Source organism: Engystomops pustulosus, chromosome 2, assembly GCF_040894005.1.
Source record: "Engystomops pustulosus chromosome 2, aEngPut4.maternal, whole genome shotgun sequence".
NCBI lineage: Eukaryota > Metazoa > Chordata > Amphibia > Anura > Leptodactylidae > Engystomops > Engystomops pustulosus.
Window position 1 is genome coordinate 232,833,090 of NC_092412.1, and position 576,716 is coordinate 233,409,805.

General features: G+C 40.5%; 1 protein-coding gene across 2 annotated transcripts; it reads right to left on the minus strand.

Annotated features, from left to right (window-relative positions):
- Nucleotides 1-103,586: 103,586 nt before the first annotated feature.
- EPHA3 (EPH receptor A3) lies at nucleotides 103,587-389,443 on the minus strand. Of its 2 annotated transcripts, none has more exons than XM_072138525.1 (17): nucleotides 389,239-389,443; nucleotides 343,159-343,223; nucleotides 290,716-291,376; nucleotides 210,096-210,251; nucleotides 209,515-209,850; nucleotides 172,904-173,028; nucleotides 171,062-171,221; nucleotides 159,954-160,056; nucleotides 156,025-156,092; nucleotides 141,014-141,139; nucleotides 137,718-137,903; nucleotides 137,114-137,175; nucleotides 130,164-130,373; nucleotides 125,756-125,905; nucleotides 122,450-122,643; nucleotides 112,357-112,512; nucleotides 103,587-105,957 (listed from the first exon to the last, which is right to left on the minus strand). In XM_072138525.1, exons 1-17 carry the CDS (start codon nucleotides 389,327-389,329, stop codon nucleotides 105,852-105,854), a joined length of 2,955 nt encoding a protein of 984 aa, XP_071994626.1. In that variant the 5' UTR covers nucleotides 389,330-389,443; the 3' UTR covers nucleotides 103,587-105,851. The 2 variants fall into 2 exon arrangements, with proteins under 2 accessions (XP_071994626.1, XP_071994625.1); XM_072138524.1 differs by having other exon boundaries at nucleotides 171,062-171,224.
- Nucleotides 389,444-576,716: the final 187,273 nt, after the last annotated feature.

A 576,716-nucleotide genomic window follows, 5' to 3' on the forward strand; every position in this document is an offset into this window, starting at 1 on the left:
CCGGAGGTGAACGGGCTTGGTGCCACTGAGTGGGGTGTTTAGCATTCATATGCCTGCGCATACTGGTGGTAGTTAAGCTATTAGTGGTGGAACCCCTGCTGATCCTGGTTTGGCAAAGGTTGCACACCACAGTCCGTCGGTCATCCGGTGTTTCTTTAAAGAACCTCCAGACTTCTGAAAATCTAGCCCTCGCCACGGGAGCTTGACTACGGGCAACATTTGGCGCTGATGCACCTGCTCTGGCCCTGCCTCTCCGTCTGGCCCCACCACTGCCTCTTCCAACCTGTTCTGGTCGAGGACTCTCCTCCGTCTCAGAAGCACTGTGTTCACCCGGCCTCTCAACCCAGCTTGGGTCTGTCACCTCATCATCCTCCGATCCCTCAGTCTGCTCCCCCCTCGGACTTCCTGCCCTGACAACAACTTCACCACTGTCTGACAACCGTGTCTCCTCATCGTCGGACACCTCTTTACACACTTCTTCCACTACGTCAAGAAGGTCATCATCACCCACAGACTGCGACTGGTGGAAAACCTGGGCATCGGAAAATTGCTCAGCAGCAACCGGACAAGTGGTTTGTGACTGTGGGAAGGGTCCAGAAAACAGTTCCTCAGAGTATGCCGGTTCAAATGCCAAATTTTCCTGGGAGGGGGCAGACTGGGGGGGGGGGGAGGCTGAGGTGCAGGAGCTGGAGGAGTGCTGATTTCGGTGACATGGGTGGACTGCGTGGAAGACTGACTGGTGGACAAATTGCTCGAAGCATTGTCGGCAATCCACGACATCACCTGTTCGCACTGTTCTGGCCTCAACAGTGCTCTACCACGAGTCCCAGTAACTTCAGACATGAACCTAGGGAGTGTAGCTCTGCGGCGTTCCCCTGCTCCCTCATCAGCAGGTGGTGTCTCACCCCGCCCAGGACCACGGCCTCTGACCCCTGCAGTAGTTGGACGCCCACGTCCCCGCCCTCGTCCTCTACCCCTAGCCCTCGGGTTAAACATTTTGAAAATGAAAGTTATAACTTTCATTTTTTTTTTACTTTTTTTTGTGTTTTTTGTGTTTTTTTTTTTTTTGTGTGTTTTTTAGTTTTTAAAACCAAACGATGCTATCCTATTGCTATGGCTATTTTCTAGCCAAGTATGAAAGCACACTGCTATGCCAGATGAGATGACGCTGAGTTATGAAAAAATAAACGTAAAATAAAAAGGAAATGGCAGACTGTGCCTAATTGAAATCAAACCCCTAATAAATTTTCCCACTTCGGTCTTTGCGATGGATATGTGCGTCACTAAGCGCTAAACACAGTGGTTGCAAGTCTCACTACAAATTCCTCACAATTTGCTAGTAGATGCACTGCAGCAAGTACAGCCACCAGCAGATCAACCAGAAATAAAATATATATAACGCTACTGTAGGCGTAAGTAAGCCGTTTGGATTCTCCTTTGGCTATTTTCTAGCCAAGTATGAAAGCACACTACTATGCCAGATGAGATGACGCTGAGTTATGAAAAAATAAGCGTAAAATAAAAAGGAAATGGCAGACTGTGCCTAATTGAAATCAAACCCCTAATAAATTTTCCCACTTTGGTGTTTGAGGTGGATATGTGTGTCACTAAGAGCTAAACACAACGGTAGCAAGTCCCCCTGCAAATTCCTCACAATATGGTACTAGCTGCAAATAAAAAAAAAAAAAAGTATAACGTTATTGTAGCCCTAAGAAGGGCTGTTGGGTTCTTGTAGAATCACTCCTGCCTAACACTATTCTAATAGAACACCCTAACGCTTTCCCTGACCAGCAGCAGCTCTCTCCCTAGCGGCATCCAGACACAGAATGATCCGAGCAGCGCAGGCAGGGGCTAGTCTATTCCAGGGTTACCTGATCTGGCCAGCCAACCACTGCTATCTACGTGTAAGGGTACCACGTCATGCTGGGTGGAGTGCAGAGTCTCCTGGCTTGTGATTGGCTCTGTTTCTGGCCGCCAAAAAGCAAAACGGCGGGAGCTGCCATTTTCTCGAGCGGGCAAAGTATTCGTCCGAGCAACGAGCAGTTTCGAGTACGCTAATGCTCGAACGAGCATCAAGCTCGGACGAGTATGTTCGCTCATCTCTAATCAGCACATTGTAATGAATGAGGAGTAAAATCCACATACTGTAGTATGGCAGTATATGATAGAATGGATCAAACAACCTAAGGTTAATGTACCCTAGGGAGTCTGAAAAATAGTAAAAGTAAAAATTAAAAAAAAAGTTATAATAAAAAAACCTAAAACTTCAAATCACCCCCCCTTTCCCTAAAACTGATATAAATATAAATAAACAGTACAAATCATAAACACATTAGGTATCGCCGCGTCCGAAAATGCCTGATCTATCATAATATAATAACTGTTTTTCACTACGTTTTTCAACGTAGCAGAAAATAGCGCCCAAATTCAAAAATGGCACTTTTTTGCTATTTTGAAAAATATAAAAAAAATCAATAAAAAGTGATAAAAAGATCCTACAATCCTTAAATTTATAGCAATGAAAAAGCCATCAAAAGTCGCAAAAAATGACACCAACCACAACTCCGTACACCAAAGTATGAAAAAGTTATTGGCGCCAGAAGACGGCAAAATGAAAAAAAAAAATTTGTAGAGGAGGTTTTAATTTTTGTAACTGTATAAAAACATTATAAAACCTATACAAATTTGTTATCCCTGCAATCACAACAACCCAAAGAATAAAGTGGACATGTCATTTGGGGCGCAAAGTGAAAGCTGTAAAATCCAAGCCCACAAGAAAATGTTTTTTCACCATTTTCACTGCATTTGGAATTTTTTTCCCGCTTCCCAGTACATCGCATGGAATATTAAATACCATCACTTTGGAGTGCAATTTGTTACACAAAAAATAAGCCATCACACAGCTCTTTATGTAAAAGTAAAAAAGTTATAGATTTTTGAAGGTGGGGAGTGAAAAATGGAAGTGAAAAAACAAAAAAGTGCAAGGTCGTTAAGGGGTTAAATCCCTTCCTCATCCTATCCCTTCGCTTCCTTGGTTGAACCTGATGGAAATGTGTCTTTTTTCAACCATATAAACTATGTATCAACTATGATAGGGCAACACGGTGGCTTAGTGGTTAGCATTACAGCCTTTAAGCATTGGGGACCTGGGTTAAAATCCCAGGGTCAACATCTGCAAAGAGTTTGTATGTTTCCCTCCAGTTTCCTCCCATACTCCAAAAACATACTGTTAGGTTGATTAGATTGTGAGCCCCGTTGGGGACAAGGACCGGTTTGGCAAGCTCTAAGCATTGCTGCGTAATCTGTGTGCGCTTTATAAATAAAATAATTATTATTATGATATGGTGGCAGCCTGTTCTTTTGACAAGTGCAGGTTTGTATGTTCTCCCCATGTTTGTGTGGGTTTCCTCCGGGTCCTCTGGTTTCCTCTCACACTCCAAAAACATACTGTTAGGTTGTTTAGATTGTGAGCCCCATGGGGACAGGGACTGATTTGGCAAGCCATCAAAAATCCTGACGGATTCAGAAAAATGGCTTTATTTTTTTTAAAAAATGTGTCGCTTGAGACGCGCTTACCTGCACCCAGCAACGGATGGTGAACTCCATTGAACTCCAACAGACCTCAGCACAGCAGCGACACCTAGTGGACATCGGGCGCACTACCTTAGTGAATTGCTGGAAGACCCGAATCCTCGACGGAGAACGCGCAGCTGGATCGTGAATGGACCGAGTAAGTAAATCTGCCCCATTGATGTAACAGGGCACACTATAGTATGAGAGTGTTAAAAATTGTAGCATTAATGATAACCACAAACATAAATAGTTGAATAAATAAATAAACAGATATGTAAATAAATAAGTAAATAAATAAACAGATGTATAAAAACACAAGTAAATAGGTGAATTAACAAATTAATATTCGTACATTTATCTGCTTATACTTATATAAAAAGTGTTTACTAAATTTTTTTCCTTAAGAAAATGGAATCTATTTTTTTAAGCTCCTGGATTGTAGAATTTCTACTTCTTATTTACAAAAATGATTGTGATTTTTTCTGGTAGTAGTCCCAAGGTTTCCACTTCTATTGTAACATAAGGATCGGTCCCAGGACACCACCATGGGTCAGCATGTCAGCTGCGGTGGGTAATTGTTCTAGCAGTGTTACATTTTTTGTTTCAGGAAATATTTGAGATATTTTTCACCATTTTTGATAACTGCTGAGCCGCATGTACTTACTTTTTTATTTGTCTGTTGTCCATTATTGTGTGGGTGGTATATCAGGTCGCTGCCAGATCTTAAGTGTAGGTCCATTATGCAGCCATAATTCAGCACATAACCATATTTTATGCTATGTTTTTAAGTTCTCTTTGAGCAAATAATTGCCATGTGGGTATTTCACAGGTATCATATACACTGGGTGTATTCTACAAGTGTTTCCTGTCCACTTCTTCATGTAAGTTATAACCAACTGGGGATTCACGCGTCTTTTCGTTCTCCATAACTGCTCTGGATCTTGGCCTGAGCCCTGTGTCTGTTCCCTCATTCTCCGCACGGCTCAGGGATCAGGTGTAGGGGCAGACTCGGGGCACAGTCTTATGTGGCCGCTAGTTATACTTTGATGATTGTTTGTAGTTTACTTGTTCACGACGGGACATCAGATATACCACATGAAAGCTGCTGGAACATCTTGTGGAATTTTACGTCTACACGATATATCCTGTTTATTCACTGTGTCTGTTGTTATTTGTTTTCATGTGTCTTTCTCTACAATCATGAACAGATTGTTGTAGATAGAATTTTTTTTTTTTATACACAAAAATACAAGGCATCAAAAAACTTAGTTCAATACTGTTTTATTTGTCATTTTATTATTAATTTAATAATTTCAAAGAATAATATAGGACATTAAAGGAAAACTGCCATGAGGATTCTGCTATCAGAAGTAGATGATAGCATCCTGATGGTAGATTCCTCCTTCTGTCTCTTCCCATAATCTGTAATTTAATAATCCTGGAACATAAACTAACTTATTAAAAACATTATTTTAGTAATATGTAAATTAACTGCAGGGGCTACTGGGGCGTGTACTAGCCTGGCCGGGCACTGGGAGCTGAGTTAATTTACATATTAATAAAATAATTTTTTTTAACAAGTTAGGTTCCAGGATTATTAAATTACAGATAATAACAAAATAATAATTCTTTATTTATATAGCACACACAGATTACGCTGCACTGCACAGAGTTTTCCAAATTGAACAGATTAGGGCAGATGCAGACAGGAAGACTCTACCATCAGATCTACATCTGATTCCTCATGGTAGGTTTCATTTAAATTTAGATTCTAGGTTCCCGTATTTCTGAATTGATGTGCCACAGTGGCTGTGCTTTAGTCCTTGTCTATAGGATGCAATGGTCCTTTAAGAAACTCTAACTCTATGTTTTGTTTTCAGCCATTGCCCTGGCCCTGTAGGATATTTAGGGTTATTCTCATCTGGGCATAAACATTTAATTTAATTCATCTGCCATATACATTAATATCCCGTAAATGTCATATGGATCCTTAGAAACAAAGGGCTGAATTGCCCCGGGATTTTGGCGTACGCGATCGGATTGTGGCGCATCGGCTCTGGCATGCATGCGACGAAAACCCGACAGATTCAGAAAAAACGCAGCATTTTAAAAAAAAAGTGTCGCTGGACTCGCGCTTACCTTCACTGGGTCCGGCTTGGTGAAGATCAGTGCATTCCGGGGAACTTAAGCGCAGCAGCGCCACCTGGTGGACGTCGGAGGAACTGCCTTAGTGAATCCCGGCCGGACCCGAATCCACAGCAGAGAACGCGCCGCTGGATCGCGAATGGACCAGGTAAGTAAATCTGGCCCAATGTTTTTTAATATGAAAAAGCCGGGATTACTGCATATCCCACAGCCATCCTGTGGTAATGAATGTTGAATGAAGGTGGTCGGGTGCCTTCATAGTATCATAGTATATAAGGCTGGAAGGAGACGCAAGTCCATCAAGTCCAACCTTCAAGAATTAAATAAATGTTTTATCCCCATAACCCGTGATATTTTTTCTCTCCAGAAAGTCATCCAGGCCTCTCTTGAACATGTACATAGAGTCCACCATAACAACCTCCTGCAGCAGAGATTGCCACAGTCTCACTGCTCTTACAGTAAAGAACCTTTGTCTATGGTGATGGTAGAATCGCCTCTCCTCTAGGCGTAGAGGATGCCCCCTTGTCCTGGTCACAGGCCTAGGTATAAAAAGATCTTTGGAGAGATCCTTGATCCTTGATAGCTCATGTGTGGCCACTGCTGCCAAAGTGCAAGGGTTGGTCATATCCAAAGCCAGCTATCTTGTTTCCAAGGGACAACATGGTGACATATATGTGACATTATCTTCACACAGGTACATTTTTTAATAATATCGAAGAAATCTATGTAAATAGAAGACAATTATTATTATTATTCTGACTGTTGATCATTATCTATGTGGGAGGGTAGATGGAGACACACGGTGAGGGAGCTTAGCAGTTTCAAGTAACGATTAGTGATGAGACACTTTCCCTAGGATTGTCGATCTCTGTGACGTCATTAGAGAACAATGGACCTAGGGAAAATGGTGGAGCCTGTGGCTTTAAAGGTTTAACACACACAAAAAGTGTTGTCACCAATAATGGGATGGGGGAGCCTGAACGCAGAACCCCAATTCCAACTTGAAGTCTTGGTTGGGCAAATACCTGACAAATACTTGCTGCTCATCCAGATTGAAGGCTTGGAGGATGTAGGATGAATGGGAGTTCCAGAGTATGAGGGAAGCACAGGAGAAGTCCTGGAGACGATTGTAAGAAGAGCGGTGAACAGATTTTAGCTTCCAAATACCACTCACATGGGTCTTTTATTACCCAGCCAGATGTAGAACCTCTTTGACTGTTCTCTGTAGTCAATAAAGGTCATATGCCAGATCACAGGCCAATGGAGGAGAAGCATCAGTCACCATAGTCCTGATTGGTGGGGGTTCAAGGTGTCAGACCGCACCATTATGATCTTGAGGACCTATCCTTAAAAAACAAACGCCCAGGTATATTCCTTCCTACCATATATACTCGAAAAAAAATGTGGTGAAAAACCAAACTCGGCTTATACTCGAGTAAAAAAATATATATCAAAACTCTTATATATATAAAACTCTTATATATATCAGAACCCTTCCGGCTTCCCCTGCTGCTGGCTACATACTGGGGCAGGGGGCTGGCTATATAGTGGGGGATATGGGCTGGCAGGCTATATACCGGGGGGCAGGTGCTGACTATATACTATGGAGCAGGGTTCGGCAGGCTATATACTGGGGAGGCTGTGACCAATGCATTTCCCACCCTAGGCTTATACTCGAGTCCCAGGTTTTTGTGGTAAAAGTAGGGGCCTTGGCTTATACTTGGGTTGGTGTATACTCGAGTATAAACGGTATGTATTAGCTAAAATGATCTAAATGTTACATTTTTAGCAAACTATCCCAGGACACCATGTCTATAGATCTGCAATGGCGGGTAAAACAAAAAACGCCGCTCCTACTTTGACCTGAATATTCTATTATTGACCAGTACAAGCGGATTTCATGTTCATGTTTTTCTTGGATGTTGTCCTAATGTCATATTAAACCTATTGATAAGTCTGGAATTCACTGGTCGGGTAATTATATCCACATCTCTCCGCTGATTCCAGTCCCTGAAGTTCAATCTGACATAGAAAAGTGAAGGCTTCATCACGGCCTGTAATTGTTCCACCGGAGGAAGTCCCTGGACTATCTGCAACTCCTAATTGCAGCCTCCCTCCCCGATCCCTCCACCTGCTGACAGCGGAACATGTTCCAATATGTGCTTTATCTATAGCTCTAATTATAATGAATCGAAACTATAATTGCTTGTGACGTTACTAATTCTCTGAGAGACTTCTCTCTCCTTGGACAGATCTTACCAATCCCCTCAATGAGCAATTTGCAAAAACAATGGAAACTTGGTGATTACAGAACAAAGGCGTTACAATGTAATAATACAACTGTAGGGGGGGTTATATTTTATTTTAAAATGGATGACATTTATCATTTGTGGAGGGATTGTATAAAGCAAACTTATCGAGAGATGATACATAGAGAGTACAATGAAATCAGAATTGCGATGAAAATGCAGAGTAAAAAGTTTTCACTATCTTATAGGAGCTGAGCAGATTGTACATAGTGTCCTATCTGCAGGCAGCATGTTATAGAGCAGAAGGAGCTGAGCAGATAGTACATAGTGTCCTGTCTGCAGGCAGCATGTTATAGAGCAGAAGGAGCTGAGCAGATAGTACATAGTGTCCTATCTGCAGGCAGCATGTTATAGAGCAGGGGGAGCTGAGCAGATTGTACATAGTGTCCTATCTGCAGGCAGCATGTTATAGAGCAGGAGGAGCTGAGCAGATAGTACATAGTGTCCTATCTGCAGGCAGCATGTTATAGAGCAGAAGGAGCTGAGCAGATAGTACATAGTGTCCTATCTGCAGGCAGCATGTTATAGAGCAGGAGGAGCTGAACAGATTGTACATAGTGTCCTAGCTGCAGGCAGCATGTTAGAGAGCAGGAGGAGCTGAGCAAATTGTATATAGTGTCCTATCTGGCATACAAAGCAAAAAGAAAAAGGTAGTATCCAGCTCGCCATATGTTGGCAGTATTCGAGTATAGGAGAGTGGTTGGTGGCACAGAGAGGTAGATGGAGCCGTTCCAAGTGAAGCAAATGAAAACAATTAGGGTAGGTCCAGCGCAAAACTTGAAAAAAGAGGTTAAAATCCCAAAACTTGAATTCATGTAGTTAAAAAGCATGTGCACATGAAAAAAGAAAGAGATAAAGAACGTCTGTTGGCGCATTTCGAACTGTTACGTCTTATTCATAACACAACAGTCCTGCACTGGAACTACCCAAATTGTTTTCATAGTGACCTATCTGCAGGTAGTGTGTTATAGAGCAGTGTGTTATAGAGGAGTAGAGCAGATTAATATTTAGTCTTGTGGGACAATATCCAGTATAACTTGTCTCCACAATTACATCAAACAACAAAAAGCATTAAAATGAATGTAGAAACTAAAGATTAATTTGACTACACTTGTATCTGATCATTCAGGGTAAGTCTATTGTGTGGTTTTAATAATTGATTGCTAACTATATCATGTATGATTGCGCTGGATACAGGGAGTCCTTCCACTGAATAAGGATATTTAGACTAATTCAACACTATAAAGATTATTTCCTACAGCACAATGGGGCCCGCATCCCGTGGCCGCATTTCCGTCAGGTTTTTCGTCGTTTTCAGGGATCGAGTAGGCGATTGTGTCGTACACAATCGGATTTAGTCGCAGCTGCGCTGGCTTACACGCGACAAAAATCGGGGGCGGGCCGTCGAAAGATCCGACGGATTCGGACAAACTGCGGGATTCAACTTAAAAATTGTGTCCCAAGCCATGCACTTACATACACCGGGAAGAAGATGGTGAACTCCGGCAGACCTAAGCGGGGAAGCGACACATGTAGGTTATTGGGCGCACGATCTTAGTGAATCGCGGTACAGGGCATTGTAGTCGGACAATGCACTTTCGGGATCTCCTCCGGACCGGGTGAGTAAATGTGCCCCAATATGTCTGCTCTGTTCCTCTTGCTCTATACCATTTCACAGATTGGAGTCAAATTTCAATGTAACAGGTTATTTTGTACTGATTATATATCAATAGCACTTATAATCCCATCATCCTTACCCCAAATCTTTAGATTAAATAACCCAAGTTGTATTCTTTTTAAGGGAATCAATAAAAGTTTTAAGAAATTGAAAACTTAAATTGAACTGGTAAATTCTTATGATGCAGATTGAACATATTTGTAGGAATACATGTCCACTTCATTACTTGGATCACCAAGGGTCATTACATTTTTTCCATGGTCATTAAATCAATGGAGGCAAGAAGTCAGATCTACAGGACATCAATGAAGAGGAAACATATTGGTGACAAGAGTGAAAGAATGTTAAAGTTTTCTATTAAGACAGCAGTGTTTTCTCTCTCTATAGGGGGTGCTGTAGTAACCGGTGTGTGCAATTTATAGAACCAGCTGGGCAAATCCACAAACCCATAAACTCTGCTTCATCTCCCGCTATTCTGGGCCTCCGTGACTCACACATGTATCCACAAATCACTATGAATTTATGGCAATGTGTTTTACTGTACATAGATGTATTATATTGGCCTCCATGATGGGAAAGTTCCTCAGTTCCCGTTGTGCGAGCCATGTTTTTGTAAATTTTTACAATGGTTCCCTGGAGTAAGTTAAGAAAAGAGCACTGGAAAACAAATTGTTGGAATCCCATTATTAAAAAAAATGTGAAAAAGGGATGAAGCTGACAATACTATACTGTGCGCAAAAATGTTACATTGATCTCATTGGACCGAAGTGGTGGCACTCTTAGATGGGTGCAGCTGCATCTGTGTCCCATCAACGATGGAACTGATCTCAAGAAATAAGGAAGTTATCTCTTCTCATCGTGGAAGCTGATGATATACTGAATGCTCAAAATAACTAGTAATGGCTAGTAGTGTAGACTTGTAGCCATGTAGAGCAGAAGAAGCGTGAAGAAATCTGGCCAAACCTTTTGGAGGCTAACTGAGCATACTTGATGGTGAGCTTTCATGAATACTAGTTCTCATAATATTAATAACTCCTTTATTTAAATAGCGCCAACAAATTCTGCAGCACTGCACAGAGCTTGCCAGATTAGTCCCTGTCCCCATGGGGCTCACAATCCAATCAACCTATCAGTATGTTTTGGAGTGTGGTGGGAAACCAAAGGACCTGGAGGAAACCCACGCAAACATGGAGATAACATACAAACTCTTTGCAGATGTTGACCTGGATGGGATTTAAACCCAGGACCCAAGTGCTGCAAGGTTGTAGCGCAAACCAATGACATGATGTTAGACACAATGTTAACATTAGGTCTGATGAACAGAAATAGAATTCTCGAAAGTTCGACGTCCAAACTACTTAGCTTCAAAATGATATGACTGGATTTCTTCACTCTTCTTCTAGTAATGGCCAGAAAGTAATCACTCAACTGAAAAATGGATGTTGTGAAGGAGGGGTGGGACCCAAAAGACACCAATTTTATTTCATGTAAAGGATCCTTCATGAAGCTCTATCCAAGTTTGGTTAACTCTTCTACATTCCGATCTAAAGGCCTACTGTATCTAACCCTCCAAGGATAATAGGTCATACTGTGGAATATCTTAGATATAGTAAAGAAAGTTTCTCAACTTGTGAATAGTCCCAACATCTTCACCCAAAGGTAGTTTATTGGGGTCTGACGGGTAGCACGTCATAGGTGAGAATATCGCCCTTTAACAGATCTACAAGGGTAACTTTAGTCTAACCCTCTTTGATACTCCAATTCTTTCAAAACATGTTGGGACACTGTGGGACCCCAATAATTTGCTCTTATACCTCAGGCCTGCTTTTATCTAAAGAACATCTTACTCTCTATCTGTGTTAAAGGCTTCGTTCATGCTGACATCAGATGCTCAAATCTGTCAAAAAGAATTAATCTGTAGGCAGCGTTTTTCATCCCAAAGTGACAGAAACCATGACATGACCTTGATCGTTGGGCTCTGACAGCTGCCCATGGTGTCCATTATCGGGTACCCAATGTGGCTTCCTTTATAAATGGAATCCATAAAACATTGTAGCCTCATCTGAAAGAACATCCATTGAGTCTTCTCAATGAGCCGCTCCATTATTCCTATGTGGAGATAATGTGAGGAGAAGAGTGAGCAGGTACGAGACAGATTATAAACCAATGTTATTGTAGGGGAAAATGGCAATTACCACTCTCATAATTAGACTGTCACTTTATGTTTATCACAATAAAGTTCGTTTTACGCTGCTTTATTAAACCTGGCTGTTTGACAGAGTGACTGCTGGCCGCATCTCCTGCTGTGTAACATATGGCGCTACCCATAATGAATATTAATTCTGTTGAGTAGGCACGGTCTTATGGGACAGTCACTGCATTGTATCTATGAATCTCCTGCAGACGGCTTACTTACCGTAACACCATTCAACACAATTTAACATTAATACATTTTTTTTCTTACTAGTTTAATTCTTACTAGTTATTGGTTCAAAACCTCAAAGTTATCAAACCGCAGTTTGCAGTTTCACAATAAAGACATTGGGGCAGATTTACTTACCCGGCCCATTCGCGATCCAGCGGCGCGTTCTCTGCGGTGGATTCGGGTCTTCCAGCGATTCACTAAGGTAATTCCTCCGACGTCCACCAGATGTTGTTGCTGCGCTGAAGTTCCCCCGAGGTCCGCCGGAATGCACCATCCTATACCTGGTGAAGGTAAGTGCGTGTCCCGCAACACTTTTTTTTTAAAAATGCGGCGGTTTCTCCGAATCCGCCGGGTTATCGTTCGGCCACGCCCCCAATTTCTGTCACGTGCATGCTGGCACCGATGCGCCACAATCCGATCGCGTGCGCCAAAAACCCGGGGCAATACAGGGAAAATCGGCACAAATCGGAAATATTTTGGTAACACATCGGGAATAAGCAAATCGTGCCCTTAGTAAATGACCCCCATAGTCTTGGTGACACCATATTAACCAGCGAGATATTCAGCCTATGCGTTTAAAGAGTTCAAGACACTCTCAATCATGGCATGCGTCAGGACACTGGCGTGGAAGCCCTGAAATAATTGCAAATGCCAGCGTATGGCTAGCATTTGTGATTATTTTCGCCTTCACGCCAGCTACACACCGGGGGGGAAATGAACAGGGGAGTGGCCAGCGGTGGAGTAGTCATACTCCAGTGTTCGTGCGCTGCCATATAATAGCCCCACCGCTCCACGCCGGCAAACCACCTGCCCCTAACGACTTTTCACAGTCAAGAGGCCTAAGCCTATTAATGTATCCTTCTGCATTTTTTTTAATGGGGGTACAGTATAAAAGTTTAATTAAGTTTAATTAATTAAGAATTTTGCTAGATTTTTTTTTCCTGGAGTCAGATCTCCTTCCCAGCATGACTGTTTCCATTACATGACATCAGTGAAGGGATTAGCTGGAACAATTCTAAACCAATATTGTTACATTCATTTGCTTTTCTTGTTAACCTTTCAGACACAATACAATGTGGTAATGCTGTGAAAGTGGATTGATATACTCCAGTAGTATCCTCAGAGCGTCCAAGTCACTGCTCTATAGGCTTGGGGAAATACTTGGAAATGTCTCCTTCAATCTTTAGTTGACGGGACCTCCTGGCCTTCTTTAGGAGAAATTAGAAAATACATATGGTAAAATCTAAATTTTTGTTTTACAGTAAGATGTTGAATTGACTCCAAAATTGGATTTAATCTCTTAAAGTGATGTGAAGGGTACAACATAATATAACATTTTAGTCATCCGTAGTCCCAGTTATATATAACTCACATGCTGTTAAAGCAGATGTTTATATAGCACAACATTTATAAAACCAAGCAGTGTTAGGCGTGTGGTTCCTTGGGGCAGCCCTTCCGCCACCTCTAGTAACTAGATCTTAGAAGCCTTCTAACTGGGTTGTCCTCTTCTGAAACTCTAGGGCTCCTGGTTAAAAACTCTATTTTAGTAATATGTAAATTAACTGCAAAGGCTACTGGGGCGTGTACTAGCCTTAGCTCCCAGTGCCTGGCCAGGCTAGTACACGCCCTAGTAGCCTCTGCAGTTAATTTGAATATTACTAACATATAGTTTTTAACATGTTAGGTCAGGTTCCAGGATTATTAAATTACAGATTAGCGCAGAGGCAGCAGGAGGAATCTACAATCAGATCTACTTTGATGGTAGATTCCTCATGGTAGGTTTCCTTTAAAGGTAATCTACCATCAAAATCAAGAATGATAAACAGGGAAATTTACTAATAAATCCAGACACAGTGACTGAAGTAATCTCCTTATATTTGTTACCCATGACCCTTTTTCCTTCTAAAATCAACTTATTATGCTAATGAGCCAGAAGGACCCCAGGGGTTTTACAAAAGACCCTCTGTGCTGCAGCTTTACAGGGTGTTATACTGTCTTACCCTCCCCCCTGCTCCCTCTGCACTTCTCCCCTCCCTCTGCCTGATGTAATCTCATACAGTGAGAGGGGGAAGTGCATAATTTAACCACCCTCTGGATACTGTTGGTAGGCACTTGTGGGTTACATTATGCCCTTTTTGGGCAGTGATATTATTCTTACCCATTATTTTATTTGTGTCTTTCTTTACCCATTATTTTATTTGTGTCTTACTTTGATGCAACACTGTGGGATATACAGCTATTACCATTTGACCACCACCCATTTTCTTGTTGTTTCTGTGGTTTTTAATTCATGAGTGTCATTTTGTGTAGAAATAAAGCTTGAACAAATAAATTGACTTATATGGTATTCATGTATTGGTAGTGGTATGATTTTGATCCTGTATACTGTTTTTTGGTATTTATCTTTTGGTTGGTATATGGATTACATTTGATTGTAGTGGGTGTCTTTATTGGTATTCACCCTTGAATTGACCTTGGACCTCCAGCATATGATATGCACATGATAAAAGAAATTTCTAAAATTCTATAGAATGTGTTAAGTCAGTGTTGGACCGGTTCATCTAGAACCCATCAGTAAGACTCTATTTGGAACCTATCTCATTTCAGTAATACCTAGTTCTTTCAGAAATTTGGAACCGAAATGTATTAGTCCATGAAACTGGTACAACAATATTTAAAATATCCATCGGATGACTTCCAAATTACAATTTAATGGCTTCCATTATTTTTGATGAGTATTGGATGAGCAACTAGTTTTCCATTGATTGCATAATACATTGACTAATATACAGTAATGATACATTAACTGTTCAGTTAACATTAATTCTGCTTGGATATGAAATGGACTGGAAAAAGAAGAATTATAGCTTCCATACTTACCGTAAAATGAAAACCAAAACTCCAGTGGGTGGTTGATTCCTACGAGATGAAGTAGATGTTGTTTTAGGAGGTCCATGCTGGGTTCATAGTCATTAAGATTCTGTTGGTCTCAGTGAGCAATGTTTGTGATTCCTAAACGCTAATGACAAACTTGTGTGGTTTATAGTGACTCTTAATAGGGGTTCACTTACTTTGTAATTATTTTGATGTTACAATGTTGCAGCATTGAGTAGCATTCTAACTGAGAGAGTTCTAAGAAAATGTGTTAAGGAACCAGATGTTTTCTTGTCTGTAATTAATGTGAATATCATTTTATTCAGTTTTTTAACTTCTGGTCTATATCATCCAAATATACAAGGTTCAGTATATAAATCTGTTATAGAGTATCAGAAACTAAGCAAAACCATATATAGCTTGTTGGAAAAAGAGCTTGTCAAATCATAACCTTTTTGTGTAAAGTTGCTGTATAAGAGTTTGTTTTTTGCTGGAAAGGCTCTATTTTTCACTGATGTTTCACTGATGGTGAACCTTTTAGAGACAGAGTGCAACCAAAAACCAACTTAAATGTTGCAAAGTGCCAACATGACAATTTGAGCAATAACTTATTGAGCCCTGCTGTATCACAGGTTTCAATCGTATTGACACCAATGCAATAGAAAGAAGATGGAAAAATTTGGATTGTAGCTTCCCTTCAGGGCCCCCTGAAGAGGAAAAATCAGGGGATCCAGAGCAGGAGCTCCAACAATAATCCATCTTTGCCCATACCTTCTTGCTCCTCCTGTAGTCTTGGCAGCCACGGATGACGCTTTAAGATAGCGCTGAGTATGCCACGTCCTGGGCTGTCCTGGGCTGTCTTGGACTATAGGAGGAAAGCTTGAGTGCTGTCTGGCAAACTTTGTGTTGGGGTGAAGGCCTGGGTGCCCAAAGAAAGGGCTCTGAGTGCCACTTCTGGCACCTGTTCCATAGATTCGCCACCACTGACATGGGGCCATCACAGCCTTTGACTAAAAAAACCCCAATCTGTCTCCCCTATTAAATAATACAATCAGGGGGCCCTGATGACCTTGATCCAAACTTTAACTCTGACTATATTATACAATGGCAAACTTCTGCCACTTGTCACCAAGTAGAAGATTAATAATAACACTTTGGAGAATCTTTAATTGTATGATGGAACAGTTCACAAGAAACTGAATGCAACATGTCCTCATGCCCAGACCATCAGTGATCTGCTGTAATCAGTAAGTGTTTAGTTTACCCAGAGTGGACAGGAAAGGTTCCCCACAGTGAGAGACACTTTTTTGTAACCACTCTCAACTGTCAATAAAATTGATATTCTGATTGTGAAAAATAGCTCTATATGTTTATATTCCATAATATTATTATTTGAGGGCATATTTTATAATCTCAACCACTAGTGATGAGCGGAGCTGAACCACGGTATTCAAGTCCGGGTCCCCAAGCCCGAACTTTAGCCAGAGGTTTGTGTTTGGCATTTGGGCTCACCCAGAAAACCTGGTTGGTAGGCTGCTGGCATCAACCACATGTGTTAACCAGAAAAGCTGCCATTTTCACTAGGATCGTGACTCCCCATGATATTGCTGGCAGTATTTAAACGGTTTACACCCATGATCGCTACCACAACCTATCGCTGGTGTTAGCAATTTGTTTTGGTTCCCGTACCCAAACTGAACTTTTGTTCCAGGTTCGGTGAAACTTCCCAAAGTTCAATGTTCCCTATTAACCACTTATTCCTATAATTGACCTCTGTACCGAATCCTCACCTATTATATTTAGCATTTTGCTTATACAGAAGTCCCAGATTTAAGAACACCCCCCTTACTGATGACTACTAGTTACATACAGACCTCTATGCCCAGTATGGGCTCTGATGAAGATCTTTGGATGATGGTAATTGTCAGAACTTTATCCCCATATTACAATAATCAACTGTATCAATCAACTGTACTTATCAAAGGTGCCTGCAATAAAGCTTGTGTTAATCCGTGCTCCAATACCAACCCAAAATGTTGAATATCCAATAGTCACAGGGACAAAAAAAGTATTTCCTGGAGTTACACTTACCTACAGAACCTTGTACGTAACCCCAGACTGTCTGTATTAATAAATCTTCCTGTACAAAGTTAACGGTTTTTAAAGAGAAAGAAGTTGATAACGTGTGAAAAATAAGTGCAACGCCTCATTTCCAAACCTCGATAACATTGTGTCATGTGTCCGGTGGTGTCTATAAGTAATGGTGATACAACACAGGCTTTATGAAAAGTCAAGATCAGATCTTCTGTATAAATTTTGATACATCCTATTCCTTCTGTCCGTTTTGACATTGTACAGGAATCGCCAGGAATGCCGCGGTAGGTGGGTTCCTTTCAAGTACATTAACATGTATGCAATACATCAAAATGTTACAAATCCCAGATCAAGTGAAAGTCTTGTCACAGGCTTGACCAGTATGGGTGAAAAGGTTTAATAACTTCTTCTGTGCTCTCACGTGCGCTGAAAATATCAAGGAACAGGTTGTAATAATTAGACAAGCTGTACGGCATACTGGAGCAATTTGGTGCAATTATAAAAGAATTAAGCTTAAGTAACGTCCTCGTGGTGTAAGAGAACGCTAAATCACAGAGGACAAGGAGAAATTATACACAAAGTTCTTCCAAAATTAACAGATCATGAGCTGACGGAGGAAAGCTACAGTGTGGCTCAAGAGCTGTAAGATGTACACCGTAGATATCATATGTGCTTACAATTCCCATCCATGATGGATTCATAATTACATATCAATCTTCACATTTGTAACATTGGTGTCATCCTCGGTCTGAGGTATGTGACTGAGGATTTTATCTCTCGTACTACCATGTGTGAACATGGGTTTAGATGCTTTGCTGTTTGGATTGAATAAAACGACACCTATCTCTTTCCTGCAGCTTAGCTTTGGTCCAGCTTTGGTCCGGCGATAGTTAACCTGTGATGATTGACAGCTTCACACTCCTCCCCTGGTCTCTGTACTGTCTGGATCCCTGAACTCTGGCCCAATCATTATTAAGGCGGAGGCTTTGAGATCACAGATATGTCCTGCCAATCCTTCATTCACTGCTGGTTAAAGAAGTTTTCTTATCAGCTCCAACCTTGTGATCTTTATCCTTGACTCCTGATCTCCTGACTGGGGCTTGTTATGACCTGGCCCTGTTGACTCCTCTTATCTGTTTATGTTTTTTCATCCTTTCTCGGTGATGTGACATCTGGTGAAGTTTTCTGGATCCATTACTTTAGTCCCAGGCTGCAATGATCAGCTGTACAGTGGCTGTAATGAAGTTTTATTGATAATTCTTGTTCCTGTAGCTCTTCTGACTTACATACCAATTGAACTTAAAGGACACCTGTTAAAAAAAAGGACTAGCTGCACATACTAATGAAAACCTTTCCCTAGCCATCTACCATTTATCACACTGTCAAAATCATATGTGTAGCAGAACATACCGATAAGCTGTGCCACACTGTGGCACTTAGTGGTCCAATCGCCGGCCATATCTTCCAGCCTTCCAGCGTATTCATGAGGGGGCCATTAATGGGGCGGTGACTGTAGCATCAGTCACTGCCAGCATTAAGCATGGGAGGGGCCTAGAAACAGAACCGATCTTGTACATAACTCAGGAATTTTTTGTGTATGAGTGTTGCTAAGGAAAACTGTTTAATAAAAAATGTTAAAATATCAATCAAAAATTATTTTGCTTAAAAATTGTGGAGTTACTTCTCTCCTTCTGGTTTGTATCTTTAACCGCTTAATGCTCTATGTCCGATATATCGGGTGCTGAGCGCAGTGACTTTGCGCTGAGCATCCGATAAATTGGACACTGAGCTGATGCCAGCTCAGTTTGAGATCGGAATAGAGCTGGCATCAGGATACACTGGATGTCAGCTGTAGCCAATAGCTGACATACCAGTGTAACAAACCGCATTCGGAGTGGCTCCGATCGATGGTGTTTAACTTGTTAAATGCCGTGGTCAGCGCAACTGCAGCATTTAACTTGCCTGCTAGGGGTCTTTCCCACAGGATCGTAACCCACCCTCCTCCTGCGCGTACTGTCTTTGGGGGAACCGATCGTTCCTATGGCAGCCCCGTGGTCCAATCACCACGTCTGTAATGACCCGTAAATTTGAAAAAGATCTTTAGTGTACCTCCTTGAGGATTACCGTAGAAAAAAAACTTGACCCCCCCCTCGAATTATGATGTTTACCTATTTCATCCCACAAAATGATAGATTTTTCTCACATTAGGGGTTTATTTGGCAAATTAGGCAAGTAAAACGTAAGAAAAAATATTAACATATGGCACCGCCATCTTACCGTCATCGCCATGTAGTATGGCAGTATATTATAGGATCTATCACACAACCTAGGGTTAAACCTGTCTAAAGTCTGAAAAATAGTAAAAGTAAAAATTTAAAAAAGTTTACAAAAATTATAATAAAAAAACTAAAAATTCCCTAGAACTGATATAAATATTAATAAACACTAAAAATCATAAACACACTGGGTATTGCCGCGTCCAAAAATGCCCATTTTATCAAAATATAATAACAGTTTTTTACTGAGTTTTACCCCGTAACGGAAAATAGCACCCAAAGTTGAAAATAGCACTTTTTTGACATTTTGAAAAATATAAAAAAACGCCATCAAAAGTTGCAAAAAATTACACCACCCACAGCTCTGTACACCAAAGTATGAAAAAGTTATTGGCGCCAGAAGATGGCAAAAGTAAAAAAAAAACAATTTGTACAGGAGGATTTCATTTTTGTAAATGTATGAAAACATTATAAAACCTATACAAATTTGGTATCCTCAAATTGCACCCACCCAAAGAATAAAGTAGACATGTCATTTGGGGTGCACAGTGAAAGCTGTAAAATCCAAGCCCACAAGAAAACGTCGCAAATGTGTTTTTTCACCATTTTTACTGCATTTGGAATTTTTTTCCTGCTTCCCAGTACACGGCATGGAATATTAAATACCATCACTATGAAGTGCAATTTGTTACACAGAAAATAAGCCCTCAAAGATCTCTTTATGTAGAAAAATAAAAAAGTTATAGATTTTTGAAGGTGGGGAGTGAAAAATGGAAGTGAAAAAACTAAAAAGGGCCAGGTCGTTAAGGGGTTTAGAGATGCAAGTCAGAATACAGAAAATGGGACTGAGCCTTAAGCTACACATTGGCTGCATCCTGAAGGGGTTAAAGTGTCATCTAAGCTGATCATTTTTATAACAATACCAATGTTATGGATGAGAACAAATCATTTTACATTCACACAAAAATTCAGTGTTTTGTTTTGAACATCTGTAACGCGGTTCATAAAATACAGTGAACCTTTATTTGCTGACTTTCCGGAGGATTCTTGGCTCGCCCTCTTCGGTAATGCTATAATCAGATATGTTATCTGTAGTATTATCTATACGAGCACATTTTTCTCTCTCATGTATTGTGTCTAACACAGCTCTATGTCATAACAGAAAGTTTGATCCAGATTCGGGTCTGAAGAGATAATCTGTGAAGATAAAATGAATATCCGTAAATGTGACTGTATTAGACCCTTCTCACTTTTTCACATGAATCCAGGTCAAACTTGACAAAACATTTCCGAGGAAGCTGCCTATAGCACAGAGAATATTGTGTTATTACAATGTTCTTCATCATTTGGACACTTTTTTAGATAGAGTCAACTATATTTCACACACTGAACTCTACCTCTATCTATCCGTCGGCTTTGCTTAAAATGTAGTTTTGAGACTGAAGGCCCAGATGGTATAAAAATAAGAAAGAGTTAATACTTACCTCCATCCTTGCCCCCACTCTAACAAGGTTCCTCTTGGAATCAACCGTTTTTGTTACACACAGGAGATTCTGTGGACTGTTGTTTACATTCTTTGCGTCATCGGTGGGTGAGAATCATAAAACCTACATGGGCCACAATATGGGTCGGAATAGGACCTGCTCTATCTTTTGTGGCTCAGGCAGTGGCTCAGGCACGGTCAATGGAATCCATGACCTTGTGGATGAACCCAGTGAAGTGAATGAGGATGTGTGCTAGCCGTACAAAATATGTCTAGCACGTGTCCTAAATTCCTATTTATCTGCAGACCACTGCCAGAGGCTTCAGCACAGTGTGCCAGCACGGGTGCCAGAGGTGGCACTTAGAGCCCTCTCAGTGGGCACTTAGACTGTTGCCTCATAGTAGAGTTCAACCAGACAGGGAATTCCTGCAGTCCCAGGACTTGCTATGATTAGCATTAATTTAATTTGAAGCATCCCGGTCTACCTAAGACTGCAGGAAGAGAGAGGATGTGCGGGCAGGGTCACATTATATTTGGAGCTCTTTCTGTGCGACCCCTGAATCATTCTCTGCAGGGGGGCTGTCCAGGGAAGCTCTGGTGGCAATCCATATTTCCTCTCCTTGGAGATATTGGTGCCCTCAGGCCCATTGAAAGCTGTGGTACAGCACAGAGCAAGAAGATCGCAATAAGTTACTTCTTAAATTGCTGTTTTGGCAACAAATTGGGAGGAGTGGGAGGGGGGTGGGGTCTGGGGACTGCAGGAACACGGGAAAAAAGGAAAATAATGGATATGTGTGACATGTACAGCTCTGATTGTAACTGGAAATGCAATATTAATTATGAAATTAATCACTGTACATGTACAACAAATTGTATTGTATATTTTTTATTATGAATCTCAATAAAAGAAAAAAAAAATTGCTGTTTTGGCGCTTTGAAAAAAATGTGCAGGTTTTGGGTTGCATTTTGGGCACTCAACCTCCGAAAGGTTCACCATCACTGCTTTAGCAGGTCACAACGTGACAGCTCAGCTTCTTTATACCAACAGATTACCTAAACACAGGTATGGAGGATTCTTGTAACTTTTCTGGTCTGATATCCACACAGAAAGTGCCTTCAAATTCTTAGCAGTTTTGAGTTAGATTTTCCTATAGATTTATAGAGAATGTGACATGTGACATGGGTTGTAAATCCTACATATCGATGTCACATGTATATAATGACTCTACCCTTTGAATTTCTGTTGTGTACCTGTGACATAACATAAGACCATTTTTGGAAGGATTGCTTGTTGTTTATAGAACCCTCATTGTATTCTAGAGGGAAAATCCTTACCATGGTAAAGAATGCCATAAAATAAAAGTTAAGAAAAGATTTTATTTATAACCAGAAAGTAAAGAAATTGACCATTTACAACAATTATAACAATTATATCTATGAAATTGTTGTAATCTAGAGATGAGCGAACATACTCGTCCGAGCTTGATGCTCGTTCGAGCATTAGCGTACTCGAAACTGCTCGTTGCTCGGACGAATACTTCGCCCGCTCGAGAAAATGGCATCTCCCGCCGTTTTGCTTTTTGGCGGCCAGAAACAGAGCCAATCACAAGCCAGGAGACTCTGCACTCCACCCAGCATGACGTGGTACCCTTACACGTCGATAGCAGTGGTTGGCTGGCCAGATCAGGTGACCCTGGGATAGACTAGCCGCTGCCCGCGCTGCTCGGATCATTCTGTGTCTGGATGCCGCTAGGGAGAGAGCTGCTGCTGCTCAGGGAAAGCGTTAGGGTGTTCTATTAGAATAGTGTTAGGCAGGAGTGATTCTACAACAGCCCAACAGCCCTTCTTAGGGCTACAATAACGTTATACATTTTTTTTTTTTTATTTGCAGCTAGTACCATATTGTGAGGAATTTGCAGGGGGACTTGCTACCGTTGTGTTTAGCTCTTAGTGACACACATATCCACCTCAAACACCAAAGTGGGACAATTTATTAGGGGTTTGATTTCAATTCGGCACAGTCTGCCAGTTTCTTTTTATTTTACGTTTATTTTTTCATAACTCAGCGTCATCTCATCTGGCATAGCAGTGTGCTTTCATACTTGGCTAGAAAATAGCCATAGGAGAATCCAAACGGCTTACTTAGGCCTACAATAGCGTTATATATATTTTATTTCTGGTTGATCTGCTGGTGGCTGTCCTTGCTGTAGTGCATCTACTACCATATTGTGAGGAATTTGTAGTGAGACTTGCGACCGTTGTGTTTAGCGCTTAGTGACGCACATATCCATCGCAAAGACCGAAGTGGGACAATTTATTAGGGGTTGGATTTCAATTAGGCACAGTCTGCCATTTACTTTTTATTTTACGTTTATTTTTTCATAACTCAGCGTCATCTCATCTGGCATAGCAGTGTGCTTTCATACTTGGCTAGAAAATAGCCATAGCAATAGGATAGCATCGTTTGGTTTTAAAAACTAAAAAACACAAAAAAAAACCACACAAAAAAACACGAAAAAAAAGTAAAAAAAAAATTAAAGTTATAACTTTCATTTTCAAAATGTTTAACCCGAGGGCTAGGGGTAGAGGACGAGGGCGGGGACGTGGGCGTCCAACTACTGCAGGGGTCAGAGGCCGTGGTCCTGGGCGGGGTGAGACACCACCTGCTGATGAGGGAGCAGGGGAACGCCGCAGAGCTACACTCCCTAGGTTCATGTCTGAAGTTACTGGGACTCGTGGTAGAGCACTGTTGAGGCCAGAACAGTGCAAACAGGTGATGTCGTGGATTGCCGACAATGCTTCGAGCAATTTGTCCACCAGTCAGTCTTCCACGCAGTCCACCCATGTCACCGAAATCGGCACTCCTCCAGCTCCTGCACCTCAGCCTCCTCCCCCCAGTCTGCCCCCTCCCAGGAAAATTTGGCATTTGAACCGGCATACTCTGAGGAACTGTTTTCTGGACCCTTCCCACAGTCACAAACCACTTGTCCGGTTGCTGCTGAGCAATTTTCCGATGCCCAGGTTTTCCACCAGTCGCAGTCTGTGGGTGATGATGACCTTCTTGACGTAGTGGAAGAAGTGTGTAAAGAGGTGTCCGACGATGAGGAGACACGGTTGTCAGACAGTGGTGAAGTTGTTGTCAGGGCAGGAAGTCCGAGGGGGGAGCAGACTGAGGGATCGGAGGGTGATGAGGTGACAGACCCAAGCTGGGTTGAGAGGCCGGGTGAACACAGTGCTTCTGAGACGGAGGAGAGTCCTCGACCAGAACAGGTTGGAAGAGGCAGTGGTGGGGCCAGACGGAGAGGCAGGGCCAGAGCAGGTGCATCAGCGCCAAATGTGTCACGTAGTGAAGCTCCCGTGGCGAGGGCTCCCGCGGCGAGGGCTAGATTTTCAGAAGTCTGGAGGTTCTTTAAGGAAACACCGGATGACCGACGGACTGTGGTGTGCAACCTTTGCCAAACCAGGATCAGCAGGGGTTCCACCACTACTAGCTTAACTACCACCAGTATGCGCAGGCATATGAATGCTAAACACCCCACTCAGTGGCACCAAGCCCGTTCACCTCCGGCCGTGCACAACACTGCTCCTTCCCCTGTGTCAGCTGATAGTCAGCCCCCTGCCCAGGACCCTGGCACAAAAACCCCATCGTCGCCTCCACGATCCTCCACAGCATACACCAGCGTTCAGCTCTCCATACCCCAGACGCTGGAGCGGAAAAGGAAATATAGTGCAACCCACCCGCACGCCCAAGCCCTTAATGTCCACATCTCCAGATTGCTTAGCCTGGAGATGCTGCCCTATAGGCTAGTAGAGACCGAGGCCTTTCGCAACCTCATGGCGGCCGCCGCCCCTCGGTATTCGGTCCCCAGCCGCCACTACTTTTCCCGATGTGCCGTCCCAGCCCTGCACCAGCACGTGTCAGACAACATCATCCGTGCCCTGACCAACGCCGTTTCTGACAAGGTCCACCTGACCACGGACACGTGGACGAGTGCTGCCGGGCAGGGCCACTATATATCGCTGACGGCACATTGGGTTAACTTGGTGGAGGCTGGGACAGAGTCTGACCCTGCGGCTGGTCATATACTGCCAACGCCGAGGATTGCGGGGCCTACCTCGGTCCAGGTCTCAAAGGCCTACTATACCTCCTCCTCCTCCCAACCCTCCTCCACCTCCTCCTCCTCCGAATTACCATCCGTGGGCATGGCGCCATCAGTCGGTAGCTCTAGGCACAGCAGCAGTGCCGTCGCTAAGCGACAGCAGGCGGTGCTCAAACTGCTGAGCCTAGGCGATAAAAGGCACACCGCCCAAGAGCTATTACAGGGCATTCCACATCAAACTTGTTAACTTTGTCGCCACCCTGCTGTGTAATCCACAAAATATACTGGCAAACTTTTATCATTTACCGATATTATTTCAGCGCTTCTTGCGCATCTGTTTACATTCCCCTCACCCGCCATATCCCAAACTTATAAGAACGCTACTACACTTGATCTTATACAAAAGGTTCTTAGAAGTGCTGTTTGGGGAGTAGCCTAGAGACAGGGGCTTGGATTGGCGAAAGCTCGCCTGGCAGCGGAGCGCCAGCTCCATCCCAAGATCCAACTAACATAGTTTTAACTGCAGCACCTTTAATCTACTACTAGTTCACTGCCTCCATAATAATAATAATAATAATCTTTATTTATATAGCGCCATCATATTCCACAGCGCTTTACAAATCATAGGAAACAAATACAAATGTAATGTAACAGAGCACAACATTTGTATGGAACAACAGGAGTGAGGTCCCTGCTCGCCAGAGCTTACGGTTTATGAAGATGATGGGGGTAACACGAGGTAAAAGAATATTTAATGGTCAAGCCATTCTTCTTAGGGAATAGAACAAAATATAATAAATGGAATTGCTGTCGCTTGAGCCACTCAGCCGTCATCTTATATACCAGGTCCAGGGTGAATGGGACTGCAGAGAAGTCTGGTGCCTGTTGGTTGCTGGATAACAGATGGGAGGACGACACAAGATGGGTTAGTAGAAGAGTTAAAACTTCATGCAGTTAATGAGTGTTATAGGCTTGCCTAAAGAAATGGGTTTTAAGAGCACGTTTGAAACTTTGGAGGTTAGGTATTAGTCTGATAGTCCGGGGCAGAGCATTCCATAGAATTGGTGCAGCTCTAGAGAAGTCTTGGAGACGCGAGTGGGAGGTCCGCACTAGGGTAGAGGTTAATCTAAGATCACTGGCGGATCTAAGAGCACGGGTTGGGCGATAGACTGAGATAAGAGAGGAGAGGTAGGGGGGTGCAGCATTATACAGAGCTTTATGGATGAGGGTTATTATTTTAAACTGTATTCGAAAGGAGACTGGCAGCCAGTGCAGCGACTGGCATGAACTGTAGGCATACATGGTCCCCTTATCAAACGAGCTGTTTCAGGCAGAATTTTGGGTTGTTTTCATGGCTTCCACAACAAACTTGTTAACTTTGTCGCCACCCTGCTGTGTAATCCACAAAATATACTGGCAAACTTTTATCATTTACCGATATTATTTCAGCGCTTCTTGCGCATCTGTTTACATTCCCCTCACCCGCCATATCCCAAACTTATAAGAACGCTACTACACTTGATCTTATACAAAAGGTTCTTAGAAGTGCTGTTTGGGGAGTAGCCTAGAGACAGGGGCTTGGATTGGCGAAAGCTCGCCTGGCAGCGGAGCGCCAGCTCCATCCCAAGATCCAACTAACATAGTTTTAACTGCAGCACCTTTAATCTACTACTAGTTCACTGCCTCCATAATAATAATAATAATAATCTTTATTTATATAGCGCCATCATATTCCGCAGCGCTTTACAAATCATAGGAAACAAATACAAATGTAATGTAACAGAGCACAACATTTGTATGGAACAACAGGAGTGAGGTCCCTGCTCGCCAGAGCTTACGGTTTATGAAGATGATGGGGGTAACACGAGGTAAAAGAATATTTAATGGTCAAGCCATTCTTCTTAGGGAATAGAACAAAATATAATAAATGGAATTGCTGTCGCTTGAGCCACTCAGCCGTCATCTTATATACCAGGTCCAGGGTGAATGGGACTGCAGAGAAGTCTGGTGCCTGTTGGTTGCTGGATAACAGATGGGAGGACGACACAAGATGGGTTAGTAGAAGAGTTAAAACTTCATGCAGTTAATGAGTGTTATAGGCTTGCCTAAAGAAATGGGTTTTAAGAGCACGTTTGAAACTTTGGAGGTTAGGTATTAGTCTGATAGTCCGGGGCAGAGCATTCCATAGAATTGGTGCAGCTCTAGAGAAGTCTTGGAGACGCGAGTGGGAGGTCCGCACTAGGGTAGAGGTTAATCTAAGATCACTGGCGGATCTAAGAGCACGGGTTGGGCGATAGACTGAGATAAGAGAGGAGAGGTAGGGGGGTGCAGCATTATACAGAGCTTTATGGATGAGGGTTATTATTTTAAACTGTATTCGAAAGGAGACTGGCAGCCAGTGCAGCGACTGGCATGAACTGTAGGCATACATGGTCCCCTTATCAAACGAGCTGTTTCAGGCAGAATTTTGGGTTGTTTTCATGGCTTCCACAACAAACTTGTTAACTTTGTCGCCACCCTGCTGTGTAATCCACAAAATATACTGGCAAACTTTTATCATTTACCAATATTATTTCAGCGCTTCTTGCGCATCTGTTTACATTCCCCTCAACCGCCATATCCTAAACTTATAAGAACGCTACTACACTTGATCTTATACAAAAGGTTCTTAGAAGTGCTGTTTGGGGAGTAGCCTAGAGACAGGGGCTTGGATTGGCGAAAGCTCGCCTGGCAGCGGAGCGCCAGCTCCATCCCAAGATCCAACTAACATAGTTTTAACTGCAGCACCTTTAATCTACTACTAGTTCACTGCCTCCATAATAATAATAATAATAATCTTTATTTATATAGCGCCATCATATTCCGCAGCGCTTTACAAATCATAGGAAACAAATACAAATGTAATGTAACAGAGCACAACATTTGTATGGAACAACAGGAGTGAGGTCCCTGCTCGCCAGAGCTTACGGTTTATGAAGATGATGGGGGTAACACGAGGTAAAAGAATATTTAATGGTCAAGCCATTCTTCTTAGGGAATAGAACAAAATATAATAAATGGAATTGCTGTCGCTTGAGCCACTCAGCCGTCATCTTATATACCAGGTCCAGGGTGAATGGGACTGCAGAGAAGTCTGGTGCCTGTTGGTTGCTGGATAACAGATGGGAGGACGACACAAGACGGGTTAGTAGAAGAGTTAAAACTTCATGCAGTTAATGAGTGTTATAGGCTTGCCTAAAGAAATGGGTTTTAAGAGCACGTTTGAAACTTTGGAGGTTAGGTATTAGTCTGATAGTCCGGGGCAGAGCATTCCATAGAATTGGTGCAGCTCTAGAGAAGTCTTGGAGACGCGAGTGGGAGGTCCGCACTAGGGTAGAGGTTAATCTAAGATCACTGGCGGATCTAAGAGCACGGGTTGGGCGATAGACTGAGATAAGAGAGGAGAGGTAGGGGGGTGCAGCATTATACAGAGCTTTATGGATGAGGGTTATTATTTTAAACTGTATTCGAAAGGAGACTGGCAGCCAGTGCAGCGACTGGCATGAACTGTAGGCATACATGGTCCCCTTATCAAACGAGCTGTTTCAGGCAGAATTTTGGGTTGTTTTCATGGCTTCCACAACAAACTTGTTAACTTTGTCGCCACCCTGCTGTGTAATCCACAAAATATACTGGCAAACTTTTATCATTTACCAATATTATTTCAGCGCTTCTTGCGCATCTGTTTACATTCCCCTCACCCGCCATATCCTAAACTTATAAGAACGCTACTACACTTGATCTTATACAAAAGGTTCTTAGAAGTGCTGTTTGGGGAGTAGCCTAGAGACAGGGGCTTGGATTGGCGAAAGCTCGCCTGGCAGCGGAGCGCCAGCTCCATCCCAAGATCCAACTAACATAGTTTTAACTGCAGCACCTTTAATCTACTACTAGTTCACTGCCTCCATACATGGTCCCCTTATCAAACGAGCTGTGTCAGGCAGAATTTTGGGTTGTTTTCATGGCTTCCACATCAAACTTGTTAACTTTGTCGCCACCCTGCTGTGTAATCCACAAAATATACTGGCAAACTTTTATCATTTACCGATATTATTTGAGCGCTTCTTGCTCACCTCATTTGGTTCCTCTCTGCCACCCATTGGTTTTAAGCCTGAGTCCATTTGGGGTATGTTGCCAAGACACTCTCTAGCCTGCCGCTGCTGCCGCTGCCTCTGCATGCCGTCCCCTATAGTGTCAGGGTCAATTATTGGATGTTTTAGATGCTATCTAGCTTCATTCTGTCACTCTGTCATGGCCATGCTGTTGCCCATAATTTTGGCATAATGGTACGATTAAGCAGCCTCAGAGGCATCCATGCATGCTGCCCCTGCTGTTTCCTGTCCATTTCCGTGGTGTTTCCATCCTTTTCTGAGGTTTCCAGGTGTTTGGCCAAGCTTCCCTGTGCAGAGCCTTGGTCCCCTTGAAAAATGCTCGAGTCTCCCATTGACTTCAATGGGGCTCGTTATTCGAGACGAGCACTCGAGCATCGGGAAAAGTTCGTCTCAAAAAACGAGTATCCGAGCATTTTAGTGCTCGCTCATCTCTATTGTAATCCTATTACTATCCTGTTGGCTGGTGGTCATTATAAGACCACTAACTACGTCAGTCACGCATTGCCTACATATAAACCGTTGATAACATTACGAATTTGAACAAATCAATAGACAAACAAAAATATTAAACTTTGTAAAATATATTGTAAAATATATGGAAGACATCACGGCAGCAAAGCTTTATCCACCAGCTTTGAAGCAACGAAGGTAGAGCGGACAGAGGGGAAAATGAATAAATATGTAGAATACAAATAATATTATGGCTAAAAATAGGGTTACTCCATGTGACCCATTTATTGACTGGAATTTTTTAGTGATAAAGATATAACAAATCTTAATAATCACTCACTTTGCTGTATGTACTCAATTACTATATATGATTTTTTATTTTTGTACATTATGCTGACAAGTAGCAATGAGTGAGCAATGAGCCCGAACTGGTACCCGAACCCTCATCAGTAACACTCACACCCAGCTGGTGACATCACCAGGCCGTCTGCAAACCTTGCGCATGCGCGGTAGCACGACACATCACGCAGCCGGATGGAGACCGTGAGATTTGCAGAGAGCCTAGAGACATCAGTGGCTGTCTGCTGCGCTTGTGGTTGGTATGAGGAATGAATTTTTATGAAGGGGTGTGCATAATTTAATAGCGGACAGAGTCAGAAGGCGCATGGCTGGCGTAGGCCTGAGCTCCTCTGGCTCATTAGCATATTTTTTATAAAGTTGTTTCTTCAGTGTAAAATGGTGCCTGTTAAACCCTAAGGTAACAAGCAATACATTGGTGACAGTAAACCATCAGTAAATCTGGTGGTAGATGTCATTTTATTGTTATTAATGTCACATAAAAGATTTCTCTGTATCTCTATCCTTCGTATCATATGTCAAATCAGATCTCCTGGTATAAGATAACTTTCTGGTTGTTTCTATGTCACTTGACATAAGATCACTAGATGATGGCTTCTTCTGTATCTCTAGGCATGTACTTGGAGACCAAATCCAACACCTTAACAGAGACACAGCCAATCTATTGGTTTTTAGCCACAAACCAGTGTTCTCCACAAGCCTATTCTCTTACAATAGGCTTCCAAAAAATTATTTGATTTATGCCTTCAGAACTTTTTTGGGAAAGGACCATAGTCACCTAAATTTATGGATCATATATGTTTTATTTACAGTGTCTTATAAAATGTATCATATCAGTAATCTATGCATAGGAAAGGTCATCAATATGAGATCAGTAGGGGTCTGATATTTGGGATCTCCATCGATAAGCTTCATGTTGCCTCTAGGGTCACAATAACCATAGAGAACATAGCTGAAGGTCAAGCTCTGTTCTTTGTTTAGGGCACAACGCCGAGAACTGTAGTTTCCTTGCCAGGATCTGTAGATAGGTGGTGTACCCAAGTGTGAGACCCCTACCAATTTATGGAAGGAAAGAGGTCAGGGTAGAGAAAAGTGGAAACAGATGAAGAAAAGAATAGATAAAAATTGGAATTGAATTAATTTATTAGTCTGTTGTGACCATCCCCTCACAATAACATTTAGGCATGCTGCCCCTTGGCACCCAGGCATAGCCACCAACATTTAAGATTTAAAAGTGGTTTATCTGCTGTCAGTTTTAGAAATGCCAAGTGGTTTTTATAGTTACCAGAAAAGTATAATCAAATTTTAGGCATTGTGGAAGACCTCCATGAAAATGTTGAATGTTCTAGCTCAAAGCAACCTCAGCTTCTAAGAATTTATTGTCTGCTGGAGTTATTTCCACTATCATAACTTATTCACTTACATTTACCATAGAATTGCAGTTCTGTGCCTGAAAGATCTGAAAATGAAAAAGTAGGTGTTATAGTTAAAGGTAAATTATAAATCTGAAGCAAAATGCTGAAAAAGTCAAAGAAGAGATCCCAGTTTGTGTGCATCATATTCAAAGAGTCTTTTTTTTTCTCCTGGATAACTTCTTTATGAATTGACCACAGACACAGGTACCTGGTAAACAAGTCTATTGCCATCCGGTATTGAAAAGTAGAAATAGATGTTATAGTTTGAGGTAAAATATAACTAAATGTGAAGGAAAATGGAAAGTTGACAATTTAAGCTTGAAGTGATAACATTGTCACCCTTTATGAAAAAAAAACATTCTACTAAGTTCTTCAAAAATGAAATAAACTTAATACATAAAACAACAAATTGTTTGCAAAAAAAATTGTAGAAATTGGGAGAATTCTTCCTCTATTTTAGATATAAGGTCAGAAGGTTTTATTGATATTATCTTCGGATCAAAACTAATTAAGTTTAAACTAAACTAAATTGTTTGGCACGCGGCCACAACATTTTTGCACTTTTCCCTCGGAACATTTCTCTCGTATGAATTATGACTTGTATCCAAGTCTCCAAACTACTATGTCAAACAATTAGCGCTCAAATCATGAGACTCAATCAAGCTGACAATTAAAATGACAACATGCACTTTCTTTGTGAGTCACTAATAAGACAAAGTCAAATTTAAAGAGTTCAGCCAGAAGGGTGCCCTGCCAATAACAATCCTCCAAAAAATCCTTAGTCTCAATTATTAGGAATAAAAATATAGTCTTTGGCAAGAGTAATTTTTACGTTAAGCTGAAAATGATTTATTTGTGTAATGGCAATGAATGTATCGGTCTGACAGACAAAGAAATATATAAAGCAGGATTTTCGATATTTGATACAGTGACAATTTCCCGTATATATGAGAAATGTTCATACGCACATTAACACAGACTTGACATTGAGGGCTGTTACTTTCTTCCCATCATAGCACTTGCTCTCCGTAGAAAATACTATTTCTGATTCTTTTTAAGGTCTTCGTTGAATAAATTCATTAATAGATTTGTGATGTTTGGTAAATGAACAATAACCCTATTGTCACAGTCGATTGGTATTGATAAGTGGTTTGTACTGTGCTGAATGTTCTACTCTAAAGCTTTATGTAATGGGCAGTATCAAAAATCTCCTAAAAAGTATATGGAGGGACGCTAACAAGGTACGGAAAGAATTCAGACCCCTTTAAATTTTTCACTTTTCGCTTCATTGCTGTCATTTGGTAAGATCCAAAAAGTTCTTTTTGTGCTCATTAATGTATACTCTTGACAATGTGCACATCTTGACAGAAAAACTACTGAGATGGTTGTAAGTATTCAGACACTCATATTTAAAGCGGTTGTGTCCGGGGAACGCTGCCTAAAAAATAAACTTCTAATTCTGTGCTCCTTCTGGGTGTCCCATGCCACCTACTCCCTAGGCCATGCCCCTATAAACAAAGAAGCTACGCTTAGACCAGATTCTGGCTGACGCCATTTCTAGCGCTGTATCAGTAATGGGTGGGCATGGCTGGCCATCTCGGATGGCTGGAAGCTGGTGTCACCTGTTTTTCAAAGGTCTTGGACAACCACTTAAACTCACATTCTTTCCATTTCCTTTTGATCCTCCTTGTGATGGCACTACTCCTTCTTTGGAATCCAGCTATTTAATTAAACTGATAGGACTTGAATAGCAAAGGCAAACACCTGCCTATATAAGACCACACAGCTCAAAGTGCATGTTAGAGCACATGAGAATCATGAGGTCTGAGAAAATACCCAAGGAGCTCAGAAACAGAATTGTGGCAATGCACAGATATGGCCAAGGTTATAAAAGAATGTCTGCAGCACTCAAGGTTCCTTAGAGCACATTGGCCTCCAAAATCCTCAAATCAAAGAAGTTTGGGATGACCCAACTCTTCCTTGACCTGGCCTTCCAGCTAAATAAAGCAATCGTGGGAGAAGAGCCTTGGTATGAGAGGTAAAGAAGAACCCCAAGATCACTGTGGCTGAGCTTCAGGGATGCAGTAGGGAGATGTGAGAAAGTTCCACATAGTCACCACCACAGTCTCCACCAGTCAGGGCATTATGGTAGAGTCTGTCGAAAGAAGCCTCTCCTCAAATTACAACTGCATCCAGTTTGCAAAATAACACACAAAGGACTCCCAGACTATGAGAAATAAGATTCTCTGGTCTGATGAGTCAAAGATTTTACTTTTTGGTGTTAATTGTAAACGATATGTGTGGAGAAACCAGGCACTGCTCATCACCTGCCAAATACAATCCCAACAATGAATCATGGTGGTTTATTAACGTCGGTGAATTCAGTATATATAATACAGACCACATGACCACCATATTTCCCTACTAAACACTACCCTGGGATCTAGACAATATTATGGTCAGTGCCTCCCCTTGATATGAAATCCTGGTACTATACAGAGCAATTATTACCATAATCATAAATCACTATGATGGTAGGGGTCAAGGCCCCTTGGCAGTAGTTTGATTGGGAAATATGTCTGTCGTAACATATTTTTTTTTGAGGACGGAACACTCTCTAGCCTAGGTAGAATACACCACAGTCTTATGACGGAGGTAAAGAAATGTATCTAAACAAATGAAAACGAAATAAAAATTTGCATAATATAATAAATATGATTTGCATGTTACTGTTTTTGTAAATTTTTAAGTAAAAGTAAGATTCCTGTGTTTGTGGGGGGAGCCCAGATATAGCTTGAAATTGTAAAGATTATAATGTTTAAGAGGCAAAGCAACTCTCTATGGCAACAATGTATACCCTGGGAAGTAAAACAGTGGCAGGCGGGCTGAAGAATGGCTGTTTTAACAGTAGTTGTTCTATCTACAGATTTACTAGGCATTGATTTACAAGCTGTGAATGAATAGTAGCCTTCAACAACAGGAAGCTTTACTATTAAACCTCTTACTTTCAGCTGGAGCCTGGAGTCAAGCTGCACAGCTTACAGGAAAGTGCACGACGGGATCTCCCATAATCATCACAGCGAACCATAAGGAAATGTCTTCATCTCTCTTACACAGCTCTTAATCAGACACTGACAGCGCACCTTTGATCAGAAGATTAGGAAACGAAGATTAACTATTCTGTACCCTCCCCATTGCTTCTGTTAGGAAAACAGGATACTTTGTTTTTTATGTGTTGTTTTTTTATATATTTATTGTAGTCGAAAATGCATTTGAAAAAGTTTTGCTAAAAAAAAAAAAATCTTAATACTTGACCAGAACTTACTACAGAACTTTTGAAAAAAAGTTCAGCTTAAAAAGCCATATTGTTACTCTATTGTAAATAGAGACCTGATAAGAGGCACATATTAGGGCTCATTTACTTACCCGGTCCATTCGCAATCCCGCGGCGCGTTGTCCGACGTTGATTCGGAGCTTGCTGGCATTCACTAAGGTCGTGCGCCCAATATCCACTATCCACTCCGCCGGAGTTCACCTTCTTCGTCCTAGTGCATGTGAGGGCTATTCTTGCAACACAATTTTTTTAAAAAATTCCATGGTTTTTTCCGAATCCGTTGGGTTTTCCGATGACCTTGCCCCATGGTTTCTGTCGCCACAATCTGATCGCGTGCGCCAAAATCCCGGGGCAAATCGGAAATATTCTGGAAACCCGACGAATTCAGACCCTTAGTAAATGAGCCCTTAATATTCCACCAGAGAATGCAACTTTTTGACATTTGTTGTAAGAAATTTTTTTGGACATGCGCTACAAGGCGCTCCATATCTACCAAGGGAAAATATCTACACATATAAGGAGTAAATAGTAGACTATATAGCTGCAGATGCTGATTGTATGCCAGCATCCATGAAAAAAATATTATGAATTGTAAAAAAATTCACAAAAATACATATAGAAATATTTATAATGTCACCATGAAGGGCACAAAATTTGTTACAGTATATAAAAAAATTGGGGACACAAAATGAAAGGATCAAATAACACAAATTGTATTAAAAAAAAACAAGCCTTTCTACAACTGCATTGATAGAAACTAAAAAAGTTGCAAAATTTAGAGCACTACAATGATAACACAAAAAAAAGTCTTAAAGGGAACCTGTCACCACAATAATAATAACAATAATTCTTTATTTATATAGTGCACACAGATTACGCAGCACCTCTTCTATAATAAGACCGTCACCTGGAGGTCTTGGCATATCTTAAAGGTTTCAGCATGAAAGAAAAGTCATCAATAATTGTTTTGTAGGATGCAGTCAGGGAACCCCACCCCCTGAAGTCAGGCAACTCCACCCCCTGCAGTCAGTCTGCTTTGCCCATTCCATACATCTCAGATTCTAGTCCTGCCATCTAATGTTAGTAATGTTATTGTCTAGCTATTTGGAGATCTAAGAGTCAGGGCTGGGACCCAAAATGCATAGAGTGGGCAGAGCAGACTGACTGCAGGGGGCGGGGTTGCATGACTTCAGGGATTGGGGTTGCCTGACTGAATCCTACAAAACAATTATTGATGACTTTTCTTTCATGCTGCAACCTAGAAATATGCTAAGACCTCTAGGGGATGTACACATTACAGAGGAAGTTACTGTTTGTTGTCTGGGGGGGGGGGCATAGTGTGTTTTCCCTTTAAGGGACTTGGATTATGGGCCCACATTTATTAAAGTTTTTGGGCCAGTTTTCTGACTTTGCACAGAAAAGAACGTGCAAACTGCTTGTACATATGTTTATAAAGTGCTCCAGTATTGTGCCAAATGCACAGCAAAATTCTGCGCCTAAAGGGGTGTTCTGGCGCAGAATCGGACCGTGCACCACATTTATTACTGCAACTCCACAGAATTCTGTTGTACACTCTATGTTAAAGGTGCACCAAAAAGAAGTTGATGCACACCACTAACTGAGCACTGAATGGGGCGTCAGATTAGTGAAGAACATGCGCCACTTTTGATGAATCTGTCGCACTCCGCATACAGTTTGCACTACTTTTGATAAATGTGACCCTATATCTAGAAGTATAGATGTAAAAGCATGTGATTGATTTCTTTCAAGAACCACATCTATGTTTCATCTGTCTATCTTCTATCCAGGGCTGGATTACAGCTGGTGGAGGCCCCTGGGCAAAATATCTGGTTGAGGTCCCCATTATTTTTTTCACAATTACCTACAGCTGCATTAGATGTGGTGCATCCCTGAGCTGCATGTTGCATGCCATTTAAGACCTCATGCACATGAACTTGTGCTTTAGCCATGAGCTATCTGCACTATCCATGACTGCCTGCACCATAAAAGATAGGGCAGGTCCTAGTACTGCCAATATTCTAGTAATTTGCTATGGACAGTGGCTTGTGAGCCACAAGAAAAGGCACACGGTCAGTTACTTGCATGAGGCTGCACTGTAATGCAAAACTGTGCCAAAAAAGTAGAGTTTATAATGTAGGAAAGATTAATTAAAGGGGTTGACCAGAAAAAAAAATTGATGGCCCAGACTACAGCTTCCTGCTGCACATTGATAAACTATTGATACATATTTCTTGCTGATTAACTGCTTTAATAAACTGTCAAGGAGAAATATCCGATTTCATTATGTTTGCTGTAAGCACTATAACCAAACACTATACAGTATATTATTAATGCTGCTGGTCAATCTGCAGAATAAGTGTCGGATTCGTAAGACCAAAGCTCTGGGGCTGTATTAAGATACTGCCCCCCACACCGACCAATATTAATTTAGAAATAATATGATGCTTACTATATAGTTATAGTACGAGAAACAAACCTGCTACATAGGACCAAACTTACTACAGGCATTCCCAGAGTTAAGTACAAAATAGGTTCTGAAGGTTTGTTCTTAAGTTGAATTTGTATGTAAGTCGAAACTGTATATTTTATAATTGTAGATCCAGACAAAAAATGTTTTTGCCTCAGTGACAATTGGAGTTTAACATTTTTTGCTGCAATGGGACCAAGGATTATCAATAAAGCTTCATTACAGACACTTTACAGCTGATCATTGCAGCCTGGGACTACAGTAAAGCATTCAGAGATCTTCACCAGAGGTCGCAGTGCGCAGAGGGGTCCGTCTGTAATTAGGGGTCAACTATAAGTCGGGTGTCCTCAAGTAGGGGACCGCCTGTACAGACATTTAATATCAGAACCAATTGTGTGACATAAATACAGTACTAGAATCTTACTACATAGATATGGTACCAGAAGCACGGAGGTAACAAAGATACAGTAACAGAACCAAGAGTTTCCTTCTTCTGCAGTCTGAAGGCACATATGTGGAACTACTGCACTTACTACTATCAGCCTATAGGTGCTAAGCACAGTAAGGTTAATGACTGGTGGAGGCCTCAGTAATGATAAGAGTGGTGGGGGCCCTGAGACACGCACCCCCGATGCCCACCCTATAATCTAGCCCTGCTCATATCTATAAATTATCTATTTATCTATCCCATTTTACAGTGGCTGTTGTTAAAAATAATATATATTTCATATAAATGACCTTTGTTGTTTTTGAAGAATTTTTTTTCAAAAATTCAAGTTACACTAAAGAGGATTTTGTTGCAATCTGAAGCAGTCCCCTTCACAAAAGACATTGCAAACTGATCTACTACTTAGTACTAGAGGATAAAATGGTTTCTGCAAGTTCCATTGAGCAAACAATTGTAATCGGCATCCAGAAAACTTTTCTCGTTCGCTTATTATTATCATGTGGGATCAAGCCGTGAAGGAAATCAGATATGGCTGACTGCAGATAATGTCTCTGTCAGGCACAACAGATACATTCACTTATGGAACTCATCTGTGACTCGGGAAAGACATATTACATTTTGGTTTCGGGATGACACTTCTGCTCCAATTATTAACCTCTGCTACTGTGTTCAAGACACTGGTTTTAGGTCTTCTTCATAAATATTTTTTCTGTTTTTTTGCAACTTTTTTTCCTAGGGTAGGTTATCTAGGAAATCAGCACAAAAGACTGAACCCCTTTGTGTGACTGAGCTCCTAATAAACACAAAGTCGATTTTTGAAATATATTTTTCTCAAAAATCTCACAAAAACCTCATCTTACCCCACAAAAAATTACATAGGTCTGTTCACAGAAGTATGAAAAAGTTATTAGTGCCAGAATATGGCAAAAATGAAGAAAATGTTTTTGTACAAAAGATTTTAATTTTAAAAGCCTATTAAAACCCATATATATTTGGTATCTCTGAGACCATAGTGAGTCAAAGAATAAAGGGGAGGTGTTATTTGGAGAAATTGGTGCAAATGTGTTTTCTCATCAATTTTACAGCATTTGGATTTTTTTAAGCTTCCTAGTACACAGCAGGGAACATTAACCCCTTAAGGACGCAGCCATTTTGTATCTTAAGGCTCAGACCCATTTTTTGTATTCTGACTTGCGTCGCTTTATATGGTTATAATTTTTGAACACTGTATTTTTATGAGATTATTTTTGCACCAGATTTTAGTTTTTTCATTATTGGGGCCATGTGATGGCATTTTTTTTTGCTGTCAAATGTGCATTTTCCAGTGTTACTATTTTGGGGTTGGTATCCCCTATTGTTGAAAATGTATTAACTTTTTTTTTGAGGGCAAGAGCAGAAAAGCATCAATTTTGTACTGGATTTTTTACTTTTTACTTTTTTGGTGTGCACTGTATAGCCTAATAATCATGTTATCTTTATTCTATGGGTCAGTATGATTACTGGGATACCATACTTTGGATATTTTTTCTAATGTTTTACTAAATTTGTAAAATAAAGCCTAATGTGGGGAAAAATCTATGCCATTTTTCCAAGTGGCATAACATTTTTTTTTTTTTTTTTGGCTACAAGCTAGTTGATGGCTTATTTTTTTGCGGGACATGTACTTTGCGACAGTATCATACTGAAGAAACTTTTTTTTCTATCACTTTTTGTTGCATTTTTGTCGGACGAAATAGGTAAGAATCCTAATTTTTGGTGGATTTTTTACATATTTTTTTATGTGTTTCTTGAGCGAGTTCAATAATGGTCTTTTTTAATTTTACGGGTCGTTACGAATGTGGTGATGATATATATGTGGGGTTCACCATTCCCTCAGAGATTGGGAGGGGGCAATGATGCATTATCAACGGTAGCAAGAACATTATCAGAGCACAAGGTTTTTTCCGAGGAATTGGTCTGAGCATTATCTCGCGTGGCCTCATGCACTGGATGAGATAAGCTGAAATCCACTTTCTTGGGGCACTTAGTCCCTGGGGAAATATCAGTCTCACAGTTGAGAGGCCTGTGCGTGGTTAATGACACTGCAGACTCTTTGACCAGAACTCAACACAATCCAAAGAATACTTAGGAAACACATGTAAGTACAAAGCAGGCATGAAAGGCTTGGCAGGGTACATGGTGGTCCAAGGCAGGCTTGGCAGGATACACGTGGGTCCAAGGCAGGCTTGGCAGGATACACGTGGGTCCAAGGCAGGCTTGGCAGGATACACGTGGGTCCAAGGCAGGCTTGGCAGGATACACGTGGGTCCAAGGCAGGCTTGGCAGGATACATGGTGGTCCAAGGCAGGCTTGGCAGGATACACGGGGGTCCAAGGAAGGCTTGGCAGGATACATGGTGGTCCAAGGCAGGCTTGGCAGGATACACGGGGGTCCAAGGCAGGCTTGGCAGGATACACAATGGTCCAAGGCAGGCTTGGCAGGATACACGGGGGTCCAAGGCATACTTGGCAGGATACACAGTGGTCCAAGGCAGGCTTGGCAGGATACACGGTGGTCCAAGGCAGGTTTGGCAGGATACACGGTGGTCCAAGGCAGGCTTGGCAGGATACACGGGGGTCCAAGGCAGGCTTGGCAGGATACACAGTGGTCCAAGGCAGGCTTGGCAGGATACACAGTGGTCCAAGGCAGGTTTGGCAGGATACACGGTGGTCCAAGGCAGGCTTGGCAGGATACACGGGGGTCCAAGGCAGGCTAGGCAGGATACACGGGGGTCCAAGGCAGGCTTGGCAGGATACACAGTGGTCCAAGGCAGGCTTGGCAGGATACACAGTGGTCCAAGGCAGGTTTGGCAGGATACACGGTGGTCCAAGGCAGGCTTGGCAGGATACACGGTGGTGGAAGGAGCAAGCAATTACAGGTCCATAGTATTAACTCTTGCAAGACAGAATCTGAGGGGTGTGGCAGACATAAACACAAACATCAAGGCACTGTTCACACACATATTAACACGGACGTGACAAAAGGTTAGGGATTTTCGAAGGTGGGTTGCGAAAAATGGAAACTCAAAAACCAAAAAAGGCTGCATTCTTAAGGGGTTAATCAATTTTCTCCCTGAATAATATCCTGATCATGTGCATGTACACAAGGGACAAAGGACATGTGTGTTCCATGAAACATGGGCTGTATGGAGGCTGCATTTCATGGACAAAATATGCATCACAGTTATACATGAGTCCCAGCATCCCCGAGAACAACTACACGATGTATCGCTAAATAATGTTTTTAGAAATTCTATTTTTTGTGAACTAATCTAGTGTTAAGATGAATAGCCTGCAGAGTGTGTCCATAAACATTCTACAGAGGCCATGCCATCGTATACATATTGAACTGGTCCCAAGGTGTTAGCACCATGGATGAAGATGTATTATCTGATTTTCTTGGTCTTGTGCCATGGTGACCCATAGGAGATTCTCCTGCCTAAGAAAACACAGCACATGCATAATAGAAATTTTATCCTATTTATATATAACAGCTAAACAAACTAAAACTAGGGCTTGGTAGAGCTCTTCTATAGATTACTCTGAAGTCTAATGTCTATGGACTCTTTGGGATCACGGTGAATGAAAAGAAAAACAGTCAACAGTTCTACAAATGTTGTCTCCTGGGTTTTTTGTACACACCCCACTCTTACTCATGACCCATAACCTTAACACTACTATAATCTTTCTTTATGTTCTATTCTTGCCTCAGAATTGTAAGTATCAGTATATCTTTAGATATACTTTACTGGTGTTAGTAAATAAAGTTATTCATTTCTGATTATTGTTTTAATCAAGGATACTACTCTATTACATACAGTACGCTCATTTACTAAGGGTCTGCGGATCACATTTTCATAGTACTTCCCGACGTTATTGGGGATGGCATGGCTGGGACATGTATTTAGAAGGGGATTGTGTTACATGCAATTGGATTTTGTCGCAGCTGCGCTGGCTTTCATGCAACAGAAATCGGGGGCGGGCCGTCGGACGATCCGTTGATTCGGACTGAGCGCGGGATTTAACTGAGTGGGGAAGCGACACATGCAGGACAACGGGCACATGATGGCGGCACAGTGCATTGTCGTGGAACAATGCACTTTCGGGAACTCCGAGGGAGCGGGTAAGTTAACGTGCCCCATTATTCTTTGCACCACATTTATCAGACACTTTTTGCCCCAAAGGGGCCAGTTTGAAAAATGTGTGACTTTAAATAATGAACAGGTCCTTACGGACTGGTGGTTTAGTGGCCCATATTGACCTACTTGTTGTATTGCCTCTTTACCATAAGAGCAGTGAGACTATGGAACTCTCTACCACAGGAGGTTGTTATGGCGGATACTTTGTAGATGATCAAGAGAGACCTGGATGCTTTTCTGGAGAGCAAAAATATCACTGGTTATGGGAAACAAAACATCTGATTAATCGTATAGGTTGGACTTGATGAACCTGCTTCTCTTTGCAACCATATTTACAACATAATACAATAAAATAAAACTTTATTAATCCCTGAGAAAAGTACATTGTACACAAGATCTGCCATAGATAAAATCAATAATTTACATAAATTTGTGGCAGCATCTCTTCTGCCAAATGGTATCCAGGGTACTTAGGGGATCTCCAACAATTCTTTGTGTCCTCTTGATGAGTTTGGCCAGCCTGTTGATCCTCCTGAGCAGTCGATGGCAAAGGATTTTATGCTTACAATGGTGGATTTATAGAACTTCTTTGGGATCTTGTTACAGATGTTAAATGATTTGAGCTTCCTGAAGAAATATATTTTAGTTGATGCTTTTTAAAATGCCACATCACTATTAACCGTCCACTCCAATTTAATGCTGATGAGGACACCAATACACCCATAGGTGTTGACCGGGTCAATGGCCTTACCTTTGATAATGATTAGTTTGGTAACCGTTTTTTTTTTTTTACCTGCATTGACCATTTCTTTTGTTTTGTCCATGTTAAGGAAAAGGTTATTAATTTCGCTCAATTCCACCAAAACTATGATACTATTTTAGAGCCACGGAAGAAGCCGTCACAGATGAAACCTGGGTTGGCCAACGTGTGTTTGGCGTGGAGTGACTTGAGTTTTGGATTTATATACGTGCATAACTTTTATGGAAATGTGAGTAGTTAAAATAAACAAACTTTTTAAATATTGTGGAGTGATGTATCGCTTCTATCCGCAGTATCCATCTGCCGCATTCTAGCCCCCTCCCCCCCCACCCTCATAGCTATTGGGGAAGCACTACATGCTCTGCATGGCTGTAGTATGATATTAGCACTATCTTCTAACAGAACCTTTTTTCAGTCCTTGCTTAATGTGTGTGGTTATCCTTATCTAGCGGAATGGGAAAGTTGGAGACCTGAGAGCAGAGACCGGTAACTGCTCTGTTAGGCATAGAGCGGGAAAGGTTAAATTCACTGATCAGATCTATATAAGTAAACACAAAGAGCAGCTGTAACCCATATACAGTCTGTCGTAGGCCTACACGGGCTAGATTATTTGACTTCCTTAGCAATAGACAGTAAATGTCTTACAAAGGGGAAACGTTACAGAATGAGGGCTCTTTCACATTGGCTCAGCGTCAGTTGTGCATCTGTTGTGTTTCGTCCCGCTTTTTCTCAGTTTTGTCGCGATGTCCGCAAAAAAATTGAAGATTCAACATTGTTTTGAAAAAACACACCTGGTTTTTCAGCCTCATCAGCGAAAAAAACTGGATGTTTCATCTTTTTTTTTTTTTTGCGGACCCATAGACTCCTATTGCCTTCATTGATCTGCATCAGTGAAAAAAATAGGACATATTTCATATTTTTTTCCCCAGACAATGATTCAGTGAAAATACAAGCTGAGGAGAAAACAACGCCAATGTGAAGAGCCCTCAGATGGATTTCCCAATAAAGTATTTTAGAAAAATGTTCACAATACTTCCCTGAGGACAGGTCTTATTCAGACTTGAAACGCGTCTCCACTTTAATACTTACAGAGCTCAATTTCCATATGTTTATGGTCGATCAATCTGTTATTATCTACATTATTATGTTATTTTTTATCTAAAATAGATGCAAAATATGGGGGAGCGTATTTTAGCTATAAGAATGGCCCTAGGACCACATTGACTACACAATACTCCCCCGACTCAGTATTAACCGGTTAAGGACCAGGCCTTTTCCTGTTTTTTCATTACCATTTTTCACTCCCCACCTTCAAAAATCTACAAGCTGTGTGACGGCTTGTTTTCTGCGTAACAGATTGCACTTTATAGTGATGGTAATGAATATTCCATGCCGTGTACTGGGAAGCGGGAAAAAAATTCCAAATGCAGTGAAAATGGTCAAAAAACGCATTTGCGCCATATTCTTGTGGGCTTGGATATTACGGCTTTCACTGAGCGCCCAAAATGACATGTCTACTTTATTCTTTAGGTTGGTACGATTAAGATTACCAAATTTGTATAGGTTTTATAATGTTTTCATACATTTACAAAAATTAAAACCTCCTGTACAAAATTTTTTTTTTTTTATTTTGCCATCTTCTGGCGCTAATCATTTTTTTATACTTTGGTGTACGGAGCTGTGGGTGGTGTCATTTTTTGCGACATTTGATAATATTTTAAATGATATCATTTTTAGGACTGTACGACCTTTTGATCACTTTTTATAGATTTTTTTTATATTTTTCAAAATGGCAAAAAAGTGCCATTTTTGACTTTGGGCGCTATTTTCCGTTACGGGGTTAAACGCATTGAAAAACCGTTAATATATTTTGATAGATCGGGCATTTTCGGACGCGTCGATACCTGATGTGTTTGTGATTTTTACTGTTTATTTATATTTATGTCAGTTCTAGTGGGGTATTTAAATTTTTAGGTTTTTTTATTATCATTTTTTTTTTTACCTTTTTTGATTTTTCTTTTTACTATTTTTCAGACTCCCTAGGGTATTTTAACCCTAGGTTGTCTGATTGATCCTATCTTATACTGCCATACTACAGTATATGAGGCAGTATATGAGGATTTTCCTCCTCATTCATTACAATGTGCTATCAGCACATTGTAATGAAGGGGTTAAAACGAAATAGCCTCGGGTTTTCGGAAGACCCAAGGCTACCATGGAGATGGATCGCCGCTCCCCGATGACGTGACGGGGAGCGACCCCCATGCGCCGCCCGCCATCTTTTTGTGTCTGCCGGCAGCTTTGCTGGCATCGATTGAGGGTGTTACCGGAAAATCTTTGCTGCAATATGCAGCAAAGACTTACCGGCTATGGAGAGGGCTCAGTCCGTGAGCCCTCTCCATGCAGCTAAAACCAGTTAAAAATGATCTCAAGCAAAGAGTTTCATTTTTAGTTTAAGTTGCAGTCTATCTATCTAAAATCTATCTATCTATCTCCTATGGGAGAACATGGGCAAATTGGATTAGACTATTTTGTGTTAAATTAAGAGAAATCATATCATTCCCGAAACTTTTTTTTTCCTTTAATTTCCTCTTTCTCTATGAATTTTAAACTTCAGGTGCGAGACATATGTTAAATTCAGAATTTACATTGTTGCTGTCACTGAATGTTCTCATGATTAAACATAAAAACGTGCACAAACAAAGTTGTAATACAAATGAACACACTACAAATTGTGCCGCTTTGTCCGAGGGATTGAAAGCAGATGAACAATATAAGTCCAAGGAAAATTTGAAGGAAAAAACCGGAGCACTTTGTAGATAAAAAATCACGAGTTACTTTATTCAATATCCATTAAAAAACGCACATGGCTTGTGCATAGAGGTGTAGGTTACAGTGGCAGAGACCTACGCGTTTCAGCTCACTGCGGAGCCTTAATCATGGTATAACACACCAAACATAAAAACAACACTTATAAACCCTGTTGCACACCTGAACGATACCTGTGGATTACGTCATTTCCTGGTAACACACCTACAGTTAAATTCTACTTCTGTATGTTGGCGAACAAGACGTAAAATAGAATATAAAGGAGGCCTTTTCGTATGTTTGTTATAAACCATTTTGTGTATGTATATTGTATGTTAGTATATAAAGGCTAAATCATTTTTCGAATTCATCCCACGGGGATATCTGGCATTTAAAGACAGAATCCAGAACGCCTCCCTTCTTAGGAGGAGTTTTCTCCAATTACCGCCTCTGGAAGGTTTGTTAACCTGTTCAATGCCAAAAAAGCGGAAACTGGAGAGATTTTTATTATGAGTGTCAATAAAGTGTTTGGCGGCTCCTGAAGCATTGGAGTCACCATTCCTAATACTGTTCAAATGTTGTGCGATTCTGGTCTTTAATTTCTGTATTGTGCAGCCAACATAGATCATTGAGCAGCATGTACATTGGATAATATAGACAACATATTGTGTGTCACAATTGATGAACGTTTTTATTTTTCCATTTGCTTTATTGTCAATTTCAAATTCTAATGTCCTGTTGGCTGCAAATGTACAAACACCACATCTTTTTCCACCACATTTATAAAAGCCCTTCACGGACAACCAGTTGGCATTATTCGTCTTAAGATTAAATGTACTTGGTGAAAGGATGTTGCCCAAAGTTTTGCCTCGCTTCGCTACGCTTCTGTGACCATTTCTCATTATTTCACATAATATTGTATCCTGGTTTAAAACCGGAATGTATTTCTGAATGATGTTCTTAACCTTGTTGAACTGTGCACTGTACGGGGTGCTAAACGTGGGGACATAATTTATAGTTTCATCAGTTCTGGAGGTCTTCTTTCTTTTTAAAAGTTCCTCCCTATTAACTCTTGTGGCTCTCCTTTTGGCGTCCTTCAGTATTGGGGTGGGATAGCCCCTATTTTTCAACCTATCCTCAATGGCCACAGATTGTGTTTGAAACTCAGTGTCATTAGAACAAATACGCTTTGCACGCAAAAATTCTCCATATGGGATTGCATTAACAGTGTGTATGGGATGACAGCTGGATGCAGATAAAATGGAGTTCCCTGCCAGGGGTTTTGAAAACATGGTTGTTATGACTGATTTGCATTCAGATGCAACTTTTAGATTGATATCCAAAAAATGTATACTGGTGGACGGTTGTTCTGACGTGAAACTCAAATTAATATCATTATCATTGATGTATAAAACGAACATTTGGAAATCTTTTGCGTCACCCTGCCAAACCATCAGGATATCGTCCACATATCTTCCATAAAAAATAATATTATGCAAAAAAGGATTGCAGGACGAAAAGATATTGGTTTCCTCCCACCACGCCATAAATAATATGGCCAATGATGGGGAAAATTTTGAACCCATCGGGGCGCCGCAAATTTGTAAAAAATATTCTTTATTAAACATAAAAAAGTTATTGTTTAGAAGATATTCAATACAAGCTATTAAATACATTTTTAGGTCAATATCAAATTTGCTGTATTTATCCAGATGGTATTGGACAGCAGTGATGGCTAAGGTGTGGGGGATGCAAGAATAGAGACCAACTACATCACATGTACCAAAAAGAAAGGAACTGTCCCATTCAAAATTTTCAAAGAAGCGCAGTACATCTGAACTATCCCTAAGGAAGCCCGGAGTTCTGGCGACTAATGGTTGGAGGTGCGAATCAACCCAGGCACTGAGCCGCTCATTGAGAGACCCAATGCCTGAGATGATCGGACGAAGTGGAGGAGGAAATGTATTTTTATGAGTTTTTGGGAGTCCGTGGAATATAGGCATATTAGGATTCTCCACATTCAAAAAATTGGCTGTTTTTTTGTCTAAGACCCCCAGGGATGTACCATCATTAATTAATTGATTTAAAATTTGTTTGGCAGAGGATGTAGGGTCTGCTGGAAGTCTGATATAGGTATTAGGGTCATCTAGGATATTCCTAGCTAGATGCACGTATAGACCTGTGTCCATAACTACCACTGAACCCCCTTTATCTGATTTGCGAATTATCAGATGGGGATTTCTTTTAATAGTTTGTATGGCTTGGAATTGTTTATTACTCAAATTGTGTCGTGGAGAATGGTATGCAGACCGGATTGAATTATTGAGTTGATGTAACTCTTTCTCAACAAGAGTTTGAAAGAGATCTAATGCAGGTACTCTAGATTTTATTGGATAGAAATCCTTGTTAATTGTGGCATGTTTAACATCTGAGGCATCTACAAGTGGGAGGTCCCTGAATTCACTGAGCTCATGTAAATTCATTAGAGCATTTTGTTCATGGAACATCAGATCAGTGAATTCATTGACTACATCGGTAGCTACAGGAGAATGGCTGGATTCATTAACTGTATCGGTGGCTACAGGAGAATGGCTGAATGGAGAAAGACTGTCACTGTCATGAGATACATTATCGAAAAAATGTCTTTTTACAGTAATAGTTCTAACAAAACGGTTTACATCCAGTAACGTTTGAAAAATGTCAAAATTTTGGGATGGAACGAAATTAAGTCCTTTGGCTAATACTGCCAACTGATCTCTTGACAAAATTGTAGGTGAAAGAACTATAACGTTCTCCTGTGAAAATGGTTTGTCCATGTCATTCATTTCTTCTTCTTGCGAGTTGAGTATCTTTTCTCCATGCTTTCTTCTTCTGTTTCGGACGCCCCGTTTTTTGATGGATTCTCACTAGACGCTTTGCTTTTAGAATATCTTTTTTTATAGGTGCTGTTTCCAGACGTATTTGTCCCTCTGTAGTCATTCATGTTGGATTGGGTGTCCGAGGTATCTCCTTCTGATGACGTGAAGTTGACCTTTCTCTGATAGTCAGATGTATCTGATGCCTGTGAGTCATATCTTTTTTTTAAAATGGATCTAATATTTCCATAATTCCTGGGACGATATATTTTCCAATCATAGATTTGGTTTTTAGTAAAGTCATCCACATCTCTATCATATTTCCTCTTTTTTATTTTCGTTATATCCTCCTCCGTGGTGTCCAGGTCCTTTTGTATCTTAGATCGTAGTTTCACATATTCCGCATCCTCTGAAAAGGAGGTAAGGTTTTCCTCGATAACTGAAATTTGCTGTTTTAGATCTATCAATTTTTTCTCCTCATAGGAGACAATAAGCTGCATTAAGTCATTTGAACATTTAGAGAGCACGTTGTTCCATTTTTGTTGGAATTCTTCGCAGAATACTGTGGTAGGAGATTTGTAAATTCTTAAACCTCTAGGGATTAATTCCTTCTCAAGGTATGTTTTCAGGGTGTTGTGGTCCCACCACACCCGAAGCTCCTGCTTGGACAATTTCTCCCACTGGTGAAGCTGATCTTTATAATTCGTTGTGGAAACCGACACAGTGTCTGAATTTTGACCAAAGATTGATGCTAGTCTTTGAAGTCTTTGTTCGTGAGTCATAGTTGCGATTATTGCGTTGTAGTGACCAGTACGACGTATAAATAGTCCAAAAATGTAAAATGGATATGATTTAACCAAAAATATTAGATAGAGGACCCATATTATGTGCTTTTTAGATTCACAAAGATTCATAAAATTTCTTCAATATCAATTAGCACTGTCCATTTATCCATACGTGAAGACGTTAGACATATGATAATATTTATATCATCTTGCGGACCGCCACATTGTTGTATAGGGTAGTGAGAAAAACACCACAATAAGAAGCTGCCAGATGCTTCAACAATACATATTCAAAAAGAAAAAAGGAAGGGGTGTACTCACATACCCTGGCTGGTCCGTAGTTTGGGTTCCTCTGTAGTTTTAGTGCTGCAACGGTGTCCGGCATAAAGGTAAATCCAAGGAAAATTTGAAGGAAAAAACCGGAGCACTTTGTAGATAAAAAATCACGAGTTACTTTATTCAATATCCATTAAAAAACGCACATGGCTTGTGCATAGAGGTGTAGGTTACAGTGGCAGAGACCTACGCGTTTCAGCTCACTGCGGAGCCTTAATCATGGTATAACACACCAAACATAAAAACAACACTTATAAACCCTGTTGCACACCTGAACGATACCTGTGGATTACGTCATTTCCTGGTAACACACCTACAGTTAAATTCTACTTCTGTATGTTGGCGAACAAGACGTAAAATAGAATATAAAGGAGGCCTTTTCGTATGTTTGTTATAAACCATTTTGTGTATGTATATTGTATGTTAGTATATAAAGGCTAAATCATTTTTCGAATTCATCCCACGGGGATATCTGGCATTTAAAGACAGAATCCAGAACGCCTCCCTTCTTAGGAGGAGTTTTCTCCAATTACCGCCTCTGGAAGGTTTGTTAACCTGTTCAATGCCAAAAAAGCGGAAACTGGAGAGATTTTTATTATGAGTGTCAATAAAGTGTTTGGCGGCTCCTGAAGCATTGGAGTCACCATTCCTAATACTGTTCAAATGTTGTGCGATTCTGGTCTTTAATTTCTGTATTGTGCAGCCAACATAGATCATTGAGCAGCATGTACATTGGATAATATAGACAACATATTGTGTGTCACAATTGATGAACGTTTTTATTTTTCCATTTGCTTTATTGTCAATTTCAAATTCTAATGTCCTGTTGGCTGCAAATGTACAAACACCACATCTTTTTCCACCACATTTATAAAAGCCCTTCACGGACAACCAGTTGGCATTATTCGTCTTAAGATTAAATGTACTTGGTGAAAGGATGTTGCCCAAAGTTTTGCCTCGCTTCGCTACGCTTCTGTGACCATTTCTCATTATTTCACATAATATTGTATCCTGGTTTAAAACCGGAATGTATTTCTGAATGATGTTCTTAACCTTGTTGAACTGTGCACTGTACGGGGTGCTAAACGTGGGGACATAATTTATAGTTTCATCAGTTCTGGAGGTCTTCTTTCTTTTTAAAAGTTCCTCCCTATTAACTCTTGTGGCTCTCCTTTTGGCGTCCTTCAGTATTGGGGTGGGATAGCCCCTATTTTTCAACCTATCCTCAATGGCCACAGATTGTGTTTGAAACTCAGTGTCATTAGAACAAATACGCTTTGCACGCAAAAATTCTCCATATGGGATTGCATTAACAGTGTGTATGGGATGATCGTCCGATCATCTCAGGCATTGGGTCTCTCAATGAGCGGCTCAGTGCCTGGGTTGATTCGCACCTCCAACCATTAGTCGCCAGAACTCCGGGCTTCCTTAGGGATAGTTCAGATGTACTGCGCTTCTTTGAAAATTTTGAATGGGACAGTTCCTTTCTTTTTGGTACATGTGATGTAGTTGGTCTCTATTCTTGCATCCCCCACACCTTAGCCATCACTGCTGTCCAATACCATCTGGATAAATACAGCAAATTTGATATTGACCTAAAAATGTATTTAATAGCTTGTATTGAATATCTTCTAAACAATAACTTTTTTATGTTTAATAAAGAATATTTTTTACAAATTTGCGGCGCCCCGATGGGTTCAAAATTTTCCCCATCATTGGCCATATTATTTATGGCGTGGTGGGAGGAAACCAATATCTTTTCGTCCTGCAATCCTTTTTTGCATAATATTATTTTTTATGGAAGATATGTGGACGATATCCTGATGGTTTGGCAGGGTGACGCAAAAGATTTCCAAATGTTCGTTTTATACACCAATGATAATGATATTAATTTGAGTTTCACGTCAGAACAACCGTCCACCAGTATACATTTTTTGGATATCAATCTAAAAGTTGCATCTGAATGCAAATCAGTCATAACAACCATGTTTTCAAAACCCCTGGCAGGGAACTCCATTTTATCTGCATCCAGCTGTCATCCCATACACACTGTTAATGCAATCCCATATGGAGAATTTTTGCGTGCAAAGCGTATTTGTTCTAATGACACTGAGTTTCAAACACAATCTGTGGCCATTGAGGATAGGTTGAAAAATAGGGGCTATCCCACCCCAATACTGAAGGACGCCAAAAGGAGAGCCACAAGAGTTAATAGGGAGGAACTTTTAAAAAGAAAGAAGACCTCCAGAACTGATGAAACTATAAATTATGTCCCCACGTTTAGCACCCCGTACAGTGCACAGTTCAACAAGGTTAAGAACATCATTCAGAAATACATTCCGGTTTTAAACCAGGATACAATATTATGTGAAATAATGAGAAATGGTCACAGAAGCGTAGCGAAGCGAGGCAAAACTTTGGGCAACATCCTTTCACCAAGTACATTTAATCTTAAGACGAATAATGCCAACTGGTTGTCCGTGAAGGGCTTTTATAAATGTGGTGGAAAAAGATGTGGTGTTTGTACATTTGCAGCCAACAGGACATTAGAATTTGAAATTGACAATAAAGCAAATGGAAAAATAAAAACGTTCATCAATTGTGACACACAATATGTTGTCTATATTATCCAATGTACATGCTGCTCAATGATCTATGTTGGCTGCACAATACAGAAATTAAAGACCAGAATCGCACAACATTTGAACAGTATTAGGAATGGTGACTCCAATGCTTCAGGAGCCGCCAAACACTTTATTGACACTCATAATAAAAATCTCTCCAGTTTCCGCTTTTTTGGCATTGAACAGGTTAACAAACCTTCCAGAGGCGGTAATTGGAGAAAACTCCTCCTAAGAAGGGAGGCGTTCTGGATTCTGTCTTTAAATGCCAGATATCCCCGTGGGATGAATTCGAAAAATGATTTAGCCTTTATATACTAACATACAATATACATACACAAAATGGTTTATAACAAACATACGAAAAGGCCTCCTTTATATTCTATTTTACGTCTTGTTCGCCAACATACAGAAGTAGAATTTAACTGTAGGTGTGTTACCAGGAAATGACGTAATCCACAGGTATCGTTCAGGTGTGCAACAGGGTTTATAAGTGTTGTTTTTATGTTTGGTGTGTTATACCATGATTAAGGCTCCGCAGTGAGCTGAAACGCGTAGGTCTCTGCCACTGTAACCTACACCTCTATGCACAAGCCATGTGCGTTTTTTAATGGATATTGAATAAAGTAACTCGTGATTTTTTATCTACAAAGTGCTCCGGTTTTTTCCTTCAAATTTTCCTTGGATTTACCTTTATGCCGGACACCGTTGCAGCACTAAAACTACAGAGGAACCCAAACTACGGACCAGCCAGGGTATGTGAGTACACCCCTTCCTTTTTTCTTTTTGAATATGAACAATATAAGTGTTTAATTAACAAAGCTTAAGCCTCTTTCTGCTCATAAAGGCTGTTGTTTTAGAACAAGCTGAAGAGATCAAACTAAAATAAACAGAATTTTGTCCTTTTTTTTTCCCGACGTATGGCTCCAGATGAAAGCAGGTCCTGGGGAATTAATCATGAAAAGGATCTTCAAGGAGAAGCAAAAATTATATTTGAAATACTGGAATCTTTCAGATTTTTTTTCTGTAGTTGCTGTAGTTCCCTTTTTTTAAAATATTTTGCTGGTTGAGAGTTTTTTCATTCCAGGAAGCATAAGGGGATAATATCTATTATTATAGAAATCTATTGCTCACATCATATTGATAATATAATATGCGGACCAATTCATATAAACATTGCTGTCTATCATCTATCATCTATCTATTTCCTATCTATCTATCTATCTATCTATCTATCTCATATCTATCTATCTATCTATCTATCTATCATCTATCTATCTATCTATCTATCTATCATCTATCTATCTATTATCTATCTATCTATCTATCTATCTATCTATCTATCTATCTATCTATCTATCCATCCATCCATCCATTTATCTATCTATCTATCTATCTATCTATCTATCTATCTATCTATCTATCTATCTATCTATCTATCTATCTATCTATCTATCTATTATCTATCTATCATCTATCTAATGTCTATCTATCTATCTATCTATCTATCTATCTATCTATTTATTATCTATCTATCTATCTATCTATCCATCCATCCATCTATCTATCTATCTATCTATCTATCTATCTATCTATCTATCTATCATCTATCTAATGTCTATCTATCTATCTATCTATCCATCCATCCATCCATCCATCCATTTATCTATCTATCTATCTATCTATCTATCTATCTATCTATCTATCTATCTAATGTCTATCTATCTATCTATCTATCTATCTATCTATCTATTATCTATCTATCTATCTATCTATCTATCTATCTATCTATCTATCTATCTATCTATCTGTCTATCTATCTTTCCACCCATCTATCTATCTATCTATCTATCTATCTATCTATCTATCTATCTATTATCTATCTATTATCTATCTATCTATCTAATACACGAGAATTAAGCAGCACTCCAGGGCGTCAATAGTTAGGTGAAGAAGGTGAAAATGCCTTATTCCATGTTCAGAAGTACAACAAGGTACAGCAGCAACGTTTTTCAAGGCAAATGCATGGACATTCCCTATCAAGTGTTTATAATTATTACTTTGCATTTTACTACTGATTTTAATTGACGTATTGATATATTCAAAATATTTTACCCCAAAATGTTATTTTATGGAATTTGATAAAATGGAAACAAAGTATTTTCCTAAATCCTGCACTGCTTTTGCCCCACTGCTCTAATGGTCCCTGTAGATCCCTGCCAGTCGTTGGGAACCTCTTTATATTTTACCTGCTCACAAGAGCTTACAGTCTATGAGGATGAGGGGGTGACACAAGAGCTTACAGTCTATGAGGATGAGGGGTGACACAAGAGCTTACAGTCTATGAGGATGAGGGGGTGGCACAAGAGCTTACAGTCTATGAGGATGAGGGGGTGACACAAGAGCTTACAGTCTATGAGGATGAGGGGTGACACAAGAGCTTACAGTCTATGAGGATGAGGGGGTGACACAAGAGCTTACAGTCTATGAGGATGAGGGGTGACACAAGAGCTTACAGTCTATGAGGATGAGGGGGTGACACAAGAGCTTACAGTCTATGAGGATGAGGGGGTGACACAAGAGCTTACAGTCTATGAGGATGAGGGGTGACACAAGAGCTTACAGTCTATGAGGATGAGGGGGTGACACAAGAGCTTACAGTCTATGAGGGTGAAGGGGGTGACACAAGAGCTTACAGTCTATGAGGATGAGGGGGTGGCACAAGAGCTTACAATCTATGAGGATGAGGGGGTGACACAAGAGCTTACAGTCTATGAGGATGAGGGGGTGACACAAGAGCTTACAGTCTATGAGGATGAGGGGTGACACAAGAGCTTACAGTCTATGAGGATGAGGGGGTGACACAAGAGCTTACAGTCTATGAGGGTGAAGGGGGTGACACAAGAGCTTACAGTCTATGAGGATGAGGGGGTGGCACAAGAGCTTACAATCTATGAGGATGAGGACGTGACACAAGAGCTTACAGTCTATGAGGATGAGGGGGTGACACAAGAGCTTACAGTCTATGAGGATGAGGGGGTGACACAAGAGCTTACAGTCTATGAAGATGAGGAGGGGACACAAGAGCTTACAGTCTATGAGGATGCGGGGATGACACAAGAGCTTACAGTCTATGAAGATGAGGAGGTGACACAAGAGTTTACAGTCTATGAGGATGAAGGGGGTGACACAAGAGCTTACAGTCTATGAGGATGAGGGGGTGATACAAGAGCTTACAGTCTATGAGGATGAGGAGGTGTCACAAGAGCTTACAGTCTATGAGGATGAGGGGGTGATACAAGAGCTTACAGTCTATGAGGATGAGGAGGTGACACAAGAGCTTACAGTCTATGAGGATGAGGGGGTGACACAAGAGCTTACAGTCTATGAGGGTGAAGGGGGTGACACAAGAGCTTACAGTCTATGAGGATGAGGGGGTGGCACAAGAGCTTACAATCTATGAGGATGAGGGGGTGACACAAGAGCTTACAGTCTATGAGGATGAGGGGGTGACACAAGAGCTTACAGTCTATGAGGATGAGGGGTGACACAAGAGCTTACAGTCTATGAGGATGAGGGGGTGACACAAGAGCTTACAGTCTATGAGGGTGAAGGGGGTGACACAAGAGCTTACAGTCTATGAGGATGAGGGGGTGGCACAAGAGCTTACAATCTATGAGGATGAGGGGGTGACACAAGAGCTTACAGTCTATGAGGATGAGGGGGTGACACAAGAGCTTACAGTCTATGAGGATGAGGGGGTGACACAAGAGCTTACAGTCTATGAAGATGAGGAGGTGACACAAGAGTTTACAGTCTATGAGGATGAAGGGGGCGACACAAGAGCTTACAGTCTATGAGGATGAGGGGGTGACACAAGAGCTTACAGTCTATGAGGATGAGGAGGTGACACAAGAGCTCACAGTCTATGAGGATGAGGGGGTGACACAAGAGCTTACAGTCTATGAGGATGAGGACGTGACACAAGAGCTTACAGTCTATGAGGATGAGGGGGTGACACAAGAGCTTACAGTCTATGAGGATGAGGGGGTGACACAAGAGCTTACAGTCTATGAAGATGAGGAGGGGACACAAGAGCTTACAGTCTATGAGGATGCGGGGATGACACAAGAGCTTACAGTCTATGAAGATGAGGAGGTGACACAAGAGTTTACAGTCTATGAGGATGAAGGGGGTGACACAAGAGCTTACAGTCTATGAGGATGAGGGGGTGATACAAGAGCTTACAGTCTATGAGGATGAGGAGGTGTCACAAGAGCTTACAGTCTATGAGGATGAGGGGGTGATACAAGAGCTTACAGTCTATGAGGATGAGGAGGTGACACAAGAGCTTACAGTCTATGAGGATGAGGGGGTGACACAAGAGCTTACAGTCTATGAGGGTGAAGGGGGTGACACAAGAGCTTACAGTCTATGAGGATGAGGGGGTGGCACAAGAGCTTACAATCTATGAGGATGAGGGGGTGACACAAGAGCTTACAGTCTATGAGGATGAGGGGGTGACACAAGAGCTTACAGTCTATGAGGATGAGGGGTGACACAAGAGCTTACAGTCTATGAGGATGAGGGGGTGACACAAGAGCTTACAGTCTATGAGGGTGAAGGGGGTGACACAAGAGCTTACAGTCTATGAGGATGAGGGGGTGGCACAAGAGCTTACAATCTATGAGGATGAGGGGGTGACACAAGAGCTTACAGTCTATGAGGATGAGGGGGTGACACAAGAGCTTACAGTCTATGAGGATGAGGGGGTGACACAAGAGCTTACAGTCTATGAAGATGAGGAGGTGACACAAGAGTTTACAGTCTATGAGGATGAAGGGGGCGACACAAGAGCTTACAGTCTATGAGGATGAGGGGGTGACACAAGAGCTTACAGTCTATGAGGATGAGGAGGTGACACAAGAGCTCACAGTCTATGAGGATGAGGGGGTGACACAAGAGCTTACAGTCTATGAGGATGAGGACGTGACACAAGAGCTTACAGTCTATGAGGATGAGGGGGTGACACAAGAGCTTACAGTCTATGAGGATGAGGGGGTGACACAAGAGCTTACAGTCTATGAAGATGAGGAGGGGACACAAGAGCTTACAGTCTATGAGGATGCGGGGATGACACAAGAGCTTACAGTCTATGAAGATGAGGAGGTGACACAAGAGTTTACAGTCTATGAGGATGAAGGGGGTGACACAAGAGCTTACAGTCTATGAGGATGAGGGGGTGATACAAGAGCTTACAGTCTATGAGGATGAGGAGGTGTCACAAGAGCTTACAGTCTATGAGGATGAGGGGGTGATACAAGAGCTTACAGTCTATGAGGATGAGGAGGTGACACAAGAGCTTACAGTCTATGAGGATGAGGGGGTGACACAAGAGCTTACAGTCTATGAGGGTGAAGGGGGTGACACAAGAGCTTACAGTCTATGAGGATGAGGGGGTGGCACAAGAGCTTACAATCTATGAGGATGAGGGGGTGACACAAGAGCTTACAGTCTATGAGGATGAGGGGGTGACACAAGAGCTTACAGTCTATGAGGATGAGGGGTGACACAAGAGCTTACAGTCTATGAGGATGAGGGGGTGACACAAGAGCTTACAGTCTATGAGGGTGAAGGGGGTGACACAAGAGCTTACAGTCTATGAGGATGAGGGGGTGGCACAAGAGCTTACAATCTATGAGGATGAGGGGGTGACACAAGAGCTTACAGTCTATGAGGATGAGGGGGTGACACAAGAGCTTACAGTCTATGAGGATGAGGGGGTGACACAAGAGCTTACAGTCTATGAAGATGAGGAGGTGACACAAGAGTTTACAGTCTATGAGGATGAAGGGGGCGACACAAGAGCTTACAGTCTATGAGGATGAGGGGGTGACACAAGAGCTTACAGTCTATGAGGATGAGGAGGTGACACAAGAGCTCACAGTCTATGAGGATGAGGGGGTGACACAAGAGCTTACAGTCTATGAGGATGAGGACGTGACACAAGAGCTTACAGTCTATGAGGATGAGGGGGTGACACAAGAGCTTACAGTCTATGAGGATGAGGGGGTGACACAAGAGCTTACAGTCTATGAAGATGAGGAGGGGACACAAGAGCTTACAGTCTATGAGGATGCGGGGATGACACAAGAGCTTACAGTCTATGAAGATGAGGAGGTGACACAAGAGTTTACAGTCTATGAGGATGAAGGGGGTGACACAAGAGCTTACAGTCTATGAGGATGAGGGGGTGATACAAGAGCTTACAGTCTATGAGGATGAGGAGGTGTCACAAGAGCTTACAGTCTATGAGGATGAGGGGGTGATACAAGAGCTTACAGTCTATGAGGATGAGGAGGTGACACAAGAGCTTACAGTCTATGAGGATGAGGGGGTGACACAAGAGCTTACAGTCTATGATGGTGAAGGGGGTGACACAAGAGCTTACAGTCTATGAGGATGAGAGGGGACACAAGAGCTTACAGTCTATGAGGATGCGGGGATGACACAAGAGCTTACAGTCTTTGAAGATGAGGAGGTGACACAAGAGTTTACAGTCTATGAGGATGAAGGGGGTGACACAAGAGCTTACAGTCTATGAGGATGAGGAGGTGTCACAAGAGCTTACAGTCTATGAGGATGAGGGGGTGACACAAGAGCTTACAGTCTATGAGGATGAGGAGGTGTCACAAGAGTTTACAGTCTATGAGGATGAAGGGGGTGACACAAGAGCTTACAGTCTATGAGGATGAAGGGGGTGACACAAGAGCTTACAGTCTATGAGGATGAGGGGGTGACACAAGAGCTTACAGTCTATGAGGATGAGGAGGTGTCACAAGAGCTTACTGTCTATGAGGATGAAGGGGGTGACACAAGAGCTTACAGTCTATGAGGGTGAAGGGGGTGACACAAGAGCTTACAGTCTATGAGGGTGAAGGGGGTGACACAAGAGCTTACAGTCTATGAGGATGAAGAGGGTGACACAAGAGCTTACAGTCTATGAGGATGAGGGGGTGACACAAGAGCTTACAGTGTATGAGGATGAGGGGGTGACACAAGAGCTTACAGTGTATGAGGATGAGGGGTGACACAAGAGCTTACAGTCTATGAGGATGAGGGGGTGACACAAGAGCTTACAGTCTATGAGGATGAGGAGGAGACACAAGAGCTTACAGTCTATGAGGATGAGGGGGTGACACAGGAGCTTACAGTCTATGAGGATGAGGGGGTGACACAAGAGCTTACAGTCTATGAAGATGAGGGGGTGACACAAGAGCGTACAGTCTACGAGGATAATGATCACCTATCCCACTTTTATGTGTTACTGCCTGTACAATACATTTATTTTAATAAAAATTAAAACCTTTCATTTTCTTAATTTTTTTTTAAACATCAGCCAAAGCAACTGTAGAACTTTAACTTCAATTATGTGACATTTTTGTTTGGAATCAACAGATCCCAATCGCTTTATTTGGAGCTGATTAAATGTAGTGTAAAAAAACATAAAAAAATAAATTATGCAAAAATGTACAAATAAAAATATGTGACAGATTGTAAAATGATAAAATCGGATTTTTAAGTGATTTTATGGATTAAAGAAATGGTTCTACTTCATTAAAGACAGTAAAAACATTTTTAAAATTGTATACAGAAAAATAAGTCTACGTAAAAAAAAAAGGTTAAAAAAAATAAAAGCCCGTAAACCAGAAAAACACTTTAAAAATAGTTCATGTATTTTTGGCTGTATCATTTAAATCACTATGATGATCTCCTTGGCTTGAGCGTTATAACCTACATTACACAGGCAAATGAATTTTATATAAAGTCATAACAAATCAGAAAGTTATATTTTTACAGTTTTTTTTAACAATGTGTTTTTTTTTCCATCACCTAATAAATGTCTTAAAAGGAATTTCAGACACATTTACGTGAGTTTTCAAAATCAGAAAGTTTTGACTTTGTTCGGGTTCACAGAAGTTACAAGCCTGTCTATGTTAATTCCTGTAAATGCAATAGGTGGGGGGGCTAAATAGCTTAATCCAAGGCCTGGGCTTTTTTCCAAAACAACGAGCAAATACAAATCTGTCCATTGTGTGTTTGGACAGTGGCAATAGTAAAAATAGAAAATGCTAATTTTTTTTTTCGATTCAAAATAAGGGATAGAGCTCGTGGTAAGGTTATCTCGCCATACAGTAGATTTCTCCGTAATATGATCTCTCTATATTCTGTACCACTAGAAAATCTGCTGAGGAATCAACATTCTGATGAGCTTGTCATAATGTCTGACTCCATTTGTACATAAGGAAATCGGAGTCACCCAGTTGGACCGGTAGATGGGGAATAAACATTTCCAATATCAGGAAAATCTGTGATTTCAACTGTAAACGAGATCAAAAGCAAATACGGTACTTCAGTGTTTTATATGTTTCAAATGTTCTTTCCAAAAATAGTTTAAACAGAAAGTCATTGAAGATTCTGATTTTAGTCAGTTATTTTAACTATAAAATGAAAATCCAATTTAGGCAAGGTGAGTATGGACCTCAGCTCCCCTCCTCTCAAATTTTTACGTGCTTTGAATCTCCAAGAAGAAGGTCTTAAGATTTCTTATAACTTTCTTGATCTCAATCACAGGCTACCAGCATCGGCAAAGATAGGTTTAACTATATCCTCCATAAAAATCATATCTGTATCCACTGTATATCCTAATTCTTTACAGAGGTATCGCACATTTTAAACCATCTACTCACCTCTTGTGCATTTCACATTGCAGTTGGAACCAAAATTCTCAAACTTTGACTCATCAAATCAGGTACATATCCATTTCTTGCATGTCTTGGCCCACCCAATTCGAACTCTTTAGCTGTTATTCCTGAATAAAGGAGTAAGAGTACTCTATACGGAGAGTTAGCCAATTAAAGGGAACCTGTCACCACACTTTTCACAAATATGGGTAATGAGTAGAGATGATCGAACACTAAAATGCTCGGGTACTCGTTATTCGAGACAAACTTTTCCCGATGCTCGAGTGCTCGTCTCGAATAACGAGCCCCATTGAAGTCAATGGGAGACTCGAGCATTTTTCAAGGGGACCAAGGCTCTGCACAGGGAAGCTTGGCCAAACACCTGGGAACCTGAGAAAAGGATGGAAACACCACGGAAATGGACAGGAAACAGCAGGGGCAGCATGCATGGATGCCTCTGAGGCTGCTTAATCGCACCATTATGCCAAAATTATGGGCAACAGCATGACCATGACAGAGTGACAGAATGAAGCTAGATAGCATCTAAAACATCCAATAATTGACCCTGACACTATAGGGGAGGCATGCAGAGGCAGCGGCAGCAGCGGCAGGCTAGAGAGTGGCATGGCGACATACCCTAAATGGACTCAGGCTTCAAACCAATGGGTGGCAGAGAGGAACCAAAGGAGGTGAGCAAGAAGCGCTCAAATAATATCGGTACATGATAAAAGTTTGCCAGTATATTTTGTGGATTACACAGCAGGGTGGTGACAAAGTTAACATGGAAGCCATGAAAACAACCCAAAATTCTGCCTGACACAGCTCGTTTGATAAGGGGACCATGTATGGAGGCAGTGAACTAGTAGTAGATTAAAGGTGCTGCAGTTAAAACTATGTTAGTTGGATCTTGGCATGGAGCTGGCGCTCCGCTGCCAGGCGAGCTTTCGCCAATCCAAGCCCCTGTCTCTAGGCTACTCCCCAAACAGCACTTCTAAGAACCTTTTGTATAAGATCAAGTGTAGTAGCGTTCTTATAAGTTTAGGATATGGCGGGTGAGGGGAATGTAAACAGATGCGCAAGAAGCGCTGAAATAATATTGGTAAATGATAAAAGTTTGCCAGTGTATTTTGTGGATTACACAGCAGGGTGGCGACAAAGTTAACAAGTTTGTTGTGGAAGCCATGAAAACAACCCAAAATTCTGCCTGACACAGCTCGTTTGATAAGAGGACCATGTATGGAGGCAGTGAACTAGTAGTAGATTAAAGGTGCTGCAGTTAAAACTATGTTAGTTGGATCTTGGCATGGAGCTGGCGCTCCGCTTCCAGGCGAGCTTTCGCCAATCCAAGCCCCTGTCTCTAGGCTACTCCCCAAACAGCACTTCTAAGAACCTTTTGTATAAGATCAAGTGTAGTAGCGTTCTTATAAGTTTGGGATATGGCGGGTGAGGGGAATGTAAACAGATGCGCAAGAAGCGCTGAAATAATATCGGTAAATGATAAAAGTTTGCCAGTATATTTTGTGGATTACACAGCAGGGTGGCGACAAAGTTAACAAGTTTGATGTGGAATGGCCTGTAATAGCTCTTGGGCGGTGTGCCTTTTATCGCCTAGGCTCAGCAGTTTGAGCACCGCCTGCTGTCGCTTAGTGACGGCACTGCTGCTGTGTCTAGAGCTACCGACTGATGGCGCCATGGCCACGGATGGTAATTCGGAGGAGGAGGAGGTGGAGGAGGGGTGGGAGGAGGAGGAGGTATAGTAGGCCTTTGAGACCTGGACCGAGGTAGGCCCCGCAATCCTATGCGTCGGCAGTATATGACCAGCCCCAGGGTCAGACTCGGTCCCAGCCTGCACCAAGTTAAGTGTAGTAGCGTTCTTATAAGTTTGGGATATGGCGGTTGAGGGGAATGTAAACAGATGCGCAAGAAGCGCTGAAATAATATCCGTAAATGGTAAAAGTTTGCCAGTATATTTTGTGGATAACACAGCAGGGTGGCGACAAAGTTAACAACTTTGATGTGGAATCCATGAAAACAACCCAAATTTCTGCCTGACACACCTCGTTTGATAAGGGGACGATGTATGGAGGCAGCTATATGGACGACTTTTGGAGGTAGCAATGGAGACGTGTGGAGGCTGCTATGGAGACAATTTAATTTGGATAGTGCCTGTATGTGGCAGTCCAAAAAAGTTTTCAAACCAGAGGAGCAGGTAGGTGGCCCTCCAGAAAAATGAAATAGATTGAGTGCCTGTATGTGGCAGTCCAAAAAAGTTTTCAAACCAGAGGAGCAGGTAGGTGGCCCTCCAGAAAAATGAAATAGATTGAGTGCCTGTATGTGGCAGTCCAAAAAAGTTTTCAAACCAGAGGAGCAGGTAGGTGGCACTCCAGAAAAATTGAATAGATTGAGTGCCTGTATGTGGCACTCCCAAAAATTGTTTAAAACAGAGGACCGGGTAGGTGGCCCTCCAGAAAAATTAAATGCATAAAGTACTATAGCTAGAGCCAGTGGGCCCTGTCAAAAAATAGCCAGTTTCCTCTGCTTTAGTGTATAAAGAGGAGGAGAAGGAGGAAAATGAGGAGGAGTGGATAAATTATTCAGGTTGAGCTTCCTTCACCTGGTGGAGATTGGAAATTATGAGAAATCCAGGCTTTATTCATCTTAATAAGCGTCAGCCTGTCAGCGCTGTCAGTCGACAGGCGTGTACGCTTATCGGTGATGATGCCACCAGCTGCACTGAAAACCCGCTCGGACAACACGCTAGCGGCAGGGCAGGCAAGAACCTCCAAGGCGTACAGCGCCAGTTCGTGCCACATGTCCAGCTTTGAAACCCAGTAGTTGTAGGGAGCTGTGTGATCATTTAGGACGATGGTATGGTCAGCTACGTACTCCCTTACCAACTTTCTGTAAAGATCAGTCCTACTCTGCCGAGACTGGGGACAGGTGACAGTGTCTTGCTGGGGTGACATAAAGCTGGCAAAAGCCTTGTAAAGCGTACCCTTGCCAGTGCTGGACAAGCTGCCTGCTCGCCTACTCTCCCTCGCTACTTGTCCTGCAGAACTACGCACTCTGCCGCTAGCACTGTCAGAAGGGAAATAGTGTTTCAGCTTGTGCACCAGGGCCTGCTGGTATTCATGCATTCTCACACTCCTTTCCTCTCCAGGGATGAGAGTGGAAAGATTTTGCTTGTACCGTGGGTCCAGGAGAGTGAATACCCAATTATCGGTGCTGGAATAAATTCTTTGAACGCGAGGGTCACTGGATAGGCAGCCTAGCATGAAATCTGCCATATGCGCCAGAGTACCAACGCGTAAGAATTCACTCCCCTCACTGGCCTGACTGTCCATTTCCTCCTCCTCCAACTCCTCCAACTCCTCTTCTTCTGCCCATACACGCTGAACAGTGAAGGACTCAACAATGGTCCCCTCTTCTGTCTCGCCAACATTCTCCTCCTCTTCCTCCTCATCCTCCTCCACCTCCTCCGATATGCGCTGAGAAACAGACCTAAGGGTGCTTTGGCTATCAACAAGGGAATCTTCTTCCCCCGTCTCTTGTGACGAGCGCAAAGCTTCCGACTTCATGCTGATCAGAGAGTTTTTCAACAGGCCAAGCAGCGGGATGGTGAGGCTGATGATGGCGGCATCGCCACTGACCATCTGTGTTGACTCCTCAAAGTTACTCAGCACCTGACAGATATCAGACATCCACGTCCACTCCTCATTGTAGACTTGAGGAAGCTGACTGACCTGACTACCAGTTCTGGTGGAAGTTGACATCTGGCAGTCTACAATCGCTCTGCGCTGCTGGTAAACTCTGGATAACATGGTTAATGTTGAATTCCACCTCGTGGGCACGTCGCACAACAGTCGGTGAGCGGGCAGTTGGAGGCGGCGCTGCGCTGCCCTGAGACTGACAGCATCTGTGCTGGACTTCCTGAAATGCGCACAGATGCGGCACACCTTCGTGAGCAAATCAGACAGATTGGGGTATGTCTTGAGGAAACGCTGAACTATAAGATTTAACACATGGGCCAGGCATGGCACATGTGTCAGTCTGCCGAGTTGCAGAGCCGCCACCAGGTTGTCACACACAACCATGCCTGGCTTCAGGTTCAGCGGTGCCAGCCACAGATCAGTCTGCGCCGTGATGCCCTGTAATAGTTCTTGGGCGGTGTGCCTTTTATCGCCTAGGCTCAGCAGTTTGAGCACCGCCTGCTGTCGCTTAGCGACGGCACTGCTGCTGTGCCTAGAGCTACCGACTGATGGCGCCATGCCCACGGATGGTAGTTTGGAGGAGGAGGAGGAGGAGGGGTGGGAGGAGGAGGAGGCATAGTAGGCCTGAAAGACCTGGACCGAGGTAGGCCCCGCAATCCTCGGCGTCGGCAGTATATGACCAGCCGCAGGGTCAGACTTGGTCCCAGCCTCCACCAAGTTAACCCAATGTGCCGTCAGCGATATATAGTGGCCCTGCCCGGCAGCACTCGTCCACGTGTCCGTGGTCAGGTGGGCCTTGTCAGAAACGGCGTTGGTCAGGGCACGGATGATGTTGTCTGACACGTGCTGGTGCAGGGCTGGAGTGGCACATCGGGAAAAGTAGTGGCGGCTGGGGACCGAATACCGAGGGGGCGGCCGCCGCCATGAGGTTGCGAAAGGCCTCGGTCTCTACTAGCCTATAGGGCAGCATCTCCAGGCTAAGCAATCTGGAGATGTGGACATTAAGGGCTTGGGCGTGCGGGTGGGTTGCACTATATTTCCGTTTCCGCTCCAGCGTCTGGGGTATGGAGAGCTGAACGCTGGTGGATGCTGTGGAGGATCGTGGAGGCGACGATGGGGTTTTTGTGCCAGGGTCCTGGGCAGGGGGCTGACTATCAGCTGACACAGGGGAAGGAGCAGTGGTGTGCACTGCCGGAGGTGAACCGGCTTGGTGTCACTGAGTGGGGTGTTTAGCATTCATATGCCTGCGCATACTGGTGGTAGTTAAGCTAGTAGTGGTGGAACCCCTGCTGATCCTGGTTTGGCAAAGGTTGCACACCACAGTCCGTCGGTCAACCGGTGTTTCCTTAAAGAACCTCCAGACTTCTGAAAATCTAGCCCTCGCCGCGGGAGCCCTCGCCACGGGAGCTTCACTACGTGACACATTTGGCGCTGATGCACCTGCTCTGGCCCTGCCTCTCCGTCTGGCCCCACCACTGCCTCTTCCAACCTGTTCTGGTCGAGGACTCTCCTCCGTCTCAGAAGCACTGTGTTCACCCGGCCTCTCAACCCAGCTTGGGTCTGTCACCTCATCATCCTCCGATCCCTCAGTCTGCTCCCCCCTCGGACTTCCTGCCCTGACAACAACTTCACCACTGTCTGACAACCGTGTCTCCTCATCGTCGGACACCTCTTTACACACTTCTTCCACTACGTCAAGAAGGTCATCATCACCCACAGACTGCGACTGGTGGAAAACCTGGGCATCGGAAAATTGCTCAGCAGCAACCGGACAAGTGGTTTGTGACTGTGGGAAGGGTTCAGAAAAAAGTTCCTCAGAGTATGCCGGTTCAAATGCCAAATTTTCATGGGAGGGGGCAGACTGGGGGGGAGGAGGCTGAGGTGCAGGAGCTGGAGGAGTGCCGATTTCGGTGACATGGGTGGACTGCGTGGAAGACTGACTGGTGGACAAATTGCTCGAAGCATTGTCGGCAATCCACGACATCACCTGTTCGCACTGTTCTGGCCTCAACAGTGCTCTACCACGAGTCCCAGTAACTTCAGACATGAACCTAGGGAGTGTAGCTCTGCGGCGTTCCCCTGCTCCCTCATCAGCAGGTGGTGTCTCACCCCACCCATGACCACGGCCTCTGACCCCTGCAGTAGTTGGACGCCCACGTCCCCGCCCTCGTCCTCGTGCTCTACCCCTAGCCCTCGGGTTAAACATTTTGAAAATGAAAGTTATATAACTTTAATTTTTTTTTTTACTTTTTTTTTGTGTTTTTTTGTGTTTTTTAGTTTTTAAAACCAAACAATGCTATCCTATTGCTATGGCTATTTTCTAGCCAAGTATGAAAGCACACTGCTATGCCAGATGAGATGACGCTGAGTTATGAAAAAATAAACGTAAAATAAAAAGAAACTGCCAGACTGTGCCTAATTGAAATCCAACCCCTAATAAATTTTCCCACTTCGGTCTTTGCGATGGATATGTGCGTCACTAAGCGCTAAACACAGCGGTCGCAAGTCTCACTCCAAATTCCTCACAATTGGCTAGTATATGCACTGCAGCAAGGACAGCCACCAGCAGATCAACCAGAAATAAAATATATATAACGCTATTGTAGGCGTAAGTAAGCCGTTTGGATTCTCCTTTGGCTATTTTCTAGCCAAGTATGAAAGCACACTACTATGCCAGATGAGATGACGCTGAGTTATGAAAAAATAAACGTAAAATAAAAAGAAACTGCCAGACTGTGCCTAATTGAAATCAAACCCCTAATAAATTTTCCCACTTTGGTGTTTGAGGTGGATATGTGTGTCACTAAGAGCTAAACACAACGGTAGCAAGTCCCCCTGCAAATTCCTCACAATATGGTACTAGCTGCACTACTAGTGCCAGCAAGCCCAGCCACAAGCAAACAAAAAAAAAAAAAGTATAACGTTATTGTAGCCCTAAGAAGGGCTGTTGGGTTGTTGTAGAATCACTCCTGCCTAACAGTAAGCTAATAGAACACCCTAACGCTTTCCCTGACCAGCAGCAGCTCTCTCCCTAGCGGCATCCAGACACAGAATGATCCGAGCAGCGCGGGCAGCGGCTAGTCTATCCCAGGGTCACCTGATCTGGCCAGCCAACCACTGCTATCGACGTGTAAGGGTACCACGTCATGCTGGGTAGAGTGCAGAGTCTCCTGGCTTGTGATTGGCTCTGTTTCTGGCCGCCAAAAAGCAAAACGGCGGGAGCTGCCATTTTCTCGAGCGGGCGAAGTATTTGTCCGAGCAATGAGCAGTTTCGAGTACGCTAATGCTCGAACGAGCATCAAGCTCGGACGAGTATGTTCGCTCATCTCTAGTAATGAGAGGTTCCGTTAGAGCCCTAGTAACTAACTGACACCTTACTTTTAGCTAAAAATTGTTCCCTTGAGATTCCGGCGTATAAGACGACTTTTGAAGACATAAAAATCTTCTGTCTTCTCTGGGGTCGTCTTATACACCGGTAATCCCAACCGCCCGCCGTGTATTCACGGTGGCGGTCGGGTCCTGGTGCATGGAGAGGGCTCACGGGCTGAGCCCTCTCCATACCCGGTAAGTCTTTGCTGCATATTGCAGCAAAGGCTTACCGGTAACACCCGCGATCGGTGCTAGCAAAGCTGCCGGCAGCCTCAAAGAGATAGCGGCGCATGGGCGCCGCCATCTTACCTGGGATCGCCGCTCCCCGTGACGTCATCGGGGGCGGCGATCCGTCTCCATGGTAGCCTCGGGTCTTCCGAAGACCCGAGGCTATTTCGTTTTGACCACTTCATTACAATGTGCTGATAGCACATTGTAATGAATGAGGAAAATCCCCGTATACTGCCATACTGTAGTATGGCAGTATATGGTAGGATCGATCAGACGACCTAGGGTTAAAGTACCCTAGGGAGTCTGAAAAATAGTATAAATAAAAATAAAAAAAAGTTAAAAAAAATAATAATAAAAAAAACCTAAAATTTCAAATCACCCCCCTTTCCCTAGAACTGACATAAATATAAATAAACAGTAAAAATCATAAACACATCAGGTATCGACGCGTCCGAAAATGCCCAATCTATCAAAATATGATAACGTTTTTTCAATCCGTTTAACCCCGTAACGGAAAATAGCGCCCAAAGTCGAGAATGGCACTTTTTTGCCATTTTGAAAAATATAAAAAAATCTATAAAAAGTGATCAAAAGGTCGTACAGTCCTAAAATTGATATCATTGAAAATATTATCAAATTTCGCAAAAAATGACACCACCCACAGCTCCTTACACCAAAGTATAAAAAAGTTATTAGCGCCAGAATTTGGCAAAATCACAAAAAAAAATTTTTGTACAGGAGGTTTTCATTTTTGTAAATGTATGAAAACATTATAAAACATTTATAAATTTGGTATCCACGTAATCGTACCAACCCAAAGAATAAAGTAGACATGTCATTTGGGACGCTCAGTGAAAGACGTAATATCCAAGCCCACAAGAAAATGGCGCAAATGCGTTTTTTCACCATTTTCATTGCATTTGGAATTTTTTTCCCGCTTCTGAGTACATGGCATGGAATATTTAATAAAATAAAAATTTAAGGTACAGTATGGTAACATTTACAGTAAAATGGACGATGGTAATGTTGTTGTTGTATGCCTTATGTTTATGAGCGACAGTTTTCCTTCTATATACCTGCATGTCATAAGAATTTAAATTAAAAAAGGACCATGTGAAATTCAAATCTGTTTTTTTTTTAAATTTTTACCGGTGTTTTGTATGCGTTGGAAAAGGGGTAGTCTTATACGGCGAATATATCTTAAACTCTATATTTTAAACAGGAAAGTAGGGGGGTCGTCTTATACACCAGGTCGTCTTATACGCCGGAATATAGGGTATATAGTTTTACCTGGTATCTAAACATGGCTACAGTGAGTCAAGTTGGGCGTGGCCTCCTCAGGCTGAATCCAGCAGCTCCTCTCCATCCTATCTCTGTATGCAGCTGTAATGTCATGTGACCAGAGTGACTTAAGCACAGCTCCTTTAGCTTTTTAGCTTTAGAAAACTGTACACCAAACATATATCTCATTGAAATCACAGCAGCCTGCCTGAGAGGAGTAGAAGTCCATGCAGGCTGCTGTGATTGTTTTATTTGGTCACATATGTACATGGTGTACAATTTGGTAATGTTATTTAGCTAAAGGGCTTGTGATGATGTCACCCTGGTCACATGATATTAGGCCATGCCCCCTCGACTCGCTCCAAAGACGCTTAGATACCAGGCCAGATTATAACTCTGATTTTATGGGGATCTAAGGGAAACTATTTTTAGCTAAAAGAAGGGTGTTAGATAGTTACTAGGACTCTATGGGAACCTGCCACTAGCTCTATTTGTGAAAAATGTGGTGACAGGTTCTCTTTAAGGATACTTATTGCCATTGATGTTTCACTAGAAAATTATTAGAAACAGTAGCGTAACTAGAAGCTGATGGGCCCCAGTGCAAAGACTGTGCCAGGCCCCCGACTATAATGTAGGGTTTATAGTAATAGTCTTCTCATATGGGAAAGTGACGCCATAAGGGCCCCCTAAACCTCTTGGGCCCGGGTGCGACCGCAACTGCTGCACCCCCTCAAGTTATGCCCCTGCTTACAAATATCCTAGATGGGAAAAGGAAAACCACACCTCTTTTGCTACCTTGTAATGCAGCCCCTTTACCACCGAGCATGACTTTCAGAAACCCTAATGACATGATGTGGGATTAAAGCCAAATTGGTATATCTGTTTCAAAAGATTTCCAACTGTAGACAGCACTATTTTGACCTAGTTGCATGTCATCAGTACAGCATAGGGAACTGGTTTGACTTGTGACTAGGATCAGGGAGTAAGAGTTCTTCTTACGAAGAGTTTTCCAATAAAGGCCGCCTTGCAGGCGTGTGGAGACTTATAGCACTGATGCTCCAGTAGGGGATTCTGGGTAATAAGCAAATAAGTTTTCCTAGATGGGAAGAGGAAAGCCAAGCCTCTTTTGCTACCTTGTAAGGCAGCCCCATTACCACCAAGCATGACTTTAAGGAAGCCCAATGACATGATGTTTTGTTCCTGTGTAGTTCCTGTGAGTTTCATCAGAGTATTTGATGGTTTTCATGGCTGCAGTTGAAAATTCCTTAAAATATCTGTGTCATTTTTTGTGGATTTATGATCTTTATTTCTTAATTTGAAAGTCCTCTTTCATTTCTCTATACTGAGTTGGGGACTCAGTGGTTCTTGTTAATCGAAAGCAAACCAAAGTTGAATATGGGTTAGTACTGTATGGAGCGGTGTACTTATAATACTTCTACTCAACTCAAATGATGGTTTCTTACACATTACTGTATAAAGACCTCTTCCTGCAAACCTCGCTGGATCTTTGTGCTCTATGCCTCTGAGAAAGTGTTCCCATTCTGCCTGTGTGATTCCCGTTGTGACCTCATGCTACTTGATCCTGTGCTGCCTGTCCTGACCCCCTGCCTGTCCACAACTCCGTCTGTGCCTTCACCACGCCTTGGCCACCACTGCGAACAAAGTCGCGCCTGGGGAGCAACCTGGTGGTATCCTGCCGGAGCAAGTCCAACCCGCTTGTCACTTAGACTCCGCTCCCAAGTGTCGGCTTACTTCATCCCTCGCAGTGGTTCAGTGGGTCCACTACTCCTGAATCCTGACACCTATTCACAGAGCTATGCCCCGTAGAAATCAATAGTGTGCTGGATAAACTCATACATATTGAATTATATGGGACTTCCATGAGAACTTACAGGATGCTTCCATTGATTTATATGGGACTTCCAGAAGAGCTTGCAGGATGAGTTATCACTAGTGTTGGCTAGTATTGATTGCTACAATATGTTTAGCAAGTTTAAAATTGGTTTGTTTTCAGATTTGTTTACAAAGGCTTTCATTCTGGATATTGTGAGGGACATAGTATCTTGGCTTCATGGATATGTCTTGTAATCTGCCTTGTTTAACATCAGAATAATTCTTTTTGTGTGCTTGTAAAATAGTGTACGCTTACATACAATTGTCATCTTACACGTCATGCTAGAGAGGTTTGTGTTGGAGCAACCACACTTTTATGTGTTCAAGGTAATATGTTTAAGATTTTAAAAGTGGACACATATTGTATTGTAACTAGAGATGAGCGAACATACTCGTCCGAGCTTGATGCTTGTTCGAGCATTAGCGTACTCGAAACTGCTCGTTGCTCGGACGAATACTTTGCCAGCTCGAGAAAATGGCAGCTCCCGCCGTTTTGCTTTTTGGCGGCCAGAAACAGAGCCAATCACAAGCCAGGAGACTCTGCACTCCACCCAGCATGACGTGGTACCCTTACACGTCGATAGCAGTGGTTGGCTGGCCAGATCAGGTGACCCTGGGATAGACTCGCCGCTGCCCGCGCTGCTCGGATCATTCTGTGTCTGGATGCCGCTAGGGAGAGAGCTGCTGCTGGTCAGGGAAAGCGTTAGGCTGTTCTATTAGAATAGTGTTAGGCAGGAGTGATTCTACAAGAACCCAAAAGCCCTTCTTAGGGCTACAATATATACATTATACATTTTTTTTTTGTTTGCTTGTGGCTGGGCTTGCTGGCACTAGTAGTGCAGCTCGTACCATATTGTGAGGAATTTGCAGGGGGACTTGCTACCATTGTGTTTAGCTCTTAGTGACACACATATCCACCTCAAACACCAAAGTGGGACAATTTATTAGGGGTTTGATTAGAATTAGGCAGAGTCTGCTGATTTTTTTTTTTTTACCTTTATTTCATTTTATAGCTCAAACTCATCTTGCAAAGCAGTGTGCTCTCATTGTAGGCTACAAAATAGCCATAGGAGAACCCCAACGGCTTACTTAGGCCTACAATAGCGTTATATTTTCCTTTTTTTTGTTTGCTTGTGGCTGGGCTTGCTGGCATTAGTAGTGCAGCTAGTACCATATTGTGAGGAATTTGCTGGGAGACCTCCGACCGTTGTGTTTAGCTCTTAGTGACACGCATATTCACCTCAAACACCGTAGTGGGACAATTTATTAAGGGTTTGATTAGAATTAGGCAGTCTGCTGATTTATTTATTTTTTTTACCTTTATTTCATTTTATAGCTCAAACTCATCTTGCAAAGCAGTGTGCTTTCAGTGTCGGCTACAAAATAGCCATAGGAGAACCCCAACGGCTTACTTAGGCCTACAATAGCGTTATATTTTCCTTTTTTTTGTTTGCTTGTGGCTGGGCTTGCTGGCATTAGTAGTGCAGCTAGTACCATATTGTGAGGAATTTGCTGGGAGACCTGCGACCGTTGTGTTTAGCTCTTAGTGACACACATATCCACCTCAAACACCGTAGTGGGACAATTTATTAGGGGTTTGATTAGAATTAGGCAGAGTCTGCTGATTTTTTTTTTTTACCTTTATTTCATTTTATAGCTCAAACTCATCAGGCACAGCACAAAATCCAGTTGTGTGCTGTCAGTGTAGGTTAGAAACTAGCCATAGCAATAGGATAGCATCGTTTTGTAAAAAAAAAAATAAAAAAATAAATAAATAAACACAAAAAAAAAAAAAAATTAAAGTTTACACTTTAATTTGGAAAATGTTTAACCCGAGGGCTAGGGGTAGAGGACGAGGGCGTGGACGTGGGCGTCCAACTACTGCAGGGGTCAGAGGCCGTGGTCCTGGGTGGGGTGAGACACCACCTGCTGATGAGGGAGCAGGGGAACGCCGCAGAGCTACACTCCCTAGGTTCATCATGTCTCAAGTTACTGGGACTCGTGGTAGAGCACTGTTGAGGCCAGAACAGTGTGAAGAGGTGATGTTGTGGATTGCGGACAATGATTCTAGCCATTTGTCCACCAGTCAGTCTTCCACGCAGTCCACCCATGTCACCGAAATCAGCACTCCTCCGGCTCCTCCACCTCAGCCTCCTTCCCCCCAGTCTGCCCCCTCCCAGCAAAATTTGGCATTTGAACCGGCATACTCTGAGGAACTGTTTTCTGGACCCTTCCCACAGTCACAAACCACTTGTCCGATTGCTGCTGAGCAATTTTCCGATGCCCAGGTTTTCCACCAGTCGCAGTCTGTGGGTGATGATGACATTATTGACGTAGTGGAAGAAGTGTGTAAAGAGGTGTCGGACGATGAGGAGACACGGTTGTCAGACAGTGGTGAAGTTGTTGTCAGGGCAGGAAATCCGAGGGGGGAGCAGACTGAGGGATCGGAGGATGATGAGGTGACAGACCCAAGCTGGGTTGATAGGCCGGGTGAACACAGTGCTTCTGAGACGGAGGCGAGTCCTATAGCAGAACAGGTTGGAAGAGGCAGTGGTGAGGCCAGACGGAGAGGCAGGGCCAGAGCTGGTGCATCAGCGCCAAATGTTGCCCGTAGTCAAGCTCCCGTGGCGAGGGCTAGATTTTCAGAAGTCTGGAGGTTCTTTAAATAAACACCGGATGACCGACGGACTGTGGTGTGCAACCTTTGCCAAACCAGGATCAGCAGGGGTTCCACCACTACTAGCTTAACTACCACCAGTATGCGCAGGCATATGAATGCTAAACACCCCACTCAATGGCACCAAGCCCGTTCACCTCTGGCTGGGCACACCACTGCTCCTTCCCCTGTGTCATCTGCTAGTCAGCCCCCTGCCCAGGACCACGGCCCAAACACCTCCCGTGCAAAAACCCCATCTTCGCCTCCACGATCCTCCACAGCATCCACCAGCGTTAAGCTCTCCATACCCCAGACGCTGGAGCGCAAAAGGAAGTATAGCGCAACCCACCCACACGCCCAAGCCCTCAACGTCCACATCTCCAAGTTGCTTAGCCTGGAGATGCTGCCCTATAGGCTGGTAGAGACCGAGGCCTTTCGAAACCTCATGGCGGCGGCCGCCCCTCGGTATTCGGTCCCCAGCCGCCACTACTTTTCCCGATGTGCCGTCTCAGCCCTGCACAAGCACGTGTCAGAGAACATCATCCGTGCCCTGACCAACGCCGTTTCTGAAAAGGTCCACCTGACCACGGACACATGAACGAGTGCTGCCGGGCAGGGCCACTATATATCGCTGACGGCACATTGGGTTAACTTGGTGGAGGCTGAGACCGAGTCTGACCCTGGGGCTGCTCATATACTGCCAACGCCGAGGATTGCGGGGCCTACCTCGGTCCAGGTCTCAAAGGCCTACTATGCCTCCTCCTCCTCCCACCCCTCCTCCACCTCCTCCTCCTCCGAACGACCATCCGTGGGCATGGCGCCATCAGTCGGTAGCTCTAGGCACAGCAGCAGTGCCATTGCTAAGCGACAGCAGGCGGTGCTCAAACTGCTGAGCCTAGGCGATAAAAGGCACACCGCCCAAGAGCTATTACAGGGCATCACGGCGCAGACTGATCTGTGGCTGGCACCGCTGAACCTGAAGCCAAGCATGGTTGTGTGTGACAACGGCCGTAACTTGGTGGCGGCTCTGCAACTCGGCAGACTGACACATGTGCCATGCCTGGCCCATGTGTTAAATCTCATAGTTCAGCGTTTCCTCAAGACATACCCCAATCTGTCTGATTTGCTCACAAAGGTGCGCCGCATCTGTGCGCATTTCAGGAAGTCCAGCACAGATGCTGCCACTCTCAGGGCAGCGCAGCGCCGCCTCCAACTGCCCGCTCACCGACTGTTGTGCGACGTGCCCACGAGGTGGAATTCAACATTAATCATGTTATCCAGAGTTTACCAGCAGCGCAGAGCGATTGTAGACTGCCAGATGTCAACTTCCACCAGAACTGGTAGTCAGGTCAGTCAGCTTCCTCAAGTCTACAATGAGGAGTGGATGTGGATGTCTGATATCTGTCAGGTGCTGAGTAACTTTGAGGAGTCAACACAGATGGTCAGTGGCGATGCCGCCATCATCAGCCTCACCATCCCGCTGCTTGGCCTGTTGAAAAATTCTCTGGTCAGCATGAAGTCGGAAGCTTTGCGCTCGTCACAAGAGACGGGGGAAGAAGATTCCCTTGTTGATAGCCAAAGCATCCTTAGGTCTGTTTCTCAGCGCATATCAGAGGAGGTGGAGGAGGATGAGGAGGAAGAGGAGGAGAATGTTGGCGAGACAGAAGAGGGGACCATTGTTCAGTCCTTCACTGTTTAGCGTGTATGGGCATAAGAAGAGGAGTTGGAGGAGTTGGAGGAGGAGGAAATGGGCAGTCAGGCCAGTGAGGGGAGTGAATTTTTGCGCGTTGGGACTCTGGCGCATATGGCAGATTTCATGCTAGGCTGCCTATCGCGTGACCCTCGCGTTCAAAGAATTTATTCCAACACCGATTACTGGGTATTCACTCTCCTGGACCCCACGGTACAAGCAAAATCTTTCCACTCTCATCCCTGGAGAGGAAAGGAGTGTGAGAATGCATGAATACCAGCAGGCCTCGGTGCACAAGCTGAAACAGTATTTCCCTTCTGACAGCGCTAGCGGCAGAGGGCGTACTTCTGCGGGACAAGTAGCGAGGGAGAGTAGGCGAGCAGGCAGCTTGTCCAGCACTGGCAAGGGTACGCTTTACAAGGCCTTTGCCAGTTTTATGTCACCCCAGCAAGACACTGTCACCTGTCCCCAGTCTCGGCAGAGTAGGGCTGATCTTTACAGAAAGTTGGTAAGGGAGTACGTAGCTGACCATACCATCGTCCTAAATGATCACACAGCTCCCTACAACTACTGGGTTTCAAAGCTGGACATGTGGCGCGAACTGGCGCTGTACGCCTTGGAGGTTCTTGCCTGCCCTGCCGCTAGCGTGTTGTCCGAGCGGGTTTTCAGTGCAGCTGGTGGCATCATCACCGATAAGCGTACACGCCTGTCGACTGACAGCGCTGACAGGCTGACGCTTATCAAGATGAATAAAGCCTGGATTTCTCATAATTTCCAATCTCCACCAGGTGAAAGAAGCTCAACCTGAATAATGTATGCACTCCTCCTCCTCATTGTCCTCCTTCTCCTCCTCTTTGTACACTAAAGCATAGGAAACTGGCTTTTTTTTGCCAGGGCCAACTGGCTCTAGCTATAGTACTCTATGTATTTAATTTTTCTGGAGGGCCACCTACCCGGCCCTCTGTTTTAAGCAATTTTTGGGAGTGCCACATACAGGCACTAAATCTATTTAATTTTTCTGGAGGACCACCTACCTGCTCCTCTGGTTTGAAAACTTTTTTGGACTGCCACATACAGGCACTCAATTTATTTAATTTTTCTGGAGGACCACCTACCTGCTCCTCTGGTTATTATTTCAGCGCTTCTTGCGCATCTGTTTACATTCCCCTCACCCGCCATATCCTAAACTTATAAGAACGCTACTACACTTGATCTTATACAAAAGGTTCTTAGAAGTGCTGTTTGGGGAGTAGCCTAGAGACAGGGGATTGGATTGGCGAAAGCTCGCCTGGCTGCGGAGCGCCAGCTCCATCTCAAGATCCAACTAACAAAGTTTTAACTGCAGCACCTTTAATCTACTACTAGTTCACTGCCTCCATACATCGTCCCCTTATCAAACGAGCTGTGTCGGGCAGAATTTTGGGTTGTTTTCATGGCTTCCACATCAAACTTGTTAACTTTGTCGCCACCCTGCTGTGTAATCCACAAAATATACTGGCAAACTTTTATCATTTACCAATATTATTTCAGCGCTTCTTGCGCATCTGTTTACATTCCCCTCACCCGCCATATCCTAAACTTATAAGAACGCTACTACACTTGATCTTATACAAAAGGTTCTTAGAAGTGCTGTTTGGGGAGTAGCCTAGAGACAGGGGCTTGGATTGGCGAAAGCTCGCCTGGCTGCGGAGCGCCAGCTCCATCTCAAGATCCAACTAACATAGTTTTAACTGCAGCACCTTTAATCTACTACTAGTTCACTGCCTCCATACATCGTCCCCTTATCAAACTAGCTGTGTCGGGCAGAATTTTGGGTTGTTTTCATGGCTTCCACATCAAACTTGTTAACTTTGTCGCCACCCTGCTGTGTAATCCACAAAATATACTGGCAAACTTTTATCATTTACCAATATTATTTCAGCGCTTCTTGCGCATCTGTTTACATTCCCCTCACCCGCCATATCCTAAACTTATAAGAACGCTACTACACTTGATCTTATACAAAAGGTTCTTAGAAGTGCTGTTTGGGGAGTAGCCTAGAGACAGGGGCTTGGATTGGCGAAAGCTCGCCTGGCTGCGGAGCGCCAGTTCCATCTCAAGATCCGACTAACATAGTTTTAACTGCTGCACCTTTAATCTACTACTAGTTCACTGCCTCCATACATCGTCCCCTTATCAAACGAGCTGTGTCAGGCAGAATTTTCAGGTGTTTCACCAGATACATAGTGGAACGCGGCCCATCTGTCGCCGCCATGCTGGAGACCTGAAGTTGCAATCATAGCAGAGCAATATGGATGCCCCATACTGTCGCTCTGAATCATGGAACCATTTCCGTAAAAACAATTAAAAATAGAACCACTATGCTATTCCATTATTCCTAGGTGAAATATTCAAATGACCTGGCCTGCTTTGAAAATTATAATTTTTTCAAAGTAAACGCTTCTGGCCCCCAGGCCCATTTTGGGTGGGGAGGAGCCGAGAGACAGGGGCTTGGACAGGCGAAATCTCGCCTGGCAGTGGACCGCCAGCTCCATCCCAAGATTAGGCAGCCTCAGAGGCATCCATGCATGCTGCCCCTGCTGTTTCCTGTCCATTTTGCCTCCACGATCCTCCACAGCGTCCACCAATGTCTCATTTCAACTCTCTATACCCCAGACGCTGGAGCACGAGAGAATATGCAGCACATCATCCCCTTATCAAACGAGCTGTGTCAGGCAGAATTTTCAGGTGTTTCACCAGATACATAGTGGAACTCGGCCCATCTGTCGCCGCCATGCTGGAGACCTGAAGTTGCAATCATAGCAGCGCAATATGAATGCCCCATACTGTCGCTCTTAATCACGGAAGTCGTCTCCATGGCTGCCTCCACATGTTGTCCCCTTATCAAAAGAGCTGTGTCAGGCTCATTTTTAGGGTGTTTCACCAGATACGTTATGGAACTTGGTCACTATGTCGCCACCATGCTGTGTTATCAACTAAATATACCGTCAACCTTTTGTTCACATAGGAAATCATTTCACCTCCTTTGGTGAAACCTGAGTCCATTTAGGGTATGTCGCCATGAGACTCTCTAGCCTGCCACTGCTGCCGCTGCCTCTGCATGCCGTCCCCTATAGTGTCAGGGTCAATTATTGCATGTTTTAGATGCTATCTAGACTCATTCGGTCACTCTGTCATGGCCATGCTGTTGCCCATAATTTTGGCATAATGGTGCGATTAAGCAGCCTCAGAGGCATCCATGCATGCTGCCCCTGCTGTTTCCTGTCCATTTCCGTGGTGTTTCCATCCTTTTCTGAGGTTCCCAGGTGTTTGGCCAAGCTTCCCTGTGCAGAGCCTTGGTCCCCTTGAAAAATGCTCGAGTCTCCCATTGACTTCAATGGGGCTCGTTATTCGAGACGAGCACTCAAGCATCGGGAAAAGTTCATCTCGAATAACGAGTACCCGAGCATTTTAGTGCTCGCTCATCTCTAATTGTAACATCTGCACTAATTAATGTTCTGGAATCATCCTCTGCCTGTAAAGCGCTTCAGAAGATGCACTGCTGACTTTGATTCAATGCTTGATTAGATTTCTGGAGACAGTTCTGCTATCTGATATATGCCCTCTTCAATCACTTTCTGCCCACTTCCCAGTGCTTGATATAAGTTGTCCTTGGAGCTTGCAAGCATTTTTTTTAACTTACATGATTACTTTTTTCCTTTTGATCTATTGCTCTCTGACCATCCATTTGCCTTTTAATTTTGTACTGCATTGTCCTCTTGGTTTTAACCAATATTTGTCTTCTGTGTTAGTTTTGTCCTGCTTGTGTCTCCATGTTCTCGCTTTGGCATGGGAGAGGAACTTTGACTAGTTTTCACCTCACTCTTTAGGGCTTGCTTCGGGTGTTTATCCTGCCTTTCTATCTTTGTCTATCTTTACATCTTGGCTAGATGAAACGCATGTAGTGCAAAATGGCCCATTGCCATGAGATGTGTTCGATTGTATCCTCTCTGCACCACAATATCCAGACTTTTGGATGGTGAGTGCCAACTTTTCTTGATGTTTCCATTTCTAGAAATCACTAATGCCTACTACCCCAGAAAGACAAAAATGATGGAAAAAAATGTGTTGCATTATTTTTAATGCAGTTTTATAGGCAAGTGTATTTGAGCATATGTCAAAACTTTCGCCAATGACATTCATTCAACACATAGAAATCTTTCCTTATTTGTATTTTTTAATGATAAACATATTTTTGAAAAAACATTTTGCGGTATTTGTGATGAAAGATTTGAATCTTTGATTTGATTTTATATACAAGAAGACACAATTAATCTTTGGTATTTATATCACCACAAAGCTTTTTTTGGCAATCACTGACTTTATACTTTTCTGTCTGAATTAGACAACACAATTCGAAAATAAAAATACAAAATCAAAAATACATATGACAAAGGACATTAAATAAGATATACAGCATAGAAATTGAAAGAATTGAAAAAGTCATGAGAATTTTCCAGTATAAACATTACCAGGATCGGTGGAAAAGCCCTATTTATTTTCTATTCCTCAGAGCCGTGATATGCTTGGCTTCTGTTCCCATAGAGCCAATTTTCTTGTATTTTTGAAATGATGTCAGGTCCAATATTTATAATTTTTGAGAAGGTTCCAAACCAATTGAGATTTATCAATGATTTGGAATGCTTTGTTTGGATAATCTTGACATGTAAATTGCATACGTGAATGTCCAATATAAGTACAATCATGATATAAAACTATAAATGAGCAGCAAATTGACACTGTAATTTTTGGACAGTGATATTATAAGAAGCCATATACATTAGGAAGCCGGGTTTTATACTGGCACAGATTTGTTTTTTGGTATATAAACAAGGAATTAAAATTTCAAGACATGTGATTAACCCACCCAGAATGCTTTGTAAACATACATGGATTCCACATATGGGATCACTCAGTTATTAAAAGTAAGTCTAGTGTGCAGGACCTCAATCACTACAAACATCTTCTCTAACCCTGCACAATGCAAAAGGCATCTAAAGACAAACAGACTGTACACCCATTGATGTCTAAACCTACAGCAGATGTAAAAAAGGAAACTGTAGGACTGGAGATAACGACAAGTCCATTGTTCCTTTCCACCTTTGCAACTAATATTCGATACAACAAAAATAATAGTTTTAATAGAGGTGTTAAAAATGTATTCAGCAGCAGGACCATGATCCCAAACATACTGTCAATGTTATTAAAGGGCTCTCCAGAGGTTAAAAAACCTTGGCTGATCATGGGTTGTACTGCCTGTACTGCAGCTCAGCTGTATAGAGTTGATTGGAGCTTAGTTGCTTTACCATGCACTATCCATGATCATACATAGACCCGGGGCTGTCTCATTTTAACCCATTTATTACAATGTGATTTGAACATTTTAATAATTGATGTAGAAAATCCCCATATACTGCCATACCGTAGTATGGAAGTATATTGTAGGATCAATCAGACAACCTACGGTTAAAGTACCCTAGGGCAGTGATGGGGAACCTTTTAGAGAGCGAATGCCCAAATTACAAAAACTCACTTGTTTATTTTAAAGTGCCAACATGGCAATTTTAGCAATAATTTATTGCTCACTGCTTTGTCAAAGCTTTCAATCGCATTGGCATCCTGAGGACATCAATACAGTAGAAAGAAGAAAAATTCTGATTATTATTGTAGTCACTCTCCAGGTTCCCCTGAACAGGAAGAATTGCAGGTTCCATGGCAGGAGCTCAAAATATAAACCAGCCCTGCCCACATCTCCTGCAGTCCCAGGCAGCCAAGGATGTGTTAAGTTAAAACAGTACACAATGGGGCAGATTTACTTACCCAGTCCTGTCGCGATCCTGCGGTGCGTTGTCCGACGAGGATTCGGGTCGGCCGCGCTTCACTAAGCTTGTGCGCCCGAGTTCCTGCATCTGTCGCTTCTGCACCGAGGGCCACCGGGGTTCACCTTCTTCTTCCTGGTGCTTTTAAGTGCGTGTCTTGCGACACAATTCTAAATTGCCCCTTGATTTCTGTCACGTGCAAGCCGGCGCCGATGCGCCAAAATCCGATCGTGTGCGTCAAAATCCCAGAGCAATTCGCCGCAAAACAGAAATCGATGGGAAACACGACGAAAATGCGTCCAATGGACCCTTAGTAAATTAACCCCTAATGTCTTGTGTGGCCTGGGACTGCAGGAGGAGGCCATGGGTCCTGTCTTATGAACTGCTGACTGTGGGACCTTAGTGCCCACAGAGAAGGCTCTGAGTGCCACCTCTGGCACCCGTGCCATAGGTTCGCCACCACTGCCCTAGGGAGTGTGAAAAATAGAAAACAAAAATTAAAAAAAACTTTAAAAAAACAACAATAATAATTAAACCTAAAAATTCGAATTACTTCCTTTTCCCTAGAACTGATACAAAAATAAATAAACAAGGTGAATCCTAATCATATAAGGCATCACTGTGTCCCAAAATGTCTGGTCTATCATAATGTAATAACGGTTATTCCTGTCATTGAACCCTTTAACGGAAAATTTTACAACATATAAAAAAACATAACAAAAGTGATCGGTGGTAGCAATGAAATTTTCAGCTCATCTTGCCTTAAGCAGCTTTGTACACCGCAGTCTGCAAAAGTTCTTATTGTCAGAAGGGGGCTAAACTAATTTTGTTTTTTTGTACACAAGGTTTCATTTTTTAAAATGTATTAAAACAATATAAAACCTTTATTAAATTAGTATCCCTTTGATTGTACCGAACCAAAGAATAAAGTAGAAGTGTTATTTGGAGCTCACAGTGCAAGTTGTAAAAACAAGAAAATGGTGCAAATGTGTCTTTTCACCTATTTCACTGCATCTGGAATTTTTCTCCCATTTTCCAGTACAAGATATGGATTAATAAATACCATCACTGTGAAGTGCAATTTGTTACACAGAAACAAGCATTGAGTATTGTAAAGTATATACAGGCGGTCCCTTGACCATGGACAGATCGAGATCACATGACCCGCCATCTGCAGCCATTTTATGGACAGGAATTTCTGGCTGATGAGGTAAAAGACAGGAGGTTTCACTTTACATATCAAGAAAGCGGAGCAGAACTAGTAATAGATATATATTGGTAAATTACCTCATATCCTGCCCCCCTACTTACACACACATTACAAAAACATAAACATACATATATATAAACATATTGGGGGTAATTTACTAAGGGGGCGATTCGCGTTTTCCCGACGTGTTACCCGAATATTTCCGATTTGCGCCGATTTCCCCTGAATTGCCCTGGGATTTTGGCGCACGCGATCGGATTGTGGCGCATCAGCGCTGGCATGCACGCGACAGAAATCGGGGGACGTGGCCGAACGAAAACCCGACGGATTCGGAAAAACCGCCGCATTTAAAACAAAAAATCTGTCGCGGAGCTTGCACTTACCTTCACTCAGCCCGAGCCAGTGAACTCCAGCGCGTTCCGATGTTTTTCAGCGCAGCAGCGCCACCTGGTGGACGGCGGAGGGACTGCCTTAATAAATCCCGGCCGGACCTGAATCCAGCGCAGAGAACGCGCCGCTGGATCGCGAATGGACCGGGTAAGTAAATCTGCCCCATTGTGCAGTAAAACCGGCACATAATGGGGCACTTACCCTTCCGGAGTAGTTCACCAAAAGTGCATTGTCCGACGATAATGCACTCTGCCGCGATTCACTAAGATTGTGCGCCCAATATCCTGCATGAGTCGCTTCCCCGTTCAGGTCCGCCAGTGTTCACCTTCTTATTCCTGATGCATGTAAGTGCTTGATCTTGTGACAAAATTTGAAAGTTAAATCCCTCGCTCAGTCCGAATCAGTTGGATGGTCCAATGTCCAGTCTGATTGCGGGCAACACAATCCCCTGTTAAATACCTGTCACAGCCGTGCAAAACCCGAAAACGGCAGGAACTCCAACGAAAGTGCAGCTGTAGACTTTTACTAAATGAGCCCCAATGTTTAAAGAAGGAACCAAGGAGAACTAATTGCGGATATATATAATACCAAGCCGATCTGTCATTGCAGCAATACTACATAAACATGAGGCAGTTATGTAAGGATAGAAACAATGTGGAAATGACATTCTCAGAAGATAGGGTGATAGGCTACTGGAGGACTCACTGGATTGCTGGAGGGTTCATAGGTCTGAAAGCAGTATTGAGAAAAATAGGCCAGCTCATGTATAGTGTTTGTGTGGAGAACCGTGGTATAATGACCACATGGAAAAACATCGCTGATAGTGATGTAGCGGGCCGGCCTTTTGCCAACAATGCACAGTAAGTAATGTCACACAAACCAATACCCGCTTCCATTTGGCATCCAAGATGGCTGCATAAACCACAATAGAAAGTGATGTCATCCCAACCAAGAGATATTTCCAGTCAGCATCCAAGATGGCCACACCAACCAAGAAAAGCAAGTGATGCTCGAAAAAAGACACAGTTCCGACATCTCCGTTTCCATGAAGAAAGCTGGAGAAAGAGAAGAGTAAGTATATATGCCAAAGTTTGAAAAGGTTATGGGAGGATTTATCAATGTGGAAAACACTAGTCTTTTGCTGTGCTATTCCATTGATGTATTCAGGTGTAGCATAAGACTGGCAGTTCATACTTTAGGCCTACTTTTAGTTGGTGTAAACTATGGGCCAGTTTTGGAACTAAATGACCTTTTTATCCCAATTATTGTGAGTATAGAAAAGGCAGTTTTTTTCTTCTGTTACTGCAATGTATTTTTTGGTAGTAGGGCTACCTAACATGTAATTTTGTCTGCTTGGTTCTTTATATAAAATGTTCTTTTATTAAATGCAAATATATACAGGCAGTCCCCAGGTTACATACAAGATAGGGTCTGTAGGTTTGTTCTTAAGTTGAGTTTGTATGTAAGTCGGAACTGTATATATTATCATTGTAATCCCAGACAGAACTTTTTTGGTCTCTGTGATAATTGGATTTTAAAAATGTTGGGTTGTCATAAGAATCAATATTAACACTAAAGCTTCATTACAGACACATTTGATAACTGTTTCAGCTGTTTATTGTAGCCTAGGACTAAAGTACAATAAATTACCAACATCCAGAGGTCCGTTTGTAACTATGGGTCGTATGTAAGTCGAGTGTTCTTAAGTAGGGGACCGCCTGTATATAGTTTTCTTTGTCATTGACTATTTTTTTTCAGGCCCCATAAGGACTTTCAATATACTGCAATATTACTGTATTATAGTTTACTCTGTATTATAGTTTATAGTTTACTCTCTAATTACTCTACTAGTCTGGAGTGAAATGGTTTGTGGCATACTTACTGCATTCTCCATGTCTAGTATTAAGCCTTTTTACGCGTTCATTTCCCGAGCAATACTAAGCTGTGTAACGGTATCACACGTATCCCAAACGTATTACAAATGGGGTAAGACAACATACTTCACATACTATTTGTATAGTGTTCATGTAGAGAATTCATATAAACATAAACTGTATATTTTATCCACATGACAGGGTTATGTAACGTGTGATTTATGCTGCATTGAGCCTCGTAATAGTTTAGACTGCGAGCCTCCAGTGATGGATGGTGGGTCATCCATTTCCAGAATGACCTCTCTACAGAAAGGTAATGTTCATTTTTTTCTTGTTTGGTGACACATGTGACCTTTTATTTCAAGGACAAGACACTCACATATTCCCTGGAGAAAAACGGTAATAAGTACAGTGATCCTGAAGAGTAAACATGAGGAAGGGCAGATCGGTGACTATAGAACAAAGGACTGAAGACTTCACTTGCCGTATACTAATAATTCCAACAGTACGGCACGTTTTCTTAGCTTTGTTGATTAATTTTGCCTTCAAGCTTGGTCTGAACAGTCTTCGGAACAGTAACTTCTGACTCCGAGTGGTGTCACGGTATCTCTTGAACTGTGGGAAAAGCCATAACTTACTGGCATCTGGTGTGTAGAATTCTAATATTAATGGTTAGTTGGATCATTGTGAATATGAAATAGGGGCGATTCCAATAAACCTTCTTAGACTTCATGCTAGGGCTTCTCGTTTTCCAAGCTTTTAGCCACTGCAATTGGCTCTGCTACAACATAAAGATAAATAAAGACTATATAAACACATTACAAAATTAAAGCATAGAACTGAAAAAAATGGATCTATTTTCAAATAATTCTAAATCCCTAGACTGGGTTTTTTGGAAAGTAAATTAATACCAGAAGAATCCAGCACATTCAGCCACGGAAAGCATTTGGTTGTAATACAAGGATTTCAGTAAGTTTATACAAAGTGGATTATATCAGAATAATGATGGTGAAATCACAAAAAATTATAGATATAGTATTGTAAGTGAACAGTTAATTAATGTACAGCACTTAAATGGGTTGCCCAGGAATTTTTATTGATAGCCAATCTATAGCCCAGGAATTACTAAGGTAGTTTGTCCCATATAAACACAAGGCACACTGGGCGCCAGGGTATGAGTAACATTCATTAACTCCTGTATACTCCTTAACTATGACCTGCATCTTATATTATCCCTATTCTGATTATAATTTCATGAACATGAACCTTCCTAGTTTTTCAGGTCTACAGGTCTAGTGTTTGTATTCTTACGAGAACATCTAACATTCTTTACTTGTTGCAGCGTCTTTACAGTGGAGACAATGGGGCACATTTACTTACCTGGTCCGGAGGATTTCCTGAACGACAATGTCCTGTGCCACGATTCAATAAGATTGTGCGCCCAATTTCCTGCATGTGTCGCTTCCCTGCTCAGGTCCGCCAGAAGTTACTTTCTTCCTCCTGGTGTATGTAAGTGCTTGTCTTGCTCCCCAATTTTTAAGTTAAATCCCGCAGTTTGTCCGAATCCGTCGGATCATACGATGGCCTGCCCCACGATTTGTGACGGATTGAAACCAGAGTGATTGCACCAAAACCTGGTCGCTTGCGACGTAATCGTGGCGCGATCCCCGAAAACATCGGAAAACCCAACGAAAATGTGGCCGCGGGACCCTTAGTAAATAAACCCCAATATGTGTCTTGCTATTACATTTGTCTCTTCCAATGATGTATACTAATAACCAGCAGTGAAACGACATGCTGATGCTCTATACTCCGGAGCATCAGGCACCTTATGTTTAATCAATTTTATTAAATTTTTAATACAGGACAATGACAACAAGAAAACATCAGACTTAAGACATAGCAACAAGGTATAACCCATTACAGTCCAAAAGATAGTGGGTATAGCCACAGGTAGAGCGTCTTGAAATTTAAACCTACAAGCTCAGAGTAGAATCAGTACTGCACCCCAATAAAAATTTATATGTTGATTTTTTTTACATATTCTTAGATCAAACTGTTCAAACTGTACAATTTGCCACCCGGGTGACTGTGGCCTCTGGAGACAATTTCCACACTCCTTCCCTAAAAAAATCACAGTCAATATAATGTCCTCTAGCTAAGTGCCCCCTGCATATACAGATAATGTACCGTGACCCATCAATATACTCTAATAAATACTACCATATAATTTTCCCCTCATTTCCCCTCATTTCCCCAGTTTAGAGGTAGCCAGGCCTCCCCCTGTAGTATATAGCCAGCCCCCTTTAGTAAATAGCCAGCCTTCCACGCTGTAGTATATAGCCAGACCCCCCCCTGTAATATATAACCAGCCTTCCCAACTGTAGTATACAGCCTGCCACCCTGTAGAATATAACTAACCCCTTGTAGTATATAGCCATCCTGCTGCCCCTGTATTATATAACAAGGCCCACTGTAGTATATAGCCAGGCCCCCTTTAGTATAAAGCCAGCCCCCCTGTATTATATAGCCAGCCCCCAGTAGTATATAGCTATCTCCCAGTAGTATATAGCCATCCCACTCTGTAGTATATAGTCAACCCCCCTATAGTATATAGTCAGCCCCCTCGGTAATATTTAGCCAGCACCCCCTGTAGTATATAGCCTGCCCCCGTAGTATATAACCTGCCCCCCTGTAGCATAAAGCTTGACCCCTGTAGTATATAGCCAGCCCGTCTGTAGTATATAGCCATGCAAAAAAAAAAATACTTACATTTCTGCGGTCCCTGCAACCCCATGTTCCATTTGATTCCTGGGTCCAGCAACCAGCAATATTCTATATAAAAATATCTTAAAGATACACAAAACGCTGATTGCTACTGGGGACCAGGACGGTGCCCCAGGATAGGAGGCGAGGGTAGTGCCCTAGGCAATGACCTATTCGCTCCAACCCCTCGTTACTGTTACTTCTTAACCGTTTCTGTTACCTCTCTAGTAAATTTAGGTAAAGATTTTTACAGTAGGTTTTGGGGGGGCTTTACCCTTTTTTTCCCTTTAGGCTATGGGTATGTCTATACTATACATTAAGGGCCATGTTAATTTTAAAAAGACAATGAAATTATTGGCCATATAAGCCAATAATCAGATTACTTCTTTCTGCTTCACTATTCCCTCGCACTAGTTTGAGCTTATTCCCCCACTGATAAACTCCATTGTTTGTTGTGTTTTTGCTACATAAATAAATACAATAAATTACGATGCAGCTCTTGATTCATGTCTATAATCAAACCTTCATCCATTTCACATTCCCATGTCAGGAGTTCTTGAGACATAGAACAAAATCGCCCTGGAGTTGGTTAATTTTGTATTATTTTCCATTGTTAGGATTAAACAAACAAACTTGGTAATTTGTAAAAGAATAAGGTTTTAATGAGAAACTGAGACGCAATCACTTGCAGAATTTGTATATTACTACATCTGCAATATGGGCACATTTAGACAATGGAATTTAGATGTCCGATATTTATACAGCAGCAAGTCCTTGCTTTCTATGTTCTTCATAAAATTTAAAATCCTCCCCTCCCCCCGGGATCACAGAACCCAACATTGTTCCTGTTGGTCCATATTACAGATCTGATGGCTCTCCATGTAGTACAGACACCCATTCGTCTTAGATTTTATCTAATCTTAGATTTTATTTATATTAAAAACAATTAAAATATCCACGTTGTCTATGAGCACATAAACTATTCTGATGTTTTTTTAAAAAGAGACGCGTTTCGAGACCCGGATCGGACTCATCATTAGTCAGATCTGGCTGATGACGAGCCCAGTCTGGGTCTTAGAACGCATCTCTATTTCTTTTCAATCAAAATAGTCTGTGGGGCAGATTTATCTTAGTCTGATGCACATTTTTTGGTTGTATTTTTGTGATTTTTTAGGAGCATTAATGCATTTGCACTTTTTCCAGCAGGAGCTCACTGTGTAGCAGTAATTCTGGTTTGCACTTAATTTATCATTGTATTTCTCCTTCTTCCAGATGTTTGCTTCTGATTTACCATTGATTTGCGCCTAAAAGTTCGCTATTAATTGCACAAAAAACACACCTAAAAAGTCTAAAAAAATTTGCTTTTGTCAAAGACCTAAAACTTCAAAGACAAATGAATTACAAAAAATAAACCCCCAATGTGCTCATATACAACATAGATGTTTTAATGGTTTTTAACATAGATGACATTAAATATTTTTTTCTGACGGATGAGCGGCTGTACAAATGTTTTTTTTGGGGCTTGAGACAACGTCAAGAGTATTTCCACATTTGAAGGCTGCCCCATGGGCAAAATATTCTCGTTTTGTTGTAGTGACAGTCTCACGATCTGGGAAGGTGAGCATGCACCGATTTGTTTTAATAACTATCCTAAAAAAAGCAACTACATCTGCACTTTTCTTTTTTCTGGTCTTCTATGTATATAAGAGTAAGTAAGTGATAGATCACTTGAAGGGGTGTTCCCATTTCAGTAAATTAATGTAAAAGGGGTTTCCCACGAACTAAAGTTAGGCCCTATCCACATTGTAATGAATGGGTTAAAACGAGACAGCATTGGGTCTTTGTAAGACCCGAGGCTGTCATGGCGACAGATCGTTTCTCCCCGGTGATGTCAGCATTGCCGGCGGCGATTGTGTAGCATTGCCGGCGGCGATTGGCAGTAAAACACCCGGTGCTAGCACCGATCGCGGATGTTACCGGTAAGCCTTTGCTGCAATATGCAGCAAAGACTTAATGGCTATGAAGAGGGCTCAGCCTGTGAGCCCTCTCCATGCACCGGGAACCGACGCGTGCCGTACTAGTACGCTGCGCTTCGTGAAGTGGTTAATCTCTCTCTTATATCTCTGGAGCTGACAAAAATTTCCAAGCACTGCGCTCACCGCCTGCTCCATTAATCTGGCAGAGCGGCGATCTGTGTGGGTCTCAGCACTGAGACCCTCGCTGATCAACAAGATAGACCCTATCCCAGTGATGGCAAACCTTTTAGAGGCCGAGTGCCCAAACTACAACAAAGACCCACTTATTTATCGCAAAGTGCCAACACAGAAATTTAATTTGTGATTTATACTCCCTGCTCAGTCACAGTTTTCATTGATACCAGCCCCTGAGGACACCAATAAAGCAGAAAATAGTCCCAGGTACAACTGTCACTTTAAAATAGATCTGTGCACAGCAAGTCCTGGTCTGACTGGGACTGCAGGAAGATACCTGGAGTCATCTATGGTGATGGCCTGAGTGCCCACAGAAAGGGCTCTGAGTGCCACCTCTGGCACCAGTGCCATAGGTTAGCCATCACTGCCCTATCCTGTGGATAGGGCCTATCTTTAGTTTGTGGGAAAACCCCTTCTTCTATGTTAAAGGAAACCTACCATTTCAAATGGTAGGTTTAAGCTGTAAACACCGAGCACCATCTCAGGGTGAGCTGGTGCCGGTGCTTAGTTTCGTTAGTGTTAAAACCGCGGTATCGCGGTTTTAACACTTTTTAAACTTTATAGCAGAAGCCGCTTCGGCGCTGTGCGCGACCGTGCGCGTGCAACGCCTGCGGCATTTGCTATGTAGGCGCGCGCATGATCGTGCGCACGCAGCGCCGAAGCAGTTTATGCTATAAAGTTTAAAAAGTGTTAAAACCGCGATACCGCGGTTTTAACACTAACGAAACTAAGCACCGGCACCAGCTCACCCTGAGCTGGTGCTCGGTGTTTACAGCTTAAACCTACCATTTGAAATGGTAGGTTTCCTTTAACTTCCAGTTGACAGAAACCTGACCATGGTCACACAGGCTCGTTAACAGCACACAGATTTATCAGAGCTGTGTAATATAATGAGTCATGCACCTGTGTGACTGTGGTCAGATTTCTGTCAACTGGAAATGAACAAAGAATTTTTATAGAAGGACAGCAAGCAGAGATCTAGAAAACCATTAGAAATTGATATAGAAAGTGTATTGGAAAGTTGTAAGACTTTTTATAATACAAACAAAAACTTTAATTTGCTGAAATGAGAACACCCCTTTAACTTAGCCATTCTTTTACTAATTTACACTAGTGACTATTAACAGGGGAGCGCCACAGAGGTGACAGATTGGCTTTAAGCTACGGAAGGGAAATACAAGACAAGATGGTTCCCCTCCCTCTCCACCCTCTAGGATAGTTTTGTTGGATACTTGAGGGCTCTTTTATGAGCAGCCTAAAAGTGGAGGCTTTCCTGAGGAGCTCTTTGTACAAAGCCTTGACCTGCCTAAAATGGACCTGCCCAACAGGTCCATTTTATTTGGTGGGTCCAAGGAAACACAATTGAGCATAACATTTTCAGGAACAATAAAAGAAATGATAATAAACTTTTATGAAATCTGATCCAGAAGAAAATGTCATGTGGAAGTAAGCACGATCTGCATCTTATTGTTCTAAACAGGCATCACAGATGATTTTTTTGTTTGCAAGTAATGTCAAACCCTCTGCCAGAAGGCCTGCCTTTCATTTGGTTTATTTTCCCTTTTTTTTTTGCATTGTATTATTTTGGCTTGGCCCTAGAGGTTAATTCAGGTAACCCGCCACACACAATACTTCCCTATAGGTAGCTCTGGAAGAAGACAGATATATTTAGGGAGAAACAAATATTACAACGTGCGCGGCTTTCTGTTTCATGTTTGTGCTGCTCGTATACGAGGAACAGAACTGAATAGGAAACACACTGCAGGCTAAACAACAATAAGACATTATTGTACTGCGGGAAACTCAAATTGCATAAAAATGAAGGCTATTTGCATGAATCATTTATGTATCATGGCAGCGCACAGGGCACATGATCCCGGAAGTCTATGGTTACATTGCTAATTGCTTGCAGCTCCTAAGGTCGGCCCAGATGGGCTTCATTTCTTTGAGCTGTTATTATTACTTCTACCAATTTCATCTCTTCAAAGCCTTTGTTCATTCCTCATGATTTCAACCAGTTCTTAACCAAGAAACGGCAATTAAGGTCAAAGCCCAACCCAGCTCTGATTACACCGGACCCTGGTAATCCTCTCTTGTCCATTCACAGAGCTATTTCCAATTAGTAACAAGTGCATTCCAGTTTTATTGCAATTAGCGTTATGAATGTGAATTTGGGATGAGTCAAATTTTCCCAATCAATCTAGTGATTTCGCAAACAAGACCAGACAGAACGAGACAATGTAGTGCACATCATGATGGATATTGTCTGTAGAGATACATTAAATGGCAAATATAGGAGTAACTATGTAATAGTATATCAACACAACTGTACCCTGTCCTAAATTTTGGATGTGCTGGCTGACAACCAGTGATATTCTATCCCTCACATGAGTGGGAATAATAGATAATGAATATTCATATTATAGAAATTTAAAATCTACGCCACCTGATATTCTAGAATATCATAAAGATAATTGGGCGCTTACTGCTGCCCTAGACTTTTTTCAGACTAGGGCTCATGAGAAAGTGATTCTGCACGTATTACGACCATCCGTCTTGAAACATACACCCTTGAACCCTTGCAAGACAAAGTTTTTTTTTTTACAAATATATAAAAGGATTTTTTATCTGCAAAACAAATCGTATATATAATGTGCCATGTACTGGGAAGCTGGAAAAATATTCTAAATGTGGTTGAGCTAACAAAAACAACAGTTATGCCAAATTCTGATGGGTATTTGTTTTAGAGACTTCAATGTAAAGTTGAGATGACACCTCTCCTTTAGTGTTTGGATCAGTACAATTGCAGCAATACCAAATTTATTTAGCTTAGTAGAGATGAGCTGACCCAAAGCTCAGATTCTGCTTCCGTGTTCAGCCACCCACAGTATTGCTGGATTGGCATGGCTTGTTACTAGGCGCAGCAATTTGATGGATCGGCTGTTTGGCCGCCAAATCTGGCAATATGTTTGGGTTAGGCGGCCAAACACGACCATCGGGTCTAAGTAACCTCTAGTCTTAATACCGTTGAAAAAAAATCAAAAACCTTACATAAACAATGCCTTGTATCGACAAATTCTGACCTATAACTTTATTTTTCAGTGTACATAGCTCTGTAAAATGTCATAGTTTGTCGAAAAGGATTGTGTTTTCATTATTACCATTTTGTACAATTTTGGTCACATTTTATTAAAATTTTTATTGGAGGCAAAATGGCAAAAAAGTGATGATTTGGATATTTACTTGGATAAAAAACATTTGTAAATCGTGTTTCGGCTACAGGACCTTAACCTTATTCAGGTATAATAAAAAACAGTACAGCAAAATGGAAAGTAGAGTTTGTTGGAAAAAAAATGTTGCACATTTGGTGCAAATCAGCGGATATTTTGTAGACAGAAAAGTGACATAACTGCAAAGCTACATCCCCACCCCCGCTGTAATTGTTAGAAACTGACAAAAAAATTACACAAAGTAAAACTAAAAGCTGCTCTGTGTATATAAGGGAATATACCATAATGTAATGATGATTGCAATTTCTAAATCTTAGATTGATGGGAGCATGTAAGGGATTTCCTCATTCAGACATGTTGATCAGTTAGTGAAGCTTAGAAGGATCATGTAGCAGGGAGCCCTAGACTTGGGGAAAGATAAAGTTTCCAGTTTTTGTTTGCTGAATCTTTTCAACTTTAAATCCTGCCCCAGATTTAAAGATGTATGTATCTGCCCAATAGCATGTACAGCGCTTGTAGGTTCCTATAAATACTAAAGGTGCACGAAAAGTACAATTTCAAAAAATAGCTTTTTGGGTGAAATTTTTGTTTGTATTATTGTTTAAAGGGGTTTTGAGACCAGGACATGTTATGGTTAGGGATGAGTGGACCCAATTGTGTCAGAATTTTGTTTTGGGTACCCAAACCGAATCCAAAGCAACCGATAACACCCATGATTAATGCAAGTGTTGACCCTTCAAATGCTGTGTGCCAAATTAATTTTAAATGCTTTTATGCACCAGCATGGGTGAGTCCGAAATCTGACCTTCCGGGTCCCAAAATCCAATGCAATGCTGCAGTGTTCGGACCCGCTAATCCCTAATTATGACCTACCCACTGCAGATAGACAAAGATGGTACCCGAAACGGAACCACTAATACCCACAATCAGCGCAAGTCTACGTTTAAATGTCGGCGGTGCTTGCTCCTGTACGCCATCTAAATTTAATTAAATGCCTGCGCACAGCCAGCATTTACATGTAACTAAATGGTGGCATCTAAAATCTGGTGCTCATGCGCCTCTGCCATTAAAAGGGTTGTCTGGGTTTAAAAGAAAATATACATATATCTGAGTAGAGGAGCCATAAAAACACAACAGAGATGCTTTACCGGTGCTCCCATTGTCCTACACAGCCTGTCGGTGCTCTGCCTCTGAATGTATACATGGACAGGCATGCTGATCCGTCCCTTGCTGCATGCCGGGCACAGCGTTAGTTAAGTTCAATGCTGTATCCAGCAACTGGGAGAAGTCAGATGAAAGCGTCTGTCTCTGTAAATAAACAGAGGCACGGCATCAACGGCACAGGAGCGCCATAGAAGGAAAGAATGCGTTTTTTGGGTTTTATAGCCCCCCCCTCCCTCCAATATATATATATTATTTCAACTCAGACAACTCCTTTAAGAGACATAATATCCCACTCAGTGCTGGTGGGTGTTATCTGCAGGGGTTAGCCCGAACTTCTGGCTGAAGTCCTGTTTAATTGTGGTTTGGGTCTGCTCAGCCCTAGTAACGAGCTATCCATAGGAGATAGATAGGGATAACTGAAGGATGCTATAGTCTGCTTTCTCCGCCTATTCCTAGAGAATGAAAATGGGCTGTAATATACGTGTTATAACTTGCTGCTCCATTTACAGCAGGAGTTTATTCTCAGGATCAACAGGGATCTCAACCAATACCAATCTCATACCATAAAACGTACCAACATAGTAGATCATAACTTGCTATGGTAATACAACCCCTTGAAGCCAGTGGATCGATAGAACACACATTTTTTGGGAAAATAGTTCCTAGTCTAGGTTTGATTCTTTTTTATCCATTCCCTGAAAGAGTCATATATATAAATATATGTGACCACTTTGAATAATTATACCAACCGATTTAGCAAAAATATTTTTTTTCTAAATTATATGACCATAGCCAGAAAGCAAAACATACACAGATGTGCATTTATATTCATAAGAAATAATCCATAATCAAAATAAATGAATAACAGTATTAACATTGGTCTCTTACCTCTATGCATCGTTCAGTTCTTTAATGTAAAATAACCATCATTCACTAATTAACTCTTCCTGTTATTTAGAAAATGTGTCAAAATTTCTCTCCCACTCCTTCTTGTGTAATAACCAGCTGTCCTCTTTTCCCAAAAATATAGGTCAGATGCTTTAATTAAATTAATCCCGTGCAGGTGGTATTACTTGCGATTGTTTCTACTGTATTTCGACACCATCATAACACTAAATGATACCGATACTGTATTTGTTTTAGAATGGGACAAATTACTACGGTTCATTAAATTGCTTCCTTTTGCAAGAAGTTTACATCTACTTGTGGATGGTCCTGTATAATGTTCCAGAGGAGTAATTTATGTTTCAGGGGTGTTCATCATATTTTAGCTAAGAACAGTTAAGTCAACTATAGTCAGCCATTTTGAAGTTACAAAGTCTTCTGTTGGTGATGTCATTCACATCAGTTTCCTGCCTGCACAGTTCACCCAATAGCTTCATCAATCCAGCACCTTCAATGCACGACCAGAAGAAGCTACTGTGCCAACTGATTTTAGACCGATTAGCATAATTAACAAGAAACAAAAAACATTTTATCAGCCAACATCGCGGCTGACGATGAAGACATGTCTGGCCTAGTGAGGAGACATCTAACAAGAAAATAAAATAGGAGGAAGCAGAATTCCTCAAGCAATGTGGTTTTTATTCCACTGGCAACGTTTTACCTTCTCAATGAAAGCATTTTTTGTTTGGGTGGACTGATTTCCCATGATAGATTCTTTTAAATGTGTGTATTTGGTGGTGTCCATTTTCAAAATTGATATTGTAGACTACCATGTTCTGATACAAAAATGGCCACTTGTATAATAGGATCATAAAGGGCTAGGAAAAGACTTTGGAGCCACTGAGCTACTTGTGTCTATTTGTATTAGTTGACTCACTACCTCTAGCTGTGCATCCCTATCCCCATTTATTCTTTGTAATCAGGGGCAGAATAGGACAGCCGTGGGTCCTGAGCGTTACCAAAATTGTAGGCTTTAAAAAATCAAATTTTTTTATGACATTTACTTCCTTCATATGGTACTAAAATCAAGCTAGGAAAGGACAGAGTCTCTTCTTTCAACTTTTAGTTCTATAGGTTGAGGACCTTTGTAGGACATTCAAAGATCCTGGAAGGATCCTTGTATACATATCTGTTGAGAGATTTAGGATTTCATAGCCGGAGGTCCTTTTCTTTATTATCTCTACAGGACCATATCAAACTTGTCGATTCTTGGCGATCAGTTGGTCATGGCCCCCATAGAAGCCTTGGGCACACACCGGCACGTATTATAATCAGCTAATGTGTGTAATCTAGAACTATAAGTATAATAAGAATATTTTATTATTTTTAGTTTACTGGATTTATACCTTCGATAATTATATGAAATATGACAATTTATCTCAGGGTATGACTAAAATTTAATTTACTAAAATGTAATTTTGCTTATTTATATTGAACATAATAATCGACATCCAATAAACAGCCCCTTAAATTGTACCCATTGTATCCTCTGTGGTGGCAGAAAAAAAAATAATTAGCACAATAAACCGAACTTCAATGTAATTTGTTAAATAGATGTAAATATAATTAGATTTATTGCCAGCCATTTCAGGAGTTCAGCCCTACTTGTCCCGAAATCCCCACTTGGGTAACAAAGCATGGCTGTCAGGTTACAACAACTCAATTATTATCCGGAGACCTCTGCATGCTTTTCTTTTTCCTGCCAAAATTCTTCTTTTCGAATACAAAGAAAGATAATATGCACTGGAGAAAGGGATAAGTTATAGCCCAGAGGCATCATTAAGAGTACACCAGAGCTCTGGAACATGAAGGACGATGACAGTGTGTGGTAGAGCTTGTAATGTAACCAAATTGCTGCTTGTTTCTAGTACCATGCTTCCTCTTAAGTTATGATTTGTTACTAAAGATAACATGACTAGAAGGCATATATTTCACTAATAGCCGACACTGCGTTATATTTCTCATAATTTGCAGAATATTCAGTAAGATGAGACATATATGTAAACTAAAGGGAACTCCTACAGACAAGTGGTGTATCCAATCTATTAGTCTTGTCTAGAGGTGTCAATTTAACTCCCAGATGTCAACAGATGTCACTCTGACCACCCAACAAGCCGTGATAAATAGACATTTATATTCTAACTCCCTGGTAAATAACGCTTTAAACCAAACGTTATCATATTTTTCATGTAGATTTTTATTTATGTATTTTGAGCTGTACAGTATATTTTGAGCATGGCACCATAAGCCCGGAGACATCTGTATACCTTTGGTAGACACTTGCTGGATTCTCCTGCTATTACTTAATAAATGATGTCAATTTCTCCTGGTTTGACATATCATAAAACAAATGATTTGTAATGAACAATATTTGAAAATACCGGTGGCATTTAAAAGGTTAAAGGGGTTTTCCCACCAAACAAATTAGACCCTGTCCACAGGATGAGACCCCCACAATGATGATACCCCCACAGATCTTGAGAACAGGGGGGCCGACGGGGTCTGAGGCACCTCCATTGGATCCCTCATTGCTTCCGGAGATTAGTGGAGCAAATGGCTGTGCATGTCCATTCTGCACAATCTCCCTCAGCTCCGTAGAGATGAATGGAGCAGAAAAGACATGTGCGGCCAACTGCTCCACTCATCGCTGAGGGCAATTAGGGGTCTGATGGAGGTACCGCAGACCCCATCAGAACCCCCTTTCTCGTGACCTCATCACTGAGACCCCCACAATCAGCAAGTTAGGCCCTATCCTGTGGATAAGGTCTAACTTGTTTGGTGGGAAAACCCCTTTAAAGGGTCTGCTCATTGCTACTTGTAGCACCTGTGGCGGGAAATCTATTAAAAAATACAGGCTACCATCACCCACAGTAGTGCATTATAACATAGGTGATTTAGATGATAGCCCAGGGCCCAATCCTTCAACAGGGCTCATGGACAGCCAAACCATCCACCAAATTTAATAATGAGAATGACCTTCACCCATGAAATCCTCATTTTCTGTTCCTGTTCTCAATACACATGTACACAAGAGTATTTGAAGGTCCTTAAAGGGCTTTCCCATGCTCCATTAGTCTAACAGAGTGGCAAGGGGTCCAACGGACCCCTCTTTATCGTGATATCTGGCGGTCTCTGCATGGGGAGACCCCCACTGATCAGCAAGTTAGGCATTATGTCTACATAGAGATTAATGGAGCAGAACGCTCATGCGCAGCCGTCTGCTCCATTAGTCTGACAGAGTGGCAAGGGGTCCAACGGACCCCTCTTTATCGTGATCTCTGGGGGTCTCTGCATGGGGAGACTCCCACTGATCAGTAAGTTAGGCCCTATCCTGCGGATAGGGCCTAACTTTAGTTCGTGGGATAACCCCTTTAAAAGGTCCTGAAGCTGCAGATTGAAAGAAGGCAAAAGGGACACATCCTCCATTCCCCAAGAAACTTGATTCTAGTACTAGATGTAGGAAGTGATTCCAGACTTGTAGGGACTATAATATTCATAAAGTCCAGGGACCATGGCAGTCTTACTCTTCCCCTGTTCACCCGCTTTGTCATACAGTATGAACTATGAAAACCCAGGAGGGGAAAGGTAAAAGTTCTAGCAGACTAGTAGAATATTTTAGCAGATGTACCAAGATGTTTGCTTTTTTTTTTAATAATATTCTATTAGTATCATTCCGCATAACAATATGGACACCAAGTACATTACATCAAAGCCATTAACACACGGGTCAGTTCTGTCAAAAATACTTTCAGCAAGTTTATTATAAAAATATAAATGTTTCCACTACAAATCATTTTACATTAGTCTGAGGCCATCTAAAATTGCACATTATGAAAACCAAATAAGTCCTACGAAGTAATAAAAACCGTAAAAAGACAAAAAAAAAACAAAATCATATAAATGCAGTTAATGTCGACCATTGTGTTACATGATGTGCGCTAAATACAGAGTGTAAACTAAATACAGAAATAAATAAAGAAGTCGAATGCTTTTAAAACACAGACAAACTTATGCAGAACTCACAATAACATGAACATTCGCATTCTGTTTTTGTATTTTTTTTGTATATATAGATTTTTTTTCATTCAAGCTTTATATGGCGATGGCCGTGAAAAAAAAACTAGTATTCCAAAGGAGGAAACTGAATGCTATGTTTTACATACATTATATACAGAAAAGCCAAGCCTTCTATATGAAGAGTGACAGACCTTGAGAAAGCAAGCCACACCGTGTACCTAATAATTATACGGTATACATCTATATGTTAAGCTCTGCCCATTGTTACAAATCACATGCACTGTGGTTGAAAGACCTCATTATTATTTCCAGCATACAGAAATAAAAACCTAAAATACTTGATTTCACTTTCAATGGGGGATAAGCGGCAGGTGACATTAAAACTTTAACAAAAGTAATAAAGTCCATTAGGATTATGCTGGAACTGTGTCATTAGTAAATAATGATTAATCACACTTGTTCTATTACTGTGTCTGTTTTTGGTGTTATTGTTTTTTATCCCCATCAAAACTAGAATGGGCTTTGTAATGAATAGAAATGAATGGAAGGATTTTCATACATCAAAACTTAATCCAAACCTGAACTCAAAACTGCATTAAAAAAATTGCTCTTATGTTTATAAATTTTGAATGGTGTTCCCGTTTCACCAAATCCATTTTTTGTCTCATGAAAAGTTATGCAATTTTCCAATATACTTTCTGTATACTTCCTCGCGGTTTTTCTGCTTGCTGTAGTTCTATAGAAAGATTCATAGTTTACTTCAAGTGGATGGAAATCTGTCCATGGTCATGTGATGTCACACAGGTGCAGGGCTCGTTATATCCCTGGTCATGCAATGTCACACAGGTGCAAGTCTCGTAATATATCCCTGGTCATGCGATGTCACACAGGTGCACAGCTCGTTATAACCCTGGTCATGCGATGTCACACAGGTGCACGGCTCATTATATCCCTGGTCATGCGATGTCACACAGGGGCACGACTCGTTATATCCCTGGTCATGTGATGTCACGCAGGTGCACGGCTCTTATATCTCTGGTCATGCAATGTCACACAGGTGCACGGCTCATTATATCCCTGGTCATGCGATGTCACACAGGGGCACGACTCGTTATATCCCTGGTCATGTGATGTCACGCAGGTGCACGGCTCTTATATCTCTGGTCATGCAATGTCACACAGGTGCATGGCTCGTTATATCCCTGGTCATGCGATGTCACATAGGGGCACGACTCGTTATATCCCTGGTCACATAATGTCACACAGGTACGCATCTCATTTTATCCCTAAATCATGTAATGTCACACAGGTGTACGGCTCCTTAGAACCCCGGTCATGTGAGGTCACACAGGTGCGCAGCTCATTATATCCCTGGTCATGTGATGTTACACAGGTGCACATCTCATTTTATCCCTTTTCATGTGATGTCACACAGCTCATTATATCCCTGGTGGTGTGATGTCACACAGATAAGCGACTCGTTATATTGCTTGTCATGTGATGTCCCACAGGTGCACTGCACGTTAGAGTAAGCACAGCTGTGTGTTATAACAAATCCTGCAGCTGTATGACCATAGACTGATTTCTGTCCACTGGAAGTAAATATAGAGCCTTTCTATAGAATGACAGCAAGCAGAGATCTAGAAAACTGTGAGGAATGAATACAGAAGGTACATTGGAAACAACAATGGTGATGTATGAATGTGCTGGTCTTTAGACCAGTACAGAGTAGAACTGTAGAACTAAACAAATCTCTGCTGAGCCAGGTTAATCTTTGTGTCTGATGCAGGAGGATTAATCTGGTGCGGTAAAACATTCACACTATCGTATGTACTCAGGGTATGCGTACATCTGTTCACCCCTCCACTCTCCATTGAGAAACATAGGGTTACCATAAATGAAACCCTTGAAGTGGCTCCTTTAGGTAGTCATCCAGTACCACAATGTAACATTGGAGCTAGAAGTAGGTGATCCCAACACAATAGTACATGTTTTCTCTACATAGCGCAATATAACTATACAAACTAAAAGGCCATTTATATATTGTACATAGAAATAATGATGTCTCACAATATTTCATCTATTCCATTAACCTTGAAATAAGGTTGTATTTTTCTATTGAAATGTGAATGCTATCATGCAATCATTAATGGAAATCCACCACCAGAATGAAGGGTTGTAAACCAAGTACATTTACATACTGGTGTGTGACCCTCTGGCAGGATCTGCTTTTCTTTTGCTTCTTATGCCCTTGTTTTTACCAAGAGAAGCTTTGAAAATTATGCAAATGATCCTTATGGGCTTCGGGCTCCTTTGAAGCTAGTTTGCATAATTTTTAAAGCCGATTTTGGTAAAAACACAGGTATAAGAAGCTAACAGAACAAAGGATCCCGCCAGAGGAGGCACACACCAGCATGTAAATGTGCTTAGTTTACAATCCTTACTACAGGTGGTAGATTTCCTTTAAAGGAAATCTACCTCTCTGCAAAAGTAAAAGGAAACCTACCTATTCTCATCTGTCCTCCTCTTCATCCAGGCCCTTGTTTTCTCTAATATTGACACGTCGAAATCACCAATAAAAAAGGGTTATAAAAAGCAGGCCGGAGCGCGAGGACAAGATGTCCAATACTCTGGGCTTCGAATTATTAATGCCTCTTGTGTGATAGACACCTCCCTCTCCCATGTTAGAGGTGTGAATAATTAGCAGCCTGGAACGCCGGACATCCCGACCCCTGCTGAATCCTGCTATTTATAATTTTTTTTCTAGCTGATCCCGGCGTGTCAAGATTAGAGAAGACAAGCACCGTTATTGGGGTGAATAGGAGGACAGATGAGTATGTGTAGGGTTTTTTTATGTGCACATTTTCTTTAAACATCATAACAAAGTTCCCAGAAATTATTAGAATTTGGATTTAATCAAATTGAATGGAAATGTAAAAAATGGAGATGTATTTTTTGTCAGCACCCCACACGATAAAACTAAATAATACTTTAAGGTCTTGTTTTGTGGTAGGTCCTTATATTACATGAAAAACTAAATATGCGTTAGTCATTTTATACAGTAATATTGTATTTTCTCCTATTACTTTTAAATAGTTTTACATTTTAATAAAATAGTTACTTAAAAACCACCAAGCATGTATTTGAAAGAATAATACACTTGTTTTTTAATACATCACAGATATTGCTTAAAATATTTGTAAACTTTTTTTTTTATCTGGGCCATGAATGAAAATCCTGTTCATAAAATGAAAAATATCAACATATTTAAGAGAACCAAAAAACCACAATATACAGTAGTTTTTAACATAGTTCTGACTTATTTTAAAATGTTTACTGGATAATAAAATTATAATTAAAGGTATTGCCTAGTTTAAGGGGTTGGCCACTTTACCTCATGTATTTTGTAATGTGTGTGTATGTGTGGGGATAAAGAATACGTATACAGCTGGTGCTTTTCGCATTATTCTTGATAGCCCCCTTGGCGCAGTGTGTTCCTAATTTATGATGAGATAAGGGGCTCATCATAAAATAGGTGGATGGCCATGACAGGCCTTGCAACAATCAACTCTAGCAAGTTGAAGTCAATAATCAATAGTAGCAAGTAGTGATGAATGGATCTATTCAAGTTTGGGATTGCTGAGTTCCGCCGAACCTTGAACAAAGGTTTGGTTCTGGTACCCGAACCAGAACCAAGAGTATCCGTTAACTGGTAACGCCTGCGATGAGAGCCAGGGTGCTAATCCCATAAATGCCACAGGCAACATATAAATTTCAGTGGCATGTTTCGCTGGGATCTTCACTTGATCCCAGTGAAAATGCGATCTTAGTGCTGTTGGCTGCTTTTCCAGTGCCGTTGGAGCTTTGGACGGTGGCATTTAAACGGTTGACACCCGGAATAGGCGCAATCATCAATTGTGGGTGTGACCGGTTTGGTAGAGTGGAATGACGAATCCCAAACTTGTGGCTAAAATTCGGTAATCTTCTGGTCCACTCAATCCTAGTACCAAGCTTTTGGACCAGATATCTTTTCCCTAGTCACCTTTTATTGGAGAGTGTCATGGGTGGCACCAAACCTCAATTTGTGCAAACCATTGACACCCACCAAAAGGAACGTAATTTTCACTCCTTCATTACCTACATATTTTGCAACATGTCCCGTTTCCTCTTCTTGCTTGCAGAGTGGATATAACCTTTCTGGTATTTGGGTAGTCTGAGCCAATCATGCTATGCCCTACCATGAGGAGGAGGGGATAGCACCCCTCTGTAACTAAAAATAACAATTTTAATATAAGAAGTTTCTGAATACTTACAGGGAGACCGTAACAGGGAATTGAGAACTACAAAATGCTAAATGTTGAATACGGTAATATGCCCACCCCCTGCTCAGAAGATCTATTACAAAATTAAATGTATCCAGTTCTACTACCAATTTATTTAAAAAAAACAGTAAGCCAACTGCTACGCTTTAACAAAATTCTTTACATATCAGATAGAGGCTACATTGGAAGCATTGTATTGAAATTTTAATATGTATTAAAATAGAAATATCGCAACAAAGACATATTTTTAGAAACAAAATACCAAATAAATATTCATTTTACAAATGAACAGAGTGATTGAAAAATATCACATTTCCTGCAAAAGTGGTTCGTAATTTTATCATAAATATGGACTTTAACACTTAAATCTGAAAATGAAAAGTCAAAAGTTAAAGTGAACCGATCATGTTGAAAAAAGCACAGCGTATATGTTTAATACATTGAAATTTTTTTTTTCGTTCCCCTTTTTCCCACTCTGTGGGGTCACTAGGTTGGGACCGCCTGTTAGTGTTTTTAAGTGTAAGGTTAGTTTTTTGCAAAGTAAAATAAATTATAAAAACTACATTAAAAAAGGCAGAAGTTTTCAAAAGCAAAGAAGGGTCTGTTTTAAATTTTTTAACCCATGTGGCCCAAGGTTGTCAGTATACCAATCCTTAAATTTCTTGATCTATATAAGATCAGTAGGGGTCTGACTAGCACCCCCACCAATATGCAGTATGCTGTGACACTGTAGTGAGCTTTACTTGCTTTCGGAGACCTATGATGTAACATCCATTGATCTAGCTGGTCCTCTATAAAGACTTGTTTTCTTTTTACTGCCAGTGGGCCTTAGGAGGTCCAAAAATATTTTTAAGGAACAGCCTAATATGCCTGATCAAGGTCAACAGCTGAGAAGACCTGTGCATAGATGAAGTAGTTGCCTACCATCAGAAAAGCAATTGTTCAAAAAAAAAAAAAAATTGATTGAGGTCTAAATTGAATCAGTCTTTAACAGGTTACTCCTGTAACTGTTTACAGCATGTAATAATGACTTGCCCCATTTGCAGTCAAGATTGGGAGGTTCCCACAAAGCAGATGGCTTTCTGGCTCCTTGACTTGGATGGCCAGGACTGGGTCCTCCGGTGGTGGAGAATCCAAGTTGTAGGCCAGGAGAAAGTAGGACCTGGTCCCCCAAGACTTTAGGTTTGGCTTTTTGAGAGCCTCCCTATCTTTGCTTGTCTACGAAGCGCCAGGCCAAGCTCCAAAGAGACCCCGGAGGTCGGTCATGGCTTCACTCACATCTCGGAGATCTGTGCAGAATGAAATTTCTCATGAGCTTTGGATCTAATTTAACTTATGTGAACATTTCTAATAGTAATACATTGAGATTGGAAAACACTGCAGGTATCTTTAGGTTTCTTTTCATTGGGCTTGATATAGTTACTTTATTTTTGCTATGTTTTCTACAAAGCTATAATAAGTCATCTACAGAGAAGCTTTTGGCCCTTACTCCTAATTTCTTATGATGGGGACATGTAAAACTTTACTAGTGAAGAATTGCACTAATAATACAACACCTGAAAAGGCACCGCATGGCGTCATACGTCATGTGACTCTGTATATGCTCCTCCACTGAACATGACATCTAAGCCTTAGTATAAAACTAACAGCCCTCATGATGCTGATATAAGTTCTTTATGGACTCTTAGATACAAAGTAGAAGATAAAGAACTATGTAATTTTTATCTGCTTTATACATATAATTTTGTACCGTTTAATGGAAATTTAACATATTGAGGCAGTTCTCCATGTAAAAAAATCGGATTAATATTCCAGCGAAAGGAAATAGTACTGAGTAATAGAACACTATTGAATTCCCATTATTGGAAAAAAAACCTCCCTAAAACTGTCCCATATGACACCAGGCTCCATCTCCCTGTGTATCCCTAATCCAACTTTTCTAGAAGAATAGAATTAGATGAAGAGTGTCTGTAAATTGAACATATACTGGTTTCATGACAGGTTCACTTTAGAATTTAGGAAACATTAAAATCCAGAATTTCCTAGAAAATAAGATAAACATCGCATATTGCAAATCTTGCTTATGATCATGGTTGACCCTGTGATCAGATCTTGATATTCTGTCCGTGGTAGACATTGCTTTCTTCCAGCACATATACATTATCTTTATTTGACCAGAAATGAAGCAATCCTGGCAAATATATAGAAGAGTTTTTACTCAGATTTTAAGGCATTGTTACTCCTACGTAAGAGAGTGAGCGAGGGTTCCGTACAGTTCGAGTTCCTCACGTCTTCTCAGGTTTTAGGTATAATTGCACCATTGTTTTAAAGACATCCTGTTGTATCTCGTTACACGTTAACAGGTCCGTTCTTTATGTGAAGGTCTTGAGGTTTCCCTGCGCTCATCATCTGCATGCGGGGGCCAATGATTGTGACACCGACTGTCTTCATATCACTGCAACACATACATATATAATAAGTGAAGATTCTCAATACATATAGGATCCTACATGACTGCTTCCAGTGTATACAATAGGATAACAAGGTCTGAAAAATAGCTGCTTTACGCACAAAATATGTTAATGAAAGAGAACCTGTCATCAGTTTTTCACCATTAAAGCTAATGACTGGTTCACACACAGAAGTCATTCACCCCTCCCTCAGTAATTCTCTTCAGCGAGTCACACACAAGTGATTTTAGCTAGGTGTGAGCAATGGATTTCTACACAAAAACACATTGGGGTACAATTTGGAGACTATTGTGGTATCCTGTCTTTAGGTTTGATAGTGAAAACCCCACGGCAGGTTCCCTTTAAGGATCCCATTTAAAAATATTGTTAAGGAGCCCTATAAGGTAATTCTTAGAATATAGAGGTGGTCTTTATTTATTTGAATAGGTGCTCTGTAATACAAAATTTTCCCTGTGGAGGCAATGCAGGAAAAATAAAGACAATGGAGGAGATTCGTTATGCCTCCTCCATCATAAACATCCGGACCACAGACTTTACTATAGTCTCTGCTGGAAAACTGGTGGGGGATATAGCAAAAATCTCTGCCAATTTAGACCAGGTCTTAGGTCGGAAATGTCAGTGTTTGCATTTGAGAGGCAGGTGTCAATCCGAGGGGATCTTTAAGACTGATGGCAGGAACACTATTATCCATTGAAATTTCTTTAAATCAAAACTATTAATTTAGGTGCTAAAATTCATGGACAAACTTATCACATATCTCTTCATGGTGGGTTGGTCGAAAAAACTTTTTTCTTATTTAATTTGTTTTCACATCATGGGGTAGATTCAATAAGAACAGTCTGTACTATGTGCAGTTTGCCTGTGTAGTGTGCAGGGGGCGCCAGATTCAGGATTTGTGACGCATGTTCTTGATGAATCTGGCATCCCCTGCACTGCTCCAACTGAGTGCACCAACCTTTTTTGGTGCACCTTTAACATGGGTCGTGTGACACATTTCTGTCGGACTTTGCCTGATAAATGGGGCCCTCAGTCCGACTGAGCACCGGAACGTCCCATTCAGTGACAAAATTTGTGTTGCTTGAAGAATAGTGCAACCGTACAAACAAAAGGGTTGCTTGAGACACATATGTGGCGCGGAAATTCTTAAATACATGTGCAAGCAGTTTGCACATGAAAGAATGTGCAAAGTCCGACAAAAAACTGGTGCAAATCCCTTAGTAGATGTGTCCCAGTATGTGTGTATATATATATATATATATATATATAGGTATTGATACAGTCTTTTTAAATTAATGTTTCATTACATTTTTCCACTACTACTACATATATGACCACTGATTTATAGGATAGCTAGATTTCAACCGCTGGCGCAACAAGCTAAGGCCCGTTCCACACTTGCGAGTGTGATGCGATGAACTCGCATCAAGCTCGCAACGCATGCTGCCCGGATCGCATGGCCCGAACGCTGCAAACCGGGACTGAACTGACATGCTGAGTTCACTTCCGGTTTGCAGTGTTCGGGCCGTGCGATCCGGGTGTGTTCATCGCATCACACTCGCAAGTGTGGAACGGGCCTAAGGCTGGAAAGAGATCATTTGAATACTTCAACTTACCAATCTATTTTTAGCATAATGAACTCAGTATTTAAGAAATTATCCTAAATTTGTTTACATACAACAATCAAAAATGTATTGAGATAAACTCAATTCTGTAATTACAGATGCCTGTACCAAACATTGACTTGAAAGGATGATACATACTGAAATTTAATTTTTTTTACATACTAAAAATCAATGGTGATGACTAAGTATTGCATGTTACTTAGATAGTGGTCATTGTCCCCTGTAATATATAACAGGGGTACAAAGATAATATTGAAACTGAAACTGGTTCTGTATTGTGGATCCTGTACAGAACCCTAACATTAGGTCTCATACTGCGCAGTTTTAGTAGACTGAGTTTAGAAAACAATCCAGTCTTTCTACTTGTAGGTAATAACATATAAAAAAGCCATCACAGGAAAGCCTCCGTAAGCTCTCATCAATGGCATGCATGTTTAGTGAGATTATACTTTAATGAGATACTGATTTAGACAGGAAGAGTTTTACATAGTAATTTACTTAAAAACTCATCAGATAATTACTCTTGTTAGCAGTCCACAAAAACGTCATGTTTTCATTAAGTCTGGGAACTCCAATTTAGTTTACCCTGTTTCGACTTAGCGACAGTGTGGATTTTGCTGGTTTCTGTAGCCCTGTGTCATACTGGAAAAATGTACAAGTGCTGCATTATTTCCTTGTGTCTTCACACACACGGTTCATATAAGGGGACATGACCTATTAACAGCTGCTTAAGGCAACATAGTGTAATACAAATTCTAAAATCAGCAAAAGGAACCCAAATTACTGTCAGTCCAACCTCAGAATTAATATAAATGTTTCATAATTATATTGGAGAAGCGCTGACAGGACAATTTCCTAACCCAGTAAATTATTATGGGAAAGGTTTCATCTACAGGGACAATTACAATCTAAAGAAGGACTTCCTGGAGAAAAGATAATTTGCCATGACTTACCACAGTTTGCTGTCTAGGTTTTTGACTAAATTTGTAAAGTCTGGCTCTACCTCTTTGGTCAATATGGAAGAGATCACCAGATGGCCTCATGAGCTTGTAGTAACCAATGGTTTGGAGATCCATGACTTGGGCCCCCCCCTTTCCAATAAATTCTAGGTTGGTGGACCTACTGTGTCATCTAACCGGTTTGGCTTTCAGCTAATCTTAAGGGAATTTACAAAGTGTACCCATCACATTCACACTCTCTAATCTTTAGAACATAAGGTCTCTATCTCTCAGAATAAGAAACAGCTGATTCAGGATGGCAGGGGATGCAAGTACAAAGCACCAGGGGTCAAGCAAAGCACAGTTAGAGGAAGTAAGGTTTATGGGCACAAAACAATCTATCTAACTCTGAATAACATGATACAGGTCAGGGGAACGTAGCAAACAATCGAAACCCAAGGCAAATATAGAGAAGTTTCCATTCTTATTGACATGCAGGCTAATAATCAAGATGCAACGTATGGATGGTACGGATGTAATATTACCACTGTACAAGGCATTGGTTAGGCTTAACCTTTTGCCGTTCAGTTACAGGCACTAAGAAGGATGTAGCTGGAGCGGGTACAACGAAGAGACACAAAATTGATAAGGAGTATGGAGAACTCAGTTATGAGGAAATATTAATGCTATTAGATTTATTTAGTCTTGAAAAGAGAGGACTTAGGGGGGGACAAGATATAGTGGAAAGTTGTTCCAGGTTAAATCAAAGGGCACTGTCTCTGTCTGGAGAAGGCGTAATCACCAGAGGAGACAAGGCTTCTGTACTGTTAGCACTGTGAATCTGTGGTATAGCCACGCTCTGGAGCAGAGCAGTAGGGACAGCAGAGAGCTTCAAGAAGGGTCTAGATTCCTTTTCACATTAAAATAACATTAAGGCTATGTTATAATATAGAAATTCCCCACTTAGCCTCTGTATAGAGCCTTTTGGTAATGCAAGGCAGCACCGTGGACTAGAAGAGACGGACCAAGGTAAGTATTGCTTTTTCTCACACCACCTGGAGCCTATAGTGTAAAAATTAACCTAACTGGAAAACCCCTTTATGACTGTAGATTAGACAGAAGAAACGTACTCTGTGATATCTACATCTCCTCCCTATTCCCTTATAACAATCTAGTTTTGTGGGTCATTCAAGGCAATCAGTAAAAGCCCTTAAAAAAGTATTATACCTAAATTGCTCCCAAAGAGAGATTGAAATAACTGCTTCAACCTTTTCCATTTTCCGCACCACAAATGAGCTGTTGTTGGTCCTTCCACCTTACAATGACAGAGCTAGTATTCCAGAAGATGATGAATCAACTGTTGAAAAGATGGTATTATGTGCCAAGCCGAATGTCTCCGAGCTATGGATGTGACTGAAATAGCTGAACCTATTAATTAGATTGTGCGTCCAAAAATGTCTGACCCTGTAGTGTAGATAGGAATTACCTGAGGCCCGGCTCAGCGGCACAGCAGTATTTTCATTTTGTATGGTTTATTCTCTCTAGTTGATCTTTCTGTGTTTATTAATCATAGCATCTGACACTACAGTAAGCCTTTCCCTTCATTCCTTATCCATGCCTCACTCCGTCAGCTATCAAACTGCTGAAAATCCTTTCTTCCCTAAGGCATTCTTCAGATCTTCTGCCTAATCCTGGACATAGAGTCTGCTCATTACATATTGATAACACCTTCATATAACCCTGATTAGTCATCACACTAATCACACCAGCCTCATCCATATAAGTGAAAGCGAATGGAAAACTGATTAAGTGAACATGATGGATAATATGTCCGAGGTGCTGAGAATTTTTATTCGAAAAGAGAGACTTGTGTAAGGGATCTTTACTTGTGTTCACTGTACTAGAAAAATAGAAGAAACTAAAGAAATCTACTAGAATAATACTAGGCATCATACCATCAAAAATTGTCCAGCCCTAATGTCTCATGAAGCGGGAGGATAGCCAATCTTTGGAGGTAGGTCAAATTTTTTTCTAATTGTAAGAACCCCATGCATAGAGACTGGATCTCCTCCCACTACATAATCTCTATATGTCTAAATAGGACATTGGGGACCAGACATGGCTGCCACCCATATGTTTATTCCCAAGGTTAGTTGCACATCACGACCCAATAACATGAGTGCGATATCTATCACTTTTAACTATTTCGCTGAAGGGTCGTAACATAGTATACTAGTTCTGCATTCTTGGCTCCTTTTCTGTCTTTTTAAGTTATGGCGGCCTTATCAGTATCTGTTGGCTACCCTTTGCCTCTAAAAGTTTCTGCTATGGTGGTCCTGTCAGTAACTTCTTAGTTTAATAATATTTATTTATATAGCAACATCAAATTCCGTCGCGCTTTCCAGATTCTGGGGAACATACAAATACAAAAAGACATTATAGAGTAACAACAGTCATATGAAACAACAGGAGTGAGGGCCCTGCTCACAAGAGCTTACAGTCTATGAGGATGAGGGGGGACACAAGAGCTTACAGTCTACGAGGATGAGGTGGAAGACACAAAAGCTTACAGTCTATGAGGATGAGGTGGTAGACACAAAAGCTTACAGTCTATGAGGTATACGAGCTTGTATAATGGCCCAGCCATTTTTATAATGGGATGGAATAAAAACTGAATAAATGAAAAATGCTGCTGCTTGAACCAGCCAGCATCTTATACAAAGTCCATAGTCACTTGGACTGCAGAGAAGCATTTTCCAGATAGCAGACAGTGGGAATATGTAGAAATGGTTGATAAAGAATTATAGTTGCATGCAGTTAACAAGTATGGTAGGGTATTCCAGAGAATTGGTGCAGCTCAGGAGAAGTCCTGGAGACGTGTGTGGGAAGCTCGAATTAAGGAAAAGAATAATCTAAGATCACTAGCAGATCGAAGGGCACTGATTAGACAATAGACTGAGATGAGAGAGGAGAGGTATGGGGTGCAGCATTATGAAGAGATTGTTGGTTACTCTTTGCCTAGTTCTTGTTTCTGTTTAGTCTATTGACAAGTTCTTGCCTATGCCTGTTTCTGTTTTGGAGGTGCTGTCAGTTGCCTGACTGGCTCTTATCTTGGACTAGAGACCTTTTAGATCACTGAGTCAGGAAGGGATACGTGGTTACAGAGCAGCAATGGTGTCCCATTAAAAATACAGGTCCTGGTGAGTGCCAATAGTGGTTGGCCTCCTTCTTCACCTAGATATCATCTGATGTGTCTGCGTAATCATACGCTGGTGAGTTTGATATATAAACACTGTTTTTATGTGCATGCTACGGCTTTACTCAGGGTAAAGGGATAGGAGTCATTTTGGTGGTCTTTTCTCACCTGCCCCCATGTGGATCAGGATAAGTCAAGGGACCAAAATCTAACTGTCATAAACTTTATGCACATAATTCCTATAATGAAGGATATTTCAATAATTTGTAAATAATTTTAGCAAATGTTGTCACACTCGGTTATCGCTCTTATTTCTATTTTTCTATAAATCACTTGTACAATCTGTGATGGAGCCATTTGCAGATGACCCCAACAAGTCAGCAACGTAACCCATTATTTTTTATTGCCTCCAATGGATTTTTGGTATATTTGGCAAAATGAACAGCAACTCAGACTAATTCTCTTTGTTCCACAGACATTTCAGGAAAACATGACCAAAAGCAGATGTGAACAGCACCAGTATGGTAAACCCCAGTCATTTTACTATTGTCTACAGAATGTAATAAAAAAACATCATGTGGAAAAGGAAATAATACTGAACTATAGAAATTTTTAATCAAAACTTACTCTAATGATATTTTTGCAATAGTTTCGCAGGAGCTGTAGCAAACACCTGACAGTATGTCCTTGCATTGTCCGCTCTGCATAGTGTCTAGCCAGTCTCCTGGGGCTCGGTACGTGGGATAGTCAACACTGTTTTGATCTAGAAGTAGATTTGAAGGCCTGTAAAAAAACAGAAGAGTATTATTGGATAAAAAAATATGTAATATCAGTTTATTCTTTATCTAACGATTCTTTATTTTATGTATTTTATATCCATTTTGTTTTTGTTTTTTAATATATGGATGGACCACATAACTTTATCCTCATCTTCTTTTAGAGGAAACTACCAGTAAGAATTACACAAAACAAACTACACATACTTACCTCTTCATCCCGACTCTGGGAGTGTTAACACGCCATGATCGCCTGGAATTCAAGCCGCGATTGACGCAGGAGGTATCAAAAATTAGCTGCCCGGTTGCACCGGACATCTTGTCCCCATACTCCGGTCTGCTTTTTATAGCTCTATTTTAGGTTATCCCAGCGTGTCAACATTTAAGAAGAACAGGATTGGGAAGAAGAGGACCTTAGGTGAGTATGTGTAGGCTTTTTGTATAATTCTTGCCGGTGGTTTTCCTTTAACGAGTACTGACACTGACCATTGCATGCAGAAATCCAGCTTTCTGACACACAATGTCCTTCAGTCAGAATCAGAGTTACCTACTGTAAGCCATCACACACTCTTCCATCTATGAAGTCCATAAAAAGGATATCCGGAAACTGGCTTTCCTACTACTTAGTGATAACCTGGTCAACAACAATAGGTGCCTTAATTGAGAAATATGCTAGGAAACTATGTACAATATTCTTAGCCTCTCCTGTTCTATAACATGCTGCCTGCAGATAGGACACTATGTACAATCTGCTCAGCTCCTCCGGTTTTATAACATGCTACCTGCAGATAGGACACTATGTACAATCTACTCAGCTCCTCCTGTTCTATAACATGCAACCTGCATATAGGACACTATGTACATTCTACTCAGCTCCTCCTGTTCTATAACATGCTGCCTGCAGATAGGACACTACATACAATCTGCTCAGCTCCTCCTGCTCTATAACATGCTACCTGCAGATAGGAAACTGTGTACAATATACTTAGCTTCTGTTTTTAACATGCTACCTTCAGATAGGACACTATGTACAATCTATTCAGCTCCTTCTGTTTTATACCATGCTACCTGCAGATAGGACACTATGTACAATCTACTCAGCTCCTCCTGCTCTATAATATGCTGCCTGCAGATAGGACACTATGTACAATCTACTCAGCTCCTCTTGCTCTATAACATGCTGCCTGCAGATAGGACACTATGTACAATCTACTCAGCTCCTCCTGCTCTATAACATACTGCCTACAGATGTATAACCATGTACAACCTGCTGTGCTCCTTTTGTTTTATAATAGTGCCTGCAGACCAGACTATATATGTTTAGGTTGAAAAGTTCCCTTTAAAAGGGATCCATGGAGGTTTTAGAAATCTACACAGAATAAACCATATTTTGTTCGTTGTATAACATTATTGAATGTGAAAAGAAATGAAAAAAATTATAAATGTCCACATGGGATATCGACACAATCAATAATGTGAAAGCCCAACTAGGATTTCCCATTCTCTTTAGCTTTGAGGACACCTGGCTGTTTAATAAGTATTGTCTACCCGGGACTCTTTTATGTGTCGAACGACATTTAGGTAAATTATTTTAGAATTTATCACATTGTTGCAATTTTTTAGTCATTGAAATTTCCGAGTGCATGTTACAATGTACTTTTATAATACAATTTTGACTGGATCTGGATTAATAGATCCTCCGCTTGGTGAAGGCGGCAGACATAATACTCACTGTTTTCCAACATTCTACAAAAGAAGGAATGGGCTAACCCTTGTACATAAAAAAATAAAATAGATATTTTCCCCCTGGCAAAGTTTGAGCTAGTTTTATGTGCTGGTAATATAACACCAAATAGCTACTGCTGTTAGCTAAAATAAGTGTATCACCTTTGGACTCATATATTTTGCTGGCAATACGTCTGTGATTCCCAAGACATTTTTGAAGTATTTATGAAGTGTTGCAGTAGGAAGGAATGTAAGGTTCTCCCTCCGTTTTACTTCTTTTTTTTTTCTTTCGTTGTGCAGTGTTACTGATCTTTGATTAACTTTATCTGAAGAATAATTCTTTAAAATAAAAGAATTTGTCCTTCTGAATTGAAGAGAAACAGATTCCTCAGATTAGGGATTTAAGTAGTCAAAGTTAGTCTTAACGTTCATGACTTGGATCAAAGAAGCAATGAAACAGAAAGAGGAACTTCATTTAAATGTACATAACCTCCGAATCACCAGTGATGTGAAGTATTATTTTACTCTTTCCAATGTTCCTTGGAGAATTTCGAGTAGAAATTTGTTACTTTCCTCCTTGGAGAGGACATCTGGACAGTTTATCAATAAGAAGGAATGTGCTTGTAGCAATGAAGAGTCTGTGATGTTTCCACATATGCATCGAGGGAATGTTGGTCTTCAAGATCATCTGCAGTCATCGGCATTTTTTTGGACCAAGTTCCCAGTTAGGGGTCTAAACTTGAAATTTATGGGCCGGGTGATGTTCACCATGAGCTCACACTTAACTAAACAAATTAGATGGGTTTCCATCCAGGCAGCTGTAAAGATGTCCCGTCGTGTTCCACCTGATTTTTTTACAGCTTTTCATAAATCAGTACCCACTAGGCCACAGACGGCAGTCATTAAAAAGACATCATGGAAATTACATATCTACTCAAAGGAAAAGAAAAAAAAAATGTCTCCACCCTTTTCCTCTATCATAATATGATATATAGGTGATGTGCGGCAAATATAAACGAAGTGTGGTAGAAATGAACAAACGTATTAGTCAGGACGGTGTATGTTGAGCCAGATCAAGGTCATGTGAGTCATTGGAAGAGTAATAGGATATAGATCAATAGTAAGAAGATTTACAGTCGTAGTGGTGGATTCTCAGACTCCAAGGAAATCTTTGTGTCTAAGGGCTATATCTGGGTGCAATAAACTACAGAATCTATCCTTAATGGGAATCAACCGTAGTGGTCATTGTGATGTCTTCCTGACATGGTCACATTATTACATTATTTGCTTCCTGGGACTATATTATAGATAATCTGATCATCTTCACAATATGATATAGTCTCACGAGAACATCAAATAGTTGCCTTCTACTAGGGTGAATAGTAGGGTCTTACTACTAGAAGATCAGGAGCAGCCATCATTTACAGAGATGGTCCATGGATACCAAGGAAATTATCTGTTCTATGTAGGGAAAATGATCAGTCAATAATATTTGTAATAATAATAATAATAATAATAGTTCTTTATCTATATAGCGCACACAGATCATGCAGCGCTGCACAAAGATTGTCAAATCAGTCCCTGTCCCCATGGGGCTACAATCTAATCAACCTACCAGTATGTTTTAGAGTGTGGGAGGAAACCAGAGGACCCAGAGGAAACCCATATTTGTGTTACAAATAGTGGGTTGTGGACCAACTGTGCCAACTAAATAGTTTGCCTCTGAGCTAACAGACAAGAGCATTGTCTCAGTGACTTCTTCATGGGGTTGTCCACTTCAAGAACATTCCAATAACTAACATTGTTTGTGTAATGAAAAGTTGTACAATTTTCCAATATACTTTCTTTATCAGTTTTTCACGGTTTTCTAGATGTCATGCAATAGAAAGCTTTATTGTTTACTTCCAGTAGGTAAACACCAGTCCATGGTCATGTGACGTCACACTGCTGGACAGCTCATTAGCATTGTTTAGCATTAGCATAAACACTTCTTTGTTTATACTGTGTGTTATAACAAGGCATGTGTGACCTGTGTGACATCACCTGACCATGTTTATCTACAGGAAGTCAACAATGGAACTTCCTGTTGCATAACAGCAAGAAGTCAGCAAGCAGAGATTTAGAAAATCGTGCACAAGTAATACAGAAAGTATATAGGAAAATTTTTATAACTTTCCATAATACAAACAATATCAAACTCAAACTTTAACTTCTGTACGAAGATCTGGACTTTTCTGCAACAATGTCACTAGATTGCTACCTTTCATAGAAGTCCCATTGTAGAAGACAGGTTACCCAGTCAGGAACAATCATAGTCAATGCAATAGTCCAGATATCAAGGTGTACAGACCATGTTATGGCCCACAGACAATAAATCATGATGTGATAGTTACTATTCATGTCACTTTAGTGGTTGCATGGGAACTGGGAATGTGACATCATGTCTGGTTTGGACAGGTCTGGGGCTAAATCCGGAGTGATAAAACCAAAGAACCTTTAGACGGCTAATTATCTTTCCTTTGTTTGACAAGGTTCCCTGCTGTATCGTGAATTTTGAAAAAGAAAGTTATGCAACTCTACTTTGAGGTCCCTACTAAACAGAAAGGGTATTTCGAGGGCGCTGTTTACTGAGACTGGCATCAAAGAAGATGTGTATTATGAGTGACCAGGTCCCCTGGATGTTAAATTATGGGCCTCATATTGACTAAGCCATGAAACACTAAACTTGGCTAAAAAATGGTAATGTATTTGTGGAAGACTTATTACTTTTGTGTTGTGCAGGTCCATCTCTTTGAGTAGTGTAGACAGCTGTGGGCTTCCTGTGATGTATGACAGATAGGCTTAAAAAACTGATTTTCTTTGGATGAAAAAAAGGAATAAACATTTTTAAAAACAATAATAATAAAATGTAATTGGGTTCAATAAGAAGATATTTAAACATTTCCTTAAGGCTATAAGTTCTAAATAAAGCCTAATTTAAGACCATTTTATAACACATGACATGTGAGTGAAATAAAAAATATGCCCAATATATCAAAGACGACTTGGAAATCCATTGCAGATGTTGGCAGCTGTGGGGGGTGGGGAGGTCCCATTTATCATTCAGTCACTTGAGCACTTTAGCGCTGACAATGATAATAAATAACTTGCTTTATGAACTAAGCACAGTGTATAGGAATAGGCTAAACATGTATATAGATTAAAAACAGTTGTCCACCTCTAAATCTGCATCCATGACTCTCCCGCTGTTGTGAAACTACAAACTACAACTCTCAGTATGTCCGCATAGGTAGTTAATGATATAAGTATTGACATAAGTATTAATAGTAATGCAGCCAAACAATCCTTTAAACAATCCAATCATCACCATGCCAGACCATGCCGGACGATCAAGGAAGTACAATACTTAAAGAGGTTTTCCTACAAATACAAGTATCCACAGGATAGAACCTAACTTGCTGATCGGTGGGGGTCTAGGTGATGAGGGGTTCAATGGGTTCCCATGTACCTCCGTCGGACCTCTCATCACTCCATGAGTAATGGAGCAGACAGCCGTGCACGACAATTCTGCTCCATTAATCTCTATGGAGCTGACGGAGATCCCCGGCCACAGTGATACAGATGAGAGTCTGTATCAATCAGACTTAAGCCAATTGCCCTTAAGCAAGCTTGATGCAACCAAAATTTGGTTTGCCAAATCGAACTATGAATCACTGATCTAAACTCAGCATGTCCACTTAGTTCAGTGAATCTAGGTTTGGACTGCTAAATCCTTGGGACATGTGAATCCTCTGATCACCTCTGATTTCTTAGTGGCAAAAAGGTCCATAATTTAGGAGGATGTTCTATAAAGCTTAACAATCCCACCACTGTTAGATCCAACAGTGAAGTAACCCAACAGAAAGCTTTTTAAGTTATCTGCAATGCCTCTGCAGTGGAAATGGAACTTTATACATTCCACATTACTGACTAATAGTTGAGGTTCCTCAAGAGGGACCCATTTTGTTTTAGGAAATTGGTTATTGGGATATAGGACAAAACCTTTAGGGTACAGCCTTTTTTTAAAATTAAAAAAAGTAAACTATTATACCGAGGGCATCTCCAGCACCAAAAGTAGCTGTCCATTCTCTGGTGCTCCTGGACCAGAAGTAACAACATCCAAATAATTGCTCATGTGACAGCTGAGCCAATCCCTGGCCTCAGACATGACCACAGAAGCTAGGGATTGACTTGGCCAATACATACATGTCTGCGACATCATCAACCTGAAGCAGCAGAGAATAAGTAGCTAAATGAACTTAGGTGCCCTCCAGAAAGATGAGAATGTTTTCCTATTTAAACAAACACCTCATTGGGCTTTCCCGATTGTGGCAAACTTAGAGAAAAATTAACCCGATTACCCCATGAAAGCTAAAGTTTCTATGAGTCACTTTCTTTATCCTTATTTTCAACTCAGATGTACAGGCAGTCCCCGGGTTACTTACAAGACAGGTTCTTTAGGTTTGTTCTTAAGTAGAATTTGTATGTAAGTCAAAACTGTGTATTTTATAATTGTAGATCCAGACAAAATTATTTTTGTCTCTGTGACAATTGAATTTTAAAACTTTTGGGTTGTCATAAGAACCAGAATTAACAATGCAGCTTAATTGCAGACACCATTAATAACTGTTATACTTGTTTGTTGTAGCCTAAGGCTAAAGTACAGTAATTTACCAACATCCAGAGATCTGTTTGTAACTAGGGGTCGTCTGTAAGTCAGGGGTTCTTAAGTCGGTGACCGCCTGTACTGTAGATGGAATTGAGTGTTTAGAAAACTAAAAGAGACTCCGGAGCATAGACATTCACTTCTTCTTCGTTGTGCCAGCACTGGGAATTTACTCCTATAATTGGTCTGCTAATGGAAATAGTCTTGTCGGTATTTAATGACTTGACACATGAAAATCATTTCATCATATAATGTGTAGACAGTTAAATCAGGTCTGGCATTCCTACAACCCACTACATTCTCAACCATGGGAAACCTCCAAAGTGAATAAATGGTCGAATTTAGATTTTCTCAATATCATTTGGTTAAAAGGGACATTTTTATCATTAATTGCCCATTATGTTTATTTTTCTCAAATTCTGGAAAGCATGAAGCAATTTAGAGTGAAATTATCTGAGACATAGAAATGCTTTCTGCCAAAGATGGTTGAGGGCGTTGAGTGAGCTTGGCTTCTTATGGTATTGTGTCATATGTATTACTATTGACAGAAGAAAACAGAGAAATGACTGGATCCAATATTGGAGCTTACAAATGTAAATATCCCGTCTGCCCGACAAACCTCATTAATTGTCTCTAAGAAAGTTTGAGAAAAGTAGCCTTGGGACATGTGAATCATAAACTACACTTGCCTAGCAGGATGATGCTGTGACTCGGTACTCTATAATAGCCCTATTAGGAATAACCAATGGATGATTTACAGAATGGCTTCTCATATGCCAAACGTCATCTATCAAGAGCTGCTCCATGGTCCCCTCATAGCAGGTGATAATCTGGAGTAATTCATTCTAGACATAGCTCAAGCACACTAAGCTGGAGCTGCAGAGGGAAGTATGCAACAGTGAGTGGGGTAGTACGTAATTCATAATGGCTACTAGAAGAAATGTTGGAATTAGTTTAAAAAATTAGCGGCAAGTTAAAAATGTTATTCTACATTCTACATAAAAATATTAAAAGTTTACCTGCCATAAAGTAAATAATTTTGTTCTCATAAGATTCAAATTAGCAATTTTTTGTGTTCTGTTCTTCCAAGGTTTTCTTTCAAGAAATATATGGTAAAAATCAACAGCTGGGTAAAACCAGGTCCAGATCACACCTGGTTTGGGTTCTCCTTTGCACTCTCCATTTTAGGTGAGCTCAGTGAACCAAAAACAGAAGTTGAACCGAGATCTTCTGTTTACCTTCCGCTCCCCGTAGACCTCAATGTGTGTTCTATTATACATAAAGTGCTATTTTTTATTACACCATCAATAACAGAGAGTGGAAACTAAAGGGAAAGTGTCACCATGTATGCCCATCCAAATCCACAAACAATACCTTGTCTAGCAGGTTGGAAGTACTGCTTCATTTCTCCATTAACAAATTTTATTTTAGCCCAAGATGCAGTCAAGGAGGTAGGGTAGCTCGACCAAGCAGTCAAGCAACTCTGCCTCCTGACGGCCATTTCCACTGCCCAACCCACCACCTCCATCTGACATCCCTCTCCAATGCATGTGCAGTGAGCCTGAGATCTCAGCTCCGACCCTGCATGTACATGGCTAGATCACAAGAACTTAGCGCATGCTCCATGCAACAGCAATCGGAGCTGAGATCTCAGAAATTCAGAGAGTCACAACAGATGGAGGAGGATGGATGGGCAGTGGAAATGGTCGGCAGGAGGCCCGGTTGCTTGACTACATGGTCGAGCTCCCACTCTTCCTTGACTGCAACTTGGGTAAGAATAAAGGTCATTTGTGAAGATATGAAGCAATGTTGCCCATCTATAAAAACATGTTCTGAGGACTTCCAACCTGCTGGAAAAAGGTACTGTTTGTGGATTTGGAGGGGTACACATAGGCATAAGTTCCGTTTAACCTAATGCCTGAAACACAAAACTGTGATGAGTCCTTGAATCACAGACCATGCTGTTTCCTCTTTCCTTCTTCCATGCTAAACAGCAATGACTAAATTGCAGAAGGGAAGACGAGAATCTGTACATGTTAAATCACTATGATGCACAAAGTCCTTGGCGGTCCATGAAACAGGACACGGCACAGTCTGTGATTCATAGAACAATGATGGGTATGTGGTTTAGTCTACATCCATAAATTGAGGGCCGGCACAGCAGTACAAAACTAAGTATTAAAGACAAAATGCATCAATTGGCAACCAATATATAACAAGAAAAAAGCGATGGACAATAAGGCAAAAAATAAGCTTTATTAAACAAACTCCATAAATACACACACTAAAAGATACAAAAGATCTAAAAACACTTAAAAGGTGTTGACGGAAGCACAACTGTCCCCCAAAGGGTCAGGGAACAAAGTCCCAGGCCCAGGGGCGAGCCACAACCGGACAACCACCCTCCCTAGATAGACCCCTCAGTCCTGCATGGATGAAACAACAAAATCTATTAGAAAATGCTGGTGTTAAAACTGTGTTCCCTCAGACAGATGGGTTTATATGAGGGGTAAAGAGACCTAAGAAGGTGCGAGGCAAAGCAGACGGGAGGGTGAGCCGGCTGTGGGAGAAGAATCCCACGCTTTACGTCACGTCCTCGTGACTTCCTCAGGACCCCTGAGGAACGCGTTGTTTCATCCATGCTGGACTGGGGGTCTATCTAGGGAGGGTGGTTGTCCGGTTGTGGCTCACCCCTGGGCCTGGGACTTTGTTCCTTGACCCTTTGCAGGACAGTTGTGCTTCTGTCAGCACCTTTTAAGTGTTTTTAGATCTTTTGTATCTCTTATTGTGTGTATTTATGGAGTTGGTTTAATAAAGCTTATTTTTTGCCTTATTCTTGCATCGCTTTTTTCTTGTTGTATATTGGGTATGTGGTTTAGTCCTCACATGGAGTATAACATCCAGGAGGGTGTAGTCACAGCCAGGCGCAGGGGCTATGGAGGGCCCATAAGGTGTCTCTTTATATGAGGAGACAAGTCATATCAATTATAATTGGGGGCCTTGTACAGATTTTGGATTGGGGTTTAGAGATTCAAGTTATGCCCCTGTAAATTTATAATAATAGGCTGTTACCTTAAAGAGAAATTAGTTTTAGTAATTGTATCCAGTTGTATCTGTATTAAGCATTAAATGGATTTTAAAATGCAAAGTAAGGCTTAGGGGACTTTACAAACAAAAAAAGAATGCTCAACTCCTCCGGTGCTCCCGTTCTCCTGCACCGCTGCTCATCATTGTCGGCTTTGTTTGATTACAGTGGCTGGCACTCCTGTCTTGACCACTGCCAATGGTACACATTGATACTTACACTGTAGCAGGCGTGGGGCAGTGTTGTTGGTAAAGACCTGCAGTGATGAGTGGTGCAGGTGCAAGGGAGGCAGCGATTATAAGTTTTTTTTGGTTTTTTTTAAAAGCCATCCCAAACCATTTTTTATACAGCCAAGATAACCCATTTAACCTACGACTTAAAATTTGGGGAAATAAAATTTGTTAGATACACTGCAAATCTGATTCTCACCTGGCGGCTGTATTGGCGATTACTTTCAGACTACTGGGATTACGGATCAGCTTGTCCAGGATGCTTACAATCTGCTCAAACTTTGGTCTGTTGTTCCGATCCTTCTGCCAGCAGTCCAGCATGAGCTGATACAAGGCAGCAGGGCATTCCATGGGAGGCGGCAGCCGATAGCCTTCATCTACCGCCTTAATTACCTGTTAATGGTAACGTAATTGTTAGAAGAGTTCATTTTAGAGGTCTCCATTAACACACTACGACATTGCTTTTTGTTCTATCACACTCAGTGTTATAATGTATTATGCCTTGAAAGTCATTTCTCTGAAAAAGTTACAACTTTTAAGGTGTGCCATTGAAATTTGTGTTTTTTTGACCATTTTGTCACCACTTTTTTTTAAAAAAATGAAAGGATCAAGGAGGGCCAGGGCAGGGACTAACCCAACAAAAATCTGATATATTTGAGTGGGACACCAGACTTATTAATAGGTCAGAACTACCGATGAGCGGTCCCAAACCACAATGTTCAGGTTTGTACCAAACATTGCTGTTTGGAGCCTGCAGAACACAGCCGCCATTTTTGTTGTTCCCTGTGATGCCAGGATCGCTGAAAACAATTACTGTCATCACTAGTCTGAACGTCTTGATAATTTGACTTGTCGGGAATCGACTGTGTCGATTATTAAGCCTAGTGCACAAATAAGCCATTTTTTCTACTGGTCTTATATAAGTCCAACTACACAACTTAGATAAAAAAAAACTCCATCATTTTGTGTCTGCTTCTCCTATGCAAGCTACTAAGTTTTCATGGTAACATGTTTAAAGCCCTGATGGCTCCTGGCATATTGGTGCCGTTAAAGGGATACCATAAGACACTTAGCTGTGCTGTAGCTATGAAATAAGTGATACTGTTCTTGGCCGATATGGATAGTAGGATACTTAGTAACTGAGTTTACCAATGCACATTGCACCATAAGAGCAAAGCACCAGGTGGGGTTGGGATCCTAACCCCCAGCAGAATAGGAACATCCAACTTTTTTAAAGATTCCAAACCTGGTCAAAGTTTTATTTAAAGGAAGATTCCAGTATTTGCAAAGGTTGCGCATAATTGGTTCGTAAAGGTTGACTTTCCCTTTAAATATATTTAAAAGAAAATAGAAATAAATAGTAGGGAGCTCTTTAAGAGGACATTATAGCTCCTTTAAATAGGTACGGTACATGCTGGCCAAATAACAATTTAATTAAAAGCTGGGTAAACAGTTTTCCGTCATGGCTGTAAACCCACAGACCACTTACGGTGGCCTTCAAGCGTAAAGGGTTCTCTTAGGGAAAAAAAAGGAAAGCATGAAATCATTGAATTACATAAGCAGATTTGGGATATATTCTTTGATGTCATGTATGATCACTTAATTAGTCACTGGCTGTTTATGTAGGACTATGATAATCTGGACATTTTTGGCAGAGGACCGAAAAGCTGAATTCCTTCTACGAACAAATAATCAAAAAGTGGGGAATGGTCTTTGTGATTATAAATCCCTAATTTTTCTAATTGTAAGGGGTGATGTAAGGGAAGAGGAATGTAACAGGGTCTCGCAGATGTTATTGTATTCGCAGTAGTTAATAGATCATAGGACGAGGAGCAGAATGAAGAACTAAGACTCAGATTCAAGGAACCTTCTTTAAGTAACATATTAGTTTACTGTACATGGAGATTCATGCACTGGGTATACAGTAACATTTAATCTGGCACCTGTTGATGTGCAAATCTTAATAAACTAGCACCAACAAAAAAACAACGGTTCCCATATTTGCAAAATTAGAATACCTTGAACTTTTTTTCCACTATATATATATTTTTTTAAAAAAAATCTAAAGAAGAGTGTATTTATACAATAATTCATGGATTTGTTACAAATCTGGAATTTTCCAGGTACAGAATCGAATCAGAAAATTTTCTGATTTCATTCAGTAGGATCCAATACTGTCATTCATCCTTAGGGAGCAGGAGAAACAGACGAGGGAAAATGAAAAGTTTTTAAAAAATGTACAAAACAAGAATGAAGCTTTTGAAGGGGTTGGCTCTTTAACTTATCTTTTTTGTAATGTGTGTGTAAGTGTTGGGGGGGGGGGGCAGGATATGAGGTAATTTCCCAATATACATCTAGTAATAGTTCTGTTTCGCTTTCTTGATATGTAAAGTCAAGCCTCCGTTCTTTTACCTCATCAGCCAGACATTCCTGACCACAAAATGGCCACAGATAGAGGGTCATGTTATCTCTATCTGACCATGAACAATTGCCCTGCCAGGACCTTAGTATAGTATTCGACAGTCATAAAGTTCTGGCAGGGTGATTGTACATGGACAGATAGAGATCCCATGACCCTCCATCAGTGGCCAACTTATGGTTTCATTTTCAGCAAAGCAAATTTACTCAACTATTTTTAAAAGTGTTACCATTGTGTTTTCTGTGCAGTGTGAATATACTCCAACTCTTCAATATATATATATATATATATATATATATACATATATATATATATATATATATATATATATATATATATCTTAAAATAAAGTAAGATTTTTCATATATTCGAGTGTCTCCTGCTTCTTTCTCTTTTTTCCCTAACAATATACATAATATTTAAAAACCCTAAACAACTATATTTCACCAACTTCTATCTCTTCTGTCATTACTGCATTTCTCTTGAGATTTCATTAATGTTCCGAATGTAAAAGAGGAAAAACTAAACCATCTGCCGCTCTCTACGCCATTCACACATTATATATCACCTGTCTGAACACAGCCTGGCACCATTCACTGATGGAAATGTAGATGAAAGACAAGATGCCATCACACTATGTGGTGTTCACTTAATATGACTTGAATAATATGGGATCCCGACTTTTTTTTAACAAAAATCATTTTAGAAAACTTCCATAGTATATATATGATGGTTGCTTGGTATTGTTCATCACCAAGGATCAGCTCTATGGGGCATATTTATCAGGGCCTCTGCGCCACATGTGAAGGGCCATCTGGGGGTGGGCCAGCGCGGGGCGTTACTGTCCCCGCGCCTGGGCACTTTTCTCATTTCATACCGTTTCACGTCACATTTCACGTTACTGTCCCCGCGCCTGGGCACTTTTCACATGTGGTAAGTTGCCGGCTGCAATTATTTCTACGCCCCGCCAGATACACCAAGAGGCTTCAGCCGAAAAGCAGTGGCAGGTCGCATGAGATCTGGCGTTTGATAAATATTCCCCTAAATCTCCATTCAATAAGGTAAATCTTGGGTTATCGCTCTTACATCTTGATTAGACATTTCCCAGTAGGGTCTCTCTCCATACGACATCACTTCCCATACTACTATGCCATAACTCCACGCGTCACTCGCTGATGTGAATTTCCGGTATGAAATGGCTTCAGGTGCTGTCCATCTGATCGGTATCTTCCCACCCTGTGGACAAAAAGGTAAATTTTGAGTAATTATAAAGCAAAGATTGTACGAATTATGTAATATATCGAATATATGACTGGATATAGCAACACAACATGGCAACATGAGAGTGACTTATGAAATATAGTTAATAGTCAATGTTAATATTACAATTCCGATAGGGCACCTACAACAGGTATGTGGGCACAAAATCAAAGTAAGACACATGGAAAGTTATTTTGAATACCTTTCAAATTCAGCGATTACTAAGACGAATGGTCAGAGATACCCAACTGTACCCCTTTGTGCTTGGTTGTCTCTGGTTTGTTTTTCTGAAGATATATGCTTACAAAAAGTCCGAAAAATTGCATCCTCAATTTACTGGGGCTCATTTACTAAGGGCTCCATGGCCGCACTTTCATTGGGTTTCCCAAGGATTTGCCCTGAATTGACCCTGGATATTGGCGCACGCGATCGGATTTTGGCGCAATTGTGCCGGCTTTCATGCGACAGAAATCGGGGGCGTGGCCGTCGGACAACCCGATGGATTCGGGAAAAAACACGGAATTTAAAAAACGAAATGTGTCGCAAGATCAAGCACTTACATGCAACAGGAAGAAGCATATATACATATACCACATAACTATTATTTTGGACTATGGGGAAGTTTTGTGGTCAAAAATAACATTGAAAATAATTAAAAAACTTAATTGAAGAGAAAAACTCAAGGACTGGAGTATACTTTCTCAAAAAGTTGTAATTTGTATATACTGTATATGCATAGGTTGTCCCTCAGCCTGTATTGTACGCTATATAGATAACCTCATGGCAGCTAAAATAACATTTTACTAATAACGACCTTTGTGATTCCAATGACTAAGAGCTTGGAATAACATGACAGCCTTCTGATGACAGATGGAAATATTACATAATGATAAATCACCCTGCACCCAAGTGATACCACCAATATGACGCACATCAGCAGGCGCCTGGTGTTCAAGGGATACGTAACATCTTGTTACAATGCTCAGCCATGTTCTTCTATCAGTAAAGGGATTACCGTGGATGACAGCTATGTAACCCTCTATACTAATTACACAGGATATGCGCTTTGTAACCTCGATCTGTGTGTTCTCTTGTAGGGTGACCTTTTATATCGACATCATCTGTTCTAGGCCAATTTGGGAAATGCACTTTAGTAGGGAAATCGATCCAAGTAAGTTATTATTAGATGTTTCTTAATCATGGATCCAAAATCGGACTTGGTGATGTAACTGTTCATGGCTAATAGGAATGTTTCTTCTTATGCTTATATCTGCTTGTGGGGACACTTGGTGAATTCAATATGGCTGCCCCTGTAACTTCCCTAGGGTTTTCCTAGACATCTGATTGAAACAAAATCATAGTTATGCAGGAATGCATGCTCTATTCACTCTCTACACATTGCATGGTTTACGACTGGTTAGGTCTGGTAAAGCAGTTAGAGAATACTCCAGTTGGTACACTTTTAAGATGCTTTTTAGAGCTCAGAGAGTCAATTTGTTGATTTGCAGATTCGTTACGAATCCAACAATTTTCAAGGAACTAAATCTGGATTTTTCTGATTCACTTCGAACCGCTCTGTAACTTGCAATTATAAATATATAAAAACAATGGGGGGGATTTTTCATACCCTTGGGCGTGGTGTGCCAACACATGATGGGAACCCCCCTCCCCCCTGGATGCGACAGATATAGCTAGAAGCTCTGGCCACTTGATATCTCATAGATTGTAAACTCATGTGAGCAGAGCAATTAATCCTATATGACAATGTTTTCCCTCTGTAAAGTCTTATTTTGTCTCTATTAGTGCCTCATGATCTGTACAGCACTGTGGAATATGCTGGCGCTGTATAAATAAAGATTTTTCTATTATTATATCCTATGGCCCGCATGTGGCGGGTCATTTCTACGGCATGTTCTGGTTAGCGTAAAATTGTGCAGGCCTGAAGTGTGTGTGTTGGGGGGGGGGGGGGGGCATTGGTCCACATCCTTACACACTGCTCCACACCCACTTGGAATAAAGGTGGCATAATGAGGGAAATGTTTAACATTTCTGGCTTTGGGAAATTTCAAGACCAGAAAACTGGTGCACAATTTAAGGTACATACCCTTAGTAATTATATGTGAATGTGCCATAAAGCAGAGAAGACTACAATGGAACAGTATAGGCCCATGTCTATGGATATAGTATTGTGGACAGTAATGAGTAGACCCACTCAAAATTCGAGTCCACCAGTGATACCTGTGATTATGGGTGTTAACTGTTTAAATGCCGCCGCCTACTTTGCTATAATATACTATAAATTACTCCATGCATGCCACTATTTTGGGGAGGATTGTTGCTCCTGATGACGTCATCGGGGAACAACGACTATCTCCAAATTGCCGGTGCCCCAGTGCTGCTGGTATGCTAGTGCTGGTGGGTGGGGTTTAGCTATTTAAATTAGGCATCTAATGAACTTCAGGGTCAAGTCCGGGGCGACCTGAACCCCTAAAGTTCGGGTACCCTCATCACTAATCGTGGATCCTCAATGTATGAGAGTGTGTAATACCGGTCTCTTATATAATATAGTATGTATATTGGAATAACGCTTAGCACTATGCAGCTGGCTGATGTAGAATATTACTCCTATATTAGAACAGAAATGAAATAGCAAATACAGAAAATATAATGCAAAGTTTTTTCCCCTAATTTTATGTGATTTTTCCAGCAGGCCTCTTAAGCCCAGTTAGTGTTATTGAGGCCTGTGTATAATACGAGTGAGAACAAAACGTGGACACCTGGTTCTCATGTTTATTTTCCAGACCCCGGATCTGGAACATAACACCTGGACCTGTCTTGTGTGTGTATTATTCCCTTGCCATATTTTACGTATTGATTTTAACTTGGATCACATCAATGGAATTTGTTTGTGTGTTTTTCTAGCACAAGAATGAAAGTGTTTGGTTGGCGCAGAGACTTTCCAGCAATAAATTCAGCGCAGGACAGATTTGCTAGCAAATGTAGACCACAATGGGCAGGTTATGAAAGCTTTTATAGAATATCTTGGTACAGCAAGTACCGCACGCCAGATCAACGCCACTAATCCGCTTCTGCACATGTGCTTTTAAAATTCATACGAGGGTCCTCGTGTTTCTCGATGGTCCTTGGCCAAATACCCCCTAATAAGGTGAAAGTACCCCCAAGGTATGATCATGCACTAAGTTGACAATTTATAGCACAGCATAAGCATGGTGGAGAATGAATGGTGTTACCCCCAGGCTACACATATAGCAGGGTGAGATGTAAAGACGTCCTTGTGCACAACATAAAATGGCACCGCCTCTCTCATTACAACACATAAGAAAGCAAAGGGTCAATCTTTAAAAAAATATATTACTGAATTATTATTTTTAAAATACTTTTAACTTCTTTGATCTAGCTCTAGATAATTTATAAACCATTGATTATTTAGGCAAATTTTTTGGAGAATTTTTCAGTTAAAGGGGTTGTTTTAGAGATATGCACAGATTGGAGGTAACTGCAAAGTAAGGAATTTAGTTGTGCCCCCCATTATGGTGTACAGGGGTGGATCAAGACTTCTATGGGCCTGAAACTGCATGAAAATTGTGGGGCGCCTGAAAGTCTGTGGTACCAAAACCAAACTCTTTGGGAAAGGAGAGGGGTCACTTCAGTCCACATTCAGGTCTTCAGTGTAAGGACCTTTGGAAGACCTCCAAATGTCCTGGAAGGGCTCCTGCCAATTTTCTGTTAATTGTCCGGGGTTAAAGTGGGCATCCTTCTCTCAATACTATTGTCCCAATGCTCCCCTTTTTCCCATTTCCCCCAATTTACAGGCACAATGGTCTCAAATAATGGGTTGAGAAATTTTCTCAGCTAACAAAGTTTTCAGCCTTGATTGTTTGTGTAAAATTGAACATTTCCAATCCTTCTGTCCATTAAACTTATCTAATAGGGTAAAGTTCGGACAACCTTTATACATATCAAATGATTGCTAATATTGGTGAGCTCAGTCTACATAAAAGGGCTTTTGGAGCAAGTGTGCCATGAGTAACCGATGCTACTTCCATCTCTACAATGCATGGAGCATTCCAAGGATGCTTTCATAAGATATATTGGCATGATATACATAGAAATAGTGATAGAATGTGGCTAGTGTTAAACACCTATTTGGCTGGATGCATAAAAGATTTATCACAGAATACAGAGGAAATTGAACATGTAATATTCTTCTCACCCTTGTTGTGTAGGCCGCCTCCGGATCATCCTCCAGGACGCGAGACAACCCAAAGTCAGAGACTTTACACATCAGGTTGACGTTTATGAGAATATTCCTTGCCGCCAAGTCACGGTGGACATAACCCATGTCCGAGAGATATTTCATGCCAGATGCAATACCGCGCAGCATACCCACCAGCTGGATGACTGTAAATTGAGCATCATGTTTCTGGAAGGAATTTCAAGCACACAATTGAGATGCTAATTGGCCATTAAATTATGGTGAAGAGCTGGATATATATTATCAATTACATTCCTGTTTGTAATTATCACATATCTGGCAAATTTACTTGGATAATTGTATTCATTTCACTGATATCAAGACATTTATTGTTCTAATACAGTGCATTAGCGGGAGGCTGCACGCTCTATGGGTCTTGGCAATTCTTAAAAATCCACATCCATAGAGCAACAATGCTACCTGCAAGTACATTAATTAGGGATAAATGCGACCTATTGAATACTTTACATACAGGGCCGGCGCTATGGGTAGGCAAAGGTGGCAATTGCCCAGGGCCCCCTGAAAGGAGAGAATCTCTTCTTTCAAATGAATCTTGAATTTTGTCTCCAGGTGCCCTGGATCCAGAGATATTCAGGTTTAAAGTGAGAATATCAGGTGCCATTTTTATATATAAAAATCACTCCCGACGGCAGTTTAACAGTTAATATCTCCGTTTTCCTAACACTTAGAAACACTAATTTAGATTCATATAAAAGAGGAGACTCTCTTCTATCATAGGAAAAAAGAAGTGAGGTTCTATGTGTCACAGAACCAGAGATACAGCCCCCTGAAGTGTCCCCCCCTCCAGATCCTTAGCCATCAGGCTGCAGGGAGAATGTACTGCACACAGGAGCTGCTGCACCTCACAGATAATGGAAATATTCACTTTATATGTTACTACATTGTGAGAAGGAATAATATCAACTAATATTCATGTTATTAACCCTTCTCCATCCAGAACTATCTGAGAACACACTTTCTCTCCTATTGCCTTTTATTTCGTGATATATGTAACACCAAAAACACACACATGTTCTGGGATAAAGTTTTTATTTCCCCCCATCCCCCATTACTTACCCCCATGTTATAAGGTTCTCCTCTCATTCCTATGAAGCGCGGAGGGCTCTGTTATTGTGCAGATAATACAATGGTCACATCTATAAGTGACTTGTATTGTGTCATTAGCTTGGGTTATGGATATATAGTTATTATTCCCCCATCCCCCATTACTTACCCCCATGTTATAAGGTTCTCCCTCTCATTCCTATGAAGCGGGGAGGGTCCTGTTATTGTGCAGATAATACAATGGTCACATCTATAAGTGACTTGTATTATGTTATTAGCTTGGGTTATGGATATATAGTTATTATTCCCCCCCATCCTCCATTACTTACCCCCATGTTATAAGGTTCTCCTCTCATTCCTATGAAGCGCGGAGGGCTATGTTATTGTGCAGATAATACAATGGTCACATCTATAAGTGACTTGTATTATGTCATTAGCTTGGGTTATGGATATATAGTTATTATTCCCCCCATCCCCCATTACTTACCCCCATGTTATAAGGTTCTCCCTCTCATTCCTATGAAGCGCGGAGGGATCTGTTATTGTGCAGATAATACAATGGTCACATCTATAAGTGACTTGTATTATGTCATTAGCTTGGGTTATGGATATATAGTTATTATTCCCCCCATCCCCCATTACTTACCCCCATGTTATAAGGTTCTCCTCTCATTCCTATGAAGCGCGGAGGGTCCTGTTATTGTGCAGATAATACAATGGTCACATCTATAAGTGACTTGTATTATGTCATTAGCTTGGGCTATGGATATATAGTTATTATTCCCCCCAATCCCCATTACTTACCCCCATGTTATAAGGTTCTCCTCTCATTCCTATGAAGCGCGGAGTGCTCTGTTATTGTGCGGATAATACAATGGTCACATCTATAAGTGACTTGTATTATGTCATTAGCTCGGGTTATGGATATATAGTTATTATTCCCCCCATCCCCCATTACTTACCCCCATGTTATAAGGTTCTCCCTCTCATTCCTATGAAGCGCGGAGGGCTCTGTTATTGTGCAGATATTACAATGGTCACATCTATAAGTGACTTGTATTGTGTCATTAGCTTGGGTTATGGATATATAGTTATTATTCCCCCATCCCCCATTACTTACCCCCATGTTATAAGGTTCTCCTCTCATTCCTATGAAGCGCGGAGGGCTCTGTTATTGTGCAGATAATACAATGGTCACATCTATAAGTGACTTGTATTATGTCATTAGCTTGGGTTATGGATATATAGTTATTATTCCCCCCATCCTCCATTACTTACCCCCATGTTATAAGGTTCTCCCTCTCAGTCCTATGAAGCGCGGAGGGCTCTGTTATTGTGCGGCTGATACAATGGTCACATCTATAAGTGACTTGTATTATGTCAGTAGCTTGGGTTATGGATATATAGTTATTATTCCCCCCCATCCTCCATTACTTACCCCCATGTTATAAGGTTCTCCTCTCATTCCTATGAAGCGCGGAGGGCTCTGTTATTGTGCGGATAATACAATGGTCACATCTATAAGTGACTTGTATTATGTCATTAGCTCGGGTTATGGATATATAGTTATTATTCCCCCCATCCCCCATTACTTACCCCCATGTTATAAGGTTCTCCCTCTCATTCCTATGAAGCGCGGAGGGCTCTGTTATTGTGCAGATATTACAATGGTCACATCTATAAGTGACTTGTATTGTGTCATTAGCTTGGGTTATGGATATATAGTTATTATTCCCCCCCATCCTCCATTACTTACCCCCATGTTATAAGGTTCTCCTCTCATTCCTATGAAGTGCGGAGGGCTCTGTTATTATGCGGATAATACAATGGTCACATCTATAAGTGACTTGTATTGTGTCATTAGCTTGGGTTATGGATATATAGTTATTATTCCCCCATCCCCCATTACTTACCCCCATGTTATAAGGTTCTCCTCTCATTCCTATGAAGCGCGGAGGGCTCTGTTATTGTGCAGATAATACAATGGTCACATCTATAAGTGACTTGTATTATGTCATTAGCTTGGGTTATGGATATATAGTTATTATTCCCCCATCCCCCATTACTTACCCCCATGTTATAAGGTTCTCCTCTCATTCCTATGAAGCGCGGAGGGCTCTGTTATTGTGCGGATAATACAATGGTCACATCTATAAGTGACTTGTATTATGTCATTAGCTTGGGTTATGGATATATAGTTATTATTCCCCCCCCCCCATCCCCCATTACTTACCCCCATGTTATAAGGTTCCCCCTCTCATTCCTATGAAGTGCGGAGGGTTCTGTTATTGTGCAGATAATACAATGGTCACATCTATAAGTGACTTGTATTATGTCATTAGCTTGGGTTATGGATATATAGTTATTATTCCCCCCATCCTCCATTACTTACCCCCATGTTATAAGGTTCTCCTCTCATTCCTATGAAGCGCGGAGGGTCCTGTTATTGTGCGGATAATACAATGGTCACATCTATAAGTGACTTGTATTATGTCATTAGCTTGGGTTATGGATATATAGTTATTATTCCCCCCATCCCCCATTACTTACCCCCATGTTATAAGGTTCTCCCTCTCAGTCCTATGAAGCGCGGAGGGCTATGTTATTGTGCAGATAATACAATGGTCACATCTATAAGTGACTTGTATTATGTCATTAGCTTGGGTTATGGATATATAGTTATTATTCCCCCATCCTCCATTACTTACCCCCATGTTATAAGGGTCTCCTCTCATTCCTATGAAGCGCGGAGGGCTCTGTTATTGTGCGGATAATACAATGGTCACATCTATAAGTGACTTGTATTATGTCAGTAGCTTGGGTTATGGATATATAGTTATTATCCCCCCCATCCTCCATTACTTACCCCCATGTTATAAGGTTCTCCCTCTCATTCCTATGAAGCGCGGAGGGCTCTGTTATTGTGCAGATATTACAATGGTCACATCTATAAGTGACTTGTATTATGTCATTAGCTTGGGTTATGGATATATAGTTATTATCCCCCCCATCCTCCATTACTTACCCCCATGTTATAAGGTTCTCCCTCTCATTCCTATGAAGCGCGGAGGGCTCTGTTATTGTGCAGATAATACAATGGTCACATCTATAAGTGACTTGTATTATGTCATTAGCTTGGGTTATGGATATATAGTTATTATTCCCCCCATCCCCCATTACTTACCCCCATGTTATAAGGTTCTCCTCTCAGTCCTATGAAGCGCGGAGGGCTCTGTTATTGTGCGGCTGATACAATGGTCACATCTATAAGTGACTTGTATTATGTCATTAGCTTGGGTTATGGATATATAGTTATTATTCCCCCATCCCCCATTACTTACCCCCATGTTATAAGGTTCTCCCTCTCATTCCTATGAAGCGCGGAGGGCTCTGTTATTGTGCAGATAATACAATGGTCACATCTATAAGTGACTTGTATTATGTCATTAGCTTGGGTTATGGATATATAGTTATTATTCCCCCCAATCCCCATTACTTACCCCCATGTTATAAGGTTCTCCTCTCAGTCCTATGAAGCGCGGAGGGCTCTGTTATTGTGGGGATAATACAATGGTCACATCTATAAGTGACTTGTATTATGTCAGTAGCTTGGGTTATGGATATATAGTTATTATGGGTCACCATTGTGTAAGGAGCAGACAATGATGGATCTGGGTGACGCTCACGTAGTTTGGTGTCCCCTGTGGGTGTGACGTTCCCTTTCCTGCATATTTTGGTGACTATACACATCTGGGGTCTGTATCATCTCCTCACATCTCACTGGTTTAGGAAAGTATTTTCTTTATATAAGGATCTGGATTTGTACAGATTTTAGAGGAAATTTTGAATGTTAATTGCCAGATGCATCGCCTGGATGTCTGCTTCCTATTCTATAGGTTTTATGGCGCATTTAGTTTTTATTCTGTTTTATTTCTATATTTTGCAGGTTGTGACTGTCTTACAATTTGTAGCTGACACGCAGATATCTAGTTATTACAGTGTTACTGATATTATGTGGATTTATTTATGTGAACATATCAATGTGGGACATTTGTGACCTCTACACGTGTCCGTCTATTACATTTAGGATGTGAAGGGAAATATTTTCTGCTTGGAGCACATTTTTTGCCATCAAAGTCAAATTATAAGTATTTTTTATAAAATGTTTCAGTTTGAATCAAAATTGCATGAAGGCGCCGCTGTCTATAAACTCTTTAATGCAATTTTGAAAATGGGGCAAATGTCTGCTTTCAGAAAATATCGGTCCCTGTCCCCAATGGGCCTCACAGTCTAATCCACCTACCAGTAATTTTTTTGGAGTGTGGGAGGAAACCGGAGGAACCGGAGAAAGCCCATGCAGACACAGAGAGAACATACAAACTCTTTGCAGATGTTGACCAGCGCTGCAAGGCTGTAGTACTAACCACTGAACCACCGTGCTGTCCATCATTCTCCCCATCTTCTATCTCCTATAAAATTCTCCAAAATTACAGTTTATTTTACCATAATAAAGGAGCCTCTTGCTGACTGTGACTGGTCATAAAATAGTTTTATTTTGGGCCCCACTTTTAGTTTTGCCCAGGGCCCCACTTTGTCTAGAACCGGCCCTGTTTACATATAGAAATAATTTATACATCCAAATGAGTTGGGAGGTGCATGTATAAAACACAATTATTCACAATATTCCCTTCATTTTCAGTGTTTTTTTCCGAATTTGCTATTTATTATCTATACAAGCAAAAGTCATGAGTCTTCACCTATACCCCTGGCTACTGATATATTTTAAAAAATTGCCAAATGATTAGTTCCATTGCCCATTGTATATCAAGCAGGGAGCTTAATTTTATTGGCTCTGACAGCTGAGCCTCAGGGGTGCCAAATTTCACACCCCCAACTATTAACTACCGGTTACTTATCCTAGTAATATAAGGAGCCAGAAAGCAAAAAGTTAATAGTCTGGAACATAACAAAAAAGTAATTCAATATATCCATGTATAGTGATGAGTGGGGGTTCGGGTATGTCTGGTGCGACCCGGACATATTGCCAGATTTGCGGTGGAACAGTCAACTAGGCAAATTGACGCCCTTGGCCAACTAGCCTTGGCTATGGTTGGTCTGAGATGTCACCCTGGCAAATCATAGCCATGGCCAGTTGGGTAGAACACCAATCTGCCTGGTTGGCTGTTTGGCCGCCAATTCGGCAATATGTATGAGTCTCACAGGACACACCCAGACCTTGCGTCCGATCTTAGAGTTTGGGTCCACACAGCTCCATCCATTATGTTTGGCTATGTTCACAAAACATTTCCCAATCTATCTATAGTCTACATTCATGTTCCAGTATGTAAGCTTCTCTGTAAGAACAGGAAAGCTCAGAAAAAGTCCTGACACTGCTGTGCTTCTAGCTCTCTGCATTGAACAGTTCCTCATGTCCTCTCCGACTGCTGTAGGCTCAGATTGGGGAAGGACTGTGCAGCAGTGTAATGTGGTATAGGACAGCTAAGGGAGAATTGTGTCCCCCCAGTCTCAATCCCAAAATGATTTAGAATGAAAAAACAAATTCAATAAATAGAATTTAGCTAATTTTAAGATCAACCCGACTGTTGGACTTATAATCATATCATATTACACAGAACACAGCCTACACATCTACAGTATAGTAACACATAGAGTAATGACAATCCTGGCATTGGGCACTGGAGTAGGGGGATACATAATGGTGCCAATGGGCATCCTGTCGTGTCATGAGTATACCATTGCTAGAATAAAGCAATAGGTAGAAAAGACCATACAAATATGCAAAATACAGACAATGTATAATGAATATGAATATATCTACTTACCCGGAGGAAGCTGTCCAGAGAGCCATTCTCCATGTATTCAGTCACAATCATAACCGGCTTACCTAGAAAGATTTACATATATATTATTCTACACACATTTACCACCACATTATAATAAATAACAATACTATAAATACATAGATACTAAGAAATGCAATTGTTTTTAAAGGGAATGTCTCAGCATGCATGCCTATGCATTCCCTTGGCTCTCTGCACTGAGCTACTGCACAAGCCCCCCCGCTATAATATAAACCTGTACAGTTTTAAAGCTTTAACTCAGAATAGAGGGGAGGGCGGTGAAGTTCAGTTTTTGATCTAACAGCTTTACACAGTCCTGCTGCTACTAAGAACATAACTGTCCTAGATCATGATTATGTAGATAAAATCTGTGTCTGTATGGGCTCGGTACACCACCTTTTGCTCAATTTATAGAAGCCTTTGGAGCATTCTCAAATAACCCTGAGCAAGAGGTGTTGGAAAGTGACTGTAGACAACAGAGGGGACACTTACCTCCAAGTTCTGAGTGAATACCCTACATGCAAATCATCTCCAAGTACATTAGGCCATTATTGTGTAATAGTTGTCACCCCCTATCAGGACTTACTTTTTGTGACTACTCCTTCCAGCCGTATGATATTAGGATGCTCGAACTGTCCCATGATACTGGCTTCACTCAAGAAATCCCTCCTCTGCTTTTCTGTGTATCCAACTTTTAAGGTTTTTATGGCCACACTGATTTCTTTCTTAGATGGAAGCTTCAGCCGGCCGCTGCACACTTCTCCGAATTCTCCTGCCGCAAAATAGACAAAAAGTCGTCAACTTCGCTGTCATCTTTATTGAATTAAAAAATTCTATTTTTACTCAATATTTTTGAAAGCATGAAAAGATTGGACTGCATATCAGATAGGAGAAGTACACAGTCCATTCTGTAAATATTGGGGCACATTTACTTACCGGGTCCGAGGAGTTCACAGACACAGTTTGAAAGTTAAATCCCTCGCTCAGTCCAAATCAGTCGGATCGTCCAACGGCCCGCCCCCTGATTTAATCCCCTGTTAAATACCTGACACAGCCGCGCAAAACCCTAAAATGCCGGAAAGTCGATGTGCGCCCGCGGAGCATTAGTAGATAAGCCCCATAGTGTAATGATAATTACTGCATGATATTATTCTTTATTCCTCATACCACCACTTACAATAAATGATGGCATAGGGAGATGTGATTCCTACCAATACCTGTGAGATCTGTTATTGTACAATACAGGCAGTCCCCGGGTCACATACAAGTTTGATTCCATAGGTTTGTACTGTATATTTTAGAATTGTGGCTCCAGCCAAAATTTTTTTTTGCCCCAGTGACAATTGGAGTTTCAACAATTTTTGCTGTGATTGGACCAATGATTAGCAATAAAGCTTCATTACAGACACTTTACAGCTGAGGGACTACAGTAAAGCATTCACAGTGCTTCACCAGAGGTCACATAGGTCAGAGGGGTCCGTCTTAAACTAGTGTTGTCTGTAAGTCGGGTGTCCTTAAGTAGGGGACCGCCTGTACTCCCATCCAAATCAAGCATGGATAAATCAGGGACACTTACTCACAGATCCAGACACAGAGACTGTGGTAATCTTCTTATATTTGTTATCCATTACCTTCCTTCTAAAATCAACTTTTAAAATTATGCTAATCACTAGAGCCCCTCCATGCTGCAGATTTACAGGCTGTCTTACCCTTCCCCTGCACTCGCAGCTCTTTTCCCTCCCTCTGCTCTTGTACAGTGTAACAGCCTGCAGCATGGAAGGGCTCTGATAACCACCCCAGCCTGTGAATCTACGGAATGAAGGGGCTCTAGAAATGCATTCCAGAGCCATTCAGCCTCATTAGCATAATTTTAAAAGTTGATTTTAGAAGGAAAGAGGCCATGGATAACACATTACTATTGCCTGGTTTAAGATATAAGATTGCCTGGATCTATGAGTAAATGTCCCTGGTTTATCATGGTGGATTTTAATGATAGATTTCCTCTAAAGTGAATCTGATTCACAAAAAACTATGGAAACCTTCTGAAAATGGTTAATCTTTAAATGTAAGTGATCCGCCCTGCAGCAGACAGAATAGCATGCGGTTATTTCATTTGGCCATTTACAGACTAATAACTGAATGACTCTTGTCTTCCTGTCATTTCTAATTAGATATAACTGGAAAACAGCCCTGGGTGATCGGAAAACATTACAGGAATAAATATCTGTTGTATTGTAGCCTCGGCGCTGCACAGTGTGTGGGAATGGATCTGTAGATGTAGTAGAGCGGAGTTGGTCAGATGTAGCCGACATTGAGAGAACGTTTGTGATGTGACCCATTACTAAAGGTAAATGTATTGGGGCACATTTACTATAAATAAAGTGCAGTTTACCTGTGTAGTGTGCACAGGGCACCGGAATTGTGGAGCCCGTTTATCATAGATCTGGTGCCCCCTGCACTGCTCCAACATAGTGCACCAACTTTTTTCATGCACCTTTAACATGGGGCGTGCAAAATAGTTCTGTCGGACTTTGCATGTTAAATCTGGTGCACGGTCCAACTGAGCTCCGGAACGCCCTTTTCAGTGCAGAAATGTTATAGAGCAGCCGTGACATAAAAGGGTCGTGTGCGACCCATAGGAGGCGCAGACACTTCTTAAATATAAGTGCAAGAAGTTTGAACAAGAAAGAATTTGCAAAGAATTTGAAAACTGGTGCCTGGTCCATGGTAAATGTGCCCCATTATCTTATCTTACTATGCCTAAATAGTCCAACTGCAAAGAACCTTATCTTTCAGAATTCATCAGGCTTGATAAAGAATTGCAGAATTTCAGATAAAGACAGTTGCCAAAATAGGAGGGAATTGGATCTTTATCTGCCCAAATGCCCAGCTATGTCTTTAACTTTGGTTTTAGCTGCTATAGAGATCAAGAGAAGGGTATCTGAAGTGACACTCCCCCTGCAGCCTCTAAAAATGACTCATCTCAGGCAAAATATGACTCTTTTCATCTCATTTGACTTTAAAGGAGATTTTTTTTATAGGTTAACAGACAGGTTTTATCATAAATGAGGAAATTCAGGAATGGACATTTTATACCTGAGGAGGTTGGTCGTTTAATGGGGTAAAAGCTGGTAACATTAAGTAACAAAGCCGGCACCACTATATAGGTGTATCTGCTGATTTTCGTCTTCCTGTCACAGAATTCATCAACAGCGCGGCACAAACTGCTGGGCATTAATATTTTATGGTATATTTTCTACACACACTATACTATTATTGGCTAATAAAAAAATAACTAGGAGGTATTAAAATCAATGCAGAACTTGTGCTTTTATTGAAAGCATTTCCAGATCCAATTCCCCAAGTAAGAAATACATAGTAATAAATATGTTCTCCGTGCCTGTGCGACCAGGTATGGACTTTTTTAAAGGACCAGACCTACAAATAATCAAAGCGACATAGATTGGATTATAATAAAAGCTGGTACCGGCGCGTTTTGTAGCCGGGCCTGCTGGATGTATTGATAGAATACAATTCCCTGTGTGATTTGCCAGCCACATTTTAAAGGGCCACAAAGACCAAAATGTAATAAGCCTGATATAAAAAAATGGCGTGCTTACCCAGGTGTATATATGCAGTGTTTATAATGAGGGTTATTATTGGCTTCTCATAAAGCCTAATGGCCAATATCAAAGCAATACTTTACACCTGACAGCAGATGTATCCGCCATACATGCCAGGGTCAGAAGGCGCCTTCCTACTCGCTTATTATATGTAGTGGTCCCCACTGCTCACTACACGTCTATTACATGTAACATTAGCGTAAATAATACATTTATTTTTTTTTTACTTATTTACTTCATATGGAATTTAGTTTCTTACCCGCTCCTATGACTGTGTCTATGGAGATACACGTAGAGTCCAGCTCCTTAGCAAATTCATGCACCGCTTGGCTGGGGTCTTCATAGGTGTGAGGGTCTACGTACGTCCTGAGTCCAGGAAACTTTACTGATAAGGGGAAAAGAAAAAACAATATTTGAGAAATCATAATATTCCATGCATTTTCCTGGAATTATTTTCTGCTATGTGCCCCCCGATGTGGTAGAGCGTTTCCGAAATGGAGAGAATTACAACAATTGGGCACCATATAGCACCTCCAATGGTACTCAATGGGGCAAATTTACTTACCTGGTCCTGTCGCGATCCCCGATTCGGACGGTTTGACGAGGATGAAGTCCGGCGCGATTCAGGAAGCTTGTGCGTCTAATTTCGTGCATCCGTTGCTTCTCCGCTGAGGTCCGCCGAAGTTCACCTTCTTCTTCCCAGTGCTTGTAAGTGCTGATCTTACGACACAATCCTAAATGTTACACGCGTAGTCCGAATCCGTTGGGTTGTCTGACGACCCGCCACACCAGTCCGACACAATCCCCGGCGTGATGCGGCGCAAAACGGAAATCGTCGGGAAACCCGACAAAAATGCGCTCCGTGGACCCTTAGTAAATGACCCACAATGTATCAAGATTGGACCCTCTCTGTCCTGAGCTGGACAAAGCCCCATCCTCGTGGAGTGACAATGTTCATGTGACTCAGCCGGACTCTCTTCATGACTATTAATAGCTATTGCCCGGGTAATCCAGTGTCCAAATCATTCATATGTAGTATACCTTGTGGTCTACAGTGGCTTATTGATTTATCCTGGTTGTCTATGAAATATTGGTTGAGTACTTATATCCCTGGTGGTCTAGAGTGTCCAAGAGATTAATATCTAGAATCCCCAATGGTTTACAGTGGCTTAGTTTAATATATCTCTGTTGGTCTGTGTTAACTTATTGATTGATATCTAATATGCCTAGTGGTCTATAGTGACAAAGGATTTAATACCTTATATCCCTGGTGGTCTAAAGTGACTTAGTCACTTACAACTAAAATCCATGGTGGGCTAGAGTGTGCTAGCTATGAATATCTAAAATCTTCTTGGAAAGCAGCTTAGTCATTAACACCAAGTATCACATGTGGTCTACACTGACTTATTGTTTGATATCTAATATGTCTGGTGGTGGAAAGTGATTTAGGGTTCAGTACCTAATAACCCTGGTGATCTGGAATTATCAAACAAATGACCACAATAGATACTAGCCCCTATCTAGCCTAGTACCTTTTGTGGTCTACAAAGACTTGTTTGTTTGATATCTAATATACCTGGTGGTCCAGAGTAACTTAGAATTTAATGGGTTATGACTCTCTTGTCATTTATACCTAAAATCCCTGGTGGGCTACAGTCTCTTAGCATATTAATATCTAATATTCCATGTGGTGGAAAGTGATTAAGGGTTTAATACCTAATATTGCTAAAGGTCTGGAGTTAGTTTGTTACTTTGATCTAAAATCCCTGGTGGTCTAGAGCATCTTAGAAATGAAGGTCTAATATCTCAAGTGGCTCAATTATCACCAAATTATCACCAGATTTTCACCAAATCTCTACAAGAAGATTTAGACTTAACTGCAAAGGACCCACATTGACACTACAATGAGAAGTGGATTATAATTTAGGTAATTTCGGGTTGTAGACCAGGGACCAAGCCTTCTAGGGGGCTCATGGCCACCCAAACCACCCACCAAATTGTATACACAGAAGGGCCTGTACACATGACATCCTTTTACATCTGTCCCTCTCAATACACATGTACACAAGAGCCTTTTCAGGACCATTGAAGGTCCTCCAAAGGTCCTAAAACCACAAATTGAAAGCAGCAAAAGGGACGTATCCTCCATTCCCCAAGAAGCTGATGCTAGTACCATATTATGTGACTTGTAGGGGCTATAATATTGATACAACCCAGAGCCCAAGGTGGTCTTACTCCACCCCTGACTACAATCTAATGCTTATATTAGATTTATATAAGAAATGCTGTAAACTCATTCATTTACTAGATACAATGACAATTCCATTTAGAATCAATGTATCTTCTTCCAATCTCCCGCTTCCGATCCTGTAGTATTCTGTTCTTTCCTCCTTCCGTCCTCCTTTTATCTACCATCATTCTTTCTCCAGTCTATTTATTTGAAAGAGGAAATCGAAGGTTATGCCGGAGCCGTTCCTTCTGTTTAGCACATAAATAATGGCACATTGGTTTCTCCTAATACTCAGCAAGTTTAATGAATTTTCTTATAATAAATGGCGGCGGCTGTTTTTTACGGAAATACGCTTTAATTCAGCAGAAGGGTTTAGAGATTGCTTGAGCTGGATTTGTAACGTGTTAAATGACAAATTAATTTTCGGGCCACTATGACTTATCCCCAGACTGGTTATAGAGAAGGAAATAGTTGCTTTTCCTATGAAGACTGGGTCATGTTGTTTGTGGGGGACTGGGCATAAACAGAGCTCTTTGTTAGGGGTCGGGGTGTTACGCTGGAACGCCTCGGAACGCTGATGAATTGTTCCATTGTATGAAGGTGCGAGAACTCGCTGCCTGTAAAAACAATACAATTAACAAACACAATTAAGGCCAATGTAAACATCGCCTCTGGCGAAACCATAAACTGCCTGGTAATGATCATTCAGAGCTTTGAGCCCCCAGTCCTAACTCCCCAGATGGCGAACAACATCCATTGCAAGATTTGTCCTTCACTTGCAAAAGGAGCTTTCTTTATGCTTATGTAAAGTAGCGAACGCAGGACGATAAAGAGGAAAAAGTAATGATCCTGCATGATGGCGGAGCGCCGAATCCATGTACTATACAAATCCATCAAGATCCTTATGTACTTCTATGGGACGTTCTTCCTTTGGCATTATATACACAATATAATATCTGTTTTATCCAGGGACATGATAAGTAACTTTGTATTGTACTGAAAGTCTTAAAAATAGTCTGAAAAACTGTAATAATAAAACAATCCAGGATTAGCCTCTATCTATCATCTATCTGTCTATCTATCATCTATCTATCTATCTATCTATCTATCTATCTATCTATCTATCATCTATCTATCATATCTATCTATCTATCTATCTACATATCATCTATCTATCTATCTATCTATCTATCTATCTATCTATCTATCATCTATCTATCATCTATCTCATATCTATCTATCTATCTATCTATCTATCTATCTATCTATCTATCTATCTATCTATCTATCTATCATCTATCTGTCTATCTATCATCTATCTGTCTATCTATCTATCTCCTATCTATCTATCTATCTATCTATCTATCTATCTATCTATCTATCATTATCTATCTATCTCATATCTATTTATCTATCTATCTATCTATCTATCTCATATCTATCTATCTATCTATCTATCTATCTATCTATCTATCTATCTATCTATCATTATCTATCTATCTATTATCTATCTGTCTATCTATCTATCTATCTCATATCTATCTATGTATCTCATATCTATCTATCTATCTATCTATCTATCTATCATCTATAGATACACATATATAAATAGATAGATAGATAAATAGATAGATAGATAATAGATAGATATATAGATGATAGATAGATAATAGATAGATAGATAGATAGATAGATAGATAGATAGATATATAGATGATAGATAGATAGATAGATAGATAGATAGATAGATAGATAGATAGATAGATAGATAGATATATGATAGATAGGTAGATGATCTATAATATGTACAAGGGTCTACACTGAATTTATATCTAAAATCCCTGGTGCTCTATAGTGTCCTGGTGATTTATATCTAAATCCAAAAGCAGCAAATGAGCAGTGAGCGTGCTTGAGAAAGGTGGGAGGCACCACCGAAACGTCACATTGGAATAAACTTCACCTTTGAACTTTGAATTACCTTGGAGTGCTGCCTATTTTTGGATTTTTAGATAGATAGATAGATAGATGATAGATAGATAGATAGATAGATAGATAGATAGATATGGGATAGATAGATAGATAGATAGATATATGATAGATAGGTAGATGATCTATAATATGTACAAGGGTCTACACTGAATTTATATCTAAAATCCCTGGTGCTCTATAGTGTCCTGGTGAGTTATATCTAATATCGCCATTAACTTATTAATTGATATTTAATATCCCTGGTGGTCTAGATTACCTTAATGGTCTGGAGGGTCAATTCTTAACTTGGTCATATGCTCTCAATAACTGTTGGCCATAAGTTTGTTTGACAGATAATTTCCTGTTTATCCTGTGAAGGATAGGGCCTAACTTGCTGATCGGTGGGGGTCTCAGTGAGGGGATTTACACAGTTCATTACAACGGGGGTCTGATGTACCCCAGTGGGTCGCGCATGGTCGGGATGCCCCGTTCATCTCTATGGAGCTGACAGAGATTGCTGAGTACGGGTTAGGTTAGTTTTTAATATGATTATGTTTTACTAATGCTTAAAGAGATTTCCCACGTTATAGGGCCTAACTTGCTGATCAGTGGGGGTCTCAGTGCTGAGACCTCTACAGATCTTGAGAACGAGGGGTCTGTCAGACTACTGGAGCAGACGGCCATGCATGATCATTCTGCTCCATTAATCTCTATGGAGCTGATGGATCACCGCACTCACCGATCTCCATCAGCTCCATAGAGATTATTGGAGCAGAACGGTCATGTGTGTCTGTCTGCTCCATTAGTCTGACGGAGCAGTGATGGGTCCGACTGACCCCTCGTTTTCGTGATCTGTTGGGGTCTTAGCACTGAGACCCCTACTGATCAGCAAGTTAGGCCCTATCACGTGGGCCTAACTTTAGTTTGTGGGAAAACCCCTTTAATATAACATGCCATTGTTCACTTTGTAATGATACCATATGACAGTTGGATCATGTTTTATGTATCTTATTTTTTCACTTTATGGGCAGATGTATCTTTTTCTTTGTCTTTTTTTTTCTTTTTGTTTTTCTTTTTTTTTTTGCACATTTTTGTCAATTTCTCTGCAGCCCGTGGCGAACTGTTTTCCTACTTTGTGACCAATTCATCTTTAAACTGCGGCAGATGTTGGCACATGATATGTTACTGATTACACCAACTACCTAAAAAGCTGTAAAGAGATGTGCAAATAGACTCTGGTCCCCATCAGGCATAGGATACTGTTCTGTATAGGTTGCCCCAAAAAATTGCACAAATAGCCTGATTTGCACGATTTAGCTAAAGGAAATCAGCCCTGGGGTAAATCAGAGAGCAGAACTGCTCAAAAGTAAAAAAAAAAAACACAAGTGCAAACTGACAACCTAAGATACAACCACTCTTATATGTTTGATTATGTGAGTTCACTTCTGACCAATTGGATTGTGACTTAAACCTTTAATATGAGCTGGTTCATACACACTGGGGCTCATTTACTAAGGGTCGTGCTGGTCACTCTCATCGGACTGTGCAAGGTTTTCCAGGTGATACAAGTCTTGCACAGGTATTAAACAAGTGTCTGCACCGGGATTTTGATGCACGCAATCGTTTTTTTTGGCGTTGCGCTGGCTTCCATGCGATACAATTTAGAAGGCGTGCCATCGGATGATCGGACTGATTCGGACAGAGCGCAGGATTTGACTTTCAAATTGTGTCGCAAGCCCAAGTACTTACATGCACCAGGAAGAAGAAGGTGAACTCTGTCAGATCTGAGCGGGGAAGCGACACATGCAGGATATCGGGCGCACAATCTTAGTGAATCGCGGCAGAGTGCATTATTGTCGGTGAACTCCGGTGACGGGGGAAGTAAATGTGCCCCACTATGCTTGAATAAGGTGAATTTACTGCTCATTTCACATTACATCTTGGAATGCTGTTTTATTCTTTCTATCTATTTGTACTCTCCAATAAACAAGCTTTTAATCGCCATATTTTGTTGTTCCTCTGTTATTACTCCCAGAAATGTATGACTATATTGGCAATTGGGTGTTATCAGTTTGGGACATGTCCCTACAAAACCTGACATCCTCCAATCCGAGCTGCTAGTACTAGATTGAGCATGGGCTATCGGATATGGGCAAACGTTTCTCCCATTTGTCGATTTCTAGGAGGCATAACAGAGCAACTGCACAACAGAGAGTTATGGGAAAAAAATTATCCGATACTTTTTTTTTTCATTTTGAGCTTTAAATATAATATCTAAGTTTCCCTACACACATACTGTACATATATCTTAAATTACTCTGGGAAAAACTTAACGCAGAGGGAGTCAACTCTCGTAATTCTTGTAATGAAAACAATCTGCAGATTGTTGATCATTACCAAAGCAATTTGCTTAAAACCCGGTTCACTGAAAAACCTCCAAAATAACAAAAAAATAAATAAAAGACTCTTCTAAATGCTCCATTTACTGTACGAGGCTTACAAGTTAATGTTGCAGAAATATTTCCCATCATACGGTATTACAATAGGTAAGGCTGTGGTTTTTCTTTCTGCCTGCTCGCCACCGGAGCGCCTGATGGGGGAAACGTTAAGTGTGTGTCAAATTAAAAGCAGTGAATGATTCCATTAAATGTCCCATAGAAAAGATCACAAGAAGCGGCCGGCCAGATACTGTGCCCCCCTGACACCCACGTTCTTTAGGAGTTTACGCTGCAGAAAATAAGCTTACACTTTGCGGCTGAGATTTCTTTGAGAGTCGCCTCCAGGGAGTGGGTGAAGCCGGGATACAATGGCCGTAATCTCTTCGCACCGATAATTAGGGGCAGCACATGTCGTAAATGGGTTCTGTCACGAATAACAGATAATAAACACATGCACATGTGTTAAGCCCCTCTGTTCTACAGCTCATTCTGTGCAAACACAATCATTTCCCTCCTCTCCTTCTACCAGCGTGATCCGCCCCGGGGCTACCCAAGTGTAAGAGGTGCTAGTCAGACGGGGGCAGCTCAGGAGGTGAAACACTTCTCCGGGTCTTTGATGGGAAGTCATGGGATTTTCTATATTGCCGCAGCCTGCAGCACAAGTCGTGATTTTTTCATTGGCAGTAACACATGGGAAAAGGCCAAGGCTTGTTTTAAAAGATGGCATTTATTGACTCTGCGTCAGACAGACTGACATAATGCACAGAATGTAAATAAACGGAGAGTCGCCCCAATAACATATCTGACAGCGCTAATGGCAGCCGATGAGATCCAAGAAGGAAAGCTCCTGACAGCATTGGTGTATATGGGAGACTAATACAGATGTGTATATAGAGGTCCAAAAGTCAACTAGTCATTGGGTCAAGTCAACTGAATGGACAGATTGGGTTTGTTATTCTCCATGAGAAACAGCATTGGGGTACAAGGAACTGACGTTTGTGAGCCCACGGAACGTGAACAAACATTCAGATGTCAATGCAATTTGGTTCTCGAGATCTGGGTCTTATATTTTCTCCATGTGTAAGCAAAGTTGTGATCTGCAATTTCATCTCCCAGAAGCATTATATAGAGCAGGAGGGACAAGCCATTTCTACGTATTAAGCAGGAGGCATTATACTGAGCAGGAGGAGCCGAGCAGATTGTACATAGTTTCCTATGTGCAGGCAGCATGTTATAGAGCAGGAGCATCTTAGCAGAGAATATGTAGTGTCCTATAGGCATGTTATAGAGCAAGAGGAGCACATTATATATAGTGTCCTATATGCAGGCGGCATTTTATAGAGCAGAAGGAACTGAGAAGATTATAAAATGTCCTATCTGCAGGTGGCATGTTATAGAGCAGGAGATGAGCAGATTATACATAGTGTCCTATCTACAGGCAGCATGTTATAGAGCAGGAGGAGCTGAGAACATTCTGCATAGTGCCCTATCTGCAGGCAGTATTTAAAAAAAAAAAAATGTATTCCTGATGTGACTACTATATCTGCAGTGCTATAGCTATGACATTATTGTGCTGTGTTATTCAAAAAATTATAATGTCAACCTGTTTAGAAGTTAATATTTTTTATAACTTTAGGAAGAAGATTTGTGACTTTCTATTAGACAGGTTATAATTGGGTATATTAAAGCGTGATGCACCTGTCACCCTCATAACATCTCATGATGTATGTTCCCAAGTCTGGTCCTCAAGGACCTTACCACTGCTTATTTCAAGATCATCTTCCTCCCATACAGGTGGCTCTATCGTTAGCAGCCGGGATGTGTCCGGGTAATTAATGCAGCGACTCTCGTGTGAGACAATCCATAATAACTACTTTCTTTATCAGGGGAATGAGTATTTGAGAGGCTCAGATATTAAAGACGGCATTAATTAGCTGCAAATCTGAAATATTCAACAGCACAAGTCTGACGGCCATCCTTGAAGGGTGAACTCTACATCCTTGACTTAGAAGGGATAATATATCCTCAAGAAAAAAAAGTATCCATATTGAAAGAAAACTTCTGGGAATTAAACACTGATTGAGAATTTACCATTTAAATTATATAGGAAAAGTGCACAAGCAAATTGCTTAAAGGAGGAGGACACAGGGATGGATGGAGGTCTACGCTCTTCTAAACGTTTCTTCACCATTAAGAAATTGCTATTTCCTGACTCCTTTGGGAACTTGATGGTCCCATCATCTGGAAACAAGATATTGAAGAAGAAGTAAAAGACTCCAACTCCATAAAATGTTTTGCCAGTTGGAAATGTGGGAAGACTTGTTTAAAGAGGACCTGTCACCCATAATTTCAGCACTAGGAGCTGCTTACTGTAGTAAGCCGCACCTAGTGCTGAAACAAACGCCGCAGTGTTATAGTGATAGCGTTACCGGAAACCTCCGTTAACGCTATCTAACACTGCGGCAGGGTACAGTGTAATCATCGGACCGATCGCAAAGAAGTCCGATGTATTCGTGAGGCGGCGGGTTGGAGCGTTGTTACGTGCGGCAGTCACCGCTATCACTCTAACACTGCGGCATTTGTTTCAGCACTAAGAGCTGCTTACTTTAGTACTTTAGTAAGCAGCTCCTAATGCCGAAATTATGGGTGACAGGTCCTCTTTAAGGGTTTGTCCTCTTTGGGTCATCCATTTTAATTAAAGAGCCCCACAAGTTTGTTATTGGGTGTCTTTCTCTTGACATTCTAAGTGATTTGCTATAATCTTTGGGAAATATTTAATTCCCTTGCACCATTCATTTTGGAGCTGCCCGTTTACCCGAGTCAAAACCTGTTATCAGTGTTGGACTGAGGTTCCTTGGGTCCACCTGATAACACATTTCTGGGGGCCCACCCAGGTTATCGAACCTTAAGAACTAGATCCTAGTAGCCTCTAAATTGGGTTGTCTTCTGATAGTTCTCTGGTGTCTATTTTTAGGATAAAGCATCAGTGAAGTCTGGTTCTTGCTGCAGCCAATTGTCTTACAACTTGAGCCAAATCTGTTGCACGGTTTATGAAGAGGAGGAGGGAATTGATTATCTCTATGGACAGGAGAAATATTTATATAGTTTTTATAGTCTTTATTGTGGTATAATAGAAGATACAACTTAAAGGAAAGCTACCAGCAAAATCCATCATGATAAACCAGGGACACTTATAGATCCAGGCACTGTGACTGTGGCAATCTTCTTATATTTGTTAGCCATGGTCACCTTTCTTCTAAGATCAGCTTTTAAAATTATGCAAATGAGACGGATTGACTCCCTTTCACAATGGGAGGGGGAAGCGCTCCTGCACAGTAACATCCCCAGGGGCTCTTCTGGCTCAAAGTTGGTTTTAGAAGGAAGGAGACTATGGATAACAAACATAAGAAGATTACCACATTACCTGGATCTATGAGTAGGTGTCCCTCGTTTATCATGATGGATTTTGATGGTAGATTTACTTTAAATAAAAGTGGAACAGACATAGCATTGGGGGAGGGACTATTGTTGATTTACTGCCTGAAGAAGGTCTGAACTGTAGAAAAATGGATGTAAGTGATGACAGCTCTCCCTGTGTTAATATGTATATACAGAAGGCTGTACGTCATAGTTTATGGGTGGAGTAATCAGGACTCTCCTGTCTCTCCCTGGAGTCCTGCCAGGATTTACTCAGCTTTTTACCCAGAATTCTTGCTTTACATTAAATAAACATACATTATATATAAGAAAGTTCATTCCTATTATATCTTGCTTAGAAAAGTCATTCATGTGAAATCACTTGCGGTAATTGGTTAACTTTAAGTCCTCAACAACAATATATACAATAATAGACATTAGCCACACGCTTATGAGTAATATGTCAAGTGGTACAGTACAACCTGGGAAGCTGAGCCGCATTCAGGTACTTGACATTAAACTTGTGCATGGATGATTAATTACTGGCTCCATAGGATCAAGAGTATTAAATCTTAGAAACGCTGATCTTAAGTTAGCAGTTACTGTATTAGCTAAATTAGGAATGTGCTATTTGGTTGATTTCGGATAATTCTGCATTTGTAAATACAGACAGTCCCCGGGTTACATACAAGATAGGTTCCATAGGTTTGTTCTTAAGTTGAATTTGTATGTAAGTTGAAACTGTATATTTTTTAATTGTAGTTGTAATTGATCCGGACAAAAAAATTTTTGGGGCCCAGTAACAATTGGAGTTTCAAAATTTTTTGCTGTAATTGGACCAAGAATTATCAATAAAGCTTCATTACAGACACATTACAGCTTATCATTGCAGTCTGGGACTATAGAAACATCCAAAGAGCTTCACCAGAGGTCACAGTGAACAGAGAGGTCCGTCTGTAACTAGGGGTCATCTGTAAGTTGGGTGTCCTTAAGTAGGGGACCGGCGTATATATTTTTTTACAAAGTCCAGATGGAGGTGTAAAAGTCAGCTTCTGTATGTTCTATCAGTTTGCACTCGGGTGTTGCTATGGGAAACGCCAATTATCTTCCGTGCTTCTGTTTTTAGCATGGAACGTCTGCAGAAATCCTCACTCCGCGTATAAGACTGAATTGTACTTAGTTCCCAATTACAGGTGTTAAAACACTTGCTTTTGTAAATGACTTTGAAGCAGAAACACCTTATCAAACACGACTAGTTATACAAGTGTGGAAACACTTCTTTTATAAGATTTTCAAATTTGATAAAGCGATGCTTAGAAAGCAGTTCTTGTGCCAAAGTCTTTTTATGGCCAGAAGACGTTTTTGGAATTAAGCTTTCACAGAAGAAGAAAAAAAAAATCTGACTTTTCAGACTTATTGTGTGAGAGGCAGTCATTGAGCCCTACAAAGGCAGCCAGGAAACTATTAAATTATACAAACACCTCTAATTCTTACAGTCTAAATAATACTTGTTTATCTTAGCATAAAAAGTACAATTCGGGGGGTGACATAATCATGTAAGCTGTCAGTAGTACTTTATAAAACCAACTGAACGACTGTGTGATCCCGACTGTTATTGTGCAGCAAAAACAATAAAAGAATCAGTACATGGCCTAAAATAATTTATAGGTTCAAAGCCACAACAAGTTTGGGTTTTAGAGATGTGTCAATTTACAAGTATTTGGGTGGAATGTCCAAATTTTGGAGTTAAATGTTGAGAAATATGCTTTATCAAGACCGTAATATTTCTGGGCAACAATATTCAAAAAATTATCCATAACCGAAAACCCCTTTAAAGGGAAGTGGACACCAGGACCCCCTTTTTCAGAGACTCCATGTCCACAGCGACAATAGTAAGCCAAATCAAAAACATTTTTATATTAATCCTTTCTTTTTTAGTTATTAGAGAAACTTATATTGAAGTTTACCTTGTGTCCTCTTCTGGTGTGTCGAGCATCGGCTGTCTATTGATGAACGGTCCCCCCCCCCCTTACCCTTGGGAAACCGATCAACATCTGTCGGATACAAAAAACAAAAACCTGCCCATTGCACTCCTCCCTTTTTACCCTTGATTCTCCCTTCCTGACGTCCCAAGACCTCCTGAAGTCCCACCCCGAGCTCATCTTCTGGCTGAACGCGTCAGGCAATTCTCCCTCCTGCACAGTCAGCATTTTCCGCTGGACATGCCCAGTCCCTGCATCAATCTACACATGCGCCACACTACGCACAGTATTCCTAGGCAGTGAGGCGCGTATGCAACTCACTATAGGGTTTGCGTTCCTCCTGGCGCCTCACTGCCGAGCAACAATTTGTGCAGTGTGGCACATGTGCATGCTTAGCCTGGGCAAATTGCCTGACTGAGTCAGGAGCCTGTAGTGGGACCAGTTTTGGGATGTCAGGAGGAGAGAATCAAAGGGAGAGGAGTGAGATGGGTGGGCTTTTGCTTTTTGAATCAGACAGATAACGACTTGTTTCCCAAGGTGGGGGGCTCTTCAATGGTCATACCCAGCCAACACTAGACACACCACAGTGGGTCCCACTGCTTGCATCCTTTGTGATTCAACACCTACTCAGTGCCTCTGACAGTTGCAACTGCGGTAAGAATCCATTAAATATTCTTTGCCCCAAAGATGTTACTGAAAATTGGCGTATGACATAGTCTTAGGAATAATAAGGGTAACTAAGCTTCCCATTTTTAAAGTATTTAAAGACCATTCTACAAACTAGCATCACAGCTCGGGTGTATAAAGGGTGTATAAAGAATGACAGAATGTGATGACATAATCTGGTAATCTGGACTTTTCTGCCTTCTCCGCAATATAATTAGGAAGACATTTTACACATCCAGCTGTATCAGCCTCCTGGTGTCATTTACCCGTTCACTGGAGACACAATTTATCCACATTTTATGGCTGTTTATGGCCTTCACAAAATCTTCAGCTAGTTCAGCATAATTTGAAAGTAATTTTCATCACGGAATTGGTACCAAATGGCTACGGAACAGGCGGAGATCTGCCACCGCTCTCCAATAAAACGGCAGCAACATAAAATCTGTAAAGTTCCACTCCACAAAAAAAGCCATTTGTTTGTCAATTACAGATATAGGATGCCATACATGGAATGCAGAAGCTGGGTACAATGGATGCACAATGCAAAAATACTGGGAATTATAGGTAGCGTGGGTTTAAAATTGATTTTTCAAGGCCATTTTTTCAAGGCCATTTTCAGTGGTAACTAGTGAGGACTGGGCCACATTTCAAAGTTGTGGTCGGACCTTTCTCCATATCATAGAGAATGCATATTGTTGCATGCAAGAGGCCAAAAGGTGCCCATACACTATATTATGGTCAGTATTTCCAAATTGCCCTCAATATGCGCCAGGTACCATTGGACACCAGATGGTGGTAGCTCCAGTAAAGGTCAGGATCCTGAGGAAGTTTCAAATTCTTTTACACGTGTTTCCAATGTCTATATATAAGGATCTTCTTTACTTATCTGATTTATTTAAATTAATGTTTCAAATTTTCTTTACAGGTTCTGTAATGAATAATCAGTTTGTCCGTAGAGTAATGGAGTAACTAGAATGTTTGTAAATGATATTGTTCGTCCAGGAACAAATTAATATTGTACAGTAACTAAAAGGAGGGATGTATATTCGAGAAAAGCCGGTCTGGGAAAAATAGTGACCCAATGAATAAGTCACGGTTTAATGAAGTGAAATGTATGAACTGCTACATACATTCAGTAGACGCCACTATTAGCAGGGGGCCTCAGTGGGAATCTATGTAAAACTCATCAGACATTAGGAACAGGAACATTCCCTGAGTACCATAGTATGCTGTACATCTTGTACAATACACATCTATTTACCAGATTTTCAATCAGAGGTCTCAACAAGTCTCAGAAGACAACACATGCTTATATTGAGTTATAATCTGCTTGTCCTAATATGTTTTACCACCAACTATTGGTCATTGGAGGCAGCATAGGCAGTTGCCTAAGGTACCAAAAAAGAAGTACATTTTATGGATTATTTTCAATTATTTCAACTTGGGATGTCTAATACTGAAGGTCCATCCACTAGTAACTCCATATCACAACGAGAGGTCCCAAGCCTATACACTATAAGGCAGCTCCAGAGGACTTGCAACGCCCTATTTTGTTGAATGTTTGTGGTCGGACCCACAGCAATCCGACATTTATCCTCTTTTAGATGAATAGATACATTTATTTAGTGAGGACCTTCCTTTCACAATGTCAGTAAATAAGATTTTGTGGACTTTTGTAACATCGCTGTGCTGTATCTGACGAATGTCTGCTGTTGCTTATATATAGAATTCCTTAGAAAGATCAAGACCAGGTTCACACACAACAACCTGTGGAAAACCTGCTGCAGTAGGATGAGATTTAAATGGGTTTCCAACTACTGCTCTTTGGTGGTCTCATTTTTTCATAGTGCTCTATATGAATGGGTGCCTGCACTCCAACTGAAGGACTTCAAGACCTATATATGGGACTGTAGCGAATAGTCCGAGTGACGTGAATGGTACGCTGGTTACGCATTTGCACAAAAACTTGATTTATATGAAGAACTTTCAGGTTCTTCCTCTCTAATTCTCTTAATCTTTGGAGGCCGACGCCACCCTTGGGTCACATGACTCCCAGGCAGCATGAGAGAGGGTATGTAGACAGTAACGACTGCATGACTCTCTCCATCCTCTGGGTCCTGCTGCCCACAACTCCCTGCTATGAATGGGTGACCCTGTTAGGGTCTTATACTTACCCTGTTTATGTTGCCAAGCCAGCTAGGCTAAAAAAGTTGTTCCAAGTTTTTGAAGTGTATTAGCAGACTCATGCAAAGCGTGTAAAACCCTATTTTCAAAGAGAATAGTGACGTCCTGATACATATTATAAATTATATTCCTTTTCAATATTGACACAATATCAAATGAATGAAATTTACTAGTTAATAATCCAGTTTTTGCTAAGTCACTAATAGAAAGTGTAAGGAGCGGCACTGCAGTAAGAGGAGTAACCAATAGGTGTCGTATGCTGTATGCTGTAATGCTGCAGTACTACCTAGGTTCACATGTCGTAGGCTGCTAAGGGAATACAAATGCGAATACATTGTTCCCACATAATCGCTGTTAAATGGAACTTATAAATCACGTTACTTACAGTGACCATTTCCAAAGTGAAGTCTTTTTTCATCGGGACTGTGCACTGATTTATTGTATCCACAGAACCTGCAAGAGCAAACACAAACATTCATTTCCTCAATGATGCAGGAAAACATATTTACCTTGTGATAAGATAGCAAATGTATTGTTTAGGGACCGGCTTTGCCGAGTAAGTGGCGGCAGGTCACGAAGTGGCAAGGGAGGCCAATTAAATCTGGATAAGCAAAAACTGCAAACTTTATGACTTACATCCTACATCCACACAACAGTCTAAGAAAGGCAAAGGATTCAGAGTAAGGGGGAACAAAGAAGAACATGAAACAATTTAGTGATAGACTGGAATTTATTACTTTTATTTATATTAATATTGCTATACTATAACAGTGAAAGATCTATGACATTTTTTACTCCCTATGAAGAAATAGTTAATATTTTTATGGCCCGGTTTTCCAAAACTAAGAAGTTCTTGAAACTTATTACAATCTGAATTAAAGGGACACAGATTTATGCAAAGTAGTTCAATATCAATTGCCAATTTATTTCCCGTGACCCATTTGCCCTAATGATGATTGGTCATGACTGGTCCAATTTCCATGGGACTAACTGACCCTCTGATTTGTCTAAGAAGCACTTGACCCCAATTGAACATTATGGTGATAAAGGTAGGGAGACATCAAACTTATGAGTGAAAGTAGTTTTACTCTAGTTGTCCCTACACCAGGCCAGGATTCTTCGATCATAAACCAGCATCCACAGGAACCAGACCCTATCATAATACCTAATGGTGGGGGTATTGTACCCAAACAGATTAAAGGGGTCAGAAACTAGTCATGAAACTAGAGGAGGTCACATCTAGAAACCCCCATCTTGTTTCACACATCAAATAATTACATTATACTACAAATGCATGTTTTACAGTACCTTGCAATCCTGTTCTGAGACCCAGATTTTTTTGGTTTGCCTACATTAAAAAACAAACAAACAATGTGACTTGTCTGTGCTACTCACTCCTCAGCAAACAGCCCCCACCTATGTACTCCTGTACAACTCCTCCCGCCTGTTCTTTCACTCACACAGGGACAGAGCTAACAATGTGGTGAGCTGACATCAGTGGGGGAGGGAGGAGCTGTACAGGACCAGCTCAGACAAGTCACATGTTTTTTTTTTTATTTGAAGGCAAAACAAAACAAATCTGGGACTCAGAACAGGATTCTGTCCGGCTGCTAGGTAAGGAAAAAACAAACAATTATATTGTAATGCAAATGCCCAGAAAAGGCACAAAGACATCTTTGCAATTGAGCTGTAATATGCTACTGCAATATATATTTAGTAAAAATGAGGTCCATGGTGACAGGTTCCTTTTAGCTGTGAACAGACAGTGAAGCCGGTTCCTGGTTGTATCGCACAGCTGGCTGCTCCTCAGTGCGGCTGTGCAATAGGAATGATGGGCGTGCATGCTCTAGAGTTTCCGAGAACCCGGTGAGTGACATATCGAAAGATTTGTCAAAGTCAAAAACAAAAGATTCAGATTCGATTTGATTCCTGAAAAATGCCAGATTTGTACTGAATCTGCAAAGAATAAGTCTGTTCTTCGCTATATGGCAGTGTTATGAGCATTTGAGATTTTTGTGCCACCCAGGCTCTGTGATGTGAGGCTTTCTACTGACCACCAGAGTAATGTAGTAATTAATCGCCGTCTACAAAGGTCCCAGAAGAAATAAACAGTAACGTTTCAGGCAGCAAGTGTCAGATTGCCAAAGTTGTGGCTTGTAATGAGGAGATACTTAGTTTCCTTCATGGGTCAGGTATCAGGGGGTCTAACACTTGTGTCTTTTAACACGTCCAGCTGTAAACTCCTAGGATGCAAGTCTGTATGAAAATGCTCATTACTACAAAAGTCACTTTGGGGATACTGGCTACTACCATTGAGGTCAATATGCCTTCATGGCTCACCATCATCTATCCAGGAGGCTGGAACGTAATGAGATATGATCTCACATGTTCTATCCATCAATGTCTATTCCAGCCTCTTGAGAAAAGACAAAAAAAGTCTAAAATTTATATCAGGCAATCCAAAACCCAAAATAGCAATTGAGGTTACTACTCCTCGAAAGTGTAGATCAAAGAGCGGGAGACCTTAAAAATCGAGAACGTTGCATTAATCTACAGGAAAACACGTGTGCATTGAGCTTGACAAATTTGAAGTATGAGATCTTGAACAATTTAATAGAAACACAAGGGAAACGTCAGGTCCATGTGGTTATGAAATCTAATCCTGCAGGGCTTGAAAAGTCACTTGCATAGCGTAGTTTACACATAATCAGCCGCTGCAGCCCAGGGTTCTCATAAGAGCCTAAGATGTCACACCTGGCTTTAATAGAAATAACATTGCGCATGAGATAGTAAACTTAATCAGGCATACACAGGTCAAATCTCAGGCAATCTTATTTAATAAGGTGTGAAATACAGCTACAGAAAACAGCAAACAGCTCGCAAAGCAGCTGAAATACACAACATGATTATGTTAACAGGAGGAAAATTCTGCAATAACGTGAGAAATAAAACAAATCAACAATGTCGTTTTATTGTTTCCATTGTATTCTTGTTTATGGCTTACTACTAGGTACTATGTGCAGTTTATGTTACTCTTGAAGATATGGCTTCATTTCAATACTATCTATGTCAGGGTCCTTCAACCTATGGTTCTCCAGCTGTAAAACCTCAAGGGTTTTGTTGTTGGGGAGCTGAGCTAGTAGACGTAATAGCTCCCCAAAAGTTTCTCTACTACATAAGAAGACATCAATACTATGAAGGCAACCTAGAAATTGGGGGTTTATTTTCGGATTTCGCACTTAGAATCATTAGCTACTTCTATGGCATATCATAATATTTCCATCTTGAAGAGTCATATGTTGGAGACCAAAAGTCAGTGAGACGCATCTATTATACACTGGAGCTAAATGTGCCAGTGTAAGATGTTGTCCCCAACCCCCGGCAGACGTTCGATTTATCAGAGGCTTCGGTCTCCCGATAGATCCTGGTGGGCGAAAGCACTGCTCCAGCGGGGCATCTCTACCCCAGTTCTGGACCTTGTGTAGAATTATGCCATTGCCTGGGCCTGAATGGGCACAGGCTACAACTTCTGCACAGACGTGCCAGCCTACTTTTCATCTGGCCCTGTCCCCCTTTATGCCTCTTCACGCCCACTTGCCATGAAGGTGGCATAACGTGGTAATTGCATATCCTAATGCTGCTGGATTTTTGGGTCCACTTTGCTTTCAGTCATACTGACTGTTCCAGGTTTCCTTCTTACGAAAAAGAGTCATGGCACTTCTCCAATATTTGATCTTTGAAGATAATGATGATATATGTATTCATTGGGCCCCTACATCTTGCACATTTGGTAATATTATTGCTTAATATTAATAAAAGGTCTTCTTCACAGCCATGTTACAGCCATGTTATATATATGGACGCATACTAATAAAATTAAATTTAGAGTCTTAGCCATAGTTTGATAATTATTCATATTGGCTTCAAAAATATTTAACTGTGTAATGTTCAGTGGAAGGACATGTATTAATAGGCGGAAAGAGTTGGAGTTGGTGGTCAAGATAAGAGGTCCTCTTCACATTCTAACAACTTACCGCATACTAATAAATCGAAAGCTGTCACTGTAGCTAGAGTTTGATAACTATGTTTTATGACTTTACAGTGATATTAGCATTTTCTATGTTATCTACTAGGACAATTGTGTAAATTCGGAGCAATCAATATCAGCTGACACATATCGATCTGGTCTATCTTGCAATGAAACCTCTAGATCTTCAGCCTCTACCATTGATATAAGTTCATACTCAGTAACACATATACAGTATTTATTGTATATAATGCTGATAATAATACGTATATGTCCTGACAACTCACCTTCCGATAAGTATGTACACAACCACGGTGAGCAGGATAATTACTATGGCCGCTGAGATGCCAATCATCACCACTTGGCTGTTCTCACTGGAGATGGAAAAAGCTGGAAAGAAACAGTGAAAGAAAAGTGTTAGCTCATCAGAAATGACACATGACTGATCCTTCTATACATGGACTGAAAGCACGCAAATCCTGTTAGTGGCGTTACAAGCTGCGACTTTCATTAACACCAACATTCCTGCCAATGTCATTATCATACAGTGCCCTCCTACTGTATGCCTCCTATGTAACTACATCTCTACCTCTGTGGTCTGTTCGAAAGGAATCACCAAGTACAATGGGCCTGTTTATATAAAAATGTTCTCATTTTCAGGTTAACTCCCTTGGAGATCTGGACACTGCGGGACCTTATTCTTTTTTTTCTATAGCTCTAGTCTTTATGATTTTGGAGAACAATTGTATCAATTGGACAGTTCCTTGCACGGAACTGTAACTGGAACAGCATGTCTTATTAGAGAGAGAAGATAAGAGGATAAGATATTCAAAATGATAGCGTCAGAGTTATGTTGGGCTTTTTCTACCATACAATTGGCTAAGAACTGGACATTGAATATCATGGGTCCATTTACAACCAACCAATATCATGATTTAATTGGGTTGGGTCAACAAACTGCATTAAAATGGATAATACCTCGTGATATAATACATAATGGAAAGTGTACACTATGGGGGTCATTTACGAAGGGCCCGATTCGCGTTTTCCCGACGTGTTACCTGAATATTTCCGATTTGCGCCGATTTCCCCTGTATTGCCCCGGGATTTTGGCGCACGCGATCGGATTGTGGTACATCGGCGCCGACATGCACTGAAATTGGGGGGCGTGGCCGAGCGAAAACCCGACGGATTCGGAAAAACCGCCGCATTTAAAAAAAGAAATGTGTCGCTTAGGACGCGCTTACCTTCACTCAGCCCGAGCCGGTGAACTCCAGTGCGTTCCGATGCTTTTCAGCGCAGCACCACCTGGTGGACGGCGGAGGAACTACCTTAATGAATCCCGGCCGAACCCGAATCCACCGCAGAGAACGCGCCGCTGGATCGCGAACGGACCGGGTAAGTAAATCTGCTCCTATATGTGACTTTCCCCTATTAGTGACGAGTGTATCCAAAGTGGAGCAATGATCCTTCCCAAAATGCAACTTGAGCCATTTAATTACCACTGGTCACTTTGAGACTCAGCTTGAGGACTGAATCCTGCCTGGCCTTGTAATGCAGTTCTGTGTTGTGTCCAGGGGACCCAAATCCACAAAGTTTTATATGAACCCGAACTTTCCGGTTCAGGTCTGCTCAACACTATCCCCTACACATTACGTGGGTATACATCATACTTTCCTCTTTAAAAAAAACATGTTTTCTTGTGAATAACTTCTACAAATGGATATCCAGCTCGATGGAAAGAAGGGATTATGCCGCCAACAGAATCTTATGGAGACAATGAATTAAAAATGTTGAAATCAAACTTTGCTATTATCGCTTATTATCTACTATTGTGGAGAGTTGAGCGGGACAATTCTATAAATATCTGGCTGGTCCGATTGAAGCTATTAGTTATGGAGGGCATTAATCTATTGCACATGGGTATATAAAATCTCATTTGCATTAGGCCTTTGCAGGGCTCATAAGTGCACAAAAAGGTGTAAGGCCCCTCCCTATAGATATGGGCCGAGCAGAAACTTTTAGCAATGTGCTGCAAGTGCCTTTCGTAAAAGCTGTGGCTGAAGTTAAAGCTTGTCCACCATTGGGCATAAGCTCAATACCCGAATTGTTATTGTATCTCTCTTGTCTTACATAGAAGTATGTCTCCTATATTTCACTATGACATCTAATAATCCAGAACATCAGATGATCCTATATATATTATAAGGTACCGTCAATGAATTAAAGGAATTTTACTTAAGTTTTTGAGTCTTCAATAAAATAGTTTTTTTATGGATTTTGTACTTCTCTAATATACAGGGACCCTTTACGACTGATCTCAGGTTATACCTATGGAGGTGCTAGCTTCTCCACCTGGTACTTGGAAGTGATGACATAGCTGGATGAAGTATTAACCTTAGACCTTGCAAAACACTTTTGATTCCCTCTGAATTGTGACTAATGTTGTGGGCAATCCAAAATGAATGGTGAAAATGTAAAAGAGGAAACACCACGTTACATCAGGTGTAATTCACAAACCCTATAAATAGAGAGAATATTTCGCAAACATAATCGCCTCTGAATGTGTTGCTGCTGAATTACATTATCACTTGAGATGAGCAAAAATAAATAGGTTTGATCTTTCATGTGACTGAAGACTCTGTAGATGTATATGTATATGAAGGTTAGGTTGTATATGAAGCCAATAACAGATTTGTGAGGGCACTACATTTAGGACCACCAGTAATCAGTGGATTATCTCTATCTTTGGAATTAAATTCAACAATTAAATTCAGCACAGAGATTAGAACTGGAAAAAATCTCCATTCTCTCTGTAGTAGCTGGTCTAGGAACTGCAGCTCCACCTCTATAAAGAGAATGGAGCTGTTCTTTCGTGGTCCTGAGCGATGCACCTCCCACTGATCTGATATTAATAACCTATCCTATGGATAAGTTCTCAATATTATTAACTCAAAAAGTCTTTTAAATGTAAAAAACCAAAACCAACAGAAGCATGACTGGCCATGTCTATGGAGGGCTCCCTAATGGCGTCCTCCTTAGACGTGGCAGATGCTTGGTCGGGAGGAATAGGGTTGTGAATTTCTCTTCCATGAGCAAAAACTGTATTATCTGGCAGGGGAAGGGGGGGGGGTTATGTAGGGATTTCGAAGGGTAGTTTTTGTCCAGATCACGAAAGTTGTTGAAATTACTAATATCAGATTAGATCAAATTTGGTGAATGTTTCAGAAATGACCAACTTCGAAATTCTCTTTGATGCAACAAGACAACAATTAAGTTTGGGCAGTTAAAACAAAGCAGGGGGCATTCATTCTTGACTTTCATATGGAAAACTGACATATTTTATTTTTTGTTGCTCCAGTTGTACCTTATCTATGAAGTGTCAACACCACCATATTGCTGCTTTTCTGAACTTGGTTTTCCAACTTGGTTTTTGGCACAGTTTTTGGCACACACTTAGAGCTACAAAAATCTGGTCTACAGACTTCACCTTCATGAATGGGGATTTAAGTTAGACCACTTTCGGTGGTGCGCCAATTCATTAACCCCACATGTGCCACAATCTTAAATCCCAGTGGAAATAATAGCACAATTCTTGCACCAAAAACAAGGACCCTACACCACACTTGATCTTTTTATTAAAGGGGAACAGCAAATTAGGGTTGTTGAGTTACTCTGCTCTTCTCATTAGAGAAGAGTGTTCAGCTGATATCTGAAGCTGATGGTCAATGCACTAGAACAGAGTTCTGGAACTGAATCCTTGTTCCGGATGAGGAATATCATAGCTACGTCCTTGAGCTCTCAAATGAGAATGTGGTAAGAGTTGGCTCAATCACTGTGCCATACAATAAGCAATAAAAGAGTCCTGATAACTCTCCATAACCCGAGGATACAAGACCAAGGTCTCTAATATAAATCCAATCCAGGCTGCTGGCAACTAAAAGCCAAGAAAAAATACTGTAAAATGCAACCAAAACAATTAAACCTGCTTTACTGGCACCATCATAAATTTTTAAACATTATTTCTGCTCGCGTCTATTTGCCAAATCGCTGGTCTTTTCTTGTTCAAGTTTGCAGCGTATAGTTATCATAGTTTGCATTAAACTTTTATTTACAGTCACTACCAATCCAGCAAATCGAGGAACAAGCCTATAACTGACTTTATTTCACATGTAAAAACACACGTGAAAATTGGAGCTGGAGCGGCTACCCAATTGTCGTAACAATGTGACTGTGGGTGGCATATTGGATTTCACTTATAATGTATGTTTACATGAGTTGGTGTAAGGGCATCACTTCTACACTCACTTACAGCTGCGGCTTTTCAACAGTTGTGTTAGGAAGGAAGCAGTGGATAGTTATCTAATGATGAATGGCGAGGCCCTTTTTGGCACATAACATTGCTACAACAGGTTTTTCTGTATATGTTCATGGATACAGTGTCACATTTACATGTTTTTATCTTTCATTCTGGTAATTAGAGTCATTTAAGGAAAGATTCGGACTTAGTGGTATAATTGGAGGGGACTAATTATAGGACATCCTGTTATGCAGTATTCTGTATACAGACTATGGAAGGAATATTTCACTCTTGGAAAGGATTCTACATCTTCTACTATTACACTGGACTTCATTTATTATGAAAAGCAAGCCCTTCTTTATATATTCTATTAAGTCCTTTTCTTAAAGGGAACCTGTCATAAGGAGCCCTTTTTCTAGCTCCCCTATGTTCCCATAGAGAATAGTGCACACATTGCCAAAGAGTTGTTATAAGAAAATTGTCTATTTCCTAAAAACGATTAGCTAGATCAAAGTTTACCTTTTTGTATGCAGAGCTGTGTCCTGTGTCCTATGGGAGTGGCCAGTGAGGAGCGGGTCAGACGTGTGTGATGTCCTGAGGAGCAATTGGGGGGGAGATGTGGAGGTCATGGGAGGTTTTTTTAAACTTGAAATCCATGTATGACAAAGCGGTTTCCCTGGGGGGGGGGGGGGGGGGGCATGGGGCAGACCACTAGTCACTTGCCACTCACTTGGGACTAGGGATACAGCTCTCCACACACAAAGGTAAACATTGATGTAACTCATCTTTTCGGAAAAAGGCAATTTTAATATAAAACCTCTTAGGCAATGTGTACACTATTTTTTATGGGGGAGCCAGAAAAAGAGCTCCTAATGACAGGTTCCCTCTAAGAGACTGTTGACTAAGGACTCTTTAAACATCCCATGTATGCCCATTCTAAATCCGCCTAGTATCCATCAGGTAGACTGACCAGTACCATAAGAATCCAATCAAGGTGTCCAACATCGGAGAGGAGGGGGAGCTCCAAACAGTGATGTGACGCAGCCAGTTATCGCATAATTTCATCACTCTTCTGATGGAAACATTTTACCACGCTTCACTTCTCGACTACAAGGGGTAATAAACTGGGGATAGTTCACACAACCTAATATACCTTGGATTTTCCAATTGTAGGCAGCGTAATGAAACCACATGCCCCTTAAAAAGAAGAAATGCCCCATATTCCAGGCAGTCATTGCTCATAATACAGGGCATGTCAGTGAAGACCCAAGCCAATGGCAGATTATGACCAAAGGCAAATTTGGTTCAAATATCGTCATGTGAACTGTATTCCTTTAAAAGCTACACCTCTTCCCAATGGTATACAGGCTACCCACCCATATACCTATGTAATATATATAAAGCAGTAGAAGCTCGGTCATTTTCAGGTTTTATCAGACTTATTGGACATACAGGCAGCACCCGGGTTATGTACAGGATAGGTACTAAAGTTGACTTTGTATGTAAGTTGGAACAAGTATATTTTATAGTTTTTTTTTAATTCTTTTGTCCCTGTGAGAACTGGATTTTCAAAATGATTTGCAGTCATCGGACCAAGGATTATTGGATAGACCAAGGATCATTGGACCAAGGATAGAACTTCATTATAGACACCTTACGGCCTGGGACTAAAGTAAAGCATCCAGAGAGCTTCACCAGAGATCACAGTGGTCCTTCTGTAACTAGGGGTCGTCTGTAAGTCGGATGTCCTTAAGTCGGGGACTGCCTGTATTTAATTTTTGACAGTAAGTTCCAACCCATTCTTTCGAATAAAATTTTTAAGCCAATTTGATTTTACTTTTCCCTTTGATGCATGAAATTGTGTAGGGAGATTTTGGATTAAAAATGGAGAAAATTTCAATACATTTATTAAACTTGAGAAAATACGTTAAAATACATTTTTTTGGAATAAAACTGTATTTTTCAGCATACTGAAAAAAAAAGGTACCACGCTCACCGGCTTTTATCATGTCACACTGCCAATTCTGTTACTTTACCTTTGTCTTATTAGATGTTTGGAGTCAACCTATCTCCTTTATGATGTTGACACATGCTTGTTGAAAAACACTTAGAATTTACGGCGTATGCTCTTGCTTTTTACTGTACTCAGATGTAATGGACTGTTAAATGTGCATGACAATAAAATTATAGAAAACCACTGCTGCACCTCCTAGGTAAACAGCAGGGTATGAAGACGCAGCTGTGCTAAATATTTCTATGTGTGCAGTGAATCTTTACCACCAGGAAAATTCATTATTAATAGATTAGTATGTGAGTATTTACATAGTATTCACAACAGCACCATAAAAAAACAACCAAAAAATTCATCACATTCATCGGTCAAAAGTTTTGATCAAAAGTAGAGATGAGCCGAGTCGACTTTGAGTTCGAGGTATGGGTGCATCCTTCTGACCAATCACAGCTATGGTTAGTAGTTACGCAACCGAACCCCGGACCCGAATTAAAAATTTGGGTCCACTCATCTCTAATCAAAATCTGCAGACAGTGTTAAGTACTGGGTCTGGAGATCTGTGGAACCATCCCTATGTGATTGCTGTACTGTGAAACACAAGGATTTATACTGCTTGTCCCAACACTGATGCGCTCTTAGCCCTCTGCAGTGATCGACTCCTTGCTTCGTTCCCCTCTGCTTTTAATAATAACATTAGTATTCAGTCAACATAATGCTACAGCTTTCACTTAGAGCAGATGGGAGTCCCTGCTGAACAATTCAAGTCAGGGAGCAAAGAGCACAGCAGTGTGAGGACATGTCCCAAGTGCACTTGGAGAAACTACAATACTGGAATAAAAAGTGCTGCTGCTACTAACAACACACAAAGGTATGGTTACACAGATCTCCAGGACTACACTACAAAAGCTGCAACATATTTAATATGAAAAAATAAATAAAAAAATATTTTAAAAAGTTAATCATTTCGGATGGACAAGAATCTTGCTGACATCAATGAGCCAAGAGTGACCAGGTGTCCGTAAAATGGAGCAGTAGAGATTTTATACCTCTTATAGGCATAGGGGGGGGGGGGGCTTTTTCATAAAATAGACACATTTTGGTATTCAGATGTTTTTGCTCCAAATTTAGCTAATTTAGCTAACACCACTTTTGCAAGAAGAAAGCCAGCAAAGGGCTTTGTGGGAGATGGCTGACAGGTAAGTTTCTGCTGACAGGCTCCCTTAAAAGGAACCTGTCATCTGAAACTGACTTAATAAACCACTACCAGTGTGTTGAAAAGAAGCAGCTTCTAGATCATGTTTCTTTCATGACCCAGGGTGGTGGCATCATCCAAAAAATTTACTTTGAAGTTAGATGTATGAAGTCAGGGAGGCGGAGAGTTTAACATTGAAGTCAAGCTCTCCCTGCCTCTGAACACCTCCTCCTATGTGACTTCAGGAGATCAGATCAATGATTTCCCTGGATGCAGGATCATCAATTACAGTGAAGGAGGCATTCTAAGACAGGGAAATCTTGACTTCAGTGTTAAACTCCCCACCTCCATGATTTCTTAAAACCAATTTTCATCTCAATGGAAAGTTGATTTTGTGATCTAGAAGCTGCTCAGCTGCTCGTCAACATACAGCTAGTGGTTTATTAGGCCAAGTTCGCTTTAAACACTGGTGCAGGAAGCGTAAGACTTGATAAATCTCCACCATTCTTCACACATCTCTACCCTGCATATGAGGCATGGTATGAGCAGGTTCACATCTACCTATTGAACTTATTTCTTTTTATACTTTTCCTGCATTATAATGTTAATGTGCTGTGTGATTTGACTGAACTTGCTCAAAAGTTTTGTGGACCCAGGGAGATTGGGGCCCAGTGAGTCCTGCCAAACCTGGACCAAAAGTCAAAGTTAGTGCACCCGGATCCGAATCCGAACACCTGCGATCAGTGCTTGCAAATGGGTGGCCTTTATTATGGGTCCGCCTATTAACACACGCAATCAGTTCTGGCACTGATCAAAGGTGTTTATGCCTTACATGATGCAGACAAAGCCAGCAAGAAGTCTGTGTTCGAGGTCGGCATTCGACCAAGCACTCATTGGAAACATTCGCAATCGCTTCTGGTACCGATTACAGGTATTATCCCTTACATGCGGGCAAACCCGCCAGCAGCATGTAACTGCCGTCAAGAGGATCGACAAGATCCTCAAAAAAGTGGCAGCAATTACATGCCATGGACAAAGAAGCCACCAGATTGTGGGTGTTACCAATGATGTGATAGACAGTGAATGGAATGGGAGACCACATTTCCAACCTGCTTCTTCATTCATTTGGTGTACAACTCCTCCCCATTCTCCTGGTCCATGGGGGTCCCATCACAATCTTTTTGTGGCTTTACAACCCCTTTAAGTGGAGACGTAAAGGTCTATTCCAAGATTCATTGCATAGGCTATCAATATCTGATTGGTGGGTGTCCTACATCCAGCAACCTCCCCACAATCAGCTGTAGTATTCAATGCGTACTAAATACAGAAGAATAGATTAAATACACTACATGAAATAAGGGTAAGCTGCAAGTATTGTAATATCATAATAAATAAGGTTGAAACAAGACATATAATCCTATGGAGCAGATCCAGAGGAAAAAAACCTACAGCTGAGTGGGACAAAATTCCTTCCCAACCCCTAATATGGCAGTCCAAATAACTCCCTGGATCAACATCATATTTGCAAATGCTTTTGTTCCCATGACCTATTATATATATATAATATTTTTTTGAGACTTTCCATGTTATTGAATTCTACAAAGCATAAAGCTAACCTAATACTGTGGCAAGACCACCATTACCGGCACATTTGTACTTGTGAACCCCAAACTTTCTGTATCTATGGGTGGGGGCTAAATAAAGGGAGTTACTTCTTCTTGCTAATAAAAATTTATAATGCTGTACACACAACATATACTGGTAGTTAACCCCTTAGCGCTCTGCGCCGTAGCTGTACTGCACTGAGTCCCGCGAATAGCGCTCAGCGCAGTACAGCTACTGCGCAGAGACGATGCCGGTTCAGCGCTGTATAGCAGCCGAACCGGCATCGTTAGCCGCGGGATTTCAACGGTAATCTACCGTTGACATCCCCGGCTAACACCCGCGGTCGGAGTGGGCTCCGATCGCGGGTGTTTAACCCGTTAAATGCCGCGGTCAACGCGACCGCGGCATTTAACATGCCTTCTGGGGGTCTTTACATCACAATCGGCCCCCCCGCACCGTTTTCGGGGGGGCCGATTGCTGTTTTGGCACCTCTGGGGTCCGATCGGGACCCCAGAGAAGCCTGGAGGCTTTACCTTTAAGATGGCGTCTGTGACGTCATCTTAAAGGCAAAGTGTCAGCCTATGCATCTGCATAGGCTGGCACTGATAATACCCTGCAATACATTAGTATTGCAGAGTATTATCAAGAACAAGCAATCAGATGATTGCTTGTTCATATCCCATGGTGGATCATGTAAAAAAATGTAAAAAAAATGTTTTTCAATAAAAAATTACTTTATAAATCACTAAAAATGCCCATAAGCCCCAAAACATATAAAGAGACATATAACACTCAAAAAGGTCTAAATCATAACACAAACCCCACATATATAGTATCACCGCGTCCGTAACAATCCATAGAATAAAACTAAATAACTATTGAACCCATATGATGAACGCCGTAAAAAAAAAACGTTAAAAACCCGCCAAAAATTATGATTTTTACCTATTATATCCCACTAAAAATGCAATAAAAAGTGATCAACAAAACATATGTACTCCAGAATGATATTGTTGCAAAGAACAACATGTCCCGCAAAAAACAAGCCATCAACCAGCTCTGTAGCCAAAAACGTAACAATGTTATGCCACTTGGAAGACGGCGATGCAAAAATGATAGATTTTTCCCCACATTAGGGTTTTATTTGGCAAATTTAGTAAAACATAAGAAAAAATATTCATGTCTGGTATCCCCGTAATCGTATCGACCCATAGAATAAAGATAACAGGATTATTAGGCTATACGGTGAACACAAAAAAAAAAAAAAGTAAAAAATCCAGTACAGAATTGATGCTTTTCTACTCATGACCTCAAAAAAAGTTCCAAAATTTTCAACAATAGGTGATACCAACCCCAAAATGGTAACACTGGAAAAAGCATCTCGTCCCGCAAAAAAAATGCCGTCACATGGCCCAAATAACGGAAAAGCGAAAATGTTATAGCCTTCAAAAGGGGGCAACGAGGAAACTAAAATCCTGGCAGCTGCAGGGTGCTCCTTCCCTTCTGCGCCTTGCTGTGCCCCCATAACACAAGTAATGTCCACATGTGGGGGGTCGCTGCACTCAGGAGAAATTGTAGAACAAATTTTATGGTGAGTTTTCTCTTTTTATCTTTTGGTAATGTGTAAATTTTAGGGCTAGATGAACGTATAACCGACAAAATTTGACCATTCTAAATTTCACCGCCATTTTGATTCAATTACTATGAAGATCTCAAGGGGTTAACAATCTTTGTAAATGCTGTTTCTGATAGTTTGAGGGGTGCAGATTTGAAAATGGGTTGGTTATATAGGTGGTTTTGTTGCTAAATATGTAAAATTTGATTTCAAACAGTATTTATCCCCAAAATAGTCAATTCCGAAAATACGGAAAAGCGCTATTCGATTTGTAGGCCGCGTGACGTCAAAATAAATGATCCAGACATTTCAAAAATTATGCAAATGTAAAGTAGACAAATGGGAAATGTTATTCTGCAAGTTATTTAGGTGGTAAATCTATCTGCCTGAAAACGCGGTGATTTTGAATTTCGAAAATGGCAAATTTTTCTAAAAATTCATCACTTTTTTCTTTTTTTTGTAAATAAACGCAAAACGTATCAGCCAAAATTTACCACTAAAATGAAGTACAACATGTGGGGAAAAAACAATATCAGAATCGCTTTGATAAGTAACAGTGTTCAAAAGTTATAACCATATAAAGAGACGCAGGTCAAATTTAAAAAAAAAGTTGCGAGCCTTAACCTGCAAACAGGCTGCGTCCTTAAGGGGTTAAAATAAGCAAATACGTACAATCTGGACTTGTTTCAAACTCAAACTTTCGGCTGTTTGACCCATAACCGGCAGCTGTCCTGGCCCGAATCTGGAAGATGTATGTCGTATCAGGCTTCAGACCGGTGATTGTCACGTTGGTACCGCGAGCTCTCAGGATGGTGTAGCTAGTTTCCTGTTCCTGCTTTTAGAAAGAAAACATTTTTTGTTACAATCTATAGTTAAAAGGGCTATAATGAGTATACACCGCAAAGGCAGCCATCTTTCAGCTTTTACGAGAACATAGCATGAGAACGTTGCGTTGTACTCCATAGGAAGCCTATGATTTTCTGCTTCACATGTTGCACAATTTTTTTATATGAATTCCTATATGTACAGTTATGGTTTTCAGCTGCTTGTTGGGCAGGATATCTCACATCTGAAACACATTATGTTCACCCAGATAGCATTGTTTGATGTCTGAAATATCTGGTAATTAGTCTGAGCCATCAGATAATTCACTTTTAAAGCTGTATAAAGCTTTGTGATGTTTTAATTTAAAAGTCGGATGAAAATTCCACTGACGTTTGATCAGTCCATAAATTCTGCATTTTCTGGAAGTCATAAGTTATAAGGACCTACATGTATATGGTAATGTAGTACCATAACTATATGTTGTTCATCTAGGAGACTACAGGCCACTGACGCTAAGGGATCATTTCTATGGGTTTGATATGACTCTCTGTTTGATTATTCAGTTTTATGGCAAGCCTTGGAGATATCAATCTATACACTCAATGCAACATTTATGGACCTGCAGTTTCAGAAAATCATGTATACATTCAAGAGAGGGAGCAAAGTCACACAAACTGAGCAACAACTTAAAGGGAATATCCTTTTTTGTGTCATTTTAATCCAAATAGCTCCAAATGTGCCATATGTATACATAAGGAACAGTGATGAGCAGACCGGTTGAAATTCGGGTTCAAATTTAAAAAAAGCTGTGCAGGTACCAAACCCGGACAACAACGAGTAACACCCAGCACTATTTAATTACCGCTGGCAAAGTCACTAGCAGCATTAACATTACCCACGGCCACATGCGTTGGCACTAACCTACCATCATCAAGGAACGAAGAATCTCACCAAAATGCTGCCATGTGTAGCCGTAGGTAATTTAAATGCGGCTGACAAATTTGGTGCCAGCACCAATCGTGGAGGGAGTTGAGCTGAAACCTGCCTGTTGCGTTTCAGAACCACTCAACACTTATAATTAATTAACCTAATAATAAAACATTATTCAGGCGGTCCCCTACTTATATATATAAGTACAGAGGCTCAGAGGTGACATCATGTCAACAGCACAAATCCTCGACAGAATAATACAGGACTCTGTACACCAGCAGTGACCAGCAGTGGCCAGCAGTGGCCGGTGGCGCTGTGCTGGACCAGATTTAAGAACCAAGGTAGGTATAATTTAATACAATTTTATGACACTCAAGATTCTCAACAGACTATAATCACAAATACACATAGCCAAATGTGACAAAATCTGATGTTTTCTCCAAGATGGTCATCACCGGACAACCCTAAAACTTCAGATTATATATCAAGAATTATTATGGGAAAGTATCCAATAGCTCCATTTCAGTCTAATATCAACATCACCAATAGGCGTGCAATATTCTCTAAACATTGCATAACATAAATCTGCTTAATAAAAAAAACAAAAATAAACTAGGTCACCCAAAAAAAATTCTCCAGCCTATAATGAATCCCTTCCAATCGTACATATCAATAACACTTGGAAGGCTTCACAGACTTTTTCTTGGCTGATACAATAGAGTTTGTTAACATTTCGCCGTAATTGCTTTTTCTTCCCACCTTTTCATAGTACTTGACCTCATAGTCCAAGATGATCCCATTTGGGTGTTCCGGCTCTTGCCAAGAAAGGGCAATACTGTTTCGAGATGTCCGGTCTTTTCTAATTACGGTGACAGGAGATGGAGCTGTGGAAGAAAAAGAGAAAGAAGACGAAAATATTTATGGTTGGCAAGGAGTCATGGTTTGCATATAAATGGCTGTTGACTATATCTGGCGAGGTATCAAGCGCTAGCAGCTGGGTTATAGCTTTGGTACACTTATCGAGGAGCATGTTGGGCCTGGAGACAAATGAACTGACATTTTCTATTAGCGGTGCACTGGTGGCAAGTCAGCAGATGTTTCTAATATGCTACTAGAACGTAACTAATGAAAACACTTGCGCTATTAAAAAGGGAGAAAATTAATAGAGATCTGTGTGTGCTGGATCTCCATGTACATTCCCAATGTTGTCAGCAAATAGTGTTTTGAAGTCAATGGCAATTCATTTTGTATCTTTTAACGTCAGCGTAGAGGAATTCAGATGCATGTTAATAATTGTACATTTCTCCCTGATAATGGCCGCCAGTAAATGCCTGAATCGGGAACCTTCCGAGATCTTTTTTTATAAACAATCTACTAATGTGTTTTTAAGTGACTTTCATTATTTGAGTGCAGAGAATTGAGCATTTTCTGTGAAATAAAATGTTTTTTTTTTCCTTTTTTCTAAAAAGGGGAAATAATTTATTTTTTTTCCCTCGGGCTGATTTGGCCTCGCGGTAGTCGTGTGCTTTTGTGAAATGAGAAAAATATCTGAAATTGCTGGGGATAATAGATGTCAGTCAAGGCATCAGGTTTTGCTATAGAATCAGGTGACATGGAAGTACGATATAGGTGACCTGTATAATCACACAACCACAGTGTGTCCTGTTTAATTGACCCTACAATATGGGAGGGCAAGAGGAAGTACAGGCAAGCGATGGCTACACTTTAAACAGGTTGGCTGCCCACAAGCAATGGTAAGGGTTCATTTTATTACATTTACAATCACTGGTCTTTCCTTTGAATGGGGCATCAATATTAGATTTGGCCCCTTGTCAGACCTTGGTGAGCACTGTAAATAATATGACTTACTATGATGATATGTTATGCTATGCTCTTTTTACTAGACCCAATAGAGGTTAGTATTGTTATGAGGGTGCAAATACTCAATTACCAAATACAAAGCTGTCCCATTGTGTCAATAGGGATTTCCTGGGCCCAACAGATAGTATTGTTCCGAGAATCCATCCTCCATCAAACCATAGGATATGCACCATAGTATCCTCATAATTGGGTAGTCTTCTGCTGTACCATTTGGGTAAAATATAAGGCTACAGCCCGGACCTACCAAAGGAGCCCTGACCCTAGTCTACCGACCCTGAGAATGAATTTTGAACCTTGACTGATAACAAAATCGGTTCGGGTACGAAATATGGTTCTGCACTTCAACTTTTTTCAGGATCGATCTATGTACCCATAGAAAACTTATATATGTGTGTTTTTATTGCTAAATACAAACTGTTTAACAAATAATGGACCATTTTCTCAGAGTGCTACTAATACTCGACTTGTGCCTTCAGTCACTTACCGTCACTGACAGCCTCCAAAGGATTATATATATAACTCTCGAGGCATCTCACAACCCACAAAAGGTGAGCTACACCTATATATTTATCATCACCCTATACACATAACCTGCAACAACGTATGATGCAATCCCCACACCCTTCAGCATCCACGGAATTTATCAAGAGGCTTTGGACTACTGATAAATTTGACTGGGGTCATTGCTATGTCTTGCATACTTACAGTATCTATCTTTCTATCTACAGTATGTTTCTACAGTATCTATCTATCTATCTATCTATCTATCTATCTATCTATCTACCTACCTACAGAGATCTAACATTATTTAACACAAAATCAGCCAGACCAGGAAACATGTGGTTCTTTGGTTCATCATTATAACCCCAGTGCCACGATCTACGGAACTAAATAGAACACAGAAATACGGAAACTTAACCTTAAAGTGTTGAATGTTACACAAGGACCAACTGTGCGAGTACATGTGCAACCAAAGAAGCATTACTGATTTCCTGTCACTGTTACCGAGAAGAAAAGACGGATTTACTGTGAATAAAGTCCCAGTCATTCTGAAGAGCATTCCAATCCCTTTTATTGGATTAGATCTGATTTTGTCTCCTGTCATCACAACACAATTTGTAAGGACGGTATTAGAACTTTCTTACAAAACGAGGAATTGAAGCAAGTTAAAATCTGCGCTAAGCTGTAGATTAGCCATCATCGCTGTAGCTCCAGTACCTGCTGTTTTCAAAGGCACCCACCCCAATGATTCTGCTGTTGTTGGCACAATAGTGGGATTTTAACGGGTATAACTTTTTTAACGCTTCATGTTTATACTTTTTCCACCATGAATCACTGCATTCCGGCTCCAGTTATCGTATCATATATCTGAGAAGGCTGCGGTACAGTTTTTAAGCATTTTCTTAAAGGGGAATTCCATTTTATTTTAATAATAATAACTTGTAATATAAAAGAAACCTTACCAGCTAATACTAATATCCTGAAGGTTAACAGACGGTTCTTGTCCAGTCATAACTGGTTATCTACTAATTATAATATATAAAATATGGTATAATTTACTTATCATTCTGGGTCCCAGCGATTTTGAGAATGGGAGACTGATGTATCCCCAAATAAACAGAGCAGCAGGTCACAAAAGTGCCGGCTGCTCTGTTCATCTCTATGGCGCTGTTGGAAATAGTGGAGTGCAGTACTACTTCCGTCAGTGCCATAGATAGTGATTGGAGCATAAGAATGTTTGTCCGACCTGCTGCTTCACTTAGTTGGGGTACAACAGACCCCTATTCTCCCACCATAAGGAAGTTATCCCATTAAATGTTGTATTCATTTAATTGGCTTTTCCGTGCTTTGGAAATTTATAGCCTATCCTTCAGGTCATCAGTACTAGAAAATGGTTGGGTAGAACACTTGACATTCCTAGTATTCAACTATTAACTATCTGACACCCAAACTACATAGTGAAGGGATCCACAAGCAAATGGCATCCACCTACTGTGAAGGGGCCACATTGAGGTACTGCAACAGTTCAGCTCCCATAGTAGTGATTGACACTTCACAATTCTGTAAAGTTTGAACAGCCAAAGAAATTGAATCCTGAGGAGTCCAGAACTCAAAATAACGCTACACACATGAAAAGACTCATGAAACTATATCCAAACGACACGTGTTAAGTAGCCAACAAAATCCAATTTTTATTAATAGAAAAATACATATATATACACAAATTGGAAACATCAAACGGACAAGAATAAAAACAGTTAAAAAGGGAGCCAATGTGTGCTCCCATATACAAGAATCACACTAGGTACCTGGCACCTGATAGAAGCAAGTGTACCCACTGAAGGAGCCCCTCAGTGCAACCCTACACAAATAAATATATACCAAATCAACAGCCAATAATGTATATATAAGCATGCAGGACAGAGGATGTGTTCGGAGAAAATATGACAATAGCCCTGAAATAGGAATACACCGGACACAACCAAAATGCCTGCTAAACAATGAATAACACTAAGAAGTGCCTGCCGAATACAGGAAAAGAATATTACCATCCAACCCGTAGTGTGCAGACTGAGGGGTACCGGAACAAGCCCCATGCGTATCGCCGCAAATAGCGGCTTCCTCATTCGGCAGGCACTTCTTAGTGTTATTCATTGTTTAGCAGGCATTTTGGCTCTGTCCGGTGTATTCCTATTTCAGGGCCATTGTCATATTTTCTCCGAACACATCCTCTGTCCTGCATGCTTATACACTCACCAGCCACTTTATTAGATACACCATGCTAGTAACGGGTTGGACCCCCTTTTGCCTTCAGAACTGCCTCAATTCTTTTTGGCATAGATTCAACAAGGTGCTGGAAGCATTCCTCAGAGATTTTGGTCCATATTGACATGATGGCATCACACAGTTGCCGTAGATTTGTCGGCTGCACATCCATGATGCGAATCTCCCGTTCCACCACATCCCAAAGATGCTCTATTGGATTGAGATCTGGTGACTGTGGAGGCCATTTGAGTACAGTGAACTCATTGTCATGTTCAAGAAACCAGTCTGAGATGATTCCAGCTTTATGACATGGCGCATTATCCTGCTGAAAGTAGCCATCAGATGTTACAGGGTACATTGTGGCCATAAAGGGATGGACATGGTCAGCAACAATACTCAGGTAGGTAGGCTCAATTGGTACCAAGGGGCCCAAAGAGTGCCAAGAAAATATTCCCCACACCATGACACCACCACCACCAGCCTGAACCGTTGATACAAGGCAGGATGGATCCATGCTTTCATGTTGTTGACGCCAAATTCTGACCCTACCATCCGAATGTCGAAGCAGAAATCGAGACTCATCAGACCAGGCAACGTTTTTCCAATCTTCTACTGTCCAATTTTGATGAGCTTGTGCAAATTGTAGCCTCAGTTTCCTGTTCTAAGCTGAAAGGAGTGGCACCCGGTGTGCTCTTCTGCTGCTGTAGCCCATCTGCCTCAAAGTTCGACATACTGTGCGTTCAGAGATGCTCTTCTGCCTACCTTGGTCTTAACGGGTGGCGATTTGAGTCACTGTTGCCTTTCTATTAGCTCGAACCAGTCTGCCCATTCTCCTCTGACCTCTGGCATCAACAAGGCATTTCCACCCACAGAACTGCCGCTCACTGGATGTTTTTTCTTTTTCGGACCATTCTCTGTAAACCCTAGAGATGGTTGTGCGTGAAAATCCCAGTAGATCAGCAGTTTCTGAAATACTCAGACCAGGCCTTCTGGCACCAACAACCATACCACGTTCAAAGGCCTCAAATCACCTTTCTTCCCCATACTGATGCTCGGTTTGAACTGCAGGAGATTGTCTTGACCATGTCTACATGCCTAAATGCACTGAGTTGCAAATTAAGTGTTAACGAGCAGTTGGACAGGTGTACCTAATAAAGTGGCCGGTGAGTGTATATACATTATTGGCTGTTGATTTGGTATATATTTATTTGTGTAGGGTTGCACTGAGGGGCTCCTTCAGTGGGTATACTTGCTTCTATCAGGTGCCAGGTACCTACTGTGATTCTTGTATATGGGAGCACACATTGGCTCCCTTTTTAACTGTTTTTATTCTTGTCCGTTTGATGTTTCCAATTTGTGTATATATATGTATTTTTCTATTAATAAAAATTGGATTTTGTTGGCTACTTAACACGTGTCGTTTGGATATAAATTCTGTAAAGTTTGTCTTTGCAGAAGTAAGCTGTTGTGGGGCTGGCCTACGGTGACTCATCGACACACACGTGTGGCACAGTGCCGCACTACACACATGGGGAAAAGATAGAGACCGATATGTAGGGCCAGGCAGTGCTACTGCCTATGGAGAGGGGAAGCTTGAGCAGCGTGATGGCTAGCCAGGCGAGCATACAGCAGTGTGAGTGCAGCCTTATACTGTAAACCAGAGATGTAAATTGTAGATTCTGGATTCTAGTGCTAAGTCTAAAATATGAAAACCTCTTTACCCCACCACAGCATATGCCATTTATAATACTAAGGGGGTCATTTAACTTTTTTTTTCTCTTATGTTTACAACTTTTAAATATCTCCCCCAAAATATATGCATTTGCATATCTGACCCAAAATGTGTGACTTTTCCTCTCACCTAGCAGAGTTAGACGCTGAGTTCTGAGAAAAAGGCAAACGTTTAGATGGAGGTTGCGGAAGAATTTGTGACTTTTGTTTAAAAAAAATGGTGCAATAGAGAAACAGACACACATGTCTGATATATTACCCTCTGAGATAAATAAAACAAATCCAAAACCCATAAAAAGCAAATAATGAAACACACAAATGTCTTGACTAATGATAAATGATCCCCCATGTGTGGCAGGAAGTATCAAAAACATCTAGGATTCAACTGGCCCATCAGGGAATAATCCAGTGTGCCCATGCTCTAATACTTTATGTTGGGCCCCAAAGATCCAGTAGAAGACGAAGCCATTTTGGTTAATTCCCACATATTTTTTAAATTATATTAGATGGTACTGATGATATACTACATGAGGATTTTATGGATTAATGGTCGGTCCTCAATATCACCACCTCTAAGAGGTCCTTCATGACCCAGTCCGACACTATCTGTGTCCCCTATGCCCAAAGGGGCAAATTTCACCCAAACTCCTTTCTTTATGTTGTTTATGTAATTTTTGGATATATAAGCTATAGTGTTCTATGAGTGTAGAAATAATAAGATTCTACTGACTACACACCGGGGTCAGAGGAACGCCTACTGAAGTCTGAAGGAATGAATGTATATCAGAGCCTTGATTAGTAATATCACAGTCTAATGAAGCATTCCCGAGACATCATCTTCATTCCACATCCCTATTGTTTGGTGAATTTATCTGTGCCACAGTAATTATCTCACCGTTTTATTTCATTGAAATCTTTCTTGAAGACATGCTCCCCTGCCAGTTCCTCATTAGCTTCTGCCTAACAGACATTTTAGGAGACTATTTTTAGCATATTATTCGCTAATGCATACAACAGGGGAGACGGAAAAACAAGCCCCAGTAGAAAGTGAGGGTATGAACTACTTCAAAAACCTCTCTGGGTTTTATGCTAAGTAAACCAGGGCAGAGCTTCCAATTATATATGCTGAGAGAATTCTTATCAGATTGATGACTTTCTTAAGAGCGCATCACAGTACCTGATACGTGGAAGGCGTCAGAGCGCCAGTTCCACTACATTAACTGTAAAGTTAATCATTATGAGGAATACGGAAACTCATTATGAGATTTTGACGTTTCTTCAAGACTCGACCATCAATGACTGTTTCATTGTGTGATGAACAAGTTACCATCAGGAATAGACTTGCCATAGGCTAAGCTACCAAGTCAGGGGCACTTTATGAACTGATTTAAGTAGTGGCGTAACTAGGAGAGACAGGGCCCCCTAGCAGGTTACTGTATGGGGCCCCCCTTCCCACTTAAAAAATATACATATTAGTATACTCACACAGTTACAGTTACATATAAATACACTCATGTGCACACACAGCATATACACACACATACAGTGCCATATGCAACATACTCACATACAGTGTATACAGACACCATATACACATCACAGATACTGCATATATACATCACAGTATATGTTATATACACTCACCGGCCACTTTATTAGGTACACCATGCTAGTAACGGGTTGGACCCCCTTTTGCCTTCAGAACTGCCTCAATTCTTCGTGGCATAGATTCAACAAGGTGCTGGAAGCATTCCTCAGAGATTTTGGTCCATATTGACATGATGGCATCACACAGTTACCGCAGATTTATCGGCTGCACATCCATGATGCCAATCTCCCATTCCACCACATCCCATTGGATTGAGATCTGGTGACTGTGGAGGCCATTTGAGTACAGTGACCTCATTGTCATGTTCAAGAAACCAGTCTGAGATGATTCCAGCTTTATGACATGGCGCATTATCCTGCTGAAAGTAGCCATCAGATGTTGGGTACATTGTGGTCATAAAGGGATGGACATGGTCAGCAACAATACTCAGGTAGGCTGTGGCGTTGCAACGATGCTCAATTGGTACCAAGGGGCCCAAAGAGTGCCAAGAAAATATTCCCCACACCATGACACCACCACCACCAGCCTGAACCATTGATACAAGGCAGGATGGATCCATGCTTTCATGTTGTTGACGCCAAATTCTGACCCTACCATCCAAATTTCACAGCAGAAATCGAGACTCATCAGACCAGGCAACGTTTTTCCAATCTTCTACTGTCCAATTTCGATGAGCTTGTGCAAATTGTAGCCTCAGTTTCCTGTTCTTAGCTGAAAGGAGTGGCACCTGCTGTGGTCTTCTGCTGCTGTAGCCCATCTGCCTCAAAGTTCGACATACTGTGCATTCAGAGATGCTCTTCTGCCTACCTTGGTTGTAACGAGTGGCGATTTGAGTCACTGTTGCCCTTCTATCAGCTCAAACCAGTCTGCCCATTCTCCTCTGACCTCTGGCATCAACAAGGCATTTCCGCCCACAGAACTGCCGCTCACTGGATGTTTTTTCTTTTTCGGACCATTCTCTGTAAACCCTAGAGATGGTTGTGCGTGAAAATCCCAGTAGATCAGCAGTTTCCGAAATACTCAGACCAGCCCTTCTGGCACCAACAACCATGCCACGTTCAAAGGCACTCAAATCACCTTTCTTCCCCATACTGATGCCCAGTTTGAACTGCAGGAGATTGTCTTGACCATGTCTACATGCCTAAATGCACTGAGTTGCCGCCATGTGATTGGCTGATTAGAAATTAAGTGTTAACAAGCAGTTGGACAGGTGTACCTAATAAAGTGGCCGGTGAGTGTACATATTATGCTGGACAATGTGCAGTACAATATAGATATAATGGTACACATCCTCCATTATTTATTGTATCAGGTTGGATGACAGGGCCCCTTGACACTGCGGGCCCCATAGTGGCTGCTATGGCTGCTACCGCTGTAGTTACACCCCTGGATTTAAGGATTTTATGACTTGAAAAGCAGTTCAGTCTGATCTGTAAAACCCATGTCATGGCCAATGGAGAAATGTGGTACTGTTTTCGGTAAAGCAGGCCATCGAAAGGACGTCTTGGAGTCTAGGTGTATGACACTAAATTAAAATATAGTAACTACTAGTGACATAAATATGTTTTTTTGCAAATGATCTACTTACCTACTGTAAGCCGAACTACCTTGGAGCTCAGATTTGCAGTCATAGGTTTTTTTTTCTTGTAGAATTTCCATTCTACAAAATTTGTGTGAATGACATCAAATATGTTTTCAACGGGATAAATCTATGGGGGGCATGTATCGCGACTTGTACTCCGAATTAAGGCGTCAACGCCGTGATACATCCCCCCCATAGACTTATCCTATTGAAAGCATATTTGATGTAATACGCAATTCCCGAAACAGAGCCAGTAATTGTGACTATTCTGCCCTCATCGCCAGTTGGGCAGGGAGAGGGTGATGTCGGGCTGTCGGGCTGCACTAGGTTCAGATGCAGGATATAATGCAGTTGTATACCAAGTCGGATCTGGCATAGTAATGAGCCAGGTGCACAATGTGATCAGCAATAGCACCCACAGTGCTGGATATCTATAAGGAGACCAGAGCCTCCATTGCATAATCCACCATGATTCGCCAATGAATGATACACCTCCCCCTTATTTATAAAACTTAGCCCATAGTAATCATTCACCTTGAATACTAAGAGACAATCCAACGATGTGGAGACAGCATTTGCCAGGACATTGCAGGTAAAACCCTCTTTCCCAAGCAACAAGCTTCCATCTTGTTGCTAATTACTCACCCAACAATGTTGGTCAGTATTCTATGTGAAATTTTGGAAGCTCAGCTTTGCTACATTAAAAGTACACTTGAGAATATTAACCAACCGATAAAACCCACATTTTACATAAGATTCACCTAAATCTTAACTCCAGGCATAAACACCCCTTATTTTTCCTTAGTGAATTTATTGTAACATTTTCCACACAACACAACCACAGTGTAACACAATCATACGGTATAGCATTTGGTGTCAATGCGAGGCAGAGGTGTTGAAAACCTGATTATAAGTATAGATTACAGTAAACTAGACTTCTTTAGAGGCCAAAGTGTGAAAATCTCTGGCTTCATGACAGATAAAGGTGTGAGGATATAACAAGTAATAACCTGCGAGATCGGCCAGTGTACAGTAGACTTGACTTCTCGTGGTTTTCTCAACTATCTTCGATCTCTCATTATACCCCGATCTCTGGTAACAGCTGCATGTAATATTTTTCATACACTTTGTTAGGATGACTGGGATTATCATTTTCATATGCTTACACTAGACCTTTGGGGATAGTGGGATTAGTTAGATGTGGAGATAAAATATGTGCATCTTTCAGCTATTTTCTTACATCTTCAGCTAATCTAGAAAACATTCTTTTGTGGATGGGACATGGTAATCTTTTTAAGTAAGCTTGGCATGGAGGCAAGGTGGAGCGGCCGTGTGCGGAGCCAGTGTGTCATTTCTATAAACACATGTTGCCTTCCAAATAAAATGATATAGTAACAATATAAATCATAACAAAAGGGAACATAAGTGGTTCTAATTCTGGGGTTTAAATTGTATAAAAGTAACCGGCAGCACTAAAAATATATGCTTGTTGTGATCTATAATGTAAAGGAAATTAATATTCAATTTATGGAGTTTGGCTGATCATAAATGAGTTATTGATATATATTATATAGAAGGATAAATATATATATATACAGGCAATTCTTAAGTTGAATGTGTATGAAAGTCGAAACTGTATATTTTATAATTGTAGATGAAGATAAAAATCTCTTTTGCCCCAGTGACAATTGGAGTTTCAAAATTTTTTGCTGTACTTGGACCAAGGATTATCCATACAGCTTCATTTCAGACACCTTACAGCTGATCATTGCAGTCTGGGACTATAGTAACTTCCAGAGAGCTTCACCAGAGGTCACAGTGGGGGTCGTCTCTAAGCCGGGTGTCATCAGATCTTCTGATGATGGTAGGTTTCCTTTAAGTCACATTTGCAGTGTGCACTATTGCCATATAATGCTACTTCTGATTTATTAATAGAGAATAATGGAAATCTACCATCAAAATCATGTATGATAAACCAGGGACACATACTCATAGATCCAGGCACTGTGACTTTGGTAAATTTCTTATATTTGCTAATCATGAACTTGTTCATTCTGAAATCAACTGTTAAAATTATGATAATGAGCCTGAAGGGCTCCTTGGGGGTGTTACAAGAGCCTCTTTGTGCTACAGATCCACAGGCTGCCACAGTGTGTGAGAAGCACTTCCCACCATGAAGGGTAAATAGATATATTACAAATTTATCATCTACTGTACTAGCCCATGTGCTTCAAATGATATCTATCGAAAGCCAACATTAGATGATTTGTATTCATTACTGTGGAAAAAGATTACATCGGAATACATCAGATAGCTACAACAAAATCGGTTTCAAACTTCATCCTGATTTTAAAATATTTATCTTTTAGGATGGATTTGCCACATGGATGCTATATTTTATACCATAAGATATAAATGACTGCAAAAATAATTAGCACACAATAAACTATGATGCCCACCGATCAGTTTGTGGTCCAAAATGCATGTGAATATAGCCTAATATTCTAAATATTCTAGGTATTTTCGCACACTTAAAGCCCTTAATGTTGAGTAATAAACAGATATTATGGCTGCCACCAGTTTCACTAAGTTGGTAAGAAAATGACAAGTAGCATTTAGGGATTGGAGAACGGAAAAATGGTTAAAGCAAATAGTTTTCTAATTATAGAAGTTTATTATAGTCTCTGTTTACAATATTCTGCAGCGGGAGTCGATGCTTGGTGGATGTCATATGGATCTTGTTATAGATGGTACTGGTAAAAACCTGATTGTTTACACATGGCACAGAAAACAATACAATACATTTGCAAATCGAGCCTTGTTCCCAGCGATGAAATCGTGTTCTTCACATATCTGACATATTTATTTATTCCCGCAGTCATCTGCTTCGCATAAAACAGAAGTGATGACAAAATCATAAGGATAAAATGAGAATTATCTCCGATAAGTTTTTGTTTGACAAGTGTGAAGTATGTCATCGGTTGTCAAGTCCTATCATTAGCACAAGTTCTCTGCTTCTTCCAGGAGGAACGGAAAACAGATGTTTAGCTCTTAAAGTTTATACACAATGGAGCTCCTCATGCCCCGGTGACGCTACATACTGACCACATTCTCATGATTGTTGGGTTAGAAAACAATATGGCCGCTTGAGTGACGACCCCGGCCTTTCATTAAAGCTGATCTGTCGTCAGGATGTGCTGTCTTATGTCAGAGATATCCTAGTAGCCAAAATAACACAAAGACTACAACGTTCAGCCATTTGGCAAACATGTGACTAAAGAGCAAACCTGACACATTGGGGGGGGGGGGGAGTTAATTCAGTCTTTCAGTCTTAAAGTCCCCCCCACTGGGGCTCCGGCACCCATATCCACTTAGAGGCTCCAAGCTTTTGGTAAATATGAGTGCAAGCTCTGGCACGTCTTAACTGGTGGAGGTTTTTGCTATAGTCTCGGCTATAGTAAAGAGTACAGTAAATGTGGCAAACCAGATACTCACACGTCCTCCACCTGCTCTGCTCCTTGCCCATTCAGTACCCCAACATACCCAAAGTGGAGGGCGGATCGGAGAAGACAGGAAACTGACAGAGAGGGGGAGATTCATGTACCTTCTTTGCCAAAAACTGTCAGAGAAGGCATAATGGATCTCCCAATTAATGGTGTATTCGTGAGTAAAGGGTACCCCTCAAAATCCATCCGACTGCCTTCCTCTCAGTGATTGGCAGGTTGATAGATTACAGATCAACATGTATATCTGTGATAGCTTGTCTTCACAGCTGTGGATTCACAGCGGTACACAATAGTTGAAGTACCTGTTTATAGCAAAACATTGGACTTGGAATTGGTAATGCTACCTCTCCATGGAGCCCCAACCCAAAGTTATCATGGGGGACATAACTACTGCTATACCAGTGCCATACATATGGGAATCTTAGTTGCCCACACTGGGGGTTATTTACAAAGGGCCCGAATCGCTATGTCGGAGAACGCGCCGCTGGATCGCGAATGGACCGGGTAAGTAAATCTGCCCCATAGTGTGAGATTTCCTTCTGTCTATATTCTGTATAAAGGACGGAGCTAATGAATTTCAGAGCTGATCACCCCTTAGGATACAGTCATCTCTATAAAATTTTTATTTTGAAAATCTGACATGTATTTTACTACAGGATTCATAGCATAAATAATGCCTTAAAGGGTTTCTGAACTACATACGGTCACTTTAAAGTCAGATTTGCCGGGTTAATAATTAGGGAATAAATCAGTAGACAGCGTTTTTCTTTGTCTAGTGGTTGAACCGAGTCACTGCACCTTAACTTACATTTAAATGACTGGGAGCTGGTGCACAGTAACCTGATCTAAACACTACACAGAGAAGAGAGCTGTAAGTCTCCTATATTGTTCTGAGTGAATCTGATGCTGAGTAAGGTTGACCTGTGGGGGTGCTGGTTATTGGATCACCACTAATTCAATATCAAGGACATATTCTTTGGATGTATTATGAATATTTATAGCCTTGGAACTCCTGTTACTTCTGCTTCTGTTGTGCTGAAGATCAATATAATTCTAAAGGGAGTCTACGAGCCATTTTGACCATACAAAAGCACAGACAGAGCCAGTTAAGATCCCTTGGGATCTTACTGGTCCTAGTACATTGCAGGAGTGTTCTCACACTACTCTGTGGTTTGATCTCTCCAGCCCCTCCACTCTGCTGTAATATCAAACCAGAAGCCTACTACAGCTTTTACTCAGGGCAGAGAGAAGGGGCTGTGCTGAGTTTAGTGAAGAGATCTCACACACCAGTTCACCAGAGTGCTCCAAGTTGAGCCACAATCCTTGAATATATATGCATGTTTCACAGCCCTGCTTCTACTTACAACACACAGAAAGGTATGGTTACACAGATCTCCAGGGACTATACCTAACACTTGCTGGTAGACAACTGCTGGTAGACTCCTTTTAAAAGGACTCTGTCACCACATTTTTCACAAATACAGCTAGCGGCAGGTCCCCATAGAGCCCTAGTAACTAATTGACACCCTCTTTTAGCTAAAAATAGCTTCTCTCAGATTCTCATATATTCAACTTTATAATTTTACCTGGTTACATGGATATCTATAGTGAGTCGAGGTGTACGTGGCCAGCAGCTAATTCCCATGCTTTCACAGCATGCAGCAATAATGCCATGTGACCAGGGTGACATCAACGAAGGTCCTTTAGCCTCTTTACATTGACAAAGTCTACACCAAGCATATATCTCAGGAAATGAAATCACAGACGCCTGTATGGAGAGCATTAGAAGTGCATGCAGGCATGCTGTGATTTTATGTTGTCCAATATGTGAACGGTGAGCAGTTTACTAATGTTAGAAGGCTAAAGGACCTGCAATTATGTCCCTCCTGTCACACGACATTAGGCCGTGGATACCCGGCAAGTTTATAACTCTGATTTTATGGAGATGAGATGGAAACAATTTTTAGCTTACAGAAGGGTGTCAGTTAGTTAATAGGGCTCTATAGGAACCTGCCACTAGCTGTATTAGTGAAAAATGTAGTGACATGTTCCTTTTAAGTATATATTTGTTCAGCTCTCAGCTTTTTCAAGTAAAATATATATAATAGTATGCTAATTAGTATATGTGAATGGGGGGGTTATAGAAATTTGTCGGGGAGGCTAACTGTTGTCATGGGTAGAATTTCATGGACTCATAAGCTATTCTTGTTCCTTGCTTTCTCTGTCTGTCTTATATACTTGCTAACCTCAGTTAACCTACAAAAGATCTTCACCACTAAACCACATTGCTATTTACTTGAACCATGATAAATTCTCCTGATGAAAGTGAACTTCACCAGAATGGTAAGAGATTCATGGCTGTAGTGAGTGACTCCCGCAGGCTCTGTAGAAAACAAATGATTTAACAGTAATCCTTAATCAGGGCGTAGATGGATGGGTTTAGACTATGTAGCGTCAAGGGCAGGGCTGCAGTTACAATATTCATTTTTCTCTTTCTTATTTCAATGATAAGAGTAATGAGATATGCTCATTCAACTGCAAAAGCAATTTACCAGACTCCGGGAAAATCTTATGTTGGAACCATAAACTTAATTGTTAGTATTTCTACTGCCATTACAGAGGACAAACAGAGGAGCTCTCAAAGGCTTTCCATATGAATGAAGCGAAACACCAACCTCGCACTTACTTGAAATGGCCATGTGTACTGTAAAGCCGCACAGATGACCTCCGGTGATGAGGAGTTTGGGATGCTACAGCTAGTAAAACCATACACAGGTGTGGACACCATGTTTTTAGCTTGGTCATTGTCAAGTGACTGCGGGTTATATAGTGTAACTACATGACTCCAATCATTCCAATTAAATGTTGACATACAAGGAACAGATGCCTAGGTTGAATTTTGGATGGGAAGAGCTTTCCTTGAATGTAGGGTGTGTAGAATATCTCAAAAGATTTATTGTAAACGTATATAGTACAATATAACGGGAAGATGCAAATCTCTACTACCAATTACCGACCACATTTACTATTACAACAACAAAGTTACCCTTGATAAAGCAATAGATCCTGCAATATGGGTCTGAATCTATTACTGTATGTATGAATCCTGCTACTGAATTGACTGCAAATTGTACTGATTGATATCGATATGATTGGTAAATGATTAGATGTGACTGCTTTCTAGTGTTCTGCTAATGATCTGTATAACGTATTGTAGGTAGGGGTGAGTACACCTGTTCAGGTTCGAATTAGGCAAACCGTAAAGCTCTGTTCAAGGTTTTGGTTCGGGTACCAATCCGGAATGCCCACTCCAACTGGTACCACTCGTGATCGGTGCCAGTAGCAACTATAAGCTTGGCGTTATTTTTTTCCTGAGGATTGTCCTACGAGTTACGATCCTTGAGCCGGCTGCATTTATAGAATTAACACCCTGGTGGCACTGCTCACAAATGTTACTAATGTGCAGGGGAGGGTATGAGCCAAAAGCTAAACGGAAACATTGCAGGTTCATGGTGTGTTCACATGTGGCGTTAATGCATCAGTTAAGAAGAAAAGATTTGCCTGATTGCATTGCTTTTACATTTTATTTACAAAACGCATTTGTTAACACAAGGTTAACACCCAATGTGTTTTGTAAATGCAATGTTAACGGCAATGCACTCAGGCAAATCTCCTCTTCTCAGCTGTTGTGATGTGTTATGGTTTGTTACCATATAATTATGATGAAGGCCTCTCCTATTGTAACTGTAAAGAGGATGCAATACTGTACATTGCCTATAGGTATCGATGCTAGTGAAGGATACAATAGTATAAAAGGGTATATCAATGTATACCAGCCAAACTGTACTTAACTGAACATGATAATACATATAGTCCAGGAGCTCTACTATTCCATATTATGAGCTGCAAGTGCTTTCCAAATTTAGTGTGAACATCTAAAAAAAGAAGACCTCATAGATCATATCGCTTTGGAAGATATAAGTTTTCTATAATTTTTATATTACCTGTGCCAATAATGGAAAAACCTCTTTAGCTGTGGTTTGAGTTTGGACTGGCTAAGCTTAGCTAAGCTCTATGGCTCTGGTCTGCACACTCTCAAGATAAGACCCTATGAGACATAGTGGTGGGAAATTTATTAAGAGCTGGCGCATCGTACGTCGGCTCTTGATGTTCCCACAGCCCTGTATATTGCTCTGGATATAATAAGAAACTCCAGCCCGGCCTGGCATAAAATTTTTTATAGAATATCCAACACAGGCTATAGCCAATGCACCAAAGGAAACAGAACAAATTGGGTACTCAAGCATACAGACTTGTAGAAAAAATATATATTCCGTTAAAAGTCCATTCTTTTATTTTGTACAAAATTTGAAAACGAGCAATAACGTTACATGAGGCTGACGCGTTTTGGACCACAAAGGTCCTCAGTCGTAGCCTCAAAACATTGACAAGATGCAAAGTATATAAAGAGGAACTAGTCATAACACGTCCTTCCCCCAAACACAACAGTTTTTTACAGGTATGCATGAGACATAGATCATGCAAAACAGAGGTGTATAGGAGGAATCTTATACCTGACTGTCAATCTGTGGAATAGCCTGCCTCAGGCGCTGGTCACAGCCGGCACAGCAGAGAGCTTCAAGAAGGGTCTAGATGCCTTTTTACATGTTATATAAAATTGTTTCCCTTAAATCCCTTCCTCATCCAATCCCTTCCCTTCCTTAGTTGAACTTGAGGGACATGTGTCTTTTTTTTTTAACCAAATAAACTATGTAACTATGTAAGCGGAGAAAAAGTTGCTATACCACAGCAGGCATACAAGCTTCTTATAGCAAGCTTCCTTATTGATCTATTGATCCCTATGTTCATGCTACTATCCCAATGATGGTCCATACTTGCTGACATATGCTTTAACAGGTCACTCAAAGAGTCGGCCCCTGCATAGGGCAACCCCTCTCCCACGTAACACTACCAGTTATCCTCTTGGTTTATAGACTGTGGACTGCTGTTCATCGAGATAGTCGTAATCTGTCACAACATTAATGGAAGACCTGAGTCTGAAGAGAAAACAGCAATTGAGGGTAACAGCTGTTCACTATCATTCTTACAAACAAAGTTCATTCCATCCGTACATTCGGGTAACAGCTGGGATTTCTATAACATCAGCAGTTGCGAGCTACAAATGGCCATAGACAAGTATGAAATTATGAAAACACTATCATTTTTTACTGCGCTAAGTGTTCTGCTGAATTTCCTTTATAATAGGAGTCGATGACTGCGGTATAATGATGCGTACGGCTAATCCATATTAAAAGGCAGAAGGAGGAAATCTGAGGAGGATCATTTGCCGTCAGTCAGGAATGTTTGACGCAGGGGGTCACTGCAAGATCGCGGCGCCCTGACTCGTCCTAGCAGGACCCTCCATGCACATTTATTGACTACGAAGCTTCTTGACGAAACGGCGAAAAAAAAAAAGTTCTCGAAATCAGAACAGTATGGGGTTTTTTAATAAGTCCTCGCACATTTTTACTGTCGGGTTTATGAAATAGAAGATGTTTTCCATAAAGAAATAAGAGAAGGATCCGTGCGGAGCTGTCGAGTTTAAAGGTGGGGAAAATGAAGCCGTAATTGAAGTGGTTTCAGGTTAAAGAGTCATAAAGTGCGAAGATGAATATAATTGTACTGTGCTAACAGATGGCGCTTTGACGCGCTTCGTATGTAGTCACATATATGAATTTATTACATTCTACGTGCAAAACTAGACTCGAAGTCAATTGCTGGAAACGGTGCAGACATAACATCTCTATAGGAGCCACAGTCTGACACATACGGAGGTGCCATAGTATACAGCTGATGTAAAATATAGGAAATGACAGAAATTACACAAAAGCAGGAGTGTGATTTATCTTTAAGGAGTATTCCCATGTAGACAAGATTTTTTAATATAATCTGGATAATTAAATAACAACCTGTTGGAGTCTGACGAATTTTCGTTATCACCCCAACACACTACAGTGTAGTACAATGAACTTGCTACCACAAACTGATAGAAAGAAACTGGCATCTCACACTTCACCATACAGATCTAAGGCAAAACAGCTTGGCAGACGCCTTCTTACGCAGTCTATCAGCAGTAATATGCCAAGCTAACCTGTCATCTAGGAAAACTCCCAAGCACTTATAACAGTCTCTGCAGAGATTATCCTCTGGTCCTCTGCCCACCCGGCTCCACGCCCCCGACGCGCCCAAAGGGAAGTGGGGGTCGGAGGATCCAGAAAACTGGAGGGGAGGAGGAGATTCGTGTGCCTTCTCTTTCTGCCAGAAAACTGGCAGATAAGATATAATAAATATCCCTCAATGAATTCAGGACTGAAGGACCATTTATTTTTGAGTATTTATCCTATTTTATTAATCTGCCCAAATCATCCTGCTCTATAACTTGCTGTGTGCAGATAGGACACGAGGTGCAATCTGCTTAACTCCCCCTGCTCTATAATATATTGCTTGCACATATGACATTACAAACAATCTGCTGAGCTCCTCCTACTCAGCTCATCTTGCTCTATACCATGCTGCCTGCAGTTAGGACACTGTATACAATCTGCTCAGCTCTTCCTGCTCTATTACATGTTACCTGCAGATAGGACACTGTATACAATCTGCTCAGCTCCTCCTGCTCTATTACATGTTGCCTGCAGATAGGACACTACTGTATGTACAATCTGATCAGCTCTTCCTGCTCTATAACAGGCAGCCTACACTGTGTCTTCCATGCGGCAGGTTACCTTTGAACCTGAATGTGATGTGGTCTACTACCAAAAGATATGAGAAGGTAACCAACACATGTGTGTCGAAAAAAGGGACAACCCTACTAAATTAAAACAGTTTGATCTTGCCTATGGGAAAAGAATGGAGGTAAAAAATCCCTTTAAAATGTTGCCAGATCTGTATCCCAGAACATTCTACTTAGTAAGATACAATCACATGTTCTTATTACGATCTGGGAAAACTCGAGCTGAAGTATTATCACCTAGAGGTATCAGGAGAGAAGTGACTTCATCAGGAGAATGACTTATCAAGGCTTCCTACACATGGGACCTAAGCCATTCGTTCACGTTTTCTTGGCAATTCAAAGAAAAATCATGAAATCTTTGTTTATTGCAACTGTTTGAGAGTCCGAAACTCCACATATCCCAGGTACGAGGTTCTATCTCACATCTAATGGGCTGCAGCTGTGAAAACAGTCCCTAAGCCATCGGTCCGCTATATCATGTCATCGGTAGACGTTTAATAAGCCTACTATCTGCTGAACCTTTTTATTAGGACCAGTGGGAGGAAAATAAATACATCAAGTGCAGAACATCTGAGCCTGAGATATTAGACACTTTTGTACAGACACATATTGTAGCTTGTATGTGTTCTCCGGCCAGGCCATAAAGCCATAAAACACATTTAACATTATCTTTAAAAGTAGATGCTTCTAAGTACTAAATTATTTGGCAGAAGTTATTTAATTTTGACATATTTAATGACTAAGGAGAGAACTCGGCATCTGTGGTGACTACATAGTTGTACGATTGCTCCCCTGAGTGTGGAGACACGACTGCGATGAGTAACTTAAGCATTTTGTAAATGGCTCCCCATAATATCAGACAGGTTAATTGTTCTGCCGCTCTCCCTAATGTGGAGAAGGATCGGAGTCCATATAGAATATATATACCTTACAGGCAGAGTAATATTTCAGTACTGAAAACTGGAGGACAAGGGGTTATGGAGTCAAACTATGAGGTGGAGTGAGGAGCAAGAGCTGGACAAAGGGTCCTGACTATACAACTTCCCCTCTACAAGAGGACAGAGTTCAGTTTCGGGCTGAGATGTCTAGGGCCCACCTGTAAAATTCTTTATTGGGGCCAATAATTGAACAGTTCCATTCTGAACATTTAGGGTTTGGATACCCGAACCTGTACCTGGATCAGATGTTCAGGTTTGCTGTTTTGGCTCAACCCAACCAGTAACACTTGCAAACAATGCTGGCATCAATCATGGCTGTTGACCCTTTAAAAGCCACCAGAAAGTCAAATCGGTGCCAGGAGTGCTCATGGGTGTTACCGGTGGGTGTTCCCCTTTGGGGTTCAGGTACCCAAATCAATGTTTTGTGCCCAGAACTAGGTAAACCAGAACCTAAATGGGTTCACTCATCACTAGTTACATACAAATATTACCTACCACCCATTCAAAATTTCCTAAAATGTATGAGTCACAGGATCCCACTGCCACCCAACCACCCAACTGCTCTGTAGAGGGTCCCCTAACCCTGAAATTCTCATACATTTATGTGGGATCTCAACACAAATGTATACAACAACCCTTCCAGGATCTTTGAAGGTCCTTAAAGTGCAGAACCAATAGCAGACATCTTCTCCTAAGAATCTTGTTTCTGGTACCATATGAAGGTAGCAAATGTCAACCTATTAAAAAATTGACTTGTGGAGGTTCCTCAAGATTCATACAAACCAGGGACCCTTGGTAGCCTCAATCCATCTTTGGGGAGTTTCAGATGGAATTTGACCATATTATTACAGTTATAAATAATGCAAATTCAAACTATTTGTATAAAGTACAGTGAGGGTACTCCGGCATGTACTGCTCATGTAGGGGCTGGGGCCCCCCTAGTTCAATGGCCTACAAGTGTGTTTACCTGTCCACCTGTGACCCAGTGCAAGCCTGTCAGAATTGCATTGAGCACAGAATTGCATTGAGCACAGATGTGAATGGTCTTCATTAGCGATGACCGGACCCAAACCACAAGTTTCTGGTCCGATCCAAACATTGTGGGTTCCATTCGCGAAACCAAACTTCAGCCAAAAGTCCAGTTTTAGTGTTCCCCCCTGCTGGTAACACCCATGATCGGTGATACTGATTGTTGATGTTAACCATTTAAACACTGCTGCCATTTTTCCTGAGGTTGTTGCTCCCCGTTGAAGACAAGTACTGGTGGCAGGTAACTTTATTATTTATAGAGGAGCAGGGACAGTTTTACATCTGTAGCCACACATTGTCTGGTGCCATAGATTCTGTCCATCAAATAGGCCCCATCATACATCAAAACTAATTGTTATTCAGAGCATTGTGATGGGCTTGTCACAACATCTAGCTCCGGCCTTCCTCATGTGCCTTCCTTGATGTTCTCCTCACACTTTCATTGCATTGTATTCTATTAACATATGAATAGACATCATTTACATATCAATACATCATTTCAGGGTATTCATAAGTAAATTTTCTATTCTTCTTAGGGTCACCTATAGGCACACGCCTAGACTATAGGCGTGTTATAGGTGAATATGAATCTGCCAATAACAACCGGAGAGTAAGATGTCCCTTCTTTTCCATGAACAGTTTTTAGTTCATTTTTGTGAGTAATCATGTCTAAAGACAGACAAATATATTATATTCTAATGTGAAGTCATCTTCTAATATAAATCAAAATATAAATCACTCATTTCATGAGCAAAATCACTTCAAGTAGTAGTTAAAGGCAAAGGTCAAATTCCACCCGATGGTTTAAGATTAGAGATGAGCGAACATGCTCGTCCGAGCTTGATGCTCGGTCGAGCATTAGGGTACTCGAAACTGCTCGTTACTCGGACGAATACTTCGCCCGCTCGAGAAAATGGCAGCTCCCGCCGTTTTGCTTTTTGGCGGCCAGAAACAGAGCCAATCACAAGCCAGGAGACTCTGCACTCCACCCAGCATGACGTGGTACCCTTACACGTCGATAGCAGTGGTTGGCTGGCCAGATCAGGTGACCCTGGGATAGAATAGCCGCTGGCCGCGCTGCTCGGATCATTCTGTCTCTGGATGCCGCTAGGGAGAGAGCTGCTGCTGCTCAGGGAAAGCGTTAGGGTGTTCTATTAGCTTACTGTTAGGCAGGAGTGATTCTCAAAGAACCCAACAGCCCTTCTTAGGGCTACAATAACGTTCTACTTTTTTTATTTTAATTTGCATCTTTTACCATTTTGTGAGGAATTAGCAGGGGGACTTGCTACCGTTGTGTTTAGCTCTTAGTGGCACACATATCCATAGCAAAGACCGAAGTGGGAAAATTCAGTAGGGGTTGGATTTCTATTAGGCAATAACTCAGTGTCATCTCATCTGGCATAGTAGTGTGCTTCCTTTGATACTTGGCTAGAAAATAGCCATAGGAGAATACAAACAGCTTCTTGAAGCCTACAGTAGCGTTCTATATATTTGATTTCTGGTTGATCTGCTGGTGGCTGTAGTTTCTGCAGTGCATGTACTTGCCAATTCTGAGCAATTTGTAGTGAGACTTGCGACCGCTGTGTTCTGCGCTTAGTGGCGCACATATCCATAGCAAAGGCTGAAGTGGCAAAATTCAGTAGGGGTTGGATTTCTATTAGGCAATAACTCAGTGTCATCTCATCTGGCATAGTACTGTGCTTCCTTTGATACTTGGCTAGAAAATAGCCATAGGAGAATACAAACAGCTTCTTGAAGCCTACAGTAGCGTTCTATATATTTGATTTCTGGTTGATCTGCTGGTGGCTGTAGTTTCTGCAGTGCATGTACTTGCCAATTCTGAGCAATTTGTAGTGAGACTTGCGACCGCTGTGTTCTGCGCTTAGTGGCGCACATATCCATAGCAAAGGCTGAAGTGGCAAAATTAAGTAGGGGTTGGATTTCTATTAGGCAATAACTCAGTGTCATCTCATCTGGCATAGTACTGTGCTTCCTTTGATACTTGGCTAGAAAATAGCCATAGGAGAATACAAACAGCTTCTTGAAGCCTACAGTAGCGTTCTATATATTTGATTTCTGGTTGATCTGCTGGTGGCTGTAGTTTCTGCAGTGCATGTACTTGCCAATTCTGAGCAATTTGTAGTGAGACTTGCGACCGCTGTGTTCTGCGCTTAGTGGCGCACATATCCATAGCAAAGGCTGAAGTGGCAAAATTCAGTAGGGGTTGGATTTCTATTAGGCAATAACTCAGTGTCATCTCATCTGGCATAGTACTGTGCTTCCTTTGATACTTGGCTAGAAAATAGCCATAGGAGAATACAAACAGCTTCTTGAAGCCTACAGTAGCGTTCTATATATTTGATTTCTGGTTGATCTGCTGGTGGCTGTAGTTTCTGCAGTGCATGTACTTGCCAATTCTGAGCAATTTGTAGTGAGACTTGCGACCGCTGTGTTCTGCGCTTAGTGGCGCACATATCCATAGCAAAGGCCGAAGTGGCAAAATTCAGTAGGGGTTGGATTTCTATTAGGCAATAACTCAGTGTCATCTCATCCGGCATAGTACTGTGCTTCCTTTGATACTTGGCTAGAAAATAGCCATAGGAGAATACAAACAGCTTCTTGATCTTGAAGCCTACAGTAGCGTTCTATATATTTGATTTCTGGTTGATCTGCTGGTGGCTGTAGTTTCTGCAGTGCATGTACTTGCCAATTCTGAGCAATTTGTAGTGGGACTTGCGACCGCTGTGTTCTGCGCTTAGTGGCGCACATATCCATAGCAAAGGCCGAAGTGGCAAAATTCAGTAGGGGTTGGATTTCTATTAGGCAATAACTCAGTGTCATCTCATCCGGCATAGTACTGTGCTTCCTTTGATACTTGGCTAGAAAATAGCCATAGGAGAATACAAACAGCTTCTTGATCTTGAAGCCTACAGTAGCGTTCTATATATTTGATTTCTGGTTGATCTGCTGGTGGCTGTAGTTTCTGCAGTGCATGTACTTGCCAATTCTGAGCAATTTGTAGTGAGACTTGCGACCGCTGTGTTCTGCGCTTAGTGGCGCACATATCCATAGCAAAGGCCGAAGTGGCAAAATTCAGTAGGGGTTGGATTTCTATTAGGCAATAACTCAGTGTCATCTCATCCGGCATAGTACTGTGCTTCCTTTGATACTTGGCTAGAAAATAGCCATAGGAGAATACAAACAGCTTCTTGATCTTGAAGCCTACAGTAGCGTTCTATATATTTGATTTCTGGTTGATCTGCTGGTGGCTGTAGTTTCTGCAGTGCATGTACTTGCCAATTCTGAGCAATTTGTAGTGGGACTTGCGACCGCTGTGTTCTGCGCTTAGTGGCGCACATATCCATAGCAAAGGCCGAAGTGGCAAAATTCAGTAGGGGTTGGATTTCTATTAGGCAATAACTCAGTGTCATCTCATCTGGCATAGTACTGTGCTTCCTTTGATACTTGGCTAGAAAATAGCCATAGCAATAGGATAGCATTGTTTGGTTTTAAAAACTCAAAAAAAAACAAAAAACACAAAAAAAAAAAAAACACAAAAAAAACAAAAAAAAGTAAAAAAAAAAATAAAGTTATAACTCTCATTTTAAAAATGTTTAACCCGAGGGCTAGGGGTAGAGGACGAGGGCGGGGACGTGGGCGTCCAACTACTGCAGGGGTCAGAGGCCGTGGTCCTGGGCGGGGTGAGACACCACCTGCTGATGAGGGAGCAGGGGAACGCCGCAGAGCTACACTCCCTAGGTTCATGTCTGAAGTTACTGGGACTCGTGGTAGAGCACTGTTGAGGCCAGAACAGTGCGAACAGGTGATGTCGTGGATTGCTGACAATGCTTCGAGCAATTTGTCCACCACCAGTCAGTCTTCCACGCAGTCCACCCATGTCACCGAAATCGCCACTCCTCCAGCTCCTGCACCTCAGCCTCCTCCCCCCCAGTCTGCCCCCTCCCAGGAAAATTTGGCATTTGAACCGGCATACTCTGAGGAACTGTTTTCTGGACCCTTCCCACAGTCACAAACCACTTGTCCGGTTGCTGCTGAGCAATTTTCCGATGCCCAGGTTTTCCACCAGTCACAGTCTGTGGGTGATGATGACCTTCTTGACGTAGTGGAAGTGTGTAAAGAGGTGTCCGACGATGAGGAGACACGGTTGTCAGACAGTGGGGAAGTTGTTGTCAGGGCAGGAAGTCCGAGGGGGGAGCAGACTGAGGGATCGGAGGATGATGAGGTGACAGACCCAAGCTGGGTTGAGAGGCCGGGTGAACACAGTGCTTCTGAGACGGAGGAGAGTCCTCGACCTGAACAGGTTGGAAGAGGCAGTGGTGGGGCCAGACGGAGAGGCAGGGCCAGAGCTGGTGCATCAGCGCCACTGTCAACTAGTGAAGCTCCCGTGGTGAGGGCTCTTGCGGCGAGGGCTAGATCTTCAGAAGTGTGGAGGTTCTTTAAGGAAACACCGGATGACCGACGGACTGTGGTGTGCAACATTTGCCAAACCAGGCTCAGCAGGGGTTCCACCACTACTAGCTTAACTACCACCAGTATGCGCAGGCATATGAATGCTAAGCACCCCACTCAGTGGCAACAAGCCCGTTCACCTCCGGCCGTGCACACCACTGCTCCTTCCCCTGTGTCAGCTGCTAGTCAGCCCCCTGCCCAGGACCCTGCCACAAAAACCCCATCGTCGCCTCCACGATCCTCCACAGCATCCACCAGCGTTCAGCTCTCCATACCCCAGACGCTGGAGCGGAAACGCAAATATAGTGCAACCCACCCGCACGCCCAAGCCCTTAATGTGCACATCTCCAGATTGCTTAGCCTGGAGATGCTGCCCTATAGGCTAGTAGAGACCGAGGCCTTTCGCAACCTCATGGCGGCGGCCGCCCCTCGGTATTCGGTCCCCAGCCGCCACTACTTTTCCCGATGTGCCGTCCCAGCCCTGCACCAGCACGTGTCAGACAACATCATCCGTGCCCTGACCAACGCCGTTTCTGACAAGGTCCACCTGACCACGGACACGTGGACGAGTGCTGCCGGGCAGGGCCACTATATATCGCTGACGGCACATTGGGTTAACTTGGTGGAGGCTGGGACCGAGTCTGACCCTGGGGCTGCTCATATACTGCCGACGCCGAGGATTGCGGGGCCTACCTCGGTCCAGGTGTTTCAGGCCTACTATGCCTCCTCCTCCTCCCACCCCTCCTCCACCTCCTCCTCCGAACTACCATCCGTGGGCACGGCGCCATCAGTCGGTAGCTCTAGGCACAGCAGCAGTGCCGTCGCTAAGCGACAGCAGGCGGTGCTCAAACTGCTGAGCCTAGGCGACAAAAGGCACACCGCCCAAGAGCTATTACAGGGCATCACGGCGCAGACTGATCTGTGGCTGGCACCGCTGAACCTCAAGCCGGGAATGGTTGTGTGTGACAACGGCCGTAACCTGGTGGCGGCTCTGCAACTCGGCAGACTGACACATGTGCCATGCCTGGCCCATGTGTTAAATCTGATAGTGCAGCGTTTCCTCAAGACATACCCCAATCTGTCTGATTTGCTCACGAAGGTGCGCCGCATCTGTGCGCATTTCAGGAAGTCCAGCCCAGATGCTGCCACTCTCAGGGCAGCGCAGCGCCGCCTCCAACTGCCCGCTCACCGACTGTTGTGCGACGTGCCCACGAGGTGGAATTCAACACTGACCATGTTATCCAGAGTTTACCAGCAGCGCAGAGCGATTGTAGACTGCCAGATGTCAACTTCCACCAGAACTGGTAGTCAGGTCAGTCAGCTTCCTCAAGTCTACAATGAGGAGTGGACGTGGATGTCTGATATCTGTCAGGTGCTGAGTAACTTTGAGGAGTCAACACAGATGGTCAGTGGCGATGCCGCCATCATCAGCCTCACCATCCCGCTGCTTGGCCTGTTGAAAAACTCTCTGGTCAGCATGAAGTCGGAAGCTTTGCGCTCGTCACAAGAGACGGGGGAAGAATATTCCCTTGTTGATAGCCAAAGCACCCTGAGGTCTGTTTCTCAGCGCATATCGGAGGAGGTGGAGGTGGAGGAGGATGAGGAGGAAGAGGAGGAGAATGTTGGCGAGACACAAGAGGGGACCATTGTTGAGTCCTTCACTGTTCAGCGTGTATGGGCAGAAGAAGAGGAGTTGGAGGAGTTGGAGGAGGAGGAAATGGACAGTCAGGCCAGTGAGGGGAGTGAATTCTTACGCGTTGGTACTCTGGCGCATATGGCAGATTTCATGCTAGGCTGCCTATCCCGTGACCCTCGCGTTCAAAGAATTTATTCCAGCACCGATTACTGGGTGTTCACTCTCCTGGACCCACGGTACAAGCAAAATCTTCCCACTCTCATCCCTGGAGAGGAAAGGAGTGTGAGAATGCATGAATACCAGCAGGCCCTGGTGCACAAGCTGAAACAGTATTTCCCTTCTGACAGCGCTAGCGGCAGAGTGCGTAGTTCTGCGGGACAAGTAGCGAGGGAGAGTAGGCGAGCAGGCAGCTTGTCCAGCACTGGCAAGGGTACGCTTTACAAGGCTTTTGCCAGCTTTATGTCACCCCAGCAAGACACTGTCACCTGTCCCCAGTCTCGGCAGAGTAGGGCTGATCTTTACAGAAAGATGGTGAGGGAGTACGTAGCTGACCATACCATCGTCCTAAATGATCACACAGCTCCCTACAACTACTGGGTTTCAAAGCTGGACATGTGGCACGAACTGGCGCTGTACGCCTTGGAGGTTCTTGCCTGCCCTGCCGCTAGCGTCTTGTCCGAGCGGGTTTTCAGTGCAGCTGGTGGCATCATCACCGATAAGCGTACACGCCTGTCGACTGACAGCGCTGACAGGCTGACGCTTATTAAAATGAATAAAGGCTGGATTTCTCAGAATTTCCAATCTCCACCAGGTGAAGGAAGCTCAACCTGAATAATTGATCCACTCCTCCTCCTCCTCCTCATTTTCCTCCTTCTCCTCCTCTTTGTACAGTAAAGCAGAGGAAACTGGCTATTTTTTGACAGGGCCCACTGGCTCTTGCTATAGTACTTCATGCATTTAATTTTTCTGGAGGGCCACCTACCCGGTCCTCTGTTTGAAACAATTTTTGTGAGTGCCACATACAGGCACTCAATCTATTCCATTTTACTGCAGGGCCACCTACCTGCTCCTCTGGTTTGAACAATTTTTGGGACTGCCACATACAGGCACTCAATCTATTCCATTTTACTGGAGGGCCACCTACCTGCTCCTCTGGTTTGAAACATTTTTGGGACTGCCACATACAGGCACTCAATCTATTCCATTTTACTGCAGGGCCACCTACCTGCTCCTCTGGTTTGAACAATTTTTGGGACTGCCACATACAGGCACTCAATCTATTCCATTTTACTGCAGGGCCACCTACCTGCTCCTCTGGTTTGAAACATTTTTGGGACTGCCACATACAGGCACTCAATCTATTCCATTTTACTGCAGGGCCACCTACCTGCTCCTCTGGTTTGAACAATTTTTGGGACTGCCACATACAGGCACTCAATCTATTCCATTTTACTGCAGGGCCACCTACCTGCTCCTCTGGTTTGAACAATTTTTGGGACTGCCACATACAGGCACTCAATCTATTCCATTTTACTGGAGGGCCACCTACCTGCTCCTCTGGTTTGAACAATTTTTGGGACTGCCACATACAGGCACTCAATCTATTCCATTTTACTGGAGGGCCACCTACCTGCTCCTCTGGTTTGAAACATTTTTGGGACTGCCACATACAGGCACTCAATCTATTCCATTTTACTGCAGGGCCACCTACCTGCTCCTCTGGTTTGAACAATTTTTGGGACTGCCACATACAGGCACTCAATCTATTCCATTTTACTGCAGGGCCACCTACCTGCTCCTCTGGTTTGAACAATTTTTGGGACTGCCACATACAGGCACTCAATCTATTCCATTTTACTGGAGGGCCACCTACCTGCTCCTCTGGTTTGAAACATTTTTGGGACTGCCACATACAGGCACTCAATCTATTCCATTTTACTGCAGGGCCACCTACCTGCTCCTCTGGTTTGAACAATTTTTGGGACTGCCACATACAGGCACTCAATCTATTCCATTTTACTGCAGGGCCACCTACCTGCTCCTCTGGTTTGAACAATTTTTGGGACTGCCACATACAGGCACTCAATCTATTCCATTTTACTGGAGGGCCACCTACCTGCTCCTCTGGTTTGAAACATTTTTGGGACTGCCACATACAGGCACTCAATCTATCCCATTTTACTGGAGGGCCACCTACCTGCTCCTCTGGTTTGAAAAATGTTTGGGACTGCCACATACAGGCACTATCCAAATTAAATTGTCTCCATAGCAGCCTCCACACGTTGTCTCCATTGCTACCTCCAAAAGTCGTCCATATAGCTGCCTCCATACATCGTCCCTTTATCAAACGAGGTGTGTCAGGCAGAAATTTGGGTTGTTTTCATGGATTCCACATCAAAGTTGTTAACTTTGTCGCCACCCTGCTGTGTTATCCACAAAATATACTGGCAAACTTTTACCATTTAGGGATATTATTTCAGCGCTTCTTGCGCATCTGTTTACATTCCCCTCACCCGGCATATCCTAAACTTATAAGAACGCTACTACACTTGATCTTATACAAAAGGTTCTTAGAAGTGCTGTTTGGGGAGTAGCCTAGAGACAGGGGCTTGGATTGGCGAAAGCTCGCCTGGCAGCGGAACGCCAGCTCCATGCGCATCATGCGCTTCTTGCGCATCTGTTTACATTCCCCTCACCCGCCATATCCCAAACTTATGAGAACGCTACTACACTTAACTTGGTGCAGGCTGGGACCGAGTCTGACCCTGGGGCTGGTCATATACTGCCGACGCAGAGAATTGCGGGGCCTACCTCGGTCCAGGTCTCAAAGGCCTACTATACCTCCTCCCACCCCTCCTCCACCTCCTCCTCCTCCGAATTACCATCCGTGGGCATGGCGCCATCAGTCGGTAGCTCTAGGCACAGCAGCAGTGCCGTCGCTAAGCGACAGCAGGCGGTGCTGAAACTGCTGAGCCTAGGCGATAAAAGGCACACCGCCCAAGAGCTATTACAGGGCATTCCACATCAAAGTTGTTAACTTTGTCGCCACCCTGCTGTGTAATCCACAAAATATACTTGCAAACTTTTACCATTTAGGGATATTATTTCAGCGCTTCTTGCGCATCTGTTTACATTCCCCTCACCCGCCATATCCTAAACTTATAAGAACGCTACTACACTTGATCTTATACAAAAGGTTCTTAGAAGTGCTGTTTGGGGAGTAGCCTAGAGACAGGGGCTTGGATTGGCGAAAGCTCGCCTGGCAGCGGAGCGCCAGCTCCATGCCAAGATCCAACTAACATAGTTTTAACTGCAGCACCTTTAATCTACTACTAGTTCACTGCCTCCATACATGGTCCCCTTATCAAACGAGCTGTGTCAGGCAGAATTTTGGGTTGTTTTCATGGCTTCCATGTTAACTTTGTCGCCACCCTGCTGTGTAATCCACAAAATATACTGGCAAACTTTTATCATGTACCGATATTATTTGAGCGCTTCTTGCTCACCTCCTTTGGTTCCTCTCTGCCACCCATTGGTTTGAAGCCTGAGTCCATTTAGGGTATGTCGCCATGACACTCTCTAGCCTGCTGCCGCTGCCTCTGCATGCCGTCCCCTATAGTGTCAGGGTCAATTATTGGATGTTTTAGATGCTATCTAGCTTCATTCTGTCACTCTGTCATGGCCATGCTGTTGCCCATAATTTTGGCATAATGGTGCGATTATGCAGCCTCAGAGGCATCCATGCATGCTGCCCCTGCTGTTTCCTGTCCATTTCCGTGGTGTTTCCATCCTTTTCTGAGGTTCCCAGGTGTTTGGCCAAGCTTCCCTGTGCAGAGCCTTGGTCCCCTTGAAAAATGCTCGAGTCTCCCATTGACTTCAATGGGGTTCGTTATTCGAGACGAGCACTCGAGCATCGGGAAAAGTTCGTCTCGAATAACGAGTACCCGAGCATTTTAGTGTTCGCTCATCTCTATTTAAGATGTTATCAAAAGGGAACACTTCTGACTATATACTGCCATGTACATAGAAATATAACCTATATAACCTGGTGTATCCTACTTCATGCAGAGCATAACACACGTTGAACGTTGCTGCACTGTGCTGAAAAGCCCCCAAAACTTTATTTATATAGCACCATCAAATTATACAGTGCTTCACAGGTCATGGGGGACATATACAAACAAAATAAGTCAAATATATACAGATCGAACTTTACTATGTAAAGTTTCCATTCACCAACCCAACCGTAGGGCAGGGCTAGATATTTTGGACATTCAATGCAAAAGTGTCCATCAGACAAAAGTCTGTAGTTTGCACTGGCTCATGGTGCGCCAACGTATTATGCATCCCCTCCCCCTAGCACTCCCTGGATCCGGCCTCCTGATAAATCCTGTGGGGGTGGCACCATGGGCAGTTCCGTCGGCACACTCTACCATAAAGCCCCGACTGGTGGAGGCTGCAGTGATAGGTGACTTTATGGAACGTTCTCCCATCTCCCTACTGCATATCTGGAGCTCAGCCACAGTGATCTTGAGGTTCTTCTTTACCTCTCACTCTTCACCAACGCTCTTCTCCCACGATTGCTTATTTTGGTTTAACGGCCAGGTGGAGGAAGAGTTGGGCTTGTCCCAAACCTCTTCCATTTAAGGATTATAGAGGCCACTGTGTTCTTAGGAGCATTGAACGCTTCAGGACCTTCAGGAGGGGGTGATGCCCCATGCCTGCGCTCTGCCTATATGTCATATGCCTCTGGTGCTATTTTACTGAGCTCAGCTGAAGCCTGAACCCTCATAGATCATGTGATCGCCCAGGGGATGGGGAAAGAATCATACATTTGCATAATTAGCACCAGCAAATGTGCCCCAATGTACTTGATCAATTCATTAATAAATACAATGATGGTGCAGGGCAGCACAGTGTTGGGTTGCGCCACTGGGGCCACTTCTACGTCAGGTCTGAAGGGGTGCAGGCTATAGGCAGTATGAAGGCACGGGGCAGCAACGCGGTACAAGACATGATAAATTTGGGCCCTTGTGCTGAGGTTTTTTGATTCTAGATTGATAGACGGAAAGATGAATAGATAATAGATCTTGTATCACAGTTTACACTGAAAGCTTTCCTGTAGTATTTCTCCTTCGGCCAATCTAGATCCCACAAGCAGTTACTGCTCAGAAATAGCTGAATATCTTTTTCTTGATAAGGTGGTAAAACTCTTTCTTTATAGTCAGACCTTGCGCTGCCAAAAATCCCACACTAATATCCAGGAATCTAAGGTCTTCCAGTTATTCCTTCACTTACTCTGTTTAATAAAGTAAACTGCTAAATTCAATGATATGTCATTACATTCACCATTTATAAAAATATATATTTTGATAATTTCTCTTAACGGCCAGATTAAGTAAAGTGCTATTTTGGCAGAGATAGAGAGCCAAAGGCTTAAATGCAAAGTGCATAAAATAGGGAGCGTGTATAGTAGGGGGCGGCAGAGTATTATGTGCATATCTGTAATTATGTTTTACCATAAACAATTACATGACATGAGACTATTATCATATATGTTATTTATCATTGGGTTCCTTCAACAAGCTTTATTAAACTCGACAACCCCTCTAGCCCCGTGAAAATCAGACCTAACATCACAATAATGATAAGCTCATTTCTGCTTCATCTGTAAGTGGTGGAAGAATTCTTTCTACCTTTTTAATACATTGGAGTCATATAGTGAAATATTAATATAGATTTCTTTTGCTATCTACAGACTCCCTGGAAGAGACTATATGGCGAGGGGTGGCAAAAAGGTCTTTACCCCACTGGTTATTACCATTTCTCCTTCTAGGACCACAGGTTGTCATTTCCTTTGTTTTCTGCAGGTTCAAGGAGGCCATTTATTGGCCAGAAGAGGGTCCCTAGAACCCCCAAGCACAGGGCCAAAAACTGTAAGTTTGAGAATCGGAAAGCGGAGCAAAGTTATTCCCCCCACTCCTTTTTTTGCCCACACATTTTGTGCCTCACCGCCAAACCAATTTAACCCATTAACAACACACACTATACTATTATGCCACAGCATTGTTAAGGATATATGGGGAGGTCTTATGGTCTCAATGCACTCCAGAGTTCATCCAAGCTGCCCCTTGATCCTCAACAGTCATATGGGAATTGCATGTTATTCCAATGTCATTATCCATTTAATATAGATTTCCCTCAAAAGTAACATAACAGGTTCTCTTAGAACTTTAAATTCCGGATTTAAAAAAGGCCATATCTATACAGTACATTGGAAAGTGGTGGTTCAATATAAAAAATAAAATTATTATAATAAGTCCCAAGGAAACGAAAAAACTTGCCAGAAGATAAAGATTATGTACAAATGTGTATTATGTAATATTAAAAGATAATCAAGATATATTCTATACTTATGCATTCTATATATTTTGTTGTCAATACCGCTCTGGTTCAGTATTTTATGTATTTTATTATTATTTTTATTTTATGTATTATATTTTATATTATACAATCTTGGTGCTAGAGAAGGTTTGCCTTTTCCCTTGTTGTGCACATACAATTGGATCCATGGAACAGATTTGCCATGAGCTTGTTGGTTCCTTCTCTCCTTAAATATGATAAAGCAAGAGATGAGCAAACTGGAACTTAAGGTTCAGTATCCTAAATTTGTCCACTCCATGTAACATGGACATGATGGGCTGCAGAGAAGCCAATCAGGCAGCTTTATGGCCCTAGCAACTAGATAGGGCTGTGATTTAACCTAATGTAACCCATTGAATAATATTTAGTTGCATAAGTATAAATAAAAATAAAAAACAACAACAAAACAATCCAAAAATAAGCTAAATTAATGGATTAAAAGGAGCCCCCGGTCAGTATCCCTTTAAGAAACCACTATTCCATTATATAAATTGCTTTGATTGATTCTTGACGATTAAACTTCACTTAATAGAGAATATAAAACCAGTTAATGTTACCAGTGATGTTCAGGTTCCCTTGTATCCTGGAAATGTATCAGTCAATTTCCTGTGGAGTATGCAGCGTATAAATAGCCTTATTCAGGATGTGCCGAGTCGAGTCAGGTTTCCTAAATTGTAACCAATATCTTGCTCTAATTTCCTTGCGCTGCTTCCTAAATGTGTGTTGTAAATGGTGGGAGCACTCTTAGCATTGACCTGGGCAGCCTTAAATATTTCCCTCTACTGCATTACCCTGTGATTGATTTCTCAAGTACCGGCCAGGAGCCCATGCAACGAATGGTAGTAATTGTGGATTCATTAAATGTTTTGTGGTAGCCGGGAAAACAAGACATTAGGAAGCTCTCATTGTTCATAATAAATCAGCGTCCTGTATGTTTAGTGGTGAGTCTATTACAGTAACACAACGCTACCTTTACTTGGCAGACCAGGTCTACGGGAAAAAGTTTCATATCAAGCTTTAACTGTTATAAAATGGGAATGAGTCATTTAAGAATATTTAATAATTTGGACAAAAAGGGTCACGTTTACACATCTACTACATATGACTTTTATGGAAGTTGTCCCAACTCTACCCCATCGGCTATTTAGAATGGATAAGGCAAGTTGGATTTTACACTTTACAGAAGATTTGGTTTTAAGGATAGATAAGCCACCACCAGAGGAGTCAAGGAGTCCCCCTCTATATTTATATTTTATGGAGAGTGGAGGTAGAATGAAAAAACTCATAAAATCGTTTGGTTAACTTACTTCTTATCCATAGTGGTTGACCAATGCTCCTAGCACTAAAATAGGTCTGCCAGGACTACAATCTCCAGGAGGCCATACAAGTCAACAAGGCATCACAAATGTCTAAATTCATTATTCCAAATTCCCCTAACTGCAGCAATGGGACCCCCAATGATCAGACATCCTGGGGCACATTTACTAAGGGTCCGCACACCGCATTTCAGTCGGGTTTCCCAACTATTTCCGATTTGCACCACATTTAACAGGGGTTTTTGGCGAGCACAATCAGATTTTGGCACAATGGCGCCGACTTTCATGCGACACAAATCGGGATGTGGCCATTGGACAACCCGACTGATTCGGACTAGGCGCAGGATTTAAAATTCAAATTGTGTCGCAAGACATGCACACATATGCACCAGGAAGAAGAAAGTGAACTACGGCGGAGCTCAGCGGGGAAGCGACACATGCAGGATATCGGGCTCACGATCTTAGTGAATCGCGCCGGACTTCATCCTCGCTGGACAACGCACCTCGGGGATCACGACAGGACTGGGTAAGTAAATGTGACCCCCTGTGTCTAGATACCTCAATTCTGAATACCCTTCCATTTGTGACCAAGTTCTTAAGATACAAGCTCTTTAATGAGATGTCAGGGGGTATCAGATTTTCAATGTTGATCTTGTTGCCAATTCCTGCTGCAAGAGAGTGGTAAGTGCCCCCCTTCCCCTGCTATATACCTAAAATACCCATCATCTTAACTTTTGTTTGGGTATAGCTATTCCTCGCGATCCCTGATCCATGGTCCTGGTGCATGTGTTCCGAGGTGGATACTTCTGATGATTGCTTATCTCCTGTGAGATCTGTCATATTTCCCCCAACATCATTTGATTATGCCCCCAAAATCAGTGTGTTCAACTGACTTTAATCTAATTTTACTTTACTTCCTATTAAAACACATGCTTGTGGATCATGCAAGGAGAAATACCAGTTATTAATGATGACCAACTCTATGGGGCATATTTACTTACAGAGTCACCGGAGTTCACAGGAAGTGCATTGTCCGACTATAATGCACCATGCAGAGATTCGCTAAGATTGTGCTCCTCCGATATCATGAATGTGTCGTTTCCTTGCTCAGGTCTGATCGAGTTCACCATCTTTTTTGTGGTGCATCTAAGTGCTTGGGCTTGCGACACAATTTGAAAGTGAAATCCTGTGCTCAGTCCGAATCAGTTGGACTGTCCGACAGCATGCCGCCTAATTTGTGTCGCATGAAAGCCAGCGCAGCTGCGCCACAAAAAGGGTCACGTGTGCGCCACAAGCCCAGCACACACACTTCTTAAATACCTGTGCAAGCCGTTTTAGCCCCGAAAAAGGTGCACAGTCCAACAAAAGGGTGCACGCGACCCTTAGTAAATGAGCCCCTATATCTCAAGATTCACCTTATGAACTATGCCATTATTTGGGCTGTTCAAACTTTTAGAAAACTGACCTGGGCTTTGTGTGTGTATTATAATAAGAGCAAACGAAAAAAAAAAACTCATTATGAATTATCCTCTCTTAGATCTTAAGAGAATCTACAATTTGATGATCAGTGATGGTACCATGGGGGAAGTCACTCCAGTTCTGACACACTGTCCATGAGAAATGGGGGTTGGAGGAAGGTTAGAGACTTACATGACCTACCTTTAGCATAAAGAAAGGAGTATACACTAACCTGCTTGGTTGGTGGTGATGCTGACCGCAGCGATGTGTCTCATGGTTACACTCTGGTCGGAGACCCCATTCACAGATTCAATCTCAAATGTATAATTGGTGTGTGCCAGTAAATCCATGATGGTCACAGTGGTGTTGGTTAAACCAATCTGTCGGGGGATAAATCTTAGATTTCCTTTGCAGGCTTCACAAAACTTTGAGTTTCCACCACATTTCTTACAGACCACATTGAAGGTGAGATCTTTTCTTCCACCAGTGTCCAGCGGCCAGCTCCAGTCCAATATTACTGATGTTTCATTGATATTAGAAATAAGGTTTCTCGGTGCAGAGGGTGGTCCTATCAAAACAAGACAATGTGAGGTATGGACCAGGTATAAAGCATTCACGTTCAGTATATGTGTGTGGATGGATTCATTGGAGTACTAGTACTTGACCATTGCCCATACAGGTGAGGGCAATTAGTCCATACAAAAATGTCTTCAGCATATACAGTATAATTCTGAAATGTACATTTATAAACTATTGTGTATACTGAGAAAACAAATATGTCAAGACATATTTATAGTTAATGAGTACACATACTTGTACAAGCCATAGATGGAGGGTCCTTATCTGCCCGGTAGTAATTCTTCTCGCACACACATTGGGTGGCGCCTTCTTCCTGAGTTGAGCTGTGTGGAGGGCATTTGCCACACTTAAGGTTCCCTGTGACTGCTTTGTAAAATCCTGGACGGCATGCTGAAAAGGAACCATTAAAGTGTTAAAAGTTAACAATCATATCATATAAAAAAAGTTAACAAACATATCATATAAAAACTTTTTAGAAATAATAACACATAAACATTGTGCTCACGAGGGATGTTACATAAATGATGGGATATATTGTAAAATCCCATACACTCCCATCTGCTTGTAAATTCCAGACAGTCCTTCTAGAAATTTCAGCCCTCTATACCATTACATGATGCCACAATGTTACTGCCATACACAGCCCAAATAATGCTACCATAGTGTGTCAATACAGAATACAGAGGAAGGGTGTATGTGCCATAGAGAAAGGTTGCATGTACCATAAAGCAAGAGCTTGTACCATGGAGAAACGTTGTATGCGCTACAGTGGAAAGGTGCATGTATTGTAGAGGAAGGGTGTACTGTATGTGCCATAGAAGAAGGGTGAATGTGCCATTGAAGAAAGGTTTATGTGCCACAGAGGAAAGGAATATGTGTCGTAGAGGAAGGGTGCACGTACCTTAGACAAGGAGTTGCATGTATTAAAGAGGAAGGATGTCATAAATAAAAAGGTTATCTGCCATAAAGGAAGGGAGCATGTACTTCACAGGAAGGGTGTATGTGCCATAGAGGAAAGGCTCCATGTAACTTACAGGAAGGGTGTATGTACCATAGAGGAAAGGCCCCATGTAATTTACAGAAAGGGTGTATGTGCCATAGAGGAAAGGCCCCATGTAATTTACAGAAAGGGTGTATGTGCCATAGAGGAAAGGACCCATGTAATTTACAGAAAGGGTGTATGTGCCATAGAGGAAAGGCCCCATGTAACTTACAGGAAGGGTGTATGTTCCATAGAGGAAAGACCCCATGTAACTTAGAGGAAGGGTGTATGTGCCATAGAGGAAAGATCCCATGTAACTTACAGAAAGGGTGTATGTGCCATAGAGGAAAGACCCCATGTAACTTAGAGGAAGGGTGTATGTGCCATAGAGGAAAGGCTCCATGGAACTTAGAGGAAGGGTGTATGTTCCATAGAGGAAAGACCCCATGTAACTTAGAGGAAGGGTGTATGTGCCATAGAGGAAAGATCCCATGTAACTTACAGAAAGGGTGTATGTGCCATAGAGGAAAGACCCCATGTAGCTTAGAGGAAGGGTGTATGTGCCATAGAGGAAAGGCTCCATGGAACTTAGAGGAAGGGTGTATGTTCCATAGAGGAAAGACCCCATGTAACTTAGAGGAAGGGTGTATGTGCCATGGAGAAAGGCTCCATGGAACTTAGAGGAAGGGTGTATGTGCCATGGAGAAAGGCTGTATTGCACTGTGCGTTTGTGTCCTTGATGGGTGCTCCAGCTCCAAAGGACATTATGATTTTCTCTATAGGAACCCTACTTCAGTAAGCACGTATTTAATCCCATTAGCTGAAAGGACTGATCATGAATTGGGTTTAACTTAATTACAGCTAATCAATAATATGTGCATTCTGAAGACATAGAGAGGAAATATTACACAGTGCTGTATACATCTTATCCCAATAGTTCTCATTGAAAGGTGAGGCCACATTAATGACATGAAGCTCAGCTCAACCTCATCTCAATCTAAATGCAAACAATATAGGAAAGAATACAGTACATCTTAGTGTTATGTCCTTATTGCTTGTACTGTATATAAATTGTATGGAATTATGGGAAGAACATGGATATCAGACATTGATATCAGCTTCATGATCATCTAATGATTTATCTGTATTATTTCATAAACTGCAGGTAGTTACCAGAACATGTGTACCAGACATTGCTGGAAGCTCTTCTGCTATAAAGATCTTGTAAATAATAGATTTTAAGACTACCTTAGGCTAGATTCACATTTTCAATCCCATTTCCCATTTTCTTTTCCATCCTCAGCTTAGAAAATGTAAAATAATGTCAATTCATGATGGACATAAACAGCAGCCCATAGATCCCACTGACTATTGTAGGGTTTATTAAAGGATCACCACAGGACCGGTCACTGTTGTCCGGTGAATCCTTTAACTCATAGACCTCTGTACAGTTGACATCCTTCTTTACATCATGGACATTTATTGGTCCCTATTGTATTACTTTTACATGTATCTGTCCATACAATATCTCTTTTACCTCAAAGACATCTATGGGGCTTTAGTGTACTTCTTTTACCTCACAGATGTCTACGGGTCACGACTGGACTTCTTATATCTTATAGACGTCTATAGGTCCCTGTTGTACCTCTGTTACCTCTTGTTAGACTTCTTTGGGCCCCTGCTGTACTTTTCACCACCTATTGTACCTTTTTTCCTCAAAGATGTCTTTGGGACCCTGGCATTCCTTTTTTTACCTCATAAAAACCTTTGGGAACCCTCTGTATTTCTTTTACCTCTTGGAGTTCTATGGGGCCTTACTTCACCTCTTTTACCTCACAGAAGTCTATGGGGTCCTATTGTATAATTTATGCCTCACAGGCATCTATGGGGCCCTATTGTAAATTTTACCTCTACAGGTCACTACTGGACTTTTTATACCTCATAGACATCTATGGGTCTCTGTTGTACCTCTGTTACCTTATAGCCTTCTTTGGGCCCCTACTGTACTTTTTACCACATAGACTTGTATGGGGCCCTATTTTATCTTTTTTCCCTCACAGATGTCTATGGGACCCTGGCATTCCTTTTTTACCTCATAGACACCTAAGGGCCCCCTCTGTGTTTCTTTTATCACATAGGGCGCAGCTACACGTTCAGTTTTTCAGATGCAGTTTTTGAATCCAAAAGCAGGTGTGGATCATAATGTGTGAGGACTTATCATTAAGAAGTGCTACTCCTTCTCTATTTCACTACTAATTTGGGCATCAAAAAATGCATCTGAAAAACTGAACGTACGGACGCACCGTTAGAAATCTATGGGGCCCTACTTCACCTCTTTTACCTCACAGAAGTCTATAGGGGCCCTATTTTATATTTTATGCCTCACAGGCACCTATTGGGCCTTATTGTAAATTTTATGCCTCATTGACATCTATGGGGCTCGTGTCTACCTCTTTTACTTCACAGACATCTTTGGGGCCATATTGTGCAACTTTTACATCAAAGAGGTCTATGGGGCTTTTATCTTATAAACTTCTATGGGATGCTACTGTGCTTCCTTAAACTCACAGAGGTCTATGGCACCCTAATGTACATTTATCACCTCAGACCCTACTGTAACTCTTTTATCTCACTGTCATCTATGGGGCCCTGGTGTGCATTTTTCACTGTACATACAGTATGTCTCTGACATCTTTTACCTCATGGACACATCTATGGGTCCATATACTTAACCTACATTATGTTATAGATGTTAGTCCCTACTGTACATGGGGCGCTTCAGAGATTTTATGGGCCCCTACTTTATCTATTCTAAGGCACAAATGATTAAGGGGCTCTGCTGTACCTCAAATTTAAAAAAAATACAATACCAAAGGCTCAGTATTATGGGGACATTTGCAATATAATGTACTTTCTGATGATTTACATGGAAAGTGATTATATATATATATATATATATATATATATATATATATATATATATATACAGGCAGTCCCCGGGTTATATACAAGATAGGGTCTGTAGATTTGTTCTTAAGTTGAATTTGTTTGTAAGTTGGAACTGTATATTTTATCATTGTAATCCCAGCCAGAACTTTTTTGGTCTCTGTGACAATTGGATTTTAAAAATGTTGGGTTGTCATAAGAATCAGGATTAACACTAAATCTTCATTACAGACACCTGTGATACCTGTTACAGCTGATCATTGTAGCCTAGGACTAAAGTACAATAAATTACCAATATCCAGAGGCCCGTTTGTAACTAGGGTATGTATGTAAGTCGTCCTTAAGCGTTCTTAATTTGGGAAACCGCCTGTATATATACAGTATATGCTGCATACATTCTCATTTTTTGAATATTGGGATATAGAGATTCTTAGAATTTATATGTATGATTTTTTTTTACACTGAAGACAAAAAACAAGACAAAATATGTACAATTAGGTGACAAGAGCTTATCACACACTATCAGGGTCTACACCATTAAAAAATCAAACACCTTCACACTTTTTATAACATGTCTGACGTGTTCTGTTAGTGCTAAAATACAGTAAACACTTCTATGGTGGGAAATGGCTTCAGATGACTATACCCGGGGAGGGTCCCTGCAGTATTGACACGTAGACTGTAGGATACATAGCGGAGCACAGATTTGCGAGATACATTGTAATAAGTGCACCATTGTCTGCATCTCCTCCTGGGAAAGAGGTGGCTCTGTCGTCACCACTTTGGCTCTCTCCATGATATATAAGGAAAGCTGTGGAAATGAACTGTTTGGAGCCATGCTGTCATGTATAGCCCAAATCCTAAAGCAGGTCCTATGGGAACGACTTCCTGAGCACATGACAAATTCACAAGTGTATGAGTGCCTTGGGAGAATTTTTTTAGCTTACTTCACACACTTTAAGTGAAAATAAGGAAATGCATTTGCTACTAAAAACACTTAACCCTTCATATACAGGAGCATTTCAATGTGCAATCAAAAATAATGCCAACAAAAATTAGATCCCCCTTTATCCTTAAAACAAATAAGCCCCCCAACAGATAGCCATCAATCATCATTGTATTACACTCTGTCACTTTGTAAATAGGTGGGCATACAAAACTACTTTCCAAATGTATCAGATATTGGCCCCTTAATGATAAAACAATATTTAAGGATAATAAATACCATATGTTATTCCCCCTCAAAAAATAAATTAATTTGAATCACTTCAGAAGCCAAATTGGATCTTTTAGTCTCCCCAATTCTCATGATTGGTGTAGCTGCCATAGCTGTTACATGAGCGTGCAACCCCTGAGGCTCATTTGCATAATCTGTTAAACCTATTCATGTAAAAACAAGGGCACAAGGATCTTAAATAAGAGCATATCCTGCCAGAGGGGGCACACACCATTATGTAAGAGTGCTTGGTTTACAGTTCTTCATCCTGGTGGTAGATTTCCTTTAAATCAGGAGCTATCTTTAAGTTACCATCTATTGACCACTGCTTGTGGCTAGTAAAAAAGACAAGTCATGGCTTTGCACAGAAAACACGGAAAATGATCCAATTTCAGTCATTTTATCCTGTAATTATCAGCACAAACCTAGAAGTCGTCTACAATCCACACCTGGCTGAATGTGAACGCTAGAAACCTCAATCTACAAAATAAATAATTAACAATATCAATGAATATCCAATTATTCGCCATCAAATATGCATAAACATCTCCCTGAGAGAACCCGTGCATGAAATCATGTACGCTATTGTTATTTCCAGGCAGAGGTTCCCATCTCCACCCAGACTTATTAAAATCCAACCTAACCTGCAAATCCATTTTCCAGTTGTAATGTGTTCCCGTGTTCCAGCCATTTCATGTCAGACAATAGATGCCAGACGAGGGAGAATTGCAGGAAGCAACATGTTTTTTATTATAAATAGTTACCATTATCTTACTGCTTGGAAACAAGCGCTGCCCCTACAAGGATCCTGCTGCCGTGCATGTGCACCTATTGACATTGAGAAGAATGAAGTTCCTGGTGTCACCAGCTGATACAATGCAGAAACTATGCACAAACTGATCTAAACCTGGATATTGCATCTACAAAGGTCACCGCATGTCACTTTCTATGGGACCCAGAAGAAATTTGGGTCTGAGAGTTGAAAGACATCCAAAAACTTTTTTTTACCAATTGAGGGTTTTTCATACTGATGTGACCTAGGAATGAGGCTTATGATGTGACAATTTGTACCAAAATTGTACTACTTGCAGACAAAGCTTACTGCGGTAGTATGAACGTAACTAAACAGTCTACAGATATACAGGATTTACTATCCAGCATCAGCCAAGCTGTCTTCAGATAGAACACTATATGCTCAGCTCCTCCTGCTCTATAACATGCTGCAGAGAACACTTTGTACAATCTGCTTCACTCCTTCTGTGCTACAACATGCTGCCTTCAGATAACACAATAAATACAATATGCTCCTGCTCAGCTCCTCCTGCTTTAAAACATGCTGCAGAGAACAGTTTGCAAAATCCATTTTGCTCCTTCTGCTCCATATCATGCTGCCGGCAACATCTACACAGCTCCTACTGGTCTTCAACACACTATATACAATACTATGGGGGTCATTTACTAAGGGCCCGATTCGCGTTTTCCCGACGTGTTTCCCCATATATTTCCGATTTGCGCCGATTGTACCTGAATTGCCCCGGGATTTTGGCGCACGCGATCGGATTGTGGCGCATCGGCGCCGGCATGCGCGCGATGGAAATAGTGGGGCATGGCCGAACGAAAACCCAACGGATTCGGAAAAACCGCCGCATTTTTTTAAAAAAATGTGTTGCGAAAATTGCGCTTACCTTTATCCAGGATAGGCCGGTGAATTTCAGGGCATTTCGGCGCGCCTCCGGGAACTTCAGCGCAGCAGCGCCACCTGGTGGACGGCGGAGAAACTACCTTCATAAATCCCGGCCAGACCCGAATCCAGCGCACAGAACGCGCCGCTGGATCGCGAATGGGCCGGGTAAGTAAATATGCCCCAATGTTCTCAGCTACTCCTGCTCTATTACATACCACCTGCCCAAAGTACACTATGTAAAATGTGCTCTGTTTCTCCTACTCTAAATATGTTGCCGGCATCATCTACACAGCTTCTCCTGCTCTATAACATACTTCCTTCATATAAGAGACTGTGTACACTCTGCTCAGCTGCAACTGCTCTATAACATGTTACCAGTAGGTAGGACAATATGTAAAACCTGCTCAACTCCAACTGCTCTATAACATGATACCTGTAGGTAGGACACTATGTACAATCTGCTCATCTCCTCATGCTCTATAACATCAGCCCACACTTATTAAAGTATTTACACCACTTTTCTGTCTGACTTTTTCTGCACTAAAAATAACACACAGGGGGTCATTTACTAAGGGCCCGATTCGCATTTTCCCGACGTGTTACCCGAATATTTCCGATTTGCGCAGTTTGTACCTGAATTGCCCCGGGATTTTGGCGCACGCGATCGGATTGTGCCGCATTGGCGCTGGCATGCACGCGACGGTAATCGGGGGGCGTGGCCGAACGAAAACCCGTCGGATTCGGAAAAAACGCCGCATTTAATAACCAAAATTGTGTTGCTTGGGAAGCGCTTACCTTCACCTGGTCCAGCTCGGTGTATTTTGGCGCGTTCCGATGCTTTTCAGCGCAGCAGCGCCACCTGATGGACGGCGGAGGAACTACCTTCATAAATCCCGTCCGGACCCGAATCCTGTTCAGAGAACGCGCCGCTGGATCGCGAATGGGACGGGTGAGTAAATCTGCCCCACAGACTGCATGCACATGTATTTATATAGTGTTGGCGCCAGTATTGCAGCTGGCGCCACAAAATTCTGCACCTAAAGGGGCGCTCCGGTGCCGATCAGACCGTGCTCCACATTTATTCCTGCGACTCCTGCAGAATTGTGTAGCAAGCTCTATGTTAAAGGTTTTCCAAAAAAAGATGTTGCACACTTCCCGAGCAGTGTAGGGGCTGCCAGATTAATGAAGTCTGTACGCCGGTATTCTATAATCTGCCGCAATCTGCCCATTAGTGAGGCAAACGGCACATGGTGTAGTTTGCACGACTTTTGACAAATGTGGGTCTGAGTGTAATTTGCTCAGCTCCCCCTGCTTTATAACATTCCTCCTGCATATACAAGGCATTATACAATCCGTTCTTCCAGCCGTATACTATGCTACCTGTAGATCAGACTGCATTTTCATCATCACATTCCCCTTAATACTGTGCACATTACTTGGCAATGTTTCCCTCGGCCATCCTGTGACCTTCCATCGCATTGTTTCTTTACTTGTCAGTACTAACAGTTCAGTCCTGAGGTCAGATCAGTTCATTCTTATCATTGATGCTGAAATAAATTCTTAGTGGTGGGAGCTGACATCCTCTCCACAAGTCTAGATTGTCACAGGAAGCCCCCCTCCAAATCATTAACTGTAGATGTCCCTGCAGTGGTTGTGATCATTTATCTGAGGATCCATGGTTCTCTTTTTGGAATGGCACAGATAGATACAGTTATGTATTGTCTCGTGTCACCCGCCCCCTCCTTTCTTCTCGGGTTTTCTAGTTCATTTGTTGCAATTTTATTCCTGCTCGACAGCTCGGGCTTGAAAATGAAACACCTTCCTGTTCTACGCGACGCTATTTTGACCACAGCTGGAATTAAAAATCAAACTTAACACATTAGAGTTTTCAGCTCGAATAGGTGACTCCTGTATTAGTAAGATCGGTGGCCCATCTGTTATAATGACGTAAGTCACCGCTGACAGTGGGAGAAACCGGCTGTGTGGAGTCTGCCGAGGATTATAAGACTCTCATACCGCATTTTATGGCAAATTATGCTGTACATGTATGTCACTAGGCCATTTATATTAAAGGGACAAACTCTTTACTTTACAAGCTGTTGGTGGATTCTGGTTCCCAAGACCTCCAGCTAAGTTGATCTTGGCTACTAATTTCCTGGGCAAGAATTATTGCATTACATGTAGCACTAAATGTGATGTATGCATAGAATTGATCTCTGCTTTGAGGAGATTCTATAGGGCAGTGGTGGCGAACCTATGGCACGGGTGCCACAGGTGGCACTCGAAGCCCTTTCTGTGGGCATCCAGGCCATCACCCCAGCACAGAGTTTGCCAGACAGGACTCCTGCGGTTTTTTCTCCTGCGGTCCAATACAGCCCAGGATGTGCCATGCTCAGCGCCATTTTAAACCAACATCCTTGCCTGCCAGGACTACAGGAGGAACAAGAAAAGTGTGGACAGAGATTATTGTTGGAGCGTCTGCTCTGGGAACCCTGATTGTTCCTCTTTAGGGGGCCCTGAAGTTCTCCATCATCTTTTATTGTATTGGTGAACTCAGGACACCAATACGATTGAAACCTGTGATACAGCAGGGATCAATAAGTTACTGCTTACATTGTCATGTTGGCACTTTGCAACATATAAGTGGCTTTTGGTTGTACTTTGGGCACTCTGTCTCCAAAAGGTTCGCCATCACTGCTATAGGGAGACCATGGGTGTAACTATCACTAGAGCAGCCATGGCATCTGCTATGCAGCCCAAGAAGTCATGAGAGGTTGCAGCCCACACTTGTTGGCACACAATAGCGATGAGTGAATGATCTACAACTTTACTTTACTTCCCCCACAATCCTCTTTTTCCTGTGTAAGAAATCCGCTAGGCTGGTCAAGAAAAAACATTGTAGGTACCCTTTAAGATATTACGATGCACATACATGAGGTGTCCTTGTTACAAAGTTTGTATGGTTGAAAAAAGACACATTTTCATCCAGTTCCACCAAGGAAGGGAAGGGATTGGATGAGGAAGAGATTTAGGTGAAACAATTCTAAGTTACATAACCGTTAATGTTTTTTAGATGTCAAAAGACATCTAGGCCCTCCAGAAGCTCTCTGCTGTTACTGCTGTGACCAGAGCCTGAGGCAGGCTATTCCACAGATTGACAGTTCTCATAGCAAAAAAAAACCCTGTTTCCTCTAATGAAGCTAACAACATGAATTACCAATAATTTTCAAGCTGTCCCTATAAAGGCTATTGAACCCCCTGCAAGTAGCCACCTACCGGTGGTATGCTTGTTTTGGCTTCAGTGCTGTCAAGGGCACTACTGGAGCAGCTTACAGCACTCCCCCTGCTGAGGGTAGTATCACCTTAACCCTGGAAGCTACACCGGCACCCCCAATCCTGTCGCGTAGGAATTTGTTTGTAACTGTGTGTGCAGCTAGTGTCTCATTATACATAATCATAAACATTTACCCCCAACCCGTATGTAGCCTGTGAAGTATGTAATGTAATATGCATGTAATGTATCTAACATGATGTACTTGTAAATGTATGCATGTATGTATACAAATCATGTAACCAGTAAGATTAAGCAAGTAAGCCACAAGCAACCAAGTTTCGTACTTGTAATAACCATTGCCCATAATTCTACTTGGAATGTGTGTATATAACGTGACTTTTATAATGTATTTATGTAACTGTATCCATAATGTGAAAGCCTATCCCTAACTGGATGTAACAATCAGCCGGACACCATGTACTAATTAATTTCGCCCAGAGATAAAGCCGGTCATATTGTATTGTATAAATAGATAAACAATGCAGATGTGGGTACCTTCCAGGACCAACAACTATCTGAGGGTCTGCATACCCTCCTTCCTTCGGCTCCGGCTAAGTAAAGTGTTGGTCATTCATTTGTGGACACTCTCTGATCAAATAGGTTCTAGTATGTTAGTTGTTCCCACAAATGGAGAGTGACTGCACATGCGGATAAACTTGCAGTTCAGGTCAGTGGAGTTACCCGATGCTGGGTGTGTCTGCCCTAGCTATAGCCGCCACCAGGGACTGTTGTAGGTAAAAACACAATTCTAAGCAGGATATAAAAGAGAAACAAAACAAGGTAATGGATGCGCTTCCAGGTGAAGGCAGGAGTTCAGGTTAATATAAAACCGTATTTCATTAGTGAATGCTTATTAATTAATATAAAATACAATTTTATATTAACCTGAACTCCTGCCTGTACTGTGAAGCGCACTGGTTTTCCTTTTTTTATCTCTTTTACCTTTGCACCATATTTTTTGGGCCAGTGGCCAAACACAGGGGGTTTCTTTGCTGCATCCATTATTACAAGTTATAATAGCAAATCTCCCAATCCAAAAACACCTAATATTTACTTTTGAACCAACTTGTACCCCCTGGGCGCCGGCAACTTTTGTTTTTTTGTTCTTTATTTAATTCTAAACAGGACATGGTATAGGATTGTCCAGGTGCACAGCTGTAGTCTGGAGCCTCTTGATATATGAAGTGGAACCCAAGGGTGAAAGGGAACATCAGTTGCTGCTACCATGCACATCATTTTGAGAAACAAAACTGTATGTTTTCCCCAAATAGCAATAAAGAATAAAAAAATACATAAAAAACATTTTTATACAAAATCTAGTGAATCTATGCAACCTAAAATTAGATGGCTATAGGATGTTTGGTTATGCTCGGATATCACAAGGAGGGGATTGATTCAGAAGCTGCTCCTCTTAGGTTTCCAAAGTGAAGGATATTCAGGTAAAAATCTCCAGTCACGTCAGTGTCGATGGTCAACAGCGGCTGCGGAAACATCAATGTTCTCATTTAGCCTGATCTTACACAGCGGAGCTTTTATACAAAGCAGAATAGAGAGGAAAGGAACATCCCTCTCAACTTGGATGTCTTAACCAGCACCACAGATGGAGAAGAAGAAAGAGCTCATTGTGTATGCAGATGTCGTTAATGAAACAGCTCTCCAGAACAATTCTGTCTGAAGACCCATGCGTTTAACCCTACAAAAGACCATCGTGCCAGCAGAAATGTGAAAATGCTGCTAAATTATTCTACAAATATTGCCAGCTGTTTGTGTTTTCAGGACAAAGCCCTCTTGATCGGGACTAATGATGTAGCCAATGGCTTGGCAGCTATGCCAGCATCGGCGCTGATGAGATAAATTGGCCGCTAGCAAGTCTATACTGTAACATCTTGTCTTTGCTTAAAGATGACATGATTACTTGATTGCCAAGCATGTCTGTGGGTATAAGAAAGACTGGGAAAATTCAATTAAACCCCTTAACTGGCTAATAAGCCTACCTATATAAAAAGTGACTTATAAAGTCATGGCTCCAGTAATTATTACAAAATCTGCTTGTTAGTATGTAGTCATTATATCATCGGCATTGAACATAGTTTTCAGGGTTTCCCAACACGTATATATGAAACTTGTTAGAATCATACTGTAAAGTTGTCTACACTACACAATAAGACCGGCATTACTGTACATGGAAAACCCTATTAATTATTCAGTTGAAGGGTTACAGCTAGACCCATCATGCATGGGATAAAATCATGCACACAGCCATGACATCTCCTATACTAGTAAAAGTGTGGCTCATATTGAGAAAGTCCCAAGGACCCATGTCCATACCCACTGCCATATAGAATAAATGGAGCTGCAGGGTGTATTTGAAACCTGCCCCACCATTGATTAGTGTCAATGGGATGCTTGTCCGATGAGCCTTACAGTCAGACCACCATTTGGAATGCCACTAATCAGGATATAATCCCCTATATTGTGGATCCGGAATATATACCACATTTGACCTATACCTTTAAATATCGTACCGACATAGGATATTCTTGTTGCCAAAATTTCCTGATATTTGTGATTCTCTGGATCTGTGTCGCTGATGATTGGGATCACTTAAACAAATTTCATCTCTCGCTACAGATTTCCAAATCCCCTCTGAAAGTGACAACATCACAAGATCTGTATATCAAGAGCTTTGTTCCCGTTGGGTTCCCATTGATGTCCAATGAGACCAAGCCTATGATCACCATGCACATTTGCGAGTGTTGGGCAACCGTTTCATCAGCTATTTTAGTGGATGGACATAGGATAAGCAGCAATTTCTACCTACCATAATGCACAGTGTCTACTGTAATATAAGATAGAGGAGGATTGGGCTGCTCATAATTTCCATTGCAGAATGATATTATTGACTATTGATAAATTAAACTGATACATAATATAGATTAGACACAAGATTCCAGAACACTGCCACAAATAGTTACATCCTCCATAATATATTTGGTAGATTTACAACTTGGAGAAATTTCTTCCCTTGCCCCGATACCAATGGTCCCTCTTCAAAACCAGGACTCCAGCAATAGAACAATAGTTACAATAGTAATGGTTCTAGTGCCATAGTTCATATTTTACGCATTTTCCTGTACATTATTGACTCAATTTTGAGATACATTTCTGAGGTCAAGAGCCCCGTAACTGAGTGCATAAACCATGACATACCTTGCATAATATCAGTCATTACTTATACATAGCCAGCAGACCTGGCCTTCACCAGCATAAGGTTCCAGAATTATTTACTACCTTGGCACACCCTATAGCCCTGCCATATGTTATTAGCTTAGAAAGAGTCCATACGGTGCAGCCGTAGGACAGTCCACGTGCAACCGGAATACCGGTCAGAGAAGATTATACTAATGCAGTACAGACTCTAGGCTTCTTCTCATCTTCTACAAAGCAGTGATACAGAATATACATTTCGCAGAACAAATACTGAGAAATACACGTGACCTGAGGTTTGTCCCGGCCATAGTCATAAACTGACACAGTCATAGGAACCTATCCCATTTTATGTGGAAAAACAAACACAGTAAAAGACATTTACCAAAACCTTGTAGGCGTGCATAGCTTTCTATTGTGCACAGATGTTACTAATTTCCTCACTTGTATATACACCCATATTTTAATTCAGCTCATACCCCCCCCCCCACCAAAGCCAACTAAAGAAGAAAGAAAATCCCAAATCAGCAGTCAGTGCTTACTGTTGGAGAACTGAAGGTCAGACTGGAAATATGCATGGATGCGCTTCACTTCCAAACTCATCTTATTATTACTATGGATGGTTTATCTTCATTTATCTGTTATATATCACTGTTATGTCTATATGAATATGAGTACACATAGTAAGCAGCCCGGTAGTCAGTTCATGCGCCAAATTTTATCACAGTGTACACTCTATAGTAAATTTGGCACATCTTTCTTGGCACATGTTGGGCACTTTGCCTTTTACTACCCATTGGTTTCCTTACATTACACCCTGTTTTATACAAACATTTGTGAGCTTTAGTGGACGACTATTTTGCATTTAGGCCGTAAGCACTAATGGGAGTAAGGCCTCTTTCACACTTGCGTTGCAGATCACATCAGAGTCTGATCAGGGTGCGATCAGGGTTTGGTCGGTTAAAAACTGACATTTTTAATCAGAGTGCAATCAGTTTTTCGGTCAGAGTTTGTTCAGTGTCTCAGTTTTTCACGCACGTTTTCAATGTAATTTCAATGCGTTTTTTTAAGCGCAGATAACGCATGTGAAAAGGACTCGGGACTGTGGTCTATCTTTTCTATTTCAATTGATGCGTGAAAAATGCATTGCACTTGCATTGGACTTGCATGTGTCTCAGAGTGCAATGCGTTTTTGATGCGTCTCCGTAGACTTGCATGGTGCGTTTTTCACACGCGTGACTTGCAAAAGTAGAGATTTAAAGGCGTGTTAACAAAAAGGCGCTTGTGTGCGTGACAAACGCAGGCGTAGAAGGGGCCTAAAGCTACAATAAAGTCCTGGGCAAAGTGGAACTTTGGACTTGGTTTTGAGGTGGAATTTGAGACAGACATGGGCGTTGTGTACTGAAAAATTAGAGATAAACCTTATAAAGTTGGAATAAAAGTATGATGGATTTAGATGGAGTGATTTTTGGGGGTTTATGGTCATATCATGGTTGTATAAGACATCGGTATCAGGGTGAACAGTGTAATTAATATAGTAACATTTCATTTTTTAACTTTAATTTAGAAAATCTCAATCTAGCAGACATCTCATTGTAATATGACAATCTATTGAAGGTTATTAAACCCTATTAAAATTGTGTCCCGTCATTAGATTGCTAGGAAATCTGCTGTCAGATCTAATTACAGCACTAATGTATTAATGCACAGATAATAGGAGTGGATATAGTGTTGATATACATGTCAGTGCTCTCTGCTCTGTTGTGACACGGCACAGCCAGCCATGAACACATCTATGGTAACTTGGCACCGCTCATGAAGTTACGTGCCAACGTACCAGATTGAGCGCCGCTTTCCACCTGATGTCAGGAAGGATCTGCCCAGATTATTACACACATGAAAAGTTATCGATGCTGAGAAGAAAACATTGCCCTAATTATCAGATATTTGAGTTGCAATTTTTGTCATCCTTAACATTGATTATGATTTAGCTAAAGCTTCTGTTTCTAAACTAAAAAAAAAATGTCTTCCATAAATCATAACAACAAAGACACCTTATACTCTCTGTAAAGAAGTACGGAACTCTTCTCTCTGGTTACCTGTTTATAGATATCATTTTCTGTACAACCCCTTTAACTCAGTCTGCCGTGTTACCGGGGACAGTACTTATGTTAAATGGGTTGTCCATGGGTTGCAGGACCCACTTTTCACAACTATGGGAGTCCATTGACCGCCAAATGTAAAGACAACCCCTTTAACTAAGGATAACTCTGTTTGCTACATCTGTGAATGGAATATAGGAAATGTTGCAGGAAAATTGGAATTTGCCAACACAATAAAAGACATATGGTACGTACCCATTCACACTTCACACCTGGTTATCATGTTAAAATTCAACACAACGAAAAACTAGTGATCCCACCAAATTCCTATTAATTTTTTCTCTGGAACTGTAACTATATAATCTTTTAAACGCAGTTATCCAAAGTTAATAGACAGGTTACCTATCTGTAAAACTACTTTGCCCCATGCTGTAATGTAATACCTTGCTGATCTTTTAATATCCCATACAGCAACATGTGATTGTAATCTCGGGCAGCAGATTTATAGCAAATGCTCCTATTTTTATTTTGAACATTTCTCGTCTTGTCTGTGCCGTAAGGACAAACAAGTCCAACTAAATCACAATAAGACATGGCTCGTAGGTAAGATATATGATGACACCGTATTCCATTTCTCCAGCTGTCTTACATCCAACTGAGTTTGGCACTCGGCAGTTGCTTCTGATTTGGAAGAGCTTTTATAACGGGCGAAAATTCCAGCCATACTCATCAGGACACTAGACTAAGCAGCTGGGAGGACGCGGATAGTGCAATGCCTTCGGAAGGTTTGTTTAGTCTAGCGGATACAGTATTCCCTTAAGAAGGAGATGTTTGTTTACACATGATATAAATTGGGACTTTTATAGGCATCACAGTAAAAAAAAAATTGTCCATCAAAATACTGTATTTCATGTCGCAATCACTGATTATTTAGTTTAAATCTAAGATTTTCTCGGTTTTCTAAACATTTGTTTGTGGAAAATCTGAAAATGTAATCACCCTGTTGAATGTGTAAAATATACAGCTATGTTAACCCCAAAACTATCCCGCACAACCCCTTACAAGGGTCCCCACACAGCTATCAATGGAGACTCTATTACTAAAAAAAAATGTAGCTAGACGCTTACAGATGCATATTTACTAAAAGTTCCAAAAAATTACACTAAGCAATCTTCAAGCTGACCCAGTTTATCGCACAGTGTTGAATAATAAATCTAGTGCCATGCCTATTCCAGTTTTGCATCTAGTATTTGTTGGCTTGGTAATTTTGGTTTGACTCATGTAGGTCCCTGTCCCAAACAAAAATCCCAACCTGATTCCCACGAATTCCCATGGGCCCTGCGCTGTATGAAAATTATGGGACATTACAATGAGGGTTTCCCTTCTGTCCACCTTTAGTTCTGCAATTTGAGGACCTTTGCGGTACCTTCAAAATCCGCGAAGGACCCTTCTTTACATATTTGTTGAAGATTCATGGCCTTCTTGAAGATTTCATGGGCGGAGGTACTTTTTTATTATCTCTACAGGGCAGTGTCAAACTTGGCGATTGGTTCAGATGGTTATGGACGCCTTAGAAGCCTTGGGCCCTGGGCGGCCACCCAAACTGCCTTTATTATAATCAACTACTGTGCATAATTTACAACAGATTTCTTTCCTGATCCTTATTGAATTAATTTTGAGGGTTTTTTTTAAATATCTCCCTGCGTTGAATGTTTTTCTTGTTGATTCTGCTAGAAATCTATAAATAATTTGAAGACTTGGTGTTACCATTTACATTGACAAGGAAATGAACAGTGCTGGAGTGCAGAGGGACACACTACCAGTGGGTTACACCCTATTGTCAATTTATTCATTCATTTTGAGCAAAATATATGAGAAAAAATGGAGCAAAGAGTCATTTGAAGTCATGAAGAATACAGTTATGTTGGTCCTTTGTGCTTTACAGAGGTAGCAAAATGGTAGCAATATCTTGCAAAGTATTTGCATCTTTCATTTCAATCTCAGGACATGCACTTATGTCTGGGGAGTCTGTTGTTCATGGAAGAACATGATCTATTAGTTGATGATTGCTTCCTGGTGATAGACAAGGTATCATTGGTGTCTACTTCTAAGGCTCTTTAACCAATTGTTTTTCCATACTTGGACTTGGAGAATGTTTTAAAAGTCATAGAGGTCACTTTAGTTTTGTCAATTATGAGAGCATGGAGCAACAGTTGAATTTTTAAGGTTGGCTGCACATGCACATTTCACCTACCTACCAAAGTGCACAGAGAACTGGACTGGCGAATCATAGTGATATATTATTCAAGGAGTTCCTTTTCCCTGCTGTAATGAGGGTTCAGTATAGCACTGCTGTCTCCTTACATCATATATCACTGTGATTCTCATAGTTCAGTCCTGCGGTTTGGTTGTTCCGTGAAATCCATTGAGAATACAGTCCGTTTTTTCACGGACGCCACTTAACCCTAAGACCTAAGATTTTTTTTTTATAGTCTTCAAAGACTATAGTAAATCTGGCAGGCAACCTACTCCCCGATATGCTCAAAGTGGTGTATGGGTCAGAGAAGCCAGGAAACTGGTGGGGAGGCATAATGACTCTCTCCCTATATGTCTTTTATTAGGTACCATTCCAATGATTTCATTGAAATTGAAATATTTTAATTAACTATAAGACTCTTAGAGAGATGGGCACCACTAAAGTGCCTAATTAATTTACTGGATGCCAAAACTTGGAAATGGTGGATATTAGAGAATGAAATTCCAACAATGCCAATGTACATTAAAAAATATATTAAAGCATAAAAAGATTTAGAGGGGGAAAGAGCCTATAAAAATATGAAGAGTACTGATAAGCCACACTATATCGGACAAATGGGTCATCTTCTCATAGCGGCTTTTATCTGTAGAGGCAATGACATGAACAGCAAACTACATCTGTATTTGTGGAAAACACTTTTATTGAATGTATAAACATGTAACAGGTGATTACATATTAGTAGAAACAGTCATAGATTTGTAATAAAAACAACACCTGAATATTACTGCATTTACCGATTCCCCCCATAAGAAGTGTAATTGATACGTGTATAACATAAATCAGTAGTAGTTTATGGAAATAGTGTTGACCAAGAGATCTACTGAACAGTAGAGCATAAATCCATCATCCAAATACAATGTGTTTCATCCCATCCCCCATGAGCTTGACCCACATTATTACTTCTACCCATCTCATTACCTTAGACAACTCCACAGCTTCTCTAGAGCTGCACCTTCCCTCTGGATTCCTCCCACAATCAAAGCCACACTGCATGAGACTGACTTGTGGCTTTCCATAATGTATTATTTATCTCTACATTTCCATTCAAGCAATTGGAGTCATTCATTTTTAATTTCTATCACCTCCTTGTCGTAGACTTTCCATTATTGTATAGGACATACATTCCTTACTATATAAATAAGAACTGAGGATTTCCTCTCTCTTTGCTCTATCAATATGAAATGGTGCAAGATATTTTGCTGACTTCGGTAAAACCTACATTTTCGAGAAGTATATAGATCGATGGGATTATCACAAAAGTGTTTTTAAAATACTATTGGCAGTGTTTACAGAGTATTTTTGTGTTAAGGAACCATCTAATCCCCTATGTGTATTCTGTATGTAGCACGTTACAAAAATATTTTTTAAAAATTCTCTATGTAATGTTAAATATAAATACTATATTTAATTTATTTCGTTTAATCCTCATATTTGTCTTATAATAACGTATTTTTTGACTAAAGTGTTTTTGTACCTTTCTTTAAATATTACAAAAAAAAAGTAACAGGTATATATACAGTATAAAAGGTTTAATATACATCATCCACAGTTGGTAACCAATAGGTGAAACAGAAAACTGGTCATCCCAAATTTGTTTAAAAGAGGTGTTTAAGATGAGAAAAACACTACCTGTGTCTACAATTTGGGGGCGTTGTTGGAGCCTAATCTTAAGATGGTTGAACATATGAACATATTTAGTCCATGAAACATGGTCTAAGAATTGGCCACATTTTCTGGACCAACCATGGCAGTGAGAGTGGAGCTGAAATCCCAAACACAGTCTGTTGACAGGTGTGGTGCTCATTTTGGAAGAAAGCAGCCAACTTTTTTCTAATCCTGTTCACCCACTTAATGGATTCCTGGCAGGTCTTTTCGCTGAGGTCATTCGAGGAGTACAAGCTATGACATTTGGTACTTGTTGCTCCATTCCATTCTAACTCAATAGGTGTCTTTGACATTTAACAGTTTATCGGATCATAATACAATCAACTTGTACAATATAAAATGTATACAAATTTACTCAGACGACGACCGTAGTCAAAGCAGATCGACAGCAATGCGCTCTGAGTCCTTACACAGCCCTTGGTTTATTCTTTAAATTTTGCACAGTCAATGACAGATGAACATAGAAGGTAGCATCCCATGTCACAACTAAAAATGTGTTACAGGTATAGGCCACAGATATCCTAGTTAAGATAGTCCTTGTACATCATGTTCAAGAGATCCCCTTGGTTATATTGTTGTTGTTAGTTCTTTCCTTTGGTCAAAAAATACTACGGAATACCTGGAACATGATCTAAAAGAAGTCAAAGGTGGACACTAGATAAAAGTTTACAGATTTTGTTGATTCTGTCCTTGTTTACCAAAAATATAATATGTATGGGGGAATGAAAATGTTCCCCAATCGCAACTGTCTTCAAAAAGTATCCTTGTATTTTTGGGGGATTTTGAAATGATTATACACCTTCAAAATCTGTTGACTAATCTGTTGATTAATCATTCGGCCAAAAGCTTTACCCAATTGATGACCCATAGCCAAGCATGATTGGATTGGCGTATAATGTACTTGAGATTTTAATTTACAAGGAGACTAAGCCACTGTCAGACACCTCTGGCAGTAGTTTGTTTCTCTTTGACAAAGGATTGGACACACTGAAGCTCAAATACATCAAAAGAGGTTTGTGAAATTAGATGCTTGGCCGAAGATTTGCTCCAAAATATTTGTCACTCGTTTGGTATATTTGTATGCAGCGATACAAAAAAAAAAAATCAATTGAGTAACACAGAAACAAAATTTTCCAAAGATAACAGTTTTAATAGAAGTTCTAAAACCATAAGTTACTTGAAAAAAAATCAAAATAACATTTTTTTAATTCAAAAATTTAAAGCAAACCCAATGTATTTGTAGTGGAACTCTCCCCATAGTTGTATAAACCCCTTCTGTTTTATGTTTAGGTAGAAATTCGCCTTCCTCCTCGGGTTCGGAATTTCCGTGGCATGACAGAGCTATTGGAGTTGCTTGGCTCTGTTGGGGTGGAAGACTGAGCCGTGTTTTTGGAAAGTTCAAGCTCTTTGAGTTGGATGAGGCGCTGAAAGGTGGAAGCAATCTGATTATTGGTTTTTAACAGTTCAGCGTTCATGGTGGCAGTCTGACGGGCCAAAGCTAACATGCCCTGGGAAAGAGAAAGAATGCTTTTGTGGACTTTGGACAGTGCACTAGTCATTGAATCCATCTTTTTCTCTATCCTGTGAAATCCATGTCTTAGGATGTGACACTGCTGTTTTTGGTTTTCCTTGATTTCTCTTCCGTGATCCCGGAGGAACTCATGCACCTTCTGGATCGGTTTTATCATTCCATCTTGGAGAATGGTGGATTCATCTTGTTGCTTCCTATTCTCTTGCTCAGATGTTAAAGGTATCTTTGCAGTGCCTGGAGCTAAGGAACTAGACTCATCTCCATTTCCGGTTTTCTTCTTTTCTGTGTATAAATCAGAACAAGAACATTAAAAATAAACCAAAAACACATGTAACAAAAAATGTATAGATAAAACAATGGCGATAGTAACTCAAAATAACAAGTGCCAAATTGAAAGGGATTGCAGGAACACATAACACTCTCTAGAATGAATAGAATATATTTTATAATATGGGAAATGAAAAAAATATATACCGGTACGTATAACTCAGGCAGTGACTATGATTTGTGTAATAATCAAACTTTGTGTTGACAAGTATGATTTGACATAAGGAAAAAAATTCATGAATGGTGATTATGATGTTAAATTGATAAATATTATGTCTTACCCTCAAGTGTGGCCAGGTCATGTTCTGCTGAATCCACACTTTCCAATCTGCTCCTCAGCATCTTGTCCACCTGCCTCCCAAAGAGCGTCAGCTGCATGAATGTTAATGGTCTCCCTCCTGTGGCCCTGGAATGCCCTTCCCTTTTTATATGTGTCATTCTATTTGCTACTGTTCTTTACCAAGAGAAGGTGAGTCAATCACCATGTCCTGGCCAATTCAAGTACTTCAGATTGTAGATATTTCTTACAAATGAGTTGAAAGCTAAAAATGAATAAAAGACTCCAATAGAATGAGAATAAACTAAAATTTGATTAAAAATGACCTATGGTGCACTGGACACCCAAGGCCTTAAAGCTCCATGCCATTGTATCTTCCCAATGCTTCAACGATTTGTGCAAAAGCTTCAGATTATGTCAGCACCAATGTTGCTCTAATTATCCTGGAAATCGGATATTGATTCCTACACCCCCATCTAGACCCCTAAAATCATGAATAGGTCCTATTTCATTTTGGCATTTTTAAAAAATAGCCACCATTTTAAAAGATTTGGCTAAAGTAATACAAGAAAGATGAGTACTCTCTAAGATAGTTGAAAACTGGCAGATTCCTACTGAATCTGTAAACCAAAGAACAAGCCTGGAAAAAGTCACAATTCCTGGTTTTATGGTCAACATTTGTGACTATTTCTGCCCAAATGGGCATGGAGGGAGGTGTAGTGGACTGGTATGGGATGAGAATACCCCGAATCAGTGCACAGTTAATATCTGCGGCTCCTGGAATAAGGTATAGCTAAATTTTCTGGGCAAATGGTTGAGCACCAGATATACAAAGAGGTCAGAACCTCTTAGTATATCTGTCACTGCGTGAGGTACAGGGGAAACATCCAGCACTGGTGCATAATGCTCCATTGCTTAATCTATCCCCCCACTATGTAAAAAGGACCCTTTTTTACACCTTCAGAACTCTTCCACACCCATGGACCCACCATCTCTTTAAATGCCAAGCGTGACGGAGAGGTAATGGGGAGTGGTGAGCGGATCCAAACCACAAGGTCTTTATCGACCACAAATGTCATCAGAAGTTTGGGTCTGGGTCAGACGTTAACATTTCAAATGCTGCTAGCAAAGCTGCCGCAGCTTCTGGGCACACTTACATGCACGCATATCAGCAGGGGGAGCACCGATCCTCCCAAAAATGGTGGTGTGCATGATCGCATTGATTTAAATGCCACTGGTGACTTTGCTGGTGGCATTTAAATAGTTGACACCCTGGAGTGTCAGTGTTTGTGTCCCTGGAGTGTGGTCTGGGTCCAGGTGTGGATTTAGTACCTGAACCTGGACCCAAACAGATTTTCAAGTTTGTCTGAACTCAAACTTTTATGTGTCTACTAATCATTAGTAATTAGTTATAACATTCCTAATTCAGTCCCTTACTTACTACTAATAAATGTACTGATATGTATGTTGTCATAGCAAGGCGATTTTCACCATTAGGGTTTGTATGATAAAGTTTGATTTGAATAGAGAAATAAAGCAAAATACATTGAAATTATTGAACAAGTATCTCATAAAGCAGGTAGGGCATGCTCAGAAACCAGAGACAACAATATACCGTAGGCAAAGTTACACTTATTATTACCAATCCTCAGGAAAATAGGACTTGACATTTATAAACTTTCAGATTATTTGGTTTTCTGGATGTCGATTTGGACACATCTGGATAACACTTCTATGAAGATATTCCAGGCCCCTCTATGGAAAGGCATTACTAATTGCGGATGTTGTATATAAGGAACTTTGCGCTGATTTGCAGGAATGCATGTAACCGTGACAAACTCGTCAGAACACTGCTCGTTAGATGGATGGATGCAAACTGTAAACAATATGTTTTGCAAAAGTTCTAAGAGTCCGGGGCATAACGCCTCTTTGTTATGTGTAGACGAAATGCAGAAGGGACACCATATGCCCTGGAAACATCAAAAATCATAGACATTGTGGAGAAAAAATTTTAAGTTCTGTGTGTAAGAATTGGTGGAAAAAAAATCTGGATCCCAACAACTGTATTATAACTGGCACTGGATTATTGGTATGACATCAGCAAGGCCTAGGGGGTAATCATAGATGGATGCATCATGGGAAACAACAGCAAAAGATTTTTGGATCTGCCAAAATACCTCAAAACAATCTAAAACCATACTGGTTCGCACCAAGCATTGAAATCACACTTAAGGAAATAGTTTCACCTGTTAAATAAATATTTTATAGTCATTGGTAGAGATTATTTTAAATTATATGTTCCCATATTACAATAAAGTCCTGAAATAATAATCTTATACTTCCTTCTCTGTAGAGATCACTAAGCCGGATTACAATGACAGGTAACAACTAAACACAGGTAACACTGGGTCCAACATTAACAACATATCCACAGCTTACCTACTCCGAATACATGCACAAAGACACTTGCCTGCAGATTGGACACTATGTAAAATCTTCTTAGCTCCTCCTCCTCTATAATATGCTGCCTCCTCTATAATGTACAATCACCTCAGCTCCCCCTGCTCTATATTATGATTGCTGCACTGGTCCAACAGAATTCACCATCTTTTTTGTGGTGCACCTTTAACATAGGGCGTGCAACACAAATTGAAAGTGCAAGCCGTTTTAGCCATGAAGAATGCGAACAGTCCAACAAAAGTGCACCGCGCGACCCTTAATAAATGTGCCCCACTATGTTTAACCTGTTAACCTGTTCAGCTCTTTTTTTGTGTTACTGTAGATTGGCTTTTTCTTCTTTTTTTGTGGCTTTTTGTTGTGCATGCGCACTGCAGCACCATTTTTTGCTCCTAATACAATACCCCTTCAAAGTTCATCATTGTCTGCTTTTCTGCATTGTTCCTAGAGTTATCCCCTGATTCCAGATCTTAAAATTGCAAATTTTTGGTAGAAAAAAAATCACAAAAATGTTGCAAAAAAATTCATACCTGCTGTCCAAAAATTCACAAAATCGCTAAAGATACTCAGATGTATTAAAAAGGCACAACTGCTAAGACAAATCTGAGCGGCAAAAAAGCAGAAAAAGAAGAAGAAAAAGTCACATAAAGCTAAAACAAAGCTTCATCATTATCAATTGGGTGGCATATGCAAAAGAACAGGTCCCTTATGTAAATATATATGGTTGATAAGATGGGTGTGTGTTTTAAACTTTCACATTTATTTTGATATGTTATATGTGTTTTAGAAGTCATATACTCGGTCTAGTGACTCCGCTTGTCTTCCATACTTATGGCAGCGACATCTGAAACTGCTGTTCCCACTTGCCATAGACAACTCTTTAAGCCGTGCAGCATGTGTCCATTGACAGTGCATTATTGAACGCGGCAGTAAACATACACATAATTAACTACCGCTCAGAACAGATGCAAATTATTGATGCAGGGGATTAAAATATTTCTTTTTTTTTTTTCCATTAAAACGCACATATTTCACATTCTTGGCTTGGAACAAGCTCACGGTTTAATCATGATATCAATTGCTTAAGATGCTGCCGGGTCATCTAGGGTATCGGCACATTTATAAAGATTTTCTAGTAAGACATTTTCCATCAATCTTCCGGGGCTAGCCTTAGACGTCATCCACTAGACCCATGGAAATGTATAGGAGAAAAATGTTATCATTTTATCGTATGAATTGCTATTTCCATGCATCATTCCGCTCCCATAAATCTACATTGTGGGAAGATGGAAAGCTATCCTTTTTTGTTAATGGAGCAATGGAGAGCGCAGTAAATGAAACCCAAACATAAAACTGGGAGTGCACTTTATCATAGATTCATTTATCAAATGATGCAAGGAAGTTTAACTATCCCACACTTACAGTCCAAATATTTATTGGAGATGCTTGTAGGGCTCATAAAACTGTCAGTAACAATATTGTCATCCGGTCATTGATTTTGCTAAATAGTACATTTTTCATATTAAACAGTAAAAAATGACATGCAATGCCATGCCTGGCCACATGGGGAACTATTTAGGGGAAGTCAATCCCTGGGCAAACAGTCAACACAAAGATGTGGAACAATAATAAAACACCATAATTACTTAGGTAATACAATTATTTGATGTCCCTCCCTTTCTTGCAAATAATAAAGATATTGTTGGTATTTAGGTATTTTGGAAACAATAGATACCCAAAGGAGACCAAAATTCTCATTTTCATTATGTAAATATAACAAAATTGCAGAATATTGGGTTCATTAATTGCAATTTATTTAAGCCAGATATCTCATGCAGTTATTAAAACCAATAGACAACAAAAAAGATTATAATAGATCTGGGTCAGATCCAGGTTTCAGTAGGCCCGAGGGTGACAGAGCCTCAGTGGGCCCCTTTGCAGTGAACTCACGTGGTGGCATTAAAAATTCAGAAACTAAAACAGTCTCCTATTCCCGAAAATATTCCCTAGTTAATCATACCAAATAGCCCCCTCATGGTTATTTTATATAAATCCCCCACACACCTTATGGATTTATTAGATACAGCCCCCCTCAACCCCCTGGATTCCTTATGTACAGCATTATGTTGCCCCCCCAGCAGCTCTGGGACTCAGCACTTGCCAAGAAATGCCCAGTGCTGGCGCCAACCCTGTAATGGATCCTACATTATCTATTTAATCACTCAGGACAGAAGAATCTGGATATAATAATAATAATAGTAATAATCTTTATTTTACAATGACCATGATCCCAAGTCCACAATTTATATCACACAGAGGAGTCTTGTAGTATTTTTCTGATAACATGAGCAAAATTTTTAATAACAACTAATTACATATTAGCTTAATTTAATGATCCATTTCAATATGAATTATGATGAACTGAGATTTCAGTTCCGATCTTCTAACTCAGAGCTCTATTTCTCTGTTGAGTCCCATATGACACAAGTTGGTAGTGGTTTGGTTTACAGCCACTCACATGAGATATCAATGTAATACAGTATAGGTAACACATACTCCTGTTATAGATACGGTGTGATATCACATGGCATTGATGTTCAAAAATAACCAAGCTGTTTGTAAATTTTTTATTGGAGCCGAGTCGAGTTAATTTGGGAACGTGTGTAGGAACGTGTAATGTAGAGAGATTCATGTCCTCCCACAATTCACACGCACAGACTTACACACATTATTTGTCAGATAAGCCTCATGAGTGTTACTAGACAGTGATACTCTCTAACGTCAGAAAGTGAGAAGGTGACATAGGACTAGACCCCCACCGTTTGCTTGATTCCGCTTTATCCATCTGTATCAGTGTTTATGCCATTATGTGTCTGTTTATATGGTTACATGGCCATGTGTACAGTCCACACAAATCTGCTATTTAGACCGAAAAAGATCCTCCATAAACAAAATTACTCAAATTGGCAGGAAACCACCCCAGGGCTGGAGAAAGCAGGCTATGTTCATGGCATATTAGAACATTGTTCTTATGTAGTAAACCCAAGAAAAAAATATAAAAACCTGGATGTTATCTATACCCTAGAACAGTGATGGTGAACCTTTTAGAGATCGAGTGCCCAAAATGAGACCCAAAAACCACTAGCTTTTCCCAAAGTGCCAACACGGCAATTTAGGCAGTAACAAACTTATTGCTACCAGAATCTTTGAGCTCCAATCTGCCACCTTTTCACTCTTCGGATAGGACCAAGCAGCACAGGATGGGTCACTTTAAAATAGCAGGGCACTACTTGGACCACCTGAGACTGCAGGAAGATGCCATTACTGGCAAACTCTGTGCCTCTGAGACAGCCCGTGTGCCCACAGAGAGGTCTCTGAGTGCCATCTCTGGCACCAGTGCCATAGGTTCGCCACCACTGCCCTAGAAGAAGCTGTGAGGGGGTATGTGTGCAACTTAGAGTTCCAACTAGTGTAGGTAGTCTTACAGGTAATGATCCCCAGGAAAAATATCTTGTTCATGATGTACGTTTGCCACCGTAGATGGCAACATTTTGCTGTGATAGACTATAAAGTCATTGGTCTTGTGTTTTATGGATTTGCATTTTGTACTTTACAGTCGAATTACATATCAGAAATAGTTACAGGCAGTGGGTAAACATTTTTGTACAACACAGTTTACCTTACAGCCATAGCCTTATATGAGTTTTGTAGGAATCCTGGAAAATCCCTTGGTGGTATGGATAAGCCAATACTCTACTCTATCCATTATTGGGTAGGGGAACCTTGTTCTCATGAGTGATGGTGGCCGGACCAACGATTACATTTGGTACAACCCCTTCAATGGGCATGTATTTTCCTTAGTTCCTTCTCTAACGAACGGACAAGGCTCTGGTCTACCCCTTTTGTACTGTTTTTGGTCTAGCTCTACCTCGGTGAAGTTCACTTTAAGAACGGCAGAGCATAAGGGAAAATCTTGTAAACTATTATGTCGCTCATTTATTTTATTTATTTGTTTCCCTTACTTCAAAGCAATGAATGAAAGAAGCTGATCAAAAAATTATTCATGAATACATAAAGCCGACGTTTAATCTATTCTACTTCGCTGTTCTCTTTGAACAAGGCGTATGGAAAATTCCCATTTGAAAGCGAGTACACTGTCTGTGTAAATACTTCATCATTCTGCGGGACGTACTTAAATAACTTTATCATAATTTGTTAAAAAAACATTTTTTTTCATAGATTTAACTATCTGGGTTTGTGCATATAAAATGTATTTCTAATCCACAAAATGTGATGCAAACTTGAATAGCTCTCACAAAGTTCTCAATGGCTAGGCTGTCTAATGCAGGGGTTCTTAACCTTGTTTAAGGTACCCAACCCACCAGTTTCATCTGCACATTCACTGATCCCCCTTAGTGAGAGATCAAATATGTGTGTGTCTTGACCTCTGTGGCAGAGGCTATGCCGAACCCCTGAGAGTGACTCTCCGAACTCCTAGGGTTCGATAGAATCCCGGTTAAGAACCACTGGTCTAGTGCATCTCCCCATGGGCACCATGATTTCAAGTAAGTAGCAATTAGCAGGTATCTCTATGGTCTACTGTCTTCACTTTTGAAAGTGAGAACAAAAAATTTAAATGGATGTGATTGGAGCCACGGTAGCCCACCCTTTTGAATGTGTATGGTGATCCCCTGACTATTTAGGGACCGCAGATGGCAGCCAAATAATGGCATGTTTCCCATTTGTAAATTTTCATGGTGGCACCGTGCATTGTTGAGATATTTACCTTCAGGGCAACAAAAAGAACTTGGTGCAAGAAAGCCTAGCTCTAACTCTATGTTTAATGGCTGTGGAGAAAGAAGAAGACACCAATACAACAGTTTAAGGATTAATATCCTTCCGGCATCAAAACATACTGCAACATTTGGAATAATATACACTTTTATATCATTTTGTTGTTTAGCCCGTCCTATTTTCAAACCACAAGACATTTTGATGTGACCACATTGCACAAAACAAGTCAATGGGGGTTATTTTTCAGGGTTTCTATGCAAAAAAACTGGGTAGAAGCCCTGAAATAATTGTTAATGGCAGTGAACCACCAGCTTTTGTGATTTTCTTTCCCCCTTTATGCCATCTCCTTGCCAAGAGAGTGTGAAGGGCACTGAAGGAGAGGGCAAGACCAGCGGGTAGGACCTGGCGTTGAAATGAATATTGCCAAGCTCACCCACCGGCTGCGCCGGAGGGGTGCATAGGTGCCAGTGTATGATAAATAACCCCCAATGACTCCAGCTCTAGTAGAGGTGGTTTATACCCATTAATAACACATACACATTCATCTCAGCTGAGCGTGCATGTGTTAAGTTCCAAAGGTCAATCTGCTCCAGACTCATTAGTTTGCTGGGGGTACAGGGTCAGTTTTAATTTAATATGTATAGGAAACTTTAGCCAGATACTGTACTTGTATTATGTACCATAAAGGCTTGGCACTGCCTTCAGCTGGCAGCTCATACTATGCTATTACAGCAGGCACGAGTGCAATCTGAGCCCTTCGGTCCATCAATATCCAGAAGAACAAGTCTACTAGTGCTCTTCTTAGTCTCGAATCTTGAAAATGTTCCTATCACATCCATATACATAACTTTTCAATTATGTGCCAACTCTATTAATATGTCTCCTGAAATTTGATCTCGACTACTTACACTAAAATCTCTTCCATCGGGAGATGTCTCTACACTGATCGATGGGTAGAGAAGCCGCACTTGTCACTGCTGAGGTGCCGTGATTTGTGTGAGCTGTACTACAGACCATGGACAAGATGACAATGCCCTCCTGGGTCTTCTCTTGCAATCCCCTACAGCCTTCATATTGATTGTAAGATAAACCTGAGAGGCTATTCCACCAGCACTGTCACGAAGAAGTAGACAGACTGTCTTTTCTAACATTCAGTCTGGGTCTAGGAAAGAAGATCCCAGCTCCTTATTTGACCTACAATCCCGTAATGTCCATGTAAAACGCAGTTCAGAAATCCTACTGGAATGTGACTAGTTCATCACTAAATCCCTACGTATATAACATCAGAGAAGACGACAGCAACGAAAAATAGGAATTGTAATTGTTTTCTGACATATCTTATCCGCTCTTCTTCCATATATGAAACTTTTGCAAATCCCATTTCATTTAACCTTTTTTAGTCTATCTAATACCTCCGCATATTAAACAATTTTACAAAGATCTAGAAACTTTATTGATTTGGTTTGCTAAGACACAACCACTGGGTCCAATATTAAGCACTTATTTCGGGTCAAGATATTAAATGACTGCATATTGATTTCTATCAGAGAACATTTGCTTTGAATTTTGTCGGGGGAAATCAAATATCTTTTCTTTCCATGACATATAAAAGAAAATCTATGAAAAGATGTAACAGATTTTACCTTCAATCCCTTAATTAATCATTGACATTTTGGTTCTCAAGATAAGATCTGCTGGACCTCATCAAATAACAAATCTATAATATGACTCATTGGGTTCACAGTGCCCATGGCTGCCGCAAAGGTCGCTATTTATTTATATATACACTCTGGATGACTTCCTCAAGAGATATCGTGCCTTAGACTTGACTCTGTTTAGGGCAACTGTACTCAAGTTGGTTTGGGTTGTTCTGCGCATAAGAAAGTACCATCATGTAGCTAGCTGTCATAGCGTTTCCACTTGACACTTTGGCTCACATTTAGGTGCAGTTTACAACATTAGTTGGTATCAGGTATTATCCAGAATGAACAAAAGTGAACAGAGCCAATGGGTACCATGATATGTAAATTGCCCCTTAGAGGCATCATATTCTACTCTAAAGTGTGCTCCCGTACAGATGCTATGTACCCTTCTGAGTGTCTATCGCTATCTTGTATCTTGGCTTGAGTACATATGCTACCGATATATAGGTGTATATGTGTCCTCTCATTGGTTATGTTGTGACTTGCAGGGTGGATACATCTCTACTTTTAACAAAATATTAAAGGGTCTTTACAACAAAGAGGATAAGTGTCTGAACACAGGAATTATGGCCACTTGGACGACTAGCAATCATGAGAATCAAGGCATGCACATGCTTCATATGAATGGAAAGCCGGTGGGCATAGAAGTGCCATCCAATTATATGGGACTGAACGATGTTACTGTCCTGAGAGTACTTTCAGGCCCCCTTCACATCATCCAACAGTGAAACCCAGCAAGTGGTGTGGATAGAGGGTAAGCGTTAGTATAACAACTTTGATTTATTGATTTTTTTTTTACTCTGGCCTTGTCTATTGATTTGAGAGTCTGGACAACTTGGCTACATTCATGGTGATATGTTGTAACTGAAGATAGTTGGCATGATGCCTAAAGAAATGTCATTGGGTTTTAATCATAGTAACTAGTAACTGCACAGTAGTTCATCTGTCAGTAACGCACATGTTTTTCCACTTACATGTAACTTCTTGTATTGATTTTGCACCTATATATAGCCAACAGGGGTTGCGTTCCTTAGTAGCCCCTCAGATAGATGGTGCTTAGAGCCAAATAGGGATGCTTCTCTCATCACCCGCCATCAGTCACCGATCAATGGACTCCTCTTGTAAAACTACTCAGTCTAGTCAGATTCCCTGCAGGGTGGGATTCCCTGCTGAGCTGAAGCCCCATTAGCCACACGTAGAGTAGGGTATAGTTACAGAAGTCCTAAGATACCACAAAGTAGACCACCCTAGTCTACGCTAAGTGAGTCATTTTCCTTTGCAAGCATTTACACAGGTATGTAGTAGATAATGATTATTTTTTGGACTAATAATAAAAAAGTTAAAGGCATAAAACATCAAAAATAGAAATGGTAAACACAGTACATAGAGGAACCAACTGACTGACCATTCTTGTTGGCCAGCTACCTTCTACCTTGATTAGATTCCATTATATTATGAGCATGATGTACCCAACCCAAGACGTACATTAGTTTAAGAAAGGGGGTTGCAATTTCCCAAAGGAAGAATGTATCAAAATATTATATATTTTATATATTATTGTGCCACTGGCCTATTGTGCCACGTAGCCTGGGGTCTTACAAAAACCTGAAGCTGTCATGGAGACAGACTGTTGCTCTCTGAAGGCGCCATGGGGAGCAACAATTTCCACGTGCCATGAGATTTTCTCCAGCCAACAGCGATTAAAGGGTTACCAATTGCGGGTGTAACCATTTGGTGTTTGCTGCAATATTCAGCAAACATCCACCATGTATGGAAAGGTCTAAGCCCGTGACCTCTTTCCATACACCAGTATCCAACATGTGATGCACTAATAGGTCACATTTTGGTAAGGGATTAACAAAATGAGATCTTTTTTGTAAAAAAAATGTGTTTTAGAGGACTATAAGCGGTTATATACTAATTCCCACAGAATTAAAGCAACATCATTTTGGACTGAATAGATTCAGGATCAAAATGAATCTTGTGAAAAATTTGGCAAAGCTTCAGTATAGCGAATCTTGAATGATTCCCTCATCTCTATTCTTCATTTGCAGATCCTCTGGTGGCATTACCATATAATAAATAGAGTTACAACATTTTGTTTAACTCTGATAAATTCAGTTCATTGCAAATTCCTTATTTCATGCCCCCTTCGCTTTGCATTCTCCGAATTATGGTCCAAGAAATTAAAATATGTAATATTTTAACGGACCATATTCTTTCCACATGAGACACCCAGAACATAAAAGCTGAGCGAGGGCTCGGCATGCAATCTCAGCAAAAAAATGTTTATATTACACTGTGTGTAAGATGTATGGTCTCATTTAGGAACAGTGGGATGTCACCAGCAATCAATTAGGCAAAATCCTACATGGACACTGCCCAAAAGACTGCTTTCCATCACTGAGCACTGGGTAAAATGAGCCATTGCTTCACATTTTCAGCATCATTTAGCTGGAGCCTTTATTAAACAGATCTTTAACTCTTCACCAATTACCCATAGACAACTGCAGGAGAGAGACCACGATAATTAATCATAAGAGGCTGAAGGTTTTACCTCTGGCTTTAATGGTCTAAAAGTAAATACAGTATCCGAACAAATGCACAAAATTGATCTTATCGCTCCATGAAATGACGACAGATTTGGTCTTGACGCGAATATTCATACAATCCATACACTACACTCACGGGCGCATTAGTGAAGGATATGTATACTGAGGACATCCATATTTCTTCTTCATCTTCCAACATTTTTAGACGAACACATTTCCAAGGAACGGGACTAAGTTATGAGAAGCACCCGTATCATCTTTCATGGAAATTCGTCTGGTGGGTTCTCAGTAAGGTAAACTTATGGTAAATTTATCATTTTAAACATGGAATGAAATAAACATTGAGGTTAGACCAACTTCAGTCGTCCCACCCTGGAAAAGTGAAAACTGTAGCTGGCGAGTGCTATAAACAAGGTATATATGATACAGAGGAATATTTTTAAGCTAAACACAACAGAATTGATTTTGTGATGGTACAGCAGATGAGAACGATGTGCCATAATGGTATTTTGTGAAGGAGCAAAATTTAAGCAGATTTGGAATATATCACATCATTTATATTAGGCACTACCACTGCGTAGCATGAGGTCTACCACAGTATCTTTTGTCTATGGTACATGCTATAGCAGCACAGACAGTTTTATAACATACACCTCCTTATAATATGTTGGGCACAGGCCAGGACAGATCAGCACTTTTTCTGTCAGTTACTCCTTCATGCACCGGTTTGGGGGTGTGGGGACTATCACCTCGTCTACCCCCACATGATGGGAATATTTCTCCAGTGTAATTGCTATAAGATTTCATGAGATTTTCTAACAAAGTGGTAAGGTGGCCATTCATGAGGAAAGAAAGAAAACATTTTTTTCAGACAGGGAAGTTCTATTTCTTATCCATAATTCCTGTATCCCCAAAGCAGTCCAGTGGCACACAAGCCAAAGAGACTAGGATAGACTACGAACAGACTGTGGGCAGCAGTCTACATCAAGTTACACTTTATGTGGGTTTACTATGACCCTTGTTTTGGGTACCCTTAGCATGAGACAACAACCCAATACCATGGATGAGTCCTAATATTTAGACCTTATCTCTGCCTAATTGGTATGAATGTCAGAGTGGTCTGGCAGTATCTCACGCCCTTCTTCCACCTAAGGACACATGCATGTCCAGCTGATCACGTTGTACATGTTTATTAAGAACCAGGAATAGTTGTCAACCAACATTGGTTGAAAGAGAATGTTTAGGGTCAAGCATTATGTGAGAAAAGTGTGTCTTGCCCACACCAACATGCATCAGTAGACCCAAACTGAGTGCCAACTGAAGAGACTATGTTATTGTGGCTATGTTCTTCTGCTGTTCGTTAAAACATAAAGTACCAGTGGTCTGTAGGGGATTATAACATGGGTGCAGTCCGGAGTCTAAGGCCTCTAGGGGTCCATGGCCACCCAAACCATCCACCAGCTTTGATAATGCTCTGTAGAGATAATAAAGAGTTGAAACGCCAGCCCTGAAATACTTGTATATATGTCTTGGCTCCAAAGGTCCTCACATTGAAAAACTGAAAGACGACAGAAGTGTGGTTCTGCTAAGTAGGCAGTAATTGTCAAACCATCAATATTTTTTACACCCCCAAAGCCCTCAACAGTCTTAATCCAACCCTGGGAGGGGTATGACTTGCCTCCAGAGCAGATATGAACCAGAATAATTTAATTCCAAACCAAAAACAATAAACCACACTACGGGGGTTTATCATTCCAAGTGAGATAAACTTTTTACTTTATTATTTTCAATTGCATTACCGTATATTATTAAAAAGTTGATGACTTCAACACAGTGAAGTGTCGGAAACAAGGAAAGCAGCATCTAAATAAGGCTAAGGACATGATGACTTTCTACAGTGAAGAATGTTCAGCGAAATATGCGGAATGTCCTCCTGCTGAGCCAACACCTGGCTAGTCACTTACTTCATGAAGACCTGAATTGTTAAATTGGGGCAAACAGTGAGCAGGGGGAAACACTGTAAACTTTTCATTTAATGTACTTAGTAAACTAATCATGTTTCCATTTTTAATGCTGACAGCTCGGTCTCCAACTTGAAAGAATGGTGTTACCAAGTCCCTGGACCCCCATGGTGACGCCACATGTGAACTGTTTCCATTAATGGTCTCTGCGGCTAAGTGTTGAATAGAGGATTGCCCAGCATGGGCTCTAACGCTTGAGGAAGTGAACTGGTTAATGTGCGTGTTCTATGCTGGGAATGTAGAGCTAACACAATGACACGACTTGTTATCACTAAACATAAGTCCAAATCGCAGATACTTGTTTAGGAAAACAAACACGTCTTAGACATGAGATATTTCCTTGTGATAATATAGTCTCTCCAGAACATTTATTTTCTTTTCATAGGAAACTGAAAATAAAAATGTGTCTATTGCCAAATGTCAATGAATTCTATAAAATACAACAACTTTGTAAAGAGAGAAGAGAGGATACACTAGCTACAGAAATGAGGCTTGAGATCTACTGTGCCTTATGTTTACAATGTTGTTTCATTGTTATAATATCAAGATGGACAATATACAGTAAGACCACCTCTTTAAGAAGACCACTACCTAATCTAAACCACATTTGCTCTTAAAAAAAAGAGTACAATTGGTGAATATGTGCTAAAAACGTAACCTTTAATTGGTACAGATAAAAATTCTAATAAGTATACAAAAATCTATATTGTAGCACTTAACTGCCAACCAAAGCAAAGTAAGTAATAATCTCATCAAAAGACACCAAGTTAAATCTATCCCATTCTTCACATTTATCCTAATAGAATGTATTAAATGTGTCTCCTGGATGTGAAGACCCCGGGAACCTGTGCCACAAACTCTTGATGTGTAGTCTTCAGACAGAAAGTCAAAAAGCATCAATTTGGCAGGACCCTTTAAGAAGTAAGTGAGGTTTTTTTGGGGTGGTGGTAAGAAAATTGGACAAGGTATTGGGACACACTCATCTAGATTATCTTGGTCGTAGAGAATCAGATTCTTAGTGGATCAATCTTGCATCACCTCTCATCCAGGTCAACATCTGCAAAGAGTGTGAATGTTCACTCCGTGTTTATGTGGGTTAAATAATTTCTTTATTTATATAGCGCACACAGATTACGCAACGCTGTACAGATCCTTCCAAATCAGTCCCTGTTCCTAATGGGGCTCAAAATCTAATCAACCTACCAGTAAGGCTTAGAGTGTGGGAGGAAACCGGAGGACTCAGAGGAAACCCACGCAAACACGGAGAGAACATACAAATGCTTTGCACACTCCAAAAACATACTGGTAGGTTGATTAGATTGTGAGCCCCTTTGGGGACAGGGACTGATTTGGAAAGCTCTGTGCAGCGCTGTGTAATCTGTGTGCGCTATGTAAATAAAGGAATTATTATTATTATTATTATTATTATAATTATTTGTGTTCAATGTTTTATAAAAGGACAAAAATTCCCTCTATTCCCTGTTGTTGCTAGGCTTCAGATTGTAAATGATGGGCAAAACCAGTGCAGGAATGCAGGAAAAGACTACAAATATAGTTTGTAGTCTGTTACCATAGAAACATACAGGTCTGCTACAGAGCTGAATTCACAGTACGTTTCCTTAAATCTAAATTATCCGTAAAGTTACTCTGTTTATCACTCTAAGCCCCATTAGAACAATAAAAAAAAGCAGAAAACCTTTGAGTTGCTCTTCATCATATACATTAAAGCACATTATTCCAGATTTTCACTCTACTTGTATACCCAATTGCCTATAAAGCAAATAAAGTGATATTGCATAAGCCGACAGAAGGGGAATATGACAGGCAGACGATGAAGAGAACTTATTGTACTGTTGTTCCTGCGCTCATTTACACATCAAAGACTTGGCAGGAATACATTTTCACTGTTTACTTGTTAGTAAACTCCGGTGGGTTGAACACAAAATAAATGGAGGCAGCAATGCACAGATTGCTCATATTACTATGGAGCGACTCGTGAGTTTTGATTTGTTTTTAGGCAGAATTAACACAGGAAGCCGCCATCAGTATTCCTGGCAGCTGCACACGTTCTATATGTCGCACCTTTCCTGCCATGACATATGTTCTATGGAAATTCACCAAAATGCATCATTTTTTAGCAAAGCCTAGAACTATACAGCAACGTTATACAATGAGAATTTCCTCGCTAACTAAAATGAATTTAATGACTTTTCTATGGCGGAGAGTATATTAATCTCCCTTTAATTTAGTTCCTCCACAATTTAATTTACATGCACTTAAAAAATTCCCTGCACCCAAGAACATACATTTCCCGGAACAGAAAATCTTTACATTTTAAAATAAGGTGTGTCACATATCAAGTTCCATTACATCGGCAAAAATAGGCTTTTAAAAATGGAGCAATAAATCTTCCCCTGCAGGAATATGTCTGGTATCAGATGTCAGCTGTGTTAATAGGCTGCTCTTATCAGTATTATAATTCATTCCCAACACTGGGAAATAATTGCAAATGGAAATGTGAGAATTCAAGTCCTATGCAAATGATAGCTGCTTTAATAAATTTTGGAATGAACCTAAAAACTTGACATTTTTACAGATGCGGCTTATGAAGAAGACTTGGTTGGGTGTTGTCCCTCAAGTGACTTCACTGTATGCACTGTATATCCTGCTATTATTACAGATGTAGCCACATTGCGGGTACGATTTGTGGAGCCTGCCTTCAAGCCAAAGGCTGCCCTAGCAAGCAAAATAAGTGGGAGGGTTAAGCCTAATAATTCAAATTATGGGTCTTAATTTTTGGTCATTCCCCCGCTTTCTATGTGTCACATTACTGGGACTCCTCCAGATACAAAGGAGTCCCTGCACTCTTAGGGTTATTATTATGTTATTGGACCCATGTGCAGCATTTTTTTTCATACTAAATTTTATTCAAGGTTTTTAGACAAGGTTATTGGAACCAGTTCCTGTCCCCAATGGAGCTCACAATCTAATCCACCTTCCAGTATGTTTTGGAGTGTGGGAGGAAATGGAGGACTTGGAGGAAACCCACATAAACACGAAGAGAACCTACAAACTCTTTGCAGATGTTGACCTGGAACTAGAACCCAGGTCTTCATCACTGCAAGGTTGTAATGCTAACCACTAAGCCACTGTACCAACCCAGCATTTTACTTCATCTATTTTTGTGGAACCAGAACAATTATGGCAAATATTTTCCCTGGACCACCCTGAGAAGCACAATGCCATGTTCAATGTTACATAGACACAATGGGGGTTATTCATCATAAGCTGGCCCCAGTGAATATATAAAGAGGCCCTGCCTCATCCTGTGCCTCTTCAGTATTCAGAAATGTCCCATGCCGGCCCACTTCTCTGGCCTCGCCCCATTCACACATCTTCATGTCCCCTTGGCAAATGGGAAAAAACTCACAATTTCTGAAGTTGCATCAGAGATTGTAATTATTCTAGGGCTTGTATACCAGAAAACCCTGATAAATATCTGCCAGAAACGTAATTATATGTGGTCTATGCCTCGTACTGCAGCTCAGCCACATTTACTTAATGCGGATAATGAAGGATAACATAGTAACTTTGTTAACTATGTTCAAGAGCTCAATGACAAATAACTTTTGCAAACTTTAGTCTAAGTCTTGTAACTTAAGATTCTTATATGTATAAGCAAAGGTAGGTGAACTTGATGACTTAAGCTGGACTGGACAAGCATCTTGGAGGTGTTTGAGGACTAAAGTCTCTCTCTGACAGAAGATGTTGGTGGAATGTTGGTGGAATGCCCAATCATTGTGTTCTGTAAGGAGATAAGCTACATCCATCAGTACATGACGGCTTGCAACCCTCTCCCGGTTCAAAATGCCAGGGCTACGAGTCAAATGGAATAGTTTTGGCTTTACTTTACAGATGATGGAGGTTGGACCTTCTAAAGAAGATAAGTGAAGGAACATGAAGTTCTACATTTTCATCCTTTGGATCTTCTCCTAAGAACCATGATCCACAGAACACATTACTAACAAGATTCATATCCAGGGTCATGGCCACTGCTGAAGTCAGTAAATCATCATTATCAGTTTATTTACTTGCAGGAAAACCAAGGAAACATCAAAAGCCTTTTAGTTGACCAGATCCCCATGCGGACCGGTTAGATAAACTATTTTAAAAGCTTTACTTAATATACCATGCTCTGAATACGAGAACATTCCCAGTTTTGTTATGATGAATTGGTTCATGTTATTCAGACTCACTTCAGCATATCTCTGACACTATCGAGTAAAAGCTACATACATCATTTGCAAAGTGAAATGGTGCTGAACGCAGAAAGCTGCTAATAATAATGCTTGTTGATTCATGTGATTTGTCACGAGTTCTTGTCTCTTCTTTCTGCAACCTCTAATTTGCCATATTTATAAAGCAGAAGCCATCCAGCCCCCACCCCGCTAGGGCAGCACAGTAAATTAAAGCAGACGTTCCACTAAGACTTTCCATTGATTTGAAATACAATCTGTTAATTGAGTACCAGAATTTTCTAGATGTATTGATCAAATTTCTATAGAGTATAATGTATAATCAAATCTCACTTTCTATAATGTCACAGATATGAGAGTAAACTATTTAAATCACCATGAGAAAAATTCTGGATTTCATTTACAATCAGAGATCAGCAGACCGATGTTTCTTAGTAGGGTTCAGTCTCCTTGGCCAATCATAGCAATGGCTTTTTGATGGGGGTGTCACTTTCCTAGATTGGTTTTTCGACCACCAATCCGGCAATATGTCTAGGTCCTGCAGGCCAAACCCTGAACCCAAACGGGTCAGCTCATCTCTACTTACAATATTTTCAACATGTTTAAATCATGGTATTGAAAACATAAGACTTTTTTTACATAAATTTTTGTAAATCTTGAAAAATAATTCAGCATAAATTCCAATCGTAAGCCATATAGCTGATAACCATGGCTATTCCCATAAGAAGAAATCTTCTTGGCTGAGGCTCCTAGTCAACTGTACAAGTTAATTATTCAAAATTCAAGGTACGGGGGATCACAGGACTATATAGCCATACTTGATGAGCTAAGCATTGTTCCTGTTATTTCTAGGATGGTACATGATGGATACAAAGCAGTCCATTATGGCTACATTACCTGTATTCATGTATCATGTGTTTTAAGCAGTGGTCACTACATTACGAAGAGGATAACTTACTCAACCTGTGATTGTCCAAGAGTCTTTCCCAGTGTTTCCTTTGATGTTATGATGTTTGGAGACATAAGTGCAATGGGGAATTGGAGAGTCAGTAACAAAACACTAGAGAATCGGGGATCAATGAGTTACTATTTCCTGGCCCTTTTGTAGAATCCCAGTTAGATTTTTTTTTTCATACAACATCTGAAAAAAGTGTACACACATACGAAGGTATGAAATATATCTGTAATAAATTCCTTATCACAGGCTATCGCATGGATATTTAGAGATAGATATTGACCACTGAACAACTTGTAAATACTATTTTGAAAATTTATATCCATAGTTAGAGAAGTGCTCGATCCTTTGATTCATAGATTTGTCTCTATGTTTGGTTCAATCTTTCAAAATGGCAGCTAGCACTACTGCTGTCGAAGAATTAGAGTTAGGGATAGGGTAAAGCCCAATGCTTACACTAATGAAAAATTTTGGATCCCTTATAAAGGACTAGAGGGGGATATATAATAATTTTCAGGACTATTGCTGCAACATCGGTTGGAATTCAGTAGATTTGGACACAAATTGAATCCATTACAAAATCTGGCAAAGATTCATCAAATCAAACCTTGAATGATTTGTTCATCTCTACACATTGTAAACAGAAAATACATACTGTATACCAGTGTTTTTTGTGCACTGTATACCAGTGTTTATGTGCACAGTAATCTACTCTTTCCTAAAAAGGGTATACTGAGACAAGCGAAATAGAAAGGAGAATTAGGGCTGAGCCTAAGGAAATATTTACCAAAATTTGGCAACCTGTGTGCCAATTAATAAAAATAAAATGTCTTGCGCCAGATTTTAGTGGTTGCCTAAGTTAGGACATAACTTGTGCCAAAATAGTGCAATTTATGGGACAAGATTGTGACAAAGCTAATAAAAAGGTATAAAGTTCATCTATAGAGTCTTAGACCTCATGCACACAAGCATTTTTGGGGACTGGGAACTACCTGCAAGAATGGCAACTAATTTATGGCCCCCATCGCACCATGAGCAAGCCAAGCGACTGTGCCAAAAATGAGCAGGTCCTATCACTGCCCTGATATTTGGCAGGGCCACTCATTGCCTTTAGACATGGGTGAGGTAAGCAGCACTTACCGGCCAATATCCACCCAGCCTAATCGTATTATGGTCAACCTGACTCAGTTTACTTTATCTTAGTCACAATCTCTATAACCCAACTACTAGGCATCTGTCTAGTTTTACACGGTAAAGTTTTACATCGTGAATTCTGACTCACTCCTAAAACTTTTTTTAGTGCCACAAAGAACAACCAAGACGACATTATCTCTGACACATCTTACAGGAATGTTTAAGTTTTAACAAATCCATATCAATCAGAGATCTCATTATCAGTATGAGCAGAAACTTGGAAGTACACCATTGGGATTAAGAGACAAATGAATGTGATGACCTTTGCCCTTGACATGAATCCATTACTCCCTATGCCTGATGCCAGTGTAGAAAATTCTGGGCATCAGCTGGCAAACAAATGAGCAATGAAGAGACCTATTAGATTCTTCACATCTCTAGTCTCATTGATTACACATTCATTCAAATTAATTCACTTTTAATTTTGTGCTTCTTCAAATAATATAAATCACGTCCCCGTGGCGGCCGCGGCGCTGGCTGAAATATAACTGTTGTGACATAGGGAAGGCTGATCAGAGGACTCATGTCTAATTATGCAATCAGTCAGCTTACGGACAAGAAGAAGCAAATTGCTTCTCTAGAAAAAAAAAGCCATCAAATAAAATATTATGCTGAATAATTAAGCTGCTCTTAAAGGGTTATCAAGTGTCAGATCCGCAGTCTCTCCATAGTGGTAATGAAAACACTAAAATGTAGAGGAATGACCAGTTATATCCAGGGGGTAGATAAGAGGAATGTGGTTTTATTGTGAAATTAACCCAAGAATTCTTGATCGTTTGAGTAATAGTTTTATTATTGGTATAAAGACACATAATACATAAACTGAGACTGTTTTAAGCAGGATGAATGGCTCTCGTGAGAGTCTGGAGAGCCACAGTTAACTATTTAATCCTAATAAATTCTAAATGATCTATTTTAGATAATGGTTCATAGTGAATCACAGGAGGAGATTTATCATAAGTGTCTAGTCGCCCATGGCAACCAATCAGAGCTCAGCTTCACTTTCGCACGGCAGTTTATAAACTGAGAGGTGAGGTCTAATTGGTTTCCATGGGCAGAATTAAACAAGAATGGTGGCAGTAGTGCACCTGAAAAATCTATGTGTGTTGTTACATTAGTGATCGTTGTATGTTGGGTACGATTAAGACTGATAGACAGGCGCTATGAGGCGAGTTGAGCCTCTTGCCTCAGGCATCAGCACCTGCAGAAAAATAGGGGGCAGCATCAGAAAAACAGTTACCAGTGGGCAGAGAGGTCAGTCTGCACCTAAGGGTCGTCTGTAGGTCTAATGCCCTTATTTTGGGGACTGTCGGTATTCCAAAAAATGGTTTTATATGACCATACTCATTACATAAAAGTTATCTGATCCCTTTAATATTAGAGAGAAAGGCAGACATATTAAGTATATAGAGGACTCCCTCCACTTACCGACAGCAAGTGTTTGGTGTAACCAGGATCTGGTAGATGGTTTTCGCCATGTCCAATCCCTTTGTTCTGAAGGGGGTTATGAGTCACTCCAAAATTGTGATACATGGACAGTGTATACATTGACAAAACCAAGGGTATTACTAAGACAGCCAGCGCCCCATAGCAGACTTATGAAGAGGGTCCCATTCCCTTTATAAAAATATACATATTTGTACAGTCCCACATGGGAACTACAATCACACACTGTATATGCATACATAAAGCATATACACACATACATAAAGTACCATGTACAAACATGTATCATATACACTGACTTACAGCATATACACATCACATATGCACACACATGCTGTGCCCCACAGCTGCATTTTCGCAACGTGATACATCAAGAGGGTTCTGCCTCTGCGCAGCATTCAGGCCCTGCCTGCCATAGAAATAAATTAGTAGTAAAGGACTGCACGTCACTCCACTGGGTGTGTAAGAGGGTGCTCAAGTAGGATACCAGTCCGTTAAGTATAATAATAATAAAACACTTGGCACTCCATGATGATGCAAAAACACAATTTTACTGGTGTACAAAGTATGACAATCCAAAATCATGTAATGTTTCGGTCTTTACCTTCTTCGGATACTGAAAGTGAATATAAACAATATAGATATAAATATATTAAAAAATATATATGGCGCAGAAATAAATGCAGCTGGCGACTTTTCCCACTGACGTGAAGGTGGCAGATTGGGGCAAATAAGTGCAAGTCTTAGTAAACATTTGCGATTATTTCAGGGCCTCTATACCACTGACGTGGCGCAGAGGCTCTGATAAATACGCCCCATAGAGCATATATACACACATACATACAATACCATGAACAGATATAAAGCATATACACACATACACACATACAGTATATACCCCGCACACAGTTACTGCATATACACACCCAAGATATATACATACCCAATACCCAAGATGCCGGAGCCCCCTGACACTGCGTGTCCCGATGCAGCTGCTATGGCGGCTACCTACCTACACAAGGGCGCTCAAAAACACTGAAAATTTCGATATCATAGAGTTAAATCATTTAGCTACATTTGTTTTAAAAAAAAGACCGTGTAAATGAAATACACAGATGAATTTGCTTCCCTACTAAATGTTGCAAAAAAAGTTACAAAACAAAATCGCTAAACGTGACCGACGGAAATAATGAAACTTCCATCCGCTAATGAAGTGCATAAACCCAATAAAATGCTTTTGGCTTCTGTTCAGGTCAGTTCTCTCAAAGGGCGATCTCTCTAGAAAGAAAGCTGGAACAAACAAAGACTGCAGTGTGAGAGACAGTCTGAATCCGAACATGTACTTAATATACCGGCAGACAATGTGACTCTTAGATGTACTCGCAAACATCACTACTCTGCAGACCAATAATGAAGCACAAGGTCAAAGCACTGACTTTTACAATAAGCAGGGATTTTTTTCTTTCCTCTTTTTGTGCTGGGAATTTATACATTTACTCCGTCTTCTAATTTTTCAAAAAAAAATTCTCCCATTAGACTTGACATTGCAGAAAATAATGACAGTGCTACAGAAGCCAGTAGTGTCACTTCAATATTATACTGTCCTGAATTAACATATGAATCTTGTCCGTGATTTACTGTCACGCAGACGAGCGAGGCTCTCACATCCCAGAAAGGAAATAAAATCTTTTAATAGCAGTAGTAAGAAAAAAAGAAATGAATATCTAATGGAGAGATCACACGTTGTAAATCAAGTTTTGTTTTTCGGTTCCTACATTCCTGCTACTGTTTCAGTCGTGATGGTGAAGGCTTAAAACACTATAAATAAAGTTGTTGCTTAGGTTTTTGTATTTTTTTAGCTCTGCTTCTATTATGAAGTGCTTTTTATTACTATGTTCTTGTCTCATCAGGATAAGCAGAAGGATAAGCAGTAGCAGAATTACCCTTGTAGCTGCAGGGGGTGGCCTGGCTGGACCATTCAGAAGATGCTAACTCTCGAGGAGCTGCAAAAAGGGGGCATAAGTCGGAGGCAAAAAACAGAAGTCATTTTAATTGGGGGCAAATAGAAAGGGGCATTATAAGTGGGTCTAATTGAAGGGGCATTATAACTTGTGGGGGCCACTAATATAATATAATTTGTTTGGGGCAGTTAGGGCACTAAATTAATCTTAATCAAAAAGATACTATATGTAGTGGTGTCTGTATATTCACACATTACAATGAAAAGTTATCGATGATCCAGTAGCCAAAGTGTCCCAATTCATTACTAGTTACACACCCCTAAAAAGCATGTTCACATCATATTATCATCTGTTTAACGGACAGGGCTGGCGCAAGCACTGGGCATAACTGGGCAAGTGTAAGGGCCCGAAGCTGCTAGGAGGGCCCACATAAGGCTGTATATAATGAATCCGTATGGTGTAAGAGGTGGCTTATATAAAATAACCATGAGGGGGTTGTTTGGGATGATACATTAGGGAACAGGAGACTGTTTTATTTTCTGAAATTTTTAATGCCGCCACGTTAGTTCACTGCAAAGGGGCCCACTGAGGCTCTGTCGCCCAGGGGCCTGCTGAAACCTGAGGCCGACCCTGTTAATGGATTTATTAAACCACTAAAAAGGATTCAAGTAAATGCCAGGAGGTCATACATTTCACATAGGGGGTCATTTATCTGTAATTGGGAGATTAGTATGTGTTGCAAATTTAGGCGTAAATATATCATATGTGTCAAAGAGTACAAAAATAAGAAGAAAAAAGATCAATGACCCCCATCAAGTCGAAACTTTTTTTTAAAAATAATTTTGGGCAGGAAGAAAGTTTTAGGCTGTGCAAAAAGGTCCATTAACTAGTGATACCTTTTAAAAACAGATGCTCTTCCGTTGACATCTGTTTGTGTCTGTCTTTAGCATGTCCATGAAACGGATCTACTAAACAGATTATCTAAATGGGATTTGAGCTCACATTAAGCCCTTTGCTTAGGCCCCATTGAGGCTTAGGGACATTGTAGAAGGGGGGTCTTGCCCAGGACTATCCGCAAGCCGTGCAATGGCTTCACTGGACTTGGGCCATGAACGTATTACATGGGTCATTAATCTCTATGGCTATAGAGCTATAGCAATCATCCCTCGGCCAGTCCAATTGTTTGCTGAGGTTCTTAGGACCCAGATCGGCATCTATCCACTGGTTAATATTTTTTTTAATATAGTTTAATTGTGACCTTTCTATATAATCCTTTATCATCATAAACCATGTAATTGTTGCTTACCATAGTCAATGGGGCACATGTATCCTTTTTCTTTCATTTTTGAGACTTTTAATGGTGCTTGCGCTAGTTTTTGACTTTCTTTGCACCTACAACAGTCTCCTTTCAAATTCCAACATTGTCTAGTTTCCTGCAGTGTTCCCAGAGTTCTCACCTGAATCCAGATGTGAAAGTTGCGAAAAATTCACAAATTTTGCCGCAAATTTAAGGCTGCCTCTGACCTTTTGTGACTTTTGTTTTATAAAGTTGCAAATTCACTAAAGACCAAACACCACATGTACCCATATGGAAAAAAGGCTGAGATACATTTGACCAGCAGGAAAGCCAAGAAAAGTCTCAAAAAACAGATAAACTAAGTTTTAGGTATTTCGCTTCCTGTGTGACCAACCTCATCATGTGATTGGCGGAGAAGTTATTTACTGTGTGTTAAAAGGAACCAGAAAGTAGACAACACTGGGCATCAGAAGATCATAGAGATATTGTGAGCTATCACATTTTTTAGGTAATTTTAACTCTTCCAAAAGTGAATGACTGTACAATCTCTTTTTATAGCCAATTTTTTTACCGTTCTATATGACAATTTATTACAAAACATTATTTATCATATTTATATATTATACTCAAATATTAGTTTCGTAATAAACAAGAAATAATGTGTGATTAGCCTTACATCTCATGCCACAATGTATGATCCTTGCTGGTTTTCGTCTGTAAATTACTATACATGAAGGGGAACTTGTAATTTCCTGGGTCACAAAGTCAAACAATTCTCCTATAAATAGCAGAGCAAACAAAATTCAGTTTACTTAACTGTGATACCAATCTACCAACCTTACAGTAGATTTATCTCACAAAGCAGACTGGGCTGAAACAAAGACTAGGATCCTATAAGACTGCATTCTGTTACCATACATGTTCATTCCCAATGTCTATAAAGTCTTGGCCTGGGGGTATTTTGGTAGATTGCCCATTCGGTGCTTCCATTAAACAACATTACAATTTATTTCTATATTAAACAAGTTGGATCATATAAAGCACACTACAATGAGCTTGTAACAGAAATATAAAATATATTGTACTGGAGTCAGAGAGAGTATAGTTTAGTATAAATTCCATCAATATACTCCAAGGTCATATAACAATGCGAATAAGAAGAAATTGAGAAAACTAGCAAAAATAATTCCACTTTTCACTTTTTTGGAAAGTTCAGGTAACATATTGATAGAATGTTTGGGTTTTATTTCCAGACTAATAAAAATAAGTGGACCTATTGGGTTGGCCTGAACCCAATAGTGATGGTCCAATATGAAAGAATAGTTACTACTTTCTGGCCATACACTTAAAGTAGCGGTCTACTTCCAGCTATCTATTTTCAATCCTCTTCCACCTGTTGACCTCCATGCTGGGTGATAATTGGGTATTAGTTATGAATTGAGGGAAGCAAAAAAATTGCTTTCAGACTCCAATCTTCAGAATTACATGAGCTAATATGTTAAGCCTAATTTTAATCAGCAGTTGTTGGGGGAGAAATGAAAGACCCCATTTACTTTAGATGATTACAGGAGAAAAATTGAAAGAGTTCCAGCACTGGACTTAAAAACATTGTCAATGTTTTATAAGGTTACATACATGCAGACGAGCTGATGCATTTCGGGTGAAAAAATGCCCTTAGTCATAGGGACAAAAGTTGTGTTTTCAATGCGTCAGTTTGTCTGCATGTACGTAGCCACTCTTTGAATGTAACTGAAAATAACATTGAAGATTCTGTTTGTTCCGTTGGAGTCCGGACATCTTGTTCCTTGGCACGGATCTAAAATGTGATCGGACCAACAGCTACAAGGATCTCCAGGGTTGGGCTGTATTGTAATTTTTTCAATATATTTGCTTACCTAAGATGATTGTCTGGTTCTACAAGCATTGGTGGGTTCCACTGAAATTGGTGGTTTCAGCCATCACAAATAGTTTGGCCATCTTTAGAACCTAAACATGTTTCCTAAAAATAGATCACTAATATATTAATCCGATTTAGCAAGATAGGTTCAGTGTCGAATATTAAGATAATGATATATAAGAATATAAGATTTATAAAGATTTCGGATTTTATGCTGTTATTCTAATCCTTTTCATATATATATATATATATATATATATATATATATATATATATATATTATAAATTCCTTTTCAGATTTTTACTACTACTGCTAATATAAAGAATAAAGCAGAAAGACAAAGTTGAGCATGAACAAATTCTTTGTTATCTGGAATGGTGCCTGGGTAGGGGGTGGCAAGCGGGACGGGGCACACTGCTACTTCCCAAACAAAGTTGACTTATTCCGCATTTTACATTTTCAGCTACAACACTCATCTTATTCTTTAACTTTTAATCAAAGGCAGATTTAAGGACACATGAAAAAGGGACTTCCTACAGTGATATACTAAGTTCTACAGCCTTCAAAAGAACGCTGTTATTGTAAGTGTCATCCTTGTATTTCTGCTTTGGATCAAAATACCTCTGTAGTGATCCATCGAGTTTGATCAACTCCTGACTGCACAACTATTATCAAAAGCAAGTCTGAGCCTTCCATCTTCCAACAAGGCGTTCCATACTCCCTGCCCTCTTTAATTGAAATCTGAAGAAGAAAGAGGAGATTCACTGACAAGGGCACTTCATATAACAAGGAAATTAATGAGTAGAAAGATTCTGCAAAATGATTTTCCATGCCAAGTGATGGAGACTTTACTGCGTGGTGCCGGCGGATTCTTCAATAACTCAATTGTTACACAAGAACCAAACACGTTCACGGAGAAGTGATTTGTAAATGGGCGCAAAATGTAATTGAGTTATATTAAAGAAATGAACAATGTCTTTTTATAGGATTTTTGATCTAGAACAGGGAAGAGCTAAGAATAGGGAAAATGATGTCTTCATAAAATTATCTACGATAACTTATCCACACTTGTTCAGGTCTATGGGATGAATATAAACTGGAATAAGTTTCATGAACATAAATTTTATTTCTCAGCATGAAAGCCTCAATTTGGGATAAAACAGGGCGATTCAACCTTTAAAGTTTAAGAATCAAGAACTTACAGCACTTATTTAGCATGGCGTCACTTTAGATGAACAGTGGTGCCCCCATCCACCCACTATGATACGTAAGTGAATGTAGCCAGCTGTAATATTCTGTCCATGCCGAGAAAACTTATAAATCAGCACCAGGGTCCCATTCACTTAAAGGAAATCTACCATTTGATTTCATGTGTTATGAACTAAACATACCTTAAGAATGCTGTAGCTACCCTGATGCAGAAACATATCTTGTTTAATCCCTGTGCTGAGTGGTTTTGCTGAAAAACACAATTATAAAATTTAGGACCTTGGGAAAGCTGGGTTGCATGCTGCTTGCCATTCACAACCACATTACACTGAGCTTCCTGAACTGTTCAGACAGCTGGATGACTCATACAGAGCAGCTGGCGGATCGTGCAGCGATTGATTACTTCTGCCTGTCAGTCACAACACAGTGATTACATTATCCTCTGAAGCAGAGCAAGAGGAGAAGTGCCGAGCCATGGAAAGGAGTGACAGAGCCTCATTATCCTGAATTTTATAATTGTTTTTTCAGCAACCACTCAGCCATTGGATTAAACAAGATGTGTTTCTGCATCAGTGTAGCTACGGCATTCTTAAGGTATGTTTGGTTCATGATGCATGAAATCAAATGGTAGGTTTCCTTTAAAGATTGGACTACACCATTGATGACACAATGGCATTCCCTAACAACATGGAAATTATAAAGGGAAAAACTCTTTAACATTTTTGGAAAATTGTAAAAAGACGCACCCGATATAGCACCACATTTCACTTTTATACTTATTTCACTTTGTCATAATGTGACTGGGTAGAGATTGTTATTTAACATAGACCAGATTCATCGATATACTTCGTAGTTATGTCCAGTAAAAATGCCAGTGTATCAAAATGCAAAAAAGTTTACGGAGCGAAACATTAACATGAATCCACCACCTGTTCATTTTGTTGTAAATTGATTCTACTGTAGATTTTATGTAGATTTCCCAAAAATGAATGTTTAACTTCTCTCTAAAATTTCTAAAACCACAAGCAAATCTGGCTTGATGAATTTGCTTAAATGTGGATTTTGATGCAGACGATCCTGATCACATTCAGTTATTATTCGAAAGGAAATGGATCCCATCCTAAGTATAATCTTCTATGGGCACTTAAGCAATGGAATGGACTGTAAACCTTTACATTAAATTCAATACAGTAGCCGTCTATACGTTCTAGAGATATGGGAGACCAACAATGTTGGTCTAGGGCTAGAGTGTGGGTTCGGTCCAGTTCTGTTCTGATACCAGAAGCTCACCCTTAACTGTAACAGCCACAATTGTTGCTGGCACTGATTTTTTGTATTACCCTTTAAATGCTTATGGCAAAGTCTCCGGTGGCATTTAAATATCGGTGCCACATGAGCGATGACATCACGGATAGCGATGAAAATGGACGATTTGCCAGTAGCATAAGAGTAAACACCTGCAATCAATGGGGATAATGATCCATGAATTGTGAACCGAACGCCGAATTCTAACTTCTAGCTGGAGTCCACAGGACATGCCCCCTAGTGGACAAGATGCTAGGGCTCACCCTTCACCTGTACAGAACATTTACCATATTTTTCGGACTATAAGGCACACAAAAAATCCTTTCACAGAAATCAAAGGTGCACCTTGTAGTCCAGTGCACCTTATTTATGAACCGTACTTACAGAAAACACCTGCCTTGAACTGTGCACAGGTCTGCCACCTGCTGGTCATTCATCCTTATAATCAGGTGCGCCTTATAATCCGGTGCACCTTATATATAACCCTAGATGTTTCAGCAGGCATTTATTGATGGTGCGCCTTATAATCCGGTGCGCTTATAGTCTGAAAAATACTGTACTGTATTTGTACTGTAGACCCTATTATCATTTTACTCACAAGCCTTATACTATAATAGAATAAGTGGTCAACTTTAGATCACATTTGGACTAGTCCACCAAAATGCTCTGGTGGGTCTCAAAGGTCTCAAAGATCTGAAGATCCCTTCACTTTGGTCTATTTCTTACAGGTTTATTCACAAATATTATGGATTATTAGATGTTATTGATGATACATCCTATATGGGAATTTTATGGATGGACGGTTGGAGTTCCAAATCATCACCTCTGGTCGGCCCATCATACCCCAATCCGATACTGACTACTATATTGTATCGGCACTTAGGCCAGTAGAGGATCATCTAGTTCTCCGGTTGGCGAGATCATATAATGTATGAAATAAAATATAATATTGTGCTGTGGTTCATGTCAGTCATCACATTCTCCGATTCCAATCCCGGCCATAATTCCATCTTCCACATGACATGATTTTTATGCTTTATTATTTTTGGAGAAATTAAAATAAACATCTCTTTCAGGTGTTTTACTAATTTTCAACCCAATGCAGAGGCTAAAGAGTAAATCAACTTACATTTCCTCAACATATTTCCTTGGCCAGTCACTTTAATATGTGTTTCCTGCTACCGAGCGTTTAATAAAGAAGTTGTATGTCAATTGGAAATGCTATTAAAATGACTGTTACTGAGCCGCTTGCAGAAATCATTACACAGATGTAGATTTTCACATCACATCAATCTCCGCACAATGCACCCCACTATGTAGAGCTGCAGGACTGTCACCGGAATGAATGGCAGGGAATATATGTGGTAAGATAAGCTATATGTGTAATGTATAGAGAAAACTCAGCGCTACCATTAGGTTCTCCGGTCAGGAGATGTTTTTTTGCAGGAGCAAAATTCTAAGGTTTTGCCTCCGTTAAATAATTCTATTAATGTATTAAATAAAAACAGATATCATGGTCTACAACACTATGGTAAAAACCTGATTGCATACAAATAATAATAATTATAATAAATATTATTGCAGTTGTATTGACAATAATCAGGGGTGGAATAAGACTGGCATGGGCCTTGGGCTGTGTGAATATTATTGCCCCTACAACTTACATATGGTACTAGAATCAAGCTTCTTGGGGAATGGAGGACCTTCAAAGTTCCTGAAATGGTTCTTTTGTACACACGGGAAAATATGTACTAGGATTTCATGCTTGAAGGTCCTTCTCAAGATAACATTTAGGAGGTGGTTTGGGTGCTCATGGGCCCCCTAGAAGGATTGGGCCCTGTGCTTTTGCTCAAACCACCTATATTATAATTCACTACTGACAATAATGCTAATAAAGTTCAGAAAATCTTCCCTTATTCATTTGAATGGGGGGCACTTTTTTTGTGAGCTAAACTGCAGTGGGTGGTCGCACGTATAAAAGTCCAATCGTATCGGTCTCCTCCTCATGTGAAGGCATGGAATAAACTGGTCCACAAAAAAGAAATTTCCGGATCCAGCTAGGTGCAGATTAAAATCGCCTTTATTCGATTTTCAGGGCATCCATCAGATAAAATACAGGTGGCATGGTATAATCGTCAACGCGTTTCTAGCACATACAAGTGCTCTTAATCATGACCAGTCATGAAATTTCTTTTTTGTGGACTACATTGCCCAGCAGCTGGGTGGATCCGTGCTAGCGGACTAAGTTGCTGCATGATCCAGGTGAGCTGGAGGACTTTTTGTATATATGGAATAAACTGGAGCTCATGCTCTGCTTTCTGCTATGGATAGTCACATTTTAGGATGGATTTTGAAGCACACCGACACCTCAAATGAGATCCAAGAATACTGTGACCAAACATCCTTATAATTTTAATAATAATAATTGTAATTATTACCATTGTAGAATTATTCTTACTATTAGTAGGATTAATATTACTATATGGCAGTATGGCAGATTGATCACAAAGTAGTGCTGACCAGAAACTTAATTTATAAGATATTGTTATACTTGAAGGCATTGTGGACCAAATATTAATTGTTTTGGAACAAAAGGCAAACTTTATTTATGAATTCATTTTATATCCAAATATCATTCAAAGGGTTTTTCCCACGAAAGTGATGAGACCCCACAGATCAAGGGAGATGTACCCCTTTAAACCCCTCGGTGCTTCCCGAGATATGCAGGAGAGCCGGTTGTGCATGGCCGGACTTCCCCGTTCATCTCTCCGGAACTAACGGAGAGTACCGTACTTGGTAATCTCCATTACCAAGTTGAGGATTCATTTCAAAATGGTGAAGTTTTGGTGCACCAAACCTTCACAAGGTTGTTCAAATAAATCCTCACCTTGGAGTTTCACAGAATTTTTGGAGTGCTGCCTCCTTTTCTGTAATTATCTAACAAGGTTTAGGACTTTGCACCCAGCCTAACCCTTCCTGACACAGTGCTGCCTTGGACTTCCTTTTCCATATCAATCTATCTATTTATCCATCTATCTATCTATCATCTATCCATCCATATATCTATCTATCTATCATCCATGTATCTATCCATATTTCTCCTGTCTATCTCCTATCTATCTATCCATCTATCCATCTATCCATCTATCTATCTATCTATCTATCTATCTATCTCATATCTATCTATCTATCTATCTATCTATCTATCTATCTATCTATCTATCTCATATCTATCTAATATCTATCTATCTATCTCATATCTATCTATCTATCTATCTATCTATCTAAAAAAGCAAAAAAACAGCTGCACAGTCCTTAGTAATGAAATATAGTGGGTGCTATCCTTCCACTCACACCAGTCTGAGTGGGTAAGATATCCAAAGCAAAGAAAAACGGCAGCACTCCAATGTTGTGAACAAACAAGCGTGTTTATCCCATCTATCTATCTATCTATCTATCTATCTATCTATCTATTTATTTATCCATCTATCTATCTATCCATCCATCCATCCATCCATCCATCCATCCATCTATCTATCTATCTATCTATCTATCTATCTATCTATCTCATATCTATCTATCTATCTATCTATCTATCTATCTACCTATCCATCCTATCCATACCATATCCATACATTAAACTGTCTGAGTATAAACATTTACAATAAAAATATGCTCCACCCACAGAGATGTCGGATATACTCATCTTTAAACCATATTACAATTCATTTTAACCCATGAAAACTAATTGTGCCAGAATTAATACTAATATAGAACTCACTTTTTTGTAATCTCTTCTTCTTGTCCACTCTAAAAACTTTCATTTATTTAGACAAGTCCACAATATCCTCTCAACATTTCAAATAAAAACATTATTGTAAGAAACATATTTGTTTGCTCCCATCTTGTGACTTGCCAGTATTTTTTTAAGTGCAGTCCCCATTGGGGAATCCTAGTGAAAGCTCAGCGGATGTGTAAGCCATTCCTTTCTAGTCTGCCATTCTCAGCTGACAATTTCCAACGTGAAGTCATCCATCATAGTCATGAGTTTGGCTGTCTCATACTGGGAGCTGGCAGTCGGCATCAATCCTCACTGAAGCAGATTACCAAAGCTGCAATTCCAAAAAAAAAAATCTGCTCCCAGAGTCTCCTTTTTCTCTTGCGGAGCCGATGTGTTAAAAAGAGACCTGTCTCAATAAGAGTCTTAAACTTGTCACAGCAGGAAGCAGTAAAGTGAAACATCATGTCATCGACTCAAGCCGGTAAACAAAGCACTTCCATGTCATAAATACACTGATGAGATCTAACATAGGACTTCACAGACAATCACCGGCTTTCTCTAGCGGACAAATGTGCAGAAGCCGTAAAAGAAATCACTATAGAACCTATAGATTCTATAGAACCATACGAGGCTGATAATATTGTATATATTGACATGCAATAGAGCTCGTAACAACAGAAAGTGAGACTAATTAATAGGAATGAGCGGGCAGCCTACATGCCAGATGTCTCCATTGTGCCATCCGGTTGGAGACTCTTAAAGGGGTGTTCTGGTTATGTTAATAAAGCTGAATCCCTGCTTAATGAAAAGTTATTAAGTTTTATGTCATGAGTGATTCAGTTCCTTGATATTTTTAGGATCTCTGCTTGTTGAATACTATCACAGACTAAGCCCTCAGCCCGACAAACGTTGTCTTTATACATGTATTAGCCAATCATTCGACGGATAACAAGCAGACTAATTCATTTCTAAGAGCTCGAGTTGGTTTTGACGGCCCTGTGTGTGAACCTACCGCCTAAGCTGTGGCTTGGGCAATATTTATTGCATGAATCGGCATGTGACAGACCAATGACGCATGGGCCGCAAGCAACGGACCGCGACTCTGTTGTTCGACAATGATTATATGCACAAGTGTGCCAAAACTGTATCCAGCGTGGATAAACTCCTATCAGCTAAACTGTCTGCTATGCACCATTTCAGAGTAACTAAACTCTACACATACCCCCATGTGTTTTTGATGGGGGGTACTGAACAATATGTTAGTCATACAAAAAAATAGAGGCCAAAAGTAATAGTTAAAGGACGTAAATCACCAAATTGACGGATTATAGACTAGTCCTACCCACATGCTCCTTTGGATCCCTGTGGTTTTAAAATTCTCTTATATAATTCAGAATGTCTGAAAAAAGGTTTACAATTTATGCAAATTAGTCAGAGGCTTTCAGGCTTACAGCACCTGAACGCTTTTGAGCTCCTCGGCTTATCGCTCGCCATCACTTACCCAGTCTTGCCTGGTCTCTGACGTCATTGGCTCTCTCCTGGGGTACCAGGAGCACTAGATGAGACTGGATGTGTGAATGGAGGTTCCGAGAGTCGCTCCAGTGACGTAAGTAGGAGCTCTTCAGATTAAACAGGTTGTCTGAAATCTACAAAAAAACTGCAATGTAGCCGGGAGAGGGCTGCTTGCAAAAATAAACACGTACTTACCTCTGTGGTCACTCCCAGTGTCCGGGCCATGCCCCTGTTTGTTTACAGGGGCACAGAACACCGGTCTGATATAGTGCTCGGATATGGTGACCCGAGGGGAAGGTTTTTTTAGGACAACCTCATAAATTTTTAACATTTCTTTTCTCTTTTTGGAAAAAAAATTCTAATGGTAGAAGTCCTTTAAACCAAGGCTGGATTTTGCATTTTGGAGTCCCAATGCTTACTCCATCCAAATGGCAGCATAGAGTCGCGTATGCTCTATGCTTTGTCATAACAATAAACTGTATTTACACCCTAAAGACACTGATACAGTTTAAAACAAACAGGAAAATGAAGGTCTTCATCATGTTCTTCCATGGTTCCCTAAACAGCCTGTCCAAATGAACCTGCATCCCATCACTGTGTAGGATGGTGTTCTGATCCAATACACTACTAAGGTAAATAGAAATAGTAAAATACAGTGTGAAACCATTACTAGGCTGATATATTTCAGCACACTACCATGACGAGAGAGAGGCTTATACAGTTTCATAATTAACCTTTATATTCTGCAGTTCTTTATAGATCGTGTATATCGCATAGATTGTGTACGTACCCCATGCATACACAAATAAAATAAGACATAACAGAGTAATAGCATGGTCAGATGAGACAATAAAAGTGAGGGCCCTGCTCCCAAGAGCTTACAATCTATGCTGTTATTATTAGACCACAAGGGATAGCTGGGCTGGATACAATTGTAACAGACTTGTAGGTTCTTTTCATATTCCCTAGCTGTACCATACTGCACTCCCTGCAAGCTTCAGGCTGTAGTAAATTTGCTACCACAGTAGTTTTACAAGAAAGGAAGCACAAATAGTAATTATAGATAAATTTATCAAAGTACCTGTGGTTAAAAATAGACATAAGGGGATATTTATCTTTTCTCTTTTTAGTTTTCTAGTTGTCTAGTTCCTTTTTTGTTTAGTGTCTTAGTCTTATTTGTCTTTGGTGGATTTTCCTTGGGTTAAATAGCACCTGTTCCTGTTAGTCTAACATCGCTCCCTAGTGTGGTGGATGTGACTTTTGCCCGCATCTTGAAGCCAAAAGACAGGTCACCGGCAGGTTTTTTTTTAGATAAAAATGTCTTTCCGAAAAAAAAAGAATTGCAGTCTGCAGAACTGTCCATTTGTCAAAATTTGCACAAATTTTGATGTTTCTAAATAAAGCATTTTAGATCCGAACTGTTTTTTTGTGCTGCATTTTTACATTGCTGTCTAGAATAAACTTTTTTTTACCTGAAATTTTTTTCAAGGTGATCAAGTTAGACAGGCCACTCAAACTTTTTTGGCAACTTTTGAAAAAGTCCCAGTTGGCGCATACATCTAACTTGAGTCTAAACAGCTGGATTTGTTAGATAAATAAAAAGAATCCATTGAAAAATAGAGATGCAGATGTGGAAAAGTCACAAAGAAATCTGCAACTTTTTTTGTTCTAACATTTAGAACAAATTTAGTGATAAAACTCCCCCATAGTTCCATCAAATCCAACATAACCAATAAGCCCATACAAAGGCAAAAATATCCAATATGCTATTATTTTTATATTATTATTGTTATTATTATTATTAGTATATTGTTATTATATTAATATTTTATTATTTTCTTGTTTTTATTAATATTGCAATTAGTACTATTATTGATCTTCTTCTTATTATTATTAACATATTATTGTGATTATTATATTACTTCTGTTATGTACTAAAAATCTTGTGTACTTTGTTGATCCGATAGTAGCAGCTAACAGATTACTGAACTGTATTCTCATATATATATTGAGAAAGGCTCCAGATGCAAGGAGCCAAAACGTAGCCTTGACACATGTGTGAATAAATGAGTATGTTTTTCTGATTTCCACAAATCTCGGAGTGTTGCCTTTTTTTGCTGTTCTATGGTTTGATGGACCTTGGTTCAGGTCCTGGGAATTGCACCCAAGTTCATAACTTTTCCTGAGTGCTGCCTCACCTCTTTGTATCTTTATATATATATATATATATATATACAGGCGGTCCCCTACTTAAGGACACCCAACTTACAGACAACCCATAGTTACAGACAGACCCCTCTGACCTCTGGTGAAGCTCTCTGGATGTTACTATAGTCCCAGGCTGCAATGATCAGCTGTAAGGTGTCTGTAATGAAGCTTTATTGATAATCCTTGGTCCCATTACAGCAAAAAATGTTTAAACTCCAATTGTCACTGGGGCCAAAAATTTTTTTGTCTGGATCTACAATTATAAAATATACAGTTTCAACTTACATACAAATTCAACTTGAGAACAAACCTCCGGACCCTATCTTGTACGTAACCCGGGGACTGCCTGTATTTATATTTATTGCATTGCTGTTTATTTGGTTTTTATATACTCTTAGTTTCTCTCCGTCTCTTTCAACCATACTTGGCCTCTCAAAGGGACTTCACTCTCTCTGACTCATTCTCCAACCTCCTTATGGATATTCCAGAGTATATAAGGATACTTTACACTTCAGAGGTCATAGTGAAGTCTGCCCTATCTCCATGCTATGGAAGTATATGGAGTAAATTAAGTCTTTGTCACCGAGGGGGAAAGAAAAAAAATATCTGTAACAAGAAACTTGAAAGGAAGGAAGTGCAAGAGGAAATTAAGTCAAAATTTCCAGCTTTAAAATTTTAATAAAAAAGACCATTAGCGATATGTTAGGAAGTAGCAGCTGATTGTTTATGATCTCCATTTCCTGTTACGGAGATTAAATGCAATAAATCAACAAATTACTATTTGTGTCGTGTGTATTAACAACTCGTGTAATGAAATGCATGTTTGGTAACTTTTATTTAATTGCACCTCAAGATGGTCCAAGTCTCGTAAATAGTCATCACATTGATTAAAAAAAAAGTTCTACTAATAAAACCCAGATGTAGCAGTTTGTCATTTGCACCGTATCATGTGTATATGTGCTTGATCTTTAATCAAAATGCAAAAGCAATAGAGTTCGAAAGAGTTAAATGTCAAATTTAGCTCGGCTACATCTGCACATGTAGACGTTCCCCTTCAGGCAGAGGAGCTGTTGTTATTTTAACTATGAACGCCACCCCGGCCCATCACACCTCAGTCACTGAAACCTGCCATAGTTGGTGGCTATGAAGAATCTCAGGGGACACAAAGCTGTCAATCAGGTCTATTTCTTTTAGGCAAGACCCCAAAAAGTCACGGCATGACAAACACCATCTTGATTGGCAGACCTGGGTCACCTTCTGAACTGCTTACATATACAAGGAGAGAGCGTGACAAAAATTGCACGTCAGCACTTGTAAAAACATTCACTGCACAACATACTGCATACCTACAAAGGAAGATACTTTATGATGTACTAGTGGAATCCTACCCGTAGTTGTGGTTCTGATAGGAATTATGCTTTAGTAGGAGTGGCATATCTCTAGTTGTGGATCTGCTACCGGTTATGGTCTGGCAGGACTAACCTTCCTCTTGTTGGAGCTCTGCTATAAGTTATAGTCAAGCAGGAGTAACTTACTTTGTGTTATTAATGTCTATAAATTATGGTCTAGCAGGAGTAACCTACTTGTAAGAGTGCTTCTTCTCTAAGTTATGGTCTTGTAGGAGTAACCTACCTCTTATTGGGGATCTACAATAAGTTATGGTCTAGTAGGAGTAACCTACCTCTTGTTGGGGATCTGCTATAAGTTATAGTCAAGCAGGAGTAACTTACTTTGTGTTATGAATGTCTATAAATTATGGTCTAGCAGGAGTAACCTACTTGTAAGAGTGGTTCTTCTGTAAGTTATGGTCTTGTAGGACTAACCTACCTCTTATTGGGGATCTACAATAAGTTATGGTCTAGTAGGAGTAACCTACCTCTTGTTGGGGATCTGCTATAAAATATGGTCTAGTAGGAGTCACCAAGCTCTTGTTGTAGCTCCTCTATAAGTTGTGGTCTACCATAGGCAACCTGCCTCTTGCTGTGACTTGGTTTTTAGTTATGGTCTAGCAGAAGTAAACGACTTGTATATGCATCTAGACAATAATGTTCTAGTAGGGGAAACCGACCCCATGTTGTCCTTGCATTCCCCAGCAAGTCTCTGACAAGGCACACCATTCCCAACTCCTATCCCTTTAAACCAGGTCTGTGCAGGATCTACCAAGGAATTTAGTTCTACATTTAGACAACTGCTTGTGCAATGGGAGACTATTTAAATACCTTTAATAGGAATACATGTATTGTACATTGAGAAATCTAAGCCTCTGGGCTGATTGTCAATACCTAAAAGGACCAAATACCTATAAGAAAAACTCTTAAACATATAATAACCTTTGGTTTAAGGGTGTGGGTGTCACACTAATCTCCCTTGACAAAAAATGATGGAGAACAAAGGGATTTTGAGGTATCGATGATGAACCTTTACCCTTCAGAAGAAATATAGTCTGTTCCAAGCTAAATACTCATGTAGGGGGTTCTAGTTATACAGATGTCAGTCAAATAGCTAATCAATAGAAATAATTCCTATAATCAAAACCCGAATAACTATCATACTTGAATGGCCAGTGGTGCCCGAATAACTATCATACTTGAATGGTCAGTGGTGCCCGAATAACTATCATACTTGAATGGTCAGTGGTGCCCGTGTGAGCACTGCATCTTCTTCAAAAAACTGCAGATGCAAATATTGGAGTCTTTTCAAAAAATGGATCAAGAGGTGGTGCTAGTGTTGGGCCTCCACCATTTTGCTAACCAATCCTAAGGACAGATTATTAATATTTAATATGGATAACCTCATCTGTAATTAAATGAGGTTCATAAAATGGGACATTTAGAGGCTTTAATACACTCACATTTTGGAGAGAGTCCTGGTTGTTGGACCTTCACTTGGTAAAGAAATTAAATTATGCTTTATGACATTGTTATATTAAATTATTAGAAAACAGTATAAAACAGGGACGGCTTAGGGCTGTGGAGATAACAACCACAGGTGGAGATAACAACCACAGGTACTTTGGAGGGCCAATTGACCACAAATGAAGACACCGCCTAGACGTTGTAGAAGATTTTGTATTATAGAGCAGAACTACAGTAACTACATTTTTTCCAGGTTTCCAACCACACACAATCATTGTATTAGTTGTAATTTCATTGACACATTAACAAATTTACACAATTGTATATCACTTCCAGATTGGACAATATTCATTCTCTAATGATAGAACACAGAGAGCTGCACAACGGTAGCCAAACGGTTACATGACCATTGTCAGAACCAGTTACATCAGTTTATATTTGTAGCGGTTCCAAGAAATATTGGCATGACCGGCTGGTATTTTTTACGCTCAAGTTACATTTTTCTGATGTTCTTTCAGTGTTTGCCTGGCGTTGCACTCCGTTATTTCTGGAACAATTGTTCTGTTCTTCTATGAGACCGGTTTACCAATAGGCACTGAGCCGGATGAACAGAACCATATTATATGATCTGTGAATGTACTAATTTGCTAACAATTCCTGTTACATTTTTCTAACAGAGACTACTGTAAAAGATGAGGACCTCATCTATTTTTCCATCCTGTTATGTGCTGCAATTCCTTTACACATACTAATATTAATGCATATATTATTTATTACATAATCATCATCAGAGCATGAACTTAATTACTATATGCTGCATTTATTTTTATTCCATTCTAGTTTCTCCTTTTTTCAAGTTTTTTTTTTAAACTTAAAGGGGGCATTCAAAAATCTCTTATTGATCACTTAACCTTGATTAATACTGGCAAAGATCAGATAGACTGGTGTTTGACAACTGCCTTCTTCCCATCAGCTGTTGATGGAGGGTAGTGAGTTTGATGAGCTTCGTGGCTTAATTTTCACTCTAAACAGCTGATTTTTGGGGGTCAGGTGTCAGATCCTAGCATTGTAATATTCATTAACTAGGATAGGTGGTTTAAAAAAAATACTTGCACCACCTTTTGCTAAAGTCTCTGTTTATAATTTGCTGATGCCTGTGTGCTGGTGGGTAAAGGCCTAGTAACCATTAATTCTTGCCCTATCCATAGATCCTACATGTAATCTGAATCCTATGTCAGTCTTGCTGGAAAGATTGTGAAGAATTGATAGGGCGAAAAGGTCAGACAAGACAGGTGTGTTGTTCAATGATGTCTTTTCGTTAAAGCAATAGGTGTTGGACAACGCCTTTTGGGAACCCACCATTCCCTTTGTTGGGTCCAAGTCACAACGCTTCAAAGTGGAACACCGCGAGTCGTAAAGGTTAAATGCATGTAACAATAGTAGTCGTGGAGACACACATCACTCCATTTCCGGGCCGGAATAACTCTTAAACCTTTAGCCCCTTCTCTGCTGGGGTCAGACAACATGGGAACTCACACCCAGTCTCTCTCCGAGACAACTTTTGTTACATGCGTTTAACCTTTACTCAAATACCCGGCCGATGATACAATTTGAAATGTCTCCAGAAGACACTGCAAGTTCCCCAATTTTAATTTTAATTATATATTAATATAACAAATTTCTCCTTATATGTACTAATAGTCTTTAGATTCATGTGTTAGATCTATTGCACTGTGTAAATCTCTATACTTATACTTGCTGGTAAGATGATATACAGCATAGTTTTCAGAGGGAGAGGAGGATGATAAAAAGCCAAAGTAAGAAGAGAAAGAAGACCTTTCCTCTGATGAGATATATCACAATATTTCTTGTGTTCACTTGTATTCTAAAAAAATGGTTTAACAATTACGTATATTTCTCTATTTTATTTGTAGTTCTACAAAAATAAATTTTTAAAATAAGATTTTTAGTTATTATTGGTTAAAACAGTGAAACAGGGATTTTACATGCAGGAACACTCTAAAGGGAGATAAGGTAACAGACCCTGGAGCAAATACCTTAAATCATCCACAGCCTTTATTATATCCCCCATTTGGCTTGACGACTCCCATGGATTTTTGTGACAGTTTTTTCAACAGAAAGTGAGCCACAAGTGTCTAGTTAAAAGATAAATAAGCGCCACTTCAGAAAAAAACAAATCTAAGTGGCGATCAATACTAAGACATTACATAGAAAAATAAATGGTTTTTGACATATGAGAAAAGCGCTCCACAAATGTTGTTTATTGTAGACAAGATGGGGAATGCCCTTGTGGTTCCCACCTGTTTTATTACAGGTCTCGCTAATTGTGTAACAAAACAGTAATAAGTGTTGGTATCATTCACACTTCACAGTTTGACGGGTCTGCTTCACATCACTGTCTGTCTGACCAATTTACTTGCAGTCACCGTTTTCACAAGTATGAGTTGTAGAACGATTCCTAGGTATTAGAGTTGTAGTTATTAGGAGGAACAATAAGAATTGTTTTTAAAAATTGGTAGCGTACAGCTTAGCAACTACACCAATGGATGGTTTGGTGATTTAGACTTTTGGGCTGTGGTCCAAAATTCTTTCATCATAGAACAGTCTACTATAGTCAAAACACTGGCAAATCATCAGTCCACATTTCCAAATCCAAATTGAAAATGTATCCAAAAATGAAACCCCTTTTGTATGAAGCATTTTAATATTCATGAAAAATTTCCAAAACTGTCACTTGAAAGGTAACCATTAATAGAAACCATCAACTATAGGCACAAAAGCTCAAAGGGGCGATTTAAGATAGACCATTGATCAGGGGCGTAATTTGATGGGGTGCAGAGGGGGTTTCAGTCGCAACTAGCTCGAAGAGACTTAGTAGCCCATAAGGTGTCAATTTCCCATATGAGAAGACTATCACTATAAACCATACATTATAGTCGGGGCCTGACACAAACTTTGCCCCTTGGCCCATCATCTTCAAGTTATGCCACTGCCATTGATGCATCTAATAAATCTTCAAAGTTATCTGGAGCTACATGTCCTTAGTCTCTCTCCTATGTTTTTGGTTATTTTACTTGTTATGGTCCCTCTAAAGTAGAAAGTTGTCAATGCTGATGCTTCACATGGCCACTCATTCCCCATGTAGTGACCAATGCATTTCTAACAGAATATTTCCCTTTATGATGTCCATATGGGGTGTATTTATAGACATATTTATCTTTTATGAGTGCTCCCACAAAGCTATTTCTGTGGGAACCCTTCTAATTCACAAAACTTCTCCATATGACAGAGCATGGGATCTATCGTTTTTTGATTTGCTGTCGCTTTAAACTGTATTGGCAGTCTGTGGATGCTGATACAATTTACAGCATTTTGGCAGGGTTAGCATGCCGCAACTCCTTTAAACTGACTGCATTTCTTATGACTGCTCCAGGAACATTGGCTACTTACCACCACATTGTAGGGCCTGCCTGATCTCCAGGGCCCCAAGTAATTGCTTACCTTGCTTTATGGAGAAGCCACCCATAGGTATAAAGAAAGGGTATATACATGTGAATTATTTAAACTGGGGCTTCCTCTTTTTTATTACTGCAATAGTCAATGGTACAAACATCCAGAGACCTTTAAAATGAGTCATATCCTACAAGAAGAACATGACTTGAGCATGAGGCAAATCCTTTGTCCAACTGTATGGCCGAGCTCAAGAGGAAAAAAATCTCCCATTTCAAGCAAGAAAATGAATTTGCAAGGTCAGATGGAACTGATAATATTTTAGATATATACAAATTTTTCACCATAATCTTTGGAGATGATGTAAGAGTATTGTGAGGATGTTACACTTGGTCAAATCCAAGTGGAGATTTACTTTAAGTCGTGTTGGAAGAGTAACAATGAAATTGAAAATGGGATTCTAAAGTGTAATCCAACACTGGAGATTACGCTGACGATCTTGCTTGACAGCACTTGAAAACCTTTAACTCCCTGACCCACACTCAACCCAATAAAATGTAAATTATGTTGTAGAGCTGTCAAGGTAATCTCTCACATTGTGTTATCTTGTACTGCAAAGTTAGTGGTTGGAAAAAGAGCATGAGTTCATATTAGAAATGGCTCCTTTTTATCTCTTCACCACATCTCCCAGACTCACTTCCACTTCTTCTTTCTGGATAGAACGCAACTTACTTGCCAAAATGTACAAATTTCAGCAGATGTTTCTATGAGAACTGCTGTCCACTTGCCAAGAACTGAACTGGCCCAAATATCTTTCCAATAAATCTGCCCTATGCTATAAAATTCCTGGACATGTTATTGGATGTGGTCCTTCCAAGATATAATGGCTCATTCTAGAAGAAGACAAAGCCTTCATGCGGATTAGACGTAAGGGCCATTAAACAAAGTATGCAATCTTAGGCTAGGATTGTATTCATATGTCAGTGCGTATAAAGCAGACGCTGAGTGTAACTCCCATAGTCAGCTTTAACATTCAGCGCAAACAGTGTCAGCTGTTAGAGGGTAAGAATAGGACGCATGCTTTGCATTAAAATTCAGAAATGTCTTAAGAGATTAAGGTCCTGACTGTAAAACCCAGAGCAGTCTGTAGACCGTTCACATCTGTTTGTGGTCTTGCTCATTTGTGGTCAGCGGTCGTCATTTTTCAGGAGATAACCGGAAAACTGATAGTATCATTGTACAAGAACAACTGAAGATGTCAAAAGTCATACGCGGGATAGATGTAAACGGGAGAATTACTCTAACATCCTTGGAAAATTTATTATTTATTTCCATTACAACACCATTGTGATGTATTGCAGGACGATATGAGCCTTGACTCGGAAGATGGATGAAACTTTCTATGGATACTGTTAACCCTATCAGTTTCTAATTAAGGTGGTTGTCTATCCAAGACCACCCCTTGTCCATATATTCATAAATCATGTAGGAAGGTCCCTTTATTTAATCCTTCCTATCCCTCTTTATATAAGAGAAGATCCGATTCTGGTTGAGTCATAGTTTCATAGTTTCTACGGTTGAAAAAAGACACTTGTCCATCAAGTTCAACCAAGGAAGGGAAGGGATTGGATGAGGAAGGGATTTAGGGGAAACAATTCTATATAACATAACCATCAATGTTATTTAGGTGTAAAAAGGCATCTAGACCCTTCTTGAAGCTATCCGCTGTCCCTGCTGTGACCAGCGCCTGAGGCAGGCTATTCCACAGATTGACCGTTCTCATAGTAAAAAAGCCCTGTCGCCTCCGGTGATTAAACCTTGATTTCTCCAAACGGAGACAGTGCCCCCTCGTCTTTTGATTTGATCTAATCTGAAACAACTTACCACCATATTTTTTGTATGGACCATTCATATATTTAAATAAATTAATCATGTCCCCTCGTAGTCGTCTCTTTTCCAGACTAAATAAATCTAGTTGTTTTATTCTTTCCTCATAACTGAGACCCTCCATACCCCTTATCATTTTTGTGGCTCTACGTTGAACCCTCTCCAGCTCCAGGGCATCCTTTTTATGGACCGGTGCCCAGAACTGGACAGCATATTCCAGGTGTGGCCGAACCAGTGCCTTGTATAGTGGTAATATTACATCCCTATCACGAGAGTCCATACCACTTTTGATACATGACAAGATCCTACTGGCTTTAGAGGCAGCTGATTGACATTGCATGCTGTTATTCAATTTATGATCTACTAGTACCCCCAGGTCCTTCTCAACAAGGGACTCTCCCAGATTTACTCCCCCAAGGACATATTTTGCCTTTGGATTATTGGCCCCCAGGTGCATAACCTTACATGTATCCACATTAAACCTCATTTGCCAAGTGGATGACCAAACATTCAGTTTGTCCAAGTCACCCTGCAGCCTATGAACATCCTCCATAGTCAAGCCATGTAAACATTGCATTTTCAGAGTTTACTGGGTTCTTCCTGGTGACTTCTATCTAAAAGTGGTTGTAACTGATTAAACAACACCTTGGGGGGAGATTTATGACCATGCTGTCAAGTTTCTTGTACTACTTCTGGAGACTTTTTTGTCCCATTTGAGACTTTTGTTTTTAGACTTTTTTTGGCTTCAAAAGGAAATAAACCATTTTAAAAACCAGCAAACCATTTGAGGATACTCACCTGCACTCATCTTCATCCCAATGACACGCCTAGAAAAGAAAGTTATAATTGGCAGCAGAGAGCACGGGGACAAGATGTCCGGCGCTCCGGGCTGCTAATTATGCAAGCCCCATAACTCCCTCTGAATGGGAAAGGGAGATAACATCACTCTAGAGGGAGGTGTGGTGGTGTGGATAATTAGCAGCCCCGTGCTGCTTTTTATAACTTTCTTTTCTAGATGATCCCTGAGGAGGACAGCACCAGGATCGGAATGAGGAGGAGCAACCGTTTTTTTAAATGGTTGATTTCCTTTAAGCTCTATTTTTCATATTCAGTTCTGTTATTATGTTAGACAAGCAGGAAGCACAGGATGAACAAATTGATGCTCACAGGTGATGAACAGTAACAGTAATATAATGTATTTTTTAAAATAAAATATAGGATGGTTACACTGTAATTACTATCCATATGTAGCACCGATCTATGGAAAACAATTACTATACCTATACCAACACTATTGAGATATAGGTTAACAATAAATAGGGTAATCAATAAAAAAAGGAAATTCTATAATTCTATAATTCAGTGAAAGTCGTATGTCTCTTTAAAATCAGAAGAGCCAACATAGATATGTATTTATGGGGTAATTCTAAAGATTTCTATATCAGCTAAAGTAATTGAGAATACACCTCTCAAATCGTCTTTCCATAACCATATCTGATATATTGATTCTAGAGGCAGAAAAAAAGCTTTTTCTTTTCTAATAAACTCTTCTGGGAATAGAACTCGAGAATTCTTGAGACATGCTTGAAAAACAGCTCCCCAGAATAATTGCTGGTACCTGTCATCTCATTATTAGGATCAGATTACAGCTAAATCTCCAACTGCTGGGTTTTATTTCCTGGCAAAACTTAAGAGAATTCAAGATATTTCAGAAACTCAAAAATACAATAAAGAAGGAATAGATACCCTTGTCTAATTGTCCCCTCCCCCGCCATCATGTTCCAGAAATACTGTACAGTAATACTTATTACAGACGGGTGCGTATGTGCGCCGGGAAAGGAGGGTGATCGGAATTTACCTCTTATCATGTCACATACATTTTGGTGATTTTCTAGGTACTAATGGGCAGGTGTAACCACAATCATTTCCAACTAGGTTAACTCACAAACCCCCATTCATTCTACGACAGGTCATATTTTAAGAAACTTTGTCAGGTCTCCTCTGCTGCATTTAGCAATTAGCTGCAGACCTTATGGGTAAAGCCTTCGGGTCCTGCTTTCCCACCCACACACGCTGACTTATTTTTGTATTAATTTGTATTCAATGTGAGTTGTCAATCAATGTGTGTGGGAGGGGAAAACTTACAAAAAAAACAATCTCCAAAGTTTTATATAAATGAGATAAGAAGAGTCATATTTTGCCTGGGATAGTCAAGTTTAAGGAACCCCCAATCCATGCTTATCACACATAATCGCAGCCATGGGAGTTTTAAAACATGAATTTATGTATGTTATGTAACCTGCACCCCACATGTGTTTATTCTAATATCCCGATTCCCTAAATATTTTTCTCTTCTGTGACCTTTGCTAGTAGTATACTTGGAAGAAAAAAATATTACCCCAGTTATAGTCACAGGATCTTCGGTAGGCAGGTGCGGGTCCATGTTCCAAACTTCAACTGGAAACTTGTGCTTGCCGTTCTGGCTCACACCTGCCGGTAACATCTGCAATGAGTTTAGGTAGAAATCAACCTTGAATCGGTTGATGTTGGTGGCACACAGGCATGTGCAGGCTTTGCGTTGGCATTTCAAGGGCAAACACGTAATTGACGCTAGCACCAATCACAGGTTTTAGAGTTAGGTTCAGGATTGTTACCTGAAACGAATCTTTAATCAATGTTTGGCCAAACACCCTCCAAACCTGATTGGGTAAGCTCATCAATAATCTTTGGACCTCTATTGAATATGACAACATGGGTCCACTGATCTACAAACCGATATGAATGGTTTTACATTAGTTTTGTATTTACTCTTTGTTTTAGTTAAAAAAAAAAGTGCATCAAGATGACTGATTGTGCTAAAAAATCCTCAGTTCGTGATACATTGTTCTGTACCCATAAAAAAAGCAAGAATATTCCCTCCAGGTGATGAGAATATGTGATCATCAAGATGTTACTTTATCACATTATTTTAGCATCTCAGAAATTTGTCACTTAAAAAGGGAGATTTCACAGGAACTTGTCAAATGTAAAAAAGTGCTACTTTTAACTTGTTTACCTTCTAAATGCCACAAAGTGATAAATAATGAGTTTAAAATAATTTATTTTAATTCCATTCACCTTTTTTTATTGACTCCTTTCTAAAAATGTAAATGTAATTTACCTAATGATTACATGAGAATATATAAATTTTATTCCTGCATCCAGAATTCCACTGCTGGGAGATATGACCACAAGAGAAGACTAGAAGCCTACAACATTGGACATCAATCAAGCAGCCATGTCCTCCTCAAACTGGTCACTATATCCACTTTTTTCCAATTAGGAGATAACACTGACTAATACAAGAGAAGACAGTGCTTAACTATTCACCCAACAGCCTGGGTGCCCCTTTCAAGCCTATTATATCATGAAAATTCCTTCTACATGTGTCATGCAAGCGGAATTCTAGCTAATGCCCACCCATCTATCAACATACAACATCCAAACAAAGAAAAGGTCTCGTAAAATGTTATCACAGTGAAGAGAGTCATGGACATAAATTATGATGATCCTTATGCATCTACGTAAACCTCAAATTAGAAACCTCAAATTTCCTTAAAAAATTATACATTGAATGTTTCAATTTATTTACACAGTTAGACCTTATTTTAGTAATTGTATTAGAGATTTTTATTTATCCCCTTTTTAAAAATCAGGGGAACATGATATTAGGGATTTAACAGGCAGACTCAAACTGACCATAGGTTTCTGCTCAGATCATTTCGTATGATAGAAATTTATAGATGGATAAAAATCTACAAAAAAATATATCCACATTACAGCCCACTGAAACCTTTCTTTCCAAATTTGGGATATGGTTTATTGTTCTGTTTAGGATAAATGGGACTTATTAAAGAATCAGTTTGTTTACATATTAAAGAATCATAAAAGCAGAATGTGATATGAAAGTGTCTACACTAATAAGTGTATATAAATAAATAATTTAATAATAAATAAATAATAAAACTTCCACTCAGTGGGGGGGGGGGCATTTATCTTTTCTTTTCTTCCTTTTTTTCTTTTTTGTGCCTTTTTTGGGCACATAGCAATTTTTGCTTTTTTTTTTGGGGGGGGGGGGGGGAGCTTTTTGAAATATGCACTAAAGACCGCCAGGCATTAGTTTATCCTGAGTAGGACACAATTATCTTCTATTCCAGATCTTTTCTCATCTTTTCATATTATCTAAAATTTGCAACATTTTTTGGCACAAAAAACTCCAGCAGAACCCATACTTAAGGAAAACTTAGAAAATGGGAAGAAATGAGCAACATTTTTGAGACATTTCATAAGAAAGTTGCAAAAACTTTTTTCAAAGTAGACAAATTTAACATAAGCTAATAGACAAAATAATAAATGAGAAGGTGCTCAGAGGTAACAAAAAAAAGCTAAAACTAAAAACTAGCAACAAAACACAGAGAATAAATAAATTATTCCCCGTGTGTACTTTGTAGCTAAATTGTTTCTAAAGGAGAAAAAATGTCCTAATCCCCACCCATTTTATAGTCTACCACTTAATATTTGAATGCAACATACCAGGGCTGATACATGAGATTTAAATTTAAAAAAAAAAAAAAATTATATATATATATTTTTTTTTTTCTATATATATATAGAACAGTTTGAAAAACTGTAAAAACTTAATTTTTTTGCATGAAAAATAATTAATATTATCAAAATCATATATTTTATTATCAAGTTTGTATATCTCATTTTTGTTACATGTTTATGCCTGTTCCAGATTTTTTTTTATTTAATCTGGTTGTACATGACAAATAAGAAACCATCACAAATGTCTCTTCCCAGAAATCTTCCAAATAATAAATTGTACTAAAAGCAAAAATTTCGATGGAAAAGGAGCATAAGGAAAGGAGAGCCCGGGAAGATTGATTACCGAGCCACAATGTAAAACGAGAGGAAAAGTTCCAGCAAACTCGGTGTGGCTCGATATACTTGATATCTATTTCCTAATTATTTAGCTGTCTGCCATCATCTTGTTTTGATAACATCCTTCAGGACAAGAAATAGGAGCACATATGTGAATTGTTTGTACTCAAACCATCTTTCAAGATGGCTCTTGATTTGAGAGTATTTTCCTCAAATGTTATCAAAACTTACACTTCCCTGTACAATCGCTCCCCATGAAAGTCTCGTACCAGCTGTCACCATTGAAATACAAGCCCTTATTAGCCTGAAAAACTTTGCCAGCGAAACTAACTAGAGACTTTCCAATAACTATAAACACTCAGGCGAGTGTAAAGGAGAAGGGGAAAATGACAGAACTGTACGTGGGACAGAAAACCGCTGTTAACAATACCGTTGCTGTGTCGAAATGAGAACCACGCTTTCTCAGTAGAAACCCTTTAGCCTGGGAGGGGTGGGGGGGGACTTCGAAAGATGTAAAAACATTAAAATGTAAGAGGTTAAGGAAATGTCAGCGGGATCCCTCCAGAGTTTTTAATATGCATACCATTAGATGTTTGTGTAGGACACTTACCAATAGACGTGTCTGAAATTAATGTCACGGTGCTGATGTTTATTTTGTTAATTTAAGTCAGCCATTGGGGAAAAGGGTTATATTTATATTAATTTATCATAATTTATCATATCACCCAGAGGTGAAGTATTATGCTCCGGGGACCGTGTGCCAAATCTGAAACCGCCCTCCCCCTTCAACAAGCACATACTATTACTTAACACATATGTACACTTAAGGAGTATTTTCACAAAAATGTTTATGTCAGATCATAGAGAAAAAGTTTGGCAATCATGTTTCTGTAGATGGGTTTTTCAGGATCTGATAAAATTTGCTCAGAGGGATAAGAAATTGACTAGAAAAAGAAAAGGCCAGGCATTGACCAGTTATATCACTCAGCCATCCCCGTATTGGTTTTCTTTTGCTCTCTGTTGATACTTAGAGTTCTCTTTTCGGAAATATAAGAAAGTTACCCAAATGAAGCAGAAACGACTGTACATGTAATATCTTTTTGGGAAAATTTTGGGCTTTGTTGATAAAACTATGATCCTTTGATCAACAACATGATAAGGCTATATTCACACTGCCGTTGCCCGCCTGAACCGTACCGTAGCGGGCAACGGCAGTGCACGGGGAGAGGAGGAGGAGGTGAGCGCAGCTCACCCCCGCCCCTCTCCATAGAGATACATGGCGCACGGCGCCGTATTACGGGAAAAGATAGGACAGGTCCTATCTTTTTCCCGGGTACGGAGCGGTATGGTGCCACACGTGTGCTGCACCGTACCGCTCCTGTACGATGCCGTGCGCCCATTGCTGTCTATGGAGGACGTATATCGGCCGTATATACGTCGGCCGTATATACGTCCTCCATACGGTAGTGTGAATGTAGCCTAAGTTTGATTCAGTAATACAGTGCGGGGGTGTTGCAGAACTATTCTGGATAGGGTGGATTTACCCATATATTAACCAAAGAAAAAAAGGGATGCGTATACAATACCTTATAAATTGCAAATTTTATTTATACGAATTTATTTACCAAGAATGAGTTAAAATAGACAAACAACAGATATTGGAGCAACATGCACATGGCCCGAGTGTAAACAATAAAGTATCATGATAAGTATATCCAGCAAAAATATGGTGGAGGAGTAGTACTAGACTCTCTCACACTAGTAAGGCTGTATCAAATATGAGGTAAAAAAAGGGGGGAGATGGCTATAGACCAAAATACCCAAAAGTGTACAATGACCAACAACCTAAACCAGCAAGGGATACACAATGCAAATACACATACAAACAAAGGACCAAGACAAAGGGAACCCCGACACGTGTTTCGCCAAAACACTGGCTTCTTCAGGGGGAGTGCACTCCTCTTTTGGGTATTTTGGTCTATAGCCATCTCCCTCCTTTTTTACCTCATATTTGATACCACCTTACTAGCTTGAGAGAGTCTAGTACTACTCCTCCACCGTATTTTTGCTGGATAAACTAATCATGATACTTTATTGTTTACACTCGGGCCATGTGCAATGATGTTATTTCTGTATGTTGCTCCAATTTCTGTTGTTTGTCTATTTTAACTCATTCTTGGTAAATAAAATTGTATTTATAAAATTTGCAATTTATAAGGTATTGTATACGCATCCCTTTTTTTCTTTGGGTAATATTTAGGAAGAGTGGGGGGGTCGGTGTATTGCCCCACACCTCCCCTCCCTATTGTTCTTTGTGTGTGGATTTACCCATGTAAATACTTGGGGCCTTAAGAAAAAAAGGGGAAAGCAATGAATACTTCCAGGACACCAATAACATTTACGGCACCCTCAACATAATATGGCTTCAGCCCCCACAATTACTAAATCAACCCCATGTAAGGTGGGCTTAGAAATTATGGTCAATAATATCCAATCTAGTCCCATAGACTAATTTTGTCCTAAATAAATTTGCAGCCTGTATGAAGCCATAATGGTTTAGTTTTTAAATATAATTTATATATATTAGAAAAAGACAATGGTTGTGGTTTATGTCCCACCTATTGTAAGTAGGTCATAAAAAAGCTACATACTAAAAGTCATTATTATTAAGAAAACCATTAATCTAATATAAGTGAGTGACCTGTGTTATTGTACATGTTTATCTCATATTTGTGGTAAGTTATGTATATTGGACTGTAATTGGATAAATCATTATTATTTTTTTATTATTAATCTTTTTACACGTTCTATGCCCCGAGTCCACAGTCTATTCAGAAGGACAATCAAATCAATACTTGCTTATTAACAAAGTTCAGATTTTCTTCTCTTAAAGACAAGTTTGGGCAGTGAGCAAGCTGTTAAGTACGCTGACCGGTATCAAAGGAAAAAAAGAATGTAATCAAATGAACTAATTTGTCCCTGTGCAATGTGCAAAGCAAATGGCATGGAGAGAAAATTGAGAGCACCTCGAATTAAATGTAGGACAAGTTCCAGCTTGCATTAGACCCCAATGTTTTTCTATGCATAAGCAGGCGTACAATGTCAACTCAACTTCCTTGATCAGACATAATATCCTGCTGAGCTCTTGTAGTGGACCAGATGAATGCAAAACACGCAACTATATTGTTATTTTTTACACGGTGCCTTAACATCACTGGAATGAGCAAATATACCGAGAAGAAAGAGCACAATTGTTCCGGAAAAATGAAGTCACTTCATGTATAGTTCAGTGTTACAAGTAACTGAGGACTGGCTACATTTCTTGTGAATCATCCCATAAAGTGATAACAGAACAAAGCCGGGATGAAAGCTATAGCCCTTTTACCCGTCTATTAACAGGGGACAGAGGAGATTTATGTATTCGTCAGGGTCACTTTCACATTCTTGCTTTTATTTAGTAAGGGCACATCAATGACTTTAGTTATCCAGGTGAAATTTATGCTGTTTCGATAAAAGGAGTATTCCGGTGTTCATCAGGATCGCCAATTTCCGACACTCAATGGGCATAAGTCTATTTGATGGCAGTCCTACGCTATTATCTTTATGAAGGGATAGGTAATAGGAAGGACAGATGGGGCAGATGTTTTGGGACCTAACCAACTGAGGCGTCTGATTGAGCCAGTGGCGTAACTACCGCCGTAGCAACCGTAGCAGCTGCTACGGGGCCCTTGAGGTTCAGGGGCCCGGGGATGCACGGACCCTGTGTGCAGTGCTTTGCCAAGTGGTCCGTGAATACACTGCTGGGTGCCTGGCAGATGTGTCCCCGGGCCCCTCCTCTCGGTCCCGGCTTCCGCCCACCTGTCTCCTGGCCCACCCACCTCTCATGGATCACTGACCTGAAACTCCCATTTGCCACCTCCCTGACCCGCCCGCCTGCGTCCCACCAGCCGCCTCCCACCTCCCTTACCTGTCCGCCGGCACACGTGACCGCGGCCCGCCTACCCCCTGCATAGCGGCACAGCTGGCCGATTACACACGGCACAGTTGACAACCACCTGACCACGCCCCCCATCCTCCCGCCCGATGAACAGCCCCTCTTCCCCTCCCGCCCGGGAAACGAACCCCCCCCTCCCGCCCGCCCCCCGGTCCTCCCGCCCCCCCCCGGCCCGAGCGCCCCCCCCCCGGCCCGAGCGCACCCCCCCCTCCTGCCCGAACACCCGCCCGCACAACCACCGGAACACCCACCTGAAGACACAGCCGGGTGATCACCCAAACATCCTAAAAGGTAAGTATACACTTATGTATTTATCTGTGTATATGTATATATTGTATATATATGTATATACTGTGTATATTGTGTATATATGTATATACTGTGTATACTGTGTATATACTGTGTATACTGTGTATATATGTATATACTGTGTATACTGTGTATAAATGTGTATTCTGTGTATATATGTATATACTGTGTATACTGTGTATATACTGTGTATACTGTGTATATATGTATATACTGTGTATACTGTGTATATATGTGTATTCTGTGTATATATGTATATACTATGTATATTGTGTGTATATATGTGTATACTGTGTATATATGTATATGCTGTGTATACTGTGTATATATGTATATGCTGTGTATACTGTGTATATATGTATATGCTGTGTATACTGTGTATATATGTATATGCTGTGTATACTGTGTATATATGTATATGCTGTGTATACTGTGTATATATATGTATATGCTGTGTATACTGTGTATATATATGTATATGCTGTGTATACTGTGTATATATGTATATGCTGTGTATACTGTGTATATATGTATATGCTGTGTATATATGTATATGCTGTGTATATTGTGTATATATGTATATGCTGTGTATATTGTGTATATATGTGTATACTGTGTATATATGTATATACTATGTATATTGTGTATATATGTATATACTATGTATATTGTGTATATATGTGTATATTGTGTATATTGTGTATATATGTATATATGTGTATACTGTGTATATACTGTGTATATTGTGTGTATATATGTATATACAGTGTATATATGTATATATGTGTATTCTGTGTGTATATATGTATATGCTGTGTATATACTATGTATATTGTGTATATATGTATATTCTATGTATATTGTGTATATATGTGTATACTGTGTATATATGTATATATGTGTATATTGTGTATATATGTATATGCTGTGTATATTGTGTATATATGTATATGCTGTGTATATTGTGTATATATGTGTATATTGTGTATATATGTGTATACTGTGTATATATGTATATACTATGTATATTGTGTATATATGTGTATACTGTGTATATATGTATATGCTGTGTATATTGTGTATATATGTATATGCTGTGTATATTGTGTATATATGTGTATACTGTGTATATATGTATATACTATGTATATTGTGTATATATGTGTATACTGTGTATATATGTATATTGTGTATATATGTATATACTGTGTATATATGTATATATGTGTATTCTGTGTGTATATATGTATATATGTATATATGTGTATATTGTGTATATATGTATATATGTATATACTGTGTATATATGTATATATGTGTATTCTGTGTGTATATATGTATATATGTGTATATTGTGTATATATGTATATATGTATATACTGTGTATATATGTATATATGTGTATACTGTGTATATTGTGTATATATGTATATATGTGTATACTGTGTATATATGTATATACTGTGTTTTTGTATACACTGTGCTTATAGTATGTATGTATATGCTCTATATACTGAATATAGTATACGAGTGTAGAACTTTATGTGTATATAAGTATATTAAGGTGTGTATATATGAGTGTATAAATTTGTGTAATTGTATAAACATGTCTGTATAGGGTTACATTCACAAGAACATATGAGGAATGTATATCTGACTGCAAATTTGCTGCCGGATATACTTCCACCATAGGCTTCTATACGCCTGGGCTCGGTACGGTGAGCACAACGAGTACTCACTGTTTCGAGCTGTGGCCGCAACAGAGAGAGTGCGTGCTCTATCTATGGCCATAAGAATGACCATGTGGCTCTATTCTCTATGGAGAGGGGAGGGGTGAGCCACTATCGCCTCTCCTCCTCTCCAGCGTGCCAGACTTGTGCCTGCCAGGCTATAGCCGGGCGGGCACACGTTTATGTGAATGCAGCCTACATATGTATATTTTTTTAAGGGGAAGGGGGGCCCCATGCAGAAATCTGCTATGGGGCCCAGCCTCTCCTAGTTACGCCACTGGATTGAGCCTTCACTTTCCGCCCCCAATGTTTTTTTCTTCTATGTTATTTTTTTAATCTATCACCATTAAATCCAATCTCTACTTGTCTACTAGAGATATAACTATAAAGTTCATAATTTTTAGCATGCAACTAAAAAGAATAAAAAGAGGAAGAGTTTTTAAGAATCATCTGCTGTCTCAGCAAATCAGCATTACTAAAGCAGTTACTGTGATGCTGGTTGGCAAAGAGCAATTGATTGACTGTCCTTTTCAGGTGAATGCCGGTCAGAAAATAGTGACTCCAATATTTCATGTTTTGTGCACCGGTTTTCTGATATACAAGGTATAAAAAAGTTAAAGGATCTGGACATATGCCATGGATTTAAAAAACTTGAGTGGGGTGGAAGGTAGGCTAAGAGTGAAAGGTCCTTGTTAGCCAAATTTACAATAACCCGTGGCAAAAAAATGGCACAGATTATGGCTGTAATCAACTGCATGTAGGACCTGGCACAGATTTCAGTTTTGGATTACTGAGAGGTGGAAACTTCTTAGTAGTTACAGCGTGCCAGACGCCAGGTGCACACCAGGAAATCAGCAAGTTAAGAAAACAAAAAACAGCTACGGATACTCACCCCAGCTCCTCTTCATCCTGATCTCACCGCTGTCCTTTGCTAAGCTTGACACACAGGGATCACCTAGAAAAGAAACTTAGCAGCAGGCAGCACGGGGATAAGATGACTAGCGCTTCGGGCTGCTGATTATGCACGCCCCTTCCTCTCCCAGCATGGTGATGTCACTTAAGAGGGAGGTGATGGGAGAGGGAGGTGGTGAGGGTGTGCGTAATTAGCAGCCCGGAGCGCAGGACATCTTGTCCCCCTACTTCAAGCTGCTAATAAGTTTCTTTTCCAATTTTTTTTTTCTAGGCGTGTCAAGCTTAATGAAAGACAGTGCCAGGATCAAGAGGAAGAGGAGCGGAGGTAAGTATCTTTAGCTGTATTTAGTTTTTTAACTGGTTGATTTGCTTTAATATCTGCCTCAATATTTAGCAACACTTAGCATACACCAGTTTAATCCATTTGGGTGGTGGATGTCCTAACAATGTCTTTTTCATGCCATAACAGTGGCCAGTGAAATATTTATATGTATGTGTGTGTGAATGAAAATATGTTATGTGCATAAAATATGATGACACATAAATGACTATTTTATATTATACTGTAGGTTACTGCAGTTTCCATCAGTCAAAATGATATGTTATTAAGATTCTGCATCTGGAATGGCATTCATCATCATTTACAGCTTTACATAAAATACATTTCACATCTGTGGGGAAACAAATTCTGATCTGATTTCTACAAAAACAAGCACTAAAAACCTAAGGTAGATTCAGGTTGCTGAACTTGCTGACCTTACGATAGACAGGAAGCTGCATCTGGGTTAATTGAGACCTTCCCATTGATGAGGTAACCTACAACGTTTTCAGTGTCAGTAAAGCATGGCTGTTATTAATGTCTTCCTATTTACTCAACAAAAGTTACCGTAATTACATTACTATCTAAACATGTAATCAGATGAAAAACTAGGATGTCTCCAAATGTGCCGGAACCGGCAATGTGAGAACTCATAGTATGAAGAGGATAAAGAACATATAGATTATAAATATATACAGTAACAATCCAAATGAAATGAAAATTTTCAAAAAACATTACATTTGTTGCATTAAAAATAAATATATATATTTTCAGAAATAGAATAGGTTGTTTTATTGCTTATATTCGAAATGTACATAAAATGTCCCATGTTGTAATCTGAATAAATACCACTCGGTTTTGGCTGTTGTACATGTTGGATATAAAATGTGACCACAAACAATTTTACCTACTTTAAGTGGTTTTGATACATTTTGCGGTAGAATGTACCATTAAAAATGTTGTAGATGTTGCTAAGGTATATAATTTTTTTATATCATTTTATGTTTGGACGTGGGATTGGTCCGTGACTGTGGGGCAGCTCCTAATAGGGTTTAGTGTGCAACCCAGTATATATTTTTTACATTTTTATATCATATCTAGCTATCTAGAAAAAAAAAAGTTTACAACAGCACAGCATGTGGGAACCCTCAATAAAGGGAGGTGCAAAGCCTCTAGGTTCTGGCCCGAACCAATGTATTCATCCATAGACACAAGGCAGATTTAAATTCAAGTGAAACTGGAGAACTTTATTCTATCTTTGACGTTTAGGTGGATAACTGCTTGAGAAAACTTTGTACAAGGAATGAAGTTTCCCTGTTTCACTTGAATTTGGATCTGGGGTGTTGCCTTCTTTCTCTATCAATCTATCTAGAAGGATAAAGTCCAAGTCGGCACAGTGTTGAAACTCCTAAAAGGATGGGTGCAACGCCAACAGGTCCAGGCCTCCAAATATACAAGAATAAATAAGTAGGCACTACTCCGGGTTTCAAGTAGAAAAAAATGGGTAAAATGTTTTGAAAGTGCGGCAACGTTTCGGGGTTAACCACCTTTGTCAAGCTTGACAAAAGTCTTTGGCAACGAAAAACTGTCGTACAGTAAATTTACCTAAATTACACTAGGAACCTGGAGTGCTTCCTACAATCTATCTATCTATCTTTCTATCTATCTATCTATCTATCTATCTATCTTCTATTTATATCTATGGTGTCTATCTAGTCCAAAGCCTTTTTTATACAATATATTAATAAATAACTTTTAAATACAAGAATGTCTCTGTGATCAAATGGGTTGGCCTTGAGAGATTTTATTGCTCATATTGCATGTCCTTAGGTGTGTTTTATAGAAGATGTTAACACTTTAGTCAAAAGACTAAATAAAAAGGACCCAAAAACCCATACAGATACTAGACACCCACTTGAAAGCAAAATGAGCTGGGTATAAGTTACACAGTAGTTATACAGTAGCTCCCAACCCTCTGAATCCCAGTGAACCATTGAATCATTCATTGCAATGCTTGTTTTGTAGAAAACCGCGGCCTCGAGTAGCCACCCAAACTGCCCATACAAGATTCCAGTACTGGTGACTATGAGTTCTGGTCACCGTCTTTTCACTTCAATCAAAGCAATATGATACCATCAAGGGGCATGCCTCTACATTCACATATACAATTACCAGCATGACCATGGAGAATGAAAGGCACAACTCTACTAAATTTAAAAAAATGATAGTCTAGGGAAAGATCTCCATTTTCTATTTGAGATCCATCAGTCAATATTTACAGCACATTTACGAATTGTATAAAGTAACTCATTATTACCTTGACAAGCAAAACCTCTCTCTTCATAGCCAGGGTTGCAAAGACACTTGCCGATGGGTACAAGCCATTCTCCTTCAGTGCTGCAGTACATTTTGGGTGGATCTTCTTCTTTGGAATGGTTGACACAAGAACCTCTCACCTCCACCAGAGAATGGGAGTCCATAGGTACAGTGTCAGGAAACATGGCTAAATTCTTCACAGTGAAAGGACACTTTTTAAAATATACCCGAACGGATACTAAGGCAACACAGGCACCAACATCCTGAAATGCCAGATAAAATCCTTTCTTACTGATAGGGCCCACTTCCCGAACCTCAGTGTTCAGTTTCAGAATACGATCTCCAAGGTCCATCTGGGTGAAGCTTTCGTCAGCTGCAATTGTGTCAATCTTTGTAAACTGATGCTCCCTAAATTTAACCCCATGATCCTCATCTGACTCCAGGTAATAAAGGTTAAAAGTTTCTTTACATGTTCCCAGAACAAGTGGGATGCTGTTGCAGTCTCGTAATGTGAACTTTAGCTCAACATAAATCTTTTGAGCTGCGTTGCGGGGAATCCAGTTTGTCCTAAGCCAGTTGTTTTGATTGTGGTCCATAACATTGCAAACCTGATAGGTTCTTATTGGAGTGTAATGTTCATCAACTCCACTAATTTCTTCCCACTGAAAGAAAAAAAGATAGGAAAAATAAACTTTTGGATTTTGTAAAACTTTACAAATAAAAACAACTATTTGTGGGATGTCAAGGTTTTTTTATGTTTATGGCATATCCTCAATGTTGGTCATCAACTGCAGATTACTGGATGTCTATCAGATTTTTTGGTACTTTATGCTAAAATTTAATTTAATGAACGATAAGCTGTTGTAGACCTGCAAAACAGTTCAACATGGACATAACTTTCTGCTTCTCTAATATATTTTGGTTCTGAAGGATACCAGCTCTGTGGAGCATGTTTTCGATTACCTAGTTGGATGCATCTTACCATAATATTATCTGACTATATGCATTGCGTAGGTACATATTGAAAACCCGTGCTTTGGAACCCCATCTATTTATCAGAATGGATGGAAATTTTGACTATAGTTTTAGCTCCCTCTATGGTGAATAAGGAGTTTCCATGTATTACATATTAGATATGAGTCATATTACATTGACTCATTTCAAAATCCATGTATGTCCAGTAGAAATGAGCAAACCTATTAGTTAATCGTAGATTTGGTAAGAATCTGGCATTTATCAGGCACCGATTCAAATGCAAACTTTACCCATTCGCTTCAACCTAATGTTTAGAATTAGTGGCTATCTAATACTGTCATTCATTCTAGAGCTAAAAGATTGAGAATGGGTTAGGAAATTTAAAAAAAAATATAGAAAAATATAGAAAAATAAGATAGGAGCTTTTAAGAAAAATCAGTGTATTAGAGAACATGTAGGAGTTATATAATAATTTCCAGGACAATGTGAAAAATATTGGATTAGATCAATTTGATTTTGGACCCAAACTGAATTTTTAGAAAAATTTGTTGCAGTTTGTATTTATCAAATCTTGGATAATTCATTAAACTCTAATGCCCAGCATGCAGTGCTACATTTCACTTGAAGCAGCCACTTTAAAGGGAACCTGTCAAAGGACACATGGAGGAGATGTTTCCCAAGGGTGGGGGGGGGGACTGCTCCTTTCCAGCCACTCCCAGGGGACGAGTGCCTAGTCAGACAGCACATGGTAGTGAAAGGTGCTATATAACATATCTTTTTTTTCTGTAAAATCTATTTTTTATACAAGAACACATTGCCAGTGTATGTACTATGCTCTGTGGGGACTGGGGGAGTGCTAAGAAATGGTCTCCTGGTGACAGGTTCCCTTTAAAGTAAGATACAGTAGTTTATTAATCATTTCTTCTGGAGCATTCACCACTAGGGTTAAACAGAGAATTATGATCATCAGTTAAAATGGTTACAAAAACAATTTGATAGAGAAGGAATTTTTTTTAATACAAAAGAAAGTTTTTAAGTTCAATGATGATTATCTCGTAGGATGACAGCATGATATGGACATTGTTCTATCTGGATATCACTCGTCTGGGGCGAGGATGCGTGATCTCCAACACTCATCGTTCCACACGTGGTATGAGCTGGACTCCATCTCTTCATGATTTGGACATTGACTTTGAATATATGATGTATATTATTTTACAAAAATTGTTATCAATGGCCACCCCTACCTATATTAAAATAAGTTGAGTTAATTTAATCTATGGGCAGTATATAGAATTCATAAAGTATTTATATTACTAAATATAGGAAAGTATTGTATTTTGTATTTCCATAAATTCATGGACAATTAAGCTTTCTAAAAAAATGAAAAATGCTAAACCAAAGGGGAAATCCTTCTCAGCTGTATCTTCCTGTGTAGCAGAGCCTTCTCTATTACATTAGGATACAAAGTCCCATTGAGACGCACCATTCTTTACGGTTTCCATGATTAATCATTGGGTTTGACCTTGTCAAATAGGAAAGAAAAATACAATATGGTTTCTTAGACGAAGGCACTGGGTCCCCATGAGCTCGGGGACTAATGTTGATGTGACATGTATGCTGCTTTTAGGCTAAAACACAATGTGATGTAAGATGTGATGTTATTTAACTTAAGTCGAGGCAAGTATTGCAGCCTTGATGTGTTTTTCAATGTTACTGCGGAACTTCTATTGGATCGAAACTGAAAGAAGGTCTATTAAATAAATTTTAAAAATAATTGATCTGTCCAATATATAAGCTATATAATAGAATAGGACATCAATGTCTGATAAATGGGGGCCCATCACTAAGCCAGCACACTATTAACTCTTTGGCCCCACATAGAAACACAGTTCAGAGGCAGAAATATTTGGCTCTCTGCACTGTGTAGTGGCCAGAAGCTGTAACTGCAGCCTTGGTTACTGTTCACTTCTATGGCAGCCACCTTTGCAGTTACGACTTCCAGCCACTATACAGAGTACAGAGGCAACTGCTTATGTGTCCTGTGTTTATTCTGTGTGGTGTAACCAACCTTTATCAGATAGGACATCAATGTAAACCCCTTTAAAACATTGCATTTCCCCAACCTATATTCTCTTATTCCATTTTACAAAATTTTTTTTACATTTCTCAGAATTTCTCAAAAATACAGCCAAGGTGAAGGTTTGCCGTTCACAACTAGGTTGCAGAATTCATTGATTGCAACTTATAGAAACATGCATGGTGCCAGGGCAAAATAGCACCTTTCTTTTTTCTTCTGGGCTTGTTCACACCTCAATGAATAGAAGATACTTTGCATGTATGTTAACAAACATAGCACCAATCACACCACAGAGCTGTAGAATCTTTACACTGAATTTCTAATTTTTGAATGTTATAACCTTTTTTAAACTACAATGAAGTGTTAAGAATTATTGCTATTCAAAAAGGAAAGTACAAGTAGTATTTTTTACTTTTACCTTGCTTGGGCACATGTAATAATGGAGAACACCTCCTGCACTGGAGGACTACTCTCTTCTATGATCATTTTATTGTGAATGTGAAGTGATTAATTTTACTTGTAGCAGCGATGAATGGCTGGTAACATATCTCGCTGGCAACAACAGTTGACTGTAAAAGGTAAGTGAAGCTAGAAATGCAGTGATTGGTCAGATATCGTAATAATTTATTGAGAAGTTTTCTAAGGAAGACAACTGTTCAAAGACTAGGACGGAATGTTTGCATTTCCATTTGTTAGTTTTATGTCCAAAAAACATCTTTGAGATACATTTTTAAAACATTTCTAATTTGATCTTAAAACTTTTCAAAACTAGTAGGGAAATTCATTGTGGTTAAGTGATAATTTGGTGTTGATAGAGTTGTTCTCCAAATTTATCCATTCTAAAGGAAACATTTGAAGCAAATTTAAATGAGAAGCTACACTTACTCATAACAGGTTTGTATTTTATTTGTCTTTAGTACAACCTAAAGAAGAACCAAATTTACAATTTACAAATTTTTGACTAAGGCATAAACCAAGCTGATTCTCATGCATGTCAAGAATTAGCATTTATGTGCTCTTTTTTTTTTTTTACAAATCCATTTACTGAGTGAATCAGTCCACGGAAACAATAGCATCCTCCACAAAAAAATAGTGCAAACACATTATATTGCAGACCACAAACAGCCGAAACTGGGGTTAAGACTAAGATTAAGGGTAACTTTTTGCCTGAAACGCTTCAACAGCTCATTCTCAAGTTGGTCATGAACATGTTTTAATGCATATAAATAAAGATATGAATTTTTAACCACAAGTGCCAGTAACCTTTGACATTCCTACGATCCAAGGGTATTTCCCTTCCTGTTGAATGGTAGGACATGCATGGATAATTTATTTCTTGTAAAAAGCGGGTGAGCCGTACCACCATTTTTCCTAGGATCATCACTCTCCGATCACAGATGTAACCAGTGGGGGTGATCTTTGTGTTCAGGTTTCAACCCAAACCTGGAAGGGAGAACTCATCCCGACTCACCAGTTCTGAAAATCTGGCATCACTAAGTATTGAGAATTCAAGTTCGAAGATATCTATGTTGTCAGTCATAAGTCTTACATACCACAATAGAAAAGATGAGATTTGTATTGTTCAGGGGTCTATATTTCAGGTGCCTCATTAAACCCACTACTGGGTGGTATAGTACCCTTGCTCTGCCTACCTACCCCTCTTCTTTGCACTCTTAGTTGATGATTCCCTAGTCATAAAATTGTTTCCTTAGAACAATTACTTAAAAGTGAAGGAAGAAAGTGGAGGTCAGATGCCGGGACTGTTCCCTGCCCACCCACACATTTATTTTGAGGAGTAATTGTCAGTACATATGTCTTTATACTTGTATTTTAGTCACCTATTTAGTGTTTTCAGTGCTTTTTGAGGACTAGCGATGGACTTCTTTTAGCAAGTCCTAATATTTAACCTCCAATAGATTGGTAACATATTCCAAGCACAACGACCATTCTTATTCCCGCATATAAAAAAACGTGCTGCAAGGAAGAAATGTTTTCACAAACTACAAGTTTCCACTAGACTCTGACTATTGTCTTCTATTCACAGTAGTGGAAAGTACAAATACTGGGGAGCTGAATAGAGATGGAAACACCAGCAGCTGGCTTTGTTCAAGATGGCAGCTTTCCAAATCCCAAACGTCTTATTTGTATACAGTGATATCTTGCCAGCTGTTTAATATTCCTAGCTAATAAATGTAATCGAGAGGAATATACAAGGATAAGTTGGAGGATTTCTTTAAAGTACGTCCTCAGAAGGGATTCATTTTTGCTAATGCATGCATTAAAAAATAAAAGCTACAGCGAGTGGTAAATACGTGCTGTAAATTATGTGCTCCTTTGCAGAGCATTTGTGGGTAGAGGATAAGGAAAGAGCTGGGATTTAAGAAGGCTGGCACAAAACGCAATGGAAATAATCTATTTGCCTTTTTTTACACAAAATACAAAAATACAGTGTTTAAAATAAAATCATTTTAGAATATTTTCCCTTTTTATCATGTAAACTGGTGTCAGTGAACCTCAATTTTATAGTTAGGTAAAAATCTCATTAGACATTTACAGCACATTTTATGAATAGTGTGGAGTGACTATTTTATGTAATCGTCTCAATATACCAGCTTTTTTTAAGATAAAACTAGATGCCCATGTTCAACTGAGCCAACTTTATGCTAAATATGTTATTTCTCAAAGGGCCTGAAGGGTCAATCATGTATGGATAAAAAGTTCTGGCCCCAACAAAAACAACTTTTTGATAGAGCTTCAAACCTTGTTGGGAATAATAAAGGGGGCACAGAATCATTACAGTACTTAAAGAGGTATTCCCACAAGGCAAGATTCTTAATATACTCAGGATAACAAAATAACACATTCTCTAATTCACTGTTATTAACAAATATAAAGCATTTCACAGATATAATTCCAAGCTGTCTCTATCAGTCTTGTTGTTTACCATTATGGTTGTCCCTGGATCTGACCATAAATCTTCTGACTAAGGTCGAACAATTCCCTCAAGCTTATCTTGCATTGCAGGAGAAGAGGAAAGGGGGGAGGGAGAGAGCAAACTAAAGAAACAGGCACTTCCTGGTTTAGCCGTGCTTCTAGCAGTGTGGTAAGGACACAGTTGCAGCTACTCTACAAACAAGATAAGCTCTGGATCCCAGGGGAGGGGGTGACATAGCACTGCTAAATATGGTTCATTAATTAGATGAGGCAGAAGAGCTCAGTGTATTATTGTGTCCTACAGCCATCTCTGCTAAATGAAAGTGTAGATAAAGCTGTACCCTGATAATCTCGTCACATTGTCAGCTCAAAGCATTGCATAGCACTAGAGGGATCATGAAGTGTCTGCTTAAAGAGTCCCTGCCGACACACTGGAAATTTACAATGACCATTACCGAGTTATAGGAGCTAAAACAGCAATAAAACTGAGTAAACTTATAAAGTTTGGGGAAAAAATGATCTTTATTGTGTAAACATCACTAGGGGATAAAAATATTAAACTTTCTTTCATGGGAAAAACCCTTAAACAGTATATAGGCAACAAATATACAAATAAAGTAATGTGTCCAATCTTTATCAATATGGAACATATCTTCATTGACAGGTGATTACTTCTAACCTTTGAAATTTTTGTATAAAAAAGGTTTATCATTAATAAGCTCCTGAGGAGCCCTTAATCATTAAAAACGGTACCACCCAACTATTTTATGTGTATAAAGATGTGCTGACTTTTCCCCAAAACATAATGGGGGTCATTTACTAAGGACCCGATTCGCGTTTTCCCGAAGTGTTACCCGAATATTTCTTATTTGCACCGATTTACCCTGAATTTCCCTGGGATTTTGGCGCACGCGATCGGATTGTGGCGCATCGGCGCCGGCATGCACGCGGCGGAAATTGGGGGGCGTGGCCGAACGAAAACCTGACGGATTTGGAAAAACCACCGCATTTTAAAAAAAAAATGTGTCGCGAAAATTGCACTTACCTTTACTCAGCCCGGCTCGGTGTATTCCAGTGCGTTCCGATGCTCTTCAGGGCAGCAGCGCCACCTGGTGGACGTCGGAGGAACTACCTTAATAAATCCGGGCCGGACCCGAAACCACCGCGCCACTGGATCGCGAATGGGCCGGGTAAGTAAATCTGCCCCAATGTTTAAATCTTGACCGAGTAAATTTTTTTTTTTTGCAAGTACAGGCGGTCCCCAGGTTACATACAAGATGGGTTCCATAGGTTTGTTCTTAAGTTGAATTTGTATGTAAGTCGAAACTGTATACTTTCTAATTGTAGATCCAGACAAAAAATGTTTTGCCCCAGTGACATTTGGAGTTTCAAGGTTTTTTGCTGTAATGGGACCAAGGATTATCAACAAAGCTTCATTACAGACACCTTACAGCTGATCATTGCAGTCTGGGACTATGGTAAAGATTCCAGAGAGCTTTACCAGAAGTCACAGGGGGCAGAGGGGTCCGTCTGTAACTAGGGGTTGTCTGTAAGTCGGCTTTCCTTAAGTAGGGGACCACCTGTAGTGTTTACCAGACCCGGACCTGACCCCAAACTTCATTAAAAGGTCAGGGCTTAGTTCCCCTCAACCCCTCCGTCGTAAACGCCTATGATGAGTTCTGACACCAATCATGGGAGTTAACTCACTAAAGATAAGGCTTTTACTAAAGATAAGGCATTGCCAGTCTAATGGTGTCTCAATATCCTCACCCTATTAAACTTACATACATATTTAGAAGAACATGAGAGAAGTTAGAGAAATATCACAGCACTCTCAACATATACAGCTACAAATCTCCTGAAAAAGAGTATCTTTCTTGTTACAGTGTGAGAAATCAGGACCGCTCATATTCAGCAGAAACAAAACCATGCTCAATACAAAGGTCAAATTTTAGGGACCACTTTCTTTATACACAACCTGTAAGGGTGCAGCAGGTGAGGTTGCATTCGGGCTCCGTAGACTAAAGGAGATTAAGGGTGTTTCTTACCAATGAAGAGACCAGCTCTTTTAATTATAAAAACATAGGAGACCAGCTTAAAGTTGCACCTTCTGTGTAAGTAAAAACTACTGTAATTACGATGAATATGGTTGCCACCAGCCAATAATTTCTTCTTAATAAAATAATAATTAAAATAAATCAATCCTATGGTATCTAAATAAAGAAAAGAGAAACTGCAACAGTTCTATAGGAAGAACACAATTAATTACAACCTTGCCAAATCCTGCACGCTTGATAATTAAAACCTCAGAAACGTGTCATAAAATGACATAACTTCTGAATTTTCATAGCTAAAGGCACCTGCCAAAATCCACAAGATATATGCAAAAGTGTGAAAAACTTTTCTCTACATTGGTCTCACATTTCTTGTGTCTTATGCAAATGTTTCTGCTTAATTCACCACAACAACTCTATAGGACCCACACGTCCTAGCACTGGTGCAAAAGGAGGCTATGAATATGTGTGATTTCTGAGAATATGAAAGTGTTTATCCATCAAATGGGAATATCTGTAGAATTATTAGGTTCTAAGGGGAAGCTGATGTAGGTTCACCCAATCCCCAAGACGTGAGACCTAGATGCAATGATAGGTGCAATTTATAGACTATGGACCACAGCTCAGTCCTATGGCACTGGGATAATGTCCACACTGGAATCATATTCATTTTCATTCTATAATCCTTGGAACAGAAAATATTATTTGTGGATTTTTTAAATGTTCCCTTTGGCACCACTATGTATATTATGGATTTTTCTCCATTAACTGACTACTACTTGGCCAACTGGAGATGCCATAGACCTCCACAAACAATGCTTAGAGAAAGGTAATGGGAAAGAGTCATAAAAACTGATGTAAAATAAATGTTTTCTGCTTTACATTAGTTAAGACGTAATTGTTACAAATGTATCAATATAATGAAGTGCCAACCGGTGGACGGATATTTATAAGAACACCTCATGATCTAGAATTGACACATTGCCTCCGATCATCCATAAGATGAGGAGAAGTTAAGATCCATCTGACAGGAGAAGGTAATAACAGTGATTATCTCATGACAGAGGCATGTGTCAAGAATTGGGTTATGAGTAGAGATGAGCGAGCACTAAAATGCTCGGGTGCTCGTTACTCGAGCCGAACATTTCCCGATGCTCGAGTGCTCGTTTCGAGTAACGAGCCCCATTGAAATCAATGGGAGACCCGAGCATTTTTCAGTAAAATTACAAACTGAACGAGCACAGTGAAAGAACACAGTGCAGAACAGATTGCAGATGTTCGGGAACATCTGCGATCTGTTCCGGAGACACGCGTGCAGAACGGTGTTCTCCACAATAGTATTTGAAGAACAATATGTGTAGAGAACAACTTGCTGATGTTGCCAAACATCTGCAATGTGTTCTTCACACATATTGTTCTTCAAATACTATTGAGGAGAACACCGTTCTGCATGCGTGTCTCCGGAACAGATCGCAGATGTTCCCGAACATCTGCAATCTATTCTGCACTGTGTTCTTTCACTGTTTTCTTCAATTAAACAATTAAATTAAATGTTTTAATTGTATCTTTTTACTGTTATTCCCTTTTTTTTTTTTTAATTAAATGCTCGTTATCGAGCAGGGCAAATACTCGTCCGAGCAACGAGCCGGTCCGAGTATGCTAATACTCGACCGAGCATCAAGCTCGGACGAGTATACTCGCTCATCACTAGTTATGAGGCATTGTGTGGAAAATGAGATCTTGAAGTTGAAGAGGACACATGTAAGGATCTGATTTGACAAGGATCTGAAATCAGATTGTCAAGTCTAGATGACTTGGTCATAGTATCTCCAAAATGGTCTTGTGTGGGATCTTTCCAGAATCTATCAATCTTTAACAAAGTGAGGGAAAACAGGTAACCAGGAAGAAGTTCATGGAAGCCAATCTTTTTTATACATTTTGGGAATTCGTTTAGATACCTTCCGGGGAACATTGATTGATCAGAGCTATCTTGGCAATTATTTCAACAATATTTAGCTGGTCAGTGTATAACTAATAGTAGACTATAATTTATGCAGAAAGAAATATAAATCTAGAAGTCACCCAAAAATTAGAGTGCACATGGCATGAAAAATTTAGAGCACTTCCTTGCACAATATGGCAATGTATTAAGGTTTTATTCTCGCAATAAATTATCCATATGAAATGGACCCTTCAAAATTTTTAATAGGAAAAGACCTGCATGGTATAGTTGGTGCTCGGGAACAACAGGAACATCATATGCTACTGCAACCCATACGTTAGGTCACACCATGTGCATGCAGGATTAGTAGAAGTATGATTACATTTAGCATGTTGTATTTCTAAAAATACTTCTCGTTATATAGAACCCATTTGCAATATCTCATCGGTAATGTTGATTTTAATAGCACTAGAAGTAGCTGGCATTATTACATGCCAGGTGCTGTTAAGTGGAGTCTTCCCAAGTTTAATTGAAAAGCTCTTAAAAATTAATAGGTGCAATATAAACATTATGTTTATGGTAATATTAATAAAACATGCACACTTCCAACAAGTATGCTACATAAATAAGTCAATCTGTTCAATGATGTGATTCAGAGTCTCACATTTGGTGATATTTAATCTCTACCATATGTGCCAAACGTACTCCGCGCTTAACGGTTTCATCTCTAACCAATAACTTTATGACTCAGTAGTAGTAAAATCTATCGAGCTATAACTAGGAGGTCATGATTCTTCTTCCCTTGTACTCCTGGTGTTCTGCTATGACATTGATTTGATCCTTTGCATTAAGTGTTAGAAATTGTAATTACAAATACTCCAAGAGCCGACAGCTTTGCTAGTGATGAGATTAAGCTGCCACATGCGTCTGATAACCATAAATTAACACCTTACTGAAAGCACAGCTTGGGAGATTGTGAAAAAATAATATGAAGCGTTATTTAGTATGCAAGAAAATGCAAAGCCAGGGAGGAAGTTTGATGGTGTTTCTCACAACATTCCTCAGGATCTAATTATTTGGTGGGACACTGGTCTCCAATTAAATGAAGGACTCTATGGTGTCTTTATGACATGAGGCTACGGTGGCTTCATGACGTAGACTTTATAAATATCTTTGGAGAAGAAGAAGAAGCATAGTGATAGATGCCTAAATTAAGGAAACTTAATTACGTTGTCAGTCATCTTCAGAGTCTGGGCAAGGGCACCTCGTGAAAATACATGACTCAGTGCATTTCGAGGGAGCATGAAATCAATCTTGTACAAATGTGTGAATCACTATGGTGAGTCCTCTTTGATGATTCAGCCTGACATTGAATGTTGTTTCTATGGATTCTCCATTGACACGAAAGCAAAGGACAAACAGATCCATCATACTTGTATAATCTGCCATAAGATTTTTTTGTGGAAAACGATGCAATGACATATATTCTTATGATTGGCATAAAAATATGTGAACGTTTATTGTTGGGTTCAGTAATATCCATTCTATGGAGACAGGGTATTTAAAGACTTTTTGTCTTTTAGCCCTGAATGTCTAAGAAGAGACAATACTTTTACTTAAACAGTAAAAAGGTAAGTTATATAATCTATAACTCCACTTGAATCCAACATCACTTTCATAAGAAAGTATTTTTTAATATGAACTTGGGTAATGTAATGCATTTATTCAATCTAGATAAAAAGACGATAAAACGGGAACGGCACCATCCATTCATATGTTACACAATAACAAAATACCAATAAAATATAGCAATACATCTCATCTTCAAGATATCCCCTTATGAGTATGAATGATATCTCTCAACATTTTTATTAAAATCTGAAGTTTTTATTTTTATCATCTACAAGATTAATATTTTCACAGGAAAAAGTGGACATTTCCTAAGACATTCATACAAACCATCGTGGTCTAGAGCAATCTGAACACCACAGAATCAATAGTGTCTATAATTTGTAATACTGGTGTAAATGTTGTTTTCACAGATTCATATTATGCCTTTTCTTAATAGACCCATCACAGGGTCACAGTTTTGTAATAAAGGCTCACAGATCAGTCTATTCAGTATATACAATGTACTTCATATTTCCATCAATTTTGATGTAAGTTTGAAGAAAATAGCTCTTTGCTAAAAGCGATTAAACAATATAAACCAGAACTTAGGAGATTGCTGCTCTAAAGGAGAACATTAATCAGTCCAGTGCTGCTAATACAACTGGTTTAGGCAATCATCTATAATGGAACGTAAAAATATACAATTCTTTTGATAGTATATGTTGGCCATATACTCAACACTAGAGGCAGATGCCTATCTTCCATGAGAAAGGACATGTGCACCTATTCATGTACTGTATCTCTAAGATTTGCCATTGGGGAGTCAGGAAATCTATACTTTGAGTGGCCACACAGCCCCACCAAAGTCATTGGGTTCAGTCAACATTATTCAAATCGAAATGACGATCTTACTGTAAATCACACTAGGGCTAATTTACTAAGGGTCCGCGGACCGCGATTCTGTTGAGTTTCCTGAATATTTCCTTTTTGCGCCGAACTGCCCCAAGTTTTTGGCGCACGCGATTGGATTGCATGCGACAGAAATCTGGTGTGCCGTCGGACAACCTGACTGATTCGGAACAAGCGCTGAATTTAAAAAAGAAATTCTGTCGCAAAATCAACACTCAAATGCACCAGGAAGAAGAAGGTGAACTCCGGCAGACCTCAGCGGGGAAGCAACACATGCAGGAAATTGGACGCACGACCTTAGTGAATCGTGGCAGACCGGAATCCACGTCCGACAACACACAGCAGGGATCGCAATGGGATGGGTAAGTAAATGTGCCCCAGTATCTCTACACTATCTTCTATCTTGGACCCTTAGCTGTTACTTACCAAATACTCTAACTCTACTAATTACTAAGTCTTCATTAATATGAAACAAGTGTGTATTTTAAGTCATGTAAGAGAAATTTGAATATTACTGAATTTGGGCCTATCGGTGGATACTTTGGTAGGCCAGTCCAACACTGTTGGTTTTGCCATTGTGCTGGAATATGGTGCACCTACAGTACATTTACAATAGTGTTGTCCTTAAGGAGTAATACACCCTCTCTGAAGCAGAGAGAGGTACAGTAAGTCTATGGTCACCACATAACTTATGGTCTTATAAAAATCAGTCAGCTTAAGACTTTCCCCCATATAATCCTTTTCTGTAAGTTACAAGTCTTCTTTTACCTAATTCATGTGCCCAGATTTTGTGCTATTATAGCACAGCGCGTGACTGGTGCAGCGTGCTGGAAAATGTAGTTCAAGAACGGTCGACAGCAGGAACAGGTTCTGTATTCATTATGTGCAAGGAGGTGCTTCACCTCGGCTTCCCAGTGAATGCACACAAGCCGCTTCCAATAGTAGATGAATTCCACTATTTATAAACCCTCTTACAAACAACATCAACTTCATTTAACACAGCAGCGCGCCACCCACACAGCGCCAAGCAACTGTTTAGTGACAGCTAAAATATTCGAAGACGGTTCAGTGATTGTCTAAGCGATTGAGAGAATAGTGCTGAACACAATGTATCTTTCGGGCTCCAGCTACACAGAGGTTGTTAGAAAACTTTGCATTGTGTGACATTACTTCATGTCTTGTGTTTTAGTGTGAAATGTTTAGCATTGAAAATCCGGAGGCTGAAATACTTCAAAACAACACAATAAAACAGAGAGGAGAGACAAGCAGTAATTGAATGCTCCATTCTGCGGAAATCCATTGTGATTAGAATGTGGGGGATGTAGCCATCAATCTTAGAGCAAAGTATTACAGGAACACTCCAGTCAAAGCTAATTCAATGAATAATGCATGATGCAGGGCTTGAGGGGAGGAGCATGACTCATTTTCAATGTATTCCTAGAACCTAGAGTCATGCTCCTCCCTTCAGACCCTGCACAGAATATAATTAAATCAATCAGCTGTGACTGGAGAGTTCCTTTAAGAGAGAAAGGAGACATAGAGAATGTGGATCTAATATATTGATTAGGAAGCATCTAGATATCAGGATCCTTTCTTAAAGTGGTTTTCCAGCAAAATGTAACTTTTAACTTTGCTTCAGTTCCCCATTTGCCCAGCCAGTCCCCTTTCTTAAGGCCAGCCGGGATGTATCGGTGAAGTATCATAGAAGCAAAAACGATGCTGATAAGTAGTAATGTCATTGTTACTACTTCCGTGACCACCATGGCCATAAGTCATCATAGGGCTATCCTGTGGGAAAGGGGAATCAGAGTAGGATAAGATTATTATTATATTTTTTTCACCCTGGCTCAACGACCAAAAGCTGGAAAACCCCTTCAACAAATGTGACTAAGTAGCAGAGCATGTGATTTAGAATGACATGCCGTGTCTATAGCTCTACAAAAGACTACAAATAAAGCCTACTACGTCATCAACACTTCTAGAGTCATGCATTCACTATGTCATCTGGCTGTCTAGATTCTGGATAGCATAGGAAAGTTGTGGACTCCAGTCACACTGTTTAAGTTACAAAGAATTTTTTTAAAACGTGACGTTTCGGTCAGACAATTGACCTTCATCAGACTCGGTTTGCATATGAAATATCGGTGTGTAGTTTGCTTGTAGCAATGATAGCGCTGCCGTGTGGGAGTAGCGGTCTATGCCGCTTAATGGAGATCCTGGAGACTGCATAGTTTATGGATAAGCTTTCCTATAGAATCACAGTATCGGCCATCAACTGTAAAAGGATAACTAGACACTATGAAAGTTCTGCCACATATTCAATTCTGAAATGAAATCTGCTTAATTTTGTTACAGAAACAAAAATTGTGAATGTTTTTCCTGAGTTTTCCCACATGGATTTGAAAGTGAATTAGTAACCGTGCACATATTAATGAGGATTCTGTGTGGAAACTATGGGAGGTTACCACATGTGGGATAACCCCAATAACGTAGATAATTTGTATGCTGTTCTACAACATATCAAAGACCCTCAGATCTGGGTCTTTTCATGTGAATAATATTAGGAGTATCGGTAAGAACCAAATGAGTGCAATTGACTTTGACACTTGCTTGTTCCCCTTTTCTCTTGGATTCTCTTGTTGGTGTTGGATGAACATCTCTATTATTTACATGATGACAAGACTGATGGGTCTAACACTTTTGCACGGTTTATTATAGTATTTTCTTGTAGCAGAAGAGACCTTAAAGGGGTTCTTCCATCTGAAAGTGGTGTAGCCTATCACTAGCAACAGCAGTCACATGTCCAGGAATGGTAACGTATCAGCATTGACATCACCGTTCTTGCACATGTGACTACGCATGCCAGTGATAGGCTAGAGTCACCATGGCAGTCTCTTACAGTTTATAGCGCTTTTATCCATCAGTTAAGTTTTCTGGCACAGGTATAGTCCTTAAAGGTGTTGTACCAAGTTTTACTGTTGACTAATATCCACAGTAGTTGAAGCGCCATTGATCAGCATCAGGTTGACCATGTATTCTACTACTGCATTCAATACTATGGGACCATTGGAAATTGCCAAGCATGGTGATCAACTATGCGCTCTCCATTGGAAAACAAGCTCTCTATTGATTCCGGCGCTCTCTATTGGAAAATAAGCTCTGTGCTTGTCAATTTCCGACTCTCATAGAATTAATTAAAGGGGTGGGCGGCATTGTTCAACCTACCGCTTCAATTAAGCACAGAGAATGGGACCTCCAATCTTGTGAACTGTGGTGGTCTGATACCCAGATCGGTGGGGACCCCAGCAGGTAGACCTCCACCGGTCACATTGTTATCCCTTATCCTGTGAAAAGGGGATAGCAATGAAATTTGTACAACTTCTTCTAAATGACTACTTGGACCTAAATTTTAATAAAAGTAACACTTATCATCTGATCTTATAAAAGAGATTTTACATTTGGTTTCCCCAATCTAAGATTCAAGCCAAGATCTCAAACTGGGACCCCACTAAGTGCATATTAGAAGGAACTGTCTTTTTAATTTCGTCCAATTTAATAAAGTATATGTAACCTGATGATCTAATATCATGATCACGTACTGGGAAACCACTAACAAACCTTCCAGATACGAAACATGAGATATAGAGTGAGTCAATTTGTCAATGGAGGGGCTAGATTATCTGTCCATGTGTCCATAGCTCTATTATAGAAGCTGTTCCATATCCCTATTGAGAGCTGTGGAATCTCGGCATTATGCTCATTATCCCCGCAGCTGTTTTCACTCTTAGTTTCAGGTGTCAGAGAACGGGTGTGGACAACCCCTTCCCCCATGAAGTGTAGGGAGGGGAATATGTAATTAATGAAAACTCTGCTAAATATGGAGATGTCATTTAAGCTCGGCTTACCCTATAACTCTACCAGTAATGCCTCAGTACAGGAGACAATGAAAAGGATGGGATTTATCAGAATCTTTATAATATAATTCTTGTCTTTATTGTCTTACAGGTTGTTTATCACAAATATGCGGCTTTACTCCTGACCTGACAAATCGACTGCTTGTTATGAGTTGGAAAGAAGCCATCATTTTTAATATTTTTGGCAAATGAATAGATTTGTGCATCTCTGTGAAGCTTCCTGATACACCATTACCTCTGTTATGAACTGGGCAGGTGAAAAATGTTATTTTCAATATCGGAATAAACCAACCAACAACATTGGTTTTAACCTAAAAATATATTCTAAAAACTCTCCTGGACACTGCTTTAGTATATGTAGTATTCATGTGTAGCTATTGTACTCTTATAGAGGAGTCCACATGGAGAACACTGCTGAATATTAATTAATTAATTAGTTAACATTTCATTGGTATTTTAGTCTATATTTCTGCTTTCGTTTTTCTTAGGGGATATACAGTGTCATATAAATTACACATTACTGATCTATGGGCACATTTACCAGGATACTAGATACAGCAATTGCATAGGAGCCCCATTATTTCTTAGCCACTTTAAACTTAGATGAAATGGTCACTATCTTGTGTGTTATCCATTCTCCGAAACATTGCTTTATGCATTTTTTGGTCTATTACATCATTATATGTTTTTGTTCCCCCTGTGATCATAGTACATGGTATGTTTTCTCATGTACATTACTTTTATATGATATCATGATGTTTATTATTCCTGTACTGTGACATCGCTGTGTGAATTACCTCTTAACTGTGACAATGGTATGTGTATTATACTCTACTTTGACATAACTGTGTGTATAATCCCTGTACTTTGACATAACTGTGTGTATAATCCCTGTACTGTGACATCTCTGTGTGTGTTATCCTTGTACTGTGACATCACTGTGTGTATTATCCTTGTACTGTAACATCACTGTGTGTATTATCCCTGTACTGTGACATCTCTGTGTGTGTTATCCTTATACTGTGACATCACTGTGCGTATTATCCCTGTACTGTGACATCACTGTGTGTATTATTCCTGCACTGTGACATCACTGTGTGTATTATCCTTGTACTGTAACATCACTGTGTGTATTATCTCTGTACTGTGACATCACTGTGTGTATTATCCCTGTACTGTGACATCACTGTGTGTATTATCCCTGTACTGTGACATCTCTGTGTGTGTTATCCCTGTACTGTGACATCACTGTGTGTATTATCCCTCTACTTTGACATAACTGTGTGTATAATCCCTGTACTGTGACATCACTGTGTGTATTATCCCTGTACTGTGACATCCACTGTGTGTATTACCTCTGTACTGTGACATCTCTGTGTGTGTTATCCTTGTACTGTGACATCACTGTGTGTATTATCTCTGTACTGTGACATCACTGTGTGTATTATCCCTGTACTGTGACATCACTGTGTGTATTATCCCTGTACTGTGACATCTCTGTGTGTGTTATCCCTGTACTGTGACATCACTGTGTGTATTATCCCTCTACTTTGACATAACTGTGTGTATAATCCCTGTACTGTGACATCACTGTGTGTATTATCCCTGTACTGTGACATCTCTGTGTGTGTTATCCCTGTACTGTGACATCACTGTATGTATTACCTCTGTACTGTGACATTACTATGTGTATTATCCCTGTACTGTGACATCACTGTGTGTATTGTCCCTGTACTGTGACATCACTGTGTGTATTATCTCTGTACTGTGACATCACTGTGTGTATTATCCCTGCACTGACCTCAGTGTGAGTATTATTTCTGTACTGTGACATCACTGTGTGTATTATTCTGATCCCACTATTAGGATTTATGTTAGATTTGATCCGCATTGCACAGTTTGGTATTAAGCCCCATGATAAAAAGTATTTATAATGTCAGTGTTTGTCTTTATATACATCCCCTCTTTGGTTCATGAGTTATACCAGATATTTCAGCTCAGTGAGCAGAGCTGCATTATATGACACAGTCCAGGAACATGAGGAAACAAATACAAACAGCAAATCAAACATTTGTATTTATCGAACCAGATACCCAATAAAACACTTCCCTGTATGGCACATTCCATATATCACGTTTCTAATGAAGAAGCTTCAACATAGATATGTATATATATATTGTGGAATAAACTTTTCTATTGACTCTCTCGAACATTGATCTCTGGATGTGGCTATGTTTATGTATTATGATGATGTTAGGTTAAACTTTATGTTAGGTCACGCACCAGGACTCTGCGGTGTAAATATAGACTCCTTTGTGTGTGGTCACAGAATATCACTACTACCCAAATGTCCAAGACGTAAACAGTAGTATGCTACATTAACAATACGTCCTTGTATGGGATAAACACAATACTAAAGTGGTTGCACCTTGTAGTAAAGTTCTGCCATGTAAGAATGCTAAAATTAATATTAGAGAGACTCTATATTAGAGAGTATTATCTAGATTAGAGAGTCTTCCGCATTGATGTTACTCGGGAATAGAAGTAGACGACAAAATTAAGACCATCTTGAAGACAAGGCTCTGGGGCACTTCCTTAAGTGTCATTTAAACTCAGTGCTGACATGTCCAAATGTGCGTGATGACAATGACCGCGAATGATGGAGTAACCGTGGCCCGAACACTTAAAAAGGCTGGAAGGAATGTTTATATAGCGATGGCAGCTCTGTAAATCCCCCTCCTGGTATGTTTATACAGTCAGAAAGATTACAACAAATCAGATTACATGAGGTTTTAGAGCCAACGCGGCTAAACTCTTTCTATTGTCATATAAACAATTGTGTTACATCACATCTTACTTCCCACCGGTTATGGAATCATCCAGACTCATTTGTTAGTAGTAAAAAATTTTATCAGAAAAAGAACACAAATTTGCAAATCTTTAATTTAATCAGTAGTAATAGCAAAGGTTTAACTAGGAGAGGCAGGGCCTCGTAGTAGACTTCTGAATGGGGTCCCCTTCCCCTATAAAAAAATTTACATATTTGTATACTCACACATTTATACACTCATAAATACACACATTTATTTACTTATATACATACAGCAAGCACACACCACATACACATACAGCATAAACATACATACAGTATATACACACCACATATACATGCATCATATACACAACACATATATACACACATACATACAGCATATACACATCACATATACATACAGCATATAAGCACATATACATACAGTATATACACAACATATATACATACAGTGTATACACACCACATACACATACAGAATAAACATACATACAGTATATACACACTGCATATACATACATCATATGCACAACACATATACATACAGCATATACACACATACATACAGTATATAAACACCACATATACATACAGCATATACGCACATACAGTGTATACACACCATATATACATACAGTGTATACACACCACATACACATACAGCATAAACATACATACATCATAGACACAACACATATACATATATCATATACACACCACATATATATACATCATATACAAACATACATACAGAATATAAACACCACATATACATACAGCATATAAACACCACATATACATACAGCATATAAGCACATACATACAGTATATACACACCATATATACATACAGTGTATACACACCACATACACATACAGCATATAAACACCACATACACATACAGCATAAACATACATACAGTATATACACACCGCATATACATACATCATAGACACACCACATATACATACAGCATATACACACATACATACAGTATATAAACACCACATATACATACAGCATAAAAGCACATACATACAGTATATACACACCATATATACATACAGTGTATACACACTTCATATTCATACATCATAAACATACATACAGTATATACACACCCCATACACATACAGCATATATACACCACATATACATACATCATACACACACCACATATATATTGCACTGAAACACCTACTGATCAGCAAGTTAGGCTGTATCCTGTGGATATGGCCTAACTTTTCTTTGTGGGAAAACCCCTTTAAATACATGTGCAAGCAGTTTGCACCTAAAAGAACATACAAAGTGCAACAGAAAACTGGAGCATGGCCCTAAGTTAATGTGCCCCATAGTATTTGTTGTTTGTTTTTTTTTGATTACTTTCACTTTAGTTGGAATCTTATGAGTAAAAGACAAAGAGAAAGCATTTTAAGATTTTAAACCTCTGGGGAAGTAACTATATTTCATGATGACATATATAGAGAATATAGGATCCTGCAATCTTGTAAGGATACTGTAATACTCTACAGAATTAATGTAATGTTGTCTCAACTTTCCCCTGTGTCATTAATAATATTCAGATCCATCTCTTTATTAATGTTGGTGGTGGGGGATTCATCCAAAGCATTGCTTATTCAATACTATACCCCTCTGCGGAATACAAAAAGGGAAGAAAAATAGAATTTTGACTTCAGGCAAAGACTTTCCAGGAATCCAATTTATACTTTAGATTTGAAAAGCTATACTGTACATGGTAGTGAAATAACAGAGCCGGGGAGATGCTGCATCTCAGATTCTCTTTTATAAATACAGTTCTAAAAATCAGGCCTGTCACTCACAAAGTCAATTTTAAGGCTTCATGCCGAAAACAAAACAAAACTAATATCATCAAACAATTTAGGAGGAAAGTTTCCCTGTAGGTGCAATAAAAAGTTTACTGAAAATTTATTTACACCGGCACAAAGATATCTTCACAATCAAAATGTAAAACACAAAAGACGTGCCAACACATCAAACTTTTTCCAAATAAAAACAATGTTTAACTTTTCTATATGTTATTCAAATATTGAAATCTTTGACTTTCTATATAATAAATTGATTTAGTGTTATAGATCAATATTGAGCTTTGGATGTTTTTTTACAAAACACCCAAAAATTCTGCTCTGGCCAAAACATATGGGTTCCCCAATGCTAAAGTAGGTTGTTGTCTATACTTGAAGTAGCATGTAATGCAAAATTTAAAAAAATTGTGTGAATGTACATTTTTCAAAATTTTGGGCCACATGTATCACTCGTTTTTTCTGTTGTTTTTGCGCCTTTTCATTCAGGTGCACCTTTTTTGCGCCATTTTTGCGATTAAACGCCAAACTAGCCGCACAGCAAAAATAAGCAGCTTTCCCTCATCTATCTTACCAATCCAGATGTTTTGCTACGCCTAATGATATTCATCACTTGCAACGTTTTCATTTAGGCGCAAAAACGGGCGCAAAAACACTCCAGCCCGAAGGTGGCGTTATCTGAGAAGAAAGCACTGAGCCCCTTTGCAGAACACCTCATTTCTAGCAGCAAAGCTCAGCCAGACAGTAGTACATATAATACAGACATTAGATACTCTGCAGACAGGAGCTGCAGACTCTATTTACAGTTCATCACCTTCTATTTACAAAACATTCTGCAAAATCCTGAGCTCAAAGCAGGACAGGAGAGAAGTTTGCAGAAGGTTGCAGAATCTTGCAGATACGACATACAAGTGTCCCCCATGTAATTCTGCACAGTATCACCAGTGTTTCTGAGGGGGATACTGTGCAGAAGTACAGGGGTGCAGCAGGAGACCAGCACTGGGGGATCCCCTCCAGGAGAAGCCCCTGCTGAGGAGGTCACTGGGTGCAGGGTGTCACACACCTGGGTGCTGCTGTGAGTGTTATCTTCATTCTGGGCTGTGGGAGAAGCAGAGAGGAGCTTGTAGCAGGATCACATGTAAGTGCCTGAATCTAACATTGCGCCGAAACTGCGCCTAAACTGCGCCTAAACTGTGTTAAAGTAAAGTGATTAATAAGAGGCAGAAAATTAACTTATCACAGATGGTTGTAGCTTGTGATAATTCTGGCAAAACAGTGCGCCAGAATTTAGGCGCAACTACTACACTTAGGCGCACAAAAGTGATAAATGTGGCCCTTTGTTTTTTAATTAAACCAGTTAGGGATCAGCAAATCATTCAAAAATCACATTGCTTTTTCTAAGGATTTAGTTTGCATCCAAATCTATTCGGTCTGAACCATAGTTGCTCCAATTGTCCTGGATGCTGATACAATAATTCCTCTAAAAAACATAGGGGGTCATTTATCTTATTGCTGTTTGTTATTTGCTTCTTTTTTCCACTAGCTTCTTTGGTAATTTTTCTCCCTTTTCTCTTGTGTTAAATGTTTTTTTTTCACATCTTTATTTGCGACATTTGTTAAAAATGTCTCATAAATGTCACACAAATGTCTCAAGTCACTCCTTTCCATTTTCTCGGTTTTCCTTAAGTATGGCTTCGTCCGTACTTTTTTTGTGCCAAAAAATGTCACAAATTTTAGACAATTTGAAAAGATAAATGTCATTTGCGACAGTCAGAACTTTTGGGATGGAAGATAAATGTGAAAATAAACAAATGTCTGGCAGACTTCAGTGCCCATCAAAAACGTCCCCAAAAATTGCAATGTGCCAAAGAAAAAGAAGTCTCAAAAAAGACAGAAAAAAGGAAGTAAAATGGCCCCCTTAAAGGAAGATTCATCTTTTCGCTTTCTAGTTTTCCTGTTAGTCTAAGTTTCTTTTGGGCTTGTTTCTTGGTGTTTTTCCCTCTTTATAAAAAGCTCACATGTTTGACCAGTGGGAAGGATGTGACTTTTGGTTGTTTATCTCTCAGACAAGATAGGACAATTTTTTTTCCAACTTTTTAAAAAAATTGCAGATAGTCAATGCAATTAACATGCACCAATACATCTGGATAAGAAAAAAAAAATTAAGCAAGTCGTGCATGGCCTAGTGCACTACAAGTTATAGTCCAAATACAAAAATGTGCAAATTTCTCATTGCTCAAAAATATGCAACCTTTTAAATCTAAAACAATAGATAGATCTAGATATTAGATAGATCTACTCCATATTTTTTATGGAAAGATCCTATCTCATTTCATAAATATTTCAAAGGTTTTTTTTTTTTTTTTCTCTTTACATCTGTCTCTAAGCTCTGGGATGAATGACATTAGTATTAAGCCGCCATTTTAAAAGATTGATTCAAAGGGAAGCAGAAAACATTCGGCTTCAATTCAGTGCCTGAAAAATGGCCAATATGTGCCAAATCTACAAACCAATGACTGAGGGACTAAAACAAAACTTGATGACAACTAAGACAACTAAGCATTTCTAAAAAAAATTATAGAGGTCATGTGACTCCATTTTGACTTCTATGAAAATAAATTAGTAAAGATAGGAAAATTTTGTTTTTTGTGTTTGTTTTTAAAAAATATTTACGGCCTGAATAACTAGTGCAGGCTATAATAATTGTAAATTACATATTTTTTTCTGCAATTTGTAGAATATTTTTCGAATTACTACATTAGTATTTCGTAAAAAGGCCTGTAGATTTCATAGTATTTTTGTATCAGTTATTGAGATCCTACAAACAACATGTGGACTTTCACATGTTCTATGTATTTAACCACTTCTGGTCTTGACTCACAATAAGGACTCTATCACATTAGTGTTGATTCTCAGCTTCAGTTACGCATCCGTTGCGTTTTATCTCAGTTTTTTCTCTGTTTTGTCTCCAAGATGCATCCGTTTTGTCCCTGTGTCCGCAAAAAAACCTGAAGGTTTAACATTGATTTAAAAACATCACACCTGATCTTTCAGCCTGATCAGTGAAAAAAACTGATGCTTCATCCATTTTTTTTGCGGACCCATAGACTTCCTTTGCCTTCCGTGATCCGCATCCGGATCAATGAAAATACAAGCCATTGTGAAAACTCTCATAGAAATCAATTGCTTTGTGAGGGATCCGTGGAAATAACTGAACCATGGACATGGAAAGAGTCCTAACTGATGCAAAAAATTAAGATCTCAGAAATTCAAAGCCTCCTAGGGCTCAACTATATAAAATGCAGATCACCCAAAAACTATTTAGTTACCTTAATTCGATTAAACTATGGGAGGTCTGGGCATCACAGCTGCAGACAATAAAACATGGCTGTCTAAACGATGGCTAAATTACTTTAAAAAAAAAAAAACATTTTCAAAATAGTTTAGAAAATTTTTGGAAATTGTATCAAGTTGAACTTTACGCCTCGGCTTCGCGTTACTTCTTTCATGTTCTAGATGCAGTTAACTTAGCAAATATTCTAATTTGTTATGAAGCTTCTCGTTGAGAAAGACGAAGTTCACTTTAAATAAATAGACCTCAAGGAGCAGCGCAATTATTAGTAATTTAAGTTGAGTTACTAATGCAAAGGTTAGCTTTGAGTGATAAAGTGAGAGAGCTAATTATTATGTCAGGGAATTATTCCTGAATCTTGAGGAGTTAATTAAGCATGGCGAGGCAACGTGCACATTTGAAAGGGATCACTTTACTCTCAACATATTGCCTGGAGTGAATCTACCATCATTTAAGAAAAGCTGTGCTCTGAGAAATTCCTGGTTTATGTAAACCTTAGAATGGAGGACTGTGAGGAGCGCTGCCGACATGTTATCATTAGCTATGAAAGCCATTTGTGCCGGTCATAATGGACAGAGTTTTGTGAGATATTTCTATCTGATAAAAACACCACTAATTGCTCAATATTTTTTATTCTTTGCTGCATTTAAACAAGACTCGATCTTCTTAAGTTATCTTGTTATCTTAAGTTATCTTGAAGGTCACTCAGCTATTAACAACCAACATTCCAAAAAGTGTCCATTTTTGGGAACTGGAAAACATGTTAAATTTGAGATGGGTCGATTTATTCGAATCATAGGGGGTAATTTATCATTACAATTTGTCTTTGACTTGGTTGTCTATGTTTAATTCCATTCTTGCTTTATCTGAATTCATCAAGTGAGTTTATGTATGTTGTTGTATTTGTTTGTTGTTTTTTGGGGTTTGTCATATAATATTGTTTTTTTTTTTTGCATGTGTCGCAAAATGTTTTCTTTTTTGGTGCACATTAGAAATTAGCAAGTATACTCGCCCGAGCTTGATGCTCGTTCAGGTACTCAAAACGGCTCGTTGCTCGGACGAGTATCTCGCCTACTCCAGATCGAGCATTTACTTAAGGGAACACAGTGAAGAACAGTGAAGAATACAATGAAAACAGTGAACACAGTGAACACAGGATCATTTAAGTGAAGAACACAGAGAAGAACTCAATATGTGTGAAGAACACATTGCAGATGTATGGAAACATCTGCAATGTGTTCTTCACACATATTGTTCTTCACATACTATTGTGAAGAACACCGTTCGGCACTAATGTCTTCGGATAAGTTAGCAGATGTACGGAAACATCTGCAATGTGTTCTTCACTGTGTTCTTTCAGTGAAAACATCTGCAATGTGTTCTTTAGTGTTCTTTCAATGTGTTCTTTCAGTGAAAAATGCTCGAGTCTCCCATTGACTTCAATGGGGTTCGTTATTCGATAGGAGCACTCGAGCATCGGGAAAAGTTTGACTCGAGTAACAAGCACTCGAGCATTTTAGTGCTCGCTCATCTCTAGTGCACATGTCCCTCTGAAGAGCAATTGGTCTTGATAAATTTGGTAGTGAATTTTTTCCAATGCTTACGCCAGGGGGTTACTAGAGATATTTTGGACCAAAAAATGTGCCTTAACAAAAAAATCACAAAACATGAATGCAGTCTAAAAGTATGGAATAAGCAAAGACAGAATAATAAATTTGGCGCAAGCCAGGTCTATGTCAAAATCACTTTGAAATGGTCTATTTCATTTGTCACAATGAAATGGCACAAAAACAGAGTAAAAACCCACTTGCGCCAAAACAATGCCAAATATAGACAAAAATACTAATGATAAATTACCCCCACAAATATGGTTAAAATTTTGACAACTTTCAGGGACTAAATCTGATTTGTTTTGGATATCCTGTATGGAAAAAACAGAAATCTTAGACTTCATACACACAACCGTAAGGGGGCCAGGGACACAACCGTACTATTTGTGGCCGTTTACGGCCACCATAGAGGTTTATGGCACCTGGTCATGGTGCGGTGAGCACACTATGACCGAGCAATGGCAGCTTGGTTTTCTATGGAAAGGGGCGTAGCACTCACCCCCCTCCCTTCCTCCTCCACCCATCTGTGTGGATGAGGCCTAACAGATCCATTAGAATGTCCATTTGCCCCAAGTCATTCAGGCTTCAAGCATGACTGGTTGGCTTTCTATGAAAAGGGGCAGGGTGAGGAGCACTCAGCCCCCTTCCTCCTCCACCTATTTGTGTGGATGGGGCCTAACAGATCCATTAGAATGTCCATTTTCCCCACGTCCTTCAGGCTTCCATTATTATCATTTTGAAAATCTAAACATTCATAAATAATTACCGGTAACAAAACAAACTAATTGACAAAAAAATCTATGTTTTAAAGAACTAGAAGGGATTTACAGAACAATTAAAGTAACATTGGTTCAGACTAAAACAGAATCTTACAAATAATTTAGGCTTCAGCCTAAGCTAAGTAAAATCTTGAATCAGCCATTCTCTTTAATACATATGCAAACTTACATGTTTGGCACCCCCTTTCTATTAAGTACTCTTCACTTCCCCGTGACTTCTGTAAATATGTTGGGTTTGATGGAGAAGCCCAATGTTGCAGAGAACTCAATGAGCTCTGAAAACATTTACCATATATACTCTAGTATAAGCCTAGTTTTTCAGCACAAAAAAATGTGCTGAAAACACAAACTTGGCTTATACTCGAGTAAAATAAATATATCAAAACTCACCTTTCTGGTTTTCCCCGCTGCTGGCTATATACTGGGGCAGGAGGCTGGCTATATACTGGGGCAGGGGGCTGGCTATATACTGGGGGCAGGTGCTGGCTATATACTATGGGGCAGGGTCCGGCAGGCTATATACTGGGGAAGCTGTGACCAATGCATTTCCCACCTTCAGCTTATACTCGAGTCAATAGGTTTTCCCAGGTTTTTGTGGTAAAATTAGGGGCCTCGGCTTATACTTGGGTGGGCTTATACTCGAGTATATACGATAATGGAAAATTGTAATATTCCTAATCTGAAGTTTTGTGCTTGTAATAGATTTCCTTAAAAAATTCAGTAACCCCTTAAAAGAATTCAGGAACCTTCAAAGGAATCTAATATCAAAAATGTGCAAGATGGGAAGATTTTATTTACACTAAAATTAATTATAGACTGAAACCAAACATAAGTGAAATATTACACAATAGAATAACAAATATTTCATTTAGAACATGTGTCGGGAATCCTGGGGGCCGGGAGGCAGATAACAAGCGTTCTCACCATTAGCTATAGTTACTGACAAGAGTTTGGTTCCTCCCCCTCACTACATACATACAGAGCTCTCCCACAGAAGGCAGCTCAATTTATAGGAGTAAAGCTGGCCATACATTTTAGACATGTTAGACATGCCCATTTAACACAAAGATATTTGTCCGAATCCTATTCTAATCATTTACTACTGCCTTAGCTGAGTTGAACCTATTGAGGAAGGTTTACTTTAAAAACTCCATGCATCATGTTCCTATCATTTGACAAGGTGCAGGCCTCATCTTATAGAACATAGTGACTGCAAACATGACACTTTTTACAATCTGCTCAGCTCCACTTGCTCTATAACATTGTTTTTATATGTGCACACTCCGTCCTGGTGAGTAGGCTATGACTGAGGGCAATTCTTCTAAGTGGCCTGAAACGTGTCAGGCAGTATAGATGGCAAAACCAGCTTGTTCATTTTTAACTGCTTAGCTCCTTCTGCTCTATAACATGCTGCCTGCAGATAGGACACTATGTATAATCTGTTCAGCCCCTCCTGCTCTATAACATGCTGCATGCAGATAAGACACTAGGTAGAGTCTGCTCAGCCACTCCTACTCTATAAAATGCTACCTGCAGATAGGACACTATTCACAATCTGTTCAGTTCCTCCTGCTCTATAACATGCTGCCTGCAGATAGGACATTATGTACAATCTGCTCACCTCCTCCTGCTCTGTAACATGCTGCCTGCAGATAGCACACTATGTACAATCTGTTTAGCCCCTCCTGCTTTGTAACATGCTGCCTGCAAGTAGGATACTACATACAATCTGATTAGACCCTCTTGCTCTGTAACATGCTGCCTGCCTATAGAACTTCATGAACAATCAGTTTAGCTTTTCCTGCTCTATAAGACAATGCCTACAAATTACAAGACACATTTTATGGTGACAGGTTCCCTTTAACAGTGTTGAAACATCCAAGCTCCCAAAATGCATTGCTCTCTTCAAAACAGAAGTCCAGCGAGAAAGTAATTTAATTATGCATGTAAAGAAAATACTGTGTAACTCAAAACCCATACAGGATAAGTTAAGCAAACTATTTCCGATGATGCCCAACATTTTCTACATTATTTATACAGAGAATTGATATTAAATTGTTCAAAAAGCATATTCTCCCTTAAAATATCACAAGGTCTTTGCAGATAAAGTAGTATCTAGTAGTAGTCACAGAACAGCACATGACTCTTCCCGGACATTACATTACTCTGAGACAATGCACATAAAAAGATACATTTCCACAAAATTAGGCATTTTCATACTGAGCCACTATTAAGATGGAGATAAAATATTCATAAGCCGCTCATACGTTGCCTGCTGATTCGGCATCTAAACAAAGATAATTTATGTTGACAACCCAAAAATGTAAATAATCCATTTGTATAATGTATGATAGTTTCTGACAGATGCCTGCGTCTCTGTGGAATTCAGGAATAATACCATGAAATTGAGCCGATTTTGCTGGTAACTGGTGTAAGACTCTTGCTTAGTACCAAGTCATCCGATATTGTTAAAAGCCTTTCTTCCGTGATTTATTGGTCAGCTCCACTGTACAGTATCTCATTATTTAACTCGCAGTGGACCGAAATGTGACCTTTTTCTATCTAAAAGCAATTAAAGCCGCTACAGTAATTCTACTGGGAAGTCAAGAGTTAATGGACTGCAACAAATCAGCAAATTATAGAAGGAAGCTACCCGTGCGGTACTGCACATGTGCAGAGTAACTTTTATTCCGTGTTGGCCGTCTTGTGTTAATCTTACAATGTGGAACACTTGTGTACTCGGGATTTACTAAATATTTTTTACTAGAGGGAAGAAGATGCACTTAAAGGACATCTATCACCAGAACGATTGTAAACCAAGCACACTGACATACTGGTGTGCGCCCCCTCTGGCAGGATCTGCTCTTCTTATAGCTTCTCATGACCTGATTTTTGCAAAAAAAAAGGCTTTTAAAATTATGCAAATGAGCCTGGGGGCTCCAGGCCCCATAAGAGTTAATGGCTGATAATTGCATAATTTTTAAAGTTCTTTTTTTCTTACAAACAAGGGTATAAAAAGCTAAAAGTACAGTAGGTCCTTCCAGAGTGGGCAGATACCTGAATGTCTGTATGTTTGGTTTACAATCCTTGATCTGGTTTTAGATATCATTTAAAGGGTTGTTCCACTTTGCACTGAAAACAGAATTAGAATATATTTCAAGGCTAAGAATCAACAGTCCTATACAGAGGCATATTATGGATAAAAATTAGCGAATCTATCACTAGCGAATCAATTCACAGAAGCTTGGTTGATTTTTTTCAAAAAATTTGGGTTCGGTTTGAATCTATTCATTGCACAAATTTTGTAAGGAATTTGTATATAACCCTCTCTAGTCTTCTAAAACACAAATTTTCATGAAAAGAACTCCTTTCATGAATTTTTTAAATAATTATTTTCATTTTCTCTCTCCAATCCTACCTCTCTAAGCTCTGGGATCTATAACCATAAAGACGGTCCCTCTTTGTACGAAAAGGTGGACACAAAACAAGACAGACAAAGAAATAACACAAAGGGAATGTCAGCAATCCAGGTTTCAACAGAGATAATTAATCAGGCACAATATCATAGAAACAAAGAATAGTCAAGAACATGAACTAAGTATCAGAAACCAGAAATACAGAAGTAGACAACAGTAGTAAAGACAACAGAGCTTTCAAATAAGTTTTAAGCAGCAATGACAATAGCGTGCATACAGAATATTTATCTCAGTAGGAAGTCTGCACCAGGTCAGCGGGGCAGAGTTCTGATGGTCTGAGCATGTCAACCAAAGCTTGCACGGAGCCAGGCTTGGTAATATGAACTGTGGAAGACTTTGACACAGATCTATCATCTGCTCATCCCTATTTGTAATGTAACGATTTTAGTATACTTTTTATATATTTCTAAATAGATTGAAAACTGGGTGTACCCTTTGACACTGTCCAATCAGTGCTGATGTTGCAGTGCAGCACAGTCTGTAAAGTTAAAAAGTTCACCTTCTTAACTTTGTACTGCCATGGAAATGCACTGCACACCCTGTGCAGTACTTACTGTATTGAAAAAAAGCAGCTGTGCAATGGCCACGGAAGATGTTAGACATGTGATAACTTTTTTTTCCAGATTTGGTTTGGAGTCCCTTAGGCTGGAACAGAGGTGGTGCACAAGGCAGGCATTTATATCTGCCTAAACTTTTTCCCGCTCCTGTTAGATATGTCCTGACTCTTGGATGTCCCCTCTGTGCTGTGGCTTCGGAGGCTGTTACAATGTACTGGAGCTCTTCCACACTGCTACTGTGTAAGATAATAGCAGGCAGAGGGTGGGAGGAAGAGGGAGCCAGCGGAGGGGGTGACAGTGTAACATCCACCAGAGCCATTCTGACTCATTGATTTTAGAAGGAAGGAGGCCATGTATAACAATTCCGGCAAGTAATTCCAGGCAAGGTCAATGAACTAGGTTGCCGCCATTTTGCTCATCTCCTACAACCTTATGAATGTTTTCATACCGGTAATGAGAGAGACACATTATTAGATATAGAGTTTGTGTGTGGCTTAGATGAACACTTCCTACAGTGTTTGCCTTTATCACGGAATATGCAGTAATTCAGTTTTAAAAATTTGAATATGAAATATTTAACAATTTTTTTTAAAAATGATGTAAATAATCCCTCCACCAGGTCTACTGCTCATTGAAGCATCCTACAAAGCGCCTCATTTATTCCAGGGATTCTTCTGTGTTTCCATTGAGGCAGTGACACAATGCGATATGTCAAATTTCATGTTCAAAGGGAAACATATCAAAAAGAATCTAACTTGGTCAGATGAGATGTGAGATGATGGAAATGTAGGTAAGTGTAGAACTGTTTCTTATCAGGACCCGTGTTTGCTACATGGGACCTTCTATCCATTCATCATTGTCAATCCATGAACATTCTAATTATTTTTAAATTGTTTCCCCAGCCAGAGGTCTAGGACACATTCTCGCACGCCAAAAATAGCACTTATGAATAATTGTGGATAATTTGCCTTAAACACTGAAGCGGTCTGTCAATTCCGCTCTTATCTGTCACATCACGATCGCTGTGCGTGATAGGAACTGCTCTATTGTATTGGCTTCAGGTAAAATAAACAGATATTCTCTACTTCAATCTCTTGCTATGAATTTGTTAAGAATCGCAGCCCATGACAACTTGTATTACCTGTTAATTCATTGTTGGTTTCAACTTGCTCAACTTTTTATTAATTTAACTATAAATTTAAATGTTAAAAATAAAATAAAATAAATATTAAAATAAAATTTATATTCATTTTAACAATGTTACTAAGTTCAATATAAATGTTCCACGCAGAGAGCCCATCAAGTATAAAGTATAATTGCTCCCAATGTCTATTTTTGTCTGGTTAGGGGAATTGTTCTAACATTGAGGTTGTGGATATGTTTGATCTTTGGGAGTTGAATACTTTTTTTTTATTTTATTTTTTAAAATTATTTATTATTCTAATTTTAATAATTTTCTTTTCTTCCTAAATGTAATGACGATCCGGGGAGAAAGGTAGGGGGAGTAGTTGGCACATTACATATCATCTATGACTCAGCTGGCTCCACCCTTTCTGTAGCCGCTTCAATGGGGGCTGCGGCTATAGGCCTCCACAATCACCTATTAATGGCCTAATCTGGACATAAACCCATAACAATCTTTTCATACCTAAGTTCCCTTAGTACATTACCCCTTTGGTTATGATCAGAGGGCCAAGTGAATAGTGTATGAACTTGTCAACTTTCTCTACGCCGCTTTAAGTAAAGGCCAAGCAAAGTCAATGTAAACTAACACTTAGCCGAGTGCTTATGCTTCCTCATTTTATAGAAATTTTGTAAATAAATGGAAATGTTAGCATTTGGACCCTACTAATTAAAACTTGTAACTATTTTGATTACACCTATAAGTAAGATAAAATTACAGATTGGTTTAGTTTCTTGGCAGATGTCCTAAGGATTATTATTGATCTCCAGAGCCTATAGAGTAGACTCTACGTGCCTGTGCATCATGTTAACCCTGTCCACTGAACGCATCGGATATTTCCATAGGCTTTGGCCTCCTGATATATATGTTGGGTGCCTACGCTGCCAGAGAAGTTTTATGTCTATAACCTGTGTCAAAATTTAAATAAGAAGTGGACCAATTGTCGCGGCAGGGAGTTTAACTCAGAAAGAACTAGACTGCCATTGGCAGAAAAAAATACCCATATCCGGACAAAACTGTAAATGGTGTTCATGTGAATAAAACTTAACATTTATTAATCACAGAATTAAAAAAGTTGGGTAGTAGCAATGCTACAAGAAATGCTCAAGGGAAAGATGTGTATTAAAAACACAGTAAGGTAGGCTCAAGGAGTCAGGAGTGTATTGCCCCTATAGGGTGGGCTAGATAGTCATGTACAGTGTTTATGTACTAAATGACCTCAGGGACATAGATACTATATCGCTATAGAGTACGTATTGCCATTGTAGTAGGCGGAGAATCAGTCGTTCTCGAGGGGCTCAGTAGGAAATGCTATAATAGCAAGTATATATCTATTGATAGTGGGGTAGTAACCCGATCCCCACTGTCTGTGGCGTATCAAATGCCGGGTAGTTAGCTGTCCTCTCTGAGCTATCCTCTCTGAGCTGTCCCTGGGAGATCAATGTACTCTGTCCATAAATATAACACTGATGCCGAGCCTAGCCTAACTGCTGGTTAAAATAGAGATCGCACTTTTAGCCCCCCGACATGTTTCACCAGCTGCGCTGGCTTCATCAGGGGTAGGGCTATTAGTGTGTGCGGTGCGGTAACGCCGAACTTATAAAGGGGGTAACCCCTCCCACTTATCATTCTTTAAACCAATGGGGGCGACACTGTGGGTGAGCCTCCCATTGGTAAGTGCTGATTGGCTCTGATAACAGAAGAGAAAGCCCAATGTAGGATGGTATTACAGGGCTCGACATCAACGTCACGGGCGGCCCGTGTGGTCATGTGACCATGCGCGTCAGCTGACCATGTCAGCTGATTATGCTAAACGGCCGATTGTTTATAACACTCTGCGCATGCGCCTGGACTTGTTGCGGTGGCAGCATATTGTGATCGCTGTGCGCACGCTCCTGGACTTAGTGCGCACATATTGCGATCGCTGTGCGCATGCTCCTGGACTTAGTGCGCACAGTCGCGCTTTAAGGTCATGGGTGCCTATGGTACACCTCATTCTTATAATAAGGAATGAATATCGTTATGCGCGTGTGCCAAGATATGATGTGAAAGACGGGAGCTGCGTAATGTTTCATGTGTAGTTAGTGGGGGGGGGGGCTGCACTGAGGTAAGTACATTGATATTTTGGTCATTTGAGAGGTTAACCATGCAAAATGTTAAGAATATTTCTTTAATAATATAAATAGCCTCTGCAAATGTATCTCAGGAATCAATTATAGGAATACACTTTATAATTTTTTTTTTAAACGGACAATAAACAAAAACAAAATGGAAATTAAGAAGTCAGATATGTGAATAAATGTATCACCGAAGTTGACAAGGGTTGGAGATGCCAGGATGTCAAAAATTAAAACAGTGAACCTCTCCCTGATGTCTTTACTGAGACAGAGCTGTTCCCCTTGTGACTTCACATGTCCATGTTGGTTCTCTCATCCAGTCCCGGGGGAAGCTCTGTAAAGTTTGATGTCTGGCATTTCAGCTGCTGGTAAAATGTGTTATCACTCTCCCTCCAGTTTATTGATAATTCAGGTTCTTATTCTTAACAGTGTTTTTTCATTATTTTTGAGAAGGAACAAAACATTTTTGGAAGAAACTTCATATTTCATTTTTTTAAGACTGTGATGAAGTTTGATAAGAAACCTGAAAGTTTCAAATAAAAATGTATAAATAATAAAATGTACAAATGTGGTCAAATATTAAAATTTCTAAGAATTGTCCACCCATCACTTTTTACTATATATTTATAGGGGTCAATGTTTAGATTTGCAGCCACGCCTCGTCCACTCAGCCCTGACCACATTTTTATAAAATGAGATAGGAACAAGAATAACATACAGGAAGGTGTAAAGAAATTGTAAAGACAAGCTCAGAAAAAAACGACAAAAAGTTTAACTTTTTTAACAAATAGGTTTTATATTTTTTAAATGTGGGGGGGGGGGTCATCTTTATTGTGGAACTTCATGCCTCTTTTTTCAGAGTTTTGGGCTTGTTTAAATGTTTAAAAAGTTGCAAAATTTGAGGAAAAGGAAACCAAAAAAATGTGCTAAATCTTCCTCTGTATATTTAGGTCCATTCTTCTGTATTTATTACTATTATGTATGAGAGGACCCATTACGATTCGGGTTCAGTTGAACTTAAAAGTACAACCTCGGCAAACACCTGCAATTGTTGACCCCAAACAATAGCATGTGGGGTCCACTCATCAATTTTTACTATATATCTATAGATGTTAAAGTTTAGTTTTGTAGCCACTCAGCCCTGACTACATTTTTAAAAAATGAGATAGGAACAGGAAGAAAACCTACAAAAAGGAGATTTTTTAACATATAGGAAGGTGTAAAGAAATTGTAAGGACAAGCACAGAAAAGAACTACAAAAAGTTAAACTTTTTTAACAAATAGGCGTGTGCTAAATTTTAATTTTTTTTTTATATTTTGTAAATGTTGGAAAACCTTCATATAGCTTATTATAAATTTACCCCAATCTCTTCTTTGCATAATTCACAAATTTGACTTATCATAATCAATATATACTGTATATATATATATATATATATATATATATATATATATATTCAAGCAAAAATTAATACATTAGCAAAACAGTAAAAAAAATAGAAGAGAAAAAAAAGTTAAACAATTATTTATAATGTGAGTTATATAACATTATGTAACCTGTGATCATCACCTACAGGACTTTGTGTAAACCTATATAGCTTTACTAACAAGTTATTTTCACATAAATAAGAATTATAGGACACATCCATCTCTGTCACAACCTCGGGAGGGGGAGAAGGAGAAAATGAAACTGAACTAGGTAAAAAAAAAAAATAATAATAAAAAAAATCTGTAAACTTCTGCCCACCCCTGCCAGCATTTTTTCTCCATCATACTACAAGATCAATTCACCACACTGTCTGGAGTTATGTCTAATCGAGCAGTGGAATTCATGCTGAACTTCAAGCCAGAAAGATTTGCCAAAAATGCTATTAATGTGACGTTAAACTCTACTGAAAAGCTATAAAGAAAAACATTAGCAGAGGGAAGTAAATGGTAGAGTGATACTGATAATATGTAATTTGTTTTTAAGGTTAATTCATGTATTAATGTTTCATTTGTCGAGAGGACGGTGCGATTAGTAACACATGACCCACATATGAATGTGCCATTAATAAAAGCCCAAAACACAGAACCATGAAGAGGATTTACAGCATGTGAGTGCTGACTCTGCGAAATGATACGTCTGATATACTTACAGTATATATTCCATTATCCATTAAAAATATCAACCAAAAGGCAATAGGAGAAAGGCTGACATCCAATATGGCCGCCATTACATCTGCCACACTGTTTTGTACACATCCTGACAAACATTGGAGAACATTTGTATCACAGGACCTAGACATGATCCTCCAACCAATTTAGAAACTTGTAGGATTTTTAAAATAGAAATAACCAATGATATTAGTAATAAACCAGTAATGGGTAAAGAGTATGGGTAACTGATGTAAGAGCAATATGATAGGAAAATAATAGATTGTTATCTGTAAATATATAAATAAATATCTGTAAATCCACATGTGTGTTGCTTCCAGTTTCTGGGGCTCTGGTCATGAATTATTTTTGTCCAGATAACCTGTCTAAAAACCATTGGCAGCACCAATGGTCACCCACATTGTAGTAACCCTGGGAATCTTTCCCCTTATACCCATAGGAGCCACAGTTCACGTATCTGCCAGCAGACGCTTTTGGGATTTCCTATAATGTCAATTGTTCCGTGGACTTTTGTTGAGTGAGGTGGGTGTGATCATTACTACATATATGTCACTTATGTGAATGCCACTCCCATGTCAGTAGTTGTTGTGGCATGCAGATGTTCTTTCATTCCCCTCCTACTATTGACATAGAAGTGGGATCAAAGTTTTGGATGTGCATATAGCAATGAGTGCCTGGTATCCTGGCCCACCAGAAGGGGAAAATTTCACTGCAACTAACCAGGGGTGCACCAGCCACAAGGTGATTTGAGCCTCTTGCCTCAGGCAACAGCAGGACTGTGTGTTGAACACTGTGATTAGTAGTAAAGATGCACCTCAAGGTACAGTTCTGGCTCCCTTCCTCTACACATTGTACACAGCAGACTTAAGGCTCAATTCAAGTAGCTAAAGTTCAAGTAACTTCAGAAGTTCTCTGATGACTCTTCTATAGTAGTCCTCATTACAACAGAGAGTACAGAGAATTGATCCGGAGATTTGTGGACAGATGCCAGCAAAACCAACTTAGGATTAATGCTGGGAAGACCAAGGAGATGATGGTGGACTTCCATAAGCTCAGTCCTCCTTCTCAACCAGTGGTCATTCAGGGGGCGGACATTGAGGCAGTGAAGTCCTATAAGTACTTGGGTGTCCTCCTCAACAATAAACTGAAGTGTGCAGAAAACATAAACACACTTCACAGGAAGCATCAGAGCAGGCTATACCTGCTGAAAAGGAGGGGGTTTGAAGTGCAGGGGGCACTTCTTAAGACCTTCTTCAACTCAGTAGTGGCATCGGCAATCTTCTTTGGTGTAGTCTGTTGGGGAAGCAGCATCTCAGCTAAGGAGAGGAGCATACTGGACAAAGTGATAAGGAAAGCCAGTTCTGTCCTTGGGGGTCCTCTTGACACAGTGCAGGTGGTAGCTGAGAGGAGGAGACTGTATAAGTTAAAATCTATTCTGGAGAATAGCTCCCATCCCATACATGAGACTGTGGTGGAATTGGGGAGTACCTTCAGTGACCGACTGCTTCACCCCAAGTGTAAAAGGGAGTGATATCGGAAGTCATTCCTTTCCCCTGCAATCAGGCTATTCAACCAACAAGCCCCAAACGGAAGTAACCTGTGCCCCCTACCTAACCTGCAGGTCCTGTCCACAGAATGAATATCAAACTGCTGATAATTGCTTGTCTTCTTTTCTGTCTTTTTTTAATCATTTTTTATCTCTAATATTATTGTTCTGTCATTGTTTGCCCTGTACTTTCTTTACTGCTGGAACCCTGTGAATTTTCCCACTACTGAACCAATAAAGGATGATCTTTTCTGCAGCAGCATGGGGGGGGGCAGCTGCAAGGGATTAGTCCCCAGCTACAAAGCAGAGCACTGAAAAATAGTGTTTCTTCACACTAGATGTCAGCATGAGTGTGAGACACTGCATGGAGAACTTATATCCCAAAAAACTTGACACCTGATATATTACTACTGGATGGAGTGGAGGAGGCGCCATTCTATTGCTCGCCTGAAGCAGTAGAAAGTTCAGGTTCACCCCTGCAACTAATGCTTGTCTCCAGCTTCAAATCCAAAAAAATATTTAATTGCAGCTCTGAGGTCTCTGCAAATTTGCTTTACCCATTAGGAAGTAAAACTGTCCTGGACTATTTCTGTGTCAGAATTCGGATCAGGATCCTCGGGAATGTCCATGGCTCGGCCCAATTTTGCAAAGTTGCTAAAAAAAAGTCATGAAAACCAGTCTGCACGTAACCTCAGACTAACTGTATTATACTTCTCCATACGGAATCCCCTACAAATCACTTTTTATGCGTCCCTTTCAGTTTCTGAGTAAATTTATCTATACATTTCCGTACGTCTACAGCCATTATAGACCGGCCCAATTACAAACATCACTATATTCTTGCCAATCCCCCCGAGGGCACAGACCTAACATAAAAAAGGACATTCTCAAATCTAATAGACTACACAGCATAAAAAACTGACTGCAAACACCACGATAACTTCCCACAAGTGGTCTTCATTTATGCTGACAGACTGAGAAAAACACAAGTAGAAGCCACAAGGGAAATGATGGTTCTTCAAAGCAAACAGCGAAGACTGGGAAGTATGCCGCACTTGTCCTAAATAAAATCCCTGCTCGCTCACTACATTTCTGAAATAGCAGCTCAAGAGCATTTTTCTTAACCGCTGGAAAGTGAAACGCAACCAACACCAATCTATTCTACAAATGGAAAAATGATCGATCAGAGATATAATAAAATATGGCAGCGCAGCAGCGTTACCCGAGCGGGGCCCAGGCAGGATCCAAGCTACTTGTCTGGAATCTCTTTCACCAGGAAGATACCACAACTAATGAGGAACAGCCCAACCACACAAGTGAGGGGAATACAGCTCCGATAAACCTATAATTTAGCAGCTAAAGCCCTCGGCCAATGGAGCCATTTGTCAGATGGGGTTTTCTTGCACGTAATTTATTATGCTGTAATACTCGTGATGAAATGGAACAATTCAGATATTGTCTCATTTCATGAGACTCTGGCAAATCATGCTTGAAAATAGTAGAAAATGCTTGAGGAAATCAGAGAAAACCACCGGATTTAGACGTCTATTACCTTGTTATGTAAATGTTAGTTTTGACTTGTCTCTAGAATGACTGTATATTCTATGGGATATTGTTTTAATGGAGAACTATAGTAATAATGGTCTACATGCGAATCAATGGTTAATGATTTATTAAAAAATGCACTAAATAAGGGTTGTGCAGACACAAACTGCAATATTCGGTCTGTGCCAAGCATTGAGGTGTTGGGTCTATGAAACTGGATTGCATACAGACCCTGGTTTGGGTTCGGGATCACCTGGAAAAGCTCGTTGATGGGCTGCTGAGGACACGTGACGGACCAGTGATATGACAACACATGACGGGTCTATACTCCACAGAGCTGTCCAAAATCTTTGAAGAGGGCTCAGAGGCTGAGACCTCATCAAACTTGTGAACTTTTGAATTTCCCCACTATGGGACTAATAAAGGATTATCTTATCTTAAACATCATGGGTGTTTGCTGCATGATGCAGCAAACACCTACCAGTAACAGTAACTGTTAACACCCACTAAAAGGTAACACCCAGTTGCCAATTTATTTATAGACAGAATAATAGTGGAACAGTAAATTGTGAAGTTATAAAAAAAAAAAATATGAGAAACATATATTTTATGTGAAATGCAAGGATTAGTAGAACAGAAATATCAGAAGTCCTGACAGATACCTTATGAAGGAACATTCTTTCCTTACAGTCTGACCCAGCTAGTAGAACAGATTGTGTAACTTTTATCTTAATATTTTCAATTTGCCAGACTTTTCTTTTTGAGGAGATAAATTTTAATTACTCATTACTGATTCTAATCTTGACATTTTTATGGCAAAATTTCATAGGAACAGCAATGAAGAAAACGAGATCCAGCTACATTGTTTCTCTGTCTGAAATTGTCTGAAATTTACCCAAGCGATCTCACATATAACCAAAGTTGGAAGTAACGAATGAGGGTGATGTAAACGGCAGCTTGTGTCATGCATTCTGTCTCATGTCTGCTATACTATAAGATATGGAAGGCAGACGTTGCAAAGTCTGTTTTCCTTTATGTCTGGACCTTCTATTGACTTTGCAGGATAAATATTCAAATATTGTTTCTCACAAATGCCAACAGATGCGCAGACAGTCTGCAAACCCGAAAATATAAAAAAAAAAGAGAGGTTGGGAGCTGCTGCAGTGTGAAATTTCTGTACAATTTGATGAATTGACTATTCTTGCCACTTCACATCAGAGAGGCAGCCATCTTGCCCACAACAGACACAGTGATATATTGGGTCTTCAGGTTTCCCGTTCTGCTGGGAATCTTTTCAAATACCAGACGGTAATAGAATTCTGTAAGAACTAACCATTTGTAAATACCACGGGTATGGCCATCCTTCCATGACATGGCAGTAACAAATGTCTTCAGGTAAAACGCTATTTTTGACAATTTGAGGGAATAGCTCTCTTCTATTTTCCTTGTAATTTTTTTTTTTCCAGAAAATGGAATAAATCTACAGATTAAGCCTCACTTGATGCTCAAAAACAGATGGGTCAGGACTACAAGTGACACCTTGTCAAATCATGACATTGCCATGGTGTCCTTTACCCAATTTGATCATTAGAGATGAGAAAATCATCAAAGATTAGATCCGAAGAAGCTTTACCAAATTTTTCCAAATCGAAACGGCCCTAACCCATGTTGCTTCAGTTGGCCTGCAAATTGATATAAAACCCCCTAAATCCTGTTAAACACAGATTATTTGTTTATTTTCATGAATTTCTTCCATTTTCTCTCACCCATTGACCCCCTCTGAGCTCTGGGATGAATGACACCAGTATTTAGAAGTTTTTGTCTGGAGTAAACTATAAAAGATTCATACTTTATTCGGTGCTTGAAAATTTACAGATTTGTACAGAATCTTCAAACCAACAAAAAGTTTTGCTCATCTCTAGTTATTGTAATGAAAAGTCAAACCCAATTGGATACTTTCTGAGGGTTGGAACTTTGCCCTTAACCCTGCTTCAGAGATATTACTGCTACATTAGTTCTCTGACCTTATTGTGACTCTTGATGGGTTTTATGGTCATCATATTGCTGTGATAGGATATAAATATTACATTGTCCAAATATTAGCATCTCCATCATTCGGCTGATGAAAGATGGCACAGCGCTCATATGAACATCATGGCCTCCTCAATATTAACACTACCTCCGTTCTGTCTATTTTGTAGTGGTGGTACAGGGTATAACTGCATGAATGGGACATATCTGCAAAACCCTGACCCACTGCCAAAATAAAGGATTGCAAGAAGGTGAACTGAGAAAACCAAAGCTGCAAAGATTCTATAGGAAACATAGAGGAGTCACAGCTGCTAGGTCTACCTCAATCAGCTAAAAGGGAACTCACAGACAAAACTGCACAGGTAAGTCACGGCCACAAACAATTTTACTCCTCATGTACACACACTGAACTACTGATTCATACAGAGCGTAATGAAAGGTTAGATAGACTTTATGATCATCAACCAATTGAGTATTTATATTATGGGGCATACAAGCCTTGATAAGGCCTCAATTTTGGTAAAATACCATTTCCCCTGTTATGCTATAGGCTATAGTGCCTACAGGCTATAGTGCAATTCTACACCAGGCAGGACAGAGCAGATATGCTAAGAGGTTGGAGCCTTTTTATATATCTGCCACGAGTATTGGTGAATGGATCCAGTCGGATTCAGGCACGTTGAGTTCGGCCAAACTTAAAAGAAAGGTTCAGTCCCTGTACACTAACACCCAATCACTTAACACCCGTTTCTCAATCTATTAACTGCCACCAACAAAAACTGTGACGTCATCGGATAAAGATGATCCCAGGAAAAATGGCAGTGTGGATTTAAAAGGGTTAAAACGGACTATCAGTGCCATTGATGATCACGAGTGTTAGCAGTAAACCTGCCAGGAACTATGAATCATGAACCTGCTTTTCCGGGTGAACCCAAACGCTGAACGTGAACTCAAACTTCTAGCTGAAGTCCCTGTTTGGGGACCCAAATCCACAATGTTCATCACAGACCTGAACATTGCAGTCCGGGTCTGCTCATCACTAGTCACAAGCAAAGGTGCAGGGGCAACAGCCAGGGCCGGATTAAGGATGGTGGGGGCCCCTGGGCGCAAAATCTGGTGGAGGCCCCCCACTGAGTGTAGCATACATACATATCCTCCTGCTCACTATCCACTATCCCAGCAGTCCCTCAGCTACATACAACTGCCTCGCCCCCAATAACACAGCTACATACAGCTGCCTCGCCCCCCTAACACCGCTACATACAGCCGCTTCGCCCCAAATAACACCGCTACATACAGTCACCTCATCACCAGTAACATAGTTACATACAGCCGCCTTGCCAACAGTAACACAGCTACATACAGCCGCCTCTGCCAATCTGGTGGGGGCCCCTGGGGGGGGCAAGATGGTGGGGGCCCTGGGGCCCGAGCCCCAGGAGCCCCCCTATAATCCGGCCCTGGCAACAGCACTCCATAAATTCCCCCTATAACTGAAGTATTTTATAGCAGTAGTTACAGCAGTATATTCAGGGTTTACAGTGACTAAAATACAATATATAATATAAAATTAGAGTCAAAATGTCTAAATTGTAGTAAGTCTAAAATATAATCCTATTTACATACATATTTTATAAAAATTATTATGTAGATCAAAGTGGTTCAATATTAACTTTCTGGCATATGGTGGTACATAGAGCAATATAGAGCGGTATAGAGGGAATACATATAGCGTTTACTACATGAGACCTTTAGTTGTCTTTTCCCCAAACAAGCGCAGGGCCTTTTTTCCCCTTGAATGTTGATTGTTCCTTGATGGTTTTAATTTAGGAGCACAGGATGTGGAGGTTCTCTATCAGTCCCAGCTGTCCTGCACTACAATCAGGTGTATTTTACATGCTCATGCTTTTCTGTGAAAGGTTTATTCCTTCTACTACAATTACAAACAAAGGAAATCTAAGATTAAAAAATGATCAAGATCCATGAAGAACATCCAGTAATTCCTTGTCCAGGCCATACATCCTACACAATCTATATACAGACTTTTTATCCTGGCAAAATAATATGTAACAATTTATCAACAAGATAAAAGTTGTCAAAACCAAGTTTGGCAAATTCCCCGGAATATATATTTTCTGGAATGATTTCTGTTTATATGTTCCATGTTCTTTATCATTTCAGTTTTCACATTTGGTAAATTTTGGACATCATTAAAAAGAGTCAGTCATTTTCAAGTGAATGGAGCAAGAGGCTTGAGAACAAAAATGATTTACCACATGTTTTTTGCATAAAATGAAGGCACTTGTAGCCATTAAATTCAGTCACTCTTGCAGGGAAGTATGATTTATAGAGGCACCCAAAATGTCAGGGGATGAAATTATTGGGCTTGTTGAATTTGACATGTGTGATCCTTTTCTTCTCAGGCTGAATAGACCAGTTGTGTCTGGCAATTGCTCATTCTTATCTTTCCACGTGATGAATTCCTGTCCAAGTATAACCAAATATGCACGAGCAAGGCCAGGGTTGACTCCAGGTTTCAGTAGGCCCCTGGGCGACAGAGCCTCAGTGGGCCCCTTTGCAGAGAACTCACATGGCGGCATTAAAAATTCAGAAACCAAAACAGTCTCCAGTCCCCTAAAATATCCTCTAGTTTATCATACCAAACAGCCCCCTCATGGTTATTTTATAAAAGCACCCCCCTTACACCCTATGGATTCATTAGATACAACCCCCATGCATTCCTTATGTACAGCATTATGTGGGCCCCCCAAACTGTTCTGGGCCCGACACTTGCCCAGGTATGCCCAGTGCTGGCGCTGGCCTTGAGCAAGGATGTATCCACAGCTAAAGATGCCCTGGGTACTGAGTCTAGACATGCCCTCATTATGGGCCCCTTAATACTTGACAATTCTCATAAGTTGCATGTTTCCGTAGTGAGAACATTAAATTATAATACAATTTTGCCAATGTTAACAAAGGATAAAATATAAAACAAGAATATGATTCGCCACATTTCAGTAGAATTGGCATTGTTCCTTCCAGTCCTGTATACTATAACTCCACTATTACTCCACTCCAACACATTATGACACCCTGGTGGGCCTTTCAATAGACCATTAACTTCCCTGTCCAAATTTCTACTAGCCCTTATGTCTCTTTATATTACCTCTATATCCCGCCTCTATAGACTTTTTGGACTACCTCTCCTTTGGTTTGTGACACCTTCACTCTGTGGCAGTAATTTGAATTTAAAAATAAAAATGATGATGCCCTGAGGCGGTGAAACCACCATATAGGGGCACATAGATGACTACATGTTTCTATGTATGTCATCAAATTGCCATCTTAATATCAAAAAAATGCAGCCTTCATACCAGTAAGAGCCTAGAGAAAATTTTCCCACAAAATAATTGAGGGGACACCCGTAGATTGGAGGACTGGCACCCTATTACTAAATATTGTAGTTCCTACCACCTCTTTTTACCAGGGGTGGGTTAATACTGCCATGGGCCCTGGGCTGTATGAATATTATAGCCCTTACAAGTCTGGAATCACTTCCTACATATGGTACTGGAATCAGCTTCTTGGGGAATAGAGAATTTGTCCCTTCTGCCTGATTTCAATCTGTGGTTTCACGACCTTTGAAGGTTATGTGTCCTTGTGTATTGAGAGCATGAACAGATGTATTAGCATTTCATGGATGATGGCGCTTCTCATGATAGAATTTGGTGCGTGGCTTGGGTGGCCATGGCCAAACTGCCTATATTATAGTCTACTATTATTTACAAGATAAGAGGACCTTTAGCATCAGATTACTCTATGGTACATAGAGGTGTTGAAACGTTGGTCTGTCTCTCCTCCCATTACTATTCGTTGTGACCAACACCCCAGATAATCATAGAGGGGGATTCTGTATTCTGACTTATTAACTGGGAATAACATGAATGTTTTTATTTAGCCTTGTTCATATCTAAAAAACATGTTGTAGAGTTTGAAGAGAGACCTATGTTGTATTTTAGTTCTCATCCAGCTACACCTGACGTCAGATGTGTTATTTATCTCTGGAGACACGGGGTAACTTCTCTAGTCTGCATGGCCTACCGCACATCTACAGCAACACATCGGTTAACTTTGAAGCAATGTTTTCCTCGAGGCTGCCAATAATTTTTGGCATTTTACACTACAGTCTGATAACTGCGGTTGCAGTGGCACATTAACAGATGATCACAAGACAAAACATTTGCCAAAAAGAACATGTCTTAGAAGATACTGAAAAAAAGATCTTTAGTAAAAAGTTTTGGTGAATGAATATTTTCAAGGAAAGTATTTCAGTAGAATTCAGAATTGAAGAATGATCATTGCACTCGGAGAATTCTTAGATCCTAAAGCTAAAGATATAAGTTATATCTTATTGGTGTGGAGATGGCGATTTCACTTTGCTCCATGTGTGAGACTAGATAATTCATACAATTATTGCCAGAAAATAACTAGATGGACCCTCATCTAACTGGGCATGTAGTGACAAGACCCAGCGGTGGCTATGAATAGTAAGCTTGGTCTGCAATGTACATCATCGAATTTTTTTTTTCTATTTGCAGGATTTTTATTTTTGGACTCCAACAGTGTCAACTTAATCCACAGAGCCAAGTAAGATAAAATGAGAAAATGACAGAATGCGAAAATGCCTGGTTCGTGGTCTGGATTTCATTGCTGACTGACAATGTGAATATATGGCTGGCAATAAATGAAAGGTAACACTCCTTCAATACAGTTCCTGCAAGTCCCAGCTTCATTATTGGCTGCAGTGCTTATTATAATAAAAGAAATCCAGGCCATTAATGGAATATATATTGTGCTGATGGTGATATATGTAGCTCTATAATAATAAAACACACTGAGATGTGAAACTTCTTAAATTAAACTCTGGCGTGATCGTTTATCATGTGAGCCGGCCGGCCAATCAAAGCACACTTTGATGATGAGACATCCCTACAGTGACTGGTTGGCTCCTTTACATGATGTCATCCCACAAAAGTTTTTGGCTGGCTCGCTTAGATGATGTCATGACACAAAAGTTTTTGGCTGTCCGGCTTAGATGATGTCATCACACAAAAGTTTTTGGCTGTCCGGCCTAGATGATGTCATCACACACAAGCCTTTGGCTGCCTCGCTGAGATGATGTCATCACAGAGATGCAATGGGAAATCCAAACAGCACTGAGAAAACGGTGATAAAATGTTGTAAAAATTACTACAATAAAAAATTTTTGAAAATATTTAGCTTTTTTAAAAAGAAAAAAAAAATGAAACCGAACTAAGATTTATTTTAATAGGAAATATACAAAATTGCCATTTTTGATGTGAGAGGGTCACATGTTGTATACACATCCATATGGTATAGACCTTCCCCATACTTTATTAGACCTCAATGGATAACATTTATAGATCTACTGCTAACATATTACTCTTCAACCTGTGTCGGTTCTAGATTACCTTTACATATGTGGTTTATCTTCACTGGTGGAATAATAAAGAACTCGTAATTTTTTTTTAACTAGCCCCATATTATTTTATATCAATACTTTTATAGCCTACTCTTGAAATAAAAATGAGGTGATCAGGGAATGAACAGATTCATATGGCCACCTTCTAGCAGATGCATTGTGTGCGGTGCCTGGGAACCTACTGTTTATATACAGATTATTATATGATTATTACAAGAAGTGACACAAGTCCATATTTAGGTTAATATAGCCACATAGAAAAGTTATTAAATAGCATATGTAACTAATCCGATTTTCAGCAAAATCTGGAAGTAAAATACAGTAGCAGGAAATGTAATTACAAGAAACATCTGTAGCATTTTCTCAGAAAGCTCAATTTCCTATTTTCCATTAGGAAATTTTTGATGCATAGAAGAGAAATTTCTAATCAGGACACCTATCTATTGTCCTGAGCACAAAGTTGATCCAAACAGAGTTTATTCCACTTTGGAGGACCCATAAGGCTGATACATTAAATTGTCAGCTATTTCATTAGAACTGTGTAATGCATCATTTGTCCTGAGGAGGCACCAAAGGCTAATGAAACACTTGCTGGAGCACCGATCATCCAAAATGGCCGATGTACTGAAGCTAGTAATAACCGGTATGCACCTCTACATTAATTTATATGTAGCTGGTGGCATTTAATAACACCACAGATTGGCAGCACTGATCGTGGGTGTTATCAGCAGTATTGCTGAGCCAGACATAAACAGACCCAAGAAACTGGTGCAAAATGTGTGTTGGGGCTAAACTGCAGGTATGGATTGATTAATCTAAAACAGGTTCTGATTCCTCTAGAAGGTCAAAACTAGGAAGTAGTAGAATTGATCATGTATTGATTCCTCTATTTACCTCGATGGCCAATTGGGTCCTTTATTTTGATAACCAATAGGGTTCCGATCAAGAATTTGTCATGAAAAATGTTCCTACTTTACCTTTACCTGTAGATCTATTTAAAAACACAGAAAACTGTGACATTGCCAAGAACTGGAACAAAACATAACAAGTACCAAAACAAAATTTAGAAATTAAAACAATTTCCTACAAACAACTTTGTGATATCACCAAGATATAACAAATATTCAGTAATTTTATTATCATTGATGGCCTGCATGGCAGAACCTCCAAATATTCATAGAGAAAGAAGACCGCCTTCTCTAGTCAACGTGAGTTTAACGTAAGAACATTTACAGGCTTGAGGTACAAGTGGTGCTTTATAAGAGTAAATATCTTACCCAATATCCTTTACTATTGTAAAGTGTCTGATGGACTAGGGGTCAGACCTTCCCCAAATATTGATCCATGGCTCATTTTGATTATACGTTCTATCTATAACAAACCCCCTCATGTCTATTGTCTAAGTTCGTAAGATGTAGCACAACCCAACCTGATGCGTAATGAGTAAACAAAGTGTTAACTCAACTCTTCCGATTGTCTTCTGTGATGAGATATCTTGATGCAGAAAGTTAGACTTTTGCTACATTTGTACTTGCCTTTCAGTTTTAAAGACATCACTTTAAGTAAAGACTCATTTGTTACAATGTTATTCTGCGCCGGATGACATGTCTGATGTACTGGGAAGCTTCGACTTCTCTTTCATCATCTTTTAAATACTTGCTAGACGTTTTATAGCTGTCTAGAAATCAAAGTCTGACCGGCACTTTTTTTTTTGTAGAGAAAACAACAATTCATAGATTAGACAATGCTATTTTAGGAGGCTTGGCCTGCTGTCAGCAGCGAGGTGCGCCAGGAGAGGCAGACACAATGATGACAGATATATTAAGTACCTGTGATATAACGCACTCACGCTGGAGGGACAGATAGGATTACGCTGCCTGCGTTCGGATACATTTAATGAGTGAAAATATAACATAAAATAGTGTCATCCTCCAAAAACATACTCATTTAACCCTCAATCTACCTGGACCTAGACGAGGGTGCTATGGAGCTGCCGATACTCGAGCAAGAAAAATAGTGGGGCACATTTACTAAGGCCCCTAAACCAGTTTTCTGTCGGACTTTGCACTTTCTTTTAGGTGCAAACTGCACCTACTGGTATTTAAGAAGTGTCTGCACCATATCTGTGTCACACGCGACCCTTTTGTGGCACAGCTGCACCAGGCATCATGTGACACAAATTAGGGGGCGTTCCAGTGCTCAGTCGGATTGTGCCCCAGATTTATTATGCAAAGTTCGACAGAAGTGTGTCGCATACACCATTTTGAAGGTGCACCTAAAAAAAGTTGATGCACTCTGTCGGGGCAGTGCAGGGGGAGTCTTCCAGATTAATGAAGAACGGGCAAGAGAAATCCTGAAACTGGTGCACCCTGCACTATACACAGGTAAACTGCATTTAGTGCACGTTGCACTACTCTTAGTAAAAGTGCCTCAGTATGTCATAAAATTTATAATCTACACAAATTAGTTTGTAGTCTTATATATCCAACTTATATAATGATCTAAACCATGGAAAACCTCATTGGGGAGATCAAGCCCATTTCGGGAGACTTTCAGACAAGCCTCTTTGCAAATAGTGTATGTTATTGGTATTATAGATATCAGCATTGTGGAGCAACTACCTATAGGGGGCACACAATCCTTTCACCTATTTGCAACACACTTCCGTGTCAGTTACCTTACAACAAACCTAAGTGAGTGCTTACTTCTAGTAAGCCCTCTGAGCTTTGGTGAGGGACACTACAAGTAAGTGCAACCTACGTAAATTTGACAACACTATTGGATAAATGGTTTACAACAACTTATAAAATTGGCATTTGGAAAGGAGAAACATAGCAGGAGTATTTTCATCAGATATCCTATGAGTGGTCTGTGGGGGCAAGTGGTACATTATGATACATTAAGAATTCATGTGCAATGTAGTCATGTTTCCATGGTAAGAGACAAACAGAAATACTCACTTCAACCTGCCCCTTACTCGTTACCAGTGAGGCAAACCATAATAAGTGCAGTTTGCCCCACGAATGTGCAGGGTGCCCCAGATTATTGAATACTGGTTCATGGTCTTCAATTATCTGACAATACCCTGGAAGTGAGCACCAATTTTTTTAGGTGAACCTTAACATACAGCGCCCCTTTAGGTGCAAATTTTTTTTTTATTCCCAAACAGGTAGGGGGACATAAGAAAAAAATCTAACTACATATAGTCTACATTAGTCTGTTACCATAGAGATGAATAAATCAAGAAAAACTTTTTAATCAAGGCTAATTTGCTTTTTTCCTAAATCAAAAACAGTTAAACAATATATAAGAAGATTACCGCCGTCACAGTGTCTAAATGTATGAGTTAGTGCCTCTGGTTTATCAGGATGGATTTTAAAAGTAGTTTCCCTTTAAAGAGACATATTAATGTGAACTAAGCCGTAAGCAGTTTTCCATGATAATGTCAACAATTTGCTCCAGAGACTTTTCGAGAGTTCAGAAAAGTGACACGGGTTAAAATTCTCACTTGAAAGTTGTTGGCTATCATTACGAGTGCCAAGTACATATTGGAGAATTCGAGGTCAACTGCCAAGTATGTGGTTAATGCTGCAGAAACACAGCTGGATTAAGCCGCCTGGTAATGAGTGGGGTCGGATTTGCTGGTGTGAAATTGCAGCATATTTTTAATAAGAGAACAAAGATGTGACTGGTTTCCAGGCATCGGACATCTCCAGTTGTGCTATAGTCATTATTCATAAAAAAATAGTACAGACTGACACAAGGTAGATACTTTATGGCAAAGTCTATCATTAGTAACCACAAGGCTGGAACCTAATGTATCTTCTGCCAACTATTTAGAAGATTCTGGGGAAAAGTAACTTCTGACTTCTACACAGGCCTACCTCAACCAAGGCCGGGTATCAAAAAGCATTTTTTATGAAGGTGGCAGAAGTTTTTAGAAGTTTTTAGAGTCTCATCCCTGTCACATAGGCTTAAATGACCCCATGTGTGGGGTTTACATTTAGAGACATAGGAATGCAATAATATGGGGCTTTGAGAAAAGACTGAATATGGTATAAATTTAATTTTGAATGAATGTGAACTAAATGTAGGATAAATAGCTTCTCTTTTGTCATTAAAGGGAACCTGTCATCAGAAATTGTCTTAATAAACTAATTCCAGTATGTTGTCTAGCAGCTTTGCACCTTACAGATCATGTTTCTTTCATAGCCCAGCATGGTTCCATCACCCAGAAAATCAACTTTGAAGTGAATTGTAAATTGGTTGCATAAAGTCAAGGAGGTGGAGAGTTTAACAGTAAAGTCAAGCTCTCCCTACCTCTGCACTTCTCCTCCTGTGACTTACATCATGCACGAGATTTCAGAAGATCTGGTTAGTGATGTCTCTTGGTGCAGGACCATCAATTACAGTAAAGGGTGTGTTCTGAAACTTTAAAAAAAAAGCTTGAATTCAGTGTTAAACTCTCCGCCTCCCTGACTTTATGCAACAAATTTACATCGCACTTCAAAGTAGATTTTCTGGATGAGACCACCACACAGGACCATGAAATAAACACAATCTGGAAGATGTTCAGCTGCTTGACAACACACTGGTAGTGCTTTATTAGGTATATTTCTACTGACAGGTTCCCTTTAAGGTCAGTGGGATATATGGTAGAACATCAGGAGATAATGTAAATTAAGTCTAAAGATACACAGCCTAACCTGGGGCCTGTAAATAGTAATGACAGCATGGCCTCCTTCATCCAAGGAAGTTCTTTGCCATGCTGATGTGACGGCTCCCCTGGATTACTAAGAAGCTTTATGAGGGTAAGTACGAAATTGGGGTCCTATAATTAGCCCTTTCAGGAATGCACATTACATAGCTGTTAAATGACCAATCTTTCAGTACTCCCTCATTTGGATACAAGATCAGCTCTATCATGTGTAATAAATCAAGATCCCAGACTTACAGGACAAAAAATAAAGTGGGCAGTTGAATGCCAACTCACCCGATCCCTATATCTCTCGATATATGCTACTACAGAAAGATCGGAAAGCAACATACACATCAGATGGTTGGCCGAGTCTGATAAAATTGTCAGATTTGCGTAATTTTGTCTAGTGTGCATGGCGGGGGTATCATTGTATATAAATATTAACACATACTGACCCCAGATAGGGTCGTATAATCTTGTTAGATTGCAGAATCATCAATGATTGCAATAACAAAAACAAAATTGCTGCCGGGGCAGTAAAAGTTAATGGTTTGATTGAAAAAAAGCCTAGAATATTCCGGTGGCGGTGTACCCTGGATGTGGCGTCTTCTACAAGGTATTATAGAAATAAACACAAACCATCTTCCTGTCCTGAAAATATTTTTTTCCCCCTTCTTTTTACTTTGACATCCAGAAGAGGCTTAGCAATTCTGCAGCGTACCATGAAAAAGGAAACAGTCGTTAAATAGCATATTGTTCTGAAACAGCATTTTCCCATTTCACAGTCTAGTAAACTCACCCCGTGTGACGGATAGGAGATCCAGCCCAGCTCCCCCTGAATTGCTTTCGAATCCAGCAGATTAACTACAAAAGAAGAGAAAATAAAAAAATAAATAAACAAGCGGGAATGAGATATCTGTCTGCGTCCAGTTAACCTACGAGATGTGTTTATTTGTCACCCTGCAAAGGGTTTCATTTTTTCAGGTGGTCTGGTGGGTCGGAACGAGAAACAGAGAGATGACATAGGAAGAGGCTTCTAGATGGGAACACCAGGACCACAAAGGAGACACTGTTTCTTAAAACAAATACTCAGCGTGTTCTAGGGAGGAATCTAGGACTAAATTACTAACAGGCAACCAGGGAACTACTAATAATTTGATATGTTCAACATTAATATTACGACACATCTTGAACCATGGACTAGGAGGAGGTCTTAAAAAGACTTGATGGCTCATTCTTTCGTTGACCTAACGTACTTAGTGGTATGAAGGCTTAGAACACAATGACTGAGAAAATAATACACAACAACATGACCTTGTGGAATCTGATTTACTGCCAAATTTAGGTTAGGCGCGAGTGGCATTTAGCTATGGCTTTATAGCATGGATATTATCATCTTTGCTTCCATTTAAAGGACAACTCCTCTCAGAATGGGCAACAACTGACATGTTTCGACACTACAGTTAAAAAGAGATATGGACACATATTTCGGTGTAGGGGGTTACTTCACCAACCCAGCCATAGGAAAGAGCAAATTTGGTGCCCACTAATTGCATTGTAGGGTTGAGACATCGCTGACAGTGGTGTCAGTTGTTCATAACCCTGCGAACAGCGCAGTTTTGTCATCATCTTCTTCACAGTTTCTGATCTTACAGCAACATTAGATTGTTTTTAAGACATTTCTAACCTTATAAATCTGAATTTACAAAGGCTACTAGATGGGTAGGTCCAAGCAGGGTATACAGTATTCGCAGAACATTGTTCACCACTGAATGGTAGCTAAAAGGAATGAGTGGAGCCAGTGTGGTTTGATGACTTACCTAGAACAAAAGTTTGTTTCCGGTACCTGAACCTTATCCCGAACACACCTATCTGTCATCAGTGTTTAACTCTTTAATTGCTTTTAAATAACTATTTAAAGCGTTAACACACGTGATCTGTGAGAGAGGTGGGTATCAAATATTAGTTGATGCGCTTCTCAGCAACCCATTAACCAGCTTTCCTGGGTGACCCCCAATGCCAAACCTGAACTTCTGACTGAAGCCTGGGTTTGGGTTCAGGGACATTACATTACATTTGGGGGGCTGTCTTTTTCCTTTTCCATTCTCTGTTTATCAGCTTCTCGGAACACCTGGTATTGGGTCTTTTGGGTGTATGACATGATATCTTAATGCAGTCCTGGAACTTTAAAAGTGATAATTGAACACGTAGCGTAGTTGTGACTGTTCTAGACTTTTGGGCTCAGGTCAAGTGTCAAATGCAACTTTCCAGAATACAGTTGAACGTGAGTTGCCAGCAATTGTGGCTCACTTTTGATTTTTTTTTGGCATTTTTTTCCTGTCTAATGGGTGCTGCACATCACAGTCACATTACACTATAAACCAGCTGCACAACAGCAGAGAGGGTGCCCACATTCTGGTCGCGAGACTTGTTTACAAACTCAATATCCACATATGTTTCAATGTATCCGTGATTTCACAGGCATGAGTGTAAAATACTCGAAAGCTTAGAACCAGATTAGTGAATATTTTATGGCATTTACAGACAGGTAGTGGTTAACGCAGAGCACGCAGAATAAAACCACTCTTATTCTCTTCACGCTGAAGTGAACATAGGATTAAAGTACATTTCGTCCTGTTTACAGATTTAATATCCTAGATACACAACACATCTCCAGATAGACGCCGCACAGAAAAAAAGTAATATTGCTTATGGAAGTGATTTACGTCCAACATAATCACTGAAACACAAATATGTGGAGCAAACAGGAAAATCAATAGCGTTCCGGTATCAGTAACGCAACTCAATCAGAATACAGAACAACAATCACTCAGACCAAATACATACAAGCCTCCATCCTTAGTAAGAGAAAATCAATGTCTTAGCTCGTTTTCATTAGCGGGACTTGTAGACTGTGGCTCCAATCAATATATATCATGAAAGGAAAGGACGGGAAGGGAGGACGGCCCTACCACTTATCACCCGGGTGACACACACTGCCCACTCACGTCCAATTCACTGCATTCCTTTTTACATTCACTATTGCTAGGGTCAGCGGATATCCGCAGATGCATTTATTGTGGAAGTGATTATATCCTTTGGAGAACGCAGAAAGAAAATCCCTACCATTGGCCATGATTTCCATATATCCATAGCTTGCAATTAAGAAGATCAGTCTAATGCTCTAAAGTTTACAAGGATTGATTTGGGGTTCATCCATGTAGAAAAAAAGATTTCAAACACACAAACATCAGTATGTTATAAAGTAGGAGGAGCCACTCAAAATCAAAATTATATAGATTCATTATAATTTTGCTCATTAATATCTTTGCCTGATCTCTGTATACATATTCATAAAAATATGGCAGTCAATCACTGAGACAGACCCTCTACTCAAGTTTCCAGAAAACATGGATGCTTTCTTATGAAAACAATGCCAATAAAGCAGACAAAATTTGGTAGTAAGCAAAGTTTTATATTGTGTAATATCATAAGAAGCACTTGGAAACCATTGTAACATACTCTACAATGGGGCTGTACCAAATTTTCCACAGCATAGTTCAAAACAATCTGATTGGTGGGGGTCCAGTTCTATTTTTATGATCAGTGAGGATCCCCTCTTGTTATCAGTGAGGATCTTACGATCGCTAGAGATCTATTTTCGTGATCAATAGGGGTACAATTTTTGTAATCGGTAGTGAATGTGATCCGTCTATGGGATCAGTGGGTCTCTGTTCTTGTGATCATAGATATCCATTCTTCTAATCATAGGGGATTGCCTCTTCTTGTGATTGTTCAGATCTGACTGATGGAACTGGGACTCAAATTGTAATCGTCTATCCCGTGTTTAACGTATAACAATCAAACTTGAAAAAAAAACCTTTAAAGGACACAAATAAATGAGTGCACATCACATATAATATTTTGTGATTACTTGCAATAATTGCATTGAAAAGTGGTCTTCTAGGAGGATGAAATGTTCAAACATGTACATCATGGGGCAGATTTACTTACCCGGTCCATTCACGATCCAGCGGCGCGTTCTCTGCGGTGGATTCGGGTCTTCCGGTGATTCACTAAGGCAGTTCCTCCAACGTCCACCAGGTGTCGCTGCTGCGCTGAAGTCCGCCGAGGTCCGCCAGAGTACACGATCCATTGCCGGGTGAAGGTAAGCCCGTGTCCAGCGTCACTTTTTTTTTTAAATGCGCCGGTTTTTCCGAATCCGGCGGGTTTTCGTTCGGCCACGCCCCCGATTTCCGATCGCGTGCGCCAAAAACCCGGGACAATTCAGGGAAAATCGGCGCAAATTGGAAATATTCGGGTAACACGTCAGGAAAACGCGAATCGGGCCCTTAGTAGATGACCCCCATTTGTTTTGGAGAGGTTTTTGTAATATTTGTTTTTAGTGCAGCTTCCTTCAACAAAAATAGGGTGAAACTGAAAATTTATCAGTGAAATTTCCCCTACAGAAGGAAGTGATCTTCTCGAAGAAGTGTTCTATGAAGAGGTTTTAGTGCATTTTAGCTGTGACTACAAACTATGTTCAAGATTATAACACCAACCGTGTCGAGAACCAACATAACAAGCAAAACTCACAGTAGCCAGGCTGTACTTAATATTTCCAAGACCCATGACTTTTCTGTTCTCCCCCAACATCTGGACCCCCAAGGTCCTACGGAGCTGAACTTAGGTCACCATAGGGAATTACCATAGTAGTATTACAGCTGTGTAAAACCGACCTTATAGTGTATTTATGAAATAATTCCCTTTCCCTAGGTATTCAGTTCTAGTGAAGTAGAAAAGTGCAGATCCAAGCAAAATACTTCTGTAGGACTTATCCTCACACACAAAGCACAATCTCTATGTTGTGCAGGCGGCCAATAATAGCAAGGCATATTTAATATGACATCTGGATTAGAAGAAGATACAATTTTCCCACAATGATATATTTAGTCAATGGCAAACAGTCAACGGTTACATATAAACCAATGTATTTTTGGCTAAAGCTTAGGGTTTTTTTTTTACATTTTGGAATATCAGGTTCTCAGGTATCCTCTAGACTGGTGTATTATCCGGGAGGGCAAAACTTTTACTATGGTTTAGTGTTGCAGCCTCTGAATAAGCCCTATAGTTCGAAACTCAACGGAAGCATATTTAACGGTGTAATCTGCTCCTCAAGCAATCTCCTTCACAAAAATAATTGTCTAAATTGACAGATCGGTGTTAGCATTGAAGGAAATGCTAACACACCTGGGGAAGCCAAGCAATAAAGTGCTCTACAGCTCCACCCCCTCTAATCTAGGTGACTGCTGTAGAACTCAACCAGAAGCTTGTTACAGCTTCCAACACAGTAATGTAAAGCTAATGCGGTGGCTACCTGCAATGTGTCCAGATAAATGGTCCAGGTGATCTTTTTCATACAAATTATTCCAATAATTGACTGGCAGATCTGTGTAGCCATATTTTTATGTATGTTATTAGTAGCAGGAGTACTGTGGAAAATCCATTTATATTCTAGGATTGCAGCACTGGAGAATGGTCCCCACACTTCGTTACTATTTTCACTCATCTGCTACCCAAAGCCCTGATTAAAAGCTGTATCAAGCTTCTGGTTGAGTACTACAGCAGTCACTTAGAGCAGAGGAAAGGGGGTGTGGAGCAGTTCAGGGCTTGATGTTTCCTGGTGTGTCTGTACAAAATCTACAGTAATAATAATAATAATAATAATAATATAATAATCTTTATTTATATAGCGCCATCAAATTCTGCAGCGCTTTACAAATCAGTACTGATACTACTAATAACATAGACAAAGGTATAGCTACATAGACCTGCCAGTCAACAATTTATATGAAAAAGATGACCTGATGTAGAATACAGTAAATGTGGTTTATTGCATGAGCGCATCCTATAGGGGTCACTCTCCCATTTTCTCTCGCCATCAGTGGTCAGAAAAAGAGTGTTTTATTTTAGAGGAAATTGGTTGGTTTTGTTTTACAATATACAAATATTCTTCCTCTTTATTAGAATCTTCCATCAATCTTTAGAACATAAGAATTTTGGGTCTTGCAGTCATATTTATTGCTCTATTAGAGGACTATAGTATTTATTACTGTAATATTGAGGATCAGGCTTTGTCATCTGCTATATAGTCTTAAGTCTCACCCACTTTAATACATGACCCCACAATTTTCACTTCATTTCAATCGTAATGTGCAGTTGGCTACTTGGCAACTCACCAAGTGTATCGGCGCTCACCTGCTCGTAGTTTTGTATTCAAATGACAATGTTTTTTCCACTACAGAATGCGGAGCCATTGTCCATCTTCTTCCACTACGGGCTCTTTATCATGGGAAATGTTCACATGCAAGGTCTGTCCAAATTCATCCCAGGCAGAGCTTAGAGTGGACATTGACACATTTAAAATTTTTCTTTATGACCAATTTTCTGTATTGACTCTAATGGAAACAAATTTGGCATGCACTAGTCTGGACTAGAGGCGTAACTTGAAGCTGCTGGGTCTTGAAGCAAAATCTGTATGAGACTCCACTTAACTATAATGCATTTAATTTTAATGGTCTCTTATATGGGGGAGGCACACTCCTAAGAGTCCTCTTAGGGTCACATATTGGCTGGTAAAGACATACATTTCGCCTCTGTCCGTACAGTTCATACAGTACAGTAAAAAACACAGCAAACTACATTTTTCCATCCTGCTGAGCGATGTATATGCTACGTTAAGGCCATTGGAGGTAATGGGAGACAGATGCCTTTTATTGCATCCCTCCCAAGCCTCCGCTGAGCTTACGCTCATGGATGTCGCCAGTGATGTCACCTTCTATATAAAGACAGTGTCGTAATGGGAAAAACAAACTGAACATCGTCAGCAGCCAATCACTGTTTGCTCCTCTTCTCCCTTTTGAGGGGAGGGGAGGAACGGGATGAGGTATCCTGAGAATGGAAGGCAAAAACATATTTTGAACCTAGCATAATTTGTATATTTTAAGATATCATCAGAGGTACTATCCTATAACTAAAGAAAGCCGAATGTGACATGGCCCTTATTTTACATAATTTCCATCTCTTTTTTGCAACCAATACAGTATAGAGAAACTACATACACTGTATTATGACCCGTGAAGGAAAGAAGAGGTCCGCACATTATTAGGGGGATTTCATAAAATAATAAACGAGAAAAACCCTGCCACTTCCAAACCCTCTACTAAGCATAGGTCTTGATGTTAGTCTGAAGTGTTTCTATTAGCTGTATACATGGTCATACAACAATATTATAAAATATATATTCCAAAAACCATCAAACCCCCAGAATGTCCCCAATAAAAATGAAATTGCCCAGTAAAAAAGGTGTGGTGTTATACAATGGCATCAGTTCACACTTTGGATCAGTTATATTGAGCAACTGATTTATAACATTGGATTTAGGCTGATAATAGGGAATTGTAATATTGCCATATCTTCCAATTATATAAAATATTTATATTTACGGTTGTGAAAAGACACACAAGTAACATCTGTGCCCAATCATAACAAATTTAAAAAAAAACGCTCTCTCATTGCCAAAATTGTGGGAGAATGCTGAAACAAGCCAAACTGTTTTATGGGCAGGTCAAACAAATGCCAGTACAGAAAAGCAACATTATCAGTAATTATGCCAAATTATACTAAATAATTGACTTTTTATGGTAGAGAGAAAACCTGAAATAATGTCCCATATTATAATTTTTAGTTAAGACCTAAATTACATAATTGAATCACTGCAGAGGCTAAATTGCTAAATTATTTGTAAGCCACTAAACCCAGAGAAAACAGAAAAGCAGTAGGAAAAATACCTCAATGCGTTAGTAAATGTTCTTATGACTTAACCTCCGGGAGAAAACCATTCATTTCGCTTAACACTGACCTGGCTTATGTGGCGGATTAAATGCCCTATATAGATGTCATGGAGGACTTTTCTTTTTGACTACCAATTGAACATCAGCTAAATGATTTCATAGAGGTTGGTTAAGGTGATTCCCGATTCTTTATTGATGCCCCAAAGACAAGACAATAGTCGGCCAAGTGGAAATCAAGTACCAGATGCTTTCCTTTTCGTTTTACTACATGTGGACAGCTCAACCCGAAGACCCACGCAACTTGCTTTGGACGATCAGTGGCCTAAGTGGACCATCGTGTCAGAGTTTCAGATAAATATATGCAGAAATATGGGGATTAGAAAACCGGTATGAGGACAGGGTACAAGCTCAAGAAAAGGGTACAAACACTAAAACAGGCTTAAGAGTATATTTCAAGGGTTCAGAGTTCCACATCTGGCAGGATACATGGTACAGGTTCAGCAGACTACAGGTTTCCAAATACAGTTTAAGAATATAGGGCTTCATATAAAGTTTTAGAATACAGGATTACCGATAAAGGTTCAGGATACATGGTTCTAGATATAGGTTTGGGACAAGGTTTCCAGAAACAGCTTCATGCTAAAGGATCTGGTTAGGTTTCAGGGTTCTGGATCAGGTCAAGATACAGATTTCCAGGTCAGGTCAGCATACAGAGTTCAGGATCAGGTCAGTATAATGGTTATGGATTAGGTCAGTATATAGGGTTCTGGATCAGGTAGGAATTCAGGATACTGGCTTAGGCTGTATACCAGATTAGATACAGGTTCCAGTTCATACTGGGGTGCAGGGTACTGGCTCGGGATGTCTACAGGCTTATATACAAGTTCAGTGCTTCAGCAAAATAGACAGTAGCACTACGAGTCATAGGAGAAAGTATAACCAGCCATGAGTGAACTGAGCCTGGGAAATTATCCAGCCTCTAGATGCCACCCCCAGAAGCTGACTGGCTAAATCCTGCAGCATTCAACCCACAGCGCTCCAAAATGAAATTACCCAACTTTCCAGGGATCAGATACTATGAAGCAGCTGTAAATCAGCTCCTAGCAAGGCAGACCTGGGTGTGGATCACAAGCTTTTAACTCAACAGCCAGAGTCTATTCAGGGGATTCTGACAACAGAATCTTACTTCCTCTTACTAGGGATGTTGGGTGGTCTGCTGTTAAACATGTTCACATACATTTCTGTATGGCTCTTACATAAAATAATTCTCTTTTACACCCCACCCAGCATCCATGCCTGCCATTGTTTACATTGAGTGTCCCATTGTGATACTCCAGTGGTGCTATTTACATAACTGATTTCCCTGTTAGAAGTTTGTGCATTTTTTAGGACAAATGATATAGAGAATATAAAGACAAAATACTTATTTATTACAGTTATATATCCATAGGCTCTGAGGACAGCCCCAATTCCTATTGTTTAAACTGTGGATTCATTTATCCATTGGTAATTTAACATTTTATTTGTATATGAATTTTAAACTTGGCTACAGAATCTAAAAAAATTATAAAACATATTATTATTATTAGTACAGGCAGTCCCCGGGTTACATACAAGATAGGGTCTGTAGGTTTGTTCTTAAGTTGAATTTGTATGTAAGTCGGAACTGTATATTTTATCATTGTAATCCCAGCCAGAACTTTTTTGGTCTCTGTGACAATTGGATTTTAAAAATGTTGGGTTGTCATAAGAATCAATATTAACACTAAAGCTTCATTACAGACACCTGTGATACCTGTTACAGCTGATCATTGTAGCCTAGGACTAAAGCACAGTAAATTACCAATATCCAGGGGTCCGTTTGTAACTAGGGGTCGTTTGTAAGTTGAGTGTTCTTAAGTAGGGGACCGCCTGTAGTAGCATTTATATTAATAATAAATTACTTTTTGTAACTTTTATCTAATCTATGAAACAATTATAAGTGTATATGTTTTTTTTATTATTGGAATTATTTCCCGGTAGACCTAGTACATTACGGCTTCATTTATAGACAGAGTGTTCTTATATATCTTTTATAGAAAAGCGATTGTATCAATCGAGGCTTCTAGAACAGAAGGATGGGGAGTTCTAGCCCCACATTAATTTATAAATGCATTTTACAAAGCATTTATGTTCAGGCTATAAGCACAAGAGGCAATAATGAAAGTAGCGTAGAACATGATGGGGAGAAGTAATATTTCCAGAGTGGCTGAAAAATAAATATGTTGCTGTCATTTAAAGAATGCGTGACTTTATTGTCTGGCAATAGAGAGGAACAATAAAGCAGTAAATGGAGTTATGTAGAAATAAAGAAACAAATCATGAGCGACTCATTTCGTCCTAGAACTGCCTTGTTCCTAGTGATTTGTGCAGCTCCGGTACGAGCCACATGGCACCGTGCCCACAGCGCTGTTTATTAAAATGAACTTCTCTTACTGCACTGCCTCCTGGGCTGCTCCTCCATGGCTTCTAAGGAAAGTAGTTTTTATGGAAGGGAAAAAAAATGTAATTAGTTGCTTCAGTTTATGTATGTGCCAAGACTGCGGGGATAAATCTGTGCTTAAGGATAAGTCTGTACTAAATTGTTTAAATTCAGGCAAACACCGCCATGACCCCTGAGTCCCTGCCCTGTATGCTTGGTGGTCAGAAGAGAAAGCTTAGACTCTTAAATAATCTCTAGTACATTTGTTTCAATTTTAAAATATATGCAATAACGTAGATTTTAAACATAAAAAATATTAAAATAAATAAATATTTTTTTTAATAAATATTATAAATCAAATAAAATGACCCATAGCCATTAAATTAAATAAACCATAGGAGATACTAGTAATAATAATAACAATAATAATAACAATAATAATAAACAGTTCTAACAATAATACAATACTAATAATAGTAATAGTAACAATAATACAATACTAATAATAATAATAGTAACAATAATACAATACTAATAATAATAATAGTAACATTAATAAAAAAGAATAATTTTTATAAGTAGTGGTAGTAGCAGTAATAGTAATAGTGTTAGTACCAATATTATTACTATTACTTTTTTTTATTATTATTCAATATAACAATACAGGCGGTCCCCTACGTAAGAACCCATGACTTACATACGACCCCTAGTTACAAACGGACCTCTGGATGTTGCCAATTTACTGTACTTTAGCCTTAGGCTACTATACACAGCTAAAATAGCTATCAAATGTGTCTGCAATTAAGATTTTTTTGTTAATTCTGATTCTTATAACAAACCAAAATTTTTAAAATCCGATTGTCACAGAGACCAAAGAGAATTTGGCTGAGGTTACAATTATAAAATATATAGTTCCGACTTACATACAAATTCAACTTAAGAACAAACCTACAGAATCTATCCTGTATGTACATGGGGACTGCCTGTAATGCATTTGAAAATATGTTAAAAATCAAATATAAAGTAAATGTGACTTGAAAAAAGAAAATCAAATTACAAGTTATTTAATTGATTTATTTTTTTTTTAAATAGCAACTTTTTCACTTTTCTTTTCTATTTTTATTTTACATATTATTTCAGACATGACCAAAATCCTACCGATTTTTTTATTTTGCTAATATTACCAGGTGTAAGTGGAAAAAAAGTACATTATAAATGAATAAAATGAATGAATAATATTCCACTAATTGGGCTCCCTGGGCCTTACTGCATATACTACACTCCTTAAACTTCTTGTGGGAGCGCCTCTACTTGTTCACATTTTAATACTGTCTATCAAATATGCACAATAGTATTTCCAATTATTTGTTTGTGCCTTTATTTCTCTTATAGTGCATATTAAATATGCGTGTCCTGGACTTTATTTACATTTTCGGCAAGAAAAAAAAAAGTAAAACAATAGTCTCAAACAATAGTAAAGAATATGATAGATATAGCAGATTGTGTTTTTTATGGCAGTTGTCTACAAAAATTACATAGATTGAATAACATAACTTTAATGACTTAATTGCCAATTATGACAAAAAATATATTGTGTGTTTTAAGTTAAATAAAATAGAATAAAAAGCAAAAGTCGACAACAATATAAGATATAGGACCGACAACCACAGGAAAAAAAAAACATGTGGTGCAAATGTCCAAGAGAGATAAATCTTAAGTAATACTAAATGAATATTCATAAATCAATTAAAAGTACAAAGACTCAAAATATACGGCAGAAGCATCCTAAAAAAATTTAAAACATAAAAAACTTATTCTAAAATAATATTTATCATTTATCAATCAAACATATTACACATGTAATTACGGTTTTGTGTTCTGTAGTTCTAGTACTATGGTGGTTCCTTTAGGCTCTTTCCCCCTTCCAAAGTATACACAGGTCTGAATAGTCTTAAGAAGCTAGTGGAGACAACTGGTCACATTTAATGTACTCTGCCCTTTCATTTAGGATATTCCATATAACAAAAAAGATACATATAATATAGCCTGGTAACATCTCAACAGGATAACAGGGCAAGAATAATAAGCACAAAAATATTTTAAGTTAAATATAAAGCATAAGAGCAGATGTTCTAATATAATATTGTGTATCAAATTACGACAGAAAAAAAGTGTAAACCAATAATTTTTTAATAAAAACTTTCTTTTTATATTCCCTATTAAAAATGTACTTGATTAATAAAAGAGAGGGGGGGGGGGATGCTGTACATAGACACATATATCTATATATCTATATATGCATTTATACATATATTTATACACTGTGTGTATATGTATATATATATATATATATATATATATATACATATATATATATATATATATATATATATACCGTATATACGATATATATATACGGTATATATATACTGTATATACTGGAGTATAAGCCGACCCTATATATTTTTAACTTGAGTATCAGCCGAGTTTGGGGTTTCAGCACCTTTTTTTTTGCTGAAAAACTAGGCTTATACTCGAGTATATATGGTGTATATATATATATATATATATATATATATCACATTGCAACTGAACTTCTAAGTGAACATAAATGGTTTATTTTCCATCATGTCCAGTGATGAGAGTCGCTGCCCAGATCCAAACATTTTCCAAGTTTGGGGAATGTATACAGTGGATAAAGTGCGATTCATATGTCCATTGCCAGAAAACCAGAAAAAAAGTCTTATAATAGTATAATAGTTGCGGACTAAAGTAAGACAACCCTCCATTATTTATGCACAATTTGCTTTTAAACAAATAAAAAAGTTTCAGCAACTTTTTGTCTGTAACATGAGAATCGTTGGCCAGATACGTCCCACACACAACTGCTATGGCCTATGCGCAGGCTTGGACCTGACTCCCATAGTGCAGGAACATCTGCAGCAGAAGATTACGGTTTTTATTGAAAAGGAAATAAATTATTAATTGAAAAACAGTTCTTGGAAGCGCATTGTCATTTACTAATACAGGAAAGTGGAAGGAACAACATGAGCGAATAATAAGATTTTTTGGAAAGTTACAACAAATCCATAAAATCAAAATCTGAGTTAAATTATTTATTATTGCACTTTTGAAGTCCAAAAATATATAGCGAATTAAACTGTGGTATGTCAGCTGTGCTGAGGAGCATATACAGTACTTGGAAAATGAAAGTAAATGAAAATTGTTAATTGATTTGTAATAGATAGATAGATAGATATGAGATGATAGATAGATGATAGATAGATAGATAGATAGATAGATAGATAGATAGATGATAGATAGATAGATAGATAGATAGATAGATAGATAGATGATAGATACATAGATACATAGGAGATAGATATATAGATATGATAGATGAAAGATAGATAGATATAGATATGAAATAGATAGATAGATAGATAGATAGATGAAAGATAGATAGATAGATAGGTAGATAGATAGATAGATAGATATGAGATAGATAGATGATTGATAGATAGATAGATAGATAGATAGATATGAGATAGATAGATATGAGATAGATAGATAGATAGATATGATAGATGAAAGATAGATAGATATAGATATGAGATAGATAGATAGATAGATAGATAGATAGATAGATAGATAGATAGATATGATAGATGAAAGATAGATAGATATAGATATGAGATAGATAGATAGATAGATAGATAGATAGATAAAGGGCCACATTTATCACTTTTGTGCGCCTAAGTGTAGTAGTTGCGCCTAAATTCGGGCGCACTGTTTTGCCAGATTTATCACAAGCTACAACCATCTGTGATAAGTATATTTTCTGCCTCTTATTAATCACTTTACTTTAACACAGTTTAGGCGCAGTTTAGGCGCAATGTTAGATTCGGGCACTTACATGTGATCCTGCTACAAGCTCCTCTCTGCTTCTCCCACAGCCCAGAATGAAGATAACACTCACAGCAGCACCCAGGTGTGTGACACCCAGCACCCAGTGACCTCCTCAGCAGGGGCTTCTCCTGGAGGGGATCCCCCAGTGATGGTCTCCTGCTGCACCCCTGTAATTCTGCACAATATCCCCCTCAGACACTGTGCAGAATTACATGGGGGACACTTGTATGTCATATCTGCAAACTTCTGCAAGCTTCTGCAAACTTGTGCAAACTTCTCTTGCTCTTGCTTTGAGCTCAGGTTTTGCAGAATATTTGTAAATAGAAGGTGATGAACTGTAAATAGAGTCTGCAGAGTATCTCATGTATCTATTATATGTTCCAGTGTCTGCAGTGTATCTAATTGTATCTATTATATGTTCCAGTGTCTGGCTGAGCTTTGCTGCTAGAAATTAGCTCTTCTGCAAAGGGGCTCATTGCTTTCTTCTCAGATAACGCCACCTTCGGGCTGGAGTGTTTTTGCGCCCGTTTTTGCGCCTAAATGCAAAAGTCGCACGTGATGAATATCATTAGGCGCAGCAAAACATCTGGATTGGTAAGATAGATGAGGGAAAGCTGCTTATTTTTGCTGCGCGGCTAATTTGACGTTTAATCGCAAAACGGGCGCAAAAACGGTGCGCCTGAATGAAAAGGCGCAAAAACAACAGAAAAAACGAGTGATAAATGTGGCCCATAGAGCATTAAAAGTCCAGCAGCAACAAATAGCACGAAAAAACTTGACACACCAGATAATAATAATCCAAAAAGAAAAGAGACTGCACTCCAAATTAGATGTCAACAAGTGCAATGTTACACTTGGGCTAATAAAGCACCCGTCCGTTTGTGCACATCTAATTAGGAGTGCAGTCTCTTTTCTTTTTTGGATAGATTCAAGGAACAAATGATAAAATATAACCCTCTCCTGGCAGCGATTTCTCCCATGTAATCATCAGCTAAATCTTCCTTCACACCCGGCATTGCATGTGCATGAGACATCCTGGTAATAGTAAATGCATGAAATCAGCAGACGGACTGGAAGAAGACACGAGGTGAGGGGGAGAAGGAGCAGGAAGGAAAGGAGAGAATGACAAGCTCTGAGATCTCCATTATTAAAAGATGAGCCAAACCAACATGACAGTCTATCTCCTAGTCCTGGAAATTCAGACTATAGATCAGGGCCAAGTCAGTATTAACCGTTACTGGCTAAAGATTTTGTTCTGTAGCAGCCTCATATTTCAGGACGACGTAGTGAGACAATGTGGATTATGTGGATATATGTGTATTATTATTATTATTATTATTATTGTCTATCGTTATGATCTATTATTTTTATATTTTTGTGTGAATTTTTGAATTACGATACCTGGAATTACTTGTCCATACCCTCCGAGTACCGTTAAATTAGGAGAAAAATTGGGCAATGCCCTGTATTCATTTATTTTATAGGAGAATCTGTAGACTAAGCTAAAAATGACTGGTCTGTCTTGTAAAAGTCTCTCCTGTTGTTAAACCGTTTGCTGAAGGGCCAGATAGTCTAGATCCCATGGCCACAGCCGTATCTGTTGTAATCATCAAGCATGTATGACTGGTCACTAGCTTCGAGAGAAGACCAGATATATAATTTCTAGCTAGATTTCTTAATGAATGAATGGATCCTTATGTTGACCTTACACTCTATGGCCATTATTGGTAATTGGTAACAATCTTATCCTCACCAGACAAACATTTTTTATCAGATTTGTGAAACATAAAGAACAAAAAAATATTGGAAGAGATTTATCATGGGTTTTGCCCCGGTTCTCTGGGTGCCAGCCCTGATACAGGCGAAATTTCTGACATATAAGCATAGAGGCCTATTTTCCCCCTAACCCTACATCCACACCATGTGGGTGTGGAGGAGTTCCTAGCCGAATGGCCCCGCTCCTGCGTGCTGCCTAAAGCCTGTGCCGGTTGCCCCCTTAAATATCCTATGAATGTCAGGTGCACCATGCCTTGATGTCAACGTCTTCATGTCCATAGTCATACTGAGGCCCACCTGAGGATATGATTTTTAGCCCCCATAGAATGAGACACCTTCCATCTATACAGAGAGATCCAATTAACTCCAATAGGCTAAAGTGGTGCTCAGGTATCCATATTTACTGAATAGGGGATCACTAGGGGATCAACCGGTTGGAGCCCATTAAATACTGGAATCTAATTAGAGGAGTTGACCGGTCGCGACTAATTTTCTGGAACTTTGTAAAAAGGAAATATATAACGCTTAGCAATTTTTAATAGAAAATTAATAGAACAGCAATTCTCTTGCTTTTACCTTCCACTCTATAGTCCTCACTTAGTCACCAGTTCAGGCCCAGCAGCCTGATCTTCAACCAACAATCATCCTCTATCCAATGGAAAGTGAACCAGAATATCCCTATAATTTGTAGAACTCCTAGTAGCAATAAATGACCTGAAAGACACCTTCAAATGAAGTTGCCTTTGAGGGACATTATGATATGAGGGTCCAGGTCAACAACAGAACTCTCTGGTATAATGGTTGACTGGTCAAGCCTGGAGCAATGCATGTGAATACGCCCTTCTATACATATCAAAGCTGATTTCTTCGATAAATTCTTTATGACATGTCAGCATTAAAGAAAAATTAGTCATTTCACCTAGAATTAAAATAAATAACACATTTCCCAGACTCATTAACATAGCAAGAAGCGTTAATTATCACCTGTCTCCCGACACTACACGATGAACACTCATAATGGGCTTGTCACCTACACATGGAGATGGCAGCCATCTTTTCTGACAAACTAATCAATTCTGTGGCTACCCATGAAATTACTGTCAACTCAGTCCATTCAGGAGATAACTACTGGTTTATGTGACAATATAACTATCTCCATTGTGAGCAGAGGATAGGTTCCCTTTACTACTGACCTCGTGGGTTCTTGGAGAGTGAACCATTGACAGGATGATAGCAGAAGCCATTGATGTTTTGATGGGTGATGATCTGATTCCGAAGACCTCAACATCACATACGCAAACATTTTCTTCAGCAATAAAATAAGGATTCACTGTATTCACGTTTTAAACAGTGAATCAGATATTCTACTACTCCCAGGATAACCCAATCACAATCACAAACTGGATACAATCGAGTTATGAGAACCAATGAGCATAGCCGGTCTTTCTGACCAGCAATGGAAGTATCTTCTAATATAAGCAGCTCAACAATGGTTCTTCTTAAGCAAATATGTCTTATTCCATGACGTGTGGATTTATTAATGTAAGCATACATAGTCCCATACATAGTCCTGTACATAGACACGAGTGTGTAAAGAAATTAACATAAAGCCACACAGCACAGTCTATGGCAGTGGTGGCGAACCTATGGCACGGGTGCCAGAGGCGGCACTCAGAGCCCTTTCAGTGGGCACCCAGGCCTTCACCCGAGCACACCAGACAGGACTCAAAGAATCTTCCTGCAGTTCCAAGTAACTTAAAAGATGCTGCTTTTCAGTCATATATTAAAGTGACACTTACTTCGCTACTTGGGACTGTAGGAAGAGGGAGAATGAGTGGACAGGGACAAATTATCTTTGGAAGACCTTCTGCTGGCTCCACGATTCTCTGTGTACAGAGAGACACTGGCAAGAAGATAAAATAATGCAAATTTCCCATCTTGTCCTCAGGAGGCCAATATGATCGAACGTTGTTGAAGAACAGGGAGAAATAAGTTACTGCTTTAATTTTTGGTTGGCACCTCGCAATAAATAAGGGGGGTTTTGGGTTGCAGTTTGGGCACTCGGCCGCTAAAAGGTTCGCCATCACTGGTCTATAGGATGACAGAACTAGTGTCTTACGTAAAATATTAACTGCCAGCAAAGATATAGGGGTTAGCAGATAGCAATGATAGCAATGAATTATAGTTCCCAAAGTGTGGGGGTCTTAAGCCCACCCTGGCCGAAAGACAAAATGAGACAATGATACCATTGTATAAAAAAGGACATGGTTGAACTAGAACGAGTGCTGTGGGGAGACCTCATTACAATGTACAAATACCTGAATGGGCAGTACAGGCAGTCCCCGGGTTACATACAAGATAGGGTCTGTAGGTTTGTTCTTAAGTTGAATTTGTATGTAAGTCGAAACTGTATATTTTATCATTGTAATCCCAGCCCACAATTTTTTTGGTCTCTGTGACAATTGAATTTTAAAACTGTTGGATTGTCATAAGAACCAGGATTTACAATAAAGCTTCATTGCAGACACCTGTGATAAATGTTATAGCTGATTATTGTAGCCTAGGACTAAAGTACAATAAATTACCAATATCCAGAGGTCCGTTTGTAACTAGGGGTCGTATGTAAGTCGAGTGTTCTTAAGTAGGGGACCGCCTGTACAAGGATCTCTCCAAAAAACTTTTTTTTTTTCGGTACGGCGCACATACATCGTATGAATGTAGCCTAACAGCTGTTTCTGACCCAATCTTTTGATAAGTTCATCGATGCTTCAGTGAATTGAATCTTCAATGACCTCTACCAGTGGATATGTCATACAGTAAATACCCCTTTAAAAAAATAGCCGAGCTGGAATGTCATTTTTATATATGCACCATTGTTATTTCTATACTTGCGCACTGCTGAACCCAATCATATTTTGTTTATATGAAAGGAGATACAAATCTCCCGTGTTCTTTCTTTTATTACTATGGTTTTATTAGTTTTGATAACGCGGCATATCATAACATAAGCAGCCAAGTTCCATCAGGGGGAGGAATGGATTCTCCTCCATCTGTAGAAGTGTTTATTATTTCTGCCCGGAGAAGAAACGTCTCGGCATTCTTACGATTGTCTTGTCTTATCTTCTTTAGCGAGGGTTAAGCAGCACAGTCTCAGAAAGTCAATAAAGTCAAAAGGAGCTTTGGAGATGGTCCTGGACGTATCTTCTGGCCACTTTACAGCTCTTCTTCACGTGAGTTAGACTTTTCACTAAAATGTATATACTAAAGCCATAAAACCTGTATAATAATAGTATCACTCCGTACTTTATGAATGGAGTAAATAATTACATTTCAGTGTATGTTAACAGATGTGAAAACCAAATAGGGGCCTGTTCACATCCGCATTCACACATCAACAACAGATCGTGTTACATTGAATGGCAAAGATTCTGCTGAATGTGCTTCGTATAGTAGAAAGTAAGACGCCATGATGGAACCGGATGGATCCCAGGACAAGTCAAAGGGGTCCATAAGATGTCGCAGGTGTCCATCATGTGAAGCATCAAAGATTTAGTTTTTCTGTTTAATTGAAATTAAAAAATACAATCTCTAACTTCACTTGGATCTATGACGTTCCCCTATAAGGTCTCCGATGGGGACACAAAAGAACAATAGAAAAAATACATCACCCAAATCTCAGGCATAAATGGAATTCATTCATCTATAGGTCGGATATTGACCCCCACGGGGGTCTTTCTCATTTACACTTGAGGGAACCTCCTGTGCTTAGAGATATGTGACGCATGAGACGCTGGAGGATTAGTTATATAGAGTTTTTTTTCTAAAAAGGTATATATAAATTAGTTCAGCCGCGTCTGCTCTATAACATGCTTCCTGCAGATAGGACACAATCTACAATCTCTTCAGATCATCGTGCTCTATAACATGCTACCTGCAGATAGGATACTGTTCAAATACTCAAGCTCTATAACATGCTGCCCGAAGACAGGACACTACATGTTATCTACTCAGCTCCTCCTGCTCTATAACATGCTGCCTGCAGATAGGACGCTAGGTACAATCTGCATGGCTCCTCCTGCTCTATAACATACCGCCAGCAGATAGGACAGTATGTGCTATCTGCTCAGCTTCTCCTGCTCTATAACATGCTGCCCGCAGACAGGAAACTACATGTTATCTACTCAGCTCCTCCTGCTCTATAACATGCTGCCTGCAGATAGGACGCTAGGTACAATCTGCATGGCTCCTCCTGCTCTATAACATACCGCCAGCAGATAGGACAGTATGTGCTATCTGCTCAGCTTCTCCTGCTCTATAACATGCTGCCCGCAGACAGGACACTACATGTTATCTACTCAGCTCCTCCTGCTCTATAACATGCTGCCTGCAGATAGGACGCTAGGTACAATCTGCATGGCTCCTCCTGCTCTATAACATACCGCCAGCAGATAGGACAGTATGTGCTATCTGCTCAGCTTCTCCTGCTCTATAACGTGCTGCCAACAGATAAGACTCTGTGTACAATCTGCTCAGCTCCTCCTGCTCTATAACAGTAAAGGTAGTCCCCGGGTTACATACAAGATAGGTGCTTTAGGTTTGTTCTTAATTTGAATTTGTATGTAGGTCGGAACTGTATAGTTTATTATTGTTGCTCTTTTTTTTGTCCCAGTGACAATTGGATTTTCAAAATTTTTTGCTGTAATGAGACCAAGGATGATCAATAAAGCTTCATTACAGACACTTTACAGCTGATCATTGCAGCCTGGGACTAAAGTAACATCCAGAGAGCTTCACCAGAGGTCAAAGTGGTCTTAAGTAGGGGACCGCTCAGCTCCTCCTGCTCTATAACATGCTGCCTGTAGATAGAACTGCACATGCACTGTAATGTATCTTGTGTAACATGCAATAAATTAGAAAATGGTATTAATATGAACCTTTCTTCTTACTGAACCTTTTATGTAACTTTTTAAACATTTTTAGAAATTAAATGAAATAAAACTTTATATGAACATAAGAAGATGCATCATACTATCACTATGTCACAGGATATTTTATATCAGTATTGTGCTGTATTATTCGGAATATTATAACATTTCATGTTTAGTTGTAGGAAAAGAGTAAAATGTTAAAGTCTGCATTAGAGGGGAGGATTTTTGAATGTTTTAGTTTAGTATAAATACAGGTTGAAAAATATTCTGTGTAAACTGAAGCCTCATATATAAATCTCTGACACTTGCATAAACACAGCAGTTCCAATTGCTCCTCAATTATCACAATAAACGACCAAAGAGATTAAAACCCACATTTTCTTTTTATTTTTCCTTAAAGAGATCCGAACCTAAATATTTAGCTTACAGCTTATGTCGTTTAGTGCAATGTTTAACTCTCGCCTTTGAAGATTTCACTTGTTGATGTTTTTTCTTAATCTTTTTGACAGAACCTCGATCTTTTGTTCTGACCGTTTCCCCATTAACTATACTTAAAAGAAATTTTTTAAAAATGTAAAAATATTTTTTTAAAGAAATATAATTTCAATAAACTGAAATTGACCTTTGTATACTTTATACATTGCCTGCTCTATACATCCACTTAATGCTGTTTTATTTGACTTTTTTTGGCTTTTGTCTTGTTTCAATATTCACATTTTAGACTCGACTTCATATTTAATTTTCTAATTCTAATCCTGGTTTGGAAAAGAATTTATTTGCTGCAAAATACCATATATACTCGTGTATAAGCCTAGTTTTTCAGCACAAGAAAAATGTGCTGAAAACCTAAACTCGGCTTATACTCGAGTAAAAAAATATAGGTTTTACCAGGTTTTTGTGGTAAAATTAGGGGCCTCAGCTTATACTTGGGTCGTCTTATACTCGAGTATATACAGTAATTTAAATTTTTAAACAATACACGAGTCAATTAAAAAAAAACGTAACACTCACCCTCCGTCGCCTGGATCCTTGGCACGGCTCCCACTCCTCGGTGTGGTTCCCGGCGGCTCCTCTTCTCTTTTCTAGTCGCGTCCATGCGATTCCCCAGCCGGCGCACACTATGATGCGGCAGTGTCACTGTTGATGACATCAGCAGCAGCGACACTGTGTGGTGTGCACCCGTCGGCAGATCGCATAGATGCAGCTCTGCAGGCTAGAGAAGTAAGAGAAGAAAGAAGAGGAGCCGTCGGGAACCGCGCCGAGGATTGGGAGCCGCGCCGAGCTTTGGGGTATTGCCGGAGGGTGAGTATTACGTTTATTTTTTTAATGTGCTTGGCATACATGGGGCTGGCTGTATACTACAGGGATCTGGCTGGTTGTATACCACAGGGGGCTGTGTTTTTGATTTTATACATTTACCATATATAGCAACATAAGTAATTTTGTGGATATTAGTTCACATTTACACATAAATTTAAAATTGTCCCAAAAGCAAAAATTATGTAAACATTGTTCTCTATACTTTCCCTTATTATGTGAGTGAAAGTGACTGGCATTTATACACAAGTGAAAAACAATGAGAGTTAGAATATCATAGAATAAGGTTTCCTATACTCACATTTCCTATAAATAAGAAATCTGAAGCAATGTACTCCTGTGTATATGGTATTCTTCCTTAAAGGGAACCTTTAGTAATTCAGTAGTTCTTTATATAAGTTTCATTCACATTACCTGGCTCCCTGCCAGCAGCATGGGATGAGTCCCCAGAGAGGGGGCATCTGCAGCCTGTGTCTGTCTTCTCATGCATTCTTCCTCTACACCACACCATCCCCCTCCCTCCCCTGCCTGCTCAGTGCACATGACAGGAAGTGGGGAGGGTGGAGGAATCTGCATGAGTGTGGAGGAGAGGAGACTGAGACACAGGCTACAGCTGCCCCCTCCCTGGGAACTCAACACTGTTCCTGCAGCTGACAGGGAGCCATTAATGTGAATTAAATTTCTAAAAGTTTCAACTTTAATGCTGTTAACTCTTTAAATGTTGCTGGAATAGTCACTAGCAGCATTTAAATAGATAAACTGCACACCAGCACTGCTGATGGCACAGGGCGCCATAAATTTTGGGGAGCATCAACTCTCCAAATGTTGTAATGGGAAGCAACAATCCTGCTTGCTTGCATGGCTGTCGGCTTTGCTAGCGCCATTTAAACAGTTAACAATGAGTTGCGGGTGTCACTGGTGGGGGGTCCGGGATCAGGTATTCGGGAATAGGGTTTAAAAATTTTTTTAGGCGTCTGCTCATCACTAAATCACTAACTGTAAGCTATCCGGGTAGACTCACAGAGATGAAAGAGATAGCAATGTGCATGCTCAGCTGCTGCTCCATGTAGATGGGGGTGGTAGGACCCCCCTTTTCAGGATTATTATAATTAATATATTTAGAGAGCAGAATTACTTCCACAGAGTTTTGCATTTTACATACATTACATAAGTCGAGAGCAAGTGAATATAAAAGATATAAAACTAGACTGCGTTGCAAAAATGGAAGAAGGACCCAGCACTCGATGGCTTCCAGTCAATGTAGTTGGACTTCCATCAACTATAGATTTGGATCTACCCTTTAATCTCATTATTATAGAAACTTCACCATTTCATCATGGTCACTCCATCCACACATGGGAAACTTTTAGGAATTGATCCTAACCCCATTCCCCCCCCCCCCCCCATGCCTGTATACTGCAGAGTCATAAAATGCAACACTCAATATCTGATAAAATGAAAACTCTTGAAATATTGACAGAATATTACAAATGTCGCCCGGGCAGAGGAGCCACTCCAGCGTTGGCACACACATAGCAGCGTATCAGCCTGTGTACTGATTAAATGTATTTGTTAGGTCATAAAGATTTCAAGTCTTGTAACTCAGTTAATTAAAAAAAATTACATAAAAATGAAATATATTGTTGTAGCAATAAAGTTAAATCACATAAATTGCTCCTCCATATTTCTGGAAGGAGACTAATGCTCACACTTACTGAATTAAGCCACAGTAAATCTTATAGCAGCTAATGTCCCGCGCACTTATTAATACGTCTGCAGGGTGAGAGGCGGGAGGTGATCTGTGCTGTACGGGGAGATCCACTCATATCTGACCCTCCATGGGGGCAAATCAGATCCACTGTCCATGTGGGAGCCTGATCCTGGAGGTCTCATGTATCCAACGTGGGGGGTCACAGGGACAGAGCCATTCTCAGAGCAGATGTGAGAGTGGTGGGGGGCTTCATAGAGAGTAGGGGTCTTTGATCTTTAATTTTACCATTCACTACCCCTTCTGTGATTCTAATGCTAAACACTGATATAATGATACCTGGCAAATAATGACTCACTAGAATAATCTGTGTGCCTATATATAGTCAGGTAGTTGCATCTATCATCTATCTATCTACAAGAAGGAGAGTCTGGAGAAGCACAGGCAGGCGAGGGTGCAGCAGCCGTAGGACCCTTGGCTGGGGGGTCCGTCAAGATATTTGTAGGAAAGAGGCAGCACTCCAAAGTACGTGGAAAAGGTTGACGCGTTTATTCCATGTGCAACGTTTCTATCTATCTATCTATCTATCTATCTATCTATCTATCTATCCATCTATCCATCCATCCATTTATCCATCTATTGTATCTATCCTTTTAATCTATTGTAGCTATCTATTTATCTAACTAGTATTGCATCTAATGTATCAGTCTGTTGAGCCATTCATAAAACTTTGCAACAACTTTCTGCTGGGTTAAAAAAACATTGGGCCAGATGTATCACTTGTTTTTTCTGTTGTTTTTGTGCCTTTTCATACCGGCGCACCAGTTTTTCACCATTTTTTGCGACTAAACGCCAAACTAGTTGCGCAGCAAAAATATCCATGTTTCCCTCATTATCCTACCAGTCCAGATGTTTTGCTGCACCCAATAATATTCATCACTTGCCACTTTTTATTCAGGTGCAAAAACGGCCACAAAAACACTCCAGCCTGAAGGTGGCGTAAACTGAGAAATAAGGACTGAGCCCCTGTGCAGAGCAGCTCATCCCCAGCAGCAGAGCTCATCCAGACACTGCAGACACTAGTACAGACATTACATACACTGCAGACACTAGTACAGATAATATAGACACTACAGACACTAGTACAGACATTACAGACACTGCAGACACTAGTACAGATAATATAGACACTACAGACACTAGTACAGACATTACAGACACTGCAGACACTAGTACTGATAATATAGACACTACAGACACTAGTACTGATAATATAGACACTTCAGACAGGAGCTGCAGACTGTAATTACAGTTCATCACCATCTATTTACTAAACATTCTGCAGAAGCCTCAGCTCAGAGCAGGACAGGAGAGACATTTGTAGGATTTTGCAGGTACTACAAAGAAGTGTCCTTTGTAGCAGGGTGACCCAACTGGTGTCTGAGGAGGATACTGTGCAGAATTACAGGGGTGCAGCAGGAGACCAGCACTGGGGGATCCCCTCCAGGAGAAACCCCTGCTGAGGAGGTCACTGGGTGCTGGGTGTCACACACCTGGGTGCTGCTGTGAGTGTTATCTTCATTCTGGGCTGTGGGAGAAGCAGAGAGGAGCTTGTAGCAGGATCACATGTAAGTGCCTGAATCTAACATTGCGCCGAAACTGCTCCAAAATTGCGCCTAAACTGTGTTAAAGTAAAGTGATTAATAAGAGGCAGGAAATTACCTTATCACAGATGGTTGTAGCTTGTGATAATTCTGGAAAACAGTGCGCCAGAATTTAGACGCAACTACTACGCACAAAAGTGATACATCTGGCCCATTGGATTGTAAACTTGCTCCTGGTTGATAATGTAACATAAACTATCTATCATCTATCTATCTATCTATCTATCTAATCTGCCTATTATCTCTCAATCATCTATTGTATCTATTATCTATCTATCTAGATAAAAAAAAATATATTAGCTTTAGTATAGCATAATTTGGGTGCAGTCCCCAGGATTGTGACCAAAACAATAAAAAGTGATACTAGAGTAAATAAACTACGCTATTTACATGCAAAGAAAAAATCAGCGCTCTAGATAAATCCAAAAACTCCAATCATCTAATTATCATCCATCCATCGATCTATTTATCATCTAATTATCTATCTTATAATCTATGTATCATGTGATCATCTCTCTATCGATCTATCTGTCCATCTTTACATATTTTTAATAACTTTTTATTATTGATAAGATACCTAATTACCAGAAATATTTACAAATACGGATATAAAAAATATATTAGACATTTTATCCCCAATTGACGCCATTTTGCCAACCAGAAGAAACTTTAATGTTCGTCAAAGCAGAATCCAGCAGAACGTTTTGGTGAAGTTTTAAGAAAGATTCAATTTAGGCTTCAAACTGCAGCAACACAAGACGATATCTGAAATTTAAGGCGCAGAGTTAAAACGCCATCCAATAAACTAAGACGTCTTTTGAAGCATTTACGTCGTTTAACTTATATAATCCAATTTTGGGGCATTTGCTGTAATTTCACACATGTGAGGGCGGCGTTGTCTCTGCTGCTTGTTTTCTAACCATCATCCTTCGGATTAGACAGATTCTTGTGCTGGTCTCAGCTCAGTACTGACCCGCTCTGGCAGTATAATTGAGTAAATGAGGCTTTTCATCTTACAAAACCAACAGCATATGTAATAATTGTGTGGAAATGGCTTCCAAAAGTCCCAAAAACAGCAACAGAACTGTATTTATAGGGATTAAATAACAAATTTAGGCTTTGAAGACATTGTATAATCCCTAATAGATATGCAACGATTAACCGTGTTACCTTATGGCGTCAGATATAGAAGAGGCAACACAATAGCAAATAGCATAGATATAGCATAGCATGTACATACAAACCAACATATACCACAGGGCTGCACACATTAGGGCTCACAATCTAATCTTTCCATCTCTGACAATTACATATAAAACTAACATACCTACTACAAATGTATAGAGGAAGATAAAACACAAATGCAGGAAAAACAAACTCAATGTAAATGTTGGCTTTAGTTGAATTACAGAGTTTCATAGAGTTACAAATAGAGATGATGGGACCCGATTTTTCTGTTTTGGTTAGGCCCACGTGATCTGAACATATTCCAAATATCAGCCAAAGCGGCAAATTGACGCCCCAGCAACTAGCTATGGCTATGATTGGCCAATATATCCAGGTTGTATGAAGGGGCAGATTAGGACTGCCATGGGTTGTATGAATATTATAGATCCTTGGAGTTTACTTCCTACACATGGTACTAGAATCAAGTTTGGTCAAGCTATGGTTTCAGGACCTTTGGATGATCTTCAATGGTCCTGAAATGACTGTTGTGTACATGTGTATTGAGAGCAGGAACAGATGTACAAGGATTTCATGAGTAAAGGTCCTTCTCAGTATAAAATTTGGTGGGTGGTTAGGGTGGCCATGGACTGCCTAGAAGCCTTGGACCTCGGGCTACTGCCCAAACCTCCTATACCTATACTATAATACACTACTGGTCACACAGGCCAAACCCGAACCCCAAACCTGAACAGAAACATTGGGTCTGCTCATCTCTGCATTGTCTACCCATAGGATAGGAGATAAGTGCCTGTCAGTTTGGCTCCACCTACCACCTACACCTACCAATCATTAAAAATATGGGTATCTTGCCCTTCATTCCATCTCATCACACATTAAAGGTGTTGTTCAGGCATAAATAGTTATTCCCTTTTAATAAGATATAGGATAAATAGACATTCATTGTCTCTGGCAGTGGTGGCGAACCTATGGCACGGGTGCCAGAAGTGGCACTCCGAGGCCCTCTCTTTGGGCACCCAGGCCATCACCCAGCCCAAAGGTCTCCATTAAGGACTCAAGACCTGAATCAAGGAGGTGTGGACAGAGTTTAATTATCATAGTAGCCCCTTCTATGGACCTGTGATTCATCCTGTTAAGGGGACTTTAGAGGGAAACTACAATAATAATACGAATTTCTCCTTCTTTCTCCTGTATTGGTGTCCTCAGGGCACCGATATGTTTGAAACCTGTTACTTTAAATTGGCATTTGGCCCTTTGTGAAAAATATGTGGCTTTTGCTTGTAGTTTCGGCACTCGGTCCCTAAAAGGTTCGCCATCACTGGTCTATGGGATTGCTGGAAGTAGATAACTACTGACTTCCACAAAGATAAGAAATGATGTCTCTGTATCAGACTACAGACACTAACAGTAGCCAACTCCTCTATATCCTCTACATTTTGTACCCAAGGTTCATAGAACTTTCTTGTTCACAATCATCCAAAAAACATATGACTTTAATGTTCTAATAGCAGGATTAAGGTTCAAACAGCAGGTAAAGAACATCATAAACCTAATAAACAAGTCATTGTAAAACTGTAACAAAGTAACAACGTGACAGTTGTAGTAAGAATATTCTGACATTGTTTCCGTAAAGTGAGGGAAAGAAATGTAACACGGGAAATTTGCTAACATTTGGATGGCTTTATGAATCTGCTTTGTTACTAACTCACACATGTGGGGTAAATGTGTGTAATGTGCGCTCTGTGTATTAGGGGACATAGCAGGAAAATGGAAGTGACAAGAGAGATTTGATGTTCTACCTCCATCATCACTGGCTCCATAGATCAAAGCGAGGGGGGGGGGGGGATCGTGCTAGGAAAATCTAAACGTATTAGGTCAATTATTAAAATGAATGAATTAGTAAGAAGAAAATATGCAAGTGAACTCATGTCTCGCTATCATCTGGCCATAAATAATTCATATTATTACATATTAGCGCTCGTTTGGAACACGTTTATACATGTGCTTTTTAAGGGGGAAAAAATGTATTTGTCTAAAAATCAGAGGTGAATTAACATAAACGTCTGGACTGGTATTAAAATGACGGAGGGGGCAAAAATATGCTGCAAATTATCTACGGGCTGACTTGCTGTACTGCTCACACATACTATGACAAAAAGGAAAGGTCTGACTGTTCTCCACACGTCTTACTAAGTACTGAATCCTTTACTAAAAGAATTTCCAGAACATCTTAACTTTGGGCGGTCCCTCTGATGCTCCTCCTAGAAATAAATAAGTCAACTGACAACTGGGTGGTGCCATGGCAAATAGGGGTACACACTATGGTCCTGAGATCTCATGTCTTGAGTTTTCTGGTATAAAAGGCAAAAAAGGTCACAATTCCACAGAACTACCAACTTGTTGTTTCTTTTGCATCACTTTTTTTCCCTCCAAAAACTGGCACAGTCTATAGCTGAACTCTATGCCAGGTGGGACCTGGTATATAGAGATGAGCAAAGCCAAACTCTAAGTTGTTGGCCAAACAACCAATCCAGCAAAATGACACCCATTACCCATGGATATTATTTGACGGAGGTGTCCGCCCCGGCGAATAACAGTCATAGTTAGTTGGCTTTTTTTTGAGAAATGTCGGGAACATGGGATGTTGTTTATTCATTACAATTGCCTCAAATTTGCGCAGCTATCTTGAATGGCATTAGTGGATTGCCTAGGATACGATGTGCCTTTTTGGTGATTTTGGCAAATTTATTTTTGTCTGTTTCCTTTATGCTACTGCCCCATGGATATTATACAGGTCGCCCCTTCTTCAGGTCCCATCTGTGAGACCAGGCAGTATGTAAGCCATCATAGAGATAGTCTATACTCAAATGAGGCTTCAGGAGGACCGAGACTAACAACGACCAGAGCTGGTCAATCCCTTTAATAGTCATCCACAGGGCGCAATGCACACTAATCCATACTAGAATACCTCTAATACCTGTGGTCTCCAACTTGTGGTTTTCAGATCCTAGTATGTCGGGAATCAAGGTTTTGCAACAGCGGGAGAGCCATAATTTTGAGATCACTCGTCTCTACCTTCAAATGTTCTCCTCATTAGGAAAAAGCGTCTGATCAGACCCAAGCTAGAAACTGATCCAGACTCATAAACTGACATCACCCTCTGGACGAAGACCTTAGCTTCTAAATTACTGGAAGAGATGGTTATGACTAAAAGATGAGAACAAAATATTTAATTTTTTTAATTGTAAAGGAATGTTCCAATCTTAAGCCTCTTAGACCCTCAACCTGGTCAATTACCATACATAGGAGACATAGGTGCTTGTTATAGTCTATGGGAGTTACAGAAGAGGTGGTTGAGGACCACATCATTGATCACTAGTGATCTTATGGCGGAGGTCTTCGGATGACGAAATCTGCTTTCTAATATTATGTTAGAAAACATAGATTTTGAGGGTTACAATTATTTTTATTATAATGACATATCTGGAGAATAGGTCATCAATGTGACCCTGGTGACGGTCCGCTATTACGGAGGATGGAGCCAGAAGCAGAAGACTCTGCTCCTAATCATTCTGTAGTATATTTGCAGACCCTACCTTCATTTGTGAGGGCTGCGAAGGAGCTAATTGTTGGCGTATGCTCCTCTGCCAGAACACACACAGAGCACAGCGCCACTCAGTGGTCAGAGATCCGCAATTAACACTTCCTTAACTACAAAGCAAACAAATTTTGCCTTTTGATTTACAGTCATTACCGACTCCACTCACACAATAACCGCCCTGGGATTCTATTCAGATGTATTTCTAGAATGTTTACAAAAACGATTGTATTATATAATATTATATAAAATTCCATCACTAAAATATAAACATAAACAGATATTTTCCTCTCGTGTTCTATCTTTCTGGAGCTCCTGTTAGATTCCCTGTGTGTTCTCTTCTGGTTTTCCAGGTCTTTCCTCCTGATAACTCCCACTATAATCTCTTGCTGCACTCCTCTACATGAGATAACCCCAGCGACAGGTCACTCCACACATTATAGCTGCTGAAACTAGAGATAGCCTCGGGGTCAGCTCCCTACAGCAAGTGTCTGGAAATACATAGTAACAGCTCTCCGGCTGCAGGCTATACATACACATATGGAGGAATAAGGTTTGGTTCCGGACAATGAAAAAAAGTTTCTGTTTCTACAACATGCTGGGGGTTGTAGTTCTGCAAGATCGGGAGAGCCACAGGTCAGAAACCTGATTCAATGTTTCAAAAATTACTGCTAGAACCCCCTGAAAAAGGCTACAAGCTGCCAGATTACCAAAAGTACCATACAGTTTAAGCTTTACAAGCAGCAAACAGGTGAATATAGATCAGACTATGCAGGAGTAGGTATGAACAGTAACTATAGTACTTACTGTAGGACTAGGTACAAAGAGCCATGGACTATATTATACATACTGCAGCAGTAGGTTTCAATAGTAGTTGACTAGAACAGATCATACAGGATTAGAAATCAATGGAAAGTGACTATAGTACATTATGCAGGAATAGGTATGAACAGTGGGTGACTAGAATAGATCATACAGGATTAGAAATCAATGGAAAGTGACTATAGTACATTATGCAGGAGTAGGTATGAACAGCGGGTGACTATAACAGATCAGGCAGGAGTAGGTAACAATGGTAAGTGACTATAGTACATTATGCAGGAGTAGGTATAAACAGCGGGTGACTATAACAGATCAGGCAGGAGTAGGTAACAATGGTAAGTGATTATAGTACATTATGCAGGAGTAGGTATGAGCAGTGGGTGACTAACATATCAGGCAGGAGTAGGTAACAATGGTAAGTGAATATAGTACATTATGCAGGAGTAGGTTTGAACAGTGAGTGACTATAAGAGATCAGGCAGGAGTAGGTAACAATGGTAAGTGATTATAGTACATTATGCAGGAGTAGGTATGAACAGTGAGTGACTATAAGAGATTATGCAGGAGTAGGTAACAATGGTAAGTGACTGTAGTACATTATGCAGGAGTAGGTATGAACAGTGAGTGACTATAAGAGATTATGCAGGAGTAGGTAACAATGGTAAGTGACTATAGTACAGTATGCAGGAGTAGGTATGAACAGTGAGTGACTATAAGAGATTATGCAGGAGTAGGTAACAATGGTAAGTGACTGTAGTACATTATGCAGGAGTAGGTATGAGCAGTGGGTGACTCTAACATATCATACAGGAGTAGGTAACAATGGTAAGTGACTATAGTACATTATGCAGGAGTAGGTATGAGCAGTGGGTGACTATAAGAGATTATGCAGGAGTAGGTAACAATGGTAAGTGACTGTAGTACATTATGCAGGAGTAGGTATGAACAGTGAGTGACTATAAGAGATTATGCAGGAGTAGGTAACAATGGTAAGTGACTGTAGCACATTATGCAGGAGTAGGTATGAGCAGTGGGTGACTAACATATCAGGCAGGAGTAGGTAACAATGGTAAGTGAATATAGTACATTATGCAGGAGTAGGTTTGAACAGTGAGTGACTATAAGAGATCAGGCAGGAGTAGGTAACAATGGTAAGTGATTATAGTACATTATGCAGGAGTAGGTATGAACAGTGAGTGACTATAAGAGATTATGCAGGAGTAGGTAACAATGGTAAGTGACTGTAGTACATTATGCAGGAGTAGGTAACAATGGTAAGTGACTATAGTACATTATGCAGGAGTAGGTATGAACAGTGAGTGACTATAAGAGATTATGCAGGAGTAGGTAACAATGGTAAGTGACTGTAGTACATTATGCAGGAGTAGGTATGAACAGTGAGTGACTATAAGAGATTATGCAGGAGTAGGTAACAATGGTAAGTGACTATAGTACAGTATGCAGGAGTAGGTATGAACAGTGAGTGACTATAAGAGATTATGCAGGAGTAGGTAACAATGGTAAGTGACTGTAGTACATTATGCAGGAGTAGGTATGAGCAGTGGGTGACTCTAACATATCATACAGGAGTAGGTAACAATGGTAAGTGACTATAGTACATTATGCAGGAGTAGGTATGAGCAGTGGGTGACTATAAGAGATTATGCAGGAGTAGGTAACAATGGTAAGTGACTGTAGTACATTATGCAGGAGTAGGTATGAACAGTGAGTGACTATAAGAGATTATGCAGGAGTAGGTAACAATGGTAAGTGACTGTAGCACATTATGCAGGAGTAGGTATGAGCAGTGGGTGACTAACATATCAGGCAGGAGTAGGTAACAATGGTAAGTGAATATAGTACATTATGCAGGAGTAGGTTTGAACAGTGAGTGACTATAAGAGATCAGGCAGGAGTAGGTAACAATGGTAAGTGATTATAGTACATTATGCAGGAGTAGGTATGAACAGTGAGTGACTATAAGAGATTATGCAGGAGTAGGTAACAATGGTAAGTGACTGTAGTACATTATGCAGGAGTAGGTAACAATGGTAAGTGACTATAGTACATTATGCAGGAGTAGGTATGAACAGTGAGTGACTATAAGAGATTATGCAGGAGTAGGTAACAATGGTAAGTGACTGTAGTACATTATGCAGGAGTAGGTATGAGCAGTGGGTGACTCTAACATATCATACAGGAGTAGGTAACAATGGTAAGTGACTATAGTACATTATGCAGGAGTAGGTATGAACAGTGAGTGACTATAAGAGATTATGCAGGAGTAGGTAACAATGGTAAGTGACTGTAGTACATTATGCAGGAGTAGGTATGAGCAGTGGGTGACTCTAACATATCATACAGGAGTAGGTAACAATGGTAAGTGACTATAGTACATTATGCAGGAGTAGGTTTGAACAGTGAGTGACTAGAACAGATCATGCAGGAGTAGGTAACAATGGTAAGTGACTATAGTACATTATGCAGGAGTAGGTATGAACAATGGGTGACTATAAGAGATCATGCAGGAGTAGGTAACAATGGTAAGTGACTGTAGTACATTATGCAGGAGTAGGTAACAATGGTAAGTGACTGTAGTACATTATGTAGGAGTAGGTATGAACAGTGGGTGTCTACATTACATAATACTGTATGCACAAGGGGAATCACATGGTATTTTACTCCTAACAAAATCCCATCACAAGGACATATCCACCAAATATCCTGTATCATATATCTATAAGCCTAATCATACATGTAATTATTACAATAACTCGTAATCGTTTACAAATAAACTCATACATTTTACAGATGACTTTGATAATGTTGGATGGTCTCTGGTTATTATAAATAATGGAAGTATCACTGGAAACTGATCCTACATGGAGGGGCCCTGGTCCGATATCAGTATTTACTTTCCGTTGTTCTTATCCATGAAGGAAGACAATGCTGGTGTGAACCGCGCCTTATCAGGGTGCACAAACAATACTGTCCTATACTGCACAATAACAAACTCAGCTCTGCAACATGTAACACCACATAATAAGTCACAACCTGGTAATAATAATAATAATAATAATAATAAGTCACAACACTCTCATCAGTTACAGGGATATTAGAAAGTCTCAGTCTCATCCCATTCTCAGGTTGACAGGAATAACTATTAAAAGCTCAACCTCAGCATCGATAGTTAAGCAGTAGGGGGCGAAACCTGTCCCCTGCTCAGCTGTTTGGTACCTTGTAAACAAAGGGGTATAGAAACAGTTGTCAGAAACTCCATTGTGGCCGGAAGCTGCAACTACACAGGTGTTGGCCCCCTCACTGATCGACTACTGATCCTGAGGATAGGTCATCAATAGTTATTCCTAGCTAAACTTTTTACAGCATGGACACCTTTACTTGTGATTAACCCTTAACCCTTAATCCCCAAATATTTTGAAACTAGTTTGGTTAGCTTTCCCAGGGATTTTTACAGTCTTCCTAATGGGTCGGACATTGACTTATAGGCAGCACTGTTTCTAAAACTCCACTATAGATGCATCTTATTCCCCTGTTCTCACATGGGGCGGCAGGGTGGCTTAGTGGTTAGCCTTGCAGCACTGGGGATCTAGGTTCAAGTCCGAGGGTCAACATCTACAAAGAGTTTGTATGTTCTTTCCGTGTTTGTGTGGGTTTCCTCCGGGTCCTCCGGTTTCCTCCCACACTCTGAAACATACTGGTAGGATGATTAGATTGTGAGCCCCATTGGAACAGGGATAAATTGCGCTGTGTAATCTGTGTGTGCTATATAAATAAAGTAATTATTATTAAGCAGCCCGTGTTTATCAGGTACGGGTCAGGCAGTAAAACACGACTCCAAATATGAAGCCCAATATGTCTTCTCCTCTATCTCCTCCGGCTAATGTCCCAGTCCTCGTCCTCCAGCACATCCGGCCAATGGCCGTGCAGAGGACTATCTGGTGCTCATCTGTAGTAAGCAGAGCGTTACATCTGGGCTCCTTATAATGGGATTTTCTTCCCTTCCTATATAATCATTACTTTGTCTATAGCATTTGGAAGTAATTAAGACTAGAGGACATCACAAAGACGAGCCAAGACTTAATAACCCAAAGATAATGAGGACGGTGCACTTGTGGTATTGTTGTAAAGCAAGTGTATACGGGGAAGCACTTCTTTTGTTCCTATCTAGTGCTGTAGAGTTAGAGATGTAGCAGAGCTGAGCTTGTCAGCTGCACAACTTCTCGGATAATTTCTGCATTGCAGACCCCAAATTTGAAGTGTTATATACAAACGTTTGTCAAGGTTTACATCAGTCTGGATCCACACACTAGAACCCAAACAAAATAAATCTCTACAATACTATTGGTTCATAGATCACGCTACAATTTAGCTGGATTTCCCTTTCAACTCTCAGCTAAATGACCTTTCAGCTCTGCTACATCTATCCATTATAGAGTCCACAAAATACATTGTATCACATTGTAAAAACAAAATGACATCTTGGAAATGATTTGGTATTGGTTGTACCACTGATCTTTGTGTTCAGATCGGTCAACACGCAGATGTATTTTGATACAGATGCAGCAGAGCTGATTACGCTCATGTTAGATTATTACATCACTACAGTAGGTTTCTCAGATGCAGAGATGAATCTACTTTGTGTCAATGACTTAACTTGTCAATTCTACCACTACACCTAACATTCACTACGACATACGTAAATGGATTTGTTATGTGTCGACTCAGCTCTACTACATCTGTTGATATGTAAATCTGTCAATCAGCTCAGCTCTGCTACATTTATCAATGTGTAATGTGTTCAGCTCAGCTCTGCTACATTTATCCATGTGTAATGTGTTCAGCTCAGCTCTGCTACATTTATCCATGTGTAATGTGTTCTGCTCAGCTATGCTACATTTAAAGATATTTAATGTGTTCAGCTCAGCTACATTCATGAATATGTAATGTGTACAGCTCAGCACTGCTACATTTATCGATGTGTAATGTGTTCAGCTCAGCTCTGCTACATCTGTAAATGGACTTGTAATATGCTCAGCTTGGCTACATCTGTCAATATGTATTGTGTTCAGCCCAGCTACATTCATGAATATGTAATGTGTACAGCTCAGCTCTGCTACATCTCTCTTTGTGTAATGTGTTAGGCTCAGCTCTACTACATTCATCGATATGTAATATGTTCATCTCAACTCTGCTATATCTGTCGATATGTAATGTGATCAGCTCAGCTCTGCTACATTCGTCAATATTTAATGTGTTCATCTCAGCTCCGCTACATCTGTAAATGGATTTGTAATGTGTTCAGCTCAGCTCTGCTACATCTGTCAATGGATTTGTAATGTGTTCACCTCAGCTCTGCTATATCTGTCAATGGATTTGTAATGTGTTCACCTCAGCTCTGCTACATCTGTCAATGGATTTGTAATGTGTTCACCTCAGCTCTGCTACATCTGTCAATGGATTTGTAATGTGTTCACCTCAGCCCTGCTACATCTGTAAATGGATGTGTAATGTGTTCAGCTCAGCTCTGCTACATCTCATGGTATGCTCCTCTATAATACCATCTTGTTTGTACAATACTTACTATAAATCTCTTAGACTGTGGATTATGGCCTTGATTAATGTCATCTATTGGTTGATACATTTACGTTCCCCCTTACTCTCTCTGCCCTCACAAACACAATATTATTGGAACAATCCAGGCTGTCAGTAAAGCTTAGATACATTTTCGGATAATCCTGTTAATGACCTGGGTCAAAAGTTAACTGTTATAGACTATCAAGCAGGGGGGTTCAGTGTATGCCTTTAAGTAGACGGAGCAGCAGAGACATAGTGGCACGTACACTGCATATACTCTGCGGAGGAGCTGTCAGGAGAACAAGGTCTTTGTATAATTCCTCTGGATATCCCCTGCCTGGTGCCGGGGCTGAAAAATCGCTTCTAGTCACTGCTAATAGTCCAGAGGGAGGGGGCTAATAATTACTTCTGTAAAAAAGCTACAATCATGTAGATGTAGCAGAGTGGAAATTGCTATTTGCTTTGGTAACATAACTGGTGATATAACTTAGTAGCTTTAGCTGCAGTTCCGTAGCAGAACAATGAAATACATAATATCAATCCATTATAGACTATTGCATTGTCAAACTTAGCTCTGCTACATCTGTATTTGTCACAATAAAAACAAGAAAACACAGCAAACATTTACACCAGATACAAAATTTACATCTTTGTTACTGTAGAATGTACATTTTTGGGGGAAAATGACATCATATCTAAAATTATATGTAAAGTGTAGCAGTAATGAGTTGGTATGTGATCGCCATTTCCGGATACCATATAGTTTATCTTATTTCATAGGATTTGCGGAAGAACAACAAACAAACAAAAAAGCCAGATAGCAAAACCAGCTCTGCTACATCTATAGTTACATTACACAACGTCACACGTCAGGATTCGGTTCATTTTCCTGATTCAGTATATGTAGGATTGATGCAGAGAACTGGTAAAACTTTAAGATCTCTTCCTCTATGTATTTTGGACTCGCTCCAGGTTTTGATTTTCAAATACTGATGGAAAATACTGAGCAAAGTAGTAAAATGTGTAAGTGGCCATAATGTAGTCTGCCACTACTTACACACTTACTATGCACATATACTATAATTCCGTCTACTAATACTTATACACTTACTACACACATATACTATAGTACCATCTACTAGTACGTAAACACTTACTACACACATATACTATAGTACCATCTACTAGTACGTAAACACTTACTACACACATATACTATAGTGCCGTGTACTATATATTCTAGTGCCGTCTACTAGTACCTACACACTTACTACACACATATACTATAGTACCATCTACTAGTACGTACTCACTTACTACACACATATACTATAGTGCCGTCTACTAATACTTACACACTTACTACACACATATACTATAGTGCCGTCTACTAGTACTTATACACTTACTACACACATATACTATAGTGCGTCTACTAGTACTTATACACTTACTACACACATATACTATAGTGCGTCTACTAGTACGTACACACATATACTATAGTGCCATCTACTAGTACTTATACACTTACTACACACATATACTATAGTGTTGTCTACTAATACTTACACACTTACTACACTTATATACTATAGTGCAGTCTACTAATACTTACAGTGTACTCTAGTATTTACACACTATACACATATAGTGAAAATTATAGGTATTGATACACTTACTATACTCATACTATAGTGTAGTCTATTTGTACTTCCACACTTACGATACAAAAAGTACTTTAGAAAGTACTAGTAGGCATTATTGTGTATTACATGTGTGTAGTGAGTGTGTAAATACTTACCATACACACATTCAATACTGCTATTGATAAGTATTTATACACTTACTATACAAATACTATAGTACATTCTGTTTGTACTTACAGATTTACAATAAAGACATGCTGCAGTACAATCTATGGGTATTTACACTTATTGACATATAGTGCAGTCTTTAAATATTTACACACTAACTACACATACACTATAGGGCAGTCTATTAGTACTAACTACACCCATCCTTAAGAGCATCCTATTAGTTCTAAAAACGTACTTTGTATATCTACTATAGTGCAGTCTATTAGTACTTATGCACTTACTATACATACATAGTACAGTGTAGTCTATGTACTTACACACATCCTTAAGTATTTGCACGCTTACTATAGACATAGACAATAGAGCAGTCTTTAGTACTTACACACTTACTATACGTGTATACTATATTGCAATGTATAATTATTTACACACATACTTTAGTGCAATCTATTATTACTAGAAAATGTATTTATTGTATAAACATACTTTAGTGCAGTCTGTTAATACTTACAAAATTACTTTATAAATATACTACAGTGCAGTCTATTACTAATTACACACTTACTATACACATACTATGGTACAGTCTATTAGTACTTACACACTTACTACACACATAAACTATAGTGCCGTGTACTATATATTCTAGTGCCGTCTACTACTTCTTCCATACACACTTACTACACACATATACTATAGTGCCGTGTACTATATATTCTAGTGCCGTCTACTACTTCTTCCATACACACTTACTACACACATATACTATAGTGCCGTGTACTATATATTCTAGTGCCGTCTACTACTTCTTCCATACACACTTACTACACACATATACTATAGTACCATCTACTAGTACGTACACACTTACTACACACATATACTATAGTGCCGTCTACTATACACTCTAGTGCCTTTTTCTAGTACTTACACACTTACTACACACATATACTATAGTGCCGTCTACTAATACTTACACACTTACTACACACATATACTATAGTGCCGTCTACTAATACTTACACACTTACTACACACATATACTATAGTGCCATCTACTAGTACTTATACACTTACTACACACATATACTATAGTGCCGTCTACTAATACTTACACACTTACTACACACATATACTATAGTGCCGTCTACTAATACTTACACACTTACTACACACATATACTATAGTGCCATCTACTAGTACGTACACACATATACTATAGTGCCATCTACTAGTACTTATACACTTACTACACACATATACTATAGTGCCGTCTACTAATACTTACACACTTACTACACTTATATACTATAGCGCAGTCTACTAGTACTTACAGTGTACTCTAGTATTTACACACTATACACATATACTATAGTGAAAATTATAGGTATTGATACACTTACTATACTCATACTATAGTGTAGTCTATTTGTACTTCCACACTTACGATACAAAAAGTACTTTAGAAAGTACTAGTAGGCATTATTGTGTATTACATGTGTGTAGTGAGTGTGTAAATACTTACCATACACACATTCAATACTGCTATTGATAAGTATTTATACACTTACTATACAAATACTATAGTACATTCTGTTTGTACTTACAGATTTACAATAAAGACATGCTGCAGTACAATCTATGGGTATTTACACTTATTGACATATAGTGCAGTCTTTAAATATTTACACACTAACTACACATACACTACAGTGCAGTCTATTAGTACTAACTACACCCATCCTTAAGAGCATCCTATTAGTTCTAAAAACGTACTTTGTACATCTACTATAGTGCAGTCTATTAGTACTTATGCACTTACTATACATACATAGTACAGTGTAGTCGATGTACTTACACACATCCTTTAGTATTTGCACGCTTACTATAGACATATACAATAGAGCAGTCTTTAGTACTTACACACTCACTATACATGTATACTATATTGCAATGTATAATTATTTACACACATACTTTAGTGCAATCTATTATTACTAGAAAATGTATTTATTGTATAAACATACATTAGTGCAGTCTGTTAATACTTACAAAATTACTTTATACATATACTACAGTGCAGTCTATTACTAATTACACACTTAATATAGTGTCTATTATTAGTACTTACTCACTTAATACACACATATACTATAGTGCCGTCTACTAGTACTTACACACTTACTACACACATACACTATAGTGAAGTCTTTTAGTACTTACACACTTACTACACACATATACTATAGTGCCGTCTACTAATACTTACACACTTACTACACACATATACTACAGTGCCGTCTACTAATACTTACACACTTACTACACACATATACTACAGTGCCGTCTACTAGTACTTACACACTTAGTGTAGTCTAGTATTTACACACTATACACACATACTACAGTATAGTCTACTAGTATTTACACACTTACTACACATGTATACTCCAGTGTTGTCTTCTAGTACTTGTACACTTACTACACACATAAACTGTAGTGTAGTCTTCTAGCATTTACACACTTACTACACATATATACTACTATATGTACTTTATACATATGTAATAGTGCAGTATATTACTAATTGCACACTTACTATACACATATTACAGGGAAGTCTATTAGTACTTATGTGCTTACAAGCCATACATACTATAGAGTGGTGTATACATATTTACACACTTACTATACACATACTGTAGTGAAGTCTATTATTACTTACACACTTACTATACACATACTACAGAGAAGTCTATTAGTACTTATGTGCTTACAAGCCATACATACTATAGTGTGGTGTATACATATTTACACACTCACTATGCACACAAACAATAGTGAAGTCTATTAGTACTTCCTATACACACTTACTATATACACATACTATACACACATACTATACACACATACTATATACACATACTATAGTGAAGTCTACAAGTGTTTACAAGCTTACTACAAACATACAATAGTGTAATCTATTAGTAAAAGCAAAGATATTGTATTAAATACTTTTGTGTAGTGTGTTAGTACTACCACACATACTATACTCAGATTTACACCCAGTACTGATGTAGGAGCGCCAAGTTTATTCTTCAACATCCTTCATCCCGATATCACAAGCCAACATACTGTATATGGTATTATTTAGGTAAACCAATTACCTTACTCTGGGTTTGTATACTAACATGGCACAGAACCAAAGAAGATTAGATTGCAAACACAACTCTGCTACATCTTTGTTTACACAACACAAACAAAAAATTGCACACAGTGTTACCAGAGCTGGATTTCCAATGTAACTCTATTCATTTTCCAGGCGACATGTAACTTGGTAGTAAAGTCCTAGTAGTTGCTTATTGTCATAATACAAACTCAGCTCTGCTGCACTGACACAACCAACACGTCTACATATATATAGATCATATAGAGAGCTGTAATGGTGATACTGTGACATATACTCAGTTATAGTCATGGTGTATAATCTGCCTGCAACACATAAGACCAATGAACATAAGTAACAAGTCAATTTCTGGCTAATTAAGTGGCCATTGAGGAGACAATGGTGGCCACGGGGAGGGGTGACGGGTGTTTCTAGCATCTGTTCTGACAGCACTGGCAATTTATTGGGGGCACCCATGGCCCGCAGTCATGTTAGGAGAGCGGCTTTCATCCCTCCTTTACTTACCAATTCAGTGTAAATGGAATAGGCTGCCCACATTGTTTAGCTGTGAGCGACAGGACGGCCCTGGAAGGGGCACGGATGGGAAATTTACATTTGCTGAAGTCTGCTTGGATTAATGATGCCAGGATTATGGGCGAATTTAATAAACGGAAGCCTAATATAAGGTCAGACTGGCACCTACTAGACAATCCCCCCTAGTACAAGGCCTGACATATATACATACACCACATGGAACACAGAAAGGGACAGCAACCTAACCACGCGTATTATATAATGTAGCAGAGCTGAGTTTGCTGTTGGATGGAATTTGTTCAGAAATTACACATTTGCAGGGTTTATTTTTAATATAGAAATGTAAGAAAATTCCGTTGACTCCTAGAATCATCATAGTGTCCGTAAGAAGGTGGAAGTAACTGGGCTCTGCTACATGTGTAACCACGCACTGGACATTGTGGACGCTGCCCTATGTATACTAGTGCTAAGATTACCGAGCACTACATCCTACACAGCGAGTATAGTGTCAGATGTAGCAGGACTGATCTATGATGTGGCACAGCTAAGTGTAAGATAACAATGTGCTCCTACACATTAAAAGCGACTGCATGGATTGTACATATACTGAGAGATATCAGATTAACAGAAGGACCAAACGACAAATTCATCTTTACTATATCTATATACAATCTATGTCCAGTCCAAATTATACTATCCACTATATTATGTTACTCCACCAATCTATATACCTATCTATCTATCTATCTATCTATCTATCTATCTATCTCAATAGACATTAGTTTGGGACACAACCAGGAGGTGCTATACCCCCCTTTATTGGGGGTTCTATTTCTTTCTTTCTTATCAATCTATATACCATATCTATTTATCTGTCCATCTCCTATCTATCTATCTATCTATCTATCTATCTATCTATCATCTATCTATCTATCCATCTATATCATATCTATCTATCTATCTATCTATCTATCTATCTATCTATCTATCATCTATGTATCTATCCATCTATCTATCTATCTATCTATCTATCTATCTATCTATCTATCTATCATCTATCTATCTATCCATCTATATCATATCTATCTATCTATCTATCTATCTATCTATCTATCTATCTATCTATCATCTATCTATCTATCCATCTATATCATATTTATCTATCTATCTATCTATCTATCTATCTATCTATCTATCTATCTATCTATCATCTATCTATCTATCCATCTATATCATATCTATCTATCTATCTATCTATCTATCTATCTATCTATCATCTATGTATCTATCCATCTATCTATCTATCTATCTATCTATGGAAAAAAGACAGCATTTTTGATCCAAATTGAAGTATACATTGATTTGGGCCAGTTCTATACCCCCTTTATTGGGGGATCTAAATGTTGTACTGCCTAGTGCTCTTTCTTTCTTTCTTTCTTTCTTTCTTTCTGTCTTTCTTTCTTTTCTTCTTTTCTTCTTTCCTTCTTTCTTTCTTTCTTTCTTTCTTTCCTTCTTTCTTTCTTTCTTTCTTTCCTTCTTTCTTTCCTTCTTTCTTTCTTTCCTTCTTTCCCATATGTATCTATCTATCTATCATTAGGATCTATCTTTCTATCTGAAAGATATCTATCTGATATATATATATATATATATATATATATATATATATTCATAATCTGTCTAGCCAACCAATTTCTTTCTTTCTTTCTGTCTTTCTTTACGTTCTCTATCTATCTATCTATCTATCTATCTATCTATCTATCATTACCTATCTATCTCCTCCACAACAATCCACAATACAATTTTTGTACCAGGCAAGTAACAATCACATTAATCCTGTTCCCCTCATTCTGGTATACAGCAGAACAGGGGGGACCCTTCTAGAAACCTGGAAACTTCCATTAACATTCCAGGGAAAAAATGATCCCACTTGTAGTACCATGCAGCTCAGCAAGTTGAGAGGTGAAAAGTCTGTTTAGGATTTCCTGGAGAAGATTTTCCTGGTGAACCATCCGTCATTTATGTATAAAATCTTCTAATATTTGACATTTCTGACTTGGCGAGCAGAGCTTTGTACAGTATCACAGGAGGGCACATCCATGGAGGAATAATAGCTCAACCTAATTACTAAGGATTTATTCCGTCTACAGTGTTTACCTCATAAATTCCGCTGCTGCAGATAAAGCCGCACACATTGAGCGCTGCCACTTGTATTTGTCTGCTGCCCGCATCTTACACTTTCATATTTTGGAGCAGATGGCCTATTGAATGCCATGAAAGCACCACAAGTGGGGTCTTATGGAAGCTGCTAAAGCTGAAATCCTAGTATTATTAAATTTAATTTGTATGTAGCAGAGCTGAATTTGTCATAGGTTTCATTATAGTGCATGATGGAAAACTAAGTTGTGGGGCAGTTGGGATGTAGTAGAGATGAGTTTGTCGGTGCAGCACTTAATTTTAATTTTAAGTGTTATTATAATGTGTTCTCATGATTCCACACTAAGTTTCCTAAAAGATACCGAAGCAAAATACTGACCAAAATATTGTAACGTGAAAGGCACCAAACTCTGAACAAGCTGGTAAACAAGTTTAACACTTGTAAATACTACAATAGATAAATGGTAGAGATATGAGATAGATAGAATACATAGAAAGAGATGGATAATGGACAGATGATAGATATGAGATTGATAGATAGATAATAGACGATAGATAGGTTGTATATAGATTATATAGATATGATATAGATAGATAGATAGAATATATATAGAGGATATAGATATGAGATAGATAGATAGATAGATGGATAATATATCGATGATATAGATATGAGATAGATAGATAGATAGATAGATAGATAGATAGATAGATAATATATAGATGATATAGATATGAGATAGATAGATAATATATAGATGATATAGATATGAGATAGATAGATAATATATAGATGATATAGATATGAGATAGATAGATAATATATAGATGATATAGATATGAGATAGATAGATAATATATAGATGATATAGATATGAGATAGATAGATAAATGATAGATAGATAATAGACGATAGATAGGTAGTATATAGATGATAGATAGATAGATAGATAGATAGATAGATAGATAGGAGATAGATAGATAGATATGAGATAGATAGATAGATAGATAGATAGATGGACACGATTGAGCAAGATCTAATTCCACTTTATACTAATACACCATATACCAGGCCACAGTTTATGGCGCACACACCAGCAATGATCACTAAAGACACAATTCACCATAAACACTACCGTATATGATCACAATAAACAGTAATGAAAGAATAATAATTAACAAGGACCTTAATAGTCCTGATACAGAAACTTACTAATAAAGTAAAGTTTGTCAAATGTCGCAACTCTTGTTTACAGGACTGTGACTTGTCATGTTATGCACCGGACACCGTAAAGAGAAAACTACAGGACAGACACATACAAGCTCTGATATATGTCTATGGTTGAAGAAGTTATTGTACAGACTACTAATAACCCACAGCAGTAACTAGTAAGTAATAGCTTTTAGCACATATTACTAAGCAAGTAGCAAATATTGTGGAAACAAATGACACAAATATGTAAATTGTGAAGAGCAAAACTTGTACTTTGTATACAGCAAATCTATTTTGTTACTATTTCATGTCTCTATCGCTAATCTATAATCTAAGTATTTATCATCTATTGAATATCTATATATCTGTCCCATATCTATCTATCTATATATCTATCCCATATTATCTATTTGTCTACCCAAAGGAAAAAAAAAGAGTCCAGAGCAGCCCTAGTAGTCAAATAAAAACCTCAATAGGTGCAAAGTTTTCATGATATATCTAGATAGATAACAGATAGGGAAAAGGTAACAGACCATAAATATTGTGCAAAAAAGTGGTTTAATCCAAAACAAGTGACTTTTCAGCTCCAAAAAGTGAGGAATCCACTTTTGTTGCACAGTAGTTTTTGATGTGTTGCCTTTCCTTATGTATCATCCATCTATCCATCTATCTATCTATCTATCTATTTATATATCTATCTATTTATCTGTCAACCAATCCAGCAATAAGTTATCAGTCAAATTCTGCAAATAATGTATGTGAACTGTAAACTTCAGCCATCAATCCTCATCTATAGTATAACAACCACAATACAATCATAAAGCCACATGCATATCCAAAGCCCCATCACTTATAAGTTCTATAGAGTAGAAGGATAATGGGGGACATAGATACAACTTATAAAAACAGCCAGTAATAAAACTATAAAGAATCCAACTATACTGAATCCAATGTACACAGTCCGGGGAGGGTCCCATCAGCGCACAGGTTCTGCACGGGCTGCGCCGTCCCTTTAAATCTTGTAAATATTTGTAACAATTTGGGACATTCCTTTGATACTTTGTATCTGGAGACTTTGTTTAATGCACTTTAAGAGGATGTTGAGGATCTAGAAGGAGCAGAGCAGGGAGGTACAGAGTCTCCTGTACTGGGATTTGGGAGCCGGATTCCTCTTACCTTCATTGGGAGGATGGGGGGTGACTTGTGCTGAGCAGCTGAGGGAGACACAGGACAGGAGGCAGAGGATGGAGCAGAGCTGACAATCCATTCTTGGCCAGTGCTGGAAGGCGCATATTATCTATCTCCAGCACTGAGGATGATGTGCCTGCAGCTCACAAGTTACCATGCTCTCCCCAGCAGCCTGATGTCAAGTTTGACACTGGAGATAAGGAGGAGTCTGCTGCCTCCCTGCTGCCTCCTACGCCGCCGCCGCCCTGGGTCCTAAACACCACCGACTAGTCTCCAGTGCCAGCTTGTAAAATCCGCTGCCAGCCAGGGTGAGGATTACTTCACCTGTGCACTGCCATCAGGAAATTAAATTACCTTTTTATGACTCCTGTGTCCTGGTTTACCAATATAGGAATAGTAATAGGACAGACTGGAGCTGCACTAAGAAAGGGATTATTGTTAGGAGCTGATATGACGATGTGTGGAGGGATGGCAGGATGGACTCTATGGTTCAACCTTATCTACTGTGACATATATGAATATAGCACATCTACTTATAACAATATTATATTATCATCATTATTATTATTATTATTTTATATAGCAATGTGACTTTGAATTCCAAAAACAACACCCCCATGGAGTCTGTATGTTCTCCCCATGTTAAACACAAGATTTACTATAAAATATATTAATATTCTCAGACATGGAGAACATTGCAGGGAAAGAGTTTTGGGTGCAAAAAAGCCCAATTCACCATTGGTGCAAAAAATGGACAAAATGGAAAACCATGTGATAAATCACTATCTATCATCTATCTTTTAATCTCTATCTATTTACATTTATACATTTATATGTATAGTCTATGGAAATGTATCATCCATGGATCATCAACCTACCTACTCATCTATTATTTATCTATTTATCTCACATCAATCTAGTGCATGTCTATCTATCTAATATCTATCATCTATCTCATATCTATCTATCTATCTATCTATCTATCTATCTATCTATCTATCCCTATTATCTATCCCTATTATCCCTATTCCCTATTATCTACCAAATATATCATCTATGTATCAACTAAATCCATCTATCATCTATATATCTCACATCACTCTATGACTATCTAATATCTATCATCTATCTCAAATTATCTATGCATCTATTTGTCTATCTCATCTATATATCTATCCATCCACCTACTTACCTACCTATTATCTATCACATCAATGTATTATCCATGTATCTTTTAAATCTATCTATCTATCTATCTATCTCATATCTATCATCTATGTATTTATTTATCTCATATCTATCTATCTATCTATCTATCTATCTATCTATCTATCTATCTCATATCTATCATCTATTTATTTATTTATCTCATATCTATCTATCTATCTATCTATCTATCTATCTATCTATATATATCATATCTATCTATCTATCTATCTATCTATCTATTTCATATCTATCTATCTATCCATCATCTATCTCATATCTATCTACATATCATCTATCTATCTATCTATCTATCTATCTATCTATCTATCTATCTATCCATGTATCTCATATCAATATCAACTGCATATATATCATTTATCTCTGTATAATCTATCTATTTATCTATCTAAAATCGTAAAAAAGCAGCACAGCTATAGGAATGATGGTGGATTTGCCAGGACATAACCCAAAAGGTCTATGTGCAAAAAAAAAAAAAGAAAAAAAAGAAAATAGGCAACACTCCAACTTTAGAAAAGTGAAAATGTGTAGGTTTATTCACCCTTATAGTGATGTTTCGGTTCAATAATACGAGGCTTGAGAAAGGTTGCTATATGGCTGAGTAAACCTACACATTTTCACTTTTCTGAAGTTGGAGTGTTGCCTATTTTTTTGTTTTTTTTATTGCACATGGACCTTTTGTGTTGTGTCCTGGCATAGCCCCCATCATTCCTATAGCTGTGCTGCTTTTTACGATTTTTTTTAAGATCCATCTATCTATCTATTTGGAAAGATTATATCCAATCTTGTATGCCACATGATGTATATCAATAAGGCTCCTTGTAGCAGGGGAGGCCTGGAGCTGACTCCTGCCCAGCTGCTTGTAGACTCCATTTTTGTAAAAAAAATCGATATTTTTCCACCGTTGCCATATATCAAATATTAGACATTTACATGATAGATATTACAGCTCTGATAAACCATTATGAGAAGTATCTGAGGTAAAACTGTTCTAATTACCCATGGAAACCAATCAGAGCTCAGCTTTAATTTTACAAACAGCTGTGGGAAAATGAAATCTGATCTCTGATTGGTTGCCATGGACAACTAGAACAGTTTTACCTCAGATGCTTCTTATTCCCCCCCAATGTGTTTTGTAGAAGTTCCTGAAGTCACTCATAGTTAGTAAAGACTGTAGGACCAGTGTTGAGTATATACGGCCCTGTCCACCGACATATGTTCTAATACCTGACGACTGTCAAGTAGTTTTATGGCTTATTTCAGGTTTGCTTAATCCGTGAATGTCACGTTCATAAATAACATAATTTCTGCAGAGGAACATAACAAATAAATCACTAAAAAGTCCATCAATTTCAACAGTAAAAAGAAGGAATACAGATAAAATATTGACCTGTCAGGGCTTTTCTTAGCATCCAGGCAGTAGACAAACAACTATAATAAAACCTTAATAAATTGCAGATCCATATTTTAGAATTCATCGCGGGTCTGAACCGAGGCTGAACTCTTATTCACAATTTCATGAACACCAAAAATAACGTAAATGTAAAAACGTACCAGTGAATGTATGAAAGAAAAGGGCCAAATCTTTATAAAACACATATTGTAGTCGATTAAGTACAATTAAAAAAAATATTTTTTTTTTTTACATGTAAAGTGGACTAGTCAGGTTGATTTGGGACCCACAAGCCAAATACAGATTAATATAGACCCCAAATGGACCTTTATGAGAGCTTTTCATGTTGTTAATTAAGAAAAATAATATTAATTACTTCCCTAGAAGTGAGTCTGATTAGGCACATTGGACTCACATCAGAACATCCTGGTTCCCTGCCAGCAGCATGTGGTAAGTCAGCTGAACAAGCGTGTGCCTGTGTCTCAGTCTCCTCCTGCATTCTTCCTCTACTCAGTGTCGGACTGGCCCACCAGAGTACCAGAAGATCCTCCGGTGGGCCCTGGTTCAACCATACTGAATACTGAACCCCTGAGGTCCAACAGAAAGCAACCCAATTTGGAAACAGCTAGAATCTATTACCTGGCAGATAATGAAGGATGGGCCCCAGATTCATTTTCTCTGGTAAGACAGTCCAGTCCAATACTGCCTCTACTCCACACCATCCTCCTCTTCTCTTCCAGTCATGCGTATTGAGTGGGCAGCAAGATGCGTGAGTGTGGAGGAGAGGAGACTGACACAGGCAAACACAGGCCGCAGCTGTCGCCTCCTCAGGGACTCACCACACGCTGCTGGCAGGGAGCCAGGTAATGTGAATAAAATTATTATAAAGTACTGAAATTATTCAAAATGCTGACAAAGGCATTTTTAAAATCAGAATAGCATAGGCTATTGACATTTCTGGTGACAGGTTCCCGTTAAGGCAATTTAGCACAGTGCCTCAATTGATGATCCTTGGAGTTAGAGTTCTTCCATTCCTATACCCTTATAATAGATGATTACAAATAATACTCAACATTTATTTAAAGCTAATTAATGGTAATCTTATATTTAGCTATCATTAGCAAAATTGAAATAACAATCAATTAAAATATAATTAGTCAGATGTATAATTAGTCAGAGGCCCATAGAGGAGAGAGGGTCAGTATGTGGATGACTGCACATATTGTCTGTCCTCCGGTAGGATAAATGGCCTTGTACACTTCTTTTCAGATCTATGAAATCCTTATACTTTGAATAAAATTTGACAGTAAATAAAACACAAAATATTAATAAAAATTTCAATTTTATAAATTTAAATATAGCTCCTCTACTCCATTCATGTATAAAAGTAAAAGTAAATTTATACATTTCTAAGAGAAAAAAAACAGAAGGACACAGAATGAGGCACAGAAAAACGATGTGTTTTTGGGCTCCATTATTGATGTCCTATACTCAGGACAGGCCATTATTGTGTGATTGATGAGGGTCTGAACCCCGGGACTCCTACTGATCGGCTGAACAATGGGGTTAGCTACACTCCAACAAGTTTCCTTTTTCTACAGTAGTCATCATATCACCATGAAACAATGAGATCTTTGCTTTCAACTTCAGTCAAGAGTCAAGAAGACGGGTGATCAGTTGGGGCGTCAGGGGTCCAAGTTCATACCTCGGTTTTACTACATGTCAAAAAGTTCTCCAATTTGCCAGGGAAAGACTTGAATTCCTGCATCCCACAAGATGTTCTACATTGTATCACTCCACTGTATCACTGTATGACTTATTTTTACTGGGGTGTGGAGAAGCCGCGCCGTGTAGCCTCAGCTCCGGCTACTCCAAGCCCAGTAGCCTCATTAGAAAATTTGAATATTGGGGGAATTAAAATTTATAAAAGTTATGGGCACAAAAGAATTAGCCCTAAAAAGGACTATACTACTATACATTAGAGGAACCTGCCATCGGATCTACCTTAATAGATAGATCCGTGGTGGTAGGTTTCCTTTAAGTATACAGTCTGGCAACTGTGAGTTCCTTCTTTATAACTGTGTGACAGGAACCTAATTACTGTTGGTAACTGTGATAGGAGTTTCTTCCATACCCCCCCCCCCCCCCCCTCCCGTGGAGAACCTGTATGGTGCAATCAGTAGTGGATTACAATATAGGCAGTTTGGGCGGTAGCCTGGGGTTCATGGACAACCAAACCACCCAGCAAATTTTATACAGAGAAAGACCTTCACCCATGGTCCTGAAGCTGCATATTGAAAGAAGAAGTAAGGGACTCATCCTCCATTCCCCAAGAAGCTGATTCTAGTTCCATATGTAGGAAGTAATTCCAGACTTGTAGCGGCTATAATATTCATACAGCCCAGGGCCCATGGCAGTCTTATCCACCCCTGTGTACAGTCCATCATTACAGGTAGTCCTGAAGCCTGTAGTCAGTGACATATACTGTAGATCTCCATAGAGTGTAGAAATTGTGTCAGCAGATGAAGACCCCAATGTAATATGTAGAGATAGAACCAAAGAAAAAGTACAGATGAGAGACTGGTACAGGGTTGGCCATTTTACCATATGTTTTTTGCAGTGTGTGTGTAAGTGTGGGGACAAAATATTAGGTAATTTACCTCTACATTTGTACATACATTTAATAATAGTTATACTCCTCCTAAGGGGCGTAACTTGAGGGGGTGGAGAGGGTGCAGTCGCAACCGGGCCCAAGAGGCTTTGGGGGCTCATAAGGTCTCACTTTCCCATATGAGAAGATTAGTACTATATATTAGTACACATCTAGTAATAGTTCTGCTCCTCTTTATTGATATGTAAAGAGAAGCCTCCTGACCTTTACCTCATCAGCCAGACATTCCTGACCATAAAATGGCTGCAGATGGAGGGTCATGTGATCTTATCTGTCCATGAACAATCACCCTGCCAGGACCTTATGATAGTATCCATGAATATAAGATCAATGTCCTGGCAGGGCGATTGCTCATGGACATTTAGAGATCACATGACCCTCTATCTGCAGCCATTTTATGGTCAGGAATGTCTGGCTGATGATGTAAAATACAGGAGGTTCCACAAGAAGCGGAGCAGAACTATTAATAGATAATTATCAGTAAATTACCTAATATCCTGCCCCCCACACTTACACAAATATAAGAAAATACATGAGGTAAAGTGGCCAACCCCTTTTAGTACATAAACTACGTCTCATACCAGATACATGGACAGATGTACATGTTACCACACACAAAGTAAGCTAAACCTCTTGCACTATAATAATACAGTGAATTGTGATCTATGAGTCTGAAAACCAGGGTTTCTCCAGTATATGCAATGCACAGTATGGGACAGGACAGCAGATCACACTCCTAATGTCTGACATATTTTTGGCAATCCTATAATAGACCCATGCACCTTCACTAATGCTGTGTGCAGACTCCCTACAGGAGCTCATGGACGACAGGGTTGGTGAGATTGGCAGAGCGAAATATTTTAGTTCACATTTCACATGCATAGAGGAGAAGGCCCCATAGAAATAGTGGGGAAGGCGGCATACCTCCTTTTGTAGTTCCCACCACCTACTTTGCTAAAATTGCTAATCCAGCTAATGTTGACACCATCCATGCGGAAGGTGATAGAACCTCAATCCAATGGCCCCATCAGCCACAGAGGCCCCATTAATGGAATGATAATCCATCCCCGGGGGAGTGTAAGAATAACACATTGGCCTCTGTAGGTGCAGGTGTAGCAGAGCTGAATGTGTCTGGAAATAGTCGGGGGCTGATAACGCTGTATAGTAACTGATTAGGGCCGTTCTAGGTAAAGACTCATTTAGGCCATTGTGGTCTCTGTATGAGTTGTGCCAAAAGACTAATTCGACTCTGCTGCATCGGAACGTTAGAATACAGCTGTGTTCTTTCAAAGAGCAATGTATCTGCTAGGAAGTAATTCTATATGAACCTTTCTTTTATTTATATAGATAATACCCCATAATACATCACGATGATGGCTAATTTGCCAGGTGCAGGAATACATGGAATACGCTATACAGAGTGATGGTACAGGACTGTGAGTCGGATGAGATAATCAGTGTTATATGATATAAGGAGAGGATTATGTTATTATTTGTCGGCCAATTTTTTTAAATTTTTACTAACCTCTGACCTTAAAGAGGCCTATTCTATGCTATACATATAGAAAGGACTCCTCCGAGCACCGTGCCCAGCCTGCTCACCATGCATTAAGAAATTGGTTCAGATTCATCAATCGATAAGTAACAGAATTGTGTCTCTATTGGGACAGTTATCAGGGCTTGTATGATGTTTTATTGCACTGAAATAATCACAATTATTTGCGAACCACCCTTTATGCCACTTAAATGCCAAGTGGTGTAGAGGGGTATTAAGCAGGGCATGTCCCGTGGCGAAGTGGACTGGCAGAAGCCGAGGGCCTGCTCACCCTCCACAACAAGCGCCCGTTCAGGCTTGAATGGTAATAGCATTAGTAATAGTGCAAATCTATGCCAGCGCAGCTGGCCACTGGATACATCACAAGGCCGAAGCCTCCTGATTAGCGATGAGTGGACCTGAATGGACCAGAATATTGCAGGTTTGCCCCCGAACCCGGGCTTCAGTCAAAGTTTGGGTTCAGTTTGTGGACTCACCATTAACACCAGCGATCAGCATTGGCACAGATCACCAGTGTTGACTCATCCATTACCACCATTTCCCGAGGATTGCGGCTCCCTGTGACGTCATTGTGCCAGCATTCAACACAGGTGGTACTAGTAGGGATGAGTGTTCAGATTCGGCCAAAGAAGAACCTCAATGGGTCCGCTCATCCCGCCTTCTGATATAGCCAGTGCGGTGGAGGGGCAGGGCTTGTATCATACTCCGTGCATGATGCGTCAAACCCATTTAATGTATTGATATATAACATATTAAAGGACATCTACCACCAGGATCTAGGATTATAAACCAAGCACACTTACATGTAGGTGTGTGCCCCCTCTGGCAAGATCAGCTTTTATCTTAGCCCCTTATGCCCTTGTTTTTTGGTTTTTTTTTTATAAAAAAGGGGTTTAACAATTACGCACATGAATCTGAGAGGCTCCAGGCTCCATAGCTGTTAAATAACCCAGAAAACCCCTCAAGCTAATTTGCATAATTTTCAAACCCCTTTTTTTAAGCAAATGCATAAGGGGCTGATATAAAAGCTGGTCTTGCCAGAGAAGGCACACACCTGTCTCTTAGTGTGCTTGCCTTACAATCCTTGATCCTGGTGGTTTCCATTAAACAATAAGATTACGTTCACAATTACATTAACATTATTGCTATTGTTCTCAATGCATCTTTTATAAAAGGTTATCCAATTTGTTAAACAAAGCCATTACTTTTTAAGTGGTTGTGCATGAATGTAACCAATAAGCAGGGAATCAATAGTAATGGAATAATGAAAACTTCCTGAAGCGAGTGAAACATGGGCTGGTCAATGTCATAGAGATATTCCCGGTTACTGCTTGTGGATCCAAAGAAAGGTGTATGAGAGGTTCAGCTACTGATTGGTTCAAGTACAATTACAGCATCAAAAATACACCATGACTAGAGACGAGTGGACCCGTAGTTTCAGTTCAAGTTTAGCGTTTGGGTTCGACCACAAGACCCGGATTGGAAATCGTGGCCATGGCTGGTAGTAAGGAGGGGTCAATTTCCCAGAATGACTGTTTGGTTGCCAATCCGGCAATACTATGGGTCTCGTGACTGAACCCCCCGCACCGAACCCAAACTAAAACTATGGGTCCACTCATTTATAACTATGACACATCATAGTTAATACATTTTAATAGATTTTTTTCTAAGTCGTTTTAAATATTTTTGTTAGATGGAAAAATCTATTGATCTTCACTAACTTTTTCCTAATGTCTTCAGTTCTTATGTACAAAAATAAGTCACCATAGTTACAGACTACACTCAAAACCTTGTGTAGTCTATAGTGTATATTTATTTATCCTTAACTAAAACTGGGAAAAGTAGCAAAATGACAGAGACAGAACTTTACTTGTTGCCTGTTACCCCAAAAATTGGGAGACCTCTGGAAATGGTTAATAATTCTCTAAGACACTGCCGAAGTCTCCTAGAACCACACAGAAATGAATGTTCTATAAATGTTTCTGGTATCAGGTGCATGGTACCAAGAAGCTGCCACATCAGACTCATTACGGGGGAGGTGTTATCACCCCCCCCCCCCACCTGGAACTGAGCTCCACTGCACCAGCGAGGCAGTTCTAAACCAGGTCCACACTATAGCTTGTACACAGTCAAAAATCAGGAACATCCTCCACCAGCCCACCCAGCTGTGCCCCATTCACACCACTCCACAACCACATGGCATGGAGGTGGCTTAGAAGGGGGTGGGGAAAGCCGAAATTCCTGGCAGTGCGCCAGAAATTGCCAAATGACTGCCATGTTTACTTTTTTGGCAAATATTGTTTTGGAAAAGTATTGGAGATATTATTATTTGCAAATATGTACATAGGCTAAGTAATAATAAAATACAGTACAGAATAGTGGAAGAACACAGTGGTAAGGGATGTGATTAGAGATGAGCGAACATGCTCGTCCGAGCTTGATGCTCGTTCGAGCATTAAGGTACTCGAGACGGCTCGTTGCTCGGACGAGTATTTCCCCTGCTCGAGATCGAGCATTTAATTAAAAAAACACAGTGAAGAACAATGAAGAATAGAATAAAAACAGTGACCACAGTGAACACAGGATCATTTAAGTGAAAAACACAGTAAAGAACACAGTGAAGAATAGATTACAGATGTTCGGCACATCTGCTTACTTGTCGGAAGATACGCGCGGAACCGTGCGAACAAAATAGTATGTGAAGAACAATATATATGTGTGAAGAACACATTGCAAAACACGGTGAGCAGGACAGAGACAACGAGGAGCAGCACAGAGACACCGGGGAGCAGCACAGAGACACCGGGGAGCAGCACGAAGACATGGGGCAGCGGCAGCACGGAGACATCAGGCAGCGGCACGGAGCAGCACGGAGACATCGGGGCACGGAGACAGCGGGGCACAGAGACAGCGGGGCACAGAGACAGCGGGGCACGGAGACAGCGGGGCACAGAGACAGCGGGGCACGGAGACATCGGGGCACGGAGACAGCGGGGCACGGAGAGAGCGGGGCACGGAGAGAGCGGGGCACGGAGACAGCTGGGCACGGAGAGAGCGGGGCACGGAGACAGCTGGGCACGGAGAGAGCGGGGCACGGAGAGAGCGGGGCACGGAGAGAGCGGGGCACGGAGAGAGCGGGGCACGGAGAGAGCTGGGCACGGAAACAGCTGGGCACGGAGACAGCGGGGCACGGAAACAGCTGGGCACGGAGACAGCGGGGCACAGAGACAGCGGGGCACGGAGAGAGCGGGGCACGGAGAGAGCGGGGCACGGAGAGAGCGGGGCACGGAGAGAGCTGGGCACGGAAACAGCTGGGCACGGAGACAGCGGGGCACGGAAACAGCTGGGCACGGAGACAGCGGGGCACAGAGACAGCGGGGCACGGAGAGAGCGGGGCACGGAGAGAGCGGGGCACGGAGAGAGCGGGGCACGGAGAGAGCTGGGCACGGAAACAGCTGGGCACGGAGACAGCGGGGCACGGAAACAGCTGGGCACGGAGACAGCGGGGCACAGAGACAGCGGGGCACGGAGAGAGCGGGGCACGGAGAGAGCGGGGCACGGAGAGAGCGGGGCACGGAAACAGCTGGGCACGGAAACAGCTGGGCACGGAGACAGCGGGGCACAGAGACAGCGGGGCACGGAGACAGTGGGGCACGGAGACAGCGGGGCACGGAGACAGCGGGGCATGGAGACAGCGGGGCACGGAGACAGCGTATCTCCCGACAAGTAAGCAGATGTGCCGAACATCTGCAATCTATTCTTCACTGTGTTTTTCACTTAAATGATCCTGTGTTCACTGTTTTTATTCTATTCTTCACTGTTCTTCACATCTGCTAACTTGTCGGGAGATAATATACGCGCGGAACAGTGAAGAATAGATTGCAGATGTTTGCATACATCTGCTAACTTATCAGAAGACATTCTTTTTAAATTAATTAACACATTTTATTCCCGAACCATGGTCCCTTTGAAAAATGCTCGAGTCTCCCATTGACTTCAATGGGGCTCGTTACTCGAAACGAGCACTCGAACATCTGGAAATGTTCGGCTCGAGTAACGAGCACCCGAGCATTTTAGTGCTCGCTCATCTCTAGATGTGATGCTTATCGGAGGGTCACGTGTTGTACAGCGGCCTCCAGTTCTGCATATGTCTGCACTTATGTTCTGTATATGGTTCCCTGCCGGTTATCAGATGTTCGTGATCATGTTTTGATTAAAGTCACACCGCCCATCTTATTGTAATGTCATTATTTATACTCGTGCTCACAGCCCAGGATTCTTCCATATGCTTTCTATCAAGCCACGTCCTGATAAATCCGTCAAAGCTAAAGTGGGGTACAAAAAAGTTGTACCACAAATGTGCACCACGGCTTACTGACATGATGCGTATAACACATGATGCATGATAGAAGATGGATAGATAGAGAAATACTCAGGCCAAGATAGTGGTAAAAGTGGTCCTATTATTCCATAGTGAACAGCAGCAACATTTCAGCTCTAACTGAGCCTTTCTCAGTTGGAGCGGTAACGTCACTGCTGTTCACTATGGAATAAAAGGACCACTTTTACACTCCAGACTCTCTCCAGACGCAGGTTAAAGCACATCTACCACCAGGATGAAGGATTGTAAACCAAGCACACTGACATACTGGTGTGTGTCCCATCTGGCAGGATCTGTTCTTCTTGACATAGCCAGGAGCCCCACAGGCTCATTTGCATAATTTTAAAAGCCTTATTTGGAAAAGCCAGGTCATAAGAAGCTAAAAGAAGAGCAGATCCTGCCAGAGGGGACACACACCAGTATGTCAGTGTGCTTGGTTTACAATCCTTCATCCTGACGGTAGCTTTGTAGACCTGGGCTTTGGTGTTCCAGATTTCCCTGTTACAGCTCTCTCCATGGCCACTATAAAAACCTGGAGATGAGTCTGATAAGGCACATTGGTCCCATCCCTGGTGATTGCTTAGTCTGTGCAGTGACTCAATGTAGTACACCCCGGCTTCATTGCACATGCACCATGTCTAGGGTAGTAAATGGGGTATGCTAAAATAGATTTATTGCATCACTGCGTAGGCTCCGCACTAAGGTAAGTGTATTTTCGGTTGCAGGCCTGGAGGGAAAGACTGCAGGGTCATTTAGGCACTAAACCACTTGTCCGTAGTTAGGGCAGTATGGTGGCTCAGTGGTTAGCACCACGCCTTGTAGCGCTGGGGACCTAGGTTCAAGTCCCATCCAGGTCAACATCTGTAAATAGCTTTTATGTTCTCTCCGTGTTTGCTTGGGTTCCTTCCAATTTACAAGTCGCATGACTCGGCATGATTCACACAGGCTCGGTAACACTGCTTACATGCCGGTTTGTGGAGTTTGTAACTCGGTATAGGTAAGTTCACCTGTGTTTATTTGCATTCCATTGGCTTTGGCACTAAAGTGGATGACTATATGAAGGCTACAAGGTCAACGAAGTAGAAGGCTAACACCAGTCTCTCTCCGTATTGTCACGCCAGTACAATAGCCGTTGAGAAAGGTAAGTGATCACTTCCAAAATTCACATTGCTCCTGTTTACTGATATGAAGAATTGAAGGAAGTAGTTGGCTGCATAGGGACACCAACATGTTTTAAAAAATTCTCTTTTTGGATTATTTTTACTACTGTTAAAAATTAAGTGACTTGAGGATCCCATTTATTAACCATTTCATGTCTTCATCAGGGTAGATTTGGATGTATAATTTCGTCTAAGACCACTTGTTTCCCACAAAACAAGTTAGGGCCTATCCACACCAATCAGTAAGTTAGGCCCTATTCTGTGGATACGGCCTAACTTGTTTTTTGGTAAAACCACTTTAAATTAAAGTGCAATGACTATCCAGACCCTATTCTTGGACACTTGGATATTGTACTACATATTTTTATCATCTTCCAAGTATTTGGAAAATTCCAACTATTAAAATAAGACTTGAAATGTCATAATGAGATGTTGGTGTCCGGGAATATGGAGAAAGGTGACAAATTTACAACCCTCCAAAGTCCTTGGCTGCAGGACAAGACATCTGGCATTATCTGAGCATTCCTATCACACAACCTTATCTCAGTTACTTCCATTACTAACCTAATGCTGCAGACATTAATCTCTCTGGGCGGAGAATTTGTCAGTAAAAGAAAATCCACTTCAAGAAGACTTTCATAAATTATAGAAATAAAGAGGTGAAGGACAGCACTCACCCAAATCCTGTGCAACAAAATTTCTTCTTTATTCATGGATCAAATCCAAACATCATATTCAGGGTATAGCGAGGGGGAGGGAGTGATGCAATGTGCTCAATAGAAGGCTACGGCCGTTTCGCGCTGTCTGCGCTTCTTCCGGCCTCCGTGTGGGGATTAAAATCAAACACAGGGTTATAAGCTCTAAAGGTGGGATGAGTAACCACCCTATCCAGGTAGTAAAGTCAGCGATAGGTAGAATAAAACGTCATGTCAACGGCCAGTGCCAATCACAGTCGGCCTCAATTACACATATTGGCTAAAACTCACCTATGGTTCTTTAGCGCCGCACCTCCACTCCCTTGCACAGGTGCGCCTATGGTGCGCGGTTGCTTCCGGACTCAGCCGGTGGCTCCGCCCCCAACAGGACGCTCCATGTGACGTAGTCACCTGATCCTAACCCCGCCCGCCACACTCATCGGTCACGTGACGTGTCGCTGCGGCAACCGCTGACAACGTTTTTGTGACGCTCTGTGAGGAGCCAAGGTAAGAGAGGGTCCTTTCGGAGGGAGGATGCGCACGCGCCATGACCAAAAGTGGTGATACGAAGCCTTTTCACATAACCATATTTATGCATTACACATATCTTGTGACTACCTGTTTTGAGCTAATGAATACCTGTTAATTAAAATCAATAAGGTGGACAAATACTCCACCTAATCACCCAGAAATGTACAGTGCAATTATTCAGGGTCGATAGATGATATTGATATCAATCCAAGACCAGTCCTCTAGCTTTATAGAAAAACGCTCCAGTCGATCTTATCATTTAACCCCACCGGTCCCATGGCATTTGAGCGTATAATCCATCTATTTTCCATTTGTAGCAATAGACACTCTCTATCTCCACCCCTTTTGGGAGTTTCTATGACCTCAATGCCCGCAAACCTTAAAGCCTTTACATCCCCCTCATGACATTCACGTATATGCTTTATAAGGCGGGGGGTTCCTGTGCCTGTTTCGATTGATCTCAAATGCTCTCTTATTCTTTGGTGGAGAGGTCTAATTGTTTTGCCTACATAGAATCGCCTGCAACTACATATCAGGACATACACCACAAAGCTAGTTTTACAATTAATGAAACTGTTAACTTCCACTTTCTGTCCTCCAAATTCAATTGTTCTTTTGGCTAAATTATGTGGGCAGCATCTACATCTGCCGCATCTGAAGTTGCCTTTAACGGGATTCCTTTCTAACCAGTTTTTCTCTTTTTGGGCAGAAGTATACGAACTTTTTACCAATTTAGATTTAATAGTTCTGCCCCTCCTGAAACTGACTAAGGGTCCGCCTTCTGCTCCCGTGGCCAGTTCTGCATCATTTTCTATTATATGCCAATTATCTTTTAGGGCCTTTTTAATGAGATCTGCCATTGGTGAAAAATTAAATGTAAAGGAGAATCTTTCTTGTCCCTTTCTCTTTTTTCTTTTTTTCAGTAGGGTCTCTTGTTCTTTTTCACTGGCCTTTTCATAGGCTCTATCTATTAACTTTTCTGGGTACCCTCTTTTCTTTAACCTCTGTCTCAATTCCTCCGCCTGCCTTTCGAAACCCTCTCTTGTGTTGTTGACACGTCTTAATCTGAGGAATTGCCCATAAGGCACCGCTCTCTTCACATGGCTCGGGTGGTAACTGTTAAAGTGCAATAACGAATTCGTCGCTGTTTTCTTCCTATGTACTGACGTACAAATCTTATTGTTTTTTACCTCTACTAATACGTCTAGGAACTCCAGGGTATTATCATTAATTGTGTGGGTGAACCTCATGTTCATATCATTACATTCATTTAGGAATTTGACCATCTCTTCAAACGTCTCCTTCGTCCCAGACCACAGGATGAACACATCATCCACATATCTCCTATACATTTTAATGTATGTAATATAGGGATTGTCGATGTGGAAAATGTATTTGCTCTCAAAAATGGCGAGGAAAATGTTCGCGTACGTGCAGGACACGGGGGTGCCCATGGCCGTACCGTCGTCCTGCACGTACCACTCGCCATCGAACAGGAACGCATTGTGGCTTAAAATGAAATGTAGGGCATCACAGATGAACCTAGTGTAGTCCTCCCCCTTTTGGGCGTTCGCTACTACTTCCCTTACTGCTTGTACCCCCTTCTCATGGGGGATGCGGGTGTACAAGCTTTCTACGTCAATAGACGCCAGTAACCAATGTTCCTCCCATGTTTGTTGGCTAAGGGCATTGAGGAATTCATTCGTGTCCTTCAGATACGAGGGTATGTCTTTTAAGACTGGCCTTAATAACCAGTCGATATATTGTGAGAGCGGCTCCGTGATTGAGCCTATGCCCGCCACAATCGGGCGCCCCGGGGGATTTTCTAGGCTTTTATGAACCTTTGGTAAGAAATACCATTCTGGTTTTTTCGGGAAGGGGGGTAGCAGTTTTTCTGCCATTTTCTTGGATATTGTGCCTATCTCTACATGTGCCCTTAAAAATGTTCTTAGTTGTGTCATGTACTTTTGTGTGGGGTCCCCGGGTAGTTTACTGTATGTTCTTCTGTCCCCTAGTAGTCTCATAGCCTCTGCTTTATACTTGGTACTCTCCATTACCACTATGTTCCCCCCCTTGTCGGCCTGTTTTACTGTGACTCCCTCGTCTTTTTTTAATGCTTCTAATGCCAAAAACTCTTCTTTTGTCATGTTATAATTATCTTTCTTATAGACCAATGCTTCCATATCCTTAAGTACCAACTTACGGAAGATGTCAATGGTGCCCCCTTGTTGTACCTGGGGGTTAAATCTAGATCTATTACCCCCTTTGAAAATTTCTTTTTCTTCGACTGGTCTTTTTTCTTCCTCACTAGCTAGGAACAAAATACATTCCTTTTCTATTTCTGTAAGCTCCCCTGTAGCAAAAAAACCTAAAGGGCCTATTTCCAGGGGTATTTCTGCTTCTTTGGTGGTATCATTTTTGTTTTTTTCCCTATGTGAGAAGAATTTCTTTAGGTTCATCCTCCTCAGCCCTCTAAATAAATCAATTTCAAAATCAACCTTATCAAACTGTTCTGTGAAACAAAAACTCAACCCTTTTTGTAATGCTGCCACACAATTTTTATCTAGAGTCCTATTAGAAAGGTTAATAACTAAAACGTCCGTTTCTTCTGTTACTTCCTCCAGGTTACTTGCTTCCTTTTTTGTCGTCTTGTCCTTGCGGCACTGGCCGCTGGCCGTTGACATGACGTTTTATTCTACCTATCGCTGACTTTACTACCTGGATAGGGTGGTTACTCATCCCACCTTTAGAGCTTATAACCCTGTGTTTGATTTTAATCCCCACACGGAGGCCGGAAGAAGCGCAGACAGCGCGAAACGGCCGTAGCCTTCTATTGAGCACATTGCATCACTCCCTCCCCCTCGCTATACCCTGAATATGATGTTTGGATTTGATCCATGAATAAAGAAGAAATTTTGTTGCACAGGATTTGGGTGAGTGCTGTCCTTCACCTCTTTATTTATCTGTTTGGAATTGCTATTTTTTCGGGACATGCACCACATTTTTCCTGAGTTCTGAGCACAAGCAAGATAGTCTCCTATCCAAGCCTTTGTGGAGCCGTTTGGACTGATTGGTTGATGGTGGTGCCGCTACCATCTTTTGTTTTCTTGTTTCAAAGACCTTTCATAAATTTTGCCTCACGCCTTAGCCCAAATTTTAAATATTGCCGTGTAAATTTTGTTGATAGAGGCCTCCTGGGTAATTTCATAATGCCTTCCAATGCTTTCAAACGTTTTATAGGCTACAAATTTCATACAAAATAGCCAGAATGTCTCTATTGGTTGAACTATAGTCTAAATGAATAAAATGTAATGGAATATTTCTAATTACGCTACAGCAATAGACAAGCGACAATGGACAGATGAAAAGCAAAACAAGCCATAAAAAAGTTTTGTCACCAAGAAATTGATTTTGTAAAGGTCGACTTAAAAATTGTGATGAAAAAAAAAAAACTTTAGCAGAGGTTATGACGGGAATGACAGACAGATTACAAAACATGAAGAAATAAGTAGTAATCTATAATATATATAGACAAAGATGTCAAAGAAAAAGAGGCTTCTTTCTCCACTTACCAAAAACCCATTTTTCTTGTATCTAGTTATAAATTACTAGATGCAATCGCTCAGAATCCCTGCACTCAGGGAAAAGTCGCACTTTTACTGTGATGCATTAAAGTCAATTTAGAATTTAAAAGGGAATCTGTCAGCAGTTTTGACAATGCAAAGCTGCCAACCGTCCCAGATCCAGCAGGACAGTCCCGAATTTCGAGCGCTGTCCAGCTGTTCCGCCTGGTGGGAGGAATGTTCCAGGCAGGACATCAACTCTACCTGCATTGTCATGGTGATGCACATGGTGATGCAGAGAGCCGTATGCTCTTTGTATCACTGTTGAGTCTCTGCGCTGTTTGTATACAGTAGAGTTTAACATGCGCGCTGAAGCTACACCGATATGGTAGAGGAAGAGACAGGACTGCTGTGGGCAAAAGAGGACAGGTAAGTAACTAGAGTTTTGTTTTATGCAACAAAAGGGAGGCCACAATAAGAGGGGGAGCAAAGGTGGAGGTTATATTAAGAAGGGGATCAAAGAAGAGGGCACAATAAGAGGGAGAGAAGTGAAGGGGGGGGGCACAATAAAAAGGCAGCAGAGAAGAAAGGTACAAGAAAAGCAAAGGTGGAATTGGGTATTGCAGACTTCAAAATGTGTGTGAACCACAGAAAAGGGGGCATTGTACAGCGTAAGGGCCATTTATTTTCCACTCACAAAAATTTGTAAAGGATATCTGCCATCAGATTTCCTTGTGGTAGTATGTGTGCGCATGGACTGAAGAGCCGAAAAGTGCTGCAGGGACACATCAGGAACTGAGACTTTGGAGGCTAAAGGGACATGGAGTAGACTTAGCAGACAGTTCTTGGCTGGACATGCCTCTGAAGTTAAAGTTTTTATTTAGTTAGTTAGGGCGAAAAGATTAGATAAAGGCTGTGCAGGTCTTAGAAGAGCGAAAGGAATCTATCATCAGGTAAACCTCACTTATTGTATTCCTGAAGGTTTCCGTTAAGTCCCAGACAATGGCAAAATAAAAATAACATAACAGAACCATGAAACCAGAGGTGAAGACGTCCTACAATATTTTAATAATAATAATAATTCCATTATTTATATAGCACACACAGATTACGCAGCGCTGCACAGAGCTACCAAATCAGTCCCTGTCCCCAAGGAGCTCACAATCTAATCAACCAACCAGTATTTTTTGGAGTGTGGGAGGAAACTGGAGGACCAGAAGGCAATTCATGCAAACACGGAGAGCATACAAACTCTTTGCAGATGTTGACCTGGATGGGATTTGAACCCAGGACCCCAGCACTGCAAGGCTGTAGTGCGAACCACGAAGCCACAGATAAAAATTGGGATCAATTTATGATGCGTAGGAGTTATTGAACCCCATCTGTCACATCGGCACCCCCTCTAGTCATACCGGTTTACGTATCTTGTTAGTAGCACAGTAATAACCGGTTCATAGCAGACACATATACCACTCACTGAAAAGGCAGACATGAAATTTTAATTTATCAAATGAAATACTTATTGTATGCACACTCTCCTAACTAGTTACAATAATACAAGAGAATAGGAATTCTCCCTTCTAATGTAAGAAAATCACGGGTCTCCGAGCTGTTACTGTGTCTTTTGTGCTTTCATATAATTACTTTCTCTTGGCTGAGTGCCTGAGCTAATTGCTGAGTAACTACAGGTACAATCTATATTTCTGCTTTGTATATACAGATGAAGAGAGAGAGAGAGAGAGAGAGAGAGAGGTGCTGCAAGCGCCTAACTGTCCCAAAAACTCTCCGAATCTGCCGTAGTTCTCCAGCGTGAACCCTCTGCCGGCTTAAAAGTTTCAAAGAGAATTGTGTATTCCAGAAAGTTTTCCATCTCAGTTCAGCTCGGAATTTACCAGAATTTTATTTTGATATTAACCCTTTTAGATCAACCTGCATAAGGATCAAGCTGTTTTTGTTTTATTGTTTTTTTTTGTTTCCAAATTTAATACGTTTCATTTTTATACGTTTTTTTTAATGATTTTTGAGATTTTTACCTGTTGTGGTACATATAAAGGAAATCTAGCACTAGGATGAAGGGTTGTTAACCAAGCACACTTACATGCTTAAGGGGCTCTGCGCTCTGTAGCTGTTATTTGAGCTGGGAGCCCCTCAGGCTCCTTTGCATAATTTTTGAAGTCTTTTTTTTTTTAGGAAGCTAAAAGAAAAGCATATCCTGCCATAGGGGGCACATAGCTACATGTAAGTGTACTTGGTTTACAATCCTTCATCCTGGTGGTAGATTTCCTTTGTTGTTTATTGGATTTGTTTTTAACTAAGTATGTCTTACTTGGAATTATATACATTGCACAAAACATATGCAAATCAAGAACTGCAATGAGGCTGTTGTATAAGCACCACCACTTTATTGGGCACTCTTCATTTTTGGCTCCACCGACCTGAACATACATACATTTGTAAGAATTCCGAATTCTGCTACATCATTTGCATACAGGAATTGAAATTCACCTATATATGCATTTGGGGGGAGGGGCGGAAATGGCCACTGTCGCTACGAGGGGTGTGCATACATTAAATACTAATCTCCCTGAGGTGTCCGGGTGATGTAGTCTGAGCGCCCCAGGCTAATTTGCTTAACTTTTATAACTCAGTATTTCAGCAATCCCGATATATAGAGTCATGATAAAAGGAGTCCTGAGGAACTTCTTACTAGATCACATCTACCATCACTAAACAAATGGATGATGCCATTTAAACAATATAAAGGGTGTTGATTCGTTTTTAAATTAATTTATTCATTTTTAGTAGGGGTTCAAAAACCTGGGATTCTGGGATAGAATGTCGCCAAATTTTTTTTGATTTTTCATTTATTTCTATTTACTGCTCCTCTCTTGTTTAGTGATAGCAAATTGTGTCATAAGTCTCATAAACAATGTGGTATCAACCATACATGGCATATTATGGGCACACACATTAGGGCACATCTATAAGGGGTGGATTTAAAAAAAAACATCTTTGATTTTAAAATTCAAAAAAGTGAAGCTGCTGGAGAACATTTTAAAACTAGGAAGATACATTTTCTGTCCATTCCTTGTATCGGCTTTAAAAACTGAATCCTGAATGTGTGTCCTTACCCTAAATCACTTGCTGACTGCCTGATGGAGGAGGAAGTCAGCGGCAACTTTACAAAGATGTCTCACTGACATCTGGACTCCCCACAGAGAAAGCAGAGAGTTGGCAGCTCAGTACCATGATGCAATGCTGTATACACAGGGCTTCCTCATCCCTGCCTGCTGATCCCTGAGCCCTAGTAGACCCAGATCACCTCCAATAAGTAAATAAAGGCATTAACAGATGAAAAAATAAGACACAGCCTTACCCTTAAAAACAAAAAAATCATGCATCTAACATAAAAACACATCTGCTTCATTTATCCTGCTCTATAACACACTTCCTGCAGAAAGGACACTATGTACAATCTCATAGCTCCCAACTGTCCCGAATTTGGTGGGACAATGACGGTTTTTCACCTCTGTCCCACTGTCACGGGCATCTGGGAGATTGTCCCAGATATTCACTCCAGGTCCCGCACTGGCAGATTTCTTTCAGCTGGAAATAAACATAGAATCTTTCTATAGAATGACAGCAAGCAGAGATCTAGAAACCATGAGGAATTTATACAGAAAGTACATTGTAAAGTTGTAAAACTTTTTATAATACAAACAATAACATTCATTTGCTGAAATGGGAATGCACCTTTAAGTCTGTGTCACAGTGTAACAGTAACAGTTTTTAGTTACCAAAAAATCCTCTAGTTGATAACCGCTAGCCTAGTGGATAGCAGCTCTGTGTCTCAATGGCACATGGACTGTGCCAGTTCAAATCCCAGCTCGAGCATAAATTTGTTTAATATTATTATTATTGAGACAATGATTATTATTATTATTATTATTATTATTATATTATGGTGAAAATTCAGGGCGTGGCCAGGGCTTGATTGGGGGTGTGACTTTGGGGGATCGCCACGGCACACCATTTTGTCCCTCTTTCCTTTCCAGAAATTTTGGGAGGTATGGATTCAATCTGTCAGCTCCTCCTGGTCTATAACATTTTGCATGCAGAAAGGTCACTATGTATCTGCTGAGATGCTCCTGCTCTATAACATCCCTCCTGTAGATGGGAAACTATGCAGAATCTGCTATGCCCCTCTTGCTCTATTACATGCTGCCTGCAGATATGCTGGGCTCCTCCTACTCTATAACATTTTGCCTGTACTATGTACAACCTGCTCTTCCTGTTCTATAAGATGCTGCCTGCAGATAGGACACTATGTACAATCTACTCAGCTGTTCCTGTCCTATAACATGCCATCTGCAGATGGGAAACTAGGTTCAATCTGCTCAGCTCCTCCTGCTCTATAACATGCTGCCTTCAGATAGGACACTATGTACAATCTATTTAGCTGTTCCTGTCCTATAACATTCTGCCTGCAGATGGGAAACTAGGTACACTCTGCTCAACTCCTCCTGCTCTATAACATTTGTCTCTAGATAAGACACTATGTAGAATCTGCTCTACGATAGCTGCAAAAAGGTTCTGGAACAGTACAAATGCACTGATCCGCAGTGACTTCTAATATCCCTATGATTTACAGTAAGGTGCGATCCCATAAAAATTAGGAAATTGTCATTTACACAACTACAATTCACATTTTTAATGGCTATTTATTAAAATTAATTAAAAATGTGATTTCTGCTTTCCTCCGTCATGTCAGCCCTTCATATAATAACAAAGAGATCCTGAAATCTCTGGTTCTGCGTGATGTATCGCTTTCCCGAGACCTGTAATCCAAAACACATTTTAATTCAAATGTCCATCTGGAAAAAAAAAAAAAACCTAAAAATCTAAACATTTCTTGTGGGAATGTAGCCGTCTTGTGCGTAAAAAAAGCGATTGGAGTTTATATAAAAATTAACAGGATCCTCACAAGTCGATTAACCCCTTTAAGAGACTTATGCGTAACTGAATATGGACAACATGTGTGATTATTGCCCTGAACTCTCATAAATACTTTCACTGTCAAATAATCTTAGCACATGGCCCCTTTCCTGTTGACAAGACATCAACAGAGCCGTGTCCTCAGCGTCATATAACTTCTGTTGTAATTTCGTGCTGTCATGAATTATATAAAATTATTAATTTTACAGGGATTTCTGTAAGAACAAATAAGGTTGTAAATCACGGGAAGTCGCTCTGAATATCTGGCCGATCATCAATGAACATATGTTCCATCAAGTAGAATTTGCTTCTGGCTCTGGTGACTATCACGAATGAAGGTGAGATCGTAGAGAGAGGAAATATCGATTTGGACCATCGAAAACAACGCCCCGTGTCGCTCAGCCATGGTGACAGCTAGCGACAGGCAGATAATTCCCAGTCACTTGCTATCAGTGTCATTGATAGTGGCCATAACATGCTCCATAGGGTGTGAATTACTTGTTAAAGGGTAAATTTAGACGAGATGATACCATCCAAGAAAAGGATATTTGAGAAGTCTGATGAACCAAAGCGAGACACTGTAGGCTAACGAAATATCTAACTCATATTTGTATACAGTGGATGTGGTTGGTTATTATGCCATCCTAGAGGATGGGTTACATGGTGGTGAAGTTAAAAAAATCCCATCTTCCACAACCATATTTGGCCGAATGCATTCGGTTTGGGTTTTGTGTTCCTCCCGACCAAGACATTTCACCGGATAGCCTGCCGAACAGCCAATCAAGGTGAATTAACCCCCGTAACAGCTGAAGTCTCCCTAGTTAATCTAAGTCATGGGTAATTGTTAGGGGGAGTTAATTTTTTTGCAAGATACAAAGGCTGGTAGTGGATGGCAGAACACATGGCCCAGCAGCAGGGTTTAGGACACAGGTAGGACACAACTTGCCACTGGGATGGCTCCTTTAAGCACTCAGGTGAAGACACCCCCTGAAAGTATGATTGTGGTCACTATGTCCTAAGTGGCCACAATTTTCTTAAAGGGGAAGTCTTCAGTTTAGTGCATATCCTTAAGAGTTAAGAGCTATCACTGTGACATTCTATCTCTTTTAAGTTTAAGACACTATACTTCCTTTCAATATGTGATTTTATTAAAAGTTACATTTAGGCCGTCCATCACATTCTGCGAATAGCTAGAACTTTTTTAGTCAGACGACATTAAGGACACACAGGTAGGTTGCATCCGGCAGGAGACAACTGGTAGCAGGTGGCAGGACACAATTAGGTAGAAAATAGAAGGAATCAAAGAATGGCACTGGATGGCAAAAATGAGGTGTAACCAAAAAAGTAGCCTCGCGTAGGGATGAGTTGTCCCAATCGGGCTCAGGTTCAGTGGGTTTGGCTTAACCTAAAAATAAAAACCTTAATCGGCCACCAACTTCCTCAATTGTTGCCAGTCAGCCTTTCAATGTCTTGCGCCTTCTTTCTACCAGCATATCTTTATTATATCAATTTGAAAAATATAGCTGGCACCTTGTGTTTCCCCTCTGCTCCCTCATTTCATCCTCCCTCAGGAATTTCTCTTCAGCAAGTCGCTATATGAATCGGCCAACGTATACCTCATTCCACCCTTCCCAAATGAAGAATTGAGGGAGACATTGGCTGAGTCACACAGAAGCTCCGGAAAGAGGGAGGGGGGGGGGGAGGAGGAAGTTGAGAGAGATGTTGGCTGAATTACACAGAGACTAAATGAAGATAAATTATGAGGGAGTGGGAATGAGGGAGCTGAGGGTTACTTAGTTGAAGAGAAAACATGCCCCTTGTGACTTGTTGAGTCTGCTGGCAAAGTACCTGCCATGTTTTTAAAATTAATTTAATAAAGATATGAGCTATAATTCTTAATAATAAAAACGGAAAGGGAAACAGTGAGAAGACTTTTGTGGGAACATGTCGTGAGGTTTAATGGTGAAAACCAGATGATAGGTCCCTTTAACATACCTTGTACCATACTAGAAAAGTCTATCCTGAACTATTTGAATCAAACTCCTAATTCATAAAAAAAAAAAAAACATTAATAAAAATTAAAAATGTCAGTGTTTTACGATGTCTGCATGTAGTAAATCCAATGTAGTTTGTAATGTAATAGTAATTTCTATAATGAAATTATGAAAACTGAAGCAATGGAGCTGTAGAAAGTTTTATTGTGTTCTCAGGGCCGGTGGCGCGGGTCCAGGTTGGTAACTAGAGAATGTTACCATAGATCTCACTTATTACAAGAGTGCCAGTCACTTAAGGAATCTGACACAGGACTTTACTCCTTCGCCATTATTCACATGCCAGGTATGATCCAACCTTGCAGGCAGACGTCTATAACGAAATATCTGATATTACCCAGCCATGTCGCAAAAACGATTAGATTATTATTCTGTCACAAAGGACATTTTCCTTTTCATGGGTTTTCATTTTGATAAAAAAAAAACTAATAAAAAGTTCTGATGTTTTGTTTCATTTACTGTTAATCTAATATAAAGATGACAGAATAGTTGGATGATGGAACGGCAGAACGTATCCGTCGCATTTGACTCTGCTTAGTTTTTATTGATGTAGTGTGGAGTCTCTTACTGTAATTAATATTGAGCTGACATAAAATTATTTTATGAAGGCAGATGAGAAGCTGTAATCTGATCATGGATTCCCGAATTTTAAACAGGATGAAGGACTCGAAAGAGTTTGATGCCTTGGATATTTTATATTTTTTTATCCTAAATCATCATTTCATCATCTATATTAGTTACTGGTACAAACATAAAAATATATTAAAAACCTATCAGAATTAATAGTCTAATTAAAGATGTAAAATTTCTGATTTACTTCTTCCTTTCAAATTTTTGTGTGTATCTACTGGTTTATTTTAGGGCATAGTTTGAGCTCTACAAACTTTCACACCAAAATCATAACTGGAAGCTGCTAGGCCCCAGTGCAAAATCTGTTTAAGACCCCTAACTATTGTTTACATGCACAGGCAGTCCGTGACTTAAAGGAAACCTACCAGTTAGAATGGTAGGGGTAAGCTGTAAGTACCGAGCACCAGCTCAGGGTGAGCTGGTGCCGGTACTTACTTTCGTTAGTGTTATAACCGCTGTATCGCGGTTTTAACACTTTTTAGCCTTTAGAGCAGAAGAGGCTTTGGCGCTGCGCGTCTCCGTCATTTCCTATGTAGGCGCGCGCACTGTGTGCATGCAGCGCCGAAGCCTCTTCTGCTCTAAAGTTTAAAAAGTGTTAAAACCGCGTTACAGCAGTTTATGACACTAACGAAAGCCCTGAGCTGGTGCTCGGTACTTACTGCTTACCCCTGCCATTCTAACTGGTAGGTTTCCTTTAAGGACACCCGACTAACGGACCCCTCTGCCCACTGTGACCTCTGGTGAAGCTCTCTGGATGCTTTACTATAGTCCCAGACTGCAAGGTGTCTGTAATGAAGCTTTATTGAGAATCCTTGGTCCCCTGACAGCACAAAATTTGGAAAATCCAATTTTCATTTGGACAAAAAATTCTGGAATAACAACTATAAAATATAGCTGTTCTGACGTAAATACAAATACAACCTAACAACAAATCTAAAGAACCTATCCTGTGCATAAATTTCTAGGCAGTGTGTAAACTGCCTATACATGTATCAGAAAAAGAAATCTTAAAGGAAATCTACCATGAGGAATCAGAAGTAGATCTGATGGTAGATTCCTCACACCTACATCTGCCCTAATCTTTATTTGACTAATCTAAACGCCTAATATAAGTTTTATGAAATGTTATATAAGCAATAAGTAAATTACCTGAAGAGGCTATTGGGGTGTGGAGTAGCCTGGACAGGAGCAGAGGTTACCCCACAGCCCAGAAGCCTTTCCAGGGATGCCTCTTCCCTGAGTTGTATGGAGCTGCTACGTATGTGCAGTAGCTCCGACTCCTGTCCGGGGTTACAGGGATGAGACATGCCTGCACTCTGCGCGTCTTGTCACTGTAACCCTGGACAGGAGTCGGAGCTACTGCACATGCACAGTAGCTCCATAACACTCTGCGCTGTCGGAACGAAAAGGAGTGCACCAGAACACGCAAGTGGGCGTCCCTGCAGAGGCTACTCGGGCGTGGAGTAGCCCTTACGCCTGGCGTCTGGCTACTCCACTCTACAGTAGCCTCAACATGTAATTGACATATTACTTTTAGAACATTTTTGAAAAACTTTGATTAGGTGTTTAGATTAGTCAAATACAGATTAGGTGCGAGGAATTTACCATCAGATATACTTCTGATGATAGATTCATCAGGTAGGTTTCCTTTAAGGGTCCCTTAGGCTCTTGGCTAGACCCTCTGCACCCCTTCAAGTTAAAACTCTGTTTCACACATTGGTGTCCCCTGTGTACTTTTTCCATTGCATTATTTTGCCCCACAAGATTGCAGAAGTTTTTTCTTTACAATATCTGCCACACATCTGTTATCTCACCTTACCAACACACACACATATACATTCACTCAACTCTACTATACCCACCCCACCTTGGGTCATGATGCTTATGTTGTTTGTAGAGCCGGTCTCTTCTTCACACTATTGGAATGGAAGTGCTTCCAGCTCTGCTGCTCTCTGCCTCCTCCCCCTGCTCCTGCAGTACAGGAGATACACGTTCATATGAGAGGAATCTGACCACATGGAAGACCTGCCCGACCATAGTCAGGACTGAGTTTATGGTTGGATCCATGGGTTACCAAAAATCACAACATCAGGACTTATGGAGACAGGTTACAATTACCGTATATATTCTCGAATATAAGCCGATTTTTCAGCACAAAAAATGTGCTGAAAAACCTCACCTCGGCTTATACTCGAGTAAAGAAAAACAAACAAACAGTGTACTCACCATCCGACGCCCCCGACAGGTTCTCTTTTATACAGCGATGCCCCGACATTGGCTCCATGTCCTCGTGCCATCCTTCACAGGGATCATGATTTCAGCCGCTTGCTGATGTTCTACTATGTGGAACATATGCCGGAACATTGCTGTATAGAAGAGGTCCTGCCGGGGGGCATCGGAAGGTGAGTACACTGTATGTTTTTTTTACAGGCATTATATTGGGGGCAGGGGCTGCAGGCTATATACTAGGGGGCTGGCAGGCTATATACTACAGGGGGTGGCAGTCTATATACTACAGGGGCTGACAGGCTATATGCTACAGGGGCTGGCAGGCTATATAATACAGGGGCTGGCAGGCTATATACTACAGGGGCTGGCAGGCTATATACTACGGGGGTCTGGTGTCTATATACTACATGGGGCTGCCTATATACTACAGGGGGGTGGCAGGCTATATATTGGGGGTCTGACTATATACTGCAGGGGCTGGCAGGCTATATACTCCAGGGGGCTGGCAGGCTATATACTACGGGGGTCTGGTGTCTATATACTACATGGGGCTGCCTATATACTACAGGGGGGTGGCAGGCTATATATTGGGGGTCTGACTATATACTGCAGGGGCTGGCAGGCTATATACTACAGGGGGCTGGCTGGCTATATAATGGAGAGGCTGTGACCAATGCATTTCCCACCCTCGGCTTATACTCGAGTCAATAGGTTTTTCCAGTTTTTTTGTGTTAAAATTCTCGGCTTATACTCGGGTCGGCTTATACTCAGATATATGCGGTATATCCGTGAAATGCAGCATTTTTGTTAATAAAATTAAGTTAGAGAATGGTGTATTTTACCATCCTGATTATATTTAAGAATTTTGTCTTCGTTGGAATACCCCTTTATGTATTAAAAGCAAAGTGATCTGAATTGACACTCCTGGACAACACTTTTCTATAAAATCCTTTAATGCCAAATGGGTTAAGTAGGCAAAGTATAATTACCAGTGAAGCATTATTTTGCATGCTGATCCTCATATAGGGCCGGTTTATTATTCCGGATATGACTTTTAATTAAACGCTGTATTTTATAAACAATGTGGCCACGTTTAGTGTAACTGTACTCTGTCACTTTTAATGGAAGATTTCAGAAGGCTACAAGCAAAGTATCCATATGAAAAATGTGCAGTTTAACAAAGCCATTAACATGTCTAGAGAGAGCAGTTTATTATAAGCTGGGAAACATACGACCACTTTCATTTGGTGTGGTCTAGTCAAGCAGCAATAGCCTCATATCTGATGTAATTAAAAAACTTAAAGAACTTGTTAATAACCAGGGCAATGCCTTAAAGGTAATTAAATAATATTAAAAAGAAGCAAAAACAGGTCTAAAATAATAAAAAAGTATAAAAGTAATTTAAAAAGTACATCCAAGGCCAATAAAGTAAATCTAACTGTGGGAAACATACATCAATGTACTGAATGTTGTCCTTTATTTATTATGTGAAATCCCAATAACCAAAACAGTCTGAATATTTATTTGACTAATTTAGGCTGTACCGATAACAATATTGACAGAACCCACCGATTTAAGTTGTCTTTTGATGGACAATGGCATATCTATAGATAGATAGATGATATACATGTATATAGAATAATAGTAGTAGTACTGTGTTTCGTCTTTATGTACAGAATAAGAGTAGTAGTACTGTATTGTGCTCACATATACAGGTTAGGCATACTATTACAATGCACTATCCATATATATATATATATAATAGTAGTAGTACAGCGTTGTATTTATATATACAGAATAAGAGTTCAAGAACTGTGCAGCTATATACAGGATAGGAGTAATACTGTGTTGTGTTCATATATATTGGATAAGAGTAGAAATACTGAACATAAACAGAATACAGAATAGTAGTAGTACTGTTTTGTGTTCATATATACAGGATATGACTAGTAATAACATGCTATCTCCATATATACTACAGGATAGAAGAAGTAGTACTGTGCAGTGCCTGTATTTACAGAACAGTAGTACTAGGACTGTGTTGTATAGATATATCCAGGATAGGTGTAGTAGTACTGTGCTATTTCCATATATACGTGATAGGAGAAAAAGTACTGTACAGTGCCCACATACAGAATACAGAATAGTAGCAATACTGTGTTTTGCTCATATATAGAGGATATGAGTAGTAATACCATGCTACGTCCATATATACAGGATAAGAGTAGTGCAATGTCAATACATAGGAAAGGAGTAGTACTGTAGAATGGTGCAGTGCTCATATATACAGCATAGTCCATATATTGAGGATATGAGTAGTAATATCATGCCATGTCCATATAAACAGGATAGGAGTAGTAGTACTGTGCAGTGCTCATATATACAGGGTAGTAGTAGTATTGTGTTGTGTCCAAATATACAGGATAGGAGTAGTAATACCAAATTATGTCCATTTATACAGGATAGGAGTAGTAATGCCATACTATGTCCATTTATACAGGATAGGAGTAGTAATGCCATACTATGTCCATTTATACAGGATAGGAGTAGTAATACTAAACTATGTCCATATATTAAGGATGGGAGTAGTAGTACTGTATTGTGCCCATATACAGAATAGTAGTAGTATTGTGTTGTGCCCATATATACAGGATAGGAGTAGTAATACTATACTATTGGATTGGAGTAGTAGTACTGTATAGTGCCCATATACAGAATAGCAGTACTGTGATGTGTTCATATATACATAATATGATAGTAATACCAGACTATGTCCATATATACATGATAGGAGTAGTAGTACTGTGTAGTGCCCATATACAGAATAGTAGTAGCACTGTGTTGTGTTCATATATACAGATCATGAGTAGTAATACGGTGCAGTTCCCTACTTTCATGATAGCAGGATCAGTTCCATGGGAGTAGTAGTAGTAGTAGTAGTAGTGTGATTTACCTCTCTCCAGAACCACCCAAATCAGAACACACTCAGACAAAGACTGTGATTGCAGTGATCTGAACTCAGCTCTATCTAAGGATGTGAATAGAGTTCACATTAGGACAGACAAGGGGAGCCCTGCTGATAGGGTCCTAGTGCAGCTGCACCCTTTGACCTATAGTTAAAGCTGCCCTGGTCTCATCATTTGGACCTACATCCAAGGGTAACATCAGTGTAAGCAATAGGGGTCTCTAGGGGTTTCTATTTATTTATTAACAGATTTATTAATATTATTTTTGGAAATTATTATTATTATATGGTAATATTGAATATTTCCACTTGAATTTTTTTTACTTTTGGACCTCCAGCCAAGGGCAGTATCCGGGTAAGGTCCCAATGTATCTAGCATCTATTTATTTATCTAATAATATTATTTCTGGAAGTTATGTTGCACTGTTGAATATTTTTACTTGTAGCAAAGGGGAAAGTTTTTACTTTGTTGAACACATCTGAGGCCAAGATAACAAAAAGCGGATTTTGTTCAGCTTTAAGGAGATCACAAAAACCGTTCTGTAGTAAAATGTGGTGCATCAAGAGGATTTTGGGTCCTTTGTACCAGGAACAATGACAAAGCTTGTGCTAAATAAGCAGTAAGTGTGAGTCTATGTAACACCCCGCTGGGCTGAAGAAATCTAACGAAGAAATTAGCGAAACCCCCAGGATCTCTAATAATCGCTCATTAGCATTTCTCTGCTGTGAATTATGACAACATAAAGTTCATTGGTGATTGTGAAAAGGACTAAGCCCACTATTCTTTAATGAGGGGTCCCTTTAAGAATGTTCCTGTGTATTTTGCCAAATGTTGAGAATGTGAGTAACAGGAACATAAGACCCGAACCCGAGCGAAGGCAAATCTCTTCAATATTCTAGGGTAAAGCCTTCTCCATCAATATCCATTGATAAACTGTCAATGTCCCATTAAAAGTTAAGTAGTTCCCATTGAACGACGACAAAAAACATAGGATTTGCATGTGAAACCGCAGATATTGTGGGTTTGAATAATGTATAAATGGGAAATTTGTATAATGTAGAAAACCTTATGAAATGAAGCATTTTCTATTGCGACTAATATCAAGCAGCAATAATGAATTCAGAAAACGTAGCTATTTCTCTTTCGTTAAAGAGTTTTATTTCATTCTTAGAATATTGTAGGGTAATAATAATTATTATTTTATTTATATAGTGCACATAGATTACACAGAGTTTGCCAAATCAGTCCTTGTCCCCAATGGGGCTCACAATCTAATCAACCTACCAGTATGTTTTGGAGTGTGGGAGGAAACCAGAGGACCCGGAGGAAACCAACACTTAGGCTGCATTCACACGACCGCAAGGGGGACGTATATACGGCCGACATATATATACGGCCGATATACGTCCCCCATAGACGGCAATGGGCGCACGGCGCCCTACGTGCGGCACCGTACTGCTCCGTGCCCCGTGAAAAAATAGGACATGTCCTATTTTTTCAGGGCATACGGCGCCGTGCGCCATATATCCCTATGGAGAGGGGCGGGGGTGAGCAGGGCTCTCCCCCTCCTCCTCTCCCCGCACGCTGCCGTGTGCCCGCCGTGCTACGGTACGGCGGGCATCGGTCGTGTGAATCCAGCCTAACACAGAAAGAAGATACAAACTCTTTGCAGATGTTGACCCTGGGATTTGAACCCAGGTCCTCAACGCTGCAAGACTGTAATGCAACCCACTCAGCCAGCGTGCTACCCATAATTTTCTGATGGATGCGTCCCACCTCTAAGTCTTGAACCTATATCCAGAAAAGGATGCCCTTTGACCTTTATCCTGACCCCAAGAAAAAGAAGCTGACCATGGCAGGCAAAGTATGAATACAGAGGTGGTCACCAGCAACCGGTAGTGTTTTTGAATAAAGAAGCAAGTCCAAATGATGGGACTATTGCTATTGAGCATATCATATTATGCCGGTATATTATAAAAAAAGGTGTCTAGGATTTTCATAGCAAGCAGTCGTAAGTTAAAAATTAATTCAGTGATGCCAATTTGGTGGTTCCTAGTATTACTAAACAGATGCTATCACATACATGGTACATATTATCAATACAGTCAGTAACGAGCCTTAGTACATACTCCAGCATCACAGCTAAGATCAGGGATTGGCAGCAGTCATGTTAATTCAAATCTACCATTAAAATCCATCATGATAAACCAGCTGCACTTACTCATAGATCCAGGCACAGTGACTGTGATAATCTTCTTATATTTGGTATCCATGGCCTTCTCCCTTCTAAAATCAACTTTTATAATTATGCTAATGAGAGTGGTAAAGAGAGTGAGCAGGTACACTTCCCCATCCCAATGTGTGAGAGCAAGCAGAAGGAGAGTGGAAGTGCTGAGAGAACATGAGAGTGAGACAGTGTAACAACCTGTGAAGACAGAGCATGGGGAGGCTCTGGTAACACCCCCAATAGCACTTCTGGCTTATTGGCCATGGATAACAAATATAAGACGATTACTACAGTCACGGTGCCTGGATCTATAAGTAAATATTTTTTGTTTTTTAAGCTTGCATTCCCCCCTTTCCACAAGCCATTTTTTATTTTTCCTTTTTCAGAGCTATTTGATGTCTGGTTATCTGTAAGACTTGTAATTGTCTTAAATTCCAAATGTGGCAGAAATGGAAAAAACCACAGTAGCGGCATATTCTGATGGATTTTGTTTCTGCATCTTTCGATGTGTCCAGATTTCACATCACCTTTGGGGCAGTATAATTACGTTAGTTTTATTTAGTCTTAAATCTTTTAAAAAAATTCTAAAACCTTATATTAAAAAATGCCTTGAAAGCCATATTCTGACACTTTCTATTAAATTTTTTATGGAAGGCAAAATACAGTCGCCGTTCGCAGACTGCATTAGAAAATGCGAAATGAGGTTGCTTCCACACAGCCGTTGTGGGGACGCATATCCAGCCGCAAGTTTGCGGCCTTATATACAGGTGGTCCTCTACTTAAGAACACCTGACTTACAGACGACCCCTAGTTACAGATGGACCCTTCTGCCCACTGTGACCTCTGGTGAAGGTCTTTTATACCTTTACATTTTTTGGCAACCTTATCTTTGGTACTGCACAACAACCTCCATCAACAAAAATCTTAAGAGAAGGTTTTTAACACATTTTTAGTTTTTTTAATCACCAAATTTTATAATGTAGAATTCTAACTCTTTAGGAGGTGAAATCTTGGCACAAGGACATTGTAGGTACGGAGGATGACAATTACTAATGACTGTTTTCTAAAACTCTCATGACCTTTGACAAGACCATTTTCTTCCTACAATGCATCAAATTAGAGACCAAACAGTTTCAATGTGAGAAGCTAATGCGGACCTGCCAGAGACCACTGACCTATAGTCAGCAACAAAGAAAATCATTTACCTATATAAGATAAAAGGGGGTAAAAGTGGGTGGTAAAGATGCATGGAGAACCTTCTCAAATATGAGTTAACATCTATAATTTTGATTAAAAAAATTTTTTTCCTGTTTAATATATCCATTGCTGGTAAAATGTCTTTAAAAATTTTTTATGTGGTTTACACATTTTAGGGTTTTGCTTTTTTAATATACAGTACAAAAATTCTTTAAAAAAGTATATGAAATATAGTTTTATTTTTATTTGCGTCCTGGAGAAAATATGATAGAGAATTTGCATATTTGCTTTTGTCTGTTTCCTATAGAAGAATTTTACTGGGACAAGGCTCGGGAAAAATTTGTTGCTGTTATTTATTTAATTTTTTTCTATATTTTTATTACAGTAAAATTATGTCTGTTATTTAGGTTATTATTTTTATTATTTTCATTTTATCACAGTTTATCCTAAAAAAAAAAAAACAGAAAAGAGATTTGGGGAACATTATCGATTATCTATTTATTTTTTATGTCTATTTCCTCTGTAACTACATCTACTATAGGAAACCTGGTTGTAGGAGACAACAGTCTTGATAATGTTTAGGCCACAATTTGTAGATGCGTTCCAGAACCCCCCAAAAATTGGTAGAATTTCAATATACAGACAGTCCCCAAGTTACATACAAGATAGGTTCTGTAGGTTTGTTCTTAAGTTGAATTTGTATGTAAGTTGGAACTGTATACTTTATAATTGTAACCCCAGTCAAAATTTTTTTGGTCTCTGTGACAATTGGATTTTAAAAATGTTGGATTGTCATAAGAACCAGGATTAACAATAAATGTTAATTACAGACACCTGTGATAACTGTTATAGATGTTTATTGTAGTCTAGGACTAGAGTACAGTAAATTACTAAAATCCAGAGGTCCGTTTGTAACTAGGGGTCGTATGTAAGTCAGGTGTTCTTAAGTAGGGGACCGCCTGTATTGCTGTTACATTATGCTATTTAGCAGATAATATCATAATTATTTATCATCTATGAGTGTATTTTTTTTTGGATATTTTTCTAAATAAAAAAAGTTATTACAACTATATAAACACCAAGTTAGTATTTCCGTCAACATTTTTTTTTTTAATTGTAATATTCTTTCTTATGGTTTTAACAAAGAATTGCTCAAGAAATAGCAAAAAGTCTATTATGTAGAGGGTGTTGAAGAGAAAGACTAAGAATCCTTAGAAACTGCCGGTGCTTGAAGACAGTGAATTACATTACGGTTTACTCAAGAAACAAATCAAGTGCAAGTGGTTTCTTTTCAGGCTCAAGGCCTTGTTCAATTGTGTGTACATTATATTATGAGAACCTCAGGTTTATTCCCTGCTGGGATAAGCGGCTTTGCTTACAGTAATTACATTAGGTTGTCCATGGCACAGAAAGAGGCCACCAACTGCATCTACAACCCGTATATAAGTATTCTGCTACATACAATGGTTAGAAAAGTGCAAGTAAATTTATAAAATTCTCATTTAATTATTGTTTTTGTAATATTATTTTATGTAAAATGCAAATTATAATTATAAATACTTATGAAGGAAAGGTTAAAAAAGTAACATTCCCCCACATCTGTTTATCATGTTGTATAAGATAAAGATTCATGTATATATTCGAGAAATGCAAATAACAATTGCTAATTTCACAATTTTTTCAGAATGTGATATTTATTAAAAACCTAAGAGTAATCCATGTAGAAAAGGTCCCTGAAGGACAAAATTAGCCAGAAAAATAATTTAAATGGAAAGACCAATGATGATCATAATGGCTCTTAAAAATGTTTAAATTTTGAAAAATTCTAAATTTTTTTATGTCTTTATACAGGGCTGTTCCATTTGCGACTTTACACATTGAATAATAACTTTTGGAATTGTCTATAACAGAAGATATCCATAATTCTGAGTAAAAAAAAAAACAAAAATAGGCAGCACTCCAAGGTAATTCAAAGTTCAAAAGTGAAGTTTATTCCAATGCGAATTTTCGGTGCTGGCACCCACCATTCTCAAGCAGAGAGAAAGGTAGGTAGAGTAAGGTGAGAGAAAGGTGACTAGAGATGAGCGGGATTGCTTTTTAAGTTCGGGTCCAGAGTTCGAGTGTGTCCCTCTTGATCCAGATCTTTTGACGGTTGTGCAGCCAATGTAGCAAATTGACAACCCTATCTACTAAGCATGGCTGTGATTGGCCAGGGGTGTCCACCGTGGAAAATTACATCCATGGCTAGTAGGTAAGGGTGAACTTAAATATATTCTACACATACATATTCCAAAGTTGTCCACATAATACCCTAGAATCTAGAGCAGAATCCTGCTATAGGGTTGTCCATCCAAACAAAATCCTTTTCTATTTCTACCTAGTGTGGCGGGAATCTCTACTTCATATTCCTATTGGTGACATGGCTCACATAGCTACTGCAGCCAATCATACGCCCAAGCAGTGACCTATTACAGCCAATAAATAGATACAGCCATCAGATGTCCTGTGTTAATATTTCACTGTTGTTTTTGTTTTTTTATAAGTAGGTTTATTTTTATACTATACAATTTTCAAAATATTTTTAGCACATGGGATTTTACCAAGGCCTGTACTGGCGTACAAGCCTTAAAAATGTCCCAATTCCTGATATGATGCCAGGAGTTGTGACTTTCACCCCTCTTATCCCCTCCACACCAAGTGGGCTGGAAGGGGAGCAGACTGGGCCATGCCAAGCCACGGAGTTGGTCCTGCTCCAGGACATTAGCCCCAGGACATGGGCCAGTCCCTGACTTGTCACAGGTGTGGGGTCATACATTGAGCCTCTTATTATACATACATCCCCCCTTACTCTTACTGGAAAAAACATGGCTTCCTCATGTCGAGAGAAAGGTTGGCACTCATTTCCGATTCCCGAATAATACTTCTACACTACTACAATTACTACTGAGTATTATCTAAAACTATTAAGAATACACCATTTAATTCCAGCTTTATCCACTTACTGCAGACATGGCCACTTTATTTTCATCACACAATTCCTTAAAAAATAGGAAATTAGAAAAACGGGTAAAATAAGGTGCGGATATAGTTATTATGGGACATAAAAGTATTTTGATGTGTACTGTATAGCCGGTCTATTTTATCCATAGAGTTCATGTAGAATATTAAACCATTCTGTACAAATAGACAAATTCCTCATCCAGAGAGAATCTCCTTTTGTAGTCTAGGAAGTCGTGCTCTTTCCATCTATGTTAAATGTCTTTATTTAAAAAGAAAAAGCTTGGGAATGTCAACATCATTTTCATGGATCTTCTGAACAGCTGCAGGAATCTCAATAAGACTACAACATATATCATATGACAAACTCCTGGGTCTGGCAAAAAAATGACCTGCAATTAGTTTAGTTTCTTTTAGAACTTTTAACCTTCTATAAAACATGAAGATTTACTGTTAGTTTTTTGTCTTTATTGCTCTCGACCCATCACAATTTTTCCGATATATAGGAATACGTGAGTTTTTGAGGACCAACAAAGAGTTCTGTGACACTGAATGTTCAACTTTTTATACCTTCTGAAAATTCCATTTGTAATTATGTTTGCAATATTTATTTTCCTAAAAATATATTCCCTATTAGTATTTGTAATACAAATAAAAGCATAAGAGCAACAAAAACAGTACCAGTGAGTATAATAGAATTACAAACAATATCACCATTAATATTATTGCAAATATTATCATAAATATTATTATTCTTTCGTTTTTTTCTTTGCATTATTTTAATGTACCATATAAACTCGAGTATAAGCCTAGTTTTTCAGCACAAAAAATTGTGCTGAAAACCCAAACTTGGCTTATACTCGAATAAAAGAAATATAGGTTGTACCGGGTTTTTGTGGTAAAATTAGGGACCTCGGCTTATACTTGGGTCGGCTTATACTTGAGTATATACGGTAATAATAAATTGAAGAAATATTTTTACTTTAGAAAGTTTAAGTTAGGAAACTTTTGGATCCAAAACAGCAGACATCTACACATTACCGCTTCTTTTTTAATTCAATCAAATTTCACAGCAATTCTGAGTTTCACTATAATATATATATATATATTTAACTTTTTTCTTTATTTTTATTTTGTATCTCTTCTTATACTTGTCATCTGTTCTGATTCATGATATTGCCTTTGCAGTGCCCTAAAGTGAATATTGTGAATGTTTTATATAAATATGTTACTGTTAATGACTACATCTCTTGTATTGTTGTAAAAATGGAGCCTGTTTCTGATATATGTGTTTGTTTCGGGGAACATGTACCACCAAGTTCTGTATAAGCATGTATGGCTCAAATAAAAATGTATTATTATTATTATAGTTTTAGACACAGCTGAAGCTTAATGATAATGGACCCCAATGTAAAATCTGTTCCAGCGCCCCAACAAAATTTTTTATTGGCCTGGTTTAAATTTTTTATTATCCATTTGGTGAAAAGATGCCTTATTTTCCCTTTAGGTTCTTGCTTTCAAAGTCACTGAACCCTCTGCTTGCTTTCAAGTTATATCCCTCATTTCAGAAAGCGATTGGGAGAGGCCACTGAACTCCATCACCGGAACATTGGAATGTAATCTCCAACCAAAGAAAAAAATAAACCGGACCTCTACTGAGTTACGATGCCGTCTCCTTCAAGATCCAATGAAAGGCCATAATATTACGGACCAGACTAATTTATTCATAAAACAGTAAAAAATATTTTGGTATATTGATTGTCTTCAGATAAAATATAATATTCATGTCTGTTGCGATATTATGGGCTTATGGCCATTGATGGCTCTTATGGGCTATGACTTGATTTTTAAGCAGACATCAGTGCTATTTAGTATAGGTTTCGCTTTTTTTGTTTTTTTCTATGGTCCGCTCTCTGATTTTAGTGGTCTTTCCTGTTTAACAGTGAATGGCTTATAAATTTCTATGTATGCTAGATCTATCTGAAAGTTCTGAAAATGTTTGAAATGTGTCTCATAGGGGGTCATTTAACTCAAAATTTTCTCTTTTTGTCCTCTTATTGCAACTTTTTTTTGGCAAATTTGATATATTTTTGCCTAAATTTGCGACTTTTTCACTCACTTAGCAAAGTTAGCTGCACAAAAAATTTCCTATGTTGCTCCTGATATATCAACCCCCATAGACTCAGCCTCCTGATATATCAACCTCTAAGATAAATCCAACAATTTGAAATACCAGAAAAAAACAAGAAATGACACGCAGAAATGTCCCGACTAAAGATAAATGACCCCCATAGTGTTTTCATTATGGTGCCTATCATTGTATTGGTCAAAATAGTAAAACATACTTTATTTGGCTGATGCTTTTGATGGGATCTTAAGCCAACGCAGATGTGAATGAAGTATATCAAGGGATTGAATATGTAGTATGGAGTGTATTTGCTACATGTTAGAAATTGTGCAAAAGGGTTAAAAAAATATACATCAGCATTATATAAAAAATACATCAGTATTATATAGAAAATATACATCAGCATTATATAAAAAATACATCAGTATTATATAGAAAATACATGTGCATTACATAGGGACTGTTAGTCCTGTTTTTGTAGAAAAGTCATCTCTACGGTACCTCTTGTCTTTCGTCTTTTGTGTAGACTACAGTCGATGTTAGTTTGGACACATAATACAGTTGTATAAACCGAACATGAAAGACGCTCATTTTTTTTTAGATAGACCCCTAAGATGATATTTTCCGATAGAATTAGACACAGATCTTTTTTACTTTGGCCGCCGAGATGGATTATTAATGTATGTGTCAATGTGAAATATGGAACATATGTAATATACATTGCAGCCTATTTTTCTCAAGTCTACACCTGTTGAATTCCTCAAGCCTGTAAGAAAATCATTGCCAGATGAATTTATATTCTTTTAATTTTTTAAGTCAGAACAAATTTTTGTAAAGTCGCAATAATCGCTCTGGAATGTATAATATTGAGACGCTTCTGGAGAGAAGGTTGAAGCTGCCGGCAAATTCACCTACGATGACTTTGCCAAAATACATACTGGGCAACGGAGGAAAATTTAATGCTGACGGACAAGGTGCTTCAAGGGAAACTTTTTTGAAGAACACATTTAATTTCTGCATATTTCCAGGACTTAGATAATGTTTTTAGGAATTGTTTGGCGTTTGGATATTTCATGCTTTAAACTATATTTTTGTAAATTCGCTTGGATTTGTTTCTTAGCAAATTTTTTAAAATAAAAGTAGTACAAAAACGTGGAAACAAATTCTTTTCAGTTAGACCCTTAACATGTACATCACTGAAAGCTGCCTATTACCGCTCCCATTTCATCATGGAAATATTGTGGGTACTTTTGGTCTACCTAACATTAACAGCAGGACCGGACTTGTGTTACACATCTCTAATCCTCCACAGCTGCTGGGTCCATAGATATCTCAGATACTGCCTATTTAACCCCTCCATTACCACATTTACCCCACTAATGAGATTATAGATTATCTGAGTAAAGGACTTATTGACGTCCCGAGGTAGATATCTTAATGCAGCGATAAGGCTCTGTCAAACTTTGTAAAACTGACCTATTTCCATGGGTTATATATAATTTTATATCAGTGATCAAGTTTAAATGCTCTAGTGGGACTAAATTATAATGTAAAAAAGAATAATAAATTATATACGTATTGCAAAATTGTAATGCAAAAATAGAAATGAATCCAACAAATTATCCTGTAAAAAAAACCTCTCACACAGGTCTCATAAATGGGCAGACACAAATCTCAATGTTCGGGTCCGTGCCGAACATTGCAAGTTCAAGTCCCTGAACCGGACTTCAGATAGAGATTGGGATTCAGTCTCAGCCTTTGAGATTACCCCCAGTGGTAACACTGTGATTGGTATTGGCACCTATTGTGGACCGGCAGCACATTCTGGTTGCTATTTTCCCAAAGATCATCAGTTCCCAATGAAATCACCAGTAGTGATGATCCTAGGGTTAATGCCGCTGCTCACATTCTGATGCCGTTTAAAGGGTTAACGCACGCCATTAATGCCAGGACCGCGAGCAGGCGTTACTAGTGGGTTTGGGTACAAAAGCCACCATAAAAATGTTAACTTAAATTATGTCCATTAATTAAAAAGTAAAAAAGTTTGCAATGGAAACATGAAAACACGAAAAATCTTTAATACTTTCAGAATTTCTGGCCCGTTGTTTCCCTCCACTCCCACTAGCTTTTTGATTTTTCCATCTAAAAAACTATGCCAGGGCTTGTTATCTGTTTGACTAATTGTACTTCCGGACGGCATCATTTAATATTCTATGCCATATACATATGATATTAGAAAAAAATGGAGGTGATTGCTGACACCTGAAATATAATAGTAGGTGGGCTGGTTGATAGATGTTAATAAAATGTTGATGGAATAATCAAGAGATAATTCTTGATGGTGGTTTTGTAATCAGTACCTAACGGATACAGCAGACCCCCCTGCGGTCGGGTGAGGAAACTGAAGGGATATGAATTGATTATAAATTGGAAAAAACAGGGATATATGGGTGCGCTTCCAGGTAAGATGGAACAAAGAACATGAATCCAAGAGGTAACAAAGAACAAAGTGCACCCTTACCTCTTGGATTCATGTTCTTTGTTCCATCTTACCTGGAAGTGCACTCGTATATCCCTGTTTTTTTACAATTTATAATCAATTCATGCCATATACTGTACTGGGGATCTGGGGAAAAAAATTTCCATATGTGATGGAATTGCCAGAAAAACACATCCAAATTTGCCCCCCCCCCCCATTTACTCTTTTGTTCACTTCAATCACACGGATACCAAATCTATATCACTAAGTTATGTTTTGAAAGAAAGAAGTCTTGCACTGCTGAAATTTTGACCTTAACTTTTTCAGTGTGCAGCTATGGAAGGAGTAGAATCTTTAGTAAATAGATTGTTCCTATTCTTTCATGAAAAAAATGGGAAAAAAAATAGGCCCAAAGGACTGTTTTTGGCATAAAATAACGCTATAATTTTATTAGCCACGGTTCTGAGAAACAGAAGGCAGATCGCTATAAAGTTTAGTAATAAAACAGACAAAACAATAAAAGAAAGAAAGGATAAACAAAAAAAAAAGAAAATCTTTCAGAAATAATAAACCTCCTTCCTGTGGATTTCTCGGTGCGTGTTCTGGCAATTCATTATTCTCAAGAATTGAGTTTACTATCTATTACACTCACACAAAACAGGAAGAAAGACGTGATTGTAGAATTATAACTTATCGACAATCCACAGGAAATGACCGGGGAAAAATATTCCATTGGTTCACTTTACTTGATTTTTCTAAACATCTACAAACGTTATATCTACGGGGGATAGAGAATACTTCCAGATTAAATAAAAATAGTGGAAAATAGATATGCAGATAGGTAGGTAGATGGATGGAGATGACATAGATAAATATTTCAGATTGTCGATGATAGATACAAAACCAAAAAATTCTGAGAAGCACAGCGAACTAACAAGGATGAGTGCTCACCCATAAGGTTTTGGGCAGCGTTACAGGGTTTCATAAAGGAAAGCGCTGAACTTTATTCCATGATGCAAATGTGACGTTTCGGTTACAAAGAACTTTCCTCAAGCATTGAGGAACCGAAACTTGGAATAAAGTAGACCACTTTTCTTTTTTGGAACCTTAGAGTGCTGCCTTTTATGTGCGTAGAACGGTAGCAGATAGCAGATAGATACATAGATAAAAGATAGACAATAGATAGATATATGATAGAAAGATAGATAGATAGATAGATAGGAGATAGATAGATAGATAGATAGTTAGATAAGAAAAAGGAAAAGAGCAGCACTCCAGATCGTTGATTCAAAAAAACGTGGTCGTTTATTTCATGTGTAGCAGCGACGTTTCGGCTCGCTTTGAGCCTTTCTCAAGCCAAATCATCAGTGTATTACATGGACATATATACAAACACTTATTAGTCACGTGATTAAATGGGCTCCTCCCCTTACATGCTATAGCCAATAAAGTGGTGTCTTACATATATCCAGTGATATTCATACATATGTATACAAAATAAAGTGCAAATGCTGTATTTACAAAATTATGTTAGTGCCGAACATTTTTGTTTATAATTACAATAATTGTGACAATAGTAAACCATCTAACATATACATGATTCCAGTGTTAAAGTGCATCGTATTAAAAAACCACCTCCTCCGGTGGTTAGACGTACCCCCGTATGTTTCAAATCCTCCGATCTTCACTCCGAATGTCCGCTAAGTGTGCACAGTGTCCAGCATATAGCTGGAACGAATCTTTGGAACGCAAACCCTGGTTCCCGGCCGCACTTCCGTTCAAGGTGCCGGAAGTACCTCACCGTTGCCATGGGTACGTATGCGCTTATCATTTCGCAAACCCCAAGCGCTTGTCTGCGATCATCATGGGGTAAGTATCTATGTACAAGGATCCTTATAGATCCATAGGAACATCATGGTTGGCACACAATTGGTTATCAATGAATACACAGTGTCTCCAATATAAGGAGGGTTTATTAAAAAACAGTGTCTATGGGGTCTGGGTGACCACTGTATCAGTGGTCCCAACTTTATGACCTCCCTTTGTAGCTTAAGTACCACTCCTGGTAGGCACTGGTAAGGGACAAAATTAACCTCTACTTGACACAATTGTGGCCCATATGATACAAAAATGGTGATCAGGCATATAAGGCATTAATATGTGCACACCTTTACAGCGTAAGAGATGAGTGATCCAGTCGGGGAATAGAACACACTGAGGCCGTCATAAAGCTTAAGAACTCTTTGTAATTCATTATCTGAAAGAATAGAAGAAGAGATTTTAGTTTGTATTAGTATACATACATAATATACACCAATTATGATTATTTGCGTAAACCTCCGGGGCCGCGGAGAACTGCAGGATCCAATGGGACCTTCGCAAGCCTCCCATTCCCTAAATTGCATTTAGTTTGTAATCTACATTCAATCCATTTGGTTTTAGTGCATTGAGCGTAAAGATCCATTGTAACTCCCGTCTTTTTAATAAGCGTTCCCTATCACCACCACGTCTTAAAGCTGGAATATGATCAATTAACCTAAAACGTAGGTGTCTTTCTGTGTGACCAGCTTCATGGAAATGTTTGGGAACCGGGAGGTCCCTCCGACCTGACCTTATCGTGTACCTGTGTTGGTTGAAACGTATTTTAAAAGCTAGGGTTGTTTCACCAACATAAATCAGCCCGCATGGGCAATACAAGATGTAAATTACATATGAACTGTCGCAAGTTAAAAAGTGTTTGATGGTGTATTGAACACCCTTATGTGTGAAGTTCGGCCCCTTGTCCATCAATTTACAATTAATACAGTTACAACAGGGGTAACAGCCGCGTCGGCTGCTTCCTGTTAGTGTTAACTGTCTGCCCGACACCTACGTTTTAGGTTAATTGATCATATTCCAGCTTTAAGACGTGGTGGTGATAGGGAACGCTTATTAAAAAGACGGGAGTTACAATGGATCTTTACGCTCAATGCACTAAAACCAAATGGATTGAATGTAGATTACAAACTAAATGCAATTTAGGGAATGGGAGGCTTGCGAAGGTCCCATTGGATCCTGCAGTTCTCCGCGGCCCCGGAGGTTTACGCAAATAATCATAATTGGTGTATATTATGTATGTATACTAATACAAACTAAAATCTCTTCTTCTATTCTTTCAGATAATGAATTACAAAGAGTTCTTAAGCTTTATGACGGCCTCAGTGTGTTCTATTCCCCGACTGGATCACTCATCTCTTACGCTGTAAAGGTGTGCACATATTAATGCCTTATATGCCTGATCACCATTTTTGTATCATATGGGCCACAATTGTGTCAAGTAGAGGTTAATTTTGTCCCTTACCAGTGCCTACCAGGAGTGGTACTTAAGCTACAAAGGGAGGTCATAAAGTTGGGACCACTGATACAGTGGTCACCCAGACCCCATAGACACTGTTTTTTAATAAACCCTCCTTATATTGGAGACACTGTGTATTCATTGATAACCAATTGTGTGCCAACCATGATGTTCCTATGGATCTATAAGGATCCTTGTACATAGATACTTACCCCATGATGATCGCAGACAAGCGCTTGGGGTTTGCGAAATGATAAGCGCATACGTACCCATGGCAACGGTGAGGTACTTCCGGCACCTTGAACGGAAGTGCGGCCGGGAACCAGGGTTTGCGTTCCAAAGATTCGTTCCAGCTATATGCTGGACACTGTGCACACTTAGCGGACATTCGGAGTGAAGATCGGAGGATTTGAAACATACGGGGGTACGTCTAACCACCGGAGGAGGTGGTTTTTTAATACGATGCACTTTAACACTGGAATCATGTATATGTTAGATGGTTTACTATTGTCACAATTATTGTAATTATAAACAAAAATGTTCGGCACTAACATAATTTTGTGAATACAGCATTTGCACTTTATTTTGTATACATATGTATGAATATCACTGGATATATGTAAGACACCACTTTATTGGCTATAGCATGTAAGGGGAGGAGCCCATTTAATCACGTGACTAATAAGTGTTTGTATATATGTCCATGTAATACACTGATGATTTGGCTTGAGAAAGGCTCAAAGCGAGCCGAAACGTCGCTGCTACACATGAAATAAACGACCACGTTTTTTTGAATCAACGATCTGGAGTGCTGCTCTTTTCCTTTTTCTTATATATGGAGGATCGCTTACCCAATCCTGATTAGCTAGCACCCGTACTGACTTGCACGTGCTGCCTGGACTTTCTACTTGTATTTTTTGGGTACCTATTGGCTTGCACTGCACAAGATTTTTTCGTGACAAGATGGACACCGCCACACTTGTGGATCAATTTCATGTATTTGCGTACACCGCCGAGGACGGCGAGAGAATCCTGCAGGACCTAGAGGGAGACGCCGCATTCCTCACGACCCCAGCTATACCAGAATTAAAGAAGAAGTACGGCAATGACTCCAAGAGGTTGGTGACACTACAATTACACCTTGTCACACTAAGTGAATATTACAAGGCCCACATGGTCCCGAGAGGGATGCGATCCCGAATCACACCGACTTTTTTTGCCCATGACCAGGACTTTTGTACCAAATTTGCTAAAATTTCTAATAAATATGCCATGGATTTAATGTTGCTAAATATCGAGTTCATCAGGAATGAAGTCACCTCCTTGAAAACCAAATTGCAAGAAACCGAGACCCTATTACAAGATGCCTTAACAGCTGAGGAATTCACCAAGTGCATGACACGGATCCAATCTTCTAACAAAACAGTTAAAGAAGAACAAGAGGCTATAAAAAGGAGTAAGTGGTTGAGAGACTCCGAGGATTATAAAAGTGGCCACGTATATCATTGGCAGGGAGCCCGCTCACAGCCAAATCAGAGGGAGAATTCCAGACAACGGAATAAAGTTTTCCACAAACGATCTGCACAGAGACCAACGTCTACATCCAACGAAACGGAGGACGATGCTGCTTTTTTAGGGACACCACAAAATATGACCACAAGAGAGCTAAAACACGGCGAGGAGGGAGAAGGTATAATCGAAGCAGGAAGATCAACTCAGAACAAATCGAGTGGGACAATACCCAAAATGGCCCTGAGGAAACGGAACTGACTCATTTGGTGGTAAATATTTCCTCTAAGAATCTAACTAACGATCAAATATCAGTGTTATCGAAAGGACTTTCCTATTGTATATGTGCTAGACCTGATTGGTTTCAATTAGAAATAGATTTACATCAGTTTTTTCGTGCAATTAAATTGAAATATCATTTTTCTAATCAAATGTCATGTCCATTACCCGTCCAATCTGAATTAAGGTTAAGAGACTTTGGATTATTCAATAAGAGCACCTTCTCTCCTGAGGTTGAAGTTCCACAAATCACTGCATTCGTTTCATCTGTGAAAAATGACCTGAAAAGGTTGCGTTTAGCTAACCTAGATACCCCATTGAAGCGTGCTAACCTCACCACTGGGGAGATCACTGCATTGGATGAGCTGGCCCATGACGACGGCATTACCATCAAAGCAGCCGATAAAGGCGGAGCAGTCGTCGTCATGGATACCAGCTCATACCTTGCAGAGATCTTGAGACAACTCTCTGATATGAATACTTATGAAAAAATCCCTTCTGATCCAAAATTTTCTTTATGTAAAAAGATTAAACAGATTTTGGATGATGCGTTAGGTAGAAAAATTATAGATGAAGATCTATACAAATACCTTATAATAGAACATCCTACTACCCCTGTTTTTTACGTTTTACCCAAAATCCATAAGTCCTTAATTTCACCCCCTGGCAGGCCAATTGTGTCAGGGACTGGGTCTATCTTTTCCAATATTGCTACATTTTTGGACAAGGCACTGAGAGATTTGGCAACTAGTGGAATGTCATACATAAGGGACACGGCAGATTTTATTAACAAATTAAATGCAGTAAACATCTTGGCACACGATAGGGTGCTTTTAGTCTCTTTTGACGTTGTTTCTTTATACACTTCAATTAACCACGAAATGGGTCTAGAAGCAGTTCGCGGGTTGCTTGGCACTAAACAATTGTCTCTAGATACACAACAATTGATTATGACATTACTAGATTTTGTCCTCAGAAACAATTATTTCTTATTCAGAGATGATTTTTTTCTTCAGAAAGTAGGAGTGGCCATGGGCGCTAATATGGCGCCCACATACGCCAATATCGTAATGAGACATCTGGAGGAGAACATTGTCTATGCCTCCCCACTCTTCGAGCACTGCTTGGAGTGGTGGAGGTTTATAGACGATGTCTTCCTCTTATGGACAGGCACACAATTTCAATTAGAGGAGTTCCATACCTTTCTGAACACCATAGACAGGACCATCAAGTTTACAGTTGTATCCTCTGAGACCTCCCTCCAATTTCTAGATGTATTGGTAACCAGACAAGACAATCACTTTGATACAGACATCTATACTAAGCCAACGGACAGGAATACTCTAGTAAGATACGAGAGCAACCATCCCCGAAGTACCATTAAATCCTTGCCGTATAGCCAAATGCTGAGAGTTAAAAGAATAACCAGTGACCCGACAAAATTGACGAACAACATGCACAAAATGGCTCATAAATTTAAAAGACGGGGGTACCCAGATACTGTAATTGCACACAATTTACACAAGACAGAAACAAGAACAAGAGAGGTTCTACTTAAGGATAAAAGAAAGAGAACCGATATTCAAAGAGTACCTTTTGTGAGCACTTACAGTGATCAGAGTGATGCAATAGCAGGAATCATCCGAAAGCATTGGTCCAAACTATTAGGAAGTGACAGAACGATCCTAGAGCTTGAAAATCCTCCTCTCTTCTCGTACCGCAGGTCTCAAAGTATTCGAGACAGATTAGTGAGATCTGATGTAGGCCCATCCAAAACGGGCAGACAGTTAACACTAACAGGAAGCAGCCGACGCGGCTGTTACCCCTGTTGTAACTGTATTAATTGTAAATTGATGGACAAGGGGCCGAACTTCACACATAAGGGTGTTCAATACACCATCAAACACTTTTTAACTTGCGACAGTTCATATGTAATTTACATCTTGTATTGCCCATGCGGGCTGATTTATGTTGGTGAAACAACCCTAGCTTTTAAAATACGTTTCAACCAACACAGGTACACGATAAGGTCAGGTCGGAGGGACCTCCCGGTTCCCAAACATTTCCATGAAGCTGGTCACACAGAAAGACACCTACGTTTTAGGTTAATTGATCATATTCCAGCTTTAAGACGTGGTGGTGATAGGGAACGCTTATTAAAAAGACGGGAGTTACAATGGATCTTTACGCTCAATGCACTAAAACCAAATGGATTGAATGTAGATTACAAACTAAATGCAATTTAGGGAATGGGAGGCTTGCGAAGGTCCCATTGGATCCTGCAGTTCTCCGCGGCCCCGGAGGTTTACGCAAATAATCATAATTGGTGTATATTATGTATGTATACTAATACAAACTAAAATCTCTTCTTCTATTCTTTCAGATAATGAATTACAAAGAGTTCTTAAGCTTTATGACGGCCTCAGTGTGTTCTATTCCCCGACTGGATCACTCATCTCTTACGCTGTAAAGGTGTGCACATATTAATGCCTTATATGCCTGATCACCATTTTTGTATCATATGGGCCACAATTGTGTCAAGTAGAGGTTAATTTTGTCCCTTACCAGTGCCTACCAGGAGTGGTACTTAAGCTACAAAGGGAGGTCATAAAGTTGGGACCACTGATACAGTGGTCACCCAGACCCCATAGACACTGTTTTTTAATAAACCCTCCTTATATTGGAGACACTGTGTATTCATTGATAACCAATTGTGTGCCAACCATGATGTTCCTATGGATCTATAAGGATCCTTGTACATAGATACTTACCCCATGATGATCGCAGACAAGCGCTTGGGGTTTGCGAAATGATAAGCGCATACGTACCCATGGCAACGGTGAGGTACTTCCGGCACCTTGAACGGAAGTGCGGCCGGGAACCAGGGTTTGCGTTCCAAAGATTCGTTCCAGCTATATGCTGGACACTGTGCACACTTAGCGGACATTCGGAGTGAAGATCGGAGGATTTGAAACATACGGGGGTACGTCTAACCACCGGAGGAGGTGGTTTTTTAATACGATGCACTTTAACACTGGAATCATGTATATGTTAGATGGTTTACTATTGTCACAATTATTGTAATTATAAACAAAAATGTTCGGCACTAACATAATTTTGTGAATACAGCATTTGCACTTTATTTTGTATACATATGTATGAATATCACTGGATATATGTAAGACACCACTTTATTGGCTATAGCATGTAAGGGGAGGAGCCCATTTAATCACGTGACTAATAAGTGTTTGTATATATGTCCATGTAATACACTGATGATTTGGCTTGAGAAAGGCTCAAAGCGAGCCGAAACGTCGCTGCTACACATGAAATAAACGACCACGTTTTTTTGAATCAACGATCTGGAGTGCTGCTCTTTTCCTTTTTCTTATATATGGAGGATCGCTTACCCAATCCTGATTAGCTAGCACCCGTACTGACTTGCACGTGCTGCCTGGACTTTCTACTTGTAGATAGTTAGATAGATAGATAAGTTGAGGAAAAGGCAGCACTCCGTAAATGGTGTCAAAATAAAGTGGGTGTCTTTATTCCATTAGCGACGTTTCAGCTCATTACGAGCCTTTATCAAGCACCCACCGAAGTTGCTGTGCTGCTCTGGACTTTCCTTTATCTTAGATAGATAGATAGATAGATAGATAGATAGATAGATAGATAGATAGATACATAGATAAACGATAGACAATAGATAGATATATGATAGATAGATAGATAGATAGAGAAATGCAAAGTCCAAAGCAGCACAAGCCAGTAAACGATAATCGGTGCAATAGCCGTTGATCCCTTGGCGCGGGTCCTTAATATACGTAGTGAATAGGCAGCACTCAGTAAGTTGTGGAAAGGTGGTGAATAGAGATGAGCGAACATACTCGTCCGAGCTTGATGCTCGATCGAGCATTAGCGTACTCGTAACTGCTCGTTGCTCGGACGAGTATTTCGCCCGCTCGAGAAAATGGCAGCTCCCGCCGTTTTGCTTTTTGGCGGCCAGAAACAGAGCCAATCACAAGCCAGGAGACTCTGCACTCCACCCAGCATGACGTGGTACCCTTACACGTCGATAGCAGTGGTTGGCTGGCCAGATCAGGTGACCCTGGGAAAGACTAGCCGCTGCCCGCGCTGCTCGGATCATTCTCTGTCTGGATGCCGCTAGGGAGAGAGCTGCTGCTGGTCAGGGAAAGCGTTAGGGTGTTCTATTAGCTTACTGTTAGGCAGGAGTGATTCTACAACAGCCCTTCTTAGGGCTACAATAACGTTATCCTTTTTTTTTTATTTGCTTGTGGCTGGGCTTGCTGGCACTAGTAGTGCAGCTAGTACCATATTGTGAGGAATTAGCAGGGGGACTTGCTACCGTTGTGTTTAGCTCTTAGTGACACACATATCCACCTCAAACACCAAAGTGGGAAAATTTATTAGGGGTTTGATTTCAATTAGGCACAGTCTGCCAGTTTCTTTTTATTTTACGTTTATTTTTTTAATAACTCAGTGTCATCTCATCTTGCATAGTAGTGTGCTTTAATACTTGGCTAGAAAATAGCCATAGGAGAATCCAAACGGCTTACTTACGCCTACAGTAGCGTTATATATATTTGATTTCTGGTTGATCTGCTGGTGGCTGTAGTTGTTGCAGTGCATCTACTAGCAAATTGTGAGCAATTTGGAGTGAGACTTGCGACCACTGTGTTTTGCGCTTAGTGACGCACATATCCATCGCAAAGACCGAAGTGGGAAAATTTATTAGGGCCCGGGGTTGGATTTCAATTAGGCACAGTCTGCCATTTCCTTTTTTATTTTACGTTTATTTTTTTCATAACTCAGCGTCATCTCATCTGGCATAGTAGTGTGCTTTAATACTTGGCTAGAAAATAGCCATAGGAGAATCCAAACGGCTTACTTACGCCTACAGTAGCGTTATATATATTTGATTTCTGGTTGATCTGCTGGTGGCTGTAGTTGTTGCAGTGCATCTACTAGCAAATTGTGAGCAATTTGGAGTGAGACTTGCGACCACTGTGTTTTGCGCTTAGTGACGCACATATCCATCGCAAAGACCGAAGTGGGAAAATTTATTAGGGCCGCACAGTCTGCCATTTCCTTTTTTATTTTACGTTTATTTTTTTCATAACTCAGCGTCATCTCATCTGGCATAGCAGTGTGCTTTCATACTTGGCTAGAAAATAGCCATAGCAATAGGATAGCATCGTTTGGTTTTAAAAACTAAAAAACACACAAAAAAAAAAAACACAAAAAAAAGGTAAAAAAAAAATTAAAGTTATAACTCTCATTTTCAAAATGTTTAACCCGAGGGCTAGGGGTAGAGGACGAGGGCGGGGACGTGGGCGTCCAACTACTGCAGGGGTCAGAGGCCGTGGTCCTGGGCGGGGTGAGACACCACCTGCTGATGAGGGAGCAGGGGAACGCCGCAGAGCTGCACTCCCTAGGTTCATGTCTGAAGTTACTGGGACTCGTGGTAGAGCACTGTTGAGGCCAGAACAGTGCGAACAGGTGATGTCGTGGATTGCCGACAATGCTTCGAGCAATTTGTCCACCAGTCAGTCTTCCACGCAGTCCACCCATGTCACCGAAATCGGCACTCCTCCAGCTCCTGCACCTCAGCCTCCTCCCCCCCAGTCTGCCCCCTCCCAGCAAAATTTGCCATTTGAACCGGCATACTCTGAGGAACTGTTTTCTGGACCCTTCCCACAGTCACAAACCACTTGTCCGGTTGCTGATGAGCAATTTTCCGATGCCCAGGTTTTCCACCAGTCGCAGTCTGTGGGTGATGATGACCTTGTTGACGTAGTGGAAGAAGTGTGTAAAGAGGTGTCCGACGATGAGGAGACACGGTTGTCAGACAGTGGGGAAGTTGTTGTCAGGGCAGGAAGTCCGAGGGGGGAGCAGACTGAGGGATCGGAGGATGATGAGGTGACAGACCCAAGCTGGGTTGAGAGGCCGGGTGAACACAGTGCTTCTGAGACGGAGGAGAGTCCTCGACGAGAACAGGTTGGAAGAGGCAGTGGTGGGGCCAGACGGAGAGGAAGGGCCAGAGCTGGTGCATCAGCGCCAAATGTGTCAACTAGTGAAGCTCCCGTGGCGAGGGCTCCTGCGGCGAGGGCTAGATTTTCAGAAGTCTGGAGGTTCTTTAAGGAAACACCGGATGACCGACGGACTGTGGTGTGCCACATTTGCCAAACCAGGATCAGCAGGGGTTCCACCACTACTAGCTTAACTACCACCAGTATGCGCAGGCATATGAATGCTAAACACCCCACTCAGTGGCAACAAGCGCGTTCACCTCCGGCCGTGCACACCACTGCTCCTTCCCCTGTGTCAGCTGATAGTCAGCCCCCTGCGCAGGACCCTGCCACAAAAACCCCATCGTCGCCTCCACGATCCTCCACAGCATCCACCAGCGTTCAGCTCTCCATACCCCAGACGCTGGAGCGGAAACGCAAATATAGTGCAACCCACCCGCACGCCCAAGCCCTTAATGTGCACATCTCCAGATTGCTAAGCCTGGAGATGCTGCCCTATAGGCTAGTAGAGACCGAGGCCTTTCGCAGCCTCATGGCGGCGGCCGCCCCTCGGTATTCGGTCCCCAGCCGCCACTACTTTTCCCGATGTGCCGTCCCAGCCCTGCACCAGCACGTGTCAGACAACATAATCCGTGCCCTGACCAACGCCGTTTCTGACAAGGTCCACCTGACCACGGACACGTGGACGAGTGCTGCCGGGCAGGGCCACTATATATCGCTGACGGCACATTGGGTTAACTTGGTGGAGGCTGGGACCGAGTCTGACCCTGCGGCTGGTCATATACTGCCGACGCCGAGGATTGCGGGGCCTACCTTGGTCCAGGTGTTTGAGGCCTACTATGCCTCCTCCTCCTCCCACCCCTCCTCCACCTCCTCCTCCGAACGACCATCCGTGGGCATGGCGCCATCAGTCGGTAGCTCTAGGCACAGCAGCAGTGCCGTCGCTAAGCGACAGCAGGCGGTGCTGAAACTGCTGAGCCTAGGCGATAAAAGGCACACCGCCCAAGAACTATTACAGGGCATCACGGCGCAGACTGATCTGTGGCTGGCACCGCTGAACCTGAAGCCAGGCATGGTTGTGTGTGACAACGGCCGTAACCTGGTGGCGGCTCTGCAACTCGGCAGACTGACACATGTGCCATGCCTGGCCCATGTGTTAAATCTGATAGTTCAGCGTTTCCTCAAGACATACCCCAATCTGTCTGATTTGCTCACGAAGGTGCGCCGCATCTGTGCGCATTTCAGGAAGTCCAGCACAGATGCTGCCACTCTCAGGGCAGCGCAGCGCCGCCTCCAACTGCCCGCTCACCGACTGTTGTGCGACGTGCCCACGAGGTGGAATTCAACACTGACCATGTTATCCAGAGTTTACCAGCAGCGCCGAGCGATTGTAGACTGCCAGATGTCAACTTCCACCAGAACTGGTAGTCAGGTCAGTCAGCTTCCTCAAGTCTACAATGAGGAGTGGACGTGGATGTCTGATATCTGTCAGGTGCTGAGTAACTTTGAGGAGTCAACACAGATGGTCAGTGGCGATGCCGCCATCATCAGCCTCACCATCCCGCTGCTTGGCCTGTTGAAAAACTCTCTGGTCAGCATGATGTCGGAAGCTTTGCGCTCCTCACAAGAGATGGGGGAAGAAGATTCCCTTGTTGATAGCCAAAGCACCCTTAGGTCTGTTTCTCAGCGCATATCGGAGGAGGTGGAGGAGGATGAGGAGGAAGAGGAGGAGAATGTTGGCGAGACACAAGAGGGGACCATTGTTGAGTCCTTCACTGTTGAGCGTGTATGGGCAGAAGAAGAGGAGTTGGAGGAGTTGGAGGAGGAGGAAATGGACAGTCAGGCCAGTGAGGGGAGTGAATTCTTACGCGTTGGTACTCTGGCGCATATGGCAGATTTCATGCTAGGCTGCCTATCCCGTGACCCTCGCGTTCAAAGAATTTATTCCAGCACCGATTACTGGGTGTTCACTCTCCTGGACCCACGGTACAAGCAAAATCTTTCCACTCTCATCCCTGAAGAGGAAAGGAGTGTGAGAATGCATGAATACCAGCAGGCCCTGGTGCACAAGCTGAAACAGTATTTCCCTTCTGACAGCGCTAGCGGCAGAGTGCGTAGTTCTGCGGGACAAGTAGCGAGGGAGAGTAGGCGAGCAGGCAGCTTGTCCAGCACTGGCAAGGGTACGCTTTACAAGGCTTTTGCCAGCTTTATGTCACCCCAGCAAGACACTGTCACCTGTCCCCAGTCTCGGCAGAGTAGGGCTGATCTTTACAGAAAGATGGTGAGGGAGTACGTAGCTGACCATACCATCGTCCTAAATGATCACACAGCTCCCTACAACTACTGGGTTTCAAAGCTGGACATGTGGCACGAACTGGCGCTGTACGCCTTGGAGGTTCTTGCCTGCCCTGCCGCTAGCGTCTTGTCCGAGCGGGTTTTCAGTGCAGCTGGTGGCATCATCACCGATAAGCGTACACGCCTGTCGACTGACAGCGCTGACAGGCTGACGCTTATCAAGATGAATAAAGCCTGGATTTCTCCTAATTTCCAATCTCCACCAGGTGAAGGAAGCTCAACCTGAATAATTTATCCACTCCTCCTCCTCCTCATTTTCCTCCTTCTCCTCCTCTTTGTACAGTAAAGCAGAGGAAACTGGCTATTTTTTTACAGGGCCCACTGGCTCTAGCTATAGTACTTTATGCATTTAATTTTTATGGAGGGCCACCGACCCGGTCCTCTGTTTTAAACAATTTTTGGGAGTGCCACATACAGGCACTCAATCTATTCAATTTTTCTGGAGGGCCACCTACCTGCTCCTCTGGTTTGAAAACTTTTTTGGACTGCCACATACAGGCACTCAATCTATTCCATTTTTCTGGAGGGCCACCTACCTGCTCCTCTGGTTTGAAAACTTTTTTGGACTGCCACATACAGGCACTCAATCTATTCAATTTTTCTGGAGGGCCACCTACCTGCTCCTCTGGTTTGAAAACTTTTTTGGACTGCCACATACAGGCACTCAATCTATTCCATTTTTCTGGAGGGCCACCTACCTTCTCCTCTGGTTTGAAAACTTTTTTGGACTGCCACATACAGGCACTATCCAAATTGAATTGTCTCCATAGCAGCCTCCACACGTTGTCTCCATTGCTACCTCCAAAAGTCGTCCATATAGCTGCCTCCATACATCGTCCCTTTATCAAACGAGGTGTGTCAGGCCGAAATTTGGGTTGTTTTCATGGATTCCACATCAAAGTTGTTAACTTTGTCGCCACCCTGCTGTGTTATCCACAAAATACACTGGCAAACTTTTACCATTTACGGATATTATTTCAGCGCTTCTTGCGCATCTGTTTACATTCCCCTCACCCGCCATATCCTAAACTTATAAGAACGCTACTACACTTGATCTTATACAAAAGGTTCTTAGAAGTGCTGTTTGGGGAGTAGCCTAGAGACAGGGGCTTGGATTGGCGAAAGCTCGCCTGGCAGCGGAGCGCCAGCTCCATGCCAAGATCCAACTAACATAGTTTTAACTGCAGCACCTTTAATCTACTACTAGTTCACTGCCTCCATACATGGCCGCCTTATCAAACGTGCTGTGTCAGGCAGAATTTTGGGTTGTTTTCATGGCTTCCACAACAAACTTGTTAACTTTGTCGCCACCCTGCTGTGTAATCCTCAAAATATACTGGCAAACTTTTACCATTTACGGATATTATTTCAGCGCTTCTTACGCATCTGTTTACATTCCCCTCACCCGCCATATTCCAAACTTATAAGAACGCTACTACACTTAACTTGGTGCAGGCTGGGACCGAGTCTGACCCTGGGGTTGGTCATATACTGCCGACGCAGAGGATTGCGGGGCCTACCTCGGTCCAGGTGTTTCAGGCCTACTATGCCTCCTCCTCCTCCCACCCCTCCTCCACCTCCTCCTCCTCCGAATTACCATCCGTGGGCATGGCGCCATCAGTCGGTAGCTCTAGGCACAGCAGCAGTGCCGTCGCTAAGCGACAGCAGGCGGTGCTCAAACTGCTGAGCCTAGGTGATAAAAGGCACACCGCCCAAGAGCTATTACAGGGCATTCCACATCAAACTTGTTAACTTTGTCGCCACCGTGCTGTGTAAGCCACAAAATATACTGGAAAACTTTTTTCATTTACGGATATTATTTCAGCGCTTCTTGCGCAGATGTTTACATTCCCCTCACCCGCCATATCCCAAACTTATAAGAACGCTACTACACTTGATCTTATACAAAAGGTTCTTAGAAGTGCTGTTTGGGGAGTAGCCTAGAGACAGGGGCTTGGATTGGCGAAAGCTCGCCTGGCAGCGGAGCGCCAGCTCCATGCCAAGATCCAACTAACATAGTTTTAACTGCAGCACCTTTAATCTACTACTAGTTCACTGCCTCCATACATGGTCCCCTTGTCAAACGAGCTGTGTCAGGCAGAATTTTGGATTGTTTTCATGGCTTCCATGATAACTTTGTCGCCACCCTGCTGTGTAATCCACAAAATATACTGGCAAACTTTTATCATGTACCGATATTATTTGAGCGCTTCTTGCTCACCTCCTTTGGTTCCTCTCTGCCACCCATTGGTTTGAAGCCTGAGTCCATTTAGGGTATGTCGCCATGCCACTCTCTAGCCTGCCGCTGCTGCCGCTGCCTCTGCATGCCGTCCCCTATAGTGTCAGGGTCAATTATTGGATGTTTTAGATGCTATCTAGCTTCATTCTGTCACTCTGTCATGGCCATGCTGTTGCCCATAATTTTGGCATAATGGTGCGATTAAGCAGCCTCAGAGGCATCCATGCATGCTGCCCCTGCTGTTTCCTGTCCATTTCCGTGGTGTTTCCATCCTTTTCTGAGGTTCCCAGGTGTTTGGCCAAGCTTCCCTGTGCAGAGCCTTGGTCCCCTTGAAAAATGCTCGAGTCTCCCATTGACTTCAATGGGGCTCGTTACTCGAAACGAGCACTCGAGCATCGGGAAAAGTTCGTCTCGAATAACGAGTACCCGAGCATTTTAGTGCTCGCTCATCTCTACTTGTATCCTCTCCTGTATATAACCTTCTCACGTGGCTTGTGTCCTCTCCTGTATATAACCCCCTCACATGGCTTATATCCTCTCCTGTATATAACCCCTCATGTGGCTCTTGTCCTCTCCTGTATATAACCCTCTCACGTGGCTTGTGTCCTCTCCTGTATATAACCCCCTCACGTGGCTTGTGTCCATGTGGATTTGAGACATTTGCAACAAAAGTCTCAAAAAGAAGCCAAAATTTGATCCTGCCAGGATAGGAAAAACTGAACATGTATCATAAGTAAAAAGACAGGATCATACATAAGGTGCAAAAACTAGCCGCCAAAAGTCTCTAAAATTCCCCTCAGAGAGACCAAACTATGATACATGTGGCCCTTTATCTAGGCCTGGACGTGTCATATGATGAAATTGCGGGTGATATTAAAATTTCCCAGCTGCTAAGACTTGCTATAGTATGCTGAGCCGTATTCACACTGTATGCACTACAGAACATAAGTAATAGGAATATTTAGATTTTTTAGTTTTTATTTTATGTTTTTGGCATTATGTCTCATTATAATTTGCTTAGTATTTTTCATGTTGTTCCATTACCTGGTGTTTAAGGATCTATCCTGAAATAGCTGTAATGACCTGCCAGCCTTGTTCTACAAGTCCCATCAGTGGGGGTCCGGCAGCTGACGTGTCTACCCTGGGAGGTTTTTCACTTTCATTTATTTCAAAGGAGAGATAGTGTTCATGTATGGACAGACACCTCTATGTTGGTATTCAGACCCACTCACTTTTGACATTATTGGGGGTCCCAGCTGTCAGATCCCCACCAATCAGATTTGTTTGTCATGTCTATTCAACAGGTCTAAATCTGGAAAACTTTTGAAGTAATTTTAACCTGAATGTAAATGTCTGAACTCTAAGGTCTATTTATACTATGGAAGGGATCATACTCCAGTTATTGTACTGTCTTTTGGTTGGTTTTACTCATTTATTGATGTGTTATATATTCATCTTGGTTCTATTAACCCCTTAGCGACACATGACGTAATAGAACATCACATGTCTGCTGTGGGTGAATGGAGAGGGCTCTCCACCAATTTCACTGCATTTGTAATTTTATTCTCGGATCCCAGTACATGGTATAGAATATAAAAATACTGTCACTATGAAGAGCATTTTTTTACGTAGAAAACAAGCCCTCACATAGCCTTTTACATGTAAAAAATAAAAAAGTTATAGATTTTTGAAGGTGGGGAGTGAAAAATGAAAATGCACAAACGAAAGTGGGCTGTGGCAATAAGGGGTTAAGAGGGGGTTGGACACTTTACTTGTAATTTTGTAATTTTATGGACAGGAATGGCGGCTGATGAGGTAAAAGACATTCATGCAACAGGGGCTTTACTTTAGCTTTCAAGTAAAATAATAGATGCATATTGGTAAATTATCTAATGTCCTGCCCCCCACACTTACACACACATTACAAAACCAGGCGTTAGGTGTCCCAATGGAGAGGGGAGGGCTGAGCAGCACTCATCCAATACGAACTTGTGTTATGCCCGGGTGGGGGAGGAGATAAGCTGTGACATCATCTATTGTCAGTAGTGATGTAATGATGTGTCAGTGTTATCTATATAGAGGTCATAGTACAGGGAGGAGGAGGAGATAAGCTGTGACATCATCTATTATCAGTAGTGATGTAATGATGGGTCAGTGTTATCTATATAGAGGTCATTGTACAGGGAGGGGGAGGAGATAAGCTGTGACATCATCTATTGTCAGTAGTGATGTAATGATGGGTCAGTGTTATCTATATAGAGGACATTGTACAGGGAGGGAGAGGAGATAAGCTGTGACATCATCTATTATCAGTACTGATGTAATGATGGGTCAGTGTTATCTATATAGAGGTCATTATAGAGAAAGGGGGGGGGAGATAAGCTGTGACATCATCTATTCTATCCTGTAAAAAGCAGATAAAGGCCGCAAAAATAGAGACTGAGAGAAATATTGCCAGAGAGAGCAAAAATAATCCCAAATTATTTTTCAAGTATATAAATGATAAGAAACTAAAAACAGAGAGTGTGGGTCCCCTTAGAAATAACATGGGGGGCATGGTGGAAGGAGATGAGGAAAGGGCCAATCTACTGAATGTCGCCTTCTCAACTGTCTTTACCCAGGAAAATCCCCTGGTGGAAGACACAATGAGGAATAATGTTAATTCTTTTTATAATGTCAACAGTTTAACCCAGGAAGAGGTACGGCACCGCCTCGCAACCACTAAGATAGATATATCACCTGGGCCAGATGGCATACACCCCCGGGTTCTGCATGAATTATGTACGGTGATAGACAAACCGTTATTTTTAATATTTGAAGATTCACTGAGGACTGGTTATGTTCCACAGGAATGGCGCATAGCAAATGTGGTACCAATATACAAAAAAGGATCAAATAGCGATCCTGGAAACTACAGACCCGTGAGTCTAACTGCTGTGGTGGGGAAAATATTTGAGGGGTTTATTAGAGATGCTATCCTGGAGTATCTCACTGTGCACAACTTTATAACCCAGCGTCAGCATGGGTTTATGAGAGATCGGTCCTGTCAGACTAATCTGATTGGTTTCTACGAGAAGGTAAGTTCAAGACTGGATCTGGGGGACGCTGTGGATGTTGTATATCTGGACTTTTCAAAGGCATTCGACACCGTGCCTCATAAAAGGTTGGTATATAAATTGAGACTGCTGGGAATAGGAGAAAATCTGTGTATTTGGGTAAGTAATTGGCTTACTGATAGAAAACAGAGGGTGGTCATTAATGGCACATTCTCAGATTGGGTTGATGTTACCAGTGGAGTGCCACAGGGGTCAGTATTGGGGCCACTTCTTTTTAATATTTTTATTAATGACCTTGTAGTGGGTTTACACAGTCAAGTTTCAATATTTGCAGATGATACTAAGCTGTGTAAAGTAATAAATACTGAGGTCGATAGTTTAGCATTACAGAGGGATTTGTGGAAGCTTGAGGGATGGGCAGAGAAATGGTTGATGAGGTTTAATGTAGATAAATGTAAAGTTATGCACTTGGGCCATGGAAACAAAAAGTATAATTATGTTCTAAACGGTCAATTACTTAGTAAAACTGAAGCTGAAAAGGACTTGGGGGTATTGGTGGATGGTAAACTTAATTTTAGTGACCAGAGCCAGGCGGCAGCTGCTAAAGCAAATAAAATAATGGGATGTATCAAGAGAGGGATAGATTCTCATGATAAAGACATAGTTTTGCCCTTATACAAATCCCTGGTCAGACCACACATGGAATATTGTGTACAGTTTTGGGCACCAGTGTATAAAAAGGATATAGTAGAGCTGGAACGGGTGCAGAGGAGAGCAACCAGGATTATTAGGGGAATGGGGGAACTAGAATACACTGACAGATTAAAAAATTTGGGATTATTCAGTTTAGAAAAAAGACGATTGAGGGGAGACCTCATTACAATGTACAAATACCTGAACGGACAGTACAAGGATCTCTCCAAAGATCTTTTTATACCTCGGCCTGTGACCAGGACAAGGGGGCATCCTCTACGCCTAGAGGAGAGGCGATTTTACCATCACCATAGACAAAGGTTCTTTACTGTAAGAGCAGTGAGACTGTGGATCTCTCTACCGCAGGAGGTTGTTATGGCGGACTCTATGTACATGTTCAAGAGAGGCCTGGATGACTTTCTGGAGAGAAAAAATATCACGGGTTATGGGGATAAAACATTTGTTTAATTCTTAAAGGTTGGACTTGATGGACTTGCATCTCCTTCCAGCCTTATATACTATGATACTATGATTGTCAATAGTGATGTAATGATGGGTCAGTATTATCTATATAGAGGTCATTGTACAGGGAGGGGGAGGAGATAAGCTGTGACATCATCTATTGTCAATAGTGATGTAATGATGGGTCAGTATTATCTATATAGAGGTCATTGTACGGGGAGGCTGAGGAGATAAGCTGTGACATCATCTATTGTCAGTAGTGATGTAATGATGGGTCAGTGTTATCTATATAGAGGACATTGTACAGGGAGGGGGAAGAGATAAGCTGTGACATCATCTATTGTCAGTAGTGATGTAATGATGGGTCAGTGTTATCTATATAGAGGACATTGTACAGGGAGGAGGAGGAGATAAGCTGTGACATCATCTATTGTCAGTAATGATGTAATGATGGGTCAGTGTTATCTATATAGAGGACATTGTACAGGGAGGAGGAGGAGATAAGCTGTGACATCATCTATTGTCAGTAGTGATGCAATGATGGGTCAGTGTTATCTATATAGAGGTCATTGTGCAGGGAGGGGGGAGGAGATAAGCTGCGACATCATCTATTGTCAGTAGTGATGTAATGATGGGTCAGTGTTATCTATATAGAGGTCATTGTGCAGGGAGGGGGGAGGAGATAAGCTGCGACATCATCTATTGTCAGTAGTGATGTAATGATGGGTCAGTGCTATCTATATAGAGGTCATTGTGCAGGGAGGGGGGAGGAGATAAGCTGCGACATCATCTATTGTCAGTAGTGATGTAATGATGGGTCAGTGCTATCTATATAGAGGTCATTGTACAGGGAGGAGGAGGAGATAAGCTGTGACATCATCTATTGTCAGTAGGATGTAATGATGGGTCATTGTTATCTAAATAGAGGTCATTGTACAGGGAGAGGGAGGAGATAACCTGTGACATCATCTATTGTCAGTACTGATGTAATGATGGGTCATTGTTATCTATATAGAGGTCATTGTAAAGGGAGGAGGAGATAAGCTGTGACATAATCTATTGTCAGTAGTGATGTAATGATTGGTCAGTGTTATCTATATAGAGGTCATTGTACAGGGAGGAGGAGGAGATAAGCTGTGACATCATCTATTGTCAGTAGTGATGTAATGATGGGTCAGCGTTATCTATATAGAGGTCATTGTACAGGGAGGGGGAGGGGATAAGCTGTGACATCATCTATTGTCAGTAGTGATGCAATGATGGGTCAATGTTATCTATATAGAGGTCATTGTACAGGGAGGGGGAGGAGATGAGCTGTGACATCATCTATTTTTAGTAGTGATGTAATGATGGGTCAGCTTTGATATTCTATAACCTCATCCATTTTCTCATCACACATGTTGTGTGCAGGTAACAATAGTTTCCCTCTAGCTATCATTAGCTGCCTTACTAACATGTAACATTCCTACTGATACTTCATTGCATGATAAACAATACTCAGATGTAAAAGTGAAATTTCCCACAACTCTACTGACAGGAAGACTGAGATTATGGAATGTGTGCAGCCTGGGAACTTGTCACATGTTCATTAGGGCAAATATATCCTGAAGACTGTGATTGATAGCACAATTTGACACGATTTTTAAATGTCACAAAGCAATGTTTATAACCATAACTGCTGTGCCCCACAGATCAGCAGGGGTCCGGCAGCTGGGCCCCTACCAATATCCTGTCCTAATGACACACCACTGATATTGTAAAATATTGGGAAAAAATGTGTATACATATATTCTAAATTTCTTTCTTAAAGGATTCCAAGTTAATTTTTTTTATTTTTAAAGATTTTTTTAAATAAATTGGGTTTATTTCTGAAAGATCAAACTGCCTGCAGCATCGGGCGGTCACATCCCTCCTCCCAGTACTAGAAACACCCATAAGAGGAGCTATAAGTTCTTTTTAAATTTTCAGAAATACATTTGATTTTAATAACTCAGTGATTAGGGATGACCTGACCCGTTCAAGTTTGGCCTGGGTTCCCTTACCCGAACGCTCAGCACTACTGGCTACACCCGCAATCAGTGCTGGAATGGATTGCAGCTGTTAACTCTTTAAATGCTACTTTTTCCCGAGGATCATTGCTCCCCATGTAGACACTGGGGGTTGGTGATCATAGAGTCGAGTAAGTAGTTGCATTTTACCGGCGACATTTAAAGGGGTATTCCAGAAATAAGCATAATTCATATACAAATGGGTCCTTCAAATATAAGCTAATATGTAATTAGTTGTTTTTTTAAATTTTTCTCCCCTTAGCAGAAAAATGCTGTGGACATAGACTGTGATGCAGAATTAAAATGCTACTGGCCCTTTAATCGGTCCTTTGATAATTTCTCAGCGCGGAGCAGACACATGACAGAAGATGGCCGCTGGTCACATGTCCACACCACATGTCTTGCACCTGCCTGTGCAGGTCGTATGATCACCACTACATTCGGCTGTAGTCGGTTGGTTGCAGTGCATCCAGTATAGTCAGTGTTGTGGTGAGACCCATCTTAGTGATGCAATGTGCAGTGATGGCAGTTACAGATCATTACTATGGTAACAGCAAGACAGTGGGGCAGATTTACTTACCCGGCCCATTCGCGATCCAGCAGCGCGTTCTCTGCGCTGGATTCGGGTCCGGCTGGGATTCATTAAGGTAGTTCCTCCGCCGTCCACCAGGTGGTGCTGCTGCGCTGAAAAGCATCGGAATGCGCTGGAGTTCACCGAGCCGGGCTGACTGAAGGTAAGCGCAAGCTCCGCGACAGATTTTTTTTAAATGCGGAGGTTTTTCCGAATCCGTCGGGTTTTCGTTCGGCCACGCCCCCCGATTTCCGTTGCGTGCATGCCAGTGCCGATGCGCCACAATCCGATCGCGTGCGCCAAAATCCAGGGGCAATTCAGGGGAAATCGGCGCAAATCGGAAATATTCGGGTAACACGTCGGGAAAACGCGAATCGGGCCCTTAGTAAATGACCCCCATTATGTTACATCATCAGAGGGAGCAGAGCATAAGAAGGAGGAGGAGTTACTGAGAACTGAAGGATCATGGGACTTGTAGTTTCCAGTGGCAGCCATCTTAGTGAAAACTCCGCATACTTTAGAAATACTGTTTAAAATCAAACTATTTAAGCTCCATTTTGTAATTAATGACATTGAGTTTTTTTTAAATAATTTATTTATAGCATTATGGGTTTTTGTATCAGACGTTCATATTCCCAGAATAACCCTTTAAAGAATTAACACCAGATATCGACATGGTGGTTAGGATTTAGCCAAACCTGAATTACTTGCTTATGTCTGGGTCAAAGTCCGGCATGGACCCAAACATTGCAGTGGGTCGGCTCATCATTATCTCTGAGGAAACCATCGGTGATTAATTGGATTGGTTGTTAAGCAAATCTTTCACAAGTTGGCCATGTGTATACAATGTTATACAGATCTAAGGTTGTATGAGATTACATTGTATGAAACCACCATTATTCATGGGTAACTTACAGGGGCATTGTGAAGGATAGGTTTTGTGTTCATGATTCATAAATAAGGTTTTAATACTTACCTCCATATAATAACTAATGCTGGACAGTACTTTGGGCCTGACAGTGAAGATCATGTTGAGGGCTTGCTGTCTGTTTAGCTTCTTAATAAGACTTGATATATTATTGTAGTGGAAAGGAAAATAATCGATTATGATTAAAATTGTAATTAACCCTATAAATAAATAATCTCATCTGGCATCAGCCCTGGAATCCTTCCAATGTTAGGACAATGACACCAATAAATATTTCCACTGAATATGTTGTAAAAATTACCATAAATACACAACATAGAAAACAAATGGGCAAGAACTTACCAATGGAACTTATACAGTAGTCAAAATTACCATTAAAGAAGTATAGGACCAAATATTATAATATGAAATTATTTAAAGGAGCAGTACAACACAAAACTTCCAGCACCTTCAGGTAGAGGATGAAATATTCCTTCAAGAATTCCCTCATTTATGTGAAATCTCCTCCATGTGGAAATGAGCAGAGAGGTGACCTGGTGGGATAGTCTCACTTTAGCTAAAGCAATGTTTCTGGTGTCATTGTAAAGATAAGAATCTCATCTTTCAAATCACATTTCAATGGAATATGAATATTCTTCACATAAAGATCTAGCTCCGCCTACTTATTTAACTATCTGTATTTCTGGTTTTATAACACACAGGGGGGAAAAGAATCATGCGCCAGAATATGAAGCCAACCACATGTTCCAGTACTCATCGGATATGATATTTGGAGGCTTTGGCGCACATTTGTAGGCCAGGTCCTGGCTGGTGTAGAATGGTGAATTAACCTGCGTGTGAACCTGGTGCAGGCTATAGCTAGTACAAACCTTGCCCCACATTAGCCCATAACCGGGCCCCGCACCAGCCCTCCCTGTCCAAGAGCCATGGGGGGGGGGGGATTGGGAGACAGAGCCTCAGTGGGCCCCTTTGCCGTGAATTTGCAGGCTGGCAGTAAAAATTCAGAAGCTAAAGGACAATCCTGTTCCGCTCATGGTTATTTTATATGCAGCTCCTTCAGGGTTATTTTATATAAAGTCCCCCTCACCTCCTATGGATTCATTAGATACAGTCCCCCCCACCCCATGGTTTCCTTATGTACAGCCTTAGGTGGGCCCCCCCAGCAGGTCTGGGCCTCGGCACTTGCCCAGGTATGCCCAGTGCTAGCGCCGGCCCAGCTCCTATATATGAGATATATAGGTACAGTAGATAGATAAGAGAAATGTAGATACAATCTCTTTTATGTATAAACAAATAAAATCTAGAAGCCATTACTTATTTTAACATTCCTTGTCTGAGAAAGCTTTTGCCTGCTTTTCAGTGAGTATCCAGCAATAACTTTCATAAATATTCAGACACTGTAATAAGGGATTAGGATAAATGAAAAAAAAAAGGTAATAAACACAACATAAAGCGTGTCTTTTATGTCATGTTCGCTGCTCTCAATCTTTTGTAGAAGCGTCTTGTGGTAAATGTAGGACTTGTCAGGTTAAGAGCTCTGATAATAGCATTAAGATAAATGGAAAGCCATTCATCATCTTTTTAACTGGGCTGAGTTAATGTCTAGAATATTTAATTAAAAGACTTAACTGCAGGACAGGTGCAAAGGAAGGAAAGCGAACAATTTAATAGGGGATCCGAGCCGGGGAGCTCCGCACCCGACCAGCGAGACAAATGTCCAAGCAGAGCTAATTGATATAAAATCTATTTTTATAGGAGGTAAAGGAGATTAGGAATATTCGAGACATCTCTCCATTACATTCAGTAAAAGCTTCAGACAAGACATGAGTAATCTTTAATCGAGTGCTCGGTGCAGATGGGTCTCGAGAATAATGGAGTTCCTTGACTGTAAAATATGGAAAATCTATACCAACACCTCACAAAGACCTTAACATTTGTAAATAATTCAATTTCTAAGAGCGAAAAAGTAAAAAAATAAACCAAACCCTGGATTGACACGAGTGTATGTTTTGTCTCAAAATGTGACAGAAAGTTAATTTGTCTTAAACAATAGTAAAGTTCACAGATTCTAAACTTTCGAGTTCCGTAATTTTACTGGCTGGAAACTTTTATTAAACTGCAAAAGTGGCGGGTTATTAAAACGTATTATAGAATTTCTAGTAAAAGGTGCTTAAAGCAAGTCTGTATAGTCTTAGTATTGTTTGTTTTATATCCACCGGCTACAAATCATATCCCCAACCGGGGTCAAGATTCCAAAAAGTCTATGTCATGAGCCCTAATAGCAACTATGGCTTATCCCAATTAGAGAAGAAGAGACACGTACTTGACATTTACAGCTTCTAATTTTAGGAGTGTCCTTTTGTGGAAAATTTTTGCGGTTTCATTTACTGGTTCGGACCCCTGAGCTGGAATCGTTGTGCAATTATTAAGGGTTATTGTTCTCCATATGTGTTATATCACATACAGGAGAGTGAAGCTAAATAATGCTACCTCATCACTGGCAATAGATGAGAGACGTAATAGTTGTAGAACCTAAAATAAACCCAGTACTTTCAATGACCCCAAATTAAAGTACAGATAGGTTGTATCAGTATTGCTGACACAGATTCGTGGATTCGTTTCATAAACTATCATCATCATTGTCCTCATCGTAATCATCAAAGAGAAAATATTTGCCAGACCGGCAGGAAAGTCTAACGGCAAGGACTTGGATCTGGCACTTCTGTCAATTTTCTCAAACAATGAATATTGCATGCAATACTTTAGCTTTGAGATATGGTATCAATGAAGGAAACACCAATGAGGGATTTTTCATATGATTTTGACCCAAACAGCCCAACCATACATGGGTATGTCTACCCTTAAAGGGATAGTCCCATGAAGACAACATTCTTGATTATACTCCAGCTAACAAAATAACACATTCTATAATTCAATGTTATTAACAAAAATACAGCATTTCACAGATATAATTCCAACCTGTTTCTATCAGTCCTGGTGTTTATAATTTGTTTGTACCTAGATTCAACCATAAACTTCTCACTATGGTCTGACAGATTCCTCTAGCATATATAGCTTCTCTTGTACTGCAGGGAGAGGGGCAAGAGGCAAGGACGAAACTGCAGACACAGGCACTTCCTGTCCAGCATCAGCTCTACACACAACATAAGCTCTGGATCCAAGGGTAGGGGGCATATCAGTGCTGACTGTGTGTTTTATAGGTGAGGTAGCAAAGCTGAGTGTGTCATTGTGTCTTATATCCATCTCATGACTCTTTTTTTTAATATGTCAGATATTAGTAGAATCTTCAGAAACTAAATAAAAGTGCATCTAAACCCTGTACCCTAAAAATCTAAGCATATTGTCAGCCACAGTATCTTATAGCACAGACGAATCATGAAGTGTCTGCTTAGAGAGTCTTCGCCCACACTCTTACACTGACCATCACTGAGTTATAGGAGCTAGACCAGCAATAAAATTGCAAAGTAAGGGGTTAAAAAATGATCTTTATTGTGTAAACATCACAAGAGGATTAAAATTTGAGAACTTTCTTTCATGGGCAAACCCCTGTAACTTTTCAGGAAGGTTCATGTTCAGGTGTGTCCACCTTTAACTTTCCACCATGTCTCATGAAAAATGTGTCAACTATTCAATATGGACTCCAATACATCTTAAAAAATCTATTTTAGAACACTCTTCTAGCCATTGCCTTGAAACATGGCAATTAACCTCAACCACTGGTATGATTAGGTGGGCATGGGAGCTCGACGGACGTGGAAGCTCGGCACTAAGAGACCAGAAATAATATTGCATGTGTTAATTTAGCTGGTGCTCATTCAAACATTGCACTATTCTATGACTTAATGCAATTGCATTGGCAGTGTTCGTAATCTTCATCCTTTAATCATGAAGAGGTATAGACATTCCAATAGGGAATCTATTGACTGCATCAATAGTAGATGGAGGAGTTGAGAAGAGGAGGTAGAGATTATAATAGGCCAAAGATACGTAGATGAGGTTGGGGATAATAGTTGACTAAAAACATAAAACACAAGGAAAAAATATACCTTGGAAGAGCAAGAACCAAATGGTCCTTGTTGCTCAGGCTACCGGTGGTGAAGGGAATGCTCCGATAAAACTTCTGTGTGCAGACAATGGCTCCTGTAAACTACACTTGTTATTAAACTCAACCCTTAAAGGGGTATTCTCGTCTAGCCACTCACATTCAGTTTCATGAATCTGCCTTATAAATACATTTCTTCAATTAGATGTTATTAAAAAAAATGTTCCTGTGTGAAGATAATTTCTCTTAAATGTAGTCATATGGTCATATGGCCTTGGATACGGCCACCTCTGCTGGAGCGATTGCCCAAAGAAACAAAATGTCCTGTAGTAATGACTGCTGAATCCAGTAGTGGTCAGGCAGTAGTGAGTAGCGCATGTCTGGCCACCGCTGCTAAAATGTGAGGTGGTCGTATCCGAGGAAGCTAATTCTTTTCTAAGGGACAACATGACAACATTTCTGAGAAATTATCTTTACACAGGAGTATTTTTTAATAACATCCAATTGAACAAACGTTTACATATAGAAAATTAAATAAATTAAATGTGAATGCCCAGATGGGAAAACCCCTTTAAGCAAATACAGAGCGGTAGGATGAAGGAGGAAAGTATTGGTCAAGAGGACCAGGGAAGTGACGCAGCATTTATAGGCCCTACATGTGGTACCAGAACTGTCCAGTTGTTTTAACTAGTGAATAGCGATTCCTTAATATTGGGAGCATTAAGCCTGAGGCTACTACAATTTTCACAAATAGGAAAAACATTACATAAAGTATTGAAAAATATGTTTGGTATATTTTTTTATTTGCATATTGGTCCCAATGTGTGATGCATACATGTGTATAATGCTGTACTGTACATCAGGATAAACATATGTATATCCTCTATACTGACTGTAATTTAATGTGTAGTGTCCAAATAAGTATCCACTTCATTTATACATGGGGGGTATTTTCCCCCATTAGCAGTCTTGTCTATAACACATGGTAGATTCTGCTAAGTTCTGCCAACACCTGGCGCTTTCTCAAAGCTTTCTACTCCGGCCTTTCCTCTGGCACTCCTGCCATCATTTGTAACAAGCGGAGGTCAAGATTAAAAGTTATTCTGTTTCTAGTTATTCAACTGATTACATTTGCTGGATAGCTCTCTGTAAAATAAGAACATTGTTACTTTCATCACATGAAACATTTTGGTTTAGGTGTAACTGGTAGGTCTGAGTGAATTCCTGGAGATATATTGTGGTTTGGATTAGACGTGTTGTTCTTCTGCGCCACAATTTAAAGGGTTTGTCCCACCAAACAAGTTAGACCTTAGGTCAGGATAGGGCCTAACTTGGTGATCAGTGGGGTTCTCAATAATGAGACCCCCACAGACCACGTGAACCGCGGGTCTAATGGAGTCCAGGGAACCTCTATTGTACTCCTTGTCGCTCCTCGAGATGAATGGAGCAGATGACCGCGCATGTCTGTTCTACTCTATTCATCTCTATGGAGCTGACCAATAGGGCCCAACATGTTTGGTGGTAAAGTAATCGATTAAGAAGAGATATAAGAAATTAAAATAAAATTAGTTTGATAGTATCAGCAGGTGCCATACTATCCAACTCTTCATCATTTTCATCATCATTAGTCAGGATCAGATGTTACCCAATGTTACCCTTGGCCAACAGTTGATTGTCTAGAAAGATTATGGCCAGTAAAACTATTTCCAGGAAGTTATTTAAATTAATAGTCCCTCAGACCACAGTCAGATTAAAGTGTAACCATCTTTTGAGAAATTTTTTGATATTATTCTAATATATTTTATTAAGAACTTCTGCTTAGTTTGTAAAGAAACAGGCTCCAATGGTCCCTCTTGCAGAGATCTGTATTCCAGCCTGTATAGTATGTGTCCATGGAGCTGTCTAGGAGCTTACATCTAATCTCCCTGTGCTTGTTTACACAGCTGTGAACAGTGAGGATTAACAAATTCACTTTCATCTTGATGTTTGAAAATAATGATCAGAGAGCACTACAGCCAGGTTACTGAAGGGTACCTTGCAGCCAGTGTTTTTGCTAACTGAGTAGAATTTCTTAAAGTAAAGTTTATGAAAAAAATGTTTACAACACTCTCTCTCCTGCCACACAATATTAAACGTGATCTGAAATGACAGTCTCTCTTTAAGGATAAGAGCATTATTCTAGCTTATAGAGATGGTTCCAGAGCAGGGAACCTTCCCTTCTTACTTGATGGGCCCAAGGAACACAAGTCTGATTTTGGCTTGTTGAGGAATGGGGTAGAAAGCCTCTCTGCATTGAGAAGGATATGTTTTACAGAACTAGGTCAGTGGAATGCAATGTAGACACAATGCAACATCCCCAACAACATGCTGGAATTGGAAATCAATAAGACAAATCTATAAGGATCTATGGCACTGGTTGACAAATCTTTAAATATGGATGAAGTGGTAATGTTCATCCTCTACCCTATATGCTATCACAATAGCCTACTGATATACATCACAAAAGTAGTAGAAAAACAAAGGCAAGTAACAAGAAGCTTTCTCTTATCGCTATGAGCTCAAAGATCTGGCAAGGGAATGATGGGAACACTTTATGGAAGCCTTTATGGAAAACCCGGAAGTGCCAATGCCAATCAGCGGCGCACTGGACCCTTAAATCTTCGAGAGCCAGCGTGCGCGCCCTACTGAGCAAGGATGCGCACGTGGCCTACCCGGGATGGGAGACGCAGCATGGAGAGGTGAGTGCGCGCTGGGGGGGGGGCAGCGCCACGGAGAGAGGAACGTGTGTGCCTGCGACATATAGGATAAGTAATGCGTATATGTGGAGGTTATGTAGTTTGTTTATATGGAGGGTATATAATACATTCATATGGAGGGTATGTAATGCATTTATATGGAGGGTAGCAGCTTTATAGGATTTGACTAGCTATGATGAAACAAGAGAAATTACTGCCCAGTCTTGAATTTGGGCACAAGTCTTTTTGGCATGCATCCCCAAAATTATTTAAGCACTTATCCCCTCCATGTAAATTTGCCTAACCTGTAAAATTACTCTTAGACTACAAAGCCTAGAAACACACAATTAGGTACTTCAGCTGCTACGTGAAACAATTTTGAACTTCCAAGTAAAGCAGTTTCTTATCCATGTCAAGCCTTTTAAAGGAGTTAAATACGCTTGGCCTATATCACTCTTTTTCACACCAGTCCAAGTGTCACATTTGGGTTGGATGAAGCTTGTTAGCTATAATTACCAGCAGTAGGTTCCATTATTTGCTAAAGTAATATACTTTGTCAGTTCCTACTAAAATTGCCTCAAGCTTTTATTTTTTTCTGCCATCCTCTTGTCTCGCTTTGCTCCCTTTTAAGTAAGTGCATTTTCCCATGATACTGCGCCCGGTGGTTCAAGACCGGGTAGAGGCAAGGCACTGAGTATCAATGTGATCTTGAACGAAGGGGTCAGGCCTAGCGAAAGCCTTTCACAAACAGAGCCTGAACTCTATTACGAATGCAAATCCACCCTCTAAGTGAGGATTGTTTCAGAAATATAATAGAAGCCGGGAATTCCACAGTAGACTGTTTTTTTCAGCCTTGGGTCTTTGTCTACGTCTTAGCAGGTCTCTGCAGCTTGTTTAAACTCCGTCTATTGTCCTCCCAGTTTTGCCGGTTTCTTTCCCTGCCACCAGCTCACAATGTGCTGATATGAACATCTTTGTTTCTCCTTTTCCTGACATATATCAACGTTATTTTTCAGCAGATTGAACTCTAACTGGAAGAATTAGACCTGTATTACACGGCGCTTGATGAATTGCGGGATTTACATATCATTGTATGTTCCCGATGCTGTTGTGTCTCGTAGGATGCATTATGACGATGGAGTGACAAGAAAGGGAAGTGATTTAGATGCTCCCTGACAGCTCAATATACATGACACAGACAAATTGTGCAGTCACACAAATCATGGATATTATGCATCCGAGCTCACGCACTGGTAAGACTGGCCGTCATTTGTCATAGGCAAGGGAACGGGACGCGGGGGTCAGATATATATTATGCTGAAGCATAGGATGTAATGATTTCATTAATGCCACCAGCCCATCCTTGTACAAACGTGGCTTCAGCCCAAAACTGGCATGCTTCTTCTCCTAACCCCAACTTCTTGGGTGTGAATAGCAGATTGGCCATAAACCAAAGGACAGCAAATTGCTCATGAGTTTAGCTCACTATTTTTTTAAGAGTGGGTTCATTATCGTACTTGATCTAATTAATGATCTCTCCAGTCTATTCTTCCTGGAAAGTAAGTTAAAATATAGTCAATTGACCCTCTGTCCCAGTTTTTTTTTCTGTGCAGCTATTAGTTATAGCTATAGCTACAGCTATTGTAAGTTTATATAAAGTTATCTTCAGGGATTTATAGGGTGAAGCTGAAAGATTGAACTATAGTAGAATGGAGGGGACCCGAACCGCAAAATTCGGATCTGTAGCAAAAATTGATGGTACAAGTCCCCCTCGATTATGAACGTCATCAGAAGTTCGGGTCGGAGTTCTGATCAACTCACCACCGGTAGTGTCCATTATCGGCGTCAGCACAACTGTGTAAATGGCGCCGTCAAAGTAGTTGGTAAAATTGGTATGGGGTTGCCACTTTGTCATCAACCTCCTCGAAATATCGTTATTTTTGTTTGTTTTTTCTTTTTTGTGACTTTTTGCTGTGACCTTTGCTGTCTTTTCTCAGGTACGCCTTTGTCAGCACCTTGTGCAGTGCCTTATGTATCTTTATTTTTCAGAAGTTCCATGTGACTTTTCACTTTTTTTCTCTACTTTTGTGACTTTTTAGGCATAAATCTGCATCTGGTCCAGGGCAGGTGCAGAGGAAGGATTTTTGTTCATGGAAATTGTAATTATTTCACATATTTAAAATTTTGCACATAGACCTGCTGGGCATTGAAAGTTTGGGCTTTTTTTTTTTTTAATTTATAAATTTTTGCATTCACATTTTATTAAAATTTAATGGCCGTGCATTTGCAGAAACACATTGGGGCACATTTACTAAGGGTCCGCAGCCGCGAATCCGTCGGGTTTTTCCCGAATATTTCTGCTTTGCGCTGTATTTCACGAGATTGTGGCGCACGCGATCGACTTTCGCGCGACAGAAATCGGGGGCCGTGGCCACCGGACAACCCGAAGGATTCGGAAAAAACGCAGAATTTAAAAAGCCATTTGTGTCGCAAGATCAAGCACTCACATACACCAGAAAAAAGCAGGTGAACTCTGGCGGACCTCGGCGCAGCAGCGACACCTGGTGAATATCGGCGCACGGACCTTAGTGAATCCCGGCAGAACCCGAATCAGCGTCGGAGAACCCGCCGCTGGATCGCGACTGGACCGGGTAAGTAAATGTGCCCCAATGTGTGCCCCCATTTTTTTTTTACATTTTACCATGCATTTGGCTGGTTAGCTCGCTGTTTCAGAACCTGGTTCCTGAACAGAATTTCAAGGTCGGTTTGGCTGAACTTGACTTAATTCAAACTAATGTCGGTTCTCCGAACACTAAAATAGAGTCCTCTGAAATGAAAAAAATACAGCTTTCTACAGACCCTGAATGACATCTAAATGTAAATCTATGTTTTCCCCTATACACAGGATAGGGGATAATTTGTTGATTGGTGGAGGTCCTAGTAGCGGGACCCATATGGATCACAAGAATGATGATCCCTAAATGAATAGAGAAGCTGGTCGCTCATGTGATTAGCTATGGTTCCCACATTTATATGAAACAAAATAAAACTTTTGCAAGTAAATTTCTTAGATCTTCCCAGGATTTCCTATATTTCTAAAGATAGCGAGGTTAGTGCAGGGTCTGGTGAAATATTGTTTTTAGTCAATTAGGGAGATGAGATAAAAATTTTAACTCCAAAGGTTCTTCAAGCCTAAAGCACATACACGCAAATAACTAATATTGGGGGTCATTTACTAAGGACCCGCTTCGCGTTTTCCCGAATATTTCCGATTTGCGCCGATTTCCCCTGAATTGGTGCACGCGATCAGATTGTGGCGCATCGGCGCTGGCATGCACGCAACGGAAATCGGGGGGCGTGGCCGAACAAAAACTCAACGGATTTGGAAAATCCGCCGCATTTAAAACAAAAAATCTGTCGCGGAGCTTGCACTTACCTTCACTCAGCCCGGCCCGGTGATCTCCAGCGCGTTCCAATGCTTTTCAGCGCAGCAGCGCCACCTGGTGGACGGCAGAGGAACTACCTTAATGAATCCCGGCCAGACCCGAATCCAGTGCAGAGAACGCGCCGCTGGATCGCAAATGGGCCGGGTAAGTAAATCTGCCCCAATGTGTCTGTAATGAATAGCTATTCAATTTTCTAATATACTTTCTGTAACAATTATTCAAGGTTTTCTAGATTTTTGCTTGCTATCTTCTTGCTTCCATTCAATAGGAAGCGTCATTGTTTACTTTTTGTACACAAACACTGGCCCCTGGTCATGTGATGTCACACAGGTGCACTCCTTGTTATAACACACAGCTCTGATTACTCTATGTGATATAACAAGCCTTGCACCTGTGTAACATCACATGACCAGGGATATAATGAGTCGTGCACCTGTGTGACATCACATGACCAGGGATATAATGAGCCGTGCACCTGTGTGACATCACATAACCGTGGACTGGTGTTTATCAACAGGAAGTAAGCAGTGAAACTTCCTGTTGCTCGACAGCAATAAGACAGCAAGCTTTTCATTATACGAACAATGTCATTTATTGGCTGAAATGTGCTTAAAGTGGACAACCCCTTTAAACAACCTCCAAATGTATAGGTCCATGATCCTATCTCAACACACTGCCTCCAGCACTCTTTATGGGCCTGAAACATAGCTTATAATTCCAGAATATATAGCCATCTAGTTATTACCTCCCAGTTCACTTCTATTAGGCTCTTAGGAGGTCTATACTTTTAGAAGCTCCTAAGGACCAAGTACATGCGACTTTCAATAGAGGTTTCTTTGGTTTTTAATAACGTTCACCCTGTATAACGTGCATACCTTGTATAGGTAAGTCATAGAGTTTCCTTGTAGTGTTGGAATGGTAAAATATTCAGTAATTTTGTATGTTACTTCTTTCTGCATAGATAGAATAGATGACAACTGCTTTAAAGGGGTTTTCCCACAAACGCAGCATAGGGCCTAACTTGCTGATCAGTGGGGGGTCTCAGTGATGAGACCCCCACTGAACATGAAAACGAGGGGTTCGTCGGACCCCTCGCCGCTCCATCAGACTAATGGAACAGATGGCCGCGCATGAGCGTTCTGCCCCATTAATCTCTATGGAGTTGACGGAGATCGGTGAAAACCGTGATCACCGATCTCGGTCAGCTCCATAGAGATTAATGGAGCAGACGGCCGCGAATCACCGTTCTGCTCCATTAATCTGACGGAGCAACGAGGGGTCTGACGGAGGTACGTGGGACCCCATCAAACCCCTCGTTTTTGTGATCGGTGGGGGTCTTATCACTGAGACCCCCACGGATCAGCAAGTTTAATTGGAATTGTGGGAAAACTCCTTTAAGACATATAGGGGGGGATTTATTATGCTTTCTGCTGCTGTTTTCTAGTGGAGAACTCATATAAATCTCCCCATGGCTGCTAGTTTGGGCTGTTTCCCGATCCACACAACACTTTGGGTGTGTCAGGGAGCGGTGCCGGTGGTGGGCGGTGTACAGTACTGCAGACTTCACTGGACATTATAGCAGAAATCATTATAGCAGCCAGGTCAGCTCCAACCTGGCAGAGATGCTCTTCTGCATTTTCAGTATTCACATTCAACATATAGTAACATGCTATAATATCCCATGTGCTTTGGGGATGGACACATGATATATACCCTGCGCAATTATTTAACCCCTCTGTTTACGTAAAAGCATCATGAATCCTGCCCAATATCTGACACAACTACATCACAAATGTGTAAATGTTCTTCATAAAGAGCCTTGAGAATTATTATTATGACCCCATGTAACAAATCAGCCGAATACTTAGCAAACCTTTTAATGTGTCCATATGTATCCATTTTATTGCTTTCGCCTCTAACATCCAATCACCAGGAGGACAAGTTAAAAATCACTCACTTTTATTCGAATGACCTTTTATAATTTCCATCAATTTGTTTACTATAAATTCCTGTGGAAGGAAGCGACCACGGATGTATGCCATTAACCCATTGTATATATGAAGGGTGAGAAGGGGTTAATTATCCGCCTATAAATGGGAATATTGTATACACAGCTACTGTACCAGGCGCTAATGGGTGCAGATTTCTATGAAATAACATGGAACACAATGTAATAAGTAAAGGTGTATGAAAAGATATAAATATAATGGCTCCTTAGATTACATTACAACACTAAATGTAAGTGGATAGAGGTTTTAAAAATTATATTCCAGAGAAAAAAGTTAGAGGGGTTTCTAGGAATCCTTGAAAAACCCAGTAGTCTGTGTCAGATTCCTCCTCTTACTAAAGGGTGTCACATTCTTAGTTGTCACTCATTGGGCTGTGACCACAAACAAATGGGCAAAAAACTCAAAGGGAAACTGTCATCAGGAAGGTCAAATTATACATGAAGAGAGGCTCCAGTAGCCTCTGGCATGATGAGTTTTAATTTATTCTCTAATATTACGTGGCTCCCTGCCAGCAGCGTGTGGTGAGTCCCAGGAAGGGAGGGGGGTTCATCAGAGAATTGCTTGTGGTCGTGAGCTGACCATAAGCAGGGGGGGGGGGAAGGGGAGGCTGAGGGAGGGGGAGGACAATGAGTGAGGAGGAGGAGGAAGACATTGCAGAGAAGATGACTCATGCCATTTGAACTGCTTTCCCTCCCAGGACTCACTACACACTGCTGGCAGGGAGCCAGGTAATATTAATGAAATGATTAAAAAGCAGTGGAATAATTCAGATGTACAACAAAGGCATTTTTTGAAATCATCATGCTAGAGGTTATTGGAACCTATCGAAATATAGAAATGACCTTCCTTAAAGGTTCTCTTTGAGTACCGGAGAGATTAATGACCCGGAAGACGGAGCAGGGTTAGCTTGAATTATTTTTTGCTACCCAACCAGTTGCCACGTACAGAGTTTTTCTGTATCCTGGAAAACCCTCTTAACATAGGATTAAACTCGTAGATTGCTATGGCCATGCCAAAATTCACAATTTGATTTTTTGAAGAAATATTTAACCACGTCTAAACAAACTCTTAAGGTTATTATCTCAGATCAGTACAATTCCCTATGCAAATGTAGCAAACTATAAATGTTGGCCTGGACTGTAAGTAGCCAAAATGTTATAAATAATTATAGAATATATATAGCAATAGTTTTTGAGCCTTCAAATGAATCACAATGGGGCAGATTTACTTACCCGGTCCCTTCGCGATCCAGCGGCGCGTTCTCTGTGGTGGATTCGGGTCTGGCCGGGATTCACTAAGGCAGTTCCTCCGACGTCCACCAGGTGGCGCTGCTGTGCTGAAGTTCCCCGGAATGCACTGATCTTCACCAAGCCGGACCGAGTGAAGGTAAGCGCGAGTCCTGCAACACTTTTTATAAAAAAATGTGGTAGTTTTTCCGAATACGTCGGGTCTTCGTTTGGCCATGCCCCCCCGATTTCCGTTGCGTGCACACCAGCACCGATGTGCCACAATCCCATCGCGTGCGGCAAAATCGATGGGGCAATTCAGGGAAAATCAGCGCAAATCGGAAATAATCGGATAACATGTCGGGAAAACGTGAATCGGGCCCTTAGTAAATGACCCCCAATGTGTTTGGGAGCTTCATCACTTCTTTATAAAGTGTACAAGAAGATTAGGCATCCTGTGAAAAATCATTCTCTTCACAAGATAAAGTCTTGTACACTCGACAAAGCAGTACTGTAGCCCCAAAACGTGTTGCGACCCCCAAAATTAAGATACCATTCAGTTTATCTTACAGTGTCCTTTTGTCAGAACCCTCTTGCTGTTTCCTTTTGGTATCTGTTCCTCGGGGAGATGGATGAATCAGTTTGGAGCTCAGTGTTACTCTCAGTTGTGGGTTGACTGATGGACAGCCGAGCCAGTCAGCTGTGAGGACTAGTGATGATCAAAACTAATGTGGGTACTGTGTCCAGACGATCCAACAATACCATGTCTGAGTTAGAGTTGTGCTTAAAATATGAACAATGAGCCTTTAATAACTATTACCTATGAATAACCACTTCTCAAATAAAGTTATTACCCTACGAGAACTATTCGGATGTAGAGCTCTTCCGGCAGAAATGTTACTCTCCTCATGAATACAATTAGACTCAAATTCAAACCATGAGACCGGTGTATTATTTTTCATTTCTGTTCTATTTTGGCTTCTAGAATACTAAACATTTGTATATTTATACATACATTATTAGAACATTTACAACATTCATCATCATCACTTAATATTCTTACAATTTCATCAGAAAAGAAACATCTCTCTCTGCACTGAACAACTTAAGATTCCTCCTGCGCTCCAGGAAGCGCCTGTACTTGACACATTTCTGCAGGAGAATGCCTCGCCTGCCATAAAGAACATAGATCTGTCATAAAACACATCCTTGTGTTTCTTAAATATAGACATTTTAAATGGCCATTAAAATTTAAAACAGAAACCGTCAGCATATAAACGACATAGCAGCAGACATGAGATAACATAAAAGTACACTCCTGTGGTCACTGTCTGTCTTCTAGCATGATAAAAACACAGCATTTATATCGCAGGATTTATGGGCTATTTTCTTTAAGATTATTCCATATTCGGGACAGTCTCGGATTGGGAAGGTTTACTGGGATTTGTTTACATGTAACGTTACTATGGTCATTCCAGAAGCCTGCGGAGTGAGTGCTGGCGTCTAGGCATGTGATCTGCAGATGTTTAAGGACTCATCTTTTTATAAATACATTTCAGTATACAGGCAGGGCCGGCGCCAGCACTGGGCATACCTGGGTTAGTACTGGGGCCCAGAGCTACTGGTAGGCTGCACATAAAGAATCCATGGGGGCAAGGGGGGCTGTATCTAGTGATTCCATAGGGGTTGAGGGGGGTTTTATATAAAATAACCATGAGGGGCTGTTTGGGATGATAAACTAGGGAATATTTTAGGGAACAGGAGACTATTTTCATTTCTGAACTTTTAAAGTTTCCACGTGAGTTCAATACAAAGGGGCCTACTAAGTCTCTGTCACCCAGGGGCCTCTCGAAACCTGGAGCCGACCCTGTATACAAGGAAATAAAATCTGAGCTTCTTCAACACATATATATGCTTTAAACTGGGATATAGTCTGTTCTATCTGCTAAAGGTTTTGTTTAAATGGGGCATTTGGAGTGTTATGGATAAGAAACCAGTTGTTATATTCAGTAGTTTTCATCTTTTGCATTTATTACTTTCATATTAGCTTCTTCAAGGAAATTTGGTGGGTTGGAGCTGATATACCTGACTAGATACCTCTTTGATAGTGAATTGTTGGTTCAGAAGAACCTTTACTTCGAAAGAAATTTCTAGGCATCCTCAAAAATCCCCATAAAAAAGAAAACCAGACCTTCTGGTTCCAATGTTGCTGCCATCTTCAATTCCTTTACACTGCTGATGGGACTGGCAGTGGTGGTGGTGGGGGGGTAACTGGACCTGTTTAAGCCAGTTAATGGTCTCATCGGCATCCAGAGACCCTGTTCTGGATGTCTGTTCCAAAACCCTGAACCTGTACCTAAGACGGGATCCTGACTGATCCAGAACCCTGAACCTCTGCATGTTCTGGAACTTGAACCAGAGCCTGAATCCTGCCAGATCTAAAATCCTGAATCCTAATCTTATTTGGAACCCTGTATAACTCCTGATCAAGAATCCTGAACCCCAACCTGGTCCAGAGCCATTTATCCTGCCTGACCCAGAACCTTGAACTCTAACCTGATCCGAATTCCCAAACTGTTAGCCTTTACACTTAGCCTCATGGGCATCCAGAGACGTCACTTATGATGTAAAGAAGTGATATCCAAGGAGTCTTTGATGCTTACTTTATCCTTCATTCCAGTCTATTACATACTCCCTGCTGTCACCTGATACTACAGTACAAGTTATTACAAGAACTACTATTGTTTGCAATTATGAAACTTTAGTACTTGACATATTGTTTTACTTTGTAAGATTTTTTTAAAATTTATTATAGAATACTGTAGGATTTCCAACTTCTTCCCTTTGTGTATGTTACTCACCACTTGGTGTCTTACTTTTAATTTTCCAGATGTCTTGAAAATGTTCCAGGTAGGGTTGAGATATCTTCAATGTCCATAGTGAGCTTTTTCTACATTCTCACTTTGTATCTACTACAAGCTGCATCCTGGCTCCTTAGGTGCTGCTTGCAAAAATGTGATCCAGTATGTCCATTCCTAAATTGTAGCTGGCCAATTCCAGCACACCCATGGTTAAAGGTAAAAGTCTATAGTTTTCTAATAAGGTGTAGTATGTGCTGACCATTCCTGGCTTGCTATTTAGTATTCAGAATCTTGAAAGTAACGCCAATGTGACTTTAAAAGAAATCTACTGATTTAAAAAAATCCCTTTGTCAGAATTCTGAATCATTTCAGTACTTTATAAAACTTAATTTCAAATTACCTACCCTGCCATTAGTTTGTGGTGAGTTCCTGAGGAAGGGGGCAACTTCACCAGACTGGGGCAGATTTACTTACCCGGTCCATTCGCGATCCAGCAGCGCGTTCTCTGTGGTGGATTCAGGTCTTCCGGCGATTCACTAAGGTAGTTCCTCCAATGTCCACCAGGTGACGCTGCTGCGCTAAAGTTCCCCGAGGCCCGCCGGAATGCCCTGAAATTCACAGGCCTATTCCTGGTGAAGGTAAGCGTGAGTCCCGCAACACTTTTTTTTACAAAATGCGGCATTTTTTTCCGAATCCGTAGGGTTTCCGCTCGGCCACGCCCCCCCCCCCCCGATTTCCGTTGCGTGCTTGCCGGCGCCACAATCCGGTCACATGTGTCAAAATCCAGGGGCAATACAGGGAAAATCTGCGCAAATCGGAAATATTCGGGTGACACGTCGGGAAAACGCGAATCGGGCCCTTAGTAAAGGACCCCCACTATGTCAATTTCCTTGATGCATTCTTTCTCTCCTCCTCACTCATCCAGCTCCCTCCACCCCTCTCCACCTCCCCTGCCTGCTCAATGTACATGGCAGGAGGAGGGAGCTTCTGGAGGTGAGCTGTGAGGGAGGGGCAGATGGAGCTGGATGAGTAAGGAGGAGGTTCCCCCGGGATTCACACTCATGGCAGGGAGCCAGGTAATGTGAAATAAAGTTTTATAAACTACTGAAATGATTCAGAATGCTGACAAAGGCATTTTTAAAATCAACATAGCATAGGCTATTGGAACCTGTCACCAGCTAAAAATGAGATATCTAGTGACATATTTGCTTTAAATCATCTCTGCCAGCCTTGACATCCATCTTGGAATCTCCCTGTAGCTTCCACCTGTCCGGACCTTGGCCTTTGTTCAACTATTCCTTGCCTGACCCACTAGTGCCTTCCCGGCATGACCACAGCAGAATTACATGACCTTCAATCCCATAATCCTGTTTTAACGAAGCATAGATTTCCGGTTCAGGGGGAAATAAGGAAACAGTCACTAAAATTATAACTAAAGACCTATAGCAGTGGTGGCAAACCTATGGCACCTATGGCACGGGTGCCAGAGGTGGCACTCGGAATCCTGTCTGTGGGCACCCAGGCCATCACCAAAGGATCTTCATGGATTCCCAGACAGCCCAGGACTTTCTGCGCTCAGTGCTTTTTTTAAAGCGACAGTGCTGCCTGACTACAGGAGGAATGGGAAGGTGTGGGTAGATCTGCATTATCATTGTAGCTTCAGCTCCAGGCCTGAAAATTCTTCCTATTCAGGGGAACCTGAATTTGTCACCCTTTCTTTCTACTGTATTGGTGTTCTTAGGATACTGATACGATTGAAAGCTATAACAGAGAAGGGAGCAAGAAGTTACTGCTTAAATTGCACTTAAATTTTTCCACTTTGGGATAAATAAGTTGGTTTTGGTTGTAGTCTGGGCACTCCATGTCTAAAAGGTTCACCATCACTGACCTCTGGGGTCTAAAATGCATCAGATATTTGTTATTAATATGCTGTGTATTAACGTACATCCACCAACATTTTGGTCAACAAAGCAGGTGCCTTGGTTTAAAGAGACTTGAGACTGTTGACATGTGTTCCTCTGTTCATTGTCAAGGAGATGGAAAATTCCCCTCTAGCTCGGTACCAAGGAGGTGAGCTAATCGAACCAATGGCAGTAACTATTCACCGGTAGGATGAGCCCAAAGCCTAAAGGTTCTGGTGGAAAGTGGATCCTTTCCCCCAATTAAGATAGTTCAGTCTACACAAGAATTAAGTGTACCGCAAAATCCGGGGGAAGAAAATCTTGACATAGTGGGAGGACTATGGAAACCGAGGTTTTGATTCAGACATTTCAACCCCCTGATAGTAGGCAGTGTATATAACTAGAAAAAGGGAGGTGGTAGGAAAATTAAATTCTCGTCTGTCCACTTGGTCAACAGACCTTAAAAAAACAACCCACAGTCCATTTTATGGATCCTTAGACTTTCATCCATCTTCTTTACCCATTTTTACTACAAAGAAAGTTGAACGTGTAGACATCTAAGTCTTGGGCAGAAAATAACTCCTCTAATATACGTTTTGAAAGACGTACAAATTATTAAAGTTGTACAAACACATGACATAGTACGCACAAGAACGGCCAGAATTCAAGTCAGTCCAAGATGGTCCTTGCCATTTTTTTTTTTATAATCTCTACTTAATACTTTGCCATGCTAAATATATAAAATTTCTAACTGCTTGTTAATCTGAGAATCAAGAGGTGTAGACAATTTATTGGACAGAATGTAACATTGGGGTTTTAATGATATAATTATCCAGAAATATACTTCAGGGGGAAAAAATCTTGGCAATGTAACGCTCCATTAAAGCGAGCAGAATACCGGAAGTCTTTTCATAAGTGATATCAAGAGAGCGGTAGATTCACAGCAGTGGCCACTGGAGCTCTTCATAAATCCTCTGCCGTCTTCTGTACTTTCACTTCTTACTAAATCCTGTCATATTCTTAATTTAAAGTGTGTCATAAAAGGAGTAATATGTCACGTTATTGTAATAAAATGCGCACACAGTCTCTTTGTTACAGGAGCGTTCCCGTGATTAGCCGGACGATGGATTCATGTTTGGTAAAAATTGCACATATGTCCTTGATTTAAACAATTATCACTCCGATTCATGGAAAAAGTTTGCCCGTATTATTAAACCATTCATGGAACAGAAAGTTATTTCACAGAAAGCTGAGCCGCTCCTCGTCCTGCATTGGAGGGGAATTATTTGGCCTCATTTAAAAATCATTTGCTGGTGTCAGAAATTTGGCAATTCAGACTGATTGATAGATTAATATTTTTCCAGTGCAGTGAACGGAGTCTATTGCTTTTACTTATGTGCTACCAGAATTGTCTGCAGAGGATAAATTACTCCTTAAAAAGTCGGTAAGAAGGTGAAGTAGTAACTGTAAGGCCTGACATCGGCTGGGTCTCCACGGGACCTGCATACAGCAGGACAAAAAATTGCCCGCAGCTAACTGGTTGCTTTGCATGGTACCAGAAAAGTAGGGGAGATTTTACCAAATCTTATTCACATGCTGCAACATGGGATTGAAAAGATTGTGCTGTGAGATTATTCCAACCAATGAAAATATTGAGAGGAGTGGAAGACCTACAGGAATAACTCACCCAACAAGTTTGCCCAACTTTTTGGACCACCATTGTGAGAGTTTTCTTTTGGTATAGACAATAGTGTTGAGCATAACTAAAGTTTGGGTTCATACTGATATTAGGGGGTTTGGTTTCCTGAAGCTGACCCTAAGCTTTGTTACTTACCCAACACCCGCAATTTTTCCTGGCACTCAGGATCGACGACGATCTTCAAAATGATGGGGCATATTTATCATACACCGATGCTCGTGCACCAGCGTATGATTGTCCAGCCGCTCCATTTTCGCTGCAGGATACATCAACAGACTTCCGCCTCTTGATGTATCGGGCAGGCGGCTGTGCAGCGTTTATTCTATACTGGCAACTTTTTAGACTCCCATGCCCTCCACTCGACCGCCCCCCACCCCCCTCATGCCCCTTCATGCCCCACTGGCATGAAGGTGGTGGAGAGGACAAAATAATCGCAAGTGCTAGCAAAAAGCTAGCATTTGTGATTATTTCAGGGCGTGAAGCAGAGGCCCTGATAAATATGCCCCTATGTCTTGCTTGGGAAAAGTCAACGTTATCAGATAAGGGATCCCGCATTCGGCTGTTGTTATAGACGTGGAGGTAGAAGGCTCTATCAACTGTTTAGTAGCAGTGATGGCGAGCCTCTACACCCCAGGCTCTATTCAATGGAGCTATTTAATGGAGCTTCAGTCCTCTGAAACCCCCACTTTACATTGAATGGAGCCTTTTTAACTGGAATAGCTGATTGGTTCATGGTTCAGGTTTTGGACCCCCTTCATTCTAAAACTGATTCTTAAAGGAGTCGGTGGTCCATTTAGTAACTTATCCACAGAAGTAGGACTTGCATCTTGAAAAGAGGGTCCATTATTTTCTTTCCACAGTCCGTTTCCCACACATGTGGATCCACTCTCCATTCAGGTCCATAGGAGTACCTAAAATGACAGAATCAGGTCCATAGAAGTACCTAAAATAGCAGACTCAATATGCTTGCCTATTTTTGACGTGAACGTAGAGTGGATGTCAGCTCTTCGTTTGGCACAGCCACTGGGAGAGGGTCCTGTGAATATGTCGTAACCACATGTGTCATAAAATAGTCCATCGGTAAAATACCAAGGTTGGCCGTCCAATCCCGTCCAATACATCATCTTCTGCTGCTGTCAGGTGACCTGTAACTCGCAGATAGGCCACCATAGCAGCCAAACTACATTCTCCTTCTCAAAGGAGTATTCTCCATACTACTATCCAGTATGATTTACTGAATGTTGAGTTAGGCCTCTTGCCATTTGAGTAATTGTTGTGGTTTTGTATACCGGTATTACTAGAATTTATGTGCCAATCTTACGTTATAACTTTTTTTATCCATCCAAAGCAATGATTGACCAGGTTTACATCTGGCACAGTGGCAAGCGCTATGTTTATGTACAGAAAATCATGTTTTCTGGAACAAAGACAGAAATAAATGGGTGGGGATGGATTCTACCAAGGAGAATAAAAAATATTGCACCTTATACAGAAGCCAACGCTCTGTGGTTGGAAACACGTCTTCCAAAGCAAATTTCTTGGCTTGAAAGTGGCCAAAGCAAAGGGAAAAACTTGGACATGTTCTGGTCTATTCCAGCAGTTCAAGGAGATTTATAAAGCCTAAGACTTATGAATTGTACGTTTCTCTCATAGTCGCCATCCATCAAGAACGAGGGAGACACTTGTGCGGTTACACAAAAGATTTCATATCTTAAAGTAGTAGTAACAATAAAAATATCTGTGACTTACAGAACTAAGGGTCCCCTGATGATATTCTTATTATTTTATGTTCGGTGTATGGACCTACAGCAATAGACAATAATCTGTGGGGGAACCTGACAGCAAATTTCACAAAGTTACCACTGATATCAATCGGTTTTCTATCACTAGCATTTGAAGACCTACACAAGTTATTAAGAATTACTACTAAATAAGAGCCTATGGTTTACTATTGGTTTGTGTCATTACTTTGAGCATTATCCTTGCTGTGGTAATATCTGTGGTTAATATTGGATAATATTGCATTGTATAATACTGTGCTATCACTTTGTATTATCCTTGTACTGTCACAGCACTGTGTGTATTATCCCTGTACTGTGACATCACTGTGTGTATTATCCCTGTACTGTGACATCACTGTGTGTATTATCCCCGTACTGTGACATCACTGTGTGTATCATCCCTGTACTGTGACATCACTGTATGTATTATCTCTGTACTGTGACATCACTTTGTGTATTATCCCTGTACTGTGACATCACTGTATGTATTGTACCTGTACTGTGACATTTCTGTGTATATAATCCCTATACTGTGACATCACTGTGTGTATTATTCCTGTACTGTGACATCACTGTGTGTATTATCCCTGTACTGTGACATCACTATGTGTATTATCCCTGTACTGTGACATCACTATGTGTATTATTCCTGTACTGTGACATCACTGTGTATTATCCCTGTACTGTGACATCACTATGTGTATTATTCCTGTACTGTGACATCACTGTGTGTATTATCCCAGTACTGTGACATCACTATGTGTATTATCCTGTACTGTGACATCACTGTGTGTATTATCCCTGTACTGTGACATCACTGTGTGTATTGTCCCAGTACTGTGACATCACTATGTGTATTATCCTTGTACTGTGACATCACTGTGTGTATTATCCCTGTACTGTGACATCACTGTGTATTATCCCTGTACTGTGAAATCACTGTGTATTGTTACTGTACTGTGACATCACTGTGAATAGTATCCCTCATACTGTGACGTCAGTGTATGTATGCTATCTGTAGTGTCACATAATTGTATGTATAACCTCTGTGACATTACTGTGTGCATTATACTGATGTATTTTTAGAATCCAGAAGGTGATTTAAAAAAAAAAAAATCAACAGACTCATATGCCCGGAGGAAATTTCCAAACTAAAGATAAGTAACGGCTTAAAGTCTCAAACTACTGCAGATTTATCACAATATCTGATGCTGGATGATTATCCAGTCAAGTCCAGTCTAGTCTAACATTTCAGCTCACATTAGTTGGCTTAGTTTATGCCAGAAAATGTGCATGGTACTACAGGGTACACAACACCAACTTGGGGATCATGCAAGACATAAATGCATACCTCCCAACATTTGGGAAAAGGAAAGAGGGACAAAATGGCGGCACGCGTAGCGTGCCGCGGCGAACCCCCTAAGCCACACCCCCAATCACTCCCTGGCCACGCCCCAAATTTTAGCCATATTAAAAATAATAAAAATCATAATTTAAAAAAAAAAAAAAAAATATTATCCTCATTGGGATTTGAACCCAGAACCTGCAGTGTCCATGTACAATAATAACACAGCGCCTCAACCCACTGAGCTATAACCTCAGTGATTAACAAGTGAAGAATTTTGGTAACTAAGAACTATATACTGCCTTGGTATATAGGGAGGGATCTTCTCAGATTATTGTAATTATTGAGACTATTATTATTATTATTATTATTATTATTATTATTATTATTATTATTATTATTATTATTATTGAGATGATTATTATTATTTTTACCATTATTAATAATCATCTCCATAATAATAAAATTTATAATAATAATAATAATAATAATAATAATAATAATAATAATAATAATAATAATAGTCTCAATAATTACAATAATAATCTCTGAGAAGATCCCTCTCTATATATCAGTGCATTAGTCTGTGTCACAGTGTAAATGGCAGATAACATGTCTTACTTACCAGAAATCCTCAGCTCTCTATCACTGGGCTTATAGCTCAGTTAGTTAAGCTCTTGTCTATGGTGCAGAGGGTCCCAGGTTCGAATCTCAGCCTGGCCAAAACTTTATTTAATTTAATTATATAAAGAGCTTGTGTCTGGGGAAGACCTGGAGACCATATATGGACAGATAGAGATCTGAGCTGATGACGTGGTCCCTGCTCTCTCCACTAAGCCGACACTTCTCTGAAAAGGATTCCCTGCCCGATGTCTGCTCTGGGGAACCCTAGGAGATGCAGTGACCATATATGGACAGATCTGAAGCTGATGACGTGGTCCCTGCTCTGCGCTAAGCCCGACACTTCTCTGAAAAGGATTCCCTCCCGATGTCTGTAGAAGCCATTCTGTACTGTGAGTTCAGACTTTCAAAGTATTTACTATGCGGACACAGCAGCGGGACACAGCGGGACCTGGGGGGAGAATCCGTGACAATATCATAGCTGCCCGTGACGCGGGGCAGAGGTACGAAAAACGGGAAAGTCCCGTCAAAATCGGGACGGTTGGGAGCTATGCATAAATGTATCTAAAACGATTTATAAATGTGAAGCATTTTATTTTGTTTTATACATCACAAGCCAGAATTCTGGCCCATTTGGTGAACAGTTCAGTTGATCTTGATCCTCATATCACTTGCATGTCAATTTATGGAAGAGATTGAAAGATTGAATGGCGAGTGGCAGTGCAAACCCGGCAAAAGTTTACCCAACCACAGGAAGTGGGATTAGCTGAGCTTTGTCTTCAAGATCGTTGTGGGTACCACATATAGGAACAACATCTTTTGCATATTTTATGGGGACAGTTCCCCTGCAAAGGGCTAAAATGAGATTTTCAGCTCATCAGTCCTCCGACCATGCAGGGACTCCAATACCCGGAATCAACCCCGATCCAGAAATCAGGTGACAATGTTTGACTATTACACATATTAGATGTTATACAAGATAGAACTTATATGTTCCCCAACCACCTGCTAGTTGTATATTTTACAGTCATGATTGAGGACAAAATATTTTTTTTTTGTCCGAAATGCGTAGGTAGAAAATGGATGCTGCTCATTTTATTCTAACGGACCAATTGATTTTTCAATGTTTATACTGGGAATCCAATCTATTAGATCATCCTTTTTTACTTTCATTATAAAGAAATACCAACTTCTGTGCATAGCAAAATATTAACAGGACCAGCACTCATAAGAGTCTTGTCAAAAAACATCCTAAAATGCATAATCCAACACCAGGAGATGTCACCATTAATGCGTTTCGGCTCTAGGCGTCTTACTCATAACCTCATAACTTTTGTGCATAGACTGAGCCACAATGTGAATATTCAGGACCCCAATGGGAAGTTTATCTAGCAGTACCCCCCATCATAATGTAAGATTTACATTACACAGGTGCCGTTTTATGTGGTAGAGGGACCACGAGATCCACTTTTGTCTACTACCTTCAGCTGAACTCATGGCCATGGCCGAAAATCTAACCATAAATAGTCAGACAGCCGTATCCGGGGTAAGAAAGGTAACTCTAGACTCTACGCAGTTGCACATCTGTAAAAATGGTTGAACAAAGCATCATAACCGGAAACAAGATATAATTTTAAGGACCCTTGGGCCTCGATTGTCAAAAAGGAATTTGACGAGGGCCTTAATTTTTTTTTTTGGTCCAATTAAGCCTTCACCGTGCTCTCAGACCTGCGGAGTCATCTGAAGCGAAATAACAAAACCTGAGTAATTAACATTTATTTTTCTGTCTTACTGTCAGTGTCAGGCAAGTTAATCACAGCACTGAACTATGTGTGAACCATTGACTATCACAGAAATCTTATTATTTTATTTGCAAATCCCTTAACCTTTTCAGTAAATACAATATTTAATCAATGCGTCTCCACCAGGGAAAAGCAAGGAAATTAGCATAATACAGCCATTCTACTTGCTCGGAGATCTCTTTTTCTTGTGGTGTTGGATGACAAATTGTCAGTTTTATTTTCGAGCACGCTAACTACTTACACAATTATTCTGTTCCAGCCATAACTCAAAACCACACAATGTGAGAAATAGGACAGGGATGTTTTACTCGTGAAATATGATAACTCAATGACAGGGTTATGGGAAATAATTTCATTAGGAGAAGTATATCAACATTTTTTGGACATGAACGGCGTTGCGGCACAAATGTAGAATATGGTGTTTGAATCTAAATTAAGTGAAGGAAGATTGTGAAAAAAAGAGTTTTCCAAACTAAAAATGAGGAATCTCTTGTCTCCTATGTTACCCTATAGGTGGAGAGCATCAGATAAAGGAGGGAGATGCTGACCTCAGGGATTTATAGTTTGATGTAGGATTTCCATGTAGAAAGTTTTTTAATTAAATCTAGATTTTGAGTCCTGCTCGCCCCACCCGAAAAGATTGATTGACCTCAACTCTAGTATGAGGACTTTTAGGGGGAAGAGATATCAGACACTCTGGGAGGGTGCAAGAAAAAACTTATATGTTGCCTAAGCAGTAGCTAAACAGATATCTTTGATAAAAGATCCCCAAAGTAAAGATTTCAGAAGAAACAGTTACAATAATATATTTTGATGCTGTGCCTACCTGACTACTACAGAAACACAGTGCTGCTCTGACTACTACAGACACACAGGGGGTCATTTACTAAGGGCCCGATTCGCGTTTTCCCGACGTGTTACCCGAATATTTCCGATTTGCCCCGATTTTCCCTGTATTGCCCCAGGATTTTGGCGCACACAGCGGAAATCGGGGGGCGTGGCCGAACAAAAACCCGACGGATTCGGAAAAACCGCAGCATTTAAAAAAAAAAAAATGTATCGAGGGACTTGCACTTACCTTCACCAGGTATAGGCCGGTGAATTTCAGGGCATTCTGGTGGGCCTCAGAGAACTTCGGCGCAGCAGCGACATCTGGTGGACGGCGGAGGAACTACCTTAGTGAATCGCCAGAAGACCCGAATCCACCGCACAGAACGCGCCGCTTGATCGCGAATGGGCCGGATAACTAAATCTGCCCCACAGTGCTGCTCTGACTACTACAGAAACACAGTGCTGCTCTGACTACTACAGAAACACAGTGCTGCTCTGACTACTACGGAAACACATTGCTGCTCTGACTACTACAGAAACACAGCGCTGCTCTGACTACTAAGGAAACACAGTGCTGCTCTGACTACTACAGAAACACAGCGCTGCTCTGACTACTACGGAAACACACTGCTGCTCTGACTACTACAGAAACACAATGCTGCTCTGACTACTACAGAAACACAATGCTGCTCTGACTACTACGGAAACACAGAGCTGCTCTGACTACTACAGAAACACAGCGCTACTTTGACAACTAGGGAAACACAGTGCTGCTCTGAATACTACAGAAACACAGCGCTGCTCTGACTACTACAGAAACACAATGCTGCTTTAACTACTACAGAAACACAGTGCTGCTATGACTACTACAGAAACACAGCGCTGCTCTGACTACTACGGGAACACAGTGCTGCTCTGACTACTACAGAAACACAGCACTGCTCTCACTACTAGAGAAACACACTGCTGCTCTGACTACCACAGAAACACAGCGCTGCTCTCACTACTAGAGAAACACACTGCTGCTCTGACTACCACAGAAACACAGCGCTGCTCTCACTACTAGAGAAACACAGAGCTGCTCTGACTACTAGAGAAACACAGTGCTGCTCTGACTACTGCAGAAACACAGCGCTGCTCTGACTACTACAGAAACACAATGCTACTCTGACTACTACAGAAGCACAATGCTGCTCTGACTACTACGGAAACACCGTACTGCTCTGACTACTACAGACACTCAGCGCTGCTCAGACTACTACAGAAACACAGCGCTGCTCTGACTACTACAGAAACACACTGCTGCTCTGACTACTACAGAAACACAGTGCTGCTCTGACTAGTACAGAAACACAGCGCTGCTCTGACTACTACAGAAACACAATGCTGCTCTCACTACTACGGAAACACAATGCTGCTCTGACTCTACAGAAACACAGTGCTGCTCTGACTACTACAGAAACACAATGCTGCTCTGACTACTACAGAAACACAGTGCTGCTCTGACTACTACAGAAACACAATGCTGCTCTGACTAATACAGAAACACACTGCTGCTCTGACTACTACAGAAACACACTGCTGCTCTGACTACTACAGAAACACTGTGCTGCTCTGACTACTACATACACACAGTGCTGCTCTGACTACTACAGAAACACAGCGCTGCTCTGAGTACTACAGAAACACAGTGCTTCTACTACAGAAACACAGTGCTGCTCTGACTACTACAGAAACACAGTACTGCTCTGACTACTACAGACACTCAGCGCTGCTCAGACTACTACAGAAACACTGCGCTGCTCTGACTACTACAGAAACACACTGCTGCTCTGACTACTACAGAAACACAGTGCTGCCCTGACTACTACAGAAACACAGTACTGCTCTGACTACTACAGAAACACAGTGCTGGTCTGACTACTACAGAAACACAGTGCTGCTCTGACTACTACAGACACACAGTGCTGCTCTGACTACTACAGAAACACACTGCTGCTCTCACTACTACAGAAACACAGGGCTGCTCTGACTACTACAGAAACACAGCGCTGCTCTGACCACTACAGAAACACAGTGCTTCTCTGACTACTACAGAAATACAATGCTGCTCTCACTACTACGGAAACACAATGCTGCTCTGACTACTACAGAAATACAGGCTGCTCTGACTACTACAGAAACACAGTGCTGCTCTGACTACTACAGAAACACAGCACTGCTCTGACTACTACAGACACACAGCGCTGCTCAGACTGCTACAGAAACACAGCGCTGCTCTGACTACTACAGAAACACAGTGCTGCTCTGACTACTACAGAAACACAGTGCTGCTCTGACTACTACACAAACACACTGCTGCTCTGACTACTACGGAAACACAGAGCTGCTCTGACTACTACAGAAACACAGCGCTACTTTGACAACTAGGGAAACACAGTGCTGCTCTGAATACTACAGAAACACAGCGCTGCTCTGACTACTACAGAAACACAATGCTGCTTTAACTACTACAGAAACACAGTGCTGCTATGACTACTACAGAAACACAGCGCTGCTCTGACTACTACGGGAACACAGTGCTGCTCTGACTACTACAGAAACACAGCACTGCTCTCACTACTAGAGAAACACACTGCTGCTCTGACTACCACAGAAACACAGCGCTGCTCTCACTACTAGAGAAACACACTGCTGCTCTGACTACCACAGAAACACAGCGCTGCTCTCACTACTAGAGAAACACAGAGCTGCTCTGACTACTAGAGAAACACAGTGCTGCTCTGACTACTACAGAAACACAGCGCTGCTCTGACTACTACAGAAACACAATGCTACTCTGACTACTACAGAAGCACAATGCTGCTCTGACTACTACGGAAACACCGTACTGCTCTGACTACTACAGACACTCAGCGCTGCTCAGACTACTACAGAAACACAGCGCTGCTCTGACTACTACAGAAACACACTGCTGCTCTGACTACTACAGAAACACAGTGCTGCTCTGACTACTACAGAAACACAGCGCTGCTCTGACTACTACAGAAACACAATGCTGCTCTCACTACTACGGAAACACAATGCTGCTCTGACTCTACAGAAACACAGTGCTGCTCTGACTACTACAGAAACACAATGCTGCTCTGACTACTACAGAAACACAGTGCTGCTCTGACTACTACAGAAACACAATGCTGCTCTGACTAATACAGAAACACACTGCTGCTCTGACTACTACAGAAACACACTGCTGCTCTGACTACTACAGAAACACTGTGCTGCTCTGACTACTACATACACACAGTGCTGCTCTGACTACTACAGAAACACAGCGCTGCTCTGAGTACTACAGAAACACAGTGCTTCTACTACAGAAACACAGTGCTGCTCTGACTACTACAGAAACACAGTACTGCTCTGACTACTACAGACACTCAGCGCTGCTCAGACTACTACAGAAACACTGCGCTGCTCTGACTACTACAGAAACACACTGCTGCTCTGACTACTACAGAAACACAGTGCTGCCCTGACTACTACAGAAACACAGTACTGCTCTGACTACTACAGAAACACAGTGCTGGTCTGACTACTACAGAAACACAGTGCTGCTCTGACTACTACAGACACACAGTGCTGCTCTGACTACTACAGAAACACACTGCTGCTCTCACTACTACAGAAACACAGGGCTGCTCTGACTACTACAGAAACACAGCGCTGCTCTGACCACTACAGAAACACAGTGCTTCTCTGACTACTACAGAAATACAATGCTGCTCTCACTACTACGGAAACACAATGCTGCTCTGACTACTACAGAAATACAGGCTGCTCTGACTACTACAGAAACACAATGCTGCTCTGACTACTACAGACACACAGCGCTGCTCAGACTGCTACAGAAACACAGCGCTGCTCTGACTACTACAGAAACACAGTGCTGCTCTGACTACTACAGAAACACAGTGCTGCTCTGACTACTACACAAACACACTGCTGTTCTGACTACTACAGAAACACAGTGCTGCTCTGACTACTACAGAAACACAGTACTGCTCTGACTACTACAGAAACACAATGCTGCTCTGACTACTACAGACACACAATGCTTCTCTGACTTCTACAGAAACACAGTGCTGCTCTGACTACTACAGAAACACAGTGCTGCTCTGACTACTACAGAAATACAGTGCTGCTCTGACTACTACAGAAACACAATGCTGCTCTGACTACTACAGAAACACAATGCTGCTCTGACTACTACAGACACACAATGCTTCTCTGACTACTACAGAAACACAGTGCTGCTCTGACTACTACAGAAACACAGTGCTGCTCTGACTACTACAGAAACACAGTGCTGCTCTGACTACTACAGACACACAATGCTGCTCTGACTACTACAGAAACACAGTGCTGCTCTGACTACTACAGAAACACAGTGCTGCTCTGACTATATCTCCCAATTGCCCCGGATATGGTGGTCAGTCCTGCTGTCTTGTACAGCGGGAGGGGTATTCCTGGTTGCAACTCCTGATTCAGAGAGCTGAATCCGAGAAAGAGGAAGGGGCTACAATTTTCTTTTTGCCTTATTTTTTGGTCCCAAAGGTCTCTTTTCTTTAGAAGAGATAGGATGTCTGAGTTCAAAAGACAGGTAAGACTTCAACACCCCGGCTTTAAGTGGATTTTCTGGACATGTTTCTTTCTTATCTGCATTCTAATGTTGGGACCACATAGAAGCCTGGTGATCTGGACAGAAGTCCCGGCATCCATAAAAATTTGTTTATGGCCATTAAGATTCTGAAACGACTTGTTCTCAGCCTGCAGCAGCAGCACAGAGGAAAAAAAGTCTGTGGGCATCTGCAACACCCCAAAGGACTTTATTTATTTATTTTAGCCATTTAAGTCAATGATCCGTGTAATTCCCTATATTTGTTCTTCCACCTTTACATTAATGAAAGTGTCATTAAAAGGGAACAGACCCCACGGATCAAACTGATGAAATCTCGGGTGAAATTGTGGTGACAGCTAACTAATTTGAAAAATACTTTATGAACTGCTTGAACCGGAGCGCGGCGCAGCCCTGAGATGCAATCTGCTACGGGGTAATGTGTGCCATATTGGTCTAATAGCGTCGTGTTATTATAAGCACCTAGTTAAGCTGAAGAAGCAAGAAGATAAAATCAGGAGTGATTCATTTGAGCATGAGAACTGACTGGGGCATGGAGGAAATGAATAGACAAGGGTAAAACTCAGTAAAATTGGTGTTTTGTATAAGAATTAGGACATGGAAGTCCCGGGCTTTATAAGGGCAGGGAGAAAATTTGTAATATCCACTAGAAGGTAAACTCTGCTCACTCTAGGCTTAAACCGTGGCCGTTCCTATTCACACAGCACAATATAAAAATAACCCCTACAGGGGGATTTATGTTGCTAAATATTCAGCGGATGGTCCTTGCATTGCGCAATCACTGCAATCGGGGAAGTACAACCGGGCACAGCCAACTTCACGACCCTCACTGCCCACTTGGCACGGAGGTGGTGAAATGGGGAAATAAGTCGCAATTCCTGACCGTGTGGCAGCACAAGCCTCAGTATATTTCCACCTGAAGTGACTTTTAGAAGCAAATGTTGGAAATTTCTTTAAGGGAAACACCTATGTTTTAAGTTGATTTTTTTATTTTTAATATATTGTTTAGGAATTAGTAATTTATTTTTCCTTAGTTCCTTTCTATAAATATCCTGTAATTTTTACTGTAGTCACAAAACTGGACAATTTTGTAGGGTAAGATTAAAAACGAAAATTGTAGAACATCTCTAAAGAGAATACAACTACTGTCAATAGATGATGTCACAGCTTATCCCCCCCTCCCTGTACAATGACCTCTATATAGATAACACTGACCCATCATTACATCACTTCTAACTATAGATGATGTCACAGCTTATCTCCTCCCCCTCCCTGTACAATGACCTCTATATAGATAACACTGACCTATCATTACATCACTACTGACAATAGATGATGTCACAGCTTATCTCCTCTCCCTCCCTGTACAATGACCTCTATATAGATAACACTGACCCATCATTACATCACTTCTAACTATAGATGATGTCACAGCTTATCTCCTCCTCCTGTACAATGACCTCTATATAGATAACACTGACCCATCATTACATCACTACTGACAATAGATGATGTCACAGCTTATCTCCTCCCCCTCCCTATACAATGACCTCTGTTTAGATAACACTGTTCCATCATTACATCACTACTGACAATAGATGATGTCACAGCTTATCTCCTCCCCCTCCCTGTACAATGACCTCTATATAGATAACACTGACCCATCATTACATCACTACTGACAATAGATGATGTCACAGCTTATCTCCTCCCCCTCCCTGTACAATGACCTCTATATAGATAACACTGACCCATCATTACATCACTACTGACAATAGATGATGTCACAGCTTATCTCCTCCCCCTCCCTATACAATGACCTCTGTATAGATAACACTGTTCCATCATTACATCACTGCTGACAATAGATGATGTCACAGCTTATCTTCTCCCCCTCCCTGTACAATGACCTCTATATAGATAACACTGACCCATCAATACATCACTACTGACAATAGATGATGTCACAGCTTATCTCCTCCTCCTCCCTGTACAATGACCTCTATATAGATAACACTGACCCATCATTACATCACTACTGACAATAGATGATGTCACAGCTTATCTCCTCCCCCTCCCTATACAATGACCTCTGTATAGATAACACTGTTCCATCATTACATCACTGCTGACAATAGATGATGTCACAGCTTATCTTCTCCCCCTCCCTGTACAATGACCTCTATATAGATAACACTGACCCATCAATACATCACTACTGACAATAGATGATGTCACAGCTTATCTCCTCCTCCTCCCTGTACAATGACCTCTATATAGATAACACTGACCCATCATTACATCACTACTGACAATAGATGATGTCACAGCTTATCTCCTCCCCCTCCCTATACAATGACCTCTGTATAGATAACACTGTTCCATCATGACATCACTACTGACAATAGATGATGTCACAGCTTATCTCCTCCCCCTCCCTATACAATGACCTCTGTATAGATAACATTGTTCCATCATTACATCACTGCTGACAATAGATGATGTCACAGCTTATCTCCTCCCCCTCCCTATACAATGACCTCTGTATAGATAACATTGTTCCATCATTACATCACTGCTGACAATAGATGATGTCACAGCTTATCTTCTCCCCCTCCCTATACAATGACCTCTGTATAGATAACACTGTTCCATCATTACATCACTGCTGACAATAGATGATGTCACAGCTTATCTCCTCCCCCTCCCTGTACAATGACCTCTATATAGATAACACTGACTCACCATTACATCACTTCTAACTATAGATGATGTCACAGCTTATCTCCTCCCCCTCCCTGTACAATGACCTTTATATAGATAACACTGACCCATCATTACATCACTACTGACAATAGATGATGTCACAGCTTATCTCCTCCCCCTCCCTATACAATGACCTCTGTATAGATAACACTGTTCCATCATGACATCACTACTGACAATAGATGATGTCACAGCTTATCTCCTGCCTCTCCCTATACAATGACCTGTATATAGATAACAATGACCCATCATTACATCACTACTGACAATAGATGATGTCACAGCTTATCTCCTCCCCCTCCCTGTACAATGACCTCTATATAGATAACACTGACCCATCAATACATCACTACTGACAATAGATGATGTCACAGCTTATCTCCTCCCCCTCCCAGTACAATGACCTCTATATAGATAACACTGACCCATCATTACATCACTACTGACAATAGATGATGTCACAGCTTACCTCCTCCCCCTCCCAGTACAATGACCCCTATATAGATAACACTGACCCATCATTACATCACTACTGACAATAGATGATGTCACAGCTTATCTCCTCCCCCTCCCGGTACAATGACCTCTATATAGATAACACTGACCCATCATTACATCACTACTGACAATAGATGATGTCACAGCTTATCTCCTCCCCCTCCCGGTACAATGACATCTATATAGATAACACTGACCCATCATTACATCACTACTGACAATAGATGATGTCACAGCTTATCTCCTCCCCCTCCCGGTACAATGACATCTATATAGATAACACTGACCCATCATTACATCACTACTGACAATAGATGATGTCACAGCTTATCTCCTCCCCCTCCCTGTACAATAACCTCTATATAGATAACACTGACCCATCATAACATCACTAGTGACAATAGATGATGTCACATCTTATCTCCTCCCCCTCCCTGTACAATGACCTCTATATAGATAACACTGACCCATCATTACATCACTAGTGACAATAGATGATGTCACAGCTTATCTACTTTCCATAGACTCCAATGAGTTGGTTCCAGTATATTGCTATGAGGCTGCTGTAATGCAGGTCAGTAAATATTGTTTAGGTTGCCGAGGAGAAGCTCAGACAAGATGGCAGCTCATGTTCTTTATGTTTAGACAACAGAAAAAAGAATTAGCAATTAGAAAATGTAAACAGATTATGTGTTATTAGGTAGAATTTATCTTACATAAAATATTCAGTAAATTAATAATCAGTGATTACACATTCTATACTTTGTTACATAAGACAATAGCCTCCGTTGTACCTGTTTCTACAGGAGGTATAATATTACTTTTACTCTGTGACAATTTGCATAAATTAAACATCTAGACTTGTTATTATTATAAGCCAAGTGGGAGCATTGTCCAGTCACGAGCAGATGTGACCCTATGGGCTTTAGGAAATATTTCCTGTAATGAAAGAAAGTGCGCCTAAACATCTTGAAACGTGTCTGCAGAAGTGTTAGATTATGTTATGCAGATGAATTTTATTGAGCTTTTTTTTTCTTCTTTTTTCTGATTTTCTTGAATAGACAAACAGATGAAGGAATAGAACAGCTAAAACCAAGTCCAAAGATGATTTCACTGCTGATTTGTTTGCTTATGTTTTTCAGCTTGTTAAACTATGACCAATGATTGGCTGCAGAAATCAGATGGCTGGGGACACTCTCCTGCCAATCCAAGGTCAACAGAGCACTGGAGGGTCACACTAAGGCAACAATCAGTAGAATCGTGGGAAGACATTGGGGGAGATTCATAACCACATGAATCATCCTGTTACCACCAGTTTTGGTCATTCTCTGACCCACATGGCACTATGGGCATTTTGGGAAAGAGAGGTTGCTGGGAGTGGGGCTGGTGGAAGGTGGGACATAGCGTGAGTGACCCAAGCCCTCACATTTACCATAGTCTCCACCAGAAAACCAGTCATAAGGCAGGTTGGAACTGGGGAAGTTTGTGCCCATATTCGCTAAGAGGCTGGATGGACCACCGGGCGGGGGATTTAAGACTGGCGTTAAATATATTGCGGTAAATACTGGCGTCAAATATATTATGGTGATGTATTTAACATACATACTGAGACAGATCTACTAAATTTGAACATAGATTATGCTTAATATATGCAATTTTTATCACATTTGATCATAAAATATTTTAGGCAACTATTGGCATCTAGTTAACCTCATTTGCGTCCAAAATTTTCTTAGGAAATTTAACTCAACGCCACACAACCTTACTCCATGTTGTTAATCCCAATTGTTTCATGCTTAAATGGATATTCTCATCTGGGGATCGACATTTAATTCACTTGTCATTTATTAAAATTTTTTCAATTTAGTGTTAGTAAAATATTTACCCATGTGATGATAATTTTCCATGAATGTAGTCATATGATTCCTTAAAAATTAGATTGTTGTCCTTGGATACGACCACTGCTGCTAGATTAATCGCTTAAAAAACAAATAGTTTTGCATATGAAATGGCTGGGAGTTACTGCATTTCCCACAACCGCCTTTTGTTAATGAACGCTAAAACCAGGAGTCTGAGCACCTCCATAGGCCATGACTGGCCCCTGCTGCTTAGGTGTGAGGGTGGTCATATCTAAGGACAACTATTTTGTTTCTAAGGGACAACATGGCTACATTTATGGGAAATTATCTTCACACAGACACTTTTTTCATAACATGTAATTGAAGAAAATAATATATATAGGAATACCCCTTTAGCCTTTTGCACGACCAGTTGCACATCACTTTGGAACATATTTGAGGAGATTTATCACAGTGCCATAATGTTGGAGTCATTTGCACCTAAAATGCCTTGTGCAAATGGCCTGGGCAAAAGTGGCCGTGACCTACCCTGTGTACTAGAAAATTCAGTCAGTGCACAAGAACAAAATTCAGTTGTAAACTTGATTAATTAATTGCCAGTCTACGGCATTTATCTCTCACAGATTAAGACTGCGCAATCTAACTCTGCACCAGTCTACTCACCAACATTTTGCTTAATCTCCCCCTTTAAGCCTAAATTGTTGAACACTCAACTTTGTAAATGTGAGTTGTGGTGGTTTGTCCTCACACTGTTGTGCTGTGAGATGTTTGAATAGAACCTCCTCGAAGCCCCTCTTCAATGACCTACAGCTTTTACTCAGAGCAGAAGGGAGGGGAAAATATGTCGCTCAATACAGGTAGTCACAGTTTGAGGACACAATGCACCAAATCCGCCTAAATTTGTAAAACTTAACTTAAACAAGACAAGAAAGTCCTCTCATCCGTTATATATATGGATGAGACTGACTCCACTGAAAAATGTCCAGCTGGGAAAATGTTATGTAAATTCAATATATTTGAATTTAATGGTTCTCTCCAATATTACTAACAGTGTTGTAGTACAGGAATAACAGTTGTGTAATAGTGATTTGTGCTGTAAGTGGTAAGATCAGTCATGTAGAGTAAACCACGGGTGACGAGAACTTGGACACAACGTATTGGCCATGTGTAGAAACCATCTGAAGGGAAACACTTAGAAAAAATAGGTTTTTTATGAGCAAAATCTATCACATCGCCTGAGCTACTGTGTGCCGACAACGCAATGTAAACCTGGTAAACGTGATATAACACTTATACACTGACTTATAATTCAGAACAAGTAATATAGACATCTCCATAGTTCACTATATTGTCAGCACCTATTACGCTCAATTACAGGTCACTGTAGTCATTTTCCTTATGTGAGTGATACATCTCATAGACTAATGCACTTTTTATATACATTGACTCTATTAACTGAAATATGACAGTACTTACAGATAACACTGGAATTAGCTCATTTTATTGGCAGTCAGCGTATAAAATTGTGTAGGCCATTGCCATAGACATTACGGAGACACTCAACAGTGCATTAGGGTTTATATGATCCATATACACAACATTCATGTGAATGAAGTCAGCGAGGATCACACACAAAATGTGTTATGTATGAACTAGAAAAAATAAAAGTAGGAAAAAGTTTAAAAAAAATATTGTGAAAGCTATAAACAATTATTAGAGAATATTCTGCACAGGAACCCTTTAACCCAATGCAAAGTACTGGCAGTCCCCGGGTTACATACAAGATGGGTTCCATAGGTTTGTTCTTAAGTTGAATTTGTATGCAAGTCGAAACTCTATATTTTATAATTGTAGAACCAGACATTTTTTTTTTTTGGCCCCAGTGACAATTGGAGTTTCAAAATTTTTTGCTGTAATGGGCATGTAGAGCTTTACCAGAGGTCACAATGGGCAGAGGGGTCCGTCTTTAACTAGGGGTCATCTGTAAGTCGGTGTCCCTAAGTAGGGGACCGCCGGTATTTCTATTTTCTAGCAAAGAACAGTAGAAGAGAGCGGCAAAGGGGTTGCTTCTAGTGGATGTCAAGGGCCACCGGTTCCTTCCTTGGATTCAGTTTTATCAGTCTCGTTAAGGCATGTCCTGTATTGTGGTATCGTGATTTCTGTGTGATGTTAAGAGGATGATGGTGGTATTATGTCCACCTGGAACCTGGGTGGAAAAAGTCAGATCTTCCTGTTCAGCATCTACAAGTGTAAACAGCAGGAATTTGTGGCAATGTTTGCATTTGAGCAGCGATGAGCAGACCAGAACCTCCTATGTTCAGGTCTACACCAAACATTGCAGGTTTAGGATCCCAAACCTGGACTTTAGCCATAAGTTTGGGTTTAGTGTACGGCTACCTTTCCCCATTGACATCCATAAACCAGTGACAGCACCGATCGTTGGTGTTAACTCTTCCAACAAGCACAACGTTATTTACATGCAGGCAGAATGTGTGCCACACCATTTTCAAGATGAAAATCGCTCTCTGTGAAGTCATGGGATGTCATAGGAAGTCCTGCTGCCTGAAATTCACATGATCTGTGGCTCCCGGTTGCAAATGGGAAACTTTAACAAGGTAAGTATATTCCGGGTGACCCTATTAGGGTCTTATACTTACCATGTTAAAGTTTGGTATAAGTGGCCAACTACTTTATGGCTCAGTTCACACCTGTTGCAGAATGCATCAATAATTGTGGCTTGTAAAATTAATACTGACATTGAAATAAAAGTCCAACATACCCCCATTATAGGCTCATCTTATGGACTTCATCGGTGCCCTTTATTTTTAATTATCCAATGTGTCTATATTTGTGATGTGTATGAAGGTATAGGTGAAAATAGTACTAAGACGGGTACTAGAACGTAGTACTGCATGAGGATATAGGTAAAAATAGTACTAAGACAGGAACTGGAAAATATTACTGTATGAGAATATACATGAAATTATTTGTCACTGGCCCTGCAATGCAGCAGCCTATGAGTGGTAACATGCAGTTTTTAGACTGCCCTAAAAATTATTTCAAATTTCTACCTTGGCTTATATCCCTACCTAACTGCCCTGAAAAGGGAATTGTTCATTTTTACCAAGTGTGACTGGCCCTATCTCAAGCCGCAAACCATCCCTAGCTCATTCTCCTGTCTATAATGGTGCTGGGACATGTAAACCTTCTTGTTATACAGCAGTGAAACAAATCTCACCTGGCCAATCGCAGCTATGACCATAGTGAGCATGGCTGTGGTTGTTAAGGAATCACATTGAACCTAGGTCCAGGGACCCAAACCCATGATGTTTTGCACCCACTAAGGTTAGTTCAGTTCATTTACGATAATTTGTTTTTTACTGCATGTTGATCAATTTTCTAACTATTTTATCCTTTCATTTTTCTGTATTTTCGTTGTACGTTGATTCTTATATTACAATATAATAGAGCAGCCATAGATTAAATTATTGTCTAGCATCCCATAAATCAAAATTAAGTACATGTGGATGTTATTACGAATAATTTTCATATCAGAGCTCATTCTTCTGGGAGAAATAATGGAGGATATGTATACTCTGTTTTATTAGTAATACATGGCATATATTATTTTAATATTGAATGTTATCGGAACATTCCTCGAGGAAAAAGAGACGTCAAATGGAGCACTTATTCCTGACAAGTGCTATTGGTGTGTTTATTTTCTTTCCTTTCCTACGGATAGTGAAAATGTTTAAGTTCTCTTTTCATAAAAGTCCTGAAAAGTGCAAAGTTCAAGTAATATGAAGGGAGCAATGGATAAAAAAATCCAAACCAAACAGATGAAGAGCCAGTCTGAAAGTCAAAGACTAAATATGATGGATTAAAATCAGAGGTAAATGAAGGTTGGATGTTTTGTGATCATGTTCAGGTTTTTTCAATTTCCTTTGTTAAAGTAGCACAAACAGATTTCCCATTGTTGTAGAGGTTGTCATAACTCGGATTAATCCCTTCCCCGTCCTCATTTACTATGTATAGTTATCAGTACTTCTTACACAGAATGAAGAAGCCGTATTTGGGGTTTCAAAATCCAATTCAAAATCTGCAGTGTAAAGTAGGACGAAAAATGTAATTCGTTTTTCAAGCATTGACCACCGAATGTTTTAATTGGATTAGATCCTGATGAACTCAGGTCCAAAATTTGTCCTAAATCTCATTTCATTGCATGTCTCAATGATCATTATGCCTGGATCTTGGGCCTATTTACCCATATTCAACCCAAGCAATTGCTTTAGGCTTCAGAGTACCAGGTGGTCCTACATGGCTACCCATTAAAGCAAGAATTTACTTCTTTAAAGAGGATCGTGCTCTAAGGGGCCCCCAGGCATAGTTTTGCATGGAGCCCTCAAAATTCCAAATCTACCTTTGGCCCTGATGGTGGACAGTCTCAGGACATGATACACCAGGTAATAGCTAACCAGGCATCAAGATGATGTGATATATTCACTGTTCTTATCTTTTTGGTTTGGGTTTTTGGATCTGATTTATTTAGGGGCATAGTCTGGGGGCTGATTTATTTAGGGGCATAGTCCAGGAGCTGATTTATTTAGGGCTCCTGCAGGATCCTTGGTTATGTTCTTGGCTGTAATCAGAGCTTCAGGAGGCTTAATTTGGGTTTCCTCTTGGTTCAGTGCCTTGGACAGCATGAGTTAGAAATATATGTGTCTACATGTATGTATGGTGCACAGTTTTTTAAAGTGACTATATGAAAAGTTATGTTGCATGGGATAAAAGATGGTCGGCCAGCACTGCTTTAGACAGAGCTACTCTTATCCTCATTTCTTCAATCTGGCTCACAAAAAGGGACACCAGTTAAGGATCCCTCTATTAGGCTTCCATATACCCTACTAGGACAACATGTGTTCATAGGACAAGCCCTTTTATAAAACTGGTGTTAACTTGCATTTTTGAAACCTCTTGGGAAAGGTGCACTTTGTGAACACAAATTATGTTAAGTGGAGTAGTATATTTACAAGAAATTCAATATTATATGTCTGAGCTCTGATGCACCAATATTAAGGGGTCTACTTGGCCCTCAAGTGTAATACCTCAGTTTTGACTTACCTATTGACCCTTGAGTGTGAAACAAATATAAAATTAGGAATTGCACTGGTGAAACTTTATTGGTGAATACAATTTCTTTGCATATGGCCATGATGCTAGACATATGACAATCACTACTAGACTGTGGGATATCTCCTCAACACAACCAAGGCAATAAAAGGTTAAAATAATACTCCCTAAAATTACATGATGATCACAAACAGGAGGCTGTAGATTTTCTACCATCGAAAAGAAGCGAGAAATTAAGCGACACCCCTGGTGTAAAGTTCAGAATAGTCAAGGAAAATATTGCCATCTGGGGTCTTTAACTTTATCAAACCTGTAAAATATTTCCCAGTGCAGTTTCTGGCTCAGCAGACCCCAAAAAGAACTAATGTAAGAGCCACTGTTTTTACTCGAGGGAGTCTTATTTAAGGACGGGATTGTTTGGTATGAAATGAAAAAAATACGGAAAAGTCCAGGATTTAATAAAACTCAGGCAATTAGTTTGCCCTAATGCCCTTATATTAATAAAGGTCTTGTAATGTGTAAATAACAGACCCCGACTGTTGTGAAAATTATTTTTCTTCTAAAGAGGTTACACACACATGCACAGTTCCTTAACCCTTTACTAACACATATCCAGTGCTGAAAGAGCCCTATTCCAGAAACAGATTTTTTTTTCATATAGTAAAGCTGGTAATGAGTACAGTAGACCCGTTAAAATTTGGGTGCAGCCAAGTTCGAATTCTAAAATCCTGTTTGGGATCCCTAACAGTAACACCAGCACCAATAGTTGGTGTTAATTGTTTAAATTCCGTTGTCAAAGTTGCTGCGCTCCTACATTTTTGTCACTCCTAAGACCAAATTTCTCAATAAATTCAGCCATCGACATCCTTAATCTTTACAAAAATCTGAAATAAATGCAGACCCCACACCATGTCCCCTATATACAGTATGTACGGAAAGTATTCAGATCCCTTTCAATTTTCACTCCTCATTTTATTGCAGTCAACTGGTAAAAGCAAAAAAGTTCTTTTTTTCCTTATGAATGTACACTCTGCAACCATCTTGACAAACAAAAACAGAAAACCTCTTCTAGAGTGCTCTGGACAAGACTGAGGTCCAGAGCACTCTAGAAGAGGTTTTCATCCAGGATATCTCTGTTCTTGGCCGCATTCATCTTTTCTTTAATTGCAAGCAGTGGTCCTGTCCCTACCCCCGTAGTATGATCGGGCCACCACCATGTGTCACTACTGGGATTGTATTTGACAGGTGATGAGCGGTGCCAGATTTTCTCGACACATACCACTTAGAATTACCACCAAATAGTTCAATCTTCATATAATCAAACCAGAGAATCTTGTTTCTCATAGTCTGGGAGTCCTCATGTGTTGTTTTGTAAACTGTATGCAGGCCTTCATAAAGCCCCGACTGGTGAAGGCTGCGGTGATAGGTGACTTTGTGGAACTTTCTCCCATCTCCCTACTGCATCTCTGGAGCTCAACCATAGGGACCTTGCAGTTCTTCTTTACCTCTCTCACCTCTCTAAGTCTCTTTTCCCACAATTGCTTAGTTTGGCCAGGCCAAGGAAGAGTTTTGGTCATCCCAAACTTCTTCCATTTAAGGATTACGGAGGCCATTGTGCACTTAAGAACCTTTAATGCAACATTTAATATAAGATTTTTTTTGTAACCTTGATCAGATTTGTGCATTGCCACAATTCTGTCTCTAAGCTCCTTGGGCAGTTCTCATGTGCTCTCACATTGGAGATCAGAAGGGGGGCAGGAGACAGTGTAGCAGCTTGTGAATCTGCAGCACAGAGGGGCTATGGGAACATCCCCAGTAGCCTTTCAGACTCAATAGCATAATTTGAAGGTTGATTTTAGAAGGAGGCCCTAGATAACAAATATAAGAAGATTACCACAGTCACAGTGCCTGGATCTATGAGTAAGTGTCCCTGGTTTGTCTCTTAAATAAGCTGAAAACATTTTTAAAAAGTTAGAGTTTTCATTGTTGTATTAAAAACAAAAGTATAAGAATAAAAACATCAGAGATCATTAAGCCTTTACTTATTTTATTTTGTCTTTATTTTATTTCATTATTTATTATATATAATAACGAAAAGAATTTATCAAAACAGTGTTTTTTCCTATTTTAGTAATTGTCACATCTTTGATTACTGCTGGGAATTGCCAGATTAGGACAGAAGGGGCTGTAGAAAAGATTAAACTCCAGCAAAAAGTCAAATGTGAAATAATTAGCTAAACCATCCTAAAATAGCCAAGTGGAGGTCAGTGGTGGGACTTAGATCACACAGAGGGTCCAGAGCTTTTGGCTTATTTTTAATCCTCAAACTCCAATTTATTACTAGTTACGTGTGATTTAAAGGTATTTAAGCCTTCTTATTTGTTCAGGGCTTTACATTGGCTGAACGTTAATACAGCACAACTGAATAAGCACAGGCCACACATGGTCCATCTCTCATCACTTCGGCAGGACAGATGACCTCAGGTAAAGAATGTTATTAAACAAAAAGAAAATGGAATACGCCCATGAAAATAAATGAAGTCTGGTTACCTTCTGGAAAATATTCCCCCTCTCCTTGTACCTTTTCTTTACTACCTTTTCATGTTGCAATATTTTCTCATTTGATCGGTAAACATCACAGGACGGGAGGTCGTATTCCTGACCACTCGCCAGCTGACATAGGTGTGAGATCTAATGTATTTCTCAAACACATAGAACTTTTAGAGATGAGTCTGCTATGGAAATGAAATTTATAACAGGTAATACAATATCATGTATCTATACAAAAACACATAATTTCAGTGGATCATTCATTACCTTTGGGACAGCAGTGATGTTTTTATACAATACATTGGATTTTTATCAGATTCCCTATTCTTTGTTCCAAATTGATCAAGAAGGTCTAAATACATCTGCCCAGACCATGCTGTATCACAATGGAGACTTAAAGGGGTTTTCCCACCAAACAAGTTAGGGCCTTTCCACATAACTTGCTGATCGGTGGGATCTCAGTGATGAGACCCCCACAGATCACAAGAATGGGATATATCCACCTTCCCTGAGATGTCCATTTGCTCTATTCATCTCTATGGAGTGGCGCTTGGCAACCATCTACTTCACTCAACTCGAGAAGCTATTAGGGGTCCGACTGAGGTTGCTCGGACCCCCCTTTCTCATGATCTGTGGGGGTCATATCACTGTGACTCCCACCGAACAGCAAGTTAGGCCCTATCCCAGTGGTGGCGAACCTATGGCACGGGTGCCAGAGGTGGCACTCTGAGCCCTCTCACTGGGCACTCAGGCTGTTGCCCCAGCACAGAATTCAACAGACAGGACTTGAAGGATCCTCCTGCAGGCCCAATAGCCCAAAACGTGAAGCATCTTGGTGTATCTGAGACTGCAAGAAGAGAAGGTGAGGACATGGTCAGATTATCATGGGAGCCATTGAAGCTCCTGCTCTTGGCCCCACAATTTTTCATGTTCAGGGAACCTCCAATGGCAATCTGAACCTTCTGTCAACGATATTGGTGTCCTCAGGACCCTTGAAAGCTGTGGTATAGCACGGAGCAAGAAGATTTTAATAATTTAATGCTATAATTGCTGTGTTGGCACTTTGCAATAAATAAGTGGGTCTGGTTTGCATTTTGGGCACTTGGTCTCTAAAAGGTTCGCCATCACTGCCCTATCCTATATGCAGCTTTTTTGCCACTTTTATACACCAAGAAAGCCCAGCTAGACCAATGATAAATCTCCCCCAGTATGTCTGAATCTTACTCTGAGTTACAAATACTCAATGGTTAGTACTCATGGCAAGTGAATCGATTCCTTAAATGTTATTTAACTTTTCAACTTTGCATAAAGTACTATAACAAGTGACTAAAAGTGTAAATTATCTGATCAGAGTGAAGGATTTCTCCACTTACTCTTCCGCTCTTCTTACTCTTCCACTTTACTTTCTAATTTGCTTTTCACTTTCAAATTTCTGCTGAACTTTGTCTTCCTAGAAATATTGACAGGAGCTTTAGGATTCAGGATACACAAAAGCTCCATCACAAAAGTCCCATCAATAAGACATGCAGGTAACTGCTCCGAGAGAACCACAAATTCACAGACAGAGAAATATTTCTTAATGCCCAGAAACAGTATTTTCCCCACATACACACAAAGGGGGATATTTATCATACGCTGGCGCTCGTGCGCCAGCGTATGATAGCCCCGCCGCTGCAAATTCGCAGCCCGATTCATGATGAGGCTTCTGCCTCTTCATGTATCGGGCTGCCAGCTGCGCAGCGTTTTTCCTACGCCAGGCAGCACCGAGTGCGCAGGCGCGGGGACAGTAACGCCCCGCGCCGGCCCACTCCAGTCCGGCCGCGCCCCCTGCTCGGCCGGCCGCGCCCCCCCTTCACGCCCCTTCACGCCCCACTGGCGTGAAGGTGGCGGATTGAGAAAAATAATCGCAAAAGCTAGCAATAAGCTAGCATTTGCGATTATTTCAGGGCCTCTGCGCCACTGGCGGTGCGCAGAGGTCCTGATAAATATCCCCCATTGTTTATAAAATGTTAGATACACTTCAAATCCTGGTTGCTTACTTATGTGTTAACTACAGGCATCCCCCCAGTTATGCACAAGATAGTTTCCATAAGTTTGTTCTTAAGTTGAATTTATATGTAAGTCGGAACTGTATATTTTAGAATTGTAACCTCCTGCCCAAATTCTCTGTGACAATTGGATTTTAAAAATGTTGGGTTATCATAAGAACCAGGAGTAACAATAAAGCTTCATTACAGACACCTTTGGTAATTGTTATAGCTGATTATTGCAGCCTAGGACTAAAGTACAGTAAATTACCAACATACAGAGGTCCGTTTGTAACTAGGGGTCGTCTGTAAGTCGGATGTTCTTAAGTCGGGTACCGCTTGTACTTGCTTCAACTTTTATGTAACTTTAATAACTTTTTTCTAACTTTATTTACCATTAAATGGACACAGATTTGCTTAAAAAGACAAAATTACAGGCGGTCCCCTACTTAAGAACACTCGACTTACAGACGACCCCTAGTTACAAACCAACCTCTGGATGTTGGTAATCACTGTATTTTAGTCCTTGGCTACAATAAACATCTATAACAGTTATTAAAGGTTTCTGCAATTAAGCTTTAGTGTTAATATTGATTCTTGTGACAACCCAAAAGTTTTAAAATCCAATTGTTACAGAGACCAAAAAAAAAAATGTGGCTGAAGTTACAATTATAAAATATACAGTCCCGACTTACATACAAATTCAACTTAAGAACAAACCTGCAGAACCTATCCTGTATGTAACCCGGGGACTGCCTGTATATATCTGTGTGTCAATTTATTTGTTATAAAGTATAAGAAATGTTAACTAGAATGTGTAATTTATTTTAATTATTGCATTATGAATTTCAATGCCTTATTAATAGTCATAAAAAGGAAACCAAAGCTTCATTTTTTTCTGCAAATATATTTCACACATTGAGAATTAACAATCTGCGAGTTTTCCAGCGATTGTAATAGTAGATTCCTAGCATTTGTTTCGGAATCTGTTCACTTACTAAAGCTTTCAGACCATCTGCCCAGCTCCAACTAGCCTCGAGAGGGTTGAGGCGCCTGAATGATTTCTTTATAAGGGGATCTGTTGTGGGGTCTGTAGCTTATAGTGCAGGTGGTTTAATCTTCACAACATGTTCGCAACTTGTAGCAATAACATTTGCCATTTAATCATGAAATCTGTCACCAAATGATTTCAATTCTCCGAAATTTATTTGACATTGGAAATTCTGGCAGAGGGTTTTTTAATAAAACTTGGGGCTATTGTTCTTTGTGGTATAAGTATATTGTAGTAGTTTATATTAATCGGAGCGGTAACCTGACACCTAAGAAATTAAATTACTTTGTGTGGCTGGTAACAGAGGCACAAATGACAAGGGGTTAACAAGCTCCAATCTCTCAGCTGTCGGGGAACTACAATTCTCATCATGCCACAATTGGAGTCATGATTAAAGCCTAGAAGTGAACACAAAAAGCCGTAATATTCATGGCTGGACAGTGCTAGAAATGACTGTGGAAAGAATATGCTTACAAAGAAATAAGAGAAATTGTACATTAATTTGTATAAAATAGTTAAATCGTGAGAAATACAAGAAAAAAAAATAAATGGGGCCCAGTGTCAGGGGGCCCCGTCATCTGACCTGACACAATAAATAATGGAGGGTGTGTACCATTATATCTATATTGTACTGCACATTGTCCAGAATAATATGTATATAACATACACTGTGAGGTATATATGCAGTATCTGTGATGTATATATGGTGTCTGTATACACTGTATGTGAGTGTGTTACATATGGCACTGTATGTGTGTGTATATGCTGTGTGTGCACATGAGTGTATTTATATGTGATTGTAACGCGCATGTGTGAGTATACTAATATGTATACTTTTTATGTGAGAAGGGGGGCCCCATGCAGTAGCCTGCTAGGGGGCGCTGTCTCTCCCCTGTCTATGCCACTGGTTAGCACTACAACCTTGCAGCACTGGGGACCTGGGTTCAAGTCCCATCCAGGTCAACATATGCAAAGAGTTTGTATGTTCTCTCCATGTTTGCGTGGGTTTCCTCCCACACTCCAAAAACATACTGGTTGGTTGATTAGATTATGAGCCCCATGGGGAAAGGGACTGATTTGCCAAGCTCTGTGCAGCACTGCAGAATCTGTGTGCGCTATATAAATAAAGGAATTGTTATTATTAATTATTATCTATTAATTAACACATGTGGAATCATATACTTAACAAAAAAGTGTGAAACAACTAAAAATATGTCTTATGTTCTAGGTTCTTCAAAGTAGCCACCTTTTGCTTTGACTACTGCTTTGCACACTCTTGGCATTGTCTTGATGAGCTTCAAGAGGTAGTCACCTGAAAAGGAGTTCCCAGAGACACTTACACTTGTTGGCACTTTTGCCTTCACTCAGCGGTCTAGCTTCCCCAGACCATCTCAATTGGGTTCAGCTCTGGTGACTGTGGAGGCCAGGTTTGGTGTAGCACCCCATCACTCTCCATCTTGGTCAAATAGCCCTTTACATGGCCGGGAGGTGTGTTTGGGGTCAATAAATGCTGCCAGCTGCTCTGGTAACCATGCAGGTTCAGTATACCTTCAATTTTGAATAAATCCTCAACAGTGTCACCAGCAAAGCCCACCCCACACACACACCATCAAACCTCCTCCTCCATGCTTCACGGTGGGAACCAGGCATGTAGAGTCCATTTGTTCACCTTTTCTGCGTCACACCAAGACACTTTCAAAGTTTTCCCAATTTTTCTTTACTTTGCTGCTTTTTTCTAGCCATAATACAAATTCTAAGAGTCTATTCAGTAGGACTATCAGCTGTGTATCCACCTGACTTTTGCACAACACAACTGATGGCCCCAACCCCATTTATAAGGCAAGAAATCCCACTTATTAAACCTAACAGAGCACCTGCGATGTGAAAACCTTTTCTGGTGACTACCTCTTGAAGCTCATCAAGATAATTCCAAGAGTGTGCAAAGTAGTAATCAAAGCAAAAGGTGGCTACTTTGAAGAACCTCGAATATTAGACATATTTTCAGTCGTTTCACACTTTTAGGTTAAGTATATAATTCCACATGTATTAATTTACAGTTTTGATGCCTTCAGATTGAATCTACAATTTTTATAGTTATAAAAATACAGAAAACTCTTTGAATGAAAAGGTGTGTCCAAACTTTTGATCTCTAAAAGTTTGGGGTCACTTAGAAATTTCCTTATTTTTGAACGAAAAACACATTTTCAATTTTCAATGAAGCTAACATTAAATGAATCATACATACACTCTATACATTGTTAATGATCTAAATGATGATTCTACTTGCCAAGGTCTGGTTTTTAATGCAATATCTACATAAGTGTATATAGGCCCATTTCCAAAAAAACTGTTCCAGTGGTTTAATAGTGCATTGTGTTTTTGATTTCCTACAATAGTGTGTACTACTCCCTTTAGAGGAGAGCACAAAAAGGCTCTTACCAGAGTAGAAAAATAAGTGGGAGGCCCAGCTGCACCACTAAGTAAGACAGAGTAAATAAACGGAGAGGGCGAAATGTCACTTTTTTATCATGGTGGAATAAATAAATACTTTTGCAATGAGTGCTGCTGTGCTACTGTATTTTTCTGGTAAATTTTTAATGCGTCTGGATCAGCCACTGTTGAAGACTTGCACCCGGGATTGACTTATACAATACTTATACTTTTTTATGACATGTGAGATAGGATAGGATAGCTTTATTAATTACACGGTTAGGAGACACGACCCTTTGCCCATAGCAGATGCATTTGTACCATTAGTCTATATACCGACTGAACCTGTTCAAAGAGAGCCAGTATTTGCTGTAAACTGACTTCTTTGTATTCCCCAAGAAAGAAAATTATTGTAAAATCCATAATCAGTTTGTGTGACTAAAGAAAATGAGATGATAGTAAAGCTTGTCCAATGATGTCTAAGAAATCAATGTTCTCTTGCCGGCAGCATCCTGTAGCAAATACATGGACCTACCTTTGAAAGGGCTTGTTCAACAGTGTATTACAATGCTACATTTCAACTACCACTTAAAGGAGCATTCCGGTCTTGATGTATTGTTTAAGGGATACGAGATATGACAGGAAATAGCTGCAGAGTGTCACGGGTGCTCCCGCGACCCACGACTCGGCCCCTGTCACGGCTCTCACCTCTCCTTGATCCAGCGCTGGTTCTGACAGGCCGATAATTGGCGCTAGCTGGCTGCCGATTCTGATAAAGTCTCAGCCTGTTCCTGTCTTCCCTGCCGGATCTTTGTGCCTTGTGCCCTAGAGAAAGCTGTATTCCGTGCTGTTATTGTGATTTCCCGTTGTGACCTTGGTTCTGTTCCTGACTCCGCTCCTCCACTGTCTGCCTTGACCTTTTCCTACGTTCCTGACTCTAATCCTGTGCTGCCTGTCTCAACCTCCTGCCTGTCCCCGACCACGAGTTTGCCTTATCATTTTGTACTACGCCTTGGCCGCCACCCAGACAAAGTTGCGCCTGTGGAGTGATCTGGTGGTACCACGCAGAAGCAAGTCCAACCTGCTTTGCGGCAGGCCCTGGTGAAAACCGGATAACACTTAGACTCAGGTCCCAGGTGTCGGCTTACATCATCGTCCACGGTGGTACATAGGATCCACTACCACCGATCCTGACACTGAGACTTCCATCTCACCGGTTCCCGTTTCTTCCCACTGGCAAATCTATGGCAGCAGTGGCTGTAGAAAGCGTAATACTTTTTATAAATTTATAGTAATAAAAACACTTTCCTTTATAAAAGTCTAACAGATCTGAGTGGATACAAAAAGTGCCAGTATTCCTGTTCAGCAGACCAAACATAAAACTGTAGTGTCCTTGGATTAAAGTTATTGAAGCTTAATGGAATAGAGGAACAGCTTGACTACCAGCTTTGTTGGCATTTGTAGGCTAGGGATACACAGGTGACAGGTGACAGAGGCAGCGTATATGTGACAGTGTTATCTACGCCTGGTAACTTTGTGGAAGGCAGATAATGGCTTTGTCGTATGTGATATATTCTTCTGGATGCATGGCGTAAATAAATCTTTTGTATTTACATTTTTTTTACATATAATTTCTTCTTTTTTACAAAATTTCTTTATTTTCACACATTGGAGCACATTTACTAAGGTCTTTGTGCTGCATTGCGACACACTTTTTTTGGACTGTGCCCTATCTTCAATGGGAAAATGGCTTGCACAGGTATTTAAGTAGTGGGTGCGTCGTGATTGTGTCGCACGTGACCCTTTTTTTGGCACAGCTGTGCTGGCTTCCATGCGACCCAATTTAGGGGCCGTGCCATCGCATAATCCGACTGATTTGAACTGAGTGTGGGATTTAACTTTCAAATTGTGTCGCAAGCCCAAGCACTTGCATGCACCACTAAAAAGATAGTGAACTCTATCAAAACATTTTTGATATCGGGCGCACAATCTCAGTGAATTGCGGCACAATACAGTACCTAGAAATCAAACACAGCAAAATCAAAACATCTACGAACAAAAAAAATAAGGTACGATTCACATTTGGTTAATTGTAATTTCATCAGCTGTAATAAAAAATAAATAAAACATAGAGCCATAAAACGAAAAGAATACACAACAAATACAATTTTTTCTACGCTCCGAGTGTTGTGAATTTTGCTTGTATTGCAAAAACCCCATTCTATTCATGAGGTAATAGAGAAGAACATGGAGCTTTTTTTTCACTTACAAATTTTTTTGTTGAAAAGCTCTTACATCACCCACCTGTTCATTCCTCGTTAGATAAATCTGGCATTTGGAGTAAAAACTTCACTTGTTAATTGACATGAGAAAAACAAGTGAGCTGGACTCAGCCTTTTGTCTTTTTGACCTCCGCTGCCAATCATCGCTAAGCCTTCATTCACAAATGTGATCTAGATGGTTTAGAGCCTGAAATACTGTTGAGTTCTAAAGACAACACAAGAGATTTAAGACGACACCTTTCACGGAGAATGAATAAACATGTAAAACACCTAAGTGCTTATCGTATCGATGTTCTAACGTTTGTGAGTTTCTAAAGAAAGAAAAATTAAGAAAATTAAGAGAAATATATTATAAAAAATAAAATATTATTTTTATATTTTAAATCATTTTATTGGATGTTAAATATTCAATTAGAATCTAACTTTTTGAAACATTTTCAATGAGATGTTATTTCACCTGTACAAGACTCCACAAGATGAACCCCTCCACCTCCTCTGGGATGTTAGCAATTGTGCGGCCAAAAAGTCACCTTTGTCCACATTCTATGGATCATAGATTGAGAACGGATCAGCCACTTTTCAGGCACTGAATCTCTTACGCTTTGGATGAATGATTTAAAATGGCAGCTAGTTACCATATCATTGTCATTCATCTCAGAGCTTAGCGAGGCTGAGGGATTATGAAAATATGAACGTAATTTGAATGGTGCAGCCAAAAAGACACCATTGTCCTTACTCTATGGTAGGTATGGTAAGACATAAATTACAAGGGGATGTAATTTACTGAAGCTGTGGGGGTCATCATTTACTAGGGCTTTGGGGAACATTATATGCTGGGGGCTTTGGGGACATTACTTACTGGTGCTTTGGGGGACATTATATACTGGAACAGTGGGGGAAATAAAATGCTGTAGCTTTGGGGGACATTATTTACTGGGGTCTTTAGGAGATATTATATATGCAAGTTGTGACGGGAATTATATTTGGAGGGCTGTAGTGGGATTATACACAGGGGCTGGGGGCAACATTGTTTACTGGGGCTGTAGGGGCATTGTATACAAGGGGCTGTAGGGGTATTACTGGGGCTGTGCTGGATATTATATACTAGGAGCTCTGGGGGACATTATATACTGGGGCTGTGGTGGGCATTATATATATTGATGATCTGTATGGGCATTATATATGGGGGGCTCTCAGCGACATTACTTACTGGGGCCTGTGGTGGACATTAGTTAGTGAGGCTATACAGAACTTTATATGGTGGGGGCTGTGGGACTATAAACTGACGGGACTGCATATAAATAGACTGTATGGGTGGCTATGTATAAAATGTGCTAGTGCTTTATAAAAACTATGAGGGGGCTGTATACAAATAGACTGGGGGGGGGAGCTCATACCACACTGGGGGGGGGGGAGCTCATACCACACTGGAGGGGGGGGGGGTAGGCCCTTATATGGGTTTATCTGTCTTTCTGTCTATCTATTTATCTCCTATATATAATGTATCTGTATTTCAAGAAGAATAGCAGCACTCCAATTCAGGTATCAAGTGAAATAAGCTGTGAAGTTTATTTCAAGTTGTGCCGTTTCGGCAGAGTAACTTTTTCACAGCTTTCTTATTTCACTGATACCTGGACTGGAGTCCTGCTATTTTTTCCATATATATTTAATATCTGTATATTTCCAAACATATTGGGGCAGATTTATCAAGCTGTCTGAAAGTCAGAATATTCCTAGTTGCTCATGGCAACCAATCACAGCTCAGCTTTCATTTTACCAGTGCTCATGAATATTTTAAAAGGGAACTGTGATTGGTTGCCATGAGAAACTAGGAATATTCTGACTTTCAGACAGCTTGATAAATCTGCCCCATTCTCCTTAAATCCCATAATACAGAGCACCTCCCCATCTTACTGTGTGTAACTACAAAGTGTTATTATTGTGCAGGGATATAGGAGCCTCTTACTGACTGTGACTGTTCATAAAATAGTTTTATTCTGGCGTCTCACCTTTAGTTTTGCCCAGGGTCCACTAAGTATAAAACTGGCCCGAGCACGCGGGGGATGGGGGTAGAGGCATAAAGGCAGTGAGGATATCATACACAGGTGCACGAGCGCTGGTGTATGTAATGTAACAACGGGTGGTCCTGTAATTCTCATTCCTTGTAAGGGCACATACATATGGCCATATATAACTTCCAGGTTAAGTTAAGTAGTAAACTGCATCAAGAGTAGTCTATGGAGGTATAATGTACTATACTTTGATTATTATATATGAAGCATTTTTTAATATAAAAATATTTGCTACAGTTTGTAAGACAAATTGATTTCGGTGTATCCCTGCAATATAGATGCACATGGAGAGGCTACTCCATAGTATGGACCCACAGGTGCTTAATGTGTTCTTATATGGCCCTAAATGTTTGGGGTATGCATTTCCCCCTGCCCTGTACAAGCTGCCCGAAAAGACCCATAGAAATCAATGGAGTGGAAATAGGGGATACATTTTTAAAAAAAATAATACCCCTTTATATTCACTCACAAAATAAATACAATAATTTAAAAAAAAAGATAATATAACAGGTAACATACAACAGGTCCAAGCAGTTATCAGGATTTATTTATTAAATATCTTACAATAAATTAAAGTATTTAAATATGTGGAAAATTTCTTATGTTCTATGATTTTTTTTTTTATAAACCTATAAATGTTAATACCTCTATCATTTACTTCACATAATAACCGATGTAATCATTTTAGCTCATAAGGCTAATGAATGAAAAAAAATTGCAAAACAAAAAAATTGAAAATTGTACAAGATTCAACACGTATAATACACAAGTTCCAAAGAAATGGCGGTGGAGAAAATGTCTTATTGTTATAAAAAAAAATTGGCTTTAATAGACTAAATGTCATTCAGCCCTTGTAGTATTATAAAGCAGTAATATACCTGATAAGGCCATTAAATCACCAGAGAAGCATAAAAAATGGAACGGCGTTGTAAGGTTATAATAGAAGCAAACAATAATGTCTACCAGATTTCCTCCTAACAAATTTACGGAATAAAAATACATCCGATATGCAGCGCAATCAAAATGACATTCACATTGAATTTTATGTTACTCTGAGTAGCAAACTGGGAAGCCATCTGTTCATGGGGTTTTGATTAATACGCTCTTTCAGATGACTACAGTTCTGCTCTTAAAGGCAATGGGATAAATATTATGAATATTCTACATTTCAAGATGCCGCGCTGTATGGGAGCTGGCAAGGCCGCTCCATGTTTATTAAGCTGAGAGCTCGTTTTGCCAAGAAATTAGGGATAAGTGGTGCAACTTAGTGGTCGAATTTAAACATTTATCTACTCTATTATGCAGGTTATTATGTCACTGTGATTATGTGCATAAACCTATACTAATATAGTACATTCAACGTACAGAAAAAAGCATCTATGGATCCTAAATAAGGCGGCAAAATGGCTTAGAGGTTAGCATTACAGCGCTGGGGACCTGGGTTCAATTCCCAGGGTCAACATCTGCAAAGAGTTTGTATGTTCTCTCCGTGTTTGCGTGGGTTTCCTCTGGGTCCTCCGGTTTCCTTCCACACTCCAAAACATACTGGTAGGTTGATTAGATTGTGAGCCTCATTGGGGACAGGGACTGATTTGACAAGCTCTGTGCAGAGTAATCTGTGTGCACTATATAAACAAAGGAATTATTATTATTATTAATGTTAAAGATGGTAGCAGAAAGAGCATATTTTTTACCAAATCCTCACACTTGTAATTTGGGATCACTGACAACACTGATCCCCAAGATCCTGTTCACATTTGACAACCCATCGCAGAATACATTCAATGTAGGTTAACATACATTTTTGCAAGTAAGTTATTATAAAGCAGATAAAAAATAATAGTAGGTTATTTGCAAACAATTAACTATGACCATTCACAACTTCCCCAGACCCGAACTATTTTGAGTCTGCTCTACTGATTCTGGCAGAGTTAGATTTTGTTTTTCAATCAACAACAAACTTTATTTAAGGGATCAATGAGAGACAAAACATGTTACAAAAGAGGCACGTACAAGTTGTTCAAGCAAGACCTAGAAGGAAACTATAATTTTTAGTTAATCCTTTTTATTTCTAAGATAACAGTGTCATTAGTTTGTCTACCAATTTGCAAAGCAGGCTATCAATTCTCAGACATGAAATCCTGGCCTGGAACCTACAGTCTGCCTCAAACCATCCGACAGTAGGGAGCTTAAGAACTAGTTTATACTACTAGTGGAGAGCTTAATCTACGGTGCCATTGGTTACTTAGAACAGTTAGAGCTAAATCCAACAGCATCGGCATCGGAATCTTGTGGAACAATACTGAATATATGACACTGTGATACAGTGTATAGTCATCAGTGTACAGCGAAATAACTGTGTAAATTTGGTGTGTCTTAAAAATGACTGAACACACAGCCAAGTATGTCGAAACCACAGACAACAAAGGTGAGTAAGTGAATTTGCCCAAATTGTGCCCCTAGTGTCAATATTTTGCTAACCATTATTTCCTAGCACTGCTTTAACACTCTTGGGCATGGAGTTCACTAGTTACAGCCACTGGAGTCCTCTTCTATCCTCTATAACCACATCACAAACCTTGTGCTCCTATACAGTCTATATTATAGACAGTATGGACTATTATAGTCTATTATAACTGTAATAAAGTGTTATACATAAGATTTTTGTGGAGAGAAGATGCAAAGAAAAATGCTATAAAAAGGAGGCGCTTTTTGTTATTTTTCATCTATTTAAATTTCTCTTTGACAAACCAATACAATTTCAAATGGCGCAAAAAAAATGAGTAGACAATTTAGGGTGTGGTTGGACTTCGATGGGGGAGGAAGGGTTAGCCCATCCTGTTCCTTCAACTAGGTAAAGGTTTATAAAAATACATAATGCACCTGCGTTGTCCTAGTAATATAAATGATAGGTAACGTGGTACCTGTGATGGAGCGTGATAACTCCCAGATGATAATTGTATCCAGCCAAAATCATGTTATTCACCTGAATGAACCAAAGATGTTTCTTCATCCGAAAAATTGGCATATAGATGAGGTCCTACAAGTGGTGTCAGTGAAGTCAGCAACAATGCGGAGCAGCCCCGGCCGGTGGCTGCAACCTGCTAAACAGTTCAGTTGGAGTGACGTCACTCAATCTACGGGTCGTCCAAAGGAACACTTCTCCTCGATATGCGAAATACATGATCTTTATTATGTAAACATCACTAGGGGATTCAAATTTAACCCCTAGGTGCACCAGGACGTTATAGTACGTCCCCGGGGCTAGATACTTAGCGCACGGGAACGTTCTATAATGTCCTGCTTCTGGCATCGGCTCACGAACGGAGCCGGTACCAGAAGCAGCGGCTGTCAGCTGTCTAGTACAGCTGACAGCCTGCGCTAACACCCACGGGTCTGACATGCCAACATAAAGCAGACATTTGGAAAATGTGAATAAATATGAATTTATTTGGGTGCTATGACTATCTGCATCAAAAGTAGAGAATTTAGAACGTTGAAAATAAAGAATTTTTCCAAATTTTTGCCAAATTTTGTTTTTTTTTTCATAACTAAACGCAAAAGATTTCATCCAAATTTTTAAACTAATTTGAAGTACAATGTGTCACGAGAAAACAATCTCAAAATCCCCTGGATATCTCATAGCGTTCCAAAGCTTTAACCACTTATAGTGACACAGGGCAGATTTGAAGAATGGGGCCGCGTCCTTAAGGCCAAAAGAGGCTGAGTCCCGTAGGGGTTAAGAACTTTCTTTCATGGGCAAACCCCTTTACTCACAACAAGGGTATTTGAACACAGGTTTCCTAGGCTTGACAATCCTTTTATGAAAATGGATTTCTTACGTTAATCTACCATTAATTTGTGATTCATACATTGATATTAATTATACATGAACCTCACAATTATGTCCTATAAAGAAGGCGATGCTTGGCTTTTAGAATTTGTTTTTTTCAGAAAATTTTGTTCCTAAAATTGCATTTCAATTCTCCCAAGTGTAGAATAACACAACAGTATAGCGTTTCTGTTAGGGGTAGTGTAAGGTATTGAGAACCCCCTTGCAGCAAAGGGATAAAACAGAGGAGCCTGCACATATGATATCTTCACTTATTGAGCCATCGCTTACATGGGGAGGGAAGGTACATTTAATAAACTGACCATCCTAGGTTTATATTGCTTTGGCTGTAAAAATGAAAATTATAATGATAACAAGTGAGCTGTAAAAAAATTCAGTTTTATTAAGTCCATGTGGGGAAGCCTACTAGCTAAAATGTCACTGGTTTGCATCAGTAGAGCTACACAATATTACAATTTTTTATAGATAAGGCTGTCATACAGTTTTGAAAGCTTTGAATTTGGGTTACGTCAAGGAATTCTTTAGTGAGCTATAAAATAGAAATTTTAACTTTAGTATATACCAATAATATTTAGTGGATGAACATTAAGAAAAATCCATAACCAAGAGCACAAATTTCCTACAGCCATTTTATATTCATCTGTGGACCCCGATGGAAAGCTTGGCAGTTCACTGAGGAAGTTGTGTGCATTCCCATAGGTTCCCTAGATATCTGCATTCACCACTAAACTGAAAAGCTAAAAAACAAAAGAGAAAATAATTTAGCTAATAGAGGAAGAATTGCAAGTAGGACTCTGTTCACACTTGGACTGGTTTTCCTTTTTCGCTCTAGTATATTTAGTGGCCATCACAGGGCTGTCTGCCTTGCTATTCTTTATTTATTACTCATGATGACCCATTAAATTCAGAATTGGTCGAGTTTGGACACATTTTAAAAACCTGTTTGCCAAAAAAGTTAAAATTACATTAAACTGCACATTTTCACAAACATACAGACAGCGCTGTGCACTGACATTTTTGGAATGGTTGTGACACAGATCACAGGCGTTAACCGCAGGGATAAGTTGAGCCCACCTGAATGGCCATGGAAAGTATGGGGTTCAGGTGGGCTCAACTTCTCCCTGTGGGTAACGCCTGCGCTCAGCACTGCCCACAGGAAGAAGTTGAGCCCACCTGACCCTAAACTTTCCAGGTCCGGTCAGATGGACCTAAATCTGTAACATTTGGTACAAACCCAAACTTTGCGGTTTGGGCCCACTCAACACTGATTATCACCAACAATATCATTGTACCGCGAACAAAATTGCTACCTTACTATAGGGATAATATTGTTGCTCTACTGTTACTTTTATATTATCAAAATGATACTTCAGAACATAGATCTTTCAAGTTCAAGTCCAGGAAGTAGTTTCTGCGAAGGGTTGAAGACAAGTAATGGTTTATTTTGAAGGTTACCACTTGGATCCAAAATCTCAAACTATCTTCTAACATTAATATTACATGTTCTACTGTAAATTAGATTCCTAAAGAGCTCATGAGCATCTTTGATCTCTTGTACCCCTAAAGGTAAGGTCTCCATACAAATAAGAGATAAGTCAACTAGATCAGAGAAAAGAAGAATCCAACATGTTAATTTGGGATCTTTTGTTCGCAGAGAAGACAGACAATTGGCCATATATTTTGGCAGTGACTTGGATTCTTCTCCTCATTAGCAAGTGATGCACACTTAGACAAACTGAGTATGGAAATGTGTAGGTTGAGTCTGAAGACAATGGGGTACATTTACTAGGGGTCCGAATCACGTTTTTCCGTCAGGTTTCCCGAATTTTTCCATTTTGCTCTGAATTGCCCCAGGGATTTTGGCGCACGCGATCGAATTGTGGCGTATTGCGCCGCCTTTCATGTGACAGAAATCGGGAGGCGTGGCCATCGGAAAACCCAACGGATACAGAAAAACCGCGGAATTTAAAAAAAAAATTGTGTTGCAAAAATAGCACTCACATACACCGAGACAAAGAAGGTAAAGGCATCGGGCACACAACGATAGTGAATCCCGGCAGAACCTGAATCAGCGTCGGAGAATGCGCCGCTGGATCGCGACTGGACCGGGTAAGTAAATCTTCCCCAATGTTGTTGGCCAATGGTTTTGGTTGCCATTAAACTCTACTGGCTTGAAGTCAAGGGTGTAGACCTTTTCCGATTTTTCACCGCACTGTAATCGAGATGTGAGTGAAGTTCCATGAAGTATATTTTCTACTTTCATCTCACTAACGCAAAATGTTAAAAAGGAAACTTTAAGCCAATAACTAGACAGAAAATATCTGTAAAATACAAATCGTTTTCTGAAAAGCAAAAAAAGCTTTTACTCTGTTAAGTTCACATCAGTTGACAGAGTACGGTACTTCAAAGTACAGAGCAATTATGAATCAATTGTAAGAAGTCATCCGACCAAGAAAGACGCATTTCCAAAAACTACTCGAGTAAAATTTCTATAATGGCGCTCGTAATTTTTTTTTTTTAACTTCATGAATTAATGAAACAATAAATGAGAAGAAAACTGTAAAAACTTCCATCACTTTCTACTAATGATAGCGCAGAGGATTTACCGCCAGACGAGCAACGCCCGGAAGATGAGAGTTGTTCCTTATAAGTCTAAAACAAAACATACTTGCTAATTTTGGTTTGTGAATACAACGCCCCTGGAGCAGCGACAAGCACATGGATAACCTGGCATTAGTGTAGATAGTTGTTTAATTGCCTGGTGCTCTGTTGAGTAGCCTGACAAGTGTAGCAGCGGGGGTCCAGTCACATGTCTCTGAAGACCTGGCGTTCTCTAAGGAGCCTCGGATAATTGAATAGGTGTCTATCTGAGCCATAAGGAAGGGATTATTATCTCGCTCTGCTCATTCTGGTTTAGGCTTCTGTATGACTAAACAATGCTACCACTTGATCGGGGATGTTCATTTTCAGACACATGATGGATAGCTTGAGTCACAGTTACAAGTCCCCTAATGTGTCATTCAAAGATTTTGGTCATATAATTATGCCGTGTAAAGGTAGTAAATTATTATCACTAGAGATGAGCATATGTATTCCTTAGTCCATAGATGTGATATTAATCGGCTATTTTTGAGGCACTGAATCGAAGCCAAATCTTTTCTGCTTCAGATGAATTTTTTTTAAATGGTGGCTGGCTATTGCTGTTATTCATCCTAGCAGGGTGGTGGGACAGGGAGGGAAAATGAAAGAAATTGTTAAAATTTACAGGAAATCTAGTATCTGAGTAAAGCATATTAAACCGGGGGGGCACTTACTTATGAGTAAGATGCTGGAAGTCGAAACGCATTTACCCAGGTCTCATCATGTTGGATATGTGCATGTTATTTGGATAAAGGACATTTTTTACACCAAGCTTCCTTGTTCGGTCTGCTGCTTTCTTTTTTCTTCCAATTACTCATAGATCCGGGCACCATGACTGTGGTAATCTTCTTATATTTGTTATCTATAGCCTCATTCCTTCTAAAATTTTAAAGTTTAAAACTTTTAAAGTTATGCTAATGTCCTGGAGGAACTACTCTAGCCTCCACCTTCTCTACATCGACCTCCTACCCACCTCAGACTTAACTCATTGCCTGTGAGGGGGTATCTTGCCATCAGCCATTTTGAATCAGTATTGTATTATGCGATTTATTGACCCTAGTAACCACAGTCAGATTACTTGTTTTTGTCTATTTTGATTTGTACTACCCATGGCTGATGTTGAGTGCTGTATAGGTTTACCCTTTTTTCCACCAGGAGGGGTGGATGTCTATACCGGTTTTGAGAGGGTGCTAGGTTGGTTGGCCTTAAATGGCCTATTCAACCGGTTGTTTGTTATTGGCACTTATGTACTATTTTTAAATGCTTTTAGATGTCCATGCATTTTGTGGCAGATTTTTGTATTGTTTTTCAAATAAAGTGTATTCCCAATACTGATTGCCCTATTGACACACATCTTTTTTCTTGCATTGTAGATATGGCTTTTCAGGCTGTTACACTGTCTCACTCGCTAATGCTCCCTCAGCACTGACAATACAACAGCAAGTGCTCACTGCACAAGTGATGAGGAAGCAGGGGGAAGATGAAACAGTGTAACATCTGTAAACCCAGTTCACAGAGGGGCTAGGTTAGCTCCTCCGGCATATTAGCATAATTTTATAAGTTGATTTTAGAAAGAAGCAGGCCATGGATAACAAATATAAGATCATTATCACAGTCATGGTGCCTGGTTATATTTAAATTTTGCACTTTAATTATGTACATTACATTCAGTTAATGGGTGCAAGGATAGGGTACAATAACTTATTTTAGATTACTTTCACCTGTTTCATTGACTTTGTTGTGCAGCGGCTATTAAACTATTGCTTCTCAACCAGAGACATAGATACTGTCAGCAATCATTAAAGAGGACCTGTCACCCAATTTGTCGGCACTAGGAGCTGCTTACTAAAGTTGCAAAGCTGTCTGACATATTCATGAGGGGGCAGGGTTGGGGCGTGGCTAGGGGCGATTATTGCCCCCTAGTGCGCGGCAGTCACTGCCGGCCTATGGAACTAGCGGGGCGGTCCGGGGAAGAGGCAGCGCCCCCTCATGAATACATCGGACATCGCCACAGTGTTTGATAGCGTTGCCGGAGGTTTCCGGTAAAGCTATCCCTCTAACACTGCAGCGTTTGTTCAAGCACTAGAATCTGCTTACTTTAGTAAGCAGCTTCTAGTGCCGAAAATTTGGGTGACAGGTCCTCGTAGTAACAGGGACATCAAAGTACAGTATAATATCCTATATGTGTATATATAAATATACATATACACTCACCGGCCACTTTATTAGGTACACCATGCTAGTAACGGGTTGGACCCCCTTTTGCCTTCAGAACTGCCTCAATTCTTCGTGGCATAGATTCAACAAGGTGCTGGAAGCATTCCTCAGAGATTTTGGTCCATATTGACATGATGGCATCACACAGTTGCCACAGATTTGTCGGCTGCACATCCATGATGCAAATCTCCCGTTCCACCACATCCCAAAGATGCTCTATTGGATTGAGATCTGGTGACTGTGGAGGCCATTTGAGTACAGTGACCTCATTGTCATGTTCAAGAAACCAGTCTGAGATGATTCCAGCTTTATGACATGGCGCATTATCCTGCTGAAAGTAGCCATCAGATGTTGGGTACATTGTGGTCATAAAGGGATGGACATGGTCAGCAACAATACTCAGGTAGGCTGTGGTGTTGCAACGATGCTCAATTGGTACCAAGGGGCCCAAAGAGTGCCAAGAAAATATTCCCCACACCATGACACCACCACCACCAGCCTGAACCGTTGATACAAGGCAGGATGAATCCATGCTTTCATGTTGTTGACGCCAAATTCTGACCCTACCATCCGAATGTCACAGCAGAAATCGAGACTCATCAGACCAGGCAACGTTTTTCCAATCTTCTACTGTCCAATTTCGATGAGCTTGTTCAAATTGTAGCCTCAGTTTCCTGTTCTTAGCTGAAAGGAGTGGCACCCGGTGTGGTCTTCTGCTGCTGTAGCCCATCTGCCTCAAAGTTCGACGTACTGTGCGTTCAGAGATGCTCTTCTGCCTACCTTGGTTGTAACGGGTGGCGATTTGAGTCACTGTTGCCTTTCTATCAGCTCGAACCAGTCTGCCCATTCTCCTCTGGCATCAACAAGGCATTTCCGCCCACAGAACTGCCGCTCACTGAATGTTTTTTCTTTTTTGGACCATTCTCTGTAAACCCTAGAGATGGTTGTGCGTGAAAATCCCAGTAGATCAGCAGCTTCTGAAATACTCAGACCAGCCCTTCTGGCACCAACAACCATGCCCCGTTCAAAGGCACTCAAATCACCTTTCTTCCCCATACTGATGCTCGGTTTGAACTGCAGGAGATTGTCTTGACCATGTCTACATGCCTAAATGCACTGAGTTGCCGCCATGTGATTGGCTGATTAGAAATTAAGTGTTAACGAGCAGTTGGACAGGTGTACCTAATAAAGTGGCCGGTGAGTGTATATATATATATTATAGGCAGGGCCGGTTCTAGACAAAGTGGGGCCCTGGGCAAAACTAAAAGTGGGGCCCCAAAATAAAACAATTTTATGACCAGTCACAGTCAGCAAGTGGCTCCCTTTAGTATGGTATATAATATCACTAAAACTGTAATAACTAGATATCTGCTTTTCAGCTAAACATTTTAAGACAGGCACTACCTGCAAACTATAGCAATAAAACAGAATAAAAAGTAAAGGCGCCATAACACCTATATAATAATGAAAGCAGACAACTAGGCGATGCATTTGGCAATTAACATTCAATATTTCCTATATGTACAAATCCAGGTACTTATATACAGAAAATATACTTTCCTAAAACAGTAAGATGTGAGGAGATCATACAGACCCCACATGTGGATATTCACCAAAATATACAGCAAAGGGAATGTTAAATCCACAGGGGACACTATTTTTGCAGAAAATTGCACAGATATATCATTGCATGCTTACTTACACAATAGTAACCCAAATAAATAACTATATATCCATAAACCGAGCTTAAGTCACGTTTAGATGTGCGCCATTGTATTAGCCACACAATAACAGAAGCCTCCGCGCTTCATAAGAAATTGAGTGAGAACGTCATAACATAGGTGTAAATAATGGAGGATGGTGTGAAATAAAAATTTGACATGTGTGTGTTTTAGCTTTATGGACATGTTCTGGGTCACGGTGTTAATATATAATAGCAACATTAGGGGATGAGCATCGAATATTCATCCTATCAGTCAATTTTCACAAAAAAAATGATCACCAAATAAGAGGCAATAAAAGAGAAAGTGTGTTCTTAGATAGTTCTGCATATAGAAGGGTTAATAACATGAATATTAGTTGATATTTTCCCATCTCAAAATGAAGTAACATATAATGTGAATATTTCCAGTATCTGTGAGGTGCAGCAGCTCCTGTGTGCAGCAAATTCTCCCTGTAGCCTGATTGCTAGGAATCTGGAGGGGGCACAATTCAGGGGGCTGTATCTCTGGCTCCATGTTTTTCTTTGAAAGAAGAGAGTCTCATCTTTTAGATGAATCTAAATTTGTGTTTCTAAGTGTCAGGAAAACGGGGCTATTAACAGTTAAACTGCCATCGGGAGTGATTTTTATAAATCAAAATGGCGCCTGATATACTCACTTTAAACCTGAATATCTTTGGATCCAGGGCACCTAGAAACAAAATTCAAGAATTCTTTGAAAGAAGAGATTCTCCCCTTTGCCTACTTGCCTACCCATAGCGCCGGCCCTGATTATAGGACTAGGTTAGCTCCTCAGGCATGTATATTTATAGTACAGTATAATGATGCACAATAATAGTCTTATTGAGAATTTGTATTAGTCAACGGTACATCCACCATGTTGCATTGTGTTTCCACAAACCTAATAAGGCTTCTTCACAAATGAAAGCATTAAATGCCATATTTTTTTGAAACTGCGGACTAACCATGCGACCGCCTGATTAATGTCTTTAGTGATCGTTAAATAATAATTACCCTGATTGCAATCACACATGGACTGATTGATTCTGATTCCAGAATGGATCTCTTAAAAAATGCAGAAATGTAAGGGGCTAATTATACAGTACCTGGAAATTACTTGATGAAGCATAACACCATCGGGTAGTCCATTACCTTCCCCAATCCCTCCAAGACAATAGATTGCTGTCAATGTCTACTACTCCTTGGATGTAGAGGGTTGATAAACCACTAGGTATGGGGCCCCCATTGAAAGGTTCTCCAAACTTAGACTTCATAAAGTTGACCATCCATGATCAGTAGGAGAGGTTAACTATTAGGTTTTATGGTCCGTAGTCCAATGGGTTAAAGCACTTAAGAGTCACCTTAGGAGCTATGGCTGTCATGGAGTGCTGAATATACTGTGCATCATTGTCTTATGTTTAGAATTTAGTTAGAGAACCCTGGCACTAGAAATGGTGGAAAAAACGCTCATGTAACCAATATTTAATCTTAAAGGGGTTTAAATGAGACTACGAGCTCTTTCGGACAATAGAGATAGTGGCAAGAAAAAAAAGTTACAAGATGTTGGGCGCGCTTCCAGAATAAACGAAAGGTGAGTTCTATTTTTGAGTATTTATTAGCTAAAATTGCTTGACAACGCACCAGACCGGTGTCTTCATCGGTCAAAGCAGCGCAAAGATATTAATAAAAGTTAAGCTAATTCTCTAGAAACAGTAGTTATAAGCATGACAAAAATGGATAAAATTCAATTAAAATGAAACTGATAAATAATAGCAAGTAAATAATAAATAAATGTACATTCAAAGTAGTTACATAACATGATAATAATAATAAAAATAATTTCTAATTAGTATTTTATGAAAGCAACTCTATCACCATAGTAAGGGTGGTTTCACATTGGGTTTTTTTTTCCCCACTCACTGAACCCATTTTGGCCTATGGACACATACAGATTGGTTTTCGCTTCCTGGCTTCAGTGATGCCTACTGAACCTTTCTTTTTAAGGAAATCCTAGTAGATCTGTTCCTGCTCTCATACACATGTACACAAGAGCCATTTTAGGACCTTTGAAGGTACTAAAACCATAGATGAAAAGCAAGTAGAAGGGACACATCCTCCATTCCCCAAGAAGCTGATTCTAGCACCAGATGTAGGAAGTTATTCCAGACTTGTGGGGGCTATAATATTCATACAGCCCAGGGCCCATGGCAGTCTTACTCCAACTCTGCCAACTGTGTGAACACAGACTAATAGGAGTACCATTATCATATGTCATATGTTGTCCCCAACCCCTGGCAGACACCCAATTTATCAGGATCCACCGGCTAACTGATAAATCCCAAAAGAAGGCACTGCCAGGGCAGTTCTACCCCAGGTCCAGCGCGGGCTATAGTGAATGCGCCGACCCACTTTGCCCACTTTGCGTGGAAGTGATGTAATCGCAGAAACAGGTCCAATTCTTGTGCACCAGGAATTGCGTCTATTACAGGGTTTGTACACTAGATTCAAGACATACAATCTCTGATAAATGTGCCCCATGGACAATAATGGGGCGCAGTTACATACCCTTCAAAGAAAGTGCATTGTCCGACGATAATGCACATCTGCCGCGATTCACTAAGATCGTCCACCTGATATCCTGTATGTGGCTTCCCCGCTCAGGTCCGACAGAGTTCACCTTCTTCTTCCTGGTGCCTGTAAGTGCTTGATTTTGCGACAAAATTTGAAAGTTAAATCAGACGCTCAGTCCGATTCAGTCGGATTGTCCGCCTCCCCCCCCCCCTTCCCCGATTTCTGTCACATGAAAACCAGTGCAGCTGCGCCAAAATTCAATGGCGTGTGACAAAATCCTCTGTTAAATACCTGTCACAGCCGCGCAAAACCCGAAAACATTGAAATACCCGACGAAGGTGCAGCCACGGGCCCTTAGTAAATTAGCCCCAATATGTTGAATGCACCTTCCCTTACTCGAATAATCACGACATCTCAAACCATAAAAATAAACTCAAAATGAAGATGAATATTTTTAAAGTCTCCTTTCAATTCCTTTTGCCTCATCCTAATGAAATTCAGATTTTGAGACCTCAGGAAATAACGCGTTTGATTGCCTATAACAAAGGAGTCAATGTGCAAAGAAATTAAAACTAACAATAAGTCGAATTTTAAAGCTGATTATACTTTACATTTGCAACTAGAATTAGTATATGGAAAAAAAAAATGTTCCCACTGTACCCCTCTCCTAGTCATTATATCAGCCTCTCAATATGGAGCAGACATGGCAGTATATAATTTACATTTAAAATGAATGGACCAATTCAAAATCCAGCTCCCAACATCTGTTTCACGGTATGTAATGCTTAGATAGTCAAACATTATAAGCAAATGTGAACAACAGTTTCCTAGTCTCGCTGGCTGTAGAATGTGCCGCGCGTCTACGGGTTTTATTACTCACACATCTGACAAAGATTGAAGACAATGTTTGCCATATTGTAAACAGCAGGAAGATCTTTCTCATGTTTGGATCATGTTTGTTACTTGGTTTATTCTTCAAAGAATGTGGACATGAACCTAGATAGCTCCTAACTACACCCCCTTGTAATAGGAGATCATGTTTAACTAATCCGACCGAGTTATTGGGAATATTGTCTATTCCGGAACATTATTGCTTAATCGCATTACTGCGCCATTTATTTCTATCACAAAAAACATCTGGAAAGACGTATACAAGCAACTCTACTCTTTGGGTTTACATCAGTACTTTTTTGCTCTTCCATAATTTTTTTTGTGATTTATTGATTTATTAGGATTTCTTTTTGTCTAAAAGAACTAAAAAAAATCAAAGATTAAGGCCTCATGCACGCAAGCGTATGGTCTTTTATGTTCTGTATATATACGGCTGTATTCTGGCCGTAAATACAGGACGTATTGTAACAGTATGGCAATGTATGTATGTATGTACATGTATTTATGCATATCGGTATAAAATACAGTGGGCTGGCAGATGAAGGATGGCTGACTATTGGCTAGCTGACAGAATGCATCTCCCACTGGTTCGAGACACTGCACGTATATACGGCAGCATCAGGTGCACAGCCATATGCAGCAAATGTTTAGGCTACATTTACACGATCTAAGACAGTTATTACGTAGTACGGCGGGCATACATTGGTGCCGGGGAGAGGAGGAGGGGATGACAGCCACTCACCCCGGCCCCTCTCCATAGCCATATATGGCCGTGGTGCCATATTACGGGAGAAAAATAGGACATTTCCCATCTTTCTCCCGGCTACAAAACGGTATGGTGCCGCCCTTGTGCTGCACCATACTGCTCCCGTAGGGCACCGTGAACCCATTGCCATGTATAAGGGACGTATATATGCCATATATACGTCCCCCATACGTTCATGTGAATATAGCCTTAGCCCGTATTGTATATGTTCCCAATGACTTGGGCCGTATGGAATGGAAATACGGTGGAAAATAGGAAATGCTCTATATTTTTATACGGCTCGCTTACAGTACGGTGCGGTGGACAATACGGCCATGTACATGTGTGGGCATATGCATGGGGCTGTATATATATTGCCGCTTTTATACGGTCTTGCGCATGAGGACTAAGAGATCCTCAATATTCCAAAGTCAAACATTTCTTAACAATGAAGCCCCAGGCCCTCTTGAAACAATCTGGGTTGGTGGCAGCGCTGCATACCCCTTTTGCAAAACTTCCACAAATAGCCGAACTTTCACTACTTCTAAGAGACAATATAGCGGTTCGTGGGACGACCCAGATTTCCCAGCAAGGATGACAAGCAGGTTGTTTCTCCTGTGGTGAACCAAGGGAACTTACTATATCCCAGTGAACCTAGGCTGAAGTATTTGGAGGAGCTCAGGGAGAAATTTCATTTGACAGGGAGGAAAGATTTCCAATATACCCAATTGAACACATTGTACACATTTAGATTGAGGAACCTAGCTATCTTCATATAGGGCTCAAGGACAGGCATAGGCCCCCGGGAAGCCTATATGAAGATCTGCCATTGATTATACCATTATTGACAAATTTGTCAAATGTAATACTGGAATGTAATGTCTTACATTTCCCTCACTTATTAGTGGTATCTGAATGTGCTTGTTATTTATATAATGGGGAAGTTTGGGTTCATACCAAACTTTCTGGTTAGGGTCCCCTGGAGTCTGGTAACTGTTTAGATGCCATTGGCAGTCATCAACGTCATGGGGAGTGCTGGTTCTCTCCAAAATGGTGGCACATGGACTTAAGTGCTTCCGGTTACTTTGCCAGCGGCAATCACAGGTATTACTAGGTGCACATCATCTAGGTCTAGGTTCGATACCAGGGGCAGAATAGGATTTTACGCTCAGGTAAAGCCGGGTTTGCTCCTCTCTACTGATGAGGACCATACAAGGCTGCATTATCTGTCATACTTTATAATGGATTATCCATTTTTTTAATCGATGGTTCACCCATTCTGTTAAAAATTTGTGCATGCCAGGGACAATTGAGCATTGCTGGACAATTCTATGGCATAGAAACTGCTGGCTACAGCTAGTGCCCATATTTGGGGTATCAATACTTGCCTCCAGTGCTAATCCCCGCCATCCTCTTCTCCAGGCGTATCCCTCACATCTCCTGGCGTCTTTCTGGCAGTGCAGGCATAAGCACATCTATACTCTCTGCCTGCATACATTCTATGATGTCATGTGGCAGCGACGCCATCACGTCGTAGCAAGTGTGCGGGCAGAGCACATAAGTGCGGCAGAAAGATGCTGGGAGCAGCGAGGGATAAGCAAGTAGAAGAGGACGCCAGGGTTAAGTAAGTATAAAGTTTGTTATTTTTGAGGAGGCTCTGCTTGGCATTTTATTACTGATTGGAGACTCTGCTGTACATTGTATTATTGAGTGGGGGCTCTGCTGGACTTTTCGTTGCTGGGGGGCTATGCTGGACATTTAATTACTATTTACTGCTGCACATTGTAATAAATTTGCTGCATTTCCCACTCTAGGCTTATACTCAAGTCAATATGATTTTTGTGGTGAAAGTAGGGGCCTTGGCTTATACTTGGGTTGGCTCATACTCAAGTATGTACGGTATTCATAGAAAAAACATGACATTCATTGATTGTTTTCTATATTTCTGTGTGATCCCAATATTGTTAGGTCTTAACCTTTCATTGTTGACATAAACAAAGAAGATAGCAGGAAATTCAGTGATATGACAACCTAGAATAATCTGAAATGCCAACAACCCCAGGAGCCATCACATGTTCTGAAAGACTCACCAAGACAAGCCCAGTGTTGCCAAGCTGTGTTAAAATATAGTTTTAGGTGTACATTAGGTTTACATTGTATTCAGTATGACAGGTTATCATTTAAGGGCCGGTTAAATATGGACATAAAGACGTAGAATCTATTTTCTATTATTAATATTTTTGTACATTTCTGTTTTCAACTTTACTGAAACCGACATCCTTGAAGAATGGAGCTCGTGACCAGCAGGATGCGACAGAAGAAATGCCAAGTTATGACTACAACATGTGAAGCGCCTGTCGAGACACTGTCTATTGACAGATGGACAATGCGTGAAGAATGAATTCACTGTTACTGGGACCTTGATCTTAATAATGTAACACAGGGCTGAAGAAAATGATCTAATGAGGCCAAATAAAGTGTTGACTCTGATATAACATGTAATATAACGATAAAGATTGGGATATTCTACTATAAAATACATTTATAATAAGAAGAGAATAAGTTCATATCACTGATAATCCAGGTACAAATATCAACAATTCTACAGAAAAGGAAAAATGATAAAATATTTATCTGCAATCAGAAAATTACAAAAACACAATTTGTGATAAAATTCTCCAAAACAATTTGCATATGATTCAGGTATTCCTCCAGGGGAAGATGCTGTATTGTTCCCAGACAATCAGAACTGTCGTGGGTGCTCTTGCAACCTCTCTCCCGGGTCGCAGGTGCACCCGTGGGTCTCCCTGTGCCTCCTCTCCTTTGCAGCAGCCTCACTTACCTGTCCGCATTCTACCAACGGGCTCCTCGCTTTGGTCACGCGTCCCAGGCTCCTAGGGCGGGCACGTTCTGGCGTTCTGAGATATAAAGGGCCAGCACACCGTTAATTGCCCTTCAAGTTAAATTCTTGGCCTCATCCTGTGTCGCCAGATCTTTGTGCTTTCATGCCATTGAGAAAGCTGTGTCCCTTGCCCTGTGCGTTTATCCTGATTTCCCGTTGTGACCTTGATTCAGTTCCTGAATTCACTCCCGTGCCATCTGTTCTGACCTACTGCTACGTCCCCGACTCTGATCCTGTGCTTCCTGTCTGGACCTCCTGCCTGTCCCTGACTTCGTTTCTGCCTAACGATTTTGCACCTCGCTTTGGCCACCATGGCGAACAAAGCCACACCTGTGGAGTTACCTGGTTGTACCATGCCGCAGCAAGTCCAACCCACTTTGTGGCAGGCTCTGGTGAAAACTGGGTGCCACTTAGACTTCGGTCCCAGGTGTCGGCTTAGGTCATCGTCCGACGTGGTCCAGTGGGCCCACTACCCTGGAATCCTGACAAAAACCTTGAGCAGTCACTGATTTTTAACCAAATGTTCCTGTTAAATTAACATATCACTCTGAAATATGTTCTTCATTTTTTTGGTATAGCAATTAGTAACTGCAGCTCACAGAGGGATCAGATTACTACTCCCAGTGGAAGTCTATTAGGGTGGTTTCAACAGTTGCGTAGTAAGAATGGAGACACAGAATCACAGACAAAGGCAGAAAAAGATAAATAAGATGCTTCTATCACACCCTTTTGCTTCAATAAAAGTTAAAAATGTATCTATATTATCCTGTAGATGCTGCCGTTGTCAGCATTCTGACTCATTTTAGTAGTTTATATAAGTTTAATTCACATTACCCGGCTCCCTGCCAGCAGTGTGTGGTGAGTTCAGGGAGAGGGGCAGCTGCAGCCTGTGTGTGTCGGTCTCCTCTCCTCCATATACATCCAGCTCCTTCACTTTTCCCTACATTCTGTCATGTGCATTGTGCAGACAGGGGAGGGAGGTTGATGGTGTGGAGGAGAGGAAGAACACATGAGGAGACACAGGCACACACAGGCTGCAGCTGCCGCTCCCCCGGGACTCACCACATGCTGTTGGAAGGGAGCCAGGTACTGTGACTTAAATTCATATAAACTACTGAAATGACTCAGAATGCATTCAAAGGCATTTTTAAAATCAGCATAGCATAGGCTTGTGGAACCTGTCACCAGCTAAAAATGACATTCCTGGTAACAGGTTCACTTGTCTGCATGTTTGGGACCCCCACCAACTACACACACATTGCTTCACTGTGCATGCATCCAATGTCAAGGATCTTAAAGAGAACCCGTCATGCAAAATAACCCCCCTAATCTAAATATATTTTCATAAACTGCCATTAGAGAGCATTGCCTCTATCCCTTCATTGTCCCTCTACATGCCTGTAATCCTAAGCAATGAGGTCCTAAAGCTGTATGCAAATGACCTGTGAAATGTCCAATGAAGCATTAGCATATTCAAGCTGTCCACTCTATTCATGAGTGGGAGGTACAGCCACACCCCCAGTGCTTGACTGACAGCCTGTATAATGATGTGAGGCTGTATAATGATGTTCTTTCTGGTGCTGGTGGCCACGCCCCCTGCAGCCTGTGTGTGCATGTGTGTGTGTGTTTAGGAGAGATACAGCAGCTCCAGGCAGCCATGTTACAGCAGAACATGTCAGATTCATGTGTAGCTGATGTCTGTGTCTCTCACCTGTATATTAGGAGGATGCAGCATGTCAGCAGATGCAACACACACACTAGCAATGCTTTATTATACATTACACACAGACATGAGCAGGGGGAGGAGAGGGGAGGGGTAACAGGGGTGACATCACTGCCTCTGACCATGTGACCAGCCTCATTTACATGATAAAGAATAGATGATTTTACAATGAATAATGTATGAAATAACTAGATAAAGGCTGGGATGGGATCCTTGTGAGCTGCTCCAACAGGTAGTAGTGACAGGACAAGTGGCAGAGACCTGATGACAGGTGTCCTTTAAAACCAGTCTCCCACCACTTTAAAACATATTCTGGCTCACCATATGACAAAGCTCCGTCTCCTGCAGCCACGGCAGATACACCATGAGGCTTAGACCTGATACGTTGGTGGACAAAACTATGTCACGTCCAACATGTTGTAGTTTTCAGCAGTGAATGTTCTTTTTAGGGTTTTAGGAGGTGCCGAGGTACAGGGCAGGAAAGCGCGCGCCCCCAACCCCAAGAGCGACTGTGCCCCCTCACATCCCCTCCATGCCCACATGTCATGGAGGTGGCCTAGTCACACAATTAATCGCAATTTCTTGCAGCATTGGTGAGGTAACAGAATTTTTTTTTCTTTTTACTTCTCATAGAGGGGCTCCAGGCCACGTCACAGGAGCCATTTCTAGTTCTGTTGTCTGGTAATTATTCACACCTCTATTCTGTGTTTCTGCCAGACTACACCCTTCCCAACCAGGCATAAATAATTAGTAGACAACAGATCGAGAAGAAGCTTCTGTGGTGCAGACAGGAGACCCTGAGGCTCATTAGTATAATTCTAAAAAATCTTTTCCCCAAAAGTAAGCTATTAGAAACAAAAAAGAAGGCCAGATTTGTTTCAGGAGGCACACGTCAGCGTGTGACTGTACTTGCTTTACAAGTATTGCATCCATGTGATTCCTTTAAGCCTGCTATACAATTTCAATAACTTTTGGCTGAGCACTCATTTTACTTAAAAATAGTAATGAGTGTACCCATCAATGTTAAGGTCCGGCAGGTTCAGCTGAACCAGCACCTGAATCTGAAACACTGGTATCGGTGCTTAACCCATTCACGACGTCCTATTGGCACATGCCCCATGCAGAAAGGACGTCTATAAACGTCTGGACAGTGACCAACATCAAACGGCTATATCTCCTGAACCCTGGAACATAGAAACACAATATTATGTCATTTTTTAAAAGAATAATCTCCTCATTAATATGATTTTGTATAGATGCCTAACAGAGCCAGAGATATTCACCCTTAAAGTTGTACTAAAAAATTGTACCGCTTTCTATTCCCGATTGTAGCTTTAAGAGTGAATATCTCTAGCTCTCTTAAGCATCCATACACAATCATATCATATTAAAGAGGAGACCATCTTGTTTATTATGACATAATAATTGTGTTTCTAGGTGCCAGGGTTCAGGAGATATAGGCGTTTGAATTGTGTCCCCCTCCAGCCTGTCAGCTGAAGGCAGAATGTAGAAGAAGCTGCTTTCACTTTGCAGAAGTACATGCACCCTCTGCATCTGTAGCTGGACCTGGGAAAGGGTGAAGAAATGATGCTATACATATTTAGAACATATTTTGGTTAAAATTACTTCTTATTTTAAAAAACTTATTTTTCTACGGAATACGGGGCTGTGCGCTGTGTATTCCTATGGAGAGGGGCGGGTTGAACGGCGCTCTCCCCCTCTTCCTCTCCCCTGGTGCCGATGTATGCCCGCAGTACTATGCTATGGCGGGCATACATTGTGCGCATGTAGCCTTAGTAAATGAGCCCCAGCATGTTCTTACAGATATTCCATCTGACTCCACCACACACATGCAGACTCTACTGTAGCTCTACTGCATTTCTTTTCCATTGAGATAAGGGAATAACTTGTCGGTAGGTTGCTCTGGCAGTAGCTTATTTTCCCTGAGAATGAAGGATCTACAATGTACCGAACACCGAAGAATATGGAAATATCTACCTGTCAGCAATCCTCCATAACATCCACACTACATCACATGTAACGAATCCTCTAAATATTATTGTCACTTATTTATACACTGAGATGTCTTCAGGCCCCTGTAAGACATTACTAGTCAGATTTAATGGGATCGGCAGCCATCGATGATCCCATTCTATAGCCGGCGATTAGGTAACGCTATTAAAAGCTGCTAAAATGTAACAATGTAACAATAATCGTACATCAACAAAGACGTCACTGGGATCTTATAATTCAACCTATATAAAACGATCATTGCGCTAATTTATTTAGCAGTTATTTAAATTTTTTCTATATATATCTCAATTTTTTTATTGCAGCATCCAGTATATCGTAATTTCATCAAGGCTCGGAACGTGTAATCAAAGGCAGGAATTTTAATTCAATGTGTTTACTGAGGAAAAGATTTGTTTTAATTCAGGAAGAAATAATGTTCTTTCTTCTTAAGCCAAGATTTGGAGTCACAGGAATGTTATTTCTCTGATTGGCAAATGGAAGGCATTATTATACAATGTGTATACGTTTACTGCCCATACACTCACCTCGAGTCACATCCACGTAGGGCCTGGGCTTAGCGCCAGATTTACAGCTGGGGCGACTCTCCTGCGTTTTTCCCTATGCTGGTAAGGATACCCTGGTAAGCCATGCGAACACTGCAGAAATAATGTAAGATTATATGATTCCTATTAGTGTGCCAGGAAGAGCTGTAATAATGCAGAGTCTAGATCCGTGAAGCTTATAGAAATGTATCCACACAAAGTCAAGGCCGTATGTGGTTCTCCTACTATTAAGTCTGCCCACTCAGGAATTTTTGGAAAATCCATATAATGATTGTAGATCGATGACAGATGCTTCCTTTATCAATAGTCAGGATTGGCAAAAACTCAAGTCCTGTCAAGTTAACCCTTTCTGCACTAAATCCACACTTATCACATTATTAGAGGGCCCTTGTCACGGGTGCTCATGTGACCCATGTCCCGGGTCACAGATGCACTGGTGCCTGTCTCAGCTGCCCAGGACCCCCACTGTCTATCTTACCTTGCTGCCTTCCAGCAATGGCTCCGACGGCCTGGCGTGTACGTCCCCTTTCCTATGGTGCGCGCACGCCAGCTTCTGGATATTTAAAGGGTCAGCACGCCGATAATTGGCGCTGGCCAGCTGCCCTTTCTGTTAATTGTCCTGCCCCTTCCAGTGTCCCCTGACAGATCTTTGTGTTTCTTCTATGCCTGAGAGAAAGCTGTGTTCCTTGCCCTGTGTGCTTATCCTGATTTCCCGTTGTGACCTTGATTCTGTTCCTGACTTTGCTCCTACCGCTATGTCCCGACTCTGATACTGTGCTGCCTGTCCTGACCTACTGCTACGTCCTGGTGGAGTGACCTGGTGGTACCACGCCCCAGCAAGTCCAACCCCCGGGTACTGGCTTTCGTCATCGTCGGCAGTGGTACAGCGTGTCCACTACCCCTGTATCCTGGAGCTCATTTAAGGTCCTCCAAGCTGTCCAGTATTAGTGCCCATTTGCGCTTAGGCATATCTGTACTTTATTATACTACTACAACCTCTCAGGTAGGGAATGAAATGTCCTTTCTAGAATTACCTCTTTTATGTAAAATCTCACCTGTTTACCTATAAAAAAAATCTCTTCCAAAGTCTTGTGATGATATAGGTCCACTGGCCCACTGACCAGCACAGTATTATTTATAGGCATCTGTGAGTACATTTCAGTCACCTAATTTGTGATAATTAACCCTTCATGGTTGATACCAACTCCTCTGAAGAGCCAAACAGTGTGGACATGTACCATATGAAGCCCCTTGGACCACTGGGCATATTTTTTAGGGAAAGGTTCTGTTCAAGCCCAGACTTCTAGGGTGGTCACTCTGAGGTTAGGACTATAGGGGTTAATAGCCATTTATTTACAGGTTGTAATAGGGATAGATGGTGGTCTTATTATAGCTACCAGTTATTAGAAAGCACAACTCAACATAGACACACCCTTGCAATTGGGTCTGGACTTTCCCTATTCTACTTGTACCCATTCCCCCATCCCTGGCTACCTCTTTGTGAACCTTAAAGCCTATTAATTCCAACCCCAGGTGTAGATAAAACATGGGGACCAGATTTAGATAAAGCAGACCTCATTGGACCCACACCTAAGCAGTGACCGTATGTAGAATCAGTAAGACCCCCAAATGGGGCCTGGTTTTAACCCCTTACTAACGCGTAACATATTACTACGTCACATGTTGGTTGCGGGTGTTTGGCATATTGTAATAAACATAACATCCGGGAGCTAACCCTTAGATCGCCGCCCGCAGCTTTGTATTGAAAAGTCTTGTTTTAACCCATGTATTGCAATGTGCGATTTGCAAATTTTAATAGATGATGTGGAAAATTACCATATACTGTCACAATGTAGTATGGCAATATATGGTAGGATCAGTTAGGCAACCTAGGGTTAAGGTACCCTAAGGGCTCTGAAAAATAGTAAAATAAAATAAAATAAAACCCTAAAAATTCAAACCAGCCCCCTTTCCCTAGAACTGATATAGATATAAATAAACAGTAAAATCATAAAAATCTTAGGCCATACCGCATCCTAAAATATCCGATCTATCAATATATAATAACGGTTATTCCCTGTACAGTCCTTAAAATGGTAGCATTGAAAATGTCATCAAAAGTTGCAAAAAATGACACCACCCACAGCTCCGTACACCAAAGTATGAAAAAGTTAATAGCGCCAGAAGACGGCAAAATGTAGATTTCTTTTTTTTTTTGTACAGTTGGATTTAATTTTTGTAAATGTAAGAAAACATTAAAAAACCTATACAAACTTGGTATCCCCCATGATCGTACTGACTCAAAAAATAAAGTAGACATGTCATTTGGGGCGCACAGTGAAAGCCATAAAAGCCCTAAGCCCACAAGAAATGGCCCAAAAGGCGTTTTTTACCCATTTCACTGTATTTGGAATTTTTTTCCCGTTTCCCAGTACACGGCATGGAATATTAAATATCATCACTAGGAAGTGCAATTTGTCATGCAGAAAACAAGATGCCACACAGCTCATTCCATGGAAAATAAAAAAGTTAAGGATTTTTGAAGGTGCGGAGTTAAAAATGCAAAGACGAAAATGGGCCTGGTCGTTAAGGGGGATAATAATTGCCTATAGCTGGTGCATTGTGTTTTTCCATGACCCTTTTGTAAAGGGAACCCAACGGACACAAGATTGGTCTGCAGCGGGGTCTGTAGCATTTATACGTGGGATAATTCATATTTTAAAACAAATGAAGTCAAAGTTATGATTTATGTATAAATAAGGTCTATTCCACACTTATGGGGTTCTCTTCTTTGACTAGTAGAATTATCTTTGATTGTGGAACTTATGGGGCTTATTTACTAAGGGTTGCGCTACTCACTTTCATCAGACCTTGCACCATTTTCGGGGATTGTACAGCTTGGAAATGTGTCTGCGCTGGGATTGTATTGCACAAGATGGTTTTTTGGTGCAGCTGCACTGATTTTCATGTGACAGAAATCAGGAGGTGTAATGATCCGACAGATTTGACTGATTCGGACTGAGCGGGTTTTAAGATTCAAATTGTGTTGCAAGACAATGCACTTACATGCACCAGGAAGAAGGTGAACTCCTGCGGACCTGAGCGGGGAAGCAACACATGAATATGAATGTGATATGATTCATGGTTCATTTTTGTGGTCCACATGTCATTGGTATATAATCTTTTGCTGAGCTGTATGTCCTTAAAAATGGTCCGTGTGTAATACGCATTTCATCTGTTTTTGTGGATGTGCAAATAAAAATGAAAGCCTGAAAAAAAATGTCAAAAGTCACCCCTTAAAGGATCTGTAAAAAACACAATTATGTACATGGATCCACTGAAATTATTGGGTCCTTGTTTTGTCAGTTATCAAAAACAGACAACACACAGTCGAAAAGAAAGTTCATGTTCATGTAACCCAAGTATAACATTTTTCTGCAGTGCCCCCACGGGTGAAAATAGGTATTACACAAAGGCCCACATTTATTAAAGTGTTTGTGCCAGTTTTTTGCCAGTTGTCTGACTTACAAAGAACTATAAGTCTGCACTATAAAGAACTACTTACACATGTATTAATAAAGTGTCCACAACACATTTGTTGCCTGATGCGACACAAATTTCTAGGGTGTTCCGATGCACTATTGGAACGTGCGCCCCATTTATTACTGCAGCTTACTACAGCAACAGAATTGTGGAGCACGTCCCATATTAAAGAAGCACCAAAAAAAGTTGGTCCATTCTGCCGTAGCAGTATAAGGGGGCACCAGATTCATAAAGAACTTGTGCCACAAATCATGAGAACATAAAAGAAAGAAATGCAATATATGTTAGGTCTATATAAAATAGAGGGAAAGAATTAAGTAAACCTGTAAGTTGACATGCCCTTCAAAGGGAATCTGTCATCATGATCATCATTTTTACGATGACAGGTTCCAATAGCCACTGGCATGTTCATTTCAAAAATGTCATGCATCCGAATAATTCCACTGCTTTCTAATAGTTTCTTTTACATTACCTGACTTGATTCCAGCAGTGTCATAATGTGAAAATGACCTTCCTGATGACAGGTTCCCTTAAAGAATGTGCTGTAAATGAAGCCTGAATATGGAAATCTAGAAACTGAAAAAAACTATGAAGTAAAACGGACGGAAACTGTCTTTTCTCAGAATTCACACTTTATTTGAATGAATACTTCTCCGGATCAGCGATGAATTGTTATATAAATGTGCTGGTACAGAAAGTGACCCTCACAGCTTCTAATCTGTAAATCTCTCATTGGAACTTAACCACCTCCTTTCATGAATGATGAATTGAATAATAATGTCTTTTTGCCGATTTCCCAGAATTTACTAGCTGGCATGCCAAAATCCTATCTTATTGTAGCTGTGGTAAATTTATTTTCCTTTTTATTGTTGAAATGTGTCATTGTACTCTATAAATCCTGTACCAGCTCGTGTGTGGCCTCATGGCTGACCCTCCATGTTCTGTCCAGCCATGATCGGAGTAAGAGCAATGTACAGGATGTACAGAGGGGTAGACGATGTACCAGTGGCGGATTAAGTGTCCCATGGGACCCAGGCTGTTCCCATCACGAGGGCCCCTCAGTGTCCAAACCAACATGTTCCCAGATGTTAGGGCTTGAAGAGAACCCGTCAAGCAAAATAACCCCCCTAAACTAAATATATTTTCATAAACTGCCATTAGAGAGCATTGCATCTATCCCTTCATTGTCCCTCTACATGCCTGTAAACCTAAGCAATGAGGTCCTAAAGCTGTATGCAAATGACCTGTGAAATGTCCAATGAGTCATTAGCATATTCAAGCTGTCTGGCTTATTCATGAGGTACAGCCACACCCCCAGTGCTTGACTGACAGCCTGTATAATGGTGTGAGGTATAATGGTGTAATGGCTCCTCCATGTGCTTGCTAGTGGCCACGCCTCCTGCAGCCTGTGTGTGTATAGGAGAGATACAACAGCTCCAGGATGCAGCCATGTTATAGCAGAACATGTCATACTTGTGTAGCTGATGTCTGTGTCTCTGTGTATTAGGAGGATGCAGCATGTCAGCAGATAAAGCACACACACCTTTATTATACATTACACATAGATATGAGCAGAGGGAGGAGAGGTGTAACAGGGGTGACATCACTGCCTCTGACCATGTGACCAGCCTCATTTACATAATAAAGAATAGATGATTTTATAATGATTAATGTATGAAATGACTAGATAAAGGCGATAGGATCCTTGTGAGCTGCTCCAACAGGTAGTAGTGACAGGACTAGTGACACAGACCTGATGACAGGTGTCCTTTAAGTACTACTCTATATCTTCTATATACTATATATCCTTATATCCCATCTTGTACTGTTCATAAAAGTAATTTAATGATGAACTACAACCCTCCATCTCGACTACCGTCCAGACCAGATCTCCCGTACAGTGTAGGAGATGTGGATGCTCCCCCTGGCCCGGCCTCTGTGCTCTGCAGCTGTACCCCCTCATACTGTAAATAATTGGAAAAGTTATCGACTGGAGTGTAAGCCGTGGGGTAGGAAATGCAGCTGCTACTCTAATAAAATGTCCAGCAGCAGCCGCACTTCATTAATAAAATGTCTACAGCAGAGCCCCCCTTTACAAAAAATGTCCTCCATCAGAACCCCCTTTGCTGAAATGTCCACAGCTCATGCCCCCTTTAATGAAATGTCCAACAGAGCCCCCCCTACAGAAATGTCCACAGCAGAGCCCCCTTTACAGCAGAGTTCCCCTTTACATAAAAGTCCACAGCAGAGCCCCCCTTTATTGAAATGTCCACAGCAAATGCCCCCTTTAATGAAATGTCCACTGTCGATGCCCCCTTTAATGAAATGTCCCCCAGATGCCCCCCTTTACATAAGTCCCCCCATCATAAATGTTATGTCCACCCAAGATGCCGCCCATTAATGAAATGTCCACCCCAGATGCTCCTTTACATAAATCACTCCCATCAATACTGTAATGTCCACAGCCAGGCCCTCTTGAAAAAATGTAAAACGTTTCTGTGCGGCGCATACACCAATGAAGAGGAAGAGGAGAAGATGAAGCCACGGGTCGGGGAGAGAAAGGCGGTAGGTAGGTATAGATTTTTTTTTTAAGACTGATGGCCGATCTTCAAAAAGGTATGGGCAGCCGTTGGTCCCTTTAAAAGCTAAAGGTCCCGGGCGCTCAACCATACCGCCTATATGAAGATCCGCCATTGTGATGTACATAGGTGTATAGGGTCTTACTGTTTTGCCGTTGCACCTATTTTTTGGCTTAAGAACAGCTTATTTTAAAGGGAACCTGTCACTAGACTTTGCTCCATTAAACCTACCCCCCTCAGGTAGGTGATGAAATGTTCTTTCTAGAATTCTCTCTTTTAAGTAAAAAATCTCTCTTTTAGCTAAAATAACTTCTTCAAAGTTGGGTGAAATTGAGCAAAGAGACATATTTTGCCTGAGGTAATCACTTTTAGAGGCTGCAGAGGGAGTGTCAGTTTCAGATTCCCTATCTTTCATTCTATAGTAACTACATCATGCTTTTTGTGTTTTATGACTCTTGTTTCATCATTATGACATGATTGTATTTTATATAGGTAAGGGAGGGAACTACTCCGGATGGTTAAGTAAATGTGCCCCGATATATTCATTCCTTAGTATCATAGCATCATAACATATCAGGCTGGAAAAAGAAAGTCCATCAAGTCCAACCATCTATGATGATAGTAGAGCCGCCTCTCCTCTAGGTGTAGAGGATGCCCCTTTCTATGGTGATGGTAGAACCACCTCTCCTCTAGGTGTAGAGGATGCCCCTGTCTATGGTGATGGTAGAACCACCTCTCCTCTAGGTGTTGTGGTTGCCACCTGACTATGGTGATGGTAGAACCTCCTCTCCTCTAGGTGTAGATGATGCCCCCTGTCTATGGTGATGGTAGAACCACTTCTCCTCTAGATGTAGAGGATACCCCCTATCTATGGTGATGGTAGAACCGCCTCTCCTCTAGGCATAGAGGATGCCCCCTGTCTATGGTGATGGTAGAACCGCCTCTCCTCTAGGTGTAGCGGATGCGCCCTGTCTATGGTGATGGTAGAACCACCTCTCCTCTAGGTGTAGAGGATGCCCCCTGTCTATGGTGATGGTAGAACCGCCTCTCCTCTAGACATAGAGGATGCCCCCTGTCTATGGTGATGGTAGAACCGCCTCTCCTCTAGGTGTAGCGTATGCCCCCTGTCTATGGTGATGGTAGAACTTCCTCTCCTCTAGGTGTAGAGGATGGCTCCTGTCTAGGAAGATGGTAGAACCGCCTCTCCTCTAGGTGTAGAGGATGCCCCCTGTCTATGGTGATGGTAGAACTGCCTCTCCTCTAGGTGCAGAGTATGCCCCCTGTCTAAGGTGATGGTAGAACCGCCTCTCCTCTATGTGTAGAGGATACTCTGTGTCTATGGTGATGGTAGAACCACCTCTCCTCTAGGCATAGAGGATGCCCCCTGTCTATGGCGAAAGTAGAACTGCCTCTCCTCTAAGCGTAGAGGATGCCACTTGTCTATGGCGATGGTAAACCACCTCTCCTCTAGGTGTAGTGGATGCCCCCTGTCTATATGGTGATGGTAGAAAGGCCTCTCCTCAAGGCATAGAGGATGCCCCTTTCTATGGTTATGGTAGAACCACCTGTCCTCTAGGTGTTGTGGTTGCCACCTGACTATGGTGATGGTAGAACCGCCTCTCCTCTAGGTGTATAGGATGTCCCCTGTCTATGGTGATGGTAGAACCACCTCTCCTCTAGGTGTAGAGGATGTCCCCTGTCTATGGCGTTAGTAGAACTGCCTCTCCTCTAGGTGTAGAGGATGCCCCCTGTCTATGGTGATGGTAGAACTGCCTCTCCGCTAGATGTAGAGGATGCCCTCTGTCTATGGCAATGGTAGAACCTCCTCTCCTCTAGGTGTAGAGGATGCCTCCTATCTATGGTGATGGTAGAACCACCTCTCCTCTAGGTGTAGAGGATGCCCCCTGTCTATGGTGATGGTAGAAACCTCTCCTCTAGGCGCAGAGGATGCCCCCTGTCTATGGTGATGGTAGAACTGCCTCTCCTCTAGGTGTAGAGGATGCCCCCTGTCTATGGTGATGGTAGAACCTCCTCTCCTCTAGGTGTAGAGGATGCCCCCTGTCTATGGTAATGGTAGAACTGCCTCTCCTCTAGGTGTAGAGGATGCCCCCTGTCTATGGTGATGGTAGAACCTCCTCTCCTCTAGGTGTAGAGGATGCCCCCTGTCTATGGTAATGGTAGAACTGCCTCTCCTCTAGGTGTAAAGGATGCCCCCTGTCTATGTTGATGGTAGAACCGCCTCTCCTCTAGATGTAGAGGATGCCCCCTGTCTATGGTGATGGTAGAACCTCCGCTCCTCTAAGTGTAGAGAATGCCCCCTGTCTATAGTGATGGTAGAACCACCTCTCCTCTAGGTGTAGAGGATGCCCCCTGTCTATGGTGATGGTAGAACTGCCTCTGCTCTAGGTGTAGAGGATGCCCCCTGTCTATGGTGATGGTAGAACCTCCGCTTCTCTAGGTGTAGAGGATGCCCCCTGTCTATGGTGATGGTAGAACCTCCTCTCCTCTAGGTGTAGAGGATGTCCCCTGTCTATGGTGATGGTAGAACCTCCTCTCCTCTAGGTGTAGAGGATGCCTCTGTCTATAGTGATGGTAGAACCGCCTCTCCTCTAGGTGTAGAGGATGCCCCTGTCTACTGTGATGGTAGAACCTCCGCTCCTCTAGGTGTAGAGGATGCCCCCTGTCTATGGTGATGGTAGAACCTCCGCTCCTCTAGGTGTAGAGGATGCCCCCTGTCTATGGTGATGGTAGAACCTCCGCTCCTCTAGGTGTAGAGGATGCCCATTGATACTTGGTGAAGATGTTAATGTTCTCATTTTGCCTTTACAATCCTAATAAAAACAATTGAGTGAATTATAACAGAAAAAATGCAATAGAAATTTTTTGCACAGCAAAATTATTTTCTGTATATTTCCTTTTGCACTGCAAACACTACGATCCCCTCCGATCCACAGATTCAGGTTTATGTCCTGAATCAAATAAATAAATAAAAGATCATTTGAGAAATGAATTGTAGTTCTGTCCAACAGATCATCATATAATTATAGCTGCTTACACCAAGGTGAAATTGATCATATTGTCTGATAAAATATTGGAGCTTTGGCGCTTCCTGATGTCCTCGGTGGCCGGCTTTACTGGCGTACAACTCGCATAGAACTGCGCTGTAGCCAGCTATTGGTCAGGCATGAATAGTTGCAGGCTATAGTGAGTGAGTAAGCGTGGGTGCAGGAACGTCCAGCGCTGGTCCACTGACTGCGCCCCACTTCACGCCCCCTCTTGGAGTGGAGGTGGTATAAAGGGGAAAATAATGGCGGTTTGCAAGCCGTAGGGATTATTTCAGCACTTGTATACCAGAATATTAACGTACATATCCTCCACTGACTCCTCTGACACCTTATTTGAAACACTTTAGGGCCAAACCAACAAGAAATCCCTAGAAAACAGTGCAACATTTATATTCAGTCCATGAAACAATTTTCCGCTATATTTCGCCCTTAGCCAATAAATATCAAAATCCATGACATGAACAACAAGATGCAGCGATTTCCTAGACGGAGAGAGGCAATATCTGAAACGAGCAGCTCTCTCCATAGAGCGTAATGGCATGCAGCTTGTCGAGGTTTTCAGGCCGTCATCATTGTATCTTCTCCCTTTCATTCATTTCCAACCACTTACATCTATGACATCATTTTAAAGTGCCCCGCACTTCTTTTTGCCTCCATTCGGCTGTGCAGCCTGGAAACTGATTGAAGGAATACAATACCTTTCTGCCAGGTAATCATAGTGAATTTTGTCAGGAAACAGCCAATTTGGAAGCAAGAATGACAGTTTACTATTGGCGAGAAGAGCAAATCAGTGTTTGTAAATTGCATATCATTTGCATCTATTGCGGGAGCAAGGTCACATTCAGTGATAGGAAAACACAAACGTATTAACATGGAAGTCATTGCTGTAGGAATATGCAGCGCGTGTATGGAGACTGCAAAACAGCTTCACTAACGCACAAGTAACATTCAATTTTAAAGGGCTACAAACCAAAAAAACTGAACATTTAACTAAAATACTTAAAGGAAATCTACCACATGGACGCAGCGTTTGTAAATCAAGCACACTTACACGCTGGGCCGTGCCTCCGGAAATTGGGTCCATTCTTTTTTTTGTTTTGAATAGCTTATCTTTTTAGAAAAATTACTTTTAAAATGATGCAAATGAACCTCAGGGGCTCTTATCTACATCACAGAAGCCTCTGCTTTGTGCTAATTATTCATCCCTCCGTTCAGTGTTTGCATTGGGAGGGAGGATATGGGCATATATGTATGGATATATTTATAAATGGAGATGTGAAAAATTAGCTGACTACGAAGCCTGCGATACCGCGGTTTTAACACTAACGAAACTAAGCACCGGCACCAGCTCACCCTGAGCTGGTGCTCGTTGTTTACAGCTTACACCTACCATTTGAAATGGTAGGTTTCCTCTAATACCCCTTGGTTGAATATCAGGGTGAAGATACTTATCATCTATCTATCATCTATATATCCATCATCTATCTCCTAGACTGTGTCTATTTCCTATCTCCTATATATCTATCTGAGCACTTATCTATCTAGCCTTTTGTTTGTCTATTTATCTATATTTCTTCTATGTACCTATCTATTATCCATATCTATCTATCTATCTATCTCATATCTATCTACAGATTCTTTTGACCGGTAGAAATCCCACTCCAATCACTTTGTTATTACCTACCTTGTGGATTAGAGACAACCCCTTTAATATTCTATGGCAAATTATCTAGTAGGGAGATCTAAAGCAAAGGCTAAAAAATCCTCCTGTCATTCCGACTTAGGGTCCCATAACATGGTCATTCTCATATGAGGAGACTTGTTCTGTACATAAAATATTGTGGGGCCGGGTACAGACTTTGCTCTGGGGTTCAGCCGCTTTACATGATGTCACTGCTAATACTCAGAATCAGGATTAACCTTACAATGAGAGCTTATAGACTGTGCTGTCTCCATACTTATCCCATAGAATTATGGTGTTTTATATGTTACTAAAACCATTTGGCACCGATCTTGGGTGTTAACCTTTCTAGTGCAGTGGTAAGACCATGGCACTTGAATGGCAGCATCAAATGGGCGCCGCCTTTTTGATCTTGATCCTCATCCCTGTGATGTCATTGGTGGTGCTGATCATGGCTGTCACTGGGTCTGCCTCTGCGATATCTACTGTATGATGTGCCTTAATTACTGATCATGATCATAGCTAATTAGAAGATCTCTCTTATCAAAATTGATAACATGGAGTCTTTCACGTCCAAAATGCTACCCAGCCAATAGAAGGGGTGTGTAGAGGCCTTCAATAGGAGTAGAAATACATCTTTATATCCACAAAATGGTTCAACTACGAGTAACCTGGTTACTAAATAGGATGGAAGGTCTGACTTTTAATGAAAGACTAGAAAACTTGGGATTGTACAACATGGAAAAAAAGATGGCTTAGAAGTGATCTGTTCTACATGTACCGATACTGCATAGGTGCAATCACTAGGATCTAAAACATCACTTCCTGAGAACTGTGCAAAGGACTAAGTAAACATATAGAGAAGGTTTATCCGTTTACATAGGAAAGGTGTCTTCACAGTGAGGACTTATGCACAGTACTGTGTGGGTAAAACAAGCCTTATTCGCAGCCCGTTAGTGTGGGGGGATGTTACACTGCCCATGTCCATTAAAAAGGCCCAGCCGTGCCACACAATGGACAGGAATAGGATCTAGGGCAGAACTGTGGCTCAGTAGTTACAGCCTTGCAGCACTGGGGTCCTGGGTTAAAGTCTTATCCAGGTCAACATCTGCAAAGAGTTTGTTTGTTCTCTCCATGTTTACATGGGTTTCCTCCAGGTCCTCCAGTTTCCTCTCAAACTCCAAAAACATACTGGTAAGGTGATTAGATTGTGAGCCCCATGGGGACAGGCACTGATTTGGCAAGTTCTGTGCAGTGCTGTCTAATCTGTGTAATCTAAATAAAGTAATTATTATTATCAGTTCCATATTTTGCGATGTGGCCATACAACACATTGCAGTACAGTGAGGTACGTTGTATGCACTATGCCTCACCACACCATGACCGTGCACAGTAGAAGGCTACGGGTACCATGAGCATGCCCATTTGGTCTTAGAGAAGTTAAACTATTGTATTCCCTGCCCCAGGAGGTAAAACGGAAAAAATATGTCTGAAAAATGGAATTGATGGTCACAACAAGTCTTTTGGGCTTTTTTTGAAACAATCTAGGGGAGTTGGACTTCTGGAGGGAAATTTTGATGCAGGAATTAAACTAGTTGCCACATTTGGAGTCAGAAAATAATTTTTTAAATCTAATATTGAATAATTGGGGTGAATTTATAATAGCCCGCCATAGAGCATATGATCCAAACCACCCCTTCCCCCCCTCACAGCGGATATATCAGGTGGCTTAGACCTATTGATCTGTATGTATCCATTAGGTTGTCATTTTGTCTACAAATCTGCAAACATTCACTGGTGAACGTTTGCAGGATTGTAGAATGTGCGAAGGCGCGGGTCAGTAACACCCGGCACCAGCCAACTCGCCGGTGGCTGTGCCCTTTCACACCCCCTTGAACACAAGAATAATGTGCAGGAAATTGCAATTATTTCATTTGTTTCTATGCCAGAAACTCCCCCCTAGGTGTCTATCCTATAGGGGTTTTTACTTTCCTCTTGATTAACACAATAGATCAAATATTGGTTCGACTTGATAATCTGTTTTCAACCTCACAGACTATTTTGGGCCTCTCCACCTATTATTAGGACAAAAAAGTTTTTAACTTAAAGGGGTTGTACGAGACTTATTAAAAAAAACAAAAGATGGCCTGGAGGGAACTGCTGAAAAAAATAAAGATGTACTTATCTCTCGGCGCCCCCTGGGTGTCTCAAGCTGCTATCGCTCCGGTCCGTACACCATGTAAACAACCATGGCCACTGGTGCAGCGCTGGATTCAACTTCGGGCCGACCATGGCCAGCCATGCCCACCAGTCCCTATTCCCATCATTATATATACGGGACGGACGGGTGTCAGGTCCGGATGGAAGCTGACTGCAGCGCTGCTTCTGCGGCCATGTTTGTTTACATGCCACATAGACTGGAGCGATAGCAGTGCGGGACACCTGGAGGGTGCCGGGAGTTAAGTGCATCTTTATTTTTTTAAGCAGCCCCCACCTAGCCGCCGTTTATTTTTTAATAAGTCTCGGGCAACCCCTTTAAAGTTTCACTCTAAATCCATCTTCAGACCCCATGTGACCTATGGTATTACTAAAATATCCCGCCACAGAAACTGCTATATTCCGCACATGAACAATTTATATCTATAAAATAATTCTAATAATATCTAATGATCTATCTGTCAGGTGATTATAGTACATATCCCCAAATTCCTAATCCTCCCATGTTACTTTCATTACTCTTCATTGGTAAACGAATGGACCTGGTTTACGAAACAAGGCAATCGATATTCCTATTATTCACTACGGCCATCAAATCAGTGGCAGGCAAATTGAAAAATTTGGTTCAATTATTAGCTAACATGAGAAATTGTCTATAATGAATTGCTTATGAAGGCAATATATGATAGTGTGCTATTATTCGCAGGCAATACGTGGATGAACATGGGGCACACACGCGATCTTGCACACATTCCTTCACACAGAAGGAAATCAGAAATTCCTGTATGTAGGCTAACAGCCTCTGCTTGCGTGCTAAGAACAAAAAAGGAACATGACAAATACTCCCTGAATACCCAGCCTTTAAATATGTACGAGTCTTACGCACGCAAAAGCAAGTTACAGTAGGAAACTGCATACATTATACTAATCACAGATAGACAAACATTTACTGCCTCTTATCAGGAGCCTGGGAGAGGAAAACGGATCGGATTATTGAATATTGAAAATATCATAAATCTGTCAACAATTACTGCAAAATCTATTATTATAATAATTATATTATTTTATGGAAAATCATATCTAAAGGTCTCTGTTTCTCAAAAAGCTTGTATCAAAGCAAAGAGCAAAGGCAGAAAAATTATTCTAAATGATTGAATTTTCTTTTTAAAGCAAAATTATGATAACTACGGTAAATTCAGTATAAGTAGAGAGGTGCCCATGTTATACAGTGGGTGGTGTATGGAATGATTGGAAGGGAACTATTAAATAATTGCTTTGACCAGTTTGAGGCACCCATAGACATTCACAGAAAAACATAAGTCAGTAATATTTTTATTTATACAGATTATTATAAAAAATGTAAAAAAAAATCTATTTTCTTAAACTACCTTGTTTTTCACATTGCTCTTTTTTTATTATTTCCTATAAATGTTGGGTTCTCAAGATTCTTTGAATTTCTTGTGTACAAATAAGCATTTTTTTGGTGCAAAAAATATTTTGATGAAGTAATTAAGTGGTAAAATAAAAGCAAAACGGTTATTGTAAAGTATTTGTATATCATGTGCAAAGTTTGTAATGCTCAAAAATGTTAACTTATTTTTAATTACTTGTATAAAACCAATGAGATAGTTGAAATGAATTGTGAAATCTGTAGATGTGGAAAATGTTGGATATTAATAAAATGTAGCGTTTTTTTTTTTTGGATCAAATAGCGTTTGTCGGAGAATCATAGATCTATATCAGCGCTGCCTGCCAGGGTCTTATATAGGAATGATGATAATTAAATGTATTTTCTAACAAATTTAAGACTAGAAGTAGCTGTGAGAACTATGGGCCAGATTTATCTTAAGTTGTTCTATTTTGCGCATTTTTTTGCACCTAAAATGTCTCTATTTTGTGCCATATTTATCTACTGTCAAAATTTGCTTAGATAGATGTGATCCTTCTCTGCGTTTTTTTTTTAGACTTTTTCATAAATTTGCGACTTTTTGTAAAAAGTATCAATGAGAAAACATTCTATAAATCAGCTTCAGCCGACTACATTCTGATGGCAACATCCAGAAGGGGTTAATGTGAACAGCCCTGTATTATGATGGTTTTTATTGTTAAGCATCATCATTGATTTCTGTTTAAAAGAATCAATTTAAAATATATATATAAAAAAAAAACATCAAGAACGGCTGCATGACTGATGCTCCTGATGCTTATGACAAAATGTTGTCATAAACATGAACATAAACATGAAGTTACAAAATAACAAAAAAAATGTTCCCATTGAAGTCTATGGGAGAGTGAAAATCTGCATCAATGTGCAGTTTCCATGCAGAATTCTCAGTCAAAACGGATGGGAAAAAAGAGGGAGAAAAAAACGCATGCAAAAAAACTGCGTTAAAATCGCAAAAATGCACCTATAAACCAAGAAAAGAAGAAAGCTGATTTATCAAATGTGTCTGATTGGTTTTTTTTGGTCATCTGCGCCTGCTCTGGCGAGGAGCTTTTTTGAGACATTTTTTAAAAAGTCGCATGTCATAAATTAGCAAAAACATCTGGATTACTAAGTTAAATGAGGCGTAAGTGGCTAAAATCCATGCGCCGCTAACTTTAAGACGCAAATACATACTTAAGCATAACTAAGTCTCAAAAAACAGACCAAAAAGTCGCAAAAAAAGATGATAAATCTGGCCCTATCTCTCAATTTGTTTATTATCTATCTATCTATCTATCTATCTATCTATGTATCTATCTATCTATATATATATAGTAATCAAAAAATGGAGGTACACCAAAATGTAGTGAAAAAACGGAATAACTTTATTTTAAGAGTGCTACGTTTAAACTCCTGAATCAGGAACCTTTCTTAAAGGAAACCTACCAGTTAGAATGGTAGGGGTAAGCTGTAAGTACCGAGCACCAGCTCAGGGTGAGCTCAGGGTGAGCTGGTGCCGGTACTTACTTTCGTTAGTGTTATAAACCGCGGTATCGCGGTTTTAACACTTTTTAAACTTTAGAGCAGGAGAGGCTTCGGCGCTGCGCGCGACCGTGCGCGCGCAGCGCCGAAGCCTCTCCTGCTCTAAAGTTTAAAAAGTGTTAAAACCGCGATACCGCGGTTTATAACACTAACGAAAGTAAGTACCGGCACCAGCTCACCCTGAGCTGGTGCTCGGTACTTACAGCTTACCCCTGCCATTCTAACTGGTAGGTTTCCTTTAAGCCGTCTCACTACATTTTGGTTTGCCACCATTTTTTGATGGACTTAACAAACCCTAAGGTAGAGCACCCGATTCTTCTTATACTGTTGCAGCTGAATTATTTTTGTCTATCTATCTATCTATCTATCTATCTATCTATCTATCTATCTATCTATCTATCTATCTATCTATCATATATATCTATTTATCTATCTATCTCATATCTATCTATCTATCTATCTATCTATCTATCTATCTATCTATCTATCATCTATCTATCTATCTATCTATCTATCTATCTATCATCTATCTATCTATCTATCTATCTATCTATCTATCTATCTATCTCATATCTATCATCTATCTATTTATCTATCTATCTATCTATCTTCTATCTATCTATCTATCTATCTATCTATCTATCTATCTATCTATCTATCTATCTATCATATATATCTATTTATCTATCCATCTCTCTGTCTTTCTAATTAAATACAAATTCTACATTCCAAAAGCTCGAAATGTTGTATCACATGAGCTATTAAAATCATTTTTAAATAGTTGTGTGTTTTTGGAATTACTTTATATTGAGTCTGTAATGGGTGCAACAAGACACAATGGGGGTCATTTATTATTTGATGTCCTTCAGTTTATTGGCTGCCACTTTTTTTCTTTCTGCTGCACCATGTGCACCTTATTTATTATAAGCTTCTGTTCTAACACTCACAGCAATTTTTTTTTGTCGCAACTTGTGAATTCCGACACTTTTCTCGCTCTTCAAATTTCTCCAACAATTTTTTTGACGCAATTTGTGTCCCCTAACTTAGACCAACAAAATGTAAGTCTACCAATTTCTATTTCAGCTTCATGAATGAGTTATTTTAGACACTTTTCAGTCGGGCTCTTATGCCAAAATCTAAAATCCCAATCTCATAAACCACTCACTTTGGGTGACATAAAAACAGACTTTGTGACACAAATAATAAATGACCCTCATCATTAGCAGAGTGCCCCTGTTTTCTACAAAATCTATCTACTGTTCTATATCATATCTATCATCTACCTACAACACGGTATCTATCGTAGAAACAAAAATCCAGCACTACTATATGAAAATTAATTTAAAAAAATAAACAAATAAAAAAAAAATAAGCCATTAAAGTGAGACATTAACTTTGTGTTCTACTTTCTTTTAAAAAGCTGGCAGCACTCCCAAAGCTTGTGAGGATCAGGTCGGTACACTGAAGAATGAAAAAGTCATTACAGCCAGAATTTGGCGAAACAAAGAAATTTGTTTATGTACAAAAGGTTTTAATTTTTAAAAATGTAGTAAAAAATAATCTAACCCACATAAATTTGGTTTTCCCGTGAACGTACTTCCCCAAAAGGGGAGGTGTCATTTGGAGCACACAGTAAAAACTGTAAAAATAGTGCCCACAAGAAAATGGTGCAAATCCGTTTTTTTATTAATTAATTACGCTGCATTAGAATTTTTTTTCCCACTTTCCAGTACATGGCATGGACAAATAAATAAATAGACACTAGGATTAAATAACTGGTCACTATGAAGTCAAATTTCTTACGCAAAAAAAGCTCTGTATATGGAAAAATAAAAAAGTTATAGATTTTTAAAGGTGGGGAGTAAAAAACGGAAACTCTTAAATGTTGTGTCCTTAAGAGGTAAAAGAAAAAATATACATTTTAAATAAAATTCTCCCATCGTACATATTAGGACATTTGGCTTACAAACCAAGAAGCTGTTGTAGCTTTTTTTCAGAACGATACTTCTCCACCCCTTTAACCGCTTGCAGGTGATTTGCATAAAGTATTCAAAAAGCTTTATTCGTAAATCAAAATTCCTCAGAATACAGAAGTTTATAATCCTGGATAACTATTCCTACTGCCTCAACCCTTGGTTGAAAGTTCAAATGTGTTCATAAAAGTGAGGGCTATCTCCACGAGAACCAAAGAATCGGGCATGCTGAAATTAAGCATGCCTGATCATTCTTCCTGTCATCAGGGAGAGTCCAGCCGTATTAAAAATTAGGGACGATACTACAAAATCGGCAGATTCAGCCAGGATTCATACATAAAGTGTAAAGACACTACAGGCAGCCCCCAATTTATAGATGGCACCTCGTTACAGATCGACCTCGATGACTATTGTGACCTCCAATGAAGCTCTCTGGATAGCAAGTACTTTAGTCCCCGGATGCATTTATCCAGTACAATCCAATCCAATCATCACAGGGACAAATTTGCATTCTGACTTACATACAAATTCAACTTGAGAACAAACAAACAGAGAATCTCTCTCATACATAACCATGGAAAATTCTGTAACCAGCTATTAACAGCTGGCAACTTTTACATTAAAAACACGTACATTTTTAGTTGAAGACATATTAATTTGGCTCCAATACTTCACCTATTAGTCATCCAAACCACATCATGTTCGATTTCATGGTTTTTTTTTTTGTTAAAAAAGAATGAAATTCACTGTAAATTTAGACCAAAATTTCTCAATAAATATCTGCCCTATATGAACCCACCATTTAATCCATTGTGACTATGTAAAGTGAAATTTCAGAAATAATTTTTATTTATGGGGGTCATTTACCTTATCTCTGTTTGTTTTGGCTAGTTTTTGCCTGTCTTTTTCTGTCTGCTACTTTGGTAATTTATCAATCTCACTTTTTTTCTGGTATGAAATGTTTCTTCTTTACAGATCTCTTTTTGAGAAATTTGTTAAAAATGTCTCAGAAATGTCACACAAATGTCTCAAGCCATTTCTTTCCATTTTCTAAGTTTTCCTTAAGTATGGTTTCGTCTGGAGTTTGTTGTGCCAAAAAGTGTTGCAAATTTTAGACAATTTGAAATTATTACATTTAGCACCTATGGAATAGAAGACCATATTTCAAAATGCCCCCCAAGGCGCAAAAAAATTGCACCCAAAAAAAGGCTAAAAAAAGACAGAAAAAAACTAAAAGAAAAATAAACAAAAAATACAAAAGTGGTTTATTTTTGTAAGATTAATGTGAATAGATCTGAAATAATGTATGTTGATGTAATGTAGATTACTGAAATATAGTCATATTTTACTTAAATATGTAAACCCCATGTATATTCTAAATGATACATAGTAATACTGTAGTGTAGTAAAACCGCACCACAAAATGCAATTGCTTTTAATGAGATTTTTTCGCTGATATGACAACTTTGCAAGAGCGGGAAAAAAAGGAATCGGATTGACAAAATTAATTAGATTGTTGTCATTAATTATTAGGGGAATTGCATGTGAGCATTTCTAGAAAAAGATGACTTTGCAGGAAATTATTAAGTGAATCCATCTCACACCGGGATTATCCAAATGAATAGTGATTGGACCTGTCAAAACATGCCAAACATCACCATTGCCTTTCCGGGGTAAACAGAAAGAAAAGTCCCATTGTTTTGTCTATAGGTGGATTAGCCTTTTGTCAGACATCACATTGCAACAGTTTCCATTATTTCATTGTATTGTATGGACTCCAATTCAACTTAGTTTTCTTCTTTATGACGTGACCCAAAGAATATAATCAGTTCTATTCTCGGAGATACCGGCAGTCACCTCTATTCTAATAGGAAATATAAGGCTCAATTCACACAGGACATATTTTCATGGCAATATAATCCAATGTGGAGGTTTTCAATGTGTTGGGTAGAAAAAAAATCACCAAGAATCCATATAAATCCAACAAAATCGACATAATCTGCAACTGTACTTGTGGGTGAGTCTTAAAGCACATGTGACTTAAGACGTATTGTTAGGGTAGACATAACAAACTTGGCTAAATGCCGTTGAAGTCCGAAAGCTCTAAAAATAAATTATGTATTTGCTTAAAAATCTTTTAGGTACCGTAATGCTGGAGTTAAAATTTAAAAAAATTAAAAAAAAATTGAGGCAACATTTGCCATAAAATTTGAACTTGATGTCCATGATTTTAGGATTTCTAACCATCTGTAAGTGTAAAATTAGGAGAAGCTGTTAAAGCGTCTTTAATTTAGAAAATGGAATCTATATTTTTGGTTGGATAAAAAGTCTACATGTTACAGATTAGTTAAAGTTCAATTCTCATTTATTTCATTTTTTTTTTTTTTGCATCAGTTATCATGAACTACCCATGATACCTGATGTAGTCTCCATTCCAGGTTTTGGCTCCAAAAAACTAGTAAACAGATGATAAAATAACATAAGATGTGAACTGGACCTGTAGTGATTGTGAGGACCCACTAGGTCCCAAGGACCCAAATCTAATGGGTTTCACCTGCTGCATTAGTCAGGCTCTTTCACATTGGCTTTGTTTGGCCCCTTCCACACTAGCGAGTGTGATGCGATGAACTCGCATCACACTCGCAACGCAAGCTGCCGGGAACGCACGGCCCGAACGCTGCACCGCGGGAGTGAACTGACATGCTGAGTTCACTCCCGCAGTGCAGCGTTCGGGCCGTGCGTTCCCGGCAGCTTGCGTTGCGAGTGTGATGCGAGTTCATCGCATCACACTCGCTAGTGTGGAAGGGGCCTATATCTCATCAGTGGTTCAGTGATTTCCACGGATTCCTCTCAAAGCCACTGATTTCTATGGGTGTTTTCACATTATATTAAATTTTCTCTGAACTTAATAACAAACCTCCGGGCCCTATCTTGTATGTAACCCAGGGACTGCCTGTATAGAGAAAATAGATGGACTAGATCTCTAAGCGTAAAATTAAGTTGAGACTTGGATCAAGAAGTCAGAAATGAAACCAAATATTTGAATACAAAACTATGTATGAATTTCCTCAGCCAATTCTGCTCTATAATATGCCCCCTGCAGATAGGACACTTTGGGCCTGATCTATTACAGGTGTTAAAGGTGCACCTAAAAAAAGATGGTGCACCCTTCCCGAGAAGTGCAATGGGCGCCAGATTCATGATGAAGACCGCACGCCAGTATTCAGTAATCTGCCGCTTGCTGCACATTTGTGAGGCAAACTGCACGTAGTGCTATGTATAAATTTCCTCCTCCCACCTCTGCTCTATAACATGCTGTCTGTAGATAGGACACTATGGGCCACATTTATCACTTTTGTGCGCCTAAGTGTAGTAGTTGCGCCTAAATTCTGGCGCACTGTTTTGCCAGAATAATCACAAGCTACAACCATCTGTGATAAGTATATTTTCTGCCTCTTATTAATCACTTTACTTTAAAACAGTTTAGGCGCAGTTTCGGCGCAATGTTAGATTCGGGCACTTACATGTGATCCTGCTACAAGCTCCTCTCTGCTTCTCCCACAGCCCAGAATGTAGATAACACTCACAGCAGCACCCAGGTGTGTGACACCCTGCACCCAGTGACCTCCTCAGCAGGGGCTTCTCCTGAATGGGATCCCCCAGTGCTGGTCTCCTGCTGCACCCCTGTAATTCTGCACAGTATCCCCCTCAGACACTGTGCAGAATTACATGGGGGACACTTGTATGTCGTATCTGCAAGCTTCTGCAAACTTGTGCAAATTTCTTAGCTCTCTTGCTTTGAGCTCAGCGTTTTGCAGAATATTTTGTAAATAGAAGGTGATGAACTGTAAATAGTCTGCAGCTCCTGTCTGCAGTGTATGTAGTGTATCTGATGTCTGTATTATATGTACTAGTGTCTGCAGAGTATCTCATGTCTGTATTATCTGTTCTAGTGTCTGGCTGAGCTCTGCTGCTAGAAATGAGCTGTTCTGCAAAGGGGCTCAGTGCTTTCTTCTCAGATAACGCCACCTTCGGGCTGGAGTGTTTTTGCGCCTGTTTTTGCGCCTAAATGAAAACGTTGCAAGTGATGAATATCATTAGGAGCAGCAAAACATCTGGATTGGTAAGATAGATGAGGGAAAGCTGCTTATTTTTGCTGCGCGGCTAGTTTGGCTTTTAATCGCAAAAATGGCGCAAAAACGGTGCACCTGAATGAAAAGGCGGAAAAACAACAGAAAAAACGAGTGATACATGTGGCCCTATGTACAATCTATTTAGCTCCTCTTGCTAAATAACATGCTGTCTGTAGATAGGACACTATGTACAATCTATTTAGCTCCTCTTACTCCAAAACATGCTGCCTGCAGAAAGAACATTGGGGCTTATTTACTAAGGGTCACAGATTGCACTTTCATCAGACTTTTCGTTGTTTCTGGGATTTGCGGAGCTTTGACAGGTATTTAACAGGTGTCTGCGCTTGGATTGTGTCGCACGCAATCGGTTTTTGGTGCAGCTGCACTGCTTTCATGCGACAGAAATGGGGGAAGCGTACTGTCAGGCGATCCGACTCATTCAGACTGAGCGCGGGATTTAACTTTCAAATTGTGTCGCAAGACAATGCACTTACATGCACCAGGAAGAAGATGGTGAACTCCGGCGGACCTGAGCGGGGATTTTCACTTCCGGTAACAAAACTGATGAGAAACAATCACTGGTAAAATGGCGACATTTGCCGTCGGCACTTAATGGATAACACCCATGATTGGTGCCAGCAACACTTGCGGTTGTTATCAGTGTGGATGAGCGTTTGGGTTCCTGTGGATGATATGTTATTAAAACCGAGCTTAGAAAATAAACAAAAATATATTAAATAAAATAGATTTTATGATTCCAGGCTACGTGGTCAATATCAATCAATATATATATACAGCTTTACAGGCAGTCCCCGGGTTACGTACAAGATAGGTTCTTTAGGTCTGTACTTAAGGTGAATTTGAATGTAAGTCGGAACTGTATATTTTATAATTGCAACTTCAGACAAAAAAAATGTTTGTCACTGTGATTTTCAAAAAATGTTCAAAATTTTGTGCCATCATAGGAACACGGATGATTAATAAAACTTAATTACAGACACCTTACAGCTGATCCTTGCCGTCTGGGACTAAAGTAACATCCAGAGAGCTTCACCAGAGGTCACAGGGGGCAGAGGGGTCTGTCTATAACTAGGGATCGTCTGTAAGTTGAGTGTCCTTAAATTTGGGGCCGCCTGTACTTACAAAGTATATTTGTGCATTTTCTTTGCCTAGAGCCTCAGTATAAAGGGCAGAACCTGGATAGAATTACATTGTCTTTGTTCTGCATACACACTACATTACATCCTCTAATCTCTGCATTAAGCGGCTTTGTTACCTTTGTACATTTTGTTTATTTCAGATATTTAATTAAGAAATCTGTCAGAGATCAACACTCACCCCCAACAAACCATTCAATGCATTTATTTATCCACACAGTTTGCTGAAAATTAATGTCTATGGATTTTGTGGCTTATGCTGAATAATACATGTAATATTTAATAATGCAATAAGTTCAGTGGTGTTTAGCGAGGGAAGCTTAGCTAAATGGAAGGAAACACATAGCAACAGATCTATCGAATGGCAGGATGGAAGACATTTAGATGTAAATTCGGAATATTGGACAATTAGAAGCACATGCTGCCTGCTAGATGGATATATGCAGATCATTTACCACCAGCCAGAGATAGATGAGATACTGTATATACAGTAGCATCTGTTTTCATAGCTGGTTTGGAATTTTGCAGTATTGAAATAAAGAAGTTTGGAAATCTCAGAGGAATAAGGGCAGCGTAAGTGATCCCAAAAGAGATCTAAATTGTAGGATCATGAAACAGAAGACCTGTAGACTTGGTTGAACTGGTATACCCTCATATCAGAGGAGGACACTTATATAGGACACATATATATGGAGGACACTTTACTCATGTGGAAGTTTTTCTTTCAAAATTAAAAACTATTATGGAAAGAGATGAGCAGATCATCCAAGTTTTCTAAAAGCGTTGTCAAATTTTTCAAAAGATTCCGTTTTGGGTCCAAATCAATTCTGTCTGAAGCATTGGTGCTCCAATTATCCAAGAAATTGGTATATAAAACCCCTCTACTTCTAATACATTAGATTTTTTCATAATAAGTTTTGCATAAAAATCTCGTTTTGTTTATCTTATATCATTTTTTCTTGCCTATTCCCACTTAAAAGGGAACATGTCAACAGGAATTGGCCTACTAAACCACTGTCAGTATGATTTCAAATAGATTAACACCTTCCAGATCATGTGTCTTTCATGGCCCAGTGTTGTGGCATCATCCAGCATATCAGCTTTCAAATGATATGTAAATTTGTCTTAGGTGCACCCCTGTACCTTCTTGTACCCCAGCAGCCCAGTCGCAGCTATGGTCACCAGCTCCAGCGACATCTCCTGTGGTCTGGCACATGCGACCCTGCCTCCTAGTGTGTGCGCCGGCTCGGTGAGATTTAAAGGGCCTGGGCACCACAAATTGATGCCGCCTGCTGCCTGCTCTAATAAATGGACTGCCTCTTTCTCTGCCCCCTACCAGATCTTTGTGCCTCGTGCCCTAGAGAAAGCTTGTTCCCTATGTCCTGTATGTTTATAGTGATTTCCCATTGTGACCTCGATTTCGTTCCTGACTTTGCTCCTCTGCTGCCAGCCCTGACCTTCTGCTTTGTACCTGAATCTGATCCTGTGTCGACTGCCATGACCTCCTGCCTGACCATAACTCCGTTTCAGCCTCAGATTCTGTACCTCCTCTTGGCCACCACCACGGCCAAAGTTGTGCCTATGTAGCAACCTGGTAGTATCCCGCCGCAGCAAGTCCAACCCGCTTTGCGGCGAGCTCTGGTGAAAACCGGGTGCCACTTAGACTCTGATCTCAGGTGCCAGCTTACATCATCGCCTCCGGAGGTTGGTTCAGTGGATCCACTACCCCTGAATTCTGACATAATTGGTTATATAAAGTCAGAGAGGTAGGGAGTTTAAGCACTTAAGTCAAGCAGGATGAGGTGAGTGTAGGTAATCGCCTAGGGCACCACCATTGCCAATCACCCTGGGGGCAGCCCTCAAAAGTAAGAACTGGGTTCCCAGGTTGCGCAAGGTTACTGATGCCTGCACCCTCTCTGTGACCCAAATAGTTCAGTTGACTAATCAATGATGTTGTCTGTGCCATATAGTGGTGTCATATAGAGGAAGCCAGCAGCAGTGTCATCACATTGCAGACGTCCTTTGTGAGAAGAAATACAGGAACCAGGAGGAGACTGCAGGGAGCACGAGTAGGTGAGAATCCTTTTTTTTTAAGTTTCTACTGAGCTATCTATCTACGTCAGGCATGTGCTGGGATACCTATATAGTATTGGACTATACTATGCTACCTATATACATGTGCCTAACTAGCTACATATTTACTGGGGACATATGCTTACATATATATGCTGGGGACATGTGCTAAACTACATATATAGTGGGCATGTGCTGGCTTACATATATAATGGGGGCATGTGCCGGGCTAGCTATATACTGGAGACATGTGCTGGGCTTCCTATATACTGGAGACATGTGCTGGGCTACCTACATACTTGGGGCATGTGCTGGGCTACCTACATACTGAGGGCATGTGCTGGGCTATCTATATACAGGGGACGTGTGCTGGACTTGCTTATTTGTTCTAGATTTCCTGCTGGTAAGCCTAATTCTAGATGAACCCATAGCAGTTGTCCTCTTTTTTTTGTAATGAGGGTAGGGAGCTACTGAATTTTTTTCCCCTAGAGATCATCCCTGAATCTGCTGCGTTCTTGTTACAATTTTACAGAGTCAACCGTGTCCCGGCCTTGCTAATAGATAACCATACAGTTTGAACAGCTAAAAGCCGTGAGAGCCAACAAAAATATAATAATAATAATAATATAATAATACCTAGTTATTACTGCACATGTAACATTGACATGGATTTCTACACTTTTTATACTTTGTATTTTTTGATTGTTTTAATATTTGCAGTCCATAAAATTCAGTACTTTAAAATAGTATACTTTGAAGTCAGTAAAGCAGTTCTAAAGGGTTCTCTTAATTTACTTTCCTAGGATAAAAGAAGAAGATGGAGAAGAAGAAGTGGCTCCTTGGACAAGCAAAGGTTCCTTTTGCGTACTTCTACTGCTAAAAGACACGTTGTAGTTGTGTACACGATGCATTTTATTTCAAAGTGGACAGACGCACTATTTTCGAGGAAAAAAACGACTGACAACCCCTTTAACAGCCACTTTAAGTACAACAGATCAGATTTAACTTATCAAAAACTTCCACAAACCATGTTGTAATACTCTTTATCGATACACTTTATCTCGGTTGCTTAAAACCCCCGGATTTATGAAAATATATAAACACATTTATGAAATTACAGCTATCGCAAGAACAACGCGTAAGAGCTGAAACGTATCTAGGTATAGACCGCGGCCGCCAAAATATATATTTCAAAGTTTACATTTATCTAAGATGTTACGGAGCGGAGAAATAGATTTTTGTCTGCATGAAATAATTGAAACCAGCGGCATTTACCGTACGAGCATGAAACCGGATACGTGAAATCAACCATCAATATGGAGCATAGGTTGTATCTGACATTGGATAAACATTGGCGGTTTCCTACATCGGCTGCATAAAAATAGAGGGAAAAAAAATCCCAAGCTGCATTACAAATACCAGCGGCAGAGGCCACGTAGCTCTTTGGATTCTGACTACAAGCCACTTTCAATGCAACGCATGGCTAAGACGAGGGGGGGAGTAGGAAAGCGAGGGAGCGCTCAAGCATATCTAACCCGAGAGGACAGTTCTTGCTTATTATAGAGCCATCGCTGATAATAAAATCTGAATCAAACTGCCGACTGAAACCCACTTGAGAATTTCTGCCTCTTTAATTTTTAAAGTTATGGAAGCACTTGACACAGAGGTAGATCAAATATCACTACTTTGCGTGCAAATCCTTACTTAAGCAATGCAGTGTGCCCAAAACCGTGCAAAAAAAAAAATAAAAAAAATTCAGGTGAGAGCCCGTGTAAAGACAGCTAATTACCATGTTCCATTACCGCTTTCTAGCTGTCACCATTGGTCCTAAGTGGTCACGGCTGATTAATTTCAATTAGTTTTCACAGGCCGAGAGTTATGACAAATTTATGTTTTGACTGCGGGAAACTGGTACCGATCACGAAAGTACCAAAACATCAAAACAAAAGGGAGCGCGGCCGTGAACATACAGACTGCTTAACTCCCAGAACAGAGCGCACAGCTTAGTGCAGTTCACTGGCTTCATGGATACGCAGCGTTACATAGCAGAAAGCAGCTTTTAATGCTTCCAATGTCAGGCCGCTGGTAAAGGGGGTTTAAATGTCCCTCGGTGGACACCGTTTTTGTCTTTTTTTTTTTTTGCTGCTCTGTCTATAAATAGTCCAGTCTGGTTATTTGATGACAGTGTTTTCTCCTCTTGGGGATACATGGAGCTACATTGGAAGAATCTTTAAAGAACACGGAAGACATTAAAACATCCTATAAAGATGCTTAGTCATGATAAAAAAGAAAAATCCTTATAGATCCGTAACAAGGCACAGACCAGGGACGTCTCAATGCTGCCATCCAGGAGGCCGGGCCCCATAGCAGAATTCTGAATTGGGCCGCATCTTAAAAAAAGTACACATATTTGTATATTCACACATGTGAGTAATAATCACACAGATTCATACAATCATATATACACATAGTTCTTCACTCATACACATTTATACACCTATGCACATGTATAACGTGCCGCATAACATGTATATAATGGTGCACATCCTCCATTCTTTAGTGTTTCGGATCCGGTAGTGGATAATAATATAGGCGGTTTGGGTGGTAGCCCAGGGCCCAAACCTTTTGGGGGGGGCCCTGCCCAGCAAAGCCAACCACCAAATTTTGTACTGAGAAGGACCTTCCCCTAAGAAATCTTCTTTCTGTTTCAGCTCACAATAAACATGTAAACAAGAGCCATTTTGGCACTTTTTCGGACACATCCTCCATTCCCCAAGATGCCATACCATATGTAGGAAGTAAAAGTCTGTGCCAGGTCCCTGACTATAATGAATGCTTTATAATACTAGTCTTCTCATACGGGAAAGTGACACATTATGGCCCCCATAAGCCTCTTGGTCCTGGTTACGACTACACCCCCTCATTATATCATAGTGAATAAGGTAAGAAAAATACATCTGTCCATTAAGTCCAACCTATTAAATAATACTATATTGATGATAACTGGCAAACTCCTTCCCGATCCCTATAATGACAGTTAGAATAACTCCCTGGATCAACAAAAACCACTAACAAAAAGTTTTCTTCTGAAACACGGTGACATTATTGCTCTACGGTTATGCCCTTGAATAACTTCAGGGGAAGGAGATGTCTCGGCCTCTGCATCTAGATGTACCACCGTCATGGTCTATTGCATTTCATTAGATTGAGTACATACTTAACTTTTTGTACTGTAGAAAGTTTAATGCCAGATTTTTGGTAGCATTCTTTTTTCGTGATAAGAATGGGAACTGCATTTATTTCGGCAGTCTGGTCTGTTTCTAAATTAATTTTAGGGCTCTGGTCATGGTCTAAATAGTCGTAAGGGTCTGGTCTGGGCTCCAATTCATTGTAAGGGTCGGAATTAATTTTACAAGTTTGGTCTTCAATTTTATAACATTTTTGAACCTAGTATGGGCCTGAGTTCATTTTAGGAGTGTCCTCTGATTATTTTTATGTTTCTGGCCCTTAGTGATGAGCGGACCTGAACAACGCGCGGTTCTTTGCAAAACACTGCATGTTTCATGCAGAAGTTCGGTGTTTGGCTCTACCATTCTCTCTCCGGCAACCCACGATTGGTGTTGGTGTTACTGATCATGGGCGTTAACTCTTTAAAGGGAACCTGTCACAAGGAATGTCACTTATAGCTGGTGACAGGTTCCAATACCGGATGCTGTGTTAATTTTATCGCCCTCCCCACTTCCTGTGATTTGCATTGAGCTGGCAGGAGAAGGGGGGGATGGTGTGGAGGAGGAGAAGAATGCATGAAGAGATTCCAGCACACACATGCTGCAGCTGCCCCTCCCCTGGGACTCACCAGACGCTGCTGGCAGTGAGTGAGCGTTTCGGTATGAGTTCTGTACCCAACTTTCAGGTTCAGCCGGACCCAAGCCTGAACATATCTACTTATCCCTAGTCCATATTAATTTCAGCCATCTCCCTGCAAGCAAACTGCATGGGGAGTCTGTATCATCATCATTATCTCCTCACAGCTGTCTCTCTCTTATCTCCTCACAGCTCTCTCTCTCCTCCCCTCTCCCTCATGCCGACATGAGCTGACCCCATGCTGCAAGCAAATCTCTGTCAGCAGATGTCTGCAGGATGGATGGGGGAGGAGTGTGCACGAGGAAGAGTTGCGAGAGCTGTGAGGAGATAATGATGGTGACACAGGGATTCAGATGTCCCCATGACTCGATCTAGTTTGCTGGCAGGGAGCCAAGTATACTGTTATATACTTTTAAAAGTGACTGGAAACCCGTAATGTCAATCATAAAAGTAGAACGGGAATAAGTATTATAAAGGTTACAGGAACTGAAAAAGTTTTCTCTCTTACCACCACTACCGATAGTTTCAATCACCCAATATTCTACCTAGGCTATCTACTGTCATGTTTGATCCCAATATGGAGGAGACTTCCTGGCTCCACCTCTCTGACAGTATAGAGCCTAAATAGCATATTAGATGCTGAAACTTATAGCACTGATTGCTCTGGAACAGCGCGGGCCAGAGAAAAACGTACAACTGTGGTGAAATCATTGAAGCGACACCTATTAATGGATGCAAATAGTTGGAGTCGGTGAAAGTGGTGAAAGGTCCTCTCTAAACGGCTCCGCTCTCATAATAGTTTAATGAGTGTACAGCTCAGTGTGTTCTCTCTACATTTAGCTGCCTTCTTGGAAAGCAAAGCACCGGCCGGACAACGAGACAGTGACTGATTAGGTGATTCTCATTGTATTTATTCAGGTCACTTTTGTTAATGTCTATTGTAAGATGCCGATCTCATGAGCAAATGACCATCTATTTTAAATAGAGATTAGTTATCCTTCCAAATAAACATTCAGACCTCCTAAATATGTATCGCGCTGGTGGGTGCCAGGGTGTCCTTGGCTGCTCAGAGGGCTAATTATTCACTGCATAGATTTGGTACATTGTATATTTAATACTTACATCAGCTATTTGTCCCATTCCTGATCATCTGACGGCTGTAAACTGATGGGTCTGATGCTTTGTCTTCACAGCTGGATGACCTCCTGTTCGTCTAAATATCTGCATCTACATGACATAAATCAGTATTATCAACATATATTTACAGTATTACATTGTAACCTATAGTTATATTTTTCTTTTTTATGTAACGGAATCTGAATTATTCCAATTCTAGACTGGTCTATATGGAAGCCACAAAGACTACATCCAATAGGTAGACAGCTGAGAACAGAAATAGCTGGGCAGATTGTACATAGTACTAATGCCCTATCTGCAGGCGGCATATTATAGAGCAGGAGGAGCTGAGCAGATTGTATATAGATTCCTATCTGTATGCAGAATGTTATAGAGCAAGAGGAGCTGAGAAGATTGTACATAGTGTTCTATCTATAGGCAGCATGTTATAGAGCAGGAGTAGGAGAAAGTTTGCAGATTTTACAAAGCGCTGTATCTGCATGAAGCATGTTGTTGAGCAGGAGGAGCTGAGCAGATTGTAGAATGTATTTTCTCTCCTATCATCATGTTTTAGAACAGGAGTAGCTAAGTAGATTGAACATAGCGTCCTATCTGCAGGCAGCACGTTATAGAGCAAAAGAGATGGGGCACATTGCACATAGTGTCCTATATGCAGGCAGGATGTTATGGAGCAAGAGAAACTGGACACATTGCACATAGTGTCCTATCTGCAGGCAATATGTTATATAGCCGGAGGAGCAGATTATACATAGCGTTCTATTTTCAGGCAGCATATTATAGAGCAGGAGGAGCAGATTATACATAGTGTCCTATCTGCAGGCAGCATGTTATAATGCAGAAGGAGCAGATTATACATAGTGTCCTATCTGCAGGCAGCATGTTATAGAGCAGAAGGAGCAGATTATACATAGTGTCCTATCTGCAGGCAGCATGTTATAGAGCAGAAGGAGCAGATTATACATAGTGTCCTATCTGCAGGCAGCATGTTATATAGCAGAAGGAGCAGATTATACATAGTGTCCTATCTGCAGGCAGCATTGTGACCCAAGTCAATTTTTAACTTCCCCGGTTAAAACTGAGATTTAGGTTTCAGGTAATTTTGGGTAATTGTAACAAGGGAAATATCTCATGGTCCAAAAATCCTTTAAGTGCCTATTAATAACAAAAAAAAAATCATTCCTCATTGATAAAAACATTTGTGCAGCACAAGCCCTGATAGATGTGATACTATTCCCTGTAATATATGAAATGCTCTGGTAATGATTGTGCCTGGAGTCACGAGCTGTTCCCACTGACCAAATGAATTGTTTGGGAAGATACAAGAATGTTAATTGATATTTAAGTGATAGTTTAATGCAATTAAGAGTTGATTTATTTCCTCTGTCTGCACATAACGCATGTGGGGTCAGTAAGCCGCTAGTTTGTCTGTGGTGACCTACTCTGCTTATTTAACCTCTCCACAAACCGAAATGTCATTGAGCGAGCTCCATCTAATTATTCATAGGTGATATAGCAAACACTGCGCCAGGACTGGAAATGGACCCAAGTATTTGTTTAACTGCGTGAACTCTTATAATTTCTACATAAAGCAGCAGCAACAATCCACTTATCCCGTCATCTCTAGACCAAATCATTGTGTATAGTCACTTATAGATGTGTATATATATGCAGCCGTTCACGGAAATAATAGCATTTTATGGAATGGATTGAAACGTGTGAATGAATGTTGATGAAATATAAAAATGTGTATGAAATATGGTAAGTGATTACGGAATGTAATTTACCGTATATACCTGAGTATAAGCAGAGTTTTTCAGTACAAAAAACGGGCTGAAAAAAATTAATCTTGGCTTATACTGGAGTGTAATAAAAAAATAAAATAATAATAATAATAATAATAATTCTTTATTTATATAGCGCACACAGATTACGCAGCGCTGTACAAAGCATGTCAAACTGGTCCCTGTCCCCATGGGGCTCACAATCTAAACAACCTAACAGTATGTTTTTTTTTTGGAGTGTGGGAGGAAACCGGAGTACCCGGAGGAAACCCACGCAAACACGGAGAGAACATACAAACTCTTTGCAGATGTTGACCTGGGTGGGATTCGAACCCAGGACTCCAGTGCTGCAAGGCAGATGTGCTACTCACTCAGCCACCGTGCCGCCCCGAATCAATACTCACCTTTCCAACACCCCAACCCTTCCCCCCTCCCGGAGGTCCTCTTCATTGCTGCCAGCAGCAGGTCCTTGCACGCTGACCGTGCACATACTATGACGTCATAGTGCGCAAGGACCTGCCGCCAGCACCAATCAGGAAGAAGTCCTTCTGGGGGCATCGAAAAGGTGAGTACAACATTTTTTTTTAATGTGCTGGGCATTCTGGGGGTAGAGAGCTGACTATATACTGGGGACAGGAAGCTGGCTCTCTCAGGGGAGACCTGTTCTCCTCAATGGAACGGCCCATGAAGATGCAGTACTGAGGGGCTCTGGGAACCACCCCGATAGCCTTCAGGAACATTAGCATTTTAAAAGTTGATTTTAGAAGAAAGGAGGAACAAATATAAGAAGGCAATTTGGGGTTACTCAAATGTAATTTTTTTACTAGCGGATACTTGGCTGGAGAACGTTACTAAACAATGAACTAGACTTCACATCAAGGTCCTGAGGTCCAACTCTTTGCAGTAATGTAGGTGACAGGAGCTTCAGGACCCACCACTAGAGTGTACAGATATCTGATAACCTCTGATTGGAGTCCAGCAGTATATGGCGATCAGACTACAAGGACCTCAGGTTCAGCTGTTCCGCTGACGTTGTTATCGGCCATTGTCTATCCAATGATGGGGAATCACAGCACAATCCCTTCCTTTCCCCTCTATTATGTCATTGTTAGTAATTCATACAAAGGTTATGATCAGGGAATAATCCGCTTCTACTATAATTGGCCGCTATTCTGATCAGTGATCAAATCATTCAGAAAAGAACAAATGTGTTCATGTGTGGCCAGATTACCAGATGTCAATAGCCATTATTTCATGCCATTCGCTTTGCCATTATTAGCATATTAATTGGCTTCCTTCCTGGTGGAGGGAGAAGGCGGAAAGTGCCAATTTCTACTGTTTTCATTAGCGACTGTGTCTCTTGTTGTTCTGCCTCAATATCCTATTGTCTCTTGTCAGATTAGTATCCACTGTGTCAAAAAGTAACATTTCCGAGTCGTTATTTCTTAATATCTTGTATAGATATAGCAGAGCTGGAAAACTCATTGCTGTGAGGAATAGTTGTTCCTGAATTGGTCCTTAATCTATTTTTTTCCTGCTTTCATAATGACTTCAAACTTCAAATCTGGAGAATATTTCTAAAAGCTCTACGATGTGTCTTACCTCTGCTGTTCCTCCTCAGTATTTAAGAATGAATTGCCAATTGGGTGTTATCATTTAACCTTGTTGTAGGGGTGTAATACAGTCAGCACTGATTGGTTTATGTAATAGAGTGCAAGGATGAGCCCCCAACTGGTAACATCCAGCTATAAGCTGAGTTTTTCAGCACAATTTGTGCTCAAAATTCCCCACTCGGGTATATAAAAAATTACATTGAATACTCACCCTGCCCCAGGCAGGTCCTCTTCTTACTTCATGTGCGCTGGCACCAGCTTAAGGTCCATGACAGCTCTGTAGGCACCGCACGGGACATTGTGATGTCAGCTGCTGTGCACGTGCTTGTCACGGACCTGGAGCAGGTGCTAACTGAAGTAAGAAGAGGACCTTGCATAGGAACGGTGAGTACTCAGTTTCTTTTTTCATGTGCTGGGCATACTGGGGGCTGGCTGGCTATATTCTCCAGGGGGCTGGCTGGCTATATTCTCCAGGGGGCTGGCTGGCTATATTCTCCAGGGGCTGGCTGGTTATATACTCCAGGGGGCTATCTATATACTACTGGGAGCTGGCTATATACTACAGTGGACTAGCTATATAACACTGGGCTCTGGCTGGCTATATACCACTGGGGGCTGGCTGGCTGTATACTACAGGGGGGTGGCTATATACCACTGGGCTCTGGCTGGCTATATACTACTGGGGGCTTGCTGGCTATATACCACAGGGGGCTGGCTGGCTATATACTACAGTGGGGGGTAGGCTGACTATATACAACAGGGGGCTAGCTATTTACTAAAGGGGGCTGGCAGGCTATATACTACTGGGGGCTGGCTGGCTATATACTTCTGGGGGATGGCAGGCTATATACTATGGGGCTGGATGGCTATATACTATGGGGCTGGCAGGCTATATACTGCAGGGGGCTGGCAGGCTATATACTATGGGGCTGGCAGGCAATATACTACAGGGGGCTGGCAGGCTATATACTACAGAGGGCTGGCAGGCTATATACTATCGGGCGGGCAGGCTATATACTGCAGGGGGCTGGTTGGCTATATACTGGGGAGCCACCCAGCCTAGGCTTATACTCTATAGCTATAGAGTATAGGTTTTCCCAGATTTTGGTGGTAAAATTAGGTGGTGAAATACTTGAGTATATACATGCTGTAGCACTTCATTCCCCTATCTCCATATATTGCGCTCCAGACAATCTGCATATGTAAAACACCTCTAGATTTTATAAGCTGTAAATAAGCTTTCCCTGTAGTATTAATATCACTTCACGCATCTACTTTCTACATACTACTAATATTTAACTTTTTTTTTACTGTATTTCTAGACTCCCTAGGATACTTTACATTAGAGTCCTGGCTATCATAGCAATAATCCGATGGCCAGCGAGGACATCACTGGGAGGCACCTGCCAGGTTTCGAGTTGGTGGCCAATGTGGCTCCGTCACTTGACTGCTGCCATCACGTTTTTTGACAGCACTTAAGGAAATAACATGCCATTGATTATTTTGCAGGTCCTATGTAAATTCAATAGCAGAGCTCATGCAGGTGCAGATGTTACAGCTTCATCTGCGTCCTTGTGCCTGGGGGGGTACAGAGTCTTCGGAGGACTGTGCTATAGACAGCATGTGGTGCTTAGGAGGGGGCCTGATAGACAATTCTCATTTGGGTCCATTGGCTTCCAGCTAAGCCCCTGGTAAGATCACTGTCTAGAATAAAATGATGTTACATACTCAGCTCTGCTACATCTGTGTCTACAACCCTTCAACAACAAGAAAACCCGACAGGCACAGTCCTATAATATCTCCAATAAACATTAGAGATACTTTTGCTGTGTTAGCGGTTTATTCGGGTGTACAGTATATACATCTGACACACCGGGACGGTAAAGGAAAGTAATCATCTAAATCAAGCACCAGGGGAAAGGAAGGGAAGGGATTGTGTGTCATTCCCCATCACTGCATAGACAATGGGCGGATTACAATGTGAGGTCCTTATAGCCTGATAGACATCTCCATATACTGCCAGACTATCAGATAGACAATCAGATTGTATGAGATATCTTTACATTCTGCTTCCGGTGCTGGTTTCAGATGCTTTTGTTCCTGGCACCTACAATACGCCAAATATTGGGACCTCAGGATCTAGTTTATTGCTTAGTTACATTCTCCGGCCAAAAAAATATTTCATTTGAGTAACCTTATATCGCCTGTAAGGAGTCTATCGGTAGTCTCCTGGTTATACCGGACCCCTCCCTTAACTGAATGCTGACAAAGCAAACGTGTGATGTGGTTTTCTGGCCTGAGGGACGCTAAAGGAAATCTACCATGATAATCCAGCAGCACTTATTCATAGATCCAGACACCATGACTGTGGTAATCACCTTATATTTCTTATCAATGGCTTCCTTCCAATGGCCTCAATTTTTAAAATTATGCAAATGACTCTGAAGGGCTTTGGGGGCGTTAGCAGAGCCCCTTAGCACTGCAGATTCACGGGCTGTTACAATGAGCAGAACATGTCTCCCCCCTCCCCCAGCTCTCTTCCCCCTTCCCCTGTGATCTAACAGCAGCAGGAAGTGACGTTTTTCTCAATGGAATGGCCTGTGAAGCTACAGTACAGAGGGGCTCTGGAAACCACCCCAGTAGTCTTAAAGGAAACCTGCCACCACCGATCTACCTATTAAGGTAGATCCGGTGGCAGCTTCCTCTAATGTATAGTAGTATAGCCCTTTTTAGGGCTAATTTGTTTGTGGCCCAGAACTTTTATACATTTTAATTCCCCTAATATGCAAATTTTCTTAAGAGGCTACTGGGGCATGGAGTAGCCAGAGCTGAGGCTACACACCACGCCTTAGTAGCCTCCTGCGTTCCACCTACCAATACATCTTCAGCGCAGAGCTCCTGGTAGCTGCGAGCACTCGGCTGCAAAGCCGAGTTCTGCGCAAACACAAAGAGCAGGCAGCCAGCTGCGCAGTCTCAGCTCCGAAGACGTAGCTACTGCGCATGCGCAGAAGCCAGCTTCACAGACGAGTGCGCGCAGCTACCTGGAGCTGTGCGCTGAAGATGCATTGGTAGGCGGAACGGAAGAGGCCACTAGGGCATGGAGTAGCCGCAACGTGTAGCCTCAGCTCCGGCTACTCCCCGCCCCAGTAGCCTCTTTAGAAAATTTGCATATTAGGGGAATTAAAATGTATAAAAGTTCTGGCCCACGAACGAATTAGCCCTAAAAGGGGCTATACTACTCTACATTAGAGGAACCTGCCACCAGATCCACCTTAATAGATAGATCCGTGGTGGTAGTTTTCCTTTAAGGCACATTAGCATAATTATACAAGTTGATTTTAGAAGGGAGGAGGCCATGGATGACACATATAAGAAGATTACCACAGTCACGGTGCCTGGATCTATGAGTAATGTCCCTGGTTTATCAGGATGGATTTTGCTGGTATCTTTCCTATAAGATGTACTGTATATGACATAGAGGCTTGTGGGGATGCGCAGCGTTCAAGTTGTCCCTGCATAATGACAATACATGTCATCCACCGTCCCAGCCTGAGATTTCCCAGCTGCATTCTCGTTCTGAGAGGAAGCTGCGCTGCACGTGGCGAGAGCGTCGAATACCTGCATAAATTTGAATGTATTTGAATATTTTAATCTGCATCCACTTCATTCCCCTATCTCCATATATTGCGCTCCAGACAATCTGCATATGTAAAAACACCTCGAGATTTTTTAAGCTGTAAATAAGCTTTCCCTGTAGTATTAATATCACTTGACAAGTCTACTTTCTACATACTACTAATATTAGTTTGGTTTTGTCATCCTGCAGGGCCTGAGGAACTTGCCCCATGTGCAGCTTGTGGTTACCCCGAGGTGATGAAGGACTAATGAATGAAAGTCATAGATAATGCGTCTGCTGACACTGTAGTACATGTTATGTGTGTCTAGTTAATTGTTAATTTTTAACATAGTTCTATATATAGAATTATCATATCGTTATGTATGCTATAGAGCAGGAGGAGCTGAGCAGATTGTATAGTGTCCTATCTGCAGACAGTATATTATAGAGCAGGAGGAGCTGAGCAGATTGTACCCAGTGTCCTATCTGCAGGCAGCATGTTATAGAGCAGGAGGGGCTGAGCTCATAGTACACAGTGTTCTATCTCCAGGCAGCATATTATAGAGCAGGAGGTGCTGAGCAGATGGTGCATAGTGTTCTATCTGCAGACAGCATGTTATAGAGCAGGAGGATCTGACCAGATTGTATAGTGTCCTATCTGCAGACAGCATGTTATAAAGAGGGAGGAGCTGAGCAGATTGTACCCAGTGTCCTATCTGCAGGCAGCATGTTATAGAGCAGGAGGGGCTGAGCAGATTGTACACAGTGTCCTATCTGCAGGCAGCATGTTATAGAGCAGGAGGAGCTGAGCAGATTGTGCATAGTGTCCTATCTGCAGGCAGCATGTTATCGAGCAGGAGGAGCTGAGCTCATAGTACACAGTGTTCTATCTCCAGGCAGCATATTATAGAGCAGGAGGTGCTGAGCAGATGGTGCATAGTGTTCTATCTGCAGACAGCATGTTATAGAGCAGGAGGATCTGACCAGATTGTATAGTGTCCTATCTGCAGACAGCATGTTATAAAGAGGGAGGAGCTGAGCAGATTGTACATAGTGTCCTATCTGCAGGCAGCATGTTTTAGAGCAGGAGGATCTGACCAGATTGTATAGTGTCCTATCTGCAGACAGCATGTTATAAAGAGGGAGGAGCTGAGCAGATTGTACATAGTGTCCTATCTGCAGGCAGCATGTTTTAGAGTATGAGGAGCTGAGCAGATTGTACGTAGGACTTATTTGCAGACAGCATGTTATAGAGGGAAAAAAAGGGTTGCAAGCCGCACCAGGTGTGGATAAAACCATCGAAAACTCTTTATTCCAAAAATTTGTTTAAAAATAACACGGAAGGTGTACATAGAAAAAGACGGAGCATCCTGCTTGATAGAGAGTGTATATGCTGACAAATGGCCTACGCGTTTCGGGCGTACACGACACCCTTACTCATGGCTGGTTTCTAAGCAAATGGAGTATGTGTATATATAGTCTCCCTCACCTGCCAGCTCGTCATGCTAATGATATGCACGTGATAGAGAAAGTGAGATACAAGCTTAAAAACATGATATAAAAACCTTTGCATAAAGTTACAGAATATTACCGACCAGTATGTTATACCCCTATCCCATATATCACACAAATATACAATTCTATTGTCTAACAATGTGGTCACTCACTTGAATGAAACATTGGCCGGGAGCTAATCCGGAAGTGTATCCCGGAGGCTTGACAGGAAGTATGTGTCCTGTGTCTCCATGGTAACATAACGCCCAGAATGTGGCGGATCCGGCTTTGCTCTGCGAGGTCCGCGAGGATCAAGACAGAACAAAGTAAACCAGGATCTCGGTAGGTAAGAGTTTATTGGTGAGGACCTTCTAGTGGTAAACTTTCATTCAGAGATATTAAAGACAGTGTTAGGAATGGGAAAAAGACATAATATATATCGACAATGAGTACTCGAACGAGAAAAGGTAATGATGATCCCAGTATACAAAAGGAAAAAAGAAGAAAACATAGGAACTAGCTAATGGAAAAATAAAGAAATGTGGAGAATTAAGTAGCACCTTATATATGTTTTTCCATATGTGGGGAACATGTATATTGGAGAAGCAATGCGTTATTAACCCCATACCTTGATGTACCCTGTAGATAAAAATAAATATAAAATAAAGGAGAGAGGGAGGATCAATAATGAAACATTAGTTCCCTTTTAAAATTCATGCCCCTTGGAAAGCTGGTATTAAGTGCAAAGATCCAATATGCCTCTCGATCCAGTAACAATTTGTATCTGTCTCCACCGCGTTGGGGAAGATGTACCTGTTCTATGGCAAATGTTTCCAGCGAGGCTACTCGTCCCTGGTGGCACTCGACAAAGTGTCGTGCCGCTCCAGAGAGAGATCTTTTCCTGTCCTTTTGTTGTACAACATTAAGTTTGTTCCAATTAAGTATGTCTCTGAGGTGTTCCAGGAATCTATGTTTGAATTTCCTAGTGGTACACCCCACATAGAACTTGGTGCAAAGGGTACATTTGATCATATACACTACATGATCAGAATTGCAATTCAAAAAATCCTGTATGTCATGTAATTGTGTGGTGTCAGAATTGGGGAAGGTTTTTGTGGGTACAGCGAAGGAACAGGTCTTACATGGGTGCGAGCCACATCTATAAAAACCTTTGTGGTGTAGCCACGTCCGTTTGTGTTTAGTTCTGGTGCCAAAATAACTTGGAGATATTTTATTTCCAATTGTAGGTGATTTTTTGGCTATAACTTTGACACCATTGCTTAGTAGTCGTGATAGTTTCTCATCCCCCTGCAGAATAGGTATATATTTCAGAAAAATATTCTTAATATCTGAAAACTGATTAGAATATTGCAGAGTCAGACATGGAATATCTGCATTGTTTGTTGGCGGATCCCGATTAGTCCTGCGTTTAAGCATATCTTGGCGGTTTCTATTAGAAATGGCAGTTTCTGCCCTGTTTAGCATCCAATTGGGATATTTTCTGTCCCTAAGTCTATTTTTAATCCCTGAGACCTCCCGTATATAGTCCGCATTGTGGCTACAGTTCCTGCGTGCCCTGTTCATTTCTCCTACAGGGATGGCCTTGATGACATGCATGGGATGTGCACTGCGTGCATGTAGGATTGTGTTTCCCGCAGTTGTTTTGCGATAAGTGGATGTGGATATGGTTCCCGATTCATCCACCTTTAATTTTAAATCAAGAAATTCCATGTAAGCCTTATTTGTGGAAAAGGTGAATTTCAAGTTGTATTGATTATTATTAATATAATCCACAAACACTGGTACGGCAGACACATCTCCGACCCACACTAAGAGTAGATCGTCGATGTATCTGCCGTACCAGTGCACAGCGTCGCAAAAGGGGTTATTGGTTGAAAAGATGTATTGCTCTTCCCACATTGCCATTACCAGGTTTGCCAGGGAGGGGGAGAACTTAGCCCCCATTGATACCCCCTGTATTTGTAAATAGTAAGTATCATTAAATGCGAAGAAGTTGTGTGTCATCAAGTACCAGGTCACCTCTTTAAGGAGTAACTGTAAGTTATCTCCATATCCACTATATTTAGTGACATGAAGATCCAAGGCCTGCATGGCCACATGATGGGGTATGGAGGTGTACAGAGAGACCACGTCGCATCCGACCCACGAGAAGTCCGGCCGCCACGCGATCCTCTGCAACCCTCTCAACACATCCCCTGTATCCTGCAGGTAACCAGGTGTTCGTTTGACGAGAGGCTGCAAGAATGTGTCTAGCCATTGGCATAGGCGTTCGTTAAGGGAACCTATCCCTGAAATTATGGGTCTCATGGGGGGGGGGTTAGTCCCTTTGTGTATTTTTGGCAGTGCGTGCATGATCGGTGTAATGGGGCTTTTATTTTTTAAAAATTCTGCTTGTTTGTCGGTCAGCACCCCTAAGGCTACACCGTCATCAATGATGTTAAACATTTCTTGTGAGAATTTTTTGGTGGGGTCTGCCGGTAAAATGCGATATGCCTGCCTGTCTTTTAATAGGTTTTCCACTTGGGTTTTATACAGATCACGCCCCATAACAACAACCGTACCCCCCTTATCTGCCATTTTTATGACTTTGCTGTCGTCCTCTCTCAAGGACTTTAATGCCATGCGTTGTTTAAAGCTAAGATTGGATGGGGTACGTGAGCTATTAGCATGTAGTTCCTTTAGGTCACGTTCCAAAACCTCCTGGAACCTATCCATAGCATCCACCCTTGCCTGTATAGGATAGAAATCAGGGTTAGGCACATTAAAGGTACATAAATCAGCCGTGATATTTAATCTATCTTCAGTGTGATCATTAACGTCCGACAGTGTAATCATTGTAAGTTGGTCTGCGAAGTTCATGTCATTAAAGACGTTGTTATATGTTGGGACCTCGTCCCTATTAATCTGGATTCCGGTTTGAGGGTCACCTGATAGGGGTGTATCCGTAAGAAAGTGACTTTTCACTGTAAGACCTCTTATAAATTTGTTAACGTCCTTTAATGTCCTAAAAAGGTCGAAATTGGAAGAAATGGAAAAATTGAGACCCAGAGATAATATTTCAATTTGATCGACGGTTAGAGGGGAGTCAGAGAGGTTGACAACATCCATAGAAGAATTTATTTCTGGCGTTGGCTCCTCAGGTTCCTGTCCTGGGTTTGGGCATTTTTTTCGGTGTTTCCTGGCTCCCCTCCTCGTTCGTTTTTTGATGGCTGCTTTTTATTTTTTGATTTCTTATAATACGAGCTCTGCGCATTGTGATGCGGTTGTGAAGATTCCGGGTCCGATATATCCGTATCAGCGTTCGAAGTCTCCATTTCTGATGAACTAAAATTAACTTTTGGACTGTCCCGAAAACGCCTCTTGTGGGGACGTTTTTTGAGGATGGAACGGGGTGTGGATCGTTGCTGATCCCATCTTCCCCACTCGTACACTTGTTCGTGTGCATAGTCATACGTATCTCGTTTAAATTTGTTGCGTTTCTTCTCCATAATTTCTTGTTCCATTTTGTCAATATTGGACTGCAATTTGTTGATCAAATCTTCCATGCTGGATTCATCCATATGTTCCAATATGTCTTTTTTAACCTTGTCGATATCTGACTTAATTTCTTGTAGTTTATCATCCTCATATGAAATAATGAGTCTCATTAATTCGTTTGAACACTTGGATAATGCATTATTCCATTCCTCGATGAATTTTTCAGAATAAATAAACGTCGGAATTTTCTTCAGCCTAAGCCCTCTCGGGATCATATTTTTATTTAAATAATTATCCAGGGTGGTTCGATCCCACCAAATCCTACATTCCTGTGCTAATAAATCCTCCAGTGCTTTTGTTCTAATTTTAGTGTCCATAGGTATTATGCTGAGAGATTGGCCATTTCCAAATACTGCGGCTGCTTTTGTGAGCCTGGCCTCGTTTAGACTGGGTGTTTCTGTGGCCATAATTCAGAGGGAGTAGGGAGGGCTAAAAAACACTCTCATCAATCAAAATCACAAGGTTCTCTTGTAAGTGCAAGTGCTCCTGAGATATATACAGGGGTAATATTGTCCCGACGGGAGCATGGAAAACTCAAAGTCCCGATAACATCACAACAAAAAACAAAGTTTTAAATTTTCCGCTCACCGTCTGATGTTCACTGTGCTGGCTGCTGCTCTGGGACCACGAGGGTAGAAATTCAGTAGGAAAAAAAAGGGTTGCAAGCCGCACCAGGTGTGGATAAAACCATCGAAAACTCTTTATTCCAAAAATTTGTTTAAAAATAACACGGAAGGTGTTAATGGCAATGTGGGAAGAGCAATACATCTTTTCAACCAATAACCCCTTTTGCGACGCTGTGCACTGGTACGGCAGATACATCGACGATCTACTCTTAGTGTGGGTCGGAGATGTGTCTGCCGTACCAGTGTTTGTGGATTATATTAATAATAATCAATACAACTTGAAATTCACCTTTTCCACAAATAAGGCTTACATGGAATTTCTTGATTTAAAATTAAAGGTGGATGAATCGGGAACCATATCCACATCCACTTATCGCAAAACAACTGCGGGAAACACAATCCTACATGCACGCAGTGCACATCCCATGCATGTCATCAAGGCCATCCCTGTAGGAGAAATGAACAGGGCACGCAGGAACTGTAGCCACAATGCGGACTATATACGGGAGGTCTCAGGGATTAAAAATAGACTTAGGGACAGAAAATATCCCAATTGGATGCTAAACAGGGCAGAAACTGCCATTTCTAATAGAAACCGCCAAGATATGCTTAAACGCAGGACTAATCGGGATCCGCCAACAAACAATGCAGATATTCCATGTCTGACTCTGCAATATTCTAATCAGTTTTCAGATATTAAGAATATTTTTCTGAAATATATACCTATTCTGCAGGGGGATGAGAAACTATCACGACTACTAAGCAATGGTGTCAAAGTTATAGCCAAAAAATCACCTACAATTGGAAATAAAATATCTCCAAGTTATTTTGGCACCAGAACTAAACACAAACGGACGTGGCTACACCACAAAGGTTTTTATAGATGTGGCTCGCACCCATGTAAGACCTGTTCCTTCGCTGTACCCACAAAAACCTTCCCCAATTCTGACACCACACAATTACATGACATACAGGATTTTTTGAATTGCAATTCTGATCATGTAGTGTATATGATCAAATGTACCCTTTGCACCAAGTTCTATGTGGGGTGTACCACTAGGAAATTCAAACATAGATTCCTGGAACACCTCAGAGACATACTTAATTGGAACAAACTTAATGTTGTACAACAAAAGGACAGGAAAAGATCTCTCTCTGGAGCGGCACGACACTTTGTCGAGTGCCACCAGGGACGAGTAGCCTCGCTGGAAACATTTGCCATAGAACAGGTACATCTTCCCCAACGCGGTGGAGACAGATACAAATTGTTACTGGATCGAGAGGCATATTGGATCTTTGCACTTAATACCAGCTTTCCAAGGGGCATGAATTTTAAAAGGGAACTAATGTTTCATTATTGATCCTCCCTCTCTCCTTTATTTTATATTTATTTTTATCTACAGGGTACATCAAGGTATGGGGTTAATAACGCATTGCTTCTCCAATATACATGTTCCCCACATATGGAAAAACATATATAAGGTGCTACTTAATTCTCCACATTTCTTTATTTTTCCATTAGCTAGTTCCTATGTTTTCTTCTTTTTTCCTTTTGTATACTGGGATCATCATTACCTTTTCTCGTTCGAGTACTCATTGTCGATATATATTATGTCTTTTTCCCATTCCTAACACTGTCTTTAATATCTCTGAATGAAAGTTTACCACTAGAAGGTCCTCACCAATAAACTCTTACCTACCGAGATCCTGGTTTACTTTGTTCTGTCTTGATCCTCGCGGACCTCGCAGAGCAAAGCCGGATCCACCACATTCTGGGCGTTATGTTACCATGGAGACACAGGACACATACTTCCTGTCAAGCCTCCGGGATACACTTCCGGATTAGCTCCCGGCCAATGTTTCATTCAAGTGAGTGACCACATTGTTAGACAATAGAATTGTATATTTGTGTGATATATGGGATAGGGGTATAACATACTGGTCGGTAATATTCTGTAACTTTATGCAAAGGTTTTTATATCATGTTTTTAAGCTTGTATCTCACTTTCTCTATCACGTGCATATCATTAGCATGACGAGCTGGCAGGTGAGGGAGACTATATATACACATACTCCATTTGCTTAGAAACCAGCCATGAGTAAGGGTGTCGTGTACGCCCGAAACGCGTAGGCCATTTGTCAGCATATACACTCTCTATCAAGCAGGATGCTCCGTCTTTTTCTATGTACACCTTCCGTGTTATTTTTAAACAAATTTTTGGAATAAAGAGTTTTCGATGGTTTTATCCACACCTGGTGCGGCTTGCAACCCTTTTTTTTCCTACTGAATTTCTACCCTCGTGGTCCCAGAGCAGCAGCCAGCACAGTGAACATCAGACGGTGAGCGGAAAATTTAAAACTTTGTTTTTTGTTAGCATGTTATAGAGCAAGAGGAACTACGAAGGTTGTACGTGGTGTCCTATCTGTTGCGTTTCTTATACAAATTATAGTATTATGGCTGATCTGTGTATACACAGCATACATTGAGCTCAGCTATTACATATATATGGCTGCATTCAGGATGAAGGAATTATATTTTCTGGAAAATGCAGCTAAAACATTGAATTAAATAAAATACAGACAAATTCCTCCAATTCACGTCTCTAAAACACATCCTGAGGAGTACACAGATCTGTCCCTGCCGTAAACACTTCTGTTCTCCTATTTCTCATAGTTCCTGAGTACAAGATTATTTGCAGCTTTTACTGCTGGATTTATCAGATTTGATACATTTGTTACTGGATGTGTTGTCTGTAGTGAAACTGGGGCAGCGTGCGGGTGATAGACAGAATGGTTCCTGACTACTTATTATATAGGAAATATTAAATACAAGACGTCACTCACAATACAGTCACAGCAAAGACTAAAGTCCTAGACTTGTCCTCTACACCCAAATAGTCAAATATTGTGGCCCATTTACAAAGAAAACTGCTACATTGGGGCACATTTACTCACTCGGTCCAGTCACGATCCCGCAGTGCGTTGTCCGACGCTGATTCGGGTCTGCCGGGATTCACTAAGGTCCGTGCGCCCGATATCCTGCAGGTGTCGCTGCTGCGCCGAGTTCCGCCGGAGTTCACCTTCTTCGCCCCGGTGTATGTAAGTGCTGATCTTGCGACACAAATTCTTTTTTCAATTCCGCTTTTTTTCCGAATCTGTCGGGTTGTCCGACAGCCACACCCCCCTGATTTCTGTCACATGAAAGCCGGCGCCGATGCTCCACAATCCGATCGCGTGCGCTAAAATCCCTGGGCAATCCGGCACAAATTGGAAATATTCGGGAAACCCAACGAAAGTGCAGCTTTCAGACCCTTAGTAAATGAGCCCCATGGTGTTATGACTACAGATCATCAGTGGGCGGAGCATAGCATCATGACCCCCAATTGATGAGTGACAGCAAATACAAATCAGTCAAAAAAAACCTTCAGTCTTCAGATTTCTCTGCCTGATAGATAAACTCTTACTACAGTTTAACTTAAAGGCAACTTTAAAGGGAACCTACCACCACGATTCTACCTATAACGGTAGAACGGGTGGTAGGTGGATGTATGGGACGTGAGGATTGCCCTTTTTAGAGCTGATCCTCACGTCCTCACTATCTTTTTAAAATCTTTATTGCCCTAATATGTACATTTTGTAAAGCGGCTACTGGGGCGTGGAGTAGCCGGACATGAGGCTACACATTGCGGCTATTCCACGCCCCAGTAATCTCTTTGTCTCTTTGCCCAGTAGTCCTCCTACCCTGAGATCTTTGGTGCACAGCTCCTCGTAGCTGCGTGGTCCTCGTCCAAGGAGCCGGAGTTCTGCGCATGCGCAGTAGCTCCGGCTTCAGAGCAGTGGCTGCGAAGCCACAGGCCTACATTCTGCACATACGCAGAACGCCGGCTTCTCGGGCGAGGGCTGAAGATGTCAGGGTAGGAGGAGCAAATAAGCTACTGGGGCGTGGAGTAGCCACGACGTGTAGACCCATGTCCTGCTACTCTACGCCCCAGTAGCTGATTTACAAAATGTACATATTAGGGCAATAAAGATTTTTAAAAGATAGTGGGATGGGAGGATTAGCTCTAAAAAGGGCTATCCTCACGTCCCATACATGCACCCACCACCCTTTCTACCTTTATAGGTAGAATGGTGGTGGTAGGTTCCTTTTAAAGGCAACCTGTCATCGCCAACTGACCTAATAAACCACTACCAGTATATTATCAAGCAGCGTAACAACTTTAAGTTTTTGTTTCGTTCATGGTTCAGTGTAATGGAATCATCTAGAAAA

Coding starts and splice junctions, on each gene's coding strand:
- EPHA3 (XM_072138524.1), bottom strand. CDS start 389,329: ATGGATTGTCAGCTCTGCTCCATCCTCTGCCTCCTGTCCTGTGTCTCC. Junction 210,252..290,715: donor GAGAGGTTTTGCTTGTCAAG/GTAATAATGAGT, acceptor GTTCCTTTTCAG/CATGCCGTCCAGGATTTTAC. Junction 125,906..130,163: donor AGGCGGCCTACACAACAAGG/GTGAGAAGAATA, acceptor TTTTGTCCACAG/GGTGGGAAGATACCGATCAG.